The 576,716-nt window shown below is 45.5% G+C and overlaps 1 protein-coding gene across 3 annotated transcripts; it reads left to right on the top strand.

The window, feature by feature from the left end:
- Positions 1 to 267,795: 267,795 nt before the first annotated feature.
- Positions 267,796 to 530,612, top strand: ATF1 (activating transcription factor 1). 3 transcript variants are annotated; one of them, XM_069230864.1, is made up of 8 exons: positions 267,796 to 268,046; positions 414,501 to 414,614; positions 444,546 to 444,656; positions 458,973 to 459,073; positions 459,993 to 460,117; positions 464,795 to 464,977; positions 517,631 to 517,790; positions 529,623 to 530,612. In XM_069230864.1, exons 2-8 carry the CDS (start codon positions 414,504 to 414,506, stop codon positions 529,765 to 529,767), a joined length of 936 nt encoding a protein of 311 aa, XP_069086965.1. In that variant the 5' UTR covers positions 267,796 to 268,046; positions 414,501 to 414,503; the 3' UTR covers positions 529,768 to 530,612. The 3 variants fall into 3 exon arrangements, with proteins under 3 accessions (XP_069086965.1, XP_069086964.1, XP_069086966.1); XM_069230863.1 differs by having other exon boundaries at positions 267,910 to 268,046; positions 444,546 to 444,671; positions 529,623 to 529,914; XM_069230865.1 differs by lacking the exon at positions 444,546 to 444,656 and having other exon boundaries at positions 267,910 to 268,046; positions 529,623 to 529,914.
- The last annotated feature ends 46,104 nt before the right edge of the window (positions 530,613 to 576,716 follow it).

Here is a 576,716-nt window from a genome sequence, read left to right as displayed (position 1 = left end):
ACGCAAGATTACACATGTGGCCCTTACAACAGTGACTAGCAAAACAATGGACACAAGCACAGGGTCAACTTCAAGATCTAGTGTTGATAGACCGCCAAACACACACTTTGCTTCAATGGTGGAACCCTATAAATTTAAACAAAGGGCGGCCATTCCAAGACCCAGTGCCTTAAGCTATTATCACGACAGATGCTTCCATGGTTGGGTGGGGAGCACACATCAACAATCACAGCATACAGGGTCAATGGGACAATCAACAAAAACTACTTCACATAAATCATTTGGAACTGCTAGCAGAGTTTCTAGCATTAAAAGCGTTTCAACCACTAATAGCCCACAAACACATTCTTGTCAAGACAGTACATTGTTGTCTATCTCAACAAACAAGGGGGGACACACTCGTCACAACTGTGTCTCTTAGCACAAAGGATTTGGCATTGGGCAATTCACAACCACATTCGCCTAATAGCACAATACATACCAGGCATTCAGAATCAGTTAGCCGACAATCTCAGTCGAGATCACCAGCAAACTCACGAATGGGAAATACATCCCCAGATCCTACGGGATCACTTCCACCGCTGGGGAACACCAAACATAGACCTATTTGCAACAAAAGAAAACGCAAAATGCTAAAACTTCGCGTCCAGGTACCCACACCCTCAGTCCAAGGGCAATGCTCTATGGATCAGCTGGTCAGGGATATTTGCTTACGCTTTTCCCCCTCTCCCGCTCATTCCTTATCTGGTCAACAAACTGAGTCAAAACAAACTCAAACTAATACTCATCGCACCAATCTGGGCTTGCCAACCGTGGTACAAAACACTGTTGGACTTATCAGTAGTACCCCACATCAAACTACCAAACAGACCAGATCTGTTAACACAACACAAACAACAGATCAGACACCCGAATCCAGCATCGCTCAATCCAGCAATCTGGCTCCTGAAGTCTTAGAATTCGGACATTTAAATCTTCCACAAGAGTGTATGCAAGTCATTAAACAAGCGAGGAAACCTACAACAAGACATTGTTACGCAAACAAATGGAAAAGATTTGTTTGCTACTGCCACACTAATCAAATTCAACCACTACATGCCTCCACAAAGGACATTGTAAGCTATTTATTACACTTACAAAAGTCTAATCTAGCATTCTCCTCCATTAAAATCCATCTCACTGCAATATCTGCCTATCTGCAGATTACACATACAACATCACTTTTTAGAATCCCAGTCATTAAAGCATTTATGGAAGAACTAAAAAGAATCATACCCACAAGGACACCACCAGTACCTTTGTGGAACCTTAATATTGTATTAACACGACTCATGGGCCCACCATTCGAACCCATGCATTCTTGTCAAATCCAATATCTGACTTAGAAAGTAGCCTTTCTAATAGCTGTCACATCACTTAGAAGAGTGAGTGAAATACAAGCATTTACTATTCAAGAACCTTTTATACAAATACATAAACATAAAGTGGTTCTCCGTACAAATCCAAAATTCTTACCAAAAGTCATATCACCATTCCATCTAAACCAAACTGTAGAACTCCCAGTCTTCTTTCCACAACCAGACTCCGTAGCTGAAAGGGCCTTGCATACATTAGACATAAAGAGAGCACTAATATATTACATTGACAGAACAAAACAATTTCGTAAAACAAAACAATTGTTTGTAGCTTTCCAAAACCCTCATGCAGGTAACCCTATATCCAAACAAGGCATTGCCAGATGGATAGTTAAATTCATTCAAACCTGTTACCTTAAAGCAAAAAGAGAATTACCCATTACACCAAGAGCACATTCCACTAGAAAGAAGGGCGCCACAATGGCTTTTCGTGGAAATATACGAATGACAGAAATTTGTAAGGCAGCCACCTGGTCTACGCCTCATACATTTACTAAGCATTACTGTGTAGACGTGTTAGCAACACAACAAGCCACAGTAGGACAGGCTGTATTAAGAACATTATTTCAGACAACTTCAACTCCTACAGGCTAACCACTGCTTTTGGGGAGATTACTGCTTTGTAGTCTATGCACAGCATGTGTATCTGCAGCTACACTTGCCACCGAACGGAAAATGTCACTTACCCAGTGTACATCTGTTCGTGGCATAAGACGCTGCAGATTCACATGCGCCCTCCCACCTCCCCGGGAGCCTGTAGCCGTTTTTAGTTGCATGAAAATTGTAAATATGTAAATAAATATTATTTTAATACACACTATGTACATACATTACTACTCCATTGCATGGGCACCTCTAGTATACTCACAACTCCTACCTCACCCTTTGCGGGGAAAACAATCTAAGATGGAGTCGACGCCCATACGCAATGGAGCCGAAAGGAAGGAGTCCCGTGACTCGAAAAGACTTCTTTGAAGAAAAACAACTTGTAACACTCCGAGCCCAACACTAGATGGCAGGATAATCTGCAGTCTCTCATGCCACGAACAGATGTACACTGGGTAAGTGACATTTTATATATATATATATATATATATATATATATATATATATATATATATATATATATATATATATATATATATATATATATATATATATATATATATATATATATATATTCTACAAACAAAACAGTCCTCTCACGGCGCTCCACAGCTGGTGCTTGCGTCCGGGATGGATCATTTCCCTGCATTTAATTTACTTCCATGAGCTTAAACACTCAGAGTTGTTGTTGGAGATGGTTGAATTATGCCTGAGGAATAACATCTTAATCTTTAATCATCAAATCTGTGGAACTGCCATGGGAGTTTCCTTCTCTCCAAGCTACGCAAACCTCACTATGGGCTGGTGGGAGAAGCATGTGGCATGGAGAGAGGAGAATGATGTATGCATGGAAAAAATCGTCATGTGGTTCCGGTACATAGATTACCTTTTCTTGATTTGGAATTGCCCAGAAGACCAATGCAAGGAGTTTATAGACACTGAATGTGAACAATGAGAGCCTACAGTTTACATATAAAATGAGAAAGACATTGATAGCATTTTTGGATGTGACAGGGTATGTTGAGAAGACAATACAGGCAATTTTACACCGTAAGTCCACTGCAACTAACAGTGTGTTACATGGTTCTAGCTTTCATCCAACATTATTAAAGTATCCCCTATGGTGAGTTCATTAGGATGAAGAGAAACTGTTCTAATGAGAATGAAATGGAAAACAAATTCAGAGAAACAAAACAGAGATTTCTCAAAAGAGGATACAAATATTGGGATGTGAAAGAAGGAGAGGAGAGAGCAAGATCCCTCACACGTACACAGTTACTTATGAACAATCCAAATTCATCCAAAGATGTGGATGATGCTGCTATCAGATTATTTTTGACTTATAGTAAAGAGAATCATCAAGTGCTCAATATATTAAATTAATATTGGACTGTGATACAGAAGGATCCAGACGTTGGCCCAGTTTTATGGTTGTGACCAGATGTGACCTATAGGAGAGCACCCTCTTTGAAATACCATCTAGTAAAAAGCCACTGTGAGATGGCTACACCAGTGAATTGGTTACAACAAAGGATTTGTGCAGTGCAATAAGTGCAAGGCGTGCCAGATTGGCATTAACAAAGAGGACTATAAAGGAAGAAATATACCCATAGAGGATAAAATAACATGTGACACCTCATTTGTTGTATATGCCTTAGAGTGCCTATGTGGGCTAAGATATGTGGGAAGTACGATCTACCCCCTGAAAAAATATATATTGATATATATGATATATTGGAACATATAAGGGAAGTACAAAATGGAGATATGAATTATGCCTTAACCAAGCATCTACAATGTCATGATGGAACAGATTGGCTACACATGCGCTACTATGGCATAGCATGGGTAAAGAAACATGAAAGAGGAGGTGACAGGACACTGAAACTAAGACGGTTGGAGTCAAAAACGATTATTAGACTTAAGACAAAGATACCGTATGGATTGAATGTAGATGAGGAAAATGCACAGTCATCTATAGAAAATGTACAAATAGGCACTGACACTAGTGTTATGACTAGAGATAGGATGTAACTGTGCAATATCCAAGCTCAGAGATACTTATGTTAAGATCAGCAGATCAATCAATCAATCACAGATATTTATAGAGCGCACTACTTACCTGTTAGGGTTCCAAGGCGCTGGGGGGGGGGGAGGGGGGAGAGGATTGCTACTGCTCGAAGAGCCAGGTCTTGAGTAGTCTTCTGAAGGCGAGTAGGTCTTGGGTCTGTCGGAGGTAGGTAGGGAGCGTGTTCCAGGTCTTGGTGGCGAGGTAGGTGAAGGATCTGCCGCCGGAGGTGGTTCGTTGGATGCGGGGGACGTTGGCGAGGGCGAGGCTCGCGGAGCGCAGTTGGCGGGTCGGAGTGTAGAAGTTGAGTCTGTCGTTGAGGTAGGAGGGGCCGGCGTTGTGAAGTGCCTTGTGTGCGTGGGTGAGGAGCTTGAAGGTGACCCTTTTGTTGACGGGGAGCCAGTGGAGTCCTTTGAGGTGAGGGGTGATGTGGCTGTGGCGGGGTGCATTGGTGATGAGTCGGGCTGAGGCGTTTTGGATGCGTTGGAGGCGTTGTAGGTGTTTCGCTGGGATTCCTGCATAGAGTGCGTTGCCGTAGTCCCGTCTGCTGCTGACGAGGGCGTGGGTTACTGTCTTCCTGGTGTTGGTCGGGATCCACTTGTAGATCCTGCGGAGGGTGTTGTAGCAGGAGGAGGTGACGGCGTTGACTTGTCTGTCCATGGAGAGTGCGGAGTCGAGGATGAATCCCAAGTTGCGGGCGTGGTCGGTGGGCGTCGGGGGGGGGTTCCGAGGGAGGTTGGCCACCATGCGTCGTTCCAGGTGGAGGGGGAGGTCCCGAGGATGAGGATTTCTGTCTTGTCGGTGTTGAGCTTCAGGCGGCTATCTCTCATCCAGTCGGCGACTGCTTTCATACCCTTGTGGAGGTTGGCTTTGGCGGTGGCAGGGTCGTTGGTGAGGGAGAGGATGAGCTGGGTGTCGTCGGCGATGGTGATGATGTTGAGGTCAAAACGGCGGGCCACTTGTGCGAGGGGGGCCATGTAAATGTTGAACAGCGTTGGACTCAGGGAGGAGCCCTGGAGGACGCCACAGATGATGTTGTTGGCTTCTGAGCGGAAGGGTGGGAGGCGAACGGTCTGTGTTCTGCCAGAGAGGAAGGATGAGGTCCAGGCTAGGGCTTTTTCCTGGATTCCGGCTTCTTGGAGGCGTGACAGCAGGGTGTGGTGGCAGACTGTGTCGAAGGCCGCTGAGAGGTCTAGGAGAATGAGGGCGGAGGTCTCGCCGTGGTTGAGTTGGCGTCTGATGTCATCTGTTGCGGCGATGAGGGCGGTCTCGGTGCTGTGGTTGCATCTGAATCCGGTTTGTGAGGGGTCGAGAACAGTGTTGTCTTCGATGTGGCGTGTCAGCTGAAGGTTGACGATCTTTTCTGCGACTTTGGCTGGGTAGGGGTGGAGGGAGATGGGGCGGAAGTTCTTGAGGTCCTTGGGGTCGGCTTTTGGTTTCTTGAGGAGGGCGTTGATGTCTGCATGCTTCCAGTTTTCTGGGAAGGTGCCTGTTTCGAAGGAGGCGTTGATAATCTTGCAGAGTTGGGGCGCGATGATAGTCGGCTTTGTTGAAGATGTGTGCTAGAAAAAAAAAATAATAATCTGCCCCCAGGGTCCACCATGATTGTCACATGTCACAGAACTATGATGGTGATTCATAGATTTGCTATGGGAGATGTAACAAAATGCATTGGTATTTTGATAGTAGGTACGAATGTCATGTCAAAATAGGAAAGGTGCATGATTCCCTAAGGTGTACAATGTCCATAGGTCTTGCAAAGGGACCCGGAAGTGGATAGGTGGTAAGATTGGGACACTGGAGATATTCCTGCGGGAGATCAGAATAATGGATAGTTCTCCAGAGGACTTAGGACCAGACTATACTGTAATGATACCTACAAGGGGGAGGTCAGGGATAATATATCCCTTATTATAAACAGATCCGAGCAATATCTAATATAGAAAAACCGATATCACCAGTGGTCGTACTGTAATGATGCCTACAAGGGGGAGGACAGGGATACTATATCCTTTATTATAAACAGATCCGAGCAATATCTAATATAGAAAAATTAATATCACCAGTGGTCTCAAACAAACTACAACGTTAACAGTCATCAAATTTCGATACTTGGATCTATCCATAGGGCTGTGATCTCCAGCTCATGCACTGGTCCACTGGGATCACCTAGGATAAGAGAAAGGATGTCCCGATACCATGTAAATATATAAATAAATATATGAGAGAGGACAAGAAGCTATGCAGTAAGCTCAGTGAAATATACTTATTGGGACAAAGTAAAGGGACAGGTGGGTAGCCATGGTAGAGTACACTTAGGCCAGTGGGAGAGATCCACCTACCCACTCTGGCACTTCTAGTAGCTGAACACATGGACTTGAATATACCCACGATGGATAGATCATGTATAGGAGTTAGAAAGAATAGCTACACTCATGGGGAGAGATGACATAGACATGTCTCTGAAATACACAGCTTTGCATATGTAAAAATAATGTATAAGTAGTAGAAATGGAGCAAGGGATCAGTAGTGTCTGTGAAAATGTACTAGACATTTTGTTAGTAGTTTGTTTTATGTATTTTTAATTTACACTGTGATTATGGTTGTTTTGCACTACATCTCCCAGAATGTTACATAATGGCAGAGGGTGGGAGCATATATATAGGCTAAACAAAAGATGCACTTACTTACCGTGATCAAGACTGCGATAGTCGAAACGCATTGGTGGTGATAATGGACTGTTTTGGAACATATTAAAGAATTAGACGAAGTCTTTTGGAGTGCTGCGCTTTGTTATTGGAAGTATATATATATATATAATATATTTCACAACGATGAGAATCCGCTCACGATACGGCTGCACCATACCAAAGAGGAAATTTTACATTCGGCAACAGAATGCGATGAGAAGACAATATCTCATCAGTAAGTGCTCATCTGTTTTATTCCAAATACGATGCAAAATCAATGCTGCTTCCAAACAAAAATGTCTATGCGTTTCGGCTGACGCCTTCTACTGGACATTTCCACCCCACACAAAGACCTCTACAAATACACATAATAGTCCCTCATCTGTTTTGATTACTCACTGGTACAGACTAATAGGGCGGCCATCCTGTAATGTATAAAGTGTCCGATTGCTAGTTCTCATATCTAATGTTTAGTTGTTACTGGTCAATATTCACTTGATGGAAAACATCTCAATTATGTCATGAATATAAATTTACTGAGTTTTGTGCAATATTTAATCACTATAAATGCCCCAATAAGAGCGCATCACGACAATACTGGAGCATATTAAAATCAATGTTCAATTGGTAAATGCAGTTGTATTCATAGATGTCCTTTATCCATTTTCATCTTATTTATCATAAATCCTGAATAAAGTAACATAAGCATAATGTAACCCTGAAAATTCCAAATAACTTATATGGCAATACAAAAGTGTGCACACATATATATATGTAAATATATTTATAAATATTTCATTAAAACATATATTCACATGATCTTTGACATTGAATATATTGATGACAATGCAATTCTGAACATCAACTCTCTATTTTATATACCCATTTGATAAAAATGCACTGACGTGCATAATGCACTCCAAGAGTTTCAAAGTCAATTAATAGATCATTGGGGTATAATATATGACAAATCATACCTTTATACATCTTTATGTCTATATTGGAATGTTTATAATACCCCAATATCTAATTAAAAATAGACCTCATCATTTAAGGTATGAGGTATAGAACTAAGGTGACCTGTTGCCTATCATGCAACTCAATTAGTCTTATACTTCATCCCCACAATTTAAATGGGCCACCTTGTATAATCCACACCAGTGGATTCAACTGACAGTCAGTGAATCCCTATTATAATACAAAACTAAAACCGCATCCCATAAACTGCCAAGTGCAAAAGTGATACAAAATATGTGAAACAATTAATACTCTAAAAACCAAAATATAAAAAACATTATAATTTCAGCAATCATGATATATACTCTCAACGTCTCTCAATCAATATCAATTATCAGAACTATATCGGAACAATATCAATATCCTTTGCCCATTATATTTAGTATTTCGAATCTCAACAAAAAGGGGAAGATGTAAACATGGCAGCAACTCAACCTGTTCTGATAATCATATTAGATATGTTTTATCTTTTCTTCATAAATGTACATATAGTTCAGCATCAAGATTATGCCCCCAAGGATTCTCTGAACCAAGCAATAAAATAATTTTAGATTCCATTTGTCTTAACTCCAATGTCCTATCACCTGATCTGGGACCTAATTTGATCGATTTGATTCCATAAAAGGTTAAAGTGCTGCAATCCCATCCATGTATGTCCCAAAAATGTTTGGCCAAAGGGTAAGATCTATCATGATTTTTGATGGCTCTAAAGTGTTGTAGAAACCTAATCTTAAGCTTGTGAATGGTGCTGCCTACATATTTCTTCCGGCAGCCACATTCAATAACATAAACAACATATTCCATTTCACAAGTGATTCGATCTCTAATCACACATTTTCTACCATCAAATGTTTGGAGAAGCTGCACATTTTCTACATATTTGCACGCCTTACAATGGCCACATTTCCAAAAGCCTAAACATTTTTTGGTCAACCACAACGTATTGTTTTTATTGTCATTTGTAGTGAATAAGCTCCTGGTCAAATGATCTCCCAATGAATAAGTCTTGCGATAAGTGATTTGAGGATGTTGACCAATTATCCCTTTTATACGTAGATCTTGTTGTAACAATTATGTTGCAGAATATATATATATATATATATATATATATATATATATATATATATATATATATATATATATATATATATATAGAGAGAGAGAGAGAGATATATATATGTGTGTGTATATAGATATGTAGATATAGAGCTATAAATTATATCAGGGAAAGGTCGTGTTTACAGTAGGTGAGGGTATTTGGGTGGCAAAGGTATGTTTTTTAGGGTATAGGATGGGTGTGGGTTTTTGGGTGGCAAAGGTATTTTTAGGGTTTAGGTTGGGTATGGGTTTTTGGGTGGCAATGGCATTTTTAGGATTTAGGGTGGGTGTGGGTTTTTGGGTGGCAAGGGCATTTTTAGGGTTCAGGGTATGTGTGTTTTTTTTTTGGCAAAGGCATTATTACGGTTTTGGGTGGGTGCGGGTTTTTGGGTGGCAAGGGCATTTTTTAGAGTTTAGGGTGTGTTTGTGGGTGGCAGGGCATTTTTAGGGTTTAGTGTGGGTGTGGATTTGTGGGTGGCAAGGGCATTTTTAGGTTTTAGAGTGGCTTCGTGGGTGGCAGGGCATTTTTAGGGTTTACGGTGGGTGTGGGTTTTTGCGTGGCAGGGCATTTTTAGGGTTTACGGTGGGTGTGGATTTTTGCGTGGCAAGGGCATTTTTAGAGTGAGTATGGGTTTTTGGGTTGCAAGCGCATTTGTAGAATTTAGGCAGGTATGGGTCTTTGGGTGACAAGGGCATTTTTAGGACTTAGGGTGGGTGTGGTTTTATGTGTGGCAAGGGCATTTTTAGGGTGTGGTTTTATTGGTTGTAGGTTACTAAGGATATATATAATATAAGAAGGTTGCTGGTGTGCATCCAGATTGTCTGTGGTGCCATGGGCCAGGTATGTCCACTACTGTCACATATTTTCATCTCCTTCCTCCCTTCAAGATTGGACATGGCACTCCAGACATCGATGTGACCAAAACTGTTTATTTGGAAACGAGAGTCGACACATTTTGGTTGCGTCTATGCAACTTTGTTCACAACTTTACACGCTATATTGAATAGCATCACATTGAAATATTGTGACATCACCTTAAATTAATTAAAATCGAAAGAAGACTCAACCCCTTGCATACGACTTGTTGCCACCATATAATTTAACTTTTCAGGAAATCCTGCCCTGATTAGTCTAATCTACAATACATTAGTGCAAAATAATAGCTTAAAGTGTGAAGTAAATTAAACCTTAAAAGATTGCATGAGGATGATTCATTGTTCTCCAAGAATTTAAAACATTCTCATTTGTTAAAAAAAAAAGAATTTTATTTGAAGCGCATAGTTCCCAATTATAAAGACCATGATTCATTTTGACTTGGTGCTAATTGGCGACACAGTATAATTGAGTCAATTCATTCACTTCACCCTACCTTTCTAATTCTATATTTTGATCATCATGCCAAAGTGGGCAAATGTAAAGCGCGTAGTCCTCAGTCACACTGTACATAAACATGAAACATTTCGACTTGGTACTAATTGACAAGACAATACTACTGTCACTTCACTCATAGCACCTCCCTTTACCAATTCTGTGTGTTGATCATTGTGCCCAAGTGGGCATTGACATCAAAAATATATGTGTATATCCTTTTGCAATTCACAGTATTTATATACTGGCCCCATAGGACCTATTACATGAGTACTGGACTAATACAAAATGATATCAAATATGTAAACACAGTAGGATGCTATTGTAGGAAGCTGGCTCTATATATTATATCAAAGTAAGGTGTAGTGTGCACAATACAGTGGATCCCCAGAGGCTTTATAGAGTCTAAAGTAAATAAAACAAATGCTCTCTTTTGTGGTAGTGTGGTCGAGCAGTTAGGCTTATCAGAGGGTAGTGCTAAGCATTTGTTGTATACATACAGTGAAGAAATGAGGCACACACTCAATGACTTACTCTAGACCAATGTTTTAGGTATCAAAAAAATATACTTAGTTACTTTATTTCTAGAACCGAAAGGATATTTGTTGCTGGTAAGTGCAGTTTAAAGAACATATCACTTTCAAGTATAGCAACACAAAAGGATGATGGACGGAGTGGTGAACAATGCAAACCCCCCCCGCACAGATCTAAGTTTAATCCATCGTTCTTTTGCTCACCATGCCACCCCAGTTTGGACCCAGCCATATGCAAGTCAGTCTTGACCCCTCATGGGAATAGTCCAGTCGGAACTGCTAAATCGGGTCCTCCCTGGACCGGAAACAAGCATCCTGGGACCAGTTTCAAGGTATCACCCTTTATCAGCCAGGCTAGCTTGAAACCAGTGGCACAATGAGCACAGGACCCACGTCTGGGCATACCCTTCCCACTTAGGGCAACGTTAGCAACACAAAAGGATGATGGACGGAGTGCTGAACAATGCAAACACTCAATCCCAGTCACAGATCTGGGTTTAATCCATCGTTCTTTTGCTCACCATGCCACCCAAGTTTGGACCCAGCCGTAGGCAAATTAGTTTTGACCCTGTTCCTCATGGGAACAGTCCAGCCTGAAATATACTTTATGTAAATCACAGTTCATATCGGTGTGTGATAGAGACTTCTAGTTGCAGATTCCTTACCTTAGAATTTACCATAGGTGTCAGACTGTATCCAGAGATTTTTCTTCGAGCAGTACCCTTGCTCGCTGTCAGGTGGCATCTGTCAACTCTGCGTCCGTAATTGGCATTGTGGTCAATGTGATGATGTTGGGGTCATACATAGGCGCCACCTCGCCACGTTGACGTCAGTTCTTTTCTTTCCATGCCAAGCTCTGATCCAGAGAGCTACCCTGGTCATTTGACCGAATTTGACAGTTTTGTTGTGTTTTCTTGGTGACTTTTGGTGTGTTGAGGGATGTCCCCCAAAGACCGGGTTCAAACCATGCGAAGATACTCACTGCATGATGTCAGTGATGGATCTGCACCAGGTCTGTTTATGGCATTTGGAGCAAGACCAGGACCCGAAGTTGTGCTCGAAGTGCCGGGCCATGCACCCGAAGGCTTTGAGGGTGCGCTCCCGAAAGCTCCTGGCGCTCAACTCCGCATCGCTCCCGGTCTCTCTCGAGAGGAAGGTCTTGAGACCACTCGCAGAGTCACCACCACTCGTCTTCGGGTCACTCAGGGTAAGAAGAAGAAGTCGAAGAAAACTGGAAGGGGGGCTAGTGTCAACGCTCATGGCCTCTGTCTGCGGAGCCTACTTCTGGATCCGTGCTGCGCTACCCGAGTTTCCAGGAGCCAGAGCAAACCATGCCCAACTAAAGGAGTTCTATGAGGCCATCTATCTCATTTTTGAGCAGTCCGACCCCCCTCGGGCGCCGTTGGGGTGTGGGGGTTTGGCTGGAGGTCCTTCATGTTCCATGCTGGCGGCTTCGGCATTTGAGGGCCCTCTGGATCCAGTATCAAATCCATACCAATGCCGGTCATACCATTGCAACCTTCCCCGGTGCCGACTAAGTTGTCAACTCACAATGTCGATTGGGCCCACGATAGACGTCGACAAATCCTAATTCCCAACGACCCGGAGCCGGAACGTCATTGGCTGAATCCGCTTCTGACATCGATGGGGCCTACTCACCCAAGGTCAGATTCAGACCCTTTTTTCTTATGGGTACGAATATGAGGAGAGATTGGAGGGGTCGCTGGACCTTTATGAATACCAGCAGGATTAATCTTACATGGACTGGGCACAGGAATTGGGAAAGGCCAGAGGTCTGGATACTTCTCCAGATGCTGGCATGCTTTCTCCTCCAACCATGGCTATGGTGGAGGGAGCCTCCTACTTAATGGTAGTCAGTAGAGCCGCTGAGATCCTTAACCTCTAACTGCCCTCTGTAGCAGTCAGGACTAACGTCCTGACAGAGGTGCTTCAGGCTGGGGCTTCCACTTCAGAGCCTCTACCCCCATTCAATGAAACTCTCACTGATGTCCTTCTTGGTCCAGACCCAGCACAGGGGCTCCTGTGAACAGGACAATCACCCGCTGCCATTGGCCTGCCCCAAATGACCCTAAATTCCTGTCCTAACACCCTATGCCTGAAAGCCTTGTGATTTAGGCTTCCTCTTCTTCTGGCACATTCCCTTCCGCTCCCCCGGAACAAGAATCAAAGAGACTGGACCAACATGTGAAGATGTTGTTTTCTGCCTCCAGTCTGACGTTGAGGTCAGTGAACACCGCATGTCTGTTGGGCCGCTATCCCCATTCATTGTGAGATACGGTCGCGCAAGTCTTGACGCAGATCCCAGAGGAGGCCCAGGCTATCACCTCTCAAGCTGTTGATGATTGGAGAGATGCAGCGAAGTTCACTATTCGATGTGGGCTGGACACGTTCGACTCTCTAGGTAGATCAGTTGCATCGACAGTGGCCTTGAGGCACCGGGTTGAGGACTTCTGGTTTCTAGGGGGATGTCCAACAAACACTTATGGACATGCCCTTTGATGGCCCCCGTCTCTTCAGAGACAAGGCGCACTCGGCACTTGAACAGAGGTTCAAGGAGTCCCGGGCTACGGTTCGGTCCTTTGGCCTTTCGACTGCCCCTTGTCCACAACAGTCTTCCTTTCGCCCCTTTCACGGCCCCAGAAGGGGCTTCCTGTCGCATCCCTTTCCCAGCTACCATGCCACACATGCAACTCAGCCTCTGCATGGCCAAGGACATGGAATCCCACGGGTGCGTGAGACAGAGAACCAGAGGTCTGCACAGTCCACACTCTCAGCTGCAGCAGCCTCCAAGCCTTCCTAGTCTGCCCCCCATCTCAGACCAATTGGAGGCAGGATTCACCATTGTCTGCCCCCTGGGAATCCATCACAACGGACAGGTGTGTTTCGCAGATCGTCCGAAGGGGCTACTCCCTCCCCTTCGAGACTGTCCCTCCGGCCATTCCTTCTTCCTATGGCCGCTTAACAGAGGATCATCTGGCACTTCTCTGCAAGAAAGTTGCGGCTCTCTTGGCCAAGGGAGCCATAGTGAGGGTTCCTATGCCAGAAGTAGGTTGTGGTTGTTATTCCCGCTACTTTCTGGTGCCCAAAAAGGACAAGGGCCTATGTCCTATTATAGACCGTTGGGCCCTCATTCTCTTCCTCAAGAAGGAGAAGTTCAAAATGCTCACTCTTGCTCAGGTCCTGTCTGCCTTGGACCCAGGAGACTGGATGCTAGCATTGGACTTGCAGGACGCTTACTTCCATATACCTGAATTGCCTGCCCACAGGGGCTACTTGCGATTCCAGTCATTCACAAGCACTTTTAATTTACCTTGCTCCCCTTTGGCCTTACCAGCGCCCCTCAGGTGTTCACAAACGGTATGGTTGTGGTTGCAGCTCATCTGAGCAGGTTAGGAGTTTCAGTGTTCCCCTACCTCGACGACTGGCTGTTGAAGGCGGACACGCCCCAGAAAGTCATCTTCCACCTTCAGACTACGGCTAACTGACTGCACACGCTGGAGTTCACTATAAACATGCCAAAGTCACACCTGACTCCCTCTCACATGCTCCCTTTCATCAGAGCTGTTCTTAACACACTGCAGTTTCGGGCCTGTCCTCCCAAAAGGCAAGTCCAGGATATTCAGGCTCCGATTCAGATGTTTCAGCTTCTATCCTGGGTTTAGGTGAGAATGACTTTGAGGCTGGTGGGCCTCATGGCCTCCGGCATCCTGCTGGTGAGACATGGCATATGTGGGCTCTGCAGTGGCACCTGACGTTCCAGTGGGCACAGAATCGGGGGAATCTCTCCGACCTGGTCCAGATCTCGGAGGGGAACGTGAAAGACCTGCAGTGGTGGCTTTCGAATCAGGATTGGTTCAATGGCAGATCCCTCTCCTTTCCCCAACCCTATCTGACAGTAGTGACAGAACTGTCACTCCTGAGTTGGGGCGGCCACATGGGAAAGGAGGATGTAGGAAACTGGCACTTGTTGCAGTTACCCCCCACTTTTTGCCTGATATTGATGCAGACTTGACTGAGAGTGCGCTGAGATGCTGCTAACCAGGCCCCAGCACCAGTGTTCTTCCCCCCAAAATGTACCATTGTTTCCACAATTAGCACACCTCTGGCAAACAGACAAGTCCCTTGTAAAGGGTACCAGTGGTACCAAGGGTCCTGTGACCAGGGAAGGTCCCTAAGGGCTGCAGCAAGTGTTGTGCCACCCTAAGGGACCCCTCACCTAACACATGCACACTGCCAGTGCAGATTGTGTGTGTTGGTGGGGAGAAAAAGGCAAATTCGACATGCATCTCCCTCAGGGTGCCATGCCCACAAAATACTGCCTGTGGCATAGGTAAGTCACCCCTCTAGCTGGCTTTACAGCCCTAAGGTAGGGTTCACTATACCACAGGTGAGGGCATAGCTGCATGAGCTACATGCCCATACAGTATTTAAGTCCATTCTTAGACATTGTAAGAGCAGTGTGGCCATATTAAATATATGGTCTGGGAGTTTGTGAAAACAAACTCCACAGTTCCATAATGGCTACACTGAATACTGGGAAGTTTAGTATCAAACTTCTCAGCACAACAAACACACACTGATGCCAGTGTTGGATTTATAATTTAATGCACACAGAGGGCATCTTAGCGATGCCCCCTGAAATTTACCCAAACCTCTAGTGTAGGACTGACTGGTCTGTGCCAGCCTGCCACTATGAGACGAGTTTCGGACCTCCTGGGGTAAGAGTCTTTGTGCTCTCTGAGGCCAGAAACAAAGCTTGCTCTGGGTGGAGGTGCCTAACACCTCCTCGCTTCAGGAACTGTAACACCTAGCGTTGAGCCTCAAAAGCTCAGGCCTCGTGTTAAGTGCCCCAGGGCACTCCAGCTAGTGGAGATGCATACCCCTGTACAAGCCCCCACTTTAGGCAACCAGTTCGGTGAGAAACTTAAGAAAAACAAGGAGGAGTGACCGCTTCAGCTGGGACCACCCCAAGGGGTCCAGAACTGGAGTGACCCCTCCGTGCAGAATCCTCCATCTTGGTTTGGAGGACAGGGACCAATAGGGATAGGAATGTGCCCCTCTCCCCAAAGGGAGTGGACACAAGGAGGGTGTAGCCACCCTCATGGACAGAAGCAATTGGCTACTGTCCTCAGACCCCTAAAATGCCCATAACTCTTGTATTTAAGGGCTCCCTGAACCAAGCTAGTCAGATTCCTGGTGACCTACAAAGAGAAGGACTGCTAAGCTGACAACCCCAGCAGAGAAGAAGGGAGACGACAACTGCTAGGGCCCCAGCCCTACCAGCCTGTCTCCTGCTTCAGAGAACCTCACCAGCCCAGCAACGCATCCAGCGGGACCAGTGACCTCTGGGCAACTCCAGAGGACTGCGCTGCGACCCAAGAAGGACAAAGAACTCCTGAGGACAGCAGCACTGTCCAGAAAAGAAACCGCAACTAAGGGCTCCCACCTCACTCCAGAAGCGCGAGTCCTAACCCCTCTGCACCCGACGCCCAAGGCCCATGTCTAGGTGGCCCAACTATACAGAGAGGATACCCAGGCGATTCCGACCAAGTGTCCACCCTGGGCTGACCTCTCCACCCCTCCCCGATGACACCTGCAGAGGGAATCCCGAGGACACCCCTGAACGCGACTGCCCAGGTCGAAGATATCCGACACCTGGAGAAGCACTGCACCCGCATCCCCCAGACTCGAGAGAAACTGACCCCAGTGCAGCAGTGACCAGCAGGTGGCCTTCCTCCCTATCCAGTCGGTGACTTGCCCGAGGAGCCCCCCTGTGCCTTACCTTCAGCGCCTGAGTGACCCCAGGGTCCCCTCATAGAGTTCCATTGGGAACCCGATGCCCTGTTTGCACCCGGCCGCCCCTGTGCTGCTGAGGGTGTCGGATTGGTGCCTACTTGGGGCCCGCCAGTGCTCTTCTAAACCCCCCTGGTTTGCCCTCTGACAATGCGGGTACTTAACTGCAAGCAGACCAGAACCAGAGTACCCCCTGTCGCCATAGGGGCCCACTTTATTTTGGCTCCTGTTTGACCTCTGCACCAGACCGGCCCGTGTTGCTGGTGCTGGGCTTTTAGGGTTATCCTGAACCCCCTACAGGGGGCTTCCTATATCCCAGAGACTAAAGTTGTAAGTTTACTTACCTCAAAAACTGTACTTTATTTTCTTCAACCAGGAACAGTTGAAAATTGCAGTGTCCACTTTTAAAATAGCTTTTTGCCATTTTAAAAAAAACTGTGTACATTGTTGATTCCATTCAAAGTCATGATTATACCTATGCAAAGTACCTTCCATTTAATGTACTTACCTGCAAACTGAATCTTGTGGTTCTAGAAATAAATTAACAAAAGATATTTTTCTATATAAAATCGTATTGGTCTGGAGTTAAGTCATTGGGTGTGTGTTTCTTCTATTGTTTGTGTGTGTACAACAAATGCTCAACACTACCCTCTGATAAGCCTAACTGCTCGACCAAACTACCACAAATAGAGCATTAGTATTATCTATTATTGCCTCTGTCAAGCCTCTGGGGAAACCCTGGATACGGTGCACACTATATCTCATTTTGATGCAGTATATACAGAGCCAGCTTCCTACAGAGGAGATCAGAGGTGTTTGCTCTCTGGCAGAGTCTGGACATCAACCTTCTGAAGCTCCGGGCAATCAGCCTGGCATTGAAAGCATTCCTTCCCTCTCGCAAAGGGAAAGTAGTGCAGCTGTTCACAGACAACACTACCGCTATATTGTACTGCAACAAACAAGGCGAAGTGGGGCCCTGGACCCATTGTCGAGGCTCTGTGCACTTGGACGTGGCCGGCCCATCAGGACATTACCCTGGTGGTTCAACGTCTGGTGCGCTCTCTGAACACCAGAGCAGACGACTCAGCTGTCGATGCATAGTCGATCATGAATGGCGTCTACATCCGGAGGTGGCGCAAAGTCTCTTTCAGCAGTGGGAAGAGCCTTGATTAGATCAGTTTGCCTCCGCACAGAACGCAAAATGTCAGTTGTTTTGCGCATTGGAGTTTCTAAGGTGGCACTCGCTTGGCAATGCTTTTCATCTCGAGTGGAACTTAGGCCTCCTTAATGCCTTCCCACCTATACCACATCTGTCCAGAGTTGCGAAGAAGATCAAGTACGACCAGGCCCAAGTAATCCTTGTGGCTACAGACTGGGCACGAAGAATATGGTATCCATAGCTACTGAACATGGCCACAGATCCTCCAGTCAGACTGCCCCTTCGGGAGGATCTTCTGTCGCAGGAAATGGGGACAGTCCTTCACCCGAACCTGTGCCATCTTCGCCTTTATTCGTGGAAATTGAGAGGCAGCAGTTGACAGCATTTTACCTTTCACCTGAAGACTGTGACGTTATCTTAGCAACCAGGCGTCCCTCCACCAAAATGGTAAACAACTGGCGTTGGCTACAATTTGTGGCATGGTGTACCAACAAGAGATCCCCTCTCTGCTCCTCTTTCTGAGATTCTCTTGTTCATCCTTTTTTTAGCCCAGCAGGATTCTGCTTTGGGCACCCTTAACCCCTTCGCTGCCAGGACTTTCCCCGTCAGGTGCCAAGCCTTTTTTTGGCTATTTGGGGTAGTTCACGCTTAGGCCCTCATAACTTTTTTTCCACATAAGCTACCCACGCCAAATTTGCATCCTTTTTTCCAGCATCCTAGGGATTCTAGAGGTACCCAAACTTTGGAATCCCGTCTATTAAAACAGCTGGTAATTGTACATGTTCCGAGAAGATATGTCGATAGATTCCGAGAGTAACAGTAGTTATAGAGGCCTTGATACACCCAAGACGCAGTCCGTAAACGGCCGAGTGCTGAGAGACATCTAAGTCCAATTCTGTAGAAGTTGTTACAACTTTCTTGTCGTAACATGTACAATTACCAGCTGTTTAAATAGATGGGATTCCAGCATTATAACTTGGGGATTTACGTGTTGGCTGTGTTGGATGGACGTTACCTCACAATGAAGCAAACATTTCCAAATAAACAGACTTTCTATTGAGAACTTGGGATTTCTACACACTTTTTATCCATTTGAACTGTGCATAGCTTGGATGCGATTACATATATAGTGCTGCTGCTTACATTGTGTGCTGTGGTCTCCATTATTCATTGTCATGTGTGTATAGCTGTACACATTCTTTGTGCTTATGGGTAGTAAGGCACCTGACCACTTGCACCACTTATAAATGACATTATATTGTTGCTATTAATACTGTGTTTACTCCCTGGAGGTGCGGCATCCTATACCCCTACTACCCCCTTATTTCTGTCCTAGGAATTTAAGATGGGGTGAGTTGTGGGGCTCTGACCAGGTTCTGTTACCCAGAATCCTTTGCAAACCTCCAAATTTGGTCAAAAAAACACCTTTCCCTCTCATTTTGGTGATAGAAAGTTCTGGAATCCAAGAGGAGCCACAAATTCCACCCAGCATTCCCCCGAGTCTCCCAATAGAAATGATACCTCACTTGTGTGGGTGGCCCAGGTGCCTGCAACAGAAAAATGCCAAAAACCTGTAGAGATTGAGGGGATAGCACAGCGACTTGATAAGCACATATTTCTCTTTTATACATCTTTTAGGCTCACTCTGCATTGGGGACCCACACAAGTGAGGTATCATTTTACTAGGGAGATGAGGGGAACTCTGGGTGGTAGGAACTTTGTGCCGCAGAGGTGATCCTACAAAGAAAAGTGAGGAAAATATGCTTTTTTAAGCAAATGTTGAGGTTTGCAGAGGAGTCTGGGTAAGAAAGTGTTGGGTGATCCAGGCAAGCCACACCTCCTTCGGGTGTCTATTTTTATAACATGCCTGGGTTTGGTAGGTTTTCCTAGATGAAGGCCGCACCTGGGACAAAAAACACAGGTTCCCTCCTCCACCCCCCCAAACACAGGTCGTTTTGCAATAGACAAACTTGATGTGTCCACCTACTTATGTGTTGTTCAAAACACTACAATTGTGAAAAGAAACGCGCTTTGGTTATGTTAAAAAGACCCCTCACCCACCAACTAAGTTGGGGGCATGCTTCATCATCGGGGTCCCACCCGAGACACCTAGCGTGTCTCAGGTGTGCTGCGACACCTGATTACAGCAGAACAGGTTGTGTCATTTTTACCACACATACTGGTTGGCTTTGGCACAAGGCTGAGTGATGGTTCAGTGGATCAAATTTTATTAACAAGAGATTTCACAAAAATGAAATGCACTGTTAATAACTGAAAGGCCAAAAAACTGAACCAATGACTCAGCTCGTGAGCTATAAAGCCACGACAAGGCACCAACCGCTTTACAGTCCATTCACACACCTTCCATACATGAAATGCACAAGACCATTCACGCCGCCAGCCACGGGCCCAGCACATTACAACACTCACATTGACAGACACCGCCACGAAAGGGCCCATCACTTTCATACGCCCACATGCCTGATACTGCAATCACACCAGCTGATGAGTGTGTGAACTGGCGTTAGGCTGGCACCGCCAGCCAAGCGCCACCCCACGCACACCGCCAGCCAATCGCCACCCCACGCACACCGCCAGCCAAGCACCAACCCCTCACACGCCAGCCAAGCGCCACCCCACGCACACTGCCAGCCAAGCGCCACCCCACGCACACTGCCATCACTTTTTTGTTTTTAAACCAAGAAACCACTAATTATAAATAAGTACAAAACTACAAACACAAAAGCTCTAACTGAATACATGACAGTAATGCGAACTGTGAAACTGAACATATAAAAATATAAAACAGCAGTTTACGCTCACGGAATTTCCCAATAAGTCTTCTGTGTGTGGTAGCTCCTGAAACAGCCACCCACACACAGCCCAGGCTTTGAAGGGCAATTAGGGCAGTACATCCTAGTCTCCTTTCTGATACCTCTTCGAGCACAGACTCTACATCTCTTAGCAGGAATGTTTTTTTGGGCCGTGGGAGGAATGTGCTCAGCAAAGTAGCTACAATCTAGCCACATCCTACACCATTGCCTCTCTAGGAACTCTTGCCTGTTCCAGCACAACAATGCTTGCTATGATAGACTCCTGAAATTTCACAAATGTCATCCTTGATTCTGGAGAACTATCCTTGAACACAACAAAAGCATTAAAAGTTGCCAAGTGGAACAGGTGAACTGCTAATTTCTTATACCAAACATAAGACTTACGAGCAGCAGTGTAAGGTTCCAACCTCTGATCTACTCTATCAACACCACCCATGTACTTATTATAGTCTAAAATGCACACAGGTTTGCGCACTTCAGCAACCTGTCCCCAAACAGCCACAGTTGAAGTACTCTCATTGTGGATGGTACTTAGCATGTACACATCCCTCCTGTCTACAAATTTCAGAGCTAGCAGCTCATCATTCCGCAAGGCACTGCACTGTCTCTTCTCAAGTTTTTTACAGACAAGCTTTCTTGGATAGCCTTTCCGATTAGAGCGGATTGTGCCACAAGCAACAGTCTCCACTCTGAACAACTCCTTGAACAACTGAACTCCAGTGTAGAAGTTTTCTACATATAAATGGTGATCTTTGTTAAACAGTAGTCTACCAAGTTCCCACACAATTTTCTCACTAACTCCAAAAGTGGGTGGACAACAAGGGGGGTCAATATTGGAATCCCTACCAGTGTAGACCCGGAAATTATAGACACATCCTGTACTACTTTCAGACAGCATATACATCTTAATTCCATACTGTGCCCTCTTGCTAGGAATGTACTGCCTAACAACCAAACAACCCTTGAACAGGACCAAAGACTCATCTAAAGATATTTCTTTGTCTGGAACATAGATCTCTGAAAACAAATCAACCAAATGATCAAGGACAGGTCTAATTTTAAAAGACGGTCAGAATCAGCGTGATCTTGTGGCAAGGCTAAAGCATTATCTACAAAATGCAACATCCAAAGAAGAAGCTCATACCGGTTACGACTCATGATTGCAGGAAATATAGAAGTTGCCATCAAGGGACTAGTAGACCAATATTAAGACAGTGATGGCTTCCTTATCAACCCCATCAAAAAAGTTAAACCCAAGAACTTTTTCAACTCTTCCAGATTTGTGGGAATCCACCAGCTAGCCCTAGTGTGGCCTAGGACTGGCAGCATTGTACCTCAAATACTGCTCTGCATATAAATTAGTCTGCTCAACAATCTCTTACAAAAATATATTGTCCATAAACAACTCAAAGAAGTTGACAGGCAAAAAGTTTTCCGTATTAACTCGACATCCTGGGAAACAAGTAAATGCAGGCAACTGTGGCTGCTCTATGTTTGGTGCAACCCACGTGTCAGATCTTCCAATGGGAAGCCTTTCAGCCTCTGGCTGCTGTACCATTGGCACATCAGTGTCCTCCTCTAAAACAGGCCCTTCATCAGCACTGAGAGTGGCTTCATCATCAGATGATTCCTCTCTGACAGAAAATTCACTTCCAGAATCTTGCACTTCCTCCTCTGCCTCAGATGCAGAGTCAATCTCATAATCATGGTCAGAAGACGACTCAAAAAGCACATCAACAACCTGCTGAGCGGTCATCCTACGGCTAGCCATGATGCTTTCTACAAAAATGAACTGGACAAATGCACCACCAACAACCACCACTGTGTAAGATAAGTAACAAACAAAGTGTAGCTTTATCACTAAGAGTTATAAACTCAAAAACTATACCACTCACTTGCCTGAAAAAGCTTGACTCACCAGCAACTACTCTGCACAGCCACAGCAATCACCAATGATATCCCACTAAAAAGAGAGAAAAAAAGCAAATTAGACATAAGACAACACAATAATCGTTGTGCATAAATCAAAAGACAATTTCACACACAATCCTGCATTCAGTACACCACCTACAAACATGTCATTCATGCATGGCAACAATACTTCTTTGGAGTAAATTTATTTACTTACCTAAAACATGCAACTACGCATACCGCAGGACAACCACTGCCAAAACTGCAACAAGCAACAGCAAAGGAAGCAAAAGCTTTGAACTAGAACAAAAAGAAAAAATAAACTGTTACTATCATAAATGCAAATACTTTGCAAGTTGACAAACACCCCGCCACCAACCATTTTTAAATGTGTCCTTGTGTATAGTGTTCTCTGCTTGGGGGCAGATGGGCCTAAAAAAAATAGGCAATCTGCCCCAAAGGGGAGGCAGAAATGCCATAGAATATATTGCCCCCTTTGGAGGGTGACCCTTGCCCAAAGGGCCATCCCCCCCCACACAAAGCACACACATGATCTCTGGCGCAAAGTGGATTCTGCCCCCCCCACTTGAGGGTAGATGGGCCTGAAAAACAAAATAGGCAGATCTACCTCCAAGGGGGGCAGAACTGCCCAATAGTGCCTTTTGCCCGTTGGGGGCCACCCTTACCCAAGGGGGCACACCCCCAACACACAAAAAAAAGAAATCCCTGGTGTCTTCATGGTTTCTGCCCCCCCCCCCGGGGGCAGAAGGGCCTACACAACCTAGGCGGCCAATCTGCCCCCAGGGGGGGCAAAAATGGCCTAGATAACATTGCTCCCTTTGGGGGCGACCCTTGCCCAAGGGGCCACGCCCCCCACACAAAGCACACAAACACACACATGATCCCTGGCGCTAAGTGGATTCTGCCCGCCTCTAAAAAATAGGCCGAGCTGCCCACAAGGGGGCCAGAACTTCCCAATAGTATTTTTTGCCCCTTGGGGTTGACCCTTACCCAAGGGGGCGCCCCCCAACACAAAGCACACACACATGATCCCTGGCGCTAAGTGGATTCTGCCCCCCCTTGTGGGCAGAAAGGCCTAAAACAAATAGGCTGATCTGCCTCCTTCCTCGTAGACGCGCTGGAACAAATGGCTTCCACTGCTTCTTTCCTCCCTTTCATGATGTCAGCGTGCTGACGTCATGAGGGATGTGGGGGGGGAATTGAAGGGGAATGGATTCCCCTTCCAGCCCTTGCCTGGGGGGTGGAGGGGGTGGCCCTGGGGGGAGCGCTAGCGCTTCTCCTGAGGGCTGTTCAATGGACGTAATGGTTACGTCCATGGCGCCTCACAGGCGCAGCCATGGACGTAACTATTACGTCCATGGCAGACAAGGGGTTAAAGGTTACTTATAGGCTATTTCCGCCTTACTTAGATTGCTGGACCATCCTTCCCTTTTCATGTCTCCTATTGTTGGTAGATTCCTTAAGGGACTCACCCATTTGTTTCCTCCTATTCCGTTTCTTATGCCCCAGAGGACCTCAGTGTAGTCATCACTTACTTCATGTGTGCCCCTTGTGAGCTGTTGCACAATTGTCCCTTGCGGCACCTTACTCTCAAAACTGTTTTTCTTGTTGCCATCACCTCTGCTCGCAGAGTGAGTGAGCTTCAAGCTCTTTCTTCCAAACCCCAAATTTTCGTCTGCTCCAAAATTTTGTCTGCTCACACTGACAAGTGGTGCTTCATATGAGGGCTTCCTTCCTTCCCAAGGGCCTTTTTATGTAGACCAATCCATCACTTTGCCTACTTTTTATGCACCCCCACATCCTTCTCATGAAGAGAAGAGACTCCATCATCTAGATCCAAAAAGAGCATTGGCGTTCTACCTCAATCGGACTACAGATTTCTGGGTGGACGATCAACTCTTTGTTGGATATGTCGGTGCGAAGAAAGGGAAGGCGGGGCAGAAGCGTATCATCTCACGATGGGTACTACTTTGCATCAAAATGTGCTACGCTTTGGCAAAGAAGCAACTCCCTGTGGGCTTGAGCACGCACTCCACAAAAGCAACTGCTGCTACCACAGCGTTAGCACGCAGAGTTCCTGTCCTGGATATCTGCCAGGCAGCAGCGCAGGCATCTTTACACACGTTCACAAGACATTACTGCCTGGACAGTCCTGTCTTCAGAGACAGCTACTTTGGTCTTTCGGTGCTGCAGGGCTTTTTAATATGATCTTGGTTCGCAGTTCATCACCGGGGATGGTATTGCTTAGGTATCTTGTCTGAGGTACGGAATCTGCAACTAGAAGTCTCTTATCAGATAAACAAGTTACTTGCCTTTGGTAACGATTTATGTTGTAGAGACATATTCTAGTTGCAGATTCCTTACCGACCCACACATCCTCCCTGCTTATAAACTGATTTCTAAGGACAGGGATTCCCTTTTCAGGGCCTTGGCTCTGGCACACCATTTTCAGTGTTATTCATGGCTCCACTCTTTGGCGTGGAAAGTCGTGAAAAGAAGGTGACGTCACCGTGACGCTGTGGCCACTATGTATGACCCCAAAGTTATCACGGCGACCACGATGCCAAAGACGGACGCAGAGTTGATAGACGCCACCTCACGGCATGCAAGGGTACTACTCAAAGAAAAACCTTCGGATCCAGTCTGACGCCTGGGTTAATTTCTAAGATAAGAAGTCTGCAACTAGAATATGTCTCTACCAGATGAATCGTTAACGAAGTTAAGTAACTTGTTTTTCGGGTAAGCAACACTTTTCAAAAATAGAAACCGTGCAATTGAAACAATGTAGTCCTAAAGGAGGAAAAGTACAGGCACAGTTTACAGGTAACTACTTGACTTACAGTCCCAGTCTTATGGGGTTAAGGTGTCCACACGGCCGGCCAGGGGCACAGGTCAGAGTTGGTGTTGGGCTTCCAGTGGAAACTAATGGAGACGGGGGGCACTTAGAAGAGAACAGATTGCAGAGAAGTACCCACGGTTTCAGGGCACAGGCCCCGGGTGTTTAGATCAGAACCGGGGGAGCCACAGTTCAGTGCCAAATATACACCTTCAGTAGCATGGGGGTGGTTGGGTGCAGGGTGCAAACACAGCGTCAGGCGCCCAGTACAATTCAATAAGGAACTCCTGGTTCACAAAGATGCTGCAGGGAGTTGGATAAAGAAGAGCAATGGCTGGACAGGGAAGTAGAGATCCCACTGAATGTGGATGGACTGTTGGCTGGGTTCCCCATGGTCAGGGGGCTGTAGGTGCAGAGGTACCTTTAAGCATCGGAAATCTTAACTGGAGCCGGTCGCGGTCAGGGGGTCCTCTGGATTCAGGCTGCAGGCATTGTGTTGGTCAGGATGGTTCAACCCACAGTAGATTTGAAGTCAGCACCGAACATACACTCTCAGCGGCACGGGCGGCCAGGTGAAGGGTGCAAACACAGCATCCGGAACCCAATGAGATTTAACGAGGAACTCCGGGTTCACAAAGAGGCTGCAGGCTTGGTCCAGGGAGTCTAATGAAGAAGACCAATGGCTGGACAGGTAAGTAGAGATCCTCCTGGATGTCAGTGTATCATCGTCTGGGTTCCCCAAGTCCAGGGGGCTGTGGGTACAGGGGTACTTTTAGGCGCTGCAAATCTTCACTGTAGCCAGTCGTGGTCAGGGGGGCCCTCTGGATTCAGGCTGCAGGAGTTGTTGGTCAGGTGGGGTCAACCCAGGGTGGATTCGAGGTGGGAATTGCCTGGGGACCGTCCCTGGACTGGAGGGCCACCTGGACTTCGGGCATGGGCGTTGTGTGCAGAGTGGGCAGGACTTGCTAAAGTGGAGGGCTATGGAGTCCTTGGTGGAGGTTTCTTTGTGGACAGAGCCTCTGTCCTCTGGAGATCTTGGTCCTTAGGGAAGGCAGGCAGTCCTCTGGGGATTTGTAGAGGTCGCTGGTCCTGCAGGATGAATCATCTTTTGGTAGCAGGAGTCTTGAAGCTTCAGACAGTTGAGTAGGGCTAGGGCCAAGCCTTCATTGCTGGTGTGGCTCTTTGGTCCTTCTTCTTTAGGTCGCCAGGAATCTGAAGAGCAAAGTTCATGGGTGCCCCTAAATACTAGATTTAGGGGTGTTACAGGGGTCAAAGTGCAGTAGCCAATGGTTACTGGCCCTGAGGCTGGCTTTACCCTTCTTGTGCCCACTCCCTTTGGGGAAGGGGGCACATTCCTAACCCTATTGGCTAACATCCTTCAAAACAAGATGGAGGATTCTGAAGAGAGGGGTTCCCCTTAGCTCTGGGCACTCTAGGCGTGGTCCCACTTGGAGTGAACACTCCTTCTCTTGCTTACTAATTTTCCCACCGGACCTGCCGCCAAAAACTGGGGCTTGGTCTGGGGGGCAGACATCTCCACTGGTTGGAGTGCCCTTGGTCAGCATAACAAAAGGCAGGAGCCTTTGAGGCTCACTGCCAAGTGTTGCTGTTCCTGCAGGGGGGAGGTGTGAAGCACCTCCACCCAGAGCAAGCTTTGTCCCGGACTCCCGGGAGCACAAAGGCTCTCACCCCATGGGGTCAGAAACTAGTCTGGTATTGGACGGTCAGTCACACACTGGAGAGTTGGGGGCATCTCTAAGATGCCCTCTGTGTGCATTTCTCAATAAATCCAACACTGGCGTCAGTGGGGGTTTACTGAGCTGAGAATATTGATAACAAACTTTCCCGCATTCAGTAAAGCCATCATGAAGCTGTGGAGTTTGTAGTGACAAACTCCCAGTCCATGTACTCAGTATGGCTTCACTGCAATTACAATGTCTAAGAATGGCCTTAGACACTGTGGGGGCACATTGCTCATGCAGCTGTGCCCTCACCTGTGGTATAGTTCACCATGCCTTAGGGGTGTAAGGCCTGCTAGAGGGGTGGCTTACCTCTGCCTCTGTCAATGTTTTGTAGGCATGGCACCCAGGGAAAGGGTTCCATGTCGACTTTGTCTTTTTCACTACACCAACACACACAATCTGCAATGGCAGTGTGCATGTGTTTGGTGAGGACTCCCTTAGAGTGACATATTAAATGCTGCAGCCCTTAGTGGCCCTCTTTGTCCCAGGGCCCTTGGTACCACTGGTACCTTTTACAAGGTACTTAGCTGGGGGCCATAGGTGTGTCAATTGTGGAAGCCATCGTACAGTTTAGGGAAAGAACACAGGTGGTGGGGCCCGGTTAGCAGGATCACAGCACACACTCAGTCAAGTTAGCATCAGATATCAAGCAAAATGTGGGGGCGACCATGCCACTCCTTCTTGCACTCTGTCTAGCCCAAAACTAATAGCTGCATCCCACAATCCACACTCTGAGCATTCTGGAGGGAGCTGGAGTACCACAGAAGACAAGACTACAGCTGCATGAGGCTGAGTTGAAATGAAATGCAGAAATGTTGAAAATGGAGGCTACTAGTTAAAACTTGAAACAACAGTTGTTATTGGTTCTTCTGTCTATGTTGGCACATAAAGTAGTTAGTGATACTGTGAGAAAAGAATATAGATGTGGGATTGGCTTTTGAGAAACCAGAAAAAGTTTTGCTGTTTGTGATGTATTATTTGAAAATGTCAAACATACCTGCTATTTTTCATTTAAAAGTAAGGATGGTGCTTGCGTAAACTGTTATGAACTTGTGACCTAGTGCTGCAAGAGAATGTTACAAACTAGGTTACCATGGTAGCACAGCTAGAGGAGCATGGGGGAAGACTATAAACAAGACTAGACTGTGACTTAATAGTTACAGTTCTGCTGGGAAAAACGTGTTTAAAAGTATGCTTAGGTGACAATACATTTGTTTGTACAAACATGACTAAATATAGCATTAGTTTAGAAAATACACTAAAAATAAATGTCCTCACGCTTGGATCTATTACACAGGGGCCCGCGCTGAGTGCTGCGGTGGATCCGCAGATCCGGTGAAAACTGGTATGGAATTGGGCTATCTTTTGAGGAGTGTTGGAAAGGGTTAGCTATGATATCCAGTCACAAGATATATGGTATAACTTAAATATGAAAGAGAGATTCTGATTGTCTTTGTGATTCAGTAACTTTGAAAGCAAAGTTGAAACGGTTGTCATTAATGGTTCACTTGCCATGAGTGTTGTGTACCATTCTTCCGCTTGGATTTTGTGTATTTTAAGTGAGAAAAAATTGAAACTAATACCGAGAGTCAAATATACAGAGCAAGAAACATACTTAACAGGTATGTGTAGTATAATATATTTTAAATTAAAATGTGTTACTACATGGATAATTGGATATTACAAGAGTGAGTAGCATGTTCCTAAGCACTAAAAGGAATATAAATAATATCTACAGGGAAACAATAATCAGAGGTATAATTATACTCATTAAAAAAAAGATGACAGTTTGTTTTTACCACTCAAGTGTCCTACCATAAGCTATAGGTAGGCCATAGAGCAGGGTAGTTTGTTATTAAGAGATGAAACATGTTCTAAGTTGAACTGAATTATATGTGGCCTTCTAGAGTTTTATGCTCACATACATATTAAATGTGACCAGAGCCAGCTTTAGGGCGGTGCGAGTGGTGCGACCGCACCGGGTACTGGCCTGGATTGGGGGGCGCTGACCTCAGGGGGTGGTGTATTTAGCAATGACTTACAAAACATGTGATTTCAAGGCACCTGCTTCAAAGTTCCTTGTGCATCCAGCCTTCAGGAAACAATTAAAATGTCATGATATTTCTTGAATAATGTTGCTAGGGAGAGAGATGGGAGTTTTGTCTAGTAGATAGCTGAGTGGATTAGTAAAGCCAGCCCTTATAAGCACCTTAAAGCAAATGAATGTATTTGAAAAGGGGGATATGGGGAGATGAGGGGAACATTTGCCGGGTGGTAGTGAGGGAATCCGAGGAGGTGGTCATGGGGTAGGGTGCCAAAAAAGACTGTCGCATTAGGGCATCACTAGCGCTAAAGCCGGCCCTGACTGTGACATAGATACTAAAACTCATTTTGCTATTACCAGACAGATAGAACCACTGACACAACACTTAGATACTTACATGGCTGTTTATACACTCATGTGTACAGCTAGACAGTAGTTATATTTTCAGAACTATTGGAGCAAGTTGCACAAGTAGTTAGATACCCCTGAACTCACCATATTTATTTGAACATATGTTGGGACACTCATAGAGCTACTGATACAGTCAGACAGATATGTAGCTAAAGTAACACAACCTATTCATCTGTCACGTATGCGCTCATTATCCTAATGAGACTACTGGATTTGGGCGGCAGAATTACTTGTGCTGTGGGGGACTGAGTCTGAACCATCTACAGTTGACACCTGTCAGCTTAATCCGGGTTTTGTTCCAGCTAACTAGCAGTGCCTCATCTCCACCCCAGAGTAGGGATGATTGGGCAACTGAGCGCATGGCACAATTGACTCCTCAGGGAGATCGTGGTCACTCAGATCTCATCTGTTTCTCTCAGTTAAATTAGTCTCACATATGCAAGGACAATCTGAGGCAGGATATAGTTCAGTAAGGTTTTATTGAAGTGAATGCATCTTAGATAATAAAGCATGTATTGCAAAAACTAGGACGATGAAGCATGGCAGGATTAAAATTGTGACAAGGAGAGTGAAACATAAAAATAACACTAGCATATTGTCACTACGATCATTAAGAATAGCCCTACCTAGGCTATTTTAGAGCACAGCATGTTAAGCTATAATTCTGCCCTTGAGGTTCCCCTGGGACGACATCATTCCTCATACCTGAACAAGAGGGTTGTAGTCTACATAAGCAGCTGCAGCGAAGCAGTCATCAGACACTTGTGCTCATCTGGCTGGAATCTCCCTCTAACGTACATGGGTCCAAGTAGTGTTTTTATCATAAAACAGCTGATGTTCCACAAAAGGATCCCCACATAAGAGTGTGTGTATGTTTCTGTGAACATTAGAGACAAAGCATACCACGTTTGCCGGCAACCTATCTTACTGCAGCCTTGAGAAAAGCACAGAGTGAAAGAAATGTCTTGTTTAAAAACGCAGTGCTGGCCTAGGCAAAGAACAGCTAGATAGAGAAAATAAAACAAGACCGCAAATGTGGCTATTGTTAAAATAAAAAAACAAAGCTGAATAAAATGTGTCTAGGTTAAAGTACACAGCGGCAGGCCTACTTTGCTAAAATAACTTGCATGAAACTATAACTAAAATGGCTACACAACACCCTCCCCTTGCAGGTTCAAAGCTTAATTATATATAAAAGCTACTAAAATCCAACCTAATGCATATATATAAGAATGTCAATAATACGTTTAAGACACTTTAGCATGTGTAAAAAAGGACAATTTAAAATCTTAACTGTGGCGTTAAAAAGGCCGAATTTCAACAGAGTCATTTCGGAAGTTGCCCATCGAATTCGGGATAATTGAAGATAAGAAATCTTCCACTTCGGCAGGTGCTAAGGTAGGAAGTTAATCGCCAAGGAAAACCAAGGAGCATTTGTGTTCCAAAGCCTGAGCTCCAGCCAAGGCAGTAGCCTTCCATGGTGTGCCCAACAGTAAGTTTAGAGCTGTATCCTCCCCAAAGGGCAACTCATAAGCAGCTTCCCATAGCAAACACGCACTCAACTTGCATGTCTGGTAATAAGCCCTCAGTAAGAACATCAACAGATCAGCGTCCAATGAAAGTAAGAGCTGCAGTGCATGTTCAAATGAGCAACAGAGGCACCAAAACACGGGTTGCACACAATGCAAAACCGGTCTGAATGACAGAGACCAGTCACACTCCAATTGCTATAGGAGTGTTGCTCCAAAGTACTGCATCATGTGTTCACGAAAGAGCTGCTCTGGTGGAAGTGCTTTCAGTCCTCCTTGTTGTGATGGGACAGCCATTGTGCAGAAAAAGAAGCAATAGCAAAATGCCACCTATTATAGCCAAAGTTGTCAGAAATCCCCTGAAAATACTGGTAAATATTGAGTGGATGGCAGAAGGTAATAAGCCGAATATAGAGGAGAAGGTGTGAACCAAACTAGAATCAACAGCCTTAAAGAAATTTACGATTCCACTAGTACTGGACGCATTAAATATTCGTCCCACAAACTCACCAAAGTGTCTCGAAAAGTTAGTACTTAAAAGGGACTGTATCTCTGCTGATGACCTTACAACCTGAAGCACATAGGTCTCACGTGCAGATGTGGGCATCACATGTTTTTGAAACAATAAAGCTTTGAGTCTGCTCAACTTGTCAAAATTCACATTTGAAGTAGCGATATGGGGCCAAATCTCAGCTACTTCCCTGTGTTGTGTAGGAGGAAAAAGTACATTCCCACAGCATGTAACAATCTTAGAGACCGAAATGACATAAACTATTCCGGCCCACATCCCACAACAGTTTTCACTGTTGAGGAGGACATAGCTGCCTTTTGAGAGCACCTAGAACGCAGGTCTAATCAAGGGGACTGGAACTACCTTCAGAAAACAATCCAAGTTCGCTGCCGAATCGTTACATGCCCCATGCAAGGACAGCTGTTCACAAACCATTGAATGGCTGACAGAAGTCTCGCATTCACTACTGCTAAGAAAGACCTCCTTCTTGCCACTGAGACATTTGTACGAGAAGGGCAGCTCCCACACCTCATGGATGTAACTATCTCCTAGCCTTTCATATCTGCCCACTGGAATGTGTTTTAAGCAGGATGTGAATTGAAGTGTTGAAATAGGCAGATTAATGACCCCGTGTATGAACCACTCAGCAGCTGGTATTTCAGCCACAGTAAAAGGCAACTTTCCTAATTTTTAAATATTTAACAGGACAGAAGTCACTTCTTTCTTAGCCATTAGTTATTGTTGTGTCGTTAAATTAAATGTGGAAAATATGTCCCTTGCGCTAACGTGTTTCCAGGGAACGCGACCTGCCTTCAGTGTTTGTAGTGTCCGACCCAACTGCACAATGGACCTTAGTTGATTCTGTCCATGGTGTAAAGAAGACATGTCATTTTGTATTATGTATATTGCAGAAGAAACAATGTTGTTTAAGGTGTATATCCAGTGGGACAGGGTATTCATCCCATTATCTACAACAGCTAATGCCTTCTGTAAGTTTTCTTCATCTATTTGCCTTAACCGGGCAGCAGCTTCTTGTTGAGAAAGCTTCCAAATTTCATTATAGACTGCATATAAGAAGCACTTTCTGCAATGTTTTCTGAGGCCTAACAGGAAATCTTGTAAGTCAGTGTTATTAGACAGGAGACAGGTGATCTCTAACAGCATCTAGTGAGGAACTCTTCAACCATTGCTGGCATAGTTTCCCTACACTATATGTTGTTACTAAACCCGCATGTTCAGATGACACATAGCAAGGGTCTGGCCTACTTCTTCTAAAACCCCCTGTTGAGTTTATGAAACATTTATGACATCTGTTGGTATCTAATGACCCTAATAACCACCTGCTAGGACGTGAAAGTGAAGCATTAAACGTGCCATTCTGGACCCATTCATCAAGCTGATCTTCAGTTGCATTTATATACTTTTGCCATTTATAAAAGTTTGCAGGGGCAGGAATACTGGGCGCATTCAATTCCTTAATCTTTGCTAAGCCTAAACAAGTTGACTGTTGTACAGTTTCATTTAAAAATATCATTTGAACAGGTATCAGGCATGCTCTAAATAAAGCTTCCTTTCCCCAAATTTTCCAATTTTTTGTTTCCTACACACTTTTTAAGTCAACTGACTTCAGCCAATATTCATAGCCTTCTATAGCCAACCGGGAAACAAAGGAATCCGAATAAATGAATTTTGTAGCTATCAATAATATATGTACATTTTCCATCAATGGCAATTTGAAATAATATGACTCCGCATTTCAAACATTGTGCCCAAAAAAATATGCAAACTTTCCAGAGTATGTTTTAGAACTCCCTTGTGGTGGAGTTGGGCAATGTTCCCATTGTGTGTAATTAAAAATAGTCTTTGGGGTACTTGCTCTGTGAATGAAATGGTGTCCATAATAATTATAGCAAAACATGTCACCTTAATTCTCTTTGGATTGATAAACATCCTCACTTTCAAATACGGTAAAATACTGCAATTCAGTCATCATATAATCAACTGTTTTCACATCTCAGTCATCAGAAACAACTCCGGGTATTATTACATCGTTCATAGAAAGTTTAAACACATATGGTATCTGAATGACCTCCCTCGGGCCGTATATATCAAATGTGACTTTATCCCAAACAATCCCATCAGGAATTAGTATAGCAGAAATGTTCACGAAAGATAAGTCTCTGCGGACCTTGTGAGAAGGATAATGGGGTTTTGGGACCTCATCCACCAGTTTAGCTGTTGATCTTTCAAGAAGGTAATGACCATGTATTAACCCCTTCGCTGCCAGGCCTTTTCCCCCTCCTGTGCCAGGCCTCCTTTTTTTGGCTATTCTGGGCAGTTCACACTTAGGCCCTCATACCTTTTTGTCCACATAAGCTAGCCAAGCCAAATTTGCGTCCTTTTTTCCAACATCCTAGGGATTCTAGAGGTACCCAGACTTTGTGGGTTCCCCTGAAGGAGGCCAAGAAATTAGCCAAAATACAGTGAAATTCTTTTTTTTTTTTTTTTTTTTTGGGAAAAAATGGCTGCAGAAGAAGGCTTGTGGTTTTTTCCCTGAAAATGGCATCAACAAAGGGTTTGCGGTGCTAAAATCACCAGCTTCCCAGCTTTCAGGAACAGGCAGACTTGAATCAGAAAACCCAATTTTTCAACATAAATTTGGCATTTTACTGGGACATACCCATTTTTACAATCTTTTGTGCTTTCAGCCTCCTTCCAGTCAGTGACAGAAATAGGCATGAAACCAATGCTGGATCACAGAAACCTAAACATTTCTGAAAAGTAGACAAAATTCTGAATTCAGCAAGGGGTCATTTGTGTAGATCCTACAAGGGTTTCCTACAGAAAATAACAACTGAAAAAGAAAAATATTGAAATTGAGGTGAAAAAAACAGCAATTTTTCTCTACGTTTTACTCTGTAACTTTTTCCAGCAATGTCAGATTTTCGAAAGCAATATACCGTTACGTCTGCTGGACTCCTCTAGTTGCGGGGATATATAGGGCTTGTAGGTTCATCAAGAACCCTAGGTACCCAGAGCCAATAAATGAGCTGCACCCTGCAGTGCGTTTTCATTCTATACCGGGTATACAGCAATTAATTTGCTGAAATATAAAGAGTGAAAAATAGCTATCAAGAAAACCTTTGTATTTCCAAAATGGGCACAAGATAAGGTGTTGAGGAGCAGTGGTTATTTGCACATCTCTGAATTCCGGGGTGACCATACTAGCATGTGAATTACAGGGCATTTCTCAAATAGATGTCTTTTTTTACACACTCTCTTATATTTGGAAGGAAAAGATGTAGAGAAAGACAAGAGGCAATAACACTTGTTTTGCTAATCTATGTTCCCCCAAGTCTCCCGATAAAAATGATACCTCACTTGTGTGGGTAGGCCTAGTGCCCGAGACAGGACATGCCCCAAAACGCAACGTGGACACATCACATTTTTTTTAAAGAAAACAGAGGTGTTTTTTGCAAAGTGCCTACCTGTAGATTTTGGCCTCTAGCTCAGCCGGCACCTAGAGAAACCTACCAAACCTGTGCATTTTTGAAAACTAGAGACCTAGGGGAATCCAAGATGGGGTGACTTGTGGGGCTCTTACCAGGTTCTGTTACCCAGAATCCTTTGCAAACATCAAAATTTGGCTAAAAAAACACATTTTCCTCACATTTTGGTGACAGAAAGTTCCGGAATCAGAGAGGAGCCACAAATTTCCTTCCACCCAGCGTACCCCCAAGTCTCCCGATAAAAATGATACCTCACTTGTGTGGGTAGGCCTAGCGCCCGTGACAGGAAATGCCCCAAAACGCAACGTGGACACAACATTTTTTGAAAGAAAACAGAGGTGTTTTTTTGCAAAGTGCCTACCTGTAGATTTTGGCCTCTAGCTCAGCCGGCACCTAGGGAAACCTACCAAACCTGTGCAGTTTTGAAAACTAGAGACCTAGGGGAATCCAAGATGGGGTGACTTGTGGGGCTCTGACCAGGTTCTGTTACCCAGAATCCTTTGCAAACCTCAAACTTTGGCTAAAAAAACACATTTTCCACTCATTTCGGTGACAGAAAGTTGTGGAATCTGAGAGGAGCCACAAATTTCCTTCCACCCAGCGTTCCCCCAAGTCTCCCGATAAAAATGGTACCTCACTTGTGTGGGTAGGCCTAGCGCCCACAAAAAGAAATGGCCCTAAAACACAACGTGGACACATCACATTTTTTCATAGAAAACAGTGCCTACCTGTGGATTTTGGCCTCTAGCTCAGTCGGCACCTGGGGAAACCTAGCAAACTCGTGCATTTTTGAAGACTAGAGACCCAGGGGAATCCAAGATGGGGTGACTTGTGGGGCTCTGACCAGGTTCTGTTACCCAGAATCCTTTGCAAACCTAAAAATTTGGCTAAACAAACACATTTTCCTCACATTTTGGTGACAGAAAGTTCTTGAATCTGAGAGGAGCCACAAATTTCCTTCCACCCAGCGTTCCCCAAGTCTCCCGATAAAAATGGTACCTCACTTGTGTTGGTGAGCCAGGTGCCTGCAACAGAATAAGGCCCAAAACTTGTTGAGATAGAGGGGATAGGCTGACTCTGCTTTGGGGACCCACACAAGTGAGGTGTCATTTTACTTGGGAGACTGAGGGGAACGCTGGGGAGTAGGAATTTTGTGCTGGAGCGGTGATCGTACAAACAAAAGTCAGGAAAATATGCTTTTTTAAGCAAATTTTGCGGTTTGCAGAGGCGTCTGGGTAAGAAAATGTTGGGGGATCCACGCAAGCCACATCTCCCTGCACTCATAGGTGCCCCCCCCCAAAACACAGGTAGTTTTGTAATATATCATTTTGATGTGTCCACATAAGTCTGTGATGTGCCAAACACTAAAATTGTGAAAAGAAAAGCACTTAGGTTATGTGAAAAAGACCCCTCACCCACCAACCAAGTTGGTGGCATGCTTCATCATCGGGGTCCCACCTGAGACACCTAGCGTGTCTCAAGTGTGCTGCGATGCCTGATTACAGCGGAGCAGGTTTTGTCATTTGTACCACACATACTGGTTGGATTTGGCACGAGGGTGAGTGATGGTTCAGTAGATCAAATTTTATTAACAAGAGATTTCACAAAAATTAAATGCACTGTTAATAACTGAAAGACAAAAAACTGAACCAATGACTCACAGCTCGTGAGCTGTAAAGCCGCGACAAGGCACCAACCGCTTTACAGTCCATTCACACACCTTTCATACATGACACGCACAAGACCATTCACACTGTCAGCCACGGGCCCAGCACATTACAACACTCACATCGACAGACAGCGCCACTCAAGGGCCCATCACTTACATACGCCCACATGCCTGATACAACAATCACACCAGCTGATGGGAGTGTGGACTGGCGTTTGGCTGGCACCGCCAGCCAAGCGCCACCCCACCCACACCGCCAGCCAAGCCCAACCCCACGCACACCGCCAGCCAAGCACCACCCCACCCACAACGCCAGCCAAGCGCCACCCCACGCACACCGCCAGCCAAGCGCCACCCCACCCACACCGCCAGCCAAGCCCCACCCACACCGCCAGCCAAGCCCCACCCCACGCACACCGCCAGCCAAGCGCCACCCCACGCACACCGCCAGCCAAGCGCCACCCCACGCACATCGCCAGCCAAGCGCCATCCCAAGCACACTGCCAGCCAAGCGCCACCCCACGCAAACCGCCATCACTTTTTGTTTATAAACAACAAAGAAACCACTAACTAATTATAAAATAAGCACAAAAATACAAACACAAAAGCTCTAACTAAATACATGACAGAGATGCCAACCGTGAAACATGTGAAAATATAAGACAGCTTACGCTCGCGGTATTTCCCAGAAGTTTTTCCTTGTGTGGTAACTTCTAAAACAGCTGGGCACACACAGCCCAGGCTTTGAAGGGCATTTGGGGCAGTACATCCGGCTCTCTCTCCGGATTAATCTCCGGGCACATACTCTACATTTCTTTGTGGGCAAGTCTTTTTTGGGAGTGGGAGGAATGTGATCTGGAAAGTGCCGATCTTTCAATCTAGCCACATCCTCCACCACTTCTACTCTAGGAACTCTTGCATGTTCCACCACAATAAGGCTTTCTATCACCGACTCCTGAAATTTAACAAATGTCATCCTTGACTCAGGGGAACAATCCTTGAATACAATAAAGGCATTAAAAGTTGCCAAATTAAATAAATGTAGGGCCAACTTTTTATACCAAACGTACGACTTACGAAGAGCAGTGTAAGGTTCCAACCTCTGATCTACTCTATCAACACCACCCATGTGCCTATTGTAGTCCAAAATGCACGCAGGTTTGCGCACTTCCGCAACCTGACCCCAAACAGTCACAGGGGAAGTACTCTCATCATGGATGGTAGACAGCATGTACACATCCCTCCTGTCTGAAAATTTCAGAGCTAGCAGCTCATTATTCCGCAAGGCACTGCACTGTCCCCTCTCAAGTTTTTTACACACAAGCTCCCTTGGATAGCCTTTCCTGTTAGAACAGATTGTGCCACAAGCAACAGTGTCCACTCTAAACAACTCCTTGAACAACTGCACTCCAGTGTAGAAATTATCTACGTACAAATGGTGACCTTTGTTAAACAGCCGTCTACCAAGTTCCCACACAATTTTTTCGCTAACTCCAAAAGTGGCCGGACAACCAGGAGGGTCAATACTGGAATCCCTACCAGTGTAGACCCGGAAATTATACACATATCCTGTACTGCTTTCTGACAGCATATACAATTTAATCCCATACCGTGCCCTCTTACTAGGAATGTACTGCTTAAAAACTAAACGCCCCTTGAAAAGGACCAAAGACTCGTCCACACTTATCTCTTTGCCTGGAACATAGACCTCTGAAAAACGATCTACAAAATGATCAAGTACAGGCCTAATCTTAAAAAGACGGTCACAATCAGGGTGATCTCGTGGCAAGGCTAAAGCATTGTCTACAAAATGCAGCATACGAAGAAGAAGCAAATACCGATTACGTGTCATAGTTGCAGGAAATATAGCCGTTGCCATCAAGGGACTAGTAGACCAATAAGAAGCCAGTGACGGCTTCCTAATCAACTGCATCAAAAAATGCAAACCTAAAAACTTTAATCTCTTCCAGATATGTGGGAACCCACTGAGTAGCTCTAGACTGAGGCTTAAGTCTGGCAGCGTTGTCCCGCAAATATTGCTCTGCATACAAATTAGTCTGCTCCACAATCTCTTCCAAAAATACATCGTCCATAAACAAGTGAAAGAAATGGACAGGCAAAAAGTTTTCCGTATTAACTCTACACCCTGGGAGACCAGTAAATGCAGGTAACTGTGGCTGCTCCATGTTTGGGGCAATCCAGGTGTCAGGTCTTCTAATGGGAAACCCTTCAGTCCCAGGCTGCTGCACTCTTGGCACATCAATGTCCTCCTCTACAACAGGCCCTTCATCTGCACTGAGAGTAGCTTCCTCATCAGAAGAATACTCTCGGACAGAAAACTCACTTCCAGAATCTCCCACTTCCTCCTCTGCCTCAGATGCAGTCAGTCTCGTAATCATGGTCTGAAGACGACTCAAAGAGCATGCCAACAACCTGCTGAGCGGTCACTCTGCGGCTAGCCATGATCCTCACTAACAACAAATAGATGGCCAACAACAACTAGCACTAAAATAAGTAATAAACAAAGTGTACCTTTATCACAAAGAGTTATGTACTAAAAAAACGATACCACTCACTTGCCTGAAAAAGCTACTCACCAAGCAACTACTCTGCACAGACACAGCAATCACCAATGATATCCCACTAAAAAGAAAAAAGCAAATTAGACATATGACAACACAAATATCATTGTGCTCAAATCTAAGGACAATTTCACACACAATACTGCATTTAGTACACCACCTACAAACATGTCATTCATGCATGTCAACAATACTCCTTTGGAGTAAATTGCTTTCACTTACCTAAAACATGCAACTATGCAAACCGCAGGACAACTACTGCCAAAACCGCAAGGATCCACAGCAAAGGAAGCAAAAGCATTGAACTAGAAGAAAAAGAAGAAATAAATTGTTATAATCACAAATACAAATACTTTGCCAGTTGACAAACACCCCGCCACCAAGAACTTAGAAATTGTCCCTGGTACCTAAGTGGATTCTGCCCCCCTCGGGGGCAGATGGGCGTAAAAAAAATTGGCCGAAATGGGCAACAGCTCTGTGCCCCCTTTAGGGGGTGACCCTTCCCAAAGGGGGCACCCCCAGCACAAAACAAAAAAAAGGGAAAAAAAAAAAATCCCTGGCGTATTGGTGGTTTCTGCCCTCCTTGGGGGCAGATGGGCATACAAAAATAGGCCCATCTGCCCCCAAAGGGGGCAGAGATGGCCAATACGAACTTTCCCCACTTTGGGGGGGCGACCGTTGCCCAAGGGGTGCCCCCAAACACACACCACACACACCACACAATCCCTGGCGCCTAGTGTGTTTCGACTCCCCCGGGGGCCAGATCGTCCGAAAACATGGCTGATCTGCCCTCGGGGGGGGCCGAAACAGAAAAAAAAAATAGTCCCCCAGGGGAGCGACCCTTGCCCAAGGGGTCGCCCCCAAAATAAACTTAGAATAAAGAAATCCCTGGTGTCTAGTGGATTTTGCCACCCCCCCCCCCCCCCCCGGGGGAAGATCGGCCGAAAAATCGGCAATCTGCCCCCGGGGGGGGGGGGGCGAAATACTAAATAAAATAGACCCCCGGGGGGGGCGACCCAAAATAAACAATAAAAACAAAATCCCTGGTGTCTAGTGGATTTTGCCCCCCCCCCCCCCCGGGGCAGATCGGCCGAAAAATCAGCGATCTGCCCCCAGGGGGGGGGCGAAATACTAAACAAAATAGCCCCCCCAGGGGGGCGACCCAAAATAAACAATAAAAACAAAATCCCTGGTGTCTAGTGGATTTTGCCCCCCCCCCCCCCCCCCCGGGGCAGATCGGCCGAAAAATCAGCGATCTGCCCCCAGGGGGGGGGGCGAAATACTAAACAAAATAGCCCCCCAGGGGGGCGACCCTTGCCCAAGGGGTCGCCCCCAAAAGAAACTTTTATATATAAAGAAATCCCTGGTGTCTAGTGGATTTCGCCCCCCCGGGGGCAGATCAGCCGAAAATTCAGCGATCTGCCCCCAGGGGGGGTGGGCGAAACACTAAATAAAATGGACCCCCGGGGGGGGCGACCCTTGCCCAAGGGGTCGCCCCCAAAATACACAATGAAAACAAAATCCCTGGTGTCTAGTGGATTTCGCCCCCCTCCCCGGGGGCAGATCGGCCGAAAAATCGGCGATCTGCCCCCAGGGGAGGGCGAAATACTAAAAAAAATAGCCCCCCCAGGGGGGCGACCCTTGCCCAAGGGGTCGCCCCCAAAAATAAACTTATATTAAAGAAATCCCTGTTGTCTAGTGGATTTTGCCCCCCCCCCCCCCGGGGGAAGATCAGCCGAAAAATCGGCAATCTGCCCCCGGGGGGCGAAATACTAAATAAAATAGACCCCCGGGGGTCGACCCAAAATAAACAATATAAACAAAATCCCTGGTGTCTAGTGGATTTTGCCCCCCCCCCCCCCCCAGGGCAGATCGGCCGAAAAATCAGCGATCTGCCCCCAGGGGGGGGGGCGAAATACTAAACATAGCCCCCCAGGGGGGCGACCCTTGCCCAAGGGGTCGCCCCCAAAAGAAACTTTTATATATAAAGAAATCCCTGGTGTCTAGTGGATTTCGCCCCCCCAGGGGCAGATCAGCCGAAAATATAGCGATCTGCCCCCAGGGGGGGGCGAAACACTAAATAAAATTGACCCCCGGGGGGGGCGACCCTTGCCCAAGGGGTCGCCCCCAAAATACACAATGAAAACAAAATCCCTGGTGTCTAGTGGATTTCGCCCCCCTCCCCGGGGGCAGATCGGCCGAAAAATCGGTGATCTGCCCCCAGGGGGGGTGAAATACAAAAAAAAATAGCCCCCCAGGGGGGGCGACCCTTGCCCAAGGGGTCGCCCCCAAAAGAAACATCCCCCAAAAAATCACTGGTGTCTCGTGGAGATTCCTGCTCCACGATCGCGGGCCCTGCCCGTGATCGTGGAGCAGGAATCTAGTGAAAACAGGCACAGGGGGAAAGGAAAAAACCTTTCCTTTCCCCCGTGTCTGTTTTTGCCCCCCAAAAAGGGAAGGACTTACCTAAGGAAGTCCTCGACGCACTGGAAGCAAATGGCTTCCAGCGTGTCCCGGCAACTCTTGATGACGTCGGCGCGCTGTGTGCGCGCTGATGTCATCAGATTGCCGGGGGGGGGGGGGTCGGGGGTGGAAGGGGAAGGGCTTCCCCTTCCATCCCTGCCTTGGGGGGGTGGGGTGCACAGGGGGGAGCGCTAGCTCCCCCCAGTTCCTGTGCCTTGGACGAGGTGTCCTCAGAACTGGTTAACAGAAAGAAAGTAATAACAAACCTGATCCAAAGGAGGAAAGCTAATATAGTCAAAGAAAGCCACAGATAGTTCCATGTGAAAATAAAGTAACTTGTTTTAAGCCAATTTATCAGCTTACATGTTTTTGGCAGTTCAGATGTAGAAAAGGCAAATGGGTCCGAGAAGGTGTTACTGATGTTGGAAAAATATCCAGAAGCAGTTTGTGCAAAAGCTGGAGCTGTATTTGTAGGAGGAGAACTGGTAGGGGTCTCCTGCGGTGGTTCACAGTAAATGATGCCATCCGTCTGTGTAGAAGTTGTGTCAAATCGATCAGTAATTTCTTTGTTGTTTGTTGTAACAGATGTTAGTGGAACCAATGCAAGATCATTTTCTAAACTCCCCAAGCTAGGAGAGGTGTCATTGTTGCTGCTCAAAACCTGTAGAGGGAAATCTTGGCCAGTAGTGAGAGGGAGTCAGGAACTACTGGCTGCTCCTCTTGGTCTGCTGTGCAGGATCGGTCACATGGTGTAACTTGACATTGTGGATAGATACAAAGCGATTTTCTTTAGCACCAGACAACGGTGGTAAAATTACAGTTCTGGTACTGTGTATTCCTAGGATTGGGACCAGTGCACAGCAACTTTTTCACATACTAGATCCCCACCCTTTGGAGTCCAGCTGGTAGATGTTATTGGTACATCCTTAATTCCTGTGGAGGCAACACTGCCAGAAGTGTTGTCGTCAAGGAACTGTTGTAATTCCTGCAAGACAGTGACATGTTCATTTACGTCAAAATGTGTTTCTGCCGCCTCCACGCCAGGACCATCAAGATCTGGAACATATATTCGAGTTCCAAACAGGCACTCGTATGAAGTATGACCCTCCATCCCCAGGGACCTTCTAGGCAGACTATTAAGTGCTCTCTGGACTCGATACAGGTGATTATGCCAACTAGGACCCGTACCTAATACTCTGGCAGTTAAGGATTGCTTTAAATCACGGTTTTGTCGCTCCACAACACTATTTCGCTTGGGATGAAATGCAGATGAGTAATGGAGTTGGACCCCTAACAAAGCCATGGCGTCCCTGATTGCCCTTGAGGCAAAAGCAGGGCCCTGGTCTGAGTGGAAAGTCGCAACTGCATATGTGCCGATAAAGGCTTGCAAACTTTTAATAACAGTCCGAGTGTCAGCTGAACATTGTGGCCAGACCCCTAAAAATCTGAAGCAAGAGTCAACAGCGACTAAGATGTATTTGTATGCACTGTCCGGTGTACGGGGACCACAATGGTCCAAGTACACACATTGTAAAGGTTTGATGGAAATTAGGAGGGGTGTCTGCAGTGGGAGTTTGACGGTGGAGCCCTTAATTTGTTGGCAGATGTCACAACAAAGTACATACTGCTTGGTCTGTTTGTATAGACCTGGCCACCAATAAAGTGCTTGCAATAATTATATTGTAGCCGCTACACCAGCATGGGCAGATGCAACCCCCTCATGCACTGCTTTAATCAACTCTGGTCTTAGGACTTTATTGGGAATTACTTGAACTCCCACGCCTGGTGTTTTTACTTCTGCATCAAGAAAACCTCCCATTTGGTAGGAATATTTAGCAGGAAATGCTTTTGGAAAGGGCGTGCCTTCAGCCGTGGCTTTCACCGCAGGTTATATGTCATTGTCCAGTTTTGTTCTAGAACGAGTTACAGCAGCCGTGGCTACTGCTGATTTGGCTGCTTCTTCAGCCAATGTATTTCCAGCAACTTGTATTCCAACGAGCTGGTGTCCAAGTGTATGTACAACATGGACATTTGGTAGCGTTTCCTTCAGATCTGCTACTTTCCCCAACAGAAGCCTGTGTTTGATGGTGTTGCCTTTGGAATCTCTGAACCCATTCTGGCACCAGTAATGCAGGTATTCATTGTAGGACTGGACACAATAGAACCAATCACAAACAATCAGAGTTAGCTGTGCAGGGTTTGTATGTTTGAGTGCCATCACCAGAGCCTTTAGCTCTGCCAGTTGTGCAGTGCAATCCCCTAGGGTTTGCATGAAAGTATGTTGTGGATAAAATGTATTACCCTCCATATAGCCGCTTACAACTGCGCAAGCAGCGGAGTATTAATGCTTAGTACCTATTGCAGGTTGTGCTGAGCCATCGGTGTACATGACTCTTTGATATTGATCAGTAGGCAATGTATTTGGCGGAACTTGGGTATTCTAGTTCATATTGCAAAAATTCTTGAGTTTGTAATTTTGGGTCAAAGATATGGTCTACATCAGTGGCTGTCAAAGACGTTGCCCATTGAATCCAACGTGGATGTAATGCTTTAGCGTTTGGAACGCTGGCTTTGGTAACAGCCTCAAGGGCTGGAATTGGAGATAGAAGAATAATGTGTTTCCCCTGGGCCAGTGGTCTTTCTTTAATGACAGCCATCTGAACAGCAGTGGGAATTTTCTCAGTGGGAGCAAAGCGTTGTTCTGCTGCTGAATACAAATGTGATTTGTATGCTATCGGGACTGTCTCACCCTCATTGAAAGTTACATAGGTGAAACCAATGGCACCAGAAATTACTCTGATGACCAGTTGTTTTTTATTGTCCCTTGTGTGTAAGTGTTGTGCTGCAAGCAAGTCTGTTTGCAAAGCTTTGAGAATGCATGTGCGTTTGACAGTCCAGAATTTACTGGTAAATGTGGGACATATTAAGTCATATAAGGATTTATGCGTGATGCGTAATCTTGAATGTAAGTTCTGCCAAAATTTAGGAAACCCAATAGTGATTGGAGTTTTTTAATGGTATTTTGAGGATGTAACTGCTCATTTTTCCAAGAATTGTGGCGCTAGGCTCTTTCCTTCACTCGATAACTTGTATCCCAAAAACAAGACGCTAAGGAGGGCTGTTTTTGTTGTTTTGAAGTTGAATTTATAGCCGAATTCGGCAAATCCTACAACAATGTGGGCTACACGTCTTAGATGTTGCAGTAATTCATTATCCATGATATAGATATCATCTACATAGGACAAGGCTTCAGGGTCAATGTCGTGCAATATTGATGTCACACAAGCCGCAAACAGTCCTGGACTGTTCTTATACTCCTGTGGTAAAGGGCAGAATTGTTTCTGGAAGCCTAGTGTGCTGAAACTTGTTAGGTCTCTACTCTCAGGCGCTATGTTTTGGCAGAAAAAAACGTTGGAAATGTCCAGTGTTGTTTTGTATTTTTTGCGCACTATGTTGTTCATGAGTGCAGTGCTGTGAGAGTTTTGTATAGCATATATGCGTGTGTGACTGTTTAAGTGTCTGTAGTATAAGACTATTCTGTACGAATGGTCCAGTTTAGCTACTGGGAATAAAGGATTATTCATTGGTGAGACACAGGGTTCCATCACGCCCTGGTACTCTGGTTGTGTGAGGATTACTCTCACGGTTGCTTTAGCATCCTGTTTTATTGGATATTGGGGTTGGGGTTGATTTTTTTTTATTGGAATGACATGATAGGGAAAATCTTTATCCCACCCTACGTGGTTGCGATATAACGTGGGTGCCTGCGCCAATGCTCAAACGATGGCGTAGGATTCTGCGAGTTCCTCAGGAACAAGGGGTGAAAAAGAAGGTTTAATAACATCTTCCCCATATGGGCAAGTACAGACAAATTCAGGTGGACCATCCTTTTAGGCCAGTACAATATCATATATATTTACAATGCGATCCCAAAAGATTGCGTCAATTGTGCGTTCAATGTCTCTTTCTAATTGTAACGTTACTTTGTACACCCTATTAGGTGTGGAGACGCACATGTCCGCAGTTTCAACTTGTAAAAAGTCATCAGTTGCTTTCACCTATAGATGCTGTTGAAGATTACGACAAACTATTGTGACCTCTGCTGCGCTGTCTAACGGTGCTAGTGCCCACTTCTTGTTCTTCAATAGAGCCCTCTTCTTGAGTGGCATGATGAATCACAACTCCTGCCACTTTCTTTTTAAATTGGGATTTATCTTGGGGAAATTTCTCTTCTTTTTTTAACAGAAACTTCTATAGAGCGTTGTGATTTCTGTCTCAGTTTCACATACTCAGTTCTTCGCTCTGACCGGCCACCTCTCTCACTGCGTTTTTCGGGTGAGTCCTGAAAGGAACGAGATTGGCGTGTATCAGTATATTGATATCTGTCTGGCATTTTTATATTATCTCTATTCTGAGATTATATCTATTCTGTGGGGTCTCCGTATGTGTAGATTCTCCCCTTTCTTTATTAGGTGTTTGTTTTTTATCCCAGCATTTTTTAGAACCCTTAGGAGTTTGCTTGGTAGAATCTTTATTAGATTTACCATGAAAATGTGGTTTTGTGGGTCTGGCCCCCAGGCTATCTTGAGCAATACTAGAGCAGGTCTCCACGATAATCTTTGGCACCTCACGTTCTTGATCCTGTGGAGGAACGTCCCGGAGCCTCATACGCACTGCTAGTGCAACTTCTTCCCCTTTGAGATTACTCAGCATAATCGAAGATACAGTTGCAAAATTGCCCAAAAGTTGCATCCCCAAGTCTAGGACCGGGGCATCCCCGTATTCATCTTGAATTTGTTTTAACACTTCCGGTAAATTCGCAAGTGTCGGTGTACCATGTGTGGTAGTAAGAGCGTGGTAAATACTGTGCCCCAAGTATTGCAGTTATCTACTGTGGGAACCATCCCAAATGGCAAGCACATAGTTAATATTCTATGCTTATCCTGAGGTCCTGTATCGGGAAATACTGCTTCAAGTACATTTATTTTTTTGAGCTAACCAAAACAGACTCTCTTCTTGTTTGGCGGGTACTTTACCCAGGATTGAATGTACAGTCGCAGGATTAATGCCTGGTGTTACTGCATGTGGTTGCGCCGGGGAAGCACGTGCTGGGTTTGTGCTTAATGTTTGCATTACAAACTGCACTAATCTTCTATATATTCATCATTACTTATAGGACCTAACCTAACATGTACAATTGTATTGGATAGGGGGCCATCAAGCCAATTATTATGTTCTTGATAAGATAGAGGCATTTCTAGATATGAATATGCTCTGTTTTGTGCAGGTGTGTTTGCAGGTGTATAGTGATGAAATGTATTTGTGTTCCCATCAGCTGCTGGAAAATTTCTGTTCTATAGGCTGGATGAGCCTCAACAATGAATGTAACAGGACCCCCCTGGGCCTTTAGTCCATTTGCCAATAAATGTGCAGTAGGGGGTGGTCGCATATGGACTTCGATTGCTACTTATTGTGGGTTTGCCATAATGAATGGTAATTTTGTTCAGGGATAAGCACACCAAATGGGGATTATCCTTTTAAGGCTCAAGCTTGAACACCCTACAGCGTTAGGTACTCCCTACTTCGCTGAGGAGGAAAATCCTCAATACCACGGACGTCTCTGTATATAGTACTGAGGTGTCTTTGCATGAAGTGAGACAGAGATACTCAGAAGGACCCGAAAATTACTGCCTGACCAAAATTTGGTGGCGCCATGTCAGAAGGCTCTCATTATCCTAATGAGACTACTGGATTTGGGCGGCAGAATCACTTGTGCTGTGGGGGACTGAGTCTGAACACACTACAGGTGACACCTGTCGGCCTAATCCGGGTTTTGTTCTGGCTAACTAGCAGTGCCTCATCTCCACCCCAGAGTAGGGATGATTGGGCAACTGAGCGCATGACACAATTGACTGCTCAGGGAAATCGTGGTCACTCAGATCTCATCCGTTTCTCTCAGTTACATTAGTCACACATGTGCAAGGACAATCGGAGGCAGAATATAGTTCAATAAGGTTTTATTGAAGTGACTGCATCTTAAATATTAAAGCATGTATTGCAATAACTAGGATGATGAAGCATAACAGGATTAAAATTGTGACAAGGAGAGTGAAACATAAAAATAACGCTACCATATTGTCACTACGTTTATTAAGAATATCCCGACCTAGGTTATTTTACAGCACAGCATGTTAAGCTCTAATTCTGCCCTCCAGGTTCCCCTGGGAAGATGATATTCCTCAAACATGAGCAAGAGGCCTGTAGTCTACATAAGCAGCTGCAGTGAAGCACTCCACTATCAGCATACAGTTGTGGTCATCTGCCTGGAATCTCCCTCTAACGTACATGGGTCAAAGTAGTTTTTTTTTATAATAAAACAGCTGATGTTCCAAGAAAGGATCCCCATGTAAGAGTGTGTATGTTCCTGTGAACATTAGAGACAAAGCGTACCACGTTTACCGGCAACCTATCTTACTGCAACCTTAAGCACAGAGTGAAAGAAATGTCTTGTTTAAGAACGCAGTGCTTGCCTTGGCAAAGAACAACTAGAGAGAGAAAATAAAACAAGACCCCAAATGTGGCTATTGTTAAAATAATAAAACAAAGCTGAATAAAATGTGTCTAGGTTAAAGTGCACAGCGGCAGGCCTAGTTTGCTAAAATAACATGTATGAAGCTGTAACTAAAATAGCTACACAACACATCTATCCACACAAGTACCACCTTAAACATAGTTGAGGCCTACTGCTGGAGACTCTAACTGTGCACTTTGATTGTCAGCTTGAGTACTCATTATTAAGGATATTTGAGAATTCTCAAACTGTGGTTTCACTACAGTAAATTGAGCAGTCAGCTAGACTGTAAGTAGCTAATAGAGCATGGTGCTTTATGGTTAAAAAATTAAATGCGTCCTAAGTTTTACTGAGTTAAAGATGCACTTGCACACTTGTATTCTCACTTATAGAAGCAGTGTCTCACCCATACTTCAACTCATACATGTATTAAGAAAAGGATATAGCGACTGACACAGCTACGCAGACTGTGAGAAGGCTTCTTATAGAATCATACACGCATGGAGGCAACAGTTATGTTTGTAATAGTATTTGAGTCATTTGCACACACAGATACATTTGTCTGTACTCACTATATTTACTTAGACATTTGGTGGGACACTTGTTGAGGTACTGATACACATACTCAGACGTATCAAATACTGACTAAATCTGCTCACCCATCCACAGAAGTTCTATTTTAAACATGGCTAAGGCCCACTACTGTAGACCCTGAGTATGCTGTTTCACTGTCAGGAAAACTTTCCAATGCAAAGGCTGCTTGCTAATCCTTAATCTATTGTTTTACTATTGAGTTCAGTACTCTGTAGGTAGCCCATACACTAGGATGCTTTGTAGTTAAAAAAAATAAAACATATTCTTTTAACTTTCCCTGAATAAGCCATGCATTTGCAGACTTCTATGCTCTTATATATGTAGTTTCCAAGTCATAATGCAACTCATATACTTAATAAAGAAAGGATAGAACGTCTGACACAGCCAGTGTGAGAGTGAGATGCCCGCTTATAAAGTCATGCACATATTCATACAGTAGGTATGTAGCCTGCACTATCACATTCAGTTGCACACACACACACACAGTTACATACTATTATAGTCACCAACATAGTCTGTTAAGTATTTCTTTAAACTTGGCTCAGGCATACTACTGCAGACTGTAAGTGTGCATCTTTACTGACAGGTCAACTTGCTACTGGAAAAGCTGCCTGTCAGTCGTTAAACTGTCATTTTAATACAGAAACTTGAGTACTCAGGTAGGCTGTAGCTAGGCCATAGTGCATGGTGCTTTGTGGTTAAACTATAAAACAGCTCCTAAGTTTCAGCGAGTTAGACATGCACTTGCAGACTTTTACACATAGTTATATATGCAATATCTCACCCATACTGTAACTGATTTACCTACTAACAAAATGATAAAGCTACTGACACATCCAGTCAGACAGTGAGAGGGCTCTTTATACATTCATGCACACGCCCACACAGCAGTTGTGTTTCCAGCAGTATTCAAAACATTTGTACACACAGTTAAATACCCCTGTAGTTACCATATTTACTTAAACATATGGTGGTACCCTCATAGAGGTACTGATACACCCTGTCAGATAGACATGTAGCCAAGTACTGACTTAATCTACAATCCCATCCAGACATGTAGTCCTTTAAACACAGCCCAAGCATACTACTACAAAGCGTGAATGTGCACTTGTAGTACTAGCTTGAGTTGCCATTATAAGTAGATTTCCCAAGCCTTAAAGTCTACTTTTACTACAAATAACTCACCCTTCGCATAGACAAGCACTGACATATGTAGTTGGCAGTGTATACACTGAGACACCTAATTATTTCTAGTATGTAATATAATGCTGTTTTCTGAAGAGCTGAATGCATTTGGTATTCAATTTGCAAGTATCCACTTGTACTTAAAAAATAAATATTACAATGCCTGATAAGAGACAAAGAAGAAACAGAGGAATTTTTTTTATCTAATTCAAACTTACAGTAAAAAGACAGATAAGGTGGAAAATGTGGACAAGGAAAAAAGAACAGCTGGTAATAGCAGTAACGACTTTATAAAAAAAAGTATGTCAAAGTGCATACTGTAAGAAAAATTCCAATGAAAAGAGGAGTTGTAAATCAAATGATAAAGAGGTAGGACTGCATGCCGGTAAAAGTAGAAAATGTAGTAAGGAAAGGAGGGAGTTAATGTGGAGACAAAAACAGTTTTAGGAGAGAAGAGTAAAAATGTTTCGAACTAGAGTAATCCAAAATTTGCTGAAAATGATGAAATATGAAAAGAGAAGTGCTATAATTAAGCAAACACAACTTATTGAGAGTATAGTGGACAAAGCATTTGTTTTGAAAAGGTAAAACTTTATCCCAATACTGCACAGAATGATGGCACTGGAGAAAACAGTAGTATGCATGAGGAAAAGAACATTAAGGAAAAGACTTAAGAAAAGTAATTTTTAAAAGTTTTTAAAGGTGGATGGATGCACACATACAGCAAGGAACCATTTTTAATGAAGAGAGCTGCTTGCAAGAGAACACATTAGTGCATGCAGCTGACACAAGTGGCCGTAGCTATAAAGTGAAGGATGGCATTCCCATACAAGAACAGATAGTTCCTAGGAATGTAGAACAAGTGATAGCTGAAGATGTACAAGGAAGGCGTAAACAAGGTCCTGGGTGCAAGTAGAAGTGTAGCACTATTTGTACTGTCCGTAAGGAATCAATTGATAAATTGAAAAACATACTAAAAGAATTTTCATGAAGGAATCTCAAACAGAAAATTAAGATGCTCCAAGAATTAGATCCATGCAAAGTTAGAAAATACACTAACTTACAAGGTCATTCATTGGCATGTGTTTCAAAGAACGTGTGAAAAGCTTTTCACCACTTTAGAATGTTAGCTGTGCATCATTCAAAAATGTGTAATTTAGTTAGGAGTCTTTATTATGCAGAAAGTGCAGCTTTATGTTTAGGAGATTTGACTAGGGCTCTTTTACATGGTAATGTGGCAGAGGTTGAGAACGTTTCTGAAGATATTCAGTTCTGTTTCTTTGGGCCTGAAAAAGATAATAGAGAAAATGAGAAGGAACGGTTGAGAGCTGTAAAAGAAGTGGATACACAGATAAGTACTGAAAAGTTTACACAGAAGATAGAAAAGTTCAATACACTGTGTTCTGAGATACCTGAGCATGTTTTTTATTGGTTTATGCCGCACTCATTACAACAGCCAAACTGGTTATGTAATTCTATTTTCTAAAAGTGAAGAAAACAGCAATGGTGAGTGGAAGGAATTGGGTACATATCTATGTGTAGAAGAACGTTTTAAGTATGACACAGGATAAACAATATATAAGTATTGTTATAACAAATTAGAGAATGATATAAGGCCAGCTAGAACAATCTATAATAGAGTAGAATTAATGACAATTCCAGAAGGACTTAATCAATTAAATGTGTATAAATCAATTCTAATACAAACTGTGCACCCATTTCAAGCAGCTATTCGATTAGAGCCAAAAACAGGGAAGCTGCACCAACAGAACTAAAGAAAGGAATTAAAGGAAGTGTTGTCTAGTTACCTCTAGATTAATAAAATGTTGATACTGTGGGTGTTTAAAAAGATGTAGATGAACCACTCATTATTTTAGTAAATGTAGTAGCCACCAACAGTTTCTATAAACTTTCCGAAAGAATTAGTGGATGTGAATAAAGTAAAAAATACAATATACTTGAAAGACAATAATGTTTTTTTACAAACATGTTGATATTACTGGAGAAGTAAGTTGTATCGATGATGAAGTAATGCACTTAGGTGGATAAACAGAAAAAGTTGATCAATAGAATTCAGAAGAAATATATGAACACTATAGGATTCATCCAATACATTCAAAAGAAGTTGTTGGGGAGGCTATTGATCTGTTTCAAATGAAACAAGCGGAAGGAGCCCCCATGAGTTTGAGGGAAACATAATTTAAAGACTCACTGTTTTCCACAGCTATTTCCCACAGGAGTAGGTGAGTGCTACGATGAGAGACCTGTACAAATACCAGTAGCTGAATATAGGTCAACAAGACTATATTCATACGACCCTATGTTCCGACTTTGTATTCCATCTGTGATTTGAGAGTGACTTGTCAGGACTCTCTAAAGCTGTGAACCATATTCTGAAGACAGGAGTCATTCTGCAAAATCTTTCTGCAACAGTGTTTGTTGATAAAAAAGATAAGGATGAAAATCTAGAGTACAACTTAATTAATTTGATGACATGTCTACTTCGGACTAATGAATACTGACACCATCGTCATGAATAACTTAAATGTATGCTCCGCAGCTTAGGTCCACCTTTTTGGTTTGTAATGCTTAGTTGTGAAGAGTATGCATGAGATGATTTACTATAATTTCTAAGAGAAGCACACTCTAAGATTAAGGATATCCATGTGAAGATAGCAGGAGAATTTAGCTCTTTGTATCCTGCTAATGTATTTCGGCATTTCAATCACAAGTTTCATGCAATGATGAGTTTTATATGCAATAAAGCAAATACTCCTCTGAGAGAAGTCACAGATTTTTTGGGAGAAAAGAATATTAAAGGCAAGAGGTGCTCCTCATATACACATGCTGTTATGAAAATAGGATGCACCAATATTTGGAACTGATACTGATGAGTGTGTACTGTTTTTCATAGAACAGTATGTTACATGTAGCATTTCAGATGACAATAATACAGAACACTGCAGCAGCAAATTTTCTGGTTCCAAACACATAGATGTGGCAAGTATTGCCGCTGAAGATGCTGATGTAAAGGAAAATTGTATACAAGATGTCGATTTGGATTTCCAAGGCCTATCATTTCAAAAGGAATTGTGATCAACTTTTATATCTGCAGTGAGGTACAAACTGACAAGAAAATCACCAAAAATACATATAGTCTGAAAATATTATATGAACTATTATAGTCCTGTCATCCTGAAATTATGGAATGCAAATATGGACATAGTTTGTTGCTGACAGTTCCATTGCAGTTGCTCTCTATGTCACTACATACATCACAAAGTCAGAGAAAACAGAGATGAAGGAAATGTGGGAGGAGGTTTCTGCAAAAAAAGAAATCTTACTGTTTCAGCTTGAAAATGCTTTTACAAATTGAGATAAGCTAATTTGAGTGCTGAAATAGGTTGAGTTCAGCTAATTTGTTCTCATAGTCTAGAGAAATTGTCTGGGTTAGTCTAGGTCTTACCAATGTGTGAAACAGAGTCTTCAAATATTATCCAGAAATTTAGTACTTTCAGAGTTTGATCCAAAAAGTACAGATATTGTAAAAACAAATATGCTGAATACTTACTATCCAAGAAGAAGTCCACACTTCGAAAATGTGTCTTTATGAAATTCTGCAGCACTATAGGTACAAAAATGATGTTTCAGAAAACACTGATGAAGGCAAATATGGTGTACTTGGTTGCGAGGTTTGTTTGATTTGGCATACAAAAGGCAACTTAATAAACCATAGAAAACGTACTTGTCAAACTGCTAAGAATAAATAATTTTTCTATTTACCACTTCTCCAGTTATTCAAACCTTGGCATTCTGAAGCAGAGTTACTTGGACAGTATGAGTGCTTTGAAGACTCTTTTAAAGCTAGAAAAGATACCATTGAGTGTCCAATATTTCTGAACTACCTGAAAATGTTAAATGAAGAAATCGAACAAGAGGAAACAGTTGCTATTGGGATAGCAAAGGATAGCTCTCAAAACAGCCAGAATTCTGGACCTCTCAGTCAAGACCCTCTTGTACAGCCCATAATCGAAAATGAAGCTGCCATAGTGATGAATAAAGTGGAGACAGCAGTGCAACAAGCAAGAGAAGAAAATGTTGACTTTAAACAGTTAGTAAAACAGCTCAATAAAGAGCAGAAAGAAATATACATGGAAGTTAAAGAAAAAATAGAAGATGGATTCCTCCATGAAAAGAATTGATGTGAATGTTCATTTTCAGCCAATTCTTTTGTAGGTAGCCAGACAAGCTGGCACTGGAAAACGTTTTTTAATACAAGTTCTAACCACTTATCTGCAAAAGACCGCAGATTCCATTTGATCATGTGTAGCAAAGGCCCCTACTGGATTGGCTGCCCACAATATCAAAGGAATTACCTTACATCGTCTACTTATGCTCCCTGTTGAACACAATAATAAACTGGAGTACCAGAAGTTATCTAGAGAAGCTTGTCACAAAGTTTTAAGAGTCTTGAAGAAATTGAAACTCTTAATCATCAATGAGGTGAGCATGGTCTCAAACTTAATGCTTGTCTTTGTACATTTAGGAATGCAACAGATATTTAAGACAGAATATGATGTGCTTTTTGAAGGAAAGCATTTAATTGTTTTTGGTGATTTATTACAACTTACCCTTATAAAAGAACAACCTGTCTTTAAAATTCTCTTACATGAAGACACTCATAATTCTTTAGGATGCATTGGAAATGTTAACTTTAGTTGAATTTCCAATACAAAAAACTAATTAGAAACATGCATCAAGCATCTGACAAGGAATATGGAAATTACTGAAGGATATTAAAGTAGGTATACTGTCAAAAGGAGGGAAAGGATGGTTGGAAACCCAACTTATAAAGAACATATTTCCTTAAACATCTGCAGCACCGCTAATTTTTCAATTCATTTAACAATGAAAATCCATTGTGTATGTCTAATGCCTACTCTTAAAGAATGTACCTAAATTGGAATTAATATCAATTGAAAAACTACAATCAAAGCTCAACTCTTTAGAAGTCTGTTTCTGAAACAGCAGGATTAGATAAGTGTTTACGTGTTTGTAAGAACTGTAGGATGATTTTGCAGCCTAATTTAAATGTTGAAGAAGGATTAGTTAATGGAGCCATAGGAAAATAATAGATTTCATTTTATATCCAAACATAAATGAGGTTCAATACCTAGCAATTAAATGTGATGATCGTGAAGTTGTAAAACAGATAGCAAGGTCTGTTGCACGTTTTTAATTGTAAACGACTGGTATGTTTGCAAAAAGCAGTTTCCAATATTTATAGCATATTCTGTAACAATACTTAAGTCTCAAGGTGTAAGAGTAAATGCATCAATTACTAATATTACTAGTACTGTATTCAAGGAATGTAGCTTTGTCACTGGTTAGAACTTTGTCCAGTTTATATCTGATAGAGTTTGATAATAGCGTAAATGCTGATTCTAATTGCGTCAGAGTATAACCGTTTGAGGAGCCTGTATGCTCCTCATTAAGGGCAGTACCCAGTTTATAGAAAGCCTACAATCTTACCAAAACAACATTTTGAAAGGATCAGAGTGGCATTCCTGAGAGAAAAAAGACAAGAAAGAAGTATTGCACAAACACAACACTGAAAACGATAGTGAAATTGTAGGGTACTAGTTGTCAAACATCTCCTAAGTCAACTGCTATACCAGTGTAGTTGTTGCTGGACTATTCTCTTTAGCAACTCTGGTTCATGGAAATGGATAAAATAATCTGTTCTGCACTCCTTACCTTGTTTGAAGGATTGTGCAGTGATCAAACAAAAACATATTCTGCATCATCTATTAGAGATCTTGCAGATTTCGGCACTGGATCTGTACATTTCACTCAAAACAGTCAAGAAGATGCACAAGAATTTCTTATGGTAGTACTTGGTATCTTCGAAGAAGAGATGGTACCTATTGATGACCTATTTGAACTAAGTTATTCATAGGAGCATAATTGTGAAAATTGTATTTTGTCTTCAAAAACAGAAATACATTTGGAAAAATTTATATACATAACTCTAACAGCTTGTAAAACTGTCAGTTGTGACAAACTGTTTAAAGGTGTGTCACAGAACAATACCTGCACAAAATGCAAATCAGATCTACTATCAACTTTGATCACAAGAAAAACTGCGAAATATATAATCTTAACCCCTTGCGGGCCACAGACGTAATGGTTACGTTCGTGGCTGCGCCTCTCAGGCACCACGGACGTAACCATTACGTCCGATTACCGGCCCTCGGGGTAAACGCTAGCGCTCCCCCTGAGGGCTGCCACCAGGTCAGGATTGGAAGAGGAATCCCTTCCCATTCCGCCCCCACCCGTCCTCCACCCCCCATGACATCAGCGCGCTGACATCATGAAAGGGTGCAAAGACGCGGTGGAAGCCATTTGCTTCCAGCGCGTCGAACAGGAAGGAGGTAAGTTTTACCTCTGGGTGGGGGGGGATCCCTCTGAAAGATGCATTGAGGGAAAGGAAAGGGTTTTCCTTTACCTCAATGTCTCTTTGAGCATTCCTGGTGCCCGATCGCGATGCAGTCGGGCAGCAGGAATGCCCACTAGACACCAGGGAATTAGTATGTGTGCGTGTGTGTTTTTATAGCGTGGGAGAGCAACCCTGTGGGCAAGGGTCGCTGTCCTTTGGAGGAAATTTTGTTTTTGCCATTTCTGCCCCCCTTAGGCCGATCTGCCCCCAAGAAGGGCAGAAAGCCACTAGAAACCAGGGATTGTTTTTTTTTTTTTTGCTGATTTGTTTGTGTTGAGGGGGGGGGGGGGGAGGCACTTGTGCAAGGGTTGACCCCAAGGGGCAAAAAGCACTATTGGGCCATTCTTCCTATTTGCTTTAGGCCTTTCCACTTAGCCCCAGGGATCATATGTGTGAGCACTTTGTGTGGGGTGGGTGGCCCCTATTTTTTGGGATTGCCTTTGGGCAAGGGTCAAACCCAAGGGGCAAAAAGCACTATTGGGCCGTTCTGCCCTATCTGCCTATTTTTTTTAGGCCCATCTGGGCAAAATCCACTTAGCGCCAGGGATCGTGTGTGTGCGCTTTGTGTTGGGGAGTGGCAAAGGGGCAATATAATCTCTGCCATTTCAGCCCCCCTCAGGGGTAGATTGGCCTATTTTTTTAGGCCCTTCTGCCCCCTGGGTGGGCAGAACCCATGAAGACACCAGGGACATTTTCTTTTTTCTTTCTTTTGTTTTTTATTGTGTTGGGAGGGTGCCCCCTTGGGCAAGGGTCGCCCCCAAGGGCCAAAAAGCACTATTGGGCCGTTCTGCCCTCCTTGGGGGCAGATGGGCCTTTTTTATTTTTTAGGTCCATCTGCCCCCAAGGGGTGCAGAATCCACTTAGCGCCAGGGATCATGTGTGTGCTTTGTGTGGGGTAGGGTGGCCCTTGGGCAAGGGTCGCCCCCTAAAGGGGACAATATATTCTATGGCATTTTTGCTCCCCTTGGGGGCAGATTGGCCTATTCTTTTTAGGCCTATCTGCCCCCAAGCAGAGATCACTAGACATGAGGGAAAATTTAAAAATGGTTGGTGGTGGGGTGTTTGTCAACTGGCAAAGTATTTGCATTTATGATATTAGCAGTTTATTTCTCCTTTTTGTTCTAGTTCAAAGCTTTTGCTTCCCTTGTTGTGACTTGCTGCAGTTTTGGCAGTAGTTGTCCTGTGGTTTGCATAGTTGCATGTATTAGGTAAGTAAATAAATTTACTCCAGAGGAGTATTGTTGCCACGCATGAATGACATGTTTGCAGGTGGTGTACTGAATGCAGGATTGTGTGTGAAATTGTCCTTAGATTTATGCACAATGATTATTGTGTTGTCTTATGTCTAATTTGCTTTTTTTCTCTTGTTAGTGGGATATTATTAGTGATTGCTCTGGCTGTGCAGTGTAGTTGCTGGTGAGTCAAGCTTTTTTAGGGAAGTTAGCGGTATAGTTTTTGAGTTTATAACTCTTAGTGATAAAGCTACACTTTGTTACTTATCTTACACAGTGCTGGTTGTTGATGGTGCATTTGCCCAATTAATTTTTGTAGGAAGGATCATGGCTAGCCGTAGGATGACCACTCAGCAGGTTGTTGGTGGGCTTTTTGAGTCGTCTTCTGACCATGATTATGAGACTGACTCTGCATCTGAGGCAGAAAAGGTGCAAGATTCTGGAAGTGAATTTTCTGTCAGAGAGGAATCATCTGATGATGAAGCCACTCTCAGTGCTGATGAAGGGCCTGTTTTAGAGGAGGACACTGATGTGCCAATGGTACAGCAGCCAGAGGCTGAAAGGCTTCCCATTGGAAGATCCGACACGTGGGTTGTACCAAACATGGAGCAGCCACAGTTGCCTGCATTTACTGGTTTCCCACGGTGTCGAGTTAAAACGGAAAACTTTTTGTCTGTCAACTTTTTTGAGTTGTCTATGGACAATATATTTTTGGAAGATTGTTGAGCAGACTAATTTGTATGCAGAGCAGTATTTGAGGGACAACGCTGCCAGTCGTAGGCCACACTCTAGCGTTAGCTGGTGGATTCCCACAAATCTGGAAGAGTTGAAAAAGTTCTTGGGTTTACCTTTTTTGATGGGGCTGATAAGGAAGCCATCACTGTCTTCATATTGGTCTACTAGTCCCTTGATGGCAACTGCTACATTTCCTGCAATCATGAGTCGTAACCGGTATGAGCTTCTTCTTTGGATGTTGCATTTTGTAGATAATGCTTTAGCCTTGCCACAAGATCACCCTGATTCTGACTGTCTTTTTAAATTAGACATGTCCTTGATCATTTGGTAGATTGGTTTTCAGAGATCTATGTTCCAGGCAAAGAAATATCTGTAGATGAGTCTTTGGTCCTGTTCAAGGGTCTCTTGGTTTTTAGGCAGTACATTCCTAGTAAGAGGGCACGGTATGGAATTAAGATGTATATGCCATCTGAAAGTAGTACAGCATATGTTTATAATTACCGGGTCTACACTGATAGGGATTCCAATATTGACCCCCCTGGTTGTCCACCCACGTTTGGAATTAGTGAGAAATTTGTGTGGGAACTTGGTAGACAACTGGCACAATCCGCTTTAATCGGAAAGGCTATCAAGAGAGCTTGTCTGTAAAAAACTTGAGAAGGGACAGTGCAGTACCTTGCATAATGATGAGCTGCTAGCTCTGAAATTTGTAGACGGGAGGGATATGTACATGCTAACTACCATCCATGATTAGAGTACTTCACCTGTGGCAGTTTGGGGTCAAGTTGCTGAAGTACACAAACCTGGGTGCATTTTAGACCTTAATAAGCACATGGGTGGTGTTGAAAGAGTAGATCAGAGTTTGGAACCTTACACTGCTGCTCGTAAGTCTTATGTTTGGTATAAGAAATTAGCGGTTCACCTGTTCCACTTGTAATGCTTTTGTTGTGTTCAATGATAGTTCTCCGGAGTCAAGGATGACATTTGTGAAATTTCAGGAGTCTATCATAGCAAGCTTTGTTGTGCTGGAACAGGCAAGAGTTCCTAGAGAAGCAGTGGTGGAGGATGTGGCTAGATTGAAAGATTGTCACTTTGCTGAGCACATTCCTCCCACGGCCACATTTTTTTTTCCTTCTAAGAGATGTAGAGTCTGTGCTCGAAGAGGTATCAGGAAGGAGAATAGGATGTACTGCCCTGATTGTCTTTCGAAGCCTGGGCTGTGTGTGGGTGGCTGTTTCAGGAGCTACCACACACAGAAGAATCATTGGGGAATACCGTGAGCGTAAACTGCTGTTTTATATTTTCATATGTTCAGTTTCGCGGTTGGCATTGCTGTCATGTATTCAGTTAGAACTTTTGTGTTTTTAGTTTTGTACTTTTTTATAATTAGTGGTTTCTTTGTTGTTTAAAAACAAAAAAGTGATGGCGGTATGTGTGGGGTGGCTCTTGGCTGGCGGTATGTGTAGGGTGGCTCTTGGCTGGCGGTGTGTGTGGGGTGGCGCTTGGCTGGCGGTGTGTGTGGGGTGGCGCTTGGCTGGTGGTGTGTGTGGGGTGGCGCTTGGCTGGCGGTGTGGTGGGGTGGCGCTTGGCTGGCGGTGTGTGTGGGGTGGCGCTTGGCTGGCGGTGTGGCGCTTGGCTGGCGGTGGGCGTGGGGTGGCGCTTGGCTGGCGGTGGGTGTGGGGTGGCGCTTGGCTGGCGGTGGGCGTGGGGTGGTGCTTGGCTGGCGGCGTGCGTAGGGTGGCACTTGGTTGGCGGCGTGCGCAGGGTGGCGCTTGGCTGGCGGAATGAGTGAGGTGGCGCTTGGCTGGCGGTGTGAGTGGGGTGGCGCTTGGCTGGCGGTGTGAGTGGGGTGGCGCTTGGCTGGTGGTATGAGTGGGGTGACACTTGGCTGGCGGTGCAAATATTGACTTGCTGTTGGCTACTGCAACACACTGCCAGGCAAACGCAAGTCCACACACTCCCATCAGCTGATGTGATTGCCGTATCAGGCATGAGGGTGAGAGAGCGTAGATATGTACAACCTATATTAGAGTAGAATATCTATATTAATTTGTGACGATACTGCATAGAAAACTGTAATAATAGCAAACTTGCTTAAACACTCATCTGATTTGTGACTACGGTAAATGGCCACCAATGTATACGCAAACTAATAATAATGAATAAAATGTTTATATTAGATTCAATTAAGCTTATATTAACATTCGTATTAATGGAACTGTATTAAAATTCCTCGTAGGCCTTAAGTTAGCGTGAACTGTAGTTTAGTTGCTCAGCTCTCATATTATATGCATTTTTTCCTGTTTTCCAGTGTGCTGACTTGCAAAGGGCCATGACCCTGTAAATGTTCTTCTTCTTCAAACTTGGAAAGTAAATGTATCTTTGTGATTCCGTTCCCAAGCGCATATTTGGTGCCTTGGTTTAAATTTATTGAAACAAGTGTAGATTAATGTTATGTACAAGATCACTTAGACCGGTGAACGACGAAAACTGCTGACCAAAGGACGTGCCAAGAGATGCCAAAAGATGAAGTAACTCTGGATGTGCCACCTCCGAAGACGTCAATTATGGAGACCAATCAAAATGTGATGAACTAATGTGGGGTGACAATTGGGATTACTTAATGTTTAATTTGATAGGTTAAAGATAGTGGGGTATAGTAAATGACCAATAAAATTTTGGGGGACTGTACCATGAAAAAGGGATAAAAACCCATGTCACGGAAGAATCAAGAGAATTAGGTAGGGAATGCTATTGATTTTATCCAGAAACTCTGTCACTCTGTTCGGTGACTTGAGAATTATTAAAACCATTCTCATCCATAGACTGCTCATTTTTAAACTTCTCCTCCTTATGAGGGAAGTGTCCTCTATGCCCTTTTAGTTGAGTCCTGTTTGATGTCGTTTTGACTGACGTCCTGAAGACGAAAACTGATCCTGGGTGCTGATCTAATCTTTGGAGGGTAATTATGACAATGCAATTTGTAATTTGTCTGTTTGCTTTTCCTTTCTAGGTACCAACTGCTCATTTTTGTTAGAGACCATAGTTAGATGTTTTTTTTTCCAAATTGGTTTTCTAAATTGTTTTGCATGAAGCCCAACATGCTGATGCTAATCTGTGGTTAGGACAGGAGTTCACTTAAACTGACGCAAATAGACAAATGACTGACATTATGCTATGCTGATTTGATACGTATAAGACATTTGTTGTATTCTGATCTATGTTTACGCCGTGTTATGTTCTAATGTTTGTGATTCTCGCATTGATGAAATCTTATCACAGTTGCCATATCGTGACTATGCTATTATGCTTTTTGGTATTGAGATTTACTCTTTTGCTCGTAGATTGTAATCAATAGGGAATAAAATACATAAAATTCTAATAAAGGTGTGGTTATTCATGGCTGAAAGGTCATGGTTGCGTTGCTAAATTTTGATTAATGTCTTTTACCAAAGTGAAGTGCACAGTTGTAGTAAATATTGATGACATTATTGATATATTGATTGACATATTGATCAGCTATCTCGTCCTACGGTGTCTCTCAACTGGTTCACAAGATTCATTGGCCTAAAACGAGTCCTAATGTGTATTAAATCAACATAAAAGGACGCGTTAACAAGGGCATATGTAAAGATAGGCCCTTGAGGGGCGTTGTCTGTCGATGTGAGTGTTGTAATGTGCTGGGCCCAGGGCTGGCGGCGTGAATGGTCTTGTGCATGTTATGTATAAAAGGTGTGTGAATGGACTGTAAAGCGGTTGGTACCTTGTCATGGCTTTACAGCTCATGAGCTGTGAGTCATTGGTTCAGTTTTTTTGGCCTTTCAGTTATTAACAGTGCATTTCATTTTTGTGAAATCTCTTGTTAATAAAATTTGATCTACTGAACCATCACTCACCCTCGTGCCAAATCCAACCAGTATGTGTGGTAAAAATAACAAAACCTGCTCCGCTGTAATCAGGTGTTGCAGCACACCTGTGACACGCTAGGTGTCTCAGTAGGACCCCAATGATGAAGCATGACACCAACTTGGTTGGTGGGTGAGGGGTCTTTTTAACATAACCTAAGTGTGTTTCTTTTCACAAATGTAGTGTTTGGAACATCATATAAGTACGTGGACACATCAAAATGAAGTATTGCAAAACTACCTGTGTTTGGGGGACCGGGGGGCACCTATGTGTTTGGTCCTGGGTGCGGCCTTCATATAGGGAAACCTACCAAACCCAGACATGTTTTAAAACTAGGCACCCCAAGGAGTCCAGGCTTGCCTAGATCCCCCAACATTATCTTACCCAGACTCCTCTGCAAACCTCAAAATATGCTTAAAAAGCATATTTTCCTCACTTTTCTTTGTAGGATCACTGCTCTGGCACAAATTTCCTACCACCCAGAGTTTCCCTCAGTCTCCCAAGTAAAATGATACCTCACTTGTGTGGGTCCCCAAAGCAGAGTCAGCCTAAAAGATGTATAAACGAAAAATATGTGCTTATCAACTTGCTGTGCTAACCCCTCAATCTCTACAGGTTATTGTCATTTTTGTGTTGCAGGCACCTGGGCCACCCACACAAGTGAGGTATCATTTTTATTGTGAGACTTGGGGAATGCTGGGTGGAAGGAAATTTGTGGTTCTTCTCAGATTCCAGAACTTTCTGTCACCGAAATGTGAGGAGAAAGTGTGTTTTTAGCCAACTTTTGAGGTTTGCAAAGGATTCTGGGTAACAGAACCTAGTGAAAGCCCCACAAGTCACCCCATCTTGGATTCCCCTAGGTGTCTACTTTTCAAAAATGCACAGGTTGGAAGGTTTTCCTAGGTGCTGGCTGAGCTAGATGCCAAAACCTACAGCTAGGCACTTTGCAAAAAACACGTCAGATTTCAATGTAAAAATGTGATGTGTCCATGTTGCATTTCCTTTCGCGAGCATTAGGCCTACCCACGCAAGTGAGGTACTATTTTTATAGGGAGACTTGGAGGAACACAGAATAGCAAAACAAGTGTTAATGACCCTTGTCTTTCTCTTAATTTTTTCCTTCCAAATGTAAGACAGTGTGTAAAAAAGACGTCTATTTGAGAAATGCCCTGTAATTCACATGCTATTATGGGCACCCCGGAAATCAGAGATGTGCAAATAACCACTGCTTCTCAACACCTTATCTTGTGCCCATTTTGGAAATACAAAGGTTTTCTTGATACCTATTTTTCATTTTTATATTTCAGCAAATGAATTGCTGTACAGTATACCCAGTATAGAATGAAAACCCATTACAGGGTGCAGCCCAATTATTGGCTCTGGGTACCTAGGGTTCTTGATGAACCTACAAGCCCTATATATGCTTGTAACCAGAAGAGTCCAGCAGACCTAACGCTTTAAAAAATCTGACATCGCAGGAAAAAGTTACAGAGTACAACATTGAGAAAAATGGCTGTTTTTTTCACCTCAATTTCAATATTTGTTTATTTCAGCTCTTATTTTCTGTAGGAAACCCTTGTATGATCTACACAAATTACCCCTTGCTGAATCCAAAATGTTGTTTACTTTTCAGAAATGTTTAGCTTTCTGGGATCCAGCATTGGTTTCACACCCATTTCTGTCCCTAACTGAAAGAAGGCTGAAAGCACAGAAAATAGTAAAAATGTGGTATGTCCCAGTAAAATGCCAAAATTGTGTTGAAAATTGGGTTTTCTGATTTAAGTCTGCCTGTTCCTGAAAGCTGGGAAGATGGTGATTTTAGCACCGCAAACCCTTTGTTGATGCCATTTTGAGGGGAAAAAACTCAAGCCTTCTTCTGCAGCCCTTTTCCCCCATTTTTTTTAAAAAAAAAACAAAATTTTTGCTGTATTTTGGCTAATTTCTTGGTCTCCTTCAGGGGAACCCACAAAGTCTGGGTACCTCTAGGATCACTAGGATGTTGGGAAAAAGGACGCAAATTTGGCGTGGGTAGCTCATGTGGACAATAAGTTATGAGGGCCTAAGCGCAAACTGCCCCAAACAGCCAATAAAAGGCTTGGCACCTGAGGGGGAAAAGGCCTGGCAGCGAAAGGGTTAATGCTACATCAGTGCAATGCATATGGAACTAAATTAGAAACTCAAATTACTAATTTTAAAGCTGGACAGATCTCTATTTCTGGAAAAATATATACTTGTATAGCAATTATTTTTCATGAAGGACTGAATGTTACATCTGGACACTACACCATCTACTTAAAAAATAAATCTGGTTGGACAAAGTGTAAAGATAGCAACCTTACATTCAAACAGAAATTACTGTATAAACTGCCAAATTCATACCTTCTTTCTTGAACCAAAATTCTAAGGAGGAATAATACTGAAAAAAGTGAATACTACACTTCAAGGACTTGTAATTCAATAATTTAAGACATCATACGTCCTATCAGGGGTGATGTCTTTCTAATGCATTTGAAATATCCAAATCTATTTACTCTTGCAAGGAAACAATAAACATACCACTAAAATGGAAAGACAGATTACAAAGGATAAACTAGGACAAACATCTGCTGAGGAGAAAAAAGAATACGACTAAAGTTCTGTTTGAAGTGCAGCTGGAAAACGATCAAAAAAATCACAAGTAATATGCTCTAATCCTGTTGAATGGATTATCAGATTTTATGACATCATGCAGCCTATTAAGGGTGATGTTTTTAAATTAGTTTTCACCTACCACTATGATTTATACACATTAATTATACTGAACACTTTAAAGTGAAACAGATCATTGAACAAATACAGTTAACAGAGTTTCATAAATATTTGTAGTGAGTGTCATGTAGTAATGTTAATTTTAAATAACGTGCTATGGAGTTATTTATTTTCATTTTTTACAGTCCATATGACTGTTTTTCCCCATGATGTTCATTGATTGTACTCTGCACATGCTTCCTTTACAGTGCAAAAGTATAGAAGCTGAGAACAGTGGAATTTGGAACATGAGATGCTTAAATAATACCTATATTTGCTATACAATTACATTTTTTGTGTGTTTTATTAACAATAACTTTTATTACAGATTGTCAAGCTTTAATGTATAACATAGTAATATGAAACTTTAACTTTTAGTTATCTCTTATCTCTTTTAACACAGATTAAAGGATGTCTTTTTTGCTGTAAAGTTGTTAACTGATTTTATCTTGTTTCGTTCATACATCATCCATACATTTACTTTGTACAAATAGTTACTAATACTACAACACTAATACAGTCCATTTAAAACACACCTTAGCAAACACACATGCATACACTATCACACCCAGGCAAACTCTGATGCATACAGTAAAACACAGAGGCTCACACTGATGCATACACTGACTAACCCATACACACACTAATGCATACACAGACACACCCATGCACACACTGATGCAAACAATGATATACCCATGCACACATTGATGGATACACTGAGAGACACCGGTGCACACTGATGCTTAGGCTAATACAGCCAGGCACGCAGTGATGCATATACTGGCACACCTAGGGACACACTGATGCATACTCCTACACACCTAGGCACACACTGATACGTACATTGCACACTCAGGCACAGACTGACATATCCCGTGACTCATACAGAGACACACTGATGCATACACTTACAAACCCAAGCACACACTGACGCATACTCTGACAAACCCAGGCACACACTGAGGCATACTCTAACAAACCCAGGCACACACAAACGCATACTCTGACACACCCAGGAACAGACTGACGCATACATTGACACACCCAGGCAGACACTGATACATATATTGACGTACTCAGGCACACAGTGATGCATCCGCTGACACATCCAGGTGACAAACCCAGGCACACATTGATGCATACACTGGCACACCTAGGCAGACACTGATGCATACACTGACACACCTAGGCACACACTGATGCATACACTAACACAGCCAGGCACAAATTGATGCATATACTGGCACACCTAGACCCACACTCATGCATTCACTAATACATCCAGGCACACACTGATGCAGGCCCTAACACAGCCAGGGATATGTGACGCAAACACTGACAACCCCAAGCACACACTGATGCAAACACTGTCAAATCCAGGCACACACTCATGTATGCATCGACACACCAAGGCACACACTGATTGTGAGAAAGTAGCCTTTTTCTAGCTTGGTTACCCCCATTTTTGGCCTGTTGGTCAGGGTTTATCAGTGTGTTTATACTGTCTCACTGGGATCCTGCTAGTCAGCACCCAGTGCTCATAGTTTGTGTACTACATGTCAGAATGTTTTACTGTTTTGTCTGTATGCTTGACTGTGTCACTGGAGTCCTACTAACCAGAACTCCAGTGCTTATGCTCTCTCTGATTTCAACTGTGTACTTATATACTGATAACCCAGTATTCCACTCCAAATTGGCATACTGGACCCTCCTTATAAGTCCCTAGCATATGGTATCTAGGTACCCAGGGTGTTGGGGTTCCAAGTGATCTTTATGGGCTGCAGCATTTCTTTTGCCCCCCATAAGAAGCTCATGCAAACACTTTTTCAGGACTGCCACTGCAGCCTGAGTGAAATAGTGTAAGCACTATTTCACAACCATTTTCACTGCACCAGGTCACTTATAAATCACCTATATATCTAACCTTCAGACCCTGAAGGCTAGATGCATAGTACATGTGTGTAAGAGCACCCCTGCACTAGCAGAGGTGCCCCCACGTCATCCAGGCCCATTTTCCTGGACTTCATGAGTACAGGGACACCATTATGAGTGTGCACTACATATACTTCAATACATATATGTAGCTTCACAATGGTAACTCCGTATATGGCCATGTGAGGTGTCTAGGATTTAATAATTGTACCCCCAATCTGATTCTGGTATGGGGGGCAATCCCATGCACCCTGGGGGCTCCACCATGGACCATACCAGTCTTCTGAGGTTTTCACTCCAGCCAGCGCTGCTGCCACCTCACAGACAGGCTTCTGCCCTCCTGGGACTTGAGCAGCTCAATCCCAGGAAGGCAGAACAAAGCATTTCCTTTAGGAGGAGGGTGTTACACCCTCTCCCTTTGGAAATAGGTGTTACAGGCATGGGAGGGGTTTCCTCCCAGAGCCTCTGGAAGTGCTTTGAAGGGCACAGATGGTACCCTCCTTGCATAATCCAGTCTACACTGGTTCAGGGACCCCCAGTCCGTGCTCCGGCACAAAACTGGACAAAGGAAAGGGGAGTGACCACTCCCCTGTCCATCACCACCCCAGGGGTGGTGCCCAGAACTCCTCAAGAGTGTCCCTGGGTTCTGCCATCTTGTTTTCAGGATGGTCTGGGAACTCTGGGAGCATTTGAGTGGCCAGTGCCAGAGGGTAACGTCAGAGGCCCCTCCTGATAGGTCCATACCTGGTTAGGTGACCATTCCCCCTCTGAGAGCTATTTAGGGTCCCTCCTGTGGGTGTTTCCTCAGATTCGGAATGCAAGACTCCAGCAGGGATCCTCTGCATCCTTTACTACATCTTCTACTGTCAGATCAAAGGCAGAACTGCTCCAGGTGCTCTACAACTGCAACAAAGTATCCAAGAATGCTACGGCAACTCTGTAACTTCAGCTCCTGCCAGCAACTGCAAAAGTTTCCAGGTTGTGCACGCTCCGACGACTACCTGTCTTCATCCTGCACCAGAAGAACTGAAGGAATCTCCGATGGAGTGACGGAGTTACTTCCCTGCTTCAGCAGGCACCTCTCTGCAGCGACGACTGGTAATCTGGGTCCTCTCTCCCGATGATGAGCGTAGAGCCTGGAGCCCAGGTGGTAGACTAAAGTGACCCTGACTGTCCAAAGGGCCAGCTGTCCAAATTTGATAGAGGTAAAAGCTTGCTTCCCCGTGCTAGACAGTACCCCTATGCACCAAGTGTTTTGCAGCTCATAGGGCTTCTGTGCACTTTTTGAAGAATTCCTTTGTGCACCGCCTAGCCCAGGTCCCCCTCACTCTATCCTGCAACGCTCAGTTCCTTGAGTTGTTCTCCGGCGGTGTGGGCTCCCCTTGTGTAGTGCTGCAACAACCGCCATTTGCAACTCCTTTGTCCCTGTGCGCCCTGCCTGATCTTCTGAGAGCTCTATGAATTGCTGTGAGCCCCCTCTGACACTCTTGCCTGGGTATAGTCGACCTGGTGCTTGCTGGGGCCAGGCAGCGCCATTTTTTTGCGAAACACAAGTTTTGCATTTACCAAAGCTTGTTAGCGGAATCCCGCGTGGCAAACCAGACTGCATTCATCCATACGGCATGGGACATCTTCTGCACCAGCCAGGAATCCTTATCTATCTTCTTTGGTGCAATACTGACTGTGTCTTCTCACTAGTGGTTCTTTTGCACCTTCATCCGGGTTAGCAGGGACTCCTGTTCTCCCTGGACTCTTCAGTGCTTCTTGGATTTGGTCCCCTTCTTCCACAGGTCTACAGGTCCAGGATCCATTGTTGGTGTCTTGTAGTCACTCCTGGTTCTTGCACTGCCTTCTACCACAACTTCTAGTGTGTTTTAGGAAACTTGCTGTGTTTTACTCCTGCTTTCCTGGGCTCTAGGGTGGGGTATATTACTTACCTTTGGTGTTTTCTTAGACTGCTAGCGCCCCTCTACACACTACAGTTGCCTAGGTAGGAAACTGACTTTCACATTCTACTATTTTGGTATATGGTTTGTGTTCCCCTTAGGCCCATTGCAACCTATTGTGATTTTCACTATTTTATGACTGTTTACTTATTGTATATTTTATGTATAATACTTACCTCCTAAGGGAGTATAAGCCTCTAAGATATTTATGGCCTTGTGTCACTAAAATAAAGTACCTTTATTTTTGGCAACACTGAGTATTGTCTTTCTTGTGTCTAAGTACTGTGTGACTACAGTAGTATTGCAAGAGCTTTGCATGTCTCCTAGTTCAGCCTTGGCTGCTCTGCCACAGCTACCCCAAGACAGCCTGGCTTCTAGTCACTGACTACATTTCACTAATAAGGGATGACTGGACCTGGTATAAGGTGTAAGTACCTGCGGTACTCACTACAAACCAGGCCAGCCTCCTACATTGAAGCATACACTGACACACCCAGACACACACTGATGTATAAACTGACACAACCAGGTACACACTCATGCATACATTGATACATCTAGTAATACACATATGCATACACTGACACACCCAGGCACAAACTGACGCATGCACTGATACACCAAGGGATGCACTCATGCACACACTAACACAGCCAGGAACACTAGCATGCATACACTAACAAACCTAGGCACACACTGATACATATACTTACACACCTAGACACACACTGATACATACATTGATATACTGATGCATTTGCTGACACACCCAGGGACACACTGATGCATATGCCGACACACCCAGGGACACACTGATGCATGCACTGACACACCCAGGCACACACTGACACAACCAGGCACACACTGATGCATACACACACACACACTGATGCACACACTAACACACACAGGTGCACACTAATGCATACACTGACACACCCAGACATACACTGATGGATACAATGACATACCCAGATACAGACTGACACAACCAGGTACACACTGACGCATACACTGACATACCCAGACACACACTGATACATACACTCACACACACTAACACACACAGGCACACACTGACAAATCCAGGCACACACTGAAAAAACCCAGGCACAGACTCATGCAGACACTGAGGCACCCAAGCACAGACTAATGCATACGATAAAACACCAACTCACACACCGATGTACACACTGACACACCCAAGCACACACTGAGCATACAGTGACACACCCTGGTATACACTGACACACCTTGGCACACACTAATGCATACATTGATACACCCGGCACACTCTGATACCTACACTGACACAACCAGACACACACTGATGCATAGACTAAGACACCCAGGCACACAGATATATACACTGACACGACCGGACACACACTGATGCATAGACTAAGACACCCAGGCATACACTGATACATAGACTGACACGCCCTGGCACACACTAATGCATACACTGATACACCCAGGCACACACTGATACATATACTGCCACAAACTGACACACACTGATGCAAAGACAGACACCCAGTCATACACTGATGCACACACTGACATACCCAGGAGCACACTGATGCATACCCTGACACACCGTCACACACTGAAGCATACACTAGCACAACTAGGCACACACTGATATATACTGACACATTCAGGCACACCTGATACATATACTGAGACACCCAGGCGCACACTGATACATACAGTGACACACCAGGCACACACTGACACATACAGTGATGCACCCAGGTACACACTGATGCATACGCTCACACTCCCAGGCCCACACTGATACATACGCTCACACTCCTAGGCCCACACGGATACATATATTGACACACACAGGCAGACACTGATACTTATACTGATACACTCAGGCACACAGCAATGAATACACTGACATACCCAGGGATACCCTTTGCATACACTGAGATACCCAGGCACACAGTTACACAACCAGGCACACACTTATGCATACACTGACACACCCAGGGACCTACTGAAGCATACACTGACATACCCAGGTACACTCCGGTACATACACAAACTTACTGAGGTACACAGTGATACATCCACTAACTCACTCACACAGTCACTCATATACAGACTAACACAGCCTTCTACACATTAACACATTTGCTAACTCAACTACATATAGACTATTTTTTACACACCAAACAAGATACACACAAAAATAATAAAGAAGTATAGTCAAACACAGCTCTTTGTTTGATTCAATGGTAGTTCTAAGAAGAATTATTTTTTTAGATAGTTTTGTTTAAAAAAAAAAAAAAATATGAAAAAAACTTTAGCAAAACATTTGCATTTTGAAAGCACAACGGTGCTGTAGATAACTTGCTTAAAACAATAAACTGTCAAAATTTGCAAAGGTGCTTCTTTACCTGGGAAAAAAAATCATTAACATCTTTAATTTTGCGACCAAAAGGTTGTGGCGGATGGTCCAGGATGTTACCATTTGACCTAACTCAGTCCATGTGACTTCTATAGTGATAGTTGCAGAAGGGGCACGTCCAGAAGAAGATTAGCCAGCTTCAGCATTTACAACTCCTCCTTCCCTCTGCCTCATCATTCGGCAATATGTTCGTTCATGTTTTGTGCGCACACGCTTCCACATGCTAGAGGTCTAGTGGCTATACTTTTTCGATGTGCCACAAGACAATTCATTGCCACACAACTTGCATTTACCAAATTGGGCTGTAACTTTCTTCTCTGCGCTAGGTATAGTTTAAATACCTTGCTCTCTTTTCGTGCACCTGGAGGGGTATGTTCTTCCTCTTCTTCATCTTCATCTTCACCATGTAAACCTTCTGCAGGTGGTAGTGTAGCAGTGCCTTCAGCCATCATAAACCATGTTTTGAAGATCTCCAAAAACCACTTCCTTCTCACAACAGCCAGAGAAGTACTAACTCTTTTAGGGAGTGGTCCTGCTTAAAACTAGGTGTGGTCTAAAACTAACCAGTCAAATGGCAGAATCTCTTAGTAACATTCTCCAGGTCCACAGTTCCTTCCGTGTATCTTGAATACATGTAAAATCACACATTGCAAACTAAAATAATTATAAGGTAACTTATATATACTTACATCTAGGTGCACCCTGATTACAATATGATAGACAGATGCCCATATGTACTAAAACCAACCTTATTTTAAAAATCGCTGGATCCGCAGATCCATCTTGATCACGTGATCTGACCAAAAACCATAGAGTACAATCGTCTGTGGTTTTTCTGCTCCACAGAGGATCAGCGGTGCCTGAAAAATAAAAAAATATATAAAAATACAGTAAATATAGTTATATTTAAATGAATAATACTTTATTTTTGTTTTATCAAACTTTTTTTTTTTTAAGTTTTAATCCTTATTTTCTTTATCATTACTTTCTCCCACTTTGCATTTCTTTTCCTTTTTTAACAATAATTTAAAACTATCTATTCCTTTTTTCACACTTGTAATCTAAAATACCAATACTGTAGAAATGTAGTCACAATACTGCCCATAAACCAGCCCCTGGTATTGGCGTCCATCTACATTTGAAAAACCTTAGAAATTCATTGAAAAAACAAAAGTTTACAGGGATGTTTTAGTTATGAAATAGAATTTAAAAAGCCTTAAAAATTTACTGAAAAAACAAAAGGTTACAGGGATGTTATAGTTAGGCTCACATTTCACACATACAAAACCAGTGAAATTGAGCACATAGTTACCTCAGCTAACTATAACTTGCGCCCCGTAATGCACTGCTTATGCCCTCTCATATTACATCACTCATGACATGGTTAGTGACATCACAATGACATCTTAAATGGCATCACTGATGACATCATCCAGTAAGTGTTAGTGGTTGCATGGATGTGGGAGTAGCTTTACAGGTGAGTGGTTGTGTGTGTTTGCTTGTATGGGTGTGTGACGGAGTGTGTTTGTGACTGTATCAGTGAGTGAATGGGTGAGTCAGTGAGTGTATGGGTGACTAAGTGGATGTATCAGTGGGTTTATGCATAAGTGTGTGGATGTGTCAGTAACTTTATGGGAGAGTGAGTGAATGTGTGAGTAGCTGTATTGATGAGTTACTGGGTATGTGTGTTTCGGCATTGGTGAGTGAGTGGGTGTTCCGTCATACATCTCATTCAATAATGTATACCACAAAGTTATCATACAGTTAATTTACTACTTTCATATTCTTTTGATTTGATATTATCAAATTAATGTGCGGAACTGAATGCAAACATACAAGTCTTACAATGTCCACACACATAGCTGGCATATGATGGGAGTGCATCCTGTTGGTATTATACGCTAGATGGTGGATGGAAGCCCTGAAGTGGAGCCTGGTTAAACGATGGCTGCAACAAAAAAGAACACTCTTTGCTCAGGTGAAGTTGTTCCAATCATTTGTCCCAGATAGGCACTGCTTGATTAACCCTTCCAACCTTTTGGTTGATAATTCCCTTTAACCCTCCACAGGATCAGGCTACCAAGGTCATGAATCCCTCCATACCCGGCTGGAGTGCCCATTTGGGCACTATGACAGCGCAAGGCCCTTGGTACATGCATCATCTGTCCATAAACCTGCAGAAGCTGCGATTAGTTGTCTTGTACTGACCAGTTGCGGCTCGCTTCGCTCACAAGCAGCGGGGTGGCGCTTAAAGGTGGGAGGGGGTAAAATTCAATAAAAAAATTAAAGCTTACCTGATCCGCTGCGCCACTCCTCTTTCTCCAATCGCTGTAGGCAGACACAGGCTCCCAGCCTGCCTTGCAGCCAATCCTGACGCTGCTCACAGCAGCGTCGGGATTGGCTGGGAGCACCCAGCCAGGGTGCTCCCAAGCAGACTGGGAGCCTGTGCATGCTCTCTCCAGTTTGGCAACTGTGTTGCTGGGCTGGAGAGAGCCTACTGCGCATGTGTGTTTGGCCAACCCGAAACAGCCAGCCAAACATACATGTGCACTGCAGGGTGTGCACAGTTCTCACTGCTTGTAACCCCTGTGGTCTGCCCCGTTAACAAATGAAACGATGGTACTGACAGTATTTCTAACGTCTGTCTTGGGCAGCACCATTCGTATTCTATCAGACAACATCGGGGATCGCTAATGGGAACTACCCCCAAACCAATGGAGATGATTTTTTCCAGACTGTGGTATCCATATGTGGATCTCTTTGCCACGGGTGAGGAAAAGGAAGTATCCTCAGCTCTGTGACATGCACTTCCATCAGAATGGTACCTTTTGGCAGTGCCTTAAGGTTCAGGTTGTCTTTGGACTTCCTGTACATATTTGCACTGATTCTGCTTCTGTCAAAGGTCAGGTGGAAGAAGCAGGAAGATCGAGCAAAACTGATCATGATTGCCCCAGATTTGGCAATGAGGATTTGGTACACCGATCGCTTGGCACTCAGCATTCAGGCACCTCTTCCTCTCCAGCAAAGAGTGATTTCTCACTCTAGTCCCTGAACTCTGTGGCTTCACGCATGGAAATTCAGTGTTGCCAGCTCAAGTTCTTTTGCTAAAGTTGTAGACATCATTGTGGCTGCTAGGAAACTTGCTTTTAACTCAATTTCTGAAAAAACAATAGGGGTTACCCCTATAATCACTGCATCCCTGGGGCAAACAACCAAATTGAAAGAGATAGAGAAGCAGGAACCTAACTTCACATTGATTCTGCCAACAAAAACACACATATCTCTTTTCTCTTAAGAATTACTATATACATCAGTCATACATGTTTCATTCAGCTTTACATGTATTCAGTCCAAACCATTTTAATGCAGATATAAATGTTAATGAATAAACATTTTTGGAAATTTAAAAACACATCTTACTAATATCATATACAATAGCACTCATTAATATACATCATAAACCTGTTACAACCCATACTTTTGGGGAAAGACTGTCCAAATGTGGTTATAGAACACAAACATTTTGAAATATAGTCTACTAATCAGGTCAGCATTTTGAAAACACATATATTTCTTTTCCACGTAATAATTAATTTCAACCACTAGAGCATCAGCTTCTGGTAATGTCCATTTAAAGATCAGGCTCCTTGGGAACAAATCGTGTTGAGGTGTTTCGGCTTATTTGTTATACTGGCCTCATCAGGACTTATGGTTGATAGGTCTTTCAGTAAAGTAAAAGCAAAATAATGAAACTCTCTATATATCCTTCACCTGCACCCATTTGATATCAAAGCGTCGAAGTGACGGGTGTATTTGCATGTTGCAAAAATAATCACAACTGCTTGTGCAATTTATCAAACACAACCTGTAGGCACTGATATTATCACTGTATATGAAAGCCTGATTTCACAACAGTGCTATAGCACCCCATACATCAAAAAGAGGATACAGAATTTTTATTCAGGTCCGTGATCTTGCTTTTACCAAAACCTATTTTTTTAACAAACCGCCACCAAATTACCAGCAAATGCACACATTTTGTACCTGAACTTGGCATACATTAATTGTTGGCTGTGGCCTTAGTGGCCAAAATTTATATCATTCTTGTAAATTGTATTAAGGCTCTATATACCAAAATGACCAAAACTGTGTTAGAGTCACTCTGTGTCGCTTACCAACAAATCACCTAATGTTAGTAGAATAAGGGGATACCTTTCCTCATCAAACTAGAAAGTGACAGTTGTCCTGCCCCCCTCGGAAATTATGTCACATCTGTTACTGGAACTTCTGGTGCCCCTGAGAGCCCGACCCGGAACCGACATAGGTGTAGGGGTAGGGGGTCACAGGGGTTGTGACATCATGGTGTCATGTGTTAGTCATGTGCCAGAGTCCTAGCCCCTGTGTTTAGGTCTATGGGTTGTGTAAAATGGGGGCCCTGCTGGTGTGCACCCTGTTTCTGCGCCTAAGAGTACAAGTCTGGACATGTCAGACATTCAGGATCATGTGGCTGCGGGGGTGCCTCCTCACAGGGTGGAGCATTGGAGATGTAAGGCCAAACCTCCATACTGTTGGCTAATCCAAAAAGAGGGGTTGGGCAAATGTTGCAAAGCTCATGACACATGGTTAGCATTACATGTAACCCCTCAACGTATCAGACCCTTCAAGGAGAGAATGTGACAGCTATGTGTTGTAGAGGAGTACGCCCTTTTTGAACCATTGAATACATATAAGAAGCCGGCTAGAGCCGCATGCCAAACTGTGAGCCATAGCTGAAATAGGTTGTCAGGGCATTATGAAGAGATACATTCCTCTCACCAGAAAAGCCGCTTCCTCATGGTCCCAGAACACTATCAATAGATATTTTCAGACCCTAACACCTTCAGTGTTGAATGAGAATGCACAGCCGGTTGCCCCTAAAGATGGGGGTTCTGACGTTACTGGATTTCAGGAGGAACTTTGCCATTGGCTTGAAAAGCTCAGCCTCAAGGATTTGCTGTGACAGATATCTCATATTAAAGCTGATAGTAGCGGTAGCAAAGCCTCGAAAGATTAATTAAATGATGGAATCAACTTCGACACTGAAGATGAAGAAGAAGGTATAGCACCACCGTATTAGCTGGTCTATGAAGATATGGGCTTTCAGGAGGACCCTAATCCTGAGGCAGTCGTCATACAGCCGGCAAGTGTAAACTCCAATGCCGCTTATACACCAATGGACGTAGGCGACTCACAAGATTTCAGAGCAGCCGCAGAGTGTAGCGAAAATTATTAATTAGTAAAAAAAAAAAAAAAAAGAAAACTCTATAGACACTTATCATGGATATGCTGATATCATACTTTTAACTAATAGTTTGTCTTTTTCTTTGTGTTTGAACCATAGAAAACAACAACTAAAAGTGGTGTGCTAGAGGGCTCTGCACCAAAGGTTAACAGTGTAACTTTTGACTGCTTATGCTGTTCCAGACAGTCTGAAAGTATTACAAGCCATAATAGAGAGCCGCATAAGAAATGTGTTTGCACCTACAATAGCAAAGATTTTGAAAAGGAAACTCCAGGCGTACCCTAGCCTGTTACAGGTTTTGCGACGACCGTTGCGAACACGTGTTAAACGTGACTATTATAACCTATGTTATGGGCATAAAATTAACAAGCCACAGCAGGAGGCTCACAAGTGTTTATCGAGTCGACCACAGCAAGAACAATTCGACACATATGTAGCCAGTTATTTAATGTTACATACTTAGTTACTTTTAGGACGATAATCAGAGTGTTGTGGTGCAAGATGTCTATGAGTTACACCCTGGACACATATGCATTGCCAGAATGGTATATGTGCTGCTTGAAAAAAAGAATAGCTGAAATACAGCCCATAACTCTACAGTATCTGAACATTTCTGAACTGTCAGCTATGACGCTGTGCGACATTCCATGAATGTATAACCAGATGGTTTATCAATGCGTGGATGCCTACAACGGATAAATATTGGAGCGTGTACAAAGGGTGTATGTGTGAGTTAAGACTTTTGCAGACAACTGCATTACACACAGCTTTTGGAGCTTCTGATCGATGATATTTCAGAAATAAGGGTTTTGTATTGTCAGGTCTAGAACTGTATGTGCTTATGAATGCTATCAGTATCCTGAGTGTACAAAGTTATAGGAGGGGTGAGAGGGAAGTCTTGTCTTGAGCTATTGAGTGTATATCTATCACAATAGCAAAACTGGTGACACTGAGACCGAGTAGCGGTGGGCGTCCTAGTAATGTATGTAGCATGTGTCATACTATGTACGTGTATTGAAAAGTCAACATGTTGTATGGCAATGCCACCCATAAGACCAATAGCTAGAAACTGTAAAGTATGTTGTGTTTATTTTGTGCTAATATTCTTTATTTTTAATAAAATGCCTCACACAGAAATTTTGTCTTTCATTTCATGGCTTGTAACAGCTGCTAACATGTTCGGTGGCGTTGGGTTAAGGAAGCTTTATTACGATACAAGTGGTGTTGGTAGCTTCGGGGGTACCGAAACACTGTTTAGAAGGGCTCTAGTTGAAAATGAGCCAGTAAACCGAGCCCAGGTGAAGACATGATTATCTGGGGAAGAGGCGTATTCACTCCATAGCCCCGCCCGGAAGTGGTTTAAGAGAAGACCTAAAATCGTTCATGCTCAAGTGGATTATCAAAGGCAGGCAGACATAATCAGTCTTCAAGATTTAGCAAAACACAATAATGGTGCTCGATATATATTAGTGGTCATAGATGTCTTATCTAAGTGTGCATATGCAGAAGCCTTATTCGTTAAAAGTGGGAGCAGTGTGACTGACGCCTTCAAAGCCATCTTCAGGAAAGGTCGAACACCTCAAAAACTACAAACAGATGCTAGAAAAGAGTTTTTAAACAGAACATTTCAGAAATTACTAAAACAGCACAATGTTAAACATTTTGTAACGCACACTGAGGTAAAACCTGCTGTTATAGAACATTTTAACAGAACCTTAAAGTCTAAGATGTGGAGATATTTTACGGCCTATAACACATACTGATACGTGGATGTTCTACAGGCTTTTATAGATGTTTATAACTCCACTTACCACAGAACCATCAAAATGGCACACATAAATGTAACAGCAGATAACTTGTTAAAGGTGTGGAGAACTGTGTACGGGAATCGGATCGCCGCAGGTGTAAAGAAGGCACTTTTGAAAGAAGGCGAGCTCACATCTACCTCCCAGAAAATGAACATAAAGTTGATTTGATAAACAAAAGGACAGCTTTTTGTGGTTTATGATGTTAGTCCCATCCCCCGTCTGGCCCTTGGTAGATTAAAACTATTATTGAGAGCCGACACCAGAGTTCAGATCGCTCTCCCTGTCTGAGGGGGACATCACCCATAGCTCCAAGGCCCCTAGTGTCTTGGACATTGTTAGAAGTAGTCCTCCAGTTCTTAGCTGCCTCTTTATGTAGGTGGTAAATGGGTGCCATGTTGCATCGAGCCTGGCAATTCTGTCTCTTATGATTGCTGTGATCTTTTGCATAGCATAAATATGCCACACCTTCCCCACACTGAATATTTAGTGAAGGTGCTTGCGGCTGTTTCCACATCTGGGCTATGCTTGTTCTTGCCACCAGGAGTAGATGGGAGAAAAACTGCCCCTTTGGAGTTGTAGTGGGGAAAAGTCTATCTGCCCCTGGGTCGCCTAGGAGAACCAAGAGCCTTTTGTGGCAGCGTAACACTAGTGAAGGAGTGTATCATATTAAGGACCTCGGTCCAAAATGCCTGTATTGGCGGGCAAGCTCACCAAGTGCACAGAGGTGTGCCCCTGTCACTGCACCCCTTCCAACATAGCTCTGAGCCCCCAAACAGTCTATAAAGCCTTACTGGTGTGAGGTACCAGTGTTTAAGTATTTTGTAAGAATTCTCTTTGTATCGGAGACAGATAGAGGGCTTAGAGGCCCTCTGCCATATTGCTTTCCAACTGTCATCTGTAATGTCCATATTCAATTCCCTTTCCCATAGTTTTACATAGGCATGTTTCTTGGGGGTGGGGGCAAGGTCAAGGATGTAATGATATAATCATAAAATGTCTCAGCAGCAAACGTTATTGAGATACAGGGTTTCTATGGGAGTCTCCTCCTGTTGCATCGCCAAGCGGCGGGGAGGTCGACCAGACCAATGCAGTGCTTGAACTACCCTAAATGTGTCCTGCTTAGTCAAAACGTAGTGCTCCAAGGTTGCCGAGAAACTAGTCAATGCCCGCCTATTCCACTTCCTCGAAGAAAACAACACTCTTGACCCCTCACAATCCGGGTTCCGCAAGAACCACAGCACAGAAACCGCCCTCATTGCATGCACCGACTACATCAGGACCAAAGTCAACAAAGGCGAGACCGTTGCACTCATCCTCCTAGACCTCTCCACAGCCTTTGACACTGTCTGCCACCACACACTTCGCACACGCCTCCACAACATAGGAATTCGCCACAAAGCCTTAGACTGGCTCACCTCCTTCCTCATCGACCGGACCCAGAGAGTCCGCCTTACACCTTTCCACTCCACCGCTACCAAGATCATCTGTGGAGTCCCCCAAGGGTCCTCCCTCAGCCCCACACTCTTCAATATTTACATGATCCCCCTAGCCAACATCCTCCGATCACACAGAATCACCATCCTCTCCTACGCAGATGACACCCAACTCATCCTCTCCCTCACCCGCAACCCCACCACCGCCAAAACCAACCTACACGCTGCTCTTCTCGACACCGCCAACTGGATGACAACTAACCACCTCAAACTTAACTCCAACAAAACCGAGATCATCATCTTCGGCCCCAACAAAACCACATGGGATGACTCCTGGTGGCCCATCACCCTAGGCCCCGCACCCACCCCCGCAAACCATGCACGCAACCATGGCATCATCCTGGACCCCTCCCTCTCCATGACACAGCAAATCAATGCTCTAACCTCCTCCTGCTTCCACACACTCTGCACTCTAAAAAGAAATCCTTCAAATGGATTCCCCCAGAGACCAGGAAGACAGTCACCCGTGCACTCATCAGCAGCAGACTAGACTATGGTAACGCCCTCTACGCCGGCACCACACTCAAACTCAAACGCAAACTCCAGAGAATCCAGAACACAGCTGCATGCCCCGTCCTTGGCCTCCCCCGCCACAAACGAATCTCACCACACCTCAAATCCCTTCACTGGCTCCCCATGGACAAGAGAATCACATTCAAGATCCTCATCCACGCACACAAATCCCTCCACAACACCGGCCCAACCTACCTCAACGAAAGAGTGAACTTCCACACTCCCACACGCAACCTCCGATCAGCCGATCTTGCCCTAGCCATAGTCCCTCGCATCCAACGCACCACCACAGGAGGCATGTCCTTCTCCTACCTCACCCCCAAAACCTGGAACTCCCTCCCCACCAACCTACGCAAAACCAAAGACCTCCTGCTCTTCAGAAAGAACCTCAAGACATGGTTGTTCGAACAGTGACCCTCCTTGCCCCCCGACCCCCTCCCAGATTCCCCCTCAAGCGCCTAGAGACCCTCACGGGTGAGTAGCGCGCTCTATAAATCTTTTTGATTGATTGATTGCTCCAATATATCCCCAATTGTCTTCAACTCCCCCCCCATCTTAAAAGTCCCGCAAGATAGGAGATCGTCCTTGATCCCATTAGTAGGAACCTGGGTGCACTGTGCCTGGGAGGAAGTCTGGATTTTTATCTAGAGGGGCAAGAGGGACACAATAGGATGGGAAGCTCTGTCGCCCTCTAACCTCACGTAAGTAGGCCAAGAGTGTTGACGTCAGTGGTAGAGGATCACATGTCCAAGTCTAGTAGAAGGCCTGTTCCACTTGTACCCAGGGCTTTTTGTTGGGGTTGTGGTTCCAGTCGAGCAAGAGTCGGAGCTGTGCTACTAAAATATATGGAGCAATATTGGGAAATCCTAAGTCACCTTCGGTTGTTGGCCTGTGCCACTGTTGGTGATTTGCACCCCCAGACGAAACTAAGCATGTTGTTTCTTATTTGCGTTTCCATTGTTTTGGGGATGGTAAGAGGAAGGGTTTGGAGGGCATATAATAATCGAAGTATAAAATTCATTTTGAGGCAGTTGGGCCGGCCTAACTAGGAGATCTCCAGTTTCCAGGTCTTTGTAAGGGGCAATGAGCAGGGTGAGGGATGTTGCTGTTGTATACTGCTTTCATACATGCCAGAAGCTGGACTCTCAGGTAACTGTTGATGTCACCCATTGAAAACCACTGTTCTGGATGGGTCCCCTAATACTATCTAGCAGGTCTGCCACTGCCATACCCCAGGATTTAGAGGGGTTGATTTTGAAGCCTGAGACTTGGGCAAAGAGAGCAAGCTTCCTTATCAATGCAGAGATGGTCATTTCTGGATCAGTTATAAAGCACAAAATATCATCAGCGAATAGGGCTAATTTATATTCTCTGCCAACGACCTTCATGCTGCAGATCACTTGATTGCTCTGAATATTAGCTACCAAGGGCTCATTTGTGAAGGGGAAAATAAAGGGGGAGAGGGGCATCCGTGGTGCATGCCTCTGGTGAGTGTAATGACAGTGAAAAGTGAGGCACTGATTTTTATTTTGGCAGACTTTTTAAAAAAGTCGCCAGTATGAAGGTTTTCATCTTGGGGCCGAGACTGATTTTATCGACTACTTTCAACAGGTAGGCCCGGTCTACTCTGTCAAGTGCTTTCTCTGCATCTAGAGAAAGGAGGGCCATCAGCTGACATCTCCCTGCTACGTCCATGAGTGCTAGGGCCAATCGGGTGTTGATGTTGGCCTGTCTGTTAGAAATAAAGTCTAATTGCTAGGGGGATATGAGTGCCGGCCAGATTTGGTGGAGACGAGCCACGAGTATGGGACCAGAGGTGTCCTGATGAGTAATCTACTGAAGATGTAGTGATCAGAAGAAAAAGTTATTTTCGTTTGGTAACTATATCTTTAAGACATGTAGATGCACATGTTGTCAATACTCCTGTCGTCTAGTGTTGGGCTGGGATGTATGCAAGTTATTCTTCTTTGAAGAATTCTTCTTGAGTCACAAGGTAATGGGGCTCTGCCTCTTGTTGGAAATGTGCATGGTCATTGGCTCCATTGTTAGATTGTTTTGTTTCTGCCATTTGGTTCAGACGTGTTATCGAGTGCTGGATTGACTCCATTGCAGTGTTTTTTTTGGCTCTCCTTAGTTGCGCTCCAATATGTCGATATTGTTTGCGATCACGCCTTCCCTTTCTCACATTGTTGCAACATATGCAGCTTTTCTTGGGTCGGAATCGGACCGACTTAGACACCCCCATCCCCTAAAGGGGTCTTTCTCCTCGGGGCCTTCCCCTGTTTGCTCGCTCCTTGATTGCTATTACTTGCCCATGATGGAACAGACACCTTTCCACTACTGTCCTCTGTGTCGAGCAAAATATCTCTGGGCCAGTCTCCATCAGGTCCGCAACCTCTGCCTCTCACCGAAAAACAAAAACAAGGCTTTGACACCCGCAATTCCTTCCGGTTGAAGAAGACTCTTTGAGACTGTTTGGCTTGTTGGCTGTAAATGTCACACAGAAGTAGAGACAACGCCCCAGACCTCTTTGGCACCGAGGATCTTGAGGGGGAACACCAACTGGAACCATCGGCTGTCAAGGAGGAGTTCTGCCCGAAGCAAGTTCCAGCTTCGACCTTGAGAGTTCCAAGACCTCCCGCCTACTCAACTGGTCATGAAATGGTCTCTTAGCCCCTACCTCCTCTACACCAGTTGTACTCAGAGCAGCCCCCTCTCCCAAGGGCCAGACAGACAAGCTTGAGGATCTGAAACAAGCTCCATGGCCAGCAATGACCTGCCGCTTCAGACCCTGCACCAACCCTAGCTCCGTGCAGAAGATTCAGAAGTCAACAAACTCTGTGCCACCACCTTGGTGGCAAAACCACACTCAGCACTGTCAACCCATGTACCAGCAGCGAAGCCAACAATGTCGGTCGGCTCCATGGAACCGGTCCTCCAGAAGCTGCAGGATGAACTTGACATCTGACAGTGTCACACCATATCCCACCACACAGGGTCGGATCCTTGCCTAGCCTCCTCCACCCAGACATCCAAAAGGCAACTGAGCTTTGAGGAGGCTCTAGAACTTCCACCACCACCCAAGCAGAGAAAGCAGACCAACAAGGCTACCAACCCCCTTGCACGGCCTCAGTCACCTGCCCCCCTCCTTGCACCCATGGCCTCAAGCCTCGCCTTTTCCACCTTTACTCTCCACTGACCCTCTTTCGTATACACCACAAGGGTCACTACATTCTGAATATGGAGATCAACACACAGAGGACCCTTATAACATACCTCCTCAGGATGACGCCTGGGATTCTTATGATGTCGACCCTCCAAAGGACACGGATCCCGATCTCAACCTCGACCATCCCTCACCACCAAATGTCACTACTTCTTACCATGAGGCCCTTGGTAGGATTGCCTCATTTCAAAAGGTCGACATGCACAGAGATGACATTGAGGAGGATTTTCTACTAGAAACCCTGACCTCTGCACAATGATCCATACAGTGCCTCCCGATGCTCAAAAGCATGCTTAAACCAGCTTCGGACATCTTTAGGGAGCAGCCGGTTAAAGCTTGTGTAGTCACCCCTAGGGTACACACAAAAAATACAAGGCTGCTGACCCACTTTACATCCGAGGTCAACTCCCTCCAAACACCTTGGTGGTGCATAAAGCTCTCAAATGAGCTAAGGTATACGGTACCAGCGACGTGCCACTCTATGACAAAGAAAGCAAGTGCATAGATGGAGCTAGTAGGCATGTTGTAGTGCAGTTGGCCAACCAGCGACGCATCGCCAACTCCACCAGCCTGCTTTCTCGATACAACTGGGCCCACTGGAATGAGTTAGCCAAGCTCCTTTAACATCTCCACAACAAGTACCTCAAACAAGGTTATTAGCTAGTCTCGGAAGGCAACCTCATTTCTAACACTATGATCAGAGGCCCCCTTGACTCACGGCATCCATTCCAGTGAGCTCCTATGCAGGGACGCTTAGCTTTGTGTCTCCAATTTTATGTCAGGTGTTCAACAGCATTTCCTCAACCTGCCCTTTAATATGGAATGCTTATTCAGGTCACAGAATGAGGAGATACTGGAGAAGATAAAAAAGAACACGGAGATCATGAAGGCCATGAGTGCCCTACAGACACCAGCCCCTTGTGGGTCCTTTAACAGGTCAGCTTACCAAACTAACTCTAAGGCCACCTCCCCAGAGGCCTCCACTTTCTTCCAGCATCAGCAACCCCCCACAAGGGGCTACTTCTGAGAGGTATACCGGGATAGCTGCTTCAAAGGTAGAGTTCATGGTGCCTCCCCTAAATAGCCCACCCCCATCAAGCAGTGATTTGCCTCCACCTTCCCCCAAACCATACAAAACTTGTCCGGGGGCAACTTCAAAGGTTCTTCCCCACCTGGCAACTTATCACCTCAGACCAGTGGGTACTATACATCATTGAACACAGATATTGTTTGGAGCTCACTTCCACACCTCCCAGCATACCACCACACAGACACGACCTCTCCCCAAAACACAAACATCTATCTGGTTCAGGAAAAGGCTCAAGCATCCCTTCTCAAAGGGGGCATGGAGCCTGTCAAATGTGAAGCCCCTGTTCACTCCTCAATGTTCTTTAAACGGGTTCCTCAAAGTCTGGCCTTGCTAACTAGGTGAGTCCTCCAACCAAAGACTTGTTCAACAATCCACTAGCCGCTGTACTCCCATGAGTGCAGTCCCCAGGTGCACTGGCTAATGATGTTGACAAAAATCATTTTAACCAAATAATTAGACATTACTCTGATTTGAACAATAAATCATTTAATGCATTCTTGCTTTCATCGTGAATCTCTTCATGAGCTTCCACATATTTTATAGTAGTGGTACATTAAAATTCTCAATTTCATTGTATCCTATTGGTTCACAACTGATTATTGTAGCTGTCTGTCGTTTTGTTACTTAGCGTGTAAAACCCTAGGGCATTTCAGCCAAACCCTGTTCTTCATCTGGGGATCCTTCACAATAATCTTAAAACAAAATCAAAACTAAAATTAGAAAATGTTCAATACATTGTCTACGTCGATCAGAAAACACCCTATCCACTAGCTATACTGTTTTGAGGCCTTCCTATGATCACTCCATTGTATAATAACCTTAATAATTGAAAAAGGCTGATTACTGCACGAACTCAGTTTTTGCTATGTTAACACCACTCATTAGACTACTGCACATTATTGTCAAAAAGTGTTAATACCTAAAACTAAACTAAACCCAAATGCTAGATAGCTTACAGTTCCATTACTACAATGGAGAATAAAATTTGAACAGTAATTAGAATTCCATTTCTTATTTGCATAAGACCGACTCCCATGTTAATGTATACCTTTGCGTACATATGTTATATTAAATCATCACGTGCAAAATGTGTTCTCATGACGGAGGTGTAGCCTCTATTTTCATGTTACCGGATCAAATCCCATTCTCAGTTTGTTGAAGTGTGCATGTTTCAGAGTAATATCTGCTCGCATCTCATCTACTATGGCAGATGCTCCTTCCCTAAAGTAACATGGATGTTTAAACTTCCTTCGCCGGACGCGTAATGTGACATGTCAGGTCAGGAACACATGCAACATGAACTGAAGAAGGGAGTCTACGCCACATTGGTGCATTGTGGCCATCTTGTAATAGTGTTCTTTTCAACCAATGATATCCGAAAGCCTGAACTAATAGTATGAAAGTGAATCAAATATTTAAAAGAATGATTTTATGTGAATGATGGTCTGATAATTTCAGACATAAAACAAGGTCTACTATGCCATTGATATGACTATAAACTACGGCCCTACGTAATAAAAAAAAAAATGACCTTAGTAATTTTTTCCATATTCTAATCTTAAACATAATTACACTTGTGTAATTTGACTGGAAACGTTGAGTAATTTAACAGTATGCTACACTATATGTGAGTCTTGCCACTATGTTAACCTGAAAAGCACCTCTGTTGTATATTTATCATTGTTATAGTAGTGCAAACACGCTAAGGTGAACCAATATTCATGATAAATACCCAAAGTACATCATAGTGAAATGGTAGACATAAAAATATGTGAGGGTCACTCAGTCCAACAGGTGGAAAAAACTTTGTGTCATAAGTCAGACCGAAGTCTTCTGCGTGTTCTACAGCTTCCAATATCAGGAACTGTAATTGTGTTTGTATTCTTCGAAGTGTACAGCCACACTGGACTTGTCATTGTAATTTCAGATGATACTCTTGTGTTCTGAAAGTTTTATTTTGCGTTTTGTTTTGCCCACATAAAGTTATCCACATAGACCTTTAAGTGAATAAATGCAGTTTTTACTCTCACGAGCTGCGTTGTTTAAGAAATATTTTGCAACCTCTGGTGGCTGTACTATAAAATTACCCTGTATCGTATTACTACAATGTATGCAATTTAAACACCTTCTGGATCCTTTGTATTACATTTTTATGGTCACTTTTTTATATTTATTAACCGATAACTCTGATTTTGCATGATCATTGAAATGCATACAGTGGAGGAGTCTTATAAAGTTCACCAAAGTCATATTCCTTCTGTAGCATGTCCAATGTTCTGTTGATGATTCTTTTAATTATAAGTCTAATAGTAGAAAATTTTGCAATGAAGTTGAATCTTGGTCCATTATTCCGGATTGACATTTCCAGAGAATTGTGCCCTGTCCTTAGTGCCCACTTTCTCAACAGATTTGTTTGACTATGCTTTCCTGATAACCTCTTGCGTAGAAACTTAGGGCCAGATGTATCAAGGATTTTGCATTCGCAAACGGTGCGAACGTCCGTTTGCGAATGCAAAAATGCGTTTCACGATGTATGAAACGCATTCGCAGTGTGAATTTTAGAAATTGCAAAAACTGCAAATTTTTGCGAATGAGAGACGAATTTGCGTGTCGCAAGCAGCGTATCGCAAAAAGCGGCATGATTTACCAAAACGCTGTTAGCGAAGCGCTAATTGCGATACAGATTAGCGAATCGCAGATAACAATTTCCAAAATCGTGCCGCTATTTGCGAGTTGCAGATTGCGACACGCAAAAATGGATTTGCAATGCGATGTAGCAAAAAATCGCAATTTGCGATTATTCGCAGAGTGGCCGTTTGCACATGCAAATTACCACAAACTGAAACCAGGTGGTAACCAGGTGCAACCTATATAAAGATGCCCAGAATGCCTTAGCCCCTCTTCCACAATGGCTGCACTCTACGTCATGGCGAGGAGAATGAGAATCTTGGCAGGTGTGAGGAGAGAGAGGAAGTGACAGGAGTGCATTTTCAGAGTGTGCATAACCCTTTTTGACCAGACTGAGGAGGACATTTTTGATAAGTACAGGTTAAGCTCAGCCATGATACTTGACCTGATAGCTGAGCTACAACCCATGCTGCAGCGCACAACACACAGGACCAATAGCATACCCACCCATGTGCAGGTATTATGCTCCCTGCACCTACTCACCTCAGGGAGCTATCAAGGGGTCATAGCAGCAGCTGGAGGGGTATCACAGAGTGCCCTCTCTAGATTTTTCAATGCATTTCTCAATGCCATGCTGAGCAGACTACAACTGTACATCAGATTCCCCAACACCCCACAGGCAGTACAACAAACCAAAGTTAAATTTTACCAGATAGCACAGTTCCCACATGTGCTAGGTGCCATTGATGGGACACATGTAGCAATCTGTCCACCATCGGCCAGCAAGTATGTGTATCGCAACCGAAAAAAACATCATTCCATGAACATACAGGTGATATGCAATGCCTCCTACATCATTACCGATCTCGTGGTCAGATACCCAGGGAGCGCACATGACTCCTACATCTTTCGCCACAGCGGGATACACACAAGACTGCTAGCTGGGGAGTTTGAGGAAGGATATCTACTAGGTAATTTGATAGTTCACAATAATGCATTGATGTAAGCATAACGTCAGACTGCAAATGTACTCATTGTACTCTCTGTGCATTCAGGAGACAGTGCCTACGCAGTGCGCACCTATAGGCTAACGCCCTACCTGAGCCCTGCCACCCCAGCAGAGAGGAGGTACAATGCTGCACATAGGGCTACACGCAATGTGGTGGAGCGCACTTTTGGGCTGCTGAAGAGCCGTTTCAGGTGCATCCATAGGAGTGGAGGTGCACTACAGTACAGCCCTGAGACGACATGCAAAATTGTGGCCACATGTGCTATCCTGCACAACATAGCAACCATCAGGGGCATACCAGTGGAACTCACAGAGCCAGACTCAGATGAGGATGATGATCTCTTACCACCCTTTCTACCAGCCGACAGGACCAGTGCAGCAGAAGGCAGGCAAAGACGTGCTGACATCACACGCAACCATTTTTGACGTACTTAATGACAAATCCACTTCAATAATATGTTTCTCAGTAGTTAGCATCTTTGTTACCTTGACTTCAGGTAAACATTGTGTCAGTAGGACATAGCTATTCACAATGGGCAGAAATGATCCATTAACAGTGTCACACTATTAGCATCATAGTATGACTTAAGTACACATGTAGAGGTGGTCCCCTGTAGCCCTCAACATCACTTCTTTCATCCACGCACTTCACTTGAGTGCTCAGTGTCCTCGCTGGCACCTCTAGTAGCAGGTTCACCTGCAGTACTGTGTCTGGCACTGCGATGCCTCGGATCAATCACAGGGACTGTCAGACTGCTGAGGCTAGAGGACTCCTCACTGTCACCAACACCCAGTTCGCTGGTTGTGGCACTGCGTGCTGTTTGCATGGCATCCACTATGTTGGTAATTTGCACCAGTCCCTGTGCAATGTCCCTACTGCAATGTGCCATCTCCATCTGTGTGGCAATGGCACGGCGTGATATCAGGGCTGTTGAACTTGCAAGCCGATTGACGGATCTACAGAAGCTGTCAAACTTAGCCAAATATTGGTGATGGCGCCTGTGCTGGCTGACACGCTCCTGCCGTATCTCTGTGCATAGTTCCCCAATGGCCTGTGTCAACTCCTTGGTGTTTTCAGCAACTCTTTGCTGTCCCTCAATCAGGGTCTCCAAGTGCTTGTTTTGTAACCCCATATTGTTATTGTGAGACACAAACTGTCTGTGCAGTGACTTCAAATGTTTGCATTGCAGGCGCTGCACCTTCAGCATGGAAGCTTCCAGGCCGCCAAAGATTGACGGGTCCACTCCTTCTTCTGTGCCCTGTCTGCCTGCATCATGACGCCTCCTAAGGGGAGTAGACTGGTGCTGGCGCTGGTGCATGGACTGCTGTCGTCCTGTGGGACTCGGCTCTGGTGGTGGTGTGGGGTCATGTTCTGGCATCTCATCTGAGTCCAGGTTGTACTCTGGCAGTGGTAACACCCTTGCCCTGCGTCTAGTTGGAACAGTACTGTAGGACTCACTAGTATTTGAGTCTGACTGTGGGTGTATTTCTGCTTCCCCCCACTTTTTCTGATCCTGCAGCAGCAGGGACCGAGTCATCTGCAAGGATAATGTGCAGCATGTCAGTTCTAGCATTTGTCACAGATTTCCACAGTGTTGCTGTATATGTACAAATAAATTGTGTCACCCTGAGTCATTTGTGGGGTTTCTCAATGTGGCTGCCCACTATCTTGCTATTTATTTGTGTATTCACCTTAGGGTTGTGTACTACCACTCCCAGAAGGCACTGTTGTGTTGCATGTAAGATGTGACATGGACTACTTTTCATTGTGCATCAAGCTAGGTTCTATTTCCTAAGGGGCATGTGTACATGCAGATGTGGGGATACACATAATCACTGGCCTTAGCTTTGCTGGTGCTGGGTGTCCCTGAGGTGTCGATGTCAGTTACACCACTGACCGCTTCTGGCAGCAATGTGGACTCCACCAGGTCTTCCATAGGGGTGGAGGGTGTGTGGGTGGATGGTCCGCCTCCGGTGCTCCTTGCCTCCCTAAGCCTGCTGGCCATCCTCTCCTTGGCACGGGACCGCAAGTCGTACCATTGCTTGCGTATCTCCTCCACAGAGCGCTGCGCAACACCCACTGCGCATATTTTTGTCTGTATGTCAAATCAGAGTTTCCGCTTCTCACTCTCAGGTACTTGGAGTGAGCTCTTGCCACAGAGTCTGTCATGGTTCCCAACAACCTCCTCAATGAGCACCTCCAACTCTGCCTCACTGAATTTCAGCTTCCTCTTCCTGTCTCCCTTCTCCTTCCCATTTCCAGCATTGGCCATGTTGCAGTTTGATCCTAGCTTCCTCACAATGCTGACTCCTTGGTGCTGGGCTGTGTCTCTCTCACTGCTCCTTTGGGTCTGGCTCCTGGAAACAGAATGGGCCGACTCACTTCCTGGTTGTGATGTCATCAGGTTGTTCCGGTTTGCCGTTTTCGCTATTTGCGAATTTCATTTACCGAATCGCACACTTGTTTGCGATTCGGTATTTGCATCTCGCAAATTGCGTTTGCGAATTTTAAGAAATCGCTATTTGCGAATTTCTAAATTGATACATCGCTTTTTGCATTTCTAAAATTGCGATTTCTTAAAAATCACAATTTTGAAATTGGTAACCGAAATCTTGATATATCTAGCCCTTAGTGTATTGCCTTGTTCAATCACAGCATATTCACCTGGATCCAAAATAATTTGTTTAAGGTTAGTAAATGGTGACAATGGTAAATGTCTTTTCAGCAAATCCGGGTGAAAACTTTGGAAATGCAAAAAGTTATTCCTGTAAGTTGACTTCCTGAAGACCCTAGCTTTGAAGCTTTTTCTAATGCAACCAGAAAATTAATTAGTTACATTAATTTTAAAAAGGAATCTGATGTTTGTTTAAACAGAATGAAAATTGTATACTGTTATGTTTATCATTTAACTACGAAATGCAATTCTTCAATTCATTTAATGACTATGTCATTGATAGTTAATATGCACCAAGAGGAAGTAAGAAGCGATTACTTTTGCAAACACTCGGCTTCCCTGTCTTAAACTCAACACAATGAGAGGGCGCATCTACCATCCTCTTGAACCCTGCTGACTGGTATTTGGGGGACCCTAACAAATATCTTAGATTATTTAGTAGGGTCTTCACCGATGGCATGGTTCATCATCGGATCCTCATCCGCAACACTTAGTGTGAGCGGGTGGGCTCAATGAAGTTTGTGAGTGGAGCACTTATGTACTAAGGGATAAAAAAAAATGCTTTCAGTTTCATCTGTGTGATATCTTTATTTGCAGTATCTATGGCAAGGTGAAAAACAAGCTAGGTTGGTGACTACTTGAAGTATGTTAGGATCCCTGAACCCTAAGTCGACATGTTTCAGGCCTGTATTGTGCCCTTCAGATCACTGGAATTCTTTTGAATTAATACCTAAAATCTAATAGTAAATTTTACCAGTAAGTGATGCAGACCTATGTATAGAATCACACTTATTTAAGCATGCAAAGCAGTGGGATAGTGCCCCTAATTGTATACCTAAGGGGAGAGAAAGATAGATGGGTATCAACAAACATTCAATCAGATTGATATCACGTGGGGTCCTTATAAATCATTTATGGGCCCAGCGTCATGTACACTTGTGATATTTCAGACTTCGACCCTTGTGTAGATTCCTGTGGTAAAATTGCACTCTGTGCTGAGATAACATCATACAAGTGCGTTATGTGAGGTGAAAAAACGCCGACATGCAAGAGAAATAGATGTTAAGACCTCACTGCCTTGTTAATAATCAAGGCTCCATAGGGCTTGGGGGGAGGGCGGGCTCTGTGGTCACATACTAAAAGAGACATGTCCAAAATTGTATCATTGTTCTCAATCAAAAGGAAAGTGTAAAGTTTTGCCCAGCGTGCATAGCCCCCGCTGACTTATTCAAGAGTCCAAACCCTACTTGTTAACTATAGTTGGTCCTCCCAGCCCTGCATGTTGCCGTCATGGTGGGGAGGATTTGTTCTAAGCTTGTTTCTGTGCACACAGGTAGGGATGCAGGCGTCTGCCCCCTGCCACTTACATCAGCCACCACCTGGATGGATCGGTGTTACAAAAACAAATTATTGTCATCCATTGGTGTTGGAAGAGCACATGAAGCTGTCTCCATCTCTGGCTGCGAGCAGAGTGCAAGTTGTGTTTGGAACACCGATCTCCTGATGGTGGTTCTGTCCTTCTATGCATTTTGATGAGTCTTGCTGGATCTACAGTACCAGAACCCCATATATGGTGTCTACATACATATGCATACATAGATGGTGTTTCACCATTTTGGTGACTTCATTCTTGAGTCTTATCTTTACATCTAGCTGAGGTGATCCGTCCATGTCAATGGTGATTTTTCCCCCTCACATTGTCACGTTGCATACCCATACTATGCGTACCACGACTTATGGGTGCTTCCAATTCTCTCTTTTCCCTGATGATGACGCCTTTATAAGTATGTTCATGGGGTTCAAACGTCAAGATACTAGAGGACTGTTTTTAATTTGATTTGGAACATGATAGTCTGATCCCAGGGTGTTATTTGAAACTCACTCATCTCACTTTCACTGCATTGCATTTTTGGGAGCACTTCAATACCGTAAAATGTATGAGCAGGAAAAATATATATATATATTTTTTTTTAAAGGAACTGAATAAAATCTATCAGATGTTTGTGCAAACCAGTTGTTTGGAACTGAACTATTCATGGTTGCCAAGGACGTTGAGGCGCACCCCACACCCCATCCTTGGGGACCATTATTTTCTTTAATCAGAGTCTGGCCCTGGTCCCGGGGTTACGGATTGCCCCTTTTTTCCTTCAGCTTTAGTTCACAACTGATGTCTATTACTACACTTTCTAGTTGTTACGTAAGCTCCTCTTTTCTTTATCCTTTTCTTTTTCCACACCTGTTTTTTCTGATCTTCTCGGCTCTGGCTCGTTGTGGGCTGCTGGGTTTACTGCAATTGTTGTTATCGTCCCAGTGTTCTAAATTCACTGCTTCCTACCAAATCAGTTCTTTCGCCAAGTAGCTGTTTTCCTCAGGTATCTACTTTCCTCAGAAGTTTTAACATTATGGGGGTCATTCTGACCCTGGCGGCCGGTGACCGCCAGGGTCACCGACCACGGGAGCACCGCCAACAGGCTGGCGGTGCTCCCTCGAGCATTCTGACCGCGGCGGTTCAGCCGCGGTCAGAAACGGAAAGTCGGCGGTCTCCCGCCGACTTTCCGCTGCTCGGGTGAATCCTCCATGGCTGCGGAGGGATTCTGACACCCCCTACCGCCATCCTGTTCCTGGCGGGTCTCCCGCCAGGAACAGGATGGCGGTAGGGGGTGCCGCGGGGCCCCTGGGGGCCCCTGCAGTGCCCATGGCATGGGCACTGCAGGGGCCCCCGTAAGAGGGCCCCACTGTGTATTTCAGTGTCTGCAAAGCAGACACTGAAATACGCGACGGGTGCAACTGCACCCGTCGCACCTTCCCACTACGCCGGCTCCATTCGGAGCCGGCGTCCTCGTGGGAAGGTAGATTTGCCCTGGGCTGGCGGGCGGCCTTTTGGCGGCCGCCCGCCAGCCCAGGGCAAATCTCAAAATACTCTCAGCGGTCTTGTGACCGCGGAGCGGTATTTTGACGGGGGAACATTGGCGGGCGGCCTCCGCCTCCCGCCAATGTTAGAATGACCCCCTATGTTTTCTATTTGCTCTGCGTTTCGAGTATATTTCTGTCCAAGTGTAAGCTTCATCCATGTTTCAATCTATTGTGTCCAACTGAAAATGCTTGGTTTTCTGACCATTCAACGGAACAACTGATCTCCACCCCCACCCCCTGGGACCCCGGACCCCACCACAGCCGCCACCAACCTGCATCGCTGGACAGAAGACTGCGCCAACACCCTCGCGCCACTCAAAAAAACCCCAAACACCCTACAAAGAACCAAGGCCAGCTGGTTCACCCCAGACCTACAGGAATCCAAATGGTTATGTCGCAGAATGGAGAAAACCTGGCACCTCGAACTTACCGACTCCAACCACATCGCACTCAAGGATGCCGTACGCAAACATCGCCAGCTGATCCGCACCACCAAAAGGACCCACTTCAAAAGCCGCATTGACACAAACGCTCACAACAGTAAAGAGCTCTTCAGCATCATCAAAGAGCTCTCCACCCCCAGGACCTGCTCCAATGCACCCCGCCATCACAGGAGTTCTGCAACTCCCTCGCAACCCATTTCTGTCGAAAGATAGAAGAAATCCACAACAGCTTCAACCCCCAGACCCACCAGCTGATTACAGACACCCACAAACCCAACGTCCCAAGCAACACCTACCTCCTCCACACCTGGACCCCCGTCAACAAAGAAGACACCGCCAACACCATGGCCTCCATCCACTCCGGATCACCATCGGACCCCTGCCCACACCATATCTTCAATAAAGCAAGCAACATCATCGCTCCCCACCTCTGCAACACCATCAACAGCTCCTTCGAGTCAGCCACCTTCCCAGAAAGCTGGAAACACACAGAAGTCAACGCCCTGCTGAAGAAGCCCAAGGCAGACCCAGACGACCCCAAGAACTACCGGTCGATCTCCCTCCTCCCCTTCCCAGCCAAGGTCATCCAAAAAATTGTGAACGGCCAATTATCCCGGTTCTTGGAAGACAGCAAGGCGCTCAACACCTCCCAGTCCGGATTCCGCAAAAATCACAGCACCGAGATCGCACTCATTGCTGCCACAGACGACATCAGGACCATGCTCGACGAAGGAGAAACAGCAGCGCTCATCCTCCTGGACCTCCCTGCAGCCTTCGACACGGTATGTCATCACACACTCCATACACGCCTCCACAACGCCGGAATCCGCAACAAGGCTCTCGACTGGATCTCGTCATTTCTCGCCGGCAGAACCCAGAGAGTCCGCCTTCCACCGTTACCTTCAGAAGCCTCCAAGATCATCTGTGGCGTCCCCCAGGGATGGTATCTCAGCCCTACGCTCTTCAACGTTTACATGGCCCTGCACGCCAACATCGCGCAAACCCACCACATCAACATAGTATCCTACGCAGACGACACCCAGCTGATCCTCTCCCTCACGAAAACCCTACAACTGCAAAGAACAACCTCCACAATGGACTTCACGCCATCGCCAGCTAGATGTAATCAAGCCGCCTCAAGTTAAACACAGACAAGACAGAGATCCTCATCTTTGGTGCCAACCCCTCAGCATGGAACGACTCCTGGTGGCCCACCTCCCTAGGAACGGCACCCTCGCCAACCACCCACAAATGCAACCTGGGATTCATCCTGGACTCCACACTCAGCATGACTCAGCAGGTCAACGCCATCTCCTCTTCCTGCTACAACACTCTCCGCATGCTCCACAAGATCTTCAAGTGGATTCCCGTCTAAACCAGGAAAACTGTCACCCACGCCCTGGTCAGCAGCCGATTGGACTACGGAAATGCTCTATATGCAGGAACAACGGCCAAACTCCAAATGAAGATCCAAAGAATCCAGAACGCATCCGCCCACCTCATTCTTGACATCCTATGCCGCAACCACATCTCCCCCCACCTGAGAGACCTACACTGGCTACCAGTATCGAAGAGCCGCCAAGACCTGGAACTCCCTACTGCTCCACCTTCGCCAGACCCAGGACCTCCTGACATTCAGGAAATGCCTCAAGACATGGCTTTGCGACCAGTAGCTCCCCCTCCCCCAGCGCCTTGAGACCCTAATGGGTGAGTAGTGCGCTTTATAAATCCTCTGATTGATTGATCATTGACTTCCCTCTTATATGTTTCTAGTTTTTCATTCAAATCCTCTGTTTTCTACCATTCCTCCACCTTCAAACGTTTAGCTATTTCCTGTTTGGTGCTATTTCCTTCTCCAGGTTTTCTATTGTACCCTTATCATATTGGTTCACAATCGATTATTGTAACTGTCTGTCTTTTTTTCTGTAGCATTTAAAACCCCAGTGCATTTCAATGACTAGAGGGCCATACAGCCTGCCTCAACACACACTTGGACACAGGAGTACATTCCCTCTACTTCCTCATTCTTAAGAAGGACTGGCCCCTCAGGCCTATCCTGGACCTCAGGCCCCTCAGTGAATACATTCTGTTAGAACATTTCCACATGGTCATTCTTCAGAACTCCTAATGCTGTTACATAAAGGCTGTACTACACCTCAAAGACTCCTACTTCCACATCCCAATTCATCCAGTGCATTGTTGCTACCTCAGGTTTGTGGTGCGTGGCAAACACTATAAATTCAAGGTGCTGCTGTTTGGAGTCACAACTGCGCCTTGAGTTGTTACAAAATACCTTACAGTAGTAGCTGTGTAACTCTGAAGACAGGACATCCATGTATGTCCGTACCTGGATGATTGGCTGATAAAGAGTGCAATGCAACAGCATCGCGCACACACACGCAAGCCACTATAAACCTCTTACACAATCTAGGGTTTACCATCAACGCTGTGAAGTCCCACCTCCAAATCTTTCAGATCCCACCATATCTAGGGGGCAATCGTCAATGCAGAAGTGGGAAAGACCTATCCCAGTCCTGCAAGAGTCCAGTCCTTCCATGTGTTGCTCCCGCTTTTTCAGCCAGATCAATAGGTCACAATACAGATGGTAATGCACCTACTTGGCATGATGGCCTCCTGCCATAGTTCACCACACCAGGTTACACATGCACCTGCAATAAGAATGCTTAATGCTTCAATGGTCTTGGGCAGAGGGTCATTGTCTAGTGTTGCAGAGGGTTATTGGGACGATCTACTATTGATCAGCCACCACACCATTGTGCAATGGCGGACTTTTCTTGACCCAGGTCCACAGATGACCATTATAACTGAGGCATTTCTCACAGGGTGGGGAGTTCATCTACAGAATTTGACTGTTCAAGACCATTGGGAACCCAGTCACCCAGGTCTCCGAATCTACTATCTACAGCTGTTAGCCATCCATCTTGCGTTGAAGGCCTTCCTTCCCCACATTGAGGGCAAAGTAGTCCTCATCCAGATGGACATGATGACAGCCATGTATTACATACCGAAAAAGTGTGGCACCTACTCTCCCCAGCTAGCTCAGACCATTTGGACATTGGGTTTCCACCACATAATCCGTCTGTTGGCGGAGTACCTTCTGGGGCTGGCAACAAATTTGCAGACCTCCTCAGCAGGATGCTGCATCAAGTCTCGCCGTTGGAGCTCTACTCGCAAGTCCTCCTTTCGTACTTCCAGGATGGGGATTTCCCGATGTGGAGCTCTTCGCCACAGCAGAAAATGCTAAATGCTCAAAAATGCTCAAACTTTGCCTCCAGGTTCCTACATCCACAGTCCAAGGGCAATGCACTATGGATGAACTCGTCAGGTATATTTGCTCACACTTTTCCACCTTCCCTTCTTCCATCTGTGATTTGGAGGCTTCGACAAGCCGCTGTCACCCGCTGTCACCCTCATTCTAGAGGGTCCCACCTGGGCTAGAAAGCCCTCATTCACCACTCTCATCGAGCTCTCTGTGGTTCTGCAATCCAACAGGCAAACCGTCTCACACAGAACCGTGGTGGAGAAATCAGGCACCCGACCCCAGGAACTTCAACCTAGAGATCTGGCTCCAGAACTCCTCCTGCATGCATAAGTATTCTCAAAGGAGGGACGCAAGTCTACTACTCGTGCATGCTACGCTGCCAAATGAAAAAGGTTTGCATGTTACTGCATTTCCAAACACATTGACCCATTAGCAGCTAGCGTGTTGGACATTGTCTGCTACCTATTGCATCTACAAACCTGTGGACTACCCTTCACCTCCATCTGGCTACACCTGGCTGCAGTAGCTGCTTATCTTCAAAACAGGGAACATATTTCTCTCTTTAAAATTCTGGTCATCAAAGATTTTATGGAGGGCCTCAAAAGGGCCATTACTCCACGGGTCCACCTTTCTCTGTAGTGGAATCTCATTACTGGCCTTGCAAGACTTACGGGTCTGCCATTCAGGACCCTTTATTCATGCCTTCTTCAGTTCCTCTCTTGGAAGATGGTGTTTCTTGTTGCTATCACCTCACTTAGACATGTCATCATCAAAACATGTCAGTAAGCTCCAGGGTTTGATATCGAAAGAACCTTTATTTCAGGTTCAAACAGATAGGATTGTCCTTCGCACTAATCCTAAATTTCTTCCTAAGGTGATCTCTCCATTCCATCTTTATCAGTCTATAGGACTCCCAGATTTATTTCCGTGACCTGACTCAGTTGCATAGTGGGCCTATAGTGTCAGGCATAGGATCAATTATGGAACCCTCGATCCTGCTTTGCTGTTGCCTTTCTGAGAACCATAGTTCAGAGCACTGACACCTACCTAAAAGACACAAAAGATGTATTACGTCTAATCAAAGACATAGGGGGTCATTCTGACCCTGGCGGTAGACTACCGCCAGGCCAACGACCACGGATGCACCGCCAACAGGCTGGCGGTGCATCCATGGGCATTCTGACCGCGGCGGTACCGCCGCGGTCAGAAACGGAAAACCGGCGGTGTCCCGCCGGCTTCCCGCTGCCCTGGGGAATCCTCCATGGCGGCGCTGCAGGCAGCGCCACCATGGGGATTCCGACCCCCTTACCGCCAGCCTGGCTCTGGCGGTTTTGACCGCCAGAACCTGGCTGGCGGTAACGGGTGTCGCGGGGCCCCTGGGGGCCCCTGCAGTGCCCATGCCACTGGCATGGGCACTGCAGGGGCCCCCTAACAGGGCCCCACCAAAATTTTCAGTGTCTGCCAAGCAGACACTGAAAATCGAGACGGGTGCAACTGCACCCGTCGCACCCCTTCCACTCCGCCGGCTCCATTCGGAGCCGGCATCCTCATGGAAGGAGGTTTCCCGCTGGGCTGGCGGGCGGCCTTCTGGCGGTCGCCCGCCAGCCCAGCGGGAAACTCAGAATTACCGCGGCGGTCTTTTGACCGCGCAGCGGTATTCTGACGGCGGTACGTCAGAATGAGGCCCATAGTCTTTAACCCAACCACAGTCATTCTACTAGGACGGGACATTGAGAGTCTATATACCAATCTTCCACACACAGATGCTCTAAGAATAATCGAACATGTCCTCTTTGAGGTAGACTGGGAGTACTAAACATCATGTAACATGGTGATGGAATGCTGTTATTGGGCTCTGAGTTTGAGGGAACGCTTTATCTACAAAAACACAGCATGGGAAGCACTTTTGTGCCAAGCATAGCTGGTCTCTATGTCCACCACCTAGACACACACAATATCCTAAGCCCCCACAACCTCTATAGACATCATATCAAGCTGTGGCGAAGATTTATTGATGACGTATTGGTCATATGGGAGGGGAGTGCAGCTACGACTGGGTGTTTTCTGGGTTGGTCGATCAGATAAGATGTTTCTGAAGTTCACCCACTCAGTAAGCAACGAACAACTGTTTTTTCTGGATTTGAATATCATAGCTGAGCAAGGAGCTATAAGAACCACTACTCATGAGAAACCTACAGCTAAGAACTTCTTACTCTTGCATGCTAGTTTCCACCAGGGGCGGCTCCTCCTTTAGGGCGGAGGAGCGTCGCCCTCCCGCCAGCAGTGGCAACTGCAAACCTTTGAAAGAAAAGGATAATAAACTTTGTTTATTATCCTTTTCTTTTGAAGGGGCGGGGCCACAGGGGTGACAAGCAGCGAGGGGGAGTGCTCAGCACTCCCCCTCACAGCGCATGTATGTTTGGTTGGCCGTCTCGGGTGGCCAAACATACATCCGCAGTAGGCTGTCTCCAGCCCAGCAACACAGTTGCCGGGCTGGAGAGAGCCTGCACAGGCTCCCAGTCTGCCTGGGAGCTCCCTAGCTGGGAGCTCCCAACCAATCCTGACGCTGCTTTAAGCAGCATCAGGATTGGCCACAGGGTTGGGAGCCTGTGCCTGCAGCAGCAAGATGGGAGAAGAGCAGCGCGGGAGTGGTTTTTTTTTTTTTACATTTATTTTAATGTTTATCTCTCCCGCCCCCCCTCCCCGCGCGGGTGCCTCTGCTCCCTCCCCCTCTCCCCTCCTCCTCCAAGCTCTGCGAGCCGCTCCTAGGGGCAAATCTGTACTCTGTTTGCAACGAATGAGCGTAATTTTGTTTACTCTAATTCAGTGCAAAACGAACTCCATATTTATACTTTGGTACTAGACCCGTCTAGCATCAAATTTATGGAGTTAAAGTCCTTTTTTGAAAGTGGAACCCTACCTTGCCTTAATGAGATGCAAGGGAGGCGTTCCAGTGCAAAAAATGACTCAATGGCCTTAACGCCATGTTTACTCCCGTGCAAAAATGGTGCATGGGAGGGAGGAGGGGTAAAATAAAAAAATGGTGCAAAGCTTGTTTTGTCCCATTTTTTAACGTCTGGGTCAGGGCAGGCGTTAGGGGACCTGTGGGTCTATTTCCATGGTGGAACACCATGGAATAAGCCCACAGGTGCCCTCCCCAGGCCTCAGGGACATCCCCACCCACACCAGCGGGTCAGCGGAGGATGGGGGACCCCATCCCAGGTAAGTACAGGTAAGTATTTTATTTTATTTCTTTAAAGTGCCATAGGGGGCATTAAAGTGGACCCCATACATGGCACAGGGTGCAATGGCCATGCCCAGGGGACCCTTGTCCCCTGTGCTGGCCATTGGGGTGGTGGGCTTGGCTCCTGCCTTTTGTAAGGCAGGAGTCATGTGACATGGTAGGTTTAGCGCCATAAAATGACACTAATCTGGTTAGAGTCTTTTTTTTTTTTTACTCTAATGTGCCTAAAGTAATTTTTTGGTGCAAAACCCCCTTCTTCCATACCGCCAGCCCCACCGACTAATGTCGTTTTTTTTTTTTTTACGCTAGCCTACCCTCTGCACCTGCTTGCACCATTCCATAAATATGGTCCCCGGCTGGTGCAGAGAAATGGTGCAAGCCGGCGCTAAAGTTTTAGTGCAAAACTGCGTTAGTGCAGTTTTTCACCAAAAATTAAAAATTAGGGCCCTAGTTTCCACCCACGTAATCTTAGGGAGAATCTCCCCTTTGGGCAGTTACTCAGACTAAGAAGAAATTGCTCGGAGATTGAAGACTACAAGGAGCTGGCAAACCGCCTAGCATCCAAGCTGACGGCAAGGAAACAACCACCCAAGATAATAAACCAAGCTATGAAAGGGCACATAACAACTGAGAAGCCATATTAGAAATCCAACTCCCCCCCCTGATCCCCCCCAAAAAGAAAGGGAGGATAGACCCGTATGCATCACAACATTCAACATAGCTTCTAAATTAGTGAGCAAGATTGTCAACAAACATTGGCGCATTCTCAACAGTAGGTCGCTTAACATTTCAAAGCCAATGTTCTCACACAGATGTGGACAAAGCTTGAGATGCATGCTGGTACATACCCATTCCCGAAAAGTGAAGGTGGACAGGACAGATAGATCCAACCCTCTACCCCTGCTATTATGCTATTACCCCTGCGGTAGATGTAGTGTGTGACACCTCACTAGAGTCACCAAAACTATAACTTTAAATGATAACACGACATGGCAAGTAATAAAGTTCACTAATTTTAACACACAATGAGTGATATACCTGATAACATGTCCTTGCAACTTACATTATGTGGGAATGACCACCTACAAAATCAGGACCAGAATTGGGGAACACCGCAGCAACCTTAGATGCGGACGAGCTACCACTAAGATGTCTACTCACTACACAGACAAAGGTCATACTACTAATAGATCATTTTAGAACACCTGAAAGACTCTACCAACTGTGAATCCAGTCTTTTAAAAAAAGAACAACGTTTGGTTTTCAAACTGGGAACACATGTGCATGGACTAAACGAAAATATCCGTGGGGCCAGCTGACTCCATAATGGCCTCACTGACAGTGTAACTTCTTTACCCTGTTGGTGACATGTCATGGTCAGTAGGGGCCATCTAACAACTTCTAGCACATGTACGGCACTCTAAGACACTGTGTATTAAATTTAGCCATCCCCGCTTCAGCATAACATGCCTTGATCATGTTAGAAATACCTTTTTTGGGGGGGCCTGTAGAAAAGTAACCATAAATCTGGTCACTTTTTTAGGAACTAAATCAGCAACCAACTCTTATTCATGACAATTTTTTACACTAGGGCCACTACTATGTTTAGGCCATCTATTTTCACATTTGGGGTCCTTGTTAAGCAACACAATGTGCCAGGTCCGACTGCAATTTTGGAATCAGTTAGTGGTCTAGCTGTCTGCTTAGTGAGCCGGCTGGAGCTCCAAAGCATGTCTCCTTGGACGGACATAGTGTCTGAGCACGCCAACCGGGCACGCCTCCCAATGCTTCTCCCACAGTATAAGACTTACCGGGCATGGTGTAACAAGCAAGATTTGGACCCCAGTTAGGAGACTAGTAGGTCAAAGAGCAGGAGTGTCGCTTAGGCATAGTGAGTATTACCTCTGGTTTTCTTTACCACCATGGGAGTAGTCCGCCAGGAGCGGGTCATATGATGTCATATTTCATCTCCCTGCTTTCAGAGTGGGACTACAAGCACACACACACCCCCTATGACCCACCCCTCACGGTGGATCCATGATACCAGAACCAGTGATTTCAATATATGATATGCTTTCACTTCATGTGTGTGCTTTATTTGTCTTGTGCTGTACTACTTTACACAGGCACTTCTAAATGCGATCACAATAGTATATCAGCATTTATCTGCTAGAGACGTCTAGTTGCAGATTCCTTACCTTTGAATTTCCCCAGGCGTTAGACTGGATCGGGCAAATTTTTCTTCGAGCAGTATCTCTGCGCGCCGTCAGGTGACGTCGGTCGACTCTGCGGGCGTTGTGCTCACCGTGATGATGTCGCGGTCGTATATAGGCGCCACCCGGCGCGCTGACATTAGTTCTTTTTTTTCCGCGCCAGCCCATGCGCAGATCTGGAGAAGAGCTAACGCAGTAATTTTTTGACTACGTCGAAATTTTTGTTGTATTTTTGACAAGTTCAGGGATGTCCCGCAAGACCGGATTTAAGCCCTGAGACTCCTGTCTCCGAAATATGTCGGTGACGGATCCGCACCTCGTGTGCTTACGGTGTTTGGAGCGCGATCATGACCTGAAGTCTTGCTCCGAGTCTCTAAAGCTCATGGCGGCTCGACACTAGACCTTGTGGCGCTCACGGTCCCATTCAAGAGGAAGGTCTCGAGATTGGCCACGGAGTCACCACCCCTCTTCATCCTCCAAGTCATTGGGACATTCGGGTCACAAAAAGAAGAAGTCGAAGAAAGACAAGCGTTCTTTGACTTCACCCCGTTGATCAGATGATACGACGCGGGAAGAGTGTTGACGCTCTAGGCCTCCGTCAACGGAGCCTTCTTCTGGGTCGGCTCCGCGATCCCCCGACTTCCCGGGAGCCGGAGCAACCCCCACCCAACTCAGAGTTTTACGAGGCCATGCACCTCATTTTTGGGCAGTCCGACCCGCCTTCGGGCACAGGTGAGTCGGTTGGGATCCCTTCCATTTCAAAGTCGTCGGCTTCGGTCTCGGCTTCGGAGGCCCCCTCCGGATCCAATTGCGGATCCGTCCTGACGCCGGTCGTGCCACTGCGACCTTCCCTGGCGTCTGGTCAGATGTCAACGCTCCCGATGTCGGTTGGGCCTACAATCGACGTTGATCCCATACTCATACCCGACGACCCGGAGCCGGAACGACATTGGTCGCCGCTGATTCCGTTCTCTATGGGCTCTCCTGGGCCCAGGATTAATCCAGACCCTTATTCTTGTGGTTATGGATATGGGGAGAGTATGGAGGGGTCGCTGGACCCTTTAGAATACCAGCTTGACCCACAAATGGACTGGGTGCAGGATTTGGGTGATGCCAGTGGACTAGACACCTTCCCTGACACTGGTATGCTTTCTCCTCCTAGCGTGACATCGGACGAGGGTGCTTCTTACTCTATTGTGGTGAGAAGGGCGGCTGAGGTCTTGGACCTCGAGCTTCCTTCTGTGGAGGTTAGGCCTAACATCCTAACCGATCCTTCCGAGCACCTTTTACCCTTCAATTAAGCACTGACAGACTACCTTTTGGTTACTTGGTCCAGACCCAGCACAGGGGCTCCTGTGAACAGGATGATTGCCTGCTGCAATCGGCCTGCACCGTCAGACCCAAAATTCCTGACCCAACACCCCACACCTGAGAGCCTTGTCATCGAGGCTTCTTCTTCATCTGGCACATTCCCTGCCGCACCCCCAGATAGGGAATCAAAAAGACTGGATAATTTGGGGGAAGAAGTTGTTTTCTTCCAACAGTCTAGCGCTGCGGTCCATGAACACCACATGCCTTTTGGGCCGCTATTCCCATACTCTCTGGGATACGGTCACGCAGTTCCGGAGGAGGCCTGGACTGTCCTGTCCCAAAGCCGTAACAGATGGGAGGGATGCAGCTAAGTTCATCATTCGTTGTGGACTGGATACGACCGACTCTCTAGGCAGACTGGTTGCATCGACAGTGGCATTGAGATGCCACACCTGGCTGAGAACGTCTGGCTTTTCGGGGGATGTCCAGTAATCCTTGATGGACATGCCCTTTGATGGCACACGTCTCTTTAGAGACAAAGCGGACTCAGCGCTCAAGCACTTTAAGGATTTCCCAGCCACGGCCCGGTCTGGTCCCTTGGCCTCCCGCCTGCACCTAGACCCTAGCAGTCCGCCTTTCGTAGCTACCGAAGGGGCACCCAACTGGGTCCTTTTCAACCTGGCCACAGATCCATGCATGCTGTACAGCCCCTGCGCGGCTGTGGGATCCCACGTTTCCAGGGATTAGGGAGCCAGCGGGTCACCCAGTCCACCCCTGCCCCCTCCTCAGCCTCCAAGCCTTCCTAGTCCGCAGGTACATCAGGAACCAGTAGGTGGCAGGATACGCCATCACCTGCCCCAATGGCAAGTCATTACCTCGGACAGGTGGGTACTCCAAATTGTCCGAAGGGGCTACTCCCTCCCCTTCAAGACATCTCCTCCAGCCATGCAACCTTCATACAGTCAGATATTGCAGGATCATATGGCGCTTCTCCGCGAGGAAGTCCAAGCCCTTTTGGCCAAAGGAGCTATAGAGAGGGTTCTGTTGCCAGAAGTAGGTTGTGGTTGCTATTCCCGCTACTTTCTGGTTTTTAAAAAGGACAAAGGTCTTTGACCTATATTAGATCTTCGGTCCCTCAATTTCTTCCTAAAAAAGGAGAAGTTCAAAATGTTGACATTGGCTCAGGTCCTATCTGCCCTGGATCTCAGAGACTGGATGGTAACGTTGGACTTGCAAGACGCATACTTCCACATTCCTGTCTTGCCGGCCCACCGGCGTTACCTACAATTCGTGGTAGGTCACGAGCACTTTCAGTTTACCGTGCTCCCCTTTGAACTTACCAGTACCCCTCGGGTGTTCACGAAAGTGATGGTAGTGGTGGCAGCTCATCTGCGCAGGTTAGGGGTCCCAGTCTTCCCCTACCTCGATGATTGGCTGTTGAAGGTGAACTCGCCCCAGACAGTCGTCTCCCACCTCCAGATTACGGCAAACCTTTTGCATTCGCTGGGGTTCACTATCAACGTGCCAAAGTCCTACCTGACTCGTTCTCAGACGCTCCCTATCATCGGAGCTGTTCTGGACACAGTGCAATTTCGGGCATATCCTCCCGAAAAGCGAGTCCAGGATATTTGGGCTATGATACCGATGTTTCAGCCTCTATCCTGGATTTCGGTGGGAATGACTCTGAGGCTGCTGGGACTCATGGCCTCCTGCATCCTGCTGGTTCAAAATGCCGGATGGCATATGCGGGCTCTGCAGTGGGACCTGAAGTTCCAGTGGGCGCAGCAACAGGGGAATCTCTCAGACAAGGTCCAGATCTCGGAAGGGACAGCGAAAGACCTGCAGTGGTGGTTAACGAATCAGGATTGGGTCAAGGGCAAATCCCTCTCCTTTCCCCAACCAGATCTTACGATCGTGACAGATGTGTCACTTCTGGAATGAGATGGCCACATGGGAGAGGCAAAGATCAGATGTATCTGGTCTCTGGCGGAAACAGGTCTACATATCAATCATCTGGAGCTCCGAGCGATTTGACTACCACTGAAAGCATTTCTTCCCTCCCTCAAGGGGAAAGCAGTGCAGGTGTTCACAGACAACACCACCACCATGTGGTATTGCAACAAACAAGGCGGAGTGGGGTTGTGGACTCTTTGTCAAGAGGCCCTTCGTCTTTGGACTTGCCTGGAACATCAGGGCATTTCCCTGGTGGTTCAACACCTGGCAGGCTCCTTGAATGCCAGAGCAGACGATCTCCGCCGACGATGCATGGTCAACCACGAATGGCATCTCCATCTAGAGGTGGCGCAAGGTTCCGCCCTGTAGTGGGGAGAACCTTGGTTAGACTTGTTCGCCTCCGTAGAGAACGTGCGTTGGAGTTTCCAAGGCGGCACTGGCTCGGCGACACTTTTAGTCGCAAGTGGAACTCAGGCCTCCTGTACGCCTTCCCGCCAATACCACTTCTGCCCAGAATTCTGAAGAAGATCAGGCAAGACCGGGCCCAAGTACTACTGGTGGCTCCGGACTGGGCAAGGAGAGTCTGGTATCCCAAGCTCTTGAATATGGCCATAGCTCCTCCGATCAGATTGCTTCTTCGGGAGGATCTTCTGTCGCAGCAGCAGGGGAAGGTCCTCCACCCGAACCTGTCAACTCTGCGATTCTTGCATGGAGATTGAGCAGCGACAGTTGACGTCTTTTGACTTGCCACCCGAAGTCTGTGACGTTACCTTGGCAGCCAGGCGTCCCTCAACCAAAACTGTATATGCCTGTCGTTGGAAGAAATTTGTGGCATGGTGCATCGACAATTCTGTCAATCCTCTATCTGCTCCTCTCTCTTAAGTTCTTCTCTTTATTCTTTCTCTTGCCCGGCAGGGTTCCACCTGGGGCACTCTTAAGGGATATCTCTCTGCTATCTCTGCTTTCTTAAGGTTACCTGATCACCCTTTCTTATTTAAATCTCCCATAGTTGGGAGGTTTCTTAAAGGCCTCACACATCTTTTTCCTCCTATCCCATTCATCATGCCCCAATGGGATCTCAACCTGGTCTTAACTTGCCTTATGTGAATCCCGTTTGAACCGCTTCACAACTGTCCTCTAAGGCTCTAAACTATAAAGACCGTCTTTCTAGTGCCATTACTTCTGCCCGCAGAGTTAGTGACCTCCAGGCTCTGTCATCTAAGCCACCTTTTCTCGCCAAACACCCTGACAAAGTGGTGCTGAGCACGAGGGCTTCTTTTCTACCCAAGATAGTGACACCCTTCCATGTCGGACAGTCCATCACATTGCCTACCTTTTATGCACCCCCACATCCCTGTCATGAAGAGGAGAGACTCTACCGTCTGGACCCAAAAAGAGCATTGATGTTCTATCTTGATCGTACCAAAGACTTCCACGTGGATGATCAACTCTGTGGGATATGTGGGTGCAAAGAAGGGGAAGGCGGTGCAGAAGAGGACAATTTCAAGATGGGTACTCTTATGCATCAAAATGTGCTACGCTCTGGCTAAAAAGCAACCTCCTGAAGGTTTGCGAGCTCACTCCACCAGAGCTACTGCTGCTACCACAGCGCTAGCAGGGGGCGTTCCAGTCCTGGATATTTGTCAGGCAGCAACGAGGGCATCTCTGCACACTTTTACCAAGCACTACTGCCTGGACAATCAGGTCCGAAGGGACGGCTACTTTGACCGTTCGGTCCTGCAGGACTTTTTGGAGTGATCTTAGTTCGCAGGCCCACCACCGGGGATGGTATTGCTCGGGTATCTATTCAAACGTAAGGAATCTGCAACTAGAAGTCTCTAACAGATGTACAAGTGACTTCCCTTCCGTAACAAAATATCTGGTAGAGACATATTCTAGTTGCAGATTCCTTACCGACCCGCCCATCCTCCCCACACGGCGAACTAATTTCTAGGGACAGGAACTTTCCCTTGAGGGCCCTAATTTTGACGCACCACTCTGTGTTCTTCATGACTCCGCGTTACTGGCATGGAAAGTCATGAAAAGAAACTGACATCAGCGCACTGGGGTGGTGCCTATATACAACTGCGACGTCATCACGGCGAGAACGACGCCCGCCGAGTCGACCAACGCCACCTGACGGTGCGCAGAGGTACTGCTCAAAGAAAAATTCTCCGGATTCAGTCTGATGCCTGGGGAAATTCAGAGGTAAGGAATCTGCAACTATAATATGTCTCTACCAGATATCTCATTAGTGAAGGTAAATAACTTGTACTCTAATGCAACCATGCATCATTATTACTTGAGTGCTGCAATCACGAGTGCTCTGCACGTTTGGGGTGTTGTACGCCATCTTCCTATAGCATATAATTAAGCAATGATACAGCCAACAGTAGGGCAGGCTAATTCTCCATTTATGTCTTCACAGGCAATACTTTGATGTCACCACTTGAGATAGGTGCAGTATACTTTTATCTTTAGCATGCAAGGGACATGCATTGCCACGTTTTTCTCTTAAGGAGTGGTACCAGGGAGTCATCCGTGGTCATGATGATAAGGCTTAGAGACATATCGACCGGGAAGGCAGGTACATAATATACCCCACTTCCATTTACCCCATTTTTAATCATACCGCCAATAGGGCATTACGCTGATGCAAGTAATTAAGTGCACTCTTGGCAGTATATTGAACATGTGACTTTAAGGCCACAGTATAAAAGGCGAGTCAACTTCACCATGTGGTCATTGTTGAAATGCAGAGCGATGTATCTATGATTAAGGCTGTGCGGTCAGCCGAAACGCGTCAGAATAATCTTCGTTTTGCCCGTGATTTAACATGCATTAAAGTGCCTCGTTGCGCTGTATTACTGGCTGGGCGCTTTTATTTCTTCATTGCGGAGAATGTTTCAAGGATTATATAATGAAGGTTCTCCGCCTTCATAGCGCCTAACCGTCCTATTTCTGATCTGGCTCTCAGCGGAGAAAACTTGGATGATGTTTATTTTGAAAGAGCCGGAACTGCCCGTGACCACAGCCACAAGAAAATAAAGGTACGGGGATACCCACCGAGCAAGAAATAAAATACGGCATGTTATTGTGGAACCGGGAGCAGGGAAGTGAAGGAGATTGGATCCTTTTCACTGGTTTGCAGCGTTTAAGTGGCACAAAAGTGAAATGTAGGCCATTGACAATTTTATTGCATGAAGAGGCCGAAAAGCTACGAGCAGCTGTAGTGTGTTTATGAAATTTACATTAAAAGTTGAACACGAAGAAATCTGTTGCCGGGTGCTTTTAAGAAAAATAAATTACTGAAATAGCAAATGTGCTTTTGGAAATGATATAATTAATATAGCAAATTAATGTTGGCAATGTGTATGAAAGGAGTATATTGACTTTTAATTTACAAAGAAAATTACCACTACGCTGATGCAAGTAATTAAGTGCACTCTTGGCAGTAAATTGAACATGTGACTTTAAGGCCACAGTATAAAAGGCGAGTCAACTTCACCATGTGGTCATTGTTGAAATGCAGAGCGATGTATCTATGATTAAGGCTGTGCTGTCAGCCGAAACGCGTCAGAATAATCTTCGTTTTGCCCGTGATTTAACATGCATTAAAGTGCCTCGTTGCGCTGTATTACTGGCTGGGCACTTTTATTTCTTCCTTGCGGAGAATGTTTCAAGGATTATATAATGAAGGCTCTCCGCCTTCATAGCGCCTAACCGCCCTATTTCTGATCTGGCTCTCAGCGGAGAAAACTTGGATGATGTTTATTTTGAAAGAGCCGGAACTGCCCGTGACCACTGCCACAAGAAAATAAAGGTATGGGGATACCCACCGAACAAGAAATGAAATACGGCATGTTATTGTGGAACCGGGAGCAGGGAAGTGAAGGAGATTGGATCCTTTTCACTGGTTTGCAGCGTTTAAGTGGCACAAAGGTGAAATGTAGGCCATTGACAATTTCTATTGCATGAAGAGGCCGGAAAGCTACGAGCAGCTGTAGTGTGTTTATGAAATTGACATTAAAAGTTGAACACGAAGAAATCTGTTGCCGGGTGCTTTTGAGAAAAAGAGATTACTGAAATAGCAAATGTGCTTTTGGAAATGATATAATTAATATAGCAAATGAATTTTGGCAACGTGTATGAAAGGAGTATATTGACTTTTAATTTACAAAGAAAATTACCACTACGCTGATGCAAGTAATTAAGTACACTCTTGGCAGTAAATTGAACATGTGACTTTAAGGCCACAGTATAAAAGGCGAGTCAACTTCACCATGTGGTCATTGTTGAAATGCAGAGCGATGTATCTATGATTAAGGCTGTGCTGTCAGCCGAAACGCGTCAGAATAATCTTCGTTTTGCCCGTGATTTAACATGCATTAAAGTGCCTCCTTGTGCTGTATTACTGGCTGGGCGCTTTTATTTCTTCCTTGCGGAGAATGTTTCAAGGATTATATAATGAAGGTTCTACGCCTTCATAGCGCCTAACCGCCCTATTTCTGATCTGGCTCTCAGCGGAGAAAACTTGGATGATATATATATATATACATATATATCCAAGAAAGAAGTGACTCAAACAGATGATCTCATTAAAGAACAAAAATATTTCTACTTTAATTGTTCTTTAATGAGATCATCTGTTTGAGTCACTTCTTTCTTGGATATTACATTTTCTTGTGGCTCTTTGTATCCTTTGGGATCCAGATTTTTGCCCTGGCTGGCTGTTGTTTTCTTGTGATCCTGCATCTTCCAGTATATATACATATATATATGTGGAAAATGTCACTTACCCAGTGTACATCTTTTCGTGGCATGTTCCGCTGCAGATTCACATGCTATGCACAGGTCCTGCCATCTAGTGTTGGTCTCGGAGTGTTACAAGTTGTTTTTCTTCGAAGAAGTCTTTTCGAGTCACGGGATCGAGTGACTCCTCCTTTTCAGCTCCATTGCGCATGGTCATTGACTCCATCTTAGATAGTTTTCCCGCAGAGGGTAAGGTAGAATTGATAGAGTGTAAAGAAAGAGATGTCCATGCAATGGAATAGAGATATATATATATATATATATATACATATGTACAAATTGAAGTGTAACTTAAACGGCTACAGGCTCCCGGGGAGGAGGGAGGGCGCATGTGAATTTGCAGCGGAACATGCCATGAACAGATGTACACTGGGTAAGTGACATTTTCCATTCAATGGCATGTGTAGCTGCAGATACACATGCTATGCATAGACTACAAAGCAGTTCTCCTCCCATAAGCGGTGGTCAGCTTGTAGGAATTGAAGTTGTTTGAAATAGTGTTCTTAGTACAGCCTGTCCTACTGTGGCTTGTTGTGTTGCTAACACATCTACAGAGTAATGCTTGGTAAATGTTTGGGTGATGACCAAGTGACTGCTTTACAGATTTCTGTCATTGGTATATTCCCTAGAAATGCCATTGTTGCTCCTTTCTTCCTGGTGGAGTGTGCCTTTGGTGTCACTAATAGCTGTCTTTTTGCTTTTAGGTAACAGCTTTGGATGCACTTTACTATCCATCTGGCTATTCCTTGTTTTTAGATAGGATTACCAGTTTGGGTTTTTTGGAATGCGACAAATAACTGTTTAGTTTTCCTAAATGATTTTGTCCTGTCAATGTAATACATTAAAGCCCTTTTAATATCTAATGTATGTAGCGCTCTTTCTGCTACTGAGTCTGGCTGTGGGAAGAGGACTGGAAGTTCCACTGTTTGATTTATATGAAACAGTGAGACGACTTTAGGTAGGAATTTTGGGTTTGTGCGAAGTACGACTTTGTTTGTGTACTTGTATAAAGGGTTGTTCAATAGTGAATGCTTGTATTTCACTAACTCTTCGTAATGAAGTGATTGCAATGAGGAATGCTACTTTCCATGTTAGATATTGAATCTGACACAAGTGCATGGGTTCAAACGGTGGACCCATGAGCCGTGTGAGTACAATATTGAGATTCCATGAAGGCACCAGTGGTGTTCTTGGAGGTATGATACGTTTTACTCCTTCCATGAAGGCTTTGATGACAGGGTCTCTAAATAGAGACTTGTTTTGTATATTTTGTAAATAGGCTGAAATAGCTGTGAGATGTATTTTAATGGATGAAAAAGCTAAATTTGCTTTTTGTAGATGAAGTAAGTAACCTACAATGTCTTGTATGGATGCGGAAAGAGGTGTTATGTGTTTGGATTGACAGTAAAAGACAAACCTTTTCCATTTGTTTGCATAGCACTGCCTGGTAGTGGGTTTTCTTTCTTGTTTAATTACTTCCATACATTCAGGTGGAAGATGTAAATATCCAAACTCTAAGACTTCAGGAGCCAGATTGCTAGATTGAGTATTGCTGGATTGGGGTGCCGGATCAGTTGTTTGTTTTGTGTCAACAGATCCGGCCTGTTTGGTAGCTTGAGTTGTGGTACTAGTGATAGGTCTAACAATGTTGTGTACCATGGTTGGCGTGCCCACGTTGGCGCTATAAGTATGAGTTTGAGTTTGTTTTGACACAGTTTGTTGATCAGAAATGGAATTAGCGGGAGAGGGGAAAAAGCGTAAGCAAATATCCCTGACCAGTTGATCCATAGAGCATTGCCCTTGGATAGAGGGTGTTGGTACCTGGATGCGAAGTTTTGGCATTTTGCGTTCTGGCTGGTGGCGAATAGATCTATGTCTGGTGTTCCCCATTGGCGAAAGTACTTGTGAAGTACCTGGGGGTGAAGTTCCCACTTGTGTGTTTGCTGATGATCCCGACTGAGACTGTCTGCTAATTGATTGTGAATTCCTGGAATGTACTGTGCTACAGGGTGAATGTTGTTGTGAATTGCCCAATGCCACATTTTTTGTGCTAGAAGACAAAGTTGTGATGAGTGGGTTCCTCCCTGTTTGTTCAGGTAGTACATTGTAGTCATATTGTCTGTTTTGATGAGAATGTGTTTGTGAGCGAGAAGAGGTTGAAAGGCCTCTAGTGCTAGGAATACAGCTAGCAATTCTAAGTGATTTATGTGAAGTTGTTTGTGTTTCTTGTCCCATTGTCCCTGAATGTTGTGATTGTTGAGGCGTGCTCCCTATCCAATTATTGATGCATCTGTTGTAGGTATGGCTTGAGGCACAGGGTGCTGAAATGGCCACCCTTTGTTTAACCCCTTCGCTGCCAGGCCTTTTCCCCCTCCTGTGCCGAGCCTTTTTTTGGCTATTTGGAGCAGTTCGTGCTTAGGCCCTCATAACTTTTTGTTCACATAAGCTACCCATGCCAAATTTGCATCCTTTTTTTCCAACATCCTAGGGATTCTAGAGGTACCCAGACTTTGTGGGTTCCCCAGAAGGAGGCCAAGAAATTAGCCAAAATACAGTGAAAATTTCGTTTTTTTCAAAAAAATAGGAAAAAGGGGCTGCAGAAGAAGGCTTGTGGTTTTTTCCCTGAAAAGGGCATCATCAAAGGGGTTGCAGTGCTAAAATCACCAGCTTCCCAGCTTTCAGGAACAGGCAGAGTTGAATCAGAAAACCCAATTTTTCAACACAATTTTGGCATTTTACTGGGACATACCCCATTTTTACGATTTTTTGTGCTTTCAGCCTCCTTCCAGTCAGTGACAGAAATGGGAATGAAACCAATGCTGGATCCCAGAAACTGCAACATTTCTGAAAAGTAGACAAAATTCTGAGTTCAGCAAGGGGTAATTTGTGTAGATCCTACAAGGGTTTCCTACAGAAAATAACAACTGAAAAAGAAAAATATTGAAATTGAGGTGAAAAAAACATCAATTTTTCTCTACGTTTTACTCTAACTTTTTCCTGCACTGTCAGATTTTCAAAAGCAATATACCGTTACGTCTGCTGGACTCTTCTGGTTGCGGGGATATATAGGGCTTGTAGGTTCATCAAGAACTCTAGGTACCCAGAGCCAATAAATGACCTGCACCCTGCAGTGGGTTTTCATTCTATGCCGGGTATACAGCAATTTATTTGCTGAAATACAAAGAGTAAAAAATAGCTATCAAGAAAACCTTTGTATTTCCAAAATGGGCACAAGATAAGGTGTTGAGAAGCAGTGGTTATTTGCACATCTCTGAATTCCGGGGTGCCCATAGTAGCATGTGAATTACAGGGCATTTCTCAAATAGACGTCTTTTTTACACACTGTCTTACATTTGGAAGGGAAAAATGTAGAGGAAGACAAGGGGCAATAACACTTGTTTTGCTATTCTATGTTCCCCCAAGTCTCCCGATAAAAATGATACCTCACTTGTGTGGGTAGGCCTAGCGCCCGCGACAGGATATGCCCCAAAACACAACGTGGACACATCACAGAAAACAGAGCTGTTTTTAGCAAAGTGCCTACCTGTAGATTTTGGCCTCTAGCTCAGCCGGCACCTAGGGAAACCTACCAAACCTGTGCATTTCTGAAAACTAGAGACCTAGGGGAATCCAAGATGGGGTGACTTGTGTGGCTCGGACCAGGTTCTGTTACCCAGAATCCTTTGCAAACCTCAAAATTTGGCTAAAAAAACACATGTTCCTCACATTTCTGTGGCAGAAAGTTCTGGAATCTGAGAGGAGCCACAAATTTCCTTCCACCCAGTGTTCCCCCAAGTCTCCCGATAAAAATGATACCTCACTTGTGTGGGTAGACCTAGCGCCCGCGACAGGAAACGCCGCAAAGCGCAACGTGGACACATCCAAATTTTTGAAAGAAAACAGAGGTGTTTTTTGCAAAGTGCCTACCTGTAGATTTTGGCCTCTAGCTCAGCCGGCACCTAGGGAAACCTACCAAAACCTGTGCATTTCTGAAAACTAGAGACCTAGGGGAATCCAAGATGGGGTGACTTGTGTGGCTCGGACCAGGTTCTGTTACTCAGAATCCTTTTCAAACCTCAAAATTTGGCTAAAAAACACATGTTCCTCACATTTCTGTGGCAGAAAGTTCTGGAATCTGAGAGGAGCCACAAATTTCCTTCCACCCAGCGTTCCCCCAAGTCTCCCGATAAAAAATGATACCTCACTTGTGTGGGTAGGCCTAGCGCCCGCGACAGGAAACGCCCCAAAGCGCAACGTGGACACATCCAAATTTTTGAAAGAAAATAGAGGTGTTTTTTGCAAAGTGCCTACCTGTAGATTTTGGCCTCTAGCTCAGCCGGCACCTAGGGAAACCTACCAAACCTGTGCATTTCTGAAAACTAGAGACCTAGGGGAATCCAAGCCTCTAGCTCAGCCGGCCCCAGGGGGGGGGGGGGCAGAAATGGCCTAAAATAAATTTGGATCCCTGGTGCCTAGTGATTTCTGCCCCCCTTGGGGGCAGATTGACCTAAAATCGGCCGATCTGCCCCCAAAGCGGGCAGAAATGGCCTAAATACAATTTGCCCCTCCAGGGGAGCGACCCTTGTCCAAGGGGTCGCTCCCCATCTCTAAAAAAACAAACAAAAAAAAAAAATTTTGCCCTGGCGCCTAGAGGTTTCTGCTCCCCGGGGGGGGGGGGGGGGGGGGGGGGGCAGAAATGGCGCCTAAAATAAATTTGCCCCGTCAACCAACCCCCCCCCCGGAGCGACCCTTGCCTACGGGGTCACACCCTCTGCGTGACATTGGCGCCAAAAAACAAATCCCCGGTGCCTAGTGGTTTCTGCCTCCTTGGGGGCAGATTGACCTAAAATCAACCAATCTGCCCCCAAGGGGGGCAGAAATGGTCTAAATACAATTTGCCCCCCAGGGGAGCGACCCTTGCCTGGTGGGTCGCTCCCCATCTCTAAAAAAACCAAACAAACAAAAAAAAAACACAAAAAAAAAAATTGCCCTGGCGCCTAGAGGTTTCTGCCCCCCCCTGGTGGCAGATCGGCCTAATAATAGGCCGATCTGCCCCTAGGGGGGCAGAAATGGCCTAAAATAAATGTGCATCCCCAACCCCCACCCCCCCCACCAGGAGCGACCCTTGCCTACGGGGTCGCTCCCCCTGCGTGACATTGGCGCCAAAAAACAAATCCCCGGTGCCTAGTGGTTTCTGCCCCCTTGGGGGCAGATAGACCTAAAATCGACCAATCTGCCTCCAAGGGGGGCAGAAATGGTGTAAATACAATTTGCCCCCAGGGGAGCGACCCTTGCCTAATGGGTCGCTCCCAATCTCTAAAAAAACAAACAAACAAAAAAAAAAACACAAAACAAAAATTTGCCCTGGCGCCTAGAGGTTTCTGCCCCCCCCCCCCCTGGTGGCAGATCGGCCTAATAATAGGCCGATCTGCCCCCAGGGGGGGCATAAATGGCCTAAAATAAATTTGCATCCCCACCCCCCCCCCACCAGGAGCGACCCTTGCCTACGGGGTCGCTCCCCCTGCGTGACATTGGCGCCAAAAAACAAATCCCCGGTGCCTAGTGGTTTCTGCCCCCTTGGGGGCAGATTGACCTAAAATCGACCAATCTGCCTCCAAGGGGGGCAGAAATGGTGTAAATACAATTTGCCCCCCAGGGGAGCGACCCTTGCCTAATGGGTCGCTCCCCATCTCTAAAAAAACAAACAAACAAACAAACAAAACAACAAACCCCCACCCCCCCAGGGAGCGACCCTTGCCTACGGGGTCGCTCCCCCTGCGTGACATTGGCGCCAAAAAACAAATCCCCGGTGCCTAGTGGTTTCTGCCCCCTTGGGGGCAGATTGACCTAAAATCGACCCATCTGCCCCCAAAGCGGGCAGAAATGGCCTAAATACAATTTGCCCCTCCAGGGGAGCGACCCTTGTCCAAGGGGTCGCTCCCCATCTGTAAAACAAAAACAAAAACAAAAAATCCCTGGTTCCTAGTGGTTTCTGCCCCCCTTGGGGGGTCGCTCCCCTTGCGTGAAATTCACGCAAAAAAAAAACTCCCTGGTGTCTAATGGTTTCTGCCCCCCTTGGGGGCAGATTGGCCTCATCAAAATAGGCCAATCTGCCCCCAAGGGGGGCAGAAATGGCCTTTTGCCTAAGGGGTCGCTCCCCACCTAAAAAAAAAAGAAAACATTACAAAAAAAAAGATCCCTGGTGCCTAGAGGTTTCTGCCCCCCCGGGGGAAGATCGGCCTAATAATAGGCCGATGGGGCAGAAAAGACCTTCCCAAAAAAATGCCCCCCCTGGGAGCGACCCTTGCCCAAGGGGTCGCTCCCTTTTGACAGTTTCAGGAAAAAAAAAAAATCCCTGGTGTCTAGTGGGGTTTCAAAAGCCGGATTGCAAGCAATCCGGCTTTTGAAACCCTGTGAGAGACTTCAAAGGGAAGGAAATACATTTCCTTCCCTTTGATGCCCCTCCGGGCCTCCCCCATGGGATTGAAAGAGAAATGCTTTGCATTTCTTTTTCAATCGCGCTGGAAGCAGAGCTTCCAGTGCGATGGGGGAGACCCTGTGACTAATCAGCGCGCACTCGCTGGCTGACTCACTGGCTGACGTCACAGGGGGCGTTGGGGGGGTCGGGGGTGGGAGGGGAAGCCTCCCCTTCCATCCCTGACTTGGGGGGGTGGGGGGGAACCCCACAGAGGGAGCGCTAGCGCTCCCTCTGGGCTCTGTGCACAGGACGTAATGGTTACGTCCTGGGCACAGCAGCACTGTGCCTCAGGACGTAACCATTACATCCTGGGCACAGAAGGGGTTAAATTTGTGGAATTCCACCACTGAAGCGAGATGTGTGTTTGGCGGTCTATCAACACTAGATCTTGAAGTTGACCATGTGCTTGTGACCATTGTTTTGCAAGGCACTGTTGGAAGGGCCGCATGTTTAGTCTTGCATTGGGGACAATGGTAATGCATGATGCCATCATGCCCAACAGTTTCATGACAAATTTGACTGTGTACTGTTGGTTTGGCTGGATTCGTGGTAATATGTTGTGGAATGATTGTACCCTTTGTGGACTTGGGCTCGCAAGTGCTGTTTGGATGTTTAATGTGGCTCCTAAATACTGTTGAACCTGTGCTGGTTGTTAGTGAGATTTTTGGTAGTTTATTGAGAACCCTAGTGTGTGTAGGGTCTTTATTACATAATGTGTATGATATTGGCACTGTGTTTGACTGTTGGCTTTTATTAGCCAGTCGTCGAGATATGGAAAGACATGGATATGTTGTCTTCTTATGTATGCTGCGACTATGGCAAGGCATTTTGTAAATACCCTGGGAGCTGTTGTTATCCCGAAAGGTAGCACTTTGAACTGGTAATGTTTTCCTCGAATTACAAACCTGAGATATTTTCTGTGCGCTGGATGGATGGGTATGTGAAAATATGCATCTTTTTGATCTAGTGTTGCCATAAAATCTTGTTGCTGTAACAGTGGGACTACATCCCGTAGTGTTACCATGTGAAAGTGTTCTGATAGGATGTAAAGATTGAGAGTTCCGAGATCTAGTATTGGTCTCAATGTCCCGTCTTTTTTGGGAATGAGGAAATATAGGGAGTAAACACCTGTTCCTTTTTGATGATGTGGTACAAGCTCTATGGCTTGTTTGAGTAATAATGATTGTACTACTGCTTGCAACATTGAAATGTGTTTGGAGGAGAGTTTGTTTGGTTTTGGAGGTATATCTGGAGGAATTTGTGCGAACTCTATGCAGTAACTATGTTGGATAATGGATAAGACCCAATTGTCTGTTGTGATGGGTAACCAGTGTGTGTGGAACTTTTGCAGTCTTCCTTCCACAGGGGAAGTGTGGTAAGGGAAGATGTAGAGCAAGTCACTGTTTGGTGTGTGTGTGGTTTGCTCAGAGGGCTGATATTTTCCCCTAGTTCTGGGGGGAAATTTTCCTCTGTAGGTTCCTCGAAACCCCTCTCTTTGGTATTGTGGCTGGTAAGAGGGTTTGGATTGTGAGGTAGATGCCTCAGATGTTTGGGCTCTAAAGCCTCCCCTATATTGAGGCTTTTGAAATGAGCCTCTGTATTGTGTTGCCACTTGTGATGCTACTCTTTTACCAGCAGCATCACATTTTTTGCTTTCTTTATCTGGTGGCACCAGACGACTGGGAGTTAGCCCTTCTCCTTGCTGCGCTGACCACAACGGAATCTGGGGTAGCTGTTGGGTAATAAAAGCTGGGTCAGAAGGAGGCGGCTTATATTTCTTTTCTACCCTAGGAGTGATTGCTCTTGCTTTAACTGGTTCCTGAAAGATTTGATGTGCATGTTTTAACATGCCAGGTAGCATGGGTAGACTCTGGTAGGTGGCGTGAGTTGAGGACAACATATTAAATAGTCATCCTGAAGAGGTTCTGTGTACATGGCTACATTATGGTATGACGCTGCCCTAGCTGGAACCTGAGTGTATGAGGTGCTATCCTCTGGGGGTGATGGCTTTGACGGATAGCACTCTGGACTATTGTCAGAAATGGGATCATCATAAAGGTCCCATGTGTCGACCTCATCCTGGTGTGACTCTGCAGAGTGTGCTGGAGACTGTGTAGTGGGGGTAATAGGCGGAGAGACATTTAGTTGAGGAGAATGAGGAGGAGACTGGTGAGGTGAGAACTGAGGAGGTGGAGATTTTTGTCTCAGTTTTGGCACTTTTGCCGGTGGCTGGTCAGTGTCCAAATGTCCTTGAAAGGCCAGCTTCCTCTTTGTTTTTAGAGGAGGTGCAGTGAGAATCTTGCCAGTGTCTTTATGAATTTGGATTCTAGCCTGTTTTTCGTCAAATTCCTCCATTTGCGTAAGTTCTTCTGCAAATCTATGGCTTTCTTTCAATTGTTTGGAAAGTCCATGCTCCTCTTTATATATGGGTCTTTTCGGCTCCGAAGCCGGTTTCCTCTGGATTGAAAGGCCTGGAGTAGATGTGGGCCTCGGCTCCGAGAGGGATTTTCGTGGCTTTGACTCGATGGGTCGGTGCTTGAGTATTTCGGAGCCTGTGCTTCGGCTCGAGTCCGAAGGCTTCAGTGGAGTGCCTTTCTCTGTGTCGAAGTTGTTGCTTGGTCACCGGTAGTCTTTTTACGGGTGGAGCCATGGCCTTCCGGCAGTGGCGTCCCCGAGGCCTAGTGTTTGGGCTTGGACTGGGTAGGGGCAGACGTACTCACTTGCTGGCCCGCTGTTATTGGTCTGTCGTTGTCGGACTTGTGCTCGGAGTCAGACCCCCGAACGGAGACTGCAGTGTGGATCATCTCCTCCTCTTCTGCGGCGAGGCGTTCGGTGCTTCTCGACGCCATTTCCAACCTTCGCGCTCTTCGGTCTCGTAAAGTCTTTTTCGAGCAGAAGGATCTGCAGGCCTCGGAAGTATCCTCTCAGTGGTCTGGAGATAGACACAGGTTACAGACTAGATGTCGGTCCGTATACGGGAACTTGGCGTGGCACTGAGGGCAGAATCGAAACGGGGTCCGGTCCATGAGGCTTCAACAAGACTTTGGTCGGGCCGACCAGGCCCGAGTTGGGCGCAGGTGCCCAGAATGGCAAGTAGAGAGCTGTATCCGCCGGTACCGAAGTGTCGATGATAGATGGTACGCGATCGAAAACAATACCAATGAATTTAGAGAGTTTGTAGTACTTTTCCGACTTGAATTACCGGAGTGAAAAGAAACACGTCCGAACCCGATGGCGGAAAGAAAACAATCTAAGATGGAGCCGATGCCCATGCGTAATGGAGCTGAAAAGGGGGAGACACTCGATCCCGTGACTCGAAAAGACTTCTTAGAAGAAAAACAACTTGTAACACTCCGAGACCAACACTAGATGGCAGGACCTGTGCATGGCATGTGTATCTGCAGCTACACATGCCATCGAATATATATATATATATATATATATATATATATATATATATATATATATATATATATATATATATATATATATATATATATATATATATATATATATATATATATATATATATATATATATATATATATATATATATATATTTTGCCCAGGGCTTCACAAATCCCTAAGCTGTCACTGTCTAACATCGCAGATACGCTAATGCAAATTAAGCATGTCGAGAGGCATATTCGGAAATTGAAGAGAGCCCTCTGTTTAATTACCACTGGACAAACCAGTGATGCCTCAATTTGTTTTACCACACCACTTTTACTTAGTTCCAGCCCTGAGTGCCACCTTGACCCTGTGGAATCATACGAACGTTGTGCATTAGGTTAGCACCCTTTTTCAATATTATGCAGGGTTTAAAACCTCATAATTTGCTTAAACGATTCAGATAAAACTGTGTGTAGAATTTTCCTAATCAGTTATTTCGGATGCTAGTAAGGAATTGTAAAACGTGCTATTCTTGACACTCACAGTACACTTGACAGTACGAGCACTATTTTTAACTCTCCATGCTGCATCAAAACCAATGATGCATTTCTCTTCTTGACTACATTCCCTTTTCCTTTTATACCCACAGAACAGGTGCAAGGACATTCTGGGTTTGAACATGTTCCTCAGACCAAATCCCTCAGTGAGGAAGAAACGTTTGTGAGCAGATCCTTCATATTGGAGGTTTAGTTCATCTTCTCCCGTACCAGTATCATTTCATTAATACTGGGGATATCTGGGACCATGGGTTTGAGACAAAATAACTCCGGTCATCCCGACCAACCATGAGGCTACTTAAATATAAGTCAACACAAACTTTGGAGGTAGATTCGTTTTATGGCGGTTCTTCACCATGGAGTAAATATCTAAACAAACCAAAGAGGAGAAAGTAGGTACTTGACTTTGATTCCACTACTTTACTAATGTCATCTTCAGGGGCTGATATCATGAACCTTGAACCTCGGGTGATATTATGCGCCTTGAACACTGCCACCTTAGCAAAATAAATTCACTCAGTGAGAAATGCAGTGTTTGTCTGATATGTCCTTGGATACATTGGGCACTTGTTTGAAAAACATGATGCTTTTTCTTTAACCAATTCTTAGTGGACAGGATTATCTCTCTTAGTCCTTTCCTTATCACTGAGATAACACTGCTTATTTTTCTTGCCTAAAATATAGGGAGCTGAAACTGGCTCTTCAGATTTAGTACATGAACAAGAACTTTTGCATCCTTCAAACCGCGATAACACTGAATGCTTTGAACTTAATCCCTATCCAGTCAATCTACATTTGCTTTTCTTTCAAGGTATTGACAGTCATTATTAGAACAATATACAAGGTAAAGTGCTAACAAGAGGATTACGTGTGAGGTTCTTTCAACCTAAAGTTACTCGTTGACAAAAGGAAGTACTCCAAAATCTAGCATGTTTTATTCATTAAATAAAGGAAAACAGAGATGGGATAAAAGAAAGGGAACAGGCATACACAAGAAAATGCGAGCAAATCGCGTTCAAACAACCTCATAAGTAATCCCCTGTTTAGCACTTTACCTTGTAGATTTTAGATACCCTAGGTACAGAGGGGTTATCGGCTTGCCCATCTCCTTCAGTATATATCAATATTACAACAAGTCAATTCTACAGGGTGTATACTTGATTGTGAGGCTTGTATTTCAGAAGCTTCGGATTATAAATATGAAGCATCCAATAATTTAACATTCATATTAATGGAACAAATCTATTGGCGTGGTCAGCAGGAGGTACTGGCTCTCTTGGTACCAGGAATGGGTCTGGCTCCTATCACATCAGCTGTACATGGCAACAGGGCATAGGCGTGTCACAGTGATGGTGGTGTATAAGCCTCAGAATATGGAAAATATTAGAGCTTTTACTCCGAAATGTTGCTCAAGAGTGTGTATTGTAGCAGTCAGAAGGCAAGGAGTTTACTTTCAGCAGCTTCAATATCCGTTTCTAGTAGATACTTCTAACCACAGATTCATCACCCTGTGAATTTACCCCAGGCATCACAATGGACTCAAAAACCTCCAAAAAAGTGCTGCATGTAAGCGCCACTCATGCACACTGAGCCTGTTCCTTCCCTTATGGGCCTTCAGATGCAGAGCTGGAGCTCCACGCCTCCTTTCTTTACTCTGTGACGAGACATTTCCTTAAAAAATTTCAAGTGTTCAAGGGAACACGTCACCACCCCAAAACTACTGGGTTTATACCATGTAGGGACTGTTGCAATGGTATTCCTCTGGTGTTCAGGTCCTTTACACCACTTCAAGGCCTGTAACCACTGTGCTCAGATGAACCCTAAGATCAACCACGAGCGTGGGGCAAAGTTCTACCTGGCGTACCACCAAAAGACTTTGCGCAAGTCCCCCTCCAGATCGAAGTCGAAGTTGATGTCCCGCTCACAAACTCCGTCCCAAACCAGATGTTCCTTATGGTAAAAGTCTTCAGGTAAGGTGAAGGCACAAGAAGTCCAAGGGGGACTCAGCCTTTTCCTGACACTGTTAATCTCTAAAGGTGTGCATCACAGCTCTTCCAGGTCTCACTTCAGTTCCACCAAGCAGGCAATTGCATCTCTGCTCCTGATGCACCCCGAGTTCCCAGGTCCGCATGCGACAAAGGCTTTCGTGAGGCCATCCTGAGCATCTTTAGAGGGCTTCCAGCTCCCCATGGCGCTCCAAGGATTCGCAAGGACTCTCAGTTGGAGTACCCCTTGGTGCCATCTTGGCCTCTTAAACCTGTTTCCAGGCACCGGAATTGGTGTTGAAATCTGCGCCAGTTGCTTGAGCATCAATGCTGGCCCCATTATCACTGCTGGAGGAAGATCCACAATCCGTTGTTGTGTCCGACTTTGAGCCAGCATCATTTTGACCTCAGCCACATACATAACTTGATGAGCCACAGTCTCTTCTAAGCCTGTCTGACTCAGATGCATTTCCCCTGCCAAGCTGTCATGGACAGGAATTGCACCAGCTTTTTGGCTCAGACTCTGACCGTAGCCATCCTTATGGAGACTACTATGAGGTGGATGGGGAAGGTTGTGCCTCATCCTGTGATGACGAAATTGATATATACAGGGAGTGCAGAATTATTAGGCAAATGAGTATTTTGACCACATCATCCTCTTTATGCATGTTGTCTTACTCCAAGCTGTATAGGCTCGAAAGCCTACTACCAATTAAGCATATTAGGTGATGTGCATCTCTGTAATGAGAAGGGGTGTGGTCTAATGACATCAACACCCTATATCAGGTGTGCATAATTATTAGGCAACTTCCTTTCCTTTGGCAAAATGGGTCAAAAGAAGGACTTGACAGGCTCAGAAAAGTCAAAAATAGTGAGATATCTTGCAGAGGGATGCAGCACTCTTAAAATTGCAAAGCTTCTGAAGCGTGATCATCGAACAATCAAGCGTTTCATTCAAAATAGTCAACAGGGTCGCAAGAAGCGTGTGGAAAAACCAAGGCGCAAAATAACTGCCCATGAACTGAGAAAAGTCAAGCGTGCAGCTGCCACGATGCCACTTGCCACCAGTTTGGCCATATTTCAGAGCTGCAACATCACTGGAGTGCCCAAAAGCACAAGGTGTGCAATACTCAGAGACATGGCCAAGGTAAGAAAGGCTGAAAGACGACCACAACTGAACAAGACACACAAGCTGAAACGTCAAGACTGGGCCAAGAAATATCTCAAGACTGATTTTTCTAAGGTTTTATGGACTGATGAAATGAGAGTGAGTCTTGATGGGCCATATGGATGGGCCCGTGGCTGGATTGGTAAAGGGCAGAGAGCTCCAGTCCGACTCAGACGCCAGCAAGGTGGAGGTGGAGTACTGGTTTGGGCTGGTATCATCAAAGATGAGCTTGTGGGGCCTTTTCGGGTTGAGGATGGAGTCAAGCTCAACTCCCAGTCCTACTGCCAGTTCCTGGAAGACACCTTCTTCAAGCAGTGGTACAGGAAGAAGTCTGCATCCTTCAAGAAAAACATGGTTTTCATGCAGGACAATGCTCCATCACACGCGTCCAAGTACTCCACAGCGTGGCTGGCAAGAAAGGGTATAAAAGAAGGAAATCTAATGACATGGCCTCCTTGTTCACCTGATCTGAACCCCCTTGGAGAACCTGTGGTCCATCATCAAATGTGAGATTTACAAGGAGGGAAAACAGTACACCTCTCTGAACAGTGTCTGGGAGGCTGTGGTTGCTGCTGCACGCAATGTTGATGGTGAACAGATCAAAACACTGACAGAATCCATGGATGGCAGGCTTTTGAGTGTCCTTGCAAAGAAAGGTGGCTATATTGGTCACTGATTGGTTTTTGTTTTGTTTTTGAATGTCAGAAATGTATATTTGTGAATGTTGAGATGTTATATTGGTTTCACTGGTAATAATAAATAATTGAAATGGGTATATATTTTTTGTTGTTAAGTTGCCTAATAATTATGCACAGTAATAGTCACCTGCACACACAGATATCCCCCTAACATAGCTAAAACTAAAAACAAACTAAAAACTACTTCCAAAAATATTCAGCTTTGATATTGATGAGTTTTTTGGGTTCATTGAGAACATGGTTGTTGTTCAATAATAATATTAATCCTCAAAAATACAACTTGCCTAATAATTCTGCACTCCCTGTAGAGCTTTCAGGATACCAGTAGGCTGAATCCCTCACCCGAAACTGGGCTAGTGTCCTCCCACCCCCAACTGAGGAAAGTACTTCATTAGCCTCAGTGATAAGTAGAAAAAGTGCGACCCAGTAACTTCTGAAAATCTAGGTATAAAATGTTACAAAATAAATGCAGCCCAGATAGCCTCTTGAAATGATATTAATATACTCATCGGAGTATCACAATGTTTCTTATTCTGACATTTATGCATAAGTAATGAACACTCTGAAGATTATATTAATAAAATTGCAAGTGGTCCCTCCCTCCTTGGAATTAAGAGACACACTGACCTAAATTTAAAAAATACCAATCTTTTCAATTTGGAAAGATTACACAAAACCATTATTAGGACAGAACTTGATGCCAAGTTTCTCCTAGATTGTTCAAACAGTAAAAAAGGACTAAACTTGAACGTTTTTGTTTTTGGTAATATTAAATTGAACCAAAATTAAGTGTTTTTCAGATATACACCTTTTTACAATTCCTCTAATGATTAATTTTTCAATAATTCAGCCTATAATTGATTAAGTCTACATGTATTGATAAAGACTTACAACCACAGATTCCCCACCTTCTGATTATTCCCCAGGCATCATACTGGATCCATAAACTTTTCAGTAGTACCTGTGTGTGCCTGTAGGTGGCACTGTGCAGCTCCACACTGATGCTGTTCTAATCATGAAGTGACATGCAGGGCCTAAGTAGGTACCACTCTTGTGTGCTGACGTCAGTTTCTTCCTTTTCGCGCATCAGCTACAGATCCGGAGCAGCCTCATGTCCTTTGAGACCCTTTTCCTCAAAACTTTTATACTGTGCAAGGGAAATTCCACCTCGCAAAATGACAGATTTTCAAACTCAGTAAGGACTGTCACAAGCAAATGCCTGTGTCAGATTCCCATCAGATGTACTACTGGTGCCTGGGGCCGGTTTACGACTCCAAGGCCTGCAGTGAATGTGCGTCATTACTTCCGAAACCAATACAGGACCACAAGGCGAAACTCCACTTCTCCTAGCACTGCAAGTCTCCATGTTGTGACCGGTCCAAGTTTAAGGGTCGGTCCCGGTCCAGATTCACTGCAGTTGATCCCAAGACTGATTGCTGTTACACTGTCAATTTTCAGGTGAATCAAAATATAAAATCAAAACAGGACTCTGGCCTATCCTGCCGCTATCTTACTATGCTGAAGGCATGAGGATGTCACCATGCTTCTCTCTTTCTCGCTCCTGAAGTCAGTCAGCATCGGAACCAATCCTGCACCTTGTCCCGGCACAACCTGAGTTTCCGGGGTGGTCTCTGACACCGAAGCAGATCGACGAGTTCCACAAGGCTATGCTCTGAATCTTTGGATCCGTTCTGACTCCCTCAGGTGCACCTATGGTCCCCAAAGAGTCAAGAGGCACATCCAAGTTGGCACCACTCTGACCTCACCGAGGATGAGACTGATTTCCAAAGAACTGCAACCTTATGCTTTTCATCTGGTTGCTGTTCTGCCTTCGCAAGGCACATCCTATAAGCTACATTCATTGTTTGGAATGGATCCTGGCAATGATTATGATGATGAAACAGGTCAAACCTACCACAAAGAAGTCCACTAATATGGGGATAACAAAACACATGGCCCAATGCACTCTTCGCACTGTCAATTTCCCCTCTGGTTCAACATGTGTTAGGATAAATAGTGTTAAAGTGTGGGGAGTTTCCATAAGTCAAATATTTCAATATGAAATATTAATTTATTATGGGTAATGATCTCATAACAAGGCGTTATATAGATATGTAATTGTTGTACCTGCTGCCCTAAGAAGTGGCAAGGTCACCACAAAACATGTGTTACCCGTTGCAGGATGTCTGTTCCAGGATAATGAATTGGACTTAAGCTGTCTGGAGTGAACTGTATTACTTGAAGACAATGGAAGAATAATGGATAGTGAATCATGTCATTCAATGAATTTCAATTTTTGTGAAAAATCAATGAATTGTGACAATGAATACAAAACAATTTGGAACTGATTTATGAGCGTATGTTTATTTACTGCATTTCAAATTGAAATATTTGATTTATGAAACCTTACGATTTATCACTATTTATCTTTAAAAAAAAAAAAAGCCCTACCCTGAACACTACTGGAATGTTCTCTCCAAAATGCCAACACCTATTGTATTGCTGCTCTTATTTCTTCACCAGGCCCTGCCACTAAGGAAAGTGCATCTTTTGTGGTGGTCATGTGAAGGGTGGCTGACGTTTTCCACCTCCAGTTCCTCATCTTAGAGGTCAAAGCCAATGTTATCAACTGAAGTACTCCATTCAGGGGAAACCAGCCATGAGTCCCAACTTCCTTTTAGTGAGGAACTCACTGCTACTCTCCTAAGAGCAACGGCCAAGCCATGCTCTGGTCCCCCAGTTAACCACCAAATCATGAGGCACCCTTGGTAAACCAACCTGTTAGTATCAGAACTACTTTCCTGAGCCTGGTGGTGGAGGCTTCTATCAGTCAAACTAACTTGAACACTTTGCAGCTGTGCCTTGGACACAGTTAAACGCTATTTTCAGTCTCTTTCTGCATTTTTACAATTGCTGGACCTGCCCTCACTTTTTAAATCACTGGTTGTGATGAGCTTTTTAAAAGGTTTGCAACATTTGTTTCCTGCTTCTCCCTTTGCCACGCCACCATGCGACCTTAACTTGGTCTTCACATACTTGATGTGTATGTAGTCCGTTTGAGCTGCTTTGTACCTGCCCTTTATGGACTCTGGAACTTGACTGTGTTTTTGGTCACCATAACATTGGTGTTATGGGTGGGCTAGCTTCAGGTTCTGTGTGTCAGTCCACTGTAAACCACCTTCTTCCCAGACAAGTTGGTTTTGTGGACCCAAGCCTCTTTTTTGCCTAAAGTTGTGGTGCCGTTCCACATTGGTCAAAATATCGTCATGCCGGCATTCTTTGCTCTGCCTCACTCGTTTCAGAAGAAGAAGAGACTTGATCCCTTACACCCCAAAAGGGCAACTGAGTTGTCACCTCATCACACAAGAGAACATTGGGTCGACAATCAGCTTTTCGCAGAGTTCGCTGGAACAAAGAATGGCAAGGCCATGCAAAAGAGGACCATCTCTCACTGGATACTGCCCTGAATTATAATTGGTTGCGTGTGGGCAATAAGCAGTCTTGGGAAAGACTGCATGCTCATTTCACCAGGGTCGAAACTGCTATGACAGTTTTGGCTTGCGGAGTTCCTCTTCTGGACATTTGCCAGGTTCCTACATGGGGGTCACTCCATACATTCAGAAAGCAATAGTAGGCTGCCAGGTTCTCTCAGAGGGGTATTTTGCCAGCTTGGGCTTACAGGACTTTTTGGTTTGAGTACCCACAAACTCACCTACAAATAGGTTCTCGTTTGGTATCCATTCTAAAGGGAAGGAATATACAGTTAGAAGTCTCTGTCAGAATTACAAGTTCCTTACCTTTGGCAACGCTCTTTCTGATAGAGACTTCTACCCACAGATTCCTCGCGTTAGAATAATCCCCAGGTGTCAGACTGGATTCGGAAAATCTTGAGCAGTACTTCTGCACGCCAGTAGGTGGCATCGAATGGCTCTGCGGCAATCTTGTCAAAACTGACGTTGCAGTCCTCATGTAAGCGTCATCCTAGCATGCTGACATCAGTTCCTTTCTTTCTGTGCAACTACACGGATAGGGAGACCTACCTCGGTCATTTTTGGACCATCTTTCTTGACCTTTTTGTTTATTATTTTTGAGCTAATGCTCCCAGTGTGCAAGTACATATCTCCTATAAAACCTACAGGGTTTAAACCTTCCAAGGAATGTCAGAGGAAGATGTCTGTGTTTGTCTCCATACTTAGTTTGTCTCTGGTGCCTGACTTCAAGTCGTGACTCGAAGGCCTGCTCTGAGTGCATGTCAATGCTCCCCAAGTTGATTTGCGAGCGGGCAACGATGCTGCTGGAAGCACTGCAGAAGGTGGCACCATTCTCAATCCCAAGGCAGATCTCAGGGCCATTCACGCACTAAGATCTCATCCTCCAAGTTGGGCAAGTCAAAGAAGCACAAGAAAAAGAAGTTGAAGCGTCCTTTGACTTCTCTGTTCAAATGCCAGGCTTGTAGTGCCTGCTCCATGCTACTCTGAGTTCCCTGAAGCGGGGTGATGCAAGCCTAAATAAAAGAGTTCTAAAATGCCATGCATGCCTTCTTTGGCCACTGACTCTCTCTGGCGCACCGTGAGGTGCCCTGGTTGAGTCAGAGCAGGGAGTCCATCCCCGAAGCCAGCTTGACCCTCTAAATCCACCCACAGTTCAAGATTGACACTGCCACAGGTACTCTTTCACCCTGTCTCCCTTCCAGTGCCACTCAACGCCAAGCCTATCATCATCCTCGACTCCGAGCCATTCGATGTTGTTGCTGGTAGTGTCCAGGCCCTACAAACACAGAGGAGCTGGGTGACGCCAGTGGTATGAACACTCCCGAGACTCTGGCATGCTTTCTCCTCTGGGCCCAGTCTCAGAGGAATGTGCATCCCTTGCCACATGATGCACAGGACAGCAGAAGTCTTTGACTTGCAGCTGCTAGCAGTCAAGGTGAAGACCAACGTCTTAACTGAGATGCTTCACCCAGGAGCAGGATCAAAGGAGTCTCTGCTCTCCTTCATTGAGGCCCTCACCAACGTTCTCGCTGAGCCTGGCTAATCCTTGCACACAGGCACCTGTGCACAGCATGATTGCCAGATGCCACTGTTCCACCCCAGGTGAAGGGGCCTTACTCTCCCAGCACCCCTTCTCTGAGAGTCTGGTTGTGCAGGCTTCAACATCTAAGGTCAACCCAAATGTGTTACCTTCCAACCCACCGGACAGGGAATCCAAGGGCCTGGGCACCTTTGAGGAGCATTTTTTTCTTCCACCAGCCTAGCCTTGTGGTCTGTGAACAATGCCTACCTCTTGGGCTATATTCCAATCCATTGTGGGACATGGCTGCAGAGCAGTTTCTCATGCTTCCCAAGGAGGGTTGCGTCATCCTCAATCAAGCCCTCATGGATGGCCGGGATGCAGCAAATTTGGGGATCAGGTGTGGGCTGGACACGACAGTGTGTCTAGGCAGAGCCATCTCTGATCGACATGCCCTTCAATGGCTCCAGCCTATTTATCGATAAAGCTGATATGGCGCCCGAGCACTTTTGAGAGAGCCTGGCCTCCACCAGCTATCTCGGGCTTTTCTATCTGCCTGGTCTCAGCAGCAGTCCTATTACCCCTACTGCATACGTGGTCGAGGAACTTATGGGTGCCTGCTGTACCAGCTGTACTCACGGGTACAACAACCTGTCGCATCCTTTCGTGGACACGGCTGAGGAACCCAATAAGAACTCTGAGTCAGGCCCAGCAAACTATCCAGTCCGTCACCTAACTGGCTGCCTCTTTAGTACACACTCCATCCAGAACAGCCATTCTGTTGGTGGCAGGTTCAGGCACCACTTGCACCATTGGTCTGCAAATACTCCGACAAGTTGGTGCTTCAGATTGTGCAAAAGGGGTACGCCCTCTCATTTGTGGAAACACCTCCCTCTTTGCCACTATACCAAGATTGGCTACTGGAGGATCACCTGCCCTTGCTTCATAAGGAAGTGCAGGCACTTTTGGCCAAAGTTGCCAAAAAGAGCCATCATGAGGGTGACTGTGCCAAACGTAGGTTGCGATTGTTAACTTCTCCTACTTTCTGGTGCGGAAAAACGACAGAGGACTCAGTCCTATTCTAGATCAGTGCCCTCTCATGCCTTTTTACTGAAAGGTAAATTTTAAAATACTCACTCCGGCTCAGGTCTTTTCTGCCCTGGAGACTGGATGGTAGAGTTGGATTTGCAGGACGCTTATTTTCACATCCCCGTCATGTAGGCCTTCAGGCATTAACTGCGGTTCAGGATGGGCCACAAGCATTTTCAATTTGCTGTGCTTCCCTTCAGCCTCATCAGTGCCCCTCCTGGTGTTCACAAAAGTGGTGGTAGTGGTTACAGTTCGTCTTCAGAGGTTGGGGGTTCTAATCTTCCCCTACATCAACGACTGGCTGCTGAAGGCAGGCTCGCTCCAAGCGGTCATCACCCACCTCCAGACTATAGCGAACCTTTGGCACTCACTTGGGCTCGCTATTAACATGCCAAAGTCACACCCGGCTCTTCCTCTGATGCTTCCTTTTATCTGAACTACTCTGGATACAGTGCAGTTCTGTGACTACCCTCTAGAGCAGAGAGTCCAGGATATTCAGGCTATGATCCAGATTTTGTATCATCAATCCTGGATTCCAGTAATACTCAGCCTGAGGCTGGTGGGTCTGATGGCCTTCTGCATCCTGCTGATGAAGTACGCCAGATGGCACTTGCCGGCTTTGCAGTGGGATCTGAAGTCTTAATGGGCACAACACAAGAAGGATCTCTCTGACCTGGTCCAGACTGTGAAGGAGACTACAAAAGATCGGCAGTGGATGCTGACAAACCGCAATTGTCAGCGGCAGATCCCTCTCTCCTCCCCACCCAGCTCTGATAGTGGTGACTGGTGCATTACTTGTGAGTTTGGAGTACCAATCTGGGAGTGGTGGAGACCACAGGACTCTGTTTTCCAGCACTATTTCACCTCCACATAAACCTGTTGGAACTGAGAGTGATCAGACTGGCATTAAAAGATTTTTTCCATCCATCAAAAAGAGACTGGTTCAGGTGTTTACAGATAACTCTACTGTCAGTGGTACTGTAACAAACATTGGGGTGGAGTTGTGGACCCTGTGCCAGGAGGCTCTGCTCCTCTAGACTTGGCAGGAACACAATGCCATTTTCCTGGTAACATGGCATATGGCAGGCTTCTTGAATGCCAGTGCGGACAAACAGCTGTTGATGCCTTGTCTATCACTAATGGCTACTCCAACTGGAGGTGGTGCAAGGCTCCAATAACTAGGAGTACCTTGGATCCATCTGTTCCCCACTGCCAAGAAACACAGTATCCACACTCCTACGCATTGGAGTTTTCAAAATGACTTTTGCTCCAAGATCCATTATATTTAGAATAGAATTTGGGATTATTGTACGCCTTTCTGCCGACACCACCCCGTCTGAGTTGCAAACATTATCAGGGCCGACCGGGCCCAAGTAATCCTTATGGCTCTAGATTGGGCAGAGAGTATGGTATCCTGAATTCATGAGAATTTGTTCTCTGATCAGGCTGCCCATTCAGTAGGAAGTCCTGTTGCTGCAGCACCCAAATCTGGTGATGCTCCACCTTCATACATGATGATTGAGGGGTGGCAGTTGAGGGTTTTCAATCGTTCTCCTGAGGTCTGTGACATTATCTTTGGAGCCAGGTGTCCCTTCATCAAAACGGTATACACCTGGTGTTGAGTTAAGTTTGGGGCCTGGTGCTCCTCACGTCATGTGGACCCCTTTGATGCACCACTGTCGGCGGGGTTGATATTTGTGTTATCTTTAGCCCTGCAAGGCCTTGCCCTGGGCACTGTTGAGGGTTACTTGTCAGCCATTTTGGCTTTCCAGCGGTTGCCAGAACAACCTTCTCTGTTCAAGTCACCTGTTGTGATGCACTTTGTGATGCCCCACTGGGACTTCAATCTGATCCTCATGTTTCTGATGTGTTCTCCTTTCAAACCACTACACAGCTGTCCTCTGCGGCTCTTGACTCTCAAAATGATCCTAGTGCCCATTACATTGGCCAGGAGGTTCAGGGAGCTTCAAGGTCTAACCAACCTCCTTACACCAGCTTTTCCCCTGATAAACTGTTCCTTCTGATATGTACCTCCTTCCTGCTGAAGGCTGTCACCACGTTCCATGTCAGCCAGAGTATCACTCTACATTTTTTGCCCAGCCTCATCCCTCCAGGGAGGAGGAAAGCATCAATCATCTGAACCTAAAGAGATCTTTTTTTGTTCTACATAGATCACACCATAAATCATCAGTTGACAGTCAACTCTTTATCAGGTTTACTGGAGTGAAAAAGGGCACAGCTGTGCAGAAGCAGATCATCTCTCAGTGCTATGTACTCTGCATTAAGAGTTGCTACATACTACCTAAACAACAGCCTCAAGAGTACTTGCAGGGCCCGTTCCACCAGGACCAAAGCCGCTAATACTGCGCTGGAATATGGGGACATTTGCCAAGACACTACAACGGCGTCACACCACACGTTCGAAAAACACTACTGTTTGGACAGTCAGGTCTGTCAAGATGGGCATTTTGCCGTTTGGTCTTTCAGGACTTTTTGATTTGAGCCACTTCACAGACCTACCTCCTAGGAGGTATGGCTTTGGTATCTATTCTAAGGAGGGGAATCTGTGGTCAGCTGTCTCTAGCAGAATAACAAGTTACTTACCTTCTGTAACTTTTTTTGTAGAGACACTAACTGCACATTCCCCACCAACCTTCCTGGGTTTGTGAAATGAGCTCTTCATCCAAAAGATTCCATTAAAATCTGCACACTGGTCACACATTTGTTTTTATGTGGCTCTGTGTTTTTAGCGTGGAAATAGTCAAAAAGCAAATGCCAGGTCTCTGGGGTGGTGCTTATATGGGCACCGCTATGGAACTTCTGACACATCTGATGCTGAGCTGATTGATGCTACTTACCCGCACACAGAGGTACGGTTCAAGATTTCCCAAATCTAGTCTAACCCCTGGGAGAATATTTTAATGGGAGGAATATGCGGTTAGATTGTCTGTACCAGGAAAAGTGTTACCAAAAATTAAGTGGCATGGCCTTCTGGTCAGGCTGTTTCTAACTGCAGATTCCTCATCGACCCTACCATCCTCCCTGTCCTATGAGTTGGACTCTATCCATTACTAAGATCTAAAGTCTAGGAATCTGCACACTGGCTGTGGTAAACTTGCTGTTGAGGGTCTATATCTTAAGACGCAGAAAGCAACTGACATCAGCGCCTATTTAGGCCCCACACATAATCTGCAGAGCCGAACTGTCAATGCAGAGCTCCACAGTGCCACCTACCAGCGTGCAGAGGTACTACTGAAAAGCTTCCAGATCCATTCTGACACCTGGGGAATATTCAAAAGGTGAGGAATCTGCAGTTAGATAGTCACTTTCAGAAAGAGAGTTACCAAAGGTAAGAAACTTGCTTGTTAAGTAGATAGTGATTACACCTTTCATATGCTGAGCTGTTGCAATTATTCATTTTATTTTTCTCTAAACCATATCTTTGGTTGCACTTACTTTGTTACTGTTCATACCCAAGCTTGCAAGGCTTATTGGATTACCCTTTTTTAACCAGGCTAAAGCGCAGACATTTGTCTAGGGCCATTTTGATGACCATAATTACCTGTTTTGGCTACAAAATCCCCTTTTGGGTGTTCCTTACTTTTTCATAAATGTCAGAATCAGAAACACTGTCATACGTTTACTATTATATAATTAAAATGGCAATGGTCCCTCCATCATAGGTATTAAGGGACAACCTGACATAAATTTTTTAAAAAATACCGATCTTTACAATTTGGAACGATTACATAAATAACTGATTAGGAAAGAAGTACAAGCCAAGTTTCTCACAGATTTCAGTGGTAACCAAGGACCAAACTCAAAAGTTGATTATATTTTTTGTCAAAAATAAACTAGAAAAAAAATCATATTTTTCCATTGTATGCCTTTTCTCAATTCTTCTAATAATTATTTTTGTTTAATGGATGATAAAAACTTCAGAGCTCTCACATCGCTAGTAGGGGGTTGCTGGCTACAAACAACATGAAGTGACATCCCCAAAGCACTAGAGTGACCACCCCAGCCCAATTAAGTCAGTCCCCTTTTTTGTGCGCCTTCTACTTTGATCTGGAGCTACTCTGTCTGCAAGGAGTTTCCTCAAATAAAACAAATTGTCTGTACAGCACTATGTCTCTCCCTCTGATAAATCAGGGCTTAAATCCTATACTTCCAGGCACAGATATCCATTATGGACACCCTTTCTAACTGCCTCTGGTGCCTCAGTTCAGATCATGGCTGCTGAATTCTGTCACAGTTTGCATCCGAAGACCATGAAAGAGCAGAAAGTGAAGCACTTAAAAGCCAGAGATGAAGGACTGAATCAGTGATGCTGAAGATCTCGTTCAAGGTCCCCTTTCTCATGCTGTTCTGGTAGGGGAAAGGAAGAACCACAAAAATAAAAACACCTTTCACCCATTCACTTCCACATGACCTTCATCCTCAGTCAGAACTGGTTAACATAGAGCCTGGTTTGTCTCCTCATCGCGGCACCGCTCTGGCGACTCCACTAGACCCAGCCCAGTACCAACCTCAATCTTCCTTGGTGCTGCAACCCTTCATTCCAAACCCTTCAGTGCTGGGGCATTCACACCCGAGTTCCCAACACTGCTTGCAGTCTTCCCCAAATTTTGACTCAAGGCATGGATCTGGCAGTGTTTTCAAACACTATGAGTTCCATTTTTGCCAAAGAATTGATGCTATCCAGCATCAGGTGACGTCATAAAAGCTACATAGAGCCTTTGACATGGATCCAGAGCTATGCTCTGAAGAGTTTTTTTTCCCTCACTCAAAAATGTAAAGGTGCAGTACCATGTCCTCCCATAAAAGTGAGGATTTAAAGCCTGTAGGGACTGAAAGGGTAAGATGTCCATCACGGATACCAGCACTGTTTGCTTTTGGTGCCTGAGGTTGGACCACAACTTCTGGGACTGTTCATGTTGCAACATGCACCCCCTAGGCCACAGAGGAGAGTGAAGCAAAGCTTCTCTGACCAGAGCCACAGGGGACAGACTGAGTAGAAAGTGTTCCACGCATCACTTCAGGTCACCATTTTCCTCTGAAAGCAAAAGGAAGAAGCATAAGAAGACTGATAAGTTCTAAGGGTGTGTCTAAACCACTCTGTCACTTTCCCACTCCTACAGGACATTCGTCCTCTGAACTGAAGTTGGTTGACTTTTCCCCAGTGGCATACCCTCCGAGCGGGCTGCTCTGGTGACTCTACTGGACCCAGCTCCGGATCAGCCTCAGACTCCACTGCATCCTTTAGCACCAGGACCATTGCCTTCCTGCATCCCAACATCGGTGCCAGATTTTCCCAAGTTTCTGACGCCAAGGTCAAACCTGGCGGTGTTCCTAAATGGCATGTACTCTTTTTACAAAGCTGTCTATTTCATCCAGCATTCCTCTGGGCTCCTCGAATCCCTATGGTGCAGATGCCGACCAGCCACACCATAATGCAGACTCCACATTGTTTGACCGGATCCTCTGATCCATGATGCCTTGGAGAGCACAACTGCCACCGGCGCAGCCTCCACCTCTGCTCCCACAGCCAGGTACAAGGTCGCTGGCGCCATTAACTGATGCCATTCCAAAGAACAGATCCCGCAGAGAAACCCAACGCCTTACTGAGGAAGAGAAATACTAAAATAGACTACATTATATTTTTGGAACTACCCTCTGGATCTTTGCCCTTTTGGGGACACTGGTGGGAATCTTCAAGGAGAATTCCAGGGTCTATACACCGCAAGTGGTCTGGACATTGCTGACAAGACACTCTGGCCCACAAACACTTAACGTGGTTTCCCTGTATAAGTTTGTGCTGAAAGCTGCAGGGGTATTTGACCTACAGCTTTCAAACAAAGATAATAAAACAAATGTCTTTATGGATGTCCTCTTGGCTTCGGCTCCAGAGGCAGAAACATAGCTCCCTTTTAATGAGGCCATCTTAGAACTCATTATGGAAGTTTGGGAGAAGTTATCTTGGACCCCGCAGGTCAACATACTAGTGGCCCGTTGTTATCATCCTGAGGAAGGTGATCCACAATTCCTCTCTGTTCACCTTTCTCCAGAGAGCCTGGTCATACAGGCTTCCTGCTCTAGTCAGTCAGAAGGAGCCTCCCAGATAATCCTAAGAGACATGAAATCAGAGTGACTGGCAGCCTGGGGAAATAAGTTTTTTTTCCATGGGAAGCATGGACCTGAAATCGACCAATGCAAACTATCTCATGCAAGTTTGCAATAGGTCTTGTGAGATATGGCCCACATGGTGATCCCTCATGTGCCCGAGGACTTAAAATAGTATTTCCAAGAAGTGATACAAAATGGCCAAAATCGTAGACATGCTTGGCTCAGGACATCCAACTTTTCAGCAGATATACAAGCAAACCTGGATGGTGACAAGTCTGACTCAGCACTGGTGTGTTTTAAGACCAGCAAGTCCACTTTTCACTCCCTGGGTCTGCAAATAACTCCCCGATCAATAGGATACTGCCAGTTTGAGTGTTTTCTAGAATTCCAATAAGTAGTTTCCTGATTTGTTTCCTTCTGCTGTCAGCTATACCAGCCACAAGCTCAACATCAGCCAAACCTGTTGGTCAATCAGTACGAGGGAATAACCAAAGGAAGGGGCCGTGGATCGACCCAGCAAACCTCTTCCTCCTCCTCTCCTGCACCACCAGGAAAGCAGAACTTGTTTTCTCCCCCACACCCACACGGAGCCTCTGGGAAGGGAGGTGTCTTGCTTTTTCCCAGCCATGAAGGCTATTACTTTGAACCAGTGGGTACTCCACATTTCGGAAAGGGATGACACCCTTCCCTTCCTATGGGTTTTACCCACTATCCCCTTTCCCCCACTTCCCTTCACCTAACTCCCTCTCCCTGACCCAAAACCACCTTTCAATACTGCAGCAGAGGGTGGGGAGCAATCCTACAGAAAGGAGCAGTGGAGTTTGTGCCACAACTGGAAATGGATCAAGGACGTTAGGCATGTTACTTTCTGGTACCCAGGACAGAACAGTGGAATGCATCCAGTCCTGGACCTCATGAAATTTAACTTCTTCCTCCAAAAGGAAAATTTGAAGATGCTAACCCTAACTCAAGTTCTACTGGTGCTGGAACTTGGAGAAAGGATAGTGTCACTTGATCTGCAGGATGCCTACTTCCACATCACTATCCTGCAGTCACATTCAAAGTACTTGCCATTTGTGGTGGATTTTACACACTACCAATTTTGGCTTGACATAGGCGCCTCAGATCCTCATGAAGGTGATAGCAGTGGTGTTGACCCATCTCTGAAGGTCGGGAAATCCAATACTCTTGTATCTGGAGGACTGGCTGGTCAATGCCGATTCGCTAGAGGTGGTGTTGTGCCATCTGCAGTCGACAGTATCCCTACAGTTTGACCTGGGTTTTTCCAATCAATGAGCCCAAGTTTCACCTGCAGCCCCCATAAGTACTCCAGATCATAGGGTCAGTACTGGACACTACCCTTAAATCTGCTTTTCCTCCACCACAAAGTATCAGCAACATCCAGGAAATGGTTTGATCTTTCCAGTAAAGTGTTGGGCTCTATTATGATCTCCTCCATCACTGTGGCCACTTTCAGTGTCATCCGAAGACAGCACTCTCTACCAGAGAAATTAGAGCTTTGAAGTTTTCCGGACTCCTGTTTTTTTTTATTTTATTTTATTACAACTGAGGAACCTGCAGGTAATTAGAGGGTCCACAAGAAACATGGTTAAAGCAGGTAAGTAACTTTTTCTTCAATAGTTCATTTACATAAGTGATTGTTTATATTTATTGATAAGTTGATTGTGTGTTTACACTTTACATATGCTGACTTGTTGCAGTTATTCATTGTACACCTATTTCCATATACCCATTCTGCGTGCCCATATGCGTTACCTGTGGTTCATGGTGGGACAGGAGCATTTTCACTTCACTGTGCTCCCCTCACCAGTGCCTCCCGGGTGTTCATGAAAGTGATTGTGGTGGTAGCGGCACACTTTAGAGGTCAGGGGTGCTAGTCTGCCTCTAACTTGACGACTGGCAGTTGAACATGCAGCTGTCAACACCTTCAGACTACAGCTTATCTCCTGTCATCTTAAAGGTTCACTGTAAATGTCCTGAAGTCACACCTGACTCCTTCACAGACGCTCCCTTTCACTGGAAGTATTGTGGGCACCGAGTAGTTTTGTGCCTATCCCATGGATTGGAGAATCCGGAACATTTCGGCTATGATTACGATGTTTCAGCATCTATCCTGGATTTTTGTGAGACTGACCCAGAGGCTGCTAGGCCTCATGGCCTTCAGCTGGTTACACATGCATATTGGCACATGCAGGCTCTGCAGTGGTACCTGAAGTTCCAGTGGGTGCAGCATCTGCGGAATCTCTCTGACCTGGTCCAGATATCAAAGGGAACTGTGAAGGATCTGCAGTGGTGGTTAATGAACCAAGATTGGGTGAGAGGCAGACTTCTCTCTCCTCCCTACCCAGAGCAGATTGCAGTGACCGATACATCCCTCCTGGGCTGGCCATCTGAGAGAGGTGGAAAGTCTTCAGCAAAGTCTCAGCACCACATAAACCTGTTGTAGCAGACAGCGATCCAACTAAAATTGAAAGCCTTTGTTCCTTCCATCAGGGTAAGGCTAGCTCAGGTGTTCAGGGACACCACCACCATGTGGTATTGCAACAAGCAGGGCAGGATGGAGTCATGGACTCTGTGTCAAGAGGCCCTATATCTCTAGACCTGGCTGGAACATCAGGGCATTTCCTTGGTGGTTCCACATGTGGTGTGCTCTCTGAAGCCAGAGTGGATTAACTCAGACATCAATCACTGGTGGATCACGAATGGCATCTCCACCCGGTGGTGGTGAAAGGTCTCTTCAGGACCTGGGAAGACCTTGGTTAGAGCTATTTGCCATCACCGGGAAAGCACTCCTCTAATGCTGGAGTTTCCACTGTGACCCCACTTGGAGACTCATTTCATATCAAGAGAGGTCATGCAACTAGAGCCAAAGCTGTGACCACTGCGCTAGGACACAGAGTCCATGTCCTGGACATCTGTCAGGCTGCAACATTGGTATCTGCACATGTTTACCAAGCACTACTACCTGTACAGTTAAGTCCACTGTGACAAGCACTTTGCCCGTTTGGTTCTCCAAAACTTCCTGGTCTAAATCTGTTCGCAGACCCACCTCTGAAGAGGTATTGCTTGGGTATCTATCAGATTAACACGTTACTTTTCTTCAGGAGTGCCTTATCTGGCAGAGACTCTGTCTAGATGCAGATTGCTTACTTGGCCTCCTATCCTCTCCGCGAACTGATTTCTCCATATAGGGGTAACCCTTATGAGATCCTTAGCTTCTGCACACTGGTACATCAGCAACCTTTGTGGTTCCACGCTTCTGGTGTAAAATGTCACAAAAGTAACTGATGTCAGCGAGCTGGAACGACACCCATGTAGACATTGCCCATCCTACTTCCTTGCTCCACCTACCTGCGCACAGAGTTACTGCTCAAAGTTTCCAGATCCAGTCTGACGCCTGGGGAATATTCTAAGGTAAAGAAACTATGGCTAGTTAGAGTTTCTACCGGATAAGGCATTACCAAAGGTAAGTAACTTGTTCATTTATGTCATGACAGAACAACTATTTATAAAATCTATTTGCATAAAACATGAATCCAGTTGATGATTGGACAAGATGTTTTCCTACGTTTCTCTTTTGCTTCTGGGAAACGCACATGGTCACATAACTTTTGTCTTTACTTGGGGCAGGCAGGATGAACTTTCAACTGAAGACCATTCCTGATATTTAGATACACTTCAATTTCTATCAATCATGCTTGCCTTGTCTCTGAGAGTATGAAAAAAAAAAAGTTGAGGAACTGACGTCAGTGTGCTGGAGTGGCAACTTACACAGCTCAATGACTCAGTGATCCACGGTGGATCTTAGAACTGAGGGGCTGCCTATGGCTGCAGGAGAGCTATTGCAATGTTTCGGATTCAGTCTGGTCCCAGGAGGAGATTCAGGAAGTGACAAATCTGAAGCTAGAGTATCCATCAAAAAGATCAAAGTTTAATGTGCTGCTGTTACACCACTGTTCTGCCTGCACCAGTCCCGAGGTGTTCTAGAATGGGCAAGGTGTGCACCAAACTTACAACAGGGGAGTGTCCAGGAGCACCAGCGGTCACCCCGCTCCTCACATGCACTAACCTATCAGATAGAGACTTCTAGTTGCAGATTCCTTACCTTAGAACTTCCCCCAGGCGTCAGTCTGGATCCAGAGATTTTTCATGAGCAGTACCCATGCACGCCGTTAGGTTGTGGTGGTCGGCCACGCGGTCATCATCAGCGTTGTGCGTGCCAGTTATAACATCACAGGACTTATATAGGCACCACACCAGCACGCTGATGTCAGTTCTTTTTTTTCTGTGACAACCAAGCACAGAGCTGAAGAGCTACCCCCAGTCACCTTTTGACTGATGTTTTTCGATGTTTTGTTGAAGAGTTTTGGGTTATGGTGAGGATTGGGAGGGATTGAGGGACCATTTGGAATTCCAACTTGAAGAGACTATGGACTGGCAGACCGACCTGGGTGAGGCTAGTGGTCTGGACACTTGCCCTGATGCTGGCATGATTTCTACCCCTACCGTGGCTACGGAGGTAGGAACGTTCTTCTCCATGGTGGTAAGGCCTGGGCCTCGAGCTGCCTTCAGTGGCAGTCAGGACTAACCTCCTGGAAGAGGTGTTTCAGCCTAGTGCTTCTTCTTCTGAACCCCTTTTGCACTTTAATGAAGCCCACACTGATGTCCTGCTGGGGACCAGGTCCAAACCCAGCACTGGGGCCCTTGTGAACAGGACAGTTTCCTGCCACCATAGACCAGCTCCAAATGACCTGGTGTTCCTGACACAACATCTGACCCTTGAGAGCTTGGTTATCCAAGCCGCCACGCCCCAGGTGCATTCCCTTATGTACCCCTGCATAGGAAATCCAAAAGGCTGGATCAGCTTGGAAAGATGTTTTCCTCCAACCTGGCACTGCAGTCAGTGAACACTGCATCCCTTTTGGGCTGTTACACCCATACCTTATAGGACATGGTTGTGCAAGTGCCACCACAGGTCACAGAGGAGGTCTGGGCCATTCTCTACAAAGCTGTTACTGATGGGAGAGACGCAGCTAAGTTCACAATACAATGTGGGCTGGATACGACCGACTCACTAGGCAGATTGGTTGCATCAATGGTGGCCTTAAGGTTTCAACGCTTAGTTCAGTACGTCTGGATTTTCAGGAGATGTCCAATCCACCCTTATGGACATGCCCTTTGATGGGACCCGTCTCTTCGGAGTCAAAGCAGGAGTACCGGGCCACTGCCAGGTCCTTGGGCCTTGCAGCTGCCCCCCGCACCACTACGTCTGCTTTTCGCCCCATTTGTGGATACGGAAGGGTTATCCCACCATGTCCGTGCTTGGCCGGGGATGTGGGATCCAATGGCCCCATGGATCAGGGAGCCAGCGGTCTAGCTAGTCCACCGCCCCCATCCCTTCCCCACCTCCCCCGCAGCCTCCAAACCTTCCTAGTCTGACGTTTCCCACCAGGGACCAGTAGAAGGCAGGATTCGCCTTCACCTGCCCCGCGGGCAGTCCATCACATCAGACAGGTGGGTTTTGCAAGTAGTCTGAAGGAGCTCCATCCATGCCACCATCCTACAGTTGGATGACGGAGGATCACTTGGCACTTCTCCACAAGGAGGTTACAGCTCTCTTGGCAAAGGGAGCCATAGAGCGGGTCTCTGTGCCAGAAATAGGTTGTGGTTATTATTCTGCTACTTTCTGGTGCCCAAAAAGGATATGGGCTTTTGCCCCTATCTTAGACCTCTGGTCCCTCAATCTCTTCCTCATGAAGGAGAAGTTCAAAATGCTCACTCTGGCCCAGGTTCTATTTGCCCAAGAGACTGGATGGTGGTGTTGGACTCGCAGGATGCCTATTTCTATACGCCAGTCCTGCCTGCCCACATATGTTACTTGCAGTTCATGGTAGGCCACAAGCATTTTCAGTGTACCATGCTCCCCTTTGGCCTTACCAGTGTCCCTCGGGTGTTCACCAAAGTGATAGAGGTGGTTGCAGCTTATCTGTGCAGGTCAGGGGTTTCAGTCTTCCCCTACCTCGATGACTGGCTGTTGAAGGCAGGCTCTTCCCAGGCTGTCGTCTCCCAACTCCAGACTATGGAGGATCTCCTGCATTCACGGTGGTTCACTATAAATGTGCCGAAGTCACACCTGACTCTCAAATGCTCCCTTTCAAGTTCTGGACACAGTGCAGTTTCAGGCCTATCCTCCCAAGCAGTGAGTCCAGGATATTCAGGCTATGTTACCGATGTTTCAGCCTCTATCCTACATTTCAGTGAGAAGGACTATGAGGCTGCTGGGCTAAATGGCTTCCTGCATCCTGCTGGTGACACATGCCTGATGGCATATGTGGGCTCTGCAGTGGGGCCTGACGTTCCAGTGGGCACAGCATCAGGGGAATCTCTCCGACTGGTCCAGATCTTGGAGGGAACTGCGCAAGATCTGCAGTGATGCCTTTTGAACCGTGACTGAATCTGAGGCAGAACTCTTTTTCCTTCCCCAACCAGATCTGACAGTAGTGACAGATGCATCACTCCTGGGATGGGGCGGCCACATGGGAGAGGTGGAGATCAGAGGCTTCTGATCCCCAGGCAGCGTCCAGGCTCCGTATCAATCTTTTGGAGCCCCAAGCGATCAGGCTAGCATTGAAAGCATTCCTTCCGTCTCTCAAAGGGAAAGTGGTGCAGGTGTTCACGGACAACACAACCGCCATGTAGTACTGCAACAAGCAGGGTGGGGTCGGGTCGTGGACCCTTTGTCAAGAGGCTCTGCACCTCTGGACATGGCTGGAACATCAGGGCATATCCCTGATGGTTCTGCATCTGGCGGGATCTCTGAACACCACAGCAGACGAACATAGTAGTCCATGCCTGGTCGATCACAAATGGTGTCTCCATCTGGAGGTGGCGCAAGGTCTCTTTCATCAGTTGGGAGAGCCTTGGTTATATCTGTTTGCAGTGAATGCACAATGTCAGCTGTTTTGCGTGTTGGAGTTTCCAAGGCGGCTCTCACTGAGCAATGCTTTTCCTCTTGAGTGGCACTCAGGCCTCCTTTCTGCCTTTCCGCCAATACCACTTCTGCCCAGAGTTCTCAAGAAGCTCAAAAACAACCAGGCCCAAGTAATTCTTGTGGCTCCAGACTGGACACGAAAGGTCTGATATCCCGAGCTCTTGAGCATGGCCATCGAACCTCTAATCAGACGACCCCTTTGGGAGGATCTTCTATGCAGCAGCAAGGGAGGGTTCCCCACCTGAAACTGTTCAGTCTCTGCCTTCCTGCATGGAGAGTGAGTGGTGGCAGTTGACAGCTTTTGACGTTCCTCCCAAAGTCTGTAATGTTATCTTGGCAGCTGGGCGTCCCCCACCAAAACAGTATAGGCCTGTTGTTGGAACAAATTTGAGGCATGGTGCACGGACAAGTCTGTTGACACCCCTCTCTATCACAAGTCCTCTTGTTTGTTCTTTCCCTAGCCCATCAGGGCACTGCTTTGGGTACCCTAAAGGGTTACATGTATGCTAGCTCTGCTTTCCTGAGATTACCTGACCAACGCTCCTTGTTTAAATTTCCTATTGTTGGTAGATTCCTGAAGGGTCTTACCCATATGTTTCCTCCTTCACCATTCATAATGCCCCAATTGGATTTGAACTTCGTTCTTACTTTTCTGATGTGTGCTCCTTTTGAGCCACTTCGTAACTGTCCCCGTAGGCTTCTTGCTCTAACAGCCTTCCTTGTAGCCATCACTTCTGCCCGCAGGGTCACTGAGCTGCATGCTCTTTCCTTGAAGCCACCCTTCATTCCCATGCATCCTGACAAGGTGGTGCTTTATACCAGGGCTTCCTTTTTTTAATCAAAAGTGGTCACACCCTTTCATGTATGCCAATCCATCACTGTGCCTACTTTTTAAGCGCCCCAACATCCTTCTAAGGAAAAGAAGAGACTCCACCACCTGGACCCAAAAAAAGAGTTGGCGTTCTATCTTGATCGTACAAAAGAGTTCTGGGAGGAAGATCAACCCTTTGTGGGTTGTGTGGGTGCGAAGAAAGGTCAGGAAATGCAGAAGAGAACCCTCTCCAGATGGGTTGTTCTCTACATTAAAATATGCTACGCATTGCCTAAGAAGCAATCCCCGGAGGTTTGTGTGCTCACTCCACCAGAGCAACTACTGCAACCACTGCGTTCGCATGTGGAGCTCCAGTCCTGGATATCTGCCAGGCGGCAACACATGTTCACAAAACACTACTGTCTGGACAGCCAGGTCTAGAGGAACAGGTACTCTGCCAGTTCAGTCTGCAGAATGTCCAAGTATGATCTTGGTTCACAGACCCACTACCGGGGATGGTATTGCTTGGGTATCTATTCCTAGGTAAGGAATCTACAAATAGTTCAGATGAACAAGTTAATTACCTTCTGTAACAAATTATCTGGTAGAGACATATTCTAGTTGCAGATTACCTACCGACCCAGCCATCTTCTCAGTTCTGCGAACTGATTTATAGGGACAAGGTCTTCCCTTTCAGCGCCCTAGTTCTGACGCACCAGGGTCAGTGTTTTTCATGGCTCCATGCTCCTGGCGTGGAAAGTTGTGAAAAGAAACAGGAGTCATTGTGCGGGGTTGTACCTATAAAGGACCTGCGAAGTCATATCTGTCAAACCTGATGATGGACGTGGAGTCGACAGACTCCACCTGATGGCCCGCAAGGGTACTGCTCTAGAAAAATCCTTGAATCCAGACTGACACCTGGGGGAAATCGAAATATAAGGAATCTGCAACTAGAATATGGGCCTGATTCTAACTTTGGAGGACGGTGTTAAACCGTCCCAAAAGTGGCGGATATACCACCTACCGTATTACGAGTCCATTATATCCTATGGAACTCGTAATACGGTAGGTGGTATATCCGCCACTTTTGGGACGGTTTAACACCGTCCTCCAAAGTTAGAGTCAGGCCCTATGTGTCTACCAGATAATTCCTTACCGAAGGTAAGTGACTTGTTCTTCAGAGTCATTATATCAGTGCCAAGAGGTCGAATGGGGAAAAAAAAGTGGGGTGAACTTGCAAAAATCCTGTTTCCTTACAGTGAATGATTTAAAAGACCACATTGAAAGATGTGAGCCTCTGCTAGCAAGTGATAATCGGAAAGTGGCATAAAGTAGCAGGCGAGATTGGAGAGGGGTGATGAGTGCCAGAGAAGAATATGTGTACTCTTTGCCACACATCCCCCAAGCATAAGGAGGTGACATAGTCATGGAACTGCAAGACCCTTGCAATTGGTATGTGTATACCTATTGCTACGTGCATCTAGATCCCAGCTCATTACTCTGTTAAAGTTTCCAGCCAGAATGATCAACCTGGGCAGAGTTTGAAGCAAGACTAAACCTACCTTCTGTAGAAAGGAAGCTGTGGCAGTTGTGTTAAACACCAAGTGATGTGATTGTTTAGGTTTCCCAGATCCTGAGATCACCAAGTGTCTGCTCTCCATGTGCCGCAGGATCCAATGGGCTTTAAAGGGGGACTTCCATCTAAGCACATAGCGACTGTTAATATATTGTACAATATTTGAGTGCCATTCCCCATAGCAATGGTAGCAGTACAGCAAAAGGGGCTAAAAAACACGTGAAAATAGTAAAACTGAAATAATGAAAACAGCTTGCCCATGAAATGTGCATAAGCCAGTGCAGAAGGACAGGTGACCATATTAAAATATATGTTGGTTTCATCATTTAGATGGGGCTCAGAAGGTGACGGGCCTTCTGCACGGTTTTGGTATTGATCTACCATCGCAGCTTTACTACGCCTGGCAACTCTGGGACCACAGCAGTGTCACTTTGTGCCTCCCTGCCCTCTAGCCCCAGGCTGGAGCTAGTTTTCTCAGGGCTAGTTGCTACCAGATTTCGAGGGTCAGCTTTCGGGTTTCTCTCTTCTCTGACACCCATCCCATGAGGCTTTAGCGGTATAAAAAAGGAAGGGTTTAGAGTTGCTAAGGCCCATATTTATGTTTTTTTAGCCCCGTATTCGCGTCATTTTTTGACGCAAAAGCGGCGCAAACTTACAAAATACCATTGTAGTTTCTAAGTTTGCGCCGATTTTGCGTAAAAAAACGACACAAATGCGGCGCTAAAAAAGTATAAATATGGGCCTAAGTGTTTTCAGGTGGACCACAAAATGCAATATATAATCAAGGTGCGGACACCATGACCGAAAAATGCAACGTGGCGTGCCTCCCAGAAAAAGAGGGTAGCACGCTAGTTGCAAACCCTTGCCGCAACGTAGGAAGTGAGGTGAGGCGCCGGAATATGAGGTTCCGGAATATTTGGCTCAAGCCTCCAGGCACGGTGTGTGTTATCCTGAAGGACCAGTCAAAGGGAGACAGAGATGTCGGGTGTTGACAGCTGCGGTCCGGACAAGGGACCGCAGCCACAGGCAAGTTAAGGGATTTTTATAGCACAGTCAGTTTGAGGGATGGCAGGGTTTCCCACGTGTGGGTTAGTACTGCTGTTACTCGGGTGCCTTTAATTACAGTCAGAGCTGCCAACTTTGGAGCTGGAGATCCTAGTTCTAGTCTCGGCTTCGGCCCAACCTCCTGGGCAAATCACTCAATCTCGCCGTGCCTACCAAAATTAATGTATCCTTTTTAATGTAACTGGTGCTTATGTAAAGCGCTGAAATTCCTTCGGGTCGAGTTTGCACTATATTAAACTGCAATCCAATATACATATAAATCCAGATATTCATGACCTCTTTTGTTTTCTTTTGTTATGAGGTCATCTACTTTTTCTGAACAATCGGAGCTACGGCAGAGGGGAGCATTTTCCCGAAGGAGAACACCTCAAGATCAAAGCAGAGACTTTCAATTTGCCTTCCTTTGTGTTATACAGTAAATAACACTTGGTCTTAAAGCCTAACGATGGTGCCTTCTGGCTACCCTGTTACATAAGGGTCATTTCCCTAAATTGTGTTTGATACTGTCATCTAGTGGTGTGCTGTGTATAATCCGGAAAGAGAAGGATTTTGGAGGCCCCCAAGAGCACCTGCCCACTTGAACATCATCCCCTCAGTACTGAGTCCCTGGCTTTACAGCTGGGCAGTTTTTCTTTCATCGGATAAGGAGAGGCCCCAACAGAAGTGCGCTGCGTCAAAGCTTAGCTAAATGACCCTACCAAAAAGCACGTAGAGCATACCTCTGCTGGTATTCATTAGTGAAGATATTGTTGAGGGACCCCTTCCCGCCCTTCGAAAGCCCATCTGGCAAAGGTTGTTGGGTGTGGCAGTATCCTCCGAACAATCAGCAAGGATTTTGAATGTGCCTGATATGACTAACAGGCTTCTGGTTCTTTGACAGCGACCTTGAGTGTTGAAGTTTAGCTCTCTGTTAGCTTGTCTACCTCATTACTGAGATCCTGCCGGAGGAGGCTCACATCTACTCTGACTTCACCTTAGACTCTGGAACCATGCATGTGGTGGAAATGCCCTGCATTTTGACTTCTGTGGATGACAGCCTGTCACCATATGAAGCAGAAGATGACCATTACCTAGCCGGCTCAGCCAGGGCAGGGAAGGGAAGTGGAGGGGAGGGGGGTGGAAGATGCTGGGTTTGGTATACTTCTCCATTTTGCACAGATTAGGGAGGAGAACTGATTTATTTTTCACCATGCTAATTTGAGGGTGCAGGAGTCAGGCCAGTGTAGTGGTCGACAGAACAGCATAGACAGAAAGCTACAAAGTGACTGAATGCCCGACAGTCTTCAAGCAAGTGGGTAGGACGATCTGCAAAGTCTGTATATATGCAGTCAGGGCCTTACCAGAAAGTAAAAGCCAGCACCACAGCTATATTCACTGTGTAAGGTGGCACACACCTAGGGTGATAGGTTCAACTACTAGCATCCCACAGGAGACTTGCATATGCCAGGAGAGCACCTGAATGGCAGGGAACAGCCAATTAGATCAACTTCAAGAAATAAGCAGGGCAAAGGTGCTTCAGGGAGGTTATGTGCAGAGGTAATGGCAACACAGGGCAGGTGCTCATCCCCATCAACATAGCCCAGGGTCCTGGGTTCACCCCTTCAACATCAGGACCTCATTACTCACCCAGGATGCAACTTGGGAAGGAGTCACTACTATAATATTGTAGATGCCACTTTGCCCCACATTTGTCAGACAAGGCCACCACAGTCCCTGTACACCAAAAGAGGGGGCTCTCCAGGTCCACATAGTAGAGCCTGTTCACCATAATACGGAGCCCTGGTGTAACCCAGTTCCATCTATTTAACTGCCAGAAATAAAAGACACACAACTCCTCATTTCAGTGCACACAGCTATTTTCACAGCACGATGTAGTGTGAATGCTCCCCTGCGAGAAGGGTAGCAACAGTCCTTCTTCCACTCAACTCTGATTCTATCAGGTGTGCAGGGATCCAACATCAGTCAGAAGCACTACTCCAAAAGCCTGCACCACTGTCCTTTCATCAACTGATGTGGCCTCTGGAGTTGCAAAGGATCACTACAGTGCTCATATCTTTTTATCTGGGTCATTGAGGTGAAGGTATGCCACCCGTGTAAAGTTTCTGCTTATATGTACTGGCCCAGTTGCTCTCTCTGACATCCAGTGTGTGGTAAGAATTTTATGTCTGTGCTCAATGGTGGGTGTGAGGTACAGCAAATGAGGCCAGTGGGATCCAGTCTAGATGCCGCTGACCTGCATAGGAGGGTCAGGACTGCAGTCCCAGACAGTGGAAGTGTTTTGCTCACATTCCTGGAGCTGAAGAGAGAATACCTTCACAATGAAGTTAGGATAGTGGAAACAGGGCTCCTTTATATCATCTAAGAGGTCTTCTAGTTAGCAAGAAACTGCAGACTAGTCTTCCTGAATGCTGCTGTTTGGTGGATGGTAGGAGTGAATAATGTTAGTGCAGCCAGAAAGGTGAGGAAACCTTTGCGTGAGGCCTGCCCTTTTTTATTTCCTCAGTTGGCCTGATGGCAGCCAGGTGCAGAAACCTCACACCTCTTTGTGCCTCTCTTCTGGATAGTCCAGAATGGATAAAACCGTGTCGTGAGAAGCATCACTGCTCAAAAGGTGTTCAGCCTGGAAAGAATATCTGAAAGAAAAATTAACTCAAACTGGCTCTACAGTTTGAGACAGGGGATCCACAAATCCTGTATAAAAGTTGTGTATAAAAGTGGGACTTAAACCACCCCACTTAGTTCCAGTTCGAAGTCCTTTATGACCAAGATAGGGAGTCCTCCACTAAGTACTCAGAGAGCTGCTGTGTAACCAGGACTGGTGTTTGCCCGATAACATGTCTCCTAGAAGGAAGTGAGAGGACATCACCTGAAATCTGTATCTTTCTGAAGGAGCTTTGTACCTGTCCTCAAGCACCTAAAAGTCTGCCTTTTCAGTGAGAAAGGGAAGGAAGTGCTTCCCTCACCCGACAGGTGAGGCGATTGTCTAGGACGATGTGAAGTCCAGCACACCCCTGGAGGTAGTGTGGCACCCAGAAGATGTAGACTATAAGAAAGCAACCCAGGACTGTTCCTTCGGTTCCTGGTGGGAACTGCAACCAAGTAATTGCTGAGGCCTGTGGGTTTTGCAAATTGCTGGAGACCCAGTCCGGTGTTGACACCTGCTCTCCAGTTAGCCAAATGTGGGCTTCAACTACCAATTGTAGAGTGACACCCTGGGACCGCACTTATTTACAGTCCAGTTGGTACCACACGTTCTTCAGGGCTGCCAAATGTTAGGCAACCGACTGCACCAGTCTTGGCGGGCCAGCTCCATAACATATCCTGCACCAAGCACAGGAATGCCACTGACTACTGCTGTGCACCCCGGGTTTCATGAATGTATGGGAATGCTGCAAGGCAGCTCTGTAAAGACATGGAGGAAAAGTCCGGCAAAAGGTTAAGACCTTCATTTGAGCGCACAATAAACTGCTTCCAGGAGCTGGCGAACTGTGCTCTGCTTCCTTCTGATGCTGTTATCACACAGATAAAGCACCTTCTGCCACCAAAGACTTGGCTGCTCTTCCACAGGCATCAATGCCGTACCAGCCCTTAACACCGCTGTTGCTTTTTTCAGATCCAATTCAAAAAGTGATGAATTTTTCGAAGATTACGGTCATTTTGATCAGGTCTGAACTTAAAGTGCAGCAGATGGTTGAGAAGGAACCTCCCTAAAGGTCATGATGGGTTCTCAGGTCATCTTGAGGAGCGCTTTGGCCTCAGTTCTGATGACATCCAAATGCTGAACCTAGCTTTCTATGATGATGACAGAATGAAGGCAAGCACTCTTCTCCTGCATACTTGCACAAATACGGGTGACTGTTTCGACTCACACTATCCCATTGTTTTGAACACTTAACCTGAGGTGTTTCTGGACTGCCCCTCTAGGTCTCGTTTACGCAGGTTTTGTTCAAGGCTGCTGAAGTTCTGGAACTGCCATTACTAGTGAAGAAAAACAAAGCTAATCTCATTACTGAATTCCTACAGCCTACCTCCTTTACCATAGAGCCCTTGCTTTCATTTAGTTAACCAGCTTCTGCTCTGGCAGTAAATCACAAGGTTACCGATTGCATCCCCTGGTGCTTTTAACTGCACCAGCCCATGTAGCAGTCCAATGATTTTTTATTTTTTGCACCTATAGGGGGGTATGGCGGCACCAAAGTTCTGTACCCGAACCCTATTCACACTTATCCTGATAACCTCAAAACCAGTGAAAAGAGCCTCAGTGGGGGGATCGAGAGGATGTGGGGTGTTTGCAGCATCTACAACTCAGAGCCCCGAGACCGACTTTTAAATGAGTATGTAGTGTTTAGTAAAGCTGTGTGATTAAAGTTCTTTTCTTTCTTGCAAAGTCAAGCATGGGGCTGGGCATTCACTTGATTTGCTCTGCTGATTGTTTAGCTCTGAGCTTGAGCAAAACTACTACACTATCTCTCTGAGAAGCCTGTTACTGCATGTCCTCCCTACCCTGAGGGTCGTGTGTGGATAGGGTTGTACTTGGCCAACATTTGCACAGCCCAGTATGACAATCCCCGGGACATCCGTGCCATATGACCTCAACTGCCGCAGTGAATGCCTGTTAAACTATGCCTGTTCCATGCACCCCGACAGGGTCTGATGATGCCCAGTCCCTCTATGCTGCTGCCTATAATTAAGTTGTGTGTGCAACCCTCTAAGCTGATCCTCTGCTGCTTCCACCTTCAGAGTTGGCAAGCTCCATCCTTTGGAGGAAAAACAAAGCTTTATCCGGGCTCACATATTTGCCCAGATGGAGCTACTTTTTGGATCTGAACCCGATGCCCTGAAAATGCCTCATAAAGGAAGGCAATTCAGAAGCTGAAAACCTCATCGCTCCCTGTATTTCGGATGCTGGCCTCTTCTTACACTTACAAAATTCTTGTTCCTTTGGCACGTCCCCTGAAGCAGACATTCCTTACCTTTCAGATTCTCCTTCAGCAGGCTAATAGTTCACATCAGTGTTGCTCAATGCAGTGGAAGCATTTAAATTGCTTTAGGACACTCCTGAAAGTCCAAAACGTTAATGGAAATCTTGCAACCATTCTCTGCAGTTTAGTTTCAAAACCTATGTTGCCTCTTTATGAGACATTCTTAATGCTAGTTTTGACTACTTAGGAGAAACCCTTGTTGGGTCCACAGTCAAATTGAATATCTCCATAGGCCAGCACCTTATCTACCAATTTTCTTTTTCCATTTCAATCATTACTGAAGGATCTGGTGGGTCAAACCCCATTTGCCAAATTTAACCCCCATTTATTTCTCTCTGACTCCAATGAACCATGACTGAAAAAGACCTGGCTTTGTGGGCAGAAAATGTGTTGCATCAGGCAGCCGAGGGCTGTGTACTGTTGATGCTAAATGCCATCTTGGCTGGGAGGACCAGGCCTGGTGGGAATTTGCTAAAATGACTGTAAACAGCTTTCCTGAAAACATGAAGAAGTCACTTCTGATGGGCACTAATACTTGTAGATTGCTCACCTCTTTGACTCCAGTTGCCAGACTTGATCCTGGAAAGTCAAAACAGTACTCCTCTGCTGGCAGGTGGCACCAAGGCTCAGGCTCAACCCCGGGATCCATTCAGCACAGGACATCATGAAGCTTGCGCCACCCTACTGCGCTAACCTCATTTTCTTTTTTCCCCCTCACTCATCAGTGTGGATCCAGAGTTGGTGTTCATGGAGTGTTTTCCTCACAAATTGTTGTTTTGTAGTGTGTTATTCCTACCAAAAATGGATGTCACTCTCAGAAGCCTATTTCGATTGCTTGGGCCTCAAACACAAATCCGTGTTGTACAAAAAGTAAGACCACATGCACGTCCAGACCATCAAGGAGCAGGATGTAGAGCTCTTCATTGAGTGGCCTGTGATGAATGACAGACCCGTCACCGCTCCAGTTTTTGTTCCAGCTCACCTTTGACAGTCAGGTCTTCAAAGCATGCTGTTTCTAAACTAGAATAAGTCATCCTGCAAGAAGCACTGCAAGAGGGATTGTTCCAGTTCTTGAGTTTTCTCCCAGTCAAAGGGGGGAGGTATTCTAGCTGATGGCATAATTCCACAACTCCAGACGTGACCTCTACTTCAGAGCCTATACTGGTGGAGATGCAAGTAGGTTCTGTTCCAGCACAAGATCTGAGCCCAGAGACTCCTTGTTTGGATTTTCTGACACCCACTGCTGACCGTGCTGAAATTGGGTCTTTCACCCATGTTTTCTTGGTCATCCACTCAGTTTCAGCTTCCCATAGTGTACCTTCAGTTCTTAAGTAACCTTCGGGGCTTATGACTAGACTTCTGCCAGCAGCTCTATCCCAGGAACTGGTCAACCGTGCTCTGCCTCCTTCTGAAGCTGTTTTTGCACAGATAGGGCACCTTCTACCACCAAAGACCCAGTTGCTCTGCCACAGACATCAATGCCGTACTCACCCTTAACACCTCTTTTGCTTACTTGGGATTCAGTACAAAAAGTGATTAACTTTTTGAAGACTAGCGCCATTTAGATTAGGTCTGGACTTGAAGCCCAGCACATGGTTGAGGAGAGGTCATGATGAGTACTTTGGTCATCTTGAGTAGCTCTTAGGCCGCAGTTCTGAAGACAACTAAATGCTGAACCTAGCCTACTATGATGATGACAGGAGTAAGGCAAGCAACCTTCTCCCGCCTACTTGCATAAATGTGGGTGACTTTTATGCCCTACACAATGCCACTGTTGCAGATTCTTAGCCTGAGATTTTTCTGGAGAGGTCTTCTGGGCCTCCTTTATGCCTATTTTGGTCAAGGCTGATGAATTTCTGAAATTACCATTACCAATTGAGAAGAACAAATCTAACCTCCTTTCCAAAACCTTACAACCTGGCTCATTTATCATAGAGCCCTTGCTGTCTTTTAGTGAACAAGCTTTTGCTCCGGCAGTGAATCACAAAGTTACCCACCCCATCATCTGGAGCTTTTTTGGCAGTGCCTGCCCTTACAGCTGTCAATTATTCTTTTTGTTTTGCAGCCATTGGGGAGGCATGGCAGTGCAAAGTCATAGAGGGCAGCAACAACAGTCCACTTTCTCCTCCTACACTTCCCCCCTCCTACCAAACGGATTTAACTCACCTTTGAGGGTGCATGAGTGGCCTAGAGGGGAACAGTTGTAGCAGTTGTCCTTTTGCTTGGCAAACTGGCAGTCCGTTACCATGGAATGCTTAGTCCTCCAGATAGTAAAATGAGGCTACGCCCTTCCCTTTCAGGACTTTACTCCTCCCATTTTCATGATTCTATCTCTCACCTCAGCAGTGCTTGAAATGGAAAAATAGAAGTGCAGGTACTCTGTACCAGAGTACCTGCTCATTTCTGAGAAGTGCCGATACTCTCCAATTAAAAGTACCAGACAGTACCGGCCCATTTAAAGCACTGCACCTCGGTCAATGATGCTTGCATGCTGCAGCATGAGTTTCCCGCTCTCGTGTGCGATGGGGCCACGGAATTTGTACTGAGAATAAGCTTCGACAGATTGTTCCAAGAAATATGGGAATCTTTGTTTGATTTTTTTCACAAATCTGTTTATTATTATTTTCAGCATATTATAACATTTGACTTTCAACAACTTTCGGATAACAAATTTGCACGATTACAAATTAATTGAATACACACATCCGAAGAAGGGAGATGTCAAGTCAGCTTATAACTAGACCTCCAGTTAGCGTATTGAGCCATAGTTTGCCTATTCTCACATAGCACAGGATTAACGGACATGTAGAGTTCAGAGAGAGGGTTCATAAATTAGAGTCTTGAAGCCTGCAGACCATTAAAAGGACAACAGATAATTCCATATCTCTACAAACCATTCCTGAGGATCAGCTCGTTCATACATATATTATTCTGTTTTTTGCTGGCAGGTATATAGCCTAAAGAAACCACAGATAACAATAAAAACATTAACAACCGCTGGAGTACTATTTATACAGTCAATAGATTGCAATTAAAGCGCACCGCAGTAGGTGAGGGAACCTCCCTGCATCATCCATTCGCATCAGTGGAGTACGGGAGTACAGGCAAGCCAGACACACGCCTCTCCGTTAACAACTAGCCCCAACTCCAAAACAGAGACCGAACTGGTCACCCAGACACCAGCACCCCCCCCTACAAGCTCCAGCACCAGTAGCAGGTGCACATCGATCTCAGCAGTTAAACTGGTTCCTCCGCATCAGGGCCCTGACCCATATTCCGCAGGGATGACAACATCTCTTCCCAGCTATCCGACAACGGATACTTGCTTAGCCCCAGCGCATCTTCTCTTTTCAACGCCACTCCCTCGGCACCTGCCCACACCTCAAATGAATATTGCCAGGCCTGCTCAGCTGGTGGGTCGGCTGACTTCCACCTACGAGTGATCAGCCGCTTAGCCGTTATCAGGCCCAGGTCCGTAAATCGCGCCGCAGCTCTGTGTCGCTCGCCCCTGGGAAAAAGGCCCAGCACACATGCCTCCCAGGTGAATGGAACTGTGACGTGCACTCCGACAGGCGGCTCACCACTGCCCTCCAGAAGCAGCACAAGGATGAGCAGGACCACAGCATGTGTATCATGTCTGCATCTATATAAGATCAGCGGGGGCAGGCTGCATCCTGACAAGCAAAATATCTGTTCACTCGGGCTGGAGTGAGGTAGGCCCTGTGAATTATATAAAATTGGATCGGTCGAAATCTAGAGTTGCGAGGTATATTAATGTGGCCAGAGAGGGCTGATTTCCACTGCGCATCTGTGACTGAGACAGTTGCATCCCTGTCCCAGGCCGCACACAGCGCATCACATTCTAGTGCGTGCGCAGCGCATCAGTAAACCATCTAATCAGGTGCCGCCCCTGCCCCATCACCTGTATGTACTGTATCAGCAAATGCGTGGGAGGGGCTACTGACATGTCACCCCACTTGGATGCTAAAGACCTCAACAATGAGTTATATAACAGAAACTGTCCTGCAGGCAGCCCAGACTCATGAACCAGTGTAGGAAACGGAATTAGCTTACTATCATCATGGAGGTCACCCAGTGTATATAACTCCACTGCATGCCACGCACGCAGCTCACAGCCCGACGTAATCTTAGGGCCGCGAGGAGTACCCAACAACGCCAAGGCTGGGGCAAATGGGACCACCCCCCTGGTGAGGCGTAGGGACCTATGATAACAGCTACAAGCACTCGCGCATGCACGTGAAATAAGTGCGACACCTGCACTAGGGACCAGGGGCCTTCCGTGGTCACCGTGTCTGTGAGATGCAGACCCGCCAGCCATTTAGACACCCACTGGAGCTGAGAGGCCAGGTAGTAGTGCTCTAAATTAGGAAGCACCAAGCCACCTCTCTCCAGCGGCAGATACAGCTTTTTCAGTGCGACTCTGCAGCGGCCCCCATTCCAAATGAATTCCCTCAACGCAGACTCCAGGCTCCTAAAGAAGCTGGGGGGGATATAGTGCGGGAGGTTAGAAAAGTAATATAATAGGCGCAGTAAGACTATCATTTTTAGAAGCGCTAGCCTGCCTGCCACCGACAGCAGCAGTGTCTGCCAGAAAGCCATCTGGGATTTGATCGAAGACACTGCTCTCTTAAGATTTCCATCAACTAGGACTCCCTCCGGGTGATAAATACGGATGCCTAGGTAACTGAATGCATATGGCTGCCATGAGACAATACGCCCAGCAAGACAAAGCTCTGGGTTCAGAAGCGAAGAGTCAAAGAGGAAGAGGCATGATATGGACCAATTGACCCTTAAGCCAGACAACAAAGCAAATCGCTGCAACAGGGTCCCGAACTCTGGGGAGATTCGCCTAATATCCCTGAAATACAACAAAAGGTCATCAGCATGCAGCGAAACCACGTGCAGGCAGTCCCCCAGGGTAATACTCTAATCAATCCCCTTATCACGGGAAGCTGCTGCCAGTGGCTCCATGGCAAGGGAAAACAGCAACGGGAAAGGGGGCAACCTTGCCTCATACCTCTGCACACATTGACTGACTCTGATACAATGCCCCCCAGCTTAACCCGGACCTGTTGTTTAGTGTATAGTAACTTAACCATCCGAGTGAAGTGGGGTCCAATGCCTTAATGATGAGACCTAAGCAGATCATAACCGGTCTGGTGTTGCCTGTGGTCCCGTCTGGAGAGGACCCTTTCTGGCAGTCCACTCTTCCCATGAAGGGCAGAGTCAGTAATGATTTGCATAAGGCGGCCTTTTGTGTAGAGTAGCATGGAGGGGGAGGAAACAATGGATTGGAATGCAGCCCAAGCGATTGCCCGCGGCTGAGATTCAATCAAACATTCCATCAGTCACTTTGCTGTTTTTGCAGTTGATGTCCTGGGTGCAACAGGTATGCCCAGACTTGTGTCCCGTGCCCACTGTGCATTTAGACTCAAACTACACCTCACTGATGAAACCAAGGCCAGACTGGCTGTACCAGGCATATGACGTTTCCCCGGGAGGCTGGAAGGGTGGGGGCCACTTTTGTTTCTGTGAGGATGGTTCTAAAAGCACTAAAACAGTAAAAGTGCCAAGATAACTCTAGTGATTAATGCACTTGCTGGACAAAGATCAAGATTGTTTCGTGGCAGTTTTGACTCATCTAAGGTAGCGCAGAGGGTTAATATACCTGCTGCAAAGAACGTGTACTATGCAGAGCACAGAACAGTATTTTATGTGGATTGCTCAGTGAGATACTGCTTTGGTTACAGAGATCATTTTGTTACTGTGCAGTTCATAAATTACAATCCTAATCTACCATAGTAAGCTATGAACTGCTATCAGAGTTGCATGCAAACTGCATGGCACAGTTTAGAACGGTATGTTTTTTCCCAGTATTTGATTATCTTAAATTGTTATTATTAAATTCAACCCTAACCACTGTTACATTCTGAATCCTGAGTTTATGCTCCCCTAGACTAAGTACTCTTCAAAAATGCCTACAAGTATGGATGACGTGAATCCTACACTTTGTAGTACCCTTTGCCTTGTGTAACATTTTCTATACACCAATTTATATACATTTGAGTCATTGTCTGCGTGTGAGGTAAGGTGCTCCAACACCCTATGCTAGTAAGAAAGGAGCTATAAAACAAATGAAATAAATGTGTGAGAGGAGCTATGGAGAGATGAGAGGCACTGCTAGAGGGTGATGGTGAAGAAATCATTGAAGAGCCCAATAAAGAATGCTGTGTCCTGGTGCATTGTAAGGCCATCATTTACTATGATTTAACAACTAATACAATTGGTTATATATTATGTGTCACAGAATGCACAGTTTTGCCATTTCTTTGCAAATTGTCTTGGGGGGGGGGGGAACCAGTTTGGCCCTGGATAAGACTTAAGTAGGTTGAAACCAGTCTGCAGTTGCTTGTGGGCCCTTCTAGAGAGGGTGTCATCTGACAGTTCAGGAGGGATTGTTCAATGAAGAGCAGGGTTAGTACTGATTAGCATATGGCGGGCCTTTGTCTAGAGTAGTGTGGTAGGAACAAAGATTGACTGGAATGTGGCTCGAGTGATTGCCAGTGGCTCATCCATTACTTTGTTGTTGCAGAAGATGGAGGCTGCAGGCCTAGACTGGACCGACTGTTCATAATTCTCTTCATTCAACATGTTCAAAATGCTGAGGTCTGCTGCCACTGAGTGCAGTGATTTGTTTGATGTTCCTGGCCTTTCGCTTCTTTACGATCAAGTAGAAGACGGTGGATCTAGATCTGGGGAAACTTTTTGTTGCTTTTGTCGATCTTAAATCTGTCTTTGACCTGGTCCCTCGCCACAAGTTGTGGGAGGTCCTGGATAGAGCTGGAGTTCTAGGACCTCTGCATAATTTGATTAAAGAACTGTAAACAGAGAACTATGCTAGAATTTGGTGGGGAATAAATGGGGTACTAATGAGAGAGATTCCAATATTGAAGGGATGAGACAGGGATGTGTGTTGGCTCTCACACTTTTTTTTAATGTTCATAAATGCTTGCATTCCTTACTTATTTGATTGTGTTAATGATGAACCTAAAGTAGGGGAGGGTTAAGACCCCGTGCTTACTATTTGCGGATGACAATTAATATTGTTATTGCAAACTGCATCTGGCCTTGCCAAACTTCCTGATAAGTTCACGGAATTTTGCAGAGGGCATGGCCTACAAATAAATGCCATCAAAACCAAATATATGGTTTTTGGTGATATATAACATAAAGTAAGAAAACAGATATTGTTGGAGGGTAAAATTTTAAAAAGAGTGCCAGACTTTGATTATTTAGGTGTTAGGTTGGATGACTCGCATAAATGGTCGGCCCAATTGCTGAAGTGCCCATGAGTTTGAAACAAAAGCCAAGTGGCATCCTGAGATTTGCTGCTAGATCTCCTAGATTCCCCATCACTGCTGCAATTGAAATTTATAAAAGTCAAGTTAGAGGGGGGATACTATATGGCGCAGAATTATGGGGTCATGGCAATTTAAAAAGTTTAGAGAGAGAAGAGAATTCGATTATAAAGCGTATTTAAAAATACCTGCTAGCTCCGCTACACTGCCTATTCGTATGGACCTAAATTTATATTCAATCTCGGACACAGCTGCTATAAAACCACTGTTGTACTGGATTAGGATTTAGTCCATGGATATCTTGATCCCATATAGAGTATGGTTGAGCGCCATGTTAAATGCTCCCTCAATCAAAAAAATTGCACGGTGTAGTTATGTTAAAAACACTTTCTTTAAACTCGGGTTGTGCGCTTATTGGTCAAATCCCTCCTGTCTTCCCAAGAATACTATTCAGAATACAAAGGATGCATACTGGTTAAATTTGCAAGTAGAAAAGTTAGCAGAGGCCCCCTCTTTTAGTATGACAGATAGCTTTTTCATCAGTAAAGTGCCATTATGAATTTGAGCACTATATGGATTTGATCACATCTCCCTTAGCACGTGTACATTAGATTTAGAACAGGATATTTACCTTTACGTGATTTTACTTATAAATGGAACAATTCTGAAGGCCATACATATTTATGCCCAATGGGTTGTGAGAACATGGAGTGCATTGACCATGTTTTATTTCACTGTCCCGTTTACTCTAAGCAAAGGGCTTGTTGGATTTTACCACTATGTCGATCCTTGGGCTTGTAAATGATATATACTACCAGCTTGAATGTTTTATTTTACTATTATGTAAAGCAGTATATTTTAAATCTTGGTTTTTATTTTTTATATTTATTAATAGTGTTTTGTATATTGTGCTTTGATGGTATTTTGTACTGAAATAAAGCTGAATTGAATTGTTTTGATGCTCCTAGATTTTAAGGACGCCTGATTGCATCTACTGAACCTCTCAAAGAAACAACCTTAAATTCACCCTGGGGTCTCAGAAATATGGGTTTGATGTTTAACTGTTTGAGGTAAATGCTATTTCGTGAGAATTTACCAAAGTACTTTGGTGGCAAGGATCTATGGATATTTAAATAGACTTACTTGTGATGGTATGATCCCTGGCACTAATGATGGAGAACATTCAGTGCATTATGACCCTACAGCATGATTTGGCTTTAAACTGAATGCCCCAACATCCCACCTCACCCCTACGCAGAGGCTGACCTTTATAGGTGGGGTGTTTAACATGGCCTGTAGAGGGGATTTTCCTCCTTAGATGAGGATTATAGGTATTCAGTCCCAGATCACTTAACCAAGTCCTAAATCTGTTGGGCATTATGATGGCCTTGTGCATTTTGTTGGTGGCACAAACCAGATGGTGTACAAGGGCCCAACAGTGGTGCCGACAGCAGTAGTGGCTCCTGAATCAGGAGCATTTTGGCTACACTGCAAATATTTCACCCCCCTGCCCTCACGGAGCACCACTGTTGGAGGTGCCTCTCAAACCTCACTGGGGATCATCACTTCATTCTATGCAGTTGCAAGTAACCATTGTTATAACCCTGCCTACGATGACATAACATCATAAGGCGCCTTTGAGCCTCATCAGAGCACTGGCTACACACAAATGTGTTGGAGCTGTAGGAAGTACCCTTTGCCGGAATGTTTCTTCCTCCATCACAGACAGTACCATTATGGGCTTATGGGGCAACACTCACACTGTTAACTACATCACCAGGCAGCATTGTATGGTTCTGTGGACCCTGTATTGGAAGGTTTTACATCTGTGGCAGTGGGCATCTTCCTACTGGTGGCTAACCTTAGGGGCACGCTGAATTTGAGGGCAGATATACTGAGACATCTTTTTTGAGAACCATAAGTGGGAAATCCATCCTGACTCGACAGACATAATTTTCTTCAGACTGGAATATACATGCATGGATCTTTTCACCAAGACCTGAACAAGAAGTGTCCTCATCTGCAGTTTTCTGTCATACACCTCCTCCGAAAGATTCCCTGAGGGATTTATTTGGCTTCAATTTGCGTATCCTGCTTTGTGCACGTCCAATGATCCTTCTTCTATCGAAGGTCCAGCTGACGGTGTGGAAGGAGAGAGCTCATCTAATGCTGATCACCCCAGATTGTGCAAGGAGGTTTTGGTATGCCCATCAGTTGGGACTCAGCATCAGGCCCCTATGCCTACTCTGCACATAACAAACCTACTTTCTCAGATGGGTGGTCAAGTCTGCCCATTAATCTTCTGAAACTGCTTGCAAGCATGGATATTGAGCTGTGCCAACAAGAGACCGTCCTTTCAAAGAACTGGCAGACATTATTTTGGCTACTGGAAAACCAACCACAAAACTGTTTTATACAGGCCACATGCTTAGATTAGGGACCTAGTGCAAGATTGAATGTTTGAATCCTTTTCAGTGGTCCTGCTCCAATGTTTTATGCATTGCACTTTAACTTGGACAGCAGGGCTGGGCAGTTACCACCATCCCAGGATATCTGGTGTTGGCCAGCTTTCATGTGTCTGCCTTATCAACCCTCTCTGTTTAAGTCTCCTCTGGTGGTACACTTTTTTAAATGTTTATTATGTGTGTTTCCTTCTACATCTTTTATGGTTACCCAGTAATTTGACTCTGGTGTTAACCTTCCTCGTGGCCTCCCTATTCAAGCCAATGCACAGTTGTCAAGTCAGCCTACTCACATTAAAGTTTCCTAGTGATGGCAACTTCAGCCCTTTTGGTCTGAACATCTTTCACTGCATTCTATCCAAACTGGTTCTTCACATCTATCATTCCTTCGTGCTGACGGTCTGCCGTACACAGGGACCAATGTGCCACGCTTCAAGCCTTATTTCCTCCTCTTGTTTCACCAAGGATGAGGATATACTGCTTATGCTAGATCACAGGCATGTGTTATTTTACTAGAGCAACTGCACAAGCCAAGGTAGATGATCAGCTCTTGGTGGGATTTGCTGATGCAAAGAAAGACAGAGGTGAATGAGCTCACCCTCTCAATTTGGGTTAAGATTTGCACAAACATTTGTGTTGCCTTTGTGGTGAACTAGCCTCTGATGTGCATTTCAGCACACACCCCAAAAGCCATGTTGCCTGATTTCCTTGTTTAATCTGCATTCTTCAATCCCAGCCGCTAAAGGGTATTGCTGTAGGACTCATTCATAAGGTGCGTAATCTAAAGGAAGTTTTACCATTCAGAAGGAAAAGTTACTTACTCTGGGTAATGATTTGTGGTGGATTCCTTATCTTCCTGCAGATTCTTCATAGACTTCCCTGCTTCCCTGATCATTTCGGGCTGTCAAGTTCCCAAGATGTGTACTTGTATCATCTGTTATTGTCACTGTCATAATGTGCTCTGAGTCCTACTGTTGGCTAGGATTCTTAATAACTGGCAACTTCCAGCAGATTCATTCTGCTTTTATTGCCAGACCACGCCGACATTGTTGAATTCTCTTCTCCTGTTGCACAGCAAGGAGCCACGCCCCGGCCACATTCAAGATAGCTTCCTTCCTGAAGTCTCTTCCTCTGGAGCATGGCAGGGCTAAACTTGACGTGTGAACAAGGGGGCCACAAAATGTTTACGGTCCCAGCGCATTCTTAGGCAACACTGCTCTTTACATGCAGGTACACCCAACTTCTTAGTCAGCACAGCTCCCACCTTAACGTGTGCCTGGGTCTGCAAAGAAAAGGAGGAGAGGGCTGTGAGATCCTGACAGTAATCAAAGACTAAACCCCTATATGACAGACCATGTTGTTATAACTCCTTCTTAATTTCAACTACATCTGCTTAGGAAACTCAAACCTGCTATCTGTCTTATAGATCTTAGAACACCAGTGCAAGCTTTCCTGCAAACTAATCTGCACAACAGCATTACACTGCTCATGGCTTTCCTAAATTCACGATCACACCTCTGACAGTGATCCTGCATGCAGCTGCCCAACTAATCAGAGTTGCTAAAAAATAAGATCACGAAATGCCTCTCTTAAGGGCACTTTATTGGCTTCCCTTTTAAGCAGGAACTAACTTGCCTAAATAAAGCCCTTCCCTCCTGCTCACTGATCAATCTTAAAGGCAAATTCCACATTACTGTCTACAAAGGAAACATCAGAAGCAAAACCTGCCTTATATGAGAAATTCCAAAAACAAAAAAAGAAAAACTTTAAACCAGGCCTGCTCTTGTCTAGCTCCCAGATGGTGGAACCTCATCCTGCAATGCCTCGGGCTCAACCATGTCCTTCATACCTTCAGAAAAGGCTTACCTCTCCAGAATTAATCTCCCAGACTGACTCCTTTCTTATCCTTACAATTATACACTAGTATTTCCCTTTAAACTGATATGCTTAGATGTATGCAAAGCACTTTGCTGCACACCTGGAAAGGTCTATGTTATAAGAAATACCAGAGATCTATAAAAAAAACACCAATAATGCTTCTGATATAATCCAAATCAGACAGCAGACAGCTTGTGTTTCCCTTATCTTGCTGATTCTTTTTAAAGTTTTCTACACCTTTGAACATCAAACACTTTTTAACATCCTCTCCTCACTAAAGGGCATTGATAGCATCACCTTCTGTAGTTGACATTCTACCTTACCAACAGAACCCACATTGTTTAGATGAGCATCTCCGAATTTGACACATCCCACTAACTTTGGTAGTCCCTTAATGATCAATTCTATATCCACTTATCTTCAAACATCCTCATGGACCCTTTGGAGAGCTTAGGTTTGAGAAGTGTATCAAGATCCATCACTATATGTAAAAATCACATCTGGCATCACCTGGCTCATAGATTGTCTTGCCACCATCTAGGTCTGGAAGACTAAGTCCCACTTGAAACTCAAACCACTGATGAAAGAGTTGGTGATAATCTTCCAACAGAAATGAGTTGCGATTGACCTTGAAGACTTCACACACAACTGTTCATCTGTGTCAAATTCTTGGGACTCGAGCAAGACCAACCTCCGCTTCAAAATGCACACATCAAAAAGAGGCTTGACATCAATTCATCATGCTCTGAAAAGTGGAATCTTTTCTCCCTGAAGTAGACTTCAGAACAACAGTACAAGCTGTGGTCCTTTCTCAGATTTACAGACAAGCTAGTTTCCCACATACTGATGTCTGATGCCCCCTACCAAAGATAGTCTTCTAACTTGTGTAAGTTGTTGTGAAAATCTCCAGGTCATCACATACCTACACTTCATCACTTCATTGTCAAGATCATAACAGATGCACACAACTCCACGATGACATAATTGGTAACTGTGCTTAATTTGTAAATAGAAAAGTGCGGTGCCCAAAGCTCTCCTCTTAAACACATGGCTACTGCAATTAAATGTGCGCACATGGAATAGTGAGGCAGCGTAACCTGAAGCCATCTCGGGCCTCCTCAAGCCATTTAAAGCCTCTCCCTGCCCCTTCAGCACACTCCTGCAGCTTTCTGCTTTATCCATTGTGACGCTATTTTGTTTTTCTCTTCCTCCGTCTTTCCCATATGTGTATTTTGCTTGCAGCAAATGCTTGAGGCAGAAAAATAAGTGGCGGCCCTCAAAAATAAGTGCCAGTGCTTTGCAACAGAACCACAAGCACAAATTAAGCACTGATTGGTAACCATCTCTGTTAGACCTGGCAGCTCTTTGGTGGGTCTCCCCTGTCTTTTTGCCTTCTGACCTCCTGTTTAAGGTATACTGGACTCTGTTTTTGCTGAAATATTGTCGCTGCACACTTTACCACTGCTGATCAGTGCTAAAGTGCAAGTGCTCCCTTTGCAAATTGTATTGGAGATTGGTTTATCCATGATTGGCATATCTGATTTACTGGTAAGTCCCTAATAAAGTGCACTAGAGGGTGCCCAGGGCCTGTAAATCAAATGCTACTAGTGGGCCTGCAGCACTGGTTGTGACCCCCAAATTAATAGTCCTGTAAACATGGCTCCGACCTGCCACTGCAGGATCTCTGTGTGCTGTTTTGAACTGCCAATTTGAGTTGGCAAGTGTACCCACTTGCCAGGCCTAAACCTTCCCTTTTACTACATGTAAGGCACCCCTAATGTAGGCCCTAGGTAGCCCCATGGGTAGAGTGCGGTTTATTTAAAAGGTAGGATGTACTGGTGTGTTTTACATGTCCTAACAGTGAAATACTGCCATATTTGTTTTTCACTGTTGCAAAGCCTATCTCCCTCGTTGGTTAACATGGGGGCTGCCTTTAAGTAACTTTAAAGCGCAGGTTCCCTTTGAGGGCAGGTAGAAATCTAGAGTTTAGGGTCTCTGAACTCACAATTTAAAAATACATCTTTTAGTGAAGTTGGTTTTTGGATTATGAGTTTGAAAATGCCACTTTTAGAAAGTAGGCATTTTCTTACTTAAACCATTCTGTGACTCTGCCTGTTTGTGGATTCCGCGTCTGGTTCAGTTAAACAGTTGGGCTGTTTACAACTCTCCTCTAGATAGTGACACAAAGGGAGCTGGGGGGTAGCCTGCATATTCTGATGAACCATCTGTGCTGAGAGGGAGGGGAGGAGTGGTTACTCACACCTGAAAGGGCTGTGCCTGCCCTCACACAATGCAGCCTCTAACCCCCATGTGTGTGTCTGGGGCCTGGCCTGGACAAGGAAGGATCAGGCAAACATGTGAGACTTTGCTTTGAAGTTTGCCAATTTCAAAGGCAGAAAGGGGTGTAAGCAGTGGACGCAAAACCCCAGACTTTTAGAATCTTTCTGAAATCAAGAGGAACCTCTGCCCAGGAGAAGAGCTGAAGGAGAAGTACTGTCCCTTTGCTGTGTTGCTTTGCTGGACTGGCCTGCAGTTGCTGCTTCTGCCTGAAAAGAATACAAAGGGTGAACTTTGCTGTGTGTCCTACTTGAGAGAGTTCTCCAAGGGATTGGAGTAGAGCTTACCTTGTGTTGTTAGCCTCAGGGACACCAAACACTTCAGATTCCTCGACCTGCAGCACTGGGAAATGTGTGTTTTGTGCTGTTCAATAGGACAAACCACTGCGACACTGCTAATGATGCCGCTGGCCTGCACAGTGACCTGCCGACACCGCACAGAGCCGCACTGCTCCGCTTTGCACCACGACACTGGTCTCACCGACGCCGTCATCGGATGACTTCACTGAGCCGCTGCTCACAACGCGACCTATAGGCTTCGCACTCCGGCATAGCCTGCTCACACCTCAGCCTGGGCATCCCAGACGACGACGCTCCTGCTGAAACCGGTGCCACTGCCTGCATCGTGGCCTGTGGACACCGCTCGTGAGGTACACGAAGCACCGTCCCGTCCCGCACCGCAGCCCTGGTCCACCGATGCCAGCACCATCGACTTCAGTGTCATCACCAGGCATCCCTGTCTGCACCGTGGTCTTTGGACACCGCCCTTGAGGGTCACAAAGCCCCGTCCCGTCCCACACCACCAGCTTGGGCCTACCAACGACAGAGCTTCAGCAATGACGACGCCACTGCCTACACCGTGACCTGGTGACACTGCATGTCGCACCGCCCCACTTCACAACACAGCCCTTGTCTCACGATGCCGTCACCAAGCCGCTGTCTGCACCGTGACCTTTGGGCACCGCGCGTCACATCGTCCCGCTTTGCACCGCCCCCATAAAGCCATCGACGCCAGCGCTCCTGACTTCATCAGCCCAGAGTTCAATCCACAAGGTGTGTGACTTCAAGGCCCCGACAACCCCCGCACCGACTCTGGAACCGACACTGCAACCCAAGCGATGCCGCTCTTCGGAGCTCACTGCGAGGATCACGACACCCTGCAATTCCAAAGGTACTTTTTGCGGGTCTTCCCGACACCGTAGCTGCCCTGCAACTGGCCTGAACTATTGGTTTTATTGATCACGACGCCGTGGTAGCCCCAGGTGGAGCTATCGACTTCAAGGAACTGTATTTTTGAGTACATCGTGTAGAAGTCCTATATTTATTACTGTAAGGTGGATTTTTATCGTATTTGGTCTTATTTTATATAGGTAACTATTGGCTGTTTTTCTAAAACTGGTGGGGTGTCCTTTTGTAGTGTTTTCATTTATTACGGTGTGTTATGTGCAAATGCTTTACACATTGCTTCTGAGATAAGCCTGACTGCTCATGCCAAGTTACCAAGGGGGTGAGCAGGGGTTACCTAAGCAAGTATCTCCTTATCCTGACTAGAGTGAGGGTCCCTATTTGGACAAGGTGCAAACTGAATGACAATTAGAGACGCCATTTCTAACAGTCTCCCACTTGACTACCAATCAGGCTACAACATAGAAATAGCTACATTACAAATTCTAGATAATACCCTCCTACCTCCAGCTACTGCTGGACCTATTTGCCACCTTGAGCGCTGTTGACCATCCCATCCTTATACCCTGAACTCCCAATGTGATTTACTAGCAACGCCCTCACTGGTCTTCCTCCTACCTCTCCACCAACCTCAATTAGTTTACATGGACTCTTCTAGCTCCTAGAAGCTCCCCATCACCTGCGGAGTCCCCCATAGCTCCATCTTGTTTTTCAACATTTACATGAAACCACTTGGAATTTTACAGATAAGCGCAACATAATACATCAGTATACTGACAACACACAACTCTACATGGAAGTCTCCTCCACTCTAGACATCCATTACCTTGAGCACTGACTGCATCTTATGCAGACCTCACTGTCCAGTGCATATCTGAACCTTAACTCCACCAAATCCACAATTCTCAACAGAGAACTAGTCAAAACCTGGCTTGCCAATATCAACCTGGACAGATTTCAAGCCTATCTTTCAACTTCAACTCATCTTGCTTCATCCTTGGCATTGAACTCACCCTCAAGAAACACCGCAAAAAAAAAAAAAGTCTGATTGGTACCAGCTCTCTTTACTGAAGAAAGGGGCACCCACAATACCTCATGACATGTGGCTCTGCATTGGCCTTATAACGCCCTTGAAAAGTGACAAAGCAGAGTTGCATATATGCATCACCTCTGCGTGCCATAACACCAGTTCCTTTCCTTATGCACAGATCTGGATCTAGGCTCCCTTTTCATTGGTTGTCAAATCCTTTCAGTTCTCTTCTCTAGTGTGCAAAGTAACGATGTCCCCAGTGAAGACAACAAGGTTAAAAATGTGCCATGACAGAAACAGAAGTCAGTGAATGACCCACACAAGGTTTGCCTCTGGTGTTTGGGCTCACGCATGACTCCAAGATGTGCGAATAATGTGCCCTAGTGCACCTAAAGGCGATCCAGAACTGAAGAAAAACTGTACGTTGCCAAACACCGACAGAACTAACGGACCTTGCATTTGTCCCACTCCAAGACCAGGCCAGGGTGTAGGAAAGTACCATCTTGCCTGGCATGTTACCCCCATTTTTCACTGTATATATGTTGTTTTAGTTGTATGTGTCACTGGGACCCTGCTAGTCAGGGCCCCAGTGCTCATAAATGTGCCTGAATGTTTTACCTGTGTTATGACTAACTGTCTCACTGAGGCTCTGCTATCCAGAACCTCAGTGGTTATGCTCTCTCATTTCTTTCAAATTGTCACTAACAGGCTAGTGACCAATTTTACCAATTTACATTGGCTTACTGGAACACCCTTATAATTCCCTAGTATATGGTACTGAGGTACCCAGGGTATTGGGGTTGCAGGAGATCCCTATGGGCTGCAGCATTTCTTTTGCCACCCATAGGGAGCTCTGACAATTCTTACACAGGCCTGCCACTGCAGCCTGAGTGAAATAACGTCCACGTTATTTCACAGCCATTTTACACTGCACTTAAGTAACTTATAAGTCACCTATATGTCTAACCTTTACCTGGTAGAGGTTGGGTGCTAAGTTACTTAGTGTGTGGGCACCCTGGCACTAGCCAAGGTGCCCCCACATTGTTCAGGGCCAATTCCCCGGACTTTGTGAGTGCGGGGACACCATTACACGCGTGCACTACATATAGGTCACTACCTATGTGTAGCTTCACAATGGTAACTCCGAATATGGCCATGTAACATGTCTAAGATCATGGAATTGCCCCCTCTATGCCATCCTGGCATTGTTGGTGCAATCCCATGATCCCACGGGTCTCTAGCACAGACCCTGGCACTGCCAAACTGCCTTTCCCGGGGTTTCACTGCAGCTGCTGCTGCTGCCAACCCCTCAGACAGGCTTCTGCCCTCCTGGGGTCCAGCCAGGCCTGGCCCAGGATGGCAGAACAAAGGACTTCCCCTGAGAGAGGGTGTTACACCCTCTCCCTTTGGAAAATGGTGTGAAGGCAGGGGAGGAGTAGCCTCCCCCAGCCTCTGGAAATGCTTTCATGGGCACACATGGTGCCCATTTCTGCATAAGCCAGTCTACACCGGTTCAGGGACCCCTCAGCCCTGCTCTGGCGCGAAACTGGACAAAGGGAAGGGGAGTGACCACTCCCCTGACCTGCACCTCCCCTGGGAGGTGCCCAGAGCTCCTCCAGTGTGCTCCAGACCTCTGCCATCTTGGAAACAGAGGTGCTGCTGGCACACTGGACTGCTCTGAGTGGCCAGGGCCAGCAGGTGACGTCAGAGACTCCTTCTGATAGGCTCCTTCAGGTGTTGCTAGCCTATCTTCTCTCCTAAGTAGCCAAACCCTCTTTTCTGGCTATTTAGGGTCTCTGCTTTGGGGATTTCCTTAGATAACAAATGCAAGAGCCCATCCGAGTTCCTCTGCATCTCTCTCTTCACCTTCTGCCAAGGAATCGACTGCTGACCGCGCTGGAAGCCTGCAAAACTGCAACAAAGTAGCGAAGACGACTACTGCAACTCTGTAACGCTGATCCTGCCGCCTTCTCAACTGCTTTCCTGGTGGTGCATGCTGTGGGGGTAGTCTGCCTCCTCTCTGCACTAGAAGCTCCGAAGAAATCTCCCGTGGGTCGACAGAATCGTCCCCCTGCAACCGCAGGCACCAAAGAACTGCATCACCGGTACCCTCGGTCTCCTCTCAGCACGACGAGCGAGGTCCCTTGAATCCAGCAACTCCGTCCAAGTGACTCCCACAGTCCAGTGACTCTTCAGTCCAAGTTTGGTGGAGGTAAGTCCTTGCCTCCCCACGCCAGACTGCATTGCTGGGAACCGCGACTTTTGCAGCTACTCCGGCCTCCGTGCACTTCCGGCGGAAATCCTTTGTGCACAGTCCAGCCTGGGTCCACGGCACTCTAACCTGCATTGCACGACCTCCTAAGTTGTCCTCCGGCGACTTGGGACTCCTTTGTGCGACTTCGGGTGAGCACTGTTTCACTCCACTTCGTAGTGCCTGTTCCGGCACTTCTGCGGGTGCTGCCTGCTTCTGAGAGGGCTCCTTGTCTTGCTCAACGCCCCTCTGTCCCCAGACGCAATTGGCGACATCCTGGTCCCTCCTGGGCCACAGCAGCATCCAAAAACCCTAACCGCACGATTTGCAGCTAGCAAGGCTTGTTGGCGGTCTTTCTTCAGGAAAACACTTCTGCACGACTCTCCACGGCGTGGGGGATCCGTCCTCCAAAGGGGAAGTTCCTAGCCCTTGTCGTTCCTGCAGAATCTTCAGCTTCTACTGTCCAGTAGCAGCTTCTTTGCACCCACAGCTGGCATTTCCTGGGCATCTGCCCATCTCCGACTTGCTTGTGACTTTTGGACTTGGTCCCCTTGTTCCACAGGTACCCTCGTTTGGAAATCCATTGTTGTTGCATTGCTGATTTGTGTCTTTCCTGCAGAATTCCCCTATCACGACTTCTAAGTCCTTTGGGGAACTTTAGTGCACTTTGCACTCACTTTTCAGGGTCTTGGGGTGGGCTATTTTTCTAACCCTAACTGTTTTCTTACAGTCCCAGCGACCCTCTACAAGGTCACATAGGTTTGGGGTCCATTCATGGTTCGCATTCCACTTTTGGAGTATATGGTTTGTGTTGCCCCTATCCCTATGTGTCCCCATTGCATCCTATTGTAACTATACATTGTTTGCACTGTTTTCTAATACTATTACTGCATATTTTGGTATTGTGTACATATATCTTGTGTATATTTGCTATCCTCATACTGAGGGTACTCACTGAGATACTTTTGGCATATTGTCATAAAAATAAAGCACCTTTATTTTTAGTATATCTGTGTATTGTGTTCTCTTATGATATTGTGCATATGACACTAGTGGTACTGTAGGAGCTTCACTCGTCTCCTAGTTCCGCCTGGGCTGCTCTGCTAAGCTACCATTATCTATCAGCCTAAGCTGCTAGACACCCTATACACTAATAAGGGATAACTGGGCCTGGTGCAAGTACCCCTTGGTACTCACTACAAGCCAGTCCAGCCTCCTACACAGGGACCTGTTGTCGATCTCAAGGATCCTCCCACAATAGGTCGTCTTCGCAGCTGAAGTTGTCCAGCAAGTCAAAGACGAAGCATAAGAAGTCTCAGCAGGACTCAACCCCATCCTTCCACTTTCTGTCTGAAGAGAAGTATGGAGGGCATCAGAATGTCACTCCATCTCCCCTGATCTCTGATTGAGGAGCCAATTCTGTAATTGATCCTGATGCACTTTGAGTTTCTTGGGCCATCAGCGATGCTGCAGCAGGCAGAGGCCTTCAGGGAAGCCATGCTGTGTATTAATGGCACTGTTCCGGCTCCCTTGGATACTGCTGGGTTCCATAGATTCACAGGGACCTCCAGTCAGAGTACCCCTGGAGGATCCATCCTTGGTGCCAACTGAGCCCCTGGAACCTTTCTCTGGTTCTGTACTGACTCTACTGCCAACTTCTATTCTAGCTCTAATGCCTGCATTGATCCAGTCTTTATAGAAACTGATCCCACTGTTCGAGGTTGAGCCCCTGCTTACTCCGATAACCAACCAGATAGGGTTTTTGATGGGTCTTGCCTATTTCCAAAAAAAAGGCTGCATCAGCAGTCCAACTCTTTAAGGAAAGTAGAGCCACGTCATGAACTTTCACATCAGTTTGAATCCCTCCAAGGGTACTCCAGATGGGTTGGCATGTAGACAACTCCAGGCCTCGCCACCACCAGCAGACAGGTCATCAGGGACAATGTTCTTCAGTCCCCCACCCCAGCAGCAACAGCCTCAAAACTACTTTGGAAGCAGAATCAGACATTTTCTACCAGGATGGCAGTCCATCACAACTGACAGGTGGGTCCTCCAGATCATCCAGCAGGGCTTTGCCATCCTGTTTCTTTCTGACCCACCACAAGTGCCTCCCACATCAAAGTAACTTTTAGAGGAACACCTATCCATCTTGCTAGAAGAGATACTGGACACCTGCCTTGAAAGTGGGGACAGATTATTTCCACTATTTACTTATGCCAAAGGAGGGTGGAGGCCTTTGTCCTGTTTTAGATATTTGCCCTCTGAATGCCTTTCTATAGAAGAACAATTCCAGAATGGCACCACAAGCCCATTTTGTGTCTGCCCTGGGTGGCTGCCTTGGATCTACTGCCATGTGTCCATTCTGCAGTCCTACAGATGTTACCTGTAGTTCAAGGTGGGCCAGGAGCAATTTGGGTTTCCTGTGTCCCCCTTCAACATTACCAGCACTTCTCAGGTGTTTACGAAAGTGAAGGAGGTGGTCGCTGCGCATTTTCAGAGGTTGAGGATACCAGTTTTCCCCTACCTCAATGACTGGCTGTTGGGACCAGCTTGCCACAGTCAGTCATAGGCCGCCTCCAGATGACAACAAACCTCCTAACATCTCTGGGGTTCTGGATCAACAAGCCGCAGTCGCAGCAACTCCTTTGCAGAGCCCCCTTGTATAGGAGCTGTTCTAGACACTGTGCAATTAAGGGCCTTTCCTCCTCTGTAAAGAGCCCAGAACATTTGGACTAGGATCTCGCTATTTCGCCTCAGTCCTGGATCTCAGTGCAAGCAGCTCTGAAGCTTCTTGGCCTGTTGGCCTCACGCATCTTGCTTCTCCACTTCACCATGTACTATATGCAGGCTCTGTAGTGGGATCTGAAGTCTCAGAGGGCTTTGGGACGATCCTCAGTTGCAGCGGCAGTGGGGTTCTCTGGGGCGAAGGTGGTTAGTCCTTTGCATTAGGATCTGCTATGCACTGGCCAAAAAGTAGCCTCTGGAAGGACTGAGGGCCCATTACACCAGGGCCAAGGCTGACCAGACTGCACTGACATGCAGAGTGCCTGTTCTACACATTTGCCAGGCCACAAAGTTGGCATCAGTGCACACATTCACAAACCACTACTGCCCTAACGGCCAGGCCTGTAAGGGCATTTTGCCTGTATGGTACTGCATGACTTTTTGATTTGAGCTCAATCCACAGTCCTGCCAACTTGGGAGGTGCTGCTTTGGTAACTATTCTAATAGTGAGGAATCGGAGGTTAGATACAGTATGCACCAGAAAGGGTATTTCTGAAGGTAAGTAACTTATTCTTCCTTTTACTTCTTTAAAGCCTTTAGACATTCTGAATGAGGCAAGTCGTTTAAGCCTTCATTGACCTTTGTGGAACTATTGTGCATGGGCACAGTCTTCAAGCTGCCATAGCTTCTTTGTTTTCCTGACATGCAATAATGATAGGATAGCAGACTAGAAGGTTACAGTAGAGTTAAATAAGGTTATAATTTGGCTGCTTTTTAGACTATTGCTTTTCTCCTCTTTAGTTTTTCCTTATTCCTTATCTTATGACTAGTATAGTACAATATCATGTAGCATGCAATCCTTATCCAGCCAAACATTCAATGTACAGTAAACTCTGAGCTTTCATTATCTCTGCTTCAGACAACTGAATCCATGAGAAAATACAAGAGATGATAGAGGCAGGAGGAAAGTGCTATGGAAATGAAGTGAGTGAGTGGTGCAACCATGGCTGAACTCTTATCTATAAACCAGCTGGAGTTTGATCCTACAAGGCCACCTTGGGGGAGGGAGCAGTACAAAACCAAAAGAACAGGAAGAAACCTCAGTCACCATTATTCAAAAACAATTGTGAAGGAATAAAGCACAACTGAGGACATGGATCCTGTGTGACCAAGAAAAAAATTGCAATTAATTTATCTTAGTTAATTATTAGTTCAAATTAGCACTGATTATGAACAAGACAGACAATATAGCAACAAGTTCACTAGACTGAACAAGAAAACAATCACATGAACCATAAATATGAGACAGTCACATTAATTATCAAATAATGTAAATCAATAACATACACAAATAAACAGTTAAAGCAATCCTTGTTTCGTGAAAATATCACAAACAGTCTAGATATTGTTAATCACAGAAAAAAGAGCAACCCAAAATATTCTCTAACTATGCTTGGCAGAGTTCATCAGGTCACACACAGTGAAAAAAGGAGGGGGTGATAGTATTTTCAGTCCTATTCCTATTCTAAGGAGAATTTTCCCCTCGTTATTTACTCATTTTCACTACAAAAGTTCTTTCAAGATTTAACAAAGTAGGAACAGCTTTTTCACATTCCTCCCTTATTGAATACTGCTGACACATTTCAACCTCAATGCAAATGTGATACCACAAATGTTTTAAGTGAGGTCATCATGAAGGTGAGACTTAAAAAAAAATCTGGAACCTATAATGCAGAGAAAAACGTAAAACCCCACAAAATAAGGACAAATGAAAAAGTTTTAACTTAATGCCTATCGGGGTGAATAAGATATGCTTACATACCCATACTTTCATTTGATTCCAAATGCTTGTTTTATTTTATGTCTGGTGCATGGAATAAAAAAACAAAAGAGAGAAGGGGAAGTGAATTTATGGTACCATGCAGTGCAACAACATCCGTGAGGAAAAAATACTTAAAGCTCACCAGAAAATGATGTAGGTTGTTATAAGCCTAACATTAAACAAAATAATTTATTTTTAGGAAGCTAGTTCTTGGTTTAATATAATGGGCCCCATAACAGCGAGTGCCATGAGGAATACGTGCTTATTTGATAACCTCAAACTGTTCTCATGAGGGCTCGCACAGTATCCTTGCGGGAGCTCCTAGCTTCGAGGCTCCCAAATGACTTTAGTTTGACGCAGCAAATATATTGCATGAGCAACATCAGTTTCAGCATTCAGTTCCACCATGCAGGTGATAGTCGGGTGCAGCATCTTGCTCTACGTGTAACTCACGAATATGCCGGTTTCAGCAATCTGTTCCTCCATGCGGGTGACAGTCAGGCGCAGAAGCTTATGCTATGCGGAAACCATAGCGTTCAAGTAGGAAACAGTTAAGTTGGGAGAATCTTTAGCTAGCGTCACCGGGGATCCTTAGAAGTGTAGTTTTTTTTAACACTTCCATTTGTTTCCGTAAACAGTGTTTCACCCCCGGGAGTATTTAAAGGTGATTTCCAGTTTCTTTTATCAAACATTGTATAGCTTGCTAAAGCCGGTTCAAGCAAAAAACATTATTCAGACCACATTAAAAGTAGCAAAGAAAGACAATCCCAAATATATTTATGGGGCACCTGTCATTCCTAACAGTCAACAATATTTACCACAATAATGCTGAACATTGTAGAGTCTTAAAATTCATTGCTGGAACAGACATATGGGTGTCAAAGTACAGCTGATATTAGAGCTTTTATTAACTACGTTAAAGCAGTTAATGGAGACAGATTGACTACAAGCCAAGGTGGTACTAAAAAGATTTTTTTTACAATCCAAGGTGGGACTAGAAAGTTTTTTGAGGGGGGCAGGGGGCATTGCAAAGAATCAAAAAAAGGACACCACATTCTCAGTTCTTAAAAGATATGGCCATCTCTGTCATTTTTGTTCAGTCCCATTTCGGCTGCCCGAAGTTTTATGATTGTTAGACCTTGCATCCTTAGTATGGTTTTCCCCAACCTTTTGTCCTCTGACCTCATGTTTTCTAACCTCATTTATTCTGGCTTCAGGATTCCGGGTACTTTATCACTGCCGACCACTGCTAAAGTGTGGGTGCACTGTATTCTAAACACGGTAACATTGGCTTCTCCACAATTGGCATATTGAATTAACTGTTAAGTCCCTAGTAATGTGTCCTATATGTGTTCAGGGCCTGTAAATTGAATGCTAATTGTGGGCCTGCAGTATTGATTGTGCCACCCACTACAGTAACCTTTCAAACATGTTTCAGGCCTGCAACTGCAGAGCATGTGTATGCAGTTTTTAAAACGCCACTTGAACCTGGCAAGTGCACCCACTTGCCAGGCCAAAACCTTCCTTTTTACTACAAATAAGTCACACCTAAAGTAGGCCTGGGTTAGCCCCGAGGGCAGGCTGCAGTGTATTTAAAAGTTGGGCATATACTTTTAAGTTTAGCATGTCCAGGTAGTGAAAAACTACTAGATTTGTTTTTTCAATACTAAAAGGCCTGTCTCTCCCATAGGTTAACATTGGAGTTACCTTGAAGCACCCTTTAAGTGTAACTTTCAATTGAGAAAAGATAGAAATGTGGAGTTTGGTGTCTTTGGACTCACAATTTAAAAATCACAACTTATGGTGAAGTTGGATTTTAACTTGTAAGTCTGAAAATGCCACTTTTTGAAAGTTGGTATTTTCTTACTTTAACCATTCTGTGCCTCTACCTGTCTCTGAACACATGTCTGGGGTGGATGACAGCTGGGCTTTGTACATTCCCTCTAGACAGTCACATACAAAGGGATTTTGTTTGCAATATTCTCATCCTGATGGGCCATCGACTGGCTGATGAGTCTTCCTGGGCTAGATGGGTGGGAGGAGCTGACATACGTAAATAGGACTGTGCTTCTCCTCACAAACTGTAAAAAACTGTAAAACTTCGCACTTGTATAGCGCACTACTCACCCGTTAGGGTCTCAAGGCGCTGTACGCATACTGCTGTGGAACCCCTCCTGGCTTTTCCCTGTGAGGTGCTCACTCCTGGACAGCCCCAGGGTAAAGCCAGGCATCCAAGCACTGTGAGGGCCGTTGTGGAGATTAAGCAAGCTATTGCCCGGAGTTACAGAGTGGGACCCATTAATTAGAGTAGGCACAGAGAATTGAGCCCAAGACCCACCGAGATGGGAATTGAACCCTGGCCCCGGGCCAGATCTCTGCATCAGGGTCTGCCACTCTAACCATTGTGCCACACTTCTCACACAAAGGCTGCATACCCTTCTGTGGAGTGTCTGGAGCGGGAGAAGGAAGGGCAGGGATCTTGTGATCTTCAAAGGCCTCTTTGAAGTATCCCCCACTTCAAAGGCACATTTGGGTATGAGTACAGGACTCCAACCCCACCAAATCAGAACTCTACTGGAATCATGCCAGGAAGAAGGACTGCTGTGCTGCCAGGAGGGACTGCCACTCTACAACTGCATTGGTGTGTTGGCCTACTGCTTGTTGTGTGCTGTGCTGTAGGAGTAACTGCCACTTTCGTATTTGTTTTTGCTGTGTTAGCCGGCTACCTCTTGCCTGGGGTGAGAAGGACTAGACCTGCCTCTCCATCCTTGAAACTAAAGATTGTCCAAGGACCTGTTGGCTTGCCCCCTGTTCTTTGGGAAACTCAGGGTTTTCAAAGATTTCCTCTGCATGCCGCTGTCATGGGACTTGCCACTCGTGAGTCCGACTGACGCACCCTGACCAGTAATTGAATGCTTATGACTTATGAGACACTCAGCATTCCGTGTTTCAGGAGGCCTCGAGCGCCCAGTGTCTTCCACCCAAGCCGACGCTGCACCTAGTACACAAACTGCAACTCTGCGCTGTGTGCCGCCCAGAGTCTCAGTTTCAACCACTGAGGAAGTGCCATAGAACGGAGGAAAACCCTTGCAACATGCATCAGCACTTCTGTTACCTCAGCCGCCAGAGATCAATCAAATCGGTCACCGCTGCAACCCCTCCTCTCGGGGGAAACCTCCTGTGATAAGGGTCCAGAGACCAGCATCCCCGCATCCAGAAAGAACCAGGTACTGTGGACGTGTGTAGCCGTGCTGCGCTCTAGCCGGCAAGTGGTTTGACAGTTGTGCGATACTGAGGGGCCGAGGGAGCCCTCTCCTGCTAGTGCTGGGCATCGATTGTTCTTTGTGGAACTAATGGAACCCTCACTAGGACTTTTGTGGAGCTCTGTTTTCCTTGCACCCTTGCTTACAGAGTCCCGCTGTCAATCTCCAATGGGGGCCACTGTGTCAACAGTCCTAAAGAAATTACTGTGGAGGCTCTAAAAGGTGCAGAACTTACTACACAACTGCTATTATTTTTAAACTTGCCAAGTGCACATGTGATTCTTATTGTTTTGGTCTTGTTTTAATCTAATAAGGATCTTATATTTTTCTAAGCTGGAGCAGAGTTTTTGTGTGGTGTTTACCACTGTGTTACATCAGTGTTGTACAGATACTTTACACATTGCCTCTTAAGCTAAGCCTGACTTCTTTGCGCCAAGCTACCAGAGGATGAGCCAGGTTAATTTATGGTGTGTATCTGACTTACCCTGACTAGGATTGTGGCCCCTGCTTGGACAGGATGCATACCTCTGCCAACTAGAGACCCAATTTCTCACAATGATCAAGAGACCCTTTTGGCGATGTAATGGTAAATCACCACCCGATCTTATTTGAATCCGTCAAAGACCAGTCCATCACAAGTCAGTAATTGCATCATTATGTTGAATATAACGTTGTACCGAAGAGGCTGGTGTATGTCACAACATTCAACTCCAACGCAACTGATGTTAACTGCATCATTAGAAAATCTTGGTTTCAGCATTGCATTTGTTTAAAGAATTACCAATATTTGTGCTAAAATGCAATCAAAATCTGAAAGATGGCTGGTACATTCCAACACGGAAAGACACAAACTGTCAGGAATCTCACCGGGATTTCCCACTGGAGTGAACAGAGGTCACCACGTAAGGTCCCAACTTTCCAATCGGACGAGAAGGCCTAACAGAGTGTTGGGGCGATATGGCGGCTGTGTGACTCAGGGAGACCTGGATTAGTGAGGTGTCCCGATGAATACCTGTGGCGTTACTTCAGAGAGGGGGCCTGCTGCAGACACGCTGGAATGGATAGCAGCATAGGTGCCGTCTGGGCTGAGGTCCTTGGAACCCCTCTGCCTACGACCTAAGACACGAGCAAACTGAGGCCGAAAGCTGCCGCCGGAGTCAGTGCGAGCGCAGGGAATGACAGCCTGAACGCGTCATACTGTGATCTCTTACTGCTACAGGAGCCTGCGCAATACCCAAGTTAGACCGCACAGGTGGTGGGGGCCTGGACATAGTGTGCCTCTCCTGCCATGCATAGCATTGCTTATGAAGCACGTAGAGGAACACAGAGTTTGGCAGCAGCATCTTACATAAGGCATTCTATATAACAAACATTTCCTCATACAGCCCTCCCAGTACACCAAGAACCGCAGGCTGCATAGTGGTACGCCTTCAGGGAAGAACCCACCGTTATGCGGCACGGGCATACTTGACCTTCTTAGTAGGTGTTCCCAGTTTTCATTGGAACGACGACCAGGCCTGAGAGCGAGCGGAGGGTGACAAGGCAACGGATTGGGGTGCTTGGCAGTGACGTCTGACTCGGCCTACTTGCAGTGCAGGTGAGCTGGGCCTTGATGCTGAAAGTGAGTGAAACTGTGGAGTGTCCGTGGTAGAGCGGCACCTTTCCTGCTTCGAGCGGGCCTCCCACCCCCGCAAGCCAGCCATATCAACGCAAGGGGCCTGAAAGAGTGAGGGGGAGTTCTTGAGGGCACTGGGGACACTTCATATCAGCACATTTGAGACCTGGTGCTCCTTCCTTGCCTTTAGAGCGTTTCTTTCCTCGGCAGCATGGCCTCGCAACGCTATAATAAAAAGGAGGGCACCCTCAAGGACCTCTTCAGCAAGACCCTGGAAAAGAAACAGGACCACCCTCAGGGTAGAACATCGGAGAGCGATTGGGCAGACTGCGGAGAAAGCCCAGATGATGACTCCACCCCAGTAACAAAGTCCTTTTTGAAACAACTGTTTGGTGTATTACTAGAGGACTTTGCAACTCAAGCAAGAAATTGCTACTGATGTTAAAGACCTCGAAAGGGAAATCAATTAATAGGGCAGCGAATTGACACAGTAGAACACACACATGACGCTCAAGAAGAGGAGATGGACCAGTACGGATGGGGGATTCTAGCTCTGCAGGAGAGAAATCGAGACCTGCAATACCATATGGAGGACTTAGAGAATAGATTGCAGTGCTCCAATATTCGCGTAAGGGGGGGTACTGATGCAGGCAGCAATAGGGAATCTTGAGGACTTCTTAACCCACCTCTTCCGCTATGTCACCCCAGTGCTCAAAGATCAATAAATACTGTTAGATCATACCTATAGGGCTGGCCACCCTACCTAATCCCCAAGTCAAGAGCAGGATATTCTCACGTGCCTTCACTACTACAAACAGCGAGAACTTATCCTAGCTGCAGTCCATAACTTGACTAACTTAATGCACATATATGACAATCAACATCCTTAGTCTCAACTTTGGAGGACTTAATGCTCCGGTGAAGAGATTGGCCCTTCTCTCCCTCCTTAGGGAAACCAAAAGCGATATATGCCTTCTACAGGAACCCCATCTGGTTAGGGCGGATTGGAAGAGACTGAGATCCCGTTGGTTTGATAGACAGTACCACTTTGCGGGTCCCGGGAGGCGGGCAGCTGTAGCGATATAGCTGGCCACGCACTTTCCGGGAAGAGTAACAGGCACACAAGTTGAAGTAAATGGGAGACTTCTATCACTGCGTCTAGCCATACATGGGTTCGGATTTACGGTAGCATGTATACATGGCCCTAGTGAACATCAAGAACAGTTAATTAGAGATGCAATCAGACAAGTACTCGCCACACCTGACACTGACGTACTTATAGGAGGAGACTTTAATGTCGTCCCGGACAGATCAGTCCATCGTCACGGGCAGGCCAGAGCCTTCTCCCCAAGCAAAAGCTATACTTACTTCTCGGCTGCTCATTAAACATACCCACGCTTAGACCTATATCTTGCCACACCTCACATTCTTAATACAGTGGCTCAAGTGGAGATCGCGGGTAGCTGCCCTTTCGCATCACGCCCAGGTCACACTGCACCTTCGAACACCTGCCTCCAAATCCGGTCTGAGACCATGGTGATTTAAGGTTAAGCTCTCTAAGTATGAAGATGTACGCGTAGAAATTAAGAACACGATAGAGACATATCTTGCTGTAAACAACACACCTGAGCTATTGGTTGCCCTCTTATCGGATACTTTAAAGGCAGTGGTGAGGGGCCAGTTAATTGCCACTGTAGCTCGCTTTAATACAATTAGGTGCGACAAGCGCCAGTAACCTGGAATCCCAGGTGATGGAGCTGAAGGGGTCGCATAGGAATACTGGCTTTACGGTGATGAGACTACAACTTACGGTGACCCGTAAAGAACTAAACAACAGACAAATATAGGGGGTTTACCCTAGTGACCCCACTAAATCAGGGTATACTGACTATATGTAAAAAATGTGGTTTATTAGTAGGGACAAATAAAGGCATTAGTACATCAGTGAGTACCTAAGTTAGTCACTGGAAAAAATAATCAATTTCTAAGGTCAATTTAATAATACTTCATCAAAATGGTACAGTAGTCTAAATTAAAGAAATACATCATCTTGACACATAGAAACATCAAACAGTTTTGAGTAACATAAAACACATAGAAGGAAATTATACACATACAAATAGACAAATACAATTGTTAAATAATTTCATTTTATTAAGATTCATTTTATTAATCCAAAACAATGTGGTTGTAGTATCCAGTCTATAGAAAAATATGCATGGGAGATAGTTGCACCGTGGACACATCAAAAGGATACTCCTGTCTGTTTTTTGTATCACAGATGTGTTCCAAACAAAACCTTATTGTTTTTTGTTTTATACATTCAAGCAATCCCTCCTGTCAAAAAGGTCAATGTGTTTCGGCAGCCTATTAACTGCGGGCCTCTTCAGTACCATAGGTGAGAGAAGTACCTGATAGGCAAACAACAAATAATTATCCATGAAATTTGTTTAAAAACGTGATCACAAATAACTAATTTCTATAAAAAACTTGTGTTTCATCAAATAACGGTCACTGCACCCTCAAGTGAAAAGCATGCTTAAAAACATAACAGTCACTGAGCCAAAGATCACCCCTAGCTCACCTGCGGAGTGAAGATGTATGTAAAAAAGCACTGAAAGCTAAAGTTGTTCCAGTACAAAAAACACGCCAGTGTAACCCATTGAAAAAATATTTTTTTTAAATACCTACTATAGCAAAATCATCATTCCAAAAAACTTCACGACTACCAAGGAATGTGCCTGCACGAAGTACGAATTGCTAATAGTGTCAACGATGCACTGAATTCGACACGCCAGGCCATAAAGAACTAAAGGCAGTAGACCCTCATAGGGCAGAGTATGCCCTCCTGAGCTCAAAGCAAAAAGTAATATGTTGGGGACAACAAGGCAGGGCGCCTGCCTTCTAGCACATTGCCTCCATGCCCAAACCGCGCAACGGTCGATAACCAAAATAAAATTGCACGACGGAATCGGGTCTAGTTAGGAGGATCAGATTCTTAGGGATTTTGAGTTATTCTATACCACCCTCTGTAGGAAGCTGGCCTGGTGTGTGGTGAGCACCTGTGGTGTTATCACCTTATATCATGCAGAGGTATCCCCTCTTAGTGAACTTTAGGCAGAGTCTAGGAAGCCAGGGCTCTCTAGTGGTACCTGTGGATGAGCGGCCAAAACTTATCTAGGAGACATGCAAAGCTTATGCAATACCACTGTAGTCACACAGCACTATCACACATGAAAAAAACACACAATGTTAGAAAGATAAAGGTACTTTATCATTGTAACACAAATACTGGAATACTATTAGGCAGTCCCCCCAACTGGAGGTAAGTAAACACACTAATTATACACACAATAGTAATCAGTAAGGAGCATAAAAACAACAAACATTGGCAAAAGTATTAGAAAATAGTGTAGGCCCTAGGGGAGGACCAAACCATATACTAAATGAATGAGAGATACAGTCCCCCACCAAAGGATGTTGAATCGTTAGAGGGGAGCTGGAGGACTAGGGACCCCAAGAGGTGAGTACCAGAGTGACTACCAGCGACCAGGAGAGAAGAGGTAAGTACCTGGTTTTCCCCAAAACCAACAGGAGGACTTAGGAAAAGGATTCTGCAAGACCCAGACCAGACTGGAACTGGAACCAAAAGGTGGATTCTGGCAGAAGAGGACCTGCAAAGGAAGGGGACCAAGTCCAGTTCGTGATGGAGTGCCTGGTTGTGGCAGGAGCCACTACCCACCCTTCTGTGGATGCAGGACCAGGTCAACGGGGGACGAAGAAGACCAGCTGTGCAGCACAGGAGCAGAAGAGGAATCCCTGATGTGATGCAGATGGTGTCCCACGTTGGCTGTCGGGTTGCAGTGGGTCAGTGGTGCTGGAGAACCACCAACAAGCCTTGGCAAATGCAAAAGAAAAGGAAGACGAGTTACAAGGCTGAAGAGGACCAGCAAGGCCCAGGGGACTCGAACCAAGGAGGGGAGTCCGGGGTGACCCTCAGCAGTCGGGAGAGGATGCAGCCCCCACAGGCAATCCAATGGCAGTAGTACAGCATGTCGCAATGAGGCCCACTCGGCACAACTGAAGAGGAGTCCCACGTCTCTGGAGCAGCAGAGAGGGAGATTGTGTTTGGCAGGAAGAAGTGCTGGGGGCCGGGTCTACATGAAGCCTGAAGATCTCTGGACTGGTGCAAACCGTTTTATGCAAGAAGGGCACCAAATGTGCCCTTTAAAGCATACCAGCGGCTTGGGAAGTCTACCCCTCCCAAGCCTTGTAACATCTATTTCCCAAGGGAGAGGATGTCACCTCCCTCTCCCACAGAAACTCCTTTGTTCTGCCTGAGCTGGTCAAGCAGCAGGAGGGCAGAAACCTGTCTGAGGGGTAGCAGCAGCGTGGGCTGCCTGGAAAACCCCAGAAGACTAGTAGGAGTCAAAATCATACAACCAATACTGGCAACATTACTAGGGTCTGATTCAAACATGTTTGGTGCCAAACATGCCCAGGTTCGGAGATACCGTTATGTAGTTGGAAACGGGTGTCCAGAACACAGGCAAAATGGCTTCCCCGCACTTACAAAGTTGTGTAATGGAACTGGCGTTAGTAGGGGCACCTCCGCTCATGCAGGGGTGCCCTCACACACAGGCACTTACATCCTGCCCTCTGGGCTAGGATGGTCTACCATAGAGTTGCTTACAGTGACCTGTGGTGAAAGGGTGCATGCACCTTTTCACGCAGGCTGCAATGGAAGGCCTGCAGATACATTTTGCATGGGCTTCCTTGAGTGGCACAGTACATGCTGCAGCCCATGGGGAACCCCTGATGCCCCAATGCCCCGGGTACTTAAGTACCATATACTAGGGACTTATAAGGGTACACCAGTATGCCTACTGTGGGGTGTGCGAAGTCCTAAGCAATGAAATTTAGAGGAAGAGAGCACAATCACTGGGGTCCTGGTTAGCAGGATCCCACTGAAAAAAGTCAAATCATACTGTGAGCAGGCAAAAAGTGGGGGTAACCATGGCAAAAAGAGGGTACTTTCCTACACACTAAAAGGTGGAGGAGTTGGACAATGCCAGGATTGGGATAGATTTGAAGTTTGTCTCATTGGTATGTCTTCCCCAGACAGAAAGCTCCACACTAGACAAAGACATCACCCCCACGTGCTAAAGGCCATCCAACGCCTCCAACTGGGGAAGGCCCCGGGAAAAAGATTGTCTGGGACCGGAATTCTACAAAACCTTCGGGGTCCTTCTAGCTCCCATCTTGGCACGGCTATATGATGCTTTTGCGGCTTCCGACGCTCCCACCCCTATGATACTATTAGGGCCGATTACAGTTATCCCTAAAACCCGGAGAGATCCCTAATTATGATAGTCTTACCGTCCTATCACGTTGTTAAATGCTGACGCTAAGCTGGTGCATTCCAGCACACTGATTGGGCCCCTACATGCAAGGTATGGTGGAGCCAGCTCAAATGGATTTTATTCCTGAACGAACTTGCACGGACAACAAAGGGCTCAGCCATATCTTGGAGAAAACCCAGCGTGCCAACAGGCCTGCTTTGCTCATGTCTGTAGACTCAGAGAAGGCTATTGACAGGGTGCATTGAGGATTCTTACGGGCGGTCCTATCCCGTTATGGCCTGGGCCTGCGTTTTTGTAAATGGATCCTCTCTAATTACAAATCCCCTCAGGCAATGGTGAGCTTGAATGACTACCTGTCTAAGCTATTTCCCATCTTTAAAGGCACAAGACAGGGATGCCTCCTGTCGCCACTGTTATTTGCTTTGTACATGGAGCTATTTGCTGGGCATGTTCGCCAACACCCACATATACATGGCATCCCATGGGCGGTCAATCTCACAAAATAGCTCTATATGCTGACAACATGCTGCTTTATGAGTCCCAACCGCAACATTGACTGGCGATCATGGAAAACATTTGGGGCAGTTGCTGGATTCAAAACGAATCTACAGAAATCCTCCATTCTAAATCTTACAGTGCCGGAGATGGATGAAGCGCAACTACAAAAAGCTCTGCCATTTGCATGGGCCAAGCAAGGTGTAAAATGCTTAGGCCTACAAATCCAACCTATATTAATAATCCACAGTTGAATGCAATTATGTGACACTGGCCCACCTGAAATTGACTAGAATGAAGGGATATGGCCTCTTTTGGTTGGGCCGTTTGGTGGCAGTCAAGATGACGCTTCTGCCCAAGGGTCTATTTATCATGCAAAGCCTGCTGCTGCAGGCCCCACATGGGCTCTTTTATAAACTACAGAACCTTGGTGGCAAAGGCGCAAGCATACCTGCCAGTGTCTGAGGGTGGCTTGAGGGTACCTAACCTGCTGAGCTATTACCAGGCAGCCCAACTGCACTATTTAGTGGAGTGGTCCTGTGTGAGCACTGAGAATACTGGTGCTTTATTGATTAGGCAGTGGCTGGGCAGCATATATGGAAAATCCCATGGCTCCCGCAGGCGCACCGCCCTCCCGGAATATACATATCCCCAATCTTGTGTGCCACAATGGATGTGTGGGACAAGGTGCACGAGGCGGGGCTTGTCCACTCCTATATCTCCACAAACTCCAATCATTGGCAACCTGGATTTCCAGCCGGCACTCTCCGGATCCTCGTTCCAGATGTGGCAGGAACCCAACTTTAAAAGAGTTGGTGACCTCTTTGACACTGATGGGGTCACAGACTTCCTGCAGCTCCAAGATGACTATGGCATACCAGCAGCAGAGTACAGGCAATACTTGGCTGTTCATCACTGGGTGACTTTGCCCACAGTCCACCCAAACGCAAGCAGAACTCTTACCACATTTGAAAGGTGGTTGCTCACACACACACACACATCTGATAAGAGGGTGGTTTCTGATATATACACCTTTTTGGTGACACCACTGCTCCTTATTAAGACTTTGGCAAGGCGTAGATGGGAAACGGAATGCACCTGTTTTTTTTATTTTTTATAAAGAATGGTGAGATGTCCTGCATTATTGGTGGGTTACGGCCCTTAATATGAATACCAAAGAGCTTTTTCTGAAAATAACTCATTACTGTTACTACACACCTAAACGGATTGCCAGATGGACGCCAGGTAGCACAGATCAGTGCTGGTGCCATGGTGGTCAGCTTAGCACATTAACCGATATCCTTGGCAATGCCATAAGATTGTCTCCTTCTGGGACTCCATTCTGCAAACTATAGATGGATCTATGACACCACCATCCCGCAGTTTCCAAGCTATGTCCTGCTGGTGCTACCAAACCCACTAACGTATCCCCTCAAATCCCCGAAAGGTGAGGGCTGTCATACTGGCGATTGGGGCTGCTACATACCTATTATTGGCCCGATGGTGTTCGGATGCCATCCCCACATATACGGATTGGCTCCACAAACTATGGGACATACTGGTAATGGAAAAGATTACGGCGGCAGCCACATGCTCAATGCCGTTGTTTGATAAGACCTAAGGCCCATGTATCATCTACCTCGCTGACAAATTTAGGGACGTGACTTGCCCCCACTACTTGCGCATTCTACACTTGACTTCTCCTGACACAACCTTGACAAAGATGACAGTTACCTCTACATAGCCTTCTAGCTAGTCCGGGTTTGCCCTCTTGTTCATAGGAACTGCTGGACAGATCACAAATAGGCATAAGCATCCTCTGTTGCCTTCTTTCTTTCTCCCTGTTCTCCCCCCTTTTCTATATCATTGATGCCCACCAACCGATGGTTGTAGGTGGAGTTGTTGGAACTATTTTTCATGCACTAAATCCATAAAAAGATCTTCATCCTAAAAAACGTCATAACATCTTTTGTTTCATTTAGGCTCATATCAACCTGCATCTTTTTTCTGGTGAGCTTTAAGTATTTTTTCCTCATGGGTGTTGGTGCACCGCATGGGACCATAAAATCCCTTCCCTTCTTTTCCCCTCCTCTTTTCTTTTTCATTCCAAAGAGTAAAACTGTTGATAATACAAGCAACTGGGACAAAATAAGAGTATGGGTATATAAGCATATATTATACACCGCAATAGGCACTAAGTTAAAAGGTTTTCATTTGCCCTTATCTCATGTGTTTTTGTTTCTGTGTTTCAGGGTCCAGATTATCTTTTTTTTAAACGAGTCTTGCCTTGATGATGACCTCACTTAAAACATTTGTGGTTTCCCACTCGCACTGAGGTCGAAACACGTCAGCATTTTCCAAAAGGGTGGGATTTAGAAAACATATTCTACTTTGTTAAATCTTAAAGGAACTTTTGTAATGAAAATGAGCAAATAACGAGGGGAAGATTCTCAAATGTAGTAGGAATAGGACTTAAAATATTATGAACTCCCCACCCCCTTTTTTCACTGTATGGAACCTGGTGAAATATGGCAAGCATACACGGAGAATAATTTGTGTTGCTCTTTTTTCTAAGATTAACAGTATCTGGACTGTGTGTGCTATTTTCGCAAAAAGAGGATTGCTTTAACTATGTATGTGTTTATGTTTTTGATTAGCATTATTTAATTATTAATGTTAATGTCTCATACAGATGTTGCATGTGATTGTTTTCTTGTTCGGTCTAATTAACTTGTTGCTATACTGTTTGTACTCTTCTTAATCAGTGCTAATTTGAAATAATAATTAAATACGAAAATTAATTTGCAAAAGGTTTCTTGGTCCTACAGGATTCATGTCCTTAGCTGTCCTTTATTCCTTCACAATTGTTTTTGATCTATGGCGACAGGGGGTTCTCTCTGTTCTTTAGTTTTCAACTGGAATCTAGCCCACCTGTCATGCATCAAACCGCACCCAATGCTTCCTTCTTAACAGCACTAACATGGACTGTTTTGGCACACCACGCTCTGCGGTGAATGAACTGTAGAATGTCACTGTTGTTCATCTCAACCATGGCTTAGCATATGCTGTTCGGTCTAGGGAGCTCCAGGCTGCACTTGTTAATCCAAACCTCATGCACAGTCTCCAGCAGTGTGAGGGAGCAGGAAGAATACAGCCTACTCTATGCACCAGCTGATAATTGTGCCCCTCCCCCCCACCATAGCTCTGCATCCAATTATGGTGCCAATGGACCATCAGAACACACTTTGTACACAAGGAAATAAGAGGCACAGCACAGTATAACGGGCAGCACGCAATGACAAAAGCCGACAGGTGAGGCAAGAGCACGATCTGGGCAGCACACTTTTGCATGCACATAAACTGCCACAACATGGAAGAAAGAGCAAATACTCAATGCTCTACTCAAACAACTGGTTAGCAGCACATCTCCGCAATGGTGAATTCACACTGGGGTTGAAAGGGGTCTAAAGCAGGGATGCATATTAGCCTCCATTTTTACATCTGACATGTAAACCACCGGGTCTAGATCTGTAATCTATGTCCCTTGAGATGTCCTACTTGCATGGGAAGACCTAGTAAGGGTATTGTAGGGATGGAGGCTTCTGGTGATGTATATACCCCCAGTAGGGCATTTTAGTGCCACTATCGGAGACAAGGGAGATATTTCTGGGGTAAGCCCCCGGGGTCGAAAGCACCATTTGTCAGCATCATCGAGAGGAGGTCCACTGGTACTTGTCTCTTTGAGGTCCCAGTTTAACAGAGCCACTCAACTGCGAAAGTTGTGCCAGATAAACTCTCCAAAAAGCTTATCCAAGCCACAGAAGAATTTCCAAAGCAGGAACATCGGAAGATTGGCAAAGCGGTTCAAAAGATGGATGGGGTAGCATCACCATTTTAAAAACTGCAACACGCCCCAATAATGACAAAGGAAGTGACTCTTCCTGGGCTAGGAGGGACATCAGTAGGTTGGCATACAAGTCTTGTTATGACATAATGGAAAGCAATGACATGGAGGCCTGACACATGCCACAGACTCAGCCAGAGGTTGAGCAATGCTAGAGTGGTCCCTTGTCAGGTATTTAAGATCAAATAATACATTGTCTATGTAAAGGGAGATTGCATGGGTGCTCTCTGGTCCCCCACACTCTCACATATAGTCACACTTGATGTGCTAACGGTCCCACTGCCAACGTAATTAAGAGGGAGCAGCCCTTTCTAGTGCCCCTACTCACAGAAATAGGGAAGTAAATCAGTCCTTGAAGCCAGACTCCGACCTGTAGGGTCTGTATAGAGTAGCTAGATTAACGAAATGGTATGGGCTCAAAAACCGAAATTAAGAAAAGGCAATCCCAGTTCATGGTATAAAACACCTTCTCCAAATCGAACAATATGGCAGCAGACTGCAGCCATTTTGACTGTACCATTTTCAGAATTTTGTGTAGTCTAGAATGTTTTGAGAAGTGCTCCTGCCCGGAAAACAAATCCATTCTGATGAGCATGTGTCAGTTTTGGGAACAACCATTATATGCGGTTGGCTAGAATTGTACTAAGAATTTTATAATATGGTCAGGCAGCTATACAGTGGTAGGTAGGAAGCCTGATCAGTGGAGCCCTGTCCTAGCTTTAATACTGAGATTAATGTGGCCTTGTAAAGGGTTGCCGGGAGGCGTCTAGTCTCTATTGTCGCTAAATACATGCCAGCTAATTTAGGTGCTAAGGCGGTTGCAAAGGTTTTATAGAATTAGACTGAAAGGCAGTCGGTACCTAGTGTTTTTCCCCACAGCCAGCACTGCAATCGCCCCCTTGATGTCTCGGACTGTGATAGGGGCATCCATCCGTTTCCTCAAGGTCAACAGGGGACAGTCTACGGAGAAGGACTGCATTAAGGAAAGACAATACTGCCTCGTGAACTGGTGGGGATCAGGCAACAGGTGCGAGAGCGATCACTGCCCACAGGAACTATCCATCAATCTAGGGATAACCAAAATGGAGAAAACAAATATTGTACACATCACCACTTTTACCACAAATTGTAAACGTGTCAAATGTGGTCAATCAAACATTGATCAACTCACCAAAGCAGCAACGGATCTCGCACTCAAACTAGAAACAACTACTGATAGCGAAGTGCAGAAATGGGAACAACTCACAACCAGGCTTAGCAGAATGTTTGCGGTACCAATCACCAACAAATGACTGCCTCCTCCTGCAGCAGCAACTCACCTAGCGCAAGCCCATAGGACAGCACTACGAGATGCAAAGAGAAAAATCAACTCCAGTATAAGGCGACTCTGTGGCAGCGCGGGTAATCCAGACCTGACAATCCTAAGGCACCACAAACAGGCACTGAAGAAGCTAAAATGGGCAATCAATCGGAGCTGCAATGAAGACTTGTGGGCCAGGCTACATTTGGACGCAAGGAGTAATAACAGCGCACACTTCTGGCGCACAATATGCAACCTCACACGCCCATACCATGGTGCCATTACATTACATATACCAGAAGCCGTCTGGGCCAAATATCTTGGACTTCATTTCAACGGACCAATATCAGTTAGCATGGTCACACAAAGCATGACCTCACCAGGAAGTCTTCCTCTACACAGGCCCTCATTAAAGACTCCGCACATTTTACTCACCGATTCGGTCACTATACATAATCAGTTAGCCAAGGGCCGGAGAAAAGGCACCCTGGGACCAAATGGCCTCCCGCCCGCAGTCTTCAAGCACAATACACCCTTCTGGGAAAAGATTCTCGAACGCCTCTACCTGGAAATAGGTCTGACAGGAACGATACCACAGTCCTGAAAGGGGCCTATAATCCCCCCCTCTTTAAAACAGGGGACAGGTCGCTCCCCAATAGCTATCGTCTGATTGCCTTAATTGACAACGACGCAAAGTACTTTGCAGTCCTGTTATTGGATAATCTGCTGTCCTGGTCTACTGAAAAGGGAATAATCCCTACAATTCAAACAGGATTCTCCAAACATACCGGCACCATCACAAACACCAATGGCCATTGCCCTCTTAACCGACAAAGCAAAAACACTGAAACCTCAGCTCCATCTATGCTTTGTTGACTTCAAGGCTGCATTTGACCATGTGGACAGGAACCTGTTGTGGAAGAAGCTTGAAACCTGGGGGCTCCCACATCCACTTCTACGCCTAATAATAGCCCTTCACACAGACACATGGGTCCAGATAGAATTGGGCACAGGCACTCATCTCTCAAGGCGGATCCCTACTACCAAAGGCCTAAAACAGGGCTGCTTTCTGGCCCCCACACTGTTTAATCTATATCTAGCAGACTTAGCGGGCGCACTCACCCCCACAAACTGGCACCCTCCAAAAATTGGGGACCTTGAGCTACCATGCCTCATGTACGCCGACGATCTCGTACTACTCAGCCACACTGAAATAGGCCTTCAAAGACTACTCAACGCCACTCAGCACTACACAGCTACGAATGCCTTGACAGCAAACTTTGGCAAAACACGCATTCTGTTAATTAGATCAAAGACACCCTCAAGAGCCTGGTTTTGGGGTGAGACACAACTTGTCCAAACAGACATCTTGGAGTCACTGTTGACAGATCAGGGAACTTCCTGCATCAAAGGAAAAGCCTAATGAGAAAAAGTCTAGCCATAGCGCTCCCTCTAAAAAGACTAAAAACCCTTCTGAACGGGCCCTCATACACCCCCCTCTTAAAAGTGCTAAAAGGCAAGCTCCTCCCTACAATAACATACGGGAGTGAAGTACAAAGAGGCAGGGACTCTGATATCATAAACAGTGCAGTGAGCAAAGCTTACCGGACGATCTTCAACATCCCCAGATTCACCTCCCCTGCCCAACTGAGACCGGAGTTTGGTTTGCTGAACCAATCCCTGGCTCGACCCGTCGCCTATATAAACTTTTGGAGCAAAGCCCGCGGTGCCTCCCTATGCACTCTCAACTACCATATGGGGCAAGAGCTTGAACGCAAGAACACCTTCTCGTTCAGAATCCACTTAGATGATTCACTTAAGAAGACCGGGCTCACGGACTAGTGGAGGACCCCAATCCCACACAATGCCTTTAAGATAGAAGCTGGGAAATCGCTTAGGCTCCAGTCACTACTGGCGAACAAAGCAGCCTTCTCAAGGAGGTGTCATGCCTGGATGACCTTGCACACCTACACGTCTTTGACACCACAGCCATACCTAGGCCAGGGCTTCTCGAGATGAACAAAGGACGAATTCTTAAACTACCGACTTGGTCTCCTCCTACTCGCTTTAAATGCGGCCCCCTGGATGAGGGACGTCACCAACTCTATCCGCCGCCTGCGCAGTGAGGACACGGAAGATCTCCTCCATGTCCTCTGTTCATGCAATCATCTTGCATTACAACGAAAAGCCCTACTGAAGAGCAAATTTAATGAAAAAGGCATACAGACACGGAGACAAGCAGTAATGGCGTGCTTTGCACCTGGTGACCTACAGTTGAACTGTGCTTTGGTGAAGTTTCTATTGCAGATGTCACAAAAGCAGGATTTAAATAGATCAGAACTGCCCCCCTTCTGAACCGCGGGAGGTTAGCTCACAGCCCAGTGCCTAACAATGGACTATAGTGGCATCAAGCGATGCTCTACTCACACTGGAGCAAGCAAAATCTTAAGTAGCAATACTCAACTATCTTTTAAAATGAGCTCCTATGGAGCGCAAATCAAAATGACTGGACAATGTATATAATTATTTGATGGATACTTAGTAATATTAGAAATGTTTTTGTTTTGTTCCTTTTTATATTGTGTATCTATTTTTTGTATTTTTTTGGTTGTGGTTTTAAGTAACTAAACAATAAATCTTCTTCTTCTTCTGGTGGGGATCTGCACAGGGTTTGATACAAGTTAAAGAACGTCTATTGAATAACCTTCTAGCAGTATAAGTCCCTTCTATACCATGTACACCACTACCAGAGTTTATCTTGACACATTATTGAGTCAGGGGTGTGGAATTCCTATAGCCAGATGCCCAGGACATATTGTTTGGGGTCAAGGACATGCTTTCATGTTAATTTTACAAAGTTTAACAATATGAAGCTTTATATAGTGCTCCCCAAATGCTCTCTGATCAGATGTGAATATTTGAAGAAGCTTTAAAGCAAGTTCAATTCTTTGCTTTCAAAATAAAAAGGCAACTGTGAAAAAAGGGTTTTCTAAACTACATTGAAACTGTAGGTACCATTTCTTTGAAGCTTCATTTAGTAAAATGTGTTGAGGCATGCTAAAAGAGGCATGCTAAAATATTCATAATGAAAAATGAGTGTAACAAGTTTTAACAAGATTATGGGACATATGAAAATAAACAAGCACTGACAAAGCCAATAGGTCCGACACTGGTGGTCAGCCTTTTGGTTTTGTCAACGCATGTCTTGTTTTGACATTGTTTTAGTAAACCTTTATTGTTTTGGGAGCTGCTGGGCCCACACCATTATAACAAACATTGGCAAAAGGAAAAAATATTTTTTGGTTTCAAAAAGCACACATTGATCAGTAGTCCCTGGCACTGAACAAAACTACTTTGTGTGCAGATGTGCTCCTTGTGAAAAGTCAGAATGCTGTCACTCACAGGGAGGCCAGCCGATAGATAGATAATTAGACAGAATTTGAATTTAAAAAAAAAAAAGTTCTTGGTTAACATCAGACCTACTTAGGGGCTCAATTACAAAAAAGAAAGTCACAAAAGTGAATCCACGGGATTGGTCCCTGAATTTGTGCAGATTTATGTCTTTCATGAATTCACAAGAATTTACAGAAGAAGGCCAGAAGTCCTGGAAAATATTTGTAAACTGCATTTCAGCGTGAGCAAATATACATGTATAGATTTGCTCATGCAAACATCTGTTGAGCGTTTACAAGTTCACTTTCCTCCAAACACTTTTTTTTTTACCCCAACCCTGGAAGAAGTTTTACTTGTGCCCTAGTCAGGTGTAAATTTCCAACCTTTCTCAGTATGGGAAAAGATCAGAGAAGAAATGGCGAAAAAAAAAACTAAAACATGCAAGTTAGTAGGTTTGCACAGATTCAAAAGGGCATTCCATCCCTGGACCTATTGCTCACAGCTACTTCCAGTCCCAGTATGTGATCTGTGGAGGGGTGTATAAAGAAGAAAATTACTACTGTCCACACCGTACTATGTTATAATCCCTGGTAAAATCAGATAGGGTATTATCTAAGCTCTTAGATATAATGAAATTGCTGGCATAATTTGTCGCCTCACTAAATGGCAGCAAAGGGACAAGTGGAATTTTTTACAGGACAAATAGATTTATGACGCAGCCTGTCCCATGGACAAGTAGATATTTTGTTAAATTCCACACCCCTGTTTAACCACGTGAGGAGGAGGCCAGATTTATCTCCCTCTGAGTGCATAGGGGCTGAGTAGTCCAGGTAGCACAGACATTCTATAAGGGTAGTCTCCGTCCTGCACAACCAGGACAGCGAGTCCCACAGTGTTGGGTTCTCAACTGCCTGCCCCTTCATAGCAATGCATGCTTCCTCAACTCTATTTAAGTCTTGGGCTATTGCTTTACACCCTCCAACAGTAGTGTGGAAACGTATTCCCTGGATCACTAACTTCAAAGACTGCCATTCCATTGTCGGGGAGGAGGCCGTCTCGTCATTGTGTTAAAAATATTTGTGGGTTCAATCTGCAAGAGTACCTCAACAGGCTGAATCCTCCAGGGCCGTCTGTTGTAGTTGCCAAGCAGAGAAAGGGGAGTCAACCTTGCCACAAGTCAGGCTAAGTATCAGTGTGTTATTGTCTGACAGTTCTCTACCAAGGTAGTCAGGGGAAGACACCGATGAGCAGAATGTAGAAGTACAAACTATTCTATCTAGGTGGATGTATATGTTGTGAACGGGAGAACAGAATGAATAGTGTTTGACCTCTAGTTGTGTTGACACCAGACGTTTTATGACCACTGCTGCAGCCATGAAGCAAGTGTTCTGAGTGTGTGTGTTTTGGGGGTGCAGGATGGGGGTTGTATAACCTATCTAACGTGAAGGCTAAGATATGATTAAACTCTCCTCCAAACATCCAATGGATGTATGCCCATTTCACCAAGGAGGTAGACAACATTTTGAGGAATTTGGCCTGGTCCATATTTGGGGCTCAAATGCGGCCTATTATTCTAGGGGAACCATCTAGCTTAGCTTTAAGCAAGACTAATCTTCCCTCAGGGTTTACATTCGTAAACAGGACTTAGAGGAGTGTCCGGCCTTAACCCAGATAAGTGTACCCCTGGCATAGGTTGAGAAATTAGGGGCATATATCTCCTATCCATCGATTCTGGAGCTTCTCGCCCTCAGCCTGCATTATGCCTGAATCAGCGCTATGTGGACCTCTTTTTGTTGGATGAGGGAGAGAATTCTGTATCTGTTAATCAGGTATGTATCCCTCTGATATTCTAGGATATTCCATGGTACATCTACAGACATGTCATGATGTTATAGCCTTGTGTCACCAACAGGTTGCCATGAGGAGGTACTTTTCCCTCGACCCGTGAAAGCTACAAAGCATCTGTGATTCTTATGGCTAGCTATGGGTCCATCTCTCCCGCTTGTTAGAAAGAATAACCATAAAAGACAAATCATAATACAAATCAAGGTGAATACAAAGCACAAATAGCAAAGTGCTAAATGTCCAAACTGTTCTGGAAGGCCTCTTTTTGGCATTAGGGGTGTGGGTGACAGCATGACGAGAGGAATGATGGCCTTAGCTGAACCTCTCAAGCTTAAGGTATTTTCTTGAGGGCATGAGCTCAGCACGAGCCAGTTGTATCAGCTAGTCTCCCAGCCAGTGAGGGCAGAGCAAGGGACAACTAAAGTGACCCAATCAAAGGAGCTGTGGGACAGCAGGGGACACAGAGCCAGGATATACTGGTGTAATACAAACTTTAGGGTAAGGGCAAGAGTCCTGATGAACGAGTTACTTACCTTCGGTAACGACTTTTCTGGTGGATACATTAGCTACCTGTGGATTCCTCACCTAATGAATACTCCCATGGCGCCAGCATTCAACGGAAATCTTCTTCCTAGTCTCTGCACGTCGACGAGGACGTCACTCTAGCCCACGCGACGCCGTCTGACGTCATACAGGCAATAAGAGGTCCTCGCCGACGTGCCGACGTCAGTACCAACATTTTTTACGTGCATGAGAATAACAACCCAATGCAATGAAAGAGCAAGGCAACATCCCATAACATTGTAAAATACACAACATTGCAATAAAATGGCTGTAGATTTAATATAACTCCTTTTTTTTTTGTTTTTTTTTTTCATCAAACAAACAAATATATGCAAATCATGTATATACACAAAGATATATACATATATATATACATATATATATATATATATATATATATATATACATACAAGTATCCATATATACAAAATCTATTGCAACCTTGAAGACCAAAAGGAGCACACTCAAGGATTACTTGGTAAGACCAGAAAGGCAACGGGGAGGTGGGTGGGACCGTGAGGAATCCACAGGTAGCTAATGTATCCACCAGAAAAGTCGTTACCGAAGGTAAGTAACTCGTTCTTCTGATGGATACAACTACCTGTGGATTCCTCACCTAATGAATAGAGTCCCAAAGCAGTACCACTCCCGTTGGTGGGTGCCGAAATGGTCAAACCAATAAATCCTGCAGCACTGACCGTGCAAAATGGCCGTCCCTTCTGACCTCAGAGTCCAAACAGTAATGTTTCGCAAAAGTGTGAAGGGACGACCAAGTTGCGGCCTTGCAGATGTCGACCACAGGAACACCCCTGGCCAAGGCCGAAGTGGCCGACTTAGGTCTGGTGGAATGAGCTCTAATGCCATCAGGAGGATCCTTCTTTGCCAAAGAGTAACAGATTTTAATGCAAAGAACAACCCACCTGGAGAGTGTTCTCTTGTGGACTGCCTTTCCTCTCCTCTTGCCCACGTATCCGATGAACAGCTGATCCTCCAGCCTGAAATCCTTTGTTCTATCAATATAGAAGCTTAACGCCCTCTTTGGGTCCAAGCGATGTAGTCTCTCTTCCTCCTTTGAAGGATGAGGCGGAGGATAGAACGTGGACAAAGTAATCGTCTGGGCCAAATGGAAGGGTGAAACAACCTTCGGGAGGAAAGCAGCCTTGGTCCTCAACACCACCTTATCCCCATAAAAAGTTGTATAAGGGGGTTTTACCGATAAGGCTTGCAACTCACTCACTCTCCTTGTAAATGTTATAGCCACCAGGAAGACTGTTTTAATAACCAAATACCTTAAGGGGCAAGAATGCATAGGCTCAAAAGGGGACCCCATAAGGAAAGTGAGGACCAAGGACAAATCCCATTGAGGCATAACGAATGGTTTTGGAGGATATTTATTTAGAAGACCTTTCAAGAATCTGGGAACAATAGGGGATTTAAATAACGATGGTTGGTCTGGAAGACAAATGAAGGCTGACAAAGCCGACAAATAACCCTTAATGGTAGCCACTGCACAACCTTTCTGCGCTAGAGACAGAGCAAAAGACAAAACGTCCGACAGATGAGCATGTAAGGGATCAATCTGTCTCTCTCCACACCACATAACAAATTTAGACCACCTATTAGCGTAGATAGATTTAGTGGAGTGTCGCCTGGCCGCTAATATAACATCCACTACATCAGGCGGGAGAGAGAAGGAACTCAGGTTGCCCCGCTCAATCTCCAGGCATGTAGGTGTAGACTCTGGAGGTTGGGGTGTAAAACCTGCCCCTGCGACTGCGAGAGGAGGTCTGCCCTGAGAGGGAGACGGAGCGGAGGGCACAGCGAGAGTTGGAGAAGGTCGGAGTACCACACCCTCCTTGGCCAATCCGAAGCTATTAAGATGACTTGGGCCCGGTCTTGGCGAATCTTCCTCAACACTCGAGGAATCAAGGGTATGGGGGGAAACGCGTAAAGCAACTGGTCGCACCAGGTTATCCAAAACGCGTCCCCCAATGCTCCCTGCACCGTATACTGGAGGCTGCAGAATAACGGACAATGCGCGTTCTCCAGAGTGGCAAACAGATCTATCAGAGGAAACCCCCACATCTGGAAGATTAAACGGACTTGATCTGGATGGAGACGCCACTCGTGGTCGGCCGAGAATTGGCGACTGAGACTGTCCGCACGTACATTCAAGACCCCGGCCAAATGATTTGCTACCAAGCAAATCTGATGGTCCTTTGCCCAGGACCATAGTCGAAGAGCTTCTCTGCAGAGAAGGTACGACCCTACTCCTCCCTGTTTGTTTATGTACCACATCGTGGTAGTATTGTCCGTCAGGACCTGTACCGACTGACCACGAAGGGAAGGGAGGAAGGCCTTGAGAGCCAAACGTACAACCCGTAACTCTAACAGATTGATATGAAACATCTGTTCCTCTGGAGACCAAAGTCCTTTGATCTCCAGATCCCCCAGATGAGCTCCCCACCCTAGAGTGGAAGCATCCGTTATGACCGTGGCCACTAGTGGCGACTGTGCGAACGGCTTTCCTTGTGAAAGATTGTTGCACGCAATCCACCACTTCAAGTCCACAGCAGCATCTCTGGAGATCCTGACCGCACCTTCTAGATCTCCCTTGTGTTGAGACCACTGCCTTCAGAGGCACCACTGAAGAGCCCTCATGTGCCAGCGAGCATGCGTGACCAACAGTATGCAGGAGGCAAACAGACCGAGCAGACGAAGGACCTTGAGGACTGGAACTACCGCTCCATTTCGAAACATTGGAACCAATTCCTGAATATCTTGAATCCGCTGAGGCGGAGGAAAGGCTTGATTCAATGTTGTATCCAGTACTGCCCCTATGAACAGGAGGCGCTGAGAGGGCTCCAGGTGAGATTTGGGCACGTTCACCGAAAAGCCCAGGTCGAACAACAACTGAGTTGTTGACTGCAGATGATGCGACACAAGCTCCGGAGACTTGGCTTTGATCAACCAGTCGTCCAAGTAAGGGAATAATGCTATCCCCTTCCTTCTGAGCTCTGCCGCAACCACTGACATCACCTTTGTGAAGACTCGAGGTGCTGAAGTAAGACCAAACGGGAGGACCGCAAACTGATAGTGCTGCGACCCTACCACAAACCGGAGATACTTCCTGTGTGACTTGAGTATCGGGATATGAAAATAGGCATCCTGCAAGGCGACAGACACCATCCAATCTTCTTTGTTCAACGCCAAAAGCACCTGTGCTAGGGTCAGCATCTTGAACTTTTCCTGTTTGAGGAACCAATTCAAGATCCTCAGATCCAGGATCGGTCTCAACCGACCATCCTTCTTGGGAATCAGGAAGTAACTTGAGTAACAACCTCGACCCCTTTCCTGCTCTGGGACCAACTCCACCGCGCCCTTTGAAAGGAGGACTTGAACCTCCTGTTCTAGCAACAGGAGGTGTTCTTCTGAACAATAAGATGGGCGTGGCGGGATGGGGGGCGGAAACTCCCGAAAGGGAAGGGTGTAGCCTTTTCCCACAATACTGATAACCCAAGTGTCTGTTGTAATAGTCTCCCACTTGTGGAGAAAATGCCGTAATCTTCCCCCTACAGGAGAGGAGTGAGGGGGAAATGGTGGAAGCCTAAGGCTGCTTTCCCTGCTGCACCCCTCCAGAGGACGAGGAAGAGGCAGAGTGCTGTTGAGAGGCTCCTCTGGTGCGGGCCCGACCTCTCCCCCTAAATGATCTAAAGGGGTGGGAAGAGGCGGGTTGCTGGAATCTCCCCCGAAAGGAAGAGGAGGAAGAGCCACGCCCAAATCCACGAAAACTCCTGAAAAACCTGGAAGAGGCAGAGGAAGAAGGAACTTGCAGCCCTAACGATTTGGCTGTGGCCCTGCTCTCTTTAAATCGCTCCAAGGCCGAATCTGCCTTTGCTCCAAACAGTTTGTCCCCATCAAACGGGAGGTCCAATAGGGTCGATCGCACGTCCGCAGAAAACCCTGAATTACGGAGCCAGGCTTGTCTCCTTGCCACCACAGCCGTGCCCATCGCCCTAGCCACCGAGTCGGTCGTGTCCAGCCCAGACTGGATAATCTGGGTTGTGGCAGCCTGGGCGTCCGAGACAACATCCAAGAGTCCCTGGAGAAGCTCCGTAAATGAAGATGAAATATCGTCCATAAGAGCATGGATGTATCTCCCCAGAATGCAAGTTGCGTTGGTGGCCTGCAACACCAAACTGCAAGATGAAAATATTTTCTTGGATTGCGCATCCAGCTTCTTGGAGTCCCTGTCTCCAGGTACCGTCGGGAAAGATCCAGGCGCTGACTTCGATGAACAAGAGGCCTGCACCACCAAGCTCTCCGGCGTAGGGTGTCTTGAAAGAAAGCCAGGGTCAGATGGTGCAGCCCGATATCTCCTGGCCACAGCCCTATGAACCGCCGAGGAAGACACAGGCTTCTTCCACACCTCTAACACCGGATCAAGCAAAGCCTCATTGAACGGCAAGAGAGGCTCCGCTGCAGCAGAGGCCGGATGCAGTACCTCCGTCAATAAATTCTGCTTCGCCTCTGCCACCGGCAAAGGCAGGTCCAGAAAGTTTGCTGCCTTCCTTACCACAGCGTGAAAGGTAGCAGCCTCCTCCGTATACTCCCCTGGAGATGAAAGGTTCCACTCAGGGGAAGTATCCAGCCCACTGGCCGTATCCAGACCATGCAGTCCATCACCAGAGTCCTCAACCTCTCCTTCCTCCAGGACTCGTTGGTAGTCCTGCTCTTCCAAAAGACGGAGAGCACGCCTCCTCGAATGTAGTCTCTGCTCGATACGCGGAGTCGACATGGCCTCCGCCGAAGTCGAAGATCGGCGCCGATCTCCAGAAGCATCCGACGCCACAGGCAGCTTCGGTGCCGATGAAGGAGCAGGACGAAGAGACCTTGGAGCCGATGGACCCACCGGAGTCACAGGACGAAATCCTGACGTCGACGGGATGGAAACCTCCGGGGCCAATCCCTCTGAAGCCACCGGAGCGGCCACCGGCGCCGAGCCCACATTCCCAAAAGGGAGAAAGGGCATAAAGGGTGCCGGCCGAAGAGGCGCAGGATCACCCAATGAAAAGGCCAAAGGCCCCGAAGGACCAGCCGGAGCACCTCCTGGAGCCATTTGTTGAAAGATGGTATACATCGCATTCAGAAATGCGGTACTATCGGCTCCAGGAGCGGGAAAAGCCGGATACTGGGGTGCCTGGACCGAAGGCGACCCCGACGCCAGCCTCGTCGACGCCGGAGACAACACAAGAGGCTGCATCACCTCAATCACAGATGCCTGTCCAAGCGAAGTCGGTGACGCCGGAGAGGGTAACGGCGTCGATGGATGCGGCGTGACCGTGGGACTGACCTCCCAAGTCCTCCGACGCCGAGCCGAAGGCGACCTCGAATGAGTCTCCTTGCTGGAATGACGCCGTGAATCTCTACGGCGCCGGGAGTCTCGATGACGCCGATGAGACCTTGGCGAAGAAGACTTCTTGTGATGTTTTTCCTTTCTCTTCGACTTCGCCATGAATAGTTTATCCTCACGTTCTTTGAGGGCCTTCGGATTCATGTGCTGACATGAATCGCAAGTCACGACGTCGTGGTCGGAGCTCAAACACCATAGACAGTCGGAGTGAGGATCTGTAACGGACATCTTGCCCCCACACTCTCGACAGGGCTTGAAACCCGACTTTCTCTGAGACATTGTTACCGCAGAGAAGAACTACGCAGCAGAAAATACACTGTAACTACAAAAGTAACAGTAGCTCCTTGAAGATAACCGTTTCGAATGCACGGAAAAAAGGGAACTGACGTCGGCGAGGACCTCTTATTGCCTGTATGACGTCAGACGGCGTCGCGTGGGCTAGAGTGACGTCCTCGTCGACGTGCAGAGACTAGGAAGAAGATTTCCGTCGAATGCTGGCGCCATGGGAGTATCCATTAGGTGAGGAATCCACAGGTAGTTGTATCCATCAGAAAAGTGTGTTTTCGGGGGTGGAGAGTCAAGGGGTAAAACAGGTGGTCTCCTGATCCACCCTCTCCCATCAAACAATGAAGGGTTGTCAGTGGGACCTCTTTGGAGAGTCATACGGTTTAAAGAAAGACTTTCAACTGACATGAAAATGGGCGACTGTGGTTTATAGACAGTCATCTACAGTTTGTGGAGTGATTTGCAGCACAGAACTCATGTCCTGCACAAGAAGTGAGGAGGCATTCTCTTCATCGGAATCCGAGGAAGAGGTGCTGGTAGGGTCCCCCAGCACCTCCTAGAAGTTGGCCGCTGTGCCCAGGGCCACGCATCTGCTGCTTCAGGCCTTCTTATAGCACAGGGATGCATAAGAGATAGAACATCTCCAGACTGTTTATGAGGGCATTGACAACATTGTTTGGGTAAGCGGCGCAAACAACCAGGGCTAGCATCTACTTGGGTGTATGTGCCTCAATTCTGACCCAGTCCCAGATCTCTGCTGAGTCCAGGAAGAAGGAAGCCTTTGGATGTTATTGTGGCAGGATTGCAGCTTTTTTTCGGTCAGATCCCATAATTGTTGCTGGGGGGTCTGCAGTTTGAGGCTTTCTGTGTCTTCTCTGAGTGAGTGACACTGCTAAATGTGTGAGGGGTGCATAGAAGGTTTATGTCAGTAGCCACTTTCACCTCAAAGATAACTCCTGATGTTTCTATAACTTTTAAGTTAGTAACCCATCTGTTGGGTTCCGCCACAGAACCACCAGGCAAAAATGTGTTCTCTGTCAGTTTCTCCCTGAAGATGCCATATTCACACCGCCTTTATAGGAAAATTACCTACAGAAATTTGAGCTTAGCATTCAGGTAATAAGGAGCAGAGCTTATTAAATTAAGACTACACAGTTTGTGAGATACTTTCTTTGCATGGGTACTCCGGTGCACTTCAGTTACAGTTAAATTTAAAATGTTGCTATTTTTATCGTATCATAATTGCTGACAGGAGAAAAAGGCTGCCAGGTCCTCCAGTCTGATGATTCTCTGCCTGCTCTGGCCACAAAACGGTACTTAGTCTTCAGTTTTACGGCTGCCTCCCCGTCCCTTGCCCCAGAAATATTTGCATTAAGGCATTTGTCTCCAGTAGAGCTCAGTTTACCTTCTCTTATTGGTCTCTCACATAAAGAATACATGCAGACAAATGTCAGTCTTTCATAGAGAGGCCCAGAGATGCAAGCGGAAGCTGCAGTGGGCTGGTTCTATGTTAGCTAGAGGAGACACAAGTAGACAATACAGGGGAGCAAAGAAGCAGGGAGCACATCTCAGTTGGCTACTATGCGGACAGACAGCTAAATGGCACAAGGCGAGCAACAAACAAGTGAAGGGTGGCTAATCACATATGATCCAGAGATTGTGGCATGCCTGGATGCTCTTGAAAAGCTGCCTGGGTTAGGTGTTTACCAGGCAGACTTTTGAGAATGGGAAGGCTTCTCTTCAGGGTTGAAGGAAGCCCCATTTTCAGTGTGGCGCCTATGTGTACATCTTCTGCCACCCCACCTAAGGCATCCTCACTCCTCGCTGAAGGGGAGAAACACAACAGGTCTCATTGGGGGTGACTCTAGCTCAGGTGAAATAGCACAAAGGCCCTCATTATGAACACGGCGGTCGAAACCGCTGTGTTCATGTTGGCGGTGAAACTACTGACCACCAGCGCCCCGGATCCCTGCTGGCCGTATTAGGAACATTCCTCTGGGCCGCCGGCCCAGAGGAATGCCTGGCCGGGACATTGACGGCAGCTCCATGTGCCGCCGCCAATGCCTCTGTGCGGTGGGTGCAGCTGCACCCGTCGCACAGATCACTGCCCATTTTCGGGCAGTGACATGCGCGATGGGGCACTGCACAGGGGCCCCTGCACTGCCCATGCCAAGTGCATGGGCAGTGCAGGGGCACCCCCTCCAACCTTTCCCTGGAGGGTTTCCCCGCTAGGGAAAGGCTGGAGGATTAGGGATCATTATCTGAGAGGCAGCACCACTGCCCTGTGGGATAATGATTCCGACCACTGCCAGGCTGCCCGACGGAGGCAGCCTGGCGGTGAGTAAGGGCTGCCGATGGCTGCCCTCATGTTGGTGTTTATGTGACGGTGTGGCCCGCCATGCCGGCTGGTGGGTTTCCTGCCACCGCTGGCATGGCGGGCCACACCGCCAAAATTGTTAGTTATGTTGCTAACTGTTTTCAGAGCAGGCCCAGTCACTCATTTTATACGACAGTTTGATAAATGATGGAAATTGCATCACCAATCAGTAAAAAGTAGGCTAGGGTCCTTCCTACTAGCCGGAGGCCCTGTGTTACATTCCTGTCTGCCAAAAACGTCTGCAGAATCCTTTGAAGCTGGAAGATACCCTTGTGAGGGCATATTCCACACATGCAGCCAACACGTGGCAGATACCATGAATGAGTGTAAAAATTAGCAACCAGTGTGTGATGCTGTTTACCACTAAAGGGACATATCACAATTCCAACAGTCACCTCGCACAGAATGCTATTGCTGTGGATTTTAATTTTGGCTTGGCAATGAATGTAGGAAGACTAAAGCACTTTTGTCTTCTCTGTGACTGGAAAGCAGCCCTCTGGAAGACTGCGTTGGAGGAAGGCCACCAATGTCGAATGGCCTCCAAGCAAAGAATCAATGAGCACTGTGACAAATTGGGGAAATTACTGTACTGGCTGGTCAACAGGGGTGTGACCTCCAGTATAGTCCCCTAGATAATTAATATTCCCTAATCCCCAATCACCAGCTCCACTGAGATATCTGCAGGCTTCGCCATCTACTTCGAATCACTCTATGTGCACCAGGAATACCTAAGCTGTGACCCCGAGTACTTAATTCTGGTCGACATACCACTTGAGACTCTCTCCCAAATGGACCGTGGAGCCCTTGGCGGTCCGATTACGGAATAAGGAATTAGTGATGCTATTAAGGGCTTTAACTCTTGCAAGAGGCTGGACCCTGATGGATTTCCAAAACAATATTATTGCAAAGACACTTCCCTCCTGCCTCCATCGTGGCCTTACCTAAACAAAGCCAACCTGGAAACCAATGCTTCTCATATAGGTCCATCTCACTGATCAATGCTGACATCATAATTTTCGCCAAGCTCTTAGCCAAAAGGGCTCTGTCAAGTCTTGACTAAACTGATCAACAGGGACCAATGCAGCTTTATGCCAGGTGCAGCATGCAACACTGTATCCACTGGGTCCACCTAGCTATGGCCTGCACAGGAAAAATGGAGGACACACTGGCCCGCTTCCTTCTTGATTTTGAAAAGTCCTTCAACATGGTGGACTTCCCTTTCTTATCGAGGGTTCTAGAGTAAATCCGACTGGGCCCCGGGCTCAGCAGATACAGAGGGGTACTATACTCCAAACCGCAGGCACAAACACTGAATAATATAGTGCTGTCTGGGCCATTCCCTATCCATAGGGGCACCAGGCGTGGTTGTCTGCTGTCACCGCTCTTTTTCGCCCATGCAATCGAGCCTCTGGCCTGGTTGATGCTCTGTGAGGCCCAGGTGCGGAGCTGGCACTGGGCGGACGGCATTGATGACCGGATTGCTCTGTAGGCGGATGATATATTTTTTTTCTCTCTCGCACATTCGGACCTCAGGTCTGTGCTGGATGGACGTACTAAACCTTTGGGCCTCGAGGTCAACCTGGGAAAATCAATGCTGATGCTGCTAAAGGGGAAGATCAGGATGCAGTTTGGCATACAATACCTGTAAGCGACAGAAGCTCTAAATACCAAGGTGTTCTTTTATACATCAATATGTTTATTTTGGAATGATTTCATTCATAAAACATTGTGATATAAAACAAGTAAAATCAGGTCAGGGCTTCAATCCTTGGTTTCTCTCATGGGGAGCACATGAGAAAGCAGAAAGGGTTGTGGTCGCTTTCTATTCTGCTTTCCACAATCATGTTTCTATGAGGTGTGTAGGAAAGTTCCACTGTTGGCATAGTCACCCCCCACTTTTTGCCTAGTGTTGATGCCAACTTTGATTGAAAGTGTGCTGGGACCCTGCTAACCGGGACCCAGCGCCAGTGTTCTTTCCCTAAACCTGTACCTTTGTTTTCACAATTGGCACAGCCCTGGCACACAGTTAAGTCCCTTGTAAAAGGTACCCATGATACCAAGGGCCCTGTGGTCAGGGAAGGTCTCTAAGGGCTGCAGCATGTATTATGCCACCCTAGGGGACCCCTCATTCAGCACCTGCACACTGCCCTGCAGCTTGTGTGTGCTGTGGAAGAGAAAAAGACAAAGTCGACATGGCACCCCTCTCAGGGTGCCATGCCCACAAACTTGTAAACTTCGTACTTATATAGCGCACTACTCAACCGTTAGGGTCTCAAGGCGCTGTACGCATACCGCTGTGGAACCCCTCCTGGCTTTTCCCTGTGAGGTGCCCACTCCTGGGCAACCTCCAAGGTGAAGCCAGGCATCCCAGCGCTGTTGGGGCCGCTGTGGAGATTAAGCAAGCTATTGCCCAGAGTTACAGAGTGGGACCCATAAATTAGATTAGGCACCGATGCAAGAATTATCAGGTCCGAGGAAATTGAGCCCAAGACCCACCGAGGCGGGAATTGAACCCTGGTCCCAGGCCAGATTTCTGCATCAGGGTTTGCCGCTCTAACCATTGAGCCACACTTCTCCACTACCACAAACCACTGCCGGCGGCATAGGGAAGTTACCCCACTAGCAGGCCTTCAAGCCCTAAGGCAGGGTGCACTATACCACAGGGGAGGGCATAGCTGCATGAGCAATATGCTCCTATAGTGTCTAAGGCCATTCTTAGACATTGTAATTGTAGTGTAGCCATATTGAGTATATGGTCTGGGAGTTTTTCATTACAAACTCCACAACGCCATAATGACTTCACTGAATACTGGGAACTTTGGTATCAAACGTTTCAGCACAATAAACCCACACGGATGCCAGTGTGAGATTCATTAAAAAATGCACACAGAGGGCATCTTAGAGGTGCCCCCTGTATGTTAGCCAAACTGCTAGTGTAAGGCTGACCAGTCTGTGCCAGCCTGCCACTTTCAGACAAGTTTCTGACCGCAAAGGGTAAGTGCCTTTGTGGACTCTGTGGTCAGAAACAAATCCTGCCCTGGGTGGAGGTGCTTCACACCTCCCCCCTGCAGGAAATGTAACACCTGGCAGTGAGCCTCAAGGGCTCAAGCCTCGGGTTACAATGCCCCAGGGCACTTCAGCTAGTGGAGATGCCCGCCCCCGGACAAAGCCCCACTTTTGGTGGGAAAATTAGGGAAAAAAGGGAGGAGTAACCACCCCAACCAGGACCACCCGTAAGGTGTCCAGAGCTGAGGTGACCCCCTCCCTGCAGAATCCTTCATCTTGGTTTGGAGGACAGGGACCAATAGGGGTGAGGCACAAGGAAGGTGTAGCCACCCTCAGGGACAGTAGCCATTTGCTACTGCCCTTTAACCCCTAAAACACCCCTAAATCTTATATTTAAGGGCTTCCCTGAACCCAGCTCACCAGATTCCTGGTGACCTGCAAGAAGAAGGACTGCTAAGCTGAAACCCCCAGCAGAGAAGAAGGAAGACGACAACTGCTTTGTCCCCAGCCCTACAGGCCAGTCTCCTGCGTCAAAGAACCTGCAAAACAACCAGCGACGCGTCCAGTGGGCCCAGCGACCTCTGCTAACTTCAGAGGACTGCCCTGCACCCAAAAGGACCAAGAACTCCTGAGGACTGCAGCTCTGTCTGAAGAAACCTTCAACTAAGGACTCCCACCTCACTCCAGATGCGTGAGTCTTGACCCCTGTGCACCCGATGCCCATGGCCCGTGTCCAAGTGGTCCACCCAGCAAGAGAGGGTCTCCAGGCAGTTACGAGCACGTGCCCGCCCTGTGTTGACCTCTCCACCCCTCCACGACGACGCCTGCAGAGGGAATCCCGAGGATCCCCCTGACCACGATGCTCCAGATGAAGATATCCGACACCTACAAACACACTGCACCTGCAGCCCCCAGGCCTTAGAGAAAACCAACTCCCGGTGTCTGTCTCATCGTTCAGCAGGCAGCCCTCCTCCCTGTCCGACAGGTGGTGTGCCTGTGACACCCCCCTGGACCTCGCCTGCAGCCTCTGAGTGACGCCCGGGGTCTCCTCACAGACCAGCTTTGGAAACCAGAAGTCCTGTTTGCACCCTGCACCCGGCCGCCACTGTGCCGCTGAGGGTATGTGTTTGGTGCGTACATGTGGCCCCTCCAATGCTCTTCTAATCCCACCTGGTCTGCTCTCCGAGTAGCGGGAACTTACCTGCTGGGTGACCAAATTCAGAGTACCCACTGTCTCCATAGGAGCCCACGTTAACTTTGCTCAACTTTGTCCTCTGCACCCGGCCGGCCCATGTTGCTGGTGGTGGGTGTTTGGAGTTAACTTGAACCCCAACCAGTGGACTTCCTAAAACCCTGAAACTGTAAGTGTGGTACTTACCTGCAAACCGACCTAACATTTCTTCCCCCCAGGAACTGTTTCTGAGAATTGCAGTGTGTCCATTTTTAAAATAGCTTATTGCCAATAATTCAAAAACTTTATTACTTACCTATTTCAAACAAAGTACTGTTGATTCCTGTGTGAAATACGAATCTTTTAAGGTACTTACCTACAACTTGAATCTTGTGGTTTTAAAAATAAAATCAAGAAAATGCATTTTTACAATATAAAAAACATTGGTCTGGAGTTAAGTCATTGAGTTTGTGCTTCTTCTGTTTTTTGTGTATGTGTACAACAAATGCTTTGCACTACCCTCTGATAAGCCTAACTGCTCGACCACACTACCACAAAAGAGAGCATTAGTATTAACTACTTTGGCCTCTGTTAAGCATCTGGGGAACCCCTGGACCCTGTGCACACTGTATCTCATTTTGATATAGTATATACAGAGCCAGCTTCCTACAAGAGGCCACAGTCTTAGATCTATTAATATATAATCTATGCAACTTCCGCAGCGAGGTTTATTATATGAGGAGCTTTGTTGCTGTTGGGTCCAGTCCTACCATTCAAATGCCTGAGTCGTATTCTATAATTAAGGCTTTGAGCTGCAGGGCCGCCTCAGTCCACCTTTTAACGGGAGGAAGATCAAACTGCAGTATGCCCCATTTTTTGTCTTCATCTGCAATGAGAGATGCATCATCACTGCTTAACTGTTCAAATTTGGTTTTAAAGTCTCTGGCAGCAATGATGCATGCCAGACTGCCTCTGCATTCCTAGACATTCTCCAGCTTTGCCAGTGCAGGAGAGCCCTGCTGCCTCACATACCCCTAGCATATATATTAAAAAGTCAATAGTTGTGTACTTGTCTATGCATAAGCGCAATCCTAATAAATCAGGCGGACTCTATCTCGATTATATCTGTATGGCAGTTAAGTGAGGTCTTTGTCCAGATTATTAAGGCCCCAGAAGCCTGCCTTCGGGTTGAGTTATTGCTGGTACATAGAAAGTTTAAAACCCAACACTTAACACAAGTGCAGTAGACCATGATTCTCGGAGGAGGCACAAGTCGAACCCATCGACGTATGTGCCCCAATCCGGGAGGGTCACTTTAGAGGCTGTGCCTGCCATGTTCCATAAGAGGATTGAGACCTTATCAGTTCCAGTCTAGGGTGGCGTGGCCTGCCCGACTACCATAGCAGGTGCATGAAAGCTTAGCTCCGCATCGGCCCAACATTAATCCTTAGCTTAGTACCCCCTCCTGGCCCCACGTGATGGCGGAGGAGAGCGGAGAATTGAGCGAGGCACAATCGGCTAGGTGGCGCTGGAGCGCGAGCCACCAACCGTGGACCGCTGAGGGCCAGCAGTGCTGGAGTGGAGACCCATGCTGGACGGAAGGCCAGCAAGTTGGGCAGAAGCGGCTGGGCTGGGGCAGAGGCTAACTCCCGACCGATTATTCCTGTGGGCCCGGCCGGGCTGAACTGATGGGGAGGAGCGAACGCACACACAATCCAGTGGGCTGGCTCGAACTCGTGGGGGCCACAGTTTGAGCTCAATGGGGCGCATTGGGGGGGGTGGGGGGGGACCGGAGCCTACCCTCCTCCTCTCCTTCTGCCCTCATTGATGCTGGGAGCGGTGCCACGGAGGACCGGGAAGCATGTCCGGCGCCCAAGGAAACCTGTGGCGACGCTGAGGGCCTCCGGCGGGGGCCACATGGCTGCGCAGCAGGCTTCCTGATCCCCAGGCAGAGGAGGATACGAGGTGAGCAGCGGTGATTCCAGCCGGAGGCGGGGGACAGGGAGGTGGTTGAATGAAAGGTGGGGCTACACAAGCCCTTAGCCGGACAGGGATGCCTAGTCTGGCAGAGGGCAGGTGATCATGTGAGCGTTACCCTGCGCAGACTCACCAGACAAGAAGCTGCAGGACTGTGATAGGAGGCTCTGAGGCCGCAAGGAGCCGGCTGATGTAGTGGTCACCTGACCCCCCCCCCCCCCCACCCACTGCAAGGCAAAGATGCATTGGAAAGCGGGGCAGCCAACATTGGTGGCAACCGTCCGCCCCCTCTTTTTTCCAGGGACCTGCGCCTAGACCACATCTATTGCTATTCCCCCATAGCTGAGTCCAGGTATACTGGATATGAGAAATGACACTACTAGTTGGGACAGTGATAGAGAAGAACAGTGGACCCGCTGGGGCCTTGTTGGCAGTCCGCACTTCTTTGTCAGGCCTGACCTTGCTGTTCTGTGGCCAGAGGCCCTGGGGCAGAGATGTTAACTGACTCGCTGGGGGCTGGTTTGGGGGCCCCCTTGGAAGGTCCTAGCTACACCGCGGATTACTTCCAAAGGCAGACAAAGAGCTAAATCACAAGGACCGCGCCATGTGAGCAGGATGGGTCAGTCAGATGCGAGGGACTCTATCCCTGCCACACTACAAACCACCCTGGATAAGATTTTGTGGGCCACTGAAAATACTAAAATGACAATCCAGCGCGAAATTGGCAAAGTCTTCATTGAATTGGGCCTGCTGAGAGCCAACCACCTGAAATTAGTCGACAGGGTTCAGAACACTGAAACGGCACTAACTGACCTGAACCCATCACATCAAGACATGAAAGTCCAACTAGCGCAGTTGACTGATCATGTCCACCGGCTGGAACACAGGGGGAGGATGCAGAAGGCTGTAACCGAAGGCTGCACAGCACGGGCCCCCAAAGGGCACAGATGAGACCGACATGGTGTCCTACCTGGAACAGTGTATAAAGACGGAGGCACCACCGGCGCATCTCACTCCTTTTTTTGAGTTGGAGCGAGCGCACCAAGTGCCGGCTAGACCGCTGGCCCCAGGCCACCCGCCCCATACAGTGGTGGCAAAACTACTGCATTACAGACACAGCGATGAGTTGCAGCGCGGGAGGGAGGGAGGGAGGTCGGACCTTTCAAGGTGGGCAATGGTTTGGTGACCCTGTTCCAGGACTTTACTGCTGAGGTCCAAGTCCGACAGCCCTCATACACGGAGGTGAAGCGAGCACTCCTAGAGGAAGACATTCAATACTTGCTCCTATTTCCCGCCAGACTAAGGGTCAAGGTTGAAGACCACACGCACTTCTATCAAAATCTTTTATCAGGAGGTATAAGCCTGGCTGGAGACGTACAAGGCAGGAACAGACAGTACCTCTCGAACGGAGAAAGATACCCTGCGACGGCGCAGGAGTTACCAATGGCCGCGGGACCGACCCCGGCAGGGACGAGGCCTACCCCGGCGCAGACCGAGATGGACAGGAGTGCAGCTATGAAAGCAGTGGCAACACTGTAGAGTACTAAACTGACAGGCAACTCCAGTGGGGAAGATACCGATCGGTGGGCATCCTCTTCAGACTCGGACTTGCACCACACGGATGAGATCCAGGTAGTGACTCCCCAAACTGCGGTCGAATTAGTGTGATCCAGCCTCCACCACCATAGATTCTGTAAAGCGGCCCTTGATGGGGGTCTCTCTTAAATCAATGGGCTGAGACGGCTATGCCTTCCTCCAATTCTTGCCAAAACACCTAGCTGATGGCGAGATTATAACATGGCTTGTTTCAACTGTTCAGTTTAATCTTCATGGTTTGGGCAACTGGAAGTTATGGGTTTGCCCTGGGATGTGGGATATGGGTCCTGTTGTTGAACTTTCAGTCCGCGCCTGGGAGGTTGAATATTGTGAAACCCAAGGAGATCCAGGTTGGCAGTAGGAGGGTACAGCTGGGGCTGGAGGGCCTCTGTTTGGGGGACATATGACCGCACTGACCACAGTTCATCATTATGGCTGATTATAAAATAGTGACATGGAATATCCAAGGAATGGCGACCACTGCTAGACGCCATAAGATCCTGCCATATCTTAAAAGGAGAGGGGTCCACACAGCACTACTCCAAGAAACACACATTACTGCGCGCAAGGCTGACCGTCTGCGACGCAGGTTGAGGGGCTGGATATACACCACCACATACTCTCCATTTGCACGGGGCACATTGATATGGGTGAGGGTGGGGTACCTTTAGAGGTTATTACCACGGATGTGAACCGATGGGGAGGGGTGGGGGGAGTCCTTGGGGGACCCTCCGCAAGGCAGTCAGTCAACAGAAGAAGAGGCAGCCCCCACACGAGACCCACTGGAATAGGAACCAGGAGTTTCAGAGGAGCCCACATAGCACAACTGGAGAAGGGTCCCACACCACAGGAGAAGCACAATGAAGGCTGTGCGTCACAGGAAGGAGTTCTGGGTGCTGGGGCTACACGGAGCCTGAGGATCCCTTGGAGGAGATGCAAACAAGCCTTGGTAGCTGCAAGAGACGCGGTGCATGGGGGTACTGTCCTGCGTGGAAAGGCAAGGGCAAGGACTTACCTCCACCAAAGTTGGACAGCTGGCAGAGAGGGCCAAGAAGACTACTCCCGACCACCACCCGTGATGCAGGATCCATGCAGCTCAGGAAAGGAGGAGATCCGCACAGCCCGTTGTCATTGAAATTGGTGCCTGCGGTTGCAGAGGAGTGACTCCTTCATCTAAAGGAGATTCCTTCTTCTTTCTTGAACAGACTGAAGCCTTGCCGCCCTCTAAGGATGCACAGCCAGGGAAATGTTACAGAAGCTGGAAGGAGCTGTGGAAATTTTTTGCAAGCAGAGTCTTTGTCGTAGATGCAGATTGTCGGTTCCTGGAGGGTCAAGTGGCTAGAAGTCGGAGTAGAGGTTGCAGAGGAGTCCTGATGGAATCTTGCAAGCTTAATATGAGTACCCTCCCAAGAGAGAGACCCTAAATAGCCCTGAAAGGGGATTGGTCACCTAGCTAAGTGACTACTTATCAGGAGGGGGCTCGGACGTCACCTGCCTGACCTGGCCACTTGGATGCTCCCAGACGTCCCTGCCAACCTTGGATTCAAGATGACAGAACCCAGGGACCCTGTGGAGGTGCTCTGGGCACCACCCCTGGGGTGGTGATGGACAGCGGAGTGGTCACTCCCCTTTCCATTGTCCAGTTTTGCACCACAGCAGGGACTGGAGGCCTCTGAACCAGTGTAGACTGGTTTATGCACCGAGGGCACCAAATGTGCCCTTCAAAGCATACCAGTGCCTTGGGGAGGCTACCCCTCCCAAGCTATGTAACACCTATTTCCAAAGGGAGAGGGTGTTATCCCCCTCTACCAAAGGAAATTCTTTGTTCTGCCTTCCTGGACTTGAGCTGTTCAAGCAGCAGGATGGCAGAAACCTGTCTGAGGGGTGGCAGCAATTTGGGCTGTCCACAAAACCCCAGAAGGTTGGTAGGAGCAATGCTGGGGGTCCTCTAAGGAGCCCTCAGAGTGCATGGAATCATACTTCCAATACTGGCAACAGTATTGGGGTAGGATTCCAACATTTTGGCAACAGTATTGGGGTATGATTCCAACATTTTGATAACAAACATGCCTAGGTTCGAAGTTACTATTATGTAGCTGGACACATGTAGTGACCTATGTCCCGTACACGCATAATACTCAAGAAGTCCAGGAAAATTTAACTGGAGTTCGTGGGGGCACCTCTGCTAGTGCAGGGGTGCACTCACACACAGATACTTGCACCATGGCCTCTGGGGTAGGAAAGCCTGCCATAGGGGTCACTTACAGTGACCTGGTGCAGTGACCTGTAGTGAAAAGGGTACAAACATCCTTTCACGAAGACTGCAATTGCAGGCCTGCAGATATACTTTGCATGGGCTGCCTATGGGTGGCATAATACATGCTGCAGGCCATAGGGATCCCCTGGTACCCCAATGCCCTGGGTACCATATGCTAGGGACTTAAATGGGGGCACCGTTATACCAAATGTGGGGTATATGTGGTTCAAGTGATCATGTTTGAAGGGAGTGGACATAGCAGGATCCCAGTGAACACAGTCAAACACACTAACAACAGGCAGAAAATGGGGGTAACCATGCCAAGAAAGAGGGTACTTTCCTGCAGGAGGTCAGATTAAGATTCCAGTACTCCTCAGGATAGCTAGAGATATGAATCCCCGGGATACCGTGGAGACGGGCGTAGGGACTCTAAGCCCCAGAATCCAGTGCGCCAGGAGGGGCTTGTGTACACATGTATCAAACATGTCGGAATCATACCTCAATACTGTTGCCAGTATTGGAAGTATGATTCCATGCACTCTGGGGGCTCCTTAGAGGACCCCCAGCATTGCTCTTACCAGCCTTCTGGTATTTTCCAGGCAGCCCAAGCTGCTGCCACCCCTCAGACAGGTTTCTGCCTTCCTGCTACTTGAACAGCTCAAGCCCAGAAAGGCAGAACAAAGGATTTCCTTTGGAAGAGGGGGGTAACACCCTCTCTGTCAGAGGATTACCCATTAAATCAAACTTCCACAGGAGCAGATGCCTTTTACCCATCTCCCTCCAACAGATGCATGCTTAGACTTTAACTGATAATCTGAACCCTGCATTCGCTAGGGGGAAAGGGGAACAGGAACAGAAAAAGAGATACCGCCTCCAGATCCAGTTCCAGCTTGTCCTTCCAACTTGAAGATAAGATATTAACTGTGCCTCTCTGAAAACCTGCACCCTTCTTCTTATTGGGATTTCTTTAAAGGAAGGACCTGCAGTCGGATGATAAGAGCATATCTAAGTACATTCCTACTGCGCATTCAACTGTTCAGCCATTCACATTTACCCAATTCTATCATTCTTCTAACCTGTATCTTTTGAGAGACTAGCCTCTCTCTAAGAGAACAACGTTAACGTAATATCTTCTTTTCTCCAGGGGTCAGAGGTTTCCAAGGTTCTCTGAAGAACAGTTCAAAAGTTCACAAAAATACTAACTACTAATGTCTTTTACAGGAAACGAAAACTCCTTCTCAAGATTCAGGTTTCTCAATCACAGTCTCTAGGAATTATGCTGAACACTGATGTAAGGAAATGCCTCCTTGGCATGGTTAGCCCCTGACTTTTTGCCTTTGCTGATGCCAAGTTATGATTTGAAAGTGTGCTGAGGCCTGCTAACCAGGCCCCAGGACCAGTGTTATTTCCCTAAACTGTACCTTTGTCTCCACAACTGGCACAACCCTGGGACCCAGGAAAGTCCCTTGTAACTGGTAACCATGGTACCAAGGGCCCTGATGCCAGGGAAGGTCTCTAAGGGCTGCAGCATGTCTTATGCCACCCTAGGGACCCCTCACTCAGCACAGACACTGCTTGCCAGCTTGTGTGTGCTGGTGGGGAGAAAATGACTACGTCGACATGGCACTCCCCTCAGAGTGACTGCCAACCTCACACTGCCTATGGCATAGATACGTCACCCCTCTAGCAGGCCTTACAGCCCTAAGGCAGGGTGCACTATACCACAGGTGAGGGCACAGGTGCATGAGCACTATGCCCCTACAGTGTCTAAGCAAAACCTTAGACATTGTAAGTGCAGGGTAGCCATAAGAGTATATGGTTTGGTAGTCTGTCATACATGAACTCCACAGCACAATAATCGCTACACTGAAAACTGGTAAGTTTGGTATCAAACTTCTCAGCACAGTAAATGCACACTGATGCCAGTGTACATTTTATTGTGAAATACACCCAGAGGGAATGTTAGAGATGCCCCCTGAAATCATACCCGACAAGTGTGGCCGGACTAGTTTTTGCCAGCCTGCCACACACCAGACATGTTGCTGGCCACATTGGGAGAGTGCCTTTGTCACTCTGTGGCCAGGAACAAAGCCTGTACTGGGTGGAGGTGCTTCACTCCTCGCCCTGCAGGAACTGTAACACCTGGGGGTGAGTCTCAAAGGCTCACCCCCTTTGTTACAGCGCCACAGGGCATCCCAGCTAGTGGAGATGCCCGCCCCTCCGGCCACTGCCCCCACTTTTGGCGGCAAGGCTGGAGGAGATAATGAGAAAAACAAGGAGGAGTCACTGCCCAGTCAGGACAACCCCTAAGGTGTCCTGAGCTGAGGTGACTCTGACTTTTAGAAATCCTCCATCTTGCAGATGGAGGATTCCCCCAATAGGATTAAGGATGTGCCCCCTCCCCACAGGGAGGAGGCACAAAGAGGGTGTAGCCACCCTCAGGGCCAGTGGCCATTGGCTACTGCCCTCCCAGACCTAAACACACCCCTAATTTGAGTATTTAGGGGCCCCTAGAACCAAGGAAGAGAGATTCCTGCAACCTGAAGACGAAGAAGGGCTGCTAACCTGAAGCCCTGCAGAGAAAACGGAGACAACACCTGCTTTGGCCCCAGCCCTACCGGCCTGTCTCCCCACTTTGAGAAAAACTGCAACAGCGACACATCCCACAGGGTCCAACGACCTCTGAAGCCTCAGAGGACTACCCTGCATCTAAAAGGACCAAGAAGCTCCCAAGAACAGCGGCCCTGTTCAACAAAACTGCAACTTTGCAACAAAGAAGCAACTTTTAAAGACCACGCGTTTCCTGCCGGAAGCGTGAGACTTTCCACTCTGCACCCGATGCCACCAGCTCGACCTGCGGAAAACTAACACTACAGGGAGGATTCCCCGGCGACTGCGAGCCCATAAGTAGCCAGAGTTGACCCCCCTGAGCCCCCACAGCGACGCCTGCAGAGGAAATCTAGAGGCTCCCCCTGACCGCGATTGCCTGCTTCAAGGAACCCGACGCCTGGAAAACACACTGCACCCGAAGCCCCTAGGACCTGAAGGCACCAAACTCCAGTGCAGGAGCAACCCCCAGACGACCCTCTGCCTAGCCCAGGTGGTGGCTACCCCGAGGAGCCTCCCCTGTGCCTGCCTGCATCGTTGAAGAGACCCCCGGGTCTCCCCATTGATTCCTATTGCAAACCTGACGCCTGTTTGCACTCTGCACCCGGCCGCCCCTGTGCCACTGAGGGTGTACTTTCTGTGCCTACTTGTGCCCCCCCCCGGTGCCCAACAAAACCCCCCTAGTCTGCCCTCCGAAGTCGCGGGTATTTACCTGCTGGCAGACTGGAACCGGGGCACCCCTATTTCCACTGGAGCCTATGTGTTTTGGGCACCACTTTGACCTCTGCACCTGACCGGTCCTGCGCTGCTGGTGTGGTAACTTTGGGGTTGCATTGAATCCCCAACGATGGGCTACCTTGGACCCAACTTTGAACCCTGTAAGTGTTTTACTTACCTGTGAACTTAACATTTACTTACCTCCCCCAGGAACTGTTGATTTTTGCGCTGTGTCCACTTTTGAAGTAGCTTATTGCCATTTTTGCCAAAACGTACATGCTATTGTGATAATTCAAAGTTCCTAAGGTACCTGAGTGAAATACCTTTCATTTAAAGTATTGTTTGTAAATCTTGAACCTGTTGTTCTTAAAATAAACTAAGAAAATATATTTTTCTATATAAAAACCTATTGGCCTGGAGTAAGTCTTTGAGTGTGTGTTCCTCATTTATTGCCTGTGTGTGTACAACAAATGCTTAACACTACCCTCTGATAAGCCTACTGCTCGACCACACTACCACAAAATAGAGCATTAGAATTATCTCTTTTTGCCACTATCTTACCTCTAAGGGCAACCCTTGGACTCTGTGCACACTATTTCTTACTTTGAAATAGTACATGTAGAGCAAACTTCCTACATTGGTGGATCAGCGGTGGGGTACAAGACTTTGCATTTGCTGGACTACTCAGCCAATACCTGATCACACGACTAAATTCCCAAAATTGTCATTAGAAACTGATTTTTGAAATTTTAGCTATTTTTCTAAATTTTTAAAAGTCCTGCTACGGCCTTGTGTTAGTCCCTGTTAGCATTTCTTTTAGAGTTTAAAAGTTTTGTAAAAGTTTGGATTAAGTTCTAGAGATAGTTTTAGATTCTTAAAAAGTATCCCAACTTTTAGAGAAATAATGTCTGCTGCAGAAGAGACAGTGAGGAGCTCAACCTCACACCTTACCTGCATCTTAGGATGTCAGAGCTAAGGACTCTGCAAAATCAAGAAACTTAAAACTGGTTCAAACCCTACCAAAGTACAGCTCCAGGAGCTCTTGGCAGAGTTTGCTAGAGACAACCCTTCTGAAGATGTCCTTACAGAGGATGATGCTAGTGAAGTGGAGGACAATTTCCCCCCTTCACTCCTAGATAGGGAGAACAGGGTTCCTCCAACACTGACTCCACAAGTGATAGTCAGAGATGTTGCTTCTCTCACAGGAGAGTCCAACAGCTCTGGAAGCATTGAGGGCAGCCTCAATGAAGATGACCTCCTGTTAGCCAGGATGGCCAAAATATTGGCTTTGGAGAGATAGCTCCTAGCCATAGAAAGGGAAGGACAAGAGATGGGCTTAGCTCCCATCAATGGTGGCAGCAACTTAAATAGGGTCAGAGATACTCAGTTCCGAGGATTTTACCGTAACATTTTTACCTGACTGTTGGCCACCAGCTCCTACTAATACTTTGTATGACTGCTATTTTGAATTTTAATGGCATAAACCCACTATGTAAGACTGTTACTTTTTTTGAATTTTAATGGTCTAAATTTTTAGATCAAATGAACTTACATAAAAAAAATACTCCTGACATGCTAAAAAATCCCCAAAGGGATTGTAACAAAATATGAGGATGGTGATGACATCACCAAATGGTTCACAGCTTTTGAGAGGGCCTGTGCAACAAGAAAAGTAAACAAATCTCACTGGGGTGCTCTCCTTTGGGAAATGTTCACTGGAAAGTGTAGGGATAGACTCCTCACACTCTCTGGAAAAGAACCAGAATCCTATGACCTCATGAAGGCTACCCTGATTGAGGGTTTTGGATTCTCAACTGAGGAGTACAGGATTAGGTTCAGGGGGGCTAAAAAATCCTCGAGCCAGACCTGGGTTGATTTTGTTGACTTCTCAGTCAAAACACTGGATGGTTGGATTAATGGCAGTGGTGTAAATGATTATGATGGGCTGTACAATCTGTTTATGAAAGAACACCTTTTAAGTAATTGTTTCAATGATAAACTGCATCAGCATCTGGTAGACCTAGGTCCAATTTCTCCACAAGAATTGGGAAAGAAGGCAGACCATTGGGTCAAGACTAGGGTGACCAAGACTTCCACAGGGGGTGAGCAAAAGAAAGGGGTCACAAAGACTCTCCAGGGGAAGAGTGTTGAGACATCCAAGGGTAAAAGTAAAGAGTCTTCTACAGGGCCCCAAAAACCTGCTCAGGAGGGAGGGTCCAAAGCCTCTTCACAATCCAATTTTGGGTACAAGGGTAAAAACTTTGATCCCAAAAAGGCCTGGTGTTGTAGCTGTAATCAGCAGGGACACCAAACTGGAGACACGGCCTGTCCCAAGAAAGGTTCCACTTCAACTTCTACTCCAGTTAGCACTTGAATAGCCAGTCTCCAGGTGGGATCAACAGTGTGCCCAGAGCAAATCAGGGTTCACACTGAAGCTACATTAGTTTCTGAGGGTGGGGTGGACTTAGCCACACTGGCTGCCTGGCCCCCTAATATGCAAAAATACAGGCAGCAACTCTTGATTAATGGGACTAGTGTAGAAGCCCTGAGGGATACGGGTGCCAGTGTCACAATGGTGACAGACAAACTGGTTTCCCCAGGACAATACCTGACTGGACAAACTTATCCAGTCACCAACGCTGACAATCAGACTAAAGTACATCCCATGGCTATGGTAACTTTAGAGTGGGGAGGGGTCAATGGCCTGAAACAGGTGGTAGTCTCCTCTGCTATCCCAGTAGACTGTTTGCTTGGAAATGAACTGGAGTCCTCAGCATGGGCTGAGGTAGAACTCAAAACCCATGCAGCCATGCTGGGTATCCCTGAACTGGTGTGTGTCAAGACAAGGGCACAGTGCAAGGCTCAGGGTGAAAAGGAGGTGTTGGAGCCTGGAATAATGGCCCAACCCTCCAAGATAAAAGGAAAGAAGACTGGGGAACCAGCTTCAACACAACAAAAGAAAAAGAACCTGTCTTCCCAGGAAGAAGTTCTGCCCTCTGAGGGAACTGAGCCCATGGAGTTGGAACCTTATCAGGTGGAACTCTTAGGCCCAGGGGGACCCACAAGGGAACAGTTGTGTAAGGGGCAAGAAACCTGTCCCTCTCTTGAAGGCCTCAGGCAGCAAGCAGCTGAAGAGACCAAAGGAAAAATCACTGGAACACATAGAGTCTATTGGGAAGATGGACTCCTCTACACTGAGGCAAGAGATCCCAAACCTGGTGCCACTAGGAGAGTGGTAGTGCCTCAGGAGTTTAGGGAGTTCATTCTGACCTTAGCCCATGATATTCCACTTGCTGGGCATTTGGGACAAACCAAGACTTGAGAGAGGTTAGTCAACCATTTCTATTGGCCCAACATGTCCCAGAAAGTAAAGGAGTTTTGTGCCTCCTGTGCCACCTGTCAAGCCAGTGGTAAGACAGGTGGCAATCCAAAAGCCCCCCTCATTCCACTTCCAGTGGTGGGGGTCCCCTTTGAAAGAGTGGGTGTGGACATAGTGGGTCCACTTGAACCTCCCACAGCCTCAGGGAATCAGTACATCCTAGTAGTAATGGATCATGCTACTAGGTACCCTGAAGCAATTCCCCTTAGGTCCACTACTGTCCCTGCAGTAGCCAAAGCACTCATTGGTATCTTTACCAAAGTGGGATTTCCTAAGGAGGTGGTGTCTGACAGAGGTACCAACTTCATGTCAGCATACCTGAAACACATGCGGGATGAGTGTGGGGTGACTTACAAATTCACCACACCATACCATCCACAAACCAATGGTCTTGTGGAAAGATTCAACAAGACATTGAAGGGCATGATCATGGGCTCCCTGAAAAGCTCAAAAGGAGATGGGATGTCCTCTTGCCATGTCTGTTTTTTGCCTACAGAGAGGTGCCTCAGAAGGGAGTAGGGTTTTCCCCCTTTGAACTTCTGTTTGGCCATCCTATAAGGGGACCACTAGCTCTTGTTAATGAAGGCTGGGAGAGACCTCTCCATGAGCCTAAGCAAGATATAGCGGACTATGTACTAGGCCTATGTTCCTGGATGGCAGAGTACATGGAAAAGGCAAGTAAAAACCCTGAGGCCAGCCAACAACTCCAGAAGATGTGGTATGACCAAAAGGCTGCTATGGTTGAGTTTCAGCCAGGGCGGAAAGTCTGGGTTCTGGAGCCTGTGGCTCCCAGGGCACTTCAGGACAGATGGAGTGGCCCTTACCCAGTGCTAGAGAAAAATAGTCAGGTCACCTACCTGGTAGACCTAGGCACTAGCAGGACCCCCAAAGGGGTGATCCATGTGAACCGCCTCAAACTCTTTCATGACAGGGCAGATGTAAACATGTTAATGGTTACAGATGAGGACCAGGAAGCTGAGAGTGAACCTCTCCATGATCTCCTCTCCACTGACTCTAAAGATGGCTCAGTAGATGGAGTGATCTATTCAGACACCCTCTCTGGCCAACAGCAAGCTAACTGTAGGAAAGTCTTACAACAGTTTGCTAAGCTCTTTTCCCTAACCCCTGGTCAGACACACCTGTGTACCCATGATGTGGACACAGGAGACACCATGCCTGTCAAAAACAAAATCTTTAGACAGTCTGACCAAGTTAAGGAAAGCATCAAAGTGGAAGTCTACAAGATGCTGGAATTGGGAGTCATTGAGCACTCTGACAGCCCCTGGGCTAGCCCAGTGGTCTTAGTCCCCAAATCTCACACAAAAGATGGTAAGAGAGAGATGAGGTTTAGTGTGGACTACAGAGGACTTAATTATGTCACCAAGACAGATGCCCATCCCATTCCAAGGGCAGATGAGTATACTTGAGTACCTTTGACTTGACAGCAGGGTACTGGCAAATAAAAATGGCACCAGGAGCAAAAGAAAAGACCGCATTCTCCACACCTGATGGGCTCTATCACATTACTGTGATGCCCTTTGGCTTAAAGAATGCCCCTGCCACCTTCCAAAGGTTGGTGAATCGAGTCCTTGCTGGCTTGGAGTCCTTTAGTGCAGCTTATCTTGATGATATTGCTGTCTTTAGCTCCAGCTGGCAGGATCATCTGGTCCACCTGAAGAAGGTTTTGCAGGCCCTGCAAGCAGCAGGCCTCTCTATCAAGGCATCCAAATGTCAGATAGGGCAGGGTACTGTGGTTTACTTGGGACACCTTGTAGGTGGAGGCCAAGTTCAGCCACTCCAACCCAAGATCCAGACTATTCTGGACTGGGTAGCTCCAAAAACCCAGACTCAAGTCAGGGCATTCCTTGGCTTGACTGGGTACTACAGGAGGTTTGTGAAGGGATATGGATCCATAGTGACACCCCTCACAGAACTTACCTCCAAAGAAATGCCTAAGAAGGTAAACTGGACTATAGAATGCCAACAGGCCTTTGACACCCTGAAACAAGCTATGTGCACAGCACCAGTTCTCAGAGCTCCAGATTACTCCAAGCAGTTCATCGTGCAGACTGATGCGTCTGAACATGGGATAGTGGCAGTTTTGTCCTAAACAAATGATGATGGCCTTGACCAGCCTGTTGCTTTCATTAGCAGGAGGTTACTCCCCAGGGAGCAGTGTTGGAGTGCCATTGAGAGGGAGGCCTTTGCTGTGGTTTGGTCCTGAAGAAGCTGAGACCATACCTCTTTGGTACTCACTTTATAGTTCAAACTGACCACAGACCTCTCAGATGGCTAATGCAAATGAAAGGTGAAAATCCTACACTGTTGATGTGGTCCATCTCCCTACAGGGAATGGACTTATAGTGGAACACAGACCTGGGACTGCCCATGCCAATGCAGATGGCCTTTTCAGGTTCTTCGACTTAGAAAATGAAGACTCTCTTGGGAAAGGTTAGTCTCATCCTCTTTCGTTTGGGGGGGTTGTGTAAGGAAATGCCTCCTTGGCATGGTTACCCCCTGACTTTTTGCCTTTGCTGATGCCAAGTTATGATTTGAAAGTGTGCTGAGGCCTGCTAAACAGGCCCCAGCACCAGTGTTCTTTCCCTAAACTGTACCTTTGTCTCCACAATCGGCACAACCATGGCACCCAGGTAAGTCCCTTGTAACTGGTACTCCTGGTACCAAGGGCCCTGATGCCAGGGAAGGTCTCTAAGGGCTGCAGCATGTCGTATGCCACCCTGGTGACTCCTCACTTAGCACATGCACACTGCCTGCCAGCTTGTGTGTGCTGGTGAGGAGAAAATGACTAAGTCGACATGGCACTCCCCTCAGAGTGCTATGCCAACCTCACACTGCCTATGGCATAGATAAGTCACCCCTCTAGCAGGCCTTACAGTCCTAAGGCAGGGTGCACTATACCACAGGTGAGGGCATAGGTGCATGAGCACTATGCCCCTACAGTCTCTAAGCAAAACCTTAGACATTGTAAGTGCAGGGTAGCCATAAGAGTATATGGTCTGGGAGTCTGTCATACACGAACTCCACAGCTCAATAATGGCTACACTAAAAACTGGGAAGTTTGGTATCAAACTTCTCAGCAAAATAAATGCACACTGATGCCAGTGTACATTTTATTGTGAAATACACCCAGAGGGCATCTTAGAGATGCCCCCTGAAAACATACCCGACTACAAGTGTGGCCTGACTAGTTTTTGCCAGCCTGCCACATACCAGACATGTTGCTGGCCACATGGGGAGAGTGCCTTTGTCACTCTGTGGCCAGGAACAAAGCCTGTAATGGGTGGAGGTGCTTCACTCCTCCCCCTGCAGGAACTGTAACACCTTGCGGTGAGCCTCAAAGGCTCACCCCCTTTGTTACAGCGCCATAGGGCATCCCAGCTAGTGGAGATGCCCGCCCCTCCGGCCACTGCCCCCACTTTTGGCAGCAAGGCTGGAGGAGATCTTGAGAAAAACAAGGCAGAGTCACTGCCCAGTCAGGACAACCCCTAAGGTGTCCTGAGCTGAGGTGACTCTCACTTTTAGAAATCCTCCATCTTGCAGATGGAGGATTCCCCCAATAGGATTAGGGATGTGCCCCCTCCCACAGGGAGGAGGCACAAAGAGGGTGTAGCCACCCTCAGGGCCAGTAGCCATTGGCTACTGCCCTCCCAGACCTAAACACACCCCTAAATTGAGTATTTAGGGGCCCCCAGAACCAAGGAAGAGAGATTCCTGCAACCTGAAGACGAAGAAGGACTGCTGACCTGAAGCCCTGCAGAGAAGACAGAGACAACAACTGCTTTGGTCCCAGCCCTACCGGCCTGTCTCCCCACTTCGAGAAAAACTGCAACAGCGATGTATCCCACAGGATCCAGCGACCTCTGAGGCCTCAGAGGACTACCCTGCATCTAAAAGGACCAAGAAGCTCCAGAGAACAGCGGCCCTGTTCAACAAAACTGCAACTTTGCAACAAAGAAGCAACTTTTAAAGACCACACGTTGCCCGCCGGAAGCGTGAGACTTTCCACTCTGCACCCGACGCCCCTGGCTCGACCTGAGGAAAACTAACACTAAAAGGAGGACTCCCCGGCGACTGCGAGCCCGTAAGTAGCCAGAGTTGACCACCCTGAACCTCCACAGCGACGCCTGCAGAGGAAATCCAGATGCTCCCCCTGACCGCGACTGTCTGCTTCAAGAACCCGACGCCTGGAAAACACACTGCACCCGCAGCCCCCAGGACCTGAAGGAACCGGACTCCAGTGCAGGAGCAACCCCCAGGCGGCCCTCTGCCTAGCCCAGGTGGTGGCTACCCCGAGGAGCCCCCCCTGTGCCTGCCTGCATCGTTGAAGAGACCCACGGGTCGCTCCATTGATTCCTATTGCAAACACGTCGCCTGTTTACACTCTGCACCCGGCCGCCCCTGTGCCGCTGAGGGTGTACTTTCTGTGCCTACTTGTGTCCCCCTGTGCCCTACGAAACCCCCCTGGGCTGCCCCCCGAAGTCGTGGGTACTTACCTGCTGGCAGACTGGAACCAGGGCACCCCTATTTCCATTGAAGCCTATGTGTTTTGGGCACCACTTTGACCTCTGCACCTGACTGGCCCTGAGCTGCTGGTGTGGTAACTTTGGGGTTGCCTTGAACCCCCAACTGTGGGCTACCTTGGACCAAACTTTGAACCCTGTAAGTGTTTTACTTACCTGTGAACTTAACATTTACTTACCTCCCCCAGGAACTGTTGATTTTTGCACTGTGTCCACTCTTGAAATAGCTTATTGCCATTTTTGCCAAAACTGTACATGCTATTGTGATAATTCAAAGTTCCTAAGATACCGGAGTGAAATACCTTTCATTTAAAGTATTGTTTGTAAATCTTGAACCTGTGGTTCTTAAAATAAACTAAGAAAATATATTTTTCTATATAAAAACCTATTGGCCTGGAATTGTCTTTGAGTGTGTGTTCCTCATTTATTGCCTGTGTGTGTACAACAAATGCTTAACACTACCCTCTGATAAGCCTACTGCTCGACCACACTACCACAAAATAGAGCATTAGAATTATGTCTTTTTGCCACTATCTTACCTCTAAGGGGAATCCTTGGACTCTGTGCACACTATTTCGTACTTTAAAATAGTATATACAGAGCCAACTTCCTACAACTGAGGTTTGTCTCGAAGACTGACAAGTCTGCAAAGCAAAGAGTTCTTGAATTTGTCTGTATATATATATATATATTGGCAAGCATGGAAATCATACAAAAGGATTCCTTCCTGCAGTTGCTTGAAGTTCTGTTAAGCCAAAACAAATCTCCTCAGAAAGCCGATTGCCAGCTGTTGGAAGAAGAAAAAAAATTCAGCTTCTTCAAAAGGGAAAAAGTAGCTGGTGTGCACACCGTAACAAGAAAAATAATTAATTACTCAAAACTGGAAGAATTCTGTATGAAACAAAGCGCCTTAGGAACACTGCTCATTCTCATCAGGATGACAGTTGAAGTGAGCCCCCATGTTGAGTGACAGTTATACCTGAAGAAGCTAGTTCTGAGAGTGAGGACGCCGCTGCAACCAACGTGGGTACATGGAAAAGGGGAATCGTTTTTGCTGAGGGAAGAACTTAAAAATGCTGGCAATAGTTTTCCTGACAGTACTCCCCACCAAAGAACTCCCTCCCACAGAAGATTTGTTGGGGAAAGTGTAGTGAAATTGCTTTATCAACCTATGAGCATGCACATTTTGGAAGGCTTCCCAGGACCTTTCTTCTGTGCCAAAACCTTTCCAATCAATGAGGTAATATAATGTTCCTTTTTTAAACTTGGAGTCTAAAATTCTATTCACTTCATATTCTAAATGTGAATCTACTTGGATAGGATCTGGAGGGGTGGTTGTCCTAACACTGGCAGGGCTTCTTTCGAGTAGCGAGACATGGAATACTGGATGAACCTTAATCTGAGGGGGCAAGGCGAGTTTGACTGTTACTGGATCTACAATTTTCTTTAAAGGGTCCTAAATATGTAGGCTGGAATTTTTTGTTCCCTCTTAAATGTAAATGTTGAGTGGATAGGCAGACCTTCGCAATAACAAGGTTTGCCTCTCCTGTTTTTGTCAGCATGTTTCTTGTAAGAGACCTTCGCCTTGGTCAAATGTCCTCTAGCGGATTGGTAGGTCTTTTGAATTTTCTTACTGAATTAATTCACAGCTGGGACCGAGTCTCCCGAACTTCCTAAGATAATGTTTGGGTGCCTACCAGAGTTCATTAGAAGGGAGAATAACCAGTGGAGGCATGAAAAGCGTTGGTGTACGCAAATTCTGAAATCTGGCCAATCATGATCTTTGTCCAGAAGATATAAGCATAGGTACGGCTCTATCTCCTGGTTAACTCTTTCTGTCTGTCCATCCGTTTCCAGATAATAACTGGTAGAATAACGTGAGTCTATTCCAAGTTGTTTCATAAAGGCCCTCCAGAATTGGGAAACAAATTGGTGACCTCCATCTGAGATTACAACCACCGGAATGCCATGAGCTCTCACTATGTGCTGTGAAAATAACTGTTCTGAGAGGCTCTAGGAACCTTCTTCAGAGGGATGAAATGACTCATTTTAGAAAAGATGTCTACAAAAACTAGGATTGTTCAAAACCTTGACTTGAAGGTAAATCTACAATCAATTCCACAGTAATGGTGTACCAGGGATATGGTGCAATGGGAAGAGGCTGAAGCTCACCTTCAGGAGCTAATTGTGTTGTCTTTCCCTGAATGCATTTATCACAGGTTTGAACGTATTGTCTTATTTGAGGGATCATGGCAGGCCACCAGAAATACCTCTTAATTAATTTGGTAGTCTTTTTTGTTGGCCCAATCTGAAATTTCTTGGTCAGATATGGATTCTCAAATCCTTTTTATTTCGGAAAATTGTAAGGTACAAACTGCCTGCTGGAATAATTGGAATCTTTCAGCTTCTCTGGCTCCAGACATAGTATTAATTCTTGATAACGCATCTACCTTGCCATTGGCAGAACCAGGTCGATAGGTAATGGTAAAATTTAAATCTGCAAACTACAAGGAACATCTCAATTGCCTTGGAGTTCATGTTTTAGCAGACTTAAAAAAATTAACATTTTTATGATCAGTGAACACAGTGCCTACATGGCGAGCCCTTAATAAATAATGCCGCCATTCCTGAAAGGCATCCTTCACCACCAATTGCTCTTTGTCAGCAATTGGATAATTTCTTTCAGGAGGAGTTAATTTCCTGGATCGAAATGCCACTGGGTGAAGATGACCTGTTTCCTTTTGCCTCTGAGACAATACACCACCAATCGCTTGGTCGGAGGAGTCAGCTTCCACAAAAAATGGCTCCTCAGGGTTAGGATGGAGAAGGATCAGGGCTGTCGTAAAGGCTCTTTTGAGGAACTCAAAAGATTCTTCAGCATCAGTTGACCAATGGAAGGGTACTCCTTTTCTAAAATGTTTTGTAATGGGACCACCGTTTTAGAAAACTCTTTTATAAATCGGCGGTAGAAATTGGCAAGGCCAATAAAACTTTTCACCTCCTTCACCGTTTTAGGAGAAGGCCAATCCAGGATTGTTTGAATTTTAGCAGGATCCATGGAAAGTCCATTTTCCGATAAGACAAATCCCAAGAATTCTACTTCCTTCACATGAAAGGCACACTTTTCCAACTTCACATATAGGTTATTTTCCAACAATTTCTTTAGAACTGCTTTAACGTGATCTACATGGTCTCGCAAATTCTGGGAGAAGATTAAAATATCATCAATGAAGACTACTACAAATTGATCTAAAAACTCTCTCAGAACATCGTTCACAAAGTGCTGGAACGTGGCGGTGCGTTACATAGCATAACTTGGTACTCGTATAGACCAAATGGGTGCGGAAGGCCATTTTCCATTTGTCTCCCTTAGCAACTCGAATTAAATGGTACGCTCCGCAAAGATCTAGTTTAGTGTCAATTTTTGCATCTTTTACCTAATCTATCAGTACTGAAATCAAGGGCACGAGATATCGATTCTTCACCGTAACTTGATTTAACGCTCTATAATCATTATTATCTTTTTTTTTTTATATAAAGAACTTTTATTGATTTTATGGAAACAAAGTGGATAGAAAATACAAAATACAAAAATACAAACATAAAAATAAGCATCATGACACCAAATATAGTCTTGGGACGACCATAACAGGACATTGGGCGTGTAGGCTCCATGGTCAATATCTACGAGTACACAATAAACATGGACTTGATCAACTGAGTAGTGTTTGGGTAGCAATATCGAGTCGTGAGGGCTCTGGTCACTTGTGGTGGGGGGGCTGGGTGGCCCATGACCAACGGGTGGCCCCTCCTGTACATGTACACAAGAGAAGGGGCCCGATCCGCGGCCGGCCAGGTGATCTACCAGCTCCCCCATTTCCCCCATATCTTGTTTTATTTGTTTGGACATCCTCTGGCTTCATATACAGGCTTTTCACATAGCGCACACCAGTCTACACCCTGCCTCCACTAGGTCAATGTGGGAGCTGCTCCTGCCTTCCAATCTACCATGATATCCCTCTTTGCCACCAGGCATACCACTCCCAAAAAGATACGGTCCACTCTTCCCAGCCCCATCTCCCCCATTGCCCCCAGGTGGAGGGGAAGGAGTGCCATCTCCACCTCTGATTGTAAGACCCTCGAAACCTCCCCCATAATCGCCCTCCAGTAAGTTGCTATAACAGGGCATGCCCAGACCATGTTGAAAAAGTCAGCGTCTGGGCTGGAGCACCGAGGACAATCGTCTGTCTGTCGCAGGCCTGCTTTAAAGAGTCTTTCAGGGGTGAAGTATGCTGTGTGGAGGTAGAGGGTCTGGAGTGCTCGAAATCGGGACGTCATGGTCAAGGTCCTAGGGGCCATAAACACGTCCCTCCAGTCTGCCTCCTCTATGGGGCCCACCCATCCCTCCCATTTCCGGCGAAGACTCTCAAGTGAGGGGGCGGTATTGGAGAGCAGGGAGCGGTAAAGCTGGGAGATTCCTCCCCTTTCCAGGCCTCCCATCAAGGTCCTCGCCTCCATGGGGCTGCAATCAGGGACACTGTCCCCTAGTCGGATGAATACCAGAAGTGCGTGTCTAAGCTGTAAATATTTATGGAATTGGGTTTTATTTAGTGAGTAGATTTCTTGGATCTCCTCAAAGGACCGCATATGTGACTCTCCCCAGACGTCTCCGAGGGTGGATATTCCAATGTTGTCCTATTTCCGGAATCCCTTTAATGTTGAGACCTCCAGCAGTCGTCTCCCCTGCCACAATGGGGTCTGTCTGGTGAGACGATCCCAACAACCTGTCTCTTTCTGGGCCGCGTGCCAACCCAGTAGCACTACCCTCGTAACTTCCGGGGTGTCTCGGGGAATCTGGCCACCATATAGGACGTCAAAGACTCCGGGGTAGCCAATTATCTGAAGCTCGAGCCTATAAGCAGGGTCCGTCCAGCCTCCACCCAACCAGTCATTAATCACTAGTAAGTGGGTTGCAAGGTAGTAGAAATAGATGTTAGACATGTCCTGTCCTCCATCATAGGTATCTCTCTGGCATGTGGCAAGGGCCAATTTGGGGCGAGAGCCGTGCCACAAAAACTGACGCGCCACCATTTCCATTTCAGTGAACCACTTCCGGGGGACCGGTTATGGAAAGTTTTGCAGGAGGTATAGAAATCTGGGGAGTATCATCATTTTATTAAGTGCTATTCTTCTGCCCAGCAGATTGAGGGGTAAGCTCCTCCATTTTTGGAGGTCTTCTTTGATTCTTTTAGTGAGTGGCGAGACATTTAACTCCCATGCTAGCTTGGGTAATAAGACTACGTGTACACCTAGGTACTTAAAATTGTTGCATCGGATCGGAATGTTTCGCTGCCAGTCAATGCATTCTCTGGAAGGGTGTAGAGGGACCAGGAGGGATTTGCCAGGGTTTAAAGTCAGGCCAGAAGCCTGGGAGAAGAGGTCCAAGAGCTGCAAGATCCGCGGGCCACTTGTGGCTGGATTGGAGAGATAAACGAGGACATCATCTGCATATAGAGCCACTCTATCTTCAGGACCTTCCGGCCATGCCCAACCTTCTATCAGGGGGTCCTCTCTCAGTAGTTTCGCCAAAGGTTCTAATGCAAGTGCGAACAGCAATGGGGATAGTGGGCATCCTTGACGAGTACCGCAGCGTATGGGGAACGGATCCGAGATTACACCATTTATTTGGACACATACCGTCAGGTTGGAGTAAAGTAATTTTACAAGGCCTCGGAACTTAGGCCCAATCCCATTGCCCTGGAGGACCTGTTCCAAGTAGGACCAGTCCACGGCATCGAAGGCTTTTTCGAAATCAAAGAGAAGAAGAGCTAGGGGTGACCTGGTCAAGACCTTACGGTGTGCTAAGGCAACGTGCAGTCGCCTAATGCAGTGTCTGGTACTGCGTGAGGGCATAAACTCACACTGGTCTGAGTGTACCAATGTCGGGAGTACAGGCCTCAACCTGGTGGCGAGTACAGTTGACAGCACCTTGATCTCGGTGTTCAAAAGGGAAATGGGTCGGTATGCCGAGCAGCTGCGCGACGGAGGCTGGGTCTTGGGGATTACCCACAATAGTGGCTTGGTCGATCCTGGAGGGAAAGTGGCCCTCTTTCTCAGCTTCTTCGTACATTCTAAGGATTTTAGGGCCCAGGATATCACTACATCAGTGGTAGAGCTCTGTCGGGAAACCGTCTGGGCCAGGGGTTTTGCCAGATGAAAGGCTATTTATCGCCCCCGCGATCTCTGCAAGGGTTAGTTCCGCATCCAGGATCTCTCTGGTTGTTTGCGAAATCCTAGGAAGCACAATGTCTTCCAGAAGAGGAGATTATTTTTCAACAGGAGGTCTGGGGTGCTTCGCGTATAACCGTGTGTAATAGGAGGCAAAGCTTTGGGCGATGTCACCTGGCAACCTAGCGAGCGCCCCAGACTCATCAGTGACCTCTGAAATGACCCTGTCAGCTAGTGGTCGTGTGGCCAACCAGTGCAGGAGCTTTCAATTCCTGTCCCCCTAACCGTATACCCGGGCTGCCTTCGCTCTCCAAATGTGCCTTGCGGACTCTAGCGCCAGGTGTTTGATCTCTTCTCTAATCCTGGTAAGTTGCCTTAGAGTGGAGGCTGATGCATCTCTTGAGCTTTGTCGCTCAAGTCGTAGTGCCTTGGCTTCTAGTATTGTCACCTGTTCGTCACAGGCACGCTCCCGGACACGAACAAGGTGCTTGGCGTAACCCTGAAGGGTAGCCTTACAAGCAGCATAGACTGTGCCCGGAGACCGCACCAACCCCAAATTGTGTTCAAAATACTGAGTGAGATGTTCTCTGATTTCTAGGGTGTATTTGCCCTCCTGCAGATGCCACGCATTTAGACGCCACAGCGGACGTCGGGCCGGGTCCAAGCCACCCAGTCTGATCCGCACTGGTGAGTGGTCCGAGACCCCCTGTGGTAGTATCTCTGCTCCGGTGACCTTAGAGATATCCTGTACAGGCATAAACACAAGGTCAATTCTAGCATGTGACTGGTGGGCTGCTGATGTGTGTGTGTATTGCCGCGTTCTCGGATGCCAGGTTCTCCACACCTCACACAGTCCGAGGCTCTCTGCCCACCCGTTCAAGCTCGACGCCTGCCCAGATCGAGAAGCAGATATTGTCCCAGAGAAGTCTCGACTAGGGTCCAGGACGGAATTAAAGTCTCCTCCTAATAGAGTGGAACCCTGGGGGAAGTCCACCAGAGCCCGGCGGAGCACTAGCAAAAAAATGTCAAATCCGGTTGGGGGGGACATAGGCACACACAAAGTCACACGGTGATCCGTGAAGTGATCAGGACACCACCACAAACCTCCCCTGCGGGTCGGACCTCGTAAAGGTAACGACCACTGGTAGCGAGCGATGGATAAGAACGGCAACCCCCGTTGACCCCTGTGTAAAGCTGGAATGGTAGACCTTATCATATCCCCCTCGCGCAAGCATGGGAAAAATGGTGCCAAGCAGGTGGGTTTCCTATAGTCAGACCACTGATGGGGCATATCTACGGAGAGCACTAAACACTGAAGATCTCTTAATTTTGTCCAGAAGGCCGTTCACATTCCACAATAGAATCTGTGTCAGTGAGGGCCACATGTCCATTGTGTCCGTGCAGTGTGATATTGGGAGCCCATCAAGGGGCCCAGGGGCGGCCGTCCCAAACAAATAAAAGGAATACAGACATAAACGAGGAAAAGGAAACTTATTAAAACGACAGTACTAAGTCCCATTATTAACTTCACGCCCCCTAACTCCCCCCCACCCCATACTTCTACCCTGGAAGCATCTGTCGCCCAACTACCCAAATGAGGTAATGCAGCCAAGAGGGCTGTCACTAAGGTGGAGTGGTGGACCCCTCCATTCAGACGGATTGTTAAACAATTAATCAAAGTCAAGTTCAGCGAGCCAGGCGGCGAGCGCTACAGCAACTGACATCTGTGGGTGTGTTTCAATTTATGCTTGTTGGTATCCTGCAGAGCCAGACGTCGTCCGTGAAATCACTCTGGGCCATAAGTCTATTGTTATCCAAGTACAGGGGACTGGCTCAAATTGTCGGTACCCGATATCCGCAGTGGGGTACAGGATCCCGGAGTGTCTGTACCGGTCATGCCCGCCTGGGGACCGGCTTCCGGACCACGGTCGCATCCAGGCGGGTCATCGGAGACTCTTTTCTTTCCCCGCCGGGACCTGGTGTGCCTGCGGCCTCTTTGTGGGATTGGTCGAGGTCCCGGACCACTTTCAGAGGAGTTTCTCACCAGGCCCGGGGGGCCTTTCCGATTCCCATTGCCTTCCTCCGTTAGCCAGTCCCACGCCTCCTCCGGTGATTCGAAAAAGTATGTTTTGCCAGCTTTGATGACTTTTAGGTGCGCAGGGAAGAGGAGCATGTACGAAAGCTGCCTCGCCCGGAGCTTTTGTTTGACCTGTTCATATGACCGGCGTCGGGTTTGGATCTCGCAGGTAAAATCAGGGAATATTAAAATCTTGTTATTGTCCCAGAGGAGATCGGTGGATCGCCTAGCTTCCCTGAGGATGCTGTCTTGGTCCCTAAAGTTAAAGAAGTGTGAAATTATAGGTCTTCTGGGTCCGCCGGGAGGGGGCCGCGGGGCCAGGGCCCTATGCGCCCGCTCGACCGCAAACCAGGGCGAGAGAGTATGTTCCGGCATCCAGGTGTTGATCCAGTGTTCCAAAAAAATCGAGGGTCTTGGTGTCTTCCGCTCCTTCCGGAAAACCAATGTAGCAAAGGTTATTACATCTGGAGCGGTTTTCTGCGTCCTCTGCGCAGTTCTCTGGTACGAGTTTGTAATTGGGCTACTTTAGCCCTGAAGTCAGCCAGATCATCTTCGGTTTGTGAGACACAGGCCTCAACGGTGGTGATGCGACCCACTGCGTTTCTGAGATCTTGCCTTATGAGGCCCACATCCCCTTTCACTTCCCCAATTTTAGTCTCTACGGCAAGTTGCGAAGTTTGGATTGCTTGTAGAATAGCATTCACTCCGTCAGGGGCGGGGCCTCCGATGGGAGCATCTCTATCACTCCGAGAGGCCGCTGGTGTAGTGAACTGGTCAATCTTTTGTCATGATGCTGGCGGTTGTTTTGTAGTTCTATCCTTCCCCATGGCTTCTTAGGGGGTCAGTTGTGTTGTGTGAAATATGTAACAGGACTGGGTGTCCTTTACTCTGGTCACTCCGGGCTATTAGAGTCTTTTTCAGCCCAGGGAGAGCGGTCGTTCATGCAGCCAAGACTGAGGGGTTCCAAGAGGGCACTTCTTCTTCCCTGTTGATGAGGTGACAGGATCTACCGCCGCCCAGGCGCACCAGAGGGCTACGGGGCCCCCCGCAGTCCCGAGTTTGAGTCCGGGATGTGTGCGGGGCCCTAAGTCAGGCTACGAGAGATGAATCCAAGCGTTTCAAGCTGACCACTTGCTGCCCGACATTGAAGTAGGTAAGCCAGTCCTCCTCTCCTCGATTCCACCCAGGGCCCGGGGCCCGACCCAAGAGGCAGCCACTCCCTTACTTCTAGGTTGCGGTCTCGATTCACATCACGGCCCAGGAGCAGGCCCAATTCTTCTAGCACCCGCCCCTGCCCCCCTGCGCCACCCAGTCACGGGTGTGCATCAGGTCCATTCAGGCAAGCAGCCCTCTGCGGCGCCTCCCGGCCAACACCCGGCTGGCCACTCACCAAGACGGAGCCCCGTCGCATGGGACAGCTCGGGCGGGGCACGGCCTCCCTCCGCAGCTCCGTTGAAGCCTGGGCGCCTCGTTCTCAAGCAGGCGCCCAGGATAAAGTCCCCGCCTCAGGGCACGTCGATCGCCTCCGCGCTGAGCCAGTCCCGGCCGGGCCCGCCTCGCGGAGGAGGAGCGCCTCACCACAGTCTCTGGGGGTAGCCGATTGCCGCCTCCCCCCTCCGGAGCTTCACAAAGGTCTTCGCTCGGCCACAGCAGCGGACTGAGCCGATCCTGTGCAGCTTGCTTGGTTTCTTTACTTCAGGTGCACTTCACACGGGAGTGTGCGCCACTGCGGCCGGCACGGGTCCCGGCTGCCATATTGGCCGCGGCGTCGGTCCAGTTTTTAGGCGCCGCGAGGGCACCGCAACACCAGGGCTCGCAGCTTCTCAGTCCGCACCTATCGAAGCGCCCTCAGGGACGATCGGAGGTGCAGAACAACGCTCGGAATGGCGACTGTTTCGGGCGGATGACGGAGGGGTCCAGGTTATTATCTTAACTCTTCATTCTTCTTCTTTGGGACTGAAAAAAGGAGGGGAAGAGACTGGGGATTGAGAGGGACGAATAAAACTGTTTTCCAAATATTTTTACAAATATTCTTTTAGGAACTTGCTCTCCTTTTCATTAAGGGCATAGATTCTACTGCATGGTAGATTCGCACCTGGCTCAAGTAAGATCCTGCAATCATAAGATCTGTGGGGAGGTAGCTTCTCTGCCTCTGCTTGGCCAAACACTGCAGACAATCCTTTATATTCTGGGGGAATGACAACCTTTTCTGGAGCACAAAACACGCTGGATTTAGTAGCTAAAACTTGAGCGGGAGATAGTGCATTACTTATCTCTGAGGACCATAACAATGCTTCCGACGGTAACTTGAATTTCATTGGACAGTCCTCTTTTCCCAATTAATTTCAGGGTTGTGTTCCGTAAGCCACGGTAAACCCATGATCAGCTGAAATTGAGGAGCATCTATGAGATCGAAAGATATCTTTTCTTGGCCATCTGTAATAGGACCTGAAGACAAGTTTGTTCCATCCACCGCACTAACAGGCTCTGCTATTCTTTTTTTTTCTTCTTTTTTTACAAAATGCATTCCCATTTTTGTGGCATACTAGATGTCGCAGAAATTTCCTGTAGCTCCTGAGTCAATCATCACTGGAACCTCCTGTAGCTTCTTTTCTCTGAAGATGAGGTCAAAAGGGATGGTAAGATGAGGGGAAGCAGACTGTAAGGTGTTTGCCCCTAATTGGGATTCAGGGGCTGGTTGGTGTTGTAAGTCAACAAGGGCTACTCTCTTGGTAGAATGAGTTTTCTATTTTCCTAAATTATCTTGTTTAGGCTTCTTTGGGCATTCTCTTACAAAATGCCCAGACAACCCACAATAAAGACATAGATTCATAGATCTTCGCTTGTCCTTTTCCTCTTTAGACAGGGGACCTCTAACACTGCCGATTTACATTGGCTCTTCCGCAGAGTGTGTCTCGGAGGTCTTGATACTTTCCACTTTACTCCTATCGAAGCGTAGTGGGATAGGACAAAATTCTCTCTTGCGTTCAGCTTGTCTTTCAAACAGACGCTGAACAATCTGTAAAACTAGATCAATGAATTTTGACACATCAGTAGGTCGATCTGGAATTTGGGCTAGCGCATCTTTTAGTTCTTCTCGTAAACCTCGGTAAAAACCGCAGCCCTTTTACTCTCGGGCCATCCAGTCTCGACAATTAATTTGTTGAATTGGGCCAAATAAGAGGTCAAATCCCTATTACCTTGTTTTAGGGCTAGTAATTAATTATCTGTGGCTTGGGAAATTGTTCTGCGGTCAAAGATTTGAAGGAATTTGGTTTTAAAGACTTCAAAATCAAATAATATAGTGTCATTTCGTGACACCAACGGCATGGACCATGAAGCAGCATCTCCCCTCAAATAAGACAAAATGGATGCTGTTTTTGACTGATCTTCTGTAAAAATAACGGGACGACAAAGGAAGTGTAAGGAGCACTGGGTTAAAAACATCTGCGCCTTGTAAGGATCTCAACTAAAACGCTCAGTTGGGGCCAGGGGAATGAGAGGGTAGATAGAATGAATGACTTGTGTGGATATTTCTGAGGGAGAGGTAGGGAAGGTTTTACTTGAAACCCCACTAGTCCCTGCGGTATTCACAGAAGTGATTTAATTTGTCCATAAGCTGTTGGGTCTCAACATGGGATCTTTTTATTTCCTCTCTCAAGTTTTTGTTTTCATCTAGGGTAAGGGTTAACTGTTTTTGCTTTTCATCCACAAGTGCTGCCAAGGCCTCAAAATCTAAACCTTCCATTCTGCTTGGGTGGAAATAAGTATTTTTAGGTACTTCAATCTGTCAGAAGATTACCCATTAAATCAAACTTCCACAGGAGCAGATGCCTTTTACCCACACCCTCCAACAGATGCTTGCTCAGACTTTAACTGATAATCTGAACCCTGCATTCGCTAGGGAGAAAGGGGAACAGGAATAGAAAAAGAGAGACCACCTCCAGATCCAGCCTATGTTTCCCACTTGAAGGTAAAATATTCAGTGTGTGTCTCTGAAAACCTGCACCTTCTTATTGGGATTTCTTTAAAGGAAGGACGTGCAGTCAGGTGATAAGAGCATAGCTAAGTTCATTCCTACTGCGCATTCAACTGTTCAGCCATTCACATTCACCCACTTCTATTGTTCTCCTAACCTGGACCTTTTGAGAGACTAGCCTCTCTCTATGAGAACAAGTTAACTTAATATCTTCTTTTCTCCAGGAGCCAGAGGTTTCCAAGGTTCTCTGGAGAACAGTTCAAAAGTTCACAAGAATACAAACTACTAATGTATTTTACAGAAAACGAAAACTCCTCCTCAAGATTCAGTTTTCTCAATCACAGTCTCTAGGAATTAGTCTGAGCACTGAGGTATGTCTCGAAGACTGACAAGTCTGCAAAGCAAAGAGTTCTTGAATATATATGCACATATATATAGTGGCAAGTCTGGAAATCATACAAAAGGATTCCTTACTGCAGTTGCTTGAAGTTCTGTTAAGCCAAAACAAATTCTCATCAGAAAGCCGATAGCCAGTTGTTGGAAGAAGGAAAAAATTCATCTTCTTCAAAAGGGAAAAAGTAGCTGGTGTGTACATCATAACAAGAAAAAGAAATAATTGCTCAAAACTGGAAGAATTCTCTATGAAACGAAGCGCCGCAGGAAAACTGCTTATCCTCCTAAGGACAACAGCTGAAGTGCAGGGCTCCCAGAGAGAAACAGCTGGTGGTTGTCCTAACATTGGGAGGGCTTCTTTTAAGTAGCAAGACATGGAATACTGGCTGAACCTTAATCTGAGGGGGCAAGGCGAGTTTGACTGTTACTGGATCTACAATTTTCTTTAAAGGGTCCTACATATCTGGGCTGGAATTTTTTGTTCCCTCTTAAATGTAAATGTCGAGTGGATAGCCAGACCTTCTCACCTCGTAATAACTAGGGTTGCCTCTCCTCTTTTTGTCAGCATGTTTCTTGTAAGAGACCTTCACCTTGGTCAAGTGTTCTCTAGCAGATTAGTAGGTCTTTTGAATTTTCTTACTGAATTCATTCGCAGCTGGGACCGAGTCTCCCACCCTTCCTAACATAATGTTTGGGTGACTACCAGAGTTCAAATAGAAAGGAGACTAACCAGTGGAGGTATGAATAGCATTGTTGTATGCAAATTCTGAGATCTGGCCAATCATTATCTTGGTCCAGGAGATATAAGCGTAGGTATTGCTCTATCTCCAGGTTAACGTTTTGTCTGTCCATCCGTTTCCGCATGATAACTGGTAGAATAACGTGAGTCTATTCCCAGTTGTTTCATAAAGGCCCTCCAGAATTGGGAAACAAATTGGGAAATAGGTGTTACGTGGCTTAGGAGGGGTGGCCTCCCAAAGCCACTGGTATGCTTTGAAGGGCACATTTGGTGCACTTTGTGTATAAACCAGTCTACACAGGTTCAGGGACCGCCAGTCCCTGCTGTGGCATGAAATTGGACAATGGAAAGGGGAGTGACCACTCCCCTGTCCATCACCACCCCAGGTGCGGTGCCCAGAACTTCTCCAGAGGGCCGCTGGGTTCTGCCATCTTGAATCCAAGGTTGGTAGGGACCTCTGGGAGCATCTGAGTAGCCAGGTCAGGACGGGTGACGTCAGAACCCCCTCCTGATAGGTGGCTCCCTGGCTAGGTGACCAATCCCCCTTTCAGGGCTATTTAGGGTCTCTCTCTCGGGTGGGCCCTCAGATTCAGCTTGCAAGATTCCAGCAGGACTCCCCTGCAACCTCTACTTCAACTTCTAGCCACTGGAGCTGTGACAGTACCCTCAAGGACCCGACAATCTGCATCCACGACGAAGACTCTGCTTGCAACATTGTTCCATGTCTCTTTCCAGCCTCTGCAACATTTCCCCGGCTGTGCATCCTCGGAGGGTGGTAAGTCTTCAGTCGGCACAGGAAGAAAGGAGGAATCTCCCTTGGAGTGAAGGAGTCACGCCCCTGAATCCGCAGGCACCAACTGCAACGACGACCGGCTGCGTGGATCTCCTCTCATACTGAGCTGCGTGGATCCTGCATCATGGGAGGTGGTCCGGAGTAGTCCTCTGGGTCCTCTCTGCCAGGGGTCCAACTTTGGTGGAGATAAGCCCTTGCCTTCCCATGCAGGACAGTACCCCCATGCACTGCATCTCTTGCAGCTACCAAGGCTTGTTGGCATCTCCTCCAAGGGATCTTCAGGCTCCGTGTAGCCCCAGCACTCCTTCCTGCGATGCACAGCTATCTGTATGCTTCTCCTTTCGGCGTGGGACCCTTCTCCAGTTGTGCTACGTGGGCTCTTCTGCGACTCCTGGTTCCTCTTCCTGTGGGTCCTCTGTTGGTGCTGCCTCTTCTTCTGTCGCTTTTCTGCCTTGCTGAGGGTCCCCCTAGGATTTCCGCCGTGGGTTGAGTCCTCCTGGACCTTGCTGGTCCCCGGCAACTCCACTTGTGCTTCACCGCGACTTCTGCCTTTGCCAAGGGTTGTTGGTGGCTTTCCCACGCCACTGACCTACGGCCGTCATCCATCCAGTGTGGGATGTCGACTGCATCATCCAGGAACTCTTCACCTGCTCTACGGCTGCATTCCCGACCATCTTTGTCCTACTGTCGACCAACTCCTGCAACCATAGCTGGGTGGGTAGTGCCATCTGCCTCCACTGGACTCTTCTGTTACTTCTGCACTTGATCCCCTTCTTCCACAGGTCTTCCGCTTCAGGAATCCACTGCTGGTTTCTAGCAGTCATGTCTGGATGTTGCATTTTCTTATTTTCTTCCTTTTGGGTGGTTTGGGGAAAATCCAGTAACTTACTCCTTTCTTCCTGGTCGCTGGGGGGCACTGTAGTACTTACCTTTGGGGTTTCCTAGTTCCCCCAGCTCCCCCTCTACACATTTCACTTACCTTGGTGGGGGTCCTAAATTCTCATTCCATTTTTAGTATATGGTGTGGGCTCCCCCTAGGGTCACTACTGTCTACTTGCATTTGCACTGTTTTCTATCACTTTTTATGCCTATTACTAGCATACATATCTAGTGTGTTACTTACCTCCTATTGAAGGGTTGCCCTCTCTAGTACTTTTTGGTAATTGTATCACTAAAATAAAGTACCATTATTTTTGTAACATGGGTGTTTTCTTTCATGTGTGTACGTGCTGTGTGACTACAGTGGTATTGCATGAGCTTTGCATGTCTCCTACATAAGCCGTGGCTGCTCATCCACGGCTACCTCTAGACAGCCTGGCTTCTAGACACTGCCTACACTACAGTAATAGGGGATAGCTGGACCTGGTACAAGGTGTAAGTACCTGAAGTATCCACCACACACCTGGGCAGCTTCTTACACCTCCCTGACTCAAAACGTGAATTTGGACCTCCAGCACTGGGAGGTGCTACCATTGAAGATCCTAGGGAAAATCGCTCTCTTCAGAATGATGATACGTCCCCATTATCTCTCTGTTCCAAAGTTTCCCCCTCGCCATTCAGAACAGCTGGTATCGAAACCTAGCTTTTGCAATCAAATCTTTGCTCTAGTGCAGCTGCCCTCCTTGCATTACCAGGACAAACTGCGGAAATCGGTATATGACAGGCGTATAGGTATGGAGGACCTCCAGCTATACTACAAGGCTACACAACTGCTAATTATTAATGACTAACAGGCAGGTGGGATGACCCAGCTTATTAAACCAAACTCCAACTTCTAGGACTGGACCGCCTAATGGGGATCCTCTATGACAACCCAATCACAAACAAACCTACCAAGTTCGCCAAGGTGGTCTTCCGGAGCTGACAGGAGGCCTCCAGGGGTGTGAGGTGTGGAAAAACCCTGAGACAGCAGACCAGTCTGTGGCATGGCCATCACCTTGCACATACAGCCCAGCTACAGTGATTATCTAAATGGGTTAAGCTTGGCATCACTGCCTTGGGGGGACATCTGAAGGAGTGGCATGACCTACAAGCACACTTCTCTCAGCCATAAAAGCAATTTCACAAATACAACTGTGGGACACTCTTCAGTTGTATAAACCCCAGCTCACTAATCATCACAATCACAGTCCCCACGAAGCAAAACTCCTGATGGGTAGACTGGGGAAGGGAGGGAGTATCCCAAATTTACTGCGCATTGATCCCTGAGACAGACATGGGAGAAATGAGGTGGGTAACTTGAGGACACAGACTGGACCCTGGCTCCTCAAGAGATAAGTAAGGTCAAAATGATTGTTTAGTTACTTAAAACCATAACAATATAAAAGAACAAATATCAGCCAAGTGCATTGATTAATTAATACTTCAAAAAAAACCTTCAATAGCATAATATGCAAAAAAAAGACATTTGTCTCCTTGGGAATTTTAAAAACACACAGGACGGAGATATATATGGAGATGGAGATGTATTTGACATCATAGAAAGACTTAATATTGTTGTGTAGCCATTTTAGTTATATCTCCATGCACGTTGTTTTAACACACTAGGCCGCTGTGCACTTTAACCTAGATATATTTTAATCAGCTTCGTTTTAGTATTAGTACAATAACCATTTTTACGGTCTTGTTTTATTTTCATCTATCTAACTGTTTTTGCCTAGGCCAGCACTCTGTTCTCAAACAAGACATTCTTGATCACCCTGTGCCTCCTTCAAGGCTACAGTTCGGTACATTGCCGGTGAACGTGGTAGAAGTTTAGTCTCCAACATTCGTAGAAAATACACATCCTTACGTAGGGACACTTTCTCAGAATATCAGCTGTGTTATTATGTAAACACTTCCTTGTCCTTTACACGTTAGAGGGAGATTCCAGCCAGGGAACCACGACTGTATGCTGACTGCTGAATGCTTCGCTACAGATGCTAAAGCAGACTGCAGGCCTTTGCTCAGGTATGGGGGTTGATGTCTTCCCAGGGGAACCTGAAAGGCATAATTAGAGCTTGACATGCTGTGCTCAATGTCCATTGATCATAGTGACAATATGATAGTGTTGTTTTTATGCTTCACTCTTCTCGTCACGATTTTAATACTGTCATGTTGTGTCATTCTGGTTATTGCAGCTCATGCTTTGCTATCTAAGATGCAGCTGTTTTAATAAATTCATTATTGAAATGTATACTTCTTCTGTTTGTCATTTATATATGAGACTAGATTGTTAATATGAGAACCGGATGAGACCTGAGTGACCACGACTTCCCTGAGAAGCCTAGTATGTCATGTGCTCGGCTGCCCAATCATCACTATCCTTTGGTAGGGGCGAGGCACTGCTAGTTAGCCGGAGCAAAACCCGGATTGGAGCGATAGGTGCCACCTGCAGTGGGTTGGACTCAGTCTCCCACACTGCGGGCGATTCTGCCGCTCAAAATCCAGTAGTCTCATTAGAATAATGAGAGCCTACACGACAATATAACCACTAAATCAAGTTGTCAAATAACCCAAAAGAATTCAATCATTTCTTAAAGACATAATTACATCATGCTAACCAAACACTTTAATTTTTTTAAATCATTTTTTTTTAAACAATTCCTAACCTTTCAAGTAAACCCAAGCTGCACACTTAAAAAAAACATAATACATATGGTCTCTTCATTACATTAAATGTAAACATAACACTCCTCATTATTAAATGGAACTCAATGCATAACACTAGTCGGTCCTACAAAACTGTTAAGTGCAGGTATCAAGAAAAAGTGCCAAAGAGAAAAAAAAACTGAAATTTAAGTTGCTGAGAGTGACAGAGAGACCCTATTTAAGGCGTTGCCAGCATCATTCTCAGATTTTCAATAATCTTATGGATAACTGAGGATGTAACCCACTTAAACATGCCACAATGGCATTCTGACATTTCCTAATCCCTAGCATACGAAAAACGGGACTCAGCCAATTATGTATCAGCCTCCTCAGTTCATTACAAAGACACACTATATGCAAGGGATTCTAATTTGTACTTGCGGGGCCTCAGAGCCCTCCAGACAGCCTTACTTATAGGCTTTTAGGGGTATGATTCCACACCTCAACCTAAATAGGTATTTTTTCCAGCCCAGCTTCAGGGGGCAACGTAAATAAAGGGGCATCCCATTGGATTGATAAAAGGAGATTGTGGGAAACTGGCACTTGTTGCAGTTAAACCCCCACCCCCACACTTTTTGTCTGATATTGATGCTGACTTGACTGACAGTGTGCTGGGATCCTGCTAACCGGCTCCAGCACCAGTGTTCTTTCCCTAAAAATGTACCATTGTTTCCGCAATTGGAACACCTCTGGCACACACAGAAGTCCCTTGTAAAAGGTAGCAGTGGTACCAAGGGCCCTGTGACCAGGGAGGGTCCCTACGGGCTGCAGCATGTGTTGTGCCACCCTAAGGGACCCCTCATCTAACACATGCACACTGCCACTGCAGGTTGTGTGTGTTGGTGTGGAGAAAAAGGCAAAGTCGACATGGCATCCTCCTCAGGGTGCCATGACCACAAAACACTGCCTGTGGCATAGGTAAGTCACCCCTCTAGCAAGCCTTAGACCCCTAAGGCAGGGTGCACTAAACCACAGGTAAGGGCATAGCTGCATAAGCAATATGCCCCTACAGTGTCTAAGTCCATTCCTAGATATTGTAAGTGTATTTTGACCATATTGAGTACATGGGCTGGGAGTTTGTCATACGAACTCCACAGGTCCATAATGGCTTCACTGAATACTGGGAAGATTGGTATCAAACTTCTCAGCATAATAAAGCCCCACCGATGCCAGTGTGGGATGTATTAAAAATGCACACAGAGGGCATCTTAAAGATGCATCCTGTGTTTTACCCAACTCTTTAGTGCACGGTTGACCAGTCTGTGCCTTTGGCTGCCAATTTACATTACAAAGCAGGGAAAGGAGTTGTCTGCAGTGGAGGTAATATTTATGTCCATATGTTAATGCTGTTCGAATTTGTATTCGTGGTTCATTAATACAAAGTCTTTATTATTAGTGTGAGCCTTCTAAATAAATTTTGTAAACTCAAACTGCACTACTGACAGTGGCTCCAGTAAAAACAAATTGTACACAACTTTGCAAAGTTTAAAAATATGAGGTGCTGTATTATGTTCCCAGAATGCTCTCTGATTAAATGCAAATATTTGCAGAAGCTTGAAAGCAAGTTTGATTCTTTTTTTATTTTCAAAATAAAAAATAATCACCAATAATGCAACTAGGAAAAAAAACATTTTGCTAAACTACTGTGAAATTGTAGGTACCATTTCTTTGAAGCATCATTTAGTAAAATGTGTTGATGCATGCTACTATTTCCAAAACATATTCATAATGGAACGTCAGTGTAACCAGTTTCAACAAGATTATGGGAAACAGGAGTATAAACAAGCATTGGCAAAGCCAATATGCCCGACATTGGTGGTCAGTCTTTTAGTTTTGTCAATGTGTCTTGTTTTGACATGGCTTTAGTAAACCTTTATTGTTGTGGGAGCAGCTGGACCCTCACCACTGTCACAAATGTTAGCAAAAAACAAATATATTTTTTGGTCACAAAATGCACACATTGCCACAGTAGTTCCTGACACTGAACAAAACTACTTTGTGTGCCAATATGCTCCTTGTGAAAGAGCAGATTGCGATCATTGTAACATAATGTAACATGTAATTGTCTACCGAGGAGCTTGTCACCTTTGATGGTATCCAGGTGCTGAGTAGGAGCGGGTTCTGCAAGTAGGATCAATCACAGTGAAGCCAGCCAATAGATGGTTAGAGGGGGAGATAGAGTTTTAATAAAACAAAAGGTCTGTTAATGCATAACCTAATTAAGGGGGCAATTCTTAACCCCTTTGCTGCCAGGCCTTTTCCCCTCCTGTGCCGAGCCTTTTCTTGGTTATTTGGGGCAGTTCACGCTTAGGCCCTCATAACTTTTTGTTCACATAAGCTACTCACGCCAAATTTGCGTCCTTTTTTTTCCAACATCCTAGGAATTCTAGAGGTACCCAGACTTTGTGGGTTCCCCTGAAGGAGACCAAGAAATTAACCAAAATACAGCGAAAATGTTGTTTTTTTCAAAATAAATGGGAAAAAAGGGCTGCAGAAGAAGGCTTGTGGTTTTTTCTCTGAAAATGGTGTCAACAAAGGGTTTGTAGTGGTAAAATCACCATCTTCCCAGCTTTCAGGAACAGGCAGACTTGAATTAGAAATCCCCATTTTTCAACACAATTTTGACATTTTACTGGGGCATACCCCATTTTTACTATTTTTTGTGCTTTCAGCCTCCTTCCAGTTAGTAACCGAAATGGGTGAGAAACCAATGCTGGATCCCAGAAACCTAAACATTTCTGAAAAGTAGACAAAATTCTGAATTCAGCAAGGGGTCATTTGTGTAGATCCTACAAGTGTTTCCTAAAGAAAATAACAGCTGAAATAAAAGAATATTGAAATTGAGGTGAAAAAACAGCCATTTTTCTCCACGTTTTACTCAGTAACTCCTGCGATGTCAGATTTTTTAAAGCAATATACCGTTACGTCAACTGGACTCTTCTGGTTGCAGGGATATATAGGGCTTGTAGGTTCATCAAGAACCCTAGGTACCCAGAGCCAATAAATGAGCTGCACCTTGCACCTTGGGTTTTCATTCTATACCAGGTATACAGCAATTCATTTGCTGAAATATAAAAAGTGAAAAATAGGTATCAAGAAAACCTTTGTATTTCCAAAATGGCCACACGATAAGTTGTTGAGAAGCAGTGGTTATTTGCACATCTCTGAATTACGGGGTGCCCATACTAGCATGTGAATTACAGGGCATTTCTCAAATAGACTTCTTTTTTACAGACTGTCTTACATTTGGAAGGAAAAAATGTAGAGAAAGACAAGGAGCAATAACACTTGTTTTCTATTCTGTGTTCCCCCGCGTCTCCTGATAAAAATGGTACCTCAATTGCGTAGGTAGCCCTAGCGCCCGCGACAGGAAATGCCCCAAAACACAACGTGGACACATCACATTTTCACAAAGAAAACAGAGCTGTTTTTTGCAAAGTAACTAGCTGTGGATTTTGGCCTCTAGCTCACCCGGCACCTAGGGAAACCTAGCAAACCCGCGCAGTTTTGAAAACTAGACACCTAGGGGAATCCAAGATGGGGTGACTTGTGGGGCTCTGACCAGGTTCTGTTACCCAGAATCCTTTGTAAACCTCAAAATGTGACCAAAAAAAACACATTTTCCTCTCATTTCGGTGACAGAAAGTTCTGGAATCAGAGAGAAGCCACAAATTTTCTTCCACGCAGCGTTCCCCCAAGTCTGCCGATAAAAATGGTACCTCACTTGTGGGGGTAGGCTTGGCGCCCACGACAGGATATGCCCCAAAACACAACGTGGACACATCACATTTTCACAAAGAAAACAGAGCAGTTTTTTTTGCAAAGTCCCTAGCTGTGGATTTTGGCCTCTAGCTCAGCCGGCACCTAGGTAAACCTAGCAAACGTGCGCAGTTATGAAAACTAGACACCTAGGGGAATCCAAGATGGGGTGACTTGTGGGGCTCTGACCCAGAATCCGTTGCAAACCTCAAAATTTGGCCAAAAAAACACATTTTCCTCTCATTTCGGTGACAGAAAGTTCTGGAATCAGCGAGGAGCCACAATTTTCCTTCCACCCAGCATTCCCCCACGTCTCCTGCTAAAAATGGTACCTCACTTGTGGGGGTAGGCCTAGCGCCCACGACAGGAAATGCCCCAAAACACGACGTGGACACATCAAATTTTCACAAGGAAAACAGCTGTTTTATGCAAAGTGCCTAGCTGTGGATTGTGGCCTCTAGCTCAGCCGGCACCTAGGGAAACCTAGCAAACCTGCGCAGTTTTGAATACTAGACACCTAGGGGAATCCAAGATATGGTGACTTGTGGGGCTCTGACCAGGTTCTGTTACCCAGAATGCTTTGCAAACCTCAAAATGTGGCCAAAAAAAAACACTTTTTCCTCTCATTTCGGTGACAGAAAGTTCTGGAATCAGAGAGGAGCCACAACACTATCTGGACACATCAAAATTATCAAATACAAAATTACCTGTTTTTGTGAAAGGCACCTGCGTTTTTGGTCCTTGGCTCAGGAGCCATCTAGGGAAACCTACCAAACCCAGACATTTCTGGAAACCAGACACCCGAGGGAGTCCAGGGGGGTGTGACTTGCGTGGATCCCCCAATGTTTTCTTACCCAGAATACTCAGCAAACCTCAAATTTAGCTAAATAAAAATCACATTTTTCCCCACATTTCTGTGTGGGATCACCGCACTGGGGCAAATTTCATACCACCCAACGTTCCCCTCAGTCTCCCAGTAAAAATTATACCTCATTTGTGTAGGTGGGCCAAGTGCTTGTGAAAGGGAAGAGCCAAAAACATGTAGATATTGAGGGGGAACTAAAGGGGGTTCAAAAGGGCAGTTGGCAAAAAAAACATTTTTAGGCTGACAAGTGCAGCAAAAACTTCATCAGTATAGATGATACAATGCTGGGTGGTAGGAATTTTGTGGATTCCTGCAGATTCCGGAAGGTTCCATCACAAAAATGTGGGAAAAATGTGTGATTTCCAGCAAAGTTGGAGGTTTGCAGGGCATTGTGGGTACGAAAATGGTATGGGGTGTATGTGAAACACACCACCATGGAATCACCCTGATGTTTAGTTTTCAGAAGTGATTAGGTCTTGTGGATTTTTCTACATGGCAGCGTCCCAAAGTCCACAAAGTGAAGCCCTCACCATTCCAACTGGGACGATTTTGAGAGTTAGCCAAGCTCTCATGGCCCAAATGTAAAACTAAAATCCAAAATAATCAAATGTCTTCTTGCTTGCTGTGGGATAGGACGTTTTAGAGTGCGGGGGAGAGCTGAAAGACTGTTACCCCCTTCAGTTGGGGTGGGGGCATAACCATGCCCATACTGGTTAGTAGCCACCAACCCAAAATAAATATATTTTTTTAATTCCCTGGCATCTAGTAGACTTTCTGCCCCTCAGGGTGTGGATCAGGGGTAAAAGCCCCTTCTGGGGGGCAGATATGGCCAACAGTAATGTGCCCCCATGGGGAGCGACCCTTACCCAAGGGGCTGCCCCTTAAAGAAAACACACACACCAATCCCTGGTGCCTAAGTGGTTTCTCCCCCCCCGGGGGCAGATCGGCCTTATAGAAATACGCCGAACTGCCCCCAAGGGGAGCAGAAATGGCCAAAAATAAATTCCCCTCCAGAGGGAGCGATGCTTGCCTAAGGGGTCGCACCTCACCTCTAAAAAACAAAACAAACAAAAAAATGATCCCTGGCGCCTAGAGGTTTCTGCCCCCCCCCCCCCGGGGTAGATCGGCCTAATAACAATAGGCCGATCTGCCCCCAGGGGGGCAGAAATGGCCTAAAATAAATCCCCCTCCCCCCCGGGAAGCAACTCTTGCCTAAGGGGTCGCTCCCCTTGCGTGAAATTGGCACAAAAAAAAAAGATCCCCGGTGCCTAGTGGATTCTGCCCCCCTTGAGGGGCAGATTGGCTTAACAAAAATCAGCCGATCTGCCCCCAAGGGGGGCAGAAATGGTCTAAATACAATTTGCCCTCCAGGAGAGCGACCCTTGCCTAAGGGGTCGTTCCCCACCTCTAATAAACAAAACAAAACAAAAAAAATGATCCCTGGCACCTAGAGGTTTCTGCCCCCCCCCCCTCTCCGGGGGCAGATCGGCCTAATAACAATAGGCCGATCTGCCCCCTGCGGGGTGTCAGAAATGGCTTAAAATAAATTCCCCCCTGGGGGAGCGACCCTTGCCTAAGGGGTCGCTCCCCTTCTGTGAATTTGCCATAAAAAAAAAAAACTCCCTGGTGTCTAGTGGTTTCTGCCCCCCTTTGGGGGCAGACTGGCCTCATCAAAATAGACTGATCTGAAATGGCCTAGATATAATTTGCCCCCTTGGAAGCGACCCTTGCCTAAGGGGTCGCTCTCCAACTTTAAAAAAAACACACAAAAAACAATACAAACAAAAAAAATGATCCCTGGCACCTAGTGGTTTCTGCTCCCCCTGGGGGCAGATTGGCCCAACAACAATAGGCTGATCTGCCCCCAGGGGGGAGGAAGGGGGGTATGAAAAGGCCTTGCAAAAAGTTACCCCCTGGGGAGCGACCCTTGCCCAAGGGGTCGCTCCCCTTATGCCCGTTTCTTTTACAAAAATACATCCCTGGTGTCTAGTGGGCATTTACGATCCGACTTTTGAAATGCTCTGAGAGACTTCAAAGGGAAGGAAATTCATTTCCTTCCCTTTGAAGCCTCTCAGGGCCCCATCACATGATCGGAAGAGAAATGCTTTGCATTTCTCTTACGATCGCGCTGGAAATCGTACTTCTAGAAAATATTTGTGAACTGTATTTTAGAACGAGCAAATATACAGGTGTAGATCTGCTCATGCAAAAATCTGTTAAGCGTTTACAAGTTCACTCTTCCTCTGACCACTTTTTTCCCCACCCTGAAAGAAGTTCTACTTCTGACCCTTGTCAGGAGTAAATGTCCAGCCTTTCTCAGTGAGGAAAATGACTAAAGAGGAGCCATAAACATGGCAGTTAATAGGTTTACACAGACTCAAATGGCATTCCAACCCTGGAACTATTGTTGATCGCTACCTCCAGCCCCAATTAGTAGATCTGCCAAGAGGTGGCAAAATAAGGAAGGTGCTAGTATTCAAGCCCTACGATATATATTGTTAGCCCTGGCATAATCAGAGAGGCTATTATCAGAGCTCTTATATAATGAGATTGCTGCCATAATGTGTTGCCGCTCTACATGGTACCAAAGGGACCAGTAGATTTTTCTTTTATAGGACAAGTACATTTATAAAGCAACCTGTCCCATGGACAAGCAAATATTTTATTAAATTCCACACCCCTGGAAACATATTGCACCCAACTCACAGCTGATATGGAAGGCTGAACTTTCAAACAGGCTCGCTCAACCTCTGCTGAACTAATCTTCAAAATTGACTAGAATTTTTAGCTTTGACGCCTCATGCAACTCCGCCCATTGTCTTTCTTCTTGGTCAGAGACCATGCTTTTACTTTGTATGACTTTTTTATTTGTTGTATCTAATCAGTAAGACCGCTTGAGTTGTTGATAGTTTAACTTTCTCAAGTGATTATTCAACTGCTGCTTAAGCATTCTTAGTTCAGTACATGAATGCCTATGTGGGTATGCTTTGCATAGGCCTGGATTTGTAGTATGTGAGGAAAACTGATTTAAACTGTGCTATAGGCAAAGTATGCCACTGCGAAGGAGAAGTTACTTGGTCCATCTGGACGGCTGTAAGAAACTTCTTATTGGCTCCTCGATAGAAAGCAGCATCCTCTAGGTTTAAATTCATACAGCTCAATTACCCATGCCATCTATCTCACCCCACAGCAGCTTCTGACGAGTTGGTAGGGTTCAAAGTCCGAATGGCAATGCCGCCTCTCCCCCCCTTCACATCATACTGGCACTGTATTATAGGCACCCTTGCCCAGATACTGGGGACCCTATTATCCACTCACCAAAACAGGCACTCCTCTGCATACTTAATAAGGGAGCGGGCGATGGGGTTGATTGATTGGTAGGATCGTGATGATGGTGGCACCGCTGGACATTGCTCAAAAATAAGAGATCAACCAATCCACCAACTCCCTTCAAATGGCGCAGAGGTATGGGCTGGTGCACACAGCTGGAAAAAACCCTAGCTACATCACCAGGGACTGCCCATGGAAACATGCCCAAACTGATTGACAACTATGGATGGGGCATTTAGGCCCCCCCACCATAGGCAACGTAACCCTGAGGAGAGACACTTGGGTGTGCGAGCAGAATGTTGCTGTTGTATGGTTTTTATGTTCAGTATGGTTCATACTTTTAATGTAACACTAATAAAGGTTTTTTTCTCAAAAATCGAGCTCTATGAGATCAGCTTCTTTATCTTATTCCAGACAGCCACACCAATTGTCAAAAATTTGCAGAGATTGTCTCCAATTATATTTTATGGTTGAGGCATGCTGAAGAATCAGCAAGCCAAACTACACAGTGACAGACCAGAAAGACCCAAAGCACAACATCAGAGGAATTCACTAGAACATCCCAAGTCAGGTGGAGGTCGAAATAGTAAACATACTGCAACAGAACACCATTAAACCAGTGTTGAGACCCGAAGTATGCTGGGGAAAGTGGGCAGCTTCTGTCAGCGAAGTGAAGTGGCGATGGGTAGTAAACAATTATGAGAAGGCCTGGACGGACGGAACCTTAGAATGTGAATAAAGGTGAATCAGCATATTTAGGGAAGACTGAACAAGGACATCCAGAACCGACTTGCAACTCCTGTATTTTGTTTTCATTACAATCTTCGTGTTGTAAAGAAACGCATCACGGGAAGCGAAAGTTGAATCACGATGTGAAAAAACACGTTACCCACCACCTTAACAACTACAGTAAATGTAATTGACAAGAGTGACACATTCTAACCATTTGTTTACACATACATGTGTCATGAATCGTACTGTGGTAAAACGAGGGCCCCTTTCCCGCTGCGTTTAAGAAAATATGTAAGCATGAATAGCAAATAACTCCTTTTTCGAATTTATTCAACAAATAGCTCCTTAGTCTTGTAGCGTGGGTTACTAATAACACACGACCGCTTGATCATGTGGGTGTACAGTAGGCGCCCAAACTAAAAGTTCTGTGTAACTGTGAAGCGTGTTGTTGTGGGGTGTTGGAAACTTACAGTTTATCGTTTAGCTTACACACATACCCGTTGGCAGGAGGGCCAGAATTGCCTTTGATATTTAGAACATACAATGTGTACAACCGAGGGTACCGAACTAATTTCCAGTCAGTGCGGCAACACCACTGACAGACCCACCATTGCTGTATAACAAGATTTCTCACTAGTTTGTTGGCATTATTTGCCCTGCACATGTAGCATAGACTTGAGAATGTTTTTTAGTAGGTGTTTGGCAGGTTTAGGGGCCATTACAGCTCTCACATATTCTATTTTTTCAATTTCAAATTTCAGACTGCTCGAGAAGCCTTCCGTTTGCCATTTTGTCGAAGAAGCGGACTTAAAACTTCAATTCCTCATGTGATTTTGGATTGGGCTTTAAGTTTTCTCTTGACTTCGATGACTTAAATCTGATATTTTTAATCCCCAATAATTTGCAATGAATGGCAAAAGTGAGGAAGATAGTGCGAGTAACAGCAGTGGGGGGTCCAAGTAAGAATAGTTTTTGTTTTTCGCTGGTTGTGGGGTGGTGAAAGTGGTTTCCTATTAGAATTTGCATGATAGATTTCAATTAGGATGCTAAATGGCAACATTTTCATTTTTGGCTGCAGATATAGGAAGAAGGTAAATGGAAGGGCTTTAGTTATATGCAGGGCCACTGGAGTTATGAGGCAGGGTGACCAATTTATGTATCAAGAAAAGTCCAGTTATGAATTTACATCGCCAATAGCTCTAACTCAAGCAAATGTGAGACCTATTGCATTGCAAATGCTTGTTTTTCTAGTACCCCAAAACAATCAGGGGCCAGATCAGAATCTCTGTAAGCCTGAAACAGTCCAATTCAGTCATACAAAGTGAGAGTAATCGGTCTTCTACTGGATGATTCAACAACTGAACAGGGCCAGTATATTCTCCAAGCTTGAGCTGAACCAGGGATACTATCAGTTGGAGCTGTGGGAATTATCAAGCTACATCACATAACCTGCTACAAATCCTGAATTAACCATCCAAGTATTGGAATTTCCAGCATAGCTGAAGTATTCCAAAAAGAAAATCGGAACATATTTTCTCGTATACATAGCTGTTTAACCTATACTGACATCTTGGCATTGGGCAACACACAAGAACGGCACGATGTAACACTTGACAAATTATTCCGTGCTCTGGTAGAGGCAAATCTCACCTTTGACAAAAAAAATGTGCTTTTGGCATGCTGTTACTAAAATACTATGGGGGTCATTCCAACCCTGGCGGTCGGTGTTAAAGCGGCGGCCAAAAAAATTGAATTCTGACCCTGGCGGGAACCGCCAACACAGCCGACTTTAACACTCCGACTGCCACGGCGGGACAAACAAACAGCGCGGCGGTCACCGCCAACAGACAGGCGGCAGACAATGTACCGCCCACCCTATCACAACTCACCAATCCGCCACCTTTTCCGGGGCGGGAGCCCCGCCGATAAAAACACGGCGGAAACAGACTACGAACGGGAAAACGCTCACCCTACACACTCCACGAGGAATCTGGACAGCATGGAACCAGAACTACACATCCTACCAGCTATTGTCTACCTGCTCCTCTACCAGGAGCACAAACGCCGGCGCAGAAGACAACGGTGAGTACTGCACCTACGACACAGGGGAGGGGGGAGGAGAAAAGAATACGGGCACACACATACGCGACACACCCCCCCCCACCCAACTACCTACACACCAATGCAGAGCAACAACTCAGAGAGACACCCCCCAAACCCCCCGGAATAATGCAAAGACAAAATAATGTTATTGGATTTCAAATATATTGAAAGGCTAAGTAAATAAGTAAGTCGAACATCCCATAACTATATACACATATGTAAATTGTCCCGTCAAAATTGGCTTTCTGTCATTGTACGTGGGCCAATGGTCCTCAACACATGGGCAAAGCCCACACATGAGACCCGAATCCATTGGAGAGAACACTGCAGGGGCATCAGATAGGAAAGCTACAGGCACCTCAGGGGGAAGGGAAGGGGGGGCACCTCAGCCACATCAGTGCACGACGCCAGATCCACGAGGGGCCTCCATGGCCACTGTGCCATCCTGGGGAGTGCAAAGCCACAGTCTCACAAGTCCCTACAGTGGGTGGCTTGCCCACTGTGCCATCCTGGGGAGTGCAAAGCCACAGTCTCACAAGTCCCTACAGTGGGTGGCTTGCCCACTGTGCCATCCTGGGGAGTGCAAAGCCACAGTCTCTCAAGTCCCTACAGTGGGTGGCTTGCCCACTGTGCCATCCTGGGGAGTGCAAAGCCACAGTCTCTCAAGTCCATACAGTGGGTGGCTTGCCCACTGTGCCATCCTGGGGAGTGCAAAGCCACAGTCTCACAAGTCTCTACAGTGGGTGGCTTGCCCACTGTGCCATCCTGGGGAGTGCAAAGCCACAGTCTCTCAAGTGGATGACAGACTCCAGCGGTACTGGAGGAGTTTTGGTGCCCAGAGTGTATCGTGCATCCCTGTCCGACACTGATCCGGGCCTGCCCCTTCTGCCAATGTGTCAGCGGTGCTTGAGTTGAAGGGCCCAGCGGAGCGGTGCAGAGACGGCGGTGCCCAGCGGAGCGGTGCCTGAGCTGAAGGGCCCAGCGGAGCGGTGCAGAGACGGCGGTGCCCAGCGGAGCGGTGCCTGAGCTGAAGGGCCCAGCGGAGCGGTGCTTGAGAGGAAGGGCCCAGCGGAGCGGTGCTTGAGAGGAAGGGCCCAGCGGAGCGGTGCTTGAGAGGAAGGGCCCAGCGGAGCGGTGCTTGAGAGGAAGGGCCCAGCGGAGCGGTGCCTGAGTTGAAGGGCCCAGCGGAGCGGTGCCTGTGTTGAAGGGCCCAGCGGAGCGGTGCTTGAGAGGAAGGGCCCAGCGGAGCGGTGCTTGAGAGGAAGGGCCCAGTGGAGCAGTGCAGAGACGGCGGTGCCCCGCGGAGCGGTGCCTGAGTTGAAGGGCCCAGCGGAGCGGTGCTTGAGAGGAAGGACCCAGCGGAGCGGTGCTTGAGAGGAAGGGCCCAGCGGAACGGTGCTTGAGAGGAAGGGCCCAGCGGAGCGGTGCTTGAGAGGAAGGGCCCAGCGGAGCGGTGCAGAGACGGCGGTGCCCAGCGGAGCGGTGCTTGAGAGGAAGGGCCCAGCGGAGCAGTGCAGAGACGGCGGTGCCCCGCGGAGCGGTGCCTGAGTTGAAGGGCCCAGCGGAGCGGTGCTTGAGAGGAAGGACCCAGCGGAGCGGTGCTTGAGAGGAAGGGCCCAGCGGAGCGGTGCTTGAGAGGAAGGGCCCAGCGGAGCGGTGCAGAGACGGCGGTGCCCAGCGGAGCGGTGCCTGAGTTGAAGGGCCCAGCGGAGCGGTGCCTGAGTTGAAGGGCCCAGCAGAGCGGTGCTTGAGAGGAAGGGCCCAGCAGAGCGGTGCTTGAGAGGAAGGGCCCAGCAGAGCGGTGCTTGAGAGGAAGGGCCCAGCAGAGCGGTGCTTGAGAGGAAGGGCCCAGCGGAGCGGTGCAGAGACGGCGGTGCCCAGCGGAGCGGTGCCTGAGTTGAAGGGCCCAGCGGAGCGGTGCTTGACAGGAAGGGCCCAGCGGAGCGGTGCTTGAGACGGCGGTGCCCTGTTCAGCGGTGCTTGTCTTGAAGGGCCCTGTTCAGCGGTGCTTGTCTTGAAGGGCCCTGTTCAGCGGTGCTTGTCTTGAAGGGCCCTGTTCAGCGGTGCTTGTCTTGAAGGGCCCTGTTCAGCGGTGCTTGTCTTGAAGGGCCCTGTTCAGCGGTGCTTGAGACGGCGGTGCCCTGTTCAGCGGTGCTTGTCTTGAAGGGCCCTGTTCAGCGGTGCTTGTCTTGAAGGGCCCTGTTCAGCGGTGCTTGTCTTGAAGGGCCCTGTTCAGCGGTGCTTGTCTTGAAGGGCCCTGTTCAGCGGTGCTTGTCTTGAAGGGCCCTGTTCAGCGGTGCTTGTCTTGAAGGGCCCTGTTCAGCGGTGCTTGTCTTGAAGGGCCCTGTTCAGCGGTGCTTGACTTGAAGGGCCCTGTTCAGCGGTGCTTGACTTGAAGGGCCCTGTTCAGCGGTGCTTGTCTTGAAGGGCCCTGTTCAGCGGTGCTTGTCTTGAAGGGCCCTGTTCAGCGGTTCTTGAGACGGAGGTGCCCTGTTCAGCGCTGCTTGTCTTGAAGGGCCCTGTTCAGCGGTGCTTGTCTTGAAGGGCCCTGTTCAGCGGTTCTTCCCGTGTCTCCAGGGCACCAGATCCGGCCAATATATGGTGTTCACTCGCCATCCGACTTCTCGCTTGTGGGGCCCTCCTGTGCTGGTGTCCCGTGCCCGTGGGTGTACTCCTTCACCCCCGGAATGGGGCTGGTGGGGCCCTCCTGGGCAGCTCGCCTGCTGTCGGACTTGTCGGCCGTGCTGCCCTTGCCATCTTTGCCTGATCCTCTGTGGCCCTTGCCTCCCTTTGGAGATGTGCCAGGTGGCACCCCACTTCCTGACGGTGCCAGGGTGGTGCCTGTGGAGGCTGCCGTCTCTGTCCTCTCACGCCGGCCCTTGCCTTTTTTCGATTTTTTCCCAGGGGGTGGGCTGGCTGTCCCTTTGCTGCTGGCCGATGTAGCTGCCCTCGAAGGTGGTGGACTCCAATATCCCTGGACTATGGTCCTTGTAGGTCCAGAAGTTGTGGTGGCTGAGGTGCTGATTGGACTTTTACGAGATGGAGGGGGTGAGTCAGGTGATGGAAAGAGGTTAATTTTGGAGAGGAAAAACTTTTTAGGAGCAATGGGAAGGGTAGGTGCAGTGGGTATGGGAGTGGAGGAAGAGGATGTGGTTGTAGGAGAGTCAAGTGTGCTGTCTTTGGGTGCAGGTGCTTGTGACGGAGGCTGTCGCAAGGTGGATGGCTGTTGGGTGGGTGGCTGCCTGCGTTTGTGTGGTTTGGAAGAGGGGGTGACAGACACAGTGGGAGAAGACACAGGGGACGTGTATATGGCAGTGGGGGTGGTGACTGCACGTGTGCGGAGTGTTCTGGTGGGTGTGCTGGTGATGGACGTAGTGGCTGATGAAGTTGTGCATGCAAGTGTGAGTGGAGACGTCACAGGGAGGGAGGAGGGAGACGAGGAGGAGGGGGACACCGAGGAGGCAGTGGCTGTTGGCATGTCTGCATGTGGATGTTGCTTGTGTGAATGCTTGTGGGATGTGTGGTGCTTATGTTTGGATGAGCTGCCCTTGGGTGTTGAGGTGTGTGCAGGCTGGTCTGTAGGTGTGTCTGGGATAGGCAGAGGAACAGGGGAGTGGGACTGGATGGAGGGAGTTGGAGGAGGGAGGCAGGAGACAGGGACAATGGCTGCCGTCAGTGCTGAGGCCAGAGCGTTGAACGATCGCTGCTGGGCAGCCTGACCCGAATGAATGCCCTCCAGGTATGCATTGCTCCGATGCACCTCCCTTTCCACCCCCTGGATGGCATTCAAAAGGGTAGACTGCCCAACAATGAGCGTCCGGAGGAGGTCAATGACCTCCTCACGGAGGGCAGCAGGGGTAACTGGGGCAGGGCCTGAGGTGCCTGGGGCGAAGGAGATGCCCGCCTTGGTGTGCGAGCAGGCACGGGGCGAACGCTGAGGGGCTGCTTAGAGGGTGGAGCTGGTGCGCTGGGTGGCGGCTGTACCTGTTGTTGCGGTGGGCACGGATGTTGCCGCCACCACAAGGGAGCTCCCTTCCGAGGATGTGTCGGTGTCGCTGATGTCTCCACGTGTCCCCGTTGTGGAGCCCCCCTCGCCCTCTGTCTCTCTGGTGAAATCAGAGTCCGTTGCATGGCCCTCCGGGGCCATGTGAGATGCAGCTCCCTCGTGCTCCAATGCCACTTCTCCTCCGCCAGAAGATGCTAATGCACACATGAACAGGAAGAGCAGACAAAAAAAGGGGGGGGGGGGAAATAAAGACATGTTGAGTGCATGCATTGGCAACACAATTGGCAGAGAGGACAGACACAGAAGCCCCCTGCACTACGCCGCGCACTTGGGGTACACTACTCAATCAGTGAACCTTGGCCTACAAGCCAATGGACGACATCTGCACACATAGGTGACACAAGGCCATGGATAGCTGTACTTGGCACCCTACAGAGGTGGAGGGCGGGGGCACCGGGCCATGCCTTACGGAGGGGACTAGCCTACAGAAATCGCCCTGGCCTAGGGATACCCACAGCCCTCCTCCCCCACCCAGACACCTCCACTGCGCGCTAAGATAGCAGAATGTGCTTGTACTCACCCCCTTGTGTCTGCTGTGATGTCCTCACGCGCCCATCCAAATCTGGGTAGGCCACCGCCAGGATCTGAGACATCAGGGGGGTCAATTGACGAGTGGCACCCTCCTACGTTGGGAGATCATCCCCAGCAGAGCCTCTGCGGTCTTTATGCTCCCGCGGCGGATGTCCTCCCACCTCTTGCGGCAGTGGGTGCCCTGTCTGTTGTGGACCCCCAGGGTCCGGACGTCCTTGGCGATGGCACGCCAAATGTCGACTTTCTGATGGGCGCGGACCTATGTGACACGTACAGGGAGAGAAAATAAAATATCAGCATTTTCTGCATGCTCGATGTCAGTGGCCCCCCATCCCCGCCGTTGCCATGTGGCACATGCTCTCATCTGTCGTTTGATGCATGCCTCATACGCTCCCCATCCGCACCATCGTTCATTCACCCCACTCAACCCAGGCATTGCCCACAAAGCATGGTCCCAGTGTACTAACCTGTTGGTCTGGAGGACCGTAGAGTAGCGCATACTGGGGGAGGACCCCATCCACGAGTTTCTCCAATTCTTCAGAAGTGAAGGCAGGGGCCCTTTCCCCAGTCGCAGCAGCCATTGTCTCTTCCAGACCGAGGACACAGCAGCACTTGCAGTATAGGTCCTCTCCTGTGGATGATCAGGTCTCGAGTGATTAAGCAGATAGAAAATGGCGGTCACACCCGCAGCGGTGCGTACCGCGACCGCCGGCGCACTTCGTCTGGGGGAGTAGGTGGGGGTCCGCCGCCAGTCTTCTGCACCACGATGTTGTGCCTTGATACCATGGAACGCACCTTCCCCCGTAGGTCGTTCCACTGCTTCCTGATATCGTCCCGATTTCGTGGATGCTGTCCCACAGCGTTGACCCTGTCCACTATTCTTTGCCATAGCTCCATCTTCCTGGCAATGGTGGTGTGCTGCACCTGTGTCCCGAAGAGCTGGGGCTCGACCCAAACTATTTCCTCCACCATGACCCTGAGTTCTGCGTCAGAAAACCTGGGGTGTCTTTGGGGTGCCATGGGGTGGTGTTGGGTGGGGTGGTGTATGTGTTGTAGAGTGTGGTGAGTGTGGTGGTGTGTGGTGTTTTGTGCGTGGATATTGTGTGGGTGATGTTGTGATTTGCCTCTGTGCGATGGTGTACTCTATTCTGTGCTGTCTCTCTCTGGCCTTCAGTCGCAATTGTGGTTGTAAGGGTTTGTGGGTGATGTGGGTGTGTGTTTTATATTGTATTGGGTGTGTGGGTGTGGTGTGTGTATGTGTATCAGGTGTGTGTATTTTGAATTGTCCAATGTGGTTGTGTTTTGTAAGAGTGTGTGTATTTTGAGCGCGGCGGTGTTTACCGCCAATGGAATACTGCGGTTGAAAGACCGCTGCGGGGATTTGTGGGTCGGAATGGCATGGGCGTATTTCTGTTGGCGTGACGGTGGAGGTTTGGTCATCGCCAGTTTTTCGCTGGCCGTTGGTGGGGCAGACTTTTGTTGATGTCGGGTTTTTGGCGGTTTGCCAGTTGCGGGTCAGAATTACCGTGGCGGTTGACCGCGACCGCAGCGGTGTTATGGCGGTCTTCTGGCCGGCAGTAAGCGCCTTTTACCGCTGAGGTCAGAATGACCCCCTATGTCCATTTTTGGGGAAATAGAGCATGCAGTCTGACCCCCTGAAGGGGGAAACCTTCATTTCAGCACCAGCAACCAGTCATCTCTATGTTCCTACTTGGTGGTGACCAGGCATCTATTGTGGAAAATACATTCAGGTCTTCCTCATTGTCCAAGACATCTGCCTGCTGAATAGACAGACGTGGAGTCTGATCACATGGTTTAAATTAATACTACACTTCAAAATGAACTCCGTAACGATACCAGCCCCGTGAGCTCAGAAGTCACCGTAGCTCAACATGAACCAGTTCCATTTCTCTTGCTGCATTACTCCTTATGCTTATCAGGCTTTCTCGACCCAGAAAAAGCATACTTCAAGGCGGAGGTGGAGCGATTGATAGATGGATGTGGTCTGTGCATTTTGAATACTGCCATTGCCTCATTTCCTATGAATTATTTCAACAGCAGAGGTATATATATATATATATATATATATATATATATATACATAAAAAGTTATATGTGGTCTGAACTCAAAATTCTAATCCATGGAAAAATATCCCCCCATGGTCATGCCCAACTCCGTATATTGTCAAAACAGACCATGGCAAACAGTTCGAGGGATATGCTGAACAGCTGGTTTTGCAACACCGTGAGGTGACTACTCTATGGCCATAGGCCAGTGGTATTGTGGAACAGTTCAAAGGCAATCTCAAGAAGCCAATTCAGATAGCCAAACTCAAGTCTCAAGGCATACTGATGTTCAGGAGAAAAGAGGGAACATAGCCCAACAAAATTAAAAGCCTTCCTCGTACACGCATCTTCAGGTGGCAAAATCATTATGGTCATCAAAGGACTAAGAACGTCTATGCTGACCAAATGTGGACAACATCCTGCACATAAGACTCACTCTCCATGTGACTCACAGCCAAATAAAACGCCATGAATCCATTGCTACTGCTGTCTGAAGAACTACATCAACACTTCTTTGATTTTCAAAAAGCTGAATGGATCCCAGGTTCCCGTACAAATTTAATGCCCTGAAATAGAAGTGGTGGTCTTTAGAAGAGTCTGCCATTGTTTAGTTAGCCCGAAGACCCGGAGTCGTCATTTGTTGATAGCCTGCTTGGGGAATCTGAGTTCTCAAAACCTTGGCGTGACATATGACCCTCAGAACTGATTTATCGCTGCATTGGACTGATCGTCCACTTGGTAATGTAAACAAGAGCTTTCAAGTTCCGACGTGTCTAGTGAAAACTAATTAGCATATCACATGACATGATGTCTCAAACACACACTTTGCCAGCGGGGACAACACTAAACATTTAGAAAGGAGATGGGGGGTGTAGTGTTGTCATCTTCAGTTAGTAGGCTCGCTTGCCTATACGGAGAATCTAGGGCTGTGTTTTAAATTAGCAGGTGCTCAGTTAGGGCGCTTCAGTTTTGAAAGGGCAGGTGCCTGCACTTCTCAGCACGTTTCATTAGTAAGCATGTACTCCGAGATAGTATCAGCACTTTTATATTTCTGTTTCAAGCACGGGTCTAGCCAAACCTGCCACAAAGGTGACAGAATTGAGCTCAGCTGAGGCCAGATAAGTATTCGGAATCTCGCGGTTTTATTCCTGCGTTTCATGATTATTCGTTACATAGCTATAAAGAATCAGATTATGCATGCATACCAAGTGTCCCATCTCATCTGAAACCATTAATTACATGCTCTTCTTTGTTGCACAGCGCCATGAAATCATCCTTGGGTGGCCTAAACGAATATCGAAAAGATCACAAGCCTGGAGGAATGGTGGAATGGTCTAAAAACAGAAAAGGGGCTATATTAATCGGTTCTGTGCCGAGGAAGTAGTGGTTTTTTTTTACGTGAATTTCACGCAATGGGAGCGACCCCTTAGGCAAGGGTCGCTCCCTGGGGGGGGGGAATTATTTTAGGCCATTTCTGCCCCCCTGGGGGGTCGATCAGCCTATTTTGATTAGGCTGATCTGCCCCCAGGGGGGGGCAGAAACCACTAGGCACCAGGGATTTTTTGTTTTTTTTTGTTTTACAGATGGGGAGCAACCCCTTGGACAAGGGTCGCTCCATTGGAGGGGAAAATTGTATTTAGGCCATTTCTGCCCCCTTTGGGGGCAGATCGGCCGATTTTTGCTACACCAATCTGCCCTCAAGGGGGGCAGAAACCACTAGACACCGGGGATTCTTTTTTCTGGCGCCAATGTCACGCAGGGGGAGCAACCCCGTAGGCAAGGGTCGCTCCAGGGGAGGGGGGCAAATTTATTTTAGGCCTTTTCTGCCCCCCCGGGGGCAGATCGAAACCTCTAGGCGCCAGAGCAAAAATTTTTTTTTGTTTGTTTGTTTTTTCAGAGATGGGGAGCGACCCATTAGGCAAGGGTCGCTCCCCTGGGGGTGGGGGGCAAATTGTATTTAGACCATTTCTGCCCCCCTTGGGGGCAGATTGGCTGATTTTAGGTCAATCTGCCCCCAAGGGGGCAGAAACCACTAGGCACCGGGGATTTTTGTTTTTGGCGCCAATGTCACGCAGGGGGAGCGACCCCGTAGGCAAGGGTCGCTCCCGGGGGGGGTGTTGGGGGGCTGGGGGGGGGATTTATTTTAGGCCATTTCTTCGGCCTATTATTAGGCCGGTCTGCCCCCAGGGGGGCAGAAACCTCTAGGCGCCAGGGCAAAAGAAAAATTTTGTTTTTTTTTTGTTTGTTTGTTTTTTCAGAGATGGGGAGCGACCCATTAGGCAAGGGTCGCTCCCCTGGGGGGCAAATTATATTTAGACCATTTTTGCCACCCTTGGGGGCAGATTGGCCGATTTTAGGTCAATCTGCCCCCAAGGTGGCAGAAACCACTAGGCACCGGGGATTTTTTTTTTTGGCGCCAATGTCACGCAGGGGGAGCGACCCTGTAGGCAAGGGTCGCTCCCGGGTAGGGGGGGGACCAATTTATTTTAGGCCATTTCTGCCCCCCCTGGGGCCGGCTGAGCTAGAGGCCAAAATCCACAGGTAGGCACTGTTTTCTATGAAAAAATTTGATGTGTCCACGTTGTGTTTTGGGCCATTTCCTGTCGCGAGCGCTAGGCCTACCCAAACAAGTGAGGTATCATTTTTATCAGGAGACTTGGGGGAACGCTGGGTGGAAGGAAATTTGTGGCTCCTCTCAGATTCCAGAACTTTCTGTCACCGAAATGGGAGGAAAACGTGTTTTTTTAGCCAAATTTTGAGGTTTGCAAAGGATTCTGGGTAACAGAACCTGGTTGGAGCCCCACAAGTCATGCCATCTTGGATTCCCCTGGGTTTCTAGTTTTCAAAAATGCGCTGGTTTGCTAGGTTTCCCCAGGTGCCGGCTGAGCTAGAGGCCAAAATCCACAGGTAGGCACTGTTTTCTATGAAAAAATGTGATGTGTCCACGTTGTGTTTTGGGCCATTTCCTGTGGCGGGCGCTAGGCCTACCCACACAAGTGAGGTATCATTTTTATCGGGAGACGTGGGGGAACGCTGGGTGGAAGGAAATTTGTGGCTCCTCTCAGATTCCAGAACTTTCTGTCACCAAAATGTGAGGAAAATGTGTTTTTTTAGACAAATTTTGAGGTTTGCAAAGGATTCTGGGTAACAGAACCTGGTCAGAGCCCCACAAGTCACCCCATCTTGGATTCCCCTAGGTCTCTAGTTTTCAAAAATGCACAGGTTTGGTAGGTTTCCCTAGGTGCCGGCTGAGCTAGAGGCCAAAATCTACAGGTACGCACTTTGCAAAAAACACCGCTGTTTTCTTTCCAAAAAATGTGATGTGTCCACGTTGCGTTTTGGGGCATTTCCTGTCGTGGGCGCTAGGCCTACCCACACAAATGAGGTATCATTTTTATTGGGAGACTTGGGTGAACATAGATTAGCAAAACAAGTGTTATTGCCCCTTGTCTTTCTCTACATTTTTTCCTTCCAAATATAAGAGAGTGTATAAAAAAGACATCTATTTGAGAAATGCCATGTAATTAACATGCTATTATGGTCACCCCGGAATTCAGAGATGTGCAAATAACCACTGCTCCTCAACACCTTATCTTGTGCCCTTTTTGGAAATACAAAGGTTTTCTTGATAGCTATTTTTCACTCTTTATATTTCAGCAAATGAATTGCTGTATACCCAGTATAGAGTGAAAACGCACTGCAGGGTGCAGCTCATTTATTGGCTCTGGGTACCTAGGGTTCTTGATGAACCTACAAGTCCTATATATCCGCGCAACCAGAGGAGTCCAGCAGACGTAACGGTATATTGCTTTTAAAAATCTGAAATTGCATGAAAAGGTTACAGAGTAAAACGTAGAGAAAAAGTGATGTTTTTTTCACCTCAATTTCAATATTTTTCTTTTCCAGTTGTTATTTTCTGTAGGAACCCCTTGTAGGATCTACACAAATGACCCCTTGCTAAATTCAGAATTTTGTCTACTTTTCAGAAATGTTTAGGTTTCTGGGATCCAGCATTGGTTTCACACCCATTTCTGTCACTGACTGGAAGGAGGCTGAACGCACAAATTTTTTTAAAAATGGGGTGTGTCACAGTAAAATGCCAAATTTGTGTTGAAAAATTGGGTTTTCTGATTCAAGTCTGCCTGTTCCTGAAAGCTGGGAAGCTGGTGATTTTAGCACCGCAAACCCTTTGTTGATGCCATTTTCAGGGGAAAAAACACAAGCCTTTTTCTGCAGCTACTTTTTCCCATTTAAAAAAAAAAATACGAAATGTTCACTGTATTATGACTAATTTCTTGGCCTCCTTCAAGGGAACCCACAAAGTCTGGGTACCTCTAGAATCCCTAGGATGTTGGGGAAAAAAGGACGCAAATTTGGCTTGGCTAGCTTATGTGGACAAAAAGTTAGAGGGCCTAAGCGAGAACTGCCCCAAATAGCCAAAAAAAGGCTCGGCACAGGAGGGGGAAAAGGCCTGGCAGCGAAGGGGTTAAGAGGCCCTCTGAATCGCTGTAACAATACAAGAAGGACTACAGAGGAACAGGGCCCAAAATGTCTACCAGAAGCGGCCATGTTAGAAAAGCAGGGGTTGTCGTACTAAATAATGAAACGACCAAAATAATTTCCTTAAATAACTAATCACTCAATCACAACTAGTTATTCCCATCATAAGCGTTGGAAACCCAATACCGGGATACAACAGAGTGACTATAATATACGTTAATGTGGACAAATACATATTTTGTAAATATCAAAAGCAGCGGAAGTACACGCATGCACAAATAGGGCATTACTAACAAATGCCAACCTCTTTGTAACGGTGGATCCCAGAATAGTCTTCGAACTGTAAGATGCCCACCAGAGCTGTATGCTGTGGCTGATAGTCTTTTCTTTCTGTCTATGGGCGGGCCTAGCCGGGCACCGGAGCCCTGCGGCCTACCTTGGGATGCAGCCGCAGCTGCAGTAACAGGACCCGGCCGTTACAGTTTGCGCTCGCGCCCAGTACTGTCCGGTTCCCACTGAACCGGGAAGTAACAAGCCACCGTCAGTAGAGGGGGAGAGGAGGAGCAGGGGCCCCAAGCTTCACTGGAAACGTCTGCAGTCCGTGATTGGCTGAGGGAGCCTCGGCGTCAGGTAATGAAAACAAACAGAGCGGACCGCGGGGGGAGGGGATCTTATGCCTCCATATCCTTTTCCACTGTCTCCTCCTTCTCACTGGTCCCTCCGCGACCCCTCTAAACTCTTCTGGCACACCCCACGTGCCTCCTCTTCCCTTTTCTTGTACTGTGACGCTCCCCAGCCCCTCCCACACCCCCTCATTTCCCCCCACTGGTGGTGCCGATAACAACTTTTTGCAGCCCCAGTCTGGAGCTTCCAGTAGTAAACCACGAAACGCTGCCACCTTGTTAGTCTTCAAATTCTGTAAATCTGGAGTAATGCAGGTGTCAGATCATTTTTATTTGCTTTGGGTTAATCTCTAACATTTACACACCTCTCAGCTGACCATCTTGTTGAGAGGATATTGTTTAACTGTCGTTGGATGCCTTTTCTCCCTCCAAACCTTGGAAATGCCCGACATGATTTCATTACAATTAACCGCCCTGAAAACCTTCCCAATCTTTCAAAAATATTAAATCTCAGATAATTTGTAAGGGTTCATCATCCAGTCACCCCCCAGTGTACATTCAAAGGGGTTGGTAGTGTCTACGAATACTTCAATTTACATACCCTTGTTTCCTCTCTACATATCTTCGGGGTCTTCTGTGTGTACACACACACACGAACTTAATCAATACCGCGCAATAACAGGTAATTGTCCTGACACGTTAGGCACGTTTTTAATGACGAGTATAGTAACGTAAATGGATTACGTTATACCTATTTTGTCCTTCCTACTTACACCTTCACACCCGACGTTCTCAAGCGATGACCTCAGAAGGCTGACCACATTTAGTGCCATGATAAACTCAGTTTTTTTTTTTAAACTATTTTTTACTGAGCAGACTTGTACAAGATTGACATGTTTGACATCAATAAAGTCCAGAAACAACATACATTATTGACAGTCATCACAATTAGAACAGCCATCACAACATGCCATAGAGCATGGGCGGTGGAAGATTCGCATTTAAATCGTCAAGAGGTAGATACATAAATACCAAGCATTAAATAAAATTCAAGCTTTGCTGGTTCCATCAAAACAATGCTGAATCTAAAACATCCTCCCAATTTTTTTTTGGTTAAAATAGTTGGACACTAAACTAGGCTGGAGAGCAAAACATTGTGCAAAATACGCAGTTATAAAATACCTGAAACATAAAGTGCAGGCCTACTATAAAGCTGTGGTTAGTTGGATTCGTACACTCTGCTGCTGCCACTGTAAAGTGCATACATGCCAACTATCTAACATTGAAAATTGCAAACTATATTATCGACAGCCATCAACATTTTGTTTTTGAGATGGTTAACCAGTCGACTGAACACAAAAAGACAAATTGTGGAACATTCACGTTTAAATAAACAAACAAGAGATTCTTGCATTCAGTGAATTTTGATGAAGTGTATGCATACTATAAGTCTGTAAATCCCCTTATGACTTATTGATCTTATATTGCCTAACATCAATCACAGTTCGCCTCAATCTATTAACTACCTAAAATATAATTAACTATAATAAAGTGCAGACATAAAATAGAACCCTAACTCAATAAATTGATCCCCGAAGCCAATACCCTGATTCAGTGCTTGCATGCCACCTAGCTATCACTTAAAATAGTATACAATACATACAAAATATCTAATGTAATATGATACTGCCTGGGACAAATCCTAGCAAACTTGATGAGCTCCCAGTAAAATATACCCACCTTAACTGGAAGCCTTAACATAAAGACAGGGTCAAGACATCCTTCAACACCCTTCTTGAATTAAATCAAGAAAGCATCAAGAGGCAAAGAATATCTTCAAGCCCCCTATCCGTCTTGCACAGGCCTCCTCAAACTTCTTGGTTCTAAACATTTTGTTCAACTAATCCTGATATGATGGAACCTTATCAGTTCGCCGCATTTGTAATTTCAAAGAACGGGCAATGGAATATACACTTGATAAAAATATCTGACCCCATTTCCCAATTGTTAAGCCCTGGTTTTGCTTGCTAAATCCGAACAGTACCTTAGAAGGATTGCTATCTATTCTTGCACTTATTGCACCAAAACCCTGATGCAAAGCTGAGGAAAGCTGCTGCCAAAAAGACGCTAGCTTTTGGCAAGATAAAAAAGAATGAAGCCAATCCCGTATGCCTTGTTTGCACAAAAAGCAACGGTCCTCATCCAAAACAAACATTCTGTGTGTAGCCACTGGGTTAAAATAAGCCATCCAACAAGAATAAAACAACATCCTTGTAAAGTTTACCACCCTCAAATATCTATGGCCTTCTTTCACAATAATCTGCCAATCCTCGAACGAGAAGCAACAGTGTGTGGTTACCCCTATCTTCTCTAGCAAATGAATCAAATACTGCTGTAGCCTTTGATTGCATAGTAGCCTATACCAATTACCAGTGGCCAAGAGTTTTGACCTAAAGATCACGCGTAAAACTGGATGCATTTTCTGACTAGCATCTTGAAAATGAAACTGCAGAAAGTGGACAGTCTGTTGCTATCCTAGAAAAAGTAATTTACACCGATCACCACAGGGGGCACAGATCTCTTGCGATGTAGCACATTTATCCTGCAAAAGAAAATGTCCCAGCTCCTTAAATCCACAGGAATTTCAATATCTGATCTGGGCATGAGGAATCTGCAGGCCAGCATTCCTGGACTATTGGAATGTAAGCAATATACATCCTGATGTAATATGATAAGAGTGATATTTAGCTGTCAGCCCTGCTCTCAAGTCCTGCAGTTGTTTTTATCTAGTTTTTGTGTGTGGAAGTTTTGGAACCTAGAAGCCGGGTTCCAGTGTCCACCATCATTATGTCTGAAAAAAGAAAACAAAATTCAATTGTCTCTCTTCCTTCCATTGCGCTCACCAATAGATCCAGAAAGGCTGCTTCATAATATGTCTGAACGCGCAGAAGGGCCGACCCACCCTGTTTAGTGTCCAATTGAAGTACAGGATATTTGACCCTAGATGCCTTTTGATTCCAGATAAACTGCCTAATAAGTGAATCTAGGTCACTAAAATAACTACAATTAATTTTGATAGGGACATTTAAAAAAACAGAAATAATGGCAAAATGGACATTTTAATAAGGGCAACCCTACTGACTAAGGTCAATGGAAGAAGTGCCCACATATCGAGTAGCCCGTTGATCTTGTGAAGTATTGAAGCATAATTTAATTGAAAGAGCTTTGAATAATTATTTGTCACATAGATCCCAGATATCGTATCCGGCTATGAAAACAGGCTTGCAGCTGCAAAAATAGGGAAAGACTATTAACTGAGGTATTAAAAAGAAGAAGCTTAGTTTACTTTGGATTGATTTTATAGCCGCCTATATTTAAAAAAAAGTTTTGAGGGCCTTCTGTACATTCTCCTTGCAAGGCTTCAAGTAAAGAATAATGTCATCTGCAAACATATTTTGCTTAGCTATACCTGGAATGCGGGCCTTAATTGTTTGGTTACCCAGAAACCTGGTCACCAGAGGTTCTATAAAAAAGTAAACAAGATGGGAGAAAAAGGACCTCTCTGGCGTGTCCTTTTATTGATTGCCACTGAGCCAGGACACTCAGAGAGAACAAATATCTTTGCTTGTGCACCTTGATATAAATTTGCCAACATTTTAACGAATTGAAGAGGAAAAACAAATTTCTTCAAACCAAAAAACAACATGCCCCAATTAACCAGATCAAAAGCTTTCTCTGCATCGACCATAATAACTGCTGCACTGGTCTGTTTAACTGAGAAGTAATTCAGCGTCTACACAAGGAAGCTTATGTTTGCAGCCATCAACCTACCTACCTCAAACCCAGTCTGGTCCTGATGAATTAACGCCTGGGCAAGCGTAGTAGTGCAAGTTGCCCATACTTTGATCAGAAGCTTGTAATCAGCATTAGGCAAGCTGATAGGCTGATCTGAACTAACAACTTTAGGATTTTTAACTTTCTTTAAGAAGCTAACTTTTGTAGACTCCTTAGAAAGAGAAGGAACTTCACCTCCTGCCTTGACTAAATTAAACATATCAGTCAAGAAAGGTATTAACTCTGAGGTGAAAGTCTTATAAATTTGATGGGAAAGCCATCATTGCCGCAAGCCTTCCTACTAGGCATAGTGACAAGAGCTTCTTGCACTTCCACCTTGGATATAGTGGAGATAAACTCTGCTGCCTGCAAAGTCAAGAGACAGGGTAGCATTACAGCTTGAAAATATTGAGATATGTTTGTCTGTGAAGTCGCGTAGCTGGTTTCGTAAACAGCTGTAAAATGCTGTAAAAATACATGAGAAACCTTGGCTTTTTCTGAGACTATTTCCCCTGTTGCCAAATTCTCTAATTCCCTAACTAACAAAACCTCCTGCCTCACCCGTGTAGACCAGGCCAAGAATGTCCCAGTCTGATGATTTTCCTCAAATAGTTGCTGATGAAATGCCCTGGAGCTATTAATTTCTTCCCAAAAAAATCTCTCAGCTTTTGCTTAGCCTTATCAAAAAGGTTCTTTACAGGGGGAGAAGATGCGCCTTGAAGCCTATTCTTGCTCTGTAAGGTTTGATCCACTGCCGATTGCAGCTGAGATATTTGCTCTCTAAACTTTCTGTGTTGCTGTGCATTGTAGCCTGTGGCCTCTAGCCGATGCCTTAAAGGCTTGCCAAACCAAAAACAACAAAGCCGTATCCCTATTTAACTTGAAATAAAACTGGATAAATTGCCTCATTTCTATGAGCCAGTCCTGATCCGACAGAAGTGTCTGGTTCAGCTGCCACCTGGGCCGCTCACCCCTTGGTGCCTCCACTTCCACTATAATCATGATTAAAGAATGATCAGAAGAAGAATTGGCCCAAATATCTGAACCAATCCTCTTAATGGACTGGGAATTTAAAAAAAAAAATCATTTCGGGAGGCAGTGTGGTACCGATGGGAGAAACACGTATATTGAGAGATACCTGGATGGCCATATCTCCATGGATCAATTAATGCAAAATCCTGCTTAAGTACTTCAATAGCCTTTTTAGTATGATGCGTTAGTTGTTTTTTCGTTTTATTGGAGGTATCCAGGGCTAAACCCAGAATTAAATTAAAATCGCCTCCTATTATTAATGGCCCCACCGCTCCCATGGCGATGTTATAGATTTGCAACAATGGACCTGTTCCATCAACAATGAGGCCATATAGTTGACCAGATTTAGAGGGGGCCCATTTACTTTGACCTTTAACCATAACCATTTACCTTGTGGATCTCTGACTACATCACTGACTAGCCAATCAAACCCCATGCCCAAAAAAGCAATTACCCTCTCCCCCAACCCAGCTGACGCAAAATAAGCATGAGAGAGTACTGCTTTGGAATAAAAATATTCAGCGAGCTATCCTTAAGAAGGGTTTCTTGTAAAAACAGTACTTCTGCAAAAATAGAACCCAGTCACCTGATCAACCCTCCCATATTTCCGCTATTTAGCTTGTCATTTACATTACACTTAATACATTTGATCTTACATCCCATCCCAAAAGTATCTTTTACTATCCAGTAATATCCCAACATCCCTCACACTGATGATTTTAAGTCCTGCTTCAAGTCTGCACATTTTCAATTCATGTGAATCCCACCCAGAAAGAGCCCAAGTGCCCTGAAAAGGAAAAGAAAAAAGGTAAAAAATAAAATAAAAAAAAAGACCGTAAGCGTGGTTAGAGAAGAATCACCCAAAGTACCCTTCTCAAAGTGTCTCTGGCTACACGGGGTGCCATGACACTGCACCCTGTTTCACATGTCCTTCTCCTCCCTTATCAAAATCACAATGCATAATCAACATTGGGCCTTAATTGTTATTCACCTTGTTTAAAACTAGAGGCTAAAAGTTAAAAAAGAGTGCAGCCTCAATCCACCCCCTTTGGCCCACCATCAACCCTGACAAAGACCCAGCCCAGCAAGAATTATCCACATTCCACATTATGACATATTACTCTTAGGACTAACTAGAGATCTGCTGTAGAAGCTCCTGAGCCTATGAGGCATTCACAAATAAATTAAATTGCCCCTTAACCAATACTTGTTGGTCAATAAACTATTGGATACTCGGTGCTTGAAACAAATACACCATTTTTATAAATTCCTTTCGGCGTCGAGCTGCTGAAGCAGACATGTCAGAGAAAATAAGACATTGAGGTATTTCAGGCACGGAGAACTGCTTTTGTTTCATTGTCTTAGGTAAGACCAGTTCTTTAATTCGATAGTCCTGGAAGTAAACCAAGATGGTGCATGGGGATTTTGATCTAGAGGAACATTACACTGGAATCCAATGTGCCCTTGTTATTGTTAAATCGTCAGAATGTTCAGGAAGAACATGAGTTTTAATAAATGTGTCAACCCATTGGAGAACCCATTGACCTTCACATACCTCAGGGATCCCTACTATGCCAAGATTAGCACGTCACAAATGATTTTCAGGTTTCTCTTTCTTAGACTAAAGTAAAGATTTTTGTTTCTGGAACTGATTGACTTGTTTTTGCATGGTAGTAACTTAATCTTACAGATTCAATATTCTAGACTCTGCCTCCTCCAACCTCTTTGGGAGCTGGGCCATAGTTTCTTCGATTTTTAGAAAGTCTGACATGGAGGGCAGCTATTTCAGATGCTTGTGAAGCTTTAAGTTCTCTGATCTCTTCCATATTCAGATTAAGCATGATGTTAGCATCCCATTGCTTTGTCACTGATCTAGGACACAGACCTTGTTGGACCTCCTGTTGTGTCCCTCCCAGAGGGCGCAACTGAATCGGCCAAGCTCGTCTCCTTGGCAAGGCTAGTAGGCTGTTGGCCACAGGGCAATGCTGTCTGGACAGCAGTAACAAGCTTTTGCAATGAATCAACACTTTCCATGGAATTGGGGGTTGGTATTGTAGGAGAGGACTGTATAACTGAGGTCTGTAAAGCCTTCAATGAGCATGATAGTGCTTTGCCCTTCGAAAACAAAGGATATTTCGTAGTTGTACCCTGACTTGATTCAGGCTCTGAGGATGCTGCCACCATTAGTCCACCCAACAGTCTTAACTAATACGATCAGGAGATTCAACCACTACGATGATGGGCATTGAGTCTGCTGGGCATCCCCCCCATCTGTACTAACACACCATCTGCCTCGGCCATATCCTGTATAGCAAGATTGTCCTCTGAACTCACTGAGATTGCTGCCATCCTTAACTCGTTTCGTTGCTGCAAGCTGCCCGTGTTGCTGATTGCCATGCGTGTTTTTTTAACTCTCTGTGCCAAGGATGATGCTTTGAAATTGCCAGCACTTCCTGGCTTAAAGTGTCTTTGTATAGTTTACAGTACTTTAAACAACTTTGACATGACTCCTAACTGGGCCAGCAACACATCACAAGTTCTTTTGCTGCGGGTTTGATTTCTGAGAGGCTAGCCAGCATTTCTTCACCTGGTAGTCAAAGTGCACACGATAAATACGCACTGAGCACGCTGGACACTTACCCCGGCGGGAAACCTGGCAGCCTAGTCCACTCGCAGCTAATCCGGAAGGAGACCCCTGAATCCTCCAAAAAAGGGTCACCTCAGCCTCCAATCAGGATGCCAATGCGCGCATCATTTTGGGAATGGGCGCAATGAAGTTTAGCATTCCTTTAAGGTAGCAGGGACCCTGCGATCATCAGTAGCCTCTGGACCCTCTGCAGCATTGTTGCAGAGCAGTAAAAAGCTGAAGGTCAGTTCAGACAAAAAGCGCTGTCGCAGAGCCGACGCCGCTTCTACATGCTGTTCAAGCTACCCCAGCTACTCGGGCTCCAGAATTCACCTGGCAAAACGACAGCATCACAAGGACCTTCTGTAACCTCAGAGCAGTAGACCTCATTGCAGAAACAATATAGACAGCTTGCAGGACAATTTCACATAGAAACGCCATTAATAAACCACCTCTCCGACACGCTGCTCAGGTCTCTCCAGCGACGCAATGCGGAAGAGAAAACAGCATAGTGGAAGGAAGGGACCACGAGTGCTCAGCAGCGGATACTGTGGGATCCTTCTGCCACCTCATGACCGAAATTCTCATAAACTTCTAGTTGAACATGTGGACATTAAACGTTTCTGTCTTCACACATTCTTGTCTCAACTCTTTTTTTCTGCCCAGTACCAATACTTACCTGAAGACACCACTACATTGCCATCAACATTACACGTTTCCAAAACCTGTAGCCTTTTCAGTCATTCGATAATTTTCTGATCCCTGATAGGTAAACAAGATGAAATAATGGAAATCTTTTCATTTGCGCTTCTCTAACCATATTCAGACCCCGGATGGGCTTTTGAATCCCAATAAGCTCCCAAAGAGAAGAACAAGACATTACCCTTTCAATTTCTGTATATCTAGTGCTTTAGCTCTTTTCTGTGTACTAGATGTGAAACTAATCCCATTGTTTTTCAGTCACACATCGGGGATTTGTGTTTAGTATCAGTTTTACTCTAATCGCAAAATGCAGTGTAACACTTAAAAAACTGTTGAACTTGGTTTTATTACTGTTCTCTGTTTTTTTCCTTCGGATAAACTTTTGTACAGTGAAATTATTAGCAATTTCATATTAGTTGTGTTTTTGTGCAAGAGTTAGTGGATTACTAGATAACTTCAAAAAGTCTGTTTCAGTGTGCAACTAAATCTACATCTGAATGTGAGTTTGGACCAACTTTTTGTTCCTGCTAATGGGACCTTGGTGGTAAGAGGGAAGTCTAATTAGTTTTACTCCTATTATTTGAACTGATTATATTATTATACAACTTGAAACAACCCTTAGGGCTGCATCTGTTGTTCATCTTTGTCTATACAACAATCACAACCACCAACCGCACACCTTAGGTACACAGTCCAATATGGTTTAATCTGACTGAGCTCCCAGCAGCATCCCATACTTCACAATGTACCTGTTCACGAAAATATACTAAAGCAAAAACCTACATGTAGTTTGCTTAAAGGGATACCCTGGCCCCTAATGACTCCTTACTATAAATTACTTCAGATTTATTCTTCAAGCCAATAATGCACCCACCAAATTTCCCAGATGTTTGTACCCACACCGGTAAGGACTTCTGTTTACGCACCAATAACCACTAAAACCCACATGACTAAACATACAAAGAAAAGAGGCATATTCACACCAAAATTACTAATAACCCAACAACAAGAAACCAGAAATTAGGCTCTGGTCTGTGATGGAACCCTTGAGAGCTGGATTTTAATGATGTTCGCAAGGCAGTGATTGTGAATTTTCGTAGGCCGAGGATTGCATGGGATATTTTATTTAAAGTTCGTACAGGTATGATAAAATCTGACACTTTGATAATCTTACCCCTTGTTTTTTTTTACAGGCACTTACAATCCAGGCTAGGGGGAATGCATTGTGCAAACATTAATCAGGCCATTAGGCATTCAGTCCCATTGCTTTCCATGGAGAACCGGTTCTCTCTGTTGTCTGATTTAGAGACAAATGATTGACTTTGTCATGAGGCAGACGGGGGGGCCCTTTGGTCTACGTGAAAGAGATGGGATCACAATGGATTTGCAAAGAGCTCCCTAGGGCACTCAGCACGAAAAGAGAATAAGCGAAAGCCCTTTAGGTCCAGACAAGGTCTGTCTTTTTTTTATCCTGGAATGTTGCAGGGAATCGGGAAAAAAATGAGGATTGGCTTACCTTCATTAGGAATTATGACGTTATTTTGTCGTCAAGAAACATGGGCTTTGGATAGTCTAGCTGTAAATGGTTTTAAATCTTATTGTTTGAAAGCAACCCCAGTATGGTGGGTAGAGCCAAGGGAGGGGGGGGGCTTGCAATATTTGTGAGAAAAATTCCCTCAGGAATCTGGAGATTAAAGTTATGGATTCTGGGTGTTGTTTTCAAAGCTTAAAGCTTTATTCTCCTAGACAGTTTATTATCTTTTTAATAATTTTTTTTTACTTCACGTTCTACGTGCATTTTTGAGGATTTGGGTTAGAAAGTAGCTGAGTGTGTTAATAGAGGGGATTCTAGTTCATTTGTCTGGGCTGGTGATTTTAATATTTCCAAAGGCCCTCATGAGGGGAAGCGCATATGGGGTTATACTGACCTTAAGGATGATGACGCTGGTCATTTTTTGCACTCTGTCTATGGGAAAGCACTAAACCTCCTGATTCTATCCTTAAAACTAACCTTTGGATCTGATGTTCAGGAAAAAGGCTATCAAAATGTGCATACGTTTACAGGGAGGGAAAGAGATCCATGATCGATTTTATATTGATATCAAGAGATCTGGTCCAGTGTGTTCTTGGTTATGAAGTTCTTCCACTTCCATTTAGTGACCATAACCTTGTTGTTTTAAAATTGTGTCTTTACCAGGTGCCCAGTTCACTGGGAAATCCTATGCCACCAAAAGCCTATACACCGAATAGTGGGGTTTGCTTGCAATGGTGTTCTATTGATTCAAAGAAGTTTTGTGAAAACCTGGTTGTTAAAAATCGTAAGGAAGTGTTGGTTGCCTTTCAGTCTCAGAGGACCCCATAAATATTTTGAATAATTCTGATGGCTCGTGCAAATCAATATCTGGTGGGTTAATTCCTAAAAAAAAAAACTTTAAAAGCACCATCGGGCATTTTGTGGTTTTCTCATGAATGTACAGCAGCTTTGCAGTCACTTAAATCAGTCCACAATTGTTTTCCATGCAACATTGCTGATATTAGATTAGCAAGATTTAAATACAAACAGGCCCTTTATACAGAGGAAATCTGAAATTCGAGTAAGAGCAAGGGAGGATTTACATAAGGCGGCTCAAATTAAAGATGCTAAATTATTTTGGAGTGTAGTCAAATGCCCATTTAAAAAAAAAACAATTTGTCTGGAGAGATTAATATGTCACATCCCGGAACAAGACTGGGTCGACCACTACACTGTAGTTTTTAACTCTGAGAATAAGGAAGGATCGACCGGAAATGAAGGTCGGTTAGAGTTTGAGGATGGTTGGGTGGCTAACTTGTTAGATCTAGCGTTAGTTTCTGACTCCATAGAATGCCTTTAATGGTAAAGCTCCTGGCCTAGGTGGGGTCCCAGTTGATTTGTACAAATCTAATGTAGATCTTTGGGTCTCTTTGATTACAAATCTTTTACGAACTGCAGTTAAAGGGGGCCTGATTCCATCTTGGAAGAAAGCAACAATTGTCCCTATCTACAAGAAAGGTGATTGGGCGGTAACATGTGGGCAGGTTCCAATCTCATTGATTGACTCAACGTTGAAGTTACTGGGCCGAGTAATTCTGAGGAAATTAGAGTCCTGGGTGGAGATTTATTTTTTCTTTAGCCCACTACAGTATGGTTTCCGATCAAGTTTAGGAACTGTGTAGCAGGCACAAAACCATACTCTTATTTTTGGCAAATATGTGACGGCCAGGAGATGTGCTTCATATGACTTTCATGGACCTCTCCTGTGCCTTTGATTTGGTAGCTAGGGACATATTGCAGGGTTTGGTGTAGCTGGGAGGGATATATACCCTATTATTAAATCTCTTAAGGCATTTGCATCAGTGAGTTATACATGTAATGGGGACTGTAAATCCCCTATTAGGGTGGAATGGAGAGTCAGGAAGGGTTGTATTTTGGGCCCCCTTCCTTTTTTACTTTCTATTAATTCCCTGGATGTAGTCTGAAGTAAGTGTACTGAGGATTTTCCCAGAATTGAAAATCAGCCAGTTCCAGAATTATCATATGCTGATGACGCGGTCCTTCTGGCGTGTACCATGAATGGTCTCCAAACACTTTTGGAGGGTTATAATAATTTTATGTTGGGGCTTAAGGTCAATCATGAAAAATCTTTTGTAATTACATGTGGCCCAAAAAATCTGAAGTCTAAGACTTTTTATATAGGAGGGAGGCCTATCGCAGCTACATCAACTTTTAATTGTTTAGGGATTTTATGTGAGTCAAATGGGACATGAACAAGGTTAATAGCACAGAGAGTGCAAAAAGACTAGGACAAAAACCGGTTTGGGAGATGGTCCAGCATTATAAGAGTAAGTGCCTAGCAGTAGGAACATATGGAGCCGAAGTTTGGGGCTGTACAGCTGTGGGGAAACTCCATGCCACTGAAAACAGTTTTCTGTGTAGATTGATTGTGATTCCTAGGGCATGTGCGAGTTTTATTGTTCACACGGAACTAGGGATGGGTTATACTGAAGACGTTTAAAGCTGGTGCCCCTTCTTCTTTGGTTGAAAATTTGGTTTACTCATCAAACCCACTTTTGGAGAAGAGTGTATGGCCTTAATCTAACGGATGGCTTTTGTAAAACGCACCTTTTATAATTTAGACTGTAGATCCTTCTTTGACAACCCTGAAAGTATTCTTGCTATCCATAAGACAAAGCTAATACAGCTTTATAGTTCAGTAAGAGAAGAATGTAGGCTGGTGGGGGGTTTAGATATGCCCACAGTTACGAGATATATGCAGATTTGCACAACTTCTAATATAGAGCCATACTTGTCATGGATAGTAAAACCTTTACATAGATTTTATTTAACTAGGTTAAGGCTGAATATTGTCCATCTTTTAGTGGCTTTTCCTGTCTGTGGTAGCTGGTATGCATCTCTTCCTCCAGGCCAATGTGATGGGCTAAATGAACAATACACTTTGTTATTTTGCACTTTGTATGCCTCTCCAAGTCTGAGATTTTTGCGCCCCATTCTGTTGCACAAACAATTTACATCACATAAAGAGGGGCTGAGTTATCTGCAGTCTATGTCCTCTGTTGATATTTGCACAGCAGTCCTTAGGTATATAATTGCTGCTATTTGTATAAGAAAAGTTTATGCATTGTAAAGCTTGTATTTCGTTTTTATTTCTGGGAGGTGAGAGCATCCTTTTTTTAAAATACTGATTTTTATTATTATAGGTGTAAATGAGTTATGTTTTTAAGATGTATTACTGATAGATGTTTGTGAAAACGTTTAAATAATGATTGTTTTTAATTATTATATTTGTACTTTTATGGCCGAGTACTTCGGCCAAATAAAGTTTGACTTGTCACAATCATCTGTGTTCTTGTGCCAGATATACTCAAAGCTAACGCTTGCATTCAATGATGATATTTACCCTACAGCCAATGTTGGGATAAACTTGGTTTTATCACATGAAACCCCGTAGTTTGCTTAATACAAGCCAAGATTATTCCTTCTCCAGGCCCCTGGCACGTGCTATATGGAGCGCTGCTATTAAAGCAGAACAGGTTATCAGTCGCTTTTTCCCAGGTCATCAGAGCTATGATATGGAATTCCATCAGGCACATTATACAATTGTTTTGATACCTGTATTCCTTTCGTCACTTGTTCTGTATTATAGTCTTTTTGCTGTCATTGAGGTGTCTGGCTGCAACCAGGATGTCTCTGGGTGAGGTTTTTCAGTATGAGTTTGACTTGTTTGATTCTTTTAGCTTTTTTCTGACAGTATACATTGAGTGTGGAGCAGGATATACTATCATATTTGCGTTATGACTTCCTGGGAAAGCACACATTTGTACCAGGACTTGCCAATATTGTAGACGAGGCGAGAGAGAAATATAGTATAAATCTAAAGTTGTAGCCTTCAAAGCTTCAAACATTGAATTGTACTACCAGCACTGTTATATTTCCTTTGCAGAACAACGGTTTGAGGATTCTTACCATCTACCCCTGCAAATACTTTTTCACAGCTCCCTTATGCTCAGAGAATACGTTCTTTGTGTTGGTAATAGTCCCATGCATCTCAGCCTATACAGGCTTTGAATAGGGGTATGTGAAATTCGCATAGCTTCCCTACTTGCAATTATGTCCAGTGTTTGGGAAAATTATGCTAACCACATATCCATTATTTAGCACTATTTTTAGCATGAAATCCATCCTCGGTCCGATGCATTTTGCTCTAAAAATAGTGTTAAATCGCACAACATGAACAGTAGCCCCTCACATTCTGTTTCTTCATGTTGTCCTGTGCTTCCACTCCAATGATAGGATTTTTTCCAGAACATATGAAAAATCACGTGGCATGGAGTAATTTTGGGTATTTCACATAACATAAAATGTCGGAACGTACACAAGATTATCCCAGCATAACAAAACTTTCATCTAGACCTAGTTTTAAATGGAAGTATGACCTGCTATCTAAAATCAGGACATACTTCTTCAGTGTCGCACATTTTCTTGAATGACAACCTTGCACACATTGTTCCATCTTGATCTCTACTTTAGGTCTGCCACCTTGTGCAGGATTCTGAATTAACTGGCCAAATCTAAATCCTTAGTTGCGGTCTGATTTGAGAGTGCTTATCCTTTTTTCGGTATCGTATCCAGGCATCCTGGTGCACAATCCCTTTGCTGGTCTCCTTCCTGTTTTATTCTTTGTCACTCTTTAGATCGAGCCTACCAGAACACAAAAGCTGTCCGATAGCAAAAGATCTATTTTCGGCCTACCCAGAACTTACAGGGATTTACAGCCCACCCATTGCTTACCATTGGTTGGCTTTGTCACTCTCATTTGCTTACTTCCTATTTGATGCCTTTACTTGTCTTTGGCCATTCCCTGGACCATAGCCCCTTTACCAAACTCTAGATTGGCTGACTTGTGTTCTTCCACTGCTCACCTTTATAGAACCACTTATTCTTTTTGATTACGTACTCCATAAAAGTGCACATGTTTCTCAGGTCTAAGTCTTGTGTTCCCCTTCCCACCTAGCACTCTGTGTTTCCTTCTCTCTCCAGTGTTCTTCTCCCACAGGCCCTGCTATCCTAGATCAGCCTATAAAAAACAAGAAAATGGCGCCCACATCATTCTGTAAGTGAGTACCTGTATGAGGATGCATGTCACGCCTACAGAATGACATGATTGCCGTCAGCAGCTCCATCATCACCCCCCCACACACACACACAGATGCTAAACAGTACCAGCTAAATGCATTTCTATTTACTGTGGCCGTTCAGCTTTGCCAGAGCTTGTTTAGAATCCTGATCTCTCTCTGTGATTAGTACTCATTAGATTTATTTGGTTCACCCTAGTTGGATGGTGGTTATCTGCAACCTTGAGGACAATCCTTGGGTCAGTGTCTATTCATGTTATTCAGAGATACCCAGCAAGCTTCCAAGGTTGTTGAGTGCCTGCCCATGATGATCTGTTGGTGAGATAGCTATATTCAAACTTGTGTGTATGTTGCTGTGTTTTGTGGCCTCAGACTATTCCTCCTCATTCAGGGCTTGGGCCTCCAGTTCGTCACCTAACTAGTATCAGCTAAGGCAGTGTTGTTGTGTAACAACAGTGCTCTTCCAAAATATATTGGTTGGTGCTTGTCAGAGTATTTATAGTGCAGTGTTTGCTGATCTTCTCATCAAGGGTGTGTTGTTCCTGGTCTGGTTCTAATGGAAACACTGGATTCTTGTTACTATATCTTTAAAGTTAGAACAGTTCTGTGCCTTGCCTTACACTCAATTATTCTTGGAGGCAAAAACCTTAGTCTGTTCTCTTTGGCGTTGCATGGTCCAGTGTCACTCAAAGAACATCTTTCCCTTTGTCTCTCATACCCATATTGTTAGCAAAGGTTTGCGGTGTCGCCTGGCAAGTGAGTGATAATTCTGTCTGTGACAGCTGAGATATAGCTATGCTTGAAGTGTGGTGCAGTCAACTGAGCAAAGGTTGGTTCTTCTGTCTGTATATACGTGCCTGAGAGAGATGAGAGCTAGATATAATGTTTGCATCTAGTGATATAATGGTCAGCTGAGCAAGGGATTCATCTTTTAATGGAGAAGGATATTTGTGCAGTCTGTGATACATGAATGATAGAGATGAGCAAGGGATGGTTCTGCTGTCGGTGCCCGGTGAATATGGCCTGTTGCACTGCTGCTAGTGCGTTCCCAGAACTCTGCTTAGTTGGACTGTGTGGTCAGATGGGTCAAGTTGCCCGTTTCATTGAGCCGAGAGTTAAAAGGGGGGAGCACATTGCAAGTCACAAATTTGCCTAAAGAGTTTGGCTTGTGGCGAACAGGGCCACCTGGTTCGATACATAGGTTATCTGGTTGCTAAGAGATGCACAGTGACACTTTCTGATGCCAAGGGTACAGGCCGTAGATTGCCTGAGCTCTAGCTGTGACTATACATTGCAATGGTCATATTATTGGATGTTATATGGTAGCACAGTTGTGTTGTTCTGAATGTGAGAGCATGATTCTGTGTGTTGTATTGTGTTATTTTTGTCTTATAGGGTGGTGTGGTGTTTTATGTTGTGTTGTGTGGTATTCAAAGATCAGCTTTGTGATGGTGTAGCATGTTTTGTTATGGGATGGTATGTCATTTAAGGTGTATTGTTTCATGTCCTACTTCCGTTATGGTAGCAGAGACTGGGGTGAGTTACCACTCTAGTTACAGTGTCTCTTCATGGATTTTGGGAGCCCTGTGCAAGACATATTTGGGGGCCCTATAGGAAAATATTTTGAATTTTATTAACCATTTTCTGCAAATTCAACCCTGCATGATGCCAAATAGTACAAAAAAAATAAATGCGCATGGCCAAGGACCACAAGGCTGGTGGTGGCAGGAGGAGCAACACTGCCCTAGCACTTATAGCGCTCTGACTTCCCCCACGGCGCAGGATGTGCACAGCAAAGGCCCACAACTCACTGCTGCTGGTGGTGGGGGCAGGAAGAGGTGCAACACGACCCTGGTGCTTATAGTGCTCTGACTCCATCCATGAGTTGGGACGAGTCCGGACCAAGAACAGGCCCGTCCCTGGTCGGTCTTGCCTGGGCAGGGTACCCCTGTTTTGTCCATGGTCTCAAAATCAATCATAATTTCAATGGCGAAAAGGAAGCTTCTAGGGAGGCGTACAAATAAAGTAAGACCTACAACGATTGAGGGATTTCTAAATTGTGTTGTTGGGGTGATTTCGAAAACAAATAGAAATTGCTGACAAACATCTGTCTTTGTCAACTGATACCCATCCAGTCAATTTGACTGTATTACCAGCCTCAGCTGCTCCTCGTGTCTTATCTACTTAAGTGTAGATCCATGATGTTTGTCCCTCTAAAGCACCTACTAGCCCCCATTCTCCACTTGGATCCTCTACTTCAAACCTTTGGCCTGCTCTAAAGTGGCAGAAAATGTCCAAGAAGGTTCTGCCTAGAAAGCCCCAAGAACCTTTACCCCAATCACCAGAGGATGTCACTGTTGTCCTTGTTTGATATAAATGTTTTAACAAACTTGTTATGTGGAAGAATTAAATCTCTTTTAGGGGAGACTCTGCAGCCATTATATGAACGCATAGCGGCAAGTGAAGTGGAGCTCAGAAACCTGGGTGATTAAAAAAATTGGTATTTCACGTGGAGTTTACTGACAGAAGCCCATAAGGAGCATCCCTCCTGTTGACAGAGATCAAGAGAATGCCTTGTGTGGGAGTGCTAGATCTCATCCCCAAATCAGAGAGGCTCAATGCCCTATGCATGATCTTGCTACTTGGGGGAGGTGGGGGCACTGACATGGAGGCAAGCATATTACCTGTGGATGTCCCAGCTGTTAATCTAGCTCCCTTCGCATGCCCCTAGGTGATAATTGTAACGGAAGTTCCTCCCTTAGACCCCTTGAGTTTGGAATCCACAGAGCAATTAAAGAACAAAGTTTTCATTGGTTGAGATGCTCAGTTAAGTTCAAGAATTATAATTATATGGATGTGCGGATGGTCAGGAGATCAGTTTGGGTTGGCCCACGCCATAAGGAATATCCTGGAGAACTTTAGGGGCACTCAGGTGGTGGTCTGTTTATTAGATGTAGCCAAACTCATTTCTCTCATTCATCTTATGGAGATGCTGTAAGTGCCCTGTTATGTACACTTAATCTGAGGTTTGCAACAATTGCCCTAACTCTGAGATGATCCTACCAACTTTTACAGGAAGGGGGGCTTCAAGCATAATCAATCATATATTAATTTCAGGGCATTTAATACCACTCTTAAGGTCATCCCAGTATGTATGAGTGACCATAATATAGTTGAAGTACTGCTCAGTTTGGTGATCCCTGGGAAAACCTGTCTCCCTTTAGGAAGCAATTTAAGCGCTGCTAGATCAAATGTAGTTTTTATTCAGCGGACTGGGATAGATCCTAAGGACTATCTCTCTGATTTGATCTCGGCGTATAAGGGAAGCTTTAATATTTGTTTAGCAGATGACTCTTGGCCAAGTGAGGTAGTAAAGTCATTTGAAGTTATTTGTTCTGTTATCAATGTAAAACTGACTAAACCTACAATCCTAAAGGCTAATAACACTAAGGGTTGGTTTGATGCCACATGTAGGAAGGCACATTTAAAACTAAAAAAAGGTTTTGAAAGACCACCCTTAAGATCACACTGCAATAACCCAATTTTGATTAGATTACAAGCATGCATTAAAAATGGGTAAGCATACTATTATGGAAGAGGCCTGGGACAATTTGATTAAAGCCACTGATTTAAATAACTTGAGCATACTCTGATCTATATGCAATTCCCCATATTTTGGCGAGTACAATTACCCGTCTGTGGATCAAGGGGTTTCAGAAGATTGGTGGATAGCCCGTTACAGTAATCATTTGTGATAATATGCACGGGAGATGCTATTAAGAGTCACTCTGGCAGTGAAAGAATATAGCCTTAGAACCCGCCATAGCGGGCTCTACCGGCTATTAAAGGCCCGCTCCCGCGTTAAAGGCCCGAGTCGAAGGCGATGGCCTTTAACAAGGGAGAGGGCCTTTAATAGTCGGTAGAGCCCGCTACGGCAGATTCTAAGGCTATTAGAACATTCTGCCACTCAGGGCAGAATGTTCTATTAAATAAAACAAATTCCCCTCGGGCTCCGTGAGGCTTTGTTCACAGCTCTTGCTGTGAACAAAGAGAACATTGGAATGTTGGTGCTGCGGGCTTTTACCGGCCAGTAAAAGCCCAGAGCACTCCATTGTTTTCAATGGAGCTGCCAACGTTCCAATGTTCTAATTAAGTATTAATTTTAGTATTGATGAAATTCAATTAGCACTTAGCAGGAGTCACTTGGACAAAGCAGTTGGACCAGATGGCATTCTAGTTGATTTGGTTAAAGATAATTGTGCACTCTGGGTCCCATTATTAATTACTATGTAAAATTCCATCAAAAACCACGATTGCACCTTTTTTAAAAAAAGGGGGATAGATGTGACCCTCAATCTCCTGGCTCAACTGTTGAGTAAAAATTCTGGGTATGGTGCTGTTGGAGAAGTTACAAAATTGGGCGGAGGAACATTCTAACATCTCTGACTTACAGTACAGTTTTAGGAAGGGTATTGATATATTAGAACAATGTCTAAACTTGGAACTTCTTGTGAGTAAGTACACAAAGGCTAAGTAAAGCATTTTATTCCTGGCATTTATGGACCTTAGCAGTGCATTAGTCTGTGTTAACCATAATAAGTCTTGGCAGATGATCTACTCTATGGGTGGGGATCCTCAAATCCTTCACTTGCTCAGTCCCCCTTATCAGAATGTCACTGCTAGGGTCCAGTTCAGTCAGGGAGGGGAATGGACTAGGCCTTTTTGGGTGGAAAAGGGAGTCAGACAAGGGTGTTTTTTAGCCCCATTTTTATTTCCATAGTATATAAATGATCTTCAACAAGCCCTCATGCAATCTACTACCAATCTACCCAAGATTGGCCCCAGAATAACTGCTTTACTATATTCAGACCTTGCAGTTCTTCTGGTGCGCACTGCAAATGGTCTTGAGCAGTTGTTAGAGTTATATACGTCGTACTTGGGCGATCTGAATTTAAAGGTAAACTTAAAGAGCTATGTCATGATCTGTGGGAAGGGATTTCTTAAAACTAGACAACTTGTTGTTAAAATACTGTAATTTTGAAAGTCCCTGCGTTCTCATATCTGGCTGTTTTATTTGATGACAAACAGAATTAGACCTGTCAAATGGGGATTAAGATCCAACAACTAATGAAGACAGCTACCTCTGTATTCTGGTTTGCCCCAAAACTTGGGCCTCGTCCAATTAGAGAGATGCTAACACTTTATAACAGTAAAAGTATCTCAGACGCTACTTATGGCTCTAATATAATGTGAACTTCATCATCACTGTGGACATAGAATAACATTCTTAGAAGGTTTTTTGCTATATCTCAAGCTACCTCTGCATTTACCTGCCATAAGGAACGGGGTTTCCCTTATATTGAAGACATTAGACTCCACCCAATGCGGCTCTGATATTCAATTTGGCTGAAACCCGAATCCTTTAATAGGGCCTTAATTGTTCACTGTTTATCCCTTGCCTTCTCACATAAAAATGATTTGTTGGAATTTATTAAATCAAAACATGACTTACTAGTTTTAATTTTGGACATTTCCTATTGTTATGACATTTTCAAAACTTTAACTTGCTCAGAATCTGAGAGCTTCGATGAGCGGGGCTAGAGAACAATGTGAAAGCTCAGTGGCAGCCTATACTGTAATCCCTTAGTCATGACTTACAGTTTTGTCTTTTGCATGTTTTAAATAGCCACCAACGTTACAATTTAACCCATTCCGTCTTGGTACAATCAATTTTATTGTTACACATCCCACGCCAGGTCAGTGATTATAAAGGCAATAGATTGCGCCTGTGTGATGGAGCAGCTGCACAAAGCACGTGATATTTGTTTTTTTCCCGCTACAAGTTTTAGAAAGTACCTAGTGCCTGTTTGTTTTAAAAAACAATTTATAATGCATTTTAAACAATGTAGACTTGCTCTTCTATATTTACAATTTCTACAAACTGTACCTATCTATTTTGCTGTGCTACGTTTTGTCATTAGTGCCATGAGGTTTCAGAGAACTCTGCCTGTTATGCATACAGATTACATTTGATTTTCATACTGTTAATACGTCTTTCTTATTTATTGTCTTATGTCATCTTTTATGGTTGTGAAATATTAACTGAATAAAGATCGTTTGATTACTAAATTATGTGTTCAAACTTGATTTGAGAGGTTTAGATAGAGTAATAGGATAGACAGAGGACAAGTAGAAAATTCACTTTCCCAGGGGGCCCCTTGGAAGGTGGGGGCCCCGAACAATTGCCCACTTTGCCTATGCCTTAAACGTCTGTCTTGTTGCCTAGAGGAGGGATAGGCCAACACAAAACTGATTATTTTTCTTGCCATCTGCTGGAGGAATCAGACGAATTCAGGTGGATTACTGCCTTCACAACAGGGGTACTAGATAAACTTGCGGTCGATTACTGCTCCCATCACTTGTGAGGGCAGGGCAAACCAGGATGGATTACCTCTCTTCCCCACTTCCCAAAGACAGATAAGGATCTCCTTACGAGGACAGAGACCATATTTTGAATCTGTTACTTGCCCTCTATGCACACTTACTGCAGAGATAATATTTAAATGGAAAGTGTAGTGCGGCTCATTGGATTCAGGACCAATTGAATATAATGAAACAAATTGTAAATGTTGCTTGCATGAGGTACCAGTGGTTGATATGACATGAACATTCTCTGATTAGGAGTACGGTGTTAATGTTCAAAATATGTAATAGTAAAAAAAAAAGTGTGATTTTTGTCATCACCAACTAACTACCCTTGGACACAGTGCCCAAATACATACACATGGCTGTGTAAAAAGATGAAGTTTTAGTAGAGTTTGCGCTGATGCATTTTGGTGCAAATTTTCCCTTTTCTTACAACAGTTGACTTCACGGGGGATTTCACTCGAGCTTCTCATGCCTTTATGATCTATAATTTGATGTTTCCTGAGTGGTTTGTTCAATATCCCCTTTTTGAAGGTAAACTGTTGTTTTTCTGAATTGTAGGATTTTGAAAAACTGCTTAAATGTGACTACAAAGAATGTCTTGCTGAATGAATGACGATTGCATGATTCATAAGAAACACATGGATTTTAATAAGTTTGGGTGTCTTGAGAAAGTAATACATCATCAAACCTAAAAAAATGTTTGCATTTATATATTTTGTATGTGTATCTACACAATACATAATCCGAAAAATTAAGAATGATTAAATAATGTCTGTGCCCTGTTTGGAGTAGCGCAGTAAGCCAAAAGAGCTGAGTTGCAGTTTTTCTTCTTGTAATTGTAGAGTCGGGTCACTAGGATCCTGTCTCTACCTCCCGTGGGCTGTGTTGTCACAGCCTTAGCAGGAGGTAGGAGATATGAGTGGCAGGAAATGGAGGTAGGGAAGAACGCACCTGGATGAGGTACAGCTTGTGGCTGCCTCACACCAGTCAGTAAAAAGGGAAATGAAACCTTCTAGTGTTGTGGTGCATTCTTCAGGACTTGGCAACTGGCGATGAGGAGGTGGGCATCCCTCACAGGTCTCTAGGGAGCTGCTACCTTGCTCCCTGTGTACCTCACACCCTCTGCAGGGTGGGCCCAGAGGGGTCATCTACTGCACTCGGCTCATCTCCTTTGAGCGTGCTGCACTGTCCCACTTTGCACAGTCTGCATACATTGACCTCGATGTGCTCCAATCTGCTGGCACAGCTCATACCGTGCTTTAGCTCCTGCTGCCCCTACCAGTTATTGGGACCAACACCGATGTGGCCACCCTACTATCTGGCTCCACATAGCTTCTACTATTACTGCAGTGAGATTTTGTTTTATCCACTAGACCCATGGCAATAGCTACAGTGCCATCATTGCAGAATTATTATCTTGGCTTTTTTTATATTTCACTGTCTGTTTAGAACTGGGAGGCTCTACGTGCATGTCCTTGCCCTCTTTAATATTCTGGTGGCCATCATGGATTGGGGAGTACTGTCTGTACACATTACCTTCTTCCTGGCATTGTTTTTCCCCTGGCCACTGCGCCCCAGTTCTGATCCTGTACTTAGTCCTCCCGTTTATTTGCCATCACTGCTGCATTGCACATCTACGCCAAGTATGGCCCACGCACTTTCTCCATGTCTGCGCGGCCCTGACTGTTCCCCACATATGCTCATCTCGGCGGACAGATGCCCTACATATGATGCAACTGCGTTTCTGAAGCCGCCACCCATGTTCGACACGTCCATGAAGCACAACATAGGGGAATGATGGGCTGACTGGATTGAAAGTTCAACAACTTCATCAAAGCTCTGGATTAATCCGATGATACCAAAATTATCCGTTCCTAAAATATCTTGATGAAGAAGCCGACACCTACAGCAAACTCATAGACAAACGACCAATAGGTTTGACCCTGCCATCAGTGTGGATTGTGAACGATACTTGTTTGGTAAAGCCTGGCAATAGCCAGGTAAATCCATGGATGACTTTGTGGAGCACCTGGAAACCCTCATCAAACTCTGCTGATTATCAGAATTCTCCAACAGGAGGCCATGGGCCTCCCCATCATTTATGGCTGTCATTCGGAGCCCTTCTGGAGAAGAATGCTACGTGAAACTCACTCCCTAGCTAAAATGCTTGCATCCACCAGGGCAGAGGAATGAGCCCAGTAACAAGCTGCAGACATGGAAGCACAGGCGGGCACTGTGAAGTCTGTGCTAGCCATCAGTTCGAAACCCATGGGTGAGCCGAGACAAACCCTGGAATCGACATGCAGATCCACAGATCTTCTGCTTTAGGTTTCGCTTGTTTTTTCCCTATGATAGTAAATGCCCGACTAGCGGGCAAGTATGTAAAATATGTGTCAAAGAAAAGCACTTCAAGTGTGTTTGCCATGCATGGTTAAAGCACGTCCCCCTCCATCGTCGACCGTGTCGGGAAACACTGAGCGACGAGGAGGCGACAGGCCATACCATCACGTGTGAGCTGTCATTGCCTCTCCATTAGGACCACAACGCACATCACTGTTCTCTCAATCTGCCATGTCAACAACCAGTGACAGTGAGGAAAATGGGTACCTCATGATGATTTTGAAGTTCTTATCTGCGCCCTCGCCCTCTCCCTGAAAGAAAAGCACTTAAACTTCATCATCGTCAGTGGAGCCTCTCTCAACATCGTCAGCAGGCAGGTTTTCACTTCAGGGACGTGTACATGTCAACGACTCTCACACTCATACCCTGCCTGGGGAAATTCACAGCCAGCATCACGTATGGTGAGCAAAGCAGCAATGCCACCTTTTACTTTTCAGACTTCCTGGTGCATGTCCCCAGACTCCAGTGAGTGTCACCCATTGTAGTAGTCCCAAAGAAAGACAACCCAGGGGCTGTCCACATATGTGTAGACATATGACAAAGCCATGCAACAGGAATGCCACTCAGAGCCGCACATCGCATACATGATCGCCCAGCTCAGCGGATTCAAGTTCTTCTCCAGATAGACCTCAACAAGTACTACCATCAGCTTGAGCTGGAAGAACAATGCAGGTACACTATAACCTTCACCACTCACCTGGGCTTATTCCACTACAAGAGGCTGAACTTCAACATCTCGTCCACAGCCAAAATATTTCAGGGAGTTATCCGCAAAAACATTGAGATGGTGCACAATGCACTCAGCTACAGTGATGATAATTCTGTCTTTGGTACCACCTGTGAAGCCCATGATGATGCACTCATCAAAGTCTGATGTCTCCTGTGTGATGCTGGCCTTGCCCTCAAATCCCACAAGCGAGAGTTTCACAAGATAAAACTGACGTCCTTCGGTCACATCTTTTCAGAAAAGGCAAGACACCTGACCCCGACAAAGTTGCATCTCTCACCTCGGCCAGCCCACCAACTGATATACTCTTCTCATTCCCGGGCATGGCCAGTTACTGCAATGTACCTCTGACAACCACGCACCTCTTTGATACCTCACGAGCTAAGGAGTGCCTTTACCAATGGTCTCCTGATTGTGAACAAAGTTTCTAGTGAATCAAATTTGCTGTGACAAAGGCCACAGTTGTGGACTAGTTCAACCCCAAAATGCACACTCAGGTAACGGTGGCCGCCGGTGCCCTGGGGCTTGAAGCAATCCTAGCTCAGCACTGTGGTGCTCCAGAAGGCCACTCTCATGTGATTGTGTATGCCCGCCGAAGTTTGTTAGAGACAGAGAAGGCACACTCCCACACGGAGAAAGTGAGCCTGTTGGTGGTAAAGGCCTGTGAGGACTTCCATGGTTCCCTGCATAGTAAGAAGTTCAACATCATCATGGACCATCAAGCCCTCTTAACCATTTCCTGGAATCCTAAGGCCAAATGGCCCCCCACGATCGGGTGGTGGGGTATACGTCTCCAAGAATACTACTATACCATCACTCACAAGTGTAGGAAGGAGTATAACCCCACCGATTATCTCTCCAGACAACTACAAGACTCACACAAAACTGACAATACGTTGGCCCTGGTGACCGGCCTTATTGAGCAAAACAAGTGGAAGTACAGCAAGGAGTGGAGCGGTGCCTCAGAGGAAATCAAGGCATTCCATAACGTTTGAGTTGAACTGACTGTCACACATGAGGGATTAATACTGAGAGGGTGCATGATCCTTAAAACGCTGCACAGACATGCCATTGATCTAGCCCATTAGTAACATTGTGGGATAGTCTCCATAAAGAGGGCACTCCAAGATAGACTGTGGTTTCCAGGCCTCCACACCAAGGTAGAAACAGAACTTCACCTATGCATCTGCCTTGCACCAGTCATCCATCCTCTTCCACTCCAAATGTCCGAGATGCCCGGAGGCATGTGAAAGAGGATAGCAGTTGTCTTCCTTGGCCCACTTGAGTCTGGCAAATACCTGTTCATAATAGTTGATGAGTACTCCAGGTTCCCATTGGTTAAGACGATCTCCACCAGCTCAGCCAAGGTCCTCAAAGTCCTTAACAACATGTGTGCGACCTAGGGGTTCCCACTTACCAGTGGGGAGTTTGGAAATTTCTTGAAGAGCTTGTGCATCAAGCATCAATGCATCACCCCACTATATCCTCAAGCCATTGGAGTTGCAGAGTGATTTAAGGGAACAGTCAAGCACACTGTGCAAAGACCCACCAAAGAGGGGCTCGTGCTGGAGGATTCTCTCTGCCAGGTCCTGACGACATACAGTACCACCCCGCACTAAACTACGGGGGATAGACCTTTCACACTCATGTGTGGGTCATCGGCGCTCACAAAATTACCACAGTGGGTGTAGGCGCTATCCATAGACTCTGGTGCAGTCAAGAGCACTGATTGAGCAAAGAAAACGATGAAAGAACATGCAGACGTGAGGTGAAGAGCACTAGACACACTTCTGATCCACTGAACACAGCCATGGACCTATTGCCTCTTCCAGCTTGGCCACATCGGAGGCGCCAGCTGCAGTCGCAAGTGATCAGAAGGACCCTGAGCCAACACCTTCAGTATGGATCACCTGTTCTGGACGAGTGGTGACATGTTTGCCTCTGTGCAAATGATGGAAAATGTTTAAATGTGGGGTGGTGTGGAGTCTGGTTGCTAGGCCTGTAACTCTACCGCTGGCGGGCTGTGTCGTTACAGCCTCAGCCAGAGGCTGGAGGTAGGAGATATACAGGACAGAAAACAGAAGTAGGGGGAGAACGAACCTGAACGAGGTACAGCGTATGGCTGCCTCATACCAGGCAATAGGAAAGCAAGTGAACCTTCACTCCTTGTGTTGTGGTGCATTTTTCAAGACACAACAATAATTACTAGTTGCATCTTTAATTTAAACATTCCACCTCTCACTTTTTTTACAGTTGAGCATGTAAAAGCATGTTTTCTTCTTCCATTAGATTCAAATCTATTGCATAACCCCCTCCACCAAGGATGAGTTCATTTTGAGATGAAGAAGGTGAGTTTTAGGTAGTGGGTGGACAGCACTCTGATGGTGGATGTACCTAGCTCTGGCAGTAGGTATGGTTGTTGTTGTTGGTATGTGATGGACTGTTATGGAGGAATGACGGTGTGTTTGTGTGTGTCTAATGGCATGAATTTATTGATAAGCAGGTATTTCTATTGCAACATTAAGGGGTTTGGTTGTGTCAACTAATTTTGAAGTTAAATAGGCAGATCGGGCCTTTTAGTCCCATTGAACCTGGATGACTTTCATAATAATTATTCTTGAATAATGTGTACAATCAGTACTCATAGATCACACAACGCTGACCTAATATTTTCACTATCATATATATAATAGTTAGATAACTACCCCCATAACCACTCAACCCCGCGCCAAGCACAGCTTTTGGCTGTGCGCAGCAGGGGTTGCAGGCAGGGCATGGGCTGTGACCAGGCCCTGCAGTCTTCCTCTTTTGACCACCGAGCCCCAGGCCACTCATGAAGTGCTTCTTTGATTGGTGGAGATGTCTCCAAAATCGTCTGATAACATGCTCAGGGGATCGTTTTAGTAAGCTGTCCATCATCCTGGGAAAATGGTAGGAAGACGTTGCATACCACTTATTTATATGGGGTAGGGCAAAAGGGCGTGACTTCTAGGCCATTTAACATACTTGTAGTTTTTTTTATAAGGGAGCATACGATCTCTGGTCTCAGCACATGTTAAGAAAGAACCCACTTGTCACAGTCACTACATTAGATGTTGTGGCTGTAAAAAGCAAGGATGCAAACACCTCCATCAAGGATTATAGATAACATTTCAAGATGGAAATGCAGAGAAAAAACACTTGCTTTGCCTTGACCATGCACAAGAAATTAGGATGATTACTACTTTACAGAAGTGGAGCTTCAACTTGGGCATCTCCTTTGTTTAGATCTGTAAGTACTTTCCGTCGAGCTTTAATTTCTGTGAAATGTGCTTCGTGCCAGAATGAATCCTGCCCTGCATATGTATCCAAGAAAAGGCCACTTTTTTAACATCTTGAGGACTGTGGGCGTAGCCTCAAGGCCCCTGTGGTCACAGCCGGCTTCCCGCCTACTGTAGGAGCCAACATTGCTCCTGCACGCAGGGAGCTGCTAGAAATGCAGCTTCTTGTCAGGGGGAGCAATACTTTAATCTCTTTCCCTGCCTGAATGTCTGCGCCGTGCCCCCACCCCATTCTTTTTTTAAAATTATTATTAATTATGCATGCTCCTGGGTTCTCCCCCTCCGAGGGGCTATGTGAAAAAACAAGCTCGGGAGACCACACTTTCTTTTTTAATTTTTCAATTTTTGCCATAAACGTTTTAAAAAACTGTTTTGCCCTGGTGGGATCTCAGTAGGGGGTCCACAGTACCAAAGCTAGGGAGTTAGGATATTTGTACCCTGTCCCCTTTTTCTTTTTTGCCTTTTTTTGGGGGGGGGGGGGGAACTTGGTTTGGCAGGAGAAAAAGCAAACAGCTGCCTCCTGAGGGTGGGCATCTCGGTAGGTAGCAGGAGCTGGCCTGGGACATATATGGCTCCATGAGGGGGTCCCCCCCTTTTTGTTTTTTTTTATTTGGCCCCGCAGAAGTGGTGGTCCCTGGGCCCGGGGAGACCAGCACAGACCTGGTCCTTATTTGATAATGTAGCCCCGGGGAGGTGGCGGTCCCCTCGGCTCAGAAGTTTCCACGCTTATTACAATATTGTAGCCTCAGGAAGGTGGTGGTCCCCGTGGCCTGGGGGATCCACAAGGTCCGTCCATTCATTTTCTATTTCTTGCCCCGGGGTGGTGGTGGCTCGTGGGGTGTGTGTGGGGGGGTCTTTGCAGGCAGGAAGACAAAGGAAACCTCAGCTTGCAGTGAGGGAGAGCTGTTTGACAACTCTCCCTCACTGCAAGATGAGTGTTTGCTTTGAATTGGCGTCAGCTGTCGGCAAGTCACAGCAAACAGCTGTGTTCCGGGGGAGGCACCCTGGGACAAAGCAGAACCTGGCCCTGGGGGGGTGGCGGTCCTCAGGGCCGTCATTAGCACCACGAGGAGGGCCACATGACCCCTGCAACAATCAGTAGCCCCTGGAGCTTTTGGGGGGGTGGGGGGCACACTGAATTACAAAAGTGCCCCTGGCAGTCACCGGGGATGCAGGGGGTTGTGCGGCCCCCAGGCACTCAATTTTCAAAGTGCCCCTGGGAGGTGAAAGTCCCTGGGGCTGCGGGGGACGGTGTGGCCCCTTGCACTCCATTTGCACAGTTCCCTCTATCGGTGGTGGTCCCCAGAGCTGTGGGGGGGGCCTCCCCACTCTCCATTTGCAAAGTTCCCTGGGGAGGTGGTGCTCCCTGGGGATGCATGAGGCCTCCCATGCACTCAATTTGTAAAGTGCCCTAGGGAGGTGTCGGGCCTGCAGGGGGGGCGCACAAATTCTCAATTTAAAAGGGGCCTTAGGGTGGTGGTGGACCCTGGCCCACCCAAAGGCTAGTAAACAAAATCCTGACGTTGTGAAATTGCAGTAAATTATTATTATTCTTTAAATTGATTTTTAGTCCTGGGGGCGGGGGGGGGCGGTTTGGTGGGATCTTTCTGGGAGCCCAGTACCCGAACAAAGAGGTTAGAGTGACTCTAACCTGGCCCCTTGTCTTTTTTTTAAAAAACTTTTGTTTTTTGGGACACGGCTTCAGATGGCTGCCAACACTTCCTGGTTTGAAGAGTTGGCAGCCAATCAGAGCTGTGCATTTCCCTGCACGGGCTTGTCATTTTTCGTGAATACATTCTGAAGGATGTGCGTCCCTAGATTTACAAATTTATTTTCCCTATAAATATAAAAAACTATTGAAAGGATTTACACCAAATAAGCGAAAGTGTAATCTGCGTACCGAAAGCTAGCTTTCTGCCAAATTTGGTGTAATTCTGTCCAGTAGTTCGGGCTGTAGTTGTGTCTAAAGATCCTATGGGAATTAATATGGGAAACACAACTTTTTTGCCCCCCCCTTTTTCTCTGCCTCCCCTTGACGGAGCACCCCGGAACTTTCCGTGCGCAACAAGTATCACCGGCACACTTAAAAAATAAAAAAATAAAAAATTGTCTAATGGTGCCAAACATGTAGGTAAATCAATAAACACTTTTACTATGGAAACATGGTTCTAACTATAACTACCTAGTGGTGACCACCATTAGGTAATATATATAGGCTACTTTCCACTTGATGTCTGTTTGGCCACTGGAATTATGCGGCAGTAGGGTGACTAAATGATGTAGCGAGAAAGGGCAAATTATGCGGTGTAATGTGGCACACTTTGTGATAGCGACCGTGTAACATTCTAGAATACCACCCAGTGCAAAGTAGATATGTCAGAGTTTATTGGACATTTAGTTACAAGAAGTGGTATTTGCCCTAAAGAGGAGCTTGTTAGTACCATTTTTGTGGGGACATACATTTGAAGTCCAGACAGATCACAAACCCCTCTGGGAAATTTTCTCCAAAAAAGGCATTGCCTGTATCTCCAGTAGATTTTGTGAATGGGTTTTTGCTCTTCAAGAGTTTGAGATGAGGTCTCATATGTACCTGGAGCAGAAAATTGGGAGGCTGATTGTTTTTCAGGACTATGCCAGCCCCAGCCCCAGCCAGGTGGTGATCTGATATTTGATGAGTTTTTTTGGCAGAGAGGTCCATTGTGAAGAAATTAATGTATGCTCAGTCACAGGGGCATTCTTCAGGAGGAAGAATGGAGAAAGGAGCTTGGAGAGGATCAGACATTACAGAAAGTGATGAGAAAGATGTCTGAAGAACGGTTTAAAGATAGTTGAGAGGAGGATGTTGAATGCTTTCAGCAAGTCAAAGATGAACTTGTTCTCATTGATAGGTTGGGGAGCAGTAGGTTGTTACCACCAAGTGGCTGAGGAGAAACTTGATAGACAATGCCCATGAAATTCATATTTGCATATCTAAGACTAAGGAAAGAGTCAGAGAGGGGTATTGGTGGCCGGGTATGGATTTGATTATTGATAGAATTGCAAACAATTGTTTAGAGTATGCATGTAGTGATAATGTGTTGAAGTGCAGAGTACAGCCCATGGTTGTGAGAAAACATGTTTAGGGCCATGGGTGAATATTGCTTTGGACATTTTAGTTCCCATTAGAAAAATATCTCATGACAAATATGTCCTTGTGTTTATGGACATGTATTCCTGCTGGCTGAAGGTGACCATTGTGAGCTCAGTGGAAACATGCGATGTGATTTGTTTCCTTTAGGAATTGTTTGAGAGAGAGAGCATTCCTTCTACTTTGTTGTGTGACAGTTTTGTGCAATTCACATCTGAGATCATGGAGAAGTTTTTGTGTTGCAGGAGTATAAAGCATAATAATACTGTATTGTATTGTCCTGAGGGCAATGGAACAACTGAGCGCTTTAACAAAGTGTTGAAAGAATCTGCAAAGCACTTTTTGATGTGTGGTGCAGATTGGAAAGTAGAGTTGAGGAAGAAAGTGGGGGAATATAGAGTGACATTACATTCTACCAGATGTGTTGCTTCATTTAGGTTGTTTAAAAGTGAACTGACAATAGTTTATGTGTCCCAAGTGGATGAATGAAAAGCATAGGGAAGTGGCTACTGGGTTTTGAAGATGTTGATGAGCGGAGAGGGAAATAGAGAGAGAAGATGGTAAACAGCAAAGATTATTTTGATGAATGTAAGGTGGTCAAGGTTTCTGATGTGCGAGTCAGGATTGGGTGGAGATTATGGGCCTGATTCTAACTTTGGAGGACGGTGTTAAACCGTCCCAAAAGTGGCGGATATACCACCTACCGTATTACGAGTTCCATAGGATATCATGGACTCGTAATACGGTAGGTGGTATATCCGCCACTTTTGGGACGGTTTAACACCGTCCTCCAAAGTTAGAATCAGGCCCTAAGTCTCTGAGGAAAGATGGGACTAACACTTCTAAGTTTAGTAGCCACTGAGAGTGGTTAAGGTGTTGAAAAGTGCAATTAAGACAAAAGATCATAGGACATGAAACCTGGGTTTGGTGGATAAATATCACACTGTGCAGCCTGAATTGGATTTATGCCCACCAAGCTCCCAGACTGAATGTGCGAAGAACAGTCAATGTGTGAGTGTCTCATCTTAATTGTTCAAGGTGTATTTTGTACATAATGTGTGTACCCTGTCCTGGATCATTGGTGTGCAACCTGCCTATGATGTATTATTCTATTCATTGTTGTGTCTTTATGAAAAATATTCTCTTGTATAAATATTGTATGTGGTATGGAGGGAGATGGGTGATATTCTAGAATGTTACAAGGGTTGCTACGTTGGTAAAAAGCCAAGGAACAGTTGTGTTCGAAAGGTTGAAGCTGTAGGTGGATTGGGTCCTTATTGTCTACAAGCCTATCGAATAAAAGTAATAATTTATTCACTACAGTGCTGTCGGAATTTCCTTGAACTTAACACATTACTTCATTATTTTGTAATTTTTACAAATTGTAATACTGTCTGGGCAACGATTTCACGTTATTAGTGCTAGTTTAACAACCAAATACAGAAATAAGCAACTGATAGATGGGCAATTAACCTTTACCACGGGTTTCTACTGTACGCGAACACACATTGTTCATTTTTAGTAACATTTGATCCATTTGAGATTGAAATACATTTTCTTTGTTAACATCTGCAGATTTTGCTGCAGAATGATGGATTATGTTGCAAAGTGGCAAATCCATTATTACACGAAAATAACCACAGAACTGCATAATTCCAGGGGTCCTGGTCATAGATTAGTATATTAGTGGACAATTTTGGTGTAAATGGTCTGGAGTCACATTGCATGAGAAGCTTATTTTTTTATTATCCCTACATTCCCTCCTAATTAGGATTTTCCAAGTTGATATAAGTCCTTATGAAACCTGGTTGTTGTCGGCCTCTGAAGTGTGAAACTACTTTAGCAGTGTGCTATCCTTTTATCTCTGAGCCATGGCTGGGCCATGTAAGGATTCCAGGCAGTGTCATAATAGAATTGTTTTACATCCCTGACTATTCTATTCTTTGTTGCTAATGTGCCAACTATTTCTTGCTTTTAACTCCTTCTTTTCACTGATATAGCTGATAGCCACAGATAACATTATTTAACCGTCTTCACCTGTAGGACTGCATTGCGATTAGAATGCCCGCTGCGGTAGACTGTGGGCAGGCTTGGAGGTAAGCCTGACGCTGAGCGGCCCAGTAGAGAAGGGATAGAAATTTGAAGAAGATCAGCTGCTTATCTGCAGCCACTCGGTGGAGTTGGAAAGTTATTTTGTAAGGAAGAGGTAAATTGCTGTAAGGGTCAGTCTGCCCTAAATATTTTGTCATGTATGTTGCTGATAACAACACATGAACTTAAATAAGTATACATGCTGAAATTTATTTAGGGAAATAACCCAAAGTACAGTTGGTCTGCAGCTGTAGGCTCGCAGGTAATCCCACTTCCACACTGAACAACCAAACGCAGAACTACAGATTTGTTAGTGTGAAATATAGAGTACAGTACTAAAACAGTAATTAACACTGGAAAAATAGATGACTGCATTAAAAGAGGGCGGATACTTAAATTGATTGAATTTAGTTTCTTATGTGGAGTATATCCATAAAACACAAAGTCAGTTCTGAGAAATCAAGAGTAGAGAAACATTAGATTCATATTGGGCACAGTGTAAGTTCCATTTTTTTCACAAATCAAATCTGACATTGTATGTTGTTCTGTTAAAATATATGTGCCTTCCGTTATGTAGATTGCATATGGCTTACCCAAGCACATTTTTTGGTACATTGCTGTCATTAAAAATTTCATAGAAGACTTTTGTGGAAGTTGAATGTTGTAGTATCTAAATTTAATGGCCACTTTTCTAAACTGCAAAAGGTAACTCTTTAACACCTATCATGAGAAGGTGCCTTCTTAGTGGCAATCACTTCAGGCAGGCAAGGGGACATCAAGCTCTGAGCATGTTAAACCCTAAACTGTTTTCCATTGGAATAAATCTTCTCTGATAATTCACACCTCTTTTCTACCCAAAGTCATTTTGGATTTTCATATTGGCTAAACAGTTCCCTTACCAATCTTTTTCCCAAATGCTTAGTCTCCAGTGTGAAAGGTCCTTGTTACTTGCAAAACGAAGAGAGCCATGGGTATTACCTCAAACATAATAAGGGTGTAAATAAATCTGAACAATTTTTATCAATCATGAAGCTATCTGGTAAACATGCATTGAGTTATGTATTTTGTGTATAGTTTCTGGCACTAATTACTTGTCATCAGGGCTCACACACATGTGGGACATGTTTTCCTGCCCAGTTGGTTTGGCTATAAATGCTTATATATTCCTTGCTGCTTGCCTGGGCTCTCATGTCTGAGGTTGGAATATGATTGCCCCACTTGTATATTGTTTCTGAATAAAAAAGGCATTGCAAAATTGAGAGAGAAAAGTTAATAATCCATAATCTTATTTTTCCACCAAGGCTATTCCCTTTAAATTCTTAAGCCCCACCACCTCCTTATAAACCAGGAGCACAGACTACATTTGGGTTTACTAGGTTATTCTTCTAACTGACTTCCAATGACAAACTGAATGACTGATCCTTGTGTGCATGACCGAACTAAGGAACTTTTTTAATCCTTTTGTGATTCTATGTTTCAACTAAAAATGCAGTTAAAAACTGAATTATACTTTTGACTCGCATGCATAATCGTAGAAACTTGCCAGTTATGGTATGCTGTGCAAACAGCTTGCACCATATTTAACTCTTGCTTAGTGTAGTTGAGGGAGTTCTTTGAGATACGAGAGACAATAGATTGTTACCACTGGACTTGCAGGCAGCTGAAATGGTGGTGATTCCAAAATCTGAGCGCCCACCAAAGCTTTGCTCTTCTTACTGCCCAATTTACTTCCTGCATACGGAGCTGAAGATTGTGGCAAAAGCTTTGGCGGATACTCATCAAGGTGATTCATTTTCTAGTCCATCAGGATCAGTCAGGGTTTGTGTTCCAACAGGCTACTACACATAACATACGATGGATGTATAATGTGCTGCCCTTGGCAGATAGATTAGAGGGCCCAGCGATAGTCCTGTTAGCAGATATCGAACAGCGTTTGAGTCGGTAGGGTGGAACCAGGAACTTTCTGTTTCCCCTCCCCGAAAGGCGAATTTCATGTTCAACTTTATTTCATATGTACAACTACTCAACACAGATCTGTCTTTTGACAATTGAACTGTACAAAGTATCAATGAGCTTAATTTAGCGTAATTTTACTTCCCTTTTTTTTATACACACATTTTTGTATATCTTGTTGCCCTATTATCTCACTCTTTATCACTGAGCACACTGGTGAAGTTCCTCTTTTTTAAATGATTAAATGATTTTAAACGATTAAATGAGTATGTATAATATCTTGGTTGTCAATTTTGTTTCACAAAACGAGCTTATTTTGACAGTTCATCGCTGTATGAGTCAAGGAATTGACTGAATGCATTCTTTGAAGCTATTCTTTGAATTATTGTATGAATCTTGTTCACTTGTTACAGCAAAATTATAAACATTGTACATGCACTTTCAATTTAAGTAGCCAGCCGGAGGGGTATTTTTTCATACTGACAGTTATCTTATGCAAGGTAAAGAATGCAAGCCAAAGCTCACATCGCCCCTCCTCCCCCAGTCATGCATAAAAAAGTTTTGTCTAAGGCACTTAATCATCTATAATCATGTGTAATCTCCTCTCAAAGAACTCCCTCAAGAGTGACACAAGTTTATTAGCATAGATTTTAAAGAACTCTGCCAAAAACCCACTAGAGCCCAACCTATTTCCTGACTGTAGCCGGCTCAAAGCCACTGATAGTTCGACAACCGTAAGGTCTCCCTCTAAGGAACATGCTTCCCACCTCAGTCAGACCCCCAGGCCCTACTTAAATTCTCCCTGAGCGCTGCAGGATAATTCCTTGAGAATACAACTCAGTGTAGTAGTGTGGTACAATCTCTTTGCCTCTCGTGATCATCAAGCCATCATGTGTAGAGATGCGTGCAATGGGGATGTAGTGTTGTATGTTTGACATTATCGATGAAGTGTTGTACTGGCTTTGTCCCCCTCAATGATAAATGTGGTTCTGCGAGGCTAATCATACTTTACTAGCCTTGCCTGTCACCAATTGCTTTAGCATTGTCTAACTGTAAGGACTATCCATACATATGTCTGGCATCGATGTGGCAAGGTAGTGCAACTCCAGAGCCAGGATACGGGACTCCAGATCTGCCAATGTTTGCGTTTGTGGGCAAAGGCCTCTTTTTGACAGGGTTAGGCCTCCACCTTTTGCTTGATGTAGCCTAGAAATTACAGCAGCCAGGGCCCCTACTAACAAGGTTCCGTGGGCCAGAGCTCTTTCCCTAAAACTGTTGTGATGCATTGGCACAATTGGATACCCTTTTAGCTACCACTATTAGTCCCTAGTAAAAGGTACTTAGGTACCCAGGGCATGGGGTATTAAGGGTAGACCACTGAAGGCAGCAGCACTGATTGTGCACCCTCTAGGGCCATGCATCCAGATGCACCCTGCACCGCTATTGCATGCTGGGTCCCCTGGTTCTCACCTAAAAGAGAAACTCAACATGGCACCCTGCATGTATGCCCTGTCCACCATACACTATGGATAAGACACCCCTCTGGCAGACCTTCCAGCCCTAAGGCAGCGTGTACCATATTATATGTGATGGCATTGCTGCATGAGCAATATGCCCCCACTGTGGCCTTGCCAAACGTGGGACATAGTGAGTGAGCAGGACAGCCATTTTAAGACATGTGCTGGACACTGGTCAATGCGAGTTTCCCAGCTACTTGATGACCACTCTGAATCCTGGGTTGTTTGGTATCAAACAACTCAGAATGATAAATCCAACCTGGTACCAGTATTGGATTTATCCCTAAATGTACCCAGGGGGTCACCTTAGAGGTGCCCTCAGCCAAAGCTAACTACCCTGGCATGGTTGCTGAGTGGTTCTATCCTGCCTACCACCTCCAGACACCCAGGGCCACTAGCTCCATAGACCTTTTATAGCTGCTCCCGCCGGAGCCGGGAGATGCCGAACTTCTCCAGCTGGCACAGTGTGCCTAACGATGACCTAGACTAACCTGCAAAAGAAGAACTTGGTAAACCAACTGTACGATTTTATATGTATTTTTAAAGGTGTTTTTCAGTTGATTCCTATGGTGCGTAATTACGCACAAAAAGACTATTTTTTTAATTAAACTTCAAAAACTCATACCTCAAAAAGTACTTAAACAATTTTGATAATCTTGGTCTTAAAAATTACATAAAAATCACAACGCAGTTGCCGCTGCCAAGGAGGAGGTGCTGATCCAGGGCCGGGAGCCCTTTAAATTTAATCAACTGCGCTCCCGCTCGCGGGACGCGCCCGGGCCAAGGGCGGGTCCGTCCTTGCCCGTCATTGCCAGGAAGAGGAAGGGCAGGGCCCCACCTCTGATATCCCTCTATAGATTTTGGATTAGGCAACCCATAGGCGTTTGGCTGCCTGAAAATATTGTGGGGCAGCCGTGATCGGAACTGGACAGCAGGAGGAGGGCCTGCCACAGGAAACTCGCCGGGCCCCCCACTCTGAGCTCCACGGTTCAGGAGGACCCTAAGTAAACGGTACTCAAGTTGCTCTGGGGAAGCGCTTTGCTGGTGCCGGTGACGTTGAGGAGGAGGGTAGGAGCCCTTCAAATTGAATATCGCGCTCCAGCCTCGCCCGTCATCACCAGGAAGAGACTAGGCTGGGCCCCCTCCCTTACGCTTTTTCTTCTTCTACTGGTGGCCCTGGCTTTATGGAGAACTGCTGATTTAAGGAAAGCAGAGTGAAATCTTCGCCAACTGTGACTTGGGTACTTAAATCTTATTTTATTTTTCAACTTAGCCCGCCATTTGTACTGTGCTGACTTATATATGCGCAATACGCGCAAGGTGACAGCAAGGCCTACTGTGTTACAACTTCAGGGGGGTCTGTGTGGTAGAAGGCTGTGGCTGGACAATTTCTCCTTGAGACAGAGGATAGGTCCGGAGCATAACTCGGCTTTACTCCTCCCTAGTCTGGGGCATTGAGATTAACGCACCTCTCTTGGATAAAGGACTAGCCCGTCTCAATGGGAAAACGTAAAGGAGATAATGGGGGAAGGGAATGCATTCAGGAGGCTCCACCACCTAGGTTAATAACAAGTTACCTAACCTCAGTCATGGGCACTATTGAGACGGAGATAGGGAGAGTAGAAGCCACTCTAGAGTCATCTCTTGAGAAAGCAGGAAAGGGTGGGAGAGAGGGAAGGACTTTGCCTGCTATACCTTCATTAACCAAGACAAAGACAGGAAACCCTTGTGTAATAACAGAAATTGATCAAATAACCCCCACAACTCCAGAGAGTCCACCTAAAAAAAAAAGTAGGCAAGTAATTCCCCCCCTTATTGCAGTAACCCCCATAGATTTAGTTGGATCTCCTGCAGACAGGCACGACTTTGGAAAGCCCCTATTAGGAACTAAGAAGAACAAGAAGAAATGTTTATCTAATCCTCAAAAAAAAAAAACGACAGGGAAACAACTAAAAGATTGTAAAAATCCGGATCCAATCATAACTTGTTTCTCTCAGATTGAAGATCAACTTAGAGATATTAAAAAGCTGTGTTCGTCAGTTCTGGAGAGAGTGGCCACCCTCGAGCAGAAGGTTGAACTTATAATAAATATAAACCCTATACCATCGAGGGCAGAACCTCGGAACAATCACAATCACTCTGTCCCACTTTGCTTACCAGCTCCGCCTATTCAACAGCACCAACACCAAAATTGTGGATTGACTCCTGCCCAGAATTCAACCCAAAAACCACTGAGTTTAGAGGCATTCCAGGATTCTATAAACCTACAGTCACAGCGGGGTATAAACAAAAGGGAAGGCTTAGCGGATCATGAGATAACAAGAACTCAAATAGCCTGCCCGAGGATTCCGTTGGCATGTGCCCCCTATATCTTAATCTTGGAAAATGTCCCTATATTAGAAAACACTCATCCCGAGTCCCATGTGTCACTGTTAAATAAAGTGACTCACTGGGTAGGAAAGCACTCGGGAGGGCGGGTAGATTTCTATGGGGACATTTTAACTGTAAGAAGGATTCCTTGGGTTGGCCTATCTCCTAAAGCATTACCTGGGGATTGTATCATAATAAACTTCAGGAGCCCCTGGACTGTCAATGCTTTGTACCACCATCTTTCGATTATGAGACCACCTGCAGGGCCTATAAGAGTACAACGTCTGACTAAGTTTATTTTTCCGACATTAAATCCATGTCACCTGGCTCCAACTTGTTCTGGGAACCAGAATTTCAGTAACCCTGGTCTCTCTAACTCCCCTGACACTGTCTTGACATTATCTAACAGGTATAAGCCTTTGACCTCACTAGAGCAGTTAGACTGACCATTAGTAATCGAGCCTTCTCTGCAAGGCCCTCCGGAGACAAATATATTGCCACAGTCCCTCTTGCAATCCAAGGGTGCCCCCGATATACGTGATACACAGGGCATGACAGCTTTAGGGATTATCTCCTGGAACGTTCCAGGTTTAAAATCAAAAATTGGAAACCCTGACTGGATAAAATTTGTGACAGAAAATCTTTTTATCTGCTGCCAGGAGACCTGGCTCACAGAATCCCGGCATATTAATGGCTATACCACATATAGGTGGTCATTCCGACTCTGGCGGGCGGCGGTTGCCGCCCACCAGGCGGGAACCGCCATTTGGCCGCTACGCGGTCAAAAGACCGCTGCCGGCATTCTGACCTTCCCGCTGGGCCTGCGGGCGCTAACTATGTTAGCGCCTGCCGGCCCAGCGGGAAGGATGGCTGCAACACAGAAGCCGGCTCCGAATGGAGCCGGCGGTGTTGCGGCCGTGCGACGGGTGCAGTTGCACCCGTCGCACTTTTCACTGTCTGCTAGGCAGACAGTAAAAAGCCAGCCGTGGCCCTGTTAAGGGGCCCCAGGACACCTGTTCCTGCCAGCCTCTTCCTGGCGGTGACAACCGCCAGAAACAGGCTGGCGGGAAGGGGGGTCAGAATCCCCATGGCAGCGCTGCTTGCAGTGCTGCCACGGCGGATTAGCCCAGCCGGGGCAAAATCGGCGGGAAACCGCCGGCTCCGGTTTTCTGACTGCGGCTTTACCACTGCGGTCAGAATGGGCTAGGAAGCACCGCCAGCCTGTTGGCGGTGCTTCCGTCATTCGTGGTCAGAATGACCCCCATAGTGTTCCTGGAACTAAGGCCTCCACGGGTAGAGCTAAGGGCGGTCTGGTTACTTTTCTATCTGTGGAGGCCAGAGGGATGGAAGCACGTGTTGTGGGTACATCTCCTTTTTTTCTGGCTCTATCTTTGAAATTAGCAGAGCCATTCGATATACTACTGATCAACTATTATAACAATACTTTTGATAATTCTGATATAAGTGTGGTTAGTAGTTTGGAGATGTTAATACATAAGGTAACAACTATTAGTAAAAAGGACCTAAGAATAGTCTGGGTTGGTGATTTTAATGCCCACCTGTGTGAGCCAGAGTTCTTGGACTGTTGTGGACTTTTGGACGAAAATGAAAATCCCACTCAACATTTTAAACACTCCCCATATGGGAATGCTCTTAATTCTTTGATAACAGCAAACTCTCTTCTTTTTCCCATACCAGCTATTCGAGGGATACCAACATTTATAAGGGGGGGACACTCATACTGTTATTGATTATATCATTTATTCCAGAGAACTATCCTCTATTGCAGGACAATTCAGGGTGACTCCGACTTGTATTAGTGACCATAACCCCTTATCTATTGTGATTAACCTGGATTTGACGAGTGACTCAAGAAGAGGGAAGCGACATCCTGCTATGAAGCTCTCATCCCAAAAAGCCTCACAATTAAATGGGGAAAGATAAATAGTAATACCTTTTTTAAAGATCTATTTCTGAATAAATGGTCAGATGTTATGACATCCCTGGATGAAGATAGGGCCCCCCATGAAATCGTCCATGCATTTTCCTCTTTGACAAAGTATATGGCGGAGAAATTACAGCCCTCTCGCACTAACAAAGCCCATGGCCCAAGATGGTTTAACCACGCATGTACCACATCCTTAAGTAAGTTAAAGAAAACAATCAATGCATCTCCTCAAGATCGACAAGCAATTAAGATCGCTAGGAAAAACTACAAAGAAGCACTTGCTAAAAGGAAAGTCGAACTAAGTGAATCTGCGTGGGAGGAACTGATGGTTGCAAGTAAAATTAAAGATACAACTGCATTTTGGCGCGTGGTTAACTCTTTATTGTCGAATGACAAACATGAGACGTCCATGGATACTGTCATTCCAGCCAAGACTTGGGTGGACTATTTAAAAAAAACTTTCGCCACAGAGACAAATGTTCAACCAGAAATGTTAAACTGTCTGAAGTTTGCAGGAAATGATCAGCTAAATCTGGCTTTTAGTAATATTATAAGTGTGGACGATGTTAAACAAGCCATTCAAGATTGCCCCCCTGAGAGAGCCCCTGGCCCAGACAGAATTCCTGCTGATTTATATAAAGCACTCCCAGATTTCTGGGGACCACTGGTTACTAATGTCCTGAGATCGGCTGTGGCAGGCCCTCTAGTAGATTTGTGGAAAGAGGCGATCATCGTCCCGATTTTTAAGAAGGGAGACAGGGCTGATCCTTTGTGTTATCGCCCAATTTCTTTATTGGATAGCTCAGTCAAAATTTTAGGTCGAGTGATCCTAAATAAGCTAGAAGAATGGGCGACTGAATCTCACTCCCTCTCAGAAATACAATTTGGTTTTCGCCCAGGTGTTGGCACAGTGGAACAAACTCTTAACTTGACTCTCATAGTCCAGAAATATACTAAGGTGAAAAGGGGCTGCATACATCTAGCATTCATGGATCTGTCCTGTGCCTTTGATACAGTCAATAGGGAGAAACTGCGGACGGTAATGCTGGATATGGGCGTGGATAAAGATATAGTTATATTACTTAGTAAACTTCATGCCTGTACAGAGGCTCGGGTCCGTTATTCTCAGGAGGGATGCATGACAGAGAAATTTCCCTCACTAAAGGGGGTTAGACAGGGATGTGTCCTTGCCCCTTTTCTTTTTCTCTTGTACATAAACGGCCTAGAGAAATTTCTTTGCGAATCAGGGAAGGATTCTCCAGTTATCAATAATTCCCCAATCCCTGTACTTCTGTATGCGGACGATGCTGTACTCATCTCAAGGACAGCAAATGGCCTCCAGATTTTATTAAATGCTTTTAATACTTTTATGGGGCACCTTGGTCTTAAAATAAATAGAACTAAGTCATTTGTGATGAAGACCGGACCCAAATTAGCAAAAACTAAAAAGTTTGTTTTAGACGGGCATGAGATACTCAAGGTCCCACATTTTACGTATCTGGGGGTTCCTATTGATGTAGATTTTAATTGGAAATTTTTAGTTAATATACGCTCAATACAATTCCAAAAAGCCATTGAAGCAGTTTTTAGGTTCGTGAAAAGACTCTGACATAAACCTGTTAAGGAAATGATGACTGTTTTCTCCTCTAAGTGTCTTTCTATCGCGACATTTGGAGCCGGGGTCTGTGGGTATGCAGAATGTACAGGACTTCAGACTATAGAAAATAAATTTTTAAGAAGGCTATTAGCAGTCCCTCAATCTACTCCAGTAAAGTTCTGTCACAAAGAGGTAGGCTTGAGATACATATCTAGCTATATAAAACTTCAACCTGTAATATTGTGGGTTAAAATCTGGACTAAGCCAGAAGCGCATTTATGTAGAAAGGTGATACAGGATTGTCTCCTCTTGTCACGATCTCTGGATATACCCTGGTTTAAATATGTTTATCTCTCTCTCCTATCACTAGGATTTGGGGATTTATTTCTTAAACCAGACACCCTAACAAGACAGGACATTAAGAAGGTTAAAGATATATTCTGGCAGAAAAATCAGGCCATGGAGTCATCATCTGGTGTAATGAGATTATGGTCGAGGTATGAGACACAGCAATTTCAACCAAAGCTGTGACCATTATTAATCATGAGCGACAAAGGTTTTTACTCACAAGGCTACGTCTAAATATTTTACATTACTTGGTAGCATTTCCAGTATGTGGAACCTCGTTTAAGAACCTTCCTCCACGATGGAAAGACACCTCAGAGTACGTTACATTTTATGCTTTTTTGCACTTTATATGTTGTTCCAAGAAAAAGGTTTTTACGTCCGTTATTTTTGCGTAATAATATTCGAACTAGCCAGCTTGCTTATTCCCATTTACACGATCTGGGAAATATGGACACAATTCAGGCTGTATTAAATTTCATACATGCTGCTCATGGTATTCGGAAAATGTACTAATAACGTTTTTAGAAATTTCAATGACTGAGAAATTTGTATGTTTTATTTATTTGATGTCTTTTATGGTCTTTTTGCACCGAATAAAGTAAATGAATGAATGAAACATAAAAATCTGAAGTATTTTTATAAATTGGTCTCACGTTATTCCTTTGAGTGTGTGAGTTGCAAGATTGATGCTGTGAGTACAGCAAATGCTTTGCACTTCTCCAAGATTGGCCTAACTTCTCGACCAAGCTACCTTAAAAATTTGAGCATTAGGAGATCTCATTTTTACCCCTGTAAACCAACGTGTGGTTGCCTTGACCCCCTGCACAGTGTGCCTAGCTTTTCTCACCACATAGAGGCCCAGCCTCCTACAGCCTGTAATACCAGTTAGAAAGCTAATAATTTCCCTTTAAGATTGCCTTGAAGAAGCTTCCCTGAGGAAAACTGACGAGCCAGCCGAGTCCTGATTGGAGATGCTATTGATATTTATTGCAAACACAATGTGTGCTCTTTATTACCTGTGTCTAATTTTCCAGCATTTAACCTCCATCTCATCCTTGGCCCATGTCTCACCAGTTGAGGGAGAGCTCTACCTGGGAGTGGTCTGAGAGGCCAGAGGCAAGGATATGTATTCCTGTAACCGTATGCAATTCTGCCTTAGGTGCTAAGAAATAATCGCGATGAGATAGTGCGACATAGAGCCCTGGGGTGCATCCCTGTTACTGCAAATGGAACGTGCGCCATGCACTAGACAGCCCCAGGGCCCCCATAAACCATGCCATTACCGAAGTATGTTTTGTGGACCTACTAAAGCCCTGCAGTCTATCGCGGGACTCAACAGCCACCCCATTACAGCCCCCCACCCCTAAAGACCAGAATGCCTTCAGTCAATTCGCCAGTTACGTTATTACTTCTAAAAACAAAGGAAGGTAGTGGGGGAGGGGTGTGTCCAATGACCATTGTCAGAGGTTGTCCAGTGGAGAACCTGTTACCTCCACATACCTGCCCTATTTATCTTCCCATTCTTGTGAAACCATGAATGAGTATTTCTGTTCCGTAGAACCCCTCACAAACCCCAAATGGAAAACATGGGCAAATCCCTAATTATTAGGAATGGGGTTCTATTCCTTACTAGATGGTTCCTTACTAGATGGTGGGTCTCTTGGAGGAAGAGTATATCCTCATTAAGTCTCTTGGCTGACCGGAGTACAGCCTCTCTTTTAACCTTGAAATAGCATACTGAATTTTAGGACTACGTAGTTAAAACAACTTCTCTTCAATTGATTTTTTGTGGGTTATTTTTAAACCACAAAATTAATTGAGTGCCACAAACTGAAAAGTCATGCCTCAAAAATTTAATGGCAAAAGACCATCTCACACGTACAACGTATCCCAACTGCATCCCAACACAAGAGAAAGCATAACCATTACTCCGCATGGGCAGCCCAAAAAAAAAAACTGTAAATTGGAAAGAAAGAACAAACTGTAAGGACAGGCCACCAACACAAGACCTACATGTAAATCTTTATTTAACCATAAGGGAGGACATAAGAGTGGGGGGTCGGGTAAAAAAGAAAAAAAGGAGGATCATAGCTGCTAATACAGCAGAGAGAGTTTGAGTCACAGTGAAGATCTGGAGGGTCGAAGTCTCCCCTCACTTCCTCCACTATTATCACCACCTCCTCTTCACTAATCTGATCTCCTTTCTGGACAGCAGAGGCCATGATCCTTTCACATTGTTTAGAGTGGGAGCTGTCACGGTTGTGGAGTATATTACAGAGTGATCTGGGAACCCATAGCATCTCCGTGCCTGAAAGAAAGTTATTCAAAGTTCAACAGAGTGTGTGGTTGGATGTCCATCCTCTCGTTCACCTATTGCCACACCTCCCGAGGGGCCCTGAACAAGAGAGTGAGACTGAAAAATAACCTTGAGCTTGGCTGGGTAAGGGAGCACATACCGAATGTTTAGACTATGTAGTTTCCTCCTAGCTTCTACAATTGATTCCCCTTGTTGTTAGACCATCCTCGTATAGTCCAGAAAAATAATTTGTTTATGTGACCCAAAGAGCAAGATGTTTTGGCTGCGAGTAAAATGAGGAATTTTATCTCTTTCATGGTAGTTGAGTAAGTAGGTGATCCTGGGGCGGGCATGGGAACAAGGAGTGAGTGCCTAGTGTGCCCATTCAACTATGAAGCAAGGGGAAAGTTGTTCTAATGGCAAGACGGATCCCACCCAGTGATCTCAGGACTTCTCAGGAGGATTTTTCACAGCCATCAGGAAATCCCACATAGTGGAGGTTGTTCCTTCGAGTCCTCTCATCTGCATCCTCCACTCACACCGCCAGCACATTGGAAACTGACGACAGCTTGGCTACTGCAGCTTGTTACCACATCCTCAAGTATTCAGCATTGTTGCAGTTTCTGAATTAAGGCTCTGTTCACTTCACTGCCAATGAGCAGAGCATCCACCTAGGGTCACCTATGTGTGAAAACTTGTTCATGTGGGCTTCATGCCTTAGCCATCTTGCGGGTAGGCAGGAACCAGTAGGCAGAGAACTTTTGCTCCAGAGATATACGTACTGACCCACCGGTTCTAGCCATCCTGTGGGATGGCGGGAGCCAATAGGCAGAGAATCGCTGCTCCAGAGATGTACATACTGACACACCAGCCCTTTAGAGCAGCAGGTCGATCAAGGTGACATGAGTGGGTGGGTCATAAGACACTGACATGGTCTTTCACCTGACAGTTTCAAGAGCTGTGCAACAGGGCCGTCGGACAGGGAGGAGAGTGTATGTAGGCTACACCCCAGCTCCCTTTGTGTCACGGTCTAGAGTGAGGTGCAACCAGCCCAACTGTCAAACAGACCCAGACAGGGAACCCACAAACAGGCAGAGTCACAGAAATGGTATAAGCAAGAACATGCTCACTTTCTAAAAGTGGCATTTTCAAACGCACAATCTTAAAATCAACTTTACTAAAAGATGTATTTTTAAATTGTGAGCTCAGAGACCCCAAACTCCACATGTCCATCCGCTCCCAAAGGGAATCTACACTTTAATCATATGTAAAGGTAGCCCCCATGTTAACCTATGAGGGACAGGCCTTGCAACAGTGAAAAACTAATTTAGCAATATTTCACTGTCGGGACATATAAAACGCATTACTATATGTCCTACCTTACCATACACTGCACCCTGCCCATGGGGCTACCTAGGGCCTACCTTAGGGGTGTCTGACATGTACGAAAAGGGAAGGTTTAGGCCTAGCAAGTGGGTACACTTGCCAAGTCGAATTTACAGTTAAAAACTGCACACACAGACACTGCAGTGGCAGGTCTGAGACATGATTACAGAGCTACTTATGTGGGTGGCACAACCAGTGCTGCAGGCCCACTAGTAGCATTTGATTTACAGGCCCTCACACCTCTAGTGCACTTTACTAGGGACTTGCTAGTGAACCAAATATGGCAATCATGGATAAGCCAATTACATACACATTTTGTACAGGACCACTTGCACATTAGCACTGGTTATCAGTGGTAAAGTGCCCAGAGTAACAAAAACAGCAAAATCAGAGTCCAGCACACATCAACAACCTGGGGAACAGAGGCAAAAAGTTAAGGGAGACCACGCCAAGGGTGAAAAGTCTAACAGTCTTTCACCTGACAGTTTCAAGAGATGTGCAACAGGGCCGTCGGACAGTGAGGAGAGTGTAGAAAGCACTTCCAAGCCTATTCAACTGTTGTTCTTCATGCCCCTACCTCTTAGGGCTCAGTGCTGCCGGCTCCCTCACCCTTTCACACCCCAGCATGAGTAAAACTATCTCTCTAACTCCTATAAAGGCCTGTATGCCGCAGGGCTGACCCTGATTGTGTACTTTGACTGTCAAAGGGTCTCCAGTCCAAAATATGGATGGTCTAAGTTGCACCATGTACATTCACAATCTCACTCAGAGCCTTGGGGGGCAAACATCTGACCCGAGCCTGGCAATATTTTGCCTCGCCAGCCACTCGTGCTATCATCTGGTCACTCTCTACCCAGCCGTACCTCTTAGGAAAGCACATGGAGTGAGGAGACAGGCTTTTTGCAGGTTTCACCCTCGCATTTTGCCCCATTTTGACTACTAGGCACTCTTTTAATGGCTCTGAAAAAGGTACATGGTTGATTGACATAATTATACCCAATTGGCAAACCCTAACTTACTTTTTAAGGCTCAAGTAAATTCTGAATGGGACTTCCAAAGTTGATACTTTAACCCCTTAGCTGCTGGGCCTTTTCCCCCCCAGTGCTGAGCCCTTTTTTGGCTATTTGGGGTAGTTTGCGCTTAGGGCTTCATAACTTTTTGTCCACATAAGCTAACCACGCCAAATTTGCGTCCTTTTTTTCCAACATCCTAGGGATTCTAATGGTACCCAGAGTTTGTGGTTTACCCTGGAGGAGACCAAGAAAATAGCCAAAATACAGTGAAAATTTAGTTTTTTCCAAAAAAATGGGAAAAAAGGGCCGCCGAAGAAGGCTTGTGGTTTTTTCCCTGAAAATGCCATCAACAAAGGGTTTCTGGTGCTGAAATCACTATCTTCCCACCTTTCAGGAACGGGCAGACTTGAATCAGAAAACCACATTTTCCAACACAAATTTGGCATTTTACTGGGACATACCCCATTTTTACTATTTTTGGTGCTTTCAACCTCCTTCCAGTTAGTGACAGGAATGGGTGTGAAACCAATGCTGGATCCCGGAAAGCTAAACATTTCTGAAAACTAGACAAAATTCTGAATTCAGCAAGGGGTCATTTGTGTAGATCCTACAAGGTTTTCCTACAGAAAATAACAGCTGAAATAAAAAAATATTGAAATTGAGCTGAAAACAACAGCCATTTTTCTTTATGTTTTACTCTGTAACTTTTTCCTGCGATGTCAGATTTCTGAAAGCAATATACCGTTTTGTCTGCTGGACTCCTCTGGTTGCGGGGATATAAAGGGCTTATAGGTTCATCAAGAACCCTAGGTACCCAGAGCCAATAAATGAGGTGCACCCTGCAGTTGGTTTTCATTCTATACTGGGTATACAGCAATTCATTTGCTGAAATATGAGGAGTGAAAAAGAGGTATCAAGAAAACCTTTGCATTTCCAAAATGGGATCAAGATAAGGTTTTGAGGAGCAGTGGTTATTTGCACATCTTTGAATTCCGAGGTGCCCATACTAGCATGTGAATTGCAGGGCATTTCTCAAATAGACGTCTTTTTTACACACTCTCTTATATTTGGAAGGAAAAAATGTAGAGAAAGATAAGGGGCAATAACACTTGTTTTGCTATTCTATGTTCCCCCAAGTCTCCCAATAAAAATGATACCTCATTTGTGTGGGTAGGCCTAGCGCCCGCGACAGGAAATGCCCCAAAACACAACGTGGACACATCCCATTTTTTCACAAAATACAGAGCTGTTTTTTTGCAAAGTGCCTACCTGTGGATTATGGCCTCTAGCTCAGCCGGCACATAGGGAAACCTACCAAACCTGTACATTTTTGAAAACTAGAGACCTAGGGGAATCCAAGATGGGGTGACTCGCGGGGCTCTGACCAGGTTCTGTTACCCAGAATCCTTTGCAAACCTCAAAAAGTGGCTAAAAAAACAAGTTTTCCTCACATTTCGGTGACAGAAAGTTCTGGAATCTGAGAGGAGCCTCGAATTTCCTTCCACCCAGCGTCCCCCCAAGTCTGCCGATAAAAATGATACCTCACTTGTGTGGGTAGGCCTAGCGCCCGCGACAGGAAATGCCCCAAAACACAACGTGGACACATCACAGAAAACAGAGCTGTTTTTTGCAAAGTGCCTACCTGTAGATTTTGGCCTCTAGCTCAGCCGGCACCTAGGGAAACCTACCAAACCTGTGCATTTCTGAAAACTAGAGACCTAGGGGAATCCAAGATGGGGTGACTCGCGGGGCTCTGACCAGGTTCTGTTACCCAGAATCCTTTGCAAACCTCAAAAAGTGGCTAAAAAAACAAGTTTTCCTCACATTTTGGTGACAGAAAGTTCTGGAATCTGAGAGGAGCCTCAAATTTCCTTCCACCCAGCGTCCCCCCAAGTCTCCCGATAAAAATGATACCTCACTTGTGTGGGTAGGCCTAGCGCCCGCGACAGGAAATGCCCCAAAACACAAAGTGGACACATCACAGAAAACAGAGCTGTTTTTTGCAAAGTGCCTACCTGTAGATTTTGGCCTCTAGCTCAGCCGGCACCTAGGGAAACCTACCAAACCTGTGCATTTCTGAAAACTAGAGACCTAGAGGAATCCAAGGAGGGGTGACTTGCGGGGCTCGGACCAGGTTCTGTTACCCAGAATCCTTTGCAAACCTCAAAAAGTGGCTAAAAAAACAAGTTTTCCTCACATTTCGGTGACAGAAAGTTCTGGAATCTGAGAGGAGCCACAAATTTCCTTCCACCCAGCGTTCCCCCAAGCCTCCCGATAAAAATGATACCTCACTTGTGTGGTTAGGCCTGGTGCCTGCGACAGGAATAGATCACACAACGGTCAATGTTGGTCCTTACGTGAGGCAGCTGTTGACCCTGGGGTGATCCATTCCTGACACAGACACTAGGTGTAGGCACTCAAGTGGGGTAGTGTTTTTATCAGGACAGGTGAGGAGTCACTGGGTGGTAGGAATATTGTGGATCCCAGCATATTCCTGTAGTTTGTGTGACAGAAATGCGAGAAAAATTGAGTTTTTTTTCAACATTTCAGCTTTGCAGGGTATTCTGGGTAAGAAAACTTTGGGGAAGCCACACAAGTCACACCTCTGTGGACTCCCCCGAATGTCTAGTTTCCAGAAATGTTTGGGTTTAGTGTGTTTCTCTATATGGCCGCCGAATCCAGGACCAAAAACACAGGTGCCTGCCTTACAAAACCAGTTTGTTTTGCCATGGATAATTTTGATGTCTCCACAATATGATTTGGGTGGTGGAATTTGGGGCTGAACTAAATTGGGGAGCTCCCAAGAGAGCACTCTCTCTCTGCTTGCCGCCGCATTCACCTGCTCTCTGGGTTGACCTAACCCACTATTACCCAGTTGCACAAACAGCTTCCGAAGAAACAGCAGGACTGTCCTCATCACCTCCCTCATAATGTACTGGAAGAGGAGTTATCGAATGGGACTCCTCTGACTGAAAAATCACTCCCAGAGTCTGCGCCATTGTCCTATCCCTCAGATGCTGTCTCAGTATCTGATGTCTCAGTCTCTGATCCTATGTCAGAGCGGTCCTCTATAACCCGAGTGTAGGCAGCAGTCATCCATCAAGATGCCATCTCTGCTATTGGCTAAACTGTTGCTCTAAAACACTAGCCTACGTAGACAGTCACAAAATCGATGGTGTGTGAGATACGTGCAACAGTAGAGGCCACCTTACCTGCGCTTCTTCCCTCAATCAGCACGTACTTTCAAGACACTCAAAAAACACCTTGTCACATACCATTCGTCACAGTCTTTAGCACCTCCTGCGCCCAGTCCAACAATCATTATTGGTGCTCCCACTCCCTCCTCCTCGGATTCCCTCATTACCACCCAGCAAAAGTGCCCTTCATCTCTCCATAGACTTTGCTAATGTACTCAGCTATTTACATAAAATACAGATTTGCTCTTTGCAGTAGGCATATAAACCTTCTGCGCTTCTTTATGGCACTAAAACTGCCACTAGACAAGTCGGACCCTTTTCCCCCCAGGGAAACCACACACATATTGACAAAAGTGATATATATATGACAGCCAATCACCTGAAACTCAACTCAAGCAAAACCGAAATAATCCTCTTTGGCCCACACAAAAACACCTGGGACCCCTCATGGTGGCCCACCACGCTAGGCCCTGCACCCACCCCCGCCAACCACGCACGCAACCTCAGCATCATCCTAGACTCCTCCCTCTCGATGACCCAACAAATCAACGCTCTCACCTCCTCATGCTTCAACACACTCCGTATACTGAAAAACATTCAAATGGATCCCCACAGAGACCAGAAAAACTGTCACTCACGCACACATCAGCAGCAGGCTTGATTACGGAAACGCCCTCTACGCCGGCACCACTCTAAAACTCAAGCGCAAACTACACGCATCTAGAACTCAGCAGCACGACTCATCCTCGACCTCCGCCGACACGAACACATCTCTCCACACCTCAAATCCCTCCACTGGCTCCCCATTGACAAAAGGATCACCTTCAAGATCCTCATCCTCGCACACAAATCACTCCACAACACAGGCCCTGCCTACCTCAACGAGAGTCACCTTCCACACCCCCACACGAAACGTCCGCTCAGCTGACCTCTCTCTCGCCTCTGTCCCCCGCATCAAACACACCACCACCGGGGGCAGATCCTTCTCCTACCTTGCACCCAAAACCTGGAACGCCCTCACAACCCACCTTCGCAAGACCCAAAACCTACTTCTTTTCAGGAAGGGCCTCAAAACCTGGCTTTTCGAACAGTGAACCTCCCAGCCCCTTTCCCTCCCCCCGCCCCCCCCCAAGCGCCTTGAGACCCTCACAGGTGAGTAGCACACTTTATAAATCTCTTTGGTATATATAGATCTACCTCTATATATATATATATATATCTATGTACATGGATATATCTATAGATATATCCATGTACATAGATATATCTATCTACATAGATATATAAATATAGATCTATATATAGATCTATTTTTTTTAGTTGTTGTATGGTTTCCTTGGGGGCCAAAATGGCCCCCAGGGAAACCCTACAACATCTTAAAAAAAAATTGCCCCCACAGGGGGTCACCCTGCCCACGGGCGACCCCCTGTCATTTTTTTTTTTTTTTATTATTTAAAAAAAAAAAAAAAAAAAATCCCCTGGGGGGAGGGGGCGCGATCGCAGCTGTGCTGCGATCGGGGGCCAGGAAACACTTTCAGGAAGGCCTCGTAAGAAAGGGGAGACACTCCCCTTTCTTACGAGGCCTTCCCGAACGTGAGAAAGGCCGTTTTCCCCATCAAAGCAGGAAGCGGCCGCAAGGCTGCTTCCTGCTTTGATGGGGAAAACACCTTTGCAACGTCAGCGCGCCGCGAGGCGCGCTGACGTCACAAAGGGGCGGGTGGGGGGGTGGGGGGAGACACGGAAGCTTCCGTGTCTCCCGGGGGGGGGTTTAAAAAAAAATATAAATCCTCGGGTGCGACGCACCCGAGGATTTATTGATACCCTTCCTGGTGTCGGCCACTGGTCGTGACCCGCACCAGGGAGGGTGTGTGGGCGTCGGCCAGTGGCCGACGCCCGCACCTAAGCGGTTAAGTTATCAAACTACTTGTTACCTTAAACCTAATTTGAAGCCCAAATCAAAAATAATGTAACTTGTTGCTTCATGCAACTTTTAAAATGTTTATACTCTGTTGTCCAGTTTACTAGTGACCATTTGCTGAGGCTGGCCAACAGACAGCTTCTGCCCTACTGAGGAGACGTTTGAACAACTCCCAGTAAATGCAACAATAGAGTACTCTCATTGGTGGAGGTGTTATCTCCTCCAGGCAGGAAGCCACACAGGGTGGTGACCCAAAAGGCAAGCTTCAAAGGGAAACCTGCCTTTAAAGGGCAAGTAGCAGGCATGCATTGGAGGGACTGACTTATTATGTCGGTTGACAGGCTAGCAGTGGGGACAGAGAAGGGAAAACAGTTGGCAATCAGTTTTTTCCCTGCTCTTGTAGCCAAAAGGTAGCCGTGGAGTGTACTACAAAGCACTCAAGACCAAGAGAGGGGTTCCGCCATCTTGAGAGTGGGCAGAATAGAGCAGTTTGGCATAGCCAGATTCCACACTTCACAGGAAGTGGTCATCAGGCGGGAGGAAACCTAGTAGCCCATTGGCTTGTGACCACGACCTCCAATAACACCTTCTGGGCATAAAAAGGGCATCCCTGGCACCCAAATCTCATTGGACTGGAGAAGAGGACCAAAGGAAGACTGTCCTACAGCAGCAAGAACCCGGCGAAGAGAAGCTGCACCTGCTGAACCTAGTGGCTAACAAAAAGAGACTGTGCGTGCTGTATCCTGTTTGTGGGGAAGTTAACTCCTGAGCCCAGCCAAACCAAGAGACTCAAATGGTCAGTTAGCTGACCTCCTGATCACAGGACACAACCAAAACAGCTGAAGTAGCCAGCTGAGGTGAGCTGGTAGCTCAGGTTCCCGAACTGCCTCTCCTTGTCAATGTGTAGCACAAGGGACCAAGACCCAATGCTCAAAAGTTAACCTTGAGTCTGCTGAATCAGAGAGACTCTTCAGAGTGCAGCTAGATCACCCAGAAGACAAGTTACTGCCAACAGACGAAAAGCGATGAAACTGATATACCAGGTGAATAATAGCCACTGGCGACTGGAATTCTGCCACGCTCGAGAGGACTTTGACGGATATCAACTCCTGTGGCCAGGATCGCCTCACCAAGCCTGTGGACTGAGGAGTAGCCTCAAGACCACTCCCCCTCCCTCCAATCATCCGCACAGCATCTTATGCATTCTTGAGCATCTTCTGCATCTTGTATCCCTTACATCAAAACCACTTCATAAAAGTAAATGACAAGGAGCTATTCATGCTGGAACCAAACTGAAGACTGCTTTTCTGAATGAGGTAACAGCTTTTATGGACCTTGCTGGTTCCCCTGACTAGCTCCCTATTGGAGTTGGTTGCCTAAAGTAACTGCATTGATACTTAGCAAAATGTTTCCTAAAAAAGTTTCTAAGTGTCAAATTCATTGAATTTGCCAATGCTTGTTCGCAGTTAAGTAAAATGTGTTGATTTACTAAACTTTGTAAACTCTGTATCTCTGTACCTTCCTGTGGATCTTATTAGTTTTGGTATTAAATATTATATAAAAATCTAACCTGTTTTTAGGTCGAGCATATCCGCACGCAAGAGCTGCTTTTCAGTCTGTTTTAATCTATTCCGTCGGTTTTAAACATGCCCATCTCATGCCCACCATATTCATTCGTTCCTGTGCTTGGTTTTCAACAATCCCTTGATGTCATTGGTAAATGCTTTAGTTTTGTCCCACCTTGAGGCTCTTTTGTTACGCCTTGCATACTGACCCTATTACATGGAGTATTGCATGATTGCTGATATACTGTCGGAGGGCAACCTACTTTTTTCTTTTGTCTCTTCCCTTCACCCACCATGGCGGCCATGGCACTTTGAGCGCGAAACGTGCACACTCGATCGGCGGTATTGGAGCGCTAGTCACATTGTTCCCACTGTTACCTAATCTGAGTCATTTCTCTCCCCTTCGTGCTGCATGGCTTTAAAAAAAAGTTGTAATTGGTAAATGCTTTACCTAAATTAAAAAGCAGAAATCATCTAAGCGAATATTTACTGCACTCGGGGAAACTTGCCCCATAATGCTTTGCAAGCATTATTTTTCCAAACATTTTTGCCAATAATGCAGCCTGGGGTGGTTCTATGACAATGGGACCACCACCAAAACATTCAGCACAACCCACTCTTTCTGTCTAGGTCATCTATGGGTCCCCAAAATAATAACCCCTCCCACAGTTCATTGTCTTTTTAACCTCTCACATGGCTGCAACTTTTGTTTTATAGCTGAGAGTAGTTTGTGGTTTAAGGACCTTGTTTGTAATATCATTGTAGTAGGCCTATTAGCCCTTCAAATATGGAATGCACTATGCCCTTTAGGGGCTATATATATGGTTACTTGACAATGTTTCTTACAAATGCTATTGTTGTGGTGTCCTGTAAAGTAACCATTACAGTCAACATACTACAATATTTGAGCCACTCAGAAACTTGCCCCGCAATGCTTTACGGGGCATTCTTTTTTTTTTGCAAAACATTCTTGCTCATAACTCAGCATGTGGTGGTAATAGGACTATGGGACCACTACCAAAACGTTCACCACAATGTGCTCTTTCTGTCTAGACCACATTAGGTTAGTGAGGACCCCAAAATAATAACCCCTCCACCATTCAATGTCTGTTTAAGCTCTCTCATGGTTGGAACTTCTGTTTTGCAGCTGGGGATAGTATGTGTTTTAAAGACCTTATTTGTAATGCCATTGCAGTTGGCCTGCTAGCCCTGACAATGTGTAATGCACTACGTCCTCCAGGGGCTAAATATATGGTTGCATTGCATTACTTTCTGCCATTCTATTTTCATGTGGTTATACCCTCTAGGGCAGTGATTCCCAACCTTTTGACTTCTGTGGACCCCCACTTTGTCATTACTGGAGCCCAGGGACCCCCACTGAATCTTTATTGGAATCTCTGGACACCCGCACTGAGTCATTACTGAAAGTTGGGGACCTAATCTGTTAATATTGTTTAATTTTCTAAGCAGTTGTAGACCCCCTGAGGAGGCTTCGCGACCCCCTGAGGAGACTTCGCGGACCCCAGATTAGGAACCACTGCTCTAGGGGCTAACTATATGGTTACATGACCATGTTGCTTGGAAATGCTATTTTTATTGTGGTGTTTTCTATGGGCTGTTCTGAGCATTGCAGTCAACATACTATGATATTTGCGGCACTTGGAAACTCGCCTCATAATGCTTTTCAGGGAATTCCATTTATAAAACATTTTTACTCATAACTCAGCCTGTGGTGGCTCCAGGACAATGGGACTACCTTCAGATCATTCACCACAACGTGCCCTTTCTGTCCAGATCATCTCTGGTGACCAAATTAGATTAGTGGGGACTCCAAATTAATAACCCATCCCACCATTCAGTGTATTTTTAAGGTCTCTTATGGTTGGAACATTTGTTTTGCACCTGGGAGTAGTTTGTGTTTTAATGGCCTTGTTTGGAAAAAATATTCCAGTAGACCTACTAGCCCTTTAGTTATATGCAGGGCCACTGGAATTATGTGGCAGAAAGGAGTGCAATATGTGGCAAGGTTGACCAATTTATGTGCCAAAAAAAAGTCCAGTTATGCATTTACAACGCCAAGAGCTCCACCTCAAGTAAATGTGAGACCTATTGCATTGCAAATGCTTGTTATACGTTGGTTGGAATTCTTTTGTGTCTTCTGTATTTCTTCCTCAGTTGTTAAGGTGCTGTTTAAATGTGTTACACTTGATCCTTTGAATAAACTTGACTGCTCAGAGCCACAGCTACCGATGGAGGAGCCAAAGTTTAACAAACAATAACTGCTGGTCCTAAATGGGTTGGTAAATGTATTACGCAGTGAGGTCAGATAGCCACGCCATATATTACACCCCATTCTTTCTCAGAGGGGCGACACCTGCCGTATTGCAGCCCACTCGAGCACCTCCTGCAGGTATCTATAGTCAGCCTCTCAGTCACACCTACTAGGTTGGTGAAAGAAGTTCCTCTAAGGCGGTGCCCTTATCCTCAAAGGCCCGCACAGTAGCATTGAGTAAATACTCCAACAGAATGTACAAACAAGCAGACGTCTCTTGATTTGAATTACACAGATTGGTTGAATATATATATATATATATAAACATATATGTGCATACAGCAAAAAGGAATCCCATTACTTTGAACCTGTGACATATACCCCATACATAAGACAACATCACCAACAAATCAGAGACAGGTTTCAAACAAATCGCCATAAGTGACTCCACAGAAGTTGATAAACAATGTCCATTTTGCCCTAAAAAACGGGGCAGTTTGAGTTCATTATGGCTCAGTCGACGACGTTTCGACCCTCTATATAATTTGGGGTCTCATCAGGATGAACTATTTAGTGCAGGGACACCTTTTCCAAGAGTAAACATAACCTCGACCATGTGCATATTTTAAAATATCTATGTAATTGTACTGACAAGGGAAAGCTGTATACAGCTTATATTAATTAGGAAAGGTCTATCATTCAAATGAACTAGTCTCTCCAGAATATAATAAGAAATACAATTAAATAGTGTCTGGGTATAACTTACCCCCTATTAATTAGGTGATCAAAGTGGGAGAGAGCTAATTTATTGTAGTACTACAAATATATGTTATTTCTAAATAAAACCAAAACAAATGTGTTGCATAAAAGACAAATTATAGAGAAAAATATCTGGAGTTTGGCTTTGGGAAGTTGGTATTTAATTGGGAGTGTATCTTGGCTGATGATCCTGCTATCTGGAGAGCATACATCTCTTTAGCCGATCTCAACGAAACTTGTTTCTGGAACAGTAGCGACTTTAGTTTGCTCAGCTTGTCATAATTTACATTAGTAGTATCAAGTGTGAGGCCACATTTCTTCTACTCTTATCTCTTGTGTGAGGGGGAGATAAAACATCTCCGCAACAAGTTATCATCTTAGAGACTGAAATTGCGTAGGCAATTCCTGGTCTCATACCGCAACAGCTTTGTTCGTTCAGGACCACATAACTTCCATTCAAAAGTAAATGAAATGCTGGACAAATCAAAGGGACGGGTGTACCCTTCAGAAAACAGGTCAGGTTTGCATCTGCCGCATTGGAAAGGTCATGAAGGGACACCTGTTTGCAAACCATTGAATGACTAACAGTAGTCTCACATTTGCTTCCGCTGAGAAAGACCTTTGTTTCGAAAGTTCAGATATTTATATTCAAAGGGCAACTCCCACTCTTCTTTAATATAGCTAGCGTGTAGCCGCTCGTATCTGCCTACGGCAAGATGTTTCAAGCAATTCGAAAAACGAAAGGTGGAAATGGGCAGATTTATAATGCCATGTACGAGCTGTACTGTTGATGGACTTTCTGCAACTGTGAAAGACAACTTTTCTAACTTTTCTATATGAAGCATTGTGAAACTTGCTTCCCTTTTAGCCGCTGTCTGTTGTTCCCTGGATAAATTACAAGCAGCAAACAGGTCACTACTGTTAATGTATTTCCATGGAACGCCACAATTTTTCAGAATCTGTAGTGTCCAACCTAATTACATGATAGAACACAGTTGACTTTGTCCATGATGTAAAAAGGACATGTCATTCTGAATGACGTCTATCACAGATGACACTGTTATTAAGGTAGTATATCCTGTTGGACAGAGTGTTCATGCCATTATCCACAACAGCTTAAGCCTTTTCCAGACTTTCCTTATCTATCTGCCTTAAACGGGCAGCTGCTTCCATTCGAGAAAGCTTCCTGATCTCATTGTATATGGCATAGATAAATCTTTTAGAGTGAGGCTTTCTGGGACTTAACAAGAAATCTTGTAAGTCTATGTCTTCAGATAGCGTATTAAGATGTTCTTTCACTGCTGCTAAGGTCTTAGTCTTCAGCCATTGTTGGCACAGTTTACCCACACTGTATGTAGTAACTATAGTGTTGACCCCAGACAAAGCTAGGGTCTGGCCGACTAATCTTAAAACCCCCTGAGGAATGAGCAAAACATGCCTAACACCCATTTGTATCAATTGGCTACAATAACCACCCGCCAGGACTAGAAAGTTAAGAATTATAGGTACCAGCCTGGACCTTTGCATCTAATTCCTCCTCTGTGATGTTTAGAAAGGACCCCCAATTGTCATATTTTGCTGGTGTAGGGATACTGGGCACATTCATCTCCTTTATTTTTGCTAACCCTAGACAGGATGTCTGTTGAATTGTGTCATTTAAAAAGAGCATTTGAACAGGAGTAAGGCATGCTCTAAATACATCTTCCTTACCCTAAATTTGCCAATCTTGTGTTCCTCATACACTCTTTACATTAATAATGTTCTTCCAGTATTCATATCCTTCAACTGCAAGTCAAGAAGCAAAGGAATCTGAATAGATAAATTTTGTGTTTGTTAGCAAAATCTTCCTAATTTTAGAAGGTGGTAACTTGAAATAGTATGAATCTTCATTCTTAATGTCATGCCCAGAAAAATATGTTAATTTATCAGAATAATGCTTTGGGCTCCACGGAGTGGAGTTGAACAGAGTTCCCACTGTGTGTAATTAAATACTGCTCTGTGTCTAGTTGCTCTGTGCAGGTAGTAATGTCCTTCCCCATAATTCTTTGTGTTAGTGTACACATCATCATTTTTAAATACAGTATAATCCTGCAATTCAGCTAGCACGGAATGTACTGTTTAAACATCCCAGTCATCAGAAACAAGACCAGGTGTAATTACATCAGTCATTTAAAATTGTAAAACATATAGAATAAAAATGACCTCAGTAGGCCCATATATATCAAATGGAACTTTATCCCACACAATCGCATTAGGATTTGGTACTGCTGAGATGTTCACAAGTGAAAAGTCTCTGCGGACCTTATGTAAGGAAAGATATGGAGTTAGGACTTCATCCACAGACTCAACAGAAGAGTGTTCCGGAAGATAATTACTATTTATAAGGAGAAAGAAAACAGTCTCAAAACCAGTCCTTAATAGAAATGCAAGCAATGTCAGAAATATCCATAGATAATTCCATGGATAAATTAAATCATTATTTTTAAGCCCTATGTACAATTTACGTGTCTTTGAAACAGTTTCACTTGCAGGTGCAGATGAGGTCGAAGAAAAGTCATCAGATCGATGAAATAACCAGAAGCAGTCTCTGCAAACACAGGAGCCTTTGCATTACTGGTGGATTGATCCACTTCGAGTGGAGGTCCATAGTAGACAATGTTGTCTGTTTGTGTTGAGTTGGAGTAGAAGACAGCCACATTTAGGACAGTTATCGTTGGTGAAGTTGCAACCGGAATCAGCAAAAGCTCATTTTCCACTCTTCCTATGCTCGAGGAGGCATTGGTAGCATTGTTGTACATGCTGTTGTAGTCAGAAGTGTTGTTGTTTCTTCTTTGAAGTGGTATGTCCTGTTAAGTAGTGAGGGGGGATCGGGAACTACCCAAGGGACCTCTGTGTCTACTGTGTAGGATTGGCCACATGGTGAAGTTTGATATTGTCAATAGAAACAAATCTGTTTGCTTTGGAACCAGGCAGCGGTGGTAGGATGGCAGTTCTGGTACCTTGTATTCTCAGGACTTGGTCTGGTGCGCTGCAGGATGGTTCGAATTCTTTCTTCACAGCAATGTTCTCACGAACCAGATACCCTACTTTAGGAATCCAGCCAGTAGAAGTTGTTGGAAAATCCTGTATTCCTAAAGTGGCAGCACTGGTGGATAAATCATCATCACAAAATTGCTGAAGCTTCTGTAAGATAGTGAAGCATTCATTTATGTCAAAAGGTGTATCTGCTGCCACCAAACCAGGGCCATCTAGATCTGGGACATACATAGGTATCCCAAAGAGAACCTCATAAGGAGTGAGTCCTCGCAAAGACCATCTTTGCAGATTATTCAGTGCTTTCTGGACCCCATATAGGTGATGAAGCCAACCACAGTCAGAACCTAATACTCTAGCTGTTAAGGACTGCTTTATATCTCGATTCCTCCACTCCACAACAAAATTACCCTCGGGATGGTATGGTGAAAAGTAATGGAGTTCAACACACATTGTTGCATTGTGTCCTTGAATGCCTTAGAGGCAAATGCAGGGCCCTGGTCTGAATGGAATGCTGCAACCGCATATGTATTGATAAAGATCAGCAAGTATTTTATAACAGTTCGAGCATCAGCTCACCGCTGAGGCCATTCCCACAGGAAAAATATAGAACAAAAATCTACAGTGACTAAAATATATTTGTATGCACAATCAGGTTGAAGAGGGCCACAGTGGTCCAGGTACACATATTGTAGTGGCCTGTTGGACACTAAGAGGGTTGTCTGCGGGAGGCGTTTATATTTGATCCCTTTATCTGCTGGCAAATGTTACAGCAAAGGACATATTGCTAGGTCTGTTTGTATACACCCGGCCACCAGAAACGTTTCTGTAAGAGTGTTATTGTGGCCGCAACACCAGCATGTGCAGAGGCGACACCCTCATGTACTGCTTTGATTAGATTTTATCTCTGGTCTAAATTGTGGATCTCTCAAACTCCCACCACAGGAAGCATTGCATGGGCAACATTCTGTGCACTACTGTGGTATGAATATTTTGTAGAGTATGCTTTTGTGAGAGGCTTGCCTTAAGCTGAAGTTTTCACATTATCCAAAATTTCAACATCCAGTCTCATCTGGGAAGGGTCACTGCAGCAACAGAAGACGTAGCTACTGCAGATTTCGCTGCTTCATCGGCCAGAGTATTGCCAATATCGTGTACTCCTACACGTTGGTGGCCCAATGTATGGACTACATGAGCATTGCGTAGGTTATCCTTTAGATCAGCCACCGTCTCCCACAGAGTTTTGTGTTTAGTGGTGTTCCCCTTTGAGTCTTTGAACCCATTCAGTTGCCAGTGATTAAGATAATCATTGTAGGACTGGACGCAGTAGTACAAATCACAGACAATCAATGCGAGTTGTCCTGGTTCCATATGTTCCAGTACTAGAGTAAGCGCTTTGAGTTCGGCCAGCTGACCTGTGCAGTCCTCTAGGGTCTGTGTGTAGGTTTTGTGAGGGTGGAATATACCATCCTTCATCACTCCGCTCATGGCTGTGGAGGCGGCTGAGTACTGATGTTTAGTGCCTACAGCTAGTTGTTCTGAACCATCAGTGTAAATGACAATTGTATCTGTCAAGCGGCAAGATGTCTAGAGGTGTGGGGGTGCTCTTCTTCGTATTGGAGAAATTCTTGTGTTTGAAGTTTTGGATCAAAGTTGTAATCAACATCGGTGGCAGTCAGGGAGGTTGCCCTTTGAATCCAATGTGGATGTAATGCTTTAGCGTTAGGAACATTAGCTTTGGTGACAGCCTCTAAGGCTGGCACCGGGGTAACAACAGTAATGTGTTTCCCTCGGGCAAGTTGTCTCTCCTTGATGACAGCCATCTGTACTGCAGTTAGAATTGTTTTCAGTGGGTGCAAAGCATTGTTCTACATTGGAATATAAATGTGGTTTATGTGCTATGGGCACTGTGTTGCCTTCGTTAAAGGTGACATAAGTGAACCTAATGGCACCAGCAATTATTCTGATGACCAAAATTGTTTTGTTGTCACAGGTGTGTAAGTGTCTTGCTTTTAGCATGCCCTGTGCATTCCTTTAAGGATGCGTGTGTGTTCCACTGCCCAGTGTCTGCTAGAAAAATCAGGGTGTATTAAGTCATAGAGTGGCTTGATGCGTTGTGCATAGTCAGAAATGTAAGTTCCTCCAAAGTTGAAGAAACCAAGTAAAGACTGTAGTTTGTTGATAGTATTTGGTGGTTGGAGTTGAGCATATTTTTCTAAAAAGTGCGGGCCAGGCTTTTGCCTTTGTTTGATAGCTCATAACTCTTGAACAATACACTGAGAAAGGCTATTTTAGTTTTCTTGAAATTAAATTTGTAACCACGGGCTGCGAATTTCAGAACGATCCGATCGACTCTGGCAAGATGAATGTTGAGGTCGTCATCTGTGAGATAGATGTCATCCACATAGGACAACACCTCGGGATCAGTATCATGCAATATTGATGTTATATGGGCTGAGAACAGCCCTGGGCTGTTCTTATAGCCTTGGGGCAAATGACAGAAGTGGTTTGTGAGCCGAATGAGAATGCACTCATGTCCCAACTTTCGTGTGCTAAGTTTTGGTGGAAAAAACCATTTGAGATATCCAAGGTTGTTTTGTATTTCTTATGCACTATGTTGTTAATTGGTGATGTGCTGTGTGAATTTTGTATTGCGTATATGCATGTATGACTGTTTACGTGTTCGTAATCTAAGACTATTCTATATGAATGGTCTGGTTTTGCAACGGGGAATAACTGGTTATTCATTGCAGAGAAATGTGGCTCAATTATACCCTGGTATTCGAGCTGAGTGAGGATCTCCCTTACCAGAGCTTTGGCTTCGTGTTTAACAGGATTTTGGGGCTGAGATTGGGGTGTAAACTTGATCGGTATTACTTGGTAAGGAGAATCCTTATCCCAACGTACATGAAGTTGGTATAGTGCAGGAGCCTGCGCTAAAGCCCAGTTGACAGCGTAGGCTTGTTCTACTGCTTCTGGAACAAGACCAGAAAAAAAAGCAAAATTACATCTTCCCCATGTGGGAGCTTACGGACGTGCTCAGGTGGCCAGTCTCTTTCGGCCAGTAGGATATCACAACTAAGCTTATCCCCGAATGTTACGCTAATGGTGTGCTCTGTGTCTCCCAAAATTTGGATATTTAAATCTTAAACTGTGTCAGGTGGGAGAACGTGTCCTTCTACAGTCTCTACTGCAATAAAGTCACTAGTTGCTGTTGCATCCACTTCTGCAGCGCTGTCCAGCAGTGTCACAGCCCACGTCTTGTTCTTCAGCAATGTTCTCAAGTTTACTGGCATTTTTAATTGAAAGTGCTGCCACCTTTTTCTTATTAAACTGTGGCTTTTCTTGTGGTAATTGTCATGTTTTTTGTCAGAAGACTGTGGTGAGTCTTTCTTTTGTTTCACGTTGTCAGGACGTTGCTTTGACCAGCCCACTCTCGCTACGTCTTTTCAGTGCATCCTGAAAGGAACAAGAGGGATGTGAATCAGTATATCTGTCAGGAACTTTTATATTTTCTCTGTTTCTGAGATTTTATCTCCTTTCAGGGTTCTCTGGGTGTGGAGAGTCTGCTCTCTGACTTCGTCTGTCTTTAATTTGCTTTTGTTCATTGTTGTGCTTTTTAGATCCCTCCTGTGCTTGTTTGGTACCTTCCTTAGGGGTGGTTCTCTGAATTTCAGACCTTTAAGGCTTCGATCCCAAACTGTCCTGTCCTATATATAGGTATCGGAAATTATTTTCAGTAGTTGTGTCTCCTGATCAACCCTACAACTTCACCTTTAATGTTACTGAGTATTATCGAGGAGACTGCAGTCAAAGGTTTGCATCGGTTCCATGTCTAAATCTAGAGTTGGAGCAGCCCTGTGATTGTTCTGAATTTGTTTTAATACTTCTGGTAAATTGGCAAGTGTTGGGGTACCATGTGTGGTAGTGTAAATTGCAGCGAATACTGTATCCCATGAGTCGCAGTCATCCACTGAGGGAACCATTCTGAATGGCAAGCACATTGTGAGAAATCTATGTTTTTCCTGTAGTCCTGTATGGGGAAACTCAGCTTCCAGCTGATTAGTTTTCTGGGCTATCCACAATGGGATTTTCCCTCGTTCCGTGGGCACTTTGCCCATGATAGAATTTACTGTTTGTGGGTTAATCCCAGAAGTCGCTAATTGATATCCAGCGGGTACTGGTGGTGCTGAATGTGCTGGTGTTGTGTTCAAAGTTCGCATTGCAAACTGAACAAGTCGTCTATATAGTATTTCTAGCTCATTATAAAGATTGCGCAGATCAGCTGCCTATATATTTTGTACACCAAGGTGAAGTGTATATGTGGCAAACATAGGCCGCGTTGGGCCATAATTACCTAAGGGTCCTAATGTTACGTGTTTTATTACATCTGGTAGGGCACCATTAAACCAGTTCTGATGTTCTTAATAAGTAATCAGTATTTCAAGATATTGGTATGCTTTGTACCGTTGTGGTATGTTCCCAATTCTGTATGTGTGGAATGTGAATGTTCTAGGGTCTTCCTCAGGAAAGTACACCCAGAAATAGATTGTTTCTGTTTGGTAAGCTTCTTTAGCTTCTACTATGAATATGACATCCCCACCCTCATCTCTTAAGCCATGCCCTATCAGATGTGGTGTTAGTGCATTTTTGACATTCTTGGGAATGTCTGTGGTGTTAGCCATGTTGAAAAAATGGGTAAACAGACGGAACACCAAATGGGAAGAAAGTCCTTTTAAGAATTTGAGCTTGAACAACCTACAGTCTAGCTAGGTGTTCCCTGTTCAGTTGAAGAGGATTATCCCCAAGACCACGGACGTCTCTGTATAATGGTGCTTAGGGTACCCGTTGTTTGTGAGACAGAGATACTCAGGGCATCTGTAAACCAGTGCCTAAACACCGTCGTTGGTGGCACCTTGTCGTAGTTGGACACTTGCTCTAGGCAAGGGTGCTGGTTTAGGGATGACAGCACTTTAGTTTGTAGGCGACTAGGCCAATCCTACAACAAGTTGCAACTGTTGGCCCAACCCTCCCAGCTCACAAGCAGTCCCTCACCAGAAACTCAAATATTAAAAGGTGGTTTGTGGCAACCTTTACGCATAGACTCAAGAGAGCGACATATCAGGGGAGTTGTGGTTAAACGGAGCTTACCCTTTTCTCGCATGAGTAACGAGTCTCAGTAACATACAGGCAATGAAGGAGATGCAGTAAAGTTTTCAATAGGTTTTATTAACAAGACTGCAGTCTACTGTAAATTGCATGGGCTGCAATGATTAGGATAATGAACAATGCAAGAAACAGAATTGTTAAAACGAGTTATGAATATAAAGACCCCCACCATCTTGCAACAGCCTGAGATGTGAAATATCCCTAAAACCTTAGCATGATGAACCTAATCTCTAACCTAAAGAGAGCTGGGTGTGTTAAACCTAATCTGCCGGTACCATGTCCATGAGAAGAGCCCCCTAACCCTTGTTACCTTGGAATGAGGTCTCTAGATCAGACTCCGTGGGGACACTAAAGCTGGGTCTGCATCAAGGCGACATGTAGCATAGATAGCGTTGATGGCATCTGGTAGGAATCCCTCTGATAACCTTGTCTGCGTGAGATGTATTTATACAGATCTTTTAGGACCTCTGACGCAGGTATGTTCCCAAACATTAGATAAGAAGGCATGCTTGGATCGCCACTTACATAAACAATTCTTTCCAAAGTACATGATGTTCCTGACACATGCAACTGGAAAGGGACATGATGTGAATACCTATGTCTATCACTTGTCTTTGATGCTAATAATGACGCCTTCACAGAGTGGCACTGATAACGTGAATTCAAAACATTTTCCTAACTATAAACATAGCGCCATCTCAGAAGAAATAATTAAATAAATGTGCTAAAACAGAGCAGGCTAAGTTGGTTAAAAGTCAGTAGGTGTCGGGGGCACAGGCCTGCAAGCCAGAAGCCTAAGCTACCTCCTGATTCTCAATAAAACCAAATAGGATCCACTACACTGGTGAACTTGGCCAGTTATATCTGGCTTTTAAGGACCTCATGTCATCTTTCAACAAGGTCAGCAGAAATACATTGTGGGCCATTTTCCTAAATATACATCTTGATAAACATATAGGTGGGCATTATGACCTTGGCGGTCAGGTGACCGCCACGCTGGCGATGGCAGTAGTACCGTCGCCAGACCAGTGATAATGACTATGGTGGTGATCCCTCCCATAGACAGCCAATGTACCACACCAACCGCCATTGCGGTGAAACCACCGAACACGGCGGTAGCCACCTACAGGCAGGTGGAAGACAAGGATCCGCCCACCATATTATAACAGCACATCGCCAGGATTTCCGGGGCGGTAGTAATGCCACCAAAAGCCTGGCGGAAACACATCATATAAAAGGAGACACTCACCTCCAGGGACACAGAGGAGTCTGCGGCTGCCATGGAACCGGAACTGCAAGTCTTCCTGATGCAGTACCAAGCCATGGCCGCCAAGGAGCACCAGCACCGGCGAAGACGACGGTGAGTACAGCCGCCTAGCACACAAAGGAGGGAGGGAGGGTAGAGTGACACACACATGCACAACACACATCATACATACACACCACACACCCAGAACCAGCTGCAGAGTAAATCAACGGTAACAGTACCCAGGAGCAAAGAAAGCCAGGACACATACCTCTGTTCCAACCACTGTAATCATGTTGGATGAAAATCCCAAATCCAAAAACATACACAACTGCTTGTTTACATGCACGCCCAAGGCTAGTTCAAAGTCTCTAATGCCCACAGGGCAAAGTCCAAGCCCCAACTTGACTCCTGACAACATCAGGACTCCACTGTTCAGGGGCATCATGTTGGAAATGGGCAGGCAGGGTGTGGTGGGGGGGACTTCTTATTGGGAGGGGGCTCCTTGCCCACTGGTTCTGGAGGAGGCGCCTTGCCCACTGGTTCTGGAGGGTGCACCCTGCCCACTGGGTCTGGAGAGGGTTCCCTGCCCACTGGGTCTGGAAGGGGGTCTGTGTCCACTGGTTATTGAGGGGTCTCCTTGCCCACTGGTTCTGGAAGGGGCTCCTTGCCCACTGGTTCTGGAAGGGGCTCCTTGCCCACTGGTTCTGGAGGGGGCTCCTTGCCCACTGGTTCTGGAGGGGGCACCTTGCCCACTGGTTCTTGAGGGGGAGCCCTTGCCCACTGCTTCTGGAGGGGGGTCCTTCCCCACTGGTTATTAAGGGGGCACCTTGCCCACTGCTTCTGGAGGCGGCACCTTGCCCACTGGTTGTGGAGGGGGCTACTTGCCCTCTGTTTTTGGCAGGGGCTCCTTGCCCACTGGTTCTGGAGGGGGGCACCTTGCCCACTGGTTCTGGAGGGGGGCACCTTGCCCACTGGTTCTGGAGGGGGGCACTTGCCCACTGGTTATTGAGGGGGCTCCTTGACCACTGGTTATTGAGGGGGCACCTTGCCCTCTGCTTCTGGAGGGGGCTCCTTGCCCACTGGTTCTGGAGGGGGCTCCTTGCCCACTGGTTCTGGAGGGGGCACCTTGCCCACTGGTTCTGGAGGGGGCACCTTGCCCACTGGTTCTTGAGGGGGAGCCCTTGCCCACTGCTTCTGGAGGGGGCTCCTTCCCCACTGGTTATTAAGGGGGCTCCTTGCCCACTGCTTCTGGAGGCGGCACCTTGCCCTCTGTTTCTGGAGGGGGCACATTGCCCACTGGTTGTGGAGGGGGCTACTTGCCCTCTGTTTCTGGGGGCTCCGTGCCCTCTGTTTTTGGAGGGGGGCTCCTTGCCCACTGGTTCTGGAGGGGGGAACCTTGCCCACTGGTTCTGGAGGGGGGCACTTGACCACTGGTTATTCAGGGGGCTACTTGACCACTGGTTATTGAGGGGGCTCCTTGACCACTGGTTATTGAGGGGCCACCTTGCCCTCTGCTTCTGGAGGGGGCACCCTGCCACTGCTTCTGGAGGGGGTTCCTTGCCAACTGGTTCTGGAGGTAGGTCTTTGCCCACTGGTTCTGGAGTTCTGGAGGGAGCTCCTTGCCCACTGGTTCTGGAGGGGCTCCTTGCCTATTGGTTCTTGAGGGGGCTCCTTGCCCACTGGTTATTGAGGGGGCTCCTTGCCCACTGGCTATTGAGGGGGCTCCTTGCCCACTGGTTCTGGAGGTGGGTCCTTGCCCACTGGTTCTGGATGTGGGTCCTTGCCCTCTGATTCTGGAGGGGGGCACCTTTCCCACTGTTTCTGGAGGGGGCTCCTTGCCCACTGGTTCTTGAGGGGGCTCCTTGCCCACTGGTTCTTGAGGGGGCACCTTGCCCACTGGTTATTGAAGGGGCACCTTGCCCACTGGTTATTGAGGGGGCTCCTTTCTCACTGGTTCTGGAGGTGGGTCCTTGCCCTCTGATTCTGGAGGTGGGTCCTTGCCCTCTGATTCTGGAGAGGGCACCTTGCCCACTGATTCTGGAGAGGGCACCTTGCCCACTGTTTCTGGAGAGGGCACCTTGCCCACTGGTTATTGAGGGGGCTCCTTGCCCACTGTTTCCGGAGGGGGCTCCTTGCCCACTGTTTCCGGAGGGGGCTCCTTGCCCACTAGTTCTGGAGGGGGCTCCTTGCCCACTAGTTCTGGAGGGGGCACCTTGCCCACTAGTTCTGGAGGGGGCACCTTGCCCACTGGTTCTGGAGGGGGCTCCTTGCCCACTGGTTCTGGAGGGGGCACCTTGCCCAATGGTTCTGGAGGTGGGTCCTTGCCCACTCTTTCTGGAGGGGGCACGTTGCCCACTGTTTCTGGAGAGGGCACCTTGCCCACTGTTTCTGGAGAGGGCACCTTGCCCACTGGTTATTGAGGGGGCTCCTTTCCCACTGGTTCTGGAGGTGGGTCCTTGCCCACTGGTTCTGGAGGTGGGTCCTTGCCCTCTGATTCTGGAGAGGGCACCTTGCCCACTGTTTCTGGAGCGGGCACCTTGCCCACTGGTTATTGAGGGGGCTCCTTGCCCACTGGTTCTGGAGGTGGGTCCTCGTCCACTGGTGCTGTGGGGGGATCCTCGCCCACTGGTTTTGGAGGAGGCACCTCGCCCACTGGTTTTGAGGGGGCACCTCGCCCACTGGTTTTGGAGGGGTTCTCCTCGCCCACTGGTTCTGGAGGGGCCTCCTCGCCCACTGGTGATTGAGGGGGCTCCTTGCCCTCTGATTCTGGAGGTGGCACCTTGACCACTGGTTCGGGAGGTGGGTCCTTGTGCACTGGTTCTGGAGGTGGGTCCTTGCCCACTGATTCTGGAGGGGGCTCCTTGCCCACTGATTCTGGAGGGGGCTCCTTTCCCACTGGTTCTGGAGGGGGAACCTTGCCCACTGGTTCTCGATGGGGCACCTTGCCCTCTGCTTCTGGAGGGCACTCCTTGCCCTCTGCTTCTGGAGGGGACTCCTTCCCCTCTGCTTCTGGAGGGGACTCCTTCCCCTCTGCTTCTGGAGGGGACTCCTTGCCCACTGGTTCTGGAGCCAGCTTCTTGCCCACTGGTTCTGGAGGGGGCTCCTTGCCCACTGGTTCTGGAGGGGGCTCCTTGCCCACTGGTTCTAGAGGGGGCTCCTTGCCCACTGGTTCTGGAGGGGGCTCCTTGCCCACTGGTTTTGGAAGGGGGTCCTCGCCCACTGGTTTTGGAAGGGGGCTCCTTGCCCACTGGTTATTGAGGTGGGTCCTTGCCCACTGGTTATTGAGGTGAGTCCTTGCCCACTGGTTATTGAGGTGGGTCCTTGCCCACTGGTTCTGGAAGTGGGTCCTAGCCCACTGGTTCTGGAAGTGGGTCCTTGTCCACTGGTTCTTGAGGGGGCTCCTTACCCGCTGGTTCTACAGGGAGCACCTTGCCCTCTACTTCTGGAGGGGACACCTTGCCCACTGGTTCTGGGAGGGGGCACCTGGCCCACTGGTTCTGGGAGAGGGCACCTGGCCCACTGGTTCTGGGAGGGGGCACCTGGCCCACTGGTTCTGGGAGGGGGCACCTGGCCCACTGGTTCTGGGAGGGGGCCCCTTTCCCACTTGTTCTGGGAGGGGGCCCCTTTCCCACTTGTTCTGGGAGGGGGCCCCTTTCCCACTGGTTCTGGGTGGGGGACCCTTGCCCACTGGTTCTGGGAGGGACCCCCTTGCCCACTGGTTTTGGGAGGGGGCCCCTTGCCCACTGGTTTTGGAGGGGGCTCCTTGCCCACTGGTTATTGAGGTGGGTCCTTGCCCACTGGTTCTGGAAGTGGGTCCTAGCCCACTGGTTCTGGAAGTGGGTCCTTGTCCACTGGTTCTTGAGGGGGCTCCATGCCTGCTGGTTCTTCAGGGGGCTCCTTGCCTGCTGGTTCTAGAGGGAGCACCTTGCCCTCTAATTCTGGAGGGGACACCTTCCCCTCTGCTTCTGGAGGGGACTCCTTGCCCACTGGTTCTGGAGCGAGCTTCTTGCCCACTGGTTCTGGAGCGAGCTTCTTGCCCACTGGTTCTGGAGGGGGCTCCTTGCCCACTGGTTCTGGAGGGGGCTCCTTGCCCACTGGTTCTGGAGGGGGCTCCTTGCCCACTGGTTTTGGAAGGGGGTCCTCACCCACTGGTTTTGGAGGGGGCTCCTTGCCCACTGGTTATTGAGGTGGGTCCTTGCCCACTGGTTCTGGAAGTGGGTCCTAGCCCACTGGTTCTGGAAGTGGGTCCTTGTCCACTGGTTCTTGAGGGGGCTCCTTGCCCGCTGGTTCTAGAGGGAGCACCTTGCCCTCTACTTCTGGAGGGGACACCTTGCCCACTGGTTCTGGGAGGGGGCACCTGGCCCACTGGTTCTGGGAGGGGGCACCTGGCCCACTGGTTCTGGGAGGGGGCCCCTTGCCCATTGGTTCTGGGAGGGGGCCCCTTGCCCATTGGTTCTGGGTGGGGGCCCCTTGCCCACTGGTTTTGGGTGGGGGCCCCTTGCCCACTGGTTCTTGGAGGGACCCCCTTGCCCACTGGTTTTGGGAGGGGGCCCCTTGCCCACTGGTTTTGGAGGGGGCTCCTTGCCCACTGGTTATTGAGGTGGGTCCTTGCCCACTGGTTCTTGAGGGGGCTCCTTGCCCGCTGGTTCTAGAGGGAGCACCTTGCCCTCTACTTCTGGAGGGGACACCTTGCCCACTGGTTCTGGGAGGGGGCACCTTGCCCACTGGTTCTGGGAGGGGGCACCTGGCCCACTGGTTCTGGGAGGGGGCACCTGGCCCACTGGTTCTGGGAGGGGGCACCTGGCCCACTGGTTCTGGGAGGGGGCCCCTTGCCCATTGGTTCTGGGTGGGGGCCCCATGCCCACTGGTTCTGGGTGGGTGCCCCTTGCCCACTGGTTCTGGGTGGGTGCCCCTTGCCCACTGGTTCTGGGAGGGACCCCCTTGCCCACTGGTTTTGGGAGGGGGCCCCTTGCCCACTGGTTTTGGAGGGGGCTCCTTGCCCACTGGTTATTGAGGTGGGTCCTTGCCCACTGGTTCTGGAAGTGGGTCCTAGCCCACTGGTTCTGGAAGTGGGTCCTAGCCCACTGGTTCTGGAAGTGGGTCCTTGTCCACTGGTTCTGGAAGTGGGTCCTTGTCCACTGGTTCTTGAGGGGGCTCCATGCCTGCTGGTTCTTGAGGGGGCTCCTTGCCCGCTGGTTCTAGAGGGAGCACCTTGCCCTCTACTTCTGGAGGGGGCACCTGGCCCACTGGTTCTGGAGGGGGCACCTGGCCCACTGGTTCTGGGAGGGGGCACCTGGCCCACTGGTTCTGGGAGGGGGCACCTGGCCCACTGGTTCTGGGAGGGGGCACCTGGCCCACTGGTTCTGGGAGGGGGCACCTGGCCCACTGGTTCTGGGAGGGGGCCCCTTGCCCACTGGTTCTGGGAGGGGGCTCATGGCCCACTGGTTCTGGGGGGGGGGGGCTCCTTGCCACTGGTTCTGGAGAGGGCTCTTTACCCACTGGTTCAGGACGGGACCTCCTTGGCCTTTGTCTTGGGAGGGGTCTCCTTGGCCCTAGGTTTTGGAGGTGGCTCCATGGTCTTGGTTGTCTGTTTGGGAGGGGGCGGCACTGTGGCCCTGTTTTGGAGGCAAAGGAGTGTCCTTGCCGCGTTGCACTCATGTGCCCCTTGGTGGCAGCTGGAGACTTTGGGGGTGGAACAGTGTCAGACTGGGTGCTTGAGGTAGTGGGCTGGGGGGTGGGACCTTCCTCTTGCGGGCAGGACGGGGGGGGATAGGAGGGAAGAGGTCAAGGCTGGAAAGGAAAAGCTTCTTAGGGACAATGAGGTGGGATGTGGGAGGAGGGATGGGAGTGGAGGTAGAGGGAGTGGTTGTAGGAGGAGAAGGTGTGCTGGACTTGGGTGCAGGTGCATGGACAGTGTGCAGCTGTGAGGTGGAAGTCTGTTGGGGTTCTGAGTCTGAGCATTTGTGTCTCTTTGGAGGGGGGCAAACAGGGTGGGAGAGGTCAAACTGGATGTGTGGATGGATGTGGTGGTGTCTGCAAGTGAAGTGGGTGTGCTGCATGAGGTGGTGATGGTGGTGGTGGTGACTGCATATGTGGTGTGTGGGGTGCATGTCTGCGTGTCTGCTGTTGTGGTGACTGGGCAAGGCTGTGCAGATGGCAGGTTCAGGGACTGTTGATGCAATGCATGCAGGTGTGAGTGCGCATGTGACTGAGGAAGGAGGGGAGACAGTGGAGGCAGTGAATGATGTTGTGTGTGCTTCTGTGTGTTGGCTGTGTGAGTGCTTGTGGACTGAAGTGTGCTGCCTGTATGTGTCTGTGCGAGTCCTGTGTGATGTTTTGTGTGCATGCTTGTCTGAATGTGTGCGTGGGATGGGTTGGGGGTGAGGAGACAGGGACTGGGAAGTGGTAGTTGGAGGGGGGACTGAAGAAACAAGGACACTGGCTACTGTCAGTGAAGAGCCCAGAGCCTGAAACGATCTCTGTAGGGCCACCAAGCCACCGTGAATGCCCTCCAGAAGGTATTGGAATTCTGCATCTGGGTTGCCAGCCCCTGGATGACATTCACTATGGTTGACTGCCCTACAGAGATGGAACTCAGGAGGTCAATAGCCTCCTCACTGAGGGCAGCAGGACTGACTGGATCAGGGCCTGAGGTGCCTGGGGCGAGGGGGAGATGCCCACCCTCCTGGGGGAGCGGGCATGGGTATCTCGGTGTGGGGCTTCTGGGAGGACGGTGCTGGTACGGGGGTGGTGGTAGAACCTGTAGCTTGGGTTGTCCCAGAGGGGTCCTCCAGCACCAGGGAGCTCTCATCGGCTTGCGGGCAATCAGGGGGGTCAGGTTCTAATGGGCACCCCTCCCTCGATGGGAGGCCTTCCCCATCTGGGCCTTTGCAGTCTTCTGGGCCCAATGTCTTAGGTCCTCCCGCCGTTTCCTGCAGTGGTTGCTCCGCCCCTTCTTCTGATGGGCGCTGACCTGCAGAGGAAACACAAACAGTGGGACACCATGAACCAGACAATCCAGCCTGTCACACATATGGCCTACAAACTGCATTTGCCCCTCATCAGGCACACACATGACCCGTACCCCTGCATTAACACTGCCACCAGCCATACCCCCCAAACGACTCACTGCCAGCACACACACACACATCTCCATGCATACACGTTGCATGCAACGTACCCATGGTGCATCCACCTGTTGGTCTGGAGGCCCATTAAACTGCCCGTACAGGTGTAGGACCCCATCCACGAGCCTCTCCAACTCCTCCGATGTGAAGGCTGGGGCCCTTTCCCCTGTTGCACATTCCATGGCAGGTTCCAGAAAGAGGTCACAGCAGCACATGCAGTGAAGATGTCGTCCTGTGGAAAGTCAGAAATCAAGTGAAGTGGTAGAAATAAAATGGTGGTCACATCCATGGTGGTGAACACGGTGGCACCTCCTCGCCGCTGAGAGAGGCTGGGGCCCCTGTGGGGATTGCTACATGTCTTTGACATATTCTGCTTCACTAGCTTCCCCTACATTATTGCTGTTGCCCTGCCACCTTTGTTTGTGTATGGTAATGGATTGTGGGATTGTTAGTTCGCCATGCTGTGCATGCATTGGTGGTGGGTGTAAATGCAGGGCTGGAAGGGATGTGCATGCAGTGGGTATGGCATACAGGGCTTGACATTTAAGTTTGTTAATTGGGGTGGTGCACTGTGTGGGATGGAGCGGGTGATGGGAGTCTCAGTGAGGGGGGTCGAGATGGCATGGCGGGGTGATAGGTAGTAAGGGCCATATGTACGAACACATTTTCCCATAGACACAGAATGGATAAAACCCCATGGTACATCTGGCCCTAAATGTGGACTCACCAGTGTCCAGTCCTCCGGCTACTCAGTGAGTCCCTCAGGATTTCCAAGACTTGCTCCTCCCATGCTGTCAGCTGTTGGGGAGGAGGTGGGTGTCCGCCGCCAGTCCTCTGGATGGTGAGCTAGTGCCTTGCTGCAATGGAACGCACCTTCCCCTGTATGCCGTTCCACCTCTTCTTTATGTTGTCCCTTGTGCGTGGATGTAGTCCCACTGCGTTCACTCTGTCTACAATTCTCCGCCATAGCTCCATCTTCCTGGCAATGGATATCTGCTGGACCTGTGCTCCAAACAGCTGTGGCTCTACCCTGACTATTTCCTCAACCATGACCCACAAATCCTCAACGGTGAAACACGGGTTTCTTTGTGGGGACATGGGTGTCGTGTGGGGTGTGTACGTTGTGCAGAGGGTGATGTGTGATATGGTGTGATGTGTGGTGCGTGTCTGATGAACTGGTAGTTGTGATGTGTGTGTGCAGTTCTCTTTGGGATTAGCATCGCAAAGTGTAGCTGTCTTGTTGTGTTAGAAAAGGATTGTGGGTGATGTTGGTGTGTTTATGAGGTGTGTGTATTTGTGCCAGGTGTGGGTTTTTTGTTCTGGCCAATGTTGTCTTGTTTTGCATTTGGGTGGCCATATCCGTGGCGGCGGTGTTCACTGCCAATGGTTTACCACCATTGAATGTTCGCTGTGGTGATTCGTGGGTCATTATTTAGAGGGCATAGTATTGGTGCCGTAACGGTATGGGTGGTAGTGCTGACAGTTTATCACGTGCAGTGGGTCTGGCGGATTTATGATTGTGGCTGTTTTCTGTTGGTTTTGTGTGTATGTGTCATAATCTGGCGGACTAATGTTCGCCTCCGCAGCGGTATGCTGGCGGCAATCACAGCGGCGGTATTTGGAATTTACCACCAATGTCATAATGAGGGCCATAGTGTATTTTTTACACAAACTGCATAAAGATCTGTCCACAGTTGTCAGATATAATTAAGCTGGGAACATCACTGCACCGTTTCAGTTTTTCCAGGGAGTTAGACAGGGATTCATACTGGCCCGCTCTTATTTTCATTATACATAAATGATCTGGGGAAGACAGTGGAGTCTGTAAGGATATCCCTTGAGCTGAGTCATATTTTATTCCTGCCCTTTTGTATGCGAATGTTGCAGTGTTACTAGCAAAGACTGCGGTAGGTCTGTAACATCTGCTCAACTCCTTCGTTAGGTTAATGAATACTTTGGGTCTGTGCACAAACTATAGCAAATCCTATACCATGGTAATAGGTTCTGGAGGAAAGGGATGGAGGAAATATACCCTAGAGAGTGGTGAGATCCCTAGGGTAAAAGCCTTTCCCTACATTGGGGTCTTATTTGATGAAAAGGGTTAATGGGCCAATTTATTAAAAGCTAAGAGGAACACTATGACTGGGGCAGTGGCCTCAGTGTTTGACTTTGCTATCCGTTTGATAGCCAAGTTCAATAGGGCACTGATTAAAATCTACCATTATAAATGTATCTCCCTGGTATCCTACGCCAGTGACATCTAGGGTTATAAAAAAGCCCTTGAGTTACAGGTAACTAAGAATACATTTTTGAGATGCCTACTCTCGGTGCCTCAATCTGTGGCCTCTTTTGTTGTGCATGAGGAGTTAGAGGTGTGATACATCCGATCTGTTAACTTTGCGACCCTTACTTAGATGGGAGTCAATATGGTCAAACCCTTAACTGGAGCTGAGCAAGGCAATCTTGAGGAATTGTATGCATCTCGAAGTCATGGTTAAACTATATCAGATCAGTCATTAGGGATGACCAGATTTATATGATTGCCATGACAGGATTGTTCGAGGAGATTTTATGTGGGTTAAGAAACAATATTTTGCCGTAGTGCAAGGATCTAGGGAGAGCAGAGAGTTAGGTAACCCCTCTGTGCCTGCACGACCTGCACGTTATTACAAAATCTTGTGGTTATATATACCTTACGTTAGTCAAAACCCTCATCATTGTTTCTGTTAACGAGATTTAGGATAAACATGTTGCATTGAATTTTGGCTCAGCTGGTGGGCTGTAACAAAGTTGAAAATCTGGCCCCATGTAGTTGTGACTATTTTAAAATCGATACACAATGCACTTTGTTTTCTTAGTTTTATTTAGTGAATATTATAGTACTGCTCATAACCAATTAATTTTACCTTTATTAGGAGGAAAACCATTTGCGCAAGCTGGACCCGCCCTAATTTTCTTACATATGCTGCATAGTGAATATGTTAGTTTGAATGTAAATAGGCGCAATTAGAGCAAGAAAGAGAAGAGGTTGATAGCAACACTATGGGGTAAACGTTTGTCTTTAAGATGTTGTTTTATCTCTAACTTTATTTAATTTCTAGACAGCAGGATTTTTGTAAAGGATTTCAGTATGATTTTTTTTTTCTTCTTGTTTGATCGATTTTGTATTCATGTATGATACTCCTTGATCATAATGTACTGCTTGTATCTTTTATGGTTTTAAGTAACCGAATAAAGATTATTTAGATGGTTGATGATGAACTTGGTGGAAGACATAGCACAAGCATGTATTTGCTGAATACCTAGAGACACTGTAAAAATCCAGACTTGAATTAGCATCCGAGGAACTTGTGAGAATGGTTGATCTCCATCTGGAGACCTTTGCCCAAGATGATAGGTACACTTTAGAAAAGTAGTTAGAAAATGACACAATTTGGGAAGTGATTAAAGAGCTCAAAGTAGGAAACACACTGGACTCCCAGCAGGCTGCTGGAGTAATTCTTTAAGAGCCTGAATAATAAATTGAGGGTGCCTATCCTCCAGATGTTACATAAATCACATAAAGAATGGAAGTTCTCCTTAGAACAGCCAATATTGTGCTGATTCACAAACAAAGGGAAGCCACCACATGAATGTGCTTCATACAGGCAATTTTGCTATTTAATGTTTGAGTTAAAAGCCTGGCCAAGATTCTGGCAACTCGTCTTTACACAAGTGTAGGAAAATGGCTCTGTGTTGCAGTTATCCCCCACTTTTTTCCTGATATTGATGCTGACTTGACTGAGAAGTGTGCTGGGATCCTGCTAACCAGACCCCAGCACCAGTGTTCTTTCACTTAAAATGTACCATTGTTCCCACAATTGGCACACCTCTGGCACACAAGCCCCTTGTAAAAGGTACCAGTGGTACCAAGGGCCCTGTGACCATGGAAGGTCCCTAAGGGCTGCAGCAGGTGTTGTGCCACCCTAAGGGACCCCTCATCCAACCAATGTGCACTGCCATTGCAGATTGTGTGTGTTGGTGGGGAGAAAAAGGCAAAGTGGACATGACATCCCCCTCAGGGTGCCATGCCCACAAAACACTGCCTGTGGCATAGGTAAGTCACCCCTCTAGCAGGCCTTACAGCCCCAAGGCAGGGTGCACTATACCACAGGTGAGTACCATGCCCCTACAGTGTCTAAGTCCATTCTTATGCATTGTAAGTGCAGTGTGGCCATATTAAGTATATGGTCTGGGAGTTTGTCAAAAACAAACTCCACAGTTCCATAATGGTTACACTGAATACTGGGAAGTTTGGTATCAAACCTCTCAGAATAATAAACCCACACTGATGCCAGTGCTGGATTTAGTAAAAAAAAAAATGCACAAATAGGGCATCTTAGATGCCCCCTGTATTTTACCCAATCCTTCAATGCAGGACTGACTGGTCTGTGCCAGCCTACCACTGAGAGATGAGTTTCTGACCCCCTGGGGTGAAAGCCTTTGTGCTCTCTGAGGCCAGAAACAAAGCCTGCTCTGGGTGGAGGTGCTTCACACCTCCCCCCTGCAGGAACTGTAACACCTAGCAGTGAGACCCAAAGGCTCAGGCTTCGTGTTACAATGCCCCAGGGCACTCCAGCTAGTGGAGATGCCCTTCCCCCCGGACACAGCCCACACTTTTGGCGGCAAGTCTAGGGAGATAATGAGAAAAATAAGGAGGAGTCACCGCCTCACCCAGGAAATCAGATTCCTGACCACCTAACAAGAAGGACAGCCGACCTGAAAACCCCACAGAGATGGAGACGACAACTGCTTTGGCCCCAGCCCTATCGGCCTGTCTCCAGATTCAAAGAACCTGCAACAGTGACAAGTCCTGTGGGCCCAGCGACCTCCGCCAACTCGGAGGACTGCCCTGCAAATCCAAAGGACCAAGAAACTCCTGTGGACAGCGGCTCTGTCCAAAGCAACAAAGAAGAAACCATTTTTAAAGGGACTTTCACCTCACTCCTGAAGCGTGAGTCCCCAACACTCTGCACCCGACGCCCCCAGCCCGTGTCCAGAGAAACCAAAACTGCAGCGAGGACCCCGAGGCGACTCCCACGTCGTGGCCACCCTGAGATGACCTCCCTGCACCCCCACAGCGATGCCTGCAGAGAGAATCCAGAGGCTGCCCCTGACCGATTATAAAGAACCCGATACCTGAAAGAAGCACTCCACCCTGAGCCCCCAGGCCTCAGAGGAACCAACTACCGGTGCAGGAGTGAGCAGTCAGCAACCCTCATCTTTGCCCAGTCGGTGGCTGGCCCGAGACGCCCCCCTGTGCCCTGCCTGCATCGCCAGAGTGACCCCCCCGGGTCCCTCCATTAAAACCAATACAAAACCCGACACCTACTTTGCACACTGCACCTGCCCGCCCCAGTGCCACTGAGGGTGTACTGTGTGTGCCTATTTGGGACCCCCCCAGTCCTCTTCAAAACCCCCCTAGTCTGCTCCCCGAGGACACAGGTACTTACCTGCTAGCAGACTGGAACCCGGAGCACCCCTAGTCTCAATAGGCGCCTATGTTATTTGGGCCCCACTTTGACCTCTGCACCTGACCGGCCCTGTGTTGCTGGGTGTTTGGGGTTAACTTGAACCCCCAACTGTGGGCTGCCTATGCCCCGGAGACTGAACTTGTAAGTGCTTTACTTACCTGCTAAACTAACTTGTACTTACCCCCCCAGGAACCGTTGAATTTTGCAGTGTCCACTTTTAAAATAGCTTATTGCCATTTTCTGCTAAACTGTGTACATTATTGTTTTGATGCAAAGTTCTATTCTTACCTATGCCAAGTACTTTACAATTTATGTATTTACTTGACATCTGAATCTTGTGGTTCTAAAATAAATTAAGAAAATAATATTTTTCTATATAAATACCTATTGTCCTGGAGTCCTGGAGTTAAGTCTTTGAGTGTGTGTTACCATTTATTGCCTGGTTGTGTACAACAAATGCTTAACACTACCCTCTGATAAGCCTACTGCTTGACCACACTACCACAAATAGAGCATTAGTATTATCTGTTATTGCCACTATCAACCTCTAAGGGGAAACCCCGGACTCTGTGGACACTATCTCTCACTTTGAGATAGTATATACAGAGCCAGCTTCCTACAACAAGTATAAATATATTAATTCACCTGAACCAATTGTGCTTTTTGCCACATGGCACAACCTTTGGAGGCTGTTTGGAAGCTTGCAGGGGGTGCATACCATCCAAGAACCAATGGGAATAGTGTAATTGTATGCAGAAAAAGCATACAGTTGACTAGACTGGCGTTTCCTAATAAGCCTTTTAAAGAAAATTATATTTTGCCTGAATACTATACCCTTTATAACACTCCTGTCCACATAAGGTAAGACAAGACCTTAGGGAAGAAGGCCAGATATGTTTTTTCCTATCCACCCACCACCTCTGGAAACCGCCCTTCCCCCGTTGTTTCTGCTGGCCTTCCAACCACTATCAAACTGGATTTGCGATACAAAGAGGGTTGCAGAGGGATGCTACCTGTGAGGATGTCATTTTATTGTTTGCTGATGATATTCTGTTTATACTTAGTTGAGGATTCAGTTCCTAGAATCCTGACTTAAAATAATCACTTTGGTGAATTGTTGGGTCTGCCCATAAATTGTGTAAATCAGACAACAGCACCAGCCCCATTGTCATACATGACTTCGAAATGGAACTGGACCAGTGTCATCCAATGTAGACTCTGGTGCCGACTGGACCAAGTCCCTCCGGGTCAGCGACAGTCTCTCCCTTTTTTGATAGGCCCTGTGGAGAACACGATTGGGGGTGATCTGAGGACTCTTATGGTTATCATGACCCCTTTGAGGAGCCCTTGGCTGAAGATGAGGAACTGGAGGATGCTAGTTGTCTGGGCACCTCTTTAGACACTGGCCTGGTCTCTCCTCCTACTGTGACTGTGGAGGAAGGGGCTTAATTTGCTATGGTGGTGAAGAGGGTGGCTGACATCCTGCACCTTACGCTGTCCATGGTGGCAGAAGTATTTAAACTCAGGATAGCCCCCACAAACCACTTCTCCCCTTTAATGAAGCCCTCACTAATGTCCTGCTTCGGCCTGTGCCAAGTCCTGCACAGGCGTGCATGTGACCAAAATGATCACCGCCTTCACCCCTCTCCTGGGCATCCAGCATTCCTCACCGTTTGCACACCAGCATCTCCCCAGACAAACTGGTCCTCCACACCTATGCCTCTGTTCTGCTTAAGGTGGTGACATCCTTACATGCCGGCCAAAGCATCACACAACTAAGCTTCTTTTATCCACCTCACCCTTAGAGGAGGAGGAGAGACTCCACCACTTGGACCGAAAAGCAGCATTTCCTTTCTACATTGATTGCCCCATAGAACACAAAGTCAACAGCCAGCTTATTGGGTTCGCTGGAACAAAGAAAGGCAAAGCAATGCTGAAACAGCTTATTTCCAGATGGATTGTACTCTGCTATTTAGGCAACACATAGCAGATCTTCGTGCAACCTCCTGAGGGCTTGTGGGCTCATTCTGCCAAAGCTACAACCACCAAGTTAGCTTGGGGAGTTCTCCTCCTGGACATCTGGTAGGTTGCAACATGGGCATCTTTACACACATCAACCTAACACTAATGCATTGACAGTTAGGTCTGTCTTGCCAAGTGCTTTGCCCCTTCAGTCCTCCAAGACATTTTGGACTGAACCAGATCACACACCTACATCCGGGGAGGTATTCTAAGGTAAGAAATCTGTGGCTAGAAGTTTATATCTGATTACGAGGGTGATGCGGAGTCGACTGGCATTCAGAGGTACGTTTCAAGATTTTCTGGATCTTGTCTGACTTCTGGGGAATATTCTAAGGTAAGGAATCTGCGGTTAGGTAGAGTCTCTACTAGATAACGTGTTACAGAAGGTAGGTTGTTTGATCCACAGGATGAGTCAGTGCTCACTTACAGAGTTCTAGCATCCCCGCTGAATAAGTACACTATATCACAGTGTATTCGACCTTAATTAATAACTGCCATCGGAGCACTGGATATACTCTCAAAATTAAATGGGAGAACAGCATGGGAATGATAGAGGGAGAATACTGGAGTGAAGCCTGTATATGTCCTGGGAAATGACAAAAAGAAATGCCTTCAGGCTGGTGCATTTGGAGATATTGCATCAAGTTTACTATTCCATGGTTTTGCTATGGAAAGTAGGAAGGAATGGCAGACCGAGACATGTCTTAAAGGATGTAAAGCAAATGGAACTTATTTCCTTAATATATGTGAGTGTCCTAAGATTCAAGCCTTCTGAAAACCATTAAGTCAAAGGAAAGTAACAGTGACAGGAGAAGTGCTGGATCTGAAACCCCAATTTGTGATATTAGGGATTTTAGTGGAGGTGACAATGCCCAGGTACACATAGTTGTTCTGTAACATTGTCATGGTAGTTGCCTACATACTCCCAGACTGAGCCAGTGGGACAAAAATATGGTTTGTTGCATGCAAGTGACGTATTTGATGTACTAAAGAAGAGGCTGCCCGCAAAAGTAAAAAGAAAATCTAGGGCAAGTGGAAGTAGTTCTGCAATGGAACAAATTAAGTATAGAATGAAAAAAAGCAGATGGTAACATTAGGGGTTTAATGCTGTAACAATGTATGATAATATGGGTACCCAACACTGTTTTTTTTTCTCCCTGACCACCTAAATCGAATGGAGTATGGCTAAGTCAAAAAGTATTTTAGTGGTGTATATAATCAAATGATAGTGTGAAACCTGAATATGTCCAATCTCTTCATGTTTTAATGCCTGTAATGTGTATTCCATGTTGGAAAAGATAAAAAAATTAGGTAAAAGAAAAATATACTCTTGTCTTTGGAGGGAGCAAAAGAGAGTCCTTTGTTATACCTTGGACTCTGAGTCTTTGAGACGTCTGCTAGAAAAATTCAGTACACTATTATTCATCTCTGTTCTGCTCCGATTTTTGAAACTTGATTTTACAGTAGCTAGAATGCTTCTCTCTGTGTCACTGCTCCCTTTTCTTCTATATCTTTGCAGGCCTCCTTGTCCTTCTGCTCTCCTTGTCCGTGTCTTGTTTCTTCTTCCTACCGTTTTCACTGGAGTTTCCTTTATCTGTGTTGGGTATTGGTATGTTAGTTATCTTGGGTTGATCGTTGGATTTCCTATTCTTAACATGTTTCTTTGCATGCATATATTTCCTGCCTGGTCTACGGTCTCTTCCGCCCCTCACAAATTAGATTTTTTAAACTTTTCTGTGTACCTCTTTCTGATGTTTGGTGAGGTTCTCCTTTAAGATAACATTCCGATAGATTTAAATGGGAAGTCTGTTTTCTTCTTGCCTCAAGCCCTTTTGATAATTTCGTAGTTTTAGACTTTGCTTGTTTTTTAAGCATATACATCAGTTTCCTTCATGCCCAATTTCTATTCCATTTTGATGCATGGATATTGTTTAACTCATGATCAGCTGGCATATATTCATTCTAAAGCCCCTCTGTATTCCTTTGACTGCTGAATATTGTTTGAAATCAAAAGACATTGTGTGAACATGTTAATAGGTGTCCGTTAGGTCTTATGAAGAAGCCAAAACTTGAATTGTGCCAGTGACTGCAAAATATTAGTGAGCATGGAATATTTCTGTCGGTGTGTAAATGTCATCCCATTTGTTTCTTAGGCCAATGAATAAAGTACATTTTTGTGGATATGAGGTAGCAAGCGCTTGATGCGATGTAAAACCTTATTGATTAGCAGTGGAAATTCAGAATTGTGTGTTTTCCCCAACTTGGTTATTGCCACCTTAAGAGTAAGAAATATGTACAAATCCAGGTTGGGTAATTTGGATTTGGTGCTGCAGTGTTTTAAAGGAAAGAGGAGTGTTCAGATTGTCTAAGTGTCTTGTTTAAAGAATGTCTTTATTTGTCCAGTCCTTGCAGCATATTGGTTAACTTTTACTTCTACATTAAATCATTGCTAAGAATGTCCCGATTTACTGATTAGCAAGTTTTTAGTTGTAAGTATTTTAGTGCTGCATCAGCGTTCTTAATGAGGTTTAGGAAATGTCTAACGTTAATTTCATGGAAAGGATAGATAAGGGAGTTAATGGGTACAGTAGCTAATTCCCTCTTTGGAGCCATAGTAGCATTGGTTGGTACCCCCTTGAAACCGATGTATACCTTGCTGTGTTAAGAATGCTAATTGATATTTGAAGAAGTCCGAAAGGTTGATGCTTACCTGACTCTTATTAGGTTTGAGTTTTGATGTGGAGATCCTGACTTTTTTGACTTCCAAATGCAGTTTGAGACCTATTTGTCGAAAAAGTTGAGAATTTCTTTGATAGTTGTAGTGGAAATACGTTGGAGATGACATTTACTTCTGGAGCATACATGTTCTTGGTGCATTAAACCCTCCCCGTTCAAGTTATATGTTTGAGGGACAGTGTTTCTGTTGTATTATTAATTTTGTTAAGGATATTTTTTCATTGTAGACAAATCCGTTACAATCCACAGAAGCAGGTACTTACGTTTTTTCATAAGAGAAATTTTCACACAATTGAATGAGTATTCTGAGAGCACTGCATAAAAATTACTGGTTACGTTTTCCAAAATATATGCTTTTCCATAAAGATCAAAAAGTCATCTGCGTATATAGCGACTTTCTGAGTACCAGAGGTAAAGTGAAGGCAGGAAGGGTCCAAGACACCTTATTAAAGGTCTTTTCCTGTGGAAAGGTCATTGCCAGATTGTCTTGAGGTTTAGCTCCTTCTATAAACTTTCCAAAAAGTCTAATGTTACCTCAGGCTATTATTCCTATTATACATCTAGATCGTGTTAGATGGATTAGTTTGCCTAGGACATTTTCAAGCCTCACTGTTAGCACTTTAGTGTAGATTTTATAATCCACATTAATTAGTGAAATGGGTCTGTCATTGTTTCTCTCCTTTGGGTCTTTGTCTTCCTTGTAAAATTACCATTGTAGTTGTGCCCTCTGCAGTCCCTTTGATTGAGCACAGTTTTGCAAAGTGGTAGAAGTCTTTTCCAAATTTTTTAATAGAGGTGTCTGCCACTTGCTATACAGTCTAACAGGAAAACCACTGGCGACTGGAACCTTACCTAGTTCAAGTAGGTTAATTGCTTTGGATAGTCCTGAGTTTTGTTTAAATCAGCCATGATTTGTGCATTTGTGTTACAAAGTTTAAATAAAATGTCATTGAAGCTGTCCAGAATGGTCTCAATGGAAAGTTTTACATTTCTTTTTTTATCCTTCGATTGTTGTAACATTAATTTTTTTTGTCTTGTGGTTTAAGGTAGTTTGCTGTTGTTTTGCATTCCTTGTTTCATTGGCAGAGTTTTGTAGCTTTGTTGTTCAATGCCCATAAATCTGCCCTCACTCCTGATTTTGTTGTATTCATATGTTAGATTGTGTAGTTTCTTTTCTGCATCCGATCTTTTAAGGGTTACTAGTGGGTGTTCTAGTGCAATTATTTCCTTGTCTACTTCATTTAGTTTTTGATTGTTCATTTGGTTTTTGGATGCCATAATGTTTATCATAACCCATGTGATTATTACTCTCATGACATCCCAAATAAAAAGTTGGTTGCGTGTAATGTTGTAGAGTGGGGGAGTAGCGTGTTTTACAGTGGAGTAGGGGGGGGGGGGATAGAGTGCCGTACAGTTGAATGAAGGAGAGTAGAGTTCAGTGGCAGAGTGTCGTGGGGTGAAATTGGGGTAAGTGGGTGGTTTGGAGTAGAGTGGGGAGGATTGGAGTGGGGAGAATTGAAATGTGGTAGTTTGGAGTGGGGTGATTAGATTGGATTGGGATGGGTGGATTGGACAGGAGTGATAGGAATAGGGTGCGGTGGGTTTGGGTGGATTTGAGGGGGGTAGATGTGAGTGGGGTGCATTGGAGTGGGGTGGATTAGACTGGAGTGGATTGGACTGGACTAGGGAGGAGTGGAGTGGGTTGGACCGGAGTGGGTTGGATTGGATTGGAGTGGTGTGGATTGAAGTGGGGGTGGGCTGGATGGATTGGAGTAGGGTGAATTGAACTGGGGTGGGGTAAATTGGATTGGGGCACAGTCGATTGGACTAGAGTGGGGTGGAATGGACTGGATTGGAGTGGGATTGACTGGATTGGAGTTGGGTGGATTGGGATTAGAATTGGGTGGGGTGGAGTGGATTGCACTGAGTTGGGGTGGATTGTCCTGAGGTGGATTGGACTGGAGTGAGGTAGTTGGGCTTGAGGTAGGTGGATTTGATGCGAGGGGGTGGGTTGATGTGGAATTGAGTGGTGTGGACTGGATTGGTGGGGACTGGATTGAGATGGGTTGGATGGGGTGTGGGGTAAATTGGAGTGGAATGCATTTTGTGGAATGGGGTGAATTGGGTTGGAGTGGACTGGATTGGAGTGGGGTGGATTGTGGTGCACTGGAGTTTGGTGGATTGGATTGAGTGGGGTGGATTGGTTGGGGGATTTGATTGGTATGGGTTGGCATAGGTTGGATTAAGGTGGCTTGGAGTGGGATGGATTGAGGTGGATTGGGCAGGAGTGGGGTGGATTAAGGTGGGCTGTATTGGACTGGAGTGGGAGGGTTAAGAGGGATTGGAGTGGGATAGATTGGAGTTGATTGGAGTGGGGTAAACTGAACTGGGGTAGTGTGGATTGGAGTACAGTGGGGTGGATTGGAGTAGAGTGTGTAGAATTGGATTAGAAGTGGGGTGGAGTGGATGGGGTTGATTGGATTGTAGTGGGCTGGATTGGATTAGAATGGGGTGGATTGAAATGGGGTGGATTGGGGAGGGGTGGGTTGGATTGGACTGGGGTGCGGTTTGGTAGATTGGAGTGGGCTGAAATGCTTTGAGGTGGGGTGGATTTGATTGGAGTGGGGTGAGTGGGATTGAGTGGGGTGGATTGGAGTGGGATCGAGAGAAGGGGGGGTGAGGTGAGGGGAGTGGGGTGGATTGGATTGTAGTGGAGTGGTGTAGATTGGAGTGGAATTATTAGGTTTGTGTGGTGGATTGGTGTGGGGTGAATTGGAGTGGGGTAGGGTGGGGAGGAATGGAGAGGAAGGAGCGAATTGGATTGGAGTAGGGTGGTTTGGATTCGATTGGGGTGGATTGGAGTGGAAAGAATTTGATTGGATTGGGGTGAATTAGGTTTGTGTGGAGTGTGGTAGGTTGGATTAGAGTGGGGCTGAGTGTGGTGCGTGGTGGAATAAGGTGAACTGGATTGGACTGGAGTGGATTAATGCGGATTGACTTGGAGTAGGATGGACTGGGGTGAGGCGGGTAGATTGGAGTGCGGTGGATTGGGTTTGATCGGTTTTGGGTTGGTTGTGGTGGATTGGAGTGGGGTGCGGTGGATTGGAATGTGGTGGTTTGGAGTACGATGGACTCAAGTAGCGTGGATTGGACAGGAGTGGGTTGTATTGTGATGGATTAAAGTGGGGTAGATTGGATTGGATTGGATTAGATTGGTGTGTGGGGTGGGATGTAGTGTATTAGAGTGGGATGAATCGGAATGAAGTAGGGTGAATTAGGATGGAGTGGGGTGGATTGGATTGAGGTGAGATGGACTGGTTTGGAGCGGGGGTTCTGGACTGGGAGCAGATTGTTTTGTATTGCAGTGGGGCATGTTGTTTTGGATTGAAGTGGGGCATGTTGTTTTGGAGTGGGGCATGTTGTTTTGGATTAGAGTGCGGCAGATTGTTCTGGATACAAGTTGAGCATATTGTTTTGGATAGGAGCGGGCAGCTTGGAGTAGATTGGAGTGGGGCAGTTTGGAGTGGGGAAGATTTTTTTAATTGGAGTGGGGCAGATTGTTGTGTAGCGGAGAGGGGCAGATTGTTGTGGAGCGGAGTGGGGCAGATTGTTGTGGAGCGGAGTGGGGCAGATTGTTGTGGAGCGGAGTGGGGCAGATTGTTGTGGAGCGGAGTGGGGCAGATTGTTGTGGAGCGGAGTGGGGCAGAAAGGAGGGGGTTAATGGATTGAGTGCAGAGGATTGGACTGGATTGACTAGGAGGTGGACTGGTTTGGAGTGAGGTGGATTGAATTGGAGTGTGGTGGATTGGACTGGATTGGGTCTGATTATTTTGGGGCAGATTGATTTTGATGGTATTGAGGCAGATTGAAGTGAGGCAGATTGTTTTGGATTGCAGTAGTGCATTTTGGAGTGGATTGGAGTGGGGAAGATTGTTTTGGAATGCTGTATTGGAGTGAAGCAGATTTTTTGGAACAGGACTGGGGCAGATTGGTTCAGGAAAGATTTTTTGATGGAGCGGGGCAGATTGTTTTTGGAGCTGAGTGGGTCAGATTGTTTTGGGGCGGAGTGGGTCAGATTGTTTTGGGGCGGAGTGGGTCAGATTGTTTTGGGGCGGAGTGGGTCAGATTGTTTTGGGGCGGAGTGGGTCAGATTGTTTTGGGGCGGAGTGGGGCAGATTGTTTTGGGGCGGAGTGGGGCAGATTGTTATGGAGCGGAGTGGGGCAGATTGTTTTGGAGCGGAGTGGGGCAGATTGTTTTGGAGCGGAGTGGGGCAGATTGTTTTGGAGCGGAGTGGGGCAGGTTTGGATTGCTGTATTGGAGTGAGGCAGATTTGTTGGAACAGGACTGGGGCAGATTGTTTTGCTGTGGAGTGGGGCAGATTGGAGTGGGGCAGATTGGAGTGGGGCAGATTGGAGTGGGGCAGATTGTTTTGGAGCGGAGTGGGGCAGATTGTTTTGGAGCGGAGTGGGGCAGATTGTTTTGGGGCGGAGTGGGGCAGATTGTTTTGGGGCGGAGTGGGGCAGATTGTTTTGGAGCGGAGTGGGGCAGATTGTTTTGGAGCGGAGTGGGGCAGATTGTTTTGGGGCGGAGTGGGGCAGATTGTTTTGGGGCGGAGTGGGGCAGATTGTTTTGGGGCGGAGTGGGGCAGATTGTTTTGGGGCGGAGTGGGGCAGATTGTGTTGGGGCGGAGTGGGGCAGATTGTTTTGGGGCGGAGTGGGGCAGATTGTTTTGGGGCGGAGTGGGGCAGATTGTTTTGGGGCGGAGTGGGGCAGATTGTTTTGGAGCGGAGTGGGGCAGATTGTTTTGGAGCGGAGTGGGGCAGATTGTTTTGGAGCGGAGTGGGGCAGATTGTTTTGGAGCGGAGTGGGGCAGATTGTTTTGGGGAAGATTGTTTTGGGGCAGATTGTTTTGGGGCGGATTGTTTTGGGGCGGAGTGGGGCAGATTGTTTTGGAGCGGAGTGGGGCAGGTTGTTTTGGAGCGGAGTGGGGCAGGTTGTTTTGGAGGGGAGTGGGGCAGGTTGTTTTGGAGGGGAGTGGGGCAGGTTGTTTTGGAGGGGAGTGGGGCAGGTTGTTTTGGAGGGGAGTGGGGCAGGTTGTTTTGGAGGGGAGTGGGGCAGGTTGTTTTGGAGGGGAGTGGGGCAGGTTGTTTTGGAGGGGAGTGGGGCAGGTTGTTTTGGAGGGGAGTGGGGCAGGTTGTTTTGGAGGGGAGTGGGGCAGGTTGTTTTGGAGGGGAGTGGGGCAGGTTGTTTTGGAGGGGAGTGGGGCAGGTTGTTTTGGAGGGGAGTGGGGCAGGTTGTTTTGGAGGGGAGTGGGGCAGGTTGTTTTGGAGGGGAGTGGGGCAGGTTGTTTTGGAGCGGAGTGGGGCAGGTTGTTTTGGAGCGGAGTGGGGCAGGTTGTTTTGGAGCGGAGTGGGGCAGGTTGTTTTGGAGCGGAGTGGGGCAGGTTGTTTTGGAGCGGAGTGGGGCAGGTTGTTTTGGAGCGGAGTGGGGCAGGTTGTTTTGGAGCGGAGTGGGGCAGGTTGTTTTGGAGCGGAGTGGGGCAGGTTGTTTTGGAGCGGAGTGGGGCAGGTTGTTTTGGAGCGGAGTGGGGCAGGTTGTTTTGGAGCGGAGTGGGGCAGGTTGTTTTGGAGCGGAGTGGGGCAGGTTGTTTTGGAGCGGAGTGGGGCAGGTTGTTTTGGAGCGGAGTGGGGCAGGTTGCTGTGGAGCGGAGTGGGGCAGGTTGCTGTGGAGCGGAGTGGGGCAGGTTGCTGTGGAGCGGAGTGGGGCAGGTTGCTGTGGAGCGGAGTGGGGCAGGTTGCTGTGGAGCGGAGTGGGGCAGGTTGCTGTGGAGCGGAGTGGGGCAGGTTGCTGTGGAGCGGAGTGTAGCAGGTTGCTGTGGAGCGGAGTGTGGCAGGTTGCTGTGGAGCGGAGTGTGGCAGGTTGCTGTGGAGCGGAGTGTGGCAGGTTGCTGTGGAGGCTGATTGTTTTGGAGAGGAGTGGGGCTGATTGTTTTGGAGAGGAGTGGGGCAGATTGTTTTGGAGAGGAGTGGGGCAGGAGTGGGGCAGATTATTTTGGAGAGGAGTGGGGCAGATTATTTTGGAGAGGAGCGGGGCAGATTATTTTGGAGAGGAGTGGGGCAGATTATTTTGGAGAGGAGTGGGGCAGATTGAAGTGAGGTAGATTGTTTTGGATTGCAGTGGGGCATCTTGGAGTGGATTGGAGTGGGGAAGATTGTTTTGGATTGCTGTATTGGAGTGAGGCAGATTTGTTGGAACAGGACTGGGGCAGATTGTTTTGCTGTGGAGTGGGGCAGATTGGAGTGGGGCAGATTGCTGTGGGGTGGGTATGATTGCTGTGGGGTGGGTATGATTGCTGTGGAGCGGAGTGTGGCAGGTTGCTGTGGAGCGGAGTGTGGCAGGTTGCTGTGGAGCGGAGTGTGGCAGGTTGCTGTGGAGCGGAGTGTGGCAGGTTGCTGTGGAGCGGAGTGTGGCAGGTTGCTGTGGAGCGGAGTGTGGCAGGTTGCTGTGGAGCGGAGTGTGGCAGGTTGCTGTGGAGCGGAGTGTGGCAGGTTGCTGTGGAGCGGAGTGGGGCAGGTTGCTGTGGAGCGGAGTGGGGCAGGTTGCTGTGGAGCGGAGTGGGGCAGGTTGCTGTGGAGCGGAGTGGGGCAGGTTGCTGTGGAGCGGAGTGGGGCAGGTTGCTGTGGAGCGGAGTGGGGCAGGTTGCTGTGGAGCGGAGTGGGGCAGGTTGCTGTGGAGCGGAGCGGGGCAGGTTGCTGTGGAGCGGAGCGGGGCAGGTTGCTGTGGAGCGGAGCGGGGCAGGTTGCTGTGGAGCGGAGCGGGGCAGGTTGCTGTGGAGCGGAGCGGGGCAGGTTGCTGTGGAGCGGAGCGGGGCAGGTTGCTGTGGAGCGGAGCGGGGCAGGTTGCTGTGGAGCGGAGCGGGGCAGGTTGCTGTGGAGCGGAGCGGGCCAGGTTGCTGTGGAGCGGAGCGGGCCAGGTTGCTGTGGAGCGGAGCGGGCCAGGTTGCTGTGGAGCGGAGCGGGCCAGGTTGCTGTGGAGTGGGCCAGGTTGCTGTGGAGTGGGCCAGATTGCTTTGGAGCGGGCCAGATTGCTTTGGAGCCGAGTGGGACATATTGTTTTGGAGGTGTGTGGGGCATATTGTTTTGGAGGGGAGTGGGGCATATTGCTTTGGAGGGGAGTGGGGCATATTGCTTTGGAGGGGAGTGGAACAGATTGCTTTGGACCGAAGTGGAACAGATTGCTTTGGACCGAAGTGGAACAGATTGCTTTGGACCGAAGTGGAACAGATTGCTTTGGACCGAAGTGGAACAGATTGCTTTGGACCGAAGTGGAACAGATTGCTTTGGACCGAAGTGGAACAGATTGCTTTGGACCGAAGTGGAACAGATTGCTTTGGACCGAAGTGGAACAGATTGCTTTGGACCGAAGTGGAACAGATTGCTTTGGACCGAAGTGGAACAGATTGCTTTGGACCGAAGTGGAACAGATTGCTTTGGACCGAAGTGGAACAGATTGCTTTGGACCGAAGTGGAACAGATTGCTTTGGACCGAAGTGGAACAGATTGCTTTGGACCGAAGTGGAACAGATTGCTTTGGACCGAAGTGGAACAGATTGCTTTGGACCGAAGTGGAACAGATTTCCGTGGATTGAAGTGGAACAGAAAGGTGTAGTGTGTACTGGGTTTAGTGCAGATGATTGGACTGGATTGACTAGGTGGTGGACTGGATTGGAGTGTGGTGGATTGGACTGGATTGAGGCTGATTATTTTGGCGCATATTGATTTCGATTGTAGTGAGGAAGATTGAACTGAGGCAGATTGTTTTGGTTTGCAGTAGTGCATCTTGGAGTGGGGCCGATTTGTTGGAACAGGACTGGGGCAGATTGGTTTGGGAAAGATTTTTTGATGGAGTGGGGCAGATTGTTTTTGATTGGAGTGGGGCAGATTGTTTTGGAGCGGAGAGGGGCAGATTGTTTTGGAGCGGAGAGGGGCAGATTGTTTTGAAGCGGAGAGGGGCTGATTGTTTTGGATCAGAGTGGGACAGTTGGCTTTGGATCGGAGGGGGACAGGATGCTGTGGATTGTAGTGGGGCAGATTGCTGTGGATTGAAGTGGAACAGAAAGGAGTGGGGTGGATTGTACTGGATTTACTAGGAGGTGGACTGGATTGGCGGGAGGTAGATTGAATGGGAGTGTGGTGGATTGGACTGGATTGGGGCTGATTGTTTTGGGAAAGATTGTTTTGGAGTGGGGTAGATTGTTTTGAAGTGGGGCAAATTGTTTAGATTGTTTTGAAGTGGGGCAGAATGTTTTGAAGTGGGTGTAATAGACCTTAAGAAAACTAAAGAGGGCCTACTCTGGTCAACACACAAATTAGGAAACAAACATGCAGAAGTCTATATTATACAAGAAAAGTATAGGCCTCTGTTTGAACATAATGGTCAAGAAGGAACGCAGTGACAGAAAGAATGAGAAGAGAGGCCAGGTGCAGGTTAAAGCAGTTACGATTCAGCATAGCATACCACAGATAACGTAGAAGGACACACACACACAAGGGAGAGTCTGAGCTACTTTCTGATAGCAGGAAAGGAGAAGGGTAAATCATGACAGACTTGAAAGGGAGACAGGCGTTAGATGTTTGTTTCAAGGCTGGAAGAAAGGAGGAGACAGGACATAAAACTTTTAGAGACTGGTAGACTTGTCGGGAGAACATAAGGGTAGAGGTCACAGGGCAGGATTGAAGGACATTGTGTATGTTAGATACCAATTACGTAATCTGCATTGAATTTGTGGATAACCTAGAGAATAGCCCTGGAAGACACACTAGGTGTATTTGTGGATAACCTAGGGAATAGCTCTGGAAGACACACTAGGTATACTAGTGGATAACCTAGGAAACAGTTCCTGTAAGGGACAGTTAGTGTCCGTTAGGTAGCCCGGCTAAGTCCGGAGAGCGAGAGTAGAGAATGGGTGAGACAGATTGTTAGACCTTTCATCCTTGGTGTGGTCTCCCTTAACCCCTTTAGTGCAAGCATCGGCCACTGGCCGACGCCTGCACTACCTCCCTGGTGCGGGTCACGACCAGTGGCCGACACCAGGGAGGGGGTTCGAAAATCCTCGGGTGCGTTGCACCCGAGGTTTTGCTTTTTTTTCTTTAAAGCCCTGGGAGACACGGAAGCTCTCCGTGTCTCCCCGCCCCTCACCCGCCCCTTTGTGACGTCAGCGAGGCACGCTGACGTCACAATGTTGTTGGAGTCACTTGGTCCCGTGACTCAAAGACTTCTTCGAAGAAAAACAACTTGTAACACTCCGAGCCCAACACTAGATGGCAGGAACAGTGCACAGCATGTGAATCTGCAGCGGAACATGCCACGAACAGATGTACACTGGGTAAGTGACATTTTCCATATATATAGAGAGATTTATATATAGATATATAAATCCATGTAGATAGATTTATCTATCTACATGGAAATATCTATAGATAGATATATATATATATATATATATATATATTTGTATTTGCCACCAGTTGTCTTGCAGTTGCAGCTTGCGTCTTCAAAGCAGTGCACATACTTCAACTGACTCATTTCAACTGTAGCTTTTAGGCAGCAATAAAAAAAGTCAAGTAAGTCTTGTGATTATGTTTCTGCTACAAAAGGATCAGACTTTTGTCTAGTGGCGGTCTTAGTGCCATAAAGAAGCGCAGAAGGTTTATATGACTACTGCAAAGAGCAAATCTGTATTTGATGTAAACAGCTGAGTACATTAGTAAAGTCAGCCACTACCTGCGCTATAATACAAATGAAATGTATGTGCGGGGTGGTGGGTGGCTATGGAGAGATGAAGAGCACGTTTGCTGGGTGGTAATTAGGGAATCCGAGGAGGAGGACATGGGAGTGGGAGCACCAATAATGATTGTTGGACTGGACGCAGGAGGTGCTAAAGACTGTGACGAATGGTATGTGACAAGGTGTTTGAGTGTCTTGAAATAACGTGCTGATTGAGGGAAGAAGAGCAGGTAAGGTGGCCTCTACTGTTGCACGTATCACACACACACACACACACCACCAATTTTGTGACTGTCTATGTAGGCTAGTGTTTTAGAGCAACAGTTTAGCCAATAGCCGAGATGGCATCTTGATGGATGACTGCTGCTGACGTCACTCAGGTTATAGAGGACAGCTCTAACATAGGATCAGAGACTGAGACAGCAGATACTGAGACAGCATCTGAGGGATTGGACAATGGCGCAGACTCTGGGAGTGATTTTTCAGTTGGAGGAGTCCCATTGGATAACTCCTTCCAGTAAATTGTGAGGGAGGTGATGAGGGCAGTCCTGTTGTCCCTTCGCATGCAGAGTCTGTGCAACAGGGCAATAGTGGGTTAGCCCAACCCAGAGAGCAGGTGAATGCGGGGGCAAGCACAGAGAGGGTGCTCTCTTGGGAGCTCCCCAATTTAGTCCAGCCCCAAATTCCACTGCCCAAATTGTATTGTGGAGACATCAAAATTATCTATCACAAAACAAACTGGTTTTGTAAGGCAGGCACCTGTGTTTTTGGTCCTGGGTTCGGCGGCTATATAGGGAAACATACTAAACCCAATCATTTCTGGAAACTAGACATCCGGGGGAGTCCACAGAGGTGTGACTTGTGTGGATTCCCCAAAGTTTTCTTACCCAGAATAACCTGCAAAGCTGAAATGTTGAATAAAAACTCTATTTTTCTTGCGTTTCTGTCACACAAACTACAGGAATATGCTGCGATCCACAAAACTCCTACCACCCAGTGATTCCTCACCCGTCCTGATAAAAACACTACCCCACTTGAGTGCCTATACCTAGTGCCTGCGTAAGGAATGGATCACCCCAGGGTCAACAGTTGCCTCATGTAAGTATCAACATTGACCATTGTGTGATCTATTCCTGTCGCGGGCACTAGGCCTACCCACACAAGTGAGGTACCATTTTTATCGGGAGACTTGGGGCAATGCTGAGTGGAAGGACATTTGTGGCTCCTCTCAGATTCCAGAACTTTCTATCACCGAAATGTGAGGAAAAAGTGTTTTGTTTCCAAATATTGAGGTTAGCAAAGGATTCTGGGTAACAGAACCTGATCAGAGCCCCACAAGTCACCCCATCTTTGATTCCCCTAGGTGTCTAGTTTCCAAAACCATGCAGGATTGCTAGGTTTCCCTAGGTGCCAGCTGAGCTAGAGGCCAAAATCCACAGCTAGGCACTTTGCAAAAAACAGCTCTGATTTCTTTGTGAAAATGTGACGTGTCCACGTTGAGTTTTGGGGCATTTCCTGTCGCGGGCGCTAGGCCTACCCCCACAACTGAGGTACCATTTTTATCGGGAGACTTGGGGGAATGCTGGGTGGAAGGAAATTTGTGGCTCCTCTCAGATTCCAGAACTTTCTGTCACCGAAATGTGAGGAAAAAGTGTTTGGCCACATTTTGAGGTTTGCAAAGGATTCTGGGAAACATAACCTGATCAGAGCCCCACAAGTCACCCCATCTTTGATTCCCCTACGTGTCTAGTTTTCAAAACCATGCAGGATTGCTAGGTTTCCCTAGGTGCCGGCTGAGCTAGAGGCCAAAATCCACAGCTAGGCACTTTGCAAAAAACAGCTATGTTTTCTTTGTTAAAATGTGATATGTCCACGTTGTGTTTTGGGGCATTTCCTGTCGCAGGCACTAGGCCTACCCACACAAGTGAGGTATAATTTTTATCAGGAGGCTTGTGGGAACGCTGGGTGGAAGGAAATTTGTGGCTCCTCTCAGATTCCAGAACTTTCTGTCTCCGAAATGTGAGGAAAACGTGTTTGTTTGGCCTCATTTTGAGGTTTGCAAAGGATTCTGGGTAACAGAACCTGATCAGAGCCCCACAAGTCACCCCATCTTGGATTCCCCTAGGTGTCTAGTTTTCAAAACCGTGCAGGATTGCTAGGTTTCCCTAGGTGCCAGCTGAGCTAGAGGCCAAAATCCACAGCTAGGCACTTTACAAAAAACAGCTGTTTTCTTTGTTAAAATGTGATATGTCCACGTTGTGTTTTGGGGCATTTCCTGTCGCAGGCACTAGGCCTACCCACACAAGTGAGGTATCATTTTTATCAGGAGGCTTGTGGGAACGCTGGGTGGAAGGAACTTTGTGGCTCCCCTCAGATTCCAGAACTTTCTGTCACCGAAATGTGAGGAAAAAGTGTTTTTTTGGTCACATTTTGAGGTTTGCAAAGGATTCTGGGTAACAGAACCTGATCAGAGCCCCACAAGCCAGCCCATCCTGGATTCCCTTAGGTGTCTAGTTTAAAATAATGGGCAGGTTTGGTAGGTTTCCCTAGGTGCCGGCTGAGCTAGAGGCCAAAATCCACAGCTAGGCACTTTGCAAAAAAACCATCAGATTTCAATGTAAAAATGTGATGTGTCCATGTTGCCTTTCCTGTCGCGAGCATTAGGCCTACCCACACAAGTGAGGTACCATTTTTATCGGGAGACTTGGGGGAACACAGAATAGCACAACAAGTGTTATTGCCCCTTGTCTTTCTCTGCATTTTTTCCTTCCAAATGTAAGACAGTGTGTAAAAAAGATGTCTATTTGAGAAATGGCCTGTAATTCACATGCTAGTATGGGTACCCCGGAATTCAGAGATGGGCAAATAACCACTGCTGCTCAATACCTTATCTTATGCCCATTTTGGAAATACAAAGGTTTTCTTGATACCACATTTTCACTCTTTATATTTCAGCAAATGAATTGCTGTATACCAGGTATAGAATGAAAACCCATTGCAAGGTGCAGCTCATTTATTGGCTCTGGGTACCTAGGGATCTTGATGAACCTACAAGCCCTATATAGCCCTGCAACCAGAAGAGACCAGCACACGTAACAGTATATTGCTTTAAAAAAATCTGACATTGCAGGAAAAAGTTACAGAGTAAAACGGCTGTTTTTTTCAGCTCAATACATTTTTTTTTTTCTCAGCTGTTATTTTCTATAGGAAAACCTTGTGGGATCTAGACAAATGACCCCTTGCTGAATTCAGAATTTTATCTACTTTTCAGAAATACTTAGCGTTCCGGGATCCAGTGTTGGTTTCACACCCATTCCTGTCACTAACTGGAAGGAGGATGAAAGCACCAAAACTAGTAAAAATGAAGTATGTCCCAGTAAAATGCCAAAATTGTGTTGAAAAATGTGGTTTTCTGATTCAACTCTGCCAGTTCCTGAAAGCTGGGAAGATGGTGATTTTAGCACCGCAAACCCTTTGTTGGTGCCATTTTCAGGGTAAAAACCACAAGCCTTCTTCGGCATCCCTTTTTCCCATTTAAAAAAAAAACAAACACATCTTTAGGTGTATTTTGGCTAATTTCTTGGTCTCCTCCAGGGGAACCTAGAAACTCTGGGTACCTTTAGAATCACTAGGATGTTGATAAAAAAGGACACAAATTTGGCTTGGATAGCTTATGTGGACAAAAAGGCCTAAGCGCAAACTACCTCAAATAGCCAAAAAGGGCTCAGCACTGGGGAGGGGGGCTCGGCCCAGCACCAAAATGGTTAACTTTTTGCCTCTGTTTCCCCAGGTTGTTGATGTGTGCTGGACTCTGATTTTGCTGTTTTTGTTACTCTGGGCACTTTACCACTGCTAACCAGTGCTAAAGTGCAAGTGCTCCTTTACAAAATGTGTATCTAATTGGCTTATCCATGATTGGCATATTTGGTTTACTAGTAAGTCCCTAGTAAAGTGCACTAGAGGTGCCAGGGCCTGTAAATCAAATGCTGCTAGTGGGCTTGCAGCACTGGGTGTGCCACCCACATAAGTAGCTCTGTAATCATGTCTCAGACCTGACATTTCAGTGTCTGTGTGTGTGCAGTTTTTAACTGTATATTCGACTTGGCAAGTGAACCCACTTGCCAGGCCTAAACCTTCCCTTTTCTTACATGTCAGACACCCCTAAGGTAGGCCCTAGGTAGCCCCAAGGGCAGGGTGCAGTGTATGGTTAAGGTAGGACATATAATAATGTGGTTGATAAGTCCTGACAGTGAAATATTGTTAAATTCGTTTTTCACTGTTGCAAGGCCTGTCCCCCTCATAAGTTAATATGGGGGCTACCTTTAAATATGATTAAAGTGTAGATTCCCTTTAGGAGCGGATGGACATGTGGAGTTTGGGGTCTCTGAGCTCACAACTTAAAAATACATCTTTTAGTAAAGTTGATTTTGAGATTGTGTGTTTGAAAATGCCACTTTTAGAAAGTGAGCATTTTCTTGCTTAAACCATTTCTCTGACTCTGCCTGTTTGTGGATTCCCTGTCTGGGTCAGTGTTCTGCTTTCCCTCTAATCTCATAACTGAGCTTACAGAATCTCGCTGGAATGCACTTCTGAGTTTAAAGAAGACATTTATTGTTATTAATTCCCCACCCACAAGTTCCTGAGAGACTAAATTAGTAGATTGGACGCACACGTTCAAAAGTAGTTGCAGCAATGAAAGCAAAATATATCAAAGTACTTCTCAGTTGCAATGTACACAGCAAATAGATGTGATTATATCATAGCATAACTTCAAAGCAAAGCATAAAAGTCAAAATTCATCACCGTATGGGCAAGGCGGTAGGGCCTATATCCAGCTTCATCTTTCTGGGGTCTGCAAGTTGATGACTCTGGTCAACTGCGAGAAAGAGATTCTCTACCCAAACGGGAGACAGGCAACTGACGTCTAGTTCCTGTTTGAAGTCAAAGCAGATTCAATCTACCTGTCTGTAGCCCAGAGTCATCCTTAAAAGCAAACTCAGTGTGAGAGCCGAAGAACCTTGGAGAGAGGCCAATTCTCCTGAGCTCACTCGCTCTCAGACTGGATTGCGAGGTAAACACAAAATCTACGTGCTCTTATCAGCTAAGGTCTGGTGTGAAGAAAACAGCTTGGTCCATCTTGTGGAAAAGCACAGCTCATCTGCAATGTCTAACCCCACGTCAAAGCCAATAGGCAGCTAACCTAAATAGCAAATGTAATGTCTAATGTCATGTCAAAGCCAATAGGCAGCTAAACTTAATACAAAATGTAATGGCTAATGCCATGTCAAAGCCAATAGGCAGCTAAACTGAACAAAACATATAATGTGCTACTGGTGAACATTGAGCAACTAATATGCGCAGTGGTGAAACACAAAGTCATTGGTCAAACACAATTAATAGCATCACATTCCACCCTATGACCAATGAATTTTTGATTCATACCTCTTATTTCAAACAAAAACAAAAAACAACTAATATAAAAAATAAAAACATTATAAGCAAATCAGATTTGAATGATAAAAGCAATCACTGTAAAGCAATGGAAGTGGATTAACATATTGATCTCATAACCTTTCACATCAGATACATCTACACAGAAAAGACTGAAACTCATATACTCTAAATGAACAGTGTCTCTAAAATAGCAATTTGTTGTAGCATGAGTTTTACTCATGTGCATGGTCCACCTGAAAGGTTTTCTGGAATGTAAGTGAAAGTCAGAGTTCCACACGAAAAAACACAGACAGTTAACTGTTAAGGTTGCATAGTTCCAGTGGAATAATGTAATCAAACAAGTTGAACTTGAACTTAAGGCGCCAGTTGCGCAAAATGGATCCATGGTGCTTGTACTTTAATCAATCAGGTTCAGGTTGGGGGTTCGGTCCCTTCCCCAACCCCACACACACACACCCGAAGGGAGACCACACAGCACACTCATGGTCAGTGGCGAAAAGTGGTAGGATCTGCAAAAGAAAACAGTATGACTTTTCTTGCAAATAACATTTGTCATCTGAAATGTGCCCTTCCTCTTCCTTTCCTTGTTTTATAATCAGCAGGACGTTTTTGGGGCCCTTTGTTATGATTCCTGCAGGTTCTGGGGGGTCATTTGGGGCTTCAACCCACACCTCAGCACTGAGGTTTTTATCTGCTGCACCACAGCTTCCCTTTCCTTGCACTGTCAGAAGGGCTGGGGCAGACTCCTTCTTTACCAAACCTCCATTCACTGCACTTTTGACAAGTTGGGCCATTCTGTCTCCAATTTGTATGAATGAATCAGATTATTTTCTAGTTATCAGCATAATTTTGATTTCTCCTTGGTAATCTGCAGCAATCACCCCCCCTAAAACCTGATCAATTTGCCATATCTGTCCTGGTAACTTTCCTCTCTCCAACTGATCATTGACTGTTTGTGGGGCAGATTGCTGTTGTGCATGCTGACAAATAGGCACAATCACAGTTTTTATAAAATCCAGGGGAATGTGCATCTCTCTAATCCCTGCCCACCTGTAAGTGGCTTTTTCTCCCAGCTGTCCACATTTCTAGTGCACCCACTTAGCCATCCCCACTAAGTCAGAATTCTGGGTGGACGCTTCAGACTCTGAATTTTTCTCTTTAACATCTGCAAGGGAATTGAACCAGTTATGTACAAGCCACGTGGAAAACCAAACGGCTAAACCATTGGCAGTGAACCAAGAATCAGTGTAAAAATGACACATCTCAAGCAGCTCTTGCTTTAAAGTCTGATGCACATTGTACAACACTGTTCCTTCTCCTGTGTTAGAAAACAACTTTTCAGTCAATTAATCATAAGTCAAACAAACATGCTTTTTATCCTCAGGGGACACAAATTCAAATGGTGCACTCAATTTCACTGGTGACTCTTTTACCTTGGGTACTCTCTGCACCCTCCACATCCTGAAAAGGGGCTTGTGACACCTGTTCATGTAGGGCTGCAGTGACTCTAGCCCTGTCTTGCATGTACCAGATCCAATGCATGATACTAGCCTTCTGTACCTGTCCTAAACTGTGAGATTTAGGTGAATTCATCACCCACTGCATGCTTGATATTTCAGTTTCCATACTCCAAAGTTCCAGGGGCGCACTCTTTTCTTCCGCTGTTCCTGATTTACATGTAAATCAGTGTTTCCCTCTTGCACTGCGCAGAAAACTAAAGTCTGAATTATTTAATTTGCCAAATTAAAAGCGCGCAGCTGCTTATATTTTTTCCTAGATACTTTATACCAAAGTGTTAAGATTTCACTCAGATGAGGGCTATACTGTTTCCAAAAATCAAACAAGCTAATGAAACTCGGTGTCTTTTGCTTAGTGCAAATAGTAAGAATCTTTTGTTTGACTTGTGCCAGTAACTGCACATTTTGCGACGGTACCTCTGCCATGTAATTAATTTTCCTTTGCAGAAGCGGTCTGTAAATAACATTCTGAGCTCTGTTCTCAGTGTTATCAGTTAAGGAATGCGGGGTGTTTTGTTCTATGCTCTAATCACAGGGAGGCTCAGACTGGCTCACAGCTGTCTTAACCCCCTCATTACTGGAATGAGAAAAGCCAGATTCTTCTAAAAGAGCAGTTTTATAGATTTCAGCATTATCTTGCATTAATGTGTTCTGGCTAATTTGCTCACGTAAATTCCTATTTTCATGTTCTAACTGCCTACATCTCTCCTGCATTTTTCTGTAAGCAGATAAAAGTATCCAAACCCTTCTGTCAAAAACAAAAGGAACATAATTTCTTTCAAAAGGCACATTTTCTAAATATGCTTCATCACAGCAAGAAAACATGTTTCTCACAGCACCATCAGGCCTTTTAACTTCACATGCACTTTCAAACATGGTCTGCCGTGCTTCTGTAATTCTCTAAACAACAAAAAACAATTACACTTTTAAATAGTGCACTTAGAAATCTCTAATTTCCGACTCTGAAAACTGACGACTGCGCCAAAATGTTCTGCTTTCCCTCTTATCTTATAACCGAGCTTAAAGAACCTCTCTGGAATGCACTTCTGAGTTTAAAGAAGACATTTATTGTTATTAATTCTCCACCACGAGGTTCCTGAGGGACGAAATTAGTAGATTGGAAGCACACATTCAAAAGTAGTCGCAGCAATGAAAGCAAAATATATCAAAGTACTTCTCAGTTGCAATGTACACAGCAAATAGATGTGATTATATCATAGCATAGCTTCCAAGCAAAGCATAAAAGCCAAAAATTCATCACCGTATGGGCAAGGCGGTAGGGCCTATATTCAGCTTCATCTTTCTGGGGTCTGCAAGTTGATGACTTTGGTCAACTGCGAGAAAGAGATTCTCTACCCAAACGGGAGACAGGCCACTGACGTCTAGTTCCTGTCTGAAGTCAAAGCAGATTCAATCTACCTCTCAGTAGCCTAGAGTCATCCTTAAAAGCAAACTCAGTGTGAGAGCCGAAGAACCTTGGAGAGAGGCCAATTCTCCTGAGCTCACTCGCTCTCAGACTGGATTGCGAGGTAAACACAAAATCTACGTGCTCTTATCAGCTAAGGTCTGGTGTGAAGAAAACAGCCTGGTCCATCTTGTGGAAAAACACGGCTTGGAAAAACACAGCTCATCTGCAATGTCTCAACTGCAATGTCTAACCCCACGTTAAAGCCAATAGGCAGCTAACCTAAATAGCAAATGTAATGTCTAATGTCATGTCAAAGCCAATAGGCAGCTAAGCTGAATACAGAATGTAATGGCTAATGCCATGTCAAAGCCAATAGGCAGCTAAACTGAACAAAACATATAATGTGCTACTGGTGAACATTGAACAACTAATATGCGCAGTGGTGAAACACAAAGTCATTGGTCAAACACAATTAATAGCATCACAGTCAGTTTGACAGTTGGGCTGGTTGCACCTCACACTAGACAGTGACACAAAGGGAGCTGGGGTGTAGCCTGCATATCCTGATGAGCCATCTGTGTTAGGAGGGAGGGGAAGAGTTGTCGCTCACACCTGAAAGGGCTGTGCCTGCCCTCACACAATGCAGTCTCCAAACCCCAGTTGAGTGTCTGGGGCCTGGCCTGGGCAAGGCAGGATTTCACATTCAAAAGAGACTTTACTTTGAAGTAGGCCTACTTCAAAGGAGAAATTGGGTATAAGAAGGGCACCCAAAACCACAGACTTTAGAAAAACACTTCTGGAAACAAGAGGAACCTCTGTCTGGAGAAGACTGAAGCTGTGACTGTGCTTTGTGGAGCTATCCTGCAGTTGCTGCTTCTGCCAGAGTAAGAGGGCAAAGACTGGACTTTGTGTGCCTTCCATCTTGAGAAGAAATCTCCAAGCGCTTGATTTAGAGCTTGCCTCCTGTTGTTTGAAGCCACAGGGACAGCAAAGACTCCTACTCTGCCCTGTGGTGCCCATCTAGTTCCTGGGACACTGAAAGGAGAAGCTGGCAGCCTAAGAGGAAGAAATCCACGCACAGAGCGTCATGCGGGGAAAAGATCGGCGCAACTCCGATCTGCGGCTGAAGAAATGACGCGCCACCGGCTCCGCGGCTGACAATCGATGTTCGCCTGCAACGCCACGGAAGAATTGACGCACGGAGCTGTAGAAATTACACACTTCATCGCTGACCGAGGCTGGGAGATCGCAACCGGCGCTGCGTGGTTTTCGGATCATCGTGCGGCTGGATTTCTGTCTCAGACCTGACATTGCAGTGTCTGTGTGTGCAGTTTTTAACTCTAAATTCGACTTGGCAAGTGTACCCACTTGCCAGGCCTAAACCTTCCCTTTTCTTACATGTCAGACACCCCTAGGGAGGCCCTAGGTAGCCCCAAGGGCAGGGTGCAGTGTATGGTTAAGGTAGGACATATAGTAATGTGTTTTATATGTCCTGACAGTGAAATATTGTTAAATTCGTTTTTCACTGTTACAAGGCCTGTCCCTCTCATAGGTTATCATGGGGGCTACCTTTAAATATGATTAAAGTGTAGATTCCCTTTGGCAGCGGATGGACATATGGAGTTTGGGGTCTCTGAGCTCACAATTTAAAAATACATCTTTTAGTAAAGTTGATTTTGAGATTGTGGGTTTGAAAATACCACTTTTAGAAAGTGAGCATTTTCTTGCTTATATCATTTCTGTGACCCCTCCTGTTTGTGGATTCCCTGTCTGGGTCAGTTTGACAGTTGGGCTGGTTGCACCTCACAGTAGACAGTGACACAAAGGGAGCTGGGGTGTAGCCTGCATATCCTGATGAGCCATCTGTGCTAGGAGAGAGGGGCGGAGTGGTCACTGAGTGTCTGGGGCCTGGCCTGGGCAAGGCAGGATTTCACATTCAAAAGAGACTTTACTTTGAAGTAGGCCTACTTCAAAGGAGAAATGGAGTATAAGAAGGGCACCCAAAACCACAGACTTTAGAAAAACCCTTCTGGAAACAAGAGGCGCCTCTGCCTGGAGAAGAGCTGAAGAGCTGAGGAAGAAGAGCTGCCCTGCCTGTGACTGTGCTTTGTGGAGCTATCCTGCAGTTGCTGCTTCTGCCAGAGTAAGAGGGCAAAGACTGGACTTTGTGTGCCTTCCATCTTCAGAAGAAATCTCCAAGGGCTTGATTTAGAGCTTGCCTCCTGTTGTTTGAAGTCTCAGGGACAGCAAAGACTTCTCTCTGCCAGCACCTGGATTCTCTGGAGAGACTCCTACTCTGCCCTGTGGTGCCCATCTAGTTCCTGGGCTGAAGAAACGACGCGCCGCCGGCTCCGCGGCTGAAAATCGATGCTCGCCTGCAACGCGACCGAAGAATCAATGCACGGAGCTGGAGAAACGACACGCAACATCGCTTACTAAGGCTGGGAGAACGCAACCCGCGCTGCTTGGTTTTCGGATCATCGCGCGGCTGGATTTCTTACTCGAACCATCGTTGTGCGTGCAAAAACAACGCAAGGCCTGTCTGGACCCATGTGCAGGCCGAATCGATGCATCGCTCTCCTGCAGAGAGAGAACCGACGCACGCCGACTCAACAGAAGGGGGAAGTGACGCAAGGTCTCGCTCGTGAGTGATATCAACGCATCGCAAGCCCTTTTTGATACACACCCGCCCATGCGGGGTTATTTTTGATGCCCACCAGGTATTACATTTTCACGCTAGCAGCGCTAGTGTGTGTTTAAAACTATTTAAAGACTCTTTTTGATTTTTAATTGATAACTTGACTTATGTATTGTGGATTTTTGTCGTTTTGGTCTTGTTTTGTTTAGATAAATATTTCCTATTTTTCTAAACTGGTGTTGTCATTTTGTAGTGTTTTCATTAAGTTACTGTGTGTGTTGGTACAAATAATTTACATCTAGCACTCTGAAGTTAAGCCTACTGCTCTGCCAAGCTACCAAGGGGGTGAGCAGCGGTTAGCTGAGGGTGATTCTCTTTTACCCTGACTAGAGTGAGGGTCCTTGCTGGAACAGGGGGTAACGTGACTGTCAACGAAACACCTCATTTCTAACACAGATAATATGTAAAAGTCGGACAAGGTTTAGAGGGACGACCAAGTGGTCGGTGTCAAGTGACTTTATCCGGAGCACAGTCAGACTTTGTGTTGAAAAGTAAAAAAGTGTAATGATGATAATGGAAATGTGTGATATTAATAATGTGTAATGCCAATGATGGAAAGACTGTGATTTTCCATAATCATTTTGGGCAAATTGTAGAGAAAAAAGCAAAGATTCTCGCCAGTGGTTATACAATTTGAAATAAGTGAGGAAGAGAGAGTGCGAGATCTCTGTCGTATATTTGATATCCCTGGGGGAAAACTTGAATTGCCCGGGGAGGGGTAAAGCATCAAAATAAATAAAGCCCGAGAAATTAAAATAGAGAATATTAAAATTAGTGGAGATAAATAAAAGCTCTCATGATTGAGACTGATAATTCCCTGTGGCAAGAAGAAGACACCCTCGATTTAGTTTTAACATTTGAATGGGCTCACGGCCATCCCCTGTGTCTGTGTGACACTCCTCGGTTTCACATAATAACGCAGGAAGTTTTTATGCTAGAGGCTCTCCTAGATGCATTTTTCACAGATTTGTATGATTCAGAGGTTTTAAATGTAGAAAGGGACATTAGGGTTCTAAGTGTGGTCATAGAGAATGCTAATTCATAATAAGATGTGACCTGTATTATGTTAGGTATTAACCTATTTGGTCCCCTATAAATGCACACACCTGACATTGAAATAGAAAAAGTATTATAGGCTACTGCTATAGGTAAAAAACACGCATAGTAGTATAAGGGACATGAGCAGTAGGTAGAAATAAAGAGCATATAGGTGTAGAGGAAGTGTATGTCCCGGGGGAGAAATCATGAATGCTCCCTTGGAACATATGATAAAAAAAAATTTGTCTGACAAAAAGAAAATACAGAAATATTGTAAGCAATGGTACAGAGACACCAAAGACTATGCTCAGCCATGGCCTAAGAAAGGAACATTTGATGAGGACATAATTGAACATACATTGACTCACATTAAATTTAAATATCAGAAGAAAATGAGAAAGAAAATGGAAGCTATTTTGTCATTATGCCGTGTTTTCTACGATACAAAGACAATTATAAAACCGACAATGTTAAAACAAACAGCGACACAAATACAAGAGATAGATACAGAAGGGGTTCCAGAGGGACCCCCACCATACGGTCACTATCCTATTCAGCCAGCGGCTGGATACCAGGATCCAGTGCGGGTTGAATTTGAGCAAGGTGAGACAGAGGTGAAGGAGGCAGAGAAAGCACCTCGCATACTCCCGACAGCTCCGCTGGCAGAGTGTGAACAGAGAAGGAAAGAAGGAGCAATACCTAAGGTACAGCTTACTGAAGAACGGACAGAAAGATTGGAGAATGTTGATTCTGTTCGAGGGCAATGGACCACTGGGCAGATTATTCATAAAGTAGGGGATAAGTCTGCGAGTACATTGAAAGAGGCAGCATGAGAGTGGATGTTGGAAGAAAGGGAAAAAGAAGAAGATGTAGAAAGGTTACGATATGATAGATATTTAGAAGAAAGGAGAAAGGAAACAGAAGCTGAGGCTACAGTTGAGGATTGGGGTGACAACTCTGATACAAATGAGTGCAGTGAGAAGAGGCAGAGGCCTGTATAACTTTCGACCCCGTCCTATACGAAGGTTGCAATTAATAGCGCGAGATTCAGAACAGACAAAGAGGAAGTCAATCTTGAAATCGGCTAAATTAAGGATGACACCTATTGAGACAATAGAACAGGAAGAAGAAAGGTATTTTTGTTACCCATTCTCAGATAAATTGGCAGAATGGACTGAGCAAGAGGGGAGAAAATCATGGCCCGACAGGGGTTGTTTCAACCCAATGATTTAGCGATAGCAAAAGATTGTATACGACAAGGACAGGGTGCCCCGTGTTGGGATTATCCATACACGCAAGAGTGTCTTGCAGTTTGGGAAACGTATGCAGAAGACAAACCCACTGAAGTGATACGCAGCAATAGGCCAGACCGAGGCTAAGGAGTAGGTTAACAAGTTCCCCGCCTATCACACAATTGCCTCTCATTTTTAACAGAGGGGAGGCACCGACATACGTGCCTTGGCCACAGATGGACAAAGAAAATTTAAAAAGAGCACTGCCTCCATTGTCTGAAGGTACAGGAAAATGGATAGGGAGTTTTGGAAAACACACAGCTGGAGTGAATCTTGCTCTAGGCGATGTTAAGAGTTTGTTGAGTTCTCTGGCAGGAGATGAGGTGAATACTATATTCACAAGAGCAGGACTTCCTCAGGTTACGTTGACAAATACACAATTTGATGGATCAGCCTTTAATAATGTTCGTCAGCATGTTTGGGATGCGCTGCGGCGGACATACCCAGACAGACCAGAGATTGGATCCCTTATGGCAGAAAGTATTAAGCCATCTGAGGACATTGTAGAGTTTATTACAAGAATGAAAGAGCGATGGATACAGGAGGTAAGATGTAATTGGAAAAACACGGGAGGAAATGCACTGTTATTCTATAATGTGCTGAAGAAAGGCCTTCCCACGGATACACAGGTAAATTTAGATGGAGTGGTGGGAATTGAGGCTAAACCGTGGCCAGAGATACAGGCGCACATAATACATTATTTCAAACAAAAGCAGGAGAAAGACAAAATGAGAACAGCGAAGGCAGAGAGTGAGCTACTGCCAAATTAGTGCAACAAAAAGTTAAGAAACTGAGCACTGAAGGAGCGCTTATGACCGTACCATCAGCGGCTGTCGCAACGCTAGTGCAAGGACAAGTACCAGGAGGTCAAGTAGTAAGTGAAATGGGGAGACAACAAGGAGGTCCAGTAGGAGAACAAGGAGGATTCAGAGGGGGGCCGCCGTGCTTTTATTGCAGCAGGTCTGGTCATTTTGTAAGAGCGTGCAGAACTAAAAGGATTGATGAGCATATGCAGGGATGGGCCACTCCGCAAAGACAAGTTGCGAGGCCACCGCAGATGCAATGGCGACCCCAACAGTATATAAGACAAGAGGGTCCCCAGCCTCCTCAAGCTCAGTGGACAGTACCGCAGGGACCACTGCAACAGGTGCCACAGAGTGCCAGTAACCCCATAAGTGGACAAATGCAGGGGCAGGTAGGAGGAGTAGTGGTGCAAGGAGGTAGTCCCTTTTACGTGCCGCACCAATTATCTGGTGGGGTACAGACACCCAATTATATATAATGACAAAGCCCATAGGTAACAACTATGTGTCCAATACTATCTGTAACCCACAGATCAGAGGAGGAACCCACTGTGATGGTAGCCATAGAAGGTCGCCCCTATCAGTTTTTAATCAACACTGGAGCCATCAAATCTTGCATAAATGAAGGTACGTTACCACTCTTGTGTAATTCAATGGACACACAGGGGTTCTCTGGGGCGGTCAGACGGGTTCCTTTTACTCATTCAGTAAACATGACTGTGGGTGATACAAAAATTGATGGCCCATTGTTATACCCTCCTGAGTCACCTGTCAGTCTTTTGGGGAGAGATCTAATGAGTAAATTAAACATGACCATTTCATTTTTGGAAGATGGATCGATGGTGTGTTATACGCCTGGTGTTATGCCAGGTAGGATATTGTCTCTCTTTGCTCATGAAGAATCTAGACAGCAGGTCAGAGCAGTGCCAGTAGACACAGATGCTTATCTCCGGGGCATATATGCTCTGATAGCGCAGCGCTGCAGGGGAAAACAGTGCAGTTACCAAAAGAATTAGTGTTTCGGTCATGCGAACCCATAGTGCCATTGGTAGAATGAGAAATGTTGCTGAATATATCAGCTCTTGAATTAAGGCCAACATGTGCTGTGCTTATTACATTTGACAAAGGACAGGGAATGTGGGCATCAATAGTGTTCACAGATCCTGGGGTCCAACTGAGAGATATCTCACATGAGGAATTGTTCAGTGAACACCCCGTAACTGGAACAGTTGTGTTTGAAATGGACATTTCTATTAGAATGCAAGTGCAGTAAAGAACTGTGTCAAAAAATGTACCAGACATAACAGTGAAAGAAAGAGATTTGGCTTAGGTACCGGAAGTGTGATGGACAAAAGGACCACATGATGTGGGATTGATTAAAAGGAGCTCAGCATGTTAAGATTACACTGAAACCTGGAGCTATATTGCCCAGGATACGCCAGTACCCTTTATCCAAAGAAGCAGTAGAAGGTATTTTACCTACCATTCAGGCGCTACTTTAGCAAAGGGTGATATATGAAAGACCGAAACCCTGTAATACACCGATTTTCCTGATGAAAAAAGCTAAGGGGAAAACTTGGAGAATGATTCAAGATTTACGCTCTCTGAATGATATTGTCATTCCAGAATTTCCTGTAGTACCCGATCCTTCGGTTATATTGACAAATATTCCTAAAAAGGCTACTTTCTTCTCTGTAATCGATTTGGAAAAATGCGTTTTTCAGAATTCCATGGCATATCGATAGCCAATATTTGACTGGATTTACATTTAAAATACTCAGTACTGCCATAGTAGGCTTCCTCAAGGATTTTGTGAATCCCCAAGTATTTTTAATCGAACAGTTAAAAAGGATTCAGCAAACACACAATGTAAAAGTACGGTTTTACAATATGTGGACGATATTTTGGTTTGTAGTGCCACTGAGGAGATATGCCGAGAGGATACAGTTGGTCTTCTCTGCAAGCTTGCAAGCAAAGGTTGCAAGGTGGATAAAAATAAGTTACAGTGCGTGCAAAGATTTCATTATTTGGGACAGCTAATATCAAAAGATGGATGAAAAGTGACACCTGACAGAGTGGAAAGTATAAAAAACATGCCCAAGCCCATGATTACCAAACAGATGCAGAAGTTTCTGGGACTCTGTAATTATGTGAGACAGTGGGTGTTTGATTATGCTATGTTGACAGCACCCTTTCTCAACATGTTAAAAAGAATCCCATGCGACTGCAAATAAAATACATTGGACAGAGGACGGAGAGATGGCATTCCAAGAGCTAATTATGAATGCCCCAGTGTTAGGTACGCCTGATTACAAGAAACAATTCTACCTCTTTTGTCATTGTAATGGAATGACTATGACTGCAGTATTAACTCAGAAAACATATATGGGACATAAGCCAATTGCCTACTACAGTGGGCTGCTAGATCCTATCATGAAGGGCCATTATCCATGTGAGCAAGCCCTGGCTACAGCAGTGTTTGTGGTCCAGAAAAACACTACTATCGTGATGGGATCACCTTCTAACACTGTATGTAGAGCATGCAGTATTTGCTATTTTGCAAAAAGGTAAAAGCACTCTTACGACTCAGAGAGTGTCTGGGTATGAAGTAATACTTTCACTACTCTCCTTACAGGTGGTTATATGTCATACAGTTAATCCAGCGACATTCTTTGCTCACCCAGTTATTAATGAGGAACAAGTACATGACTGTGGCAATTATACACCAGAAGAAGGGAGTAAGGTGGGAGAAGATCCCATCCCAGGGAGCATGTTGGTCTTTGTGGATGGATCCTCTTTCATAGACCAGGAAACAGGGATTAGGCATTCAGGAGCAGCAGTTGTAAAAGCTGAACAGCAAGGGTCGTCTGACACATTGCAGCTAGTGAGTCAAGTACCATTACCCTCTCATTTTTCAGCGCAGGCTGCAGAATTAGTGGCTATTATAGAAGCGTTACAACAGGCGGAGGGACCAGACGTTACAATCTGTTCAGATTCAGCATACGTTACCACTACTGTGCATTTAAGCATCCACAGGTGGGAATGGAGAGGATTTTTGAAATCTGATGGGTCTCCAGTGATGCACAGAGAATTATGAGCAAAATTGATACATGCTTTAACATTACCATCTAAGATGGCAGTAATAAAATGTGCAGCCCATACAAATAAGCAAGACCTCGCCTCCAGGGGTAATGCTCTGTCAGACTGGGCAGCTAAGGAGGCAGCTAAGACATCTCCAAAGTATATTTATACAGAAGAGAGTACATTGGAAATAAGTAGACAACAGAAGGATATTGCCTTACCACCCTCGTACATTGAGACAGCACAATTACATTTACGTGAGTTGCAGGAACAGGCACCAACACATGAAAGGGAGTTATGGGAACACAGAGGATATATACAATCACCTACAGATTTTATCTATAGAAAGGAAAACACTGGGAAACCTGTAATGCCCCAAGGTTTGTTGCACACAGTTCTGGAACAATTGCATCTTCCTGCGCATACTGCCAATGAATATCTTCTAACTACGTTGCAGGCAGATTGGTTCATCCTACAATTGTTGGAGATGATTACAATCTATATTGCTGAATGTGCAGTATGCCAACAGTACAGCCGAAGACCTACATTAAAAGTCATTACATCAACAATTTCCCGTTCTACAGGTCCATTTAAAAATCTACATTTAGATTTTGTTGACATGATTGATGGATGTAACAATTACAGGTATCTAGGGTCTGCCCTTTTTCAAGGTGGATCGAGGCAGGACCATGTGTGCATAATGATGCTAAAGCAGCAACTATTTTTTGATAAGAGAAGTAATACCAAGATGGGGAATAGCAGAAACAATTCGATCAGATGACAGCCATTTTGTAAACGTCCTTTTTCAACATATTTGTATCTCTGTGGGGATAAAGCAGAAATTGTCATCTATCACCCCCAAAGTAATGGAATAGTGGAACGTCTCAACGGTTTATTGAAAAATAAAAAAAGTAAACTGTGTGCTACTTTGCATAAAAATTGGTTCCACTGTCCATTGGCCCTGTACGCTCTGAGAAAGATGCCAGCAAGTGACCACCACCTCACACCGCATCAGATAGTGACAGGACAGGACGCTCTATGCCATATCCGTTGACAGTAGCAAGGAGAAGGACAGATGCGCATAAAATTGCTGAAGTCTTGGGGGAGGAAATGAGTGGGTATTTGGCTCAATTGTTTAAATCTGCTAGGTTCTCCTCTAAACAGGTAGCTCAGCAGCAGAAGTGCACCACTGCAGCCCAGCAGATTAGTCCAATTTCTGTGGGACAATTGGTATACATTCGAAATTTTGTGCAACCATGGAAGGACAGCAAATTCGAGGGCCCTTATCTGGTCACTGAGAGCACCCCCACTGCAGTGAAAGTGGAGGGCAGGAAACCATGGATACATTTGTCGGACATTCGACTGGCTCCTACTTTGTGTCAGGTGTCGCCATTGGCACAGGAACTTTATCAGGAAAACAAGCCAGTGGAGATAGAACAGTGTACTTTTTCAACGAGCGAGTGGCGCATCATATTAGTTCCGCCAAAAGACTTTTTTGGATCATTTTTTAATTTGTCTTTTTACGTTTTTTCTTATTAACTGCTGGTTTGCAATGGTATTTTAGTCCATTTAGAGAATCATTCTTAAAGAAGATATATTTTAAAATAAATGTGTATACAAATAGATCTCATGTTATACATTATAGGATAACTGAAAATGCTTGGTATCAACACATTATGGAAATAGGTATGCAAAGTACTAATGAGTCGTGTTTAGTATTTTCTTTGATTCCACATGCAAGTGATTTGGATAGATTGAATTCATCTAAAGAAGTCTCATCTAATGTTACACAGTGTCTTCTCCATCTTTTCCTATGTAGAATGATGGCTCGGATGCAACCTTTACAGGCGCAGCAGGGAACATTCTTAGTAAACATCACACAATATGAAAGAGGACTAGCTGACATAACGAACGTTCTGACTGACCGTAAGGACATAGAAACAAAAATAGAAGCAATGTCAAGGACAGGAGCTTTAAGGTACAAGGGGGGTAGATGGAAAGATAGAATATTAGGACAAGGATTTTTAGGGGTATTTCAATCTACTCTTTTATGCAGAGATTATACAGCCACACCTAGGTCTTATGACTGTTAAGAGAGACCTTATCTTAAGGTAAATGGATCAGTATATGTCCATGGTCAACGGCATCATGGTGCAGTATTTGGATGTAGAGCTCTCTCCTTATGGGAGAAGAGTGGGAAAAACATTAATATACAACAAGATTGTCAGGCAATATGGAATAAAAAATATACAAAGTTTAACCTGGGCAGAAACACCTACAACTCTTCGAGAGGGTCGAACGCCAAGTGTTTTCTCCTTCTGTTTTAAGGGTAATGGAACAATTTCAGTAGGGACAAACGTTAATTGTATCATCACAAGATATAATGAGGACATGCAATGGGGCACCTGCAGTCTAATGGACTATTATTGGCAATGTGGAGAATGGCTATATACGCGAATGGACTATTATTGGCAATATGGAGAATGGCTTTATATGCGACTTCCTGCAGGATGGAATGGTCTCTGTTCTTTAGTCACTGTTCACACCCCTTCCTTAGTAATTCCAGGAGTGGATGCTTCAAAGTTACATGAGCATCCTATGATCCGTCCAACAACTTTGTTACACCATCATCGAAGAAGAGCAGCTGCAGAATATTTTGGCACTACAACATGGGCAAATATTCCACCGGAATATCGACTGTTCAACGACGCCCAGTTGTTTTTTGGAAGCATCCTCCCATTCATTCCGGCCAAAGCCACTGCTCGCTGGTTGCAAATAACTCGTTGGGAATTGATGAAAGCCAATAATGCAACGGCAGATGGTTTCAATGCAATCAAAGAAGAATTGAGGGCAGTGCGAGTGATGCTTATGCAACCTAGATATGTGTTAGACTTGGTGACAGCAATGGAGGGTGGAGTCTGTGCCAAAATCGGCACGGCGTGTTGCACAGATGTGCCGGCTAATGATGCGGACAATGGAACAATAACAGAGGCTATACAGACTTTGCACAATCTACAGAAGAACATGGTAGAAGAGGGGGTTGCCTCCAACTAGTGGTTTCCAGGGTTGTTTTCATGGAAGCCGGGCTGGTTACCTGAGTTGTTTAAAGGACTTCTTCCAATCCTTGTGATGATCCTTTTTAATGTATTGCCTAGTTCAGGTTATTGTAGGGTGTTGCAAATCGGGTAGTCAGAAGTTGGGGGGATGTTTACTAATAGATTAGATAGTAAGGAGTGAAAGGAGAAGCAAAGTGCCTACACCGAGATGGGTACATTGGGTAGGGAAGGTGAGCAGGTAGTTGAAAATTCAACTAGAGGTGGGAATGTAATAGGCCTTAAGAAAACTAAAGAGGGCCTACTCTGGTCAACACACGAATTAGAAAACAAACATGCAGAAGTCTATATTATACGAGAAAAGTGCAGGCCTCGGTTTTAACATAATGGTCAAGAAGGAACGCAGGGACAGAAAGGAGAATGAGAAGAGAGGCCAGGTGCAGGGTAAAGCAGTTACGATTCAGCCTAGCATACCACAGATAACTTAGAAGGATGCACACACACAAAGGAGAGTCTGAGCTACTTTCTGATAGCAGGAAAGGAGAAGGGTAAATCATGACAGACTTGAAAGGGAGACACGGCGTTAGATGTTTGTGTTTCAAGGCTGGCAGAAAGGAGGAGACAGGACATAAAACCTTTAGAGACTGGTAGACGTGTAGCGAGAACATATGAGTAGAGGTCACAGGGCAGGATTGAAGGACATTGTTTATGTTAGATACTATGTACGTAATAAATCTGCCATGAATGTATTTATGTAACAAGCAGTCAGATAGCGTTTAAAGAATTATTGTTTTTGTTAATTTTAAGTGTTGTGAAGGAGGTGGATTTTAAGTGCCCACCAAGTGTATAAAAATCACTGTGTGTAAGAGCTGAGTTGAGTGTGGCTTCAGTTGCAGAACTGTGCTGTACTCCCCGCCGTATTTTATTGTATCTTATTTTATTTTGCTTATAAATACTCAATTTTTACTAGAATTGTGTCACTTCTTCATTGTTGATAAGAAATTCAACTACATGGGGCAGATTGTTTTGAAGTGGGGCAGATTGTTTTGGAGCTGAGTGGTGCAGAGGTTTTGGAGGGGAGTGTGGCAGATGGTTTTGGATGGGAGTGGGGCAGATGGTTTTGGAGCGGAGTGGGGCAGATGGTTTTGGAGCGGAGTGGGGCATGTTGCTGTGGAGCGGAGTGGGGCATGTTGCTGTGGAGCGGAGTGGGGCATGTTGCTGTGGAGCGGAGTGGGGCAAGTTGCTGTGGAGCGGAGTGGGGCGCGGAGTGGGGCACGCTGCTGTGGAGGGGAGTGGGGCACGCTGCTGTGGAGGGGAGTGGGGCAGGTTGCTCTGTATCGAAGTGGGACCGATTGCTGTGGATTGAAGTGGAACAGATTGCTGTGGATGGAAGTGGGACCGATTGCTGTGGATGGAAGTGGGACCGATTGCTGTGGATGGAAGTGGGACCGATTGCTGTGGATTGAAGTGGAACAGATTGCTGTGGATGGAAGTGGGACAGAAAGGAGTGGGATGGATTGGATTTAGTGCAGGGGACTGTACTGGATTGACTAGGTGGTGGACTGGATTGGAGTGAGTTAGATTGAATTGGAGTATGGTGGATTAGACTGGATTGGGGCATATTGGTTTTGGGGCAAATTGTTTTGAAGTGGGTTGGATTGTTTAGATTGTTTTGGAGTGGGGCAAATTGTTTAGATTGTTTTGAAGTGGGGCAAATTGTTTAGATTGTTTTGAAGTGGGGCAGATTGTTTTGGAGCAGAGTGGGACAGATGGTTTTGGAGGGGAGTGTGGCAGATGGTTTTGGAGGGGAGTGTGGCAGATGGTTTTGGAGGGGAGGGTGGCAGATGGTTTTGAAGGGGAGTGGGACAGATGGTTTTGGAGGGGAGTGGGACAGATGGTTTTGGAGGGGAGTGGGACAGATTGCTGTGGATTAAAGCGGGACAGATAGGAGAGGGGTGGATTGGATTGGAGTGCGGAGGATTGGAGTGGATTGACTAGGAGGTGGATTGGATTGGAGTGAGGTGGATCGAACTGGAGTGTGGTGGATTGGATTGGATTGGTGCTGATTGTTTTGGAGAAGATTTATTTGGATTGGAGTGGGAAAGATTGAAGTGAGGTAGATTGTTTTGGATTGCAGTGGGGCATCTTGGAGTGGATTGGAATGGGGAGGATTGTTTTGGATTGGTGTATTAGAGTGTGGCAGATTTGTTTGAACAGGAGTGGGGCGGATTGGTTTGGGTCAGATTTTTTGAGGGAGTGTGGCAGATGGTTTTGGAGCGGAGTGTGGCAGATGGTTTTGGAGCGGAGTGTGGCAGATGGTTTTGGAGCGGAGTGTGGCGGATGGTTTTGGAGCGGAGTGTGGCGGATGGTTTTGGAGCGGAGTGTGGCGGATGGTTTTGGAGCGGAGTGTGGCGGATGGTTTTGGAGCGGAGTGTGGCGGATGGTTTTGGAGCGGAGTGTGGCGGATGGTTTTGGAGCGGAGTGTGGCGGATGGTTTTGGAGCGGAGTGTGGCGGATGGTTTTGGAGCGGAGTGGGACAGGTTGCTGTGGATCGAAGTGGGACAGGTTGCTGTGGATCGAAGTGGGACAGGTTGCTGTGGATCGAAGTGGGACAGATAGGAGTGGGTGGATTGGTTTGGAGTGTGGAGGATTGGACTGGATTGACTAGGAGGTGGACTGAATTGGAGTGAGGTGGATTGAATTGGCGTATGGTGGACTGGACTAGATTGGTGATGATTGTTTTGGGGCGGATTTATTTGGATTGGAGTGGGGAAGATTGAAGTGAGGTAGATTTTTTGGGATTGCAGTGGGGCATCTTGGAGTGGATTGGAATGGGGAGGATTGTTTTGGATTGGTGTATTAGAGTGTGGCAGATTTGTTTGAACAGGAGTGGGGCGGATTGGTTTGGGTCAGATTTTTTGAGGGAGTGTGGCAGATGGTTTTGGAGCGGAGTGTGGCAGATGGTTTTGGAGCGGAGTGTGGCAGATGGTTTTGGAGCGGAGTGTGGCAGATGGTTTTGGAGCGGAGAGTGGCAGTTGGTTTTGGAGCGGAGAGTGGCGGATGGTTTTGGAGCGGAGTGTGGCGGATGGTTTTGGAGCGGAGTGTGGCGGATGGTTTTGGAGCGGAGTGTGGCGGATGGTTTTGGAGCGGAGTGTGGCGGATGGTTTTGGAGCGGAGTGTGGCGGATGGTTTTGGAGCGAAGTGTGGCGGATGGTTTTGGAGCGGAGTGTGGCGGATGGTTTTGGAGCGGAGTGTGGCGGATGGTTTTGGAGCGGAGTGTGGCGGATGTTTTTGGAGCGGAGTGGGACAGGTTGCTGTAGGGTGGGACAGGTTGCTGTGGATCAAAGTGGGACAGGTTGCTGTGGATCGAAGTGGGACAGGTTGCTGTGGATCGAAGTGGGACAGGTTGCTGTGGATCGAAGTGGGACAGGTTGCTGTGGATCGAAGTGGGACAGATAGGAGTGGGTGGATGGGTTTGGAGTGTGGAGGATTGGACTGGATTGACTAGGAGGTGGACTGAATTGGAGTGAGGTGGATTGAATTGGCGTATGGTGGACTGGACTAGATTGGTGATGATTGTTTTGGGGCGGATTTATTTGGATTGGAGTGGGGAAGATTGAAGTGAGGTAGATTTTTTGGGATTGCAGTGGGGCATCTTGGAGTGGATTGGAATGGGGAGGATTGTTTTGGATTGGTGTATTAGAGTGTGGCTGATTTGTTTGAACAGGAGTGGGGCGGATTGGTTTGGGTCAGATTTTTTGAGGGAGTGTGGCAGATGGTTTTGGAGCGGAGTGTGGCAGATGGTTTTGGAGCGGAGTGTGGCAGATGGTTTTGGAGCGGAGTTTGGCAGATGGTTTTGGAGCGGAGAGTGGCAGTTGGTTTTGGAGCGGAGAGTGGCGGATGGTTTTGGAGCGGAGTGTGGCGGATGGTTTTGGAGCGGAGTGTGGCGGATGGTTTTGGAGCGGAGTGTGGCGGATGGTTTTGGAGCGGAGTGTGGCGGATGGTTTTGGAGCGGAGTGTGGCGGATGGTTTTGGAGCGGAGTGTGGCGGATGGTTTTGGAGCGGAGTGTGGCGGATGGTTTTGGAGCGGAGTGGGACAGGTTGCTGTAGGGTGGGACAGGTTGCTGTGGATCAAAGTGGGACAGGTTGCTGTGGATCGAAGTGGGACAGGTTGCTGTGGATCGAAGTGGGACAGGTTGCTGTGGATCGAAGTGGGACAGGTTGCTGTGGATCGAAGTGGGACAGGTTGCTGTGGATCGAAGTGGGACAGATAGGAGTGGGTGGATGGGTTTGGAGTGTGGAGGATTGGACTGGATTGACTAGGAGGTGGACTGAATTGGAGTGAGGTGGATTGAATTGGCGTATGGTGGACTGGACTAGATTGGTGATGATTGTTTTGGGGCAGATTTATTTGGATTGGAGTGGGGAAGATTGAAGTGAGGTAGATTTTTTTGGATTGCAGTGGGGCATCTTGAAGTGGATTGGAGTGGGGAAGATTCTTTTGGATTGCTGTATTGGAGTGAGGCAGTTTTTTTTGGAACAGGAGCGGATTGGTTTGGGGCAGATTTTTTTATGGAGTGGGGCAGATTGTTGTGGATCGGAGTGGGACAGGTTGTTGTGGATCGGAGTGGGACAGGTTGTTGTGGATCGGAGTGGGACAGGTTGGATCGAAGTGGAACAGGTTGCTGTGGATCGAAGTGGAACAGGTTGCTGTGGATCGAAGTGGGACAGGTTGCTGTGGATCGAAGTGGGACAGGTTGCTGTGGATCGAAGTGGGACAGGTTGCTGTGGATCGAAGTGGGACAGGTTGCTGTGGATCGAAGTGGGACAGGTTGCTGTGGATCGAAGTGGGACAGGTTGCTGTGGATCGAAGTGGGACAGGTTGCTGTGGATCGAAGTGGGACAGGTTGCTGTGGATCGAAGTGGGACAGATAGGAGTGGGTGGATGGGTTTGGAGTGTGGAGGATTGGACTGGATTGACTAGGAGGTGGACTGAATTGGAGTGAGGTGGATTGAATTGGCGTATGGTGGACTGGACTAGATTGGTGATGATTGTTTTGGGGCAGATTTATTTGGATTGGAGTGGGGAAGATTGAAGTGAGGTAGATTTTTTTGGATTGCAGTGGGGCATCTTGAAGTGGATTGGAGTGGGGAAGATTCTTTTGGATTGCTGTATTGGAGTGAGGCAGTTTTTTTTGGAACAGGAGCGGATTGGTTTGGGGCAGATTTTTTTATGGAGTGGGGCAGATTGTTGTGGATCGGAGTGGGACAGGTTGTTGTGGATCGGAGTGGGACAGGTTGTTGTGGATCGGAGTGGGACAGGTTGTTGTGGATCGGAGTGGGACAGGTTGCTGTGGATCGAAGTGGGACAGGTTGCTGTGGATCGAAGTGGGACAGGTTGCTGTGGATCGAAGTGGAACAGGTTGCTGTGGATCGAAGTGGAACAGGTTGCTGTGGATCGAAGTGGAACAGGTTGCTGTGGATCGAAGTGGGACAGGTTGCTGTGGATCGAAGTGGGACAGGTTGCTGTGGATCGAAGTGGGACAGGTTGCTGTGGATCGAAGTGGGACAGGTTGCTGTGGATCGAAGTGGGACAGGTTGCTGTGGATCGAAGTGGGACAGGTTGCTGTGGATCGAAGTGGGACAGGTTGCTGTGGATCGAAGTGGGACAGGTTGCTGTGGATCGAAGTGGGACAGGTTGCTGTGGATCGAAGTGGGACAGGTTGCTGTGGATCGAAGTGGGACAGGTTGCTGTGGATCGAAGTGGGACAGGTTGCTGTGGATCGATGTGGGACAGATTGCTGTGGATCGATGTGGGACAGATTGCTGTGGATCGATGTGGGACAGATTGCTGTGGATCGATGTGGGACAGATTGCTGTGGATCGAAGTGGGACAGATTGCTGTGGATCGAAGTGGGACAGATAGGAGTGGGGTGGATTGGTTTGGCGTGTGGAGGATTGGACTGGATTGACTAGGAGGTGGACTGGATTGGAGTAAGGTGGATTGAATTGAAGTGTGGTGAATTGGACTGGATTGGTGCTGATTGTTGTGGGCCAGATTTATTTGGATTGGAGTGGGGAAGATTGAAGTGAGGTAGATTGTTTTGGATTGCAGCGGGGCATCTTGGAGTGGATTGGAGTGGGGAAGATTGTTTTGGATTGCTGTACTGGAGTGAGGCAGATTTGTTGGAAGAGGAGTGGGGCGGATTGGTTTGGGACAGATTTTTTTTGATGGAGTGGGGCAGAAGGTTTTAGAGCGGAGTGGGGCAGATTGTTGTGGATCGGAGTGGGGCAGATTGTTGTGGATCGGAGTGGGGCAGATTGTTGTGGATCGGAGTGGGGCAGATTGTTGTGGATCGGAGTGGGGCAGATTGTTGTGGATCGGAGTGGAGCAGATTGTTGTGGATCGGAGTGGGACAGGTTGTTGTGGATCGAAGTGGGACAGGTTGCTGTGGATTGAAGTGGGACAGATAGGGGTGGATTGGATTGGAGTGCGGAGCATTGGATTGAAGTGACTAGGAGGTTGACTGGATTGGAGTGAGGTGGATAGAATTGGGTTGGGACTGATTGGAGTGAGGCAGATTGAAGTGAGGTAACTTGTTTTGGATTGCAGTGGGGCATCATGGAGTGGATTGGAGTGGGGTGGATTGGAGTGGGGAAGATTGTTTTTGATTGCTGTATTGGAGTGAGGCAGATTTTTTGGAACAGGAGTGGGCGGATTGGTTTGGGGCAGATTTTTTGAGGGAGTGGGGCAGAAGGTTTTGGGGCGGAGTGGACAGATTGTTTTGGGACTGAGTGGGGCAGATTGTTTTGGAGAGGAGTGGGGCAGGTTGCTGTGGATTGAAGTGGGACAGGTTGCTGTGGGGTGTATTGGACTGGAGTGACTAGGAGCTAGACTGGATTGGCTTGAGGTGGATTGAATCGGAGTGAGGTGGATTGGACTGGATTAAGGCTGGTTGTTTTGGGGTAGATTGATTTGGATTTGAGTGGGGAAGATTGAAGTGAGGCAGATTGTTTTGGATTGCAGTGGGGCATCTTGGAGTGGATTGGAGTGGGGAAGAATGTTTTTGATTGTTGTATTGAAGTGAGGCAGATTTTTTGGAACAGGAGTGGGGCAGATTGGTTTGGGCAGATTTTTTGATGGAATGGGGCAGACTGCTGTGGAGTAGAATGCAGCAGATTGTTTTTCGGTGGAGTGGGGCAGATTGGTTTGGGGTGGGAAAGATTGTTTTGGATTTGGAGTGGGGCAGATTGTTCTGGATTGCTGTGTTGAAGTGGGGCAGATTGTTCTAGATTGGATTGGGGCAGATTGGAGTGGGGAGTGTTGGGAGTATTGGAGATTGGTGGATTGGGGTGAGTGGTTTGGATTGGAGTGGGTGGAGCGGGGCATACTGAATGATTGTGTTAAAGCATATTTTCGTATTTTACATATAAGAAAGAAACAATGTTAATAGTCATCTTTTGTGAGCAGCACCCACGAGCAAAAACAAAACAAAACACGAGGGTAAAGTGAGAAAAAAAGACTTGGTTTAATAAAACAAGATAATAGTCTTCTTTTGAGAGCCGTGCCCACGAGCAAAGACAAAACATGAGTGCAAAGGTTTTTTTTCTCAGATTAGGCATAAATTGGCTTCCTCGGTTAGGGAACAACCTGCACTTTTTTTCAGGTTTCAGTTTAGGCATAATTTGGCTTCTTCAGTTTGGGAACAACCTGCAGTTGGGCCGAAGCTGAGGGCAGAAGCAGGGGAACATGCTAATACAGAACAGCCACTGACAAAATATGTTTCTGGAGGCAAGTAGTGAGGACTATTGTGAGAGATATAGGATGCATATCCTTCCTAGTAAAAGTTGCTAAACCTGATTCATTAAGGAGCTGTGAGAGTGTTTGGGTCAGAGTGTTGTATCAAGGAAAAAGGACGTGGGTACCAACCAAAAACGAGAAAATTCATAAAGGATTAAGATTACACCTTCATTAAGATCTTTCTGTAAAGTGCAGAAGAAGGGGGGGGGGAGAAGGTAAAACAAAATGCAGGCCAGTGGTGGCATTAGTGTTCCCAGTGAGCTTGGGACTTTTGAGTCCATAAATAGAATTGAAGCACTGGGCTCTGATATCTTATTGACCCAAGACACTTATGATATGGCGGAGACCCAAACAGTTTCCTCCACCCCCCCCAGTGCAGGAAGAACAAGCTAGCCTACAACATTTGCTTATGAAACTAACAGAAGAGATTGGAGGGAAAATTGCAGTTTCAGAAAACAAAACAGGAAAACTATCAAAGAGTCGTGTGAGGCTATGGATACAAAAGTTAATGCCCTGACGGGCAGGACTGGAGAAATGAAAATGAAGTTGGAAGATCTGAATAGAGTGGTGAAGTTGAATTGTAAAGAATTACAAGATCTAAAAAAGGGTGAGAAGGATATGCGTGACCAACTTGAGATTCTAGAAAACAATATAAGGAAAAGTAATTTGAGGCGGTTAAATGTACCAGAAGGCTTGGAAGAGGATAATATTAATAACTTCATGATAGGTTTGAAAAAAGAGTTTATTCCATCTGTAGACCACTCAGTATTAATGGAAGATATCGAAAGGGCTCATAGTGACCCTTTTAAGATGCACGAAGTAAGGAAAAATTCTAGGAGAATATTAATAAATTTATTTAAAAATACTAACAGTGGCACTTAAAGTAGACAGATCCTCAAAGGGGGATTGGTTGTTTCATATTAGATCGGACATCTCTAGAGCTACACAGAATAAGCAATGGGAGCTGGGAAAGTTTTTCCACGATCTTCGCTCATTAAGAGCTACAGCACAGATGCAATTTCCGGCCACCCTGAAAGTGGTTTGTTACAATAGGGTGTATAAGTTTTGGGATCCTAATTAAGTAGGCATCCTAGTAGAGAAAATCAAGGCCATTAAGGGCTCGAGTTGAAGCCATCCAGGAATAAAGAGCTCACCTAATGACTCGAGGGAGGGTTTCTCAGGGTGGGGAGAGGGGACTGGGGAACACTGTAAGTTTTATAAAAGTAAAACACAGGGGCGGAGCATTTGCGAGGAAATGAAAAAAAAAAAAAGTAGGTCCTCATTTGTTGTTTTAGGTATGGAAAATGTATTTGGGATCCCAGATAAGCACAGCACTCACGTAGGGAATTATGGCTAAATCTATATCAACCCCTTAAGGGTTCTCTCATGGAATGTAAATGGCCTAGTTAGTGAGGAGGTGATCCTCTTACAGGAGACTCACTTACTAAAGGCGGAGTGGGAGGATATTATGAAAAAAGCAAAATTGGATAGACCAGTGTGCCTGTAGCAGACCAATTATGTTGCAATAAGGGGATTGTGATTCTCTTTAAGAAAACTGTGAGAGCCATTTTTCTGATAATTGACCCTAAGGGAAGTTGGTTAATTTTAAAAACAAGACTCCGTGCTACTTCGCTGGCCTTAGTGGGATATTATGGCCCCAATTGAGACAACCCAGCTTCATTACAAGATCTAAATATCCATCTGCTAGAGGTTAATCTTCCAGTTATCTTAGGGGGAGATTTTAATTTATTAATCAACCCCGTTTCAGACAAGTCATCTAGGAGACCTACTGTAAATTGCCCCAAAATGAGAATGTGGGTGAGTCAGTTGATGGCAGATATTGGTTTGATTGATATCTGGAAACTAAAAGGAGGGGTGGGCCCTAGGTTTTCCTTCTATGACAAAAGCTATGGTCACTCCTCACAAATTGATCACTTCCTCATAGCAAAGGGACTTAAAGGGAATGTGGTTATAGTGGAACACATCCCTGAGCACCTCTCAGACCACTCCGCTGTTAGGTTACACCTCAATTTAAATAAACGTCAGGTTCCCACTAGGACAACAGTCAATCGTTTACTCTTGCAGGAACATCAAGAAATAGATAGCTTGAGGCAGGATACTAGAATATTTTCAATAAAATCAAGGGACAGCCCCAATTCATGTGGTGTGGGACTCTTACAAAGATTAGTGGTAGACTAATTAGCCTTGCGGCTTACTACAGAAAGGTGGAGAAGGAAAAAAATAAGACATTTTGCACATACTATCTCCCTTTTACATACCCAATTGGACCTAACTATAGATAATAATAAAAGGTGTACTGAGTTAGAATAACATATTAAGGAGACCAGGATTCATTTAGCAGACCATTTGGAGCATAAACTGAAGGAAAAATGGGAGGCAAGCAAAATTGCCCACTACAAATATGGGGAGAGATGTGGCAAGCTACTAGCTTGGAAGTTGAAAGTGGAACAGTTCAGAAACGACATTGGGGCCATTTAGAATGAAGAAACTGATGACATGGCCACTGACGAAAGGGAGACGGAGCAGGTTTTTACCTCTTTCTTTCAAACCCCATTTACAGAAGATTGTCAAATACAGTAAGATTTGAAAGAGAAATATCTGGATAAAGCTGCGGTCCCCTTTCCTCAAGAATAGGCAACGCAGGCCTTGGCAGTAAAGATAATGAAGGAGGTATTGGACGTAGTTAGGAAATTGAAAAAGGGGAAGGCAGTGGGTCTTGCTACTCTACCAGATGAATTATATGTCATACTGAAATCCGAGTTGGTGCCATTTTTAGCAGAAGTGATCAATTGTCTTTTCTGAAGGGGAGAATGCGCCTAATTTTTTAGATGAGGCAACTATAAGCTTAATTCTAAAGCCAGGTAAAGATTCAAAGCTCTGGGAGTTGTATAGACCAATCTCTCTTTTGAACCCAGACTATAAAATACATACTCAGATTCTGGTTAAGTGGCTTGTAAAGATATTGGGTCCACTATCCATAAATATCACAAGGGTTTCGTTAAGGGGAGGCAGCTACACGACCTGTTTGGGGCTATTGATTTAGCTTCTAGAAACACCCTACCGTTGGTGGTACTCACTTTTGAAGTAGCGAAGGCATTTTACAGAGTTAATTTGTCCTTTCTGCATAGTGTAATCCAGCGATGAAATCTGTGGGAGTTTTTTTCCAGAAGAGTTAGGGGTATTTATAAGAAACCAGTAGCTAAGGTCCAGGTTAGTGGGAACCTGTCTGAACAATTTAGGATTACAAGGGGGACCCGTCAGGGAAGCCCACTTTCCCCTTTGCTTTTCAGTCTTTATATAGAGTCTATGAAATCCGGTCTAATCAGGGCATTATTCCTTTTGATTACAGAGGGTGGGAGAAGAGGGTGGCTCTGTATGCTGATGAATTACACTAAAGACTTGGAAACTTCTTTACCAGAAGTTCTTAGCAGATTTTGGGAGACTGTCATGCTATAGTGTCAACCAACAAAAGACTGAAGTCATGCTGTGGAATATTAGGTACAGTAGTCCCCTGGTAAAGCAAGAGATCAGGTACTTGGCGGTCCAAGTGATGTTAAAACTTTAATAAAGTGTCAACCGCATTTAGATAATTGCTTAAGGTATGGGGAGGGTTACCACTGTCTTCCTTTGGCAGGTCTAACATTTTAAAAATGTCAATCCTCTCAAAATTTACTTTCCTGTACAATGCAATACCTCTAGCATTTAAAGCAGTCTGGATGAAGACGTTTCAGGTGGAACTAGGCAGTTTCATCTGGGCTCAAAGAGGGGCAAGAATTGCACAGCGGAAGCTTTGCAGGAAAAAGAGAGGAAGGAATTGCGAGCCCAGATTTGTAGAGAGATTGTCTAGCTTTTCATCTAAAAAAACATAAGAGTTCTTCTAAATAGTCTCACCTTCACCCCCCCTCTTCAGTGCTTTGACAAGTTATTTATCTAAGGACATGAACCGTTTTTTATACAAATTCGTCCATCCAAAGTACTTTCAAAAGGTTAAACTTTAAAACTTTAGAAGCGGCATGCAGAACCTGGTACAGAGTCAGGCGACTATTGGGAACATCTTATTACAGTAACTTCGCCCCTCTTTGGGATACTTCAGGATCCCTGAGTGTCTTTGAAGATAAATTAGCTATTGTGTTGAGGGAGAAGGGGTTTAATAACTGGGGACAAATCAGGTTGGGCAGTGCTTTGCGTTTGTGGTCTTTTTTTCCTAGATAGAACTGGGGGAACTTTATCCAAATTCAAATATCATCAGTTGGCTAGTTGGGCAAAGGTCTTTGAGCACGGAAAAGATTTCAGTATCTGGGAAGAGAAGTTACCAGGAAGCACGCCTAGGCATAAAGAGGTTTCATTGTGGTATTGGATGCTGATAGATCCAGGGGAGGAAGAGTTTGGCTTGCAGATGGATATTTGGGAAAGGGACCTGCTGTCCAGGGATGTTACAACGTTATGGCAAGTATCAATATCTATGCTTTGGAAAGTATGTGAATCCGCACCCTTAAGAAGAAATCATCTTTTTACAATACATAGAGGATATTGGACACCGAAACAATTGGCAAAATTGAGTGGGCATGGAATAAAGAGGGGCCCTAAGTGCGATGAAGAAGTAGTAAATGACATACATATGTGCTAGAAGTGTCCCGCGAGCCAGCTTTTGTGGCAAGAGGTTGGTAAGGCAATTTTAGATGTCATGAGATTAGAAGTGGAGGTAAGCATTGCTTTGGTTATCTTTGGTGTCTTGGAGGTTGAGAAGCTTACAGTAAAAATGCACAAAACACAGAAATACCTACTTTTTATACTAATACTCCTAGCACAACGGAAAATATGCATGAGGTGGGTGCTCCCTTCTCCGCGAGACTAACACAGTGGACCAGCTCTGTAGTAAGCAGGCGCGGCCTTCCGTCAGGGCGGAGGGGCCACGTCCCCCCACCTTTAGCCCCTCATGAAGAGTGTTTGTCAGGCTGAACAAAGGTCAGCCTGACAAACACTCTTCATGTTAAGGTCAGGCAGCCAGGAGCAGACATGTGCGATTTGCGCAGACTCCTGGCTGCCTGAGCAGAACTTTGCTGGGCTGAGGAGGTCACAGCTCCTGTGGGAGTGACCTCCTCGGCTCAGCAAAGGTGCACACCTTCCATCCCCGGGCATCCCAGACCCCCACCATTTGAGGGCTACGCATTTCATTTTAGAGCGTGGCGGGCAGACTACTAGCCATATCTCTCTCCATGAGAAGCCACTGTCTGTAGCTTGAGCGGACACATTTATCTAAATGTTCGCATATCTCTAGCAGCTCTTGCTTACACTCTTTCCACTCAGAGATCTGTGTGACTAAGCAGCTGCAGAGATTGCCCAAGTTTCTTTTCCAGGACATCCAGGGACCTGGACAGCTGTTGTTTCACACCATAGTAAACTTTCAGACATTCTCCACGCAGCACCACCTTCATGGCATCCCATTCCATGGCTCTCGTTGCCGCACATCTCCAGTTCTCAGTAAAATAAAGATCCAGTACCTCTGCCACCGCATGCGCAAACACTGGGAATGATAAAGCCTCAGTTCACGCCTCCACAGAGGTACTTTGTGGCCTCCCCTTTCATCGGAAAAGAGACCAGCAAAGGTGAATGGTCTGAAAGGTAACGCACCACATAGGAGACATCTTCCACAAATTGAGACAGGGATCCAGAAATTAAACAATAGTCTTGACAACTGTGTGTCCCATTTGCGGGCACAAAGAAGGAATATGCTCTGCCTCATGGGACTCTCACCCTCCATATATCTCTTAGCCCTAAACCCAGCATAATCTCCCTGGGAGCACTAGAATGCAATTCAAGTCTCCAGCCACAGTCACTTCAGGGCAACATGATCAGCAGTCACACCCATGACTGACCCAGTGAATTCTGCGTCATCCACATTGGGAGCATACACAGTCACCAAACTCAAATCCCTTGCATCAAGCACTCCCGAAACAATCACATACCTCCCCTTAGGGTCCAGTTTAACTCCCTTGGCCAGGAAGGAAACTCTGGGCGCAAGCCAGATCAGCAGGAATAGGAGGTTGCAAACATCTGGCCTCTACTCTCCACCTTTGCCTTAGTTGTGTAATGCAGTCCCCCTCCCCCCCAAGTGTGTGTTTCCTGCAGGAACACCACGGACACCCCATAACGCCTGAGATAGGAGTGAACTCTGTGTCTTTTTATGAGTTGGCTCTCTGAATGTTCCAAGTTGAAAACTTCCTGATAGTAGCTGTAGTTCCAGTAGAGCTGGCACTCCTCCGTCCCACAGTGCATCCTTCAAACTCTGTCCCCTCCCGGACATACAGTATACAATGTATCCGGTGCAAGCATAATAGAACCAATGCCAGCGCCACTGGAATAATGTGATTGTGTGGCCACTGCCACATAATCCATCATCTGATGCATAATCTCTACATTTTAACAGCAAAAAATTGTTTTTAGGTCAAATGGTTCAAAAGTTACTAAAAATGCTGCGACATGTTGCAGAGCAGTGGAAGGCCCTTTGCAAAGCTGGATTGGTCATCTTTCTGTTGCTTATTGCTGTATTTGGGTGGTACTACTGGGGTGCGGCCAATACCCAGACAGTGTTACCAAGTTTAAAAAAGACGAAATAATGAAGTAATATTATTACAAAATTTACTGCATTATGCAGCATAATTTGCCTTTTCTTATTGCATTATTTACTAAACCCTGCCTCATAATTTGGTCCTCTTCTGCCTCGTAATTCCAGTGGCCTTGGTCAGTGCCTACCAGCTATACAATCAACCTCACTCAACATAAACTCCTTATAACTCCCCCCACCCACAGTCAGAGAGTCCAACCAACTGTGGACCCTAGTAGTTAGGCCAACTTTGAGGTCTGACTGCCCAATCCCCCCTTTAGAGATGGAGGCCTCAACTTTGTTAGTCACTTTGAGCTGTGGGCCTAGTCTCCCTCCTGTGCTGCAAAGCCAGACACATTCAAACCACCCCAAATGAGACCGCAGCCCACCTAGGCCTCCAGAAAAACAGTTTACCACCTGCCTTCAATAGGCAAAAGACACGGTGTTGAGAAGTAAATAACATCAGTCATTAACCTCCCAACTTCATACTTTTGCACTAAAATCATAGTGACAGTCCCTGCCACAGAGGCCACCCGCGCAGAAAACACAGCTGCAAAGAAAACAATTACGTCATGTTACATGGTCAATTAAGTTTGTGGAACCCTGCAGGTCCTTCCTTCCTTCTCTCGGAGTCACTCCAGTCCCTGATCCATGTTGTCACTTTGATAGTCTCAGATCGCTCTATGGGTTAGGAATGGCTCCTAGGTATCAGGCACACAACTTGAATCCTCCAAAGTTCCATTGGGCGTACCAGGCAGACACCAAAACATGGCACAGAATCTACCAAGTGTCTACGTAATCTGGTTAACTTGGCTGGTTAACTTGGCTTCAGGGCCGTAGTGATCCATTCCTCAAGACAGGCACTTTACAGACTACCCCTCTTCCCACTTGGGAAAGCCAACAAAGCGGAGGTTGTTCCTTCTATCGCTCCCATCCACATTTTCAATCCAGTCTTCTATGCTTGTCGCAAGCCCTTGGAACATGGACACTGCCTTTTTTTTAGGGCCGCTGCTTCTTGGAGCACCGTGACATTCCCCTCTGCTTCAGACACCCTCTCTGATATTTTGTGGAAATCAGCATGGTGCAGGCTTCCCTCAAGGGCCACTGTGTTTATTTTCACCATCATGACCTCTCGGGATCCTTTTGTTTCCGCCAGGGTATCGGCCATGGTGGAGGACCCCGTTTCTGCCAGGGGAGCCTGTCTCACCTTCTCCCCCCACTGCACCCTCCTGGGGCAGCAGATGGGCATAAATATACATTTTATTGGCCTGTACAGTCTTTGCGGAATCATCCATCATCAATTTTGCACCCCACCCCCAGACAGTGTACTTTTAGTACTCACTATCCCGGGCCCTGTCACGCCAATGTGCCCTGCAAGGTGCTGAGGTCCCGAGAGAAGTTGCCATGGAGACTTGCTGCCTCCCTGACACTTAGCAGGTGGGTCACCATCGTAGCCAGAGCACTCTGAAGCGGGATGGAAGGCCTGCAGGAGGAGGGAGTGGGCCCTGAAGGAGGTCTGAGCCCCAGAATTGAGTCGTTGAGCCTCGGCCACATAGACTGTGGTGCTGCAGGATAGGCGTGCGGGGACCATGCCCTCGCCGGATTGTGTAATCTTGATGTGAGCTATAGAGGCAAACAAGTCATCCAGCTAAAAGGGTGATAAAGAAGTAAAGCTCTAACGGAGAGACAAACACAAGAAGAAGAAAGAAAGTAATTGAATAACAAGCCAGCATAGACAATTGATACAAAAGCCAACCAGTTCTCGCAATTGGGCTGGCCCGAAACACACTGTAAATATTGGTATTTTTCCACAGTCGGTCTTCAACAACAGACAAAACTTAAAAAATGAGTTCTGGCTTGGCACACATACAGGGAAATAGTCTATCTTTTACAGACATCAGAGAGAGTCTCATGATGGAGAACATCTTTAGTGCTCTTGCTCATGTTTCGGGCTACCCAAAAAAACATTGCTCTTAATCTCCCACTGTCAACCCTTCAACACTGTTTTCATGGACTCTATTCTCAATTGATAGCTGGTACCACTGAATGAGGGACAAGGACAGTCTTTTATTGGGCAATGGAGCACTGACTCTCCCAGTAAGATATAAGCAATATGCTCAGTTCCTGTTTGTTAATGTTTTTGTGCTCCCAAAGACATTAACATTACATAGTTATAACATGAAAAAAAAAAAACCAACTATCTATAAAATACCAGTAAAAAAAAGTGTTGCGTCCCTCGTACAAAGAAGCAAAAAACTGTCAGTGCTTTTAGGCATTCTGCCTTCATCAAAACCTTAAAGTGTGTGTTAATTCACTTTTAAAAATATTGCTTAGTTATAGATATGGACAACACACTCTTCAAACTATGCTGACAATACAGAACAGGAAAAGTGTGCCTTCAGATAATGTATTACAGTTAATCAATATGTGAATTGTATATCACCAATAGTTATCACAAATGGGATCAAAATCATGTGTGACCAAGTCATTAAAAATCTGTACAATTTAATCACTGTAAAAACAATCTGATTTTGGAAGGTTGATAGCAAGTTTCGTTACCAGCTAGATTATTAAGTATTTTTAGGCAGAAATTCCAGAAAAAGTATAAGTAACTGAGCATTACTCATGTTGGTGCTCTTATGTGAAAGTCTTTGAGTGGAAATTATGTGTCCATAAGCATAGCTGACTAATTGACATGCTTGTGGTGTATTAATTAAAAAGCTTTTGTCTGGCAAATAGCCACTCCATAATATCTTGTAGAATTAATATAAAAAGGGACCGCTGTATAAATTGCTTCTCTCTGCATGTTAGTAGGGAAGTATGGCGTGTGCAACAAATGTCTGTTCTCTTACTGATGTCACTGATGTCTGCCCCCACACCCGCTGCAGAATAAGTGAACCTGCGCCATATTAATCTGTTTTCTGTTCTGTGCTCAAGTGCTCCATAAACAGTATAAATTCTAAGACAGAAATATACAAATAAACAGGGAACAGTTGTACATATGCATTTCATATTGTCTGAAGAGCAATCAGTGCTGGACCTGCTGCTGCCAGGAAGGGGTGGTGAGGTGAGGCTGGGTGGGTGGTGGGGTGCAGCGCATGGATGAGTGTTGTGGGGGGTAGTAAAAAAAAAAAAACGTATCTGCCACCTCTGTGCTCCGCCGCTACAGCCGCCTCTCATCTTCTTTCTCCCTCTCAACCCACTTCAGACGCTTCTTTTATGCTGTTACACAGCATGAAAGAAGTGCCGGGATTAGCCTGAGTGGGCAGAAATGCAGCTCAGGGAGGTAGTAGGGCATTGCGCTTGGTCTCCACCTGGCTGTGCAACACAGCTGGATGGAGACTTCTAGGTGTGCATCTTAGTTTGGGTGGCCTAAGACGGTCGGCCAAACTGACATGCACACTTAGAAGCGCACCACCAGTCCTCCTCCACTTTTATTATCCCTTTATTTTTCTGCTTTCAGCAGTGAGGGTGACACTCCTCCGACAGAGCGGTGGGACTGCCCCTGAACCAATGTGTCTCATCAGTGTGGAAATTCTGTTAAACCTCATTAGGTACATTTGTGTGGGGACCAAATATGTATATTGTTCTCACGTGGATGTAATCCCAATGGGAATGTAGTAGGAATTTGATAATTACAGCCACGTTTTATCTCATACGAGTGCAGGCATCAATATGTGCAACCTGACAGTTTTTGATCACGAGTTAATAAACTCACAATGTTGAAATAAATTAAACAGCTAAGAACCAAAGATCTGGAAAATGTCACATTGATGTTTGTTCATGCATGGTAGTCCAGATTTGCCCAGTGTACAAAAAGTTCTCCCTCAGTGTTCAACCCCTTCAGGTGCTTAGTATCCAGTGAAATTATGTATTCCAATTCTATTTTCCATAATTGGTTTTCCTGGTCACTTAATCTTAGAGTTGCCTCAATGCAGTCGATACCAAAGAAAAGATTAGCTGGATATAATTAAGTTAATAGTAGATGACTCTACACTGAACGTAGTTATTACACTGATTTTGCTGGGTTGTATGTTGGAATTGCTGCTATCTAGTAGATATAGGGTTGGGGTTTACACACCAGTAGATAACAGTGTAAACATTTCTCCAGGTATCCTAGGTATTGTTACATATTTAAAATACATTTGAACATTTTAAATTTACAATAACAAACAAAAGAACAGGGGGGACACAGTAAACAATCTAGGTGCAACCTCCACAGATTTAATATCATTCCGTAGAGCCAAAAGCCATAGAAGTTTTCTTCAAGCTGGAGAAACAAAGAACATGTTATTCGGGTCATGAATACTTAGTATAAATAGCAGACAGATTTGTTCATTGGGGGAGAGGCATTCCCTAGCTCCAATAAAACATCTCAATTGAAAATCTCCTGGTCTCAAGAGGAAAATAATTCCTTTAACTTTATGTCCCTCTTTCATATCCAGGTTGGCTTCAGGTTTATCCAGATATCCTAAATTTACTGTTAATACATACACCTTTAATTTGGACCAATGCTTTGTCTGGACTGTGGTTGACAAATAGAATGATTTGCTGTAGTAATCATGTATTTTGATGAATAGTATTCCATCACTGGATGTCATTTCTCATTAATGAAAAAACTTCTAGAGCAAGTTAGTTTACTGCGCATACAGACCTCACGCAGGCAACCTTGGACATTATTATCTGATAGAGACTTATAGATGTAGATACCCTACCTTAGAATTTCCTGGCATCAGCTTGGAATCTGGAAGTTTTGCTGAGAAATACTCATGCGTGTGCCGTTGGGTGACATCGTTGGGCTCGGTGTGGCGTCGTTGGAGCCGTCTGGGATGTCACTGTTGCCTATAAAGGCACCACCCATGCACGTATGCCTCAGTTCTTGTCCTTCCGTGCCGATTAAAGCACAGATCTGGAATCGAGCTACCCTTTGTCTTTTTTGATGGGCATAGTTCGACCTTTTTGTTGAAGATTTTTTCAGTCTGTGCAAGAAATTACATCTAGGAAGACAGGGTTCAAGCCGTGCAAGACCTGCCACCACACCATGTTGGTGACGAACCCCATAAGGTATGTCTCTGGTGTTTTGGACAGACACCATGACTCAAAGTGGTGTTCCAACTGCTGGGCCATGGCTCCAAAGGCTTTGAGGGAGCAGTCCCTGAAGCTCACGTCGACGTCTGCTGGCGTGACTCCTCGGAGGTCCCGGTCCCGGTTGAGGAGTAGGTCACGGGACCACTCCAGGAGCTCTTAAGTCCTCTTTGTCTCACTTGAGGGCTTCCGGAAAGAGCCTCAAGAAGAAGAAGTCCAAGTGGACATCAACTTCACCTTGGCCGACAAGGTGAGTCAGGAACGTCAACGTTCCAGGCTCGGTTCCGCAGAGCCGTTACCAGGGCCGACTTCTAGCCTCCCCCCCCCCCCCCCCCCCTTTTCCGGGAGCCGGAGTGACCCCTCTCAACTCAGAGTTTTGCAAGGCCATATGTGTCGTATTTGAACGGGCTAAAGCCTAGGCGCCGATGGGGTCTCTTGGATCCAATATCCGATCTGGAACGACGCTGAGTCCACACAGATGTCCTCCTCTGGCATTGTTCTTGACGTCAACGCCCCCCATGCCACCAGCGCCCACCGGTAGCGCAAGGCCCATTCTGATACCTGATGAGCCGGAACAGCGTCGTACAGTGCCAATTCTGGTGACGACGGCGCCATCAGGTGCCAGATCATTGCCTGAGCCTTTCAATGAAGGCATTGGTGAGGAATGGGAGGGGTCTCAGGACCCTCTGGAGTCTCAGTTGGAGCAAATGGACTGGTATGAGGAGTTAGGAGAAGCCAGTGGACTGGACACCTTTCCAGATGCTGGCATGATCTCACCTCCTTTTGTTCAATGGAGGAGGGAGCATCGTGTGCTATGGTGATGCATAAGGCAGCTGAGGTCCTGGACTTAGATCTGCTTATGGTGCCGGTCATGTCTAACCTCCTGACTGAGCTGCTTCAACCGGGGATTTCCATATCGGAACCAATGTTACCCTTTAATGAGGCCCTCACGGATGTCCAGCTGGGGAGTTAGTCCAAACCCAGCGTAGGGGCACCTGTAAATAGGACAATTGTCCGCCTCCATCACCCAGCTCCAAGAGATCCTAGCTTCCTCACACAACACCCCACCCTGGAGAGCTTGGTGGTGGTCCAAGCCTCCACTTCCCATGGCGCCTTCCCTACCACTCCCCAGATAGTGAATCCAAGAGGCTGGACCAACTTGGGAAGAATATGTTTTCTCCCTCCAGCCTGGCATTGAGATCAGTAAACACCTCATGCCTATTGGTCTGTTTTTCCCATACTTTATGGGATACAGTGGCGCAAGTGCTGCCTAAATTTCCAGAGGGCGTGCGGGACACACTCTCACAAGCAGTCAGAGATGGGAGAGATGGTGGCAAGTTTACTATCAGGTGTGGTTTGGACATGATTGACCTGCTGGGTAGAGCGATTTTGTCGACGGTGACCCTTCATTGCTACGTCTGGATTCGTACATCTGGCTTTTCGGGGAATGTACAGGTGAGTTTATGGACATGCCCTTCGATGGATCCCGCCTATTTGGTGAAAAGGCAGACTCTGCGCTGGAGCGCTTGAGTATTCTTGGGCTATGGCCAGGTCCTTGGGTCTCTTGGCAACCCCTCGCCACAAGTCTTTCTTTCGCCCCTTTCGAGGCTTAGGAAGGGGTGGGGTACAACGCCATCCACAGACCAGCCACCCACCTCTGTCAGTGTCAGAGTCACCAGATCCTCGGGGTCAGTGCCAGTTCCCAACACTTTCACCACAAGACAGCTCCAATACTCTGATTAGAATTGTCACAGAGTCTAAGAGAGTCCAAGTAGGGAAAAGGGGATTAGGAAGGGAACAGCAGGGAAGGAGACCTGTAGGAAGCAAAAAGGTTAAAACACACAATATCAAGATTATATCATATGAATCAATACTAGGCTATGACTCTAAGCATTGTCATTCTGAAAACATGGACAACCCAAGCAAAGACTTAAAATGACTAGGCTTCAAGATGCCTGGATACCTGTGAGGGAATCAAGAAAAGTTAAATGCAACTTTCAAATTCAAGAATTATCTTTTTGCATGAGGATCGGGAAATAATCTGAATGATTTCTAAACCATCATATGAATCGTTTTTGAGAAAACCTATTATGTACACACAACATTACATCTAGAACTCTAGATTTTTACATAGGTTGTAAATACCATAGAATGATTGTGCACCATGAATAACACAAATTAGACTCGAGAAATAAATCACGCGTCTTGCCAACTCGAAAGCCACCAAGTAAATGCCTTAAAATGGTAGCGCATAATGAACACTGTGATTTTAAACACAGAAAAGGAATCGCGTGGCTTGCCGATTCAAATGTCACCATATAAATGTCAGGAAATGGTAGCGTACAATGAATAACATGAATTACACACAGGAAATGAATCGCGCGTCTTGCTGATTCGAATGCCACCATGTAACTGCCAAGAAATGGTAGCGCACAATGAACATCAAGGGTTAAAGCACGAGAAAAGAATCGCGCGTCTTGCCGATTCGAATGCCACCATGTAACTGCCAAGAAATGGTAGCGCACAATGAATAACATGAATTAAGCACGAGAAAAGAATTGCGCGTCTTGCCGATTCAAATGCTACCTTGTAAATGCCATAAAATGGTAGCGCACAATGAATATCAAGAGTTAACACACAAGCAAAGAATCGCGCGTCTTGCCGATTAGAGTATCAGCATATAAATGCCATGAAACAACCAAGCGCACATTCACACACACAAGAGTTAAATTGTTTATCATGCAAAATTAGGCCCAAGAACTCGAAAGCCTTCGATAACGGGATCAGGGGCCCAGCCCGACCTCCGTCTTACCGCCCTGATCAAGGATCACCAACTAAGTGAAAAGGGCAAGGCCTGGAGGATCAAATTAGGCCACCGGAACATGAGCTCAGGCAGTTGCTGCTGCTCTGCACCGGGACCTCTGAATAGTGAGCACGTGGAGCTGGGCTGGCTCCCTTATATAGAGTCTTGACCCAGCCCACAAACCACACCCAGGCATGCTGCAGGGAAAGCTTCTAGAAGGCCCTGGAAGGGGACCACACCCTGACACAGTCTGAAAGCCTGCAGCGGTACATTACATGTGAACTGTATTTATATGCATGCTGAACTTAAGTCTTCAAGATTAAACTCTGCAATGAAAAAGGTTAAACAACATCATATCAGCACAATGCATAAATTATATTAGCTTGAAATTGTTAGGTTTTTGCATTCTAGTCGCCCGTAGAGTGCGCACTGCCCTGATGTTGACAGTCAGGTCAGCATCCTGCGTGGGGACGAGGTCGTGGTACCTTCAGACCCAAAGGGTCTGGTCAGAAGTCGTCCACCACCCAGCCCGCCTCCTCCACAGCACCCAAGTCCTCCTAGTGTGATTCTGCAGGACCACACGTGTCCAGTTGGAGGGAGGATTTATTTTCATCTCCCTCACTGGAGGTCCATACCATCGGACAAATGGGTCTTGCATATCATACAGAAGGGCTATTCCCTCCCCCTCAAGTCTTTCCCTCCCTCTATGCCTCCATTAAAAGAACAGCTGATGGAGGATCACTTAGTCTTGCTCTGCGAGGAAGTCACAACTGTCTTGGCCAAGGGAACCATAGAAAGGGTCCCCATGTCAGAAGTAGTCAGTGGTTGTTGTTCCCGCTACTTTATGGTACATAAAAAGAACAAGGGCCTGCGCCCTATTCTAGATTTGCGGGACGTCAATCTCTTCCTCAAAAAGGAGAAATTCAAGATGCTCACTTTTGCTCAGGTCTTGTCTGCCCTAGACCAAGGAGACTGGGTGCTAGAGCTGGACTTGCAGGATGCATATTCTCACATCCCCATCCTGCCTGCCCACATGCGTTACTTTCGATTCAAGGTGGGCCACAAGCACTTTTAATTTACTGTGTTACCATTCGCTCTCACTAGTGCCCCTCGGGTGTTCACCAAAGTGATGGTGGTGGTAGCAGCTCATCTGCGCTGGTTAGGGGTTTCAGCCTTCCTTTATCTCAAAGACTGGCTGTTGAAGGCTCCTATGACAGAGGCTGTTGTCACCCACCTGCCGACTATGGCGATGCTGCTGCATTCGCTGGGGTTCACTATAAACGTGCTGAGGTCACACCTGACTCCCTTTCAGAAGCTCCCTTTCATCAGAGGCCTCTGGTCTCCAGCGGAATCCAGACTCCATACCAACTTACTGAAGCTCCGGGTAATCTGACTAGCATTGAAAGCATTTCTTCCTGTTATAAAAGGGAGGATGGGTGCAGGTGTTTACGGACTACACCACCGCAATGTGGTACTGCAACAACCAGAGTGGTGTGGGGTCATGGACCCTTTTTCAAGAGGCTCTTCGTCTCTGGACATGGCTGGAACAGCAGGGCATAACCCTGATGGTTCAACACCTGGCAGGTTCCCTGAACTCCAGGGCAGACAAACTCAGCCGTTGATGCCTAGCGGATCACGCGTGGTCTTCACCCGCAGGTGGCAAAGGACTCTTTCAGCAGTGGGGAAAGCCTTGGTTAGATCTGTTCTCCGCCGCAGAGAAAGAGCAATGTCAGCAGTATTGTGCATTGGAATTTCCAAGATGGCACTCGACTGGTGAGGCTTTTCGTCGCAAGTGGAGTTCAGGCCTCCTGTATGCCTTTCTGCCCATACCACTTCTGCCCAGAGTTCTCAAGAAAATCAAGAGCGATAGGTCCCAAGTAATCCTGGTGGCTCCGGACTGGGCAAGGAGATCCTGGTATCCTGAGCTTCTGGAAATAAGCATCGATCCTCCGATCAGGCTGCCCTTTCTGGAAGATTTTCTGTTGCAGCAGCAGGGGAAGGATTTCCACCCGAACCTGTCAACTCTCCACCTTTAGGCGTGGAGATTAAGCAGCAACAGTTGACAGCCTTCAACCTTCCTCTCGAAGTCTGTAAAGTTATTCTGGCAGCCAGGCGTCCCTCCACTAAGACTGGATACGCCCTATGTTTGAAAAAATTTGTAAGTGATTGTACAGAAAGATCTATTGATCCTCTTTCTGCTTCTCTCTCTGACATTCTTCTCTTTATCTTATCCCTTGCTCAGCAGGGTTCTGCCTTGGGCTCTCTCAAAGACTATCTTTCTGCCCTATTGGCGTTCCTTTGGCTGCCTGATCAGCCTTCATTATTCAAGTCTCCTATTGTACATAGATTTCTGAAAGGGCTTGTACACATTCCTTCTCTGCCCTTTGTTATGCCTCACTAGGACTTAAATCTAGTTCTCACATTTCTCATGTGTGCTCCCTGTGTGCGTTACATAACTGTCTCCTCCAGCTGCTCACCATCAAGACAGCCTTCTTAGTGGCAATAACATCTGCCAGGAGGGTGAGTGAGATGCAAGCTCTCTCATCTAAGTCACGGTATCTCACCATGTTCCCAGACAGTGTGGTACTCAGAACTCATGCCTCTTTCCTCCCCAAGGTGGTGACCCCATTTGACCTGGGTCAAAACAACACCCTGCTCACCTTCTTTGCTCCACTGCATCCCTCTAAAGAAGAAGAGAGAATCCACCGACTGGACCTAAAAAGAGCATTGTTGTTCTACCTTGACCACATAAGAGTTCTGGGTGGATGACCAACTCTTTGTGGGATACGTGGGAGCAAAGAAAGGTCAGCAGTGCATTAAGATCTGCTGTGTGCTGGCCAAGAAGCCGCCTCCTGCGGGCTTCAGGGATCATTTCACCGGGGGTAAGGCTGCTACCCATGCACTAGCATGAGGTGTTCCGGTCCTGGATATCTATCAGGCAGCAACATGGGCATCATTACACACGTTTGCAAGGCACTACTGCCTGGACATTCAGGTCCGTACAGACGGGCATTTTGCCCTTTCGGTCTTAGAGGACTTTCTTGTAAAAGACAATTTGTCCGCAGCCCACCGCCAGGAGGTTATGGCTTGGGTATCTATTCTAAGGTTAAGTAATCAGCAGCTGGAAGTCTCTATCAGATGAATAAGTTACTTTCCTTCGGTAACGCATTATCTGATAGAGACGCTATCTAGCTGCAGATTCCTTACACACCCATGCCTCCCAGCTCTGCGGACATGTCTAATAGGGTCAGGTTTGTCACTTTCAGTGCCCTAGTTTTTGCACAGACAAACTGTTAGTTCTTTCCATTGCTCTGCGCTTCTGGTGTAGAAGTTAGTGGAAAAGGAACTGAGATACGTGCCCCTGGGTGGTGCCTTTAAAGGCGACTGTGTAGTCACAGACAGCTCCAACGACACCGTCGACGCCATGCAGATCCGAACTACGCCACCTGACGCCGTGCACAAGGGTTTTGCTCAGCAAAACTTCCGGATTCCAAGCTGACCCCAGGAAATTCTAAGGTAAGGAATGTGCAGCTAGATAGAGTCTCTACCAGATAATGCGTTAGCGAAGGTAAGTAACTTGTTCCATAGCTCTATAACCTCATCTACAGGTTCCTGCCATTCTCCTTATGTATCCACAAGATAAACCAAATGTAAAATGTAATGCCTAGATTGGTTCAAATTGACTCAAGGAACAAAAGGCACGCACAAATTTGCCCTCAACTTTATTCAGAATGGATGAGGCTTCATTAGGTCAATATTCAACCACATAGAGTAAGGGTGTTCAGTAAAGAAAACACGTATGACCCTAGTGTAGGTAGCTGGCTCTTTATCTAGTATACCAAAATGAGGTATACTGTGCAAAGAGTCCAGGGGTTCCCTTACTAGTAGATATGGGCTTGCTCTAGCAATCCCAAGGTTGTCTCTTCGGGGGTAGTACTGTAGTGCAGCCTTAGGCTTATCAGAGAGTAGTGTTAGACCATTACCATAGGCACACAGTCAATAAATGAGACACATGACTCAATAAGTAGATCCACACCAATTTACAAAAATTACAAGTATCATTATATATATTTAGGTACTGCAATCAATACGATCAGGTGAGTACATTTTACAACAAAAAGGGTTTGAAAAGTGAACACTTAGTGCAATTTTCTGAGGTTGCAATGTTACTGTATGGAAGAGAAAAAATATACGGCAAACAGGTACTCCACAACAACTTACAGGACCAATCTTCCAGCCTTAAGTTGAGTATAGGGCAGGGTCCTAGGCCACACCAACAGGTCACTGGCGCGGCTGGGTCCAGTGGTGCACTTCAGCGTCGAGTACCCCGCTGAAGTCAATGGAGATTGGTCCGGTCAGAAAGATGCTGCTGGTGGGGACTGTGACACCAGTACGGGTGAACCACCAAGTGGGCTCAGTTCTTGCGATGCTTGGGGATGTAGGGACCCTAGTGGTCCTCATCTCCTTGGTCTGGGGCGACCGGGTGTAGAGATGCAGTGGACCTTCTGGTTTCCGTCACCAGAGATGGTTGCGATGAAGGTGAACCTACACTAAGAGGCTGCAGGCGTCTGCTTGAAGGTCGCAGTGGGAAGGCCCATGCTGGACTCTATCTCTGGAGGGTCTGGGGATCCTGCTGCCACCGTTGGCTCACTTCAACTAGGACTAGGCGGCACGGGTGCAGCCTTGATGTCCGGCATCGGGTTATGGAGGTCCAGAGTCATCAGTATCTCTTAGGTTGCCTGTAAGTGCAGGGAAGCAGCTTTGCTGCTCCACGGGTGTTCCTGGATCTTGGGTGAAGTCTGGCAGTCCTCTCAGACTTTTGGAGGCACAAGCAGCTGCAGGACCTGGCGTCTTTGACACGATTGTCAAAGTCAGCAAGTAGGCTGGCAGGGTTGGTGCTGAGTCCATCACTGGTCTTCAGTTCTTACTTTTGCATCTCTGAAGTGTCTTTTTTCTTCTTCAGGTCAACAGGATCTGATTTTCTGGTGCCAGAGGATCCCCTAAATACTGAAGTTAGGGGCGTTGGAGTAGTGTAGGGTAGTAGCCAATGGGATACTTTCCCCCTGGGTTCACTATATCCCATATATGATCACTTCTTGTGGGAAGTGGGCATAACCCTGTCCTAGAGTTCCTAGTTCTGCCATCAGCAAGATGGCAGACTTTCAGATTTGGTGTCCACGACAAGCAGTTCACCATAGGGGTGGAACTGACCTGAGAGGTGGACACGCCTCTTCTGTTTACTAATTTTCCCGGCTGTCCAGATGCCAAATCTGCACACTCCTGCCGTGGATGCAGGTTTCCAGGTCATTCTGTTGGGAGGGGTGTGTTAACACCGTTGCCAGAGCAGGTTTTGTTCCTAACCACCAGAGAGCAGAGGCTCTCTCACCCTTGGGGGATCAGAAACATGCCTGTTGGTGGCAGGCTGGCTAAAACTAATCGGCCAGTACACCAGCAGCTGGTAGAATTTTCCAGGGGCCCCTCTAAAGTGCCCTCTGAGGTTATGTATGAGTAAATCCATCAATGGAATCAATGAGGGTTTACTAAAATGACGTGTTTGTTATCAGACATCCCTAGTTTCATGGGAGCCGTCATGTGGTTTGGGCACTCGTATTGACCAGTGTCCAGCACATGTATTTAAAATGGCGTCTCTGATCACATCACTCACTACATCTAAGAATCAACAAAGACATAGCAGGGGCATATCTGCTCTTGCAGATATGTCCCCACATGTAAAATAACACACTCTGCCTTAGGGCTGGAAGGCCTGCTGTAGGGGTGACTTACAAATATTGCATGCATTGTTAGTGGGCATGGCACACAGGCTGTGAGCCATGTCTGGATTTTCACTTTTAGCTGCACCAGGACACGCAGCCTGCAATGACAGTTGGCCTGTGCTTGGCGAGGGGTCCCCAAGGCTGGCAAAATACATGCTGCAGCTCTTGGGGACCTTCTTTGGTGCCCATGCCCTAGGTACCATTTACTAGGGACCCACAGGGGTGGCAAAGGTAGTGCCAATAGGGGAGCAATGGTACAGTTTTAGAGAAAGAGATCTGGCACTGGGGACCTGGGTGGCAGGAACTCAGTGCACTTTCAGTCAAAACTGCATCAATTGCAAGGCAAACTTTGGGGGTGACCGTGTCTAAAAGGGTTACTTCCCTACACCCTGGACTTACAGGGGGAATACCAACTACCTCCTCATCCTGTTAGATTGCTTTAAATGGGGCTATCATTTGCGTTTTGAGAAGAAAAAACTTCTACAAATAAAGATAAGATTTCACTTTCTCCAGTTTTTACTTACCAAGTTACCAGTTAAAGAGAATATTTGTGTACCTGACACTAACAGCTATAATCTCACTATTAGCTATATGAGTCTCTAGTGAACGCTGTTTCGCATAACAACTTAATTCTCCCAGGGCATGCTCAAGCACTAATGGAGGTAAATTGGATAGAATTACATCATCAGCATACCTTAATATCTGCAGTTGGCAAGATCAACATTACAAGGAGAAAGTTAGGCGGGGTTTCACGCATTTTAGGGAAGTCATAGGTGTGAAGAAGTAGCTAAAGGGTTAACAAACAACCTTGATTTAGGCCGTTCTCTGTAGTGAAACAAGTCATGACGTCCTTGTCTGCCACCATCAAAAACTAACACTATGTTGAAGCATGCAGGGTAGTTAGTAACTTCCGAAGGCCATGAGGAATCTCAAGAACCACTAACTAATGAGACAGAGGGAGCCTGTAGTAAAGTCAATAAAAGTTGTGGAGACAGGCTGCTGTCTACTCATAAGATATTTGTCTAAAATAGCATTTACCACAGCTTTATTACCTTGTAGAGAAGAATTAGCCTTAACACCTGGTTGCTGCATAGGAATAATTCCCTTTCCTGTGGCCCAGGTTTGTAGGTGTTTCAGAAGACTCTTAGCAAGTAGCTTTCCAGGTCATCCTACGTGTAGTGCCTAAAGCTTTGTGGTAGGTTGTGTGGACTTTTTTTTTAATAGATGTGCATGATTATACTCATCTTTCCGCTGCTAGGGACAAAGCTGGAAAAACAGCAGTAAAAAAAAAAACTGGCGCCAGGAGTTTTTCTTATTGATCTTTATCTTACTTCATTACTGATAGCAGAACCTGGTCGAGGGCCACAGCACTTGAAAATAATGCTTTTGTAATATGGTTGGCTATCCGTTTGGCAGAGGGAGCTAAGAAAGTGGGAGATAGCAGCTATTTTGCCGTATTAGACTGAATCATGTACTCTGATACAGTGTTATTGTTTGTGTAGAGATCAGAGACTATGTAATCCATATACTTTCTAGTATTGAAGTTGGCACGCAGGTCTTCTTTGTGCTTACATGTAAGGCAATAATGCACCACAAATTCCTAGTAATTCTTTCTGGTACTGCATTATGCACATCAGACCATGACAAATCACCCCTATACTTGCATAAAATTCAGTGTTTATGCAGCTTCTAAGTGTCTTAAACAGGATGCATATGACGTTATTAATTTGAGAAGTCAGTGATCATTCAGTTTTACCCCTGTGCACAACCAGTTTTCGAAAATGCACTTCCTTATTTGGCTGACTTATCAATGGGGAATAGGACACATAGGCCTCACTCTTTAATTATATATTCTCCATAGCCTTACAAACTTGTCTCCACATTAAAATACATTTTTTGTGGATCATTTCTTGAAGTGTTAAGACATTTCTGGGATGGGAATATATAAGTGTACATGATACTTGCACTTTACACATACTACCCCTGAAGTTCTTTAATGGGTATTGATAAGTGACAGAATCTAACCCAATTTGCAATAAAGTCATCCCTATATTTGTTATCAATTATTTGCAAATCATTTATGATTTGAATTGAGTCCTAGGCTGTTATCAAATAATCCATTACTCACAACTGCTATGACCCTTCCTTGCAAAGCTTGATGGTCATTGCCTTCCACACAACCGTTCAATATACAATAGCCCATTTCTTCCAGCATTTCGAACAAAATTAAACTACACTGGTCTGTCTTACATTGAGATGGAAACAAAACTGGAAAACAACTCCATCTACTTTGATCTGGAAACAAAACTCGGGAAAAATGATCTTAGGCTTGTTACCATCAATTACTTGATTTGGAACATTATTATTTAGGCCATCATTAAGCAGCTTTCCATCTTTTTGTTAGTTCCACCGTACAGCAGCAATGTTATTGGGAACTTTTATCAGTTCTTTGTTGAATGTTTTTCACGGTGCTTCTAAATGTTAAATACCAAGGTCATTTAATGCACGTCATACACTGAATCTAATACCTAACATACATTGACAACTGAGGGATAAAATCTCACATCACCATAAGATACTCATGGAAAGGGCAAAGGTAGGGCCACCACTATAATGTGACTTTGATTGACTGTATGATTTGATGATTGGCATGGTTCATAATTGCATAATGGCAAAAAACTAAATACAAATTTCAAGTGCCATGTAAACATGATGGCTGCATTATGTATACATGGTGTGATGCACTACATTGTCACTCTGTCTTCTCTCTCGTACTTTCTAAAACTTTATTTCACCCTCATGCTTACACTAAACTTACGAAATGCACTGAAATATCCGCATGTAGTATTTAGATTTTCTTTTAAAGTACCATCCAGTATGGAACTCGAATTTTCAGAAATTCCAATAATTAAATCCTACCAGTGGATAGGCTAAAATGTCACGATTTTCTCTCTGTGCTCCCATGCCCATCACTAGAGAGGCAAGCTGTGGGATTTTCTAGTGTTCATATAAGCTTCTGAACCTTCTTTTATATCCATGTACTGACTTCCAGCCTATTGGACACTATTCTGAAATTCTAATTCATTTCTAGATCATACTGGGTTTTGTGGAAGCCAGTCTGCTTTACTTACTAAAGGCTTAAATACCTACAATCCTCTGTTCACTGCTTTGTCTCCACCCCTGCAAGCCAAAGTTGAGTGGAGGAATTCAGCATGTTTGTGCATGTCTGTGTCCTGAGGCATGTGATCAGAGTGACCTCTTTAAGCCTCTTTGGTCAGGACAGAGTTCCTATTTCATCAATCCCTTGTTTGCTAAGTTCCTAAGCTTTTGCTACCCTTGATTCTAGGAGAGTCCTGTTCCTTACATTTTCCTTGTTTCTTTTACTAGCACTGGCTGCAGCGCTACCCTGATCATCCTGAGCAGCACTATTTTAGTACATGCTTTATCCTCAAAAATATCTCTTTCTCTAGTTTTCTTTTTCCCCGTTTCCTGCATTTCTTTCCCTTCCCTTTAGTTCCATTTTGCTACCTTCTTATATCCCCTGCCTTAGCTTCCAGTTTCCTGTTGTGGTTGTTTCTTTCCGTCTAGTGTTCCTTTTTTAAAATTTTATTTTTACTTCTGTTCCTGTTAAGCATTCCTCCTCTCCAGCTCTGTCTGTTGTGGCTGTGTATGTTAGGTCTCTGCCCTTTCTGTTATTGCCTTGCATTTCCCTGTGTGAGCATAGGCTTTGTTACTTTTATAACATCACTGTAGGTATCAGCTGCACAGACCCCACCTTTACATGTATATCCTATTTGTGGGTCTTTGCAGTCAGTATCTGTAACTGACAGTAGTTGTGAGTGAGGAACCTACTGAGCTTCAGTGTTACCATTTGGAGCTCCTGAGTGCTTTACCCGAAGTTGCATTTGTTAATGTTCTTAATTGTATGTCTTTCAAGTCAAGGGTGTTATTCTCAATTCTGTGTAGCCCATAGAGTGCCTGTTCCTTCTGAACTTTGACTTTTTGTCACCTTGTGCAGAGCTTTCCTATTGCATCTCTCTTTTCTACTGACTTCCTTCTTAAACCTGGGGGTTCTTTACCCAGTATTATGTTTACTTTGTCAACCCCACCACAAATTGTTTGCCAGGATCCCTGACAAATATTAGATTTGTACCATTAATAAACAATGCTGCTTTCTACTTTACATAAGCAACTCCAACATAGCTTATGGTAATTCATATTAATTCAAACATTCAACAATGTAGTCTTGACCAGAAGATAAACATTTGTGCTCTCTCAATTTTCTGTTTTTTAGTTGATGATGGAGGAGCTTCACAAGGCCACCAGTAACAGCGCTGCAGCAACACATTCTGTTACCATAACCACTCCAACACTACAAGCGGCTCATCTCTCTCAAATCGCCCAACAGGTACACCGTTCGTTGAAAATGTTAAACTAGTGTGAAAGAAAACACTCAGAAAAGCTTATGGAAGTCCAACGCATGTTTAATGCAAATTAGCCAGAAAGCATTAAAAAAAATTAAATGCAGAGCACCATAGACGTGGACCAAAGCTTCTCCTCCTGGTCAGTTGTAATTTCTGTAAATCCATACGTTTTAGCACTATGTTTATACCCTTTTTCTCAGTGTAAATGAAAGGAGGAAAGAACATGTATGAAAGTAAAAACCACAGATAGACATTAATGAGCAGGTACTCTTCTGGGAAGATTGCAAGAAATCCTTGATTTTGCAGTTACCTAAGGTAAAACATTGGACTTCACTAATTTCTCTACTTTTTCGCTTTAGTATACCAGCATCAGAATGTGGCTTTTCTTACTAGAACAGTTTGCAGTCGAGGCTTTCAGCGCTGTGAAGGGGCAGGGTGGCGTGCGTGGGGTGGTTGTGGATACACATTAAATTATATTAAAAAAATAAAAAGCTTACCTTTTTCACTTCGTTGACGCGCCGCCGCAACTCTGTCTTTGTTGTCATAGGAGGCACAGGCTCCCAGCCTGCCCTGTGGCCGATCCTGCCACTGCTCAGAGCAACGTTAGAATTGGCTGGGAGAGCCCAGCCAGGGTGCTCCCAGCCAGACTGGGAGCCTGTGCCTGCTCTTTCCAGCCTGGCAACGCAGTGCTGGGTGGAGAGAGCCTACTGCGCATGTGTGTTTGGCCGGCCCGATATACATGCGCACATACATGCGCACATGAACAGAATAGCAAATTAAATTTTACATGTTCAGGGTCTGCATTTCACTGTGAGGTGTGAACCTACAACAATTCAATGGCACAAAACCTAAAAACTTCAGTTAGAAATTCTTCATTGCTAAATTTGATCATCATCATTCTCAATACTATCAAGTGGATAAGCATGGGCAAAACCTTTATTACTGAAATCAATGTGGATGATGCACAGACTTACAGTGGCGGCCGCCACAAATCTCAAAGGGTTGGGGGAGAAGGGGATGGGTACTGAGGAAAACAAAATCAAATAAAAATAAAAAAAAGGTACCTGCCCCAACGCTGCTGCCCGCTCGCTCCTCCTCTCTCCTGATTGTGTCCCAGGGAAAGCACAGGCTCCCCACCCAAGCTTGGGGCTGCTCTCATCCCATACCTAGCATGAGAAAACCGCCAGGATTGGTCTGAGCGGCTTGGTCTGCCACTCAGACAGTGAACTGGAGTCTGTGCAGTTTCTTCAACCTGGCTGTGCAAAACAGCCTGGGTGGAGAAACCTAAGTGTGCATGTCTGACATGCGCACTAAAGTACACTACACTACACTCCTCCTTCCCCACTGGTGGCCCCGCCCTGCCCCTCCCTGCACATGCTGGCCCATTCAGCAGCTGAAAAATAAAACAATAATCTAATATTGTTTTATTTTTCAGCTGCTGGCTCGTAACCAGTAGGGTGATGCTCCTTCTCCATTGTGGAGGAGCCGCCCCTGCAGACCTAGCTTCAGAAAAATTATACAGTTAAAAATATGTTTACTCTTACACTTTTGAGTAATTTTACTGTTTTGACTCTTCATCATTTACAAGTGTTCACAAAACTGCCATGTTCACACAAGGTGGATATATCAGACAGATAATAACTAGTGTGATTGTTACAAACTTTAATACCTAGCCAAGTCTCAAGGGAGGTGCACATTCACGAGGTCTGTGCCCGTGGTACAACAAATCAAGTTAACTTTTACTCTTACTGAGTGGCCCTATGATCAAAGGCAGAACATCAGCAGGCAACTGAGTGCAGTTCCAGCATCAGTGATATTTCTCAAGTACCAAGAAGTAGTTCTTCTCATACACAGACTGCAGCTCCACTCAAGGTGAGCTACAGAACAGGTTGGATCTGACAACTTCCAGATAAAACATGACCCTGCCATACTGTCTGTCCCAGCTCCTGCCTTTTGTTCCCTCCTGCTGGAGACACCCCATCAGTTCCCCATCCAGTTTTTTGGATTTTTGTAATTTCAAAGGCATCAGTTTAATTTCAACATTCTTTTGTTCTTGTGAGGTGGCAAAATGGTTCGCGAGAGTCATTAACTCAATTTCCTGAGCCACCTCTTTGACAGGCAATGCTCTGACCACTCCCCATTCATCAGCAGTGACGTATTCGATGAGAGCTATAGGGTTAGTGCGACATCGAAGAGAGTAAGCAAGACAAACAGAGGGATCCAGTATTGAGTAGAAGCTTGCTCACCTCGGAAGAAGAGTACACTACAGGTATTTTTTTTCTCCCATGGTCTTGTTCTGGTACTCCAAGGACACTTTATCACCTTTATAACAGAGTAAATGGTCTTGCATAATCAGATCACTTCAAAGAGGGTGCAGAGATGGAATCTTATTCTATATTGGCAAATTCATGTTCAGCTTCTACAGACCAATGGCAAATGTTCATGGGTGTACTTTGTAACCTAATTCTGCATTGACTTTTCCACACCAGCACGTACCCAAGGGTCCATTGGAGGCAGTACCTAGCCATACCCAAGAAAGTTTATACCTTAGAAACATTTGCAGGACGGTGCAGCTTACGGATGCCTTCAATCTGTTCTGATAAGGGCAGAGACCTCATTACCAAGATTAAACTCCTGGGAGGCATAATATCATCTTCTTTGAAGTCTTTTGCCACTTCTTAGCTAAGTTAGTGAGAAGCTTGACTGAGTCAGTTTTAAGGTGATCTAAAGAAAAAGAGACCAACAATAAGTCATCAACTCGCTGCACTAATATAGCTTCTGGGAAGGATCAAAATATCCAAATGTGTCTTTAAAGCTTGTTTAGAGAAATATCGATGGAGACTCCATAAAGCCTTGAGGGAGCCTCAGTGATGAAAGCTGAAACCACCTGAATGATAGCATGAAGAAAATCTGGCTGTCATTGTGGCTGGATATGGAAAAAAAGGCGGAACACAAATCCACCACTGTAAGTTATTGGGCATTTAGAGGGATACAAGAAATGGTGGTAGCTGGGGACCACAGGAAAAATAGAGATAACACGCTATTAACTGTGTGATGTTCCTGCAGAAATCTGTAGACATTGCCTTTTCCTGCATTCTTTGTATGGAAAATGGACGTATTTCATCTACTAGCAATCTGCACAAAACCCCCTGCTTAATCGAGTTCACAATGAGAGGTATAATTCCTGAATCCACATCTGGATCTAAAGGATGCTCTGGGATATGTGGCAAATGCTTCATTGGGTTTGTGTTTATTTTCATATTTTCTGTAGAACAGATGTATATCGCATAAATGGCCCCTCTTAAATGTATTTGCTGGCGAACCAAGGGAGACAGAGAAAACAGTCTGGTATGTGATGTGGAACATGGTGGTTTGAAATACCAGCTGCATCTGTGGATAAGCAGACAAGAGGTAATGAAGGGTATTCAGAGGATTTGAGGGCAGATGGCTTGCACTAGCATCAGTAAGGCAGGTGGTGGGGGTACCATTCATCATACAATCAACAGAGGGACCTTTCTGATCCTTGGGAATCAGTGCATTCAGGGCACTGTTGGAACTTCTCTGTCTCTCTTAGTGTTCACGGTAAAGGGTTCTAAGTGATTTGGTTAAACTTGGGTAGGTCGGTAAGACCAGGCACACTTGAAGCAGCATTAGTACAATCCTTTTCTATTGTGCCAACTGCCCTAGACAAAGCATGACCCTGCCACCGTGTCTGTCCCCTCTGCTGCTTTTTGTTCCTTCCGGTTGGAGACACCCCATCAGTTTTCCTTCCAATTGTGTGCATTTTTTTGTCATTTTAAAGGCATCCATTTAATCTTTTGTTCTTGTGAGCGGGCACACTGGTTTCCTCAAGCTAATCTAGATGATTTGTTGGCAGTTCATCTTTATTCTGTTTGCAATTTGAAATTTTAGTTCTATCTGTTTTCACTGGGTATCCATCCATCCTCTAAATGCATCTTTTGTCTTATTCTGGGCCTCTTCATTTCTGTGATCCTGTGTCAGCCCATCTTGTCAACCAGTCGATTTCTTAATTCACTTGGTACCACCAGATGCAAGAATTGGTTCACATCCTTCAAGGGTCTGTGTATTGTATTGTATTGCAAAGCATTTATAGAGCGCATTCCGGCCGTAGCATCGAAGCTAACAGTAAGTCAGAGGAGTCCTTACAAGAGTAAAGAGAGAGACCAGATGCCAATTTTATCGAAAAGAAAAAGTGACGAAGTGGGGCCAAAAAGAGAAAGGGAGGCCTAACCTAGTATGAGAATAACCAGGTTTTAAGCTGCTTCCAGAAACGGAGATACGTCTCCTCAATCTTGATGGATGATTGAAGTGAATTCCAGAGTCTTGCCACTATCACTGAGAAGGCTTTGTCCCCACATCTAGCCCTGCGGCAGCGAGGGATAGCTATGAGATCCAAAGCAGAAGATCTGAGCTGACGTTTCGGTCGGTACGGCCACAGGACAGAGCTGAGATAATTACAGCCTTCCTGGTGAAGAGCCTTGTAAGTAAAGCAAAGTGTTTTAAACTGAATCTGTTTTTTCACCTGTAGCCAATGCAACTGTCTTAGGCTACTGCTAGCCGCTTCAAATCCTGACGCTCCTGCCTGTCTTCCTAGTTCCTGCAATATTTCAGGAACCTGCTTACTCTAAACTATGGTTTGCACCGACACACCACCTTTGCTGTACGACTGCTCCCAGTCCTACCTACCCAACCAGTCTACGTTCCTGTTATCTCCTTCCCAGACGACACCTTCAGTGCATTTTTAACACATTACAAACAATGCAAGACAATACATGCAACACAAGTTAGCAAAACATGGTAAACACGGACACATACACATAGACACTATGATACAACATGTTCAGAAAAGCAAACAACAAACAGATAAACACAATCAGACATCAACTGAATTTAGTTTGATGAGTTTACACTGTCTGGCCAAAACACCATGCTCAGAGCTGGACTGTGCTTCACCACAGTTTGCAGAGAAATCTCTACCTTACCTTGGGTGCCTGGGGTCATTTTGTGAAGTCTAGTCCAGTACTCGCTTGCCCCACCAAGCTCACTGAAATCTAGCAGATATTTAATTCAAAATAGACAGCAAGCATAAAAAATAAGATAAGTGTGTCTCAGCATATCAATAACCAGAACTTATCCCCATGGCCAGTTAGATCATCTAACGCTAAAATCAATGCATTTGGACATTACATTTATTTGGTTTCCCATTGCAAACAAATGGAGGGAAGAACATGTGGTAAAGTAGATACTACAGAGAGGCACTAATAAGCAGGTGTTCAGGCTCTTTTCCTGAAAAGACTACATACATCCTTACTAATAATAAATATTTACATTAGCCCTTCCTCAAATACAAAGAATAACACAAAGGAACTAAAGTTAACTATCATTCACTTAACAATTAGCTGTCCTGACGACAACTGGCTTGTGACAGGTGCTTTTAACACATACCTTGTGGGATACCCAACAAAAGATGAAAGCATCATAATGCAAGATGAACTTTTGTGAAATTTCTGAATTGCTTTCAATTTCCTTTAAAAGAGACAGGCAACTGGAGAATCGAATCACGTTTAAGTAATTAGACCTGAGAACTCTAAATGGTAGATTCTTACAGGAATAGTCGTCAAATGGAACTCCCTGTATGACTTCACAGAGCCTCCATCTTGGATTAGACCCTAGTCAACCTTCTGTTCTTCTCTTTAGGAGCTTTCAAATCATCAAAAGAGCAGAGAGTGACCCATGCTACAAATAGTTGAAATTACATTCTGTAACACTCCTTTATTGCAAACGGCATCAGCTTAAATGGAGCAATCCCAATAATTTATTTGACAAATCAGTTAGCCTGTCTGAACAACTTTTCTCTCTGTAGTTAGAACCAATTAACTGGAATTAACTTTAGAAAAATTACACATTCGAGATGAGATCATATTGCATTTCACAAGTGGATTTACCCCTTGGGTCTAAAAGCTGATCCTCCTGACCCTGGCTTTGCTGATTGCCCCCCTCTGCGCCTGATGTCCCACCATTCCTGGCCCCTGCAAATCTCTGTTCAACGCCACATTAGGCGAGTCAAACAACAAATCTCCCATATCTGCATCTTCCAAGGTTTGAAATATATTAGTGGTGCACTCAATTTGCGCAACTTGATTGACACCTGAACTTCTACTTTCGCTCCCATCCACCCCATCCATATGCGTGCCCCGTTGGACCAGCTCCCTTTCCTCCGTATCTGTGGTGCTGGGCAGAACTCTAAAATATGTTTTTAACAAAGGGGTAATCTGAAGCTTACTCAGCGGCCTCTCCTCTTTAGAGATAAGGGTAACTTTATCCTTACCTCTTGTATTGCATCTACTATTTTCCTTAATTCGATTCTCCTGGTTGCTAAAGATACCAGAAGCAGCAGTCTTGTGGGGGATTGCACCACCACCAGAGAGTAAATCTTCTTTGGGCGCCCTGTCCTCTTACCATTGCTTAAGGAATAAGTTGGCCCGAATTTGTTAGCTCCTACTGCTCATCTTCTCATTTTGGTGGCGTTCAACCCCCTAACACCATGCAAGAGAGAGAGGAGCAAATTACCTTGCCTTCGCGATATTATTCTCGTCAGGAATCGTGCCTCCTCTCCACTCTCACTGCTTCTTTACAGTCTGTCTTGAATTTCGCAGCATGTGCTGCCTCTGCCTCTCCTCCCCCGGAGGGGAACTCTTGCAGCTGCCTCCCAGCGCATCGAATCCCACACGCTGCCCAAGCCCACAGAATGGGCGTCACGCGCTCCGGCTGCTCTCCATACTGCATCCTCTCCACCGCGGCCCCCTTCAACTTTAACTTCACCATTGGTAAGCGGGTAACCTTACTTAAAACTATACGTCTTCACACTTTGCGAATTAAATGTCGCACGACAAGCCCAGCGAGACCCTCTCGCAGCCCGCTACCTAGCCGGCCGCCATGTTCTCTCCTCCCATGGCTTAGTTGTTGTGCCTGAACACTCAGCCTCCATGGTCATCACACCTATCTGCAAAATATAGACAGGCCAGTATTGTGCCTTCCACCAATACTTCCCAAGCCCAAATTAGGCCCTGTAAAGATGGAAATGATGTCATCCTCCATTAAGCTTATGCACAAAATAAAGTCTAATTGTGTAAATATGCTGGACAAGGGCAATTAACACTTGGTTTAACTTCTTACAGAGCTCTTGAAGAACACTCCCATCACAAAGTTTGGCTGAACAAAGCAAGCAACACTCTTCAAGAAAGTAGTAAACAAATCAGGGATACCTGCTTCAAAGGAGGTGCATACAAATGAATTTAAAAAACACTGTCATGCCTGGTCCGTAATAAACTTGTTCACCATTAGAACAAAGCAGGAATATCTTTGACAGCCACTTTTGCAAAGTTGAGATGAAAATTTACTCTGTACCATTTCAGATTTCTTCCATGTAAGGATCATACACTGCCATGGGTTCCCAGAGACCAAGTTAAAAGCTGCTGGCTTTTAGGGTATTATGAGGAGTTAATCCTGCAGAGTCTCTGCACCTGCCCTCAAAAGTTCCAATTAAAACCTTGCTTTTTAGCTCTGGACATTAGCACCTGTTGCCAGGATTTAATTGCATGTCTTAACAGTGCAAATAGTCATTGAACTGCATGTTGGCTGTGAAGAAACTTCGTAATTTAAACTAGCCTGTTACTTTTTAGGTCACGCGCACAAGTGATTTGACAACACCCACTGCACACTCATCACTTTCACTCACTTGTAGGAACGCTTTTCAAAAATCCTTTGTTATCATTGGCAAATGCTTTACCTTTGTCCGTCCTTGGGGCGGTTTTGTTACCGCCTTGCAGACTGCCACTTTTAAATGGATAATTACACGATTACCAATGCGTTTGACTGGGAGCGAACTTCATTTTCTTTTTGTTTTTTTCCTTCGCACTCATGCTGATGGCAGCCATGGTGGTTTGAATCGGCTTGCTAATGTCAACTGTTTTACTTTTAATTTTCGATTTTTTATTGGGCACTCATTTAGCTTTTACATTTTTATTATCTTGAATTACTGACCAGTGTAAGGAGTTGCCTCTTTTTGCATGTGCATTCCCACATTTTTGGACTGATGCTGCTGGTTTTCCAACTCTGAGAGTGCACTGAGACCTTCTAACCACACCCCAGTGCCAGTGTTCTAACCTCTTACAAAGTGTGTCGAATTGGCTATCCCCAATTGGCAAGTACTGACTTACTTATAAGTCCCTAGTCCATGGTACCCAGGGTACTGGAGGCTTGTAAGGCAGAGTGTCCACCCAGGGCTGAGGCACTGATTGTGCCACCCTGTGTGTGACAAAGTACAAAATGGCTCCCAGCCTGCCACAGCGGAATGGCAGGGCAGTGTTTACACTTCCAGTTCGACTTTGATATTCAAACCAATGGCAAACCTACCACTTCCCTTAACACTATATTTAAGGCTCCCCTAAGGAAGACCTAGAGCTCCCTATGGCAGGGAGCTGTATACCCTTAAGTAGGACATATATTGGGTAGGACAGGGTTATTGGCTGGCACCCTAGCTTGGCTAACGTCTGAATGGGACTATCTAACTGGATACTGCAAGGTATCAAAATAATTGTGGCATTAAACCCGGCCTCATGCCCACAGGGTGAATTTAATGTCACAATTAAAGTCATGCATCTTTTAGGAAGTTGCCACTCTGTGACCTAGTTGATCCAGTAGCCTCACACGGGCACTGGCCAACAGACAGCTTTCTGCCCACCTGGTGAGTAGTGTGAACAACTCCCAGGCTTTGGAACAAAAGCAGCCTGCTACAAGGTGAGATATTACCTCCAGATTGCAGGAAGCTATGCAGGGTCTTAGCCTAAAAGGCAAGCTTCAAAGAAGACTTAATTTTTTGTTGACTAATGCTTGTTTGCAGTTGAAATCAAAAGTGCTAAAACCTTTGAAAATTCATATCTCTGGAAGCTTCCGGAGGATTTTGCTCATCTTGGACTCTTAAAATTCATAAATATGTAATCTATCTGTATAATTTGCTTTTGTGTTTCTTTCATGTTGTGTGGCTTTCTTATTTCATTGTTTAGTACTGTTAAACACTTTACACCAACTAACTTTCTGCAAGCCTTGCTGCTCAAAAGCAATAGCTACACAGGGTTGAGCTTAAGTTTGTTCAAATGAGCCTGATTGGACCCAAGACAGTTTATGCAACTGTATTCTCTGGTAAGGCTAAGCAGCTACACCACATAATAAACCCAAACGCTCACAACCAGTACATTTTGTACGTCTTAGTTATTTAACATGTTCTTATTGTCTGTTGTAAAGACTTTAAGTAGTCACAACATTAAATATATTCATTTGTGAGAAGGCCTGGAGACATTGCAGGAAGCTAGGATAAAACACCTGATTCCAATAATTTCTGAAGTTCCTGCTTTCCTGTGCCACCTTCAGAATGAGGCTACGATTACTAGGACAGTTAGTTAAATGTGCAGTGAGCAACGCAGAATAACCAAATGGAAGTGCATTTAAAATATTTGTACATTTTCTTTAATGCTGAGGCTTTGGTGTGCTTGCAGCAGGCATAAAACTGTAGTCACAATTGTTAATGTAAACAGAATAGTATATGACATTTATATCCTCACTGGTAAAGCACAGATTTGATATTAAGCACATTCCTGTTCTTCTCTGAGGATAAGGAATTCCCTGTAGCTCACAAAAACAAATCAGATCGGCCTAAGGTGGGTCTCCCTATACATCTGAGTGCCACATTAAAAGTGCCAGCTCTAACCTGAAAAAACGCTCTTGTTAACAGTGGAAGCTGTCACAATAGTGGTGTGTTTGCAGTCAGAAGCAGTTTGAAATTATTTCTTAGACGAGCTGCTTCTGGCTGCTTGCTGTGGAATAGATCTTTGTGTCTGTTCAAAGAAGTATCTGCCTTTTATAAGCAAATAGCAGTCACACTCCTGAGTGGCCACCCTTTGTTCAGGTAGACGGGCTGGCAACAGGGACAGGGCGGAAAACCAGTGCCCAAACCAGTTTTCCTGTGGGAGTGTAGCCCGCAGGTAGCCATGCTTCTAGGGTGGGCTACCAAGCTCCTAAAAGCCAAGGAGGGCTGCTGACATCTTGGGGGTGGGCAGAATAGCACACTCTGGGATTGTTAGGTGCCATACATTGCCAGAAAGTCATAACCAGAAGGAAGGGGACATGGTAGCCAATTGGCTAATGACTGCGTGGCCCCCTCAAGGCACTTTCCTTGGATAAACCGGGCACCCCGAACCTCAATTCACGTTGGAACTGTAACAGGGACCAAAGAAGGAGGGCCTTGCTGACCCTTGGACTGCTCCCTTGTGTCTGGACAAAGCTAAACCTCTCTGACAAGCTCTAATGAGAGCGAAAAACGTGTCAGGGGTTGCTTTTACTCATTCCAGGTTAGCTTGGATTGTATTTTACCAATCCAAAGCTGTAATACTGTGCCTGGAGTGGTAAATGGCTTTTGTCATTTTACAGCTCGGCAAGGTTGACACTGTGTCAAACCTATGCTTAAAGACTTTGCTGTACAAATGGCAAAAAACGTTGCCACTATCTAGCTTGGCGTGGATAGCACTGTGCTGATCCTATGCTTAAAAACATTGCTAGATAAACAGACATTTGAGGTGAGCAAATCTAGAGTGTCGCTGGTGTTGCAGGGTGCTCCTTACTAGAGCTGCTCTCCACCTAAACTTGGGAACTACCCAGAGTTCTCTATTCTTGTTTGCATAATTTATGCGTCACTCTAACCCTGAAAGGGATTTGTTTTGAATTATACTGGGTGCTCCCTTGTGTCTGGACAAAGCTAATCCTCTCTGATGAGCTCTAATGAGAGCAAAACACGTGTCAGGGGTTGCTTTTACTCATTCCAGGTTAGCTTGGATGGTATTTGACCAATCCAAAGCTGTAATACTGTGCCTGGAATGGTAAACGGCTTTTGTCGTTTTACAGCTCGGCAAGGTTGACACTGTGTCAAACCTATGCTTAAAGACTTTTCTGTACAAATGGCAAAATACTTTGTCACTATCTAGCTCGGTGTGGATAGCACTGGGCTGATTCTATGCTTAAAAACTTTGCTAGATAAACAGACATTTGAGGTGAGCAAATCTAGAGTGTAGCTGGTGTTGCAGGGTGCTCCTTACTAGAGCTGCTCTCCACCTAAACTTGGGAACTACCCAGAGTTCTCTATTCCTTTTTGCATAATTTATGCGTCACTCTAACCCTGAAAGGGATTTGTTTTGATATATATATATATATATATATATATATATATATATACACATTTACATATACATATGCAGTCTATATTAAGGGCTAAAAAGTTATCAAATGACATTGAGTCTTTATTTGAAACCATCTCAAAATATGAAAGATTTCTGTAAAGCAGAAAAATGAGACAGTACAATGCAATCACAGCCTTTATTTTAACAGAAAACCGCAATGCGATGAAAGGCAAATAGGCTGCATTTAAAGCTGAACAAAAAAAACTGGCATTTCGCCTTAAAGACCTCACACGGCCCCCTGTATCCCATCATGCCCTACAAGTGACAATTAGGTTGGGTCTTTTTTATGGTGCCATGAGAAACAGAATAAAGGTTGAATAAGCTTCTTGTATGTAAGATTTGTATGGGAGGAGAGAGGGTTGCTTATGACATGTTTTTAAAGAGGCCTGCCCTACTTGTGTGACTGTCTGAGTATCTGAGTCTAGACATAAATGCTCGACAAAAGTGTGTACCAGTTTCCATGTTGTAGCTTTATATATCTTGGAAATGGGCACATTTCTCAGTAAAGCAGTTGTTATGGCCTTGCCCCTAGTAGAATGAGTTTTTACCAGTTTCCATGTTGTAGCTTTATATATCTTGGAAATGGGCACATTTCTCAGTAAAGCAGTTGTTATGGCCTTGCCCCTAGTAGAATGAGCTTGTTGGCTAACTGACAGGAAAACACTATACAGAATACTGTCCACCTACAGATGGTCTGTTTGGAGGAAGCTATGCCTATTCTCAGTGGACCAGAGTTAACAAATATGTGATCTGATTACCTGATACGTTTTACCTTGATAAAACAAAACATAAGTACTCGCTTGATGTCAAAGGAATGCAAAACCCCCCTCTGCTGGGTGGAAGAGTTAGGGAAGAACGTTAGTAAGCAAATAGTTTGGTTTATGTGAAAGTCAGATACCACCTTGGAAAGAAACCCTAGATGTTCTCATGTCCACCCTATTAGCATGAAACACTGTATATGGTTCTTTAGGACCTAGAGACTGATCTCACTGACTTTGCATGCTGAAGTAATAGCTACTAGTAAAGCCGCGCTCCACATGAGGTGCTATAAGCAGGCTTTGTGTATGGGCTTGAAAGGGAGGCCCATGAGTTTTGAGAGAAAAATATTAGGTTCCCACAGTGGGGAAGGAGATCTTACAGGAGCGAATACCTTCTTCAGCCCCTCTAAAAAAATCTTTTACCTCAAGCATTTGAAAGAAAGACGTCTGTGCGGGAGACTTTCTGTAAGTGGTAATGGCTGCTAAATGTACCTTTATGGAGGAAAACAGTAGGCCAGATTTTTGTAAGTGGAGGAGATAAGATAGGATTACATTCTTTGCCCCAAAATTGGATGATGATCATTTTGGGCACACCACAAATAAAACCGCTTCCACTAGAATGCATAGGATTTTCTGGTAGAAGGTCTTTTGCACTCTTTGAGGATGTCCATGCAATCCAGCGATATACCTAAATGCCCATACTGGAAGAATTCAGGAGCCATGCTGTCAAGCTCTGCGAGGGCAGGTTGGGGTGGAAAATCTGCCTCCGAGTTTGTAGAGGAGATCCTGTCTGCATGGCAGCCTCCTGTGTGTTCTTTCTGACAAGTATAGAAGATCCGGGAACCACCTCTGACAAGGCCGTTCCAAAGCTATGACAGTCATCCTGGTTCGGGACCTATACAGTTTGTTGATTACTGTAAGGATCAATGGAGTCAGAGGCAACGCGTGAAGAAATTTCCCTGACCACTCTATCAAAAGGGCATTCCCCTTCTACCCTGGTTGGGAAAACCCAGACACATAATCTAGGTATTTTTTGTTGTTTTAGTCTGCGACCAAGTCAATTTGCGGATAACCCCATTCTCGAAAAATGTCCTGTACAACGTCGTCGTGTAAAATCCATTTGTGGTTTTCAGTGAAGGTGTGACTGTAAGAGTCCGCTTGGATGTTTTGGACTCCTGGCAATTGAATGGCTGAAATTGTTAGGTTCCTGGCTATTAGCCAGGTCCAGATGGCCTGTGCTTCAAGAGATAGGGAATGAGAATGACCCCACTAACCCCTGTTTGTTGTCCGTTTGGACCAGTAGAGAGCCTGGCATTATGGATGGATAAAAAGACTTGAGGGCTAGATGGACCACCCTCAGCTTCAGCAGGTTGATGTGATATTGCTATTCCTTGTCTGACTACAGTCCTTGGGTTTGCAGGGGACCCATGTGGGCACTCCAGCCCTGGAGGGAGGCATCCGTGATGAGTCTATGTCGGAGGGTCCTGGTGAAAAGGGACTCCCACCAGTAGATTTTGACGGCGAGTCCACCGTGGAAGCAGTTGCAGCGCATTTCTTGAGAGGGTCAGCTTCTGTTTCCAGCTGTCTGAGAACTGAGTCCACTGATCCTTTAGAGTTTGTTGCAGATGTCGCATGTGCAACCTGGCATGTGGGGTGATGAAAATGCAAGAGGCCATTGATCCTAGAAGAGACTCTATCTGTCTGGCCGACGGATGATGAGTGTACAGGAGATTGTGACACTTCAGACTGCTTGGGGATAACCTTTCCTGAGAAGGATTCACTCTTGCAGCCCTTGTGTTCAGAGTTGCCCCCAAGTAGTGTATTTTGTGGGATGGAGTGTGTATTGATTTTCTGAAATTGATTTGGTGACCTAGGTTTTGTATGTTCTTGACACATGTACGATAATGCCTTTCCATTTGAGACGGGAGGAGCTTTTTATGAGCTAGTCATCTAAGTATGGGTAGACAAATATCCTCTTCCTCCTCAGGTATGCTGCCACTAAGGCCATGCATTTTGAAACTGTGCAAGGTGCTGATTTCAGGTCAAATGGTAGTACTTTGTACTGGTTATATTGTATGCTACTTTGAAACCTAGGGACTTTCCGGTGTGCTGTGGCTATTGGAATATGTATGTATGCATCCTGGAAATCAGTGGAACACCTACAGTCCCCCTGATGGAGTTGAGGATAAATCTGAAGGCATCCTGAATTGTTATTTGCTTATGAATTTGTTCAGTGTTCTTAAGCCCAGAATGGGTCTGAAATCTGGCTTTGGGCTTTTTTTTCCTTACTAGGAAATGGTGGAAGTCTGTCTCCTTTGGGAAATGAAACTTTCTCTATGGTCTTCTTTTGTAGTAGACATGGTGCTGCTGGTGCGTAAACAAGTGAGGGGATTGAACCCTTTGTTGAAAAGGTTGCTTATCATAAAGTCTGTATCGTCTTTAGAATTCTTTTAGTTTCTTAAGACCCACAGCTTGGAGCATATCGAGCTTAGTCTTCATCTTGGCCATTTCGTTATCCGAATGTGAGCTAAATAGTGTGTGGCCAGTAAACAGAAGGTTGAGAATCCTGTGTTGTGCCTCGGGTTTCAGTCCTGTGAGGCGAAGTGAGATGCTGTGGGAGTATTCATGTGCAGCTAGGTCCAATGCAGCCGCAAATGCACTAACAACCTGGTTGGAGACTAATCCGCCCTCATGGAGGATTTCTTGGCAGTCCTGTCTGACCTACTTTGGTAGCTTTTCTGTGAATCTGGAAAGCAAGTCCCAGAGTGATCTATCATACCTCCCTAGCAAGACAGAGGCTCTGGCTACCTTCATGAAAGAGACGCATGTGCATTACATATTTTCAAGCCTTTGCGTCTATCTACTTGCTGTTTTTATCTGGAGGCACTGATGACGAGGCAGCGGCAGAATGATTCTTTCGAGCTGCGGCTATGATGACTGAGTCTGATGGTAGATCAGTCTTTAGAAATAACTAGTCCTGGTCCTGTGCCTTATACTTTTTCAGGAGTTTTGATGGCACATTTCGTAGAGAAGCTGGAGTTAGGGAAAGTTTCATCACTGGTTCTAGAAAGACAGGAACTAGAGGTAGGAGTGGTCTAGATGCTGCTCTGTGACGCAGAGTCTCAAAAATGACTGAAGACGAATTGGTAGGTGCTGGTAAGTCAAAGTTCAGTTTTGCTGTGCCTCTGACTAATACATCATCAAATGTAATTGAGTCATCCACAGGAGACAGCCTTGCAGATGGTGTGTCTGAAAGTGTTGGTGAGTAATGCCTCACAGAGGAATGTGAAGTAGTAGATCAGGAGGATGTCTAAGCCTAGTATGGCACGATCTGGACTGATAGGAGAATCTTGATCTGGTGGTAGATCTGGTTCTTGACTTCCTTGACCTCGATGGTCGCCTCTGCAGAGACCTGGACCTTGATTTATTCCATATACTCCTCTGCAGGGTTTTAGATCAGCGTGGAGCCTGCAGAGAAACTGTATGTCGCCTTGTAAGTGTGGACGGCGACTCTGGAGAGACTGCCTGGCGAGGGGTATTCTCTGGTGATGGAATAAGTGGAGTGACCCTAGATGGAGAGTAGGTTTGTGAATAATCTGAACCAGGACTCTGAGGAGGATCAGTGTACTTGCGCCCACTTTCCAGCTTACGTGGTGAAGGATTTATAGGTGGGGTCAGCAGATGGTCTAACTGGCACTGGAGATGCTGATTCCACTGACTCCCTTGGCAAAATCTGAAGATCTGATGAATGGGAGCCTTTAGATAGAGTCTCTGACGTTGATCTTAATCTTTCTGTTTGTCTCGACATCAATTGGTGTGTCCTCGACGTCAACGAACTCCTTGTGTCCTTGTGGGTGTTTCTCATCACTGAACGCTGTCTTGGCATCGAGAAATGTTGTTTATCCTTCGATGACATGTTTTAGCGGCGCCGAATGCTTCGACGTTGACGCCAGTCATGTCTTGATATCGATGGAGCTGTTGGCGAAATCTTGACAGCGAACTTGGTGACATCGCCAGGTGCTTCCACATTGATAGCCGTTACTGTTTTGGCATAGAGGGAGTTGCAGAGTGCCTTAATGGTGATATTGCAGACAACGGCCGCATCAACGAACAAAGTCTTCAAAGTCGAGTAATGATGAACTCGTGATCGATAGTGAACACAAAGGGATTTCTACCATTTTCGACTCCCTACCTGGCAATATCAGGAGGGGTGGGGTTTTTATGTGCCTCATGAGATCTTCCTCTGTGTACTGACTTTTACTGAGAGGAGGGCTCCCTGTGGGAGGATTGAGACTCCCCAGGGCCTTTTGAAGATGCTGCTTTTCCTCTCTCTTGCAGACAATGCAAACTGATCTTCTCTATGTCCTTCAGAGTTATTTTGGACAACTTTTTACAGTGATGACATGTCTCTGGAAGGTGAGATTCAGTGAGATAAACAATACAGACTGAATGTGGATCATTCTGTGCCTTCTTTTTTTCGCAAGAAGGGCACTTCACAAAAAGTGAAGGTATGATGTGACAGAAAAAAATACTTTTCAGTCAGAGTGTTGTGTACACCAGGTACTTAAAATTCTCCCAGTGCGCCAGCATTGGCTGGAAATTTTCTTCCTAGCTCCCCACATCGACGAGGACGTCACAATTGCACGGCTCCGCATGCGACTCCGTCTGACATCATCGTGGCAATAAGAAGGCCTCCCGGCGTGCTGGCGTCAGTTCCCTTTTTTCGGTGCCTTCGACGCTAACGGTTTATTCCTACCTCTTGGTAGTTACTGTTTAGAGTAATTGTTGTAGAGCGTTACAATGTCTCCACCCAAACAAATCGGGATTTAAGCCTTGGAAGGAATGTGGGGGTCGCATGTCGTTGACGGATCCTCATGAAAATTGCTTGTGGTGCCTGAGCTCAGACCATGACGTGGAGGAGTGCATGTTCTGCCAGCGGATGAACCCGAAGGCCTTGAAAGAAAGAGAGGCTAAGCTTTGCTTGGCTAAAGCTAAGAAGGGGCAGAGAGGTCACTGAAGATCAAAGGCGAAGGAGTCCTCATCGCATAGATCCTCGAAGTCGCATAAGAAGCGGCGCCGACACGAATCTCAACATCGGTCTTCCAGAGATTGGTCTTGGTTCCTTCTGAGATAGCGCCGCCCGGCATGGGAGATCAGCCCTACAGTGTCTCCTCAGGCTCAGAGTCCACAGGCTTCTCCGGCACCGACTTTGGTTGAAATCTCTGAGACCCTGGAGAGCCCTTTGGCTCAGTTTTCTCCTGGGTCTACTCATGATCAGGAGTCAGGTGTGCAAGTACTGGAGTCGGTTCAGACACCTCAGGAGGAGCAAAGGTTTCCTGCCTTCCTGGCTCCGGGAGCGGATCCTTCAGTGTTCCTCAATGCTATGTTTAGCATATTTAGCAGAGCATGGCCCCTTCTGGTGCAACTGCTGGTCCCACGGGTCCGCTGGCATTCACATTGGGTTCGCCGACGCCATACAAACAGGCTCAGTTTGTACCCTTTTTTTCCTTCTAAGTGTAATTTCCCATTGGAAAGCAGATAGAGATGTGGAGTTTGGGGTCTCTGAATTCACAATTTAAAAGGAAATTTTTTTAGTGAAGGTGTGTTTTTAAATTACACGTTTGAAAATGCCACTTTTAGAAAGTGGGCATTTTCTTGCTTAACTATTCTGTGTCTTTGGCTGTGAAATGCTTGTCTGGGCCAGGATGACAGTTGGGCTGGTTGTGAATTCACTCTAGACAGTCACACAAAGGGAGCTGCTAGGTGTTCCTGGGCTAGAATGGTGGGAGAAGCTGACACTTGCACCTGAATAGGGCTGTGCCTGTCCTTATACAGTGCAGCCTCCAAACCCCTCAAGTGTGTCTGGGACCATGAAAGAAAAGACAGGGTCTTGTGCACTGCAAATAATTTCTTTGGAAGTTTGCCTACTTCAAAGGCAGAAATGAGTATAAGTATTGGACCCAAAACCACAGGCATTTAGGACACTTATGGATCAAAAGGAGACTCTGCCAAGGAGAAGAGCTGTGAGGAGGAGGACTGCCCCTTTGCTGTGTGTAATTTGCTGGGTTGGCCTGCAGCTGCTGCTTCTGCTTTGAAGAGGAAAAAAATGGACTTTGCTGTGTATCCTGCTTGTCAAGTTTCTCCAAGGGTTTGGACTGAGCTTGCCTCCTGTTAAGGAGTCTCAGGGACATCAAAGACTTAACATGCCTGCCCCTGGGTTCTCTTGCTGAGGACCCTGACTTGCCTAGAGGTTCCCACTCCAGTTCCTGGGCCCTTGGAGTAATGTCTGGCAAAAAAACAAGAAACATAAATCACACCGACACCGGACGACTCCAAAATCGGTGATGCTTCTGAACTCCGCGCCGCTGCCTCTACCCGAAGCCATGGTCCCTGCCGAAGTGCAACGACTGTTGCCCTGCTTTTAAGTTCTTATTGAGATTAGTATGTCAAAGGCTGTGGTCATCAATTCATAGAGTTTGTCTCCTATTGTGTGTTTTGGTGAGTTGAAATTCGGACTTGTGCATGTTTACTCTGTTACATTGCATGTTGTTGGGTAGTGAGGTTCAGTTGGTATTTTGTTTGGGATCTTGAGTGAGAAGTAGATAATGTGATGGTCGGCCCATGTGACTGGAGGATTTTGTTTATTGGTGATCAGTTCCAGGTCTGAGAATGTTATCCCATGCATGACCTGCTACGTTCGGTAGGTCCAAACTTAATGTGTTTGGTAGTTGTGTGTGTTTAGTCCTGATATAATTGCATATGTTGAGGCATATTTGAGTTATCGCACTAGCTGTCAAAGTCTTTGAGTATACGTATATTCGGGCGATTGGTTGACAGATCTGGTACTGAATCTACAAAAACATCGTTAAGCATTCTGTTGTTAGGTGGCGATTTATAAGAAGTTGTTGCAGGTGAAAGTGGGGTTGAGTTTGCATGTAGTAAGAAAGGCTTCACAACACACTCACCTCATCCGTCTTCACGACTGTTCTAGTATCCTTAAAGATATTAGCCAGCCACCTTCTTCCTTTTCTTGTCGTTTGTGTGTAATGGCAAGATTTCCAGAAGGGATAACCTCATGAAGTACTGGAACCATATATTTTCCCAACCAGGTTTCTGTTATGAATAGTATGTCCGGTTTGGTATCTGTCAGTAGATTTGTTTGTCATGAAACAGGCGTTCATCCGAAAACATTTATATGGAGTAGCTTTCTTCTGTAGAAGGAATGGTTTGTGGTTGTGTTAGTGTCAGGAAGTAGGTAGTGAGAATAGACCGATGGTGTTGGGATTGTGGCTTATATGAAAAAGTTGATGTTTTTTTTTTTTTTTGGGGGGGGGGAGGATGGTTATCACTCGGTGTGTATTTGTGACATTATGGCATTGATCTTGGTGTAAGATTATGTGTTGTTGTGTTGAGATTGAGTTGATGTAGCAATGCATGATGCAAAATGTATGTGGCTGGTAATGTTTGTGTTTCTTTTACATTTGTTGAAAGTGGATGGGGCATGAATAAGAGGTGGTAGAGTAGCATAATTGTCTTACTTTAGTGCTCTGAATTTAGCAATTGATAATATCCTTGATGGATGGGTTTGTTGTCTGTTGTGATATGATAAATAATTAAGGTTTTGGATGAGTATGCAGATTGTGAGAGACATGGATGGATAGGTGAGTTTGTAATTTGTTCTGGTGTATTGATCAGTTAAAGTGTTAAATAAAGAAAGAGATTGTGGCTTTTAATATGTGGAAAGTATGTGGGGAAGTGAGAGGTGTGTTTGTGAAGTGAGGGCATAAGAAGAGGTGAGAGAGTACTGGAGTTCAGATTTATTATATGAGATGTGTGGCTAAAAGGGGGATAAGCTGATAGAGTTAGAAAAGGAAGTTGTGTGTTGAAGTATGTGAGGGTAGATTAGAGCTGTTGGGGAGAATGATATTCTAGCAAAAGGATTAGCCTGCTGCTGTGGGAGTAGCAGCGACGGGAGATTAGGGTGGAGCGGTATTACACTGGATGGGAGTAGAGTGGGGTAGATTTGGAGGGAGGATTGGTAGGGGAGGTGACAGTGTTATTTTAATGTGGTTAGTGAGGAGAAGGCGAATAGGGTGAGCCACAGAGACTAAAGTAGTTTGGGTAAAAGGTGAAAAGAGATGGAGTATATGTGTGGTAGGGTACTAAAGAGTGGGGAAAAGGATAGGCAAAGAAGTGGAATGTGAGTATGGATAAATGTTCTTTTCATTGGGAATGAAGAGACAGCAGAAGTGAAATTGCTATGGTCTGTTGGTGACGTGTAGTTGATGTGGGACTGGAAAAGAGTGTGAGTTTTACCCCAGGAACAAATATTCTACTTTGTTTCGGGGAAGTTTATATGGTGGCAAATTTCTTCGTCTACGTGGAATCAGAAGAATATTGCCTGAGAAAGGGAGGTGGTAATGCAGTTTTTTGCTTCAGGTTTGAAACCGGTCAACCAGGAGAAACACTTATTAGCAAACCATGGCAATAATTGTGTGGGGCACAGTCAGATGAATCCTCAGCTGCACCTATTATTCATTTGGCACCATCATTCCTTTAACAATGATTTCAATAAAATTCTATCTCCTGCCTATGGGTAGGTCTTGAGCAAATGTTTGTAAAGCATCCTGGAGAGATCAGTAATACTCCCCACTTTGCGCCCCACGAAATCCAGACAAGCACCTTCGTCAAAGGGACAGCATCATAACTTTTACTTACCACTGAGATAATGTCTGAATCTAGAGGAGCATTATCTATGAGAAATCGAGAGTCCTGCCCAGGCTGCCTGTAGTTCTTCATGAGTAATGCTGGGGCCAGGAAGATCTCCAAAGGCAGTTTCCAGAAGGCTTGGCACTAAAGGACGTGAAGGGTGAAATGCCGACTTTTGATCTAATGTTTCAAAAATGATTGAGGTCTTTGTCAGTGTAGTGGGCTTGTATATTAGGTTTAAATGCTCCTCTAACTAAGATTTCATCCAACATATTTGCCATCTTTAGTGAGACTCTGGCTGGAGGAGAATCTGACAGTATAGGTGAGTATCTCCTGATAAAGGATTACGATGTGGATGAAATATTATCTGTCTGAGAGACCTGAGAAGAATTATATCCTTGTCTGTGGGCAGAGCAGTGATGTTTGGGAGTGTGTAATCTCTGTGAGGACGCCTTTTTGAAGGAGAACATGTGAGCCATGTGTACAAATAGAATGAGGCTTTGTTGATGAAGGGTCCACTGGAGCCGTGTGAGTTAGTGAAAATATCCAGCAACTCAGAGGGGAAGGAGCTACTGGACGAACAGGTCTTTGAGTGGAGAAGTTTCACTCCCTGCAAAGGCATAGTTTGTGGGTGGTAGTGCAACTCTTTCTAGGATTTGGAGAGTGCCTCAAAGGGGAGCTTCTTTGTGATGAAGACAAATCAATGAGCACAATCACATGCAAGACTCCTCTATTTGGATATTGTTCTCTGGAGTATTCAGTTAGAGCTTGAAGGCAACCTTCTGGACTTTACCTTCTGGAATTTCCCCAACCAGAAGGAATATAGATTTCAATAATGTACTTGATTTTATTTGTATTGATGGTGTATCTTTAGCAAATCTTGCCAGTAATAGTTTTTGCCTCTTTGGTGTTGATGTTGAACACCTTGACCTCGAACTAGCCCACAATGGCAAATAAGTGACACCTTTTACTGTCCTTTAGGTGCGTAAACTGGATATCAATCGGGAATGACAGTGATGGTGTGCCTTCATCTTTCTCTCAGTCTACTTGTAGAGCAGTCCTCAGAGATGATAGTTTGAGCTAAGGTACAAGAAACCACATCTGCACACTGAGGACCCTGCAGACTGCGAATCCGGGCATCTTTGGTGTTATTCAGTACAGTGAAGTCTAACTCAGTGTCCCTCAGAATTTTTCTTGACGTGTTCTGGCAGAACATGGACTCATTTGAAAGAGGAGTATCCTTTTTTAACACAGCACAGGGGCTTCCTTAAAAATAGTTTGTTGTAAGGGAAAATATCTTTGTCTGAAAAAGCATAGACTGCAGCGAAAATGAAAGGTTTTGACATACTTTTCAGAAAAAAGGACATAAAAAGGCAGATTGTTATGCTCTAGGATTGTTTTAACTAGAGCAGGAAAAAAGAACTGGAGCAACTGCCACTGACAGGGCATGAGGGGATACTGGTGGTGTTTGCTTCCTGAAAGGAGAGGTGCCATTTTTACAACCTCTCTACGGTACATCATATTAAGCTACATTGCTATCCTTTTCTTTAACTTTTTTCTTTAAATGTTTTATTAACTTAATGGCTGTATTTGATTCTACTTTGGGTTTGATTTTAAACAACGTATGTGACGATTGGACAATCCTGCAATAGGCTTTTTTAAAGTGTTTTTTTTGACAAGCTGGTTTTTCATATAGAAAAGTGTACATATATATATCTTTAAAGTTAGCACGGGCCCCCACACATGCGCAGAGCTGTTCAGTGTTTATCCCCTGGAGGACAATTGCCCTGTGAAAGACCTGACAGCAAGGCTGAGAAAAGAATGTGCTGCACCACAACACAGAGCCCACAGTTACACCAGGAAAGTGCTAAAGGAAGTGACAACCAGGTGCAGCAAAGGCAGCTACAGCCAAATCTAATACTAGAAGACAGCGACAGCCAGGTACGGGTAATAGAAATATACCCACCAGCAAAGAATTGGACGCACCACCTGAGACCTGCTCGAAAGCCCTAATCATGCAAAGTAGCAAGTGGCACCCATTACATTGTGAATCTCGTACGAAGAAAGCGACTAAAACACACGGTCCACTGCTATCAAAGCCACAGATTGAACTGAGGGTGGTGAAAGCTGTCGAAACAGCACAAAGGAATGACACGAAAACAGAAAGACAATAGCAAAGACCAAAGCATGGAAGAAACAGAAATGCACTTTCCGCGTAAATGAAGAAGGCGCCTCACACCTTTGAGTGTGCCTGATGACCTGAGCTCAGGTAGGAAGCCGGTACTTCCAGAAGGCACGGACTTACGTGCACAACATGCACGGTCTGAAGAGCACGTATTCTGAGCTCTAGTAGGAAGAGTTGCAAAGTATACCACAGCTGCGTTTCTAAAACCTACCACCATTTGATACTGCAAAAAAGAATATTGGCACTGGGTAGGCCATACGGATCAAGACTTTTGAGGACTTAATAGATGCTCTGGAAGAAGTATATGATGGGAAAATCAAAATTCTCACAGACTGTGACAGTGTTGTACCATCAGATCAAAGAAGCATTAGAAGCCAAGTTCAATCCGATGCCAGATGTCGACTATGAAAGGTACATTTTCAATCAAGCGAGATAAGCTTGGTGAAGTGATGGGTAAGGTTGTTGAGAGACTTGATTCGCATATCAAACACTGTAAGGTTAGTGAATTTAATGATGAGGAAGCCATGCGCCTCAGAATCATTGATGGTTGTTTGTTGGACTCGTTCAGAAAACGGCTTGTTGAGAGAGATGCTCTTTTTAGAAAAAGCCCTAATGGCTTCCAGAGCCAAGGAACAAGCAGATCGACAGATACAGAAACAGGAACAGCAAAAAGTTAATTAGCATTAATCATGAAGAGTAAACACAAGCCCCAAGTAGATGCTTGTGAGTTGACATCCTTGAAAAAAGAAAGACTTTGTTTCCAAAGTGGATTTTCATTTCCATATGAAAGGAAATGTCCACCCATCGGACAGACTTGCAAAAGAAGCAGAAAGGAGAACAACTTCATAGCGGTTTGCAAAGCAAAAAAGAATTGAGTTGCATCACAGCAAGGTGATAAAATGGACCAGAAAGTTCCATAAGCTTTCTCACCACACCCACAAAGACAAAAAGCAATCTCAGCTGCCACAGGTGGAAGCTAAACAAAGTTGATCATCATCAAATTCATCCTGCAAGAGTTCTTTGACATTACCGTTGAGCGACAGTGAAGAGGGTGAATGTTCAATGACTATATATAAAAAAAGAACAACATGCACACATAGGCCTTGCCACTTGCTAAGAAGACAAACAACAAAAACAAGTGTCAAGGAAACAGAAGATTACAAATGGACACTGTCCCAAGATCAAACTGAAGGTCGTTGGTTGCCCCATAACCTTTGGAATCAGCAGCAGTGCATTGATCAACATCATTCCAGTTGAACAATTTAACTATTTTTCACATGCTCCGTGACTCAAAGCGTCAAATATGAAGGTATACATGTGGGTGGCTTCCAGACCGTAGCAGAGTGCAAGCTTATTTACAGCGACCCTGCTACATTAGAAGACATCTGTGCAAGCCTTAATCCACTTTCTTTAAGGTACGTAATCCAGTGCATGCCTGCTTAGTTTTGCAACTGCTTCTGACGTAGGGCTGATACTTACCAATTACAACCTGAATGCACAATCTGAAATTGTGAGTCAGTTCCTGTCACTTTTTAAAAGCCTAGAAAGACTCAAGACAATGAAGGTGCAATTTCACAAAAACAGCCCTGGTCACAAGGGGCTTCCTGACCTCCTTGTTCGACTCCTTGAAAACCGGCCTCCAGGACCCTCGGAAAGATCTATCACACGAACAATGAGACCTCTGAACAGATCTGACCATGATAGGCGAGAGAGTTTCTGGTCTGGAAGAAAATAAGATCACTCAAGACGAGGATGTAGAGCTATTGCGTCAAGGAATACTGTACCTTCATGAACAACAAGACCTTCTTCAGGCCCAAGCATAAGACCTTGAGAATAGGTCCTGCTGAAACAACATTCGGGTCGGGGGCGCCTTCAGGCGCAGAAGGCATGGACATCAAAGAATATACCCTAGCTCTCGTTTGCTCGATCCTAGTTTAGGAGGAGGGCAAAGACTTACAAATAGATTGCGTACACAGAGCCGGCCCGGAGGACCTGGCTCCAGGCCACCTGACATTCTTGTGTGTATACACAACTTTCAGATCAAAGAAGACATTCTAAGAATGGCAAGGACCAAGCAACCCATCCGCTTCAGAGACCACACTCTTGGCATGTTTCAAGACATCTCTCTACTCACTCTGCAACATTGCAGGGAGTTCATATTGATGACAGAATTCCTGCTCTCTCAGGAAGTGTCTTATGATTGGGGGCACCCCTTCTGATTAATGTGTCACTGAGAAGGTCAGCACACCACCTAAAAACTCTGCAGGATGCTCACTGCGTCCTGGGAATGGCCGACGATCCACTTTGTCAAGCCATGCCGTTGTTCCCTGGGGGTTCTCCTGTCAGAGCTCCACAAAGGGAGAAATCAGGCCTGCTGTTGGAAGCACAACCGCCCAAGCCCTGAGGAGCAGGCTCAAGAGAGGCAATCTGTCCTGGACAGCTTGTCTTCGGGCCCAAATAAACCCGCCCCATGACCTCTGCCTTTCTGGAACGGCACTTTTCAACTACCCACTGGCTCTGGTTTGCTCTCCAGTAAATGGGCCTGAGGCGGCGTGGAACCCTTGGAAAATACTCTCCTGCCAAACTGGCCAATGATGGAGGTCCAGGCCCCTGTAATTCTTTATTCCTGATTCAGGACTGTGTTTCATAATTGGTTTATTTGGTTCCATGTTAGATTTGTTGATACTTTTATTTTACTCCTCTACATTGCCAGGTCTTCTTTCACAACAATGAAGCATACCACAGACTATACTAATCCCACTAAACAAGCTGTGGTGCTCTCCCTACTGGAGCCTTCAGAGAGTCATATCTGCCTCTTATAAGAGACCCACCTACTTACTAAAGATACCTCTCAGATGCGCTCCAAATGGTTTCCTCAGGGTGGCTATACTCTTCTTTAGGAACTTCCAGGGTGAAACACTGTCTAAAGTAGCTAAAATCAAGGGATGACTACTTGCGTTTAGCATGCAGGTTGGGAACTTTCACCTTACAGTAGCATCGATTTATACCCCAAATGAACACCAAGAAAAGTTCATCATTGAGGCTTTATCCCCATTATTACGCACCCCGGACACCGCGGTTCTAAAAGGGGGGACATGAACTTGGTTATGGACAATGATCTTGAAAGATCTGGCCACCGGTCAGATCAGACGGGAGCCTTCTCATACTCAGGTCTTCAGTGGCTGAAGGACTGTGGTCTGACTGATGCATGGCATATGACCCACCCTCACAAGATTACATTTTCTATTCCGCAGCCTGGAAAACATATGCATGCATAGATGAATTGCTCACTTCCCCTGCCTTCTTTAAACTTCACTTCGATTGAGTCTAGGTCGCTATCTGACCACGCACCCTTGACACTCGCAGTGTATACTGACTCTTCTCACTACAGCCTGAGGGACACACTGCTCCACTCGCCCACTAACGTGGAGGCCATGCGTCGAGTTATTACAGACCATCTTAATATCAACGACAGTGTTTCAACCTCACTCTCCTCCCTTAGGGAAGCACTAAAGCTTGTGGTAAGTGGTGAATGCATTGCAGTTTCCGGGGCGGAGAATAGGGCCCGCAGAGAAAAGAGACAACATCTAGAATGCACAGTTCTGAGATGGGAAACAGTATATAAACCCACAGGTCTCCAAGAGTGTAGAGGGAACTGGAGAGAGCGCTTACAACTTAAACGACTAGATCTCGATAGGGCTGAATACGCTATAGCCCAACTGAAACATATGTTCTACTTGGGAAGCAATCGCTGTGCATGGATGCTGGCGCATAGATTACATGCCCACATCAATGCTGCATCTATCTCAGTCATATGGTTCTCCTCTACCGGAGAAGCACACACAGATGCGCAGATAGCGGCTGCCTTTCAACAATTTTACGGTACCCTTTAAACAGCCTCTGTTTACAACCTTATAGATTTCACTAACTATCTGGATGAGTGCGGCCTCACCCACTTGCCACACACTGAAGCGGAGGCACTGGACAAACCTGTCTGCATAGAAGAGGTAATCTCAGCCATAGCTTGATTAAAGACTGGAAAGGCTCCAGGCCCCGTTGGCTCCCCCCCCCACACTTGTATAAGGACTTTTGCCCAGAACTGGTGCTCATCCTTACAAGACTCTTCAATTCCTTTGCCGACACAGGCTCCCTCACTGACACCATGCTGGAAGCCAGCATTACTGCAATCCCAAAACAGGGCAAGGATCCCACTGCCTCTGGTCTTATAGGCCCATTTCTCTACTTAACATTTATGCCAAACTCTTCACCAGCATTCTGGCCCATCGTCTCAACCCTCTTACGCTCAGCTTGGTTGACCCAGATCAGGCAGGCTTTATCCCACCTAACAATGTGGAGATAACACCATGCACATTTTGCACTTATTTGATTAGATTCACAGATCCAAGAAAGAGGCGCTCCTGCTATCAGTTGATGCCAAAAATATATTTGACCACTGACCCTACCTCTTTGTGACCCTCTCCCATTTAGACTTTGTGAATAAGTTCAGGTGTTGGGTCAGGGGTGTATACAGCATGCCTAGGGCTTCAGTACGGGTGAACAGGTGATGTCTTTGCAGCCTTTCCAAATACAGCACGGGACGAGACAGGGATATGCCATTCCTCTTCGCCATGTATATGAAACCTCTTGCCCAAAAGACCCAAGCCAACCCTAACCTCACCAGGATAAAGTTGGCGGTGACCACCATCCCAATAGCTTATATGCGAATTATGTGATCCTGGCCATCTCTGATCCGATGGCCTCTCTCCCCGCTCTTGTCACCGAACTTCACGGATTTGGTCTGATATCAGACCTCAAAGTGAACATGCAAAAATCTCAAATTCTAGAAATCTCAGTGACCTCCATCTCACGAAACCAGCCTCCGCTCTAGATTCCCATTTATGTGGGCATCCAACCACATTCTCCTACTTCGGGATTAGTCTGGCCCGCTCTATACCACAAACTCTCACTTTAAACTACTCTACTCTTACAGCTCATATTCTGGCTGATTTGAATACCTGTTACTGCCTTCACTTATTTTGGTTTGCCCGGATCGCAGCGAATAAATTGACTATCTTACCATGTATCCTGTACCTTTTTAGACACACCCGCCTAACCCCACCAAAAAATAACCTGCAGACCCTCCAAAAAGTGATTTCCAAATTAATCTCTGTTGGGAAACCACCTTGCTTATCCAAACACTTGATGAACCGCCCAACTCGAGAGGGGGGGATATGCAGTACCTTGCCTTTGGTGCTACTTCCAAGCTGTCCAGTTACGCTTCCTGGTGGAGTGGGGCACCAACTGTTGGAGAAAAACTGGTGCTTCATGGACCAGGCAGTTGCCGGGTCTCACAACTGGAAGGAGTCTTGGCTTTTCCACAAGCATTGGGCGTGGGAACGTTACTCCTCCCTGTCACCGGCTCTATGTTTCAGATCTAGGATGTGGTGGCGACCAAAGCAGGACTGACCTCTTTTCTGTCTCCAATGACCTCCATCTGTGCCAATCCTGATTTCACTCCAGGCATGTGTCCTGATCAGTTCCGCCGCTGGCAGGAGGGAGGGTGTAAAAGAGTGGGCTGCCTCTACGACCCACAAGGGATTCTACAGTTTGACCAGCTTAAACTGGAGTATGGCTTAACGGGAGCTGATAGATTACAATATCTGCAGCTCTGCCACTGGGTGCTGCAACCCACCTTTCAGCCTCATGCACAGAGACCTCTCACACCGATCGAGAAATAGGTGTTTTTTAAGAAAGACAAAAATTGTCTAGTCTCGGAGGTATACACCCTCTTGGGCACACAGGTTCAGCTGCCTTAGGCACCAGGCCAATTTAGATGGGAGGCAAAATTAAGCAGAGAATTGTTGGACAGAGAATGTTGAGACATATTTTATAGAGCACATCACTCAGCCCGCAGTACAGCTAGCGTTGAAACGGCCTACAAAATTACTTCATTCTGGTATATTACTCCTGCACGGCTTCAATCATGGTACCTGGCCAAATCCAAAGAGTTTTAGTGGGGCTGCTGGAGTACTGGCACACTGCTGCACCTCATGTGGCACTGCCCAAAACTAGAACAGTTCTGGGAATGCATATTGAACGACAGATCATGCATTTAACATTGAAATTCCCAGATTCCCAGCATATACTATCTTGGGCTTCCCAAACCCTTAACCTTCCTGTTCCTTTCGCAAAAAGGGAAACAGATGGCTTTTGCCGCCTTTCACTAATGGAGTACAAAGAAGGCACCTGACCTTACTGCCTGGCTGCACAAATTATGGTTTGTTTTGGGGATAGACAAGCTGTCCCTAGCAGTGGACCAACATTGCCACGAATACTCTACAACCTGGGCGTCCATCGGAATTCAATGAGCTTAGCTGGCCTGCATACCTGAAAGTGCTGTCCCTACTGCCTCACACCAATGTGACTCCCACATAGTGCCACCTTATTGACACAAGTGACCTGTAGCTCTTTAACTAGTCTCATAAACCCATACCATTTACCTTAGACTGTCTAGGTGTAATTTGTGTGTGGGGGAGGGAGTGGCGGGGGGTTGGCTGGTGGGTGTAAACATTCTTTGCTTTTCCTTTTCTTCATTATACCTTGCAATGCTGCCGGCCTCTAGGTTGTGGGCAGAAAACTGTGTTAAACCTATGCTATCTTGTATCAACCACTGCCGGCCCGATGGGTTGTAGGCGACTAACTGTGTTGCACTAACGTCTATACAGAATTGATAGATAAAAACAAACTGCTGTGACTGGCTTCTTTCTCCAGTCATTCGCACATTTCCCTTATCTTGGTTTCCCCTTGCTATTCCATCCATTGCCTTCTCTCATACATATTCCTGTGATTTTTGCAAAAGTCATGCATGGCGTCTAACAAGCTATGGCCATGCTGTTTTAATTCTTTTTATTTTATTTTTATGTTCTGAATTTTTATTTTTTATTTTGTTTCAAGATGTCACTAAGAAGTCCTGGTCCATTGACTGTTCTGCAGGGCTCAGGAGAGCAAACTCAGGTCCAGGGAGTCATTCAGACTGCGCAGTCCTCCGTAATCCACTCACCACAGGTACAAACATTGCAGGTAATTGTAAACAGCTCAGGTTCAGGTATTTTATTTACAGTAGTCCTCCTTTATCAATATAGTACTGAAAGGAGTTTTGAAGTCCTTGGTAGGTAATGTCCATAATGCCTGTTGTGTAGGAACTGGGCTAATACATACTATAATTTAATCATTTAAGTTGCACTCGATTTTTTGTATCTTTTGTTCAATAAGAGTGCCCTCAAAAATGTGAAATAATAGGTTGCGTTTCAATTGGAGTATGGAAAGCCAACTTTTAGAAATCTAGCAGATTACCTTTTCCAGAAAGGTGACAAAGCCATATATCAGGACTAGAATTAGTTCCTTGTGATTCACTCTTTTTCCAAAAGGCCCTAGAAATTGCCCCTGTAACTACAGTCAAATAGCCTGGTTGGATGTGGAAGAGAAAATATCTGCCAGGAGTATCCTGAACCATCTCACTGAGTGGGTGGAAGAGGAAAAGGTTCTCCCTATTGAACAAGCGGTTAGCTGATAGAGACTTCTAGCTGCAGATTCCTTACCTTTGGATTCTCTACAGGCTTCAGACTGGATCAGGAACTTTTTTGTGAGCAGTACCTCCGCAGGCCGCTAGGTGGCATCGATTGGCTCTGCGTCCGTCATTGGCCTTGTCCGCGCCAGTAATGATTTTGTGGGTTCTCTATAGGTGCAACCCAAGTGCGTTGACGTCAGTTCTTTTCTTTCCACGCCAGCCAGTGCTGATCTGAAGAGAGCTACCCCTCAGTCAATTTTTGACTGGCATTTTTCAACTTTTTGTCAAGTCTTTTTCAAAAGTTTTCTCCTGGTGTGTTGAGGATTTCTTCTAGGAAGACAGGATTCAAGCCCTGTGGATCCTGTCAGCGGGCGATGCCTGTGATGGATCCACACCTCGTGTTTCTTTGGTGTCTGGAGCAGGACCATGACCCAAAGTCATTCTCCAAGTGCCGGCGATTCATCTGAGGGCTTAGAGAGAGTGGTCCCTAAAGCTGATGGCAGCCCGGCATGCAACTTCGCACGAGTTGAGATCTTGGTCGAGTGGAAGGTCCCAGGACTGGTCGTTGTAGGAGGTTGGCATGGCTTATAGTGGGTACCAGTGGTAATTACACTGTGTGCCAGGTCCAGTTATCCCTTATTAGTAGATTAGTAGTGTTCTAGCAGCTTAGGCTGATAGAGGTAGCTATAGCAGAGCAGCTTAGGCTGAACTAGGAGACATGCAAAGCTCCTACTATTTCACTTATATCATATAGGTACTATATCATAAGAAAGACAATACTCAGAGTTACTAGAAAATAAAGGTACTTTATTTTAGTGACAATGGGCCAAAAATATCTCAAAGGATATACTCCCTTAGGAGGTAAGTAAAATACACAAAATATACACACAAACCAAAATCAGGTAAGTAAAACAGTCAGAAAGTAGTGCAAACACTGTAGAATACAATAGGATGCAATAGGCCTAGGAGCAACACAAACCATATACTAAGAAAGTGGAATGCAAACCACGAATGGACCCCTAGGCTAGTGTAGTGTGTAGTGTGTAGAGGGTCGCTGGGAGTGTAGGAAACACTAAGGGTCTCCAAGATACCCCAACCCAAGACCCTGGAAAGTAGGAGTAAAGTACAGCTATTTCCCCAGAAACACACTAAAGTCGTGATAGAGGATTTTGCAAAGACCACAACAGACTGCAAAGCACTGAAGACGGATTCCTGGACCTGAGGACCTGCAAAGGGAGGGGACCAAGTCCAAGAGTCGTGAAAGTGTCCAGGGAGGGCAGGAGCCTACCAAACCCCGGATGAAGGTGCAAAATGGCTGCCTCCGGATGGAAAAAGTGGAAAATTCTGCAACAACGAAAGATGCTATGATCCACGGAGTGCTGGAGGATGCAGAGTTGTTTCCTTGGCAAAATACAGCAAACAAGCCTTGCTAGCTGCAAGAGTCGCGGTTAAAGAAAAAGGGTGTTGCCCGGGCCCAGGAAGGACCAGGACGTCGCCACTTGGGAGAGGAGACAGAGGGGGCCCTCAGCAACGTAGAGAGTCCACGCACAAGAAGGTAGCACCCGCAGAAGTCCTTGAACACAGGTTCAAGAAGTCTGAACATGGCGGTCGTCTCAACCCTGCAAAAGAGGGTCCCACGACACCGGAGATCAACTCAGGGAGCTGAGCATCGCAGGACAGAGCGCTGGGGACTTAGGCTTGGCTGTGCCTGAAGAATTTCATGGAAATGTGCACAGAAGTCCTTGTAGCTGCAGTTCACGCGGTGCACAGGATTACTGTCTGGAGAGGGAAGGCAAGGACTTACCTCCTCCAAATTTGGACAGTTGGACCACTGGACAGTCGGGGTCACTTGGGTCCACAACCTGTGTTCCAGGGGCCACGCTCGTCAAGATGAGAGGGGCCCAGAGTACCAGTGACTCTGAAGTTTGGTGCCTGCTGGAGCGGGGGAAGATTCTGTCAACCCACAGGATATTTATTTGTGGCTTCCGGTGCAGGATGAAGGCAGGCAGCCCCCAAAAGCATGCACCACCAGGAAATAGTCGAGAAAGTCAGCAGGATTAGGCGCTACAATGTCGCTGGTAGCCTTCTTGCTACTTTGTTGCAGTTTTGCAGGCGTCCTGGAACAGTCAGGTCAATCCTCGGCAGAAGTCGAAGAGAGAGGTGCAGAGGAACTCTGGTGAATTCTTGCAAGTCGTTATCGGAGGAAAAGCCCACAGGAGAGATCCTGGATAGCCCTCAGAGGAGGATTGGCCACTTAGTCAGGTAAGCACCTATCAGGAGGGGTCTCTGACGTCACCTGCTGGCACTGGCCACTGAGAGGCCTCCAGAGTGCCCTCACACCTCTGGATCCAAGATGGCAGAGGTCTGGGACACACTGGAGGAGCTCTGGGCACCACCCCTCGGGTGGTGATGGACATCGGAGTGGCCACTCCCCTTTCCTTCGTCCAGTTTCGCGCCAGAGCAGAGACTGGGGGTTCCCTGAACCAGTGTAGACTGGCTTATGCAAGGAGGGCACCATCTGTGCCCTTCAAAGCATTTCCAGAGGCTGGGGGAGGCTACCCCTCCCCAGCCTTTAACGCCTATTTCCAAAGGGATAGGGTGTAACACCCTCTCTCAGAGGAAATTCTTTGTTCTGTCTTCCTGGGACTGGGCTGCCCAGACCCCAGGAGGACAGAACCCTGTCTGTGGGGTGGCAGCAGCGGGATCTCTAGAGAAAACCCCAGAGAGCTGGTTTGGCAGTACCCGGGGTCCATAGTGGAGCCCCGGGGATGCATGGAATAGGCCCCCCAATACCAGATTTGGAATGGGGGGACAATTCCATGATCTTAGACATGTTACATGGCCATATTTGGAGTTACCATTGTGAAGCTAGATATAGGTATTGACCTATATGTAGTGCACACGTGTAATGACGTCTCAGCACTCACAAAGTTCGGGGAAATGGCCCTGAACTATGTGGGGGCACCTTTGCTAGTGCAAGGATGCCCTCGCATTTAGTAACTTTGCACCTAACCTTCAGCAAGTGAAGGTTAGACATATATGTGACTTATAAGTTAGTTAAGTGCAGTGAAAATGGCTCTGAAATAACATGTGCATTATTTCACTCAGGCTGCAATGGCAGTCCTGTGTAAAGGTTTGCCTGAGCTCCCTATGGGTGGCAAAAGAAATACTGCAGCCCATAGGGATCTCCTGGAACCCCAATACCCTGGGTACCTAGGCACTATATACTAGGGAATTATAAGGGCGTTCCACTGTGCCAATTGAAATTGGTAAAAGTGGTCACTAGCCTATAGTGACAAATGTAAAGGCAGAGAGAGCATAAGCACTGAGGTTCTGGTTAGCAGAGCCTCAGTGACACAGTTAGTCACTACACAGTTATGCACATTTAGGCCACAAACTATGAGCACTGGGGTCCTGGCTAGCAGGATCCCAGTGAGACAGGCAAATACAAACTTACATACATGTAACAATGGGGGTAACATGCCAGGCAAGATGGTACTTTCCTACAGTCATGGAGTCAGAAGTCGTTGTTGTCCCATTCCAAGTCCTAGGGGCTATCGGGTCAGTTGAGGAATAAGAAAAAATCCAAGCTGTTGAAGCGCTCTTCGACTTCTCCTCGTCTGTTGGCCGATGAGGGAGCGTAGATGCACTAGGCGTCGTTCTACAAAACTGAGCCTGAGACGACTCCACGCCTTCCCATATTTTCGGGAGCTGGAGCGACCCCCATCCCAACTCAAGGGGCTCCCATGGATCCAGTCCTGAATCCGGACTGGAGCCGGTCACACCACCTTGACCTTCCCATGACTCCGGTATCAACGCTTCTGGCATTGTCCCCATTGTAGTTCCCGACTCAGACACAGAGCCGGATGGATGTCGTATGACGCCTACTCTGGCAACAGCTGGAGCCTTGCTTCCGCATTCGGATTCTGAGCCCTATTCCTATGGGCTAAGCTTCGGATGAATGAGAGCGGTCACTTGACCCTTTACAATACCAGCCACATGAAGAAATAGACTGGCAACAAGTCTTGGATGAGGCCAGCGGACTGGACACTTCCCCAGATACTGACATCCTTTCTCCCCTACTGTGGCTATTGAGAAAGGGTCCTTCTTACGCTATGGTGGTGAGGAGGGCAGCTGAGGTCCTGGACCTTCAACTGCCCTCGGTGGCTGTCAAAACGAATCTCTTGGCAGAGGTGCTGCAACCGGCAGCTTTCACCTCAGAAGACCCTACTCTTCTTCAGTGATGCCCTCACTGATGTCCTACCGGGTACCTGGTTCAAACCCAGTACAGGGGCTCCTGTGAACAGAATGATTGCCTGCCACCATCACCCCGCAACCAGGGACCCATGTTTTTGAGGCAACACCCCACCTCTGAGAGCGTGGTGGTCCAAGTCTCTATCTCCCATGGCAAGTTCCCTTTCACTCGCCTGGATAGGGAATCCAAAAGATTGGACTCACTTGGGAAGAACATGTTTTCTTTGGCCCGCCTTGCATTGCAGTCCGTGAACACCACATACCTTTTGAGCCGTTATTCCCACAGGCTGTGGGATTCAGTTGGGCAAGTGCTGCCATAGGTCCCGGAGGAGGCCCAGGCTGTACTCTCTCAGGCTTTTGTCAATGGGAGATTTGCTGCTTGGACTTAACAAAACTGACTCGCCAGGTAGAGCTGTTTCTTTGACAGTGGTCCTGAGGTGCCACGTCTGGCTGAGGACATCTGGCCTTTCGGGAGATGTCAAAGCTTCTTTGATGGACATGCCCTTTGATGGCACCCGACTCTTCGAAGACAAGGCAGAGTCGGCACTCACATGCTTCAAGGATTCTCGGACTACGGCCAGGTCCTTGGGCCTCATGGCAGCCCCTCATCCCCCTCAGTCTGTCTTTTCCCCTTTTGTGGCTATGGAAGCGGTCTCCAACTGCACCCATTCCCGGTCAGCCACCGTGCTGTGAATGCTGCCCAGCCTCCGTGTGGCTGAGGGTGGGGGACCCACCAACTTTGTGGGTCAGGTGGCAAGCGGTCTGGGCAGTCCACTACCCCAACCCGCATCACCCTTTAAACCGTCGTAGTCTACCACCCTACCACCAAGGGCCTGTTGGCGGCAGGATTTGCCATCACCTGCCCCACTGTCAACCCATCCCTTCAGACAGGTGGGTTTTTGCAGATATTCTGAATGGGCTATTTACTCCCCTGTGAGACTACTCTTCCATCCATGCCACCATCCTACGATTGGATGACAGAGGATCATTTGTCCATTCTCCGCAAGGAAGTTACGTCTCTCTTGGCCAAGGGTGCCATAGAGAGGAGTCCAGTGCCAGAAATAGGCTGTAGTTGCTATTCCTGCTACTTCCTGGTTCCCAAAAAGGACAAAAGTATACACCCTTTCCTAGACCTACAAGCCCTCAATCTCTTCCTCAAGAAGGTGAAATTCTAAATGCTCATGTGTTGTATGCCCTGGAACTAGGAGACTGAATGGTAGGGTTGGACTTGCAGGCCGTTTAATTTCATATCCCCATCCTGCTGCCCATAGTCGTTACTTGCGGTGCACAGTAGGTCACCAGCCATTTCAGTTTTCTGTGATGTTCCCCTTTGGCCTTACCAGTGCCCCATAGGTGTTCACCGAGGTAATGGCAGTGATTGCAAATCATCTGCGGAGAACAGGAGTTTGTATTCCCCTATTTCGACAACTGGCTATTGAAGGCGTGTTCGCCTCTGGTTGTCGTCTGCCACCTTCAGACTATGGCTGACCTCCTGTATTCACTGGGGTTCACTATAAATGTGCCTACATCACACCTGACTCCCTCCCAAATGCTCCCTTTCATTGGAGCTGTACTAGACACAGTGCAGTGTCAGGCTTATCCTCCTGAGCAGCAAGCCCAGGATATTCAGGTTATACTACTGAATTTTCATCCTCGATCCTGGATTTCAGTGAGAATGACTGAGGCTGCTGGACCTCATGGCCTTCTGCATCCTGCTGTGACACATGCCAGATGACATATGCAGGCTTTGAATGGGGACCTGAGGTTCCAGTGGGTGTAACATTGGGGAATCTCTCAGACAGGGTCAAGATCTCAGAGTGAACTGCAAAAGACCTGCAGTGGTGGCTAACGAACCACGATTGGGTCAGAGGCAGATCCCTCTCCCTTCCCTAACCAGATCTGACAGTAGTGCATATGCTTTACTCATGGGATGGTGCGGTCATCTGGGAATGCTGGAGATCAGAGGCATTTGGCCTCTGCCAGAAGCGGAACCCCATATCAACTTGCTGGAGCTCAGTCTGATCCGGCTGTCCCTGAAAGCCTTTCTTCCCTCTATCCATGACTAGATGGCGCAGTTATTCATGGACAACACCACCTCCATGTGGTACTGCGACAAGCAGGGCAGGGTGAGGCCATGGATCCTTTGCCAAGAGGCTATGGGCCTCTGGATGTGGCTGGAGCACCAGGGAATATTCCTGCTGGTTCAACATCTGGCAGGCTCTCTGAATGCCAGAGTGGACAAACTCAGCTGAAAATGCTTAGCGAATTACAAATGGTGTCTCCATCTGAAGGTAACGCAAGGTCCCTTTTAGCAGTGGGGAGAGCCTTGGTTAGATCTGTTCACCTCCGCAGAGAACGGGTAATGTCAGCAGTTTTGCACGCTGGAGTTTCCAAGGCAGCAAGCACTCTGGGACTCTTCATCTTGAGTGGCGTTCAGGCCTCCTGTATGCCTTTCAGTCCATACCCCTCCTGCCCAGAGTTCTCAAGATCAAGAACGACGGGCCCAAGTATTCCTTGTTGTTCTGGATTGGGCACGGAGAGACTGGTACCCCCAGTCTGCTGAGCATGTCCATCGATCCTCCGATCAGACTGCCTCTTACAGACGATCTTCTGTCACAGCAGCAGGGGAAGATTGAGCAGCGGCACTTGACAGCCTTTGACCTTCCTCCTAAAGTCTGTAATGTCATCTCGGCAGCCAGGCGTCCCTCCACCAAAATGGTATACGCCTATTGTTGGGAAAATATGTGGCATGATGCACAAATAAGTCTGTTGCACCTCACCCCCCATTTCTGCCTCTCTCTCTCTGAGGCCCTATTGCTCATTCCGGGCACTCTTAAGGGATAGTTGTCTGCTATTTCTGCTTTTTTTGCAGTTGCCTGATCAGCCGTCTTTGTTTAGGTGTCCTATTAAGCATAGCTTCCTCAAACATCTTACTCATCTTTTTCCTCCATCCCCATTCATTATGCCCCAATAGGATCTGAACTTGGTTTTGAATGTTATGTTGAACGCTCCTTTTGAGCCTATCACAACTGCCCTCTCAGTCTTCTCACATTAAACAGCATTCCTTGTGGCAGCTACTTATGCCCGCAGGGTGAGCACATTGCAGGCATTGTCATCTAAGACACCCTACCTATCTATCCTGACAAAGTGGTGCTTCCCCCTAGGGCCTTTTTTCTGCCAAAGGTGGTCACACCCTTTCACGTAGGCCAATCCATCACCTTGCCTACTTTTTACACACCCCCACATCCTTCTAAGGAAGAGGAGAGACTCCACCGCCTGAAAAGAGCGTTGGACCCGAAAGGAGGGTTGGCTTTCTAACTTGATTCTACAAAAGAGTTCCAGGTGGATGACCAACTCTTTGTAGGGTATGTGGGTGCAAAGAAGGGTCTGTTAGTGGAGAAGCAGACTATCTCTAGATGGGTCGTACTCTGGATTTGCAATGCACTAGCCAAAAATCAACCAACCCCTAGTTACCCAATCCACCCAAGCTAAAGTTGTCACCACTACGTTAGCATGCGGTGTACCAGTCCTGGATATCTACCAGGCAGCAACATGGGCTTCTCTGCACATGTTTACCAAACACTACTGCCTGGACAGTCGTGTCCGTTCAGTCCTGCAGGACTTTCTAGTTTGAACTTTGTTCACAGACCCACCTCCGGTAGTGGTATTGCTTATGTATCTATTAATCGGTAGGGAATCTGTAGCTAGGAGTCTCTATCAGATTATATCTATCTGCTGGCCAACATTATGGAAAAAGTTAATGAAGTTAGGCATGCCTAAGACACTTCGTTGATTAGTAATGGCTCTCCATTCTTTCACTTGGTGTCAGATGCTGCTTACGGGGATTGTCTTCCGTATTTTGAACCAAAAATGGTTTTAAACAGGGTTGCCTGCTGGCTCAACTACTTTTTTAATTGTATTTTGTAGTCCTTCCTGACAGTCTAGCAATAAGCAAGGGGGACACCTCTAGGATAGGTGGCCGTCCCATTCCCTGCTTGATGTATGGAGATATCGCAGTCCTGGATCTAACCCCACAAGGGCTTGAATAATGGCTTCTTCACAGCAGTACGCTACCCTCCACTTTCTGAAAATGAACGTCTCAAAAAGTAAGGCATTGATCTTCAAAAATAGAAAAGCCCAGAAGATTAGCAACTATGTCTGAGCTTTAGGACCGTAGATGCTGGAGGTTGTAAATTCACATCCCTATGTGGGGAAAATTGTAACAGGTAGCATGATTGAAAAGCTACATATTGATCACTTTCTGTCAAGTCTTCCTCTCATGCCGATAGGTTGTGAGCTTTCTTTAACGCGATGAATTGGAGACACTCTTCATTTGTTATCAATTTTTGAGGCGAAAGATCCTCCGACATTATTATATGCTATTGAATCCATGAACATGTCGAAGTGGATTTCTTAGATAAATTGGAAATTTTACATAAACTTGTAATTTTAATTAATCTGTTCCAGTTTCTGCTCTTATGTTGGAATTCATCTTATTAAGTTGCTATGCGCAAGGGCTGGCTATTGTGATTCAGTGGGACTGTCGGAAGAGTAAAGAGAACTCTCTAAGGGGCTTTCTGCACTCTGATATGTTTGTCCCAGAACTAATAAATACTTTTTTCAGAGACTTGGCTCATGCACTAAAGCAATTTGATCTGCAGGAAGCTACAATGGCATCTCTCTCTCTCTCCCACATTCAACTTACAAGCTTTTTTAAGTAGGCCTCAAGTCTTATTAGGCAACGATTGGACATAACATACTGTATGTCAAAGAAAAAAGTGTGAGGTAGTAATCCCTTCCTGTCATTCCAAGGTACCTCAGTAATACCTGGAATCTAAAGAATGGTCTTCGCCATTTCTGGACATTACTCCAAATTAACTTGCTCCCACTAAATGTGCTAAGAGCAAATTGGTCAAATTCGGGAGATAAGGATTTTAATCATGTGTTATTCATTTGCCCTACACAGATTCTTCCGCGCTACCACATTCTTAGGCCAATGTTTTTAAAGAATAATATTAAGTCAGTTGTGGTGGCCCGAGAATTTCTCTATCACCCGAAAAATGAAGTTATTTGTGCAAAAGTTTAAACAATTTTTTAATGTTTTTTGTGTATAATAATGTGATATATGCCTTTCACTATATCTTAGTTTATGTGCACCACTTTTGAGTTCCAGAACACAAATAAAATATTGAATTGAATTTTTTCCAAAACCTGTTTTTGCAAAATTTACTTATGGAAACAACTTTAATAATAACATAGTTTTTTCTTTGTAGTGTAGTATTTTGACCAAACTTCTTTAGTAAATTTCAACCTTCCCTTGACATCTTTTTATTCAGTGTTGTTTTTGTTGTGTCTCCTTCTATTTATATTGTGTGCATGTATAAATGTTTGTTTTATTATGCTTTCCTGTTATTTTTATTTGTGGAGAAAGCACCCCCCCCAAAGAAAAATACTTTGAATTATATTTATGATTTTGTTTTTGTTGTGTTTGTTATTTTTTTAGGAGTGCTCCCCCCCCACACAAAAACCCCTAAGTCTCTTTTGTTGTATGTCTTAAATGGACATTTCCCTTGGCATTCTCTTCCGTCATATAATATTTACCATTCCAAAATATTCATGATAAGTTTTAAATTAATTTAAAAAATTCTTCAGTAAAAGGTAATGGATTTTACTTTTTGAAAATGTGTTGCTAACTTACGACTACATATTTTAGCAAATCCACTGCGTCAAGTTTCGTTTTTGTGCATGAAACACAATGATCAATGTGTTCTAAGATGTCATTGTAAAAGATTGTGTTGAAAAGTAATTTTTGTAAAAAGTATTTTAGAAAGCAATGTTATCATACATAGAATTGCCTTCCCATCTGTTTGCGAAAATTTTATTCTCAAAATTTCACAGAAGAAAGGTGTGTAGATGTCTCACCCCAGAGCCTGCTTCTACTACCCCTCTTACTTTTATTGATGTAGATGATCATACATCTGCTCAGTGACCTGACATTTCTATAGGTGAACCCCAAATAAAATGATCTTTCAGGGTGGCCCAACCGAGCTTACTTGATTCAATTAGTCAGTTCTTTTTGATACAGGTGAGCACTTTAACGTCTGTATTGCCTGCCACTGTTGTGACTGAAACCAAAAACATTTTACGTGGTCACCAAGTTCTGAAAGCAGATAGTGAAGTAGGGTTTAATCTGAAAAGATGCTTCTCCCTACTGTCTTCCAACATAATCCTTGAACAAAGCCGAGTGAACTTTAGTCATTAACTTGTTATTACAGTTGTGTATACGAAACTAACAGTGAACTTTATCAAAACCATTAGATTTGCTTTTGTACCATGTGTACACAGAAATTCACAGCGATTTTGGTCCTTGTGTACACATGCGTTCACAGCATAGACAGGCTCACATAGAATACATTTGAATGCACATCGAGTAATACACATATGCATATACCAAGTCATCAGACAAATGTCCTACTCATCAGAGGTGCACATGATGATATGCACCTGTGAAGCAGAGGGTGGGGTGCAGAAATGGGTCATGTGCCGCAGTGAGTGTTAGGGCGATGCTCTAATGAGGGCCACAGAGCTTATGCATATGCATTAGTGGACACAGCAGTGTGTGGTAGAAGGTGACATACAGTACAGGCCTCCTTGGGAAGTGTGGTAGGTGGACGTGGGGTGATGCCTGAGAGGGCTCAAGTCAGTTTGCATCTGGCAGGAGCAGCAGAGTGGCCCATAATTCCTGGTTACTTTACTTCTGGTGATTTGGGGTATTTTCCCCATTCTAAATCTGGTCTAAAGATACCAGAATACAAAAAAAGACGGAACCAAAAAAATGACTCATCTTCTGCATGAGAGAACTAGAGAACATTTGGAAAATTAAGGGAGATTTTCTTTGCTATGCTTTTGAGTGTTTCCTGTGGGCAAGAAGCTACTTTTGATTAAATAACTTACTTAAAATTGTTTTGTGACTTAGTGGGTTGACAGTTCCTCCCTCCCCAAAAAGCAGTGAAGGGTTATTTTAGAGTGGTAGTGTATATTTGTTTTTCTTTGGGATCTCACGTTTATTTGGTTTCACTAATTTCCTTCTTCATGTGAGAAAGTACTTTTGCTGGTTAATAAATGATGCAACAGACAGCATTTGGGACAGAGGAACCCGATGAACCTTCCATATCATTTTCAGATCTACAGACAGGCCATTAAAACCCTTGTCTGGCTCTGAACACCACGGCTTCTTTTTGTTTTGCTGATCCGTTTGTCATTCATGATGGTTACATATATATTTTGCTGCTGCAATAATAAAGCCTAAAAATCAATATACACAATTTCATGCCTTATTCTTATAACCCTAAGGGATGTGGAATGAACAAATGAGTCAATTGGCTTTTTTAAGCCAAACCAAAAACTGTCAATGGTGACATTTTTGCTGCAAAGCTGAGACTTTCTTAGCCATGTGGTGCAGTGCTAAATCCTCAAAGGCAAGAGTGGGCAGAAGTGGTCCGGGATTAGTGATGGGCAGAGTGTTTTGTTTTGTGGAGGCAGCAAGAGAATAAAGTATACTCCAGAAATTAGTGAGTTGGTGTTGAGTTGAAGATGGTACTGTTAGAGGCCACCCTATGTTAGCTGGCACTTATCTGTTATGCATATAGCATTGAAATGGCCCACTTCCACTTTGGCTTTATTGATAGCTGTTGCTGAGCTAAATTGTGGGGATCTCAGATACGTAAAAGAGTGGGAAGCATGACTTCTACTATAAGATGCCAAAATTCAAATGGTACCTGTGAGAAAATTTCCAGCATTGCCACTAGGACACAGCTGTTTTCATTGGTCTTCAGCAGGAGAAACACAAACAATTTACAGCGCAGTATTTTCTATCTGGCTTGTTTTGAAAGCCTAACCTTTGCATTGTTGTTTGGTACATTTTTGACAACTGACTACGCCTTTTTGGGGGTTATAATTAGATGCTACTTTGTCTATTTATTGCAGTAGCTTCTGTGCTCTCCAAGCGCTCTTAGGCAGGATGACTCTCTCATACTGCCTGCTGTGTTCTGTTGCATACCTTTCCTCACTCTCCATATAGGTATGCCTTCAGTGCCCAAAAAGAATTAAGCCGTGTTGCATACTTTTTGTTTTGCAAGGCCTCTTGATGATTTAGGAAGCAAGTAAAGTTCAAAATCCCGAACATCAGTCAGTGAAAATACTTACTCAATATCATTCCAGCTTATTTTTTTATGGATTATGTGGTGTTGCCTGTTTTCTTTGTTTAATTTTCATTTTTTGTGAATTATAGAGTGTATTTCCAGTGCTTTCACAAATTTTGAAAAGCAGTGGTTCTTATACATTTTGCCAGAAAACAAATTTGCTAGTGTTTCCAGTGTGCATACTCATGCAAAACACCACCAGTAGACAGTTTGCATTGTAGTGACTTCCCTGAGTCCAAATACCCTGTTCAGCAATAAACTGTTTCCCCACATATTTAAGAATTGTTCAGTTGAGCACATCCTTCTCAGCAATTACCTTGGAACGAGTTCCAATCATCACTCTAACAATTTCTTAATGCTTACAAGTCCAAGATTAAAGTTACTCTCAGAAATCAAAATAATATGAGGCTGCCAAATTTTAAGTAGTTGCCTTTGCTGAGCTGCCTTCATCCTAGCAGCACCACCCTTGATGACTTTTTTGTTATGGGGGCAAATGCAATACAACGTTTAGTCTCATTTACATCACCATGTCATTTATCAAAGTTGAATTTCCAGCAAAAATATAGTACATTCACAACACATCTTATCATTTGTACAAGCTAAACAACACCTTGGTAATTACTGTACTAAATCTAAACAGAACCTAACTGAAAAGCGGAAATCCCACTTAAACCCTTTCAACTGTGCTCAGGAAATCAAATAGTTTCTGCTTGTAATGATCCACATTGAAAAAAATCATTAAAATAACACATATATAAAGTTTTGACAGTTTCTGGGAAGTACATTTGTAAATATTACTCATAATTCATGTACTAGCCAGCTGTGCCCTTTGGTGCCAGCCATCTATGGTGTGACATCACAAAGCATTTGAACTTTAGTCTTGTAGTCATTATGATGTCTTCAGAAGCCTTTAGTGGAAACATGACCTTACAGCAAGGCTGGAAATCTCTGTTATTGGTAATTTGTTTCATCTTACTTTGCTTTCAAATGTTCATGACGTTGTTTTTTTGTTTGATTCTTGTCAAAATGTATGCAATATTATTTGGGTAAGGAGTAACTTTTATATGTTTTGTTTCTTGCAGAATAGGCCTGCCATCTAGTCCCAGTGGGATGTTATTTTTGCATGTGTTTGAAATCTAAAATTAATGTTTACCGTCAACTTCTAAAATTCTTCCAGTAATTCCAGTAGACAATAGATGGAGCTACCTAATTGCCAAAACTTGTTTTTCTAACGCTGTATCTTGATATATATATATTTTTTTACATCTATTGCACTGCCTTGTTCTTGATTTTATATCGTTTTTAAATCCTAACTCGGCATTGATGGTTTAGAAAATGAAGATTCGGTTTGCTTTTCAGGTTGCCTCTTTATCAGAGACTGAAGATTCTCAAGATTCGTCAGACAGTCTAGACTCCTCAAAGAAGGCCCGTGGAATCTTAGCTCGTCGTCCATCATACAAGTGAGATAACTTTAAGAGGACATTTCGGAAATATCAGTAGATTAAGTTAAAACTATAAAAGACTGAGGTGTGTGATTCACACCACCAGAAAACACACTTGTATAGATTTCTTTCTCCTGATATTGGACATTAATAAGGTGTGCTTGTCTGACCAACATTTGGGAACATAGAGACTCTGATTTGTATTTTGCTAATTTTACTTAGTTGATTTAAATCTTGAACAATGCAGGGGATATTGGAAAATAAGTTCAGAAGAAGGATATAACCCATTAATATTCAGTTAATTGTTGAGTAGCTTTCAGTTGTGCTCACAAATAAAGCAAAGCTTCTTACTCTAACCCTTCTGTTTAATTGCACTCCAAGACGCCGGCCTTGTTATTGTTCTAGCAGTGTGGATTGTAGATACAAGCAAATTGTGTTGTTCAATGCATTCTAAAAAAATGGAATATTGACGACTATTACATCAGGATAAAAAAAAAAAAAGTTTGCTGCCCTCCTCCAAACTCTTCCCCCTTTTGTTGCCTTTTATTTTTCTGAGTGTACTTGTGTGAAGCATATTTATTCCTTGCTGCAAGAAAGACTCTTTTAATTAAAGGTGCATGTTTATCTCTGTGGCTACTAGAAAATCTATTGTGTGCAGTCTGCTTTACAGCAACTTGACCTTTTTATTTTACCACTTTGGTATGGAAACTAATAGTAATGACAACAATGTTGTTAGTTAAAATATGACATAGGATGTGAAATAAACGATCCAGCGACACCACGCTTTATTCAACGTACAAAGTAAACTCTATACTCCCTGTAGGTAAAGACCCATAGCCTTTAATTCCTTTCTGAAGCATGTACATCTTATAGTGGCTTATGAGCTGTTCTGATGAGTTACTTTTCTTAAAAGTGAACCAGAGTTTCTTTTACATAGGAAAATCTTGAAGGATCTTTCTTCAGAAGACCGCCGTGAAGACGACGAAGAAAGTGCGGACTCTTCTGCCGTTTCTTCTATGTCTGGTCCCACATCCATTTACCAGACCAGCACAGGACAGTACAGTATGTGTTCTTATTTCCCACCTGATACCCACTTTGACATATCCTTTAGTATTTTCCTTTTTCAAACATTTGCTTTTCACACGTACAGGATTTTTTAAAAATGTATGTGAAATGGAAACCAGGACACTACTAAGCTCAGGTTGTTAACAGCTGGATGCATATGTCAGTCTTGTCCCAGTCTTCAGAAGTCGTGGTCAGCAGCATATTGATTCAAACTGAAAACATTTAATGGTACTAAGGAGTTTGGTTGGCCGTGTAGAAGATTGCATTTGTGATTACTCATTCTGCTTGTTGCCATATATTTCTCAATGGCATGTGCATTATAATACAGAGATTGCGAAACACAGAATTAGTTATGTTTTATTAGCAATCAGTTTATTAACCAGATAAACATCTTTGCTTTATGATGTATTTTCAAGACAGTATTGTTTCAGGGTTTCTAGCTGTAGTGCAGAACTTAACAATTCGGACTAGCCGTATCTTCATTTTTTAACGCAAATCACATTGTTTCTTTATTAGGAAATGCTGGAAAAACCGTTGGGGCAATACTTTCTATATTTCCAACAATTTATTCAAAATGAATTTTGGTTAAGCGTCTACGTACCTTTTATTCTTGAACACTTCCATATTTTCTCAAATTGCTTTGTTCTTTGCCATTGATAAATGTGTATAATTCTGTGACGGCCTTCAGAACTTGCTCCCTATATTTTATGTTTTATAATGGGTTAAATAGCACAGAAGCATCTCACTTCTGGTATAGCAGTTTATCTTGGACAAAATCTTTTGTTTTATCCAAATTAATTTCTAGGCCTTGCCCGGCAATAAAGATGTTAAGTGCTGATAGAATTTGTTGCAAACCTTGGGGGGGTATGGCTCAGCAGGATGATGTCATCTGTATATTGTAAGTACCAAATTTTTTCTGAACCTAGTGCCGGAGAAAGACTATTCACTTGTGCTAGTATGCCAGCAAGGTCCACCAGATATAGATTAAAGAGAGTTGGTGCCAGAACACAACCTTGCTTTAGTCCAGATTTTGTTGGTATTCTATTTGTTAATTTTGAACCGTCCCCGATTTTAAGCTGGACCCAGGTGTCAGTGTAGAGATCTATAATGGCCCTCAGTAGGTTGTTGGGAATACCCCATTTAGCCAGCTTAGCCCACAACCTTTTCATGGGAACCCAGTCAAAGGCTGATTTGAGGTCAATTAAACTTGCATAGAGGCCCAGCTTCTTGCGACTGGCTTTTCCTACTGCTAGGGAAAGTGCAATTAAATTTGATGACGTTCTTATGCCTTCCCTAAAACCTGTTTGAAACCTGGGGAGTAGCTTGTTTTCATCAGCCCAGGCTTGAAGGTGCTGCAGCAAACAAGAGCCATATAGCTTGACTTCTACATCAGTAAGGGCCATTTTGAAGGCAGAATGGGATTTCCACTTTTATAGCTGGTATGTGTTATACTGCCTCTCCAAGATTCTGGGATCCGATTGAAGTGGACGATAGAATTGAAGAGTGGCAGAAAGTATTGTGCCCAATATTCTGGGTCCGCTTTGAAGATTGCATTCGGTAGGCCATTTGGTCCAGCTGCCCTTTCGGACTTCAGTTTCTTGATCAGACCGACTAGTTGCGCTAGCTCCCAGACTTGATTTTGATCATCATTTTCGGCAGTATCTAAGGTCCTACCCTCAGCTTGGAGATTTAGTAATTGATTATTACTTGTCGATGGTTCGGACCCCATCACTATGGGAAGAAGTGTGGCTCCGCCTTTTGACGGCTTGGTTGTTAGCCCATACAGACTACTGACATGACTCACCCAGGCTGCTTGAGTTATCCCACAATTGTGGTGTATGCTTTTCCCCGCTGCCAGGTCGTTCACTAACCCTCAACAATGAACAAGCAGTAAAATTCTAAATGCATCGTATGAATTAATAGTCCTTGGCTCCATTACAGTTCATTCATGATAGAGAAGGGACATGTAATAGTGTGAATCACATTGTATTATATTGGACTGAAAAACAGGCTGTGTCACTTGCCGGAGGGATCACAGCATGTCTTTTAAAGTCCATTGTCTTCTTTGATGATGATTGTGTATCTTTTAGTGCAGTCACGCCTTTTGTTTATGTTGAAACGTTTAAGGGTCTCTTCTGGACAAGGACATTTGGCTTAAGTTTCACCTTACGTAATGTGAGCGTCTTCAATGCATAGTTTGTTGCATGACAAAATCTTGCATTGTTAACATGGAAATCTCCCAGTGAAATCTACTATTAATTTTCTCAAGACAAGATGTGATGTAAGTTCAATGTGATGCAACGCTTGATTAAGTAGTCTCCTGGTCTTTCCGATTGTTGACTGTTTTGTAAGGTTCTCTAGATGCAATTGTTCACCTTAAACCTGTAGCGTTTGGATTAACTGCCACACTTGATGCAATGTGCTGACTCACATTACTTTGCTTACAGTGCAAAACTGAAATGATACCTCTCTCGATAGAGAGATTCTGTGTGCTTAATTTGCCTGGAAATCTGTTCCAATCTGCTTACCAATTTAAACCTTTATCTATTCCCTTGCAGTGGCAAAGGAGGCACAGATTTAGATTTTAAGCTATACAGTCTGCTTTTTTAAAAGGTGGTATCAGCAAATCAAGCGTAGGATGAAGTGTTTCGTCAGCCACCCCCACTGAAGCATCCACTCTGGCATCTCCAACAATAATGTTAGTGGTACTTGGTTTAAGGAAGGAGCCAGATTGAACATCTGGATCCGAGGGCTTTGGTGAAGAACCTATCTGCCCTGGGTGGGAAGCCTGGACAAGCCCAGGATGCTTCTGACTTGTTCATATGTGTTTCAAGGACAAGATAGATTATTTGATATTGAAGGACACCACTTCTTGCAAATTAGTGGTTTACCTGAAAGGATTACTTGTAAACGTGTGCATCCAATTATTCCATCTTCTGAATGGGTGATGGGAGGCCCCTGAACATGGTAGGCAACCTTCTTATAGTTAACAGTAAGCTTAACCAATTTAGTGGTCTCACCAGGCACTAAATATCCCTTCCATAGGTGCAACCTCTTTTGTCCCAGGGTGAAGTCCATGATCTCTGTGAGTACAAGAGCCGTTCTCTCAGTGACATTTGATTAATTGTAGTGCTGGAAGCAAAATAATTTACCAGATGTAAGAAAAAAGTCATGAGGTTTTTCTGCTTTACAACTACTTGCAACAAACCCATAATTGTTATGGCCCTTCCAGGAATGGAGGAAAATGCAAAACTTCCAAATATGTATGAGTATGGAGCAGCCTCTCCCTGTGCCCTACCAAATGAGCAGGAAATGAAGGTACCAAGTGTTGTGCTTGGTGATGCATAAGGGAGAGAAACTCGAGTGTAGAGGTAAATATATGAGAGGAGATCTTCAAATTAAAAGACTGCATCCTTCTTGAAGTTGTAGTATGATCTTGCACAGCAGATCATTCCCAACCATTTGAGAAGGGTGAGAGCAGGACTCCATTTTATGTCCATTGTTTTTTTCTTAGGTCTCGCCTAAACAGCGCATGCGCTGTGGTGCGAGAAGTCTTGTTTACAATTCAGTGGGCTTATAACCCTCCCACAGCATATCATTAGTTGTTTACGTTGTCACTCTCATTTGCAAGTTTTCGATTGCTTAGTTCCCATAGACTTACCTTCCTTTATTTTGTTAATGCTTCCCTGGAGCATGGACCAAGTCTATACGTTCTTCCTCGTCTTTTTGCAGTGCAGTATGTTTTTTCTTTTATAAGCTTTTTGGTATTAGTCCTGGATCTGTAATATGCTCTCCTACTTTTCACACAGGCATACAGTCTCAACTATGTTGCTCTCACCCTAGTTTCAGTATCTATTGACACTTTAGTTACTTATATCCAGAACTGTGCCACTTTGTGCTACTGCTCTATGCAACTCCACTCTACATTAACCTCCACTTTTTGCCAATCAACTCCACACAAGGCCACTCTATAGCATTCTATGCCCCTTCCTTTGACTCCACTCCACTCTTTGCCGATCTGCTCCACTCTATGCCACTCTAGTCTATACCTCTGTTCTCAATTCTTTTCCACTCTAGTCCTCTCTGCATCACTCCACACAATGCCACTCTACGCCACTCCACAACACTGTACTCCACGACAATCTACTTTGCACCACTCTGCTCCACATTGTGCCACTGTTCACCAGTCTACCCACTCTATGCCACTGTACTCAAAGCCACTGTAGGCCACATAATTTTATTCCAATTCACTCTACGCCACTCTACTCTGTCCCTCTGTTCCTTGCCTATCTTTTCTATGGCACTCCACTCTCCTTTATGTAAAGCCACTAACCTTTAGCCATGCTGAACAGCAGCCACACTGCTGTACAACAAAGCTAAATGACTTTGGCGAAGCCAATAAATAGCTCTTGCATAAACGAGATCTATTGGTTTTGCCAATGCTTTTTTGGGTGGGTAAAAGAGGGATAGTATGCCACTTGTAGATGTATAGGCCTAACCTTTTGTTAAATAAAGGTTGAAGTGTTTTAAATGAACTTATTACAGAATTAATCCTATGCAGTGATTATTTTAATGTAGTTATAGTAACCTTTTCTTTTCCAGAAGTCGCTGTTCTATTGTTAGTCTCACTTGTTTTTAGTGACATTTAACTTTTTATTTCCTTTACACTTATAGTTGCTATTGCCCCAAATGGAGCATTACAGTTTGCCAGCCCTGGAGCAGATGGAATGCAGGGTTTGCAGGCATTAACAATGACAAACGCTGGTGGTACTCAAGGTGGAACAACAATACTTCAATATGCACAGACATCTGATGGGCAGCAGATACTCGTGCCAAGCAACCAAGTTGTTGTTCAGAGTGAGTATCTTCTGTAACTGAGAAACATCCTTTGGTTTTAAAATGAAAGTTAGTTTGGGAGTGTTTTTGTAGTACACTGTATTAATAGTATATAACAAGAACTACATTGGATCCTTATGTAAAGTCAAGAACGGAAACATACCATCTAGGCCGTTAGCACTGCTCCAAGTCGACACACTAAGAAGTTAGCGGACATTAAAACGGAGAGGATAAGAGACCACATCAGCCTTTGTGAAATAAACAGTCCAGTCGTTCAACATTTAGGAGCAGGACATATGAGTGAGCCTGCAAGTTTAACTGCTTACAAAAAAGCATACCCTTCTGTTCTCTCTTGCTTTGCGCCAGCACAGTTTTAATGTAGTTAAGGTGTTTTTTACTTGGTGATTTTTTATCAACAAAGCTGATGCCACTTTGTCCACCGGGGAGCAACTCTGCCAGTGTCATTGAAAGGTCTGCGAGAGATAAGAGGGGCCCTTTGTACGCCCCCCTCCCCTCCCCCACCATAACTGTCTGAGTGGTACATGAACCATAAAGAAGGTGAGGTCTGATGCAAGCCTCCGATCAACGGTTGATAACATTGCCAACTTCCATAATGTGCTAATTTGAGATGCTAGAAAGTTTGAACATCCTGATAGAATCATGACAAATGCCGCTTTGACTCGTTATGGTGACGCTGCAACAATGCAGTCTTGACCTCTTGTTCCCTTGCTACTTTAGTGTGCTGAAAATGCAGAATAAAAATCCCTCAAGCCAGCAACTCCTAACATGACTTACCCACTCCTGCCTCAGGAGTACACGTCACCAGTGAAGGATCCAGCATTTTAGGGGCATTCTTATGGAAGACACAATCTCAGAACAGCAGTCGGAGACTTATTTTCTTCTCTGCCTCCAGTTGCTATATACTGGGTGGGGGGATGGAAGTTTCATAAATCATCTTGAAGGATGGTGAAGCAAAACTACGGCAAGAATTCACATTTTGCTTAATGGTTCTCTTCTACATTTCTGGGCATAACTTCATTTCTTACCACAGAAGTAGGCTTGGAAGTTCCAGCTTCAATTCATAAAGAAGAAAACTGAAATTCTCTCAAGAAATTAGGGTATACAATATGTTCCTGCATCACAAAGATGAAAATGTATCTACTCAAGACATTTCTTGCTTGAAAAGGGTGACCCGAAAAAAGTTTACAGGCCAGTCTTAGGTTTTAAAAAGCAAAAGTTAAGGAAAAGGTTCCAGATGTTTAGCAGTACATCAGCTTTCCATACAGTTAAAAATATGAAACTGGATGTGAATACTGGACCTGCAGGATGCATACTTCCATATTTCAAAAGTGAGAAAATACAGGCAGTTCCTGAGATTTGCAGTAGTACTAATACGGAGCCCGTTTGGGCTAAATTTAACATTTTCTAAGTGTAAGGGAGTGGTCACAATACACTTGAGGACGGAAAGGAATTTCATTGGCTGATCAAAAGCAACAGTTCTTAAAAGGCATTCCAAGATTTTTTAAATTACACTAGGTCTTCTGAACAACCTTTGCCTTCAGGACAGGTTTAAAAAATATTTCTTGTTTGTGAGATTGAGCTAGTGTGCATCACTTCGGTGAAGTTTGCTATGTGCGACCTAGAATTACAAGTAAGTAACGTTCCCTTCCACCATCCTATTGAATTTAATATTTCAAGAAAATTAATTTGGTCAAAGGTGTAGCTATTGAATTGTTGTACCCTGTTTCTTTGCTTTTTTTTAAAAGGTGTATGCAACTAAAGACATAGGTTTTAAAGTTTTGTTCAGCTGTTTGTCATCCATTAAGATATAAGCAGCCATTTTTTCTCTGTAGTTTTGGGAGTAATGCCAATTTTTTAGGCAACTCTGAGGCAAGAGGGTGTCTTTTTTTAGTTTTATATCTGGCGAGCTGCACCTGGCAGGTGTCAGACATGCAAGCTTTGGTAGTATAGTTGTGCAGAGGGTATTTAATATATGTGACAATTTAGAATATAAATTGTCATGTTTTATTTGTATGTTCTAGTTTATATTCCCACTGCACTCGGTGCTTCAACCCCAAGATTGTATGTGATATAAATAAAACTGTGAGAGATTGTTCTTTTCAAGGTCGAGCCTGTGAGTGCATGCTTCTAGCTTGCAAGACTCTGCTGTGTACAGTAAAGGACTTGGAGCCCGCCTGTTGCTTACGATTGGTTGGCTGGGTGGCACTTTTCTTTACAGCCCTGTAATTAGTCTCAGCAGGGCTGGCATCATTTACGTTCCTCTTAATCAGTGCCCAACTGCTGCTCCCAAAGTGATTGAGGTAATATTTTGTTCTTTTGAACTTCTAGTGCCCTGCAAACAGAAGGCATGTGACTGGCAAAAACGTGCTCCGCAGGACAAACCAAATGACAAAGTTTTTTTTATTTTATATCTAACTTTCTTTTATTTTGCCAAGTCGTCTTTTATCACTCTGCGCTTCTTATTTTGTTTTCTTTTGCTTGTGAGTACTGTTCTCAAAAGATGACGATTATCTTGTTCTAAATATTGCAAAACAACTTTTTTTCTTGATTATGTGTAATTTCTCAAATTATGCTTTAACACATAATCGTGCAGTACACCCCAATCCACCCCACTTCGTTCCGCCCCACTCAAACCACTCACCCCAATCCAATCCACTCCTACCCACTCCACTCCACACCACTCCAGTACTCCCAACCCACCCCAATCTAATCAGCTCCACTCTAGTTTGCCTTACCCCAATCCAAAACAATCTGCACGACTCCAAAACAACCTGCCCCATTCCAATCCAAAACAATGTGCCCTACTGTAATCTAAAACAATATGCCCCACTCCAATCCAAAACAATATGCCCCACTCCAATCCAAAACAATATGCCTCACTCCAATCTGCCCCACTCAAATCTAAAACAATCTGCCCCACTCAAAACTGCTCCAATTCAAAACAATCTGCCTCGCTGCAATCTGCTGCCCTCCAATCCAAAACAGTCTTCCTGACTCCAGTCTGCTCCACTGCAATCTAAAACAATCTGCCCACTGCAATCCAAAACAATCTGCCCCACTCCAATCCAAAACAATATGCCTCACTCCAATCTGCCCCATTCCAAAACAGTCTGCCGTGCTGCAATCTGCTGCAGTCCATTCCAAAACAATCTTCCCCGCTCAAATCCACCCCTTCTTCTCTCCCCCACTGCAATCCAAAACAGTACGCCCTACTCCAGTCCAACCCACACACTCCATCCCAGTCCAATCCAGTCCACCGACACCAACCCAATTCACCCCATTCCAATCCAATACACCCTAATAGTCTGCCCCACCGCAATCTGCCTAACTCCTATCTGCCCCACCCCAATCTGCCCCAGTCCGATCTTCCCCACATAAATCCAAAAACAATCTGCCCCATTCCAATCTAAAACAATGTGCCCCACTCCAATCCATTTAAATCTTCCCCACTTTAATCCAAAACAACCTGCTCCACTTCTACCTGCCTCACCCCACCCTGCCCCCACTCCAATCCCAAACAACCCACTTCAGTCCCAAACAGTCTGCCCCATTCCAGTTCAACCCACTCCAGTCCACCCCAGTCCACCCCACTCCAATCCAATTCACCCACCCCACACCAAACTAAACCACTCAAATCTAATTGACCACACCGCACTCCAGTGCACCCCACCCAATCCAATCCACTTCACCCCAGTCCAATCCACCCCACTCCATTCAGATCCACCCCACCTCACTCCGATCCACCCCACTCGATCCACCCCACACCACTTCTATCCATTCCACCCCACCCCAGTCCATCCCACCCATCTCCAGTCCAGCCCACCCTACTCCAATCCAACCCACCCCATTACAACCCAGCCCACCCCCTTCCAGTCCAATCCAAATGTATCCACCTTACTCCAGTCCAATCCACCCCACTCAAAACCACCTTAATCTACCCCACCCCAATTCAGTGTGCCCCCTCCAATTAATCCACCCCACACACAATCCAATCCAACCCACTCCAGTCCAACCTACTCCAGTCTAATCCACCCCACTCAGTCCAGTCCACCACAATCCATTCCACTCCAACCCACCCCACCCCAATCCAATCCACCAAACCACAGTTTAATCCTCCCCAGTTCAGTCCTCTCCTATCAAATCCACCAACCCTATCCAATCCACCACTCATTCCAATCCACCACAATCAAATCCACCCCTCTTCAGTCCACCTCACCAATCCAATTCACTCCACTCCACACCAGTCCAATCCACCTCACCTCAATACAATACACTACAATCCATTCCACCCCTCCAGTTCAATGCACCTCAATCCACCCCACCCCATTTCAATCCACCCCACCCCACTCCAATCCATCCTACTCTACTCCAATCAACCCCACCCTATCCCAGTTCAGACATCCCCACTCCATTCCCTCCAGCCTACCCCACCCCTATCCAATCCACTCCACTACAGTCCACCCCACCCCGCTTCAATACACCCCAATCCAGTCCACCCCAATACAATCTAGGACACCCTACTCCAATCCACCCACCATACTCCAGTCCCACCCCACTCCAGTCCACCACACTCTAATCCAATCCACCCAACCACACCAATTATTTCAACCCTCACAAGTCCAATCACCTCACCTCAATGCAATCCACCCCAGTCCAGCCCACCCCAATCCAGTCCAACCCACCCCACCCAGCCCACCTCAATCAATCCCACCCCATTTAAATCCACTCCAGTCCACCACACTGTACCCCAATCCAGTTCACACCAGTTCAGTCCACCACACTGCAATCCAATCTCTCCAGCCTACCCCACTCCAGTCCATCCTACTCCAATCCACCCCAAAGACCCCACACCAATCCACCCCAACTGACCCCATTCCAGTCCATTCAATCCACACCACTTCAGTCTACCCAAATCTAATCCAACACACCTCACCTAATCCAATCCACCCCACCCCATTTCAATTCATTGCACTCCAATCCACCCCACTCACTCCAGTCTACCACACACTATCCCAATCCAATCCAATCCACCCCACCCCAGTCCAGTGAGTCCAGTCCACTCCTGTCCAAACTAATCCACCCCACTCCAGTCCTCACCTCAGTCCTATCAACTCCAATCCAAACCACCCACCCCAATTCAAGCTAATCCACCTCACCCCATTTCAACCCACTGCATTCCAGTCCAATCCACCCCACACCAGTCCACCCCACTCTACTCCAATCCACCCCACTCTACCTCAGTCCACTCCAACCCACTCCACCCTATTCCAGCCCACTCCTCTTTGCTACTGGCCTCTACTCAACTCTATTCGCCCTACTCCTCTCTATGGCACTCCAACATACCCACTCTGACACTCTACTCCCCCACCCCACTTTTAGCCATGCTGAACAGCAGTTATACTGGTGTATAACATGGCAAAACATATTGACAAAACCAGTAGCTCTTGTGTAGGCGACGCCTGTTGGATTTGCCAATGCTTGTTTACTTAATACCATACATGTATGCTAACTGTTTTTTGTGTGTTTTTTTTAAGTTTGTAATCTTCATGAATATAGCTTTACCATTTGCATTCCCCTGTGTGTCTGTTGACGCTCCTAAACCAACTCTAATGCCACCCGCGCAGTCTCGAGCGCATACTCCTCCTTAACGTCCTTCCCTGCTGTCTTAAGTCTGTTTTGATGTGGTCTAGGATGGAGGTGAAAGACCTGCCGAAAGAGGCCAGGTACAGAGAGAGTAACCAGACGGTTCTTGCCCAGCAGAAAAAATTACTAGACGGTCATGGTAGACCCATTCGGTTTATATTCAGAGAGGATCCAAATGTCACAAATCCTTCCTCATGACGACGAGGACATTAGTGAGTCAGCCAGTTTGTTCCCTCTTGGTTATGCAGATACAGCTTACTATCTGGCAGTTCGAAATGCCAGCATTATAGACATGGAGTCCCCTTTGCGGTCAGCATCCCAGAGGTGGTCAAACTTAATGCTGCATTAAGAAAGAGAGCTTGAGTGCTAGAGTTGACTCTTCCTGCAGTGCAGGCTTCATCGAATATTGTGTTCGAGATTCAGCAGCGAGTGAGCCACTTCTTCCTGTCAATGGTATTCACATGGAGCCACTGACAGCAGCATGGGACATGCCAAGCTATGCTTCAACAGTTAACAGTCTGATAACAAGATGTTTTTGTGAACCTTTGAGAAGGCACTTCAGCTCTCATATGTACAGTCATTATTCAACAAATGTTTGTACTCAGATTTCTTGTTCAGGTGCATAGGGACAAATAAAAAAATACAGAAAGCGCAGTGCTTGTGAAAAGGTGATATATAGAATAACACATTAAAAACATTGAAGAAACCAACCTTTTTGGGTGTCCTAGTATTATAAGGCGAATCGAAACCTAGAGTTATACAGTGATCAAATTTTGATAAAATCATATAATTAGCAAGAGTGGAGTGTTGATGCATCGGAATGTAAATTATTCATCTAGTCTCAACATGACATCCTTGTCTGTCTAAACGACCTAAAAGGAGAGAGAGTACTTTTATTATGTACAAATTAGGAATGAGTAAACTGTTACAGTACAACTAAATGTAGGTTTGCTCCTCATCGGTAGTGCACCACTTACCAAAAATGACTGCAAGGTCGGTTGCCACAGATATCACAGTAGATCATCAAAGGGAACCAGGAACCACTATGGACCCTACACGAGAGAGCCAGTGAAAAAAACTTAAAAATCCTTAAAGTGATGCCCTGCATGTTTGGTTAATATTGCTGCAATAAAAATGTACTTTACATCGTACATCAGTACCTAATCATGCTGCGGTGTGCCAATCTCTCACTACTATGTGTAGAGGGAAGGCCCAGTCATGTGAAACGAATCAATAAAATAACACTTGCAGTGTCAGCTATGTGTTGAAATGTTTACTATCTGCCAGACCCTAAAATAGTCATATGACAACGATGCAGCTTACAGCCATATACCAGCGTGTGAGCAGGGAACTAACCCGTATTCAGTGCAGGTCATGTAAGGATATTTTATCCAGTGGTTGAAACTAAGTGCCTGGCAGGTATCCGACATTCACACTCAATAGCACCAGACTGAAACTTACTTGACGAAACTCATGTGTTCTAAATCAAATAGAATAGAAGCGGACGCAGGCCCTCATCTCAAGCTGACTCAACTACGGCAATGTACTCTATATGGGCCCCACCACCAAACTCATGAGAAGACGCCAGACGATCCAGAACGCACCAGCCAGAATAATCCTGAACCTACCCAAGAGAACCCACATCACTCAAAACCTAAACGAGACTCAACTGGCTCCCCATGGAGAAGAGATGCCAATTCAAGCTTCTGACCCACACCTACCAAGCTTTCCACGATCAAGGACCCGCCTACATGAACCTTCATTACCACGCCACAAGAGAAAAACATCATCAGTACATCTCCTTCATATGAGGATGTGCTGTTTAAAGGGGTTCAGTTCCAATAGGATCTTATTGGATTCAAATTCAGCAACATATACATTTGCAATGTCCAGGTTTAAGCAAACCTCTATTTAAACTCACTTGATCTGTAGGTAATATTACTTTTTTAACAGAATGTATTTCTTCTTAATGACAATACCTAAGGGCACTGGTGTTACTTTCTATATTCAAGAGTCCTTTCAATAATGTTAATAGCCACACTCTTTATGGGTGTTCATATAAATGGCTCCATGTTTGATGTGACAAGGGTATGCTGTTAATCATTAAAGTTAATTCCTTCAGTCATTGTGACGAATTCCATATTGTCCCTTAAATATGATGGTATCTTTAATGGAAAAGTCACTTGTTCATGGTTTCTAAAACAGAGCTAGAGGCTGTTTTGGCTTTGGTGGTGCCAAATTTGCTTGACCATCTGCCGGACAACTTTGCAGAGGTGGTCCTGAATGGCTAGGATGCATCCTGGCAGTTCCTTAGATCAAGCTTGGACATGGTTGGCTCTCTGGCCAGGGTGGTGGGACACTCTGTTGCACTAAGGATGCATGCTTGGCAGCTTTTCAGGGGATGTTCATACCTCATTAATCAATATGTTGTGTGATGGTTTCTGCTTCTCTGAAGGCAAGGAATATTTGGCCATGGACCGTTTTAGAATTGGCCAAGAGCCCAGTATTTGGGTCTGGCATCTCCAGCCCTTGAATTTCACAGGAATAATTGACAGTTTGAGGATACTTCAGGGGACTTCCTTTTCTCCAGCACCAGCCCTCCTATCTCATCCAGCAGCTTAATGTAGCGGTGAGGCTGCAGAAAGTGTCGAGTTAGACAGGCCCAGCAGCCCTCCTCCCCTGCCACCTGGAAAGCAACTTTAATTCCCCCTGCAGCGAGTTGGAGTTAGGGTATGAGCCTTTCCTACAGGCCTGGAAAGCCATTCCACCGGTCCAGTGGGTCCAACAAATTAGAACTAAGGAATATAGAAGAACGCTTCAAGCAGCCTCCTTCTGAGATCCTTCCCCCTCCATCACTTCAACATTGTTTCAAAAAGGAGCAGTTGAGTTGGCCCCAAAACAAGACATTTGCCAGAGATGTGCTACTCTCGATACTTTGTGGTACCTAATGATATGTTATCAAGATCATCTTGAACACAGTCTGGGAGATGGGATTTCTAGACCCCCCTGACTAAGCAGTATTTAAGTGAGATGTGTTTCAGGTAACAGTCAATATTGTGAAATATCACAGGTGTTTAGTGGAGCCCATACCTTCTTTCGTGATAGAAAGGCACACTCATGAACACTAGAAAACAATGAATACATTTTAATGATTTATTTTAACATTAAAATCCCATCCATGTTTACTCAGTATGAGTTGTAACTATAATAAAAACATAAACAGTATAGTGTCTTTAATGTTTCCGAGTGATGTGAACAGTAGAAAATATTAATCCATATTGACTGTTTAGCCTTACATTAATCCCACCCTCATGTCTTTGGCTTACTAAGCTTAACTCGGCACCAAGTGCAAAGCCAAATTTGAGTTTCTTGGTTGGTTCATACTTTCAAACCTGCTTTGAGTAATGAGGTTATCGTTCAATATGATAGCATAATCTGCTGTTCTTGTCTATGCTCGGAGGAAGGCTGATATGTCCCCAGCAAGTGAAGGCTGAATTCGGTTCCTGTTAGCCTTCATCAAATGCAGGCAAAGTATGTTGTGTTTCGTCTTTGTCTTTTGGCACAAAGTTACCCTTTCCAAATCTGATTATATCTAATTATTGTTGAATCTTTTTGAATACACAATTAGCAGAAAGTGGCGTGATTCCCTTTTATTTATTTTCATTCTGTGAAACTGCCTTCTTTGAATCATAGTAATAACAAGTAATGGAATTGTCAGCTTCCATAAACCTGTTGATACTCAATAATTATTATTTTAGGACTGAGAATTTAGCTCCTATCAAATACGGTTAATATATTCAAGCAAACTTGATTATCATGATGCAAGTGACATTAAACAAACATGCATTGTATTTTGTCTGTCATATCTAATTGATTACCTTATGAGCCCTAAAAAAGGCGATACCTGCCATGTTTAGGAGAAAACATGATAATTATAACACCAACATGGGAGCAGACTGTGTCAGATCCTAGACCTCAGAATCTTTAACTTTAACCTTTGCAGGGAAAAGTTCAAGAAGTTGTCCATGGCTCAGGTTCTTGTGGGACTGGAAGTGGAAGATTGGCTGGTGTCCTTAGACTTGCAGGACACACATTTTTGCATTCTGATCTTGCAGTTGCGCAAAACGTACCTGTTGTTTATGGTGGAGTCCATCCATTACCAGTTAGCTTTGCTTCCGTTTGGACTAACATCGGCAGCCTAGGTCTTAGGGAAAGTGATCACAGTGATTGTGTGTAAGAAAGTGCCTCTTTTGACATGGTTCTCCCCCTCCCACACAGACACTTTTTGCCTGGTTTCTGGTGTAATTTAGACTGAAAGTGCACTGGATTCCCACTAACCACGACCCCAGTGCCAGATCTCTTTCCCCAAAACTGTACTGTCGTTTTCCAACTTGGCAAAACCTTTAGCACCCACTTTAAGTCCCTCGTAAATGGCACTCCTGGTACCTAAGACCTGGGATACTAAGGAGGGTAAGGGCTGCAGCACAAATTCCTAAGGGACCCCTCGCCAAGCACATAATAGGCTGCCATTGCTGTCTGCGTCTCTTGATGCAGACAAAAGTGAAAATAAAACACTGCACACAGCCTGTGTGCCATGTCCTCTAAACACTACGTGCAATATATGTACATCACCCCTCTAGCAGCGGTATGGCAGGGTGCATTATATTACATGTGAGGGCATATTTGCACAAGCACATATTCCCCTGCTATGTATTTGTCGATTCTCAGGCATAGTAAGTGACCAGGGAAGCCATTTTAAATGCATGTGCTGGACACTGGTCACTACAAGGTGCCCAGCTACATGATGGCTTTGGTATCAAACATCTCTGATTAATAAACCCTCACTGATGCTAGAGATGGATTTATTAACAACTGCACCCAGAGGTGCCCCCTGCAAACCTATACTACTAGTGGATTGACTGACTGGTCGTGGCCAGTTGAGCCACCATAGATGTGTTTCTGGCCCCCCTAGTGTGAGAGTCCGCGTTCTCGAGGGTGAGAGTCAGAAGCCTGCACTGGGCGGGGGTGTCATCACCTCAGCCAGGCAGGATGGACATTCGAGGGCGGGAAGCTTCGAAAGCCTAGCTGCCTTTGTAATGTGACCCAGGTCTCTCCAGATGGTGGAGATGACCGAGTCAACCTCCCCCGCCCCCCTCCTGACCCTACTTTTGGCAGCAGCATAGGTGGGAAAATTAGGCAGATTAGGATGTGTGCCCACTGCATGCCTGTCCTACCCGTGAGGTGGACAAGGCGAAGTGTACACCACTTTTCAACATCCTCCATCTTGGTAGGAAGGAATTAGGCCACCGTTGTTAGGGTTATGCCCACTTCCCAGCAGAAGAAGTCACAGGAAGGGTGAAGTCTATAGGTGGGCAGCCCATTGACTACTGTCTGGCACTCCCTGTGATGCCCCTAAATTGAGTATTTAGGTGACACCCCTGAACCCTAGAGCTCATATCCTGATGACCTAAGAAGAAAAGGACACAGAGTCACACCTGCAGAAGAGGAAAAGGAGAAGCAGCTGACTTGCTACCAGCCCCACGAACCTGCCTGCTGACCTCGACGGACCCTGCCCAAAAAGGTGACTCGCCCTGCAGCTGAGCCTCTAAGAAACTCAGGAGGACTGCCTGCCTTCCACAAAGACTCAGACTTCTGTGAGCAGCGGATCTGCTCTGGAACAATGTCTCAAGAAAGGACTCTGCAGCCTCTAAAACAGCAAAGTCCTTTCACCCGACGACCACGACCTGAGGTGAAGCCAACCAAAGGTGCCAGCAAGGTTCCCTCAGCTGTTCCGAGTTGTTGTCCCAGACTGGCTTCCTGGCCAGAGCTTGCAGCCTGTCTTGACTAGAACCAATTCCCATAGAAAACCATTGGCCAACAGACGCCTTGATGCATTCCTGCACCCCGCCGCCCTAGTGCTTCTCGGAGTGACCTGCTAGTGTGGTTCTGACTGGTGCCCAGTACTTACCTTAACTCTCTGAGACTGACCTTGTAAGTCGTTGTTAACCATATGTTTGCTCAACATTGGTTTCCTCCATAGGTTAACATTGGAAAAACTCTGAAATTACACTGTGTTGATTTTTTAAACTAAAACGTTTTTATGCTTGAAAGCGTACTTACCTTGTAACAAAGTTCTTGGGTTAAAAGTATATAAAAACAAAAGTATTATTTTTCTAACATGGTCTAGGATTTATTCTTTGAGTGTTTGTTTCATTTATTGCCCCTGTGAGTACAACAAATTCTTAGCACTACCCTCTGATAAGCCTAACTGCTCACCCACAGTACCACAGAATAGAGCTTTATTCTCATCTACTTTTGCCTCTGCAAACCAATTGGGGATCCACTGGACTCTCCGCACAATGTACTTCTTTTTAGTGCACCATATAGAAAGTCTGCTTCCTACATTGTGGCACATCTTTGCAGATCAAGATGTCTGTATTCCTATATCTTGACAAATGGCTACTCAAGGTAGGCTTGTGGCAGCTGATATTGTACTACTTGAACCCCACAGCATTCCTGATGTTCTAGCTGGGCGTTTCCATCAACTTGCCTTGAGCTCTCTCAGCACCTTCTGTTCACAGAGCGCTACTGGATACATCATCTTTGAGAACCTTCCTTCCTCCGCAGAGGATCCAGGACGTTTGGTTTATGCTTCTAATGTTTCAGGAGGTAGTTTGTCTTCTAGTCCTGATGATTATTCCCCTACTAGGCCTGGGGGAAAGGTTCTGCACCGCAATTTCCAGAGCCTCTACTTTCACACTTGGAGGTTTAGCAAAGTTCCTTTCTTTTGCCGCCGAAGGGGGTCAAAATTATACTGTCAGCCCACACTCCTACACAAAATCAGCCTGCTCAGGACTATGGAACTGTTTTGAGGGATGGTGTGCCTAGCAAAATGTAGGCCCTCTGAATTGACATCTGTCTGTCTTACATTTCTTCCTTTCTTTGGCTCCTCAAGGCTGTACAGTGGGTATTGTTAAAGGTGATATTCCTTCTCTACCGGTGTTATACGGTTCCTGTGAATCAAGTAGGACTGTGTACCTGGTCAACATAAGTCACTGTGTATAGGGACTCAGCCTATACCATCAGGAAATGTAGACACAGTTCCTAGCTTACTCACAGTGCCCCATCCGAACCCTATACATACCAGAGTACCAGATGGTATCTGCAACCTCTAACATGACCACTCAGATTTGCAAGGAAATTGTGGAAATGGATCTATCCTTTTGTTGTCACCCTGTGTATCCATGATGAGACACAAGAAAGATGCGAAAATGCCTTTTCATACCTTTATTGCAACAATTGTATTCTTGCATAAAAAATCATGAGCTGCAATTTTTAGGCAAATGAGACAAAGCATCGTAACCAGCATTATAAAAATGGTGAAAAAGATACAATTCAAACATAATGAAGTTATTGTGTTGGTACATGCCTGTCTGTTACTACCTACACTATTGAGAGCCTAGTGGGAGTACCCTCTGCCAGATAAATTGGGATAGCCTAACCCTCATACCTGGGTAGGTGTTCTGTAAGGCCAGGAAGGCGGTCTGATATAGTGCAGGCTGTCGTCTCTGGCAGAGTAGAGGTCGGAGTCAGCAGGACTGCATCTCGGCCACAGTGCACCGTGCTCCAGGATAATCCTAGCAGAAGTGCCTCTAAGCCTAATGTAGCACAGAGGCAGTTTTTCTAATACAAGCACCGCTCGTATCGCATTGTGTCAGAGATGCAGAGCTGGTGCGATTTGTCTGCGAATTATAAGTTGTCTCCACTGACAATCATAATACTTAGGGGATTGGGTTTTGTTTGCATAACCTTGAAAGGAGTGCACAGATTGAATTGTAGCAACGCTTACAAGAAACATGCTGCATGTACAGAGATTTCTCAGTACGTTATCGTGTGAGTGAAAAGCTGGGAAAAAGGCAAGATCAGAAAGAAAGGCTAAGTTAAAATGTGCAGTCTAAAATGGAGGCTCTATGTGGGCCCTGTCGTGCTTTACACACCGGCTTTTATTTGTCATCCTAAACACCTGTCTTTGGTGAAATCCTCAACTGTTTTAAGTTTTTCTCAGATTTTTTTAAGGGTTTTACATATGTCTCCCCTACATCACCTGTCATGCCCCAAAGAGATCAGAAATTGGTCTTGATTTTTTTGCCTAGGGCTCCGTTTAAACCCCTACACAGTTTTCTGTTGTGCTTCTTTGTCTTGAAAACTGTTTTCCTTGTGGCTGTTACTTCAGAGTGTTGAATCAGTGAGTTGCAAGCTCTGTGTTTGCCCATCCTTTACCTGCTTTCACCCTAATAAAGGGTTTTGAAAACAAAAGCAACTTTGCTGCCTAAGGTGGAAACTTTCCATCTAGCACAGTGCATTACTCTTCTCACCTTCTTCCTTCCGCCCCATGCCCCTCAAGCTGGACAAGGAGTGCTACATTAGCAGGACACTCCTAGGGCGGTCAGTTATTAAATCAAATGGATGAAGATGATCAGATCTTACGACCAGCTCTTCCTATGTAGGCATTTGATAAATTAAGGCCGTTCAGAAGAGGACCTCGTCACACTGGATTGTCCTATGTATTCAAATATATTATGTTCTTGCTAAGATGGAGACACTAGAGGAAATATGTGGTTATTTTACAAGAGCAGACTTCACCATCTGCCATAGGTGTCCCTTATGATGGATATTTGTTGCACAGTGATATTGGCTTACTTTCACACCTTTGCAAAGCATTATTGTTCACATTTGGACGCAAGAAGGGATGGCCTTTTAGCTTGTTCTGTGCTGCAGTATTTCCATGTCTGACCCATCAAACTTGCTGAGACCCACTATCTGGGAAAGGATACTGCAGTAGCATCTTTTCAAAAGGTGAGGAATACACTGGTAGAAATATTCATCAGAAGAAAAAGTTACTTACTTTTGGTAATGGTTTTTCTGAATGATGCTGTATGTACCTGCAGATTCCACCCACCTCTCTGTTCTGAAGCATGGTCATAGAAGTCTGAAAATAAAAATGTTACAGTTTAGTTCTGCTGCACTACTTATTCACACTCAGTCTGATGCTGGCCTCATCTGTGGCTCTAAGGGCTTGAAAAAATGGATGAGAAACTGACATCGGGGCACCAGGGAGGCACTATGTAGCTCCACTGGCATCACACTTGTGCTGTTTCTGGTGCTGAGAATTAGCCAGCTCCACCTCACAGTGCAGGAGAACTGCTGCAGAGATTCTGGATCCAATCTGGCACCTGATGATAACTCAAAGGTGTGGAATACGCAGGTAGATTATTCAGCATAAAGATCATTACCAAAATGTAAGTACCTTTTTTTATTTTAATCAGATGTAATGTTTGCAAACCTTTTTTTGAAGGGTACATCTTTTAAGAAGGTTCATACTGTCACAATATGTTTTGAGGTTCACGTAACTCTGTTAATGTTTCGTTTGTTAAAGTCTTTCACTTGTTTGTCATCTGCAACAAAACATAACGTGGAACCTATATGTTTCTGTGATGTGTGTGTCCCGCAGGGTGAAGGCTTCACTCATGCTGAGTTTGCTGATGTTTATTTAGTTTGGAGAATGTAAGTGTTTTTTTACCCACTATTAGTTTTTCCTTCTGCAGACATGTGTGAGGATTGTGACAGTAAGACCTACCAGGGTACGCGCTTGGGGCACACACAGGTTTTCAGTGTTTCCTGTAATGAATAAAAGAGTTGGTCTGATTATGGCCCAAACTTTAATTGTACACTGTATGTGTGGGGCCAGGTGTAATACTTTCATCGTAACCATTTAGCCACACTGCGTTTGTTGATTTTCCTTCAGCTTAAATACACGCATGTGTAGTTTGTGCCTTTTTTGGACCCTGTATCACTTCTGTTCGTATTTGTGAACACTTCTGTGATAGGCCCACAGTGTGTGGGCTTTACCTAAGTGAAGATCTGGCATAGTATGCATTGACATGTTCACAGCCATTGATTATTTGCTTTATCACTCCAAAACAGGATAAATGAAAACTAACAAAACCATGAAATGTCACTAAATTAAATAAAGGAGACCCCAAACTTTGGTGCAGATTACCAATGGTGGCCATAGTAAGAAGGCAAATAAATGTGCTTTTTGTCTGTGACTCCTGTTCTCCACCACATGCTTGAATCATTCCCCATCATCAGGCGTAAACTAAGATTCTGGCTTAGCTCTACAAGACTTGTTTTCACATCCACAGGTGAAACGAGTGAACTGAGACCATTGCACCGACGGTTGAATGTGAAAGACATGCTATTGTAGCCCCACAGGCACCAACCAATGCATACTTCAAGTGGTGTCAAAGGCTTTTGTGTTACTAACAGTCCCTAAACTGGGATCCAGGGACGCAGTGGTGATTTGAAAAAAACAATTTATTTACAATATCACAGACACAAACTGCACTAAGAAAAAGGCATTTTAACTAAAAAGCATTTATTCCAGTTGTCTTATCCTGTTGCTTAGCACATCTAAAATAACCACACAGAATATTATTGAAATCGCACAAATACATGTTGCAAACTATGAGACTAATTAACTTTTTACCATAGGTAAAATGTCATCTAGCACCCTAAGACCTTATTTTATGCACTACACTAGAAGAGCTTAAAGTAGCATAGCCTCATCTAGCGTTTCTTAGGGAGAACAATGCACTGCATACCTGTTTACAGCGAAATGCTGTAGTTATCAGAAGTTGGGAAGGCAGGTTTCCCTGCAAAAGGAAAACGTGTCACATTAGATCTGCTCCTCCCAGAGTTTGCGGAGCATCAGCTTTCAGCATAAAACAAGATGCAGAAGCATCTTTGGCACTCAATATCTTGCACAATAATCTGGGGCAAAGGACGTCTCCTGACAAGTGGTTGATTGTCAGACTTTTTATACCATATCTTATCTGAGATTGGAGTTTCTGACATAACCTTAGGAATGTCTTAGGCACATTCTTACAAACAAATATGGTAAAAATACATCAATTCAGACTACATTGTTGTTGTCCTTTTCTGACATTGAAATAGAGATAGCAGGGCACTTGTTCCAGACTAATGTCACATCAACCATCTTATTGATGTCATTGTCTGGGCATCAGTTGTCTAATGGGTGTCATTGTCTGAATGACTTGACATTTACAAGTTCCTGGAAGTAAAAACGCAGAAAACATCTCTGTCAAAGGCAGATGTCAGTGAGTCTGTCATAATCGACAAAACATAATATTGGCCTGTTCAAGATGAAGACTGGCCTTATGGACTTTACATCAGGGAATACCCAATAGTTTTAAAGAAAAGCAATAGAAGTGTTAAAATGTTCATAGGCCGAATAACAATATTTAACAGCACATGCACCTCGTTTGAAATACCCCAGACTTCAGCCAAGGAGGTGAGAATGCTGAGCTTTCTCCTACCCTTAAAGGTCATCATAGCTCAGATTTCATCACACAAGTGTAATGAATAGTGAGTATTTAGTGAGCCTTTGATTGGGGAGTCAGGAGATTATGAACCTATTATAAATACCAGGGCTGGAAATCTGGAGTTACAAGAAGTAAATTCTTCTCCAGCATTTCATAGATTCACATGCTTGCATCAGAATAGCAGACAGTATATCAGATTCCAATTAAGGGAAACAGGCTTACCTGTACAGAAATAGATTGCATAGAACTGATTGTTGTATTGAATAGTTAAATGCTTCAAATATAGGAAGTAGTGATTGGTGAAAGTATTCCAGTTTTTTTCACATGGCTTTCTGGTACACATCCTGAAGTGGCATTGTCTATAAAGCACAGCTGTGGCTGACAGGCCTCTTCGGAAATGGTCCTGTGGTCTGCCTCAAAGCAGGCACTTATCTTTACTGTGACAGAAAGTGATGAAGCTGACAGCCAGCAGGCAGTGTCCTGCTTAGACAAAGGGCTGACCTGTCTTGATGACAAAAAGAAAATTATAGCAGGGGTGTGAGAAATTTGTTTGGCTAATTACTCGAGTTTCAGATGAGTTATGCAAAATGCTCACGTGGCATTTCACACTAAAGAAACACACAAAAAATAAAGTGCCATGAACAACAGCTGCTTGTGTTAGATGTATTCACTTTATTCTCATGTACCTATGCCATAATGTTTACCTAAAATGACTTAAAAATACACAACATGACATAGGCCCTCATTCCAACCCTGGCGGTCTCTGACCGCCAGGGCGGAGGGCAGCGGAAGCACCGCCAACAGGCTGGCGGTGCTTCCAGGGCTATTCTGACCGCGGCGGTAAAGCCGCGGTCAGAAAAGGGGAACCAGCGGTTTCCTGCCGGATTTCCCCTGGCCCAGGTAATCCTCCATGGCGGCGCTGCTTGCAGCGCCGCCATGGGGATTCTGACCCCCTTCCCGCCAGCCTGTTTCTGGCGGTTTTCACCGCCAGAACCAGGATGGCGGGAACGGGTGTCGTGGGGCCCCTGGGGGCCCATGAACTGCCCATGCCACTGGCATGGGCAGTGCAGGGGCCCCCTAACAGGGCCCCATACAGATTTTCACTGTCTGCGTTGCAGACAGTGAAAATCGCGACTGATGCCACTGCACCCGTCGCACCCCTGCAACTCAGCCGGCTCCATTTGGACCCGGCTTCCTCGTTGCAGGGCCTTTCCCGCTGGGCCGGCGGGTGATCTTCTGGCGATCGTCCGCCGGCCCAGCGGGAAAGTCAAAATGACCCCCACGGTCTATTGACCGCGGTGCGGTCTTTCGGCGGTTTCCGCCCGGCGGGCGGCATCTGCCGCCCACCGGGCTCAGAATGAGCCCCATAGTGTCATAATGTGGGGGATTTCGTATAAGTCTAACTTGAAGTGCCATAAATTATGCAAGTTCATGCTTCTGTAATGAAGATTTCTCCTGGGCCTTAAGTACAGCCGGTCTGCTGTTTTATATCTGTGAAGCTAGATTCACCAGTGTGCAACCAGTGAATGTAAACTTTTTTCTACTGATACAGTTGGGCTTGGAAACAAAAAAACAAAGAATGACAAGTTCTTCAGATGAAAATCAAAGGCTACCTTGCACACAAAGCCTGGGTGGTGCACAAGGTGACATTTTAGGGAACAATTAAAGCTACTCCACTCTTCTTGCAGAAGCCGTTGCTAGGTTTGCCATAATTAATATTTTAGGTTTTGCCTACAGGTGGACTTGAAGAGTGGAAGTATCTGTTGTCTAGTATTGTGTTTAGTTACCATACCCCTCTAGAAAGAACATGATTAAGCATTCCATACACGGCTTGATGGTCCTTTGTGGAAAAAGGGAGGGAGCATTGCTTATCTTTTCGAAGTTGCTGGTAAGTGGACTCTAACTGATGTATGTTTAAGACTATAAGCTAATTGGTGCAGGTGTGGCAGGATCTGTTGTGGCTTAGTAGAGTTGTTATTCCGACCTGTAGACTCACACCCCATTCATAAAGCTTCCACTTGAGAGAACCTGTATGCTCCTTCCGGATCCACAGCAAGTGTTGCATGGAGATACTTACTCTGTTGACAATGGCCTAATCTAATCGGTGCAATCCATAGTCAGCGGAAAGGAGTTGATCCTGTGCAGGATGACATGAGGCCTAGCAGCAACTTGTGAAATATGTCTGGGACTGATCTTGGCCAGCAGAGATTCACTGCTGATGTTTGTAGCTTTGCCTCACACTCTAGAGCTGAACATGCTTTGACAAATTGCATATTCAGGACTGCTTCCAGAAACTGAGTATATGGATGGAGGATATCTGGGCAATGAGTGTTGAGCTGATGGGAAATATTGATGGAAGCTACATTGGAGACAACAGTCAGTCATCCAAATATGGTTACATCTGGTGGCCTTGTTTCCGAAGAAAAGCTGCTACAGGGACTAGGCAATTTTTGAGTATCCAGTGGACAGATTCCAGGCCAAAATAGAGAACCCTGGGCTTGTAGCACTGCCCTGTCACAGAGAAGGGCAGGTACTGCCTGTGAGTTTGGTGTGGGATTGTGAAAACATGTATCTTATAGATTGAGGCAGGTGAGGCACTTTCCTTCTTGCAACAACAGAAGGACCTCTTCTAGGATGCCCACCTGAAATGACTGCTTCTTTAGGGACTTATTGATTTCGCACCAAAAACAGCAGGATTCAAACCATGATGAAACTGCATACAGCTGATGCCGATCACTGATCCGCTCAAGGTATGGCTGTGTATGACTTTTGTGGCCTCATGCATTCCTAGGTAGTTTGGTGTCTGGAAGCAAAACTCTACATCAACGAGCACATAAGGAGGCCATGGCTGAAGCATAGATCTTCTCACACTCAAAGTTAAGTTCCCATACTCCAGCCCGCTCCCATGAACAATCTGCTTCTTGGTTGAAGTCTTCTGGTAAGTCCAGATTGAAGTCTAGATACAAATGCAAGAAAACAAAGTGAAACTCATCCTCATCCCACCAATTGCCAGAAGTCTAGCAGGAAGGTGTAAAGGCGCTAGCATAGAGAATGCTTTCCTTCAAGGTATCCTGAAACCAAACTGAGCATGTATGGCATGCCTTGACTTATCTGGGCATTCATTGACCGTGTAGCTGATGGCATCATTTAAAGATGCCATGCTGCACATCTTAATTGTACTTCCGGCTCCCTCTGGTGTGCCACCAGGCCCCATGAAGTTGCAGGGTTCTCCAGTCTGACTTCTGCCAGCATGTGTGCACCAGTGGGGCCTGGAACTGAATTCTGCAGCGAGGTTCAACCTAATTCCTTCTGTCCCGGCGCTGACACCGAATCAACCTGTGTCAATTGATGTTGTGATCCTGATGTCAGACTCCAAAAGGATTCAACCCGATCCAGGTCTGTGTCGCACTGGTGGTTCTACATGCAGCTTGAAGGAAAATGCCCCTTTTTGACATTGTCACCCCGATGTTTTGCCTGGTATTCAATGCAATTTTGACAGAAATTGCACTGGGTTCCTGCTAACTAGGTCCCCAGTGCCTGGTCTTTTCCCTAAAACGGTACCATTGTTTCCCAGTTGGCAATACCTTTGGCACCCCTGTAAGTCCCTAGTAGATGGTACCCAGGTACCTAGGGCATGGGTACCAAAGAGGGTCCACAAGGGCTGCAGCATGTATTGTGCCACCCTCTGGGAACCCTCACTGCCATTGCAGACAGTGTCTTGGTGCAGCTAAAAGTGAAAACACGACATGACACACAGCCGATGTGCCATGCCCAGTAACACTGCATACAATATATGTAAGTCGCCCCTTCAGCAGGTCTCCTAGCCCTAAGGCAGGGTGCATTATATTACATGTGGAGACATATCTGTGAGAGCAGACATGCCTGTGCTATGTCTTTGTTGATTCCTAGACATAGTAAGTGATCAGGGAAGCCATTTTAAGTACATGTTGTGGACACTGGTCAGTACGAGTTCCCGAGCTAAAAGATGGATTCACTGAAACTAGGGATGTTTAACATCAAACATCTCATACTAATAAGTCCTCACTGATTCAAGTGATGGGTTTTTAAATACATACACACAGAGGGCAACTTAGACGTGGCCCATGTAAAACCTATCAACTGCTGGTGTACTGGTGGAGTGGTTTTAGCCAGCCTGCCATCAATAGAAATGTTTGTGACTCCCAAGGGTGAAAGCCTCTGCTCTCAGGTGGTTAGGAACAAAGCCTGCTCTGGCAGGGGTGTTTACAAACCCCTCCCAACAGAATGACCTGCAAATCTGCATTATAAGACTGGGGGCTTCAGAGAGATCACCGCCGTTGGTATGCAGATCTGGCTTCCCTCAGGGGAGGAGATGGCGTCCTCCCCGACCAAGGGCTCATTTGGCACCTGCGCAGGTGGAAAAAAAAGGCGTGTCCACCCCTGAGATCATTTCCACCCCTAAGGTGAGCTGCCTGTTGTGGACATGAAATTTGAGAGTCTGTCATCTTGGCAATGGCAGAACTAGGTACTCTGGGACAGGGTTATTTCACTCCCAACAGGAACTGGTCATATAGGGGACGTGGTGACCCCAGGGGTAAATAGCCTATTGGCTACTACCCTACACTCCCCTAACATCCCTAAATTTAGTATTTACTTGACCCCCTGGAACCAGTCGATCAGATACTGACGAAGTGAAAGAAGAAGGGCACTGCAGAGATGCAAAAGCAAGAACTGAAGAACCAGTGACTGACTCTGCGCCAACCCTGCCAGCATGCTTACTGACATTGACAGTTGCAACAGATGCCTCATCTGGCAGCTTTTTGTGTCTCCAAAAGCCCGGGAGGACTGCCAGCCTTCACGCCAAAACTATGCACTTCCGTGGAGTAGCAGAGCTGCTTCTCTGCATCTTGCAGGCACCTTAAGAAACCCTGAGAGGACTCTGGACCGCCAAAAGATTCCTCTTGCAAAACATATTTATCTGAATGTATTGATTCTGGTGCCTAAATAAATATATATATATATATATATATATATATCTCCACCAAATGACAGAGTCAAACACGGCACACACAGGAATCCTTGTGTTTGAAATTTATTCTTCCAACAGAGATGAGTAACCCAACCACCACCAACGCGTTTCAACCACCAAGGTCTTGATCACGTTGGGTAAGTGATCCATTTACAGCTTCATTTATAGATTCTGCTATTGTCTGCCATTATGGGGCATTCTGGTATATGTAGTATACAAGTTTTAGCATTATATACCGCCACACAGGGACACACAGAATAAAAAATAAAAGATTATTTCAAGCCCCACATATCACATTAATAAAACAAAACAAAAATAAGTGTAAATATTATAAATATTCAAACCAATTAACAAATACTGAGAAAAGTGTGTTACAGAAAGGTCTAAGTTTCTGCCCGGAAAAACATTATGATCTTGTACAAACGAGGATTGATCTATATAAATTTGTGCGTAAATTGAAATTGGCTAAACACTTCACAAAAATAAATAATACTAATATAACAGGACAAATGGAAGAAAATTGTGAATTGAATTTGACAATGGAGTCAATGGAAGAGAGTTGGAAATCAAATATGATAATTTAGCAAAAATCTGATTTGAAAACGGCTTATGATCTACTGCATAATTTGGAGGATGAAACGATGACGGAAACCCAAGTGCTATCTATACTGGGGATTGATTGTGAACAACTGGAGAAATGTTGTCCAGTCCTAACACCAGGAAATAAGATTGATATGTTTCATGACCTAGTTGTAATGGATCTGGAGAAAATACAATATGATGGAGATAAAAAAAAGTACGAGAAAATTTAACAAAAGAACAATGAGATGCTCTGAAGGATTTGATGGCAAATCAGGACATAGTGATAAAACGGCAGATAAAGGAGGTAACATTGTGATTTGAGACAGAAATTATTATTTAGAGGAGGCCTATAAACAACTTGGGGTAAGAACAAATTATTGTAAATTGAACAAAAATCCTATGAACACCTTAGTTTTGGACTTAAATAAAAAATTAGACAAGTGGTGTGCAGAGGGCCTGATTAGTAGAGATGAACTTAACTTTATGAGGAATGATAATACAATTTTGTCTACTTTGTACTTCCTACCAAAAATCCATTAGACCTTGAACAAACCCCCATGGAGACCGATTATCTCTAGTTGTGGTTCATTATATGAGAAAGTATCTGAATATGTAGATTATTTTTTGGCCTCGATGGTAAGGGACCTTAATTCATACATTAAAGACTCAGTAGATTTCTTAAGATGTTTGGAAGGTATAACATGGCAGGAGGATTATATATTAATTACCATTGATGTTGTGTCTCTGTACACTTCAATATCCCGTGATGTGGGTCTGAAAGCGGTGAAGTATTTTTTACAACAGAGAAATATCCACTTTCTATAACATTCAGAAATGTTAGTAGAAATGATAGAAATATGTTTCTATAATAATGTTTTTATCTTTAATCATGACATCTACCAGCAAATTTGTGGGACAGCTATGGGAGTTTAATTTTCTCCAAGTTATGCGAATCTAACCATGGGATGGTAGAAGTCCATAGCTTGGGGAAAAGAAAACGAACATTATATGGAGAATGTCCCAGTCTGATTAAGGTATATAGATGACCTGTTCATAATTTGGAGTGGTACTGAAGGTTTGTTTGTGGAGTTCTTTAACAAACTGAATAACAACAATATAGGACTCCAATTTACATACAAAATGAGTAAGGTCTCTAAAGAGTTTCTGGATTTTAAGGTGTACATTGAAGAAAATTCACTGCAAACAACTTTGTATCGCAAACCTACAGCCACAAACAGTATCCTACATGGATCAAGTTTCCATCCCAGGTCACTCCTCAAAAGTATTCCATATGGGGAGTTCGTTAGGATAAAGAGAAATTGTTCTAAAACAGATGGTATAGAGTTGAAGTGTGAGGAAATGGAACTAAGGTTCTTAGCAAGAGGATATAAGACTAGAGATGTAAAACAAGGAAAACAAAAAGCAAAACAAAAATCTGGAAAAGAAACTTTGCTGCAAGTGTGTGATCAGACAAAAATGGAGCAAGATGATCAGATACGTTTGATCTTGGATTATAGTAAGGAAAATGCACAAATTCTGAATGTTCTAAATAGACACTGGCATCTGATCAAAAAAGATATGGATATAGGTCAGAAAGTAGGCGAACGTCCTTTTGTAACATATAGGAAAGTACCATTGTTGAAAGACAAGTTAGTGAAAAGTCATTTTGAATCACCATTAACATCTAATTGGCTGTCAACTTCACAATAGGGTTTTTTCTGTTGTAATAAATGCAAAGCATGTAGAATTGGTAGCAACAGAAAGAAAATAGAAGATCTCCATGGCAGAGACTTCATAATTGATTAAAGAATCACGTGCAACACTACATTTGTAGTATATGTGATATAATGTCTCTGTGGCATGAGGTATGTGGGCAGCACTATTTGCCCTTTAAGAAAACGAATTTTAGAACATATAAGGGCAGTCCAGAATGGCGATAGCAATTATGCAATGACTAAACACTTGAAAAATTATGTGGGAGCGGATTGGCTACATATGATATTCTTTGGCATAGCAGTGGTAAAAAAACATGAGAGGAGGAGGAGATATTAAAGTTGAGACGCCTAGAATCAAGGCTTATAATCAGATAAAAAACTAAGATCCCATATGGTATCAATGGGGATGAAGAATTATAATTGAAGAGTTATATTGCCATCTTTAATTTGCTGTAGAAATCTTAACATCTGAACAAACATGTTTGGCTGCTGCCTTTCCGTGAGGGGGTGTGTAACATGTACATGAGTTTGTGCTAAATCAGGATTATGATATATATAGATATGTAGAGATTGATATACACATAGAGAAATATGTTTAACATCATAGTAAATGTAAAGAGCTGTTTAGATAAATAAGTAAGGCAGGGACAAGCCAAAAAGTAGAAACTTTTTTAATATTAGTCAGTTAAAAGATTACCGGACCTGCCGTTTTGAGTTACAATTTAGTAAATTTAAACAAGTAAATTGAAAAACTCTAAAAGTGTAAAAAAAACTCTAAAATGACAAAAAGGCTAAAAGTTCTTTCTATTTGTTATTTTTCTGCTACATATTTTTGCTTTTCTTGTGATGTTGTCCCCCATTTGTAACAGTTAAGACATTTAAAAAATTTAAATTGAATTTTGATGTGTATAAATAAGAAAAGGTCAAAAAATATTTGGTTTTAATATTTATAATATTTACACTTATTTTTGTTTTGTTTTATTAATGTGGGGCTTGAAATATATATATATTTTTTATTCTGTGTGTCACTGTGTGGAGGTACATAATGGTAAAACGTGTAAAACTACATATCCCAGATTGCCCCATAATGGCAGACAATAGGAGAATCTATAAATGAAGCTGTAAATGGATCACTTACCCACCGTGATCAAGACCTTGGTGTTTGAAACGCGTTAGTGGTGGTTGGGTTACTCATCTCTGTTGGAAAGAATACATTTCAAACACAAGGATTCCTGTGTGTGCCGTGTTTGACTCTGTATCATTTGGTGGAGAAGTGTTTACAGGGCTGGCCCGTACCCGACACGAGCACCGACTCAATGGAGTGAGCCCTGATTGGGGCCATTTGGAGAAAAAAAATATATATATACATATATATAAAGATACCTGTTATTGTTGTAAATTGGTGTGGATCTCCTTATTGAGGCGTGTCTCTCAATTATTGAATGGGTGTGTATGGTAAATGTATAACACTCCTCTCTGATAAGCCTAATGCTCCTCGACCACACTACCCCCTAACAGAGCACCTTGGGATTGCTTGAGCAAGCCCCTGTTCACTTATAAGAGAACCCCTGAACGTTTTGCATGGGATACCTTGTTTTGGTATACCGTATAAAGACCCAGTTTCCTACACAGATTGGTTCTGATTAGGATCCAGTGCAAGAAGTGCTCTATGTCTCTCAAGGCACTGATGATGATGAGAAGGAGGAGGGAGACAGGTTGCTTCCTCCACTTAATACTGCAAATTCAATGTATATGGACTTATAAAATTTGCCACTGGGCTAGATTCATCTCCTGATATTGAGCTAGACTCTCCATCGTGGCCACCAACAGAAGAGCTTTGTTTACAGTGGTGGTGCGGAGGCAGCTGAAGCACTAGAATTGAAAGTTGCTCACTGTAGAGACAAAAGATTTATTGACTACTTTTTCAAACGGGGCCAGCTTCATCTGAGCCTTTATTGCTATTTGTTACTGATTATCTTTTGGCTACATTAGTTCCAGCCAGTCAGTCGACATGCAGCGAGGTGACAGATAACCTGCTCTTTCAAACTAAGCACCCCCAACACAGGAGAGCCTGATTGTTCAACCTTTGAGAAGTCAAATTAATTCAAATGCGTTTCCGGCCAGCCCTCTCTATAGGGAATCCACAAGGATTGATGCTTTCAGAAAAAGATTTTCTTAAACCAGTCTAGCTTGAAGATCTTTTAATGCAGTTTGCCTTCTGGTGAGGCTCACCCATGCATTGTGGTACATTACTGGCCTGGCCGCAATCAGTCATAGACCACACCTGGGCAAACTCCTGACATCATTTGCCTTTAACAAACACAAGTCCAACTTACTTCATAGATGAAGACTTCCATTCATTAGGGCAGTTCTTGTCACTGTGACCTTCAGGGCTTTTGTCCACTACAATGAGTCCCAAACCTTTAGGATATGGTCCCAGTGTTTCATGATTGGTCCTATGTTTCTTTGAGGTTTACTCCGAGACTTTCAAGTCATCTATGCTTGTGCATTCCCCTATGCCAGTTTGCACATAAGGACCCTGAAGTGGATCCTCAGACCCCAGTGAGCCCAGCATCTGAGATGCCTCTATGACTTAATTTAGAACTTACATTAGATTACTTAGGATCTTTGTGTTGGTAGACAAACGCTGACCTATGACAAGCTGCTCTCGATCCTCACCCAGAGTTCACTGTGGTGACTAGGCTCTGTGGGGTATTCGGGAGATGTGGATATCAGAGTCCATGTTCTGTGACGGAGAGCCACCTCCCTATCAACTTTAAGGAGATTAGATGATATGCATGGCCTTGAAAGTGTTTCGTTCATCAGTGGGATGGTGGTGCGGATCTTAATGGACAATGCAACCTCCATATGGTACTGCAACGACTAGGGTTTAGTGGGGTCCTGAATCCCGTGTCAAAAGGTGTTACCTCTCTGGAGATGGCTGGACTGGCAGAACCACCACCTGCCATCTTCTGGCACAATGTGTAGTGAGTAGTGGGATACCCCATGACTAGATCTATCAGCAAGCATGCATACTGTATTTTCCAGCAATGCACTCACTAGAGATGCATCCCGTCTGAAATGGCAGAGTGGACTCCTGTACGCATTTACAAGGCTATCTTTTCTTCTTTGAGTTCTGAGGAATATCAATACTTACAGGGCCCAAGTCATTCTAATCGCTGCAGGCTGGGCTTGTGTCTGAGAATTTTTCATCAGGTCAGTCTTCCAATTAGGAGGACTGTCTGTCTTAACAAGAGGGCTGGGTCCTGGGTCTCAGTCTCCACAACCTACACCCCCATCCAAGGAGATTGAGCGTTTGACTTGTTATCTGAGGTGGTTGATCTTGTCCTTGCGTCCAGACACCTTACCACAAAGTCAGCCTTTGTTGGGCACTGAGACAAATTTGTTGGCTGGTGTGGTGCGTGAAATATCGATTTCTTGCATGGCAAACTTTCTGATGATCTTTGTTCTTTCATTTGCACAGTAAGGCCTTGCAATGGACACAGTGAAAGGGTATTTATTCGGCCGTTATGTATTTACCTAACCAACCCCCTTTAAATCACCAATTGTAATGGGTTTTATGAAAAGGTTTGACATGTATGTCCCGTCCCCCCCACCCCCAAAGACATTTATTACGACTCAGGTGGATCTAAACGTAATCATGACACTTTTTATGTGCCTGCCCTTTGAGCTGAAGAACAGCTGTTTCTTGAGGCTTTTGACACCAAAAGTAGTATCCCTCATTGCATTCAATTCACCATCCTGCATGAGTGAACTGCAGGTTGATTTTGGCACACTACACCACCATCTTTCTAGACAATTTTGGTGTGGAGGCCCTTGGCGGCCTTCCTACCAAAGATCGTGGCTCCCTTCTTCATTGGCTAATTGATCACTCTACTGCCATGTTTTGCCCCGCCTGACCCCTCGAAAGAGGAAGAGAGACTTTATCACCTAGACTCAAAGAGGGCAGTGAGATTGTACATCAATTGCATCTTTTTTCAATGTTCTCAGGAGTAGAAGGGACAATACTTGCTGCTGTGGTGGAGTAGATGTCTCTTGAGGAGGACGGAGCAGAGACTAAGACTGTGAAGCAGTGGTAGAGGAGGCCCCCAAGAAACATGGTGGCTGTGGAGCTGATTTCTGAAATGTGTCTATCATCTGCTGTAGTGTATTTAAATAAGTGACAGTCTTCTTGAATCTTGTATGGATGTTAATGAGGATACCTTGGTTCATATGAATGAACCTATTCTATTCTGTGGCCTTCTGGTGGAAAGTAATGCAGAATTTAACCCCTTCGCTGCCAGGCCTTTTCCCCCTCCTGTGCCGGGCCTTTTTTTGCCTATTTGGGGCAGTTCGCGCTTAGGCCCTCATAACTTTTTGTCCACATAAGCTAACCAAGCCAAATTTGCGTCCTTTTTTTCCAACATCCTAGGGATTCTAGAGGTACCCAGACTTTGTGGGTTCCCTTGAAGGAGTCCAAGAAATTGGCCAAAATACAGTGAAAATTTCGTTTTTTTTCAAAAAAATTGGAAAAAGTGGCTGCAGAAAAAGGCTTGTGGTTTTTCCCCTGAAAATGGCATCAACAAAGGGTTTGCAGTGCTAAACTCAGCAGCTTCCCAGCTTTCAGGAACAGGCAGACTTGAATCAGAAAAACCAATTTTTCAACAGAATTTTGGCATTTTACTGGGGCATACCCCATTTTTGCAGTTTTTTGTGCTTTCAGCCTCCTTCCAGTCAGTGACAGAAATGGGCATGAAACCAATGCTGGATCCCAGAAACATTTCTGAAAAGTAGACAAAATTCTGAATTCAGCAAGGGGTCATTTGTGTAGATCCTACAAGGGTTTCCTACAGAAAATAACAACTGAAAAAGAAAAATATTGAAATTGAGGTGAAAAAAACATAAATGTTTCTCTACGTTTTACTCTGTAACTTTTCCCTGCAATGTCAGATTATCGAAAGCAATATACCGTTACGTCTGCTGGACTCCTCTGGTTGCGGGGATATATAGGGCTTGTAGGTTCATCAAGAACCCAAGGAACCCAGAGCCAATAAATGAGCTGCACCCTGACGTGCGTTTTCAATCTATACCGGGTATAAAGCAATTCATTTGCTGAAATATAAAGAGTAAAAAATTGCTATCAAGAAAACCTTTGTATTTCCAAAAAGGGCACAAGATAAGGTGTTGAGGAGCAGTGGTTATTTGCACATATCCGAATTCCGGGGTGACCAAACTAGCATGTGAATTACAGGGCATTTCTCAAATAGATGTCTTTTTTACACACTCTCCTATATTTGGAAGGAAAAAATGTAGAGAAAGACAAGGGGCAATAACACTTGTTTTGCTAATCTATGTTCCCCCAAGTCTCCCGATAAAAAAGATACCTCACTTGTGTGGGTAGGCATAGCGCCCGCGACAGGAAACGCCCCAAAGCGCAACGTGGACACATCCAAATTTTTGGAAGAAAACAGAGGTGTTTTTTGCGAAGTGCCTACCTGTAGATTTTGGCCTCTAGCTCAGCCGGCACCTAGGGAAACCTACCAAACCTGTGCATTTCTGAAAACTAGAGACCTAGGGGAATCCAAGGAGGGGTGACTTGCGGGGCTCGGACCAGGTTCTGTTACCCAGAATCCTTTGCAAACCTCAAAATTTGGCTAAAAAAACACGTTCCTCACATTTCTGTGGCAGAAAGTTCTGGAATCTGAGAGGAGCTACAAATTTCCTTCCACCCAGCGTTCCCCCAAGTCTCCCGATAAAAATGATACCTCACTTGCGTGGGTAGGCCTAGCGCCGGCGACAGGAAACACCCCAAAGCGCAACGTGGACACATCCTAAATTTTGGAAAAAAACAGAGGTGTTTTTTGCGAAGTGCCTACCTGTAGATTTTGGCCTCTAGCTCAGCCGGCACCTAGGGAAACCTACCAAACCTGTGCATTTCTGAAAACTAGAGACCTAGGGGAATCCAAGGAGGGGTGACTTGCGGGGCTCGGACCAGGTTCTGTTACCCAGAATCCTTTGCAAACCTCAAAATTTGGCTAAAAAAACACATGTCCCTCACATTTTTGTGGCAGAAAGTTCTGGAATCTGAGAGGAGCTACAAATTTCCTTCCACCCAGCGTTCCCCCAAGTCTCCCGATAAAAATGATACCTCACTTGCGTGGGTAGGCCTAGCGCCGGCGACAGGAAACACCCCAAAGCGCAACGTGGACACATCCTAAATTTTGGAAAAAAACAGAGGTGTTTTTTGCGAAGTGCCTACCTGTAGATTTTGGCCTCTAGCTCAGCCGGCACCTAGGGAAACCTACCAAACCTGTGCATTTCTGAAAACTAGAGACCTAGGGGAATCCAAGGAGGGGTGACTTGCGGGGCTCGGACCAGGTTCTGTTACCCAGAATCCTTTGCAAACCTCAAAATTTGGCTAAAAAAACACATGTCCCTCACATTTCTGTGGCAGAAAGTTCTGGAATCTGAGAGGAGCTACAAATTTCCTTCCACCCAGCGTTCCCCCAAGTCTCCCGATAAAAATGACACCTCACTTGCGTGGGTAGGCCTAGCGCCGGCGACAGGAAACACCCCAAAGCGCAACGTGGACACATCCTAAATTTTGGAAAAAAACAGAATGGTCTAAACACAATTTGCCCCCCAGGGGAGCGACCCTTGCCTGATGGGTCGCTCCCCATCTCTAAAAAAAACCAAACAAACCAAAAAAAAAACACAAAAAAAAAATTTGCCCTGGCAACAAGAGGTTTCTGCCCCCAGGGGGGGCAGAAATGGCCTAAAATAAATTTTCCCCCCGAACACCCCCCCCCAACCCCCCCCCCCCCAGAGCGACCCTTGCCTACGGGGTCGCTCCCCCTGCGTGACATTGGCGCCAAAAAACAAATCCCCGGTGCCTAGTGGTTTCTGCCCCCTTGGGGCAGATTGACCTAAAATCGACCAATCTGCCCCCAAGGGGGGCAGAAATGGGCTAAACACAATTTGCCCCACAGGGGAGCGACCCTTGCCTGATGGGTCGCTCCCCTTCTCTAAAAAAAACACCAAACCAATAAAAAAAACACAAAAAAAAAATTTGCCCTGGCGCCTAGAGGTTTCTGCCCCCCCTGGGGGTAGACCGGCCTAATACCAATAGGCCGATCTGCCCCCAGGGGGGGCAGAGATGGCCTAAAATAATTTTGCCCCCCCCCCACCCCTACCCCCCCCCCCGGGAGCGACCCTTGACTACAAGGTCGCTCCCCTTGTGTGACGGCGCAAAAAAAAGATCCCTGGTGCCTAGTGGTTTCTGCCCCCCTTGGGGGCAGATTGACCTAAAATCGGCCGATCTGCCCCCAAAGCGGGCAGAAATGGCCTAAATACATTTTGCCCCTCCAGGGGAGCAACCCTTGTCCAAGGGGGTCGCTACCCATCTGTAAAACAGAAAAACAAAATCAGCCGAATCAAAATAGGCTGATCTACCCCCCCAGGGGGGCAGAAATGGCCTAAAATAATCCCCCCCTCCCCCCCAGGGAGCGACCCTTGCCTAAGGGGTCGCCCCCTTGCGTGAAATTCACGCAAAAAAAAAAAACTCCCTGGTGTCTAATGGTTTCTGCCCCCCTTGGGGGCAGATTGGCCTCATCAAAATAGGCCAATCTGCCCCCAAGGGGGGCAGAAATGGCCTAAATATAATTTGCCCCCTAGGGGAGCGACCCTTGCCTAAGGGGTCGCTCCCCACCTAAAAAAAAAAGAAAACATAACAAAAAGGAAAAAAAAAAAAAAAGATCCCTGGTGCCTAGAGGTTTCTGCCCCCCCTGGGGGCAGATCGGCCTAATAATAGGCCGATCTGTCCCCAGGGGGGCAGAAAAGGCCTTCCCAAAAAATTGCCCCCCCTGGGAGCGACCCTTGCCAAAGGGGTCGCTTTGTTGCGTGACATTCGCGCGCAAAAACAAAGTCCCTGGTGTCTAATGGTTTCTGCCCCCCTTGGGGGCAGATTGGCCTTATCAAAATAGGCCAATCTGCCCCCCAGGGGGGCAGAAATGGCCTAAATATATATTGCCCCGTAGGGGAGCGACCCTTGCCTAAGGGATCGCTCCCCACCTAAAAAAAAAGAAATCATCACAAAAAAAAAAAAAAGGTCCCTGGTGCCTAGAGGTTTCTGCCCCCCCTGGGGGCAGACCGGCCTAATAATAGGCCAATCTGCCCCCAGGGGGGGGCAGAAAAGGCCTTCCTAAAAAAATGCCCCCCTGGGAGCGACCCTTGCCCAAGGGGTCGCTCCCTTTTGCCAATTTCAAGGAAAAAAAAAAAAATCCCTGGTGTCTAGTGGGGTTTCAAAAGCCGGATTGCAAGCAATCCGGCTTTTGAAACCTGTGAGAGACTTCAAAGGGAAGGAAATACATTTCCTTCCCTTTGAAGCCTCTCGGGGCCTCCCCCATGGGATTGAAAAAGAAATGCAAAAGCATTTCTTTTTCAATCGTCCTGGAAGCAGAGCTTCCAGCGCGATGGGGGAGACCCTGTGACTAATCAGCGCGCGCTCGCGCGCTGACGTCACAGGGGGGTTTGGGGGGGTCGGGGGTGGGAGGGGAAGGGCTTCCCCTTCCATCCCTGACTTGGGGGGGTGGGGGGGAACCCCACAGAGGGAGCGAGAGCGCTCCCTCTGGGCTCTGTGCACAGGACGTAATGGTTACGTCCTGGGCACAGCAGCACTGTGCCTCAGGACGTAACCATTACGTCCTGGGCACAGAAGGGGTTAATAGTCATAACCTTGTGAGTCAGAAAAATGGCCTCCCAGCATCTTCTGTCCTTCATGACCTTCTATATTCTTCTGCATCATGCTCCAGACTATAATGGACTTCCATTTGTTTTGGGTTGTAAGCCACCTCTGAAACTTGATTTCACCTCCTAATCCATAATATGGACCAGTGGATGTGGCGACACCTTCAGGGTTTTCCAGTGGGGCAAATGGATGACATTCCATTTGCCCCACTGGAAAACCCTGAAGGTGTCGCCACATCCACTGGTCCATATTATGGATTAGGAGGTGAAATCTATGTCTAAGTCAATGGTACTGATCAAGGTAGTGTGTACAGTGATGGTGGTGTTGTTGTGGACTTTAGTGTAGTTGGTGTTGACTTGGTGACTTGGGCCTTAGCGCCACTTGCTTTGTTGATGGGGATTCCTGCTTGACGATGGGCTGGCCATTAGCGGTGTGGACATCGGTGGTGAAGTCAGGGTCCTTGCAGTGACAAGGTTGTCAGCTATGCTGTTAATGCAGTCAATAATGGCAACTTCTGTGTTGACGAAAGGATGCTCTCTATTGACAATTAAGGCTGAAAATGTGCCAAGGAAACAACAAAACAGGAATTAGCATCATCTAGTGTGCAGGACTTTCAGAAGCCTTTTTGATGCTTTTTTCTGAGAAATCCTTTGATTTTCTTTTGATGGAGCGGGATTGGGGTCATCTTTTGAGAACTGCAATTCTAGAGCTTCACATCCTTCGTTTGCACCAACCTCATGGAAGCCTGTGGTGGAGCACTTCACTTGGAATGGAATCATCCCCTGACAAGGGTACATCCTGCTTAGAGGGGGATATTCTTTTCTTCTCAAAAGGATACAAGATCAACCTGCCTCTCGCTTTCCTTTAAGGCCTTGGTGAGCAATGTCTTACAAAGGTTGCAGTTTTTTAAGCCTTATGATTTGGTAAATGCAATAAATGCACAGTAAGTGTGAGGCATCAAGGCAACAGGCTGAACTGTTTTTGAAGAGAGATCTCTTCTCCTTGTCTGTTACTTCGAAAGTGTCTACTCCTTCACCAGATAGATAGTAATTGGTACAATTATGTTAAGTCATTACAACATTAATGTTAAGTACATACAGTAATCACATGCATATATAAATATTGTTTAAAATAAAGAGAAAAAAAAATCCACAGTGCATTCTGTGCATTGGCATGGCAGTAAGGCATCCACCAACCTTACATGGTAATAAAGCAGGTGTCAAATCATTTCATTTTCAGACCCCTCATGCGCCTTACAAGCCACTGAAATGTCTCCCTCGTGATCAATGGTGACATTGCAAACTTGCACAGAGTTAAAGTGCAAATTGCAAGTGATCATAAGGATTACTCTGATCTCTTCTGGTTTACTTTGAACAACATTCCAGTGGCTAAGCTGATTTCTTCCACTGGGCATTTCACAAAAATGTCAGTTAGGGATGCGGTGGAGGGAGCTGCTCTCCGCCAGGAGGAGCCCCAACGGATTTGCCGGCGTTCCATATCACCAGCATGGGACACTATGCTTATGGAGTTGATCCACCTTATTGCTCCACCCAACCACAGCACACTGTCCACCTCTTTGCCCCCCTACCCCACATAATCGAGCTGGCCATCTGACCCCTTCCCACTCCCATTCTTTACCAGTGATCCTAGGAGAATCTAAATCACTAATTATTGACCTCTGGTTGGACAGCTCATCTTCCTTGGAACGCCGTTGAGTCATACTCTACCCAGTCATTGCCTGGGTGCAGCCTGCGTGCCCCCCACTCCTCCTCACTGCACCCTTCCACTCCATAAAATTGCTTGACCTAGTCGTGGTATCCCAAACACCCCACCCACTCCTGTTTATTCAAATGTTAATGTTCCTGTTTAAGGTCTGAATGTGTATATTGTACTTCTTGCACCTTGTCCTGCAATAAGCATGGTCTATCGGACAGGGCACCAATGTGCTAGCCATATGTAACAGTATCTTATTTCTCTTGTGCCCTGTTTTCTTTTCTCTCTATCTAAAAAAAACTCCAATAAAAAGAATGTTATTTATATATATATATATATATATATATATATATATATATATATATATATATATATACATACATACACGCATACATACATACATACATATATATATACACCCCAGTTAGGGAGGCCTAAAAATTCCCGGGCAGAACCCCCAAGATGGCTGAGGGCTGATTCCTTAGCAATAAAGTGCTAATTGTGGTACTAGATCTCTACAGATAAATATCTAAAATTTGTTGAAATTCACTATTTACATACGTTGCAAGCACATTGTCAAGGGCAAGCCTACCATCATATTAACTACATTTTCTGAAGACTAACTGAAAACCCTTATAAAATGATTCAACGGCCATGCATCCGACCGGATAACCTCCCTCTCATGTCACTATTATTACTTTCATGTTAAAATTCTAAACTTTAAGGAGACAAGGCACAAGACTTTGTGGAAGACATTCAACTCCCCGGCCTCTCCTGAGTTGATAGAAACCTGTTAGGTCCAGAACTTACAGAAGCTGAAATAATCCAAGCCATTTGCGATTTAAAATCGGGAAAAGCTGTTTGCTCAAATGGCATACCAATTGAACTCTACAAACTCACAGCCACTGAGAAAGCACTACACCTACTGGCATTTTTAAAGAACGCTGTACGACAGGGCATCTGCTGGTCTTTCATAGACTGGCTAGCATTGTGGTGCTTCATAAAGAGGGTAAACCCCCCTACTGACTGTGCCTCAAACAGGGCGATTTCTTTGCTGAATGTAGAGTGCAAAATCCTAGCCAAAAAAATGATCTCACCACTGCTCCGAGTCATTATGACTCTAAACCACCTGAATCAGTTGCGATTCATGCCTGACCAGAGCACCACCCTCAACTTGCAGCGCCTTCCTGGTGTCCTGGGATGGGCTTCCGAAATTCGGGGGCATGCGCTGGTCCTTTCTTAAGATGCAAGAATGGCCGTTGATACGATCAAGTTGCCATTCTTGTTTGCGGTCCTCGATCGTTTGGGATTCTGCCCAGGTTTCCTGCAATGGATACAATTCCTTCATGCAGAACCCCTAACGAGAATGACTTTGAATGGCAGCATATCCTCAACATTCCGTCTCCAATGTGGCAAAAGATAGTGCTGCCCCTTCTCTCCTAAAATTTCGCATTAGTGCTAGAACCATTGGCGGCATGGATTGGGAGGGACCTATTGATTAAAGGACTGACATCGACTGAGGACTGGGAAGAAATGATAAAACTGCTTTCTTTAAAATGATGGCACTGCTCTGTTTTCTGTGTACTACAAAACACACCCTATCCAATCTTACCTTTTACTTTCACAAGATAGATAGGGAAATTTGCACATTGCTCTGGGATGGAGGGGTGCCCATTATTGCCCATAAGAAATTGAAACAACTGTGGTATGATGGCAGGATTGCTCTGCCCGATGTACAGAAATATTATTGGGCTGCACAGTTAGTGGTAATTTATAAGTGGGTGTACGTCCCCAAAGAGGAACCACCATACCACACAGACCGGCAAGACATGCGACCTGGGTGCTATCTCAGAGCCCTATAAGGAGAGCGGCACCCCACACCCCTCCAAAGTGGTACAGTGGTCATCTTACCTATCTGGCAAAAGGAACAAATGCATTGTCTAGCAGGGTCAAAGTTACACAGGCCACTCCCCTGTGGAATACTGCAAGCCTGGGTGTGCTGGGGAAGCAGGGAGGCTTTGATAAGTGGAACCTCATTTGTGTCTCCTGGGTGGGTGTCCTCCAGAGGGGGGGGGATGTGAGGTGATTAACTTTGTGGAAATCTAGGTAGAGTGCCACATGGCCTCTTTCGAAGCATATCAATACCTACAAATGCGACACGCCTTGTTGAGGGTGATATCGAGGGAAGATGACCTCCCTGAGGCATCCTCCCTGAAAGATAGGTTACTAGATGATGACCCCCCACCTCCCCAAACATCCATCTCACTTACCAACCGTAAACTGTTTAACAAGTCCCCTCACATTCTGACTAAACTTCGACTGCATTGGGAACATGATCTGGGGAATCTCGAAGATGAGGAACTGTTGTCAGCCCTGGCGTCTCTGCTGGAGGTGGCAATACAATACAGATTCCAACTTGTGCAGCTCAAAATCCGACATAGGTGGTGTTATACCTTCTCCACTCTGGCAAAAATGGAAAGGGTCCTAACTGAAAGTTGTCATAGAAGCTGCATTCAGGTGGGAATGTTTTTTTTTTTGCCTTGAAATTTTTTGTCAACATTACATGATGATACAGAGCAGAAGGGGACTTGGGTCCCTGTACATTTGGGAAATGACATAGATTGTATCACATGAAGAGTGGAGTAGGCTAAGTACAGTCAGCAACACATCTAAGCATTATAAAAGGACGACAGCAGTAAAGATTAAGAAAAGGGAAGGTTTCTAGGGGGAAGGGGAGCAGGGAGGGGGAAAAGGAGGGCAAAATTGAGACGTAGGCAGCCTAGTGGTGCGGCGTCTGGGGTGACATGTCCCGTTACGATGAGGCATGGCTCAAATTGACCTCGCTCCATGTATCTGTTCTGGTATGCCCTTGCGGGTTACTCCCCCTCGCGTCAAAGATCAGGATATCTGGGGCCGTATTCGCAAATCCATGCACAATGTATAGGTAGAGATTAGCCCCTTGTGTGACAACCGTGCCTCAATAGGATTCAGCACTGAGGAGATCCAGTATGAGAGGGAGTGAGGAGCTAGTGCTGGTCGCCCTAATCAGAGGATGTTTGCGAAGTCTACTAAGGTCTTCACTGGGTACAATGCAAAGCAGCCCGTCGTATGGGGTGAGAGATGATAGAAAAGGAGGGAGAAAGAAATTAAAAGGTAGAGAAGAAGGGAGGAGAGAAAGAGAGAGGCTGGTGTCAGAGGAACAGCAGGAGGCACTAAATGAAGAAGGGGGTGGGGGAAGGTAAAGACTGGGTGGGAATGCTGCATGAATGTTAACGAAGTCCCTAAAGTGTCAGCTGGGTTGGGTTCTACCGTCTGGGGGTAGCGGGAGGGGAGGGCGGGGCAAAAATAAGGGGGGGAGGGTGAATGGGGGAGGCATGGAAAGGATAGGGCGATATGTAACTTGCATCAGGTGGGAATGTTTTGTCACTTGCTCTGGAGCTGTCCTGCCATCCAGCAATACTGGGAGTCACTAGTGGCCTGGTTGAATAGAGTACAAGAGTGACATGGAGGTTTCTGCCAAGTGGTGCCTCCTAAATATTTGGGAAGAGACTAGTTTAACCCAGTAAGTCCAGACTTGATTAACATTGGAACAGACACAGGCCAACCGTACTTTAGCTAGATACTGGGGGGCAGAGGAGGCACCATGGCTGAGTGACTGAAAACGAGACATCGATTGGTGGTTGGTTGCAGAGAGAACAGTCTATGAAGGTAGAGGCTGTCCCAAAAAATGGGCAAAAATTTGGAATAGCTACCAGGGTGGACTCTGCACCCTACTGGTGAACACTAATCAGAATGCTCTGGGACTACCACGACTGATGCAAGTCGTTGAACACGTGCTGGGGATGGTGAAGGGGTTGGAAGATTTGAGGGATGAGGTAACACTGCAAGTCTGTATGGCAGAATTTGGCAGCTACTCAGGACTACATTGCTTTTGGTATGTTTTTTGAATTTTCAAATGCAATAAAATGATTAAAAACAATTCTAAACCTTACCAAACACCACTATGGAGGAAAGCAGTATTTCAAAAAGTACAAGGAAAAGTAGAAAACCACTGAGCATTTTGCAATAGTGAAATTAAATTCACATGCATTCACAAAGGGGAAGGAGTCCCTTAGGGACCCCTTCCCCTTTGCGAATGGGTTAACACCAATTTGAAATTGGTGCTAACTGCGATTGTTTTGCGACCGCATTCACTGTCACAGAACAATCATAGATACTGTTTAGATTTATTATTTAGAATGGACGCCCTGAACACGCCCCTTCCTAGTACCGAATCGCAAAACCCAAATTGCCATTTGGTAATAAATTACTGAATCGCAGTTTGGGCTTTTACATCCCAAAAACAATTTTTTCTGCAAATCGGCCCATTTGCAACCTCAAAAATGCTTTGTACATGTGGCCCTTAATTACTTTTTTATTTTTTTTTAAGTCTGGTGTATTCTGGTCTGACATTGGTAAATGATTCAAGCGTGTGAATCTGTGAAAGGTCCAGTGTTAGAGAAATGTGGCGTCTTTTGGAGGGAGGTGTCAACACATGTTAAACCTTTCGCACCTCCATACACTGTGTACTGAGCTCGGTAGCCACACTACTATAACTATAAACTCACACCTTTTCAATGTACTGCTTATACCCTTTTATATTATATCATTTATACCGTATAACAACAGTAATGGCATTGCAGTTCACATAATTTGTGAGAAAACAGTGCATGGTAGAGTGGCGAGTTATAGTTAGTGTAGCGTGGCTATCGAGTTCAATACACTGTATGGAGGTACGCGAGTTACAATAACTTGAAGATGTTTCATAAATTATAAATTAAAGGTATAACTTTAGAATTTCTCATTTTTATGCAGTTTCAGTTCAGTTTGTATTAAAAGAATATATTTATAATTTATAGTAATTTAAAGGTAATACATAAATTATAAACTCAAGGTTTAACTTTAGAATTTGTAATGATTGCGTAGTTTGTATAGAAACAATAAATAAAGTTTTACTAACTAAACAAAGGATTAACGTTTGTTTTGTTTAATTGAATTTTAATGTTTTTTTTTAATAAAGATGTGCTTCAGATTGTGGAGTCCTATGTTGGCTAGTGGAGCGTCATTAAGTGGAGTGTTGCACAGAACAGTGTTGTACGGTGTAGTCTCATAAAGTGTAGTGTTGTAGAGTGGAGTGGGGTAGCTTATAGAGTAGTAAAGCTGCATAGAGTGGAGTGGCATTTTTTCAGAACAGTGGCGTGGATTATAGTAGAGTGGAGAGGCATAGTGCAGACTTGAGTAAACGATCATAAATTGGTGTGTCATGCTGTACAGTGGAGTTGTGTGTTGTAGATTATTAGCTAGCATCGTAGAGTATGGTAGAGTCTTATACAGTGGAGTGTAGGGGCATAGAGTGGAGTTGAGGGTTGTATAGTAGCACGGAGTGTAGTAGAGTAGAGTAGTGTGTTGTAGAATGGAATGGTGTAGAGTACCGTACAGTAGAACAGAGTGGGGTAAAGTGTTGTGCAGTGGATTAGGGTTGAGTTGAGTGGAGTCCAGGGCATTGGTATAGAAGAGAGTGGAATAGCGTGTTTTAGCGCAGTGGTGTGAAGTAGAGTGGACTGGCATAGCATACACTGGAGTAAAGTATTCTAGAGTGGAGTGGTGTATCATACAGTGGAGTGGACTGGTGTGTTGTACGGTGTCGGAAAGTAGAGTGGAGTGGGATAGAGTGGATTACAGTGTTGTACAGTGGCCTAGAGTGTAGTACACTGTGGTAGAGTCCAGTGCCACAGACTGTCGTAGAGTTGAGTGGCATAGAGTAGCGTACAGTGAAGTGGTGTACAGTGCAGCATGGTAGTAGCGTGGAGTAGTGTGTCATAGAGTAGAGTGAAACGGCGTATAGGGCATTGCATTCAGAGTTGTATGGTGGCCTAAAATAGAGTGCTGTACACTCACATTGACAGGACTACCTTGTTGCACAGTGGAGTGCTATAGAGTGAAGTATAGTATGGTAGAGGGTAGGGGCACATACTGAGTGGAGTACAATGCAGTTGAGGAGAGAACAGTAGAGTAAAGTGGAGTTGGTAGAGTAGAGTGGCGTACAGTGGAATAGAATGGAGTTGGCATACAGTGGAGTTACGTACGGTGGAATGCGTTGATTGGAGTGGCGTACAGTGAATTAGTGTACAGTGAAGTGGCATGCAAAGGAGTGGTGTAGACTGGTGTGGTGTAGAGCATAGTGGCGCACAGTGGACTAGAGTACAAGTGGAGTGCCATAGAGTGGAGTGCGGTAAAGTGCCAGAAAACAGCCAAAGTATACGTAAAACAAAATGGCTCCCTTTTAACTTTTGTAAAGGCAGTCATTAGCCAATCACATAATGGCTTGTCACTGTGTTGTACAGCAAACACTTTGCAAAACTACCACGGCCACAGATATTCCTATGTAAAATTCCTTAAAACGTTAAAAATACTTTACCTACTTACCTGCACTACACAAAAGGATCATCTACACATCACAATCTATATTCCTGTCAAATTTCATTCAGATCTGTTCAGCTGATTTTGCGCTACGTGTGACAAAAGTGGAAAATGCTTTGGTTGAAAGCGCCTTTTGGGACCACCCCCCTTTTTTTTTTTTTTTTTTTGCACCCCCTTGAGAAACTTTCCTCATCTCCTAGTGTAGAAAATACTATAGGTTTGGAAGGTTTTGTAGCAATTTGACAAACGGGGGTTAAGTTACTAGTGAGCAAAAATCAAAGGAATTCTTGTACCTGGGAATTGTAAGTATATATATATATATTTATATCCACTTAAAGAGCCAAAGGTTACAGGGACGTTATAGTTAGGCTTATAATTTAAACGTACAAAACCATAGAAATTCAGCAGCTAAAGTTAGCTATTTCAGATAACAATAACCTGTGCCCTAAGATAACTATAACTCACGCCTCCACCATCCACAGTTTTTTAATGAATATTTTTACAACAGATGGTATAGTGATATTATCAATTATAAAAGATATCTTGAGTGCTGTAAAATCTGGGGTAATTAGCAGTGCATGGTGAGTTATAGTTACCTTAGGACATGAAGTTACAGTTACTTGAAATAACTCTGTAACTGCTGAATTTAGGTGGTTTTGTACATATAAAATGTGAGTCTACCTATAAAGCCCCTGTAACCTTTGTTTTTTTAAGTGAATTTGTATGTTTTAAAAAAAACTATTTCTCAAGTATAATGATCATGCAACCTTTCGTTTTTCCAGTGAATTTCTATGGTTTAATGTAAAGTAATATTAATTATTATTCCAACCACTGCTGCGCGTGGCCTGCAGCCAGACCCTGCGGCCAACCCTCTATAACCACCCAACCCCGCGCTATGCACAGCTTTTGCCTGTGCATAGCAGGGGTTGGTCTTACGGCCAACCCCCTATAACCAACCAAACCTGCGCCGCCCACAGCCTTTTCCGGTGCATGATGGAGGTTGGCTATCAGCAGCAGTACCCACAAATCAAAGTCACTTCATGAGATATTGTGCTTAAAAAAAAAACAAGACTGCAAACACCTCCATCAAGGTTTACAGATAACTTTTCAAGGTGAATATGCAGAGAAAAAAACACTTGTATTGCCTTGACCATGCACTACAAAATTTGGATGATTAGTTGTTTACACAAGTGGAGCTTCAACTTGAGCATCTGCTTTGTGTATATCTGTAAGTGCTTCCTGTTGAGGTTTAAATACTGTGAAATTAGTATAGTGGCAGAATTAATTCTACCATTCGTATTTATCCAAGCAGAGGCCACCATTTTGTGAAAAATGTCTACCCAACTTTCTATTGGCTATTTAGTAAGTGCTTTCTCATTGGGCAAATTATAGTGCATCTCCTACCTACAGATGCGTAAAGGATGTTGAGCAAGTGTCTTCAGTGGCATTGTATGTCTGTAACTTTGCCAATGTGATTCTACGTCTAACGTTTTCTTCAGGTAACTTTACAAAAAGGAGTTGCACAAAAAACACACTTGGCTCACATGGGGACTGTGGGGGGGAGCCTGAAGGCAAACCCGGTCCCAGCCGGCTCCTGCGTGAGCCGGCGTTGCTCCGGCAAGCAGGGAGCTGCTTTAAATAGCAGCTCCATGTTTGTGTGAGCAATATTTTAATCTCTTTCTCTGCACGCATCTTTGCATGCAGGGAAAGAGATAAAAACTCAGCTTCCTGCAAGCAGGATCTGTTTGATATCTCCCGCTTGCTGGAAGCGGAGTTATGTTTATTTTTGCTTGGTGGGAGCTGTCGGCTCCCGCCAAGGAAAAGCAAACAGCTACCTCCTGAGGGTGGGGCACCTCGGGAGGTAGCAGGAGCTGGCACTGGGCAGTGGGGGTCTCCAGGGCAATCCATGGCTCCACAAGGGGGGCCGCCCAGACCCCCTCCATTGTTTCATTTTAGCCCCGCGGAGTTGGTGGTCCCCCTCATATTAGTTACTAGTTTACCCCGGGAAGGTGGTGGTGGCTGAAGCTGAGTCTTAAAATGGCTGCCAAACCTTCTTGGTGGAAGTGTTGGCAGTCAATCCGATCTCTGCATGAGATTGTCAGTGTTCATGAACTTGTCACAACCGTATATATACAAATGTGGATTTTCTTTAATTTATCCTAAATTACTTAACAGATTTACACCAAGTAAAAATAAGGCTCATCTGCGCACCAAAACCTACCTTTCTGCTAAATTTGGTATAATATCATCCAGCGATTTGGGCTGCAGGCGTGTCTAAAGAGACTATGGGAATTAACATGGGAAACTCATTTTTTCTGACCCCCGCCCTTTTTCTCGGCCCCCACTTGGCGGATCATCCCGAAACTTTCCATGCACAAGACCCTAGAGGGGACTTTTTTGGCAAAAGTTTGTGAAAATTTGTTAACAGTGTCAAAAATATAGTCAAGTCAAAAAAGGCTTTTTCTATGGAAACTAGGTCCTAACTATAACTACATACTGGCAAATGCCAGTAGGTTTTATATATATATATATATATATATTTATGAGCAAAGGGCTACCTTCCTATTAGCCCATCGCTTTCTTGGGATTCCTTATACCTTGATTTAAATAAAAGTAAAGCTGCGTCATGCAACCACAACAAGTACCCTTAGGACTAGAGTTTGCTCCTTTCTTAATGTTCAGCTTCACATGGCACTGTTCTATGTCGCCTCAAAGCTTAAGGAAAATAAGATCTTTCCTTGGTCCTGCAATGTCCTGATGTAACCTGCTTGGCAGTGTCCACTACATACCATTAACATATTAACTTGTTAACATATCATTTAACACTGTGACACAACATTGCAGTAATCTGTATGGCAGTGTTTTTGTTAGTGTTTCCTCTGCTCAGCTGGATCAGAGGTTGGAGTGTTTGAAACTTAAGCAATGTCTATAAAGTCCCAAAAAGCCCTTACTTTTTAAAATGGCTGTGTTTGACATTTTGTATTCCCGAGCAACAGTTGAAGCCACTAGTATCAACAATTCTATTATGATTTTTTTAATGTTCATCAACCTCTTAATCGTATCTGATCGCTGGTACTATTTCTCAGTTACCGGTAACTGTGACAAACAACTGCGGTAAACCTCCCCACTCCAGCTACCATAGGCTTGTGTAAAGATTACAAGCCAATGCTAAAAAGATGAGGTATGATGGAGAGCTGTGAGGAATATCACAGATTCCAGTTGTGGACCTCCCTCTAACTCTATTGACATTGTTAAGTGAAATGTCTATAGACAAAAGTACTGAACTGTTTGGTACTTCGAAATAATCCAGTTACCTTTGAAGCCTGCTGATTTGCAGTTATCACAGTCGGATTTAAGTCTTCTGCCAGTCTGCAATGTAGTACCTACCTGGGCTCACCAGATTCTTCTTCTGATTAGTACTCCTATCAGCAGTTGGTAGGTTTTCAGGGGGGTATTAAACTGGAATCAGTGAGGGTTTATTATTACGAGATGTTTGATACCAAACATCCCTAGTGCAGTGATGCTGTCATGTTGCTGGGGAACTTGTATTGACCAGTGTCCAGCACCTGTATTTAAATGGCTTCCCTGTTCACTTACTGGGTCTAAGAATCGACAAAGACATAGCAGGGGCAGATCTGCTCTTGCAGATATGTCCACACATGTTATATTATTCCTTAGAGCTGTGAGGCCTGCTTTAGGGGGTGACTTACAAATATTAGATGCAGTGTTTAGGGGACATGGCACACAGGCTGTGAGCCATGCTGTGTTTTCACTTTTGGGAGCACCTTGCTACGCAGCCTGCAATGGCAGTCTGCATGAGGTTGGTGCTGGGTCCTTTAGAGTGGCACAAGCTGTGCTGCAGCTCTTAAGGGCCCTCGTCAGTACCCATGCCCTAGTGCCAGGGGTACCATTTTACTAGGGACTTACAGAGGTGCTAAAGGGCCTAGCCACTTGGGAATCAGGTGACCTGGTGTCTTGTTTTGGGGAAGGCACACTGGTCCTGGTTAGCATGAACCCAGTGCACTTCAGTCAAAGTTGCATCAAAAACCAGCCCAAAAGTGTATGTGGGGGGAAATGTACTACTACCAGAACCCAGCTTCCCACCCAGTCCCTGACAGATCTTTTTAACTTAATCTTTGCAGAACATGTAACTCTGCTAGCAAACGTCTCCAAAATATTAACAACAGACATTGGCACTTTACATTGATTGGCCACACATTGAAATGCCAAACATGATTCTTTAGGTCTGTATGAAGGGCACAGAACATCCTGGTCTGTTCTTGAGCATATGATGAATGAACTACTACCCTTACTTCCAAGTGAGACCTACTAGCCACTGTAGGCTACTTTAATTGTGATAACCACACCACCTGTCCACGTACTCCCCCTTCCCCACACACACACACACACATACACACAAAAACCATTGAACTAGAACTATACGAAAATCAATTTACCACAGTTCTCTACAATGTGGTGTCCGTGTAACAAAATCTGTATTGGTCGATAAATACAGAATGCTAAGGTATGACTCTGTCAGCATAAAAATATAATCAGATGTGACCCCCAAATGCTTCTTTGGCCCAGCGTTTTACTCAATTCAGTTATTGAGCCATTGAAATAAGATGGTATATGAAACAAAGCATTTAGAACCTTAAAGGGAGGATCTGGTGACTGCATTATTGAAGAGGGAATATAAGTGGATTGATTGTTTATTTGAAATTGGTAACTTCTGCCCATACTCCCCTTTCTCATCCAAACCCTACTTCACAAAAGCAGGGGTCCCTCATGGCTCAGTCATCTCACCCATGCTTTTCAACATCTAAATGATGTCATTGCGAACAATGATCAATGAATTTGAACTCGCATGCTACAACTATGCAGATGACATAGAAATACTTCTTAAACTGGAATGCCCCAAAGACATAGCAAAATCCCAAATCTTCAGTCGCCTCAGAGCCTTTGATCAGTGGATGACATGGAGCCACCTCAAACTGAATGCTTCCAAAACTGAAATACTCATACGTGGCGATGGAAAAATTACGATCCACTCTGCTCCTGGCCTGATGATCTGGGGGCACCTCCTAAACTATCTAAAGAGGTAATAAACCTTGAAAGTACCATGACTCCAGGTTAACAATGGATGCTCAAGTGGACAAATTAACAGGATCAAGCTTCATCACCAGGAAAACTCTGCACTGCATCTTCCCCACCTCGGTTTTCCACACAAGGTTGTACTATCTAAACTGGATTACGCCAATAGCCTCTACCATGGATCATCTCTACCTACTATGAAAAAAGGACAGCACATTCCGAACTCAGCTGCCAGACTAGTCCTACACCTAAAGCCACTAGCCCACATCTCCCTTGAGGGCCCTACATTGGTTACGGGTTGCCAGCAGAGATCCACCTTCAAGCTGCCCTGTATCACCCACAAAGCAATACATGGAACGTGACCACTTTTCATTAGGAATAAAATCACCAAATATATTCAACAAAGAAACTTCCACTCAAGATTGGCACCCCACCTCAAAACACCACCATACAAGAAAACGACAATAGGTGGTACGTCTTTCTCTGTTAAAGTGGCCAAACTATGGAATTCATTATCCCCACATATAAGATCCATGGATAACTATCTTATCTTCAGAAGACTACTCAAGAGTTGGCTCTTTACTACATAACCACTATACTCAAACAGTAATGGACTGTATATCCCCATGTACGTAAACATGTTATAATTTGATTGTGTATAGATTTAGATATGTTAATGTCCTTTTCTCCCCTCCAGGAGCCTCTCTTTTCCCAAGGCTAGTTGAAAGTCCCAATCCAAAAAGAGAGAAATGAGGCGGCACCACCAGGGTGAGATTCAAAATCGTTATTTCTTCATTTATTTAAAGTGCTCGGTGTGCGTAAAAATGGCAATGCGTTTCAGCCTTAGCCTTCAACATGCCATAGACTTTCATATCCCAAGAAAAAAACACTCCCTCTTAACACATATGCTCCACAACCAAAAGGGCATTATCCATCCAGTCCTGGTTTTCCAGTGTCCTTTTTGTTGCTTTTTTGTTGTTGTTTATAATACCTTAGTGGGCGTACTTATTGAATCTATGCTAGGTAAGGTGTGAAGCATAATACATTATCCTATAATGTGCTAAGGAGTATTTGTCACGATATAATTGAACCTGGTAAAGTACCAATTTAATAGTCAGATCTGTTGTCACCCCCTAATAATTACGTTATCATAGCCATCTGCTAATGATTCATCCTCCTATCCATGTGTAACTCCCATATTTACTCCAAAGTATCAAAGACAGGCATGTCCTATCAGTCATTATTATACTGCTAATCAATTAATAAGATGTTGATATGTGTATTTCTTTGTACAGATACATATAATAACTATTTTATCTTATACTCTTCAGGCCTGTTTGACAAATGTATATTTTACTTCAAGATGTATATATGTATGTTTAGGTGTGTGTGTGTGTATATATATTATGGGTATGTGTATGTTTGTGTGTGTATATATGTATATATACCGTATTTTCCGGCGTATAAGACGACTGGGCGTATAAGACGACCCCCTACTTTTCCTGTTAAAATATAGGGTTTGGGCTATACTCGCCATATAAGACTACCCCTCTTCCCACGCACACCAAATAAAAATTAAAAAACATCAGGTTTGATTTTAATATGGTAATTTTAATTCAAATGCTTATGACATGCAGGTACGTAGTAGGAAAACTGTCACTTATAAACATAAGGCTGTTTGTCATCAAACATGTAAACATAAAACAGTGCAAGTGGATTAAACTTTTCCTAATTCACTCTAAAGCTGAAAGGAAGGATAAGGGAATAAACCCATGGGAACTGCCATGCTGTTTGTTCTCTAAGCTGTCAACCAAACTGGAACTGAAGATGATAGGAGGAAGATAACAAACAAACAGAGAGAGAGAGCAAGTGCCGGGCAAGATCCTGGGGAGTCAGCAACGCCCATCATAACTCCAAGCTATTTTTACAGGACTTGCTGGCTTGACAGTTTCTCTTTAAAAGCCTTCAAAATCCTCCTGTTCGTCATCTGATATCATAAGTAAATCAATTACATCTTGTGGTACATTTGTAAGGCAGTCATCGTATGGATCTAATTCCGTATCAGATGGTGTGGTCTCAGCTTCGGGTTTCTCTTCATTTTGCCACAAGTAGTCGTCCTCCATACCATCTAATGAATTTGATATGCCACACTTCTTGAAAGACTTGATTACTGTTTCTGCATCAATATCATTCCAGGCTTTTATGACAAACTTGCACAAAACATCCAACTGTGGAGCACGCATGTTTCCTCCTTTTGTGAATGACTTTTCGCCGCTAACCATCCACTCATTCCACTGTTCTCGAATGCGATCTTTAAATGGCTTGTTTAGGCACACATCCAGTGGCTGTACCAACGATGTCAATCCTGCAGGAATAACTGCCGCATCTGTGTTTATTCTTGCCAGCCTTTGCTTGGTGCTGGGAGTTAAATGAGCCCTGAACATATCCCACACCAGTAGACTACGTTTTTGAATAAGTCCACCTGGTCGCCTGCTCCATACATTATCAAGCCATAGCTTTACCCCTTCTTCATCCATCCAGCCTTTTTCATGTACATGTACAAAACAACCAACAGGAAACTTGAGTTTCGGCATTGTTTTTCTTTTAAAAATAATCATTGGTCTCAGTTTGGCACCATCAGCTGTGCATGCTAGTACCACTGTAAAACTGGACTTCTCATGTCCTGTTGTTTTAATTAAAATTGTTTTTGCACCTTTTGGATGGACAGTTCTATTTCCAACCATATCAAAATTCATTGGAGTTTCATCCATATTTCCGATACTACTTAACGCATAGCCATGTTTATTGCGCTGTTGTATTACATATCGATGGAAACTATTTACTTTGGCTTCAAGATCTGCAGGTAATTTTTGTGCAATTTTCGTCTTTTGCCTCAGTACCAGATTATGCCTTTCAAAGAATCTAGTACACCAGGATACAGTGGCTTTAAATCTGTTGCTGTGATCTGGGTTAGATTTGGCCCACTGAAGGGCAAACAAACGTATTTGATTTCGTGTCACTATATAACCACTTTGGCGATGCTCATTCACCATGTCTGCTACATGTTTTTCGAGTTCTGGCCAATGTGGGGTGCCTCTTCTTAATGCACACTTACCCCTTGGCATACTCCTTAATGCTTTTTCATTTGCTTTCCAGTCCCGAACCATCTTTTCTGTTACTCCATATTGTCTTGCAGCAGCACAGTTATTATGTTCCATGGCAAAGTTTACAACTTTAAGTTTGAAACTGGCTTCATATTTCTTTCTTCTTGCTGGTGGAGCCAGGATGGGGTCTTGTCTGTTAGCCATTTTTATACTGTAGTGTATGTACTGGTGCTGTACTGTATGAACTGGTACAGATACTGGTACTGGTGCTGTGCTGTACTGTATTCACCACCACATGTATCTGCTCACCAGATTGCCTTCCCTCAGAATCACCAACAATACAACAACCAGCCAATCACGGAGAATGAATATTACATTTAAGATTGTTGAAACTGCAGTACAACCAAAGTTAAATGCGGTCAAAATATATATTTTTTTATAATATTGTCATAGCCCAATCCAAAATGGCCGTTACTATATGGTAATCTCCTAACATGTGCCATGCGCGAGAAGAAAGAAACAGAAAACAGAAAACAAATGTTGTTTCTATGGTACCGTAATAGCGCGCTTCGAATAGCCTGGGGCACGCGCAGGAACACGTTCCTGCCCAGACAACTGCCAGCGAGGACGCGGAACCCATCGTACGCTTGGAATTCATTTCCAAATGCAGCGTACGGTGGTTCAGCTACAGGGCGCCTGTCCCTGAAGTTTCGGCACGCCGTATACCGGCGTATAAGACGACCCCCGACTTTTGAGGAGATTTTCAGGGGTTAAAAAGTCGTCTTATACGCCGGAAAATACGGTATATATGATTCTACACTTGACATGTTCATAAGTCATTGCATAGTTTCTATATAAGTTGCTTGATTAGATGCTTGAGTCTTTGTTTTTATTTTATCTATCACAATAGGTAAATAAGAACTTAACTATCTAGAAGCATTTCACTATTGAAATATTGAGGAAAGATAAAACAGTTATAAAAGTAGACAAATAAATTAACTTCAAATACTGTAATTCTTGAATGGTTTGTGTTTATACGATACAACTTTAAATCTCAATATATTACGTTCCTTACACATGTATTCCCTTGATTATGTAATATATCTATTTGTTTACTACTCTAATCCTTCTGTCCAAGAGAAAAATAAATTTTACTGTCTCAAAAGCTTTACTCCAGGGGTCTCCAACCTTTTCAGAAATAAGAGCAATTTATGTTCAATAAAAAATGATCCCAAGCTACTAATATTAGTATAGTTATATTAGTACTGCCCTATGCAGGATTACTAGCTGTGATCACTTCAGCACTGCATTGCCAGCAATAATGTAAAAAAGGCATTATTCATTTGGAAAGCCTCTACAAGAGTTTTACATAACACTCATCGTAGCTGCAGGGCCCCTAGTACTAAGGTAATAATATGAGCAATAAGTGCCCCAATGCTGCGTGAGTTAATATTTAAATATCAGCTTTTAATATATTTTGGATGCTACGGGTTTCAGAAAATACTCACATTTTCGTCTTGAATACACACTTTTCAATGTTGTGAAACACATATGATTTAGGCAAAACAAAAGCTTCTAATTTAGTGGGCTGTGCTGCACACAGGAGAGCTACTTACCGGTAGCTGGAGAGCTACCAGTAGCTCACGAGCTACTCGTTGAAAAAGCCTGCTTTACTCGATCTGACCATCACCCTATACCTCTACCAATTTATCCTCTATCTCCACTTTCTGACTCATCCCAAACCCAACTCCAAAAAAAACCTTCCCAGAACCCCTCCTGGCTCACCCCAAACCGGTGTTTACCAAAACAGATAGGTGCCATCGACACAGGCAGGGGCCAGCAATGTTCCTTCATTTAGCCTGGTGGTGTTCTCAGGGGTCAGCTTATTGGGGGACAGTGATTCAGAGGTTGAAGCACATTACAGGGATAACAGTAGAGTTGAAGCCAACCGCATGCCTATTGTGGGATGTTAAGAAACATAGGGGCAGGAAAATGGAATTAAAATTTGTACAATTGGCCCTGCTGTTAGCGAAATGGCGGGTTGCCATCACATGGATGAGCCCAAGGAGACCAGAAGAAAGGAGATGGATGAAAGATATCCAGGAATGGGAGATAGTGGAGGAAATCAGGCTTCGTCAATGTAGAAGGGATAACCATGTAGAGGAAGACCTACAGACATGGATGGAGACCCTCGCAGAGATAGAGGAAGTAGAGGATGCCCTTACAGACTAGGATTGGGAATTGGAGGTTCTGGGATAAAGCATCATCTGGGAAGAAGAGATGACAGTATTCCGGAGAGAAGGATAAACTGACATTAATTTAGACAGTTGAGAAATGCAGCATGTATAGTTCCCATTGTTTTTTATGATTGCTGTGCTTCTCATTTCGCAGCCAACATTTTGGAATTGATGGCTTTTTTGTTTGATTTTTTTTTTCATTGAACTAATATTTACAAATAAAAATACCCTCAGTTTATGATCTCCCAAACAACCCTACTATATTCTCTTTCATTTATCTTTCCTTTTACTCATCCCAAACCCCATTTAACTACTACGTTCTCCCTAATATTTTCTACACTCTTACATCCTCCACTTCTTCTTTACTTATCCCAAACCTCATCTTACTACTATGATCTCCCATTTAACACTTCTTGATTCTTCCCTCCTCTATCCCTCCATTATTCTATTCAAATCATCTAACAGACTTGCATGTCCTCTGCTCAAATTACCTCATACCTCCATATACTAATACCGTACTCATGTTTACCTATACTAATCCACCACTAATCCTTTTGGGTTCCAGAGGAGCATGCTACTCTCTGAAAAGCACTTTGAATCCTCGTCAGTAATCGCTATATAAGTGCACTTACAATTACACAGAGTTCTCCTGTCTAATCATCCAAAAACAGGTTCTTGGCCTTTAGAAGAGAGGCAATTACTTCACTTCTTCTCAAAAGCTTTGTCCTATGACAGTTCCGCTGCAAATTCATACTGTTACCTGTGTTGTGGTGGTCTGGTGTCCTGCAAAGTGCAGGAAATGTGCTGCACAATATACATTTGCCTGTCATTTTGGTGTCGCCAATGAATCTGGTGCTGAGGTAGTGGGCCTCTTGGTGACTCAGGAGCACACTGGTCCAGAAGAATATCCTGAATGGATTCAAGTCAAACTTGTCTTGCTGTTACAGCTGCCTCTGGGGATATGCAGGCATATCAGATTCGGAGCACCTCAACCACTTCCACTCTTCCTCAAACAGTAGTGATGACTTCGCCTGTCTCCCTTGCTTCTCCAACAACCAAAACAGATGATCCACAGCTGAAACGAGAAATACGTCTAATGAAAAACAGGTATGTTGTTCTTATTTTTTGTGGAATTAAGTTTTATTTTTATTTTTTAGTGCATAACCTTTTTCACATTTGAATGTATATATGTTTACTCCCGTTATTTAGAGTTTATCTGGATTGATAGCGTAACTGTTGATTAATTGTAGCCTTTGTTGGACTTTTAGGAAAGATACATTAGAAACTTGGCCTACAAATAGTAACCTCAGCTCACTTGGGAGGTGGAGGTAGGGGAGGATTGTTCCAGGTGTGGGAAAAATTGTTGTTCTTACACCATTCATCACTGATTGGTTTATTCAGTCTTAAGTCATATGCACATTGTCAGTCCCAAGGCAACTTCTTCACCATGGAATCTTCCTAATATTGATTTGCTTTACCATCTTTCCTTAGTGGAGGAGTTTGTAAAAGGCATTGTTAAAAGTTTTTTTCTGTCTGAATGGACAGTCCAGCGACTATAACAGCCTATCCGCTCTCTTTCATTTTCAATGAATTTTGGGGCAGTGGACCTTAAAGTAAAACTGTTTCAATGGTATTACAAGAAAATGGGCAATGCGCAAGTAGCTGGTTCAAGCCCAATAAATCATTGATCTGCCAACAAGTGATTCCACTGCTTAACATGCATGGTGTCGTGCTCACTGGTGTAAACCTGGCATTGATATTTCTGTAGTAGAAAGCAGCACCTTGCTGTCTTGAAACCCAGAAACTCCTCATTCCTGTGCACAATAGATGAAGTAGTTGTGCCACTGTATGCCTGTTTGACCTCTTTATACTAATTGCTGCAAAATCTATGGCAGAATTATTGTTTTGTTCCAGTTGACTGGGACTATAGGAGGAATGGTTGGTTTGTTCTTGGTACATCAACCACTTTCATTCATCAGACTAATTTTTCAGTCCTTGTGTTCTGCCAGCCACCACACCTTGTTTAGAAACCAGGTGTATCATGTTAATGATACTTAGGTGGTCCTCTGCATCCTCTTTTTTGTGTATCAGTGTTTAGGTGTATGTATGCTTTCTGTGTTCAGAAAATGAGTTGGAATTTATATACTATTTATGTATGCCCTGACAACTCTTTTAAGGAGCGGCCATTTGTTCCCACCAGTAGAGTGTAAATTATATTACCGAAAGAAACCAGACAGAAAATAAAATGAGTTTAAGTGGACATAAGATATGAAAGATTAAACACTCATTAAAACAGTCTGTAAATGTTAACTTAGAATGATAGAGCTTGATTGTATAATACTTTAATAGCACCACAGGTCTTGTCAACTTCCAAACTATAAAAAGGCATCTCTGCTATTTTTCTTACACCTTTTAACACTGGACATATAAAAAGTAGATGAATTAAACCTTGCACTGTTCAGTTGCAGAATTGTCCTCGTATAAAGCTATTTAAACAGTTGCTTATTTTGCTACATCCATTCTTTGTTTTAGTTAGCATGCACAGGTGCAGATTGTGTCATATCTGTTTAGGTTTGAGGAAAGGTTAAACCATTGATGCCTTTTCTGTACCTTCCCACTTTTGAAAGACAACACAATGCTGCCTTTGGTGTACCTTCCTTGATTGTAGTGGAAGCTAGCGATGGCTTTGCTTTATGTGTCTTGTATTGCTGGGCTGTGAATTGTATGTAGAGTGTAAAGCCTTAGCAGGTGCTGCTCCTAACGGTATTCTTTTTGTTGTATCTGGATAGCTTGCCATGTTGTTGTCTGTCATATATCAGTTCTGTCTGTGTAATAAACTAGCCCTGCTGCTGCCACCCTGCCTGTTTTTTGTTCTTAACTAATTTTCATTTAAACCAAAGCCTAAGTTATTGGTTTGGCAGTGATGGTTCAACGTGTATAAATGCAACTAGTATTGGTCAGAGGAGGATTTTGTGCTGTAGAGATTTTACAAAAAAAAGTAACTTTCAGCAGTAATAGATTTTAAGATTTTATTCTATTGTATGATGAGACTTTTAAGGAAACTGATAATTTTAGCTCTATTTTCTATATTTTTTCAAGACAATTATTTGTTCTTCTCAGGCAATTACAAAGAGAAAAAAGCAATGTACATGTCGTCTTGTGGTTCAAATAAAAGAAATCGGAACGTTGGCCATAGCAACTTAAGATCTTGCAGGGATAACACATCCATTCTCCTACTGTAGGACTGTAGTAATAAAGATCTGATAAGACTTCTAGCTGCAGATTTATTACCTTAGAATATCCCCGGGTGTCAGACTGGATCTGGAAGATTTCCGAGTAATACACCTGCACCCCAGTAGGTAGATTTGTTCGACTTCATGCCATAAAGGACATGTGCAATACCTATACAAGCACCACCTGAGTGTGCTGATGTCAGTTCTATTCTTTCCGCACAAGATAGCACTGATGCAGATTGATCTACCCCTCCTTTGTTTCTTGACTTGTCGACTTTCTGAAATTGTCATCTTCTGGTGTGAGGAAGTCACCAAAGAAACTGGCTAGTTTCAAACCACGATGTCTGCGATAGATCCTCACTTGGTATATTTGTGGTACCTTGAGCCGGGACATGAGTCCAAGGCGTGTGAGGACTGCCACCCTGTGCACCCCAAGGCTCTGAAGGCGCAATCCCTCCAGCTATTTGCAGCCTGACTTCTGTCGATTTCATGACGCTTAAGGTCCAGTTCACATCACATTCAAAGCTGTCGGGGAAGTCCCACAAACACAAGAAGTTGAAGAAGTGCAAACGCTCTTCAAATTCATTGGGCCATCGAAGTCATCTTACAAGACAAGGGAGTGTCAGCATTCCAGGCCCTTCGAGTTGGCGGGGCCTGACGCTGGGTCTGCTCCAGGCTTCCCCGATTTTCCCAGAGCCAGAGTAGCTCCAAGAATTTTATGAGGCCATCCACCTCATCTTTGCGCAGCCCAGCCCCTCTGGAGTGCCTTCAGGCCCCACAAGCACAGGAGAGGCCCCTACTGGGACCATGTTGCTGGGTTTACCCTCAGTTCCGGTCACGCCCCAGGAATCTGTCTGGGTCCACAGTGGAGCTGCTGGTGAGACCGAGAACTTCCTTGGCGCCTGCTCCAGTGCGAATGCCCCCGGCAGCGCCATCCCCATCATTATTCTATTCTGTGACATGGAGATGAATGGGTGTCGTCCGGCGCCAACCGAGGACATGCTTTCGGGAGCGGAGGCAGGGCCTTATTTGATGGATAGGCCTGGTGAGGAAGGCATGTGAGAGGGGTCTATGGACCCCTATAGAAATTATCTAATTGAGGAGGACAACTGGTTTGAGGAACTGTGTGATGCCAGTGGGTTGGACACTTCACTGGACATTGGCTGGGTTTCCCCCCTTCTACTGTGGCTACAGAGGAAGGAGCCTCATTTCCATTGGTGGTGTGCAGGATGGCTGCGGTCCTGCACCTTAACCTTCCCTCAGTGGCAGTCAAGAGTGATGTGTTGATGGAGGTGCTTCACCTGGGAGTCACACCCTCACAACCCTTACTCCCATTCAGTGACACCCTTACGGATGTCCTACTTAAGGCCTAGTGCAAGCAATGCTCAAGGGCTCCTGTGAATAGGACGATTGCCTGCTGCCATCGCCCTGCTCCTGGCGATCCCCGTTTCCTTACCCAGCACTCCCCCCTGGAGAGTTTGATGGTCCAAGCCTCCTCATCCCATATCTACACTAACGTGTTCCCTACCACTCCACTGGATAAGGAATCCAAGAGGCAGGACCCCTTCGGTAAGAGAATTTTCTCTTTCAACAGGCTGGAACTGCGGTTGATGAATACCTTATGCTTATTGGGCCATTTATTCCCATACACTATGGTATTCGGTTGCTCAAGTGCTGCCTATGGTCCCTGAAGAGGTCCTTGCCATACTCTCTCAGGATGCTGCCAATGAGAGGGATGGGGTTAAGTACCAACCGATGTAGACTTGACACAACCGACTTGTTGGCCAGAGCGATTTCATAATCTGTGGCCTCGTGGCACCATGCCTGGCTGAGAACATCTGGCTTTTCAGGGGATGTCCATGCTTCCCTCAAGGACATGCCCTTTGATGACTCGTGCCTTTATTAGAGGCATGGCAGCTTCAGTACTGGAGCATTTCAAGAGCAGCAGAGCTACAACCAGGTCCTTGGGCTTGTCTGTGGCTTCTCAACAGCTCGAATCCTACCCTCTGCCCCTTTTGTGGCCACAGAATGGGTCTCCAACCACACCTATACCCTCACAGCTGCCACAGCCAACAGGCTTCCCAGCCTTTTTTCGTGGCAGAGGGCGCAGGTCCCATTGGCCACGTGTGACAGGTAGCCAGTGGTCTGATCAGTACCTCCCCCCCCCCAAGCTGCTGCTGCCTCTAGGCCTCTTTAGGCTGCCCTCAAACCATCCTGGGCATCCACTGGGAATCAGAATACACCATCACCTCACCCACTGGCAGTCAGTAACATCAAACTGTTTGGTTCTCCAGATAGTCATAAGGGGCTCCTTCCTCCCCTTTGTGACTCCTCACCACCTATGTCACCCACTTGCAATCAGCTGATGGAGAACCATCTTTCTTTGCTCCATCAAGTAGTGCAGGTTCTCTTGGCCAAGGAAGCCATAGAGAGGGTACCTGCATCAGAAGTCGGTCATAGTTGTTATTCCCACTACTTTCTGGTGCCCAAGAAGGATGGAGGATTTTGACCTATCCTCTTCTTGTAAAAGGAGTGCAGAATGCTCACGCTCGCCAAAGTTTTGTTTGCCCTACATCTGGGAGACTGGATGGTACCATTCAATTTGCAGGATGCCTATTTCCACATTCTCATCCTGTCGGGCCGCAGACGCGATCAGCAGTTCACGGTGGGACAAGATCATTTTCAGTTGGCTGTGCTATATTTCGACCTTACCAGCGCCCCTCGGGTATTCACCAAGGTGATGGCAGTGGCCACAGCTCATCTGCAGATGTCCGGGATTTCAGTCTTCCCTACCTCAACAACTGGTTGTTAAAGGCGGGCTCCCCCTAGGCAATCATCACCTTTCTTCAGACTACGATGAACCTCCTGCACTCGGGGTTCACTATAAATGTGCCGAAGTTAAATCTGACTCCCTCTCAGACATTCCCTTTTATCAGCTGTTCTGGACATGGTGCAGTTTGGACCTATCCTCCAGAGTTGCGAACCCAGGATATTCAGGCTATTATTCCAAGGTTCAGCCTCTATCCTGGATTTCGGTGAGACAGACTTTGATGCTCTTGGGCGTCATGGCTTTCTGCATCCTGCTGGTGACACGTGCTCACTGGCATATACGGGCTCTGCAGTGCGACTTGAAGGCCCAGTGGGCGTGGCATCAGAGGAATCTCTCCGACATGGTTCAGATCTCAGGGAACTGCAAAAGACCTGCAGTGGTGGATAACAAACCACGATTGGGTCAGTGGCAGACCCCTCTCCCTTCCCCAACCATATCTAAGGGTAGACAGATCTCACTCTTTGGCTGAGGCAGCCATCTAGGAGAGGTTGAGATCATAGGACTCTGGTCTCTGGTGAAGTTCGATCTCCCCCTAAACCTGCTAGAGCTTCAGGCAATTCACTTGGCATTAAAAGCCTTTCTTCCATCAATCAAGATAACGCTGGTGCAGGTGTTCACTGGCATCACCACTGCCATGTGGTACTGCAACATACAGGGTGGGTGGGGTTGTGGAGCCTGTGTCAAGAAGTTCTGCTTCTCAGGACATTGCTGGAACATCAGGTTGTTTCCCTGGTGGTACAGCATCTTGTGGAATCTCTGAATGCCAGAGTGGAGAAACTCAGCTGTAGATGCCTAGCGGATCACGAATAGCGTGTCCATCCGAATGTGGTGCAAGGTCTCTTTCAGCAGTGGGTAGAGCGTTGGTTAGATCTGTTCGTCACCACCGAGAACACACAATGTCAGCAGCTTGGTGTGATGGAATTTCCAAGGCAACTCTCACTCAGAGACACTTCATCTTGAGTGGAACTCCAGCCTCCAGGACACCTTTCTGCCAATACCACTCATGTCCAGAGTTCTCAAGAAGATCAGGAACAACCGAACCCAAGTAAATCCTATGACTGTGAATTGGGCATGTAGAGTCTGGTATACCGAGCTATTGAGCATGACCATTGATCCTCCAGGCAGGCTGCCTCTTCAGGATGATGTTCTGTTTCAACAACAGGGCAGGGTTGTGCACTTGAAACTGCGCACCCTTCACCTGCATGTGTGGAAATTGAGCAGTGACAGTTGACAGCTTTCGACCTTCTGTCCGAAGTCTGTGATATTATTTTGGCAGTCAGGCATTCCTTAACCACATCGGTATACACCTTTTGTTGAAATAAGTTGTGACATGATATGCTTCCTAAAAGTTTAACCCATTTCTGCTCCTGTATCCAAGGTTCTTGTGACTCAGCAAGGGCTCTGTTATTGGCATTGTCACAGGGTATCTATCTGCAATCTCTGTATTCCTGCGGTTGCTGGACCAACCATCTCTTAAGTCCCCTGTTGATGTCAGGTTCCTTAAAGGTTTGCAGCACATGTCCCCACTCCGTACACCCCCCCCCATGCCATTTTTCATGCCTCAGTGGGACCTTAACCTTGTTATCACTTTCCTGATGTGTGTGGCATTAGAACCTTTGCAAAATTGTCCTATTCGTCTGCTGACTATTAAAACTGTCATTTTAGTGGCCATTACATCAGTCAGGATTGTCAGTGAATTGCAGGCCCTCTTGTGCACTCTCTAAACCTCCTTTACCCAGACACACTGAATTTTAGGACACGTGCCTCCTTGCTTTTGAAGGCTGTCACTCCTTTCCATGTAGGGCAGAGCATTACCCTGCCTACCTTCTTTGCTCCACCTTATCCCAAAATAAATGGTTGTCTTTTGGTGCTAAATCACACTTTTATGGCTTCCTCTAACACCCACTCATTCTCATCCACAATGCCCCTGCCCTCCTTCCACTGTTCATGTTGCCCCTGCCAAGCATTCTCACTCCACTGTCCGTCTTTCCTGTGCCACCGCCCATCCTCTATTGTCCATGTTATCTTCCACTCACCATAACCAGCTCTTTTTTTGTTATGTGTGGTGTGGGGGCCAACATGGACAATGGAAGAAGGGTGGGCTCCAGGGACAACACAAACAACGGAATGAGGGTGAGTGGCAGGAACAACATGGACAACCTTTGGAGAGTAGGTGGTAGGGGCAACACAGACAACTAAGAAGGTGTTAGGAGGCAATACAGGCAACAAGAGAGGCCAAGTGGGTCAGGCAAATCGGATGAAGGAGGGTGGGTTGCAAAGGCAACCCAAACTATGAAGGGGAAGCAGATAGGGCCAACATGGACAACAGAGGGTCAAACGTGGACAACATTTAGGGTTAAAAGGGGTGCGAGGGGCAACATGGACAATGGAGGCAGGGCAGGTGCAAGTTGCAACACTGACAACAGAAGGAGGGCGTGTGGTGGGAAACAGGGACAACATGGATGCCTGGTAGAAAGCAACTTGACAGACACAGAAGGATCAGCGAGTTGGAGGTACACGGAAGTGGTTGAAGTACACAAGGGAGACAGCTGAAAAAAGATTCACTCTGGCAGAGTGCTCAGACACAAAGAAAAAAGTAGTGTCTAGTGTCAAAGAGTTATCGCAGTAGCTTCTGCATCCAAATGGATGCTTAGGATATTCGAAAGGTGAAGAATCTGTAGATGGCTAGATAACCCCCTGAAAGGACGTTACCAAATAAAAGTATTTTTTTCCAGAAAAGCTGTTTTTCTTTTGACTGTGAAAATATTTTGTCAGCCTATTATAGACTGTTTTGTTCAAGTTTTTATTACTTTTTTTTTTTTAAAGAAGCTGGTTTAATTATTTGTTTAAAATCACTAAAATAAGAAAAGTGACAGAAAAAAACTTCACATATCATTTTTAGAAGAAAAGTGAGAGAAAGGGACGACAATATAGGTAGATAGGCTGGAAAACGGGCACATGCGTTGCCAGTGGGAGTTACCCCAGTATTTCTTTTTCCGACTCCTGTTAACAAGATCTGGGAGAACTGAACCCAGCATTGTTTGGCTTTTTGTGGAAAAATCTTTGCAAACCTTTATTTAAAATCTCTCTGTCTTTTGGTTTAAGTAGTGTTTATTTTCTGTTTTCCGACAGGAGGATGTTCCTTTTTCACAGAGAAATATCACTTAGATCCATCCACTAGGGCCTATTGTTACCAGCCCACAAATTCCATCAGCAGTACTGAAAAGTTAGGAGTTACTCAAGAGGTCTACTTTACAGGCAGCATGAGCCATAAAGGGACCATCCCATCCTTTTTGAGGCAGAGGACATAAAGTTGGTTGAATGTGTTAACACCAGCAGGGGCATTCATCTCTTTCTTCACTCCTTCTGCAGCAGCACCCAAGTCCTTTCAATATGTCTTCGCAAAACCATAGTCATCTGGCAGACAGGATCATCCAACATTTCCTCCCTGCAGACTGAGAGGTCTGTCACTTCAGACTGAGGAGTTTTGAAATTTTTTCAATGGGGCTATGCCAAACCTTTAATTTTTTCTGTGCTTCTTATCTAGACCAACCCCCTGCGTACACCATGTCGAATTTCGACAGAATAAGCCTCAGCTTTAATGCACGGAGTCAACATTCTGCTGGCTGAGGGTGCCATAAAATGAGTGCCCGACTTGCAGAGGGGTTACTTTCTCATGCTGAAGAAGGCCTCAGGCCTCCAGCCTTTAGTGGACCTCCAGCAAAGAATGCTTACTCTTGTGTGGATCTGCCAAGCATCAAGATAATGGATGTCTCCTTGGATATGCAAAACGCTTATTTTCATATATCCATTCTGCAATCCCACAGACTGCACTTCTTGGTAGAGTTGGAACACTTTCATTTTGCCATACCGCCCTTTAGCCTTTCCTTGGCCTCTTGAGTGTCCATGAAAATTATGGCAGTGGTCACATCTCATCTTTCGAGGTCGTGGATACATAAGTTCCTGTAACTTGTTGACTGGCTCCTCAAGGCAAACTTGCTGTAGTCAGTTGTAGTCCACTTCCAGGTGACTTCCGCTGTCTTTACCTCCTTGGGGTTCATGAGCGAGCCAAAGTCCCATTTGAATGCTAGGCAGAGACTTCCTTTCATATAGACTATCCTAGCTCCGCTTGTGTTCAAGGCATTTTCACCGCTGGAGAGAGTCCGGACGTTCAAAATATGATCAGTGTTTCCCATTCACTGGATGGCATATGCAGACCCCGCAATTGAACCTTTAGTTTCAGTGAGCATCACTTTCTACCCAGTTCCATCTATACCTCCCATGAGATGGCTCAGGATCTTCTGTGAAAGCAGATAAACACCAACCTGACCTACAGTAGGACACTCTCCTTGCCCCACCCTTAGTTTCCAGTTGTGCTGCTGTGTCAATGCTGGAGTGTAGTTGAGTTACCTTGGAGAGTACGAGATCTGAGGCCTCTGGTCTCAAGCGGAGGGCAGCTCCATATCATTCTTTAGGAGCTCTGTGCAGTCCAGCTGGCTCTGAAAGCCTTCCTGACAATCGGGGGGAGCTCGGTGCAGTTCCTCCCAGACAGCACTACTGTCATGTAGTGGCAACTGCAACAAGCAGGGCAGAGTAGGTTCTGAATAATGTGCAAGGAAGCCTCGCAACTTTAGGGATGACTGAACCAACAGTTCTTTCTGGTGACCAACCAATTGGCAGGGTACCTGGCTCCAGAGCGAATGAGCTGAGCAGACGTCTGCTGGTAGGCCACAAATGGCATTTTCATCTGGAGGTGAAACAAGGAATCTCCGAACAGTGGAGTCTTCCCTGGCTAGATCTGTTAGAAACCATCAAGAACGTGCAGTGTCAAAACATCCTGGCCCTAGAGTTCTCTCTAGGAGAGGCACTGGGAGACTCATTCTGTCTGCAAGTCGACACGGTCTTCTGTAAGCATGGCCACCATTACCTCTGCCTCCTTAAATTCGGAAACAAAGTCAGTCCAGACAGGGTCCAATAATTATGATAACTCCAGATTGGGATAGGAGGATGTGGTACCTAGATCTCTTGAGTCTGAACATTTGTCTTCCTACCTTGTGACCCCTCTAGGTAGACTTCTTGGCTCAGAAAGAGTGAATAGTCCTACAATAAATGTTCACAACCTACATTTCCATGATAGGATTGTGCAGCAACATCTAAGTTTCTTTGAATTCCCATCTGAGGTAGTGTATATCATGCTTGCAACCAGGCATTCTTCAACAAAATCCATTTACGGCTGGACTTTACCAAGGAGGTGAAGACATTGCTCCTTTGCATACCATTAAAGCTGAAGCATTGTTGTTCCCTACGAATTTTCATGGTCAAAACTGTCTTTCTTATTGCAATCACTTCTTCTCGCTGAATAAGTGAACTGCTGGGGCTATCAATGCAACCTCCTTCAAGTCCTCAGCATCAACTGGCCTAGAAAGAGAGTGGTGGACCACCTTCCTGACAAAGGTGGCGTTGCCTTTTCATTCAGTCTTTTGTCCTTCACTCTGCAACATCATTTGAAGGAAGAGGAGAGACCTCTTCAGCTTGGCCCTAAAAGAGCTCTGAGGTCTTTTATTAACTGTACACGGATCCACATGCTTGGACGACTACCATTTTATTGATTTGGTGGGACCAAGAACGATAGAGGTGTGCTGATGTGGGCTCTGTTGCAGTAAATAGTTCTTTGGGAAAAGATAGAAGGTCTGTGGGCCCATTCCACCATGGTTAAAGCTGGAACAACTATCTTGGCAAGGGTAGTGCCTATCCTAGACATCTTGTAGGCTGTATCATGGACAGTGGTGCATACTTTTATAAGGCACTACTGCCTTGACAGCCAGGTCCATAAAGAGGGCCATTTTGCCCACTCGGTCTTGCAAAACGTTCTGATTTGAATCCACTCCCCAGACCTTTCACCTTAGGCATGAACTGCTATGGTATCTATTGTAAAGGTGAGGAATTGGCGATTAGAAGTATCCATCAAGTTTCTTTCAGTTGGTAACGTTGTTTCTTGTGGATACTATTTAACTGTACATTCATTCACTTTCTGTTGAGTGTACATCGGCACAGCATAATACGCTCTCAAGAGCACTACCATCTGTTGGTGCGCAGGAGTCAGTGAGGAATATGCTGTTAGATACACTATCCACCAGAAAGAGCCAAACTAAAGCAAACTAACTACATTTACCCATTCCAGATAAACCCGCTGTTCAGGCTCTTAAAGCTCAACCTTTTCACAAATGGGACTGTTTAAGCTGAGTCTTTTTTCCATTTTATTTTGTTTTGCTCTGCTTATACCAACATACTGAAAGGTTTACAAACTTGGGAGAAGAACTGTTCAAGAGCCTTACTATAATTTGCACCACATTCATAAGTATTTAAATAAATGTATTGCTCATAATTTCTTTGGATTTCAAAGGGCCTCCGAAATGCACCAGAGTAGTATGTCATCCTTTTTTTTCATTGTACTCTTGCCTTGATTCTATATCTTTACTCTATCTTGCTATTTGTTTGTTTTTTCAATATATTTTACACGTTCTTATTTTGGGTACTATATTTTTGGTTTTATTTCTCATCTACTATTAACAGTTTTTTAATGACATTTAAACTGTAATACATCCTCTAGTTTACCTATTAATGTATTTTAAAGCTTCAAATAATGTCATAATCTCTGATTATATTTTGTGATGTTTGTGCTTTATGTGATTTTGTAACTTGGGGCCTACAACCAGTTAATTAACTTAAGTAGTCATGTAAGACTGAGAAATTTGAATTTGAGATGACAAACCAGACATTAAGTGAGATATAATGATCAGAAATGTGGCAAGGCAGGTATGCCATGGCCATTACCATTTCCATTTGAGAGCTAACACAATGTGCTTTTGTTTTTAGGGAAGCAGCACGAGAATGCCGTAGAAAGAAAAAAGAGTATGTTAAATGTTTGGAAAATAGAGTTGCAGTCCTCGAAAATCAAAACAAAACTTTAATTGAAGAACTAAAGACTTTGAAAGATCTTTACTGTCATAAAGCAGTGTAAGAAACAACCAACACATGGATAAATCGCTTTTGTGAAGAACTTTATGAATTTTAGATGGGAACTTTTTTATATTTACATTTCTAAAAACGAAAAAAAGAAAGGTCAAAAAACAGTTTTATCCTTTTGTCACACCTTTAAAAGGCCGTAAGGAAAGGGCTTACAGTAAGTAACTGAAAATGCAAACCAAAAAAAGAATAAACTACTAGTTGGAGCAACTGCAAGCATCATGCAACTCAAGAAAACTAAACAAAAGAATTACAAAGATAATGCAGACCATTTTTCATAAAAGTGTGATTGCTGTATTACTAAAGCAAAATCTGAATCTAGCATAGGTTCTGATTGCCGGGTGTTTTTCATTGGTTTATGTGCTTTAGATATCTGTACGTTTGTCCTGTGAATCTAAATCTAAAAGGTAAGAAGATTATTGAAACCCAAATTATTTGACAGGATTCATTCTGTGTTCTTTATGCGCACACTGTTGAATGGTTTTGTTCTTTTGCTGTGTCATCAGTCAACTTTTAAGACTATGTTGGAGAATGCCTAGGACGTTTGCCTCGGACAGACATGTACCAAATTGTGTATAAAGCACATAATAAATTGCAGCCAAAAAATCTGGGATGAACGGGTACAGCTCAGCAACAGACTATATGACGTTTGAGCTATATTTTATTCTTGGTTACCTGGTGTGTTAAAATATCAATGAAAAACTGTGATTAATATGCATTATTGAAAATTCATTGGCTATTTTTTTCTGAAATGTTTTCACTGTGCTTAGTAAAAAAAAATCTATATTGAGATGTAAGGAATACAGTAATAAATTTGCATAAAAAAAATAAAATTAAAAATATAGAACACCTTAGGAAGTGTAATGCACGAATTATGAGTTACCAACATATTAAAAAACATAATTTGTTTGAATGCAAAACAGTTGGTCATACAGTGGGGATAATGAGTATATTATGTTTCTGGCTACACTTTGATATTTATAAGCTTTATTACTGTTGCAGATTTCCCTACTTGGTGGTGTTATGACAATTAAAAAAGAAACCTTCATAGACTAGAGTAGGAAAGAGACTAGTGCTTGGGTCAACAGTCCAAAATTTCATGGGTACAGACTACAAAAAATACATTTTCACAGCTCTTGAAAAACATCAAACTTTTTTTTCGGGAAGTTTATACTGCACACTGTGGTATTTCGCTAGAATAATATTAATTTGACATTGAACAAAGTAGAAAGTAACCTAAAATGCAAATTCAGCTTGAAAATGCCTGATAGTCTTTTTCCAGGAGGATATCATTGGAACACTACATTTTATACATTCCCCTTCATGAAGGTTTGCATTTAGTGACCTTGAAAACATTTAGATGCAATAAGTGCTTTGAATAAAATGTAGATTCATTGCCCAACTCCTAGGAAATTAATGTGTCATCTTCCGAAACAAAAACTGTATATTAAAAACTGAAAAAACTGCACAGCCATGGCCACCCATTTATACACTACACTACACCACACCATGCATCACTCCCCTTTCTTGGTCCTTATGCTTCACTTTTGTCTTTTATTTCTGTATGCCACTCTATGTTCAGATTATGCTGTATATTTAAGAAACAGTTTCTGCATTGATATCAATAGGCTTACATCGCCCTCCCCACAAACACCTGCAGCACAAATGCATCAGAGAGGGTGAGGAAATATATGAATCAAGTCTGATGATTGCCTTACAGGCTCCCAGGAAGTAGGCATGGGTGAAAGTGACCTGTTGCAGAATGAGGATCTATTTTGTAAAATTGCTAGCATCAAGAAAGTAAGATCAGTACACAAATGGAAAATATTCTTGCATCCCAGACCCTTCAGTCCTCTGTAGGGGCCCTCTTCCTATTAGAGGGTACTGGAGCTGACTAATGTATGATTCTCCTCCGTCTTTCTGCCACTCCACTCTCTTTTGTCCCCTCTATTGAACTGCATGGATGCATGGTCGGAGTGGGACATAAAATTGACTCGGGCACGAAAATAAAAGTGGCCCCATTAGTGAGCTAAAAAAGTTGTCCATGTTTACAACGTAGGGCAGTTTTGAACTTGCAAAGACGCTGTCATAAGAGCTTTGCCAAATAAGGAAGCCTGAATGGACTTGAGCTTTTAAGCACTGCACACTACCAGGGAGGGTAGTTTTCTAAATCTTCATTTTCTAAATTGTTCCTGGGTTGTCTCCTGGGCGCACTCTATTTTATTCATCATCTTCATCTGGACGGTCTGTTTTTTCTAAGCTGTAGTCTCAGGACCAAACTCTGGTCTTACTCATGTTCCATACAGAACAAAGTTTGGGGTCACTTTGGAAGTCCATTTTAGAATACACCCTCTGAACAAGCATTTGCAGAACTAATCGGTCTGGCCTTACATAGCTACAGTAACTCGAGTAGTTATTAGGTGTCCTTTTTGAGTCAGAAGAAACAGTTTGAAGTCTTTAACAAGACATCAGCCCTTCAGAACTTTGCTAAATGTTCCTCTCAAGTCGGAAGCAACTGCTTAACAAGTCTGTCACAAAGCCGTAATAACTCATGTTGTTACTAAATGTTCCTTTTGAGGAAGATGCAGCAGCTTCAGCTGTCCACCACATTGTTGAGGGGTGTGTGGGTTCAACATAAAAATGTACATACCCCCCTTGGTACTCTAATAAAGTCAGTAAGATAAGTTAATATGACAATATTGGTAAATGCTTAGGAATCAAGATCATAACTTTCAATAAATGACTTGATTACTATGGAACATTTGTAAAGACAAACAAGTGTGTATATATAGGTATAACTAATCACTGGTTAAGTCCAGTGCCTTCCACCGTATTGTTGGTAACCTTTTTTTGAGTGGCATTATTTTATGTCCCAGTAAAACTCCCACTGAAGAAGCTAATTGCAAATAGATAAAGATACTTGGTGAAGGACTTATATGAAAACAACACAGACATTTTATTAGTTATAGTTACTTGAGATAATTATAACTGGTGAATTTCTGTGTTTTATTTTTTTTAGTTTAAGAAGTTATGTCGTTACTGAACATTTCACCTAATTATAGCATTACTTTGACCTTTGTCTTTTTCAGTAAATTTCATGTGTTTTTTTTTTTAAACCTTAATAGGATCTGGGAACCCTCATCCCCAGGACCGAATTCTAAGGGAAGGATGGCCCGCTCCTCTTGTGCTTTATTAGGTTCTGGGGATCCCATTCCCTGGAGCCGAGCCATTAATAAAGGGATGGCACACATGCCCCACCAAAGCTGAAATAGGCCCCCGGCACCCCTTCCCCCGGGGCTGAAATTTTAAAAAAAGGAGAAGGGGACCGCCCTTCCTAAGCCTTTGTAGACCCTGGGGGGGATCCATCCCTCAGGACCATACCTTTTTTAAAAGAGAGGAAGGCTGCACTCCTCTCCCTCAAGCCTTATTAGGCCCTGTGACCCCTTACCTGGGGCCAGTTAATTAAGGGAGGGGGCACTCGGCCCCCCTCTCTGAGCATAAGAAGGCCAGAGGATCACATTCTCAGGGGCTGAAATATAAATAAAAGACCTTTATAGGCCTGGAGGACTCCTTCCCCTGGGACCTACATCAGTTATAGGTGGGTGCCCCTGTGACCACCTGGTGCACCCAGCAAGCACAATGTTGTGGGGGGGTCCCAGGGCCCCCAGCTGGCTCCCCCCATGGTGCAGGAGCTAGCATTGCCTCCGCTCCGAGGGAGCAGCTGAATTCATGCTCCTCCCTCTGGGCGTGAGCAATATGTGTTTTGTTTCCCTGTCTGCATCAGTGTGGACAGGGAAACAGAACACAAGTCTGCTCCTAACCGGCTAGAGCATTTTAAAATCTCACTCCCAGTAGAAGAAGAATTTGTGTTTGTTCCCATGTACCAGAAGATTTAAAAATGCACCAACAGCCAGACAGAAGCAAACACATTTCCCTGCCTATGCCAGGGCGGGCAAGAAAACTACTGTGTCCTGTCCTGGGGTGGGCTCCCTGTGACACAGTAAATGAGCCAGCCGGGGCATGGGCTCCCCAGGGCCTATTTAAAGTTTGAGGAGGGGGCTGTATGACCCTTGTCTTTTTTATACATGTCGGCCCCTGGGGATGGGATCCCTTGTGCCTAAGTAAGCTCCGGGATGGGGACTGCGTGCCTTCCTCTGTACATTTAATTACTTGGTCCTGGGGAAGTGGGTGTTAGGCTCAAAGAGGGCTGCACGCCTTCCTCCCCATTATTGAAATGGCTGCCCGGTGGGATGCATCGCTCTCTCCTCCACCCCTGGTCCCTGGCCCACTCTGGGGGAGGGTAATAAAATAAGTGCAGGAGCCCACATCTTTTTTTTTTGCTGCAGATTTGCAGATCCTCAGCAAATTCCCAGCAATTTTTTTTTTTAAACAGTTTTTGGCCCCAAGTGGGATTCCTCAGGACCCCACCAGCAGGCACAGGGTGTCAGGGTATCTGTACCCTGTCCCTTATGTCTTTAGTTTTTTAAATTTTTTGGACACAAGGCAGAGTCCTAAGATGGCTGCCAGCACTTCCTCGTTGAAGTGTGGACAGCCAATCAGATCTCAGCAGGTCTGTCGGCTCGGCAGATCCTCTGTGGCATGGTACATACAATTTTATATAAAAATGTTTTGATCCTTCATTTCTCCAGAACTACCAAACGGATTTACACCAAAACACAAATAGCACTTTTTCTGGACCAAGATCTAGCTGTCTTCTGAATGTGTTGTACGTCCATTCAGCAGCTTAGGCTGTAGGTGTGTTTAACGTTCCTAGGAAAAAATGAATGGGGGAAAATGTGTTTTGAGACCACCCTCTTTCATGGCTACGCTTGACGGATCACCCTGAAACTTTCCATGCACAAACTGGTCAGAATGTAGCAGCATTTTGGAAAGTTTGTGGAGATTCATCGAATGGCGCGAAAGTTATTAGCAACACAAAAAGGCAATTCCTATGGAAACATGATAACTACAATCACGTTTTTACTACATGTAGTCAAACCTGCAGGTCCTCAAGTTGTTACTGAGGTCCCTCTCAAGTCAAAATTTTAAGTTCCTCAAGGCTCTGTTGTGAGGATTTGGGTGTATTACATGGCATGGTTGTGCAACCTTACTGTGTAATATATTCATAAAAACTGTCTTATAGTCAGTCCATTCAGACTCATTTGCACAACCTTTAGCTCAACCCTGGGTAGCTGTGGCTTCGAGCAGGAAAGCTTAAACAAAGGAACTAGTATAAAGCATTTAGAAGCACCAAACAACAAAATAAAGTCACACAACAGAAAAGAAATCCAATACCAATTTACATAAATAAATTATATTTATCATAATTTTTAGAGACCAAGGTTAGTAAAATCCACCAGAAAATTATGTGGGATGTAGATTTGTATAGAAAACATAAATCTCAGTTCTTAAAATTACAATAATAATCAAACATTGGTAACTATAAAGTTTGGAAACATTTGAAAAGTTTGAAAGACTTGTGTTTGGCTACTCCTGGCCAACTAGGGTGACCAATTGTGGCAGGGAGAAGGTTGGGGGGCCACTAAGGAGTGGTTGGACAGTTAACTGGTCCCCAAAGTGTTCTCCAGTGCCACTGACTTTAATGGAGTGGTCCTGATGCTGAGAATACAAAGGTTGGAGGATGCTCTGCGGTTGGTAGGAGTGTCCTTGTGATTACTCCTCAATCCATTGGCCACAGAAGTCAGGATCCCTTGAAGTCCTTTTTGAGCCAGTAGAAGGCCAGTTGCTGCTAGGCTACCGGTCTCTGATCACAGCGGGTCCAGCGGGTATCCTTTGATGGAGGATAGTGTTGCTCTTGGGCGATCAATCTAAACTCAGATGACACTCCTGGTCCAGCAGACTTCCAGTTCCACTTTTAGCACTTGGGGATTGGTCTCTTGGGGCAACCGATGGCGGTCAGCAGCAAGTCTCCAGAAGTGGCTCCTTACTTGTAGAGTTAGGCAACTTCTGCTTTGATGGCCCTGGTGCTGGTTCAAAGGGTTGGCCAACTGACCTTTGGAGTGATTTCGTTTCCTCAAGCCCTGAGCCAAAAGCACAGTCCTTTCTTTGCTAGCACAGGCTGTGGAAGGTGCAGTCCAGTAGACTGTGCCACCTCTCTTTGCCAGGTACAGGGGTCAGCAGGGCAGTTTTTCTTCTGATCTTTCTCCAGTTCTATAGTGATCTGAGATACAGGGTGCCATATTTATGCTCAGAAATTGCCCTGGGGGATGATGCTGTCATTAGCCAATGAGCTACCAGGTTCCCTCCCAGCCTGTGATGACTTCTGGCTATGTGTGGAATCTAGCAATCCCATTGTGCACTATTCTTCCCACTCCCAAGATATCTGAACCCCCTTGGATTTTAGGAGGTTGGTAGTACACCCTTAGAGATGTGGCTACCTGTGGACTACGCACCCATGAGAAAACTGGTATGGGCACTTGTGTCCCCTCTCTGTTTCCACTGCCAGACTGTATACCTGAACAGAGGGGCAAACCCTCATAAGTGTGATCTCTTTTTGCGCACCAAAGGTGGCTTTACCTTTGAAACACACCTTTTGTTACAAAACCTTGAGTGGCTTCCTGCAAGGGGGCGTAGTGCCTCCCTCTGTAGCATTCTACCATTGTTCCCGAGCCTGGGAGCCATTCACACTACTTCCCAGAAAGACAGAAAGCTGTGTGTTGGCCAGCAACTATATGAGGCCATTGGACAAACTGAGCTACAGAGGGGCAACTCTCTAAAAGTTGCCTCTCCTTAAAATGACATTAAATTTGACTTGAGCATCAAGTCAGATTTAATGCCACAAATAATTTAATACCTTCAAGTACCCATTTTGGTAGTCCCGCTCAGAAGTTAGTTGAGCTAAAGGGTCAGCCGGTAACTGTGTTAGCCAATGGTGCTACTAACTTGTCCACATCAAAACAACAATTTGGAAGTGTTGCTGCCAGGACAGATTAAAAGCATGTGTCTTACTTAATAATATATACCTCCCTGCCGCAGGGCTCCATAGGTCTTCCTTAGGAAAGACTTACATATATTGTTAAGGGAAGTGTGAGCTTTGCCATTAGTTTAAGTGGCATAGTGAAACTAGCAGTTTAAATCTGCTCTACCAGGCTGCAGTGGCAGGCTGGGAGCCCTTTTGTACTTTGTTCCACACAGGGTGCCACAGCCAGCGCTGGGTTACAATCTGTCATACATGCCCTGGGTATCCGTGGTACCGTATACTAGGGACTTATAAGCTTGTCAGCTTATACCCATTTGGTGTAGCCAATTCAACATAAACTTTGTAAGGGGTAAGAACATTGGCACTAAGGCCTGGTTAGCAGGCTTCACTGCAGGCTTCACTGCACTCTCAGGGTTGAAAAACTAGCAGCATCAGCCTAAAGCCTTTGGGATGGTCATGCGAAAAAAGGCATTTCCTCACACTGGCAAACCAAATGCAAAACCATTTATATTCTTTCATGATGGTGCAGTTCCAAAGGTTGTTACTCGCAGACCCTCTGAAGTCAAATGAAATACACGGATATTCTTTCATGAAGGTGCAGTTCCTCTAGTCATTACAAGGTGTCCTTCATGAGTCAAATATAAATACATGGAAAGTCTTACACAAAGCTGCAGGTCCAATAGTCATTAATAGATGTCCCTCACAAGTCAAATGCAAAAGCATTGAGATTCTTACATGAGGCTCACTTCCAGTATTATTGTTAGAGATCCAGCTCAAGTCAGAAGCTACTGCTTCAAATGGCCTGCACCATACTGATTAGATGTGGCTTTTATATAGAAGTCTGCATAAATACGTTTGCTTTTTTAATCAATTGTGCTAGTTTTCCATAGGATTAATTATATGCCAAAACTGATTCTTAGTAACAAGTCAAAATTACAGATTTCAGTCATTTCTTTTTTTGGTTTAAAAATGTTTATGATCACACTCTACTATTTATATGAACTTTTATTCACTGGTAAGTACAAGTACAGTTAGATAGCTTACATTGCCTGTTTGTTTGGGTGGGTGTAAGCTTTTTCTTTGAGTTGGGAGGTGTGTTTTTGCTTACTGATAGTGCTTAATCAATCAAGGGGGACTTGTAGATCGCTAACTTTTCACCCCAGGGAGTATCCAGGAGCTGTTAAGATGCTGATGCCTTGTCCTGCTGGCAATAGCATTTGAGCTGTTTTTCTGAAGCCCTTCAGCAACGTGGAGGTGCGCAGGTGTTGGGGGAGGTTGTTCCAGGCCTCGGAGACAAGGTGGGAGAAGGAGCGACCTCCGTAGCATACGCATCGGATGCGGGGGACATTGGCCTGGGCAAGGGTGGCTGAGCGGTGTTCTCTGGTCTGTCAGTGGAATGTGAGGCGGTTGTTGATGTAGGCGTGTCTGGTGTTGTGGAGGGCCTTAGAGGTGTGAGTGAGGAGCTTGAAAAGGCATCTTTGTTAGACGGGGAGTCAGTGGAGGGCCCTGAGGTGGAGAGTGATGCTGGTTCTTCTGGGGAGATCGAGGACAAGTCTAGCTACCACTTTCTGAATGGTCTGGAGATGGTTCAGGAGCTACTTCGTAGTTCCATCGTCGAGTGTGTTGCCGTAGTCGAGTCGGCTGGAGATGAGGGCCTGGGTAACATTCTTCCTGGTAGAGATGGAGATCCATCACAAAGTCTTACGGAGTATTCGGAGGATGTGGAAGCAGGCAGAGGACACAGCCTTGTTCTGTTGCTTCATGGTCAGTTCGGTGTTCAGAATAATCCTGTGGTGGGAAACATTGTCGAAAGCTGCCAATAAGTCGAGGCAGATGAGGGCCGCTCTTCCCCCTAGGTTGAGGAGGCGTCTGATGTCGTCAGTTGCTGCAATCAACGTTGTCCTGGTGCTGTGATTGGGCCAGAAGCTGTATTTGGACGGGACAAGCATGTTGTCTTTGAGGTAGTCTGTGAGCTGGTGGCTAATGGCTTGTCCAAGACTTTGGCGGGGAATGGGAGGAGCGAGATGGGGGTGATAGTTTTTGAGCTCGTTGGGGTCGGCTGATGGTTTCTTTAAGAGGGACTTAACGTTGGCGTGCTTCCAGGCGTCGGGGATGGTGGCTGTGGAGATGGAGGAGTAAAGGATTTCTGTGAGGGGAGGCTCTGACTACTTCTCTTCCTAGGTTGTAGAAGCGGTGCAGACAGGGGCCCGCGGGGGATCCGTAGTGGATGAAGTCATGATGGAGATGGTGTCTTTGGTAGAGAGCTGCTTCCACTCAGTGATTGGGGAATATCTTAATGGGGGGGGGGTGGTTGAGGTTGGTGGGCTGGGGGTCGAAGTTGCTGTAGATATCAGCAATCTTGTGGTGAAAGTAGTCCAATAGCATGTGGCAGACGGCTTGGAAGGGGTGGATCATGTTCTGTGTGGCGGAGAGGCACGAGAATTCTCTGATGATGCTGAAGAGTTCTTTGGCATGGTTGGTGCTTCCCTTGATGTTGGTGGTGAGTGCTTCTTTCTTGGTCTCCCTGAGACTGGTATCTATTGAGGGCGGACCTGAAAGGGTTGAGGTTGGTGGGGGTCTCGTTGGAGCACCAATGTCTCTCTAGTTTTCTTCAGTGACGTTTGAGGGTCAGAAGTTCTAGGCTGAACCATTTGGCCTGCTTGGTGAGTTTGCTGCTGGTGATGCTCTTAAGGAGGGCAGTGGTGTCAGCGGCTGAGGAGATCCAGTTGGAGAACTTTTGAACGCGGAATACGAGGGTGTCTGTGAAGATAGGTCTAGCTTCTTTGAGGGCAGCAATCCAGGGTGTTTCCCTGACTTTGCCCCAGTTAGGATGGGGGGTCTTGCTGGGGCTTCATGCAGTCCATTGATGGTGATGTGGACGAGTTGTGGTCAGTCCATGTTACCTCAGTGGTGTGGGAGAACTTGGCTCTGTCACTGTTGGAGAAAATGGGGTCCAGTGTGTGTCCTGCACTGCGCTTGGGGACGGTGACCACCTGAGAGGCCGATGATGTTCATGTTTTCCAGGAGCGCGGCGGAGTTGGTGTCGTCGGGTTTTCTAGGTGGAAGTTCAGGCCCCACAGGAAGATGTAGTGGTTGGGGTCGATTGCCAGGGGGGGCATTGAAGTCCAGGATTGAGTTGCAAGAACTGTGACGTCTCCCCGGGCATTTGTAGGCGAGGGTTCCTTTGTGGTTTTGGCATCATGTTTGAACTGGAAGTTGAGGTGTTCCATGATTGTTGTTGTTGTCGTCCTAGGCGGTGCAGTAGAGGGATTCCTTAAGGATGACGGCGATGCCTCTTCTGAGTCTGTTGGGGCAGTGGCTGTGGATCATCTTGTATCCGGGGGGTGTTGCTGTGGCAGTATCTGGAAGCTTATGCCAAAGACACAGAACTCCAATTGCAGCACCACTGCACCTCGTTCCACAGAAGCCCTCTTCTCCTGTCACAACTGCCTTTCGCCTGCAATGTTGGAACCACCGCAATCTCTACCCAGCCGATTCCTGACCACAAACCACAACTCCACATGCACTACTCAACGTCCGGTCCCTCTCCAAGCATGCCATAGAAATCTGGGACACCATTACCACCCAAGCTCCCGGTTGCGCGACTTCCATTAAGTAGGTCCTGGGGAGGGTGAGGTGCAGTGGTAGGGGCGAGTGCAGGGAGTGGGAATGGAAAAATTGTGGGAAGAGGTGGCGGGACCGGGGTCACAAGAAAAGGGCAGAAACAATAAGGCACGCAAAAACTAGGAGGAGAAACTATGAGGGACACGGGCACAACTGAAAACAAGGAGCAAGTGCAACAGTGCCTAGACGCTCGGACAGGCTCAGTGGAGCTCCGAGCCGGCTGAGGCAGCAGGGAGAGTGCAGTGCTGGTACAACATTCCCACAGAAATAAAGTAGTTCCACAAGTAGTTACTAAAGGGCTCTCTCAGGTGGGGCATTGTTTCAACCTAAAAACCTACATTTACACTTTAGCCACTCTACTGACTTTTTGCTTATTTTCGGTAGGATAAATAAATACAACAAAGCTGGTTTATAGTGAGGAGTGAACATTGTAATTTATAATAAATGTCTTGAGAGTTATGAAAATTGTTGATGAAACTACAAAACATAGGGTCGATCAGTCATTGGGAATTGCAAGTGTCTAACAATTTCTATTTTGGGGAACTATTTCATTAGGTGTATGTGTACAAACACAGGAAAAATGCAGTTATTCAAAGTAAAGGCGCCCTATGGCTGGAATGAGCTGGTCTAAAGATCTATTTTAGTGGGGTGGGAGGGAGTATAATTTGAGTGACATGTCAACAGACCAGTTATGAAACAGTATTGATTGGAAGCCTCTTTATACATATGTATTTTTGTATGATATTTTTTCGGATGACATGAGGTCGGCAAGACAGCTAAAGCTGTCCATCGGCCAGACATAAAACTCTTTGGAGGCTAAATTTAAGCAAAGTCCCACGGCCCATGATATGTCTTTTATACTTTATCAGGTGCATGTTCCTAGTGATTAATAATTTGAACTCTGTTCTGTTTTTATTCTTCAAGTAAACCTTACACAATAACCATTTTTTAAATAAAAAATTAAAGAGAAGACAATATAAATTCAGTTTTACATTTACATCAATTATCATAAAACTTAATCCATGACAAATATATTTAAAAACCCATTTGGATGTAATTTCTATTTGTTGTCGCAACTTTTTCTCTGGAGATATGTTTAATATTTTAATGATTTATATGTATATTCAGCTGTTACCAGGCTGCTCTTTTGCTGCATGCACATTTTGTTGTCTGTCCTACTTCTCTAAATGTTAATGTGTACTACCTGATACATGTATTTCTCCCTCAAGTCTTATGTTTACATGTACTCCAGAAACAAGCGAGGGATTGTGTTTCTCCTCATAATCTCACATAGTATACTTGTTAGGATATTCCTCCATACCCTTGTTATATACGTATGAGAATATATTCTAAAGGAAGACTTCAGATATTTTCCACATATGTCTAATATAACCTTAGAGCCCGCCGTAGCGGGCTATACTGGCCATTAAAGGCCCCCTCCAGCGTTAAAGTCCAGAGCCGAAGGCGAGGGCCCTTTAACAAGGGAGTGGGACTTTGATTACCGGTGTAGCCCAGCTATGAAGGGCTATAAGGCTATTAGAACATTGTGCCTCTAAAGGGCAGAATGTTCTAATACAGTCTTATAGCCCGCTGTACCAGCCATTAGACACATGCTCCACCGTTAAACAAGGGAGCAGGACTTTAAGGCCGATATACCCAGCTATGGAGGGATACAAGGCTATTAAACATTCTGCCACTAGAGAGCAGAATGTTCTAATAAATAAAACAAAGGGAGCCTTTGTGAGGCCTTTGTTCACAGCTGCTGCTGTGAACAAAGAACATTGGAATGTTGACACTTCAGGCTTTTACAAGCCAGTACAAGCTCAGAGCACTCCATTGTCTCAAGTGGAGCTCCCAAAATTCCAGTGTTCTAATATTCAGTTGAAGCTTTCCAAGCTCTGCACTGTTAGTATAGAGGGTGTTTATTCCCTTAACAGCCCGCGTGGAGCAGTCCGCTAAAAACATGGACTTTATATTTTTTCCCTAAATATACAGACACCCTGCTGTCTAGTAGACTTTCTACCCCCTAAAGTAAGATTAATGATAAACCCATAATCCGCCCAATGGTGGGGGTGGTAGAAAGGCTTTTGGGCCTATTCTGGGGTGGAGGCACAGCTCAGTACTGGGTAGCCTGCCACAACCCAATGTTTAGGACACTTTTTCCCTTCTGTCTGAGGGGTTGGATTTAGTTAAACAGCCCCTATTTTCCCCAGTGGGGTGGACAGAAAGACTGTTAGGCTCATTCTAGGGTGGGAGCACAACCCGATGCCTGGACAGACCACTCCACCATTAATTTTTTATTTTACCATTTTTCCCTGAAGTCTTGTGGGCTTTCTCCCTCCTGGGAGATTAGTGGCACTCTTCCACCCCTTTCCTGCCGCCACCAACAGCACCACCAGCACCAATCTGCCCTCAATGGAACCAAGAAAAACTTTTGGGCCCATTCTGGGGTGGGAGAATCGCCGGGCTGCCCGCCCCCCTTCTGTCTGGGTGGGCTGCTGCCCTCCTCCCCCGTCTGTTTTGGCCTCTTTTTGCTGGTGTCTAGTTAATTTTCTGCCCTCCTTGTCTGGAGGCTAGATTGGGGATAGGCACCTCATGGTTGCCATCCCTGGGGGGCAGAAGGATTGTTGTGCATGGGTGTGGGGGGTTGCACAATTACATTCTCAGGAGTGCTGCCCCCCTCCCCAAACAGTATCCCTGGTATCCAGTAGAGTGGATCACTGCTTTGGGATGGAGTGCCCAATGTGATCCTTCAAGAAGAGATCTACGAGGGAGGGAAAGCTTTATAAAGGGGAAGTGTCCACTTCCTATCCCTGCTTCCTCTTTGCTGATCCGTGCTCTTGGGCAGAGTTACACCCCCGACACTGATCAAAACTGAAAGGCCATTAGTGTGGCCTACATTAACTTTTGTTTTGCTCTAACATCAGCGTGCTGGCATTCCAGCAAAATCATTTTTTTTTAAATGGACAAGAGGGAAGCTCATCCTTCATGTCTATACTTTGATTTCAGAAAACAAAAATGCTTCTGATATTTAAAACCCAAAGTATTTTCTTTTCGAGCATGGAAGACGACTGGTTGACCTCCTTCTCACTAGAGAAGCAGAGCGGAGGATTTCTATGGGTCATTCTGTGCACCAAGAGGGTCTTTCAGGGTGGCGTAACAGCACAGGCATCTCGGTATGTAATGGTTCCTCGGGAGAGCAAGCCTGAGCTGTATGATTGTAGCACATAGCGCAAATACCATGTCTCTCCACTGAGCTGCTAACCTACGCAGGCTGTCTCCTATATATTTTTAAACCCGCATGACCGTGCCACCATCCTAACTGTTGTATGCGGCCTGAAAGCCCCACTGATCAGGACCTCAACCAAATCCTTTTGATCTAAGTTATTTAGCAGATTGGCAACCATGTCCCTGATGGACTAAGACCCTCAATGCTTACCTGAGCTCCACTTTAATTGGGCCTGTGCACTACAGTTTTAAAAAGTAGATACTCCAAGCATTGAAGGCTCCAATTTATTAACGGAGCACTCCACAACATCCACACACTGCTGCTGTATGGTCATCTTGCTCTTCTGTCAGAAAACCTTCCTCTCACCACCTTCAATATAGACTCTATACCCTTGATCGTTAAAACAATCTCACCTTTTGTTTTTTAATGTAAATCATTGTGGAAAGAGTAAAAGGGTCTCATTACCAGCTTATTCTTGTTTGACAGCGCTTTTTTCTTTGAGTAATCCTAAAATCCCTTACTCTTAAGTTACACTTTTAGTACATGAGAGATGTTGGAAGAACGTGTCTGCCTCTGCACCTCTGTTTATGGGACATTCTGCTGCTCATTACGTTTTCCAGAAATATGTTCCTCGCGCTAACAGTTGTCTTGAAGACCTCCTGAGCCAGCACCTCTTACAACTTCAGACTCTAGTGGGGCAGCGTATCCTCCACTCCCACTGCCACACGAGCTTTTGACTGGCTCAGGGCTGTGTCCCATTGCCATCAATCAGAAGGCTTCTGCCTATAACACTGCTACACTCTGTCCCCCTTGGGTTTTGGATGTGTCTCTGCTGCTCTGTCTGTGCCACAAGCCCCAAGGAGAACGCCACTCCTTCTCTAGTCCTCCACTCCCTCTCTATCTCAGAACCAACATTGATACCGCTGTTTTGGTGGCACACAACCTTGGAATTAACCAACTTTCAGTCACCATCCCAATAGTATTGCGCGAATGGGAAGAAATGTCAGTCTATCAATAAACCCACTTCAGGCTCACCAGCCTAAGAAGCTTTCCGCCATGTAGAAAATGGTCCTGCTGCTTTGTCTCTCCTTGCTACAAGTGGATATCGCTGCAATTGAGGAACCAGCACAGAAGAGAGTGTCCACCTTCGGGGCTTGCAAGGTCCACCATCTGGTACGTCAGCTATGAACAAGAAGGGTGGAATAGATTTTAGACGGGTCTAGTTACGTGTTTAGCGCAATGACATTCTGCATCAAAGCAGCCTCTATGTGAAAGAGCAACATATGCAGGCAGACAGCTTATATCGTGCCTCCTGAATGGCAGATTTTATGTTGATTAGTTGTATACTGTTTTCGCTATTCTAAAGTCACCTCAAAGTGCTGAGATAAAACAATAGTGGGAAAAGGAGGGGAGAAAGGTAGAGGAAAAATGTGGTTGATGGAGTGGTCTTCTCCAAACACTACTTAAATGTTCCAGTATTCCAGGGCAATAGTAGTATCTTATGAGGAGTAGGCCTTGGGCATCCTGCTGGTTGGGAGGGGTAGAGGACGAGGGTATAAGTGAAGCTCGCAGGATAGTGAGAAACTGGTATCTGGGATGAGCAGTGACAATTAGAGTATCCCGGGTGGCCAAGTGAGAAAGCAAGGTTGCAAGGAAATCCAACTTTTAGCTGTGCTAACACCAATTATCTGTTGGTTCTGGACATCTGCTATTTTGACCCATGTGGAGTGGTTGCAGCCCCAGGCACATTTAACTTCTGGAAATGTTGCGTTTTTATTTCTCTTGCTATTACTGTCATTTTGGTGTGTTTGGTTCGTATATTTATGTGTGTTCAAGTACCCTGTGCAGCTTTATAGATTATAGGTTTGAGAAGTGGGAGTAGAGGGCATGTTTATCCAACCTGCTTCTGAAACATAATTTGGTTTTAGACTCTATGATTTGTTTGCAGCTTCTACCACAGACACATCGATTGCTATTTACAATCTCAATTACATTCAATTTTTAACTTTTGATTGAAAAATGCTATCAAAACCAAATTAACAATGGGGGGCATGGCTGCTGAGCCTAAAATGGTGGATGTGTGAGTCTGTTGCTCCACGCCGCCCCCTATTTAATCCTTCACAATCTGAGCCCCTGTACAACCGTGGACCCCGATTCCTGACAGCTAGTTGGTGATACCTGCACTGCGACGCCGCCGATACCTGCAAGATCCTTAAGAAAGGTGTAAATTCAGATGACTCTTGATGTGGCGGAGCCTTTTGGGGCTAAAAATGGCAGCTATGGTTCAAGGCCATGACTGGAGGTGCCACTTGGTCCTGTAGAGTGGACCCGCTGTGCTGCTGCTGATCACCTCTTAGCTGTAGGGCTTCCACCTGCAGCCTGGAGGAGCAGACACCGAGTGACACACTGGAGGTGAGCAGGGACGCGGCAGGGCCTGGATCATCGCCTAATGCTGCTCAGGCCTACCACTGATGCAGCAGAGCTCCCTCGAATGGTGAACTGCATCCCACGTGCCATCATGACAGCTGGTGAGTGAGCCCGTGGTGACTCCGAAGGGGCCCTGGTGGGACTGGATGGGGGCCTCGTGGAGCCTTGAGATTTGACCGCAAGGCCCAGAGAGGAGCAGAGTCCACCTTGAGCGACGTGACCAGTTCCGCAGCTGGGGGAGGTCCTCAGACGCGACGTTGGGGTTTGGCCTTCTCTAGGAGTGGTTGGTCGAAAATGGATGACCACTAAACCCATGACCAGGACACAGTGAGGAGAGAAGCAAGTGGGCGCTCGGGCCTGTGTCTAAGTCTGCTGGCAACGAGCAAATAGAGGAGTGGGGCTGCAGCAGCAGCCAATCATCGGGAGCCTCTTGCTTGAGGCAGGCAGAGGCCTAATGAGAGACTGTAGGCTGGGGCAATTCATGTGCTGGCGGTCCTTTCTTTACCTTTGTGAGACCCTATATGTCTGTTGGAGCTGATCAAGGGCACCAAGAGCAGATGACGCTGTGCTTTCTGCTTGGAGCGGGAACTTCACATCTGCGCTACCCTGTGGTGACTGCACTGGAGCTTCAGGGGGCTGCCTCCACGCGGTCCTTATCCTACGCACTAGGAGACCATTGTGGCCTTTGCTGCTGTTTTTTTTTTTTTAAACCTGCCCCTACAGGGGGGGCGACCCCTGGCGATTGTTGTTCCATCTGCCCATTGCTCCCTGACTGGGTTATTCTTCTTGAGGTGACTGAGGGCAGCCCCGCTGGCTGAACCCTCTGTGGACTGCTCTGACCTGTAGGTTGGCCTGGTGCGTTGGCAGACAAAGTTGCATTTCCCACAGTTTGGGACTGGCCCCACTTGGTGCATCATACGCCTGCCTGTTCATTCCTGAGGCACTTGACTATTTGAGGGTCACTTGACACACACTCACCTCTTTTCCCTTCCTAATCTTTCTTCTCTGCCCACTGACACTGCAAGAGAGGCCCTATCTTGGGTGACACAAGAATTATCTGCCACACTCTTGTAGGAATATTTACCTAGTCTTCAAATTTGGGAAAATCAAGGGCCAGACAGGCGGGAGTGCCACCAGACACAGGGAACTATTCTTAGGCACCAGCTATGATCTTGATGGAACCAGGATCCCTCCAGGACCCAATCCATGCCCAACTAGACAAAATACTTGCTGCCATTGCAGACACTAAGACTGCGCTGCAACAAGACATTGGTACAGTCTCAGAAGGTTTGGGACCCCCACAAGTTAGTGGACAGGCTCAGAGATGTAGAAACCTCAGTTGCGGACCTTAAACCTGACCACCAGAAGTTGTCACTCCAGATGACAGTACAGTCTGACAGGGTTCACGTCCTTGAGTGAAGAGTTGAAGATGCAGAGGGATGCAATAGCCATAATAATATCTTGGTGGTGGGCCTGCCCGAGGGAGTTTAGGATCATTGATATGGTGACTTTCTTCGAACACTGGCTCCAGACTGAGGTTGCCCCGCATGACCTGACCACCTTCTCTGCCCTAGAACGTGCTCACCAGGTACTGGCATGCCCTCCGGTGCCAAGTCGCCCTCCCCATCTGGTGGTGGTGTGCTTGTTGCACTGCAAAGATAGACACAACCTTACAGAGAACACACAATGTGGGACACTTCAAGGTGGAAAATAACAGGGTCCCCGTATTCCTAGACTTCACATCTGCAGTATTGATCAAACAAGCCTCATTCCTGGAAGTCAAGAGAGCGCTCCGCAATGAGGGACTACAATACTCCCTGATCTTCCCTGCCAGCCTCTGCATAATACTAGAAGGTGCCAGACATTTCTGTGATGATCCCTATGCGGCCTGGGAGTGGCTGGAGGTCTACAAACCTGGTTCGACTGCCCAGATGGGGAACATGCCCCTGGAGATCTCCAGCACAGGGCACGGAGAAGACCCTGCAAAGCCTCCCCGCAACAGATCAGAGAAAAAAGCCGACTCCCTCCTAAACTGAATGTGAATGGGCAGCTGCTGTTGAGTTCGTGGCTGAAATCGTGATGACGCTGAAAACCACCTCAGAATCTGGCACTTTCTCAAACCGTAAATCTCCTTTTTCTGAATCAGAATCCTCTCGGACATACAGCATTGTCTTGCCTGTAGTAACACCAAGATCCATGGATGAACTATTCTGAGTACATGACTGCACTCTTCGAAGGCATGGAGATCCTGGTTGGAGGTTGAGCCGGCTTTGCTCTGCACAGCTGTTTCACTACGAGTTGACTGAGGACTAGATCGGAGCTCTCTTCACATGCAGAGTTGCAAATAGCCTATCTCCTCCCGTTGACACGAGACGGGGCCTTGAATATGATCACAGACAGGCCTACAGACTGCTTGGGGACTGTATTTAGACAGGGTTGGTGCAGATTTGGCAGGCTGTATCGACCCCCACACAACAGCCCATCCTCCACCTGACAGTCCCTTATAGAGAGATTATAGGAGACACTTTGAAACTGATGTTTGCACACTTGCAGTTTGGGTGGTTGGCCATTGCCGGACTGTCCTGGGTAAGGGAAGTTTCTTGTCTGGGGGCTTTGGATTTGTTCTTCGTTGCAGGGACCGCACTGGATTTCAGACAGAGTAGGTCTATCACAGGGGAGCCCCGGATGGGTGGAAGGGACAACACACAGTTCATGATCAGACGGCAGACACATGCCACACATAAAAGTTGTCCTGGAACATTCGAGGCAGGGGCGTAACAAAGGCCCCTGAACCTCCCCCGGTGCAGGTGGGACCCTGAGGTCCAGGGAACCCCCATTAGTACAGTATACTGTGCAGACCATTGACTAGGTCCAGGGGAAAGGCCCCCCCCTTACAGGTACTTTGCAGGGGGGCCTTTTTAACTTTTGTTACGCCACTGATTCGAGGAATGGGCTCAGTCACTAAATGCCACAATATACACAGGTACCTGAGGAGGCAGGGAGTACAATGACAATGCTCAAGGAGACGCATCTTATGCACATAGCGATTGACTTCTTAAGACGCAGTTGGTGAGATCATTTGTTTGCCACCTCCTACTCTGCCTTTCCCTAGGGGGTGCGGATATGGGTCTGGGTAGGGACTCCCTTTGAACCCGTAAACACCTCTACAGATAGGGAAGGCCGCTATGTGCTTTAAAAAGGGGAGGTTGCTGGGACAGGACATCACCTTGGGATGCATTCACACCCTGAACAAGGACCAGGTGGCATTTCTCCCATCCCTCTCAACCTCATTGGTGACAGATGACCTCCTTTTAGGAGGTTACTTTAACTGCGCTAATGACATACTGCTTGACTGATCCACCACCCACCTTGCTGGACGCCCCCTGCATGTAGGATAGCAGAGGGCCTCAGGACGGATGAGATACTGGAATACAACAGATATCTGGAGGACTCAACAAGGGGACACCTGAGACTACTCATTTTATTCCCCCCATTTATCAAATACATTCCAGAATGGACTACTTTGTGTGCTCTCACAGACTTATGCCAACACATAGTAGGCACTGAATATCTGGGGCATACTCTATCAACTCATAGTCACCTGCTACTGGACTTCCAGCCAGTGGAGGGAACACCCACATATTCCTGTGTGGCAACTCAACCCACAGTCTCTGGAAGACACATGCTTCTGGGAGTCCCTTGGAGAGGTGATCTCTGACTACTTCAATAATAAGGGCTCTGAAAGCATAATGGAACAAACGCACCCTCTTTGTACGATTTAATGTGTAACTTTTATGACCTATGGTCGAATAAAGTATAATAATATAATAAGGGCTCTGTGTCCTCGGGCCTAATTGAATGGGAGGCTTTCAAAATGGTAGTCAGTGGACACTGCTTGGGTCAGTCAATTGGTGTTCAACAGGAGTTTGACGAGGAGCTTTGGACTCTGGATGGCAAATTGCACGATCTTGACAATGCCCAAGGCACGGATACTTCTGCACTTGAGAGACGTTGAGAGCCCCAGGAACAATATAATGTTATTCTGGAACGACTGCGTTGTCACGGTTATAAAGCCTATATGGCCAGAGTGCATGATGAGGTAGGTCGTCGGGGTTACTGGCTAGGGTTATCAGACCAGATTCACGGAGTATCAATCACATCTGAACCACCACAGGTGACTCCCTCTATTCCCCAGATGATATAAATTTGCTTTTCTACGAAGCTCTGTACAGCAACCTAGGCCCAGTCCCACTAGAGGCCCAATTGGCTTTTCTGGATAGGTTGCCACTGCTGGAGTTCTCCCGGAATGCAAGGGAAGACCTTGGAGGACCGGTGATGGTTCAGGAGATTTGTTTCACCATTAAAGAAATGGCGCTGATGACGTACCCACAGGTTTTACTCCACATTTGCCAAGGCCCTGGCCCCCAGACTAGAGCCTATGTATGCTGAATCTTTCTGACTGGGAGAACTGCCCACTGCTGTCCACAATCCAAAACCAACAACCAGAAGCACAAACATCTGAATTCCGACCCCTTTCCACGTCAACCATGGATTTCAAAGTACTCAGCAAGATTCTTGCGTGTTACTTCTCCCTCATATCTCAGCCCTCATACACACGGACCAAAATGGGTTTACTCCCGTCCGAAATACCTCGCTCACTCTCTGTAGGTTTTATCACATACTTTATCACAAGGAGGAGCGTTTCCACCCTCATGCTGTGATGATGTCGGTAGACCTTGAAAAAGCTTTCAGCACTGTACGCAAGGGTTTCCTGTTTGAAGTCATGAGACGGATGAGTAAAGGGGAACACTGGATCAGTCAGATGAGATTTCTTTATACAAATTTCGGAGAGCTGGTGCAAGATGGAGAGTGCATGTCTAGACATAATTCAGTCTGGATTTGATGCTGCCAACTCTGCGAGGGCAATACGTTTTTCTGTATCCCTCTGCCACCACACCTGGCTCCATAAATTGGGGCACACCTTGTATCTAGCTAACAGTAATGAATTCAGCTTTTGGTGGATCCAGGCTGATTGGGGACCAAGTTGATTAGGGCCTGGAGACATTTTGAAGAAAGCAGGGCTGCAGCTAGGTCCCTGAGTCTAAAGCCTCCCCAAAGTGATTACTGGCCATTTCACAACTTTTGGGATTTTGCAAGAGAATTTAATTTTGCCAAAGTCAATTCACATAGTCCCAGCAGCACCCAAAGGATATCCTTGGAACAATTTCTAGTTCGCTCTGTAAGAGCATGTGAAGCCAGTGGGAGGTTAGGTGTCCTCATTTCTAGAGGCCTGGAAAGACATACATTTGTACCAATGTTTCTTTCAAATTGTAATAAGATGGTATGACCTATCTTTCAATAGATTCCCCCAAGAACCCTCACCGAAGTTAGTTTCAGTCAGAAGGGCATCTCCTCATCCCTTAGCAGAAGGTGGCAATCCTGCATAAAGGAGTAGTTAGCTGGTGCCAGAGCAGGATATTGGGCAGGGATGCTACTCTGTGTAATTCCTAGTCCCCAAAAAGGAAATCGGTCTTCAACTGATCCTGGATCTCAGAGTCTTGAACCTCTTCCTATGCAAGAAGAAATTCAAGAGGCTATCCCTGGCTAAGGTACATTTGGCACTGGAAGCAGGAGACTGGATGGTGTCCCCCAACATGCGTATTTCCACATACTGATCTTGCAGCCTCACAGGAGGTACTTATGGTTGTGGTTGGGTTCACTCACTAGCAGGCTTCGCTCCTCCCAGTTGGCTTGACATCGCCTCTTCAAGTCTTCACAATAGTGATGGCAATGGTAGCAGCTCATAGCAGAAGGTCAGGAATCCTGGTATTAATTTCCCTGGACGATTAACTGCTCAATTCTGGGATCGGTTCAGATTGTGTTGCAACACCTGCAGTCAGCAGCATCCCTGTTGTTCAATCTGGGTTTTTCTCTCTGAATATAACATTACACCAGGCCTTTCCTCCTCCTCAGGATCTACAACATTCAGGATATGATTTCAGTGTTTAGGAGGAAGCTTGGCTTTCAGTCCACATGGTCCTATGGCTGCTAGGTTTGTTGGCTTCCTGCATCATCTTGATCATGCATGCACCCTGGCACATGAAACGTCTATGGTGGTGCCTCCGCAGGCAGAGATTCCAACATGTGGGAGGCCTGTCGGACACCACTGTGACCTGTCTGGACACTGCTGCAGATCTAGCTCTGTGGAGAACTTACTATGAAGGATATTCTTTCACGTTCCACCAGCAGTGGTTATGGATGTGGTAGGTGCTTCTAGTCTAGAGTGGTGTGCACACCTGGAGGAACTGGGAATCAGACGATTCTGATTATCAAAAAAGCAGATACTTCACATCAACCTGTTCAAACTGAGAGCAATTTGGTAAGGGCTCAAAGGCTTCCTTCAGTCCATTTGTAATAAATCAAACCAGATGCAGACTGGCAAAATGGCTGTGACGTGGTATGTCAAAAAACAGAAGAGTGTTGTCTCATCTTCTCTGTTGTGAAACATTTAGACTCTGGGCTTGGACACATATGCATGGAAACTAGCTAGCCATTAACCATCTGGCTGGGTCTCTGAATGCCAGGGCTGACATTCTGAGTTAGTGTTACCTTATTAACCAAGACTGGCACATTCACCTGAAGATGATGCAAAGCATCTTTGCTCTGTAGGGCATGCTTCAGGTGCAACTCTTAACCACTCTTGCCCATTGCCCACAGTTCTACAGTCTGGGGTACCTGCACCAAGAAGTGTTGGGAAATGTTTCAGTTGATAGATATATTTCACTTCACTTCACTATGTGTTTCCTCCCATACTCTTGATTCCTTGAGTTTTGAGGAAGATTTGACAAGTCCAGGAATAAATCTTTCTCATTGACCCAGATTGGTTAAGAATGGTATGGGTTACAGACCTCCTGAACCTCTCCTTGGATCCCCACCCTATGTTTTCATCTCAGGACATACCCACCTCTCCCAGTCCTAGGGGCAGGTGGTTCTGAGCTTCAACCTCCAGAGCCTCCATCTTCATGCCTGGAAATGGAGCGGAAGTAGTGTATACAATTCATATTATGAAAGTCAACACTAACCTCTGTGTTGTGTTCTGAATCCTGAGTTTGTGCTTCTCCAGACCAAGCACTCTTAGAAAATGCCTATCAACGTGGACTACCTGAATACTACACCTTGTAGTCCCCTGTAAAGTGCTCCGACACCTTACACTGGTATGAGAGGTGCTATAAAACAAATGAATTACATGTGATAGAGAGGCATATTTATATGAAAAAGCTTTGTCAGATCTTATGTACCTAAAAATATAAAAACAGCTGACTCCCTCCCTCTACACAAAACACTGGGTCCAGATGTGTTTAACCAATTCTACAGAACATTTGGCACAGAGTTGACACCACATCCCACTGAGCTACTCATCCAAGTCAGGATGGGACATGCCATGTCCCCCACCATGGGCAAAGCTCTAATCACACTTATTCCCAAGACTGGAAAGGACCCCCAGCCGGCCTATTGCCCTCCTAAATCTTGATGCAAAACTGTGCTCTAGAATTCTGGGCATACTCTGGAAATCTAGTAACGACTGGCTGAGGAATGCCTGTCTGAGCACGCCCAGGGCCACCACACTCAAAGTATGGGACACAGTAACGAAGAACTGTGGAGTGACGATCTTCCCATCCCCATACACCCCCATTCACTGTAATGCGGCCTTCCCTCTGCTTTGACACCAGGACCATTTGACAAGTGGCGGGTGGGAGGGTGTCTGCAGATCTCAGACTTATACCACAGGGACAACATCCTAACATTTGAGAATTGCTGCAGAGACTTTCAATTGCCCTCATCAGAACACTCATTACATGCAATTAAAGCACTGGGTAACACAAGCTCATATACGATTGGCGGCCACCAGGGAACTGCTTCAGATTGATCAATTTGTACGGTCGGGTAGGATGGCTAGGGAAGCATCTTCACTCTGTATAAATTACTGATGTCTGCACATCGCATCTACACTTCCCACTACATCACATTTTGGGAACAGGTCCTGGACTCAACAATGGAGGAGAAGCAATGGAATGCTCTCTTCCGAGATATCTCTAAATACAACCGCTGCATGGGGGTAAGAGAAGCACATTATAAATTACTCTACAACTGGTACCTGTACCCAGAAAAACTTTTTTAAAAATTCCTTCATACGTCCGATAGGTGTTGGAGAGGCTGTGAGCTACTGTGTGACTTTAAGCATATATGGTGGGCCTGCCCAACTATTCGACCCTACTGGGAAGAAATCTTGTCACAAATCAAAGAGATGTTGGGCTACCCTATCCCCAACACCCCAGCACACATCCTACTAGGTATGCAAGACCCAGCCCTGAAGCAGCAAACAATGGGAGACCGCTCCATTATGTGGCTGGCTCTGGGTGCTGCCAAGATGACCTTGGCATTATATTGGAAGAAACCAGAAACCCCACCCATAGCACTGTGGCATGCTAGACTGTGGAAGTTCCTCTCTGTGGAACGGTTGGTGGACAAATTGACAGACTTGAGAAGGGGATTTGAGTATTTATGGGGTCCCCTGGTGCAGTTCCTATCAAGGGGTATTCCACTGGTGTACTGCCGCCTTTATTTTAGAGCATTGTTTCTATTCCATCTATAAATGGGCTCCTCCTCTGGGTGGGGGAGTGCCATATGACTGTAGGCCCCCTTGAAGTGAAGCAGGAAGACTCATCTATCTCTACATCCATTGTCTCACTTGTTATGCTAGCCTAGTTTGGTTATATTTTGTTGATGTTATGTTCACATGAATCAATAACCTGGTACCCAAGTCAGCACGATACAGTATGGACTGGAGGGGAGACGCCCACCTATCAACTTTGCCTCTTCTTTCCTGTGGGCCATACACTGTTGATGATGATACGATTTGTTGCCTGCGACTAGAAATGATAATTTATTAAGCTTTCAAATGATATTTGTATTTGTACAACTAAAACTTTAATAAAGAAAGTTTAACAAAACAAAATATATAAAAACAGAAATTGCCTGGGAAATGTTGAGTCTGACCCGAGTATTCAGCTTTCCTAAATAAAACTAAACATTGAAAAGTTAGTTGGCGAGATACAGCGCCAACCTTCCCATTACAATTTTTATATTTTTGCATATTTAGCAGTATAAAATAATTCTATCTTTAGTAATTCAGGTATTTGTTTGGTGTGTACTTGTTTGTGTATTTTTATTGCAAATTACTGTTTTAATGTTTGAAATTTAAATCATACAAATTGCTTGGAGATTCCTGGCTTCCAGTAATGATTCAGTGGGGGTCCTTGGGAGCCAAAAGTTTGGAAGCCACCTACCTACACCAATTGTTTTGCCCCAATGGGACCTCAATTTGGTTTTAATACTCTTTTTATTTATTTATTTTTATAAACCATTTTTATTGAGTTTTACATATGTGCTACACATGTGGGAGAAGTAAACATTTGACAGTTGACACACATGCACTTCATTAGATATTTGAATATGTGATTCCAATAACCTTTGGCTTTCTGACAGTACATTCTCAATATATCTGTGATCGACTCATGAAATCCAAATGTACCACATCCACATTAGTCCCCATGAAATCCCAATGTACCACAACCACATTAGTCCAATTTCACACAACCATTTGCCCCAAACTTGGTTGTGTTTCCATGGGTGCCTCCTGGCCTCGTAAACTACTTGCTTCTGTTATGCACACCAGTCCACCCCCCATTGCCACTCTGATAGCGACGCGGGGTAAGGGTAAGGGGACATCCAGCACACAGCGATGTTTCTCTTGGCCACCAGAAGTACTGTACCTAGAAATAATCTTTCGGCTCTCGTACCCCAAGAGCCCTCCATCACCCCAAATAGTATCAGCATTGGAGAGAGAAGTACCTCCCAGCCCAAGGTCTGTGTCATATCCTGCATTACTCCAGCCCAATAGAGTGAGATTCCGAGGCATGCCCACATTATGTGATAGAAGTCTGCTGGCTCATAGAGACATTTAGGTCAGGAAGGATCGGGATGAAGGCCCGCTGTATGCAGTCGAAGGGATGTGAGGTAGGCAGTGTGTAGATAGTACGTCTGTATGAGCCGCAGCCAGGAGGAGATAGTGAGCTTCCGTAGGGCCACCAGAGCATCACACCAGACCTCTTCCTCCAGGGGGCCAATCCACTCTGCCCACTGGAGCTTCTGAGGCTCTAGTGTCTGGCATGTTGATAACCAGTGTGCGGTATGTTTGGGAGATACCCCTGAGCCTCAGGTTCCCCACAAGACGTTTTGCCTCTGAGGAGCTAAATTCAGGCAGTGGCTCCGACAGTGAGGTCTGGGCCTGGAAAGCATGCCTCCTTTGTAAATATTTGTAGAACTGGGAGTGTGTGGGGGAGTAAGTGCTCTGGAAATGTTGAAAGGTGCAAATCTGCGTCCCGGGCCATATGTCTCCCAGTTGGGTAATACCTATCCGGTCCCATTCCCCAAACCCCCAAAGAGCTGCCCCCCCCCCTCCCAGTCAGGTACCATGCCAGACGAGGGTTTGCTGTCTAAGTCTGTTGCCCCACTGCTCTCCAGGCCAGGAAGACCTCTTTGGTTACCAAAGGAATGAATTGAGGCACTGGAGATCCATAGAGCCTGGCCTGTAGATGCAGGAAACCCAGTATGGATAGTTCAAGCCTATAAGCTGGATCAGCCCACCCTCCATTTAACCACTGATTGATCACTAAGATATTGGATGCTAAGTAGTCAAATAGAGGCTGGACATCCCCAGTCCCCCATCGTAGGGACCCAGCAAGCAATATTTGAATGCAATATGAGGACTGACCCATGCCACAGAAATGTCCTCGCCATGCTATCCAGAGCACTAAACCATGTTTGGAGCAGTTGAAGTGGTATGTTTTGAAAGACATGTAGAAATCTGGGGAGAAGCATCATCTTAAACAGGGCTACATGCATCATCATGTTCAAAGGGAGGGATTGCCAATGGGCGAGGTCGGTCTTCGCCTTCATAGCTAATGGCTGGAGATTGAGAGTCCAGGCCAGCTCTAGGTACAATGTGACCCATATACCTAGGTACTTGAAGGTAAGCCAACAAATGGGAATATCAGCCTGCCAGTCGAAGCAATCCCGTGCTGAGCTAAGGGGAATCTGTGCCAATTTATCTGGGTTCACCATAAGGCCCAACTCAGATCTAAACCTGTGGAGCAGACTAAGGCAGGGGGGGCCGCTGTGTGCAGGGTCCACAAAATATAGGAGAACATCATCTTCATACAATGCTTTATGTTCCTCTTGGGCCATTTCCCACGCCTACCCCTTAAATAGTGTGTCCGTTTGAATAAGTTGGGTCAGCGGCTCAATTGCCAATGCAAAAAAGAGTGGTTATAGGGGAGAGCCACGCCTAGTTCCTCGCCGTAGTGAAAAGGCTGCTGACAGGACCCCGTTAACCTGCGCTTGAACCATCGGCATCAAGTACAGCACTTTCACCATGGCGCGAAATCTAGGTTCGAGACCTGCTAGCGCCAGTACTGATTGAAGATACTGCCAGTCCATCGTGTCAAATGCCTTTTAGAAACAAATCAAAAGCAGTGCCAAGTCTCCCGGTATCCGATGATGATAGACTAGGGCCCCATGAAGTCTACGAAGGCAGTGTTTCATGCTGCGTGATAGCATAAAGCTGCATTGATCTGGCTGGATCAATTTAGTAATGACTGTTTTAAGTCTGTTGGTCAGTATAGTCGCGAGGATTTTAACTTAACGTTAAGGTGTGATATGGGATGGTACTCTTTGCATGACGTTGAGGGTTGCTGCATTTTAGGAATGAATACTATTGTAGATTTCTCCATCTCAGGGGGGAAGCTTCCCACATGGCACACCTCATTATATAGCAATAGCAGATGGGGGGTAAGGATTTCACGGAATAGAGTATAGTATTCCGTAGGAAAACCATCGGCCCCCGGTGGCTTTCAAGCCGCTAATCTGAATATTGCCTCTCCAATCTCCACATCCGTGAGAGGTTCGTTTAGAACCTGGGACTCTTTGGGGTACAAGCGGGGAAGGGGAATTGTCTCCAGAAAGTGATGGTGGGAGGGCGGACTTTGTCGCCCTAAAGGTGTGTAAAATCATTCATAGTATTGGGCAAAGGCCCGGCCGATCTCAGGCAGAGAACTCCTCTGCTTACCGCTCTCATCAATTATCTCAGGTATAATCCTTGAGGCGTGATGGTGTGAGGCTAACCAATACAACAATTTGCCGTATTTGTCCCCCCACCCATAGACCTGAGCCGTGACGGCCCTCCACAGGTGTTTTGCCAGCATCCATTGAACACCGGTGTATATCATCACAAACAAGGCTCAATTGGCGGGAGATCTCCTCCCAATGGTCAGAAGTGAGAGTTCTCTTCAGCAAGAGGGCTCATGCCTCTAATTGGGTAATATTTTCAGATCTCTCGTGCTCCTGAGCTTGGATATTTCTCCTGGCATAGCCTCATATTGTTGCTTTACTTGTGGCCCATAGCGTAGTTACTTTGGATAGAGAACCTTTGTTGCAGCGGAAGTACACCTGTAATTCCGTTTGCATGGTATGGACGAATTTGTCATCCTGAAGGTACCTGCCGTTGAGACGCCACATTGGCCGCTGGTTTAGACTAGGGGTGCCCACATGAGCTAGAAGAGGGAAGTGATCTGTGAGCTCTCGGGGAAGGATTTGAATTTGGGATAAAAGTTTGCAGTCCAGGGCCGTTAGGTGAACTAAATCCATGCGAGAAGGGGCTTGATGGGCAGCCAAGGTATGAGCGAATTGTCAAAGGCACAGATGCCAAGTCCTCCAGGCGTCGCATAGCCCAAGTTTAGCAAGCCAGCCTTTAAGGTGGCACACTCCAGTCCATTTCGCTTCCGAAGGATACCCCAAAACATCTAATTCCGGGTCTGGGACCACATTAAAGTCACCCCCTATAATTGTGAGGCCCTGGGGGAGATTCAGAAGGACTTCTGACAGATCCTTTAGGCAATTGGGAAGAGTTGTGGGCAGCACATAGATGTTAACGAAGTGCACCATTTATCTTACTAGGGTCCCTGTCGGGGTTACGAAGCGTCCCTGTGGGTCACGGAACTCACTTGTGACTGTCATGGGTAATGAGCGTTTCAAGAGTATGGCCACCCCTCGGGAACCTCAGGAGTACTCCGTGTGATAAACTCTATTGTATCCCTTGAGAGCAAAGATGGGGCAACGGGTCCCCATGAAGTGGGTCTCCTGAAGTAATAGTATATCAAGGAAATGGCGGTGGGCAGACGCAAAGAATACGGTGTACTTCACACGGTCCAACAGCCCATTAACGTTCCAGGACATAATATCAAAAACCATTGGGATTGGTGGTTGGTATGCCTGTCGCATATCATGGAGAGGTGGCCCACCAGGGACCCCAGTTCCGAGGTGGGGCTCATAGGCCTCGTGCTGCACGACCGCGGAGAACTTAAATCGGGCTTCAGGTGAGTATTGGAGTATGCGTCACAACTTGAAGTATAAGAAAATGGCAAAACATGCATCAGGTACGTAATACATCCAAAATAAACAGTAACAGGTAAACAAATCCCTAACCCCCAACTCCCTCCTCACGCTATACTTCTACCCCAGAAGCATCTGTCGCCCTGTAACAAAAAGAGGTTAAAACAGGTAATTTATCCTTCATTACAGAAATGTCAGGTTAGGGGGGAGCACCCCTTCAGAACTAAGCAAACTTATCAAGGCACTTCATACGCCGCCGCTAGTTTTCAGGATATTGCTTATTGAGAAAGGCGCACAACGGCCTATTTTGTTACATTCAGGATAGGCCCAGGGATAAGGATGTCCTCTGTGGTGACAGGGATTTGCAGAATGGTCGAGTCTGGGGGTCAATGAGTTCAGAGGACAGGGCTTTGGGAAATATCTGTGTCCTCATGGGAGTCCACTGCAGTTGGTGACTGAGAATTTCTGCGTCCGACCGCAGCCTTATCTTCGCCCTCCCTGTCTGAGACCGGCCTCGATGCAGAGCAGTGCGGCGGAGATGTCTGACCATGAGTAGACTGAGGCGGGGACTCCGTATGGACGCTTCTTTGTCTCCTCAGAGACTGATTGCCTTTCCTTCTTTGCTTGGGTGCTGGTATCAGGTTTTTTCAGGTCGTCCATGACGAATTGATTTGGTGGAGGGATGGACAGTCCCCTGAGTAGGCAGTCCTCAGTGAGCCATTGCCAAGCCTCCTTCGGGTTGTCAATACAGTGGGACTTGTTGGCAGTTGGTATGGAAGCCCCATGGCTCTAAGCTTTTGCTTAACATCTGTGTACGATCTCCGCTGCACCTCTCGGGTGTAATCAGAAAACAGAACAACTTTAATGCCGCCACAGCAGAAGTCAGGCTGCTTGCGGGCCTTCCGCCCGACTGCGTCTCAATCTCTATAATTAAGGATGCTTGCAATGATAGGTCTGGGGGGGGCACCAGAAGGGGGGCTGGAGTTAAATGCCAGATGAGCTCTTTCCACTGCAAACCAGGGTGACAAGTGGTCCGGGGGCATCCAGGACTTGATCCATTTTTCTACAAAATCTGCTGACCTCTGTGGGTCAGCACACTCAACTCCCTCCTGAAGGCCCACCACGTGCAGGTTATTGTGCCAGGATCGATTTCCAGCGTCTTCAGCCCATCTGTGAAGTTCATCAATGCTGGTAAGTAGTGAGGATACCTGAGATTTGAGGGTCAAGACATCATCTTCCACTGTGGAAATGTAGGATTCCGTTTCAGCGATGCGTGAGGTGGCATTTCAGAGATCTTGGCACAATAATGCCACGTCCATGTGCACTTCTCCGATCTCCATTTCCACCACAGCCTGGGACGACTGGATGGCTTGGAGTATGTCCGTAAGGTCACTGGACTGAGAGGCCATTGTGTCCCTTGTAATAGGAGCAGGCGGGCAACCAGTGAAGCCGGTGGTGTATTGATCAATGCACGTTTGGGACATGGTGGATCGAGTATGTCTGTCCTTGCCCATTGCTGTGGAGGCCCTGAGCTCACAGTGTGACCCTCAGAATGGGGAGGGTCCCCTTGCACACTCTGGGATAGGGCCTCACAGTCCAATAGTCCCTCTATGCCCACACGACTCTGTGGTGGCGTGGCTCACAAACTCCCGAGACTCAGGCACCTGGTCTATACTCGGTGAGCCCAAGCCCCCTTCTGCTCTCAACCCAGTGGTCGATGAACGATAATCCCCATCTGCATGGGGGCAGAATGATGACTGGTGTGAAGCTATTTTCATTCCTCCCCAAATCACACTTGGTGGGGGGTGAGGAGAGGAGGCCCCCTTTAAAGCCAGAAGCGTAGCCTGAACTATTACCCAGTCCACTGCAACCATATCTCCACAAGAGGTGCAGGTCATACTTCTTGGATTTTGATTGATGTGATCACTCCCACCGAAGCCCGATATACCAAACATCCCACGGTGACAGGTAACATGAGATCAGGCAAGGACAGAAAATAAGTCTCACAAAAGAGTCAGAACCAAAAAAAGTCCTCAAGAAAGTTCAAGAGTGACGGTGGGACAGTCAACATGAGAAAAAGCAAGCACAAGCCAGGTCAGCCCACTGATATCGCCAATTCTAGCATCCTTTGGGAAGACAAACTGTTCCAGTAAATTCACATTTTTAAAGGCTCCAGCTGCAATCATCCATTCAACAACAGAAAACAATGAGGGCCTGCCAAACCCACTTATGCCTCAAAATTCGGACTAAATAACAACATGTCCTGATCAACGGTCCAAACTAAACTCAAGAGGTCAGAAAAACAACAGCCTCAGTAAAGTGTGAAATGCCAGGAGGTAACATCGTTATGACACAGGCATAGGTTCATGTTCCAAACTGTCAACACTCAACGCCAAGATCTGACCAAAGACCAAAACCAATTCGGTCATCTATACAGCAATAGTAATCCTAATGAAAAAGTTAATAATTCCTGGATACACTCAATCTCAATAACGAATAATACGAATCTCATAACTAATGGAGGTTAAGACCGTCAAGCCTGGCTGGCAATTATGAATAGTGAACGCATGCACTACTAGAAATTTCGAGTCACTTGGTTTTATCAGCCCAAGCAGCTCCTAGCAATGATTGCAAGTCATCAAGACAAGATTTAGCAACCTCAACACAGGTCCAGGCGTGTGATACAGGCCAAAACACCCCCACGTCTCTGAAACAAAGGCAAGCAATAATAAGAAAGAAGCGAGTGTAGGCACCCAGAGCAATTAGAATCATGACATCTTAAAGGTGGAGAGCATTCGGACCTTACACTCCTCACTACTAAACATCCTACAAACCGCAATCTCAGTATTTAACATACAATCAAACTGGATTTTCTGATAAACCACATGGCTTTCCATGTCTCTGGCATCAAAACCGAACCGGAAAAACTGACAGATTTGATAACCAGTGTACAAGAAAGGAACCCTCCAGTTCAACAAGAAGTCTGTAGGTGTGGCCCAAATTATTGACAAGCTAAGTACTATCCCAGCTATCATCTTAAATGAGAGGAAAAATCATGAGGCTGAAACAACATCTAACAGGCCCATCTCAGAGCTGAATAACTGCCCCCAAGCTCAAAGAACAGAAATACAATAGATACCAGAGCAAAGCAAAGCAAGACCCATGCAAAATAACTGGGGACACGGAACCAACAGAACAGGCCCCCCAACTCCTTGATTCATCTTTGTTAAAGGCCACTGAACAGAGTGAACCTATGACTTTAGTACAAACCAAAAGACAGAAGAAGCATGCTAGAAAGACAAGAAGGTACCCTCGCCACATAGTGAAAGACGATGCATGTAATAAATGATATCCCATCTTTGAAGCCAAGCAGAAACATCAAGATATAGTAACAGCAAACACCTCAATGATTCTGTCTAGGGACAACAAATTTGAGGAACTTGAAGATCTCGAGGTAAAGCAGATACATTCAAATTCACTAGACTCATCACAAGCAACAGTTGGAAGAACCAACACCGTGCAGAAGACACGTGAAACAGTTTGGAGCAACTCAGCTCCAATCAGAGCCCGCAGGATGGGAAGATGAGTAAGTACCCTTGACAATGCACGCAAGCCCTTGAACCAGAAAGGATTGTGTCCCTTGCTACAAATAGGAAATTATAGCACAAGTCGAACATGGCAACTGAACATGCCCCTCCAACAATAAATAAAGGTGGTGCCAATAGGAACAAATGCATCCAAGTCCAAATACCTACAGGACTATCATACTAACCAACAACATACCTGATGGTAACTCTGGTGATGCTGCCCAGTGGGGTCATAATCCAAAGAACTCCCCTCTAAACAACAAGATTGTAGTAAAAATCAACCCACAAAGAATAGAGGGAGCAAACAATGCAATGCACCCACAAAATAAGGACTTGGAAATGTCACAACACTCTCTACGCACCCCTCCTCCCCCCAGAAAATGGAGAGTGTAAATTAGCAAGTCGTTCTAACAACTCAGTACATCTCGCAAGGACAGCTGGACATCCTGAACAGAGGTTTATATATCATGAGGCTATTTGCCGAAATATCCACATTGAAGCATATCAAAACATCAGACTTGTTATCAGTCAAAATCTTACTCGACGAGGATCATAGACAACCAAGCAAACCCTCACCACATAGAGAACAGAGGACATAGCACTCCTAACTAACAGTGCACCTCAACAGTTCGAAACATGGGGTAAAGACCTCTCAAAATCCATAAAACCACATTACTCTTCCCATCTGCTAATTCCGGTTCAAAGACCAAGCACTGAATTGGGACCCACCCCTATGTACTCTGTCCTACAAAGTGCCCGCAGCACAACTGGAGCAAGCACCAAATGGACAGGAGCCAGGACCAATGGCACTGGCTAGCATCAGCCCTAAATGCTCCAAGAAAAGAGTGACTCCAACAGGGCTTAATTTGTGCTTGTTGTTTCCGGTGCTGAGCACCTGCACTTATTTTTGAGGGCCGGGGCTTGCTCTTCGGCCTCAAGCATTTGCTGCGAGCAAAAGACACATATGGGAAAGACGGATAAAGGGAAAAACGAAAAAGCGTGACAAAGGGAGAAAGTAGAAAGCTGCAAGAGTGAGCTGAGGGGACAGGGAGGGGCTTTAAATGGATTGCAGAGGCCCGAGATGGCTTCAGGATTACTCTGACTCAGTATGCCGTGTTCACACATTTAATTGCAGCAGCCGCGTGTTTAGGAGGAGGGCTCTGGGCACCCGCACCTTTTTATTTACAAATTAAGCACTGGACTTCAAGCACCAGAGACAAGTAAACCCCAGGAATCTTCAATAAGTATTCTCTCCTGGAACACGGCAGAAGCAAAGTACGAACTCTGTGATTGTGTTCCCCCGGCAAACTGGGTAAAGTATGAGGTAATCGTGCTTCAAGAGACCTGGCTGACCAATCCAGTGGAACTGTTAGGTTACGCCCTCAATCACGCTGACCCAGGAAATCCCATCGATTTGGGAGCTCAAGGTGGGGGACTTGCAATATATGGGGCAATTACCTATCTCAGCCCGACTCACACGCGGCACAAGCACTTTGTAGTGTTGGGGCCCTAGGCCCCCATGCTATTAAAAGGAGACGACACGGACACGGTTTCTTAGTAGGTGGAACTGGCCCTGGGCACGTGCGTCTGGCCCTTTTTATTGCCAGGGTCACCTGACCGGTGACGCCTGTGTTGGGTGGGTGTGGGGTGTATGTGGGAGGCCAGCCCTCAGCAGAGAGGCTGGCTAAACACTAGAACGTGTCCAGCAGGACACTACACACTTTAGAAGAACAATAATATTATTCAATGTTTATGCGCACCTTAATGTAGCTTGGAGACAAGATCCTAGAGGAAGGTAACAGCTATAAATATTTTGACTGTATATAGACAAGAAATTAGACTTCCAAGTGCACAAACAATATGTGGTGAAGAGAGAAAAAGCATTGACCTATGCTTCTAGTGCTCTTGCCAAGAAGCTGGATGGTCCCTCTTTGAAGCCAAACTGGCAGCTATATCAGCTTAACTACTCCCAACAGTGGCATATGCAGGTGTCGTTATGCACGGTAAAGACACCACGGTTCTGGATAAACTGCAGACAAACATGTATAAGTGAGTTTTCGGTCTGCTGCAGAATGCCTTACCCGCGCAATTTCGCTGGGAATGCGGACTCATGCAACAAACCACAGGGAGAAGATACTCCACCATTAAATCACGGTACAAAATACGGGCAAACCAAAGAAGTCCACTAATTAATGCTCTATGGCATTTATTGGAAAAGGACTCTCACTCCAACTGTAGTGAATATTTGTGGTCAAAACTGGAAGAAACAAACACAATTGACCTATGGAACTTGAACCTACCTCACCCTGCCTTTTGCCAGGCAACAAATAAAGCTGCAAAAATGCATTCACTCATAAATAACAAACACACACTAACCAGCCGCACTCACGCTTGGATGGTATTACAATCTTATAACAACCCAAAGCTGCAGCATATCTAAGCATGATATACTTGGTGTACCTACAGAGAACATTGATGGCTATCCGATTCGGTGCCTTGCCATCCTTGGGCGACCAACCATCATGGAAATACAACAACCCAAAGTCATGCAGATTTTGCAGTACCATGAAGGAAGACATCATCCATCTGTTCTTCATTTGTCCACTTTTAAAGAACGCTCGTATTTTATTACTGAAAAACATTTTTTAATGACAGAGGCATCATTAACCGCAGGGCGGCCATAATAAAAGGCCTTAATCCATCTAACTCTCAGCTGCCAACCAATGAAATTCCATGTTTGATATAAAAAATTATTTAAATTAAGCATTTAAATATTTGGAAATAAATGTTAATACCAGGGACACTTGAATCCAATCCGCTAATAAGCTCAGATGGATTTACAGGGTACCAGCATCGTGGCACTTACAGACGATTACACCTATCAGTGGTCTAGATGTTATTCGTTTTATGGCACTTTATAAATAGGAAATTTAATGGTCCAATTTTACATTAAAACTATGCAGGTCCGGCCCTAGATGTGACCACGATTTCATGAAGTAACCTTATACTCAATGCGATTGTTGTTGATTCCTGGTTTTCTATGAAAACATTATTTAAATTAAGTATTTTGTTTCTGGAAATATATTTTAATACCGGGGTACTTGAATTGAATCTGTTAGCAAGTTTAGATGATTTATATAGGTTTACTAGCATCCTGGAACTGTACAGACGATCATCCCTATCAGTGGTTTATATGTTATTGTTTTTACAGCACTAAAGAAATAGGAAGCTCGATAGTCTAGTTTTATATTAAAAATAAGCAGGGACAGACCTCGATGCGACCACTGTTTCACAAAGTAACCTTACACTCAATATGATTGTTGTTGATTTTATTTATAACCCTAAGCACAATATGGGCATCTGATGATTTATTTCTTTATATACCATCGGGTATGTCTCAATAACACCGAGGCATTCTACTATTGTGTAATAATTAATGTGAAGCCTGATGGTTTAACTTTCAGTAATCCTTTTAGGATGTGTCAGACAAGGATGTGTCTACAATCTAAAAAAAACATTAGTAATGATGTATTACATTACATTAAGATTTTATGTGCTACTTATGTAGTTTTGTGTATATGGCAACATTGTGATGGTTTTCATTAACCTCCAAAAATAAAGCTTGACTGACTGACTACTAGATTTTTGTCATTTTGTTGTCATTTTATTTAGTACATTTTACTCTACTTGTCTAAATTGGTTTGGGATTTTTCTTGTGCTGTGTTTTCAATTTATTACTGTTTGGCTGCTACATAAATACTTTACACGCTGCCTCCAAGTTACGTCTGACTGCTTTTGTACCAAGCTACCAGAGCAGACTCCTCCAACGAGTAGCTCATGAGCTACTGGTAGCTCTCCAGCTTCCTATAAGTAGCTTTCCTGTGTGTAGCCCAGCCTACTAAATTATAAGCTTTTGCTTGGTTGAATTAATCTGTGTATACCAAAATGAAGAGTTTGTATTGAAGACACAAAGGTTTCTAGTTTTAGAACTCATTGTCTTTTGTCTTGAGAAAAATGGTTCATTTTCCAATTTAACTTCCAGTTGAATTTCTAATTCACCCATTCCAACCATTTAGTTGGGTAACATTAAACATATGTTATTTCAATGCCAAGATGCTCTTTGCAATGAAATTACACTTTATGAATACACACTATGTTATATATAAAGCTGTTTTTTGAGTGATAAATTACGTGGAAAGGGTGTGACCTACTATGACCCTGATTCCAGGAACATTGCATCTATGGCTGTTAGAGAGTAGCCATACAGAGGCAATCAAAGCCTTTTTCTTACTTTTATACTGGCAACCCTGTCTGATGCACTGAGATGATCACTGCTGGATGGGGTGGCCACTAATTTAATCTTGCCTGCTGTGGTCACTATTAATATTAGAGACTCGTGGTGATATTCACTAAACATAGGTAGCTCTTACTACAGAAAAGGTTGAAGACACCTGTACCAGAGGGTTAAGCACAGGTTTATTTAGTGACATTTGTGGTTCACCCTGACAAAGATTGTGTTTATTACTTGAATGCTACTCTCAGCCCTCTTGCAACTAATAAACCATCTTACAGAGACCCTTTGATCTATGTACCCCACGTCCTTCACTATCCACCTGTGATGTACAACCAAAGATAAGCCAAATGCAAGAAGCTTTTGGGTGTGAATGTACAATATATTTCTTCTCCACCCTCACAAGAATATTTAGAGAAATAATTCAAGGAACCTGTTCTCTGTTTCCTCTCTTCGGGATGAGCTGTGGGCAGGAGGCTGGCAGACCCTTCTCCTTGTTTTCGGTGTTTGCATGAACAGCAAGAAACAAAGATAGGGGCCGGAAAATCTCAGCTGAGTGAGCCCCCACGGAAAAGGATTCTTGCCCACTCTTTGTGCTACCAGTACCATAAAGCCAAGTGCAAGCATTTACAGGAGTGGAAGACCACAGTAATTATGAAATAGAAAGAGCATTTGCAAAAGAAGTTGAAATACTCTAAAAAAGAGTAAGAAGATGCCAATCATTGTCTGTTCTTATTGCAGTGGCATGAGGAGGCCTACAAACAAAAACGCAAATCCCAAGCCCATGGTATGGAAAAAAATAGGAGAAGGTGGAGTCACCTTAGAGACAGAGTTAGGGCTTGTGCTCCAGCTTCTCTCTTTTTATTCCTCTATAGCACGGACTGACAAGAGAAGGAGAAAGAGAATGAAGACCCAAGGACACCAGTGATGAAGCATGCCACAATAATATATGGGTGAGAAGACCTATCCAGCTTTCTTTGTATAATTGCATCTCTTGGAGGACATGCAGAACAACTTGCCCTCTCTGCATGGACCCTAGAATCTTTGATGTGATATAGCACATGCACTTTGTACTAAAGACACTTGCGTTGCCTGTGTTAGGGTTTAATCCAAAAAATGTTTGTTAAGTATTAGAGCATTTCACCTCATAAATAAACATGGACCGAGTGCTTAGCAGGGATTATAATAGCCCTGATGAAGACCGTAGCCCCTGTTGGGCAAGTACACAAGGCTGAAAATGTTTGGCTAAAGTGGGATAGATGATTCATTGTACTTCATCTAATATCCATGAATAACATGTGTTCTTGAATTATATCTAGGGTGCCCAGTGATTAAAAGGGGTAATCTAGAGTCAACCCTGAGATATTTTTTTATAGACTTCTGGATCCCTGCTCTTATCGAGTACTATTTAATTAGAACTTCCAATTAGTGGCTAAGTCAGCTAAAGTTGAATTTGCCTGCATCTCTGGAAGAACACAGAGCATGGCTGCTAACATCTTTGGAGTGATATGTGTTACAGGAGGCTGTGCATGGGGTCTTCACCTCTCTCTCTCTCTCTCTCTCTCTCTCTCTCTCTCTTATAGTGTATGCAGCAAAGTGACTGTGACAGTATTGTAGAGATCATAAGCTTTGAGTAACCCTTATATGAATACAGACTTCCCACTGTTATGACCTTTCACAAACGTCAACACCAATAAGGATACACTCATTTAATCTAAAGCCTATCTCTGGCTACCTCAAGAGAGAGCCAGGGTGTGTTTCACTGGTTATGTCGTCCCTACCACTAGACAAAGTACTGGTCACCCTCTCCAAAGACGACAAGGCCACCATTAGATTTCTGAAACAAAGAGTCTCCTCTATCCTTTTCCCACTGTACTTTGTAGTCAAGCCATTCAAGAAACTAGACACAGGCGGTCATTCTGACCCTGGCGGTAGACTACCGCCAGGGCCGGAGACCGCGGATGCACCGCCAACAGGCTGGCGGTGCATCCATGGGCATTCTGACCGCGGCGGTACAGCCGCGATCAGAAACGGGAAAACGGCGGTGTCCCGCCGGTTTCCCGCTGCCCTTGGGAATCCTCCATGGCGGCGCTGCAGGCAGCGCCGCCATGGGGATTCCGCCCCCCTTACCGCCAGCCTGGCTCTGGCTTTTTTGACCGCCAGAACCTGGCTGGCGGTAACGGGTGTCGCGGGGCCCCCTAACAGGGCCCCACCAAGATTTTCAGTGTCTGCCAAGCAGACACTGAAAATCGTGATGGGTGCAACTGAACCCGTCGCACCCCTTTCACTCCGCCGGATCCATTCGGAGCCAGCATCCTCATGGAAGGGGGTTTCCCGCTGGGCTGGCGGGCGGCCTTCTGGCGGTCGCCCGCCAGCCCAGCGGGAAACTCAGAATAACCGCGGTGGTATTCTGGCGGTTCCCGCTTGGCGGGCGGCTCCCGCCGCCCACCAAGCTCAGAATGACCCCCACAATGCCAACACATTAGAAGAGGTAGCCAACACAACTGCTAATTCTTTGGGACTGATTACTGATAAGTTAGCCACCCAATATTCTTGCAGAGTAGAATGGCTACAGAATACTTCAAGGCATTCAAAGTGGGGGCAGAGGGGTTAAGGTGTCTGTGCAATAGTAGGGTCTGAGTGTTGTACATATCTACCCAAAACAAACTTGGCATACATGAACAAATAAATCACATTAAGTATGGTGTTAAGAAATTACATGAAATTCGGCATGAATGTGATTTCAACCTGAGTGGCATTGGTGTCCAAGGAAATTCAGGAATTGGAAGATGAAGAGCTATGAAACTGTGACTGAGTAATTCATCGTTACCTAGTATACGTATTAGAGAAACTAATGATGTAAATTAATTATTAAGTTGTATGAAATTGAATTGTTGTAGAGGTTTTTGCTCCCAGCAAATATAGAGCATGAGATGGTAGATTTACCCATGCCTTAATACCATTATGTGCATTCTGAAAGCGCCAAAGCTCATGTGTTTGCCTTAACACGAACGGTTACTTTTATTATTGAATCAGTAGGTTGTTTTTATATCATTCTAAAGACCACTAAAGTCCTAGCATTCATGTTAAGTCACATGCATTTCTAATCTTCCTATCCAATTTCTTTCATGTTGTACAAATGCTCATTTTCTGCACTGTGTAGTAAGAGTAGCAGTGTCCAGAGGATTGGCACAACAAAGCTAGAATTTTGGAAAACAGTGGACTCTGCTCCTGTCTGTGCCTTCTGTAACAGTTTGTCAAGGTATTCCCACATTCTTTCCAACAAGAAGATCCCGATATCTGCCCATTACTGAATATCAGTTTGTTTCATTTTCAGCCGAGTTTTCCCGCTTCCATTTGCTTATATTGAGAAAAATTGTATAAACCCAACAAACTAATGTATGGATTTTACAATAAATTGCTCTAAAATGATGGGGGGGGGAGAGGGGGGTGAGAAGGGGTGCTCTGGTCCGTTAAAACGGCAATTGCCTTGCATTATTTTTGCTTGCTCAGTAGTTATTTTAAATTAATCTCATATTAGACCAAGTGTTATGGTTTTCTATTACATCGGGGCGGGCTGTTTCCATGCAGGGCAAGGCCAGTACTGTTTTGTATAAGGTGGGCCTCTGTCTAGAGTGGCATGGTGGCTGAAAAACAATGGGCTGCGATGCAGCCTCAAGTAATTGCTAGTGATTTAGATTATTTCAAGCATTCCATCAATTACTGTGTTGTTTTTAGTAGTTGATGTCCTAAGTGTGAAAGATATGCCCAGACGTGGGTCTCCTGCTCGCTCAGCTACAGGACTCAATCCAATCTGCACCCTACTGTGAAGCCCAAATAAGCCAAGACCTGTCTGGGGTTACTATGTTGCCTTTTGGAGGGGGGCTTGTCTGGGAGTTCACTAAAGTCTGTTCCAATAAGAAGGAGAAGCAGTACTGATCTGCATAAGGCAGGCCTCTCATAGGCAAAAAAAAATGGCCTGGAATGGAGCTTGAGTGATTGCTAGTAACTGAGATTAATTCAAACACATAACTAGATCCCACTACAAATGGCTGAATGGTTTACTCTTTAAAACACCCTGGTTTATCCAGTCGAAGAGAAGCTGGATGGAAGAATATTGAAAAAGCTACACATAGGAATTCCTATTTGCTTGCATGGAATTTTTAGAAAAAGTTGTTTCTTGGTGTGTCTGAACTCATATTTCAAACAAATTGCTCCGTGTCTGGTAGTGACCGTCCCTTGCTACCAGCGGGACCCTCTTCCACTATGCATTACTCTGAGACTGGAGAGTGCTGTAGGTCCTAAGAAAATGAAAGCTCTTGCCTACTTAGTTCTGGTGGTCCACTTGGTACTGAGCATCTCTTGTGAAGATGGAAGCCGAATTGTGCCCTGCCTCCCACTCCTGCATCTGGTAGAGGTGAAGTGGAGTCCGAAGAGCCAGTCCTGGTGAGTTGTGGAATTTTCTTACAGGTAGTACTTAAATAAGAACAGTTGGAAACGTGTGACTTTGTGGAAACTTGAGGACTGTGAAATGACCATCAAATGATCTGAGATTAAGACACGACCTTGTCAGGCTCAACTTTAGTGCTATTGTTGCTCCATGTTAGATTGTGTGAAATCTGAGGCTACAGTGAGTCCACCCAATCATAATATCTGACCTCATGACACCAGTCAGTCAGTTAAAGAATCCTTATTCGGATTTTAAAATAATCCATAAAAGAAATACACATAGAAAACACTACATTAAATACATAAATTAGTTTAAAAAATAATAAATCCAGATATATCATCTACCAGGTTAAAAGTTTAAGAAACCTTTAAAACTCACATACTATTTCCTTTAAAATTATCTAGTGGGTTAAATTAAATTTAGCTGGATGCACTAACAGCTGTACAATTAGCCAACCATTACATATAGTTGTAGATCATTTGCCCTCCTTTTCCTCTCTTTTACTGCGGAGGCGACAAAACAATAAATAGCAAGGCAGATCATATCGGATTGTAATAGCTGTAAATGCTAAATTGCTTCCTTGCAAGTCCTAATGATAATCAACCTAAGGATTGGAATTAGAAAGGCCCCTCTCTGCTCGTTGTATAGTTCACAAAATAAAAACATATTCAGTTGTGTCTGCACTGACCAAGAATCACAAGGACGGGGTAAAAAAAACCTAGGGCTATATGCCTTCCATGGATAAGCAAACAAGAAATGGGCCACCCCCAGGTGAAACCTCATCAAAAAAATCTATAGTGTTGAGGGACAACTAGCAGATAAGTTTCAATTTTCGGTGTGGTACATCAGGGAAGAAATGGAATTACACCTCCATCTATCCTCAGCCTTTTTACACAGAGCTCATTTTTAGTTACTGCAGCCAGCTGTTTAGTTATAGACCTGGGATTAAAAAAACAACAGATCAAATCTACAAATATTGCACAACAATTCCTTAATATACATAACCCATGTGCAACTCTGCACCCCTTCCAGTTTCATACAATCCATAATCAGTGACTGAGTGAGGGTCGCTTTTGGTCCACTCCATTACCATAGAGAAAGGGGGGCTATCTTTATCATGTCCTCAATAAAAGGGAGTCCTAGTTCCTCATGAGGGATAATGGCTGGAACGCTATTAAGGAGTGACAATAGGCTCCTCAGAAATTTATTTTCCCTTATTTGCAGAGACGATGCACCCTTATAACCCAGACGCCCACACCGTATATAGCAATTGATATAGGCCTTGCCTTATAAATTGTGGTGATTGGTTTAAGTGGAGCACAACCCAATTTGGTAATACATTTACATTGTGCTATCACTGCTTGATTGTATTGCGTGAGCTTTATTTCTCTAAGGTGATTCCATTTTCTCTCGTTGTCACAGGGATTTCCCAAGTACGTGAATGTGGTGACACAGTTCAGATGAGTGCCTTCAATATAAAACCGGGGGACCCTACTTCTTGGGTGACCAAACACCATGGTATACGATTTAACCTTATTAGTGTTGAGACCCAGCGATGTCATGAGCTCCACAAATGTATTTAACAATTTCTTAAGACCCTTCCCTTTTATAGCCACAAGGACACAATCATCAGCGTACATTATCACTGGTTGTGTTCTACCACCAATTTTGGGAGGGTCCGCCTTTGTCATCTACTAGGGCTTCCTCTAGGCCATTTCCATAAACTGTAAACAAAAAGGGGGCCAAGACACACCCTTGTCTAGCTCCCTTCCCAACCTTGAAGAAACAAGTACATTCTCCCTCCAGCCCATATCCGATCTTACCTTCCAAATCACTATGGAGTTGCGCCAGCAAGTGCACTAATTTAGGATTAGTTCCTTGACTCATCAGCATTGCCCATAATTTACTTCTCATCACATTATCAAACGTCGCAGTTAAATCCATGAACGCCAAATATAAACATCCTTGCCTTGCCCCCACATACTTTTCTCTTAGCAAATTAAGGTTCAAACATTGATCAACTGTTCCCACCGCCCTCCAAAAACCATACTGCACATGAGAAATAATGTTATCAGATGCCCACAGTTCCAAGCGGTCCAAAATAATTCTCCCCAAAATTTTTGATGTAGCATCAATCAAAGAAATTGGGCGATAGCCCGCAGGATCTTTCCGATCACCTTTTTTCAAAAGTGGGACAATAATAGCTTTAGACCAATCTGAGGGCGGGGCAGAGTTTACAGCAGCTGTAAAAACACTATCCAATATTGGTGCCCATACATCCAGATTATTCTTGAAAAGATCAATTGGGACACCATTTGGTCCTGGGGCCTTATTTGAAAGTGAACAATTAATTGCTAATATCACATCACTCAGATGTATAGCCACTTCCTCACTGTTAGTATTTTCTAATCCATCTAGCACAAATTCTGCAGGTTCATCCACATTACATGAATAGATCTTTGTAAAGTGAATAATCCAGCTGTGTTCTGGAATAGGAACCTCAATTCCCTTAGTTGAGTCCATGTTAAAGAAAGGACTGTTAACTACTTTCCAAAATTGTGCCCCATCATTCACAACTTAGACATCCTCTGATTTCTCCCACGCCTCTTCACTAATCCTCTTCTTCCTTAATGGAATTGCATTCTTATACTGGACTCCACAGTTTGTGACTTCAATCCGATTCCTTGGAGTAGACTTTAGGGCCTGTATAGGTTCAGCATTGGTGCGTGTGCATTGTTTATCAAACCATTTAACTGGTTTGTTTCAGCCAGATTGAGTTGATATAGTTAAGTAAACCTTAACAGCTAGACAGATATCTGAGAATGCTCCCAAAACCTGAGCTGGTGGAAATGCGGTATTTAGACACTGTTCACATTTTATCAGATTATTACTGATTACAGAGGATAGGAGAGCCTTTGGATCCACATTTTGCCTTTTACATTGCACACCTTTGTTCCTATTGTATTCAATGGGCCATCCCGATCCCTGCCCACCCACTCTCCTATATCCAATGTGAATTGTAAGAACCAGTGGATTGTGATCACTTAAACCACTGGTAATTACCTGGAAGGCTCCCATTTTATTAAGCCATGACTTTGACATCATTATATGATCAATAACTGAGCCACACTCTCTCCCGGTAAAGGTTACATTTGGGGCCATATGGTTAGGCAAAATATCACCTGCCAGTACTGTCATATGACCTTATAAGATTGTTTAAATTATCCCTACAGGGTTTATGAATAAAGTGGGAGTAATTGCTATGATCCTCACAAACTCCCCCTCATACCCTGTCTGCCCTACAGTACCGAGGGAGATATTAAAATCCCTGCCCCACACAATTATATAATCCTTAACAGTGGAACATACCAGTGCCTCAATAGCCTTAGCGAGGGAGTATATAATATCAATTTTAGATCTTAGGAAGTTATGATACAAATTAACTAATAACATTCTTGGCCCGCCCATCAGAGATATTTCTACTAATTGATAATAAGGAGAGTTGGTCTGGCATTTAACCACTTTAGCTCCTGAAGAAATATTTATCAGAGTCAACAGACCCCCACTACTTCATCCTGCAGGCGTCCATTTTGCCAAGGTTGTAATCGATTGAAAGCCATTGATATGTACGTCTGTATTGGCCCATGTTTCTTGTAAACAGACTACCTGCTTATGTTTTATCAGCGTAAGCCAGTTACTATTTGTATATTTCTCCCCAAGACCGGCCACATTTCAAAATATAATCTGCCAATCGTAATCCAATATCCCTCCGACCTCTGCATGTTGTGTAATGAAATTTCCCTCTAGTATACCAGAGCTCTTCCACTCTGACTCCAACAGAGGTGGTTTGAGCCATTTCTTCCCAGCCTTCATACCCTCCATACAGTCAATTGTGTAACAGGTGTTTAAGGAACTGAACTTGGGCCCATCCATTTTAGGGCTAGTGGTATAACTCACAATTTTCAAGCTGGATAGGGCAGGTGTCCCATCACTCACCCCAAGCCAATCTACCTCTTCCAGATGATTGTACAAGGGGCCATAACGATTCTGAGTGGGGACTGTAAAATTGAGGGTTTCCCCCAATCAGGTATGCTTGTGACACTTAGGCTGATAAAAATACCCCAAAGGGACAACCTGTTTTCTAGAGTCTTGCTGGGTTCCAAACTGGTTCAGTGTCTATGGAACCTGACGGGGATTTCTAAAATTAACCACCACACAATCAGCAGGTAGCCACTTCTTTGTATGGCTTACCCACTGAACCCTCCTCACTCCAATAATACCATTCCAGAGAGACTCTGCTGATGCACCCACCAATGAATTTTTAAACCAGTAAAGCACCTTGTTTTTCAATTGATGGTCCTGCTCCATAGCTGAGTGGGATAGCTCAGGGACATTTTTTAATACAACTACGTAAGGGGGTACATTGTGGCGAGAGCTGTAATACATGCACCTTACAGCCCTTAGAAGGTTGACCAGCCTACAATAGTCTACTGATGGATCCAATGAGCGGTTCTTATTGGCCGCCTCAAAATTTTGGGTAGGTAATTAGTAAATTTCACAGACTCCAAAAGATGTTTTAATGTGGAGTCAATGCTGTTCAATATACCAAGCAAGGGTTTTAGTGCATTCTCCAGTATACTCTCAACCAATCCACCATCCAAGCAATTGCCTTCCATGTGCTGGGATCTCATTGGGACCCCTGAATATCTCTGACCTGTATCCTGTGTCTGATGCATCTGGTAGATGGTCTTATCAGACCCACTGAATTTAGAATCTTTCAGCTTAGTCATGCCCAAATTCCAAGAAGCTGGCTTCTTTCGTTTAGTGGGGGGGAGACAAATTCATCATTTTTGTCATTGCTAGACACATCCTCACTGCCAATGACAC

Source organism: Pleurodeles waltl, chromosome 4_2, assembly GCF_031143425.1.
Source record: "Pleurodeles waltl isolate 20211129_DDA chromosome 4_2, aPleWal1.hap1.20221129, whole genome shotgun sequence".
Lineage (NCBI taxonomy): Eukaryota > Metazoa > Chordata > Amphibia > Caudata > Salamandridae > Pleurodeles > Pleurodeles waltl.
Note: the sequence above shows the minus strand (reverse complement) of the source record. Positions and strands in the feature narration are given on the sequence as shown.

Bases quoted from the DNA above. Each gene is read 5' to 3' on its own strand.
- ATF1 (XM_069230863.1), top strand. From the start codon at position 414,504: ATGATGGAGGAGCTTCACAAGGCCACCAGTAACAGCGCTGCAGCAACA. The intron at 444,672-458,972 runs GTAATTGTAAAC...TTTGCTTTTCAG, and splicing joins CACAGGTACAAACATTGCAG to GTTGCCTCTTTATCAGAGAC. The intron at 460,118-464,794 runs GTATGTGTTCTT...TTACACTTATAG, and splicing joins GACCAGCACAGGACAGTACA to TTGCTATTGCCCCAAATGGA.